The sequence below is a fragment of the Homo sapiens genome, chromosome 1 (genome assembly GCF_000001405.40).
Source record: "Homo sapiens chromosome 1, GRCh38.p14 Primary Assembly".
In the NCBI taxonomy this organism is placed as follows: Eukaryota; Metazoa; Chordata; class Mammalia; order Primates; family Hominidae; genus Homo; species Homo sapiens.
The window spans coordinates 230,546,943-231,119,444 of record NC_000001.11 but is presented as its reverse complement, the minus strand read 5'-3'; the positions used below and the strand labels follow the sequence as shown (position 1 = coordinate 231,119,444).

At 43.6% G+C, this 572,502-nt stretch overlaps 7 protein-coding genes, 12 long non-coding RNA genes, 1 other non-coding gene and 6 pseudogenes across 63 annotated transcripts, besides 32 other annotated features; 16 read left to right on the top strand and 10 right to left on the bottom strand.

Moving 5' to 3' along the window:
• On the top strand, positions 1,073-1,805 carry LOC100288703 (peptidylprolyl isomerase A like 4C pseudogene; annotated as a pseudogene).
• Positions 53,380-53,850: a transcriptional cis regulatory region, noted in NCBI's record as "candidate enhancer chr1.12446 targeted for multiplex CRISPR interference". NCBI's record gives its function as "positively regulates FAM89A gene expression in K562 cells {active_cell/tissue: K562}" and the evidence as "EXISTENCE:mutant phenotype evidence [ECO:0000015][PMID:30612741]".
• Positions 55,548-55,842: a silencer, noted in NCBI's record as "tiled region #4964; HepG2 Repressive non-DNase unmatched - State 22:ReprW". NCBI's record gives its function as "represses a minimal TATA promoter and a strong SV40 promoter by Sharpr-MPRA in HepG2 cells {active_cell/tissue: HepG2}" and the evidence as "EXISTENCE:reporter gene assay evidence [ECO:0000049][PMID:27701403]".
• Positions 65,569-65,667: a transcriptional cis regulatory region, noted in NCBI's record as "candidate enhancer chr1.12445 targeted for multiplex CRISPR interference". NCBI's record gives its function as "positively regulates FAM89A gene expression in K562 cells {active_cell/tissue: K562}" and the evidence as "EXISTENCE:mutant phenotype evidence [ECO:0000015][PMID:30612741]".
• Positions 69,801-70,080: a transcriptional cis regulatory region, noted in NCBI's record as "candidate enhancer chr1.12444 targeted for multiplex CRISPR interference". NCBI's record gives its function as "positively regulates FAM89A gene expression in K562 cells {active_cell/tissue: K562}" and the evidence as "EXISTENCE:mutant phenotype evidence [ECO:0000015][PMID:30612741]".
• Positions 72,302-72,590: a transcriptional cis regulatory region, noted in NCBI's record as "candidate enhancer chr1.12443 targeted for multiplex CRISPR interference". NCBI's record gives its function as "positively regulates FAM89A gene expression with high confidence in K562 cells {active_cell/tissue: K562}" and the evidence as "EXISTENCE:mutant phenotype evidence [ECO:0000015][PMID:30612741]".
• Positions 79,030-79,139: a silencer, noted in NCBI's record as "silent region_1948". NCBI's record gives its function as "represses an Ori minimal core promoter by ATAC-STARR-seq in GM12878 lymphoblastoid cells {active_cell/tissue: GM12878}" and the evidence as "EXISTENCE:reporter gene assay evidence [ECO:0000049][PMID:35858748]".
• FAM89A (family with sequence similarity 89 member A) lies at positions 79,191-100,487 on the top strand. Its single transcript, NM_198552.3, has 2 exons — positions 79,191-79,524; positions 99,319-100,487. The coding sequence occupies exons 1-2, from the start codon at positions 79,234-79,236 to the stop codon at positions 99,580-99,582; spliced, it is 555 nt and encodes a 184-aa protein (NP_940954.1). The 5' UTR covers positions 79,191-79,233; the 3' UTR covers positions 99,583-100,487.
• Positions 79,400-79,449: a silencer, noted in NCBI's record as "silent region_1947". NCBI's record gives its function as "represses an Ori minimal core promoter by ATAC-STARR-seq in GM12878 lymphoblastoid cells {active_cell/tissue: GM12878}" and the evidence as "EXISTENCE:reporter gene assay evidence [ECO:0000049][PMID:35858748]".
• Positions 79,832-80,513: an enhancer, noted in NCBI's record as "H3K27ac-H3K4me1 hESC enhancer chr1:231174678-231175359 (GRCh37/hg19 assembly coordinates)". NCBI's record gives its function as "activates a minimal SCP1, AML or CMV promoter by ChIP-STARR-seq in naive H9 embryonic stem cells {active_cell/tissue: H9 hESC(naive)}" and the evidence as "EXISTENCE:reporter gene assay evidence [ECO:0000049][PMID:30033119]".
• Positions 80,090-80,169: a silencer, noted in NCBI's record as "silent region_1946". NCBI's record gives its function as "represses an Ori minimal core promoter by ATAC-STARR-seq in GM12878 lymphoblastoid cells {active_cell/tissue: GM12878}" and the evidence as "EXISTENCE:reporter gene assay evidence [ECO:0000049][PMID:35858748]".
• LOC644006 (ring finger protein 4 pseudogene) lies at positions 95,240-98,072 on the bottom strand (annotated as a pseudogene).
• Positions 99,521-99,617, top strand: MIR1182 (microRNA 1182). Its single transcript, NR_031593.1, has one exon. It is a non-coding gene; the product is annotated as a microRNA 1182 (primary transcript).
• Positions 118,712-140,351, bottom strand: ARV1 (ARV1 fatty acid homeostasis modulator). Of its 6 annotated transcripts, none has more exons than XR_002957381.2 (8): positions 140,166-140,351; positions 131,006-131,125; positions 129,182-129,335; positions 128,747-128,869; positions 123,461-123,685; positions 122,178-122,324; positions 119,644-119,822; positions 118,712-119,307 (listed from the first exon to the last, which is right to left on the bottom strand). XR_002957381.2 is itself a non-coding variant. In XM_024449202.2 (7 exons), the coding sequence occupies exons 1-6, from the start codon at positions 140,337-140,339 to the stop codon at positions 122,182-122,184; spliced, it is 939 nt and encodes a 312-aa protein (XP_024304970.1). In that variant the 5' UTR covers positions 140,340-140,351; the 3' UTR covers positions 118,712-119,307; positions 122,178-122,181. The 6 variants fall into 6 exon arrangements, 3 of the variants coding, with proteins under 3 accessions (XP_024304970.1, NP_001333921.1, NP_073623.1); XR_007063028.1 differs by having other exon boundaries at positions 128,747-128,845; NR_144538.2 differs by lacking the exon at positions 128,747-128,869.
• Positions 140,120-140,419: an enhancer, noted in NCBI's record as "active region_2721". NCBI's record gives its function as "activates an Ori minimal core promoter by ATAC-STARR-seq in GM12878 lymphoblastoid cells {active_cell/tissue: GM12878}" and the evidence as "EXISTENCE:reporter gene assay evidence [ECO:0000049][PMID:35858748]".
• On the top strand, positions 140,584-213,202 carry TTC13 (tetratricopeptide repeat domain 13). 16 transcript variants are annotated; one of them, NM_001376510.1, is made up of 23 exons: positions 140,584-140,885; positions 158,142-158,236; positions 161,146-161,221; positions 165,042-165,112; positions 173,991-174,056; positions 175,547-175,639; positions 178,889-179,005; positions 179,949-180,059; positions 185,584-185,666; positions 187,568-187,709; positions 187,973-188,147; positions 190,352-190,508; positions 193,798-193,928; positions 194,472-194,604; positions 195,512-195,604; positions 197,941-198,024; positions 198,851-198,935; positions 203,146-203,252; positions 206,687-206,822; positions 207,896-207,975; positions 210,425-210,503; positions 210,654-210,733; positions 212,426-213,202. In NM_001376510.1, exons 1-23 carry the CDS (start codon positions 140,615-140,617, stop codon positions 212,538-212,540), a joined length of 2,580 nt encoding a protein of 859 aa, NP_001363439.1. In that variant the 5' UTR covers positions 140,584-140,614; the 3' UTR covers positions 212,541-213,202. The 16 variants fall into 16 exon arrangements, with proteins under 16 accessions (NP_001363439.1, NP_078801.3, NP_001363442.1 ...); NM_024525.5 differs by having other exon boundaries at positions 203,143-203,252; NM_001376513.1 differs by lacking the exon at positions 175,547-175,639.
• Positions 140,700-140,959: a silencer, noted in NCBI's record as "silent region_1945". NCBI's record gives its function as "represses an Ori minimal core promoter by ATAC-STARR-seq in GM12878 lymphoblastoid cells {active_cell/tissue: GM12878}" and the evidence as "EXISTENCE:reporter gene assay evidence [ECO:0000049][PMID:35858748]".
• Positions 140,980-141,269: a silencer, noted in NCBI's record as "silent region_1944". NCBI's record gives its function as "represses an Ori minimal core promoter by ATAC-STARR-seq in GM12878 lymphoblastoid cells {active_cell/tissue: GM12878}" and the evidence as "EXISTENCE:reporter gene assay evidence [ECO:0000049][PMID:35858748]".
• Positions 146,345-146,584: an enhancer, noted in NCBI's record as "active region_2720". NCBI's record gives its function as "activates an Ori minimal core promoter by ATAC-STARR-seq in GM12878 lymphoblastoid cells {active_cell/tissue: GM12878}" and the evidence as "EXISTENCE:reporter gene assay evidence [ECO:0000049][PMID:35858748]".
• Positions 182,236-182,436: a silencer, noted in NCBI's record as "peak762 fragment used in MPRA reporter construct". NCBI's record gives its function as "represses an SCP1 promoter by STARR-seq MPRAs in K562 erythroleukemia cells {active_cell/tissue: K562}" and the evidence as "EXISTENCE:reporter gene assay evidence [ECO:0000049][PMID:32103011]".
• Positions 216,771-217,272: an enhancer, noted in NCBI's record as "H3K4me1 hESC enhancer chr1:231037919-231038420 (GRCh37/hg19 assembly coordinates)". NCBI's record gives its function as "activates a minimal SCP1, AML or CMV promoter by ChIP-STARR-seq in naive H9 embryonic stem cells {active_cell/tissue: H9 hESC(naive)}" and the evidence as "EXISTENCE:reporter gene assay evidence [ECO:0000049][PMID:30033119]".
• Positions 221,224-230,045, bottom strand: LOC105373167 (uncharacterized). Of its 2 annotated transcripts, XR_949264.3 has the most exons (4): positions 229,813-230,045; positions 225,901-225,975; positions 223,940-224,003; positions 221,224-221,634 (listed from the first exon to the last, which is right to left on the bottom strand). It is a non-coding gene; the product is annotated as an uncharacterized LOC105373167 (long non-coding RNA). The 2 variants fall into 2 exon arrangements; XR_001738519.2 differs by lacking the exons at positions 221,224-221,634; positions 223,940-224,003 and adding an exon at positions 223,793-223,872.
• Positions 223,904-224,013, top strand: LOC124904844 (uncharacterized; annotated as a pseudogene).
• On the bottom strand, positions 225,018-225,304 carry RN7SL837P (RNA, 7SL, cytoplasmic 837, pseudogene; annotated as a pseudogene).
• Positions 228,965-240,790, top strand: LOC124904547 (uncharacterized). The gene is made up of 3 exons (XR_007066938.1): positions 228,965-229,717; positions 229,817-229,948; positions 240,368-240,790. It is a non-coding gene; the product is annotated as an uncharacterized LOC124904547 (long non-coding RNA).
• Positions 230,692-230,866: a silencer, noted in NCBI's record as "fragment chr1:231024325-231024499 (GRCh37/hg19 assembly coordinates)". NCBI's record gives its function as "represses an EF-1alpha promoter that drives an FKBP-Casp9 reporter gene in an ReSE screen in HepG2 liver carcinoma cells {active_cell/tissue: HepG2}" and the evidence as "EXISTENCE:reporter gene assay evidence [ECO:0000049][PMID:32094911]".
• Positions 240,430-244,599, bottom strand: LOC101927604 (uncharacterized). Its single transcript, NR_110681.1, has 3 exons — positions 244,290-244,599; positions 243,880-244,139; positions 240,430-240,653 (listed from the first exon to the last, which is right to left on the bottom strand). It is a non-coding gene; the product is annotated as an uncharacterized LOC101927604 (long non-coding RNA).
• Positions 241,705-242,204: an enhancer, noted in NCBI's record as "H3K4me1 hESC enhancer chr1:231012987-231013486 (GRCh37/hg19 assembly coordinates)". NCBI's record gives its function as "activates a minimal SCP1, AML or CMV promoter by ChIP-STARR-seq in naive H9 embryonic stem cells {active_cell/tissue: H9 hESC(naive)}" and the evidence as "EXISTENCE:reporter gene assay evidence [ECO:0000049][PMID:30033119]".
• Positions 242,205-242,706: an enhancer, noted in NCBI's record as "H3K4me1 hESC enhancer chr1:231012485-231012986 (GRCh37/hg19 assembly coordinates)". NCBI's record gives its function as "activates a minimal SCP1, AML or CMV promoter by ChIP-STARR-seq in naive H9 embryonic stem cells {active_cell/tissue: H9 hESC(naive)}" and the evidence as "EXISTENCE:reporter gene assay evidence [ECO:0000049][PMID:30033119]".
• A 5,254-nt stretch (positions 244,600-249,853) lies between the features above and the next one.
• C1orf198 (chromosome 1 open reading frame 198) lies at positions 249,854-282,326 on the top strand. 8 transcript variants are annotated; one of them, NM_001136494.2, is made up of 6 exons: positions 249,854-249,963; positions 250,530-250,633; positions 251,043-251,265; positions 263,727-263,777; positions 275,549-276,091; positions 279,537-282,326. In NM_001136494.2, the coding sequence occupies exons 3-6, from the start codon at positions 251,047-251,049 to the stop codon at positions 279,591-279,593; spliced, it is 870 nt and encodes a 289-aa protein (NP_001129966.1). In that variant the 5' UTR covers positions 249,854-249,963; positions 250,530-250,633; positions 251,043-251,046; the 3' UTR covers positions 279,594-282,326. The 8 variants fall into 8 exon arrangements, with proteins under 8 accessions (NP_001129966.1, XP_047288452.1, XP_047288451.1 ...); XM_047432496.1 differs by lacking the exon at positions 251,043-251,265; XM_047432495.1 differs by lacking the exon at positions 251,043-251,265 and having other exon boundaries at positions 250,527-250,633.
• Positions 250,361-250,952: an enhancer, noted in NCBI's record as "NANOG-H3K27ac-H3K4me1 hESC enhancer chr1:231004239-231004830 (GRCh37/hg19 assembly coordinates)". NCBI's record gives its function as "activates a minimal SCP1, AML or CMV promoter by ChIP-STARR-seq in naive H9 embryonic stem cells {active_cell/tissue: H9 hESC(naive)}" and the evidence as "EXISTENCE:reporter gene assay evidence [ECO:0000049][PMID:30033119]".
• Positions 250,361-250,995: a biological region, named in NCBI's record as "NANOG-H3K27ac-H3K4me1 hESC enhancer GRCh37_chr1:231004239-231004830".
• Positions 250,776-250,995: a silencer, noted in NCBI's record as "silent region_1943". NCBI's record gives its function as "represses an Ori minimal core promoter by ATAC-STARR-seq in GM12878 lymphoblastoid cells {active_cell/tissue: GM12878}" and the evidence as "EXISTENCE:reporter gene assay evidence [ECO:0000049][PMID:35858748]".
• Positions 263,004-264,203: an enhancer, noted in NCBI's record as "MED14-independent group 3 enhancer chr1:230990988-230992187 (GRCh37/hg19 assembly coordinates)". NCBI's record gives its function as "activates an origin of replication core promoter dependent on BRD2, BRD4, P300/CBP and CDK7 cofactors, and independent of MED14, by STARR-seq in HCT116 cells {active_cell/tissue: HCT116}" and the evidence as "EXISTENCE:reporter gene assay evidence [ECO:0000049][PMID:35650434]".
• Positions 267,210-270,668: an enhancer, noted in NCBI's record as "VISTA enhancer hs1766". NCBI's record gives its function as "enhancer in: dorsal root ganglion[7/12] | heart[12/12] | other[5/12]" and the evidence as "EXISTENCE:transgenic organism evidence [ECO:0001131][PMID:17130149]".
• A 3,187-nt stretch (positions 282,327-285,513) lies between the features above and the next one.
• Positions 285,514-294,945, bottom strand: LOC124904548 (uncharacterized). The gene is made up of 2 exons (XR_007066939.1): positions 294,429-294,945; positions 285,514-286,409 (listed from the first exon to the last, which is right to left on the bottom strand). It is a non-coding gene; the product is annotated as an uncharacterized LOC124904548 (long non-coding RNA).
• Positions 299,087-299,195, bottom strand: RNA5SP79 (RNA, 5S ribosomal pseudogene 79; annotated as a pseudogene).
• Positions 312,329-318,062, top strand: LOC124904546 (uncharacterized). Its single transcript, XR_007066937.1, has 2 exons — positions 312,329-312,376; positions 317,710-318,062. It is a non-coding gene; the product is annotated as an uncharacterized LOC124904546 (long non-coding RNA).
• CAPN9 (calpain 9) lies at positions 317,456-372,057 on the bottom strand. 12 transcript variants are annotated; one of them, NM_006615.3, is made up of 20 exons: positions 371,736-372,057; positions 364,039-364,108; positions 359,815-359,933; positions 356,659-356,792; positions 351,736-351,904; positions 350,182-350,265; positions 347,346-347,431; positions 344,814-344,891; positions 340,312-340,472; positions 339,109-339,266; positions 338,737-338,945; positions 333,428-333,464; positions 331,843-331,923; positions 329,256-329,313; positions 327,517-327,581; positions 326,951-327,019; positions 326,517-326,595; positions 324,166-324,282; positions 321,225-321,283; positions 317,456-317,875 (listed from the first exon to the last, which is right to left on the bottom strand). In NM_006615.3, the coding sequence occupies exons 1-20, from the start codon at positions 371,946-371,948 to the stop codon at positions 317,849-317,851; spliced, it is 2,073 nt and encodes a 690-aa protein (NP_006606.1). In that variant the 5' UTR covers positions 371,949-372,057; the 3' UTR covers positions 317,456-317,848. The 12 variants fall into 12 exon arrangements, 11 of the variants coding, with proteins under 11 accessions (NP_006606.1, XP_011542319.1, NP_057536.1 ...); XM_011544017.2 differs by lacking the exon at positions 321,225-321,283; NM_016452.3 differs by lacking the exon at positions 344,814-344,891.
• CAPN9-AS1 (CAPN9 antisense RNA 1) lies at positions 324,234-343,364 on the top strand. The gene is made up of 2 exons (XR_001738518.2): positions 324,234-324,332; positions 342,697-343,364. It is a non-coding gene; the product is annotated as a CAPN9 antisense RNA 1 (long non-coding RNA).
• Positions 334,841-335,430: an enhancer, noted in NCBI's record as "NANOG hESC enhancer chr1:230919761-230920350 (GRCh37/hg19 assembly coordinates)". NCBI's record gives its function as "activates a minimal SCP1, AML or CMV promoter by ChIP-STARR-seq in primed H9 embryonic stem cells {active_cell/tissue: H9 hESC(primed)}" and the evidence as "EXISTENCE:reporter gene assay evidence [ECO:0000049][PMID:30033119]".
• Positions 341,032-341,177: a silencer, noted in NCBI's record as "fragment chr1:230914014-230914159 (GRCh37/hg19 assembly coordinates)". NCBI's record gives its function as "represses an EF-1alpha promoter that drives an FKBP-Casp9 reporter gene in an ReSE screen in phorbol 12-myristate 13-acetate-treated (for megakaryocytic differentiation) K562 erythroleukemia cells {active_cell/tissue: K562(+PMA)}" and the evidence as "EXISTENCE:reporter gene assay evidence [ECO:0000049][PMID:32094911]".
• Positions 365,117-368,752: an enhancer, noted in NCBI's record as "VISTA enhancer hs2133". NCBI's record gives its function as "enhancer in: heart[7/9] | other[6/9]" and the evidence as "EXISTENCE:transgenic organism evidence [ECO:0001131][PMID:17130149]".
• On the top strand, positions 373,862-416,922 carry AGT (angiotensinogen). 2 transcript variants are annotated; one of them, NM_001382817.3, is made up of 5 exons: positions 373,862-373,930; positions 408,592-409,450; positions 413,245-413,512; positions 415,108-415,252; positions 416,116-416,922. In NM_001382817.3, the coding sequence occupies exons 2-5, from the start codon at positions 408,622-408,624 to the stop codon at positions 416,302-416,304; spliced, it is 1,431 nt and encodes a 476-aa protein (NP_001369746.2). In that variant the 5' UTR covers positions 373,862-373,930; positions 408,592-408,621; the 3' UTR covers positions 416,305-416,922. The 2 variants fall into 2 exon arrangements, with proteins under 2 accessions (NP_001369746.2, NP_001371408.1); NM_001384479.1 differs by lacking the exon at positions 373,862-373,930 and adding an exon at positions 405,323-405,359.
• Positions 393,808-394,102: a silencer, noted in NCBI's record as "tiled region #2465; K562 Repressive non-DNase unmatched - State 22:ReprW". NCBI's record gives its function as "represses a minimal TATA promoter and a strong SV40 promoter by Sharpr-MPRA in K562 cells {active_cell/tissue: K562}" and the evidence as "EXISTENCE:reporter gene assay evidence [ECO:0000049][PMID:27701403]".
• Positions 409,997-410,818: an enhancer, noted in NCBI's record as "H3K4me1 hESC enhancer chr1:230844373-230845194 (GRCh37/hg19 assembly coordinates)". NCBI's record gives its function as "activates a minimal SCP1, AML or CMV promoter by ChIP-STARR-seq in naive H9 embryonic stem cells {active_cell/tissue: H9 hESC(naive)}" and the evidence as "EXISTENCE:reporter gene assay evidence [ECO:0000049][PMID:30033119]".
• On the bottom strand, positions 425,463-476,964 carry COG2 (component of oligomeric golgi complex 2). Of its 3 annotated transcripts, none has more exons than NM_007357.3 (18): positions 476,767-476,964; positions 459,820-459,981; positions 458,622-458,687; positions 456,224-456,304; positions 454,858-454,961; positions 450,661-450,769; positions 449,910-450,089; positions 447,805-447,929; positions 444,321-444,447; positions 440,393-440,532; positions 435,810-435,871; positions 434,209-434,360; positions 432,313-432,510; positions 431,302-431,374; positions 430,883-431,025; positions 429,292-429,431; positions 427,881-428,061; positions 425,463-426,153 (listed from the first exon to the last, which is right to left on the bottom strand). In NM_007357.3, the coding sequence occupies exons 1-18, from the start codon at positions 476,836-476,838 to the stop codon at positions 426,052-426,054; spliced, it is 2,217 nt and encodes a 738-aa protein (NP_031383.1). In that variant the 5' UTR covers positions 476,839-476,964; the 3' UTR covers positions 425,463-426,051. The 3 variants fall into 3 exon arrangements, with proteins under 3 accessions (NP_031383.1, NP_001138508.1, XP_047305401.1); NM_001145036.2 differs by having other exon boundaries at positions 430,883-431,022; XM_047449445.1 differs by lacking the exons at positions 459,820-459,981; positions 476,767-476,964 and having other exon boundaries at positions 454,858-454,963; positions 456,225-456,304.
• LOC107985358 (uncharacterized) lies at positions 443,072-444,500 on the top strand. The gene is made up of 2 exons (XR_001738517.1): positions 443,072-443,159; positions 444,235-444,500. It is a non-coding gene; the product is annotated as an uncharacterized LOC107985358 (long non-coding RNA).
• Positions 475,298-475,417: a silencer, noted in NCBI's record as "silent region_1942". NCBI's record gives its function as "represses an Ori minimal core promoter by ATAC-STARR-seq in GM12878 lymphoblastoid cells {active_cell/tissue: GM12878}" and the evidence as "EXISTENCE:reporter gene assay evidence [ECO:0000049][PMID:35858748]".
• Positions 476,721-476,940: an enhancer, noted in NCBI's record as "active region_2719". NCBI's record gives its function as "activates an Ori minimal core promoter by ATAC-STARR-seq in GM12878 lymphoblastoid cells {active_cell/tissue: GM12878}" and the evidence as "EXISTENCE:reporter gene assay evidence [ECO:0000049][PMID:35858748]".
• Positions 477,031-477,170: a silencer, noted in NCBI's record as "silent region_1941". NCBI's record gives its function as "represses an Ori minimal core promoter by ATAC-STARR-seq in GM12878 lymphoblastoid cells {active_cell/tissue: GM12878}" and the evidence as "EXISTENCE:reporter gene assay evidence [ECO:0000049][PMID:35858748]".
• LOC124904545 (uncharacterized) lies at positions 478,748-480,986 on the top strand. The gene is made up of 2 exons (XR_007066935.1): positions 478,748-479,151; positions 479,328-480,986. It is a non-coding gene; the product is annotated as an uncharacterized LOC124904545 (long non-coding RNA).
• RPS24P4 (ribosomal protein S24 pseudogene 4) lies at positions 506,997-507,495 on the top strand (annotated as a pseudogene).
• Positions 508,508-508,802: a silencer, noted in NCBI's record as "tiled region #2982; K562 Repressive non-DNase unmatched - State 22:ReprW". NCBI's record gives its function as "represses a minimal TATA promoter and a strong SV40 promoter by Sharpr-MPRA in K562 cells {active_cell/tissue: K562}" and the evidence as "EXISTENCE:reporter gene assay evidence [ECO:0000049][PMID:27701403]".
• Positions 510,389-523,766, bottom strand: LOC124904544 (uncharacterized). Of its 2 annotated transcripts, XR_007066932.1 has the most exons (3): positions 523,692-523,766; positions 517,651-517,886; positions 510,389-513,264 (listed from the first exon to the last, which is right to left on the bottom strand). It is a non-coding gene; the product is annotated as an uncharacterized LOC124904544 (long non-coding RNA). The 2 variants fall into 2 exon arrangements; XR_007066933.1 differs by lacking the exon at positions 523,692-523,766 and having other exon boundaries at positions 517,651-518,014.
• Positions 514,612-567,962, top strand: LOC107985357 (uncharacterized). Its single transcript, XR_007066934.1, has 4 exons — positions 514,612-514,781; positions 563,084-563,255; positions 565,060-565,948; positions 567,180-567,962. It is a non-coding gene; the product is annotated as an uncharacterized LOC107985357 (long non-coding RNA).
• LINC01737 (long intergenic non-protein coding RNA 1737) lies at positions 523,862-526,785 on the top strand. The gene is made up of 2 exons (NR_146479.1): positions 523,862-524,083; positions 526,605-526,785. It is a non-coding gene; the product is annotated as a long intergenic non-protein coding RNA 1737 (long non-coding RNA).
• A 306-nt stretch (positions 567,963-568,268) lies between the features above and the next one.
• Positions 568,269-569,643, top strand: LOC105373165 (uncharacterized). Its single transcript, XR_949260.1, has 2 exons — positions 568,269-568,309; positions 569,258-569,643. It is a non-coding gene; the product is annotated as an uncharacterized LOC105373165 (long non-coding RNA).
• Positions 569,644-572,502: the final 2,859 nt, after the last annotated feature.

The window sequence follows — 572,502 nt, the reverse complement described above, 5'->3', positions numbered from 1 at the left end:
GATTATAGTAGCTGCTTTAAAATTGTTATCAGCTAAACCTAACATCTGAGTTCACTTTCAATAAAGATTCCATAAGCGTCCTTCTATCCTGAATATGAACCACCCTTTCTTGTTTCTTTGCACGTCTGGCAATTTTTTGGTTCAAAACCTGATATTGTAGGTGACATGTTGTAATGACTCTGTAATGTGTTATATTCTTCTGAAGATTATTGAACTTTTTTCTATTAAGCCATTAACTTGCTTGCCTAAATTCTAATTGTAAACACTGTCTCCCTTGTAGAGTGCATCAGCTGACATCTCTGACCAGCTTTCTTTTCTCTTCCAGCTGCTGCATTTATAGCCTTGTCTCTGAAGGTGTTTTCCATCTGTGCGGTTAAACAGTCAGTCAAAAGTTTGAGAGGAGTTTACACTGAAATATTGGGACTTATTCTCTCTGAGATTTCCTTGCTTACAGCTGATCTCCAGCCCCAGTTCTGTTTTCTGGCACCGCAGGCCATTGTGGCTTCAGCTTTACGCCTCCGTTGGGAATGCACAGTTAAAAGAGCAACACATTTGCATATCTCACCTGAGGCAGGCGTTCAAGAACACGTTCCTCTCTCACCTCTGCCTGCTAGTTCTTTGAGTCTCTTGGGCTCTGTCTTACATATGCATAGTTCAGCAGTCAGTCAAAGGTTTGGGCAGAATTTATACTCATATTTTGGGATTCACTTCTTTTGGAACTCTCCTGATTTCAGGATTTCACTCCTAAATCTCCTCCTGTTTTGCCAACCCTACCCTCTGTTTTCTGACACTTTAACTAGAAAGGCTGTGATTTTCTGCAGCAGGATTTGGGGTTGGGGATGGAAAACATTTGCAGGGAAAATATAGCATAAACTTGCAATTCTTACTCCTATAATCATTCTCAAGAGTAAATTATCCTGCAGTTTCTATCCATTTGGGTCATTCTCCAATGCCTTCAGATGGCTTAAAATTTTTTTTTGCAGTTTTTATTTAAAAAGTTTTTGTTGGAGGTTTGCTGAAAAACTTCATGCCACTTGTATTAGACCATTCTTGTGCTGCTATAAAGAAATACTTGGCTTTGCAGATGCTGCTGTGGCCAGGAGCCCCATAATACCAGCCATGGTCAACCCCACCATTTTCTTCGACATCACCATGATAGCGAGCCCTTGGGCTGCGTCTGTTTTGATCTGTTTGCAGAGTAGTTTCCAAAGACAGCAGAAAACTTTTGTGCTCTGAGCACATGAGAGAAAAGATATGGTTTTAAGGATTCCTGCTTTCACAGAATTATTCCAGGGCTTATGTGGCAGGGTGGTGACTTCACATGCCATAATGACACTGGTGGCGAGCCCATCTGTGGAGAGAAATTTCATGACGAGAACTTCATCCTGAAGCCTACAGGTCCTGGCATCTTTTTCACGGCAAATGCTGGACCCAACACAAACGGTTCCCAGTTTTTCATCTGCACTGCCAAGACTGAGTGGCTGGATGGCAAGCATGTGGTCTCTGGCAAGGTGAAAGAAGAAACTGAATATTGTGGAGGCCATGGAGCGCTTTGGGTCCAGGAAAGGCAAGACCAGCAAGGAGGTCACTATTGCTGACTGTGGACAACGCTAATAAGTTTGACTTGTGTTTTATCTTAACCACCAGACCATTCCTTCTGTAGCTCAGGAGAGCACCCCCCACCCCATTTGCTCACAGTATTCTATCATCTTTGTGTTCTCACTGCAGTTCCCTTTGGGTTCTATGGGTTTCCTTCCATGCCTAGCTGGATTGCAAAGTTCAGTTTATGATTATGAAATAAGAACTAAATGACAATAATAATAATAAAAAGAAATACCTGAGACCGGGTAATGTATAAAGAAAAGAGGTTTAATTGGCTCACAGGTCTGTAGGTTACACAAGCATGGCTCCAGCACCTGCCTTGGTGAGGGCCTCAGGAAGCTTCCAATCATGGTGGAAGGAAAAGAGAGAGCAGGCAGTCACATGGCAAGAGCAGGAGCAAGAGAGGGGAGAGGAGGCATCATGCTGTTCTAAACAAGCAGATCTCAGAGCAAGAACTCATTCATTATCACAAGGACAGCACCAAGCCTGAGAGACTCACCCCATGGCCCCAGCACCTTCCACCAGGACCTACCTTCAACTCTGGGATTACATTTCAACATGGGATTTGGAGGAAACACACATCCAAACCACATCATCACTGCTATCAGCAGAAGTCCCAGAGAGGTTTTTGTTTTGTTCTGTTTGCTACTTGCTTTCATTTAACTTTCCCCCCTTTCTTTTCTTATAGTGAAAAAGAAAAAAAAATATAAGTCCCAGGGAGGGGTTTTCCATTTTGAATACCCATCTTTGAATAAAGTGAGTCCTTCCTGGACTCATCACTTGCAGGAGGAAACTCTCTCATCTGGTACAGTCAGAATAATTCTTCTCATCCTGCAAGATTGTGTATGTGAATGATTTCTTTAATGATTACTTTTCCTTCAACAACTGAGATCGTTACTGAGGGTGATTCACAATGCAGTCTTTCTCCTCCATCCTGCCACATTGACAAAATGCTCCCTAAAGATGCAGGTTGTCTGTATAATGGCTTATTCAGCTTCTACTTCCTCTACTTTGCTTTGGAATCAAACTGAGTCCACAGGATTTTTTTTTTTTCCCTTACCATCAGTCTACATCCACTGTTTCACTTTGGCCTTTGCAGGTTTCCTCTTAAAAATCTGCATCTTCTGCATCTGCTTGCACTTCAACTTGACCTTCATTGTTAGACCGCCCTTCCTACTATCGTGTGATTTGGGGTTTCTACTGTTTCCTAGTTTTGTCAAGGATGGTGTTAGCATGTCTGTTTCTCGTTTTCTTCGTTATTTTTGTTTGGCTTCTGAGAGGAGCAGGAGGAAATACTGAACTGGCTATACTATATAAAGCCAGAAATAATCGCTAGGGTTTTTCTTTTAATCAAAAAAATATTATTTTTTTGAGTCAAGTTCTCACTGTCACCCAGATTGGAGTTCAGTGGCACAATCATGGCTCACTTCAACTTTGAACTCCTGGGCTCAAGCAATCCTAACACCTTGGACTTTCAAAGTCCTGGAGAGAAACACCTGAGCCATCATGCCCAACTGAATATAATTTTTTATTTTGAGATAATTGCAGATTCACATAAGTTGTAAAAAATGATACAGAGGGATTCCATGAAACTTTACTTAGTTTCCTCAATGATAACATTTTGCAAAACTACAACACAATATCACAACTGAGATGTTGGAATTGATACAGTCAAGATATAGAAGGTTTCCATTACCACCGGGATCTTCCTGTTGTCCTTTTATAGCCACACCCACTTGCCTTCCACCATCACCCACTCCTTAGTGCCTGGTAGCCACTCACTGGCTGTTCTCCATTTCTATAATTTCTATACTTTCAAGAATACAGCACTTTGGGAGGCCGAGGTGGGTGGATCACTTGAGGCCAGGAGTTCAAGACCAGCCTGGCCAACATAGGGAAACCCTATCTCTACTAAAAAAAAAAAAAAAGAAAGAAAAAAAAATTAGCTGGGTATGGTGGTGTGCACCTGTAATCCCATCTACTTGGGAGGCTGAGGCACCAGAATTGCTTGAACCCGGGAGGTGGAGGTTGCAGTGAGCCGAGATCATGCCACTACACTTCAGCCTGGGTAACAAAGCACTACTCTGTCAAAAAAAAAAAAATTATATAAATCACACACTTTTTTCACTCGGCATAATTCCCTGGAGCTTCATCCAGGTTGTTGCCTGAATGAAAGTTTATATCATTTTACTGTTAAGTAGTGTTCCACGGTATGGCTGTACCATGGTTTGTTTAACCATATTCCCACTGAAGAACATTTGGATTATTTCCAATATTAGGATATAATGAAGAAAATTTCTATAAACATTCATGTACAGGTTTCTATGTGAACACAGCTTTTCATTTCTGTAAGGTAAAGGCCAAGGAATACATGGTAGTGGCAGGTTTAATATTTTTTAAAACTGTCAAAATGTTTTTCAAAGTGACCTTATCACTTTACAATTCCATCAGCAATTTAAATTGTGGTAAGGGAAACCTTCTAGATCTTGATCCAGTTTTTCTTAATTCTCCTCAGCATTCAATAATAATTTGAAAAATTTTAAAACACACCGATTAGAATGACTAAGATAAAAAATAACAACAACTATATTTATATATAAGAGTGGTAAAAATGGACATCCTTGCTTTGTTCCTGATCTTTTTGGGAGAACCTTCAGTCTCTTACCATGAGGTATACTGTTAAGTATAGGGATTTTTGTAGATGTTCTTTATCAAGTTAAGTTACCCTTGTATAGAAACCTTACCTACCTTTACCTCTCTTTATTTGCCACATTTAAAAATAAAAACAACTATTTTTTATTTTAGTCATTCTAATAGGTGTGTTTTAAAATTTGCATTTCTCTAATGGCTAATGATGTTGAACATCTTTTCTTTTTTCTTTTTCTTTTTTTCATTCTTCTTTTTTTTTTTTTTTTTTTTTGAGATGGAGACTTGCCCTGTCACCCAGTCTGGAGTGCAGTGGCGCAATCTCTCATCTCACTGCAACCTCTGCCTCCTGGGTTCAAGCAATTCTCCTGCCTCAGCCTCCCGGGTTCAAGCAATTCTCCTGCCTCAGCCTCCCGAGTAGCTGGGATTACAGGCACCTGCCACCACGCCTGGCTAATTTTTGTATTATTAGTAGAGACGGGGTTTCACCATGTTGGCCAGGCTGGTCTTGAACTCCTGACCTGAAGTGATCTGCTTGCTTCAGCCTCCCAAAGTGCTGGGATTACAAGCGTGAGCCACCACACCCGGCCAAACATCTTTTCAAGTGCTTATTTGCCATCTGTATTTTGTCTTCGGTGAAATATTTCTTCATGACTTTTGCACACTGGATTGTTTGAATTTTATTGTTGAGTTTGGAGAGTTTTTGTTTTGTTTTGTTTTGTTTTTTTGGCAAGGTCTTGCTCTGTTGCCCAGGCTGGAGGGCAGTGTGGTGCCATCATTGCTCTCTGCAGCTTCAAACTCCTGAGCTCAAGCCATCCTCCCGCCTTGGTCCCCAGAGTGTTCTTTACATGTGCTACATACTAGTTCTTTTCAGATATGTGGTCTGCAAATATTTTCCCATAGTTAGTAGGCTGTCTTTTCATCCTCCTAAATGTCTTTCTTAGAACAAAAGTCTTTCATTTAGATAAAGTCCATTTTATCAGTTTTAAATTTTATGTATCATGCTTTGTTGTCAAGTCTAAGAACTCTGCCTAGCTCTAAGATTTTCTCCTATTTCTTTTAATCTTAAGATTTTACAGATTTCCATTTGACATTTAAGTCTGTAATCTATTTTGAGTTAATTTTGTATAAGGTATGAAATTTAGATTGAGGTGGTCTTTGTTTTTTGTTTTTTAATCTACGGATGTTCAATTATTCAAGCACCATTTGTTGAAAAAGTGATCTTTCCCCCATTGAATTGCTTTGTCAAAAATTATTTGGGTAAATTTGTGTGGATCTATTTCTGGGTTCTCTGCCTGTTCTGTTGATCTATGTGTCTCTGCCTCTGCCAATACCATGCAGTCATGATTACGGTGGCTGTACTGTAAGTCATGAAAATGGGTAGACTGATTCCTCAGATCTTTTCAAGATCGTTTTAGTTATTCTAGTCCCTTTGCCTCTCCATATAAAGTGTAGAATAATCTTGCCTATATCTACAAAAATATTGCTGGGATTTTGATAGGAGTTGTATTAAATCAGCATATCATTTTGGGAGAATTGACACCTTTACAAAGTTGCATCTTCCAATTATGAACGTGATATGCCTCATCATTTATTTAGATTCTCTTCTATTTTTTTCACTGGTGTTTGGTAGTTTTCAGCACACAGGCGCTATAAATATTTTGTTAGATTCACAGCTAAATATTTCATTTTATTTTGAGTGATTGTAAATAGTATTATATTTTTTAATTTTGATGCCCATGTGTTAATTGCTAGCATATAGAAAAACATTTGACTTTTGTATTTTTACTTGTATCTTGTGACTTTGCCGAAATCACGTATTAGTGATAGGAGATTTTTTGTAGATTCCTTCATATTTTTCATACAGGCAATCCTGTCATCTGCAAGTAAGGACAATTTTATTTCTTCCTTTCCAGTCCATATATTTTTATTTCTTTTTCTAGCCTTATTCCACTGGCTGGAACTTTCAGTGTTACATTGAATAGGAGTGGTGAGAGTGGACATCATTGCTTCGTCCCTAGTCTTTTTGGGAAAACCTTCAGTCTTTTGCCATTAAGTATAGTTATAGGATATTTTGGTAGATGTTCTTTATCAAGTTGAGTAAGTTGCCTGTGAAGTATAGAAACTTTACCTGAATTTACATCCCTGTGTATGCCGTATTTATAACTGTTTTAATTATTTGCTATACATACATTTAGAACCACATCAAAGAGTGTTATAATTTTTGCTTCAACTGTCAAACATAATATAGAAAATCAAAAGAAGAAGGAAAGTATATCATATTTACTGGTATTTTTGCTTACTATATCCTGTCTTCCTTCTTGATGTCCCCAGATTCCTTTTTTTTTTAAATTTTCCCTTCTGTTTAGATAATTTCTTTTAGTCATTTTTTTAAGGTAGGTCTCCTGGTGACAAATTTTCTTAGTTTTCCATTGACTAAGAATGTCTTGATTTTTCCTTCATTCTTGAAAAATATTTTCACTGTTTACAGGATTCTAGCTTGACAGTTTTTTTCTTTCAGTACTTAAAAGATGTTGTGCCACTTCCTTCACTCCGTGGTTTCTGATGAGAAATCCTCTGTCACTGGAGTTATTTTTCCCTTCAAGTAAGGCATTTTTCTCATGCTGCTTTCAAGACTTTTCTTTGTCTTTAGTTTTCAGCAGTTTGGCCACAATGAGCTTAGGTGTGTATTATGTTGGGTTTATCCTGTTTGGAATTAGGTTACCCTCTTGATTCTATAGATTGCTATCTTTTCCCAACTTGCAGAGTTTTCAGCCATTATTTCTTCTAGTACTTTTTCAGCCTCAACATTTTTCCCCTCTTCTTCTGGGATTCCAATGTCATGAATGTTAGATCTTTTGTTAGGATCCTGCAGGTCCTTGAGGCTCTGTTCCCTTTTTCCAGTGGTTTAGATTTCATAATTTCTATGTTTCTGTCTTCCTGTTCACTGATCCTCTCCTCTGTTCCCTCTGTTCTGCTAGTGTGACCATCCACTGTGTTTTTTTACATTATATAGTGGTTATTGCATTTTTCACTTCTAAAATTTCCATTTAGTCCTTCTTTGTATCTTCTATTCCTTTGCTAAAACATTCTATTCTTTGAAGAGTCTATTTTTCATTTGTTTCAAGCCTGTTTGTAATTGCTCACTGAAGCATGTTTATGATGGTTGCTTTAGAAAATCTTTGTTTGGTTCAGTGCAGTGGCTCCAGCCTGTAACCCCAGCACTTTGGGAGGCTGAGGCAAGATGATCACTTGAGGTCAGGAATCTGAGAGCAGCCTGATCAATATAGTGAGACCCTGTCTCTGTTTATAAAAATAAATAAATAAATAACATAAAATGTTTAAAATATTTTTTCCAGATAATTCTAACATCTCTGTCACCTTGGTGCTGGCATCCATTGATGACCTTTTGTGATTTGACTTGAGGTCTTCCTATTTTGGATATGCTGTGTGATTTCCTATTAAAACCTGGACATTTTTGTATTATATTATAAGATTCTGAATAAGATTTATGTAGTAAATATTGCATTGGCTACATATTGCATTGGCTAATACAATTTAGTGGGCTAATTCAGCTGGCTCCCTTTGACACCGCTCTGGCAGGAATAAGGGGGAGTGCCTGGTGGGAGGAGAAGACCAGGCTTCCCTGGTGGCCTCTGGTGATAATTGAGGGAGGAGGCTCCTCATTTCTCCTGGGCAGGGATGGGTATTCCAGACCTCACTAGGCCTCCACTGATATGTCCCTGGCTGAGTTAGGAGTGTCTCATTGCACCTCTCCATGTGGCCTTCAATGACACCAGGGTTGGGAGGCTCTTTACCACCCTAGAGGAATGAAAGTTCCTTCTCCCTACTCAGCCTTCTCAGACACAAACCCAGTGAGAGAACTAGGGATGCCTCGTTACAGCCTGATGAGGCTGGAAGTCTAGGCTTCCTGCTTGGCTTCTGCAGGCATGGGTAGGGGTGAGGCCACAGTTTTCTCTATAATGTTCGTCTGGAGCAGAGCTGTTATTATCTAAAATGTCTCTGCCTTGCTAGGCTGACCCTTTCCTTGTCTTTTGGCTAGATAAGTGGGCTTTTGTTGGGGGCTTGGTTTTTGGTCTAAACCTGTTGGTGTTTTCAGGTTGCTGACTTATTGAGCTCCGTGTCTGGAATACATAAGGCTAAAGAAACTCACCACTGTGTGATTCCTTGGTATATCAGTTGCCTAGAGCTATCATAACAAGTACAACAGACTGGTTGACTTAAACAACAGAAATGTATTATTTCACAGTTCTGAAGGCTGGAAGTCTGGGATCAACGTGTCAGCAAGATTGGCTTCTTTTCAGGCCCCTCTCCTTGGATTGCAGATGGCTCTCTTCTCATGGTGTCTTCACATGATCTTCCCTCTGTATTTGTCTGTGTCCTAATCTTCTCTTCTTAAAAGGACACCAGTCATATTGGATTAGGGCCTATATGGCAGATGTACCTGACAGCAATAACTTGGAGTGGCCAACCTGGAGATTCATTCCTTATCTATGAGGAGCATTGGAACCCTTGACCCATCCCATGGAATGCAGGCTTCATCATGGGTTGAATGAAGGTTGCCAGATGGAGGTTGCCAGGGGAGGGTGCTAAGTGAAAATGCTATGTAAACCACATGCTTTTGACAGGTGGTTGCAGTTTTCCTGTGCAGCCCATCACCACTGGGCCACCCTGTATGTAAGTCCCCTCAATAAACCCTATGTCTCATGCACTGGCTCCAGGTCTCTTCTTCAGCCTCTCAAACATGGCACCAACTCTACTGAAGTCAGTAGGGGTCCGGCATGACAGGGCCCACTCTAAATGACCTCATTTTCCTTACCTCTTTAAAGACTTTATCCTCAAATGCAATCACTGGGGATGAAAATGTTAGCATATGAATTTTGGAGGGACACAATTCGGCCTATGACACTTGGGGCCCAAGGTCCCTGGCCCGTCTGCCTTCTTCTTTCTACCTTTCAGAGCCTTCTTATGTTTACTGTATATATAAAGTCCATGGTTTTGAGCTGCACTCAGTGGGAAGAATAGGGGAAAGTATCTTCCCAGAAGCAGAAGTCCCCCCATTGAGTTGTCAGACTGTAAAAATATATTTCATGGCCTGGGCAAGGTCTTGACTCAGGCCAAGGAGCAGAAAAGGGCACTGGAGTTCCTGAAAGGTGGCTCAGCATAAAAGAAAAGGGTGACCAAAAAATAAAAAATAAAAAATCAGAACCAGGATCCAAACTCTAGGGGGCGTCTTTGTAATAAAACAAGCAAGGTCCTAGGTGGCTTGGAAAATGAAACAGAGGGTCCTCAACTAGTCAGAGGATCAGGAAGTCAGCTCTAAGCACAGAACTAGAACTTAGTACTAGGGCCCATCCAAGCCACCCACCCCTGGGCTGTGGGGTCACCTTGGGAAATGGCTCTTGAGTGAATCTGAAGAATCTTACTACCTTGGGAAGCAGATCAATTTGCTGGGAATAGGGAACTCCAGTACAGAGAGTGGCACAGAGAAGAAACCACTTCTCAAATATGGGATGGTTGTTGCCTTGGCAAACTGACAGGGGTCCGCACCAAGACCCGCAGGGTCCACACGGCAACGCTGTGACAGTGGCAGATGCCCTCCTGAGTTCCCCAGACTGACCACAGACTTCAGGCCCCACCTAGTAGAAGTGGCCCTGCTGCTCATGAAGCTGAGATTAGCAGACACTGGAGGCTCAACCCCAGTGGCAGCTCTGATGGCCACTGGGCAGGTCTAAGCCGCCCCCTCTTGCATCAGGAGCAGCTGACCCCTATCGGCATGCCAAGGACTCCTCACATAGTATTCCAGGGGAGTTTATTCCCTTGGGGGGGTGGGGGGGAAGCATTGCCTGCTAGTGTGTAACTGGCTACTGAAACATCAAGATTTGTGATATGGATGTAAAAGTGCCCTGACCTGTAGTTAGCAGGTACACTAAGAGCTGCACATTAGCCATTGTTACAGCCCTTGTCTGCATCGCTGGGCCACTGCCAAGAGGGGAATGTAGATTTTAAAAATGAAAATATCATTTCTTATGCAGGAAGTACTCTAACACTGCCTGTTTCCTCACAGTCCTTCAACGCGTCTGGTTGCTACCTTGTCATAATATTTGAATTAGGGTGGTGCGACACGCCACAGATGACACAAATGGGAACCCTATCTGGAGTGGAAGATCTCTGCTGCAGTTGGCAAAACATACCCTGATTCCCACCTTAATTTTCCTGGAACAACAGAGAGTTCGGCCTCTGAATGCTCTGCAGACACCCCCATCACTCCCTGGAACATGTCTGTCTCCTCTTCATGCTGTTCATGACCATTAGTCCTGTAATCTCCCACTCCTCTTCTGGCACTGAATGGAGAGGAAGGGAATTTCTCATTTTCTAATTGCCTCAGAAAGGCCCTCCCCAGGAAGTTGCAGGGAGGGGGACCACACTTCATGAACCCAAGGCCTCTAACGGAATGGAAGGAAGTAACATTGCCACCCTCTGTCTTAGGGGGAATCCCTAGGAACAGGAAGGTGGTGCCATTTTGGTGGAAGTAGACAGGAGCTGTGTGGAGTCATAGAGTAACATAACCAATTGTAGTAAAACTCAGGTCACTTTCAGCTTTTATTTTCTCTCCTAAGGGCTGTCTCCTTCAGTCAATTGTCCAGAGCTTAAAGCTAGGACCCCATGGAGAAAACTCTCTACCTCACGGTAATTATGTTCAGCCATCCTCTATGTACAAGCAGTAATGTCTTTAGTGTTTAAAGTGATCTTTCTTTCTTGTTGTTGCAGAGATGAGGTCTCCTTATGTTGCCCAGACTGGTCTTGAACTCCTGGCCTCAAGCGAGCCTCCCACCTCAGCCTTCCAAAGTGCTGGGATTACAGGTGTAAGCCACTGCACCTGGCTTTACAGTGAATGCAAATCTGATCCTGTCGCTCTCCAGCTTAATCACCTCCTGCGGTGCTCTGGGACAGAGCCCAGCCTCCTTAGCATGTAGGCAAGGTCCCCTTGCTCGGGCCTCATTAACTGCTCCGGTCTTGCTTCCTTCTGTGTCTCTCCCATGATCATCTCCCTGTGATGGCCACACTGGAGCCTCACTGAGATGTTTGCACAAAACTTCATGTCTCCCACATCTCCATGCCAACGTTCCACTGTTCTCTCTGCCTCAACGTCCCTTCCAGACAACGAGGTTAGATGCCTGGCTTCGTGCTCTTGTGACTTATGCACCTTTATCAGCACTCTTATCACACTGTACTAAAATCCTGCCTTATTAGCTGTCTTCCCTTCTTGGCTATGAACTAAACAAGCACAGAGATTGCCTATTACTCACTTTTACTTTCCTGAGGCAAAGCAGAAAGCCGGAAACCTAGGCTTAGTTGGCCCTCGATACATGTTAATTAAATGAAGGACTGATTCCATGAGTGAGTGAGTGCCCCGTCCTGAAGGATAGTTCCATGTGGTGTCACTTGCTTTTTTCCTAAGTGTTCAGATAAAGATTCAATTAAACTCAGCAAATATTTAAAGGGCACTTATTACGTGCCCCTCCTGTGCTAGGCACTGGAGATACAAAGACAAAGAAGCACAGTCCTGGGAACCCTCAAGTAGTTCCCAGCCGGGAAAGGGACACTGATGGACGCAGCTGTCCCTCAGCCGACAAGTCCAGACCGAAACACCTCACAGGAGACCCGGTTGGGTTTTCCACCAGGAGGGCTCAGGTCAGGTCAGGTGCTTCTGCTAAATGTGTTGTGAAACCAACAGCCAGCCTTTTTCAGCCTGCCTCTAGACCAGGAGGCAGGAATGTGCTCGGTAATGCAGCTGTGGTACTCCCGCCCATAGACCCCCAGTAGGAGCCAAGCAACCCTGGGATGAAGGCAGAGTGTGGGCTGGCTGGAGGGCCTGGGAAGGCCGCTGGGGAGGATGGGCCTTGTGAAGCTGTGCTTCCTCCGAGCTCTAACTTAGATCACATGGAGATTTGGAAGGACTGTTGGTGTGTCTTTCAGGGTGTTGCTAGAATCAGGGAACGCTAAAGCCTCCAGAGCCACCAAAACTGTCACCACTGGGAACAAAGGCTTTTGTCCCTAGGTAAGTATAATCATGCACTGGTGACAGGGGAAGGAGAGTGGGGAACTGGGGTTGGAGGGCCCTTCCCAGCATCTGGAAAATCACATTGAGTGAAAGGGTATTGACTAGAGACGGTGTTTTCCATTTCTGTTATTCTTTTAGGAGCTATTATAGAGTCAGGTTTAATAAGGAAGATGGGAAAACTCTCAGCTCACTCAATTGCTTTTAATTTATTAGTCTTATGTCTGTCTCCATTATTCCACACCCCTCACACCCCTATCATCAATCATAAAGTTCAGGAAAGAAGGTAAACAACCTTAGGAGAGCCAGACATGAGCCAAGCTCCAGCTGGGACATTTAGTGTCTGATGGGAGAGTGATCAAAAGTGAGACCCAATCGGTGGTCTCTAAACATATGACAGAAGCCTCTGACTGCTGCCCCTTTACAAGAGGCTTTAAAAAGCAAGTGTGCAAAGGAGGACAGAGAGGGAGAGGAAGGAGGAGGGAGAGCGGGCACTTGGGCGGCAAGGGTAGTGCTCTGGAAGTCTGGTATGATTCTGTCACGTTGCATCATCATCACAAAGGGGCCACATCTGAAGCAAAAAATGGCAAAGACTCAAAGAAAATAAATCATGCAGACTCTGGAATGACCTCATTAAAAAGCTGCTCTATCTGCTGCCATGTTCTATTTATAGCTGAAATATGGCGTTCCTGACAGGAAATCTAAATGACAGCAAGCCTAGGGTTTTAAGGCAGTGGGTAGGGGTTTGCTTAATGAATCATCTGATATTTTTATTCGGATGATTTTTCTGTTCTAATGAAACTATTAGTACAGTTCTCTTTTCTGCATGAGATGACATTCATGGGATGTGTTTTTTACTCAGGAATTGAGGATAGAGAAGTAAAAGGATCCTTTTATATAAAATCTTTTGCTAAATACATATGAACTTCATAATACACCATTACCCTCAACATATCTTAATGCTGGTTCACAATATTCTTTTCCAGGCCATATTGTAGCTGTTATTTCCAGTGATCATTGTAAATAACTTTATTATGTTTCACTGAAATCAATTTCATAGAAATCAAACCAATAAGGAAAACATCTTTTAAGAAGGAAGACATAGAGCCTTATTCCAAATGTTAAGAGAAAAAAGCAGATCATATACTGTGTAGATAAGCAGAGCCACACTTCTAAAACCCTGAAGCCCAGGGCCTGGATGCAGCTGCCAGCAAGTTCCCTCTCTGTGTTATGGGCAGAGGCAGGATTCATCTTTGAAGGAAGATTGCTTTTAAGTTTTTTGGGGGGAAAATCTTTTTTTTTTTTTTTTTGAGATGGACTCTTGCTCTGTCGCCCAGACTGGAGTGCAGTGGCACGATCTCGGCTCACTGCAAGCTCCGCCTCCCGGGTTCACGCCATTCTCCTGCCTCAGTCTCCGGAGTAGCTGGGACTATAGGCGCCCGCCACCACGCCCGGCTAATTTTTTGTATTTTTAGTAGAGACGGGATTTCACCATGTTAGCCAGGATGGTCTCGATCTCCTGACCTCGTGATCCGCCCGTCTCGGCCTCCCAAAGTGCTGGGATTACAGGCTTGAGCCACTGCGCCTGGCCAGGGGGAAAATCTTTAGCAAGTTTTCAGTTCTGGAAGACTGCTCTTCAGCCTGAGGACAGTTCAGATGCTTTTAAAAGAAAAAAAGTACAGACCCCACTCCCCACCCCCGCCACTGCCCCGATGCTGTTAAAGTGTTTTTATTAAAAACACTTCAAAAATATGTATTTAAGGCAAGATTTGAAATCCTGATCCTTGTGGCTCTTATACAACCTTAAAACCAAAACAAATTGTGATGTTTAATTTTATGTGTCAACTTAGCTAGGCCATGGTACCCAGATATTTGGGCAAACATTGTTTTAAATGTTGCTATGAAGGTTTCCTTTTAGATGAAATTAATGCATTTGAGTCAGTGGACTTTGAGTAAGGCAGATACCCTCCACAATACAGGTGGGCCTCGTCCAATCCGTTGAAGGCCTTAATAGAAAAAGACTGCTCTCTCCCCAGCAAGAAGGAATTCTGTCAGGAGAGGGCATTTGGATTTGAACTGTAAAACAGCTCTCCCCTGGGTCTCCAGCTTGTTGGCCTGCCCTGGAGATTTTGGACTTGCAACCTCCATAATCATGTGAGCCAATTTCTTTCTTTCTTTTTTTTTTAATATATAACAATTTTTAAAAAAAACAGACTTAAGGGTCTCGCTATGTTGCCCAGGCTGGTCTTGAACTCCTGGGGTCAAGCGATCCTCCCTCCAGCCTCAGCCTCCCAAAGTGCTGGGTTTATAGGTGTGAGCCACTGTGCCCAGCTAGTGTGAGCCAATTTCTTAAAATAAATCTCTTTCTTTCTCTACACACACACACACACACACACACGTGCGCGTGCGCATGCCCTATTGGTTCTGTTTCTCTAGAGATCCCTGACTAATACACAAATCTAAAAGTTAAATACCCCCAAACTACAAAACTAATAAAATTGATATGAACAACTGGAATGTAATGTGACAGGTACTGTTAGTTGTGTGCAGTTACTGATGTCAGGTTTCATAGTGGAAAGATGTCCTCTTAGAACTGTTTTGGTATTTCATCTGTTTCTGCATTTGATTTTTAAAAACCTAAAGCCAAGAAAGGTTGTTTATATAAGGGCATTGTATAAAACAATATAAAAAACTTTAAACTTTTATTTTATAACTCCTGGAAAATTAGAACTGATAATTAAAATTTTACCAAGAAGCAATCTTCAAATAATAATTCTATAAAGCTGTTTTAGTCATTGGAGGATAACATTAGCATTGCAGCATTATTTAAATATACATTCACTATTATCTAATTCGATTATTACTGGAAGTGGGAAGAAAGGCATTCTTCCCTGCTAATAGACTGTTTTATTTGGTGCATACAGATACAGAACACTCCATGCAACCACTTTCAAATATGAAAATGGTACTGCCTTCCAGAGAATAGGATCTTTAGAATTCTGCATATTTATATTATCATATGCTATGGCTGATTCAATTCTTCTGCCACTTTATTCAAGATGTTATAAACTATTCATTTATAGAGTGTGCCATGATATCATTTAGGCTTTAGTTCACAAACTTCACAAATGCAAATGCAGGCAATAAAAATTCTTGCCAGTACTCTGGTCCACCAGAAAATCAGAACATGCTTTAAAAAATCATTGAAATGAAAACAATATATTTAAAATAATCATACCTTTATATGTACAGAGCTCCTAAATATTAGTAAAGAAAGAAGAATAATCTTATCAGTGGAGGAAGAACATAAATTGGTAAGTTACCAAAAAATGAATTAAAAAACAGCATACAGGCTGGGAGCAGTGGCTCATGCCTGTAATCTCAGCACTTTGGGAGGCTGAAGTGGGCAGATCACTTGAGTCCAGGAGTTTAAGGCAACATGGTAAGACCCTGTCTCTACAAAACCACAAAAATTAGCCAGGTGTGGTGGTGCATGCCTGTAGTCCCAGCTACTCAGAAGGCTGAGATTGGAGGATCGTTTGAGCCTGGGAGGCAGAGGTTGCAGTGAGCCGTGATCATCCCATTGCACTCCAGTTAGGGTGACAGAGACAGCCCTGTCTCAAAAACAACCACCACCACCACAACAACGATGGCATAGAAACCTATGAAAAGACTTCTGGTTAAGCATGGTAAGTTGAACATACATATTTGTCTTTCTTCCCCCTCATACTGCCTACTAAAATTGCAGAAAGAAAGAAACAAGTATAATTCCACAATATGAGAGAAAAGATCTCAAATGAGTGATGTGGACGTCATTTTGGAAGCTGGAGAGCAGATAGACCAATGGCACTTGACTCAGTAGTCAGAGCAGAACCTGAGACCACAAGAGCGGGCAGTGGGAATGGGCAAGGAAGCCAAGAAGAAGCAAACCAATTCTAACTACAGCTCCAAAAAGGCACCGGGATTGGAGGTTCCAGGTACCTCTAAAAACAGGGGTAGGAGGTGGGGACAAAAATAGGAGGATCCATTGAAATTATTACAAGGGGTAGTTATATTTCAGGATCCCCTCTTCTCCACAGCTAAGCAATTGCCTCTACCCTGCCCCAGCAGAAAACTGGAGGTTGAGTCTCCTTCTGAATGTGGGGCACCAGGTGCAACTGAACATGAGTGTGTATGTAAATGTCCAAGTACTGAATGGTGACACCCTATCTCCAGTTTTCCACCTATCTTGTGCATGGAATGTTAATAGGCAGGAGGTTGGAGGATTTTTCTCTAGGGAAATGAATGAGCCCAAGAGAAAAGAACCAGCATGAATGGCCTTTGGGAGTTTTCCAACAAAGAATTTCCGACCTGATCACCCTACAGGGAAACGAAAAAGTCAAAAGTTCTCATCCATTCACATGAAGCTTCCAAACAAAGATTTTAGAATCTCACTTTTAAATAGGAATAATCAATTGAGAATTATTAGACACCTCAGGAATGCCTATGACGTGAAAGACAGTGGCACTAGACTGCCCAACAGTAGCCCCAGAAGATCAAAGACAATGGAGTGGTGCCTTCAGGATGCTGGGAAATTATCTCAAAACTGGAATTCCATACTCTATAGTTTACATGTAGATAGAATAAAGACATCTTCAAGTATTATAAGGTCTCAAAAATTTAAGTTTTATACACTCTTTCATAAAAAGCTGCTAGATGATGTTCTTCACCAAAATAAGTCAATTAATAAAGAAAGGGAAAGAGAGGCATTCATAAAATAGGGAATCCAGCAAGAGTGAAGAGAAAAAATCCATAGGATTTCCTGACGGGGAAAATCCCAGGGCAACAGTGGTGCAGCAGTCCTACAGAGAAGCAGACCAAATTGGTGCAAGAAGACAGAGGGCTCCAAAAAAGATGTTTTATTTGAGGGTGGATGGGGTAGGGGATGTGGGTGAATGTGAGCCACCATACTGTTTGAACCCATTGGAGTGGATTTTTAATTTATTTTTATTTATTTAGTTTTTTGAGACAGGTTCTCACTCTGCTGCCCAGACTGCAGTGCAATGGCGCGATCCTGGCTCACTGCAACCTCCGCCTCCTGGGCTCAAGCCATCCTCCCATCTCAGCCTCCAGAGTAGCTGGGACTACAGGTGCACATCACCATGCCCAGCTAAGTTGTTTTTTTGGTTTTTTTTTTTTTTTGTAGAGATGGAGTTTTGCCATGTTGGCCCAGGCTGGTCTCAAACTCCTGGGCTCAAGCGATCCACATGCCTTGGCCCCTCAAAGTGCTGGGATTACAGGTGTGAGCCACTATGCCCAGCCTAAGATTTTTAAAAAAATTCTCTTAGATATATTGAAGATGAAAGGTGCATAAAATACTAAACAAGTGAAATATGGGGCAATTAATAACTCTAGGGAAAATGAACACAAGGAAATGTATTATAGCATGCAATATAGCTTCCTTTGTAAATAACATCTACATGGACATAATTTTTAAGAACATACTATATTGATTTAACCAAAAAATAGTCATCTAATTATTAATATATTGGGAAGATGAAGGAAGTATATGGTAAAGGGTAGGGCTAGAAGAACAATATAGGGGATCTAACGCCACATCTTCCACGGTGGAAAGTCAACTGATAGGTAAGAAGAAGTAGGAACTGAAAAACTAGAATTTGTGTTACAAGTATTTTATTTAGAAAAGAAGATAGGGTTGGGCACAGTGGTTCACACCTGTAATCTCAACACTTTGGGAAGCCAAGGTGAGAGGACTGCTTGAGCCCAGGAGTTTGAGGCTGCAGTGAGCTGTGATCACACCACTGCACTCCAGCCTGGGTAGCAGAGTGAGACCCTGTCTCTTAAAAAAAAAAAAAAAAAAAAAAGAGAAAGAAAAAGAAAGAAAGAAATTGAAGGTAGACAAAAGGAGAATAGGATAAAGAAGTTAACAGTATATACTGGCAACTGTTATTTTTGATGATAATCTTGGTGATAATGTTAGGATTGTTAAGCCATATACATGTGTTATTGACTCTTGTCCCTCAGGTTTTGCACCCTTATGTAGTCTCCCGCCACACTAAATAGGGTTGTATAACCAATAGGATATCATGGAAGCAACAGAATGTGGCTTTAAGGGCAGGATCACAAAAGATACCGTGTCATCTGTCTTGCTCTTTTTTTTTTTTTTTTTTTGAGACAGAGTCTTGCTCTGTCGCCCAGGCTAGAGTGCAGTGGTGCCATCTCGGCTCACTGCAACCTCCGCCTCCTGGGTTCAAGCAATTCTCCTGCCTCAGCCTCCCCAGTAGCTGAGATTACAGGTGCCTGCCACCACTCCTGGCTAATTTTTTGTGTTTTTAGTAGAGACGAGGTTTCGCCATGTTGGCCAGGCTGGTCTCGAACTCTTGATCTTGGGTGACCTGCCCACCTTGGCTTCCAAGTGCTGAGATTACAGGCATGAGCCACTGTGCCCAGCCTGTTTTGCTCTTTCTCTCGGATCTCCTACGCTGCAAGAAGCCAGCTGCTATGCTTTAAGGACACTCAAGTAGCATGATGGCAACGTCTATATGGGAGGGACTGAGGCTTGCTGCCAAGACAGCCTTGCTAACTATGTGAGTGTAAACTAAAAATAAATCCTAAGCCCCTCAGCCAACTGAAAAATCCCCCTCTTGGCCAAAAGCACCCCGGAAAAACCTTAAAAACTGAGTTTCCAGCCGTGATGAGACAGGAGGTCAGATATGCCTTGTTATAACCTCTCCCTTTTGCAGTTTAGACACAATGACTAACCAGCATTAATGTTAAATAGAGATCATAAGACTGACAGAATGGACCCTTGGTGGTGTAAGATACCCAATTAGAAATTGGATCTAAGGTCATGCCAGGTAAGGGTTAAATCACGTGCCCCTATTCTTAAAGAATAAACTCTGTTCTAACTGCCACAAGGTTTTTCTTTTCCTTTAGCACCTAAACAAGCACTGGCCTCAAGATAAGCAATATTAGAACAATTTAAAGCTCTTCCACCGCCAGATGCTAACTGACCCCCCTGTTCCACAAACCAAAACTACAGCTTTGACTGGACAAAAGACTAATGTCAGTAACTTTATCCTTGTAAGAAGACCACTGACCATGGACCAGTTCTGGCTGGTTTACAGAGGCAGTGCACTTGAGGGCCTTCTGAAAGCCCTTTTGATGTATGGGGCCTAATTGTAATGCATTCAAATGTGAAGTCCCAAGGTGAATGGGGTTGGACATAAAATCCATGTTTGATCAATGTGCATGTGTTAGGACCACCTTCATGAATATTCATAGCTCTTCCTAAAACCTGTTGAGTAAATATTTCTCACCTGACCAACCCATTCAGCTTAAATTCCTGACCTACCACTCCCTGTTTTATATGGGTTATATATAAAACAGCTAGAAGGGAACTTTAATAATGAAATTATCTGGGTGGTGGGATTATAAGCGTAAGGTGCCTGAGCTGGCCACACCATGGTCAAGCCATCCTGACATCCCCCTGCTCTTGTGATAATGTACTTTGTGAAATTCCTCGTCCTTGTGAACGTACTTTGTAACATTCCTCCCCCGCCCTTGTGACAATACACCCTCCCTGCCCTTGTGAATGTACTTTGTAATATTCTCCCAGCCCTTGAGAATGTACTTTGTAACATCCATCCCCTGCCAGCAAAAAACAAAATTGCTCTTGACTCCTTGAGAATGTACTTTGTAACATCCATCCCTGCTCCTGACTCCACCGCCTATCCCAAACCCATAAGAACCAATGATAATCTCACCACCCTTCGCTGACCCCTTTCTCAGACTCAGTGCACTTGCACCCAAGTGAATAAACAGCCTTGTTGCTCACACTAAGCCTGCTCAGGTGGTCTCTTATATGTACCTGCGTAACAATAAGGATTATAAGTAAACATAGGAAGTGCCTGCTTTTGGAGCTTTGGCCAGAGGCTATGCTTCCCACCCTCTCAAAATGGCCACCTTGCAGGCTATAACCCTATATAAGAAATAAAGTCTCCTTTCCAAATTTATAAATTGTGTGATTTCCAAGTTAACATGAGCCATTTTGGAAGCAGATCCTTCAGCCCCAGTCCAACCTTCAGAAGACTGCAGCCCCTACCAACATTCCAGCTGCAACCACACCTGAGACCCGGATCTGGAAACACCCGTCCACTCTTGAATTCCTTAGCCACAGAAGCAATAAGATAACCAACATTTTAAAAAATCTTTTTAGAAAACATTTCAAATGTTTCTTCAGTGTTAGTTTAATGTGTTACACAGAAATCAGTAGTGACTCTAAGCAACAGTAGGCTAGAGAAGCTGATTATGAAGGTGGAAGAAGTGACAGGAAAAGGAACATTCTGGAACAGCCACAGTCCAGTGTGAGTGTGGCTGGCCAGCAGGACGGGTGGCCCCCAGATGGGCTTGGGAGACCTAGGAATCCCTCTTGCGCAGTTCTGGAAATGCTACATGTGTAGGGATTGGAGGGTGGAGATGAGAAGGCTAGACTGCCATTGACAGGCAACGTGAGGTACGAGTTATCTTGTAGTGTGACAGTACTGCACAGTGACACTGCTGGCTTCCCAGGTGAGCTGTGAAGAGGGCATTTGGGGCATACGTAAAATGGCTAGAAGGAAACTTTAATAACAAAGGTATCTGGGTGGTGGGATTATAAGTAAACATTTACCTGCTTTCTTGTATGCTTCTAAACTTTCCATTTTCTGAAATAAGTTTGTGTTGGTTTTATAATCAAAATAAATTTACAAAATTAAATTTAAATCTAGAAGCAGTTCAAGTTAAGGTGAAAAATCATCCTGCAAATATTTTCTTTTAATGCCAATCACCTAAATACATTGAAGCCACAATCGGGAATGTGTGCCTGATGTCTCTTAGTGAAGTGAATAGCTGCAGAACTGATGGATGGAGCCCTGGTAAGTGTAGGCTGGTCAGGGGAACAACTCAAAATGGGACTTATTGGCTGGGCGCAGTGGCTCACACCTGTAATCCCAGTACTTTGGGAGGCTGAGGCGGGCGGATCACCTGAGGTCAGGATTTCAAGACCAGCCTGACCAACATGGAGAAACCCCATCTCTACTAAAAATACAAAAAAATTAGCCAAGCATGGTGGTGCACGCCTGTAATCCCAGATACTTGGGAGGCTGAGGCAGGAGAATTGCTTGAACCCGGGAGGCAGAGGTTGCAGTGAGCTGAAGTGGCACCACTGCACTCCAGCCTGGGCAACAGAGTGAGACTCCATCTCAAAAAAGAAAAAAAGAAGAAAAGGGGGGCAGAGGGTGCTTATTGAGAGCACACAAGATGGCTTATAGATTTGAGGGATTAATTATTAAATAAACCTCAGGAGGGACACAGAACAAGACCACTCTGAGGTCTTAGGCACTGGAAATGGGGCCTTAGGCATCCGTGGGAATCCCTTTCACTCAGCCTCCCCCAATCTCCTTACTCAGCTCTGCATGGATTCATTTTCGTCTTTCATTTTCTATGACAGGACCCAGAATCTCCTTTTTCCAAATCCAGGATTTGAGAATAAAGAGAGACTCTCCCCATTAGCTCTACCAGGAAAAAAAAAAAAAAAAGAAGAATCTTAACTGACTTGTTTCTGAACCAATCACTGAGCCCATGCCCAGGGGCATGGACTACCATGACAGCCACACGCCCATCCCTGTGGTCAAGGACTGAGTCTGTCACCAGGTGCAGGCAAAGACAGGACACAGCACAGTGACTTCAGGGAAGTGTGAAGTGCTATCCAAATGTGACTTACTATTAATATTAATTTTTAACTCTTTTAATACTCAGTTTCCTTACCTTTAAGATGGGGGATATATTTCCTACCTATCTTACAAGACTACTGGGGAGTTTAAGTGAGATAATAGATGTGGAGGTATTTATGAATTATGTAGTGTGTACAATTATTTTGTTTATTAATGATTAAAACGTATTTCTCCACTTTTTGAGGGGAAAGTAAGCAAAAAGAAAGGGTCATCAGATCATCAGAACGCAAGTTTTCCGAGGGAAACGGCAGCCTCTTCATAGGATGGCTACTTTCAAGACCTTGCAATTGCTAGAATACTTTCATTTCCTTCCTGACTTTATAAGAACATTGCAACCCAAATCTCTGGTGCAGCCAGGCCCTCGTGCAGCCCCTCTGCAGTGCACTGGACACCTGTGTGGATGTGCCAACCACATGCAGCTCTCTGAGGTCACAAGCAGGTGCTGTCCTGTCGCCTTGCAGTCCAGGGAGGTGAGAGTCACTGCCCAGGCAGAGGGAGCCAGAGATGTGCTCTAGTTCATCTTCCTCATTTTACAGACAAAGACCCTGGTATCCCTGTCCCCTCAGCCACCTCTGCATTAGTCTATATTTTCAGTGGGCAGTCCCTGCAGGCCAATGGCTTCCATCATGGAATCTTGCTCAGTCTGTATGTGGGGTAGCCTGGACGATGCTGAGGATCTCATGACTCCAAGGGCAAATGTCAGCCACATCAGGTGGCATTGGTGGGTTTCTCCCCATCTTTCACATGGACAGCTTTGAAGTGTTTCTACACTCTCCTTTGAGGGCCTCTGGTGGAACTGAGCTTCAGGTGCGCCGGGGGAACCCAGCACACCCTTTCCTGACTGTTCTCCCTCCTGGCCTCATTTCCCCATGCCTCACTTGTGCTTCCTGCTTAAATAAGCCACTCGTTCCTAAGTTCTTGTCTCAGAGTTTGCCTTTAGGGAACCCAAAGTAAAACACCCAGGGAGTGACACTTAGCTAGGGATGGAGCTGGTACTAGAACCCAGGCCCCTGTACTTCACTTTAAGTCGTAAGTCAGAGCAAATGTGAGTGTGCAACGAGCTGCTCACAATCTTACCTCGGCAACCAACCAACCGACCAACAGACCAAACAAACAAACAACTAGCCAACCAACTAAACAAACAAGCAACCAACCAAATTACCAACTAAACAACCAACCAAACAACTGACCAAACATAAACCAAAAAAATACAATCTGAACCTACCAAAATCTCTCTGTGAAAAACTGTAGAGACAAGTCGTGCCTTCCAGCTTGATGAATATCAAATGCCAGTAAGCTGAACAGGCATGCTTATGACAACTAAGAGAGGAGCTCAAGTCGCAGGGTGCCTTACTGTGTGCTTTCAGGGGTCCCCGTGGGTGGGCAGTACCTTCAACAGTCTCCATGGTTCAGAGTCAGGGATCCAGGTTTAAAAGGCCAGAAACAGAATTTTATCCTTCCCCTTAGAGTTGATGACCATCTTGGGGCAGGCTCACTGGCCAAATTCACTCGGCACCCATTGATGGGGCAAAGCATTCCTTAGATGGGAAGCCCTTGTAGGTGGAGAGTGTGGGCGGCCATTTACCCAGGACGCCCCGCAGAGTAAACAATATGGGACACAGCTCTTAGGTCAGAAAGCTGTGTTTTGAGCACAGAATTGAAGCAGGCAAAATAAATGGTTACCAAGGGACAGTTCTGTCCACCCAAAGCAGATTGAAAAATGCCCTTCTTGCACCTGGAGCATTTCTGGCTAAAGAACAAGGGTGTTCTGGAATGAGGACACCCTTTCTGCCTGAGGCACAGACAGTACACATTTGGACACTCTGCCTCCCTGCTCTTTAGCCTTCGAATGCAATTCACACCCATCCTGGTGTTAGTACATCTCGTATTCATATATGGGGTTACCAAAATTGGTTCAGGATGTGTTTTATTTGTATTTATTTAGTTAGTTATTTTTTTGAGACAGAGTTTCACTCTTGTTGCCCAGGCTGAATGAAGTGCAATGGCACAATCTCGGCTCACTGCAACTTCTGCCTCCTGCGTTCAAGTGATTCTCCTGCCTCAGCCTCCCGAGTTGCTGGGATTACAGGCGGCCACACCATGCCTGGCTAATTTTTTATATTTTTGGTAGAGACAAGGTTTCACCACGTTGGTCAGGCTGGTCTCAAACTCCTGACCTCAGGTAATCCACCTGCCTCAGCCTCCCAAAGGGCTGGGATTACAAGAATGAGCCATCGTGTCCAGTCTGGGCACGTGTTTTAAATTACACTCCAGTTCTACGGATATGAGCTCTTCACCCCTTTAGGTTTGGTGTCCTCCAGGCCTTTTAGGTAACATATGGAAACTCTCTCTTTGGGCTCAGCCTGCTCCTACCATCATTGATGTGTTAGTTTTGCACTCATTTGTCTCTCAAATGGTGCCCCTTCCTCCAAATCCCAAGGGTGGGACTGTGAGGTCACCATGAATACCTCTTGAAATGTTGCACTGAGTAAGAATTGTGTAGTAGAGAGGAATGACCACAACTGGGAAGAGTGTAATGAGAAAGACTACCATGTGCAAAAAATATAACATCATGAAATGGATTTCTTAACTCATAGTTTAGCAGTGCCATGAACTGGAAAAAAGCTTTGTATCTTCGTGTCTTCCTTAGTTCAAAAGAAATGCCAAAGCTTGCTGTGAAATGAAATGATGAGACCATTCACAACCACCGGAACTAATCGACTTGCTTTCCAGTGGATGTGTGTCTAATGGCTGATTTGGTTATTAGCTGGATTATACAACTGCAACTTCTATAGAATCTTGTCACTCTGACTGCTGTTTAGACTGTGGAATCCAGAATCACCAGGTCTTATTTTCCAGAATAGCTGGAACAACTGCAAGGCTGGATTTTTTTTTTTTTTTGGTCTAATGTCCTATGGGACAAAGCTACATTTTTGTACTTACCTGGAAAAGGAAGTCACAGCAGTGAGCTCCTGGAATTGGAAATGCCCTGGGGGCATCATGGAAACTCACTACAACTGCCTATTTTGAAGTATTAGGTGCAAAGCGATTTCTTTTTTTAAATTTAGGGGTGGGATCTCCCTCTGCTGCCCAGGCTGGAGTGCAATGGCGTGATCATGGCACACTATAGCCTCGAACTCCTGAGCTCAAGTAATCATCCCACCTTAGCTTCCTGAGTAGCTGGGATTATAGGCACATGCCACTGCACCCAGCTCAAGGTAAAATTATGGGTAATCTTAGTGTGTCTTAGACATGGAAAGGCCTGGATCTCTCTTCTGTTAAGGATCTGTGGATGAGGAATTTGTTTTGCTCCTTTGGGGATGCTTCAGTTAAATTCAATAGGAGCAAATCGTGTATTCGTAGAGTCACTCAGAGCGTGCAGAGCACATGCATGAACACACACACATGAAAACATACACACACACAGCCAGAGTGATTTTCCGAGCTGCCTTTTCAAAGGAAACTGCATTTTAAAAGGTCGCATCCAGACTCAGCATCAATCAAAATGCCACACAGCAGCTGCACCAATTCAGCCCAGCACAATACCTGCCAGCCGAGTCCTGTCTTCTGTACAGAGCGTCTAATGGGAATTTCTGCCTGAATGGGAGCCCAGGGCAGAGGGCAGCAGAACGGTCAGCCTCGCCATGGAAAGAGCAGCCTGGGAGTACAGGCAGCAGCTCCATCTGCAGGGAGCTGCAGAGCCTGTGAAATAAGAAAAGCAGAAGGGAAGGGTGGGGATTGGTAATGCTAGCAGGCCCTGGTTGAGTTGTGTGGATTTTTTTCTTCTTCTTCAAGAATGAATTGCATCCTTTGTGTCCGTCTTCAAGGTGTCCTTAGGAGGCTGGTGCTGATGTCTGCAGCTCCATTGTAAAATACCCGCCAATACTACTATCCTGAATGGCCCTTTTCCTAGACCTGTGAGTCAGATTACCCACTCGGGAGGTTTTAAGGCCAGAGAAATAAAGGAAATCATGTGATTCTTTCAGTGATTTTATATATGCAGCACTTCCCTTTGCGGACAAGGGAGTGGCGAGTGAGAACATGACCCCGTAGGTTCTCTGGAGCAGAGCGGTGTCCTTAATTAGACAGTTCCCAGAAATTCCTCTATGACAGAGTGTGTGTGTGTTTAATTTTCATTTTTTGAGACAGAGTCTCACTCTGTTGCCCAGGCTGGAGTGCAGTGGTGCAATCTCGGCTCACTGCAAACTCTGCCTCCTGGGCTCAAACGATTCTCATGTCTTAGCCTCCTGAGTAGCTGGGATTACAGGCGTACACCATCATACCCAGCTAATTTTTGTATTTTTAGTAGAGTCGGGGTTTCGCCATGTTGGCCAGGCTGGTCTTCAACTCCTGACCTCAGGTGATCTGCCTGCCTCGGCCTCCCAAAGTGTTGGGATTACAGGTGTGAGCCACCGCGCCCAGCCCAGAGTGTGTTTAACTGCCTTTATTTTAAAGTTGACCAGATAACTGGGCGCTTAATTTTCAACCCTTTAGAAACACCCAGCTGTTAATCAACACATTGTCACTTAAATTAGGCTCTTTTTCTTTTTAAAGAAACATATTCAAGAGAGAAAATGATTTCCCCTAGACCCTTAATTTTCTTCGTTTCAGCAGCTACATTTGGAATTGTCAAACCATTGCTATGGGTGTTTGGGTCTAAACCACACGTGGATTTCACAGACAGTCTAACTGAAGAGCTACTGAGCAACTTTGGCTGCATCTTCTTGGGTAAGTTTCAGAACTGCCAGTTGAGCATGGCTAGTCCCATTTTACAGATGGGGAAAACAAGGCAATGAATTAATGGGGAAAAACAACTTACCAATTTACAAAGCTCATAAACGCAGAAGCCAGGATTTGACTCTGGCCTATCCTCCCCCACCGCCCCCCCCACCCCCATACCCCTTCCTTTTTGCCGGCTGCCTCCACTAAATTTGCAAGGTCCCTTGGCCACATGTAGCTTACTCTGTCTTAAATAAAATCCCTTCATGATCCCCAATAAAGCCTTGGGAAATGTGTGAATTTCCCCACACATGCTGGAAGTGTATGAATTTCCCTACACATGCTGGCCCAGCTCTCTAGCAACCCTACAACAGAGTGGTGTTTGTTGTTGAGAAAGAGGGATCTGCTTGGATGTTGGATACTGTGACCACGCAGAGCTGGCTGCGGGAGTTCCCATAAATCCACCCTCTTTAGCATTCTGAGGCCAGCAGGGGACGCTGACGAGCACCTTCTCCGTGTGCTTTGAGGAGGGCGGATTTCACACACAACATAAAGACCAGTCGGTGCAACCGTAGGAAAAACAAGGATTTCCTCCAACCCGGTTAACCACATCCCAACACCCAGCCAGAGCCCAGATTGGGCTCTCTGGATACCAGTGAGCAGCTGAGAGACCACATTCAGGGACCAGAGCGTAGGTGACGTGGTGTTCATGAGGACAGTTGTTCAGAGCGTGCATTGCAGTCAGACTCTCGCTTCATCTCCTCCTGGCTATGTAAAATTTATGCACATTATCCTGATATTTCTCAGCCCGACCTTCCTCCTCTGTACTAGGAGGACAGCGTGGAATAATAGAGTGCTCAGCACAGGGCCTGGAAATCAATGAGAACTAGGGAATATGCACTAGTGGAACTAGTGAACATCATTCTCAAAAACAGATATTTACAAATCCTAGACGGTGAAAGAAATGGGTAATAACCACGACCTCACAGTGTCTGTGGGCAACACTGAGCAACAGGTAGCTTAGAAAGCAGTTCTGGCCAGGCACGGTGGCTCATGCCTATCATCCCAGCACTTTAGGAGGCTAAGGCAGGAGGATTGCTTGAGGCCAGGAGTTTGAGACCAACCTGGGCAAACACAACGAGACCCCATCTCTACAACACAGCTTTTAAAAGTTAGCCAGGCTTGGTGGTGTGCACTTGTGGTCCCAGCTACCTGGGAGGCTGAGATGGGAGAATCTCTTAAACCCATGACTTTGAGATTCCAATGAGCTGTGATTGCACCACTGCACTCCAGCCTGGGTGACAAAGCAAGACCCCATCTCAAAAAGAAAAACAAAAAACAAAAAACCCCAGTTCTTACCACCTTCACCATTTCCTAAGCCCCATGTCACTGTCACAGTGACTAATGATCAACCTCAGGGAGCTATGTTCACCTGCAAATACACTAAGACCCCATTCTTACCTTTCTAAAGCCGTGGAAGTCACTGTGCAAGATGTAAATATACAGGTAAATTACAGTCTCCCTCTGATTGTAGACAGAGTCCCTTGGAAAAACCTTTCAAGTTAAGATGATAATGTAATAAATGTTTCAAATTAAGATGGGAATGACCTCCATATCATAATAGAGGGTTCTGGGAACTGACTGGATCTGAACCCTAGTCTAAGTACTTACCTATGTGACCTTGGGCAAGTTACTCTGTTCCTCAGTTTGTAATTTATTAAATGGATAATAAAAGTATGTATCTCATAGCTATAAAGGCTAGATGAGTTGATGTGCATAAACACCAAACACAGTGCCCAGTACCTAATAATGTCTGATATTATTTATTTAAGACACAGTTGCTGGGGCTATACCATTAATATATCCCAGGCATTAAAAGAAATTAGTATCTTAAAAACTGATTGTAATGTGATGTCATAAGTGATGCTTCTCACCTGGTATTGAAATTAGACAATAAAGATGATTATAAACAAAGTGTTACAAGTTCACATAGAAGGAAACAAATCTGTCTGAGCATCTGAGAGACATCCCATTGAAGTTGAAACTTCAGCTCTGTCTTAAAGATAAGTAGGAATTCCTTCACAAAGAAGGCGGTTATCTTAGGTGAATATTATTAGAGCAGAAATTGATTTGAATAGGCTCAAATAAAACTGCAAACTAAAATGGGAAGTATGAAGGAAATGCAGACAAACCCTCTCGGGATTGTAGGAGGGGCCCAGGAAGCTGGGAAACTGTATCTGCCTCTTGGTTCTTCTGTCTCCATCTCTTTGTTTGTTTGTTGTTGTTTTCTTTTTTTTTTTTGTCTCCAACTTTTTTTTTTTTTTTTTGAGATGGAGTCTCACTCTGTCACCCAGGCTGGAGTGCAGTGGCACCATCTCAGCTCACTACAACCTCCGCCTCCCAGGTTCAAGCAATTCTCTGCTTCAGCCTCCCAAGTAGCTGGGATTACAGGTGCCCACCACCACGCCTGGCTAATTTTTGTATTTTTAGTAGAGACGGAGTTTCATCATTTTGGCCAGGCTGGTCTTGAACTCCTGACCTTGTGATCCATCCGTCTCCACCTCCCAAAGTGCTGGGATTACAGGTGTGAGCCACCGTGCCCGGCCTTTGCTTCCAACTCTTAACAGCTTCACAAAGGGTCCTCACCTCCATTTGTCTTCAATCCACTGTGGTCCTATTTCGGCCCTGCCTCCCCACGTGGCATTGAAATCGTTCTCACTAATCTCCCTGGCATTTTCCTCTATGCCAACTCCAAGGAACACTTCTCAGCTGGTGTAGTGTAGCAAGCGAGGGCGGGAGACATGTGTCCGACTTGTTTAAAAGCAATGTCAGAGAATTATTACAGATGTAAGAAATGGGCTTATGAATGTAGCAAAATATTACACGTTCATCAATATTCTAATTTTAAAACTATCTTGCATTCCTGGAAAAATAATATATTTTTAAACTCATTGCTGGATTTTATTTGCTAATATTTAAATGTTCCATCATTTTCCATGTAAGATTGAAATGAACTGTTCTTTCAATGTTTGGTAGAATTTGACTGTAAAGCATCTGAATGTATAATTGATTTTTAGCTATAGATTTTATTTCTTAACTGATTATAGAATGATTAAGATATTCAATTTCTTTTTGAGTTACTTTTGATGAGATGTATTTTTTTTGGCATGTATCCATTTCATCTAAGGTTTCAAATGTATTAGCATGAAATTATTCATATCTTATTTTATTTTTGAGATGGAGTCTTGCTCTGTCACCCAGGCTGGAGTGCAGTGGTACGATTGCAGCTTACTGCAACCTCCACCTCCCAGGTTCAAGCAATTCTCCTGCCTCAGCCTCCTGAGTAGCTGGGACTACAGGTGCCCGCTACCATGCCCAGCTAATTTTTGTATTTTTAGTAGAGACGGGGTTTTGCCATGTTGGCCAGGCTGGCCTTGAACTTCTGACCTCAGGTGATCCACCTGCCTCGGCCTCCCAAAGTGCTGGGATTACAGACGTGAGCCACTGCGCCCAGCCTTCATATCATATTTTAAATCTCTGTTGCATTTATTGTCATAGCCTTCTTTTATTATTAATCTTATTTATTTGTGCTTTCTTCCTTGTTTCCTTGATAAATCTTGCCAGAGTTTGAGCTATTTTAATAGTATTTTAAGGAACCAATATTTAGCCTTATGATCTTTCTACTGTATGATTGTTATATATTTTTAAAATTTTTGCCACCTTTACTATTTCTTTTCTTTTTGTTTTACTCTACTTTTTTTAAACTTCTTAATTTAGATGTTTAGCTCATTTAATCTGAGCTTCTGTTCTATTCTTAGGTAAGCATTTAAGACAGTAAATGTCCTTCAAAGTTTTGTTTTTGCCACTCTAAAAATTTGTATATGTGTTACATTTGCTATGGCTCAGTCCTAAGTTTTAAAAATTTCCATTGTGGCAGCTTTCTTTGCCTCTGAGCTATGTAGAAGTGTGTTTTTTGATATCCTTTATGTGCTGGAGATTTTTCTTGGTGTCTTTTTTTGTCATGGATTTAATTGTATTGTTGCCAGATGTGATCTGTATGATTCCAGTCATTTGAAATTTGTTGAAGTTTGCTCTATGATCTAGCCTATGGCTAGTTTTTAAAAATATTACATGTGGTTGAAAATAATATATATTCTCTAATTTTTAGAGGCAATGTTCTTCATAAATTCATCAACTAACCCGATATATTAATATGCCCTTCAAATCTTCTATATCCTTAAAGATTTTTTTGGCCTGCTTGTTCTATCAATTACAAAGAGAAGTATAGCATAATTTCCACTATTGATGGTAGATTTGAAATTTTCTGCTCATTCCTCTGTTAATTATTGCTTTACATTTATATATACATATATATTTTAGAGACGGAGTCTCAGTATGTTGCTCAGACTGGTATTGAACTCCCGGGCTCAAGCAATCCTTCCACCTCAGCCTTCCAAAGTGCTGAGATTACAGGTGTGAGCCACCATGCTGGGCCTTCTAAAATATATAATTAAAACTAATTTCACCTGTGTCTTCTTTTAAAATGTGGTTACTAGAATCCTTCCTTCCTTCCTTTCCTTCCTTCCTTCCTTCCCTTCCTTCCTTCCTTCCTTCCTTCCTTCCTTCCTTCCTTCCTTCCTTCCTTCCTTCCTTCCTTCCCTCCTTTTCTCTCTCTCTCTCTCTCTTTCTCTTTCCTTCCTTCTTTGTTTTTTTTTTTTGACAGAGTCTCACTCTGTCGCCCAGGCGGGAATGCAGTGGTGCGATCTCAGCTCACTGCAGGCTCGACGCCCCTGGACTCAGGTGATCCTTCCACCTCAGCCTCCCAAATAACTGGAACTATAGGTGCATGCCACCATGCCCAGCTAATTTTTTTTTTTTTTGTATTTTTGGTAAGAGGCAGGGTTTTGCCATGTTGCCCAGGCTGGTCTCAAACTCCTGGTCTCAAGCGATCCACCTGTCTCAGCCTCCCAAAGTGCTAGGATTACAGGTGTGAGCCACCATACCCAGCCAGAAATCTTAAAATTACATATGCATCTTGCATTCGTTGTGTGTGTTTATATATAAATATATATATATCTATATATATAATCTAGCATTTTGTTTCTGTTGGACAGCACTGGTTTAGAGATTACATTGAATATTTTATTACAATATTTAACTTAAAGTGTAAAGTGAACAAAAATCTTTACTTCTTCCTGAACAGTAGAAATATCAGAATGATTTAATGAAGCTCAGGGTGGTCTCAAACTCCTAGCTCAAGCGATTCTCCCACCTTGGCCTCCCAAAGTTCTGGAATTACAGGGATGAGCTGCCACGTCTGTCAGATAAGCTATGATTTTAAAAAATTTGGTGGATGTGACAGGGTATCTCCATAGATGCAAAAAAATTGATAATATTAATATCATCCATTATTTTTAAAATAATTATTAGCAAGCTAGGAGTAAAAGAGACTTCCTTAGCTGATTTTTAAAAAGCATCTGCAAAACACTTACAGCAAACACAATACTTAAAGGTGAAATATTGAACTCATCTTGTTAAGATCAGGAAAAAAGTCACAGCACAATTGATTTCACTTCTTTGCCAGTGCAGTAAAACAAGGGGGAAAATACGGATTGGAAAGGGAGAAACAAAACTGTTATTACTTGAGCATGATATCATTGCCTATGTAGAAAACCCCAAAGAATCTACAGGTACATTATCAAAATTAATAAGAGATTTGGCCGGGCACGGTGCCTCATGCCTGTAATCCCAGCACTTTGGGAGGCCGAGGCGGGTGGATCACCTGAGGTTGGGAGCTCAAGACCAGCCTGACCAACATGGAGAAACCCCGTCTCTACTAAAAATACAAAATTAGCTGGGCGTGGTGACACATGCCTGTAATCCCAGCTACATGGGAGGCTGAGGCAGGAGAATCGCTTGAACCTGGGAGGCAGAGGTTGCAGTGAGCCAACATGGCGCCATTGCACTCCAGCCTGGGCAACAAGACCGAAACTCCATCTCAAAAAAAAAAAAAAAAAAAAAAAAGAGAGATTTTAGTTCAGGTGCAGTGGCTCATTCCTATAATTCCAGCACTTTGGGAGGCTGAGGCAAGAGGATCATCTGAGGCCAGGAGTTTGAAACCAGCCTGGGCAATATAGTGAGAACTCAGCTCTACAAAACAACAAAAATTAGCTGGATATGGTGGCACACACATGTAGTTCTAGCTACTCGGGAGGCTGATGAGGAAGGAGATCCCTTGAGCCCAGGACCTCAAGGTTACAGTGAGCTACAATCCACCCTGGGAGACAGTGTGAGACCCCCATTGCAAAACAAAAACCCAGAAACTATATGGCTAAATACAAAATCAATATTTTGACTGCATTTCAATTGCATTTCTACATACCTACTTTAATCAGTTATAAAAGGTAATTTTAAAAAAGATTTGTACTAGCAACAGAAAGGTAAAATGCCTAGGAACAAATCTAATATTCAAGTCCCCTTTATGGAGACAAAGGATAAAACTTTAACGAAAATCATGAAAGATCACCTAAGCAAATGAAAAATATGCCATATTCCTAAATAGGTAGGCTCAATATCTTAAAATGTAATTTCTCTTCCAATCTGTATTTTAATGCAATTCCAATGAAAATTCCCACACAGTTGTTTTCTTTGCTGCTGTTGCTTTTTCTCCATCTTCTTTTTTTGCCATTTTTTCCTCCTCGTCCTCTTCCTCCTTCTTCTTTTTAAATAAAATCTAAAAGCCTTTTCCTGAAATTTATAAGGATGAAAAAAGGGTCAAGAATAGTCATGACACTCCTTAAAAGAACAAGGTAGAGAGACCTGCCTATGAAATATAATAAGTAAGCTATAATTTTCCAAGCTATAATAAAGACAGTGTAGTACTGGCACAAGATATACCCACTGAACAATAAACACAATGGAGGACCTAGGAATAGGCCCATGTATATGTATATTTCATTTAGGACAAATGTAGCATTTCAGATGAGTGGGGGAAATGATGAAATCAAATCCCTGCATTACATTGTATACAAATATCAATTCCAGATAAAGTCTAAAATGTGAAAGACAACACTATAAAATTTCTACAAGACAATATTTAAAACAAAAGGATGTTTTAAATGAGACACAAAGAATATAAATCATAAGGGGAAGATCAACACACTTTATATTAAAAGTAAGAACTTCTGTTCATCAAGACACATCATAAAGAGAGTGAAAACATAAGCCACAAACTGGTAGAACACATTCACAACACAAATTGACAAAGGGTTACTGATTAGAATCTATCAAGAACTTGAAAACAGAGCCAAAGCTTCATCTTCAGAATTGAGGAGGATGGATCGTTGGCTTTAAACAGAGAGATGAGAAGATTTGCTTTTTCAACCCATAGCTGCGACTTCTATGTTTAAAGATACTGAAATGGACATATCAACAAGTGTAAAGGAGGACTCTACGCCAAAGAAACTGGATAAAACTGCAAATAAGAACTGAATAAAAGAAAAATGAAATCATAATGAAAGCTATCTTCTCAGCTCTATAGACGTTCATTATGTACCTTATTGTGTCTTATGCAACAGGACATTTTCATATAGTATTATGGTACCAGTAAATTGTGGCATTCTTTCAAGATTGTTTAGAGTTGAAAGAAAAAGGAATTGAATATTTTATGCATACATACTATGAGCTTACTTATTTATTTATTTATTTTGAGATGGAGTTTCGCTCTTGTTGCCCAGGCTGGAGTGCAATGGCATGATCTCGGCTCACCACAACCTTTGTCTCCTGGGTTCAAGAGGTTCTTCTGCCTCAGCCTCCCGAGTAACTGGTGTGTGCCACCACACCCAGCTAATTTTTTGTACTTTTAGTAGAGACGGGGTTTATCCATGTTGGTCAGGCTGGTGTTGAACTCCCGACCTCAGGTGATCTGCCCACCTTGGCCTCCCAAAGTGCTGGGATTACAGATCCTATGAGCTCTTTAAAAACCAAAATTTCTTCCAGCTTTTCAAACTAGAAATGAGAAAGTCACTGAAGCTTCTATCTAACAGTGAGCTGCCACATTGCTTTGGCTGGAGAAGCCCACACAATAGCTGAGAGACTAAGAAAGTCTTGAACAGCTGACATTCCTGAATGCCCACTGGATGAAAAGTCAGTAAAATTCGAGGCAGTGCCACTTCAAATGTTGCCGGGACTCACTAAATTAAAGATTTAGCTGCACACATGAAGACCAAGTTAATAGCTTATTTTCAGAAATTTACTTTCGCCTTACAATTGAGCAAATCTATAGACATGGCTTGACTTGCTGTATCAGCACCAACTATTCTTTAAAGAGTAACTTATTTTATATGAATTCTCAGCAACAGATACAGATGGTGATAAATATTCAAAGGATTGAATAACTTTCTGAATCTTATGATTTATCTTGGAACAACTTTATTTCCATTTGCACCCTTGGCGCAGAAGCAGTGATGGATAAAACTTCTGGACATAGATCAAGGCAGTGGCACTAAACTCTACCACTGGTCGTTGTCATAGTCTTCTTTCCCACCACACGCTTGTGGTTGAAAATAAAAGCCACTCTTACTTAAGAATGTCCTGGATGAAGTACTAAAGACTATTAATTAATTAATTAATTTTTTTTGAGAGACAGAGTCTTGCTCTGCCACCCAGGCTGGAGTGCAATGGCGCGATCTTGGCTCACTGCAACCTCTGCCTCCGGGGTTCAAGCGACTCTCCTGCCTCAACTTCCCAAGTAGCTGGGACTACAGGCATGTGCCACCATGCCCGGCTAATTTTTGTGTTTTTTTAGTAGAGACAGGGTTTCACTATATGTTGGCCAGGCTGGTCTCGAACTCCTAACCTCAGGTGATCCTCCCACTTTGGCATCACAAAATGCTGGCATTACAGGCATGTGCCACCACGCCCAGCTAATTTTTGTATTTTTTTAGTAGAGACGGGGTTTCACTATATGTTGGCCAGGCTGGTCTCAAACTCCTGACCTCAGGTGATCCGCCCACCTCCGCCACCCAAAGTGTTCAGATTACAGGCGTGAGCCACTGCGCCTGGCCCAAGACTATTAGTTTTTATTGTGTCAACCCTTTAATAAAGATCTCTTTAATATTCCAAGTGGTGAAATGCAAAGTATCCATGAAGTATTGCTGCTGTATGCCGAACTTGCAGAAAGCACATGTGACGGAGCTGAACCAGCTTCAAGGATCATCAGTTTTGCTTAAAAGAACAACTGAAAGACAGACTAGAGTTGTTCATATGGACATTTTCATGAAAATGAATAAAATGAGCCTGTCGATGTTGCAATTGATAAAATTCAAGTTTTCAAGTGGAAATTAGAATTTTGGAAAACTTTTATCTGCTAAAAGTTTTCCAGTGAGATTGGTAGTAAAATTAATGAATGTGGTTTTTTGATATTGTGTGAAATGTTGTTATTTGGAAATTCTGCACAATTCAGTGAAGAAATATTTTCCAGATTGCTAGTGGGTAAAAGAGCCATTCAAAATGCAGTCTGAGGCCAGGTGTGGTGGCTCACACCTGTAATGCCAACACTTTGGGAAGCTGAGGCTGGAGGATTGCTTGAGGTTAGGAGTTCAAGATCAGCCTGTGCAACATGGCAAGAACTCATCTCTGCTAAAATTTTTAAAAATTAGCTGGGCATGGTGGTGCGCACCTGTAGTCCGAGCTACTCAGGAGGCTGAGGCAGGAGGATCACTCCAGCCCAATAGGTCAAGGCTGCAGTAAGACATGATTGCACCACTGTACTACAGCATGGGCAACAGAGTGAGACCTTGTCTTAAAAAACTAACAAACAACAAACAAACAACAACAACAACAAAAACAAAAACAAAGTGCAGGATGACCGATAGATTTTAATGTAAAAATATATAAAAGGTCCAGGCGTGGTGGCTCATGCCTGTAATCCCAGCACTTTGGGAGACTGAGGCGGGCGGATCACGAGGTCAGAAGTTCGAGACCAGTCTGGCCAACATAGTGAAACGCTGTCTCTACTACAAATATAAAAAATTAGCCAAGTGTGGTGGTGTGCACCTGTAATCCCAGCTACTTGGGAGGCTGAGGCAGGAGAATCACTTGAACTTGGGAGACAGAGGTTGCAGTGAGCTGAGATCACGCCATTGTACTCCAGCCCAGGTGACAGTGCGAGACTCTGTCTCAAACAAACAAGCAAACAAACAAGTATATAAAAGTTTCATTGATAAAATCTCAGATTCCACATTGCAACTAGCCTTTAAAAACTACCTCTTGTTGAGTTTTGATGTAGAATCAAAGAAGAAAATCCTCAGTATCTGAAAGGCTATTGAACTCCATTTTCTAACTACATGTCTGTGCAAAGTAAGATTTTCTTTATATACTTCCACCAAAACAACTTATCAAAACACATTAAATGCAGAAGCAGATATGACAGAGAAGTCAGCTGTTTTCCACTAAGCCAGACATTAAAGAGATGGGCAAGAACATAATGCAGTATAGTTCTTGTCATATTTCATTTTGTTTATTTGTTTATTTGTGGCCAGGCACAGTGGCTCATGCCTGTAATCTCGGCACTTTGTGAGGCCGAGGCGGGTGGATCATCTGAGGTCAGGAGTTTGAGACCAGCCTGGCCAATGTGGTGAAACCCCATCTCTACTAAAAATACAAAAATTAGCCAGGCATGATGGCAGGCACCTGTAGTCCTAGCTCTCAGGAGGCTGAGACAGGAGAATCACTTGATCCCGGGAGGTGGAGGTTGCAGTGAGCTGAGATCATGCCACTGCACCCCAGCCTGGGAGACAGAGTAAGACTCCGTCTCCAAAAACCAAAAATTTATTTGTATAAACATGTAATAGGTTTATTATCTTGAATGAATTAACAAATATTTTTAAAAATAATCTGTCAAAGGAATAGCATCAACATCAACAAAAAGAACATCCACACCAAAACCCCATCTGTAGGTCACCAACATCAAAGACCAAAGGTAGATAAAACCACAAAGATGGGGAGAAACAGAGTAGAAAGGCTGCAAATTCCAAAAACCAGAACGCCTCTTCTCCTCCGAGGGATTGCAGGTCCTCGCCAGCAAGGGAACCAAACTGGACAGAGAATGAGTTTGACAAGTTGACAGAAGTAGGCTTCAGAAGGTCAGTAATAACAAGCTTCTTCGAGCTAAAGAAGCATCTTGTAACCCATCGCAAGGAAGCTAAAAACCTTGAAAAAAGGTTAGACAAATGGCTAACTAGAATAAACAGTGTAGAGAAGAGCTTAAAAGACCTGATGGAGCTGAAAACCACAGTACGAGGACTTTGTGAAGCATACACAAGCTTCAATAGTCAATTCGATCAGATGGAAGAAAGGATATCAGTGTCTGAAGATCAAATTAATGAAATAAAGCGAGAAGACAAGATTAGAGAAAAAAGAGTGAAAAGAAATGAACGAAGCCTCCAAGAAATATGGGACTATGTGAAAAGACAAAATCTACGTTTGACTGGTGTACCTGAAAGTGACGGGGAGAATGGAACCAAGTTAGAAAACACTCTTCAGGATATTATCCAGGAGAACTTCCCCAACCTAGCAAGGCGGGCCAACATTCAAATTCAGGAAATACAGAGAACATCACAAAGATACTCCTCGAGAAGAGCAACCCCAAGACACATAATTGTCAGATTCACCAAGGTTGAAATCAAGGAAAAAATGTTAAGGGCAGCCAGAGAGAAACGTCGGGTTACCCACAAAGGGAAGCCCATCAGACTAACAGCCAATCTCTCTGCAGAAACCCTACAAGCCAGAAGAGAGTGGGGGCCAATATTCAACATACCTAAAGAAAAGAATTTTCAACCCAGAATTTCATATCCAGCCAAACTAAGCTTCATAAGTGAAGGAGAAATAAAATCCTTTACAGACAAGCAAGTGCTGAGAGATTTTGTCACCACCAGGCCTGCTTTACAAGAGTTCCTGAAGGAAGCACTGAACATGGATAGGAACAACTGGTACCAGTCACTGCAAAAACATGCCAAATGGTAAAGACCATCGACACTATGAAGAAACTGCGTCAATTAACTGGCAAAATAACCAGCTAGCATCATAATGGCAGGATCAAATTCACACATAACTATATTAACCTTAAATGTAAATGGGCTAAATGCCCCAATTAAAAGATACAGACTGGCAAATTGGAGTCAAGACCCATCGGTGTGCTGTATTCAGGAGACCCATCTCACATGCAAAGACACACATACGCTCAAAGTAAAGGGATGGAGGAAGATCTACCAGGCAAATGGAAAGCAAAAAAAAAAAAGCAGGGGTTGCAATCCTCGTCTCTGATAAAACAGACTTTAAACCAACAAAGATCAAAAGAGACAAAGAAGGCCATTACATAATGGTAAAGGGATCAATTCAACAGGAAGAGCTAACTATCCTAAATATATATGCACCCAATACAGGAGCACCCAGATTCATAAAGCAAGTCCTTAGAGACCTACAAAGAGACTTAGACTCCCACACAATAATAATGGGAGTCTTTAACACCCCACTGTCAATATTAGACAGATCAATGAGACAGAAAGTTAACAAGGTTATCCATGACTTGAACTCAGCTCTGCACCAAGCAGACCTAATAGACATCTACAGAACTCTCCACCCCAAATCAACAGAATATACATTCTTCTCAGCACCACATCACACTTATTCCAAAATTGACCACATAGTTGGAAGTAAAACACTCCTCAGCAAATATAAAAGAACAGAAATCACAACAAACTGTCTCTCAGACCACAGTGCAGTCAAATTAGAACTCAGGATTAAGAATCTCACTCAAAACCACACAACTACATGGAAACTGAACAACCTGCTCCTGAATGACTACTGGGTAAATAACGAAATGAAGGCAGAAATAAAGATACTCTTTGAAACCAATGAGAACAAAGACACACTGTACCAGAATCTCTGGGACACATTTAAAGCAGTGTGTAGAGGGAAATTTATAGCACTAAATGCCCACAAGAGAAAGCAGGAGAGATCTAAAATCGACACCTTAACAACACAATTAAAAGAACTAGAGTGGCAAATCTAATCACACCACTGCCCTGGTTAGAACCCTCAGTGACTTCCCAGTTAATTCTATAACCCGGTTACAGTGTGGAGACTGAAATGAAATTGGAGTAAGAGTAAATGTGAATAAATCAGGTCTCAGAGAGTCGGAGTGATCCAGGCCCTGTTGGCTAGAGGCTGGGACTAAGGTAGTGACGGTAGGTGGAGACAAAGGAAGATTTAATCGAACCAGCAGGGTTTGGGGACAGACACAGGGAGTGAGAATGCTGAAATATTTTTTTAAAAAGAAAAATAAAGATAACTCCTTGGTTCCAGGGCTGCACACCTCCACTGATAATGCTGCTATTTACTGAGTTAAGAACAATAGAGGAGGATTGGGTTTGGGACCTGAGGTGCCTTTATACACCCAGGTAGCGATATCTAGTAGCCAGTGGGGTTAATGAATCTGGAGCTCAGAAGACATGTGTGAGTGGAAGACAGAGGCTACGGAGCATTCTATGTGACAGTAACTGAAGCTGTGGGCATGGTGAGAAAGACCAGTGAGCGAGAACAGAGTAGAAGGAGGCTCAGGACCAAGACTTAAGGAACTCCAAAATTTCATGCTGAATATAGAACACTGAGGCAAGAAGGTGAAGGTGTAATCACAGAAATAGGAGAAAATCCTTAGAGTAGGATGTCTGTTTCCACTCCAGGAGAAGGACATATTTAAAGAAGGAGGAGGAGGTCGGGCCAGGTGCAGTGGCTCACGCCTATAATCCCGGCACTTTGGAGGACGGAGGAGGGTGGATCACCTGAGGTCAGGAGTTTGAGACCAGCCTGACCAACATGCAGAAGCCCCATCTCTACTAAAAACAGAAAATCAGCTGTGCGTGGTGGTGCGTGCCTGTAGTCCCAGCTACTTGGGAGGCTGAGGCAGGAGAATTGCTTGAACCCGGGAGGCAGAGGTTGCGGTGAGCCAATATCGCACCATTGCACTCCAGCCTGGGCCACAAGAGCGAAACTCCATCTCAAAAAAAAAAAAAAAAAAAAAAAAAAAGAAGGAGGAGGTCATTGCTGAAGGTCAACCAAGATAAGCACTAAATATCCCTTTTGGGGGTGGCGTAATGGAGTTCATTGGCAGCCTTAGGACACCCCATGTTATAATGTGATGGGCTAGAGGCCAGGTTGGAATGAGGGAGGACCCTGTGAGAAGTGAGATATAGGAACATCGTGTGTACGCAGAGCTTCTAAGACATGTGACTGGAAAGAGAAGAGAAAATAGAGAATAGGGCAGTAGCTGGAAGGGAAAGTGAAGTGGAAGAAAGATGTAGTTTTTAGATGGGAAAAGTTTGAGGACGTTTCAGGACAATGGAAGGGATCCAAAAGAAAGGAGAAACATAAGACACATGAGAGATAAGATTAAAGTTATATTGTAAGTTTTTCCAGAGAGTGGGGAAAGAGGGACCCAGGGACCCCAGCTACAGAATGTCCTTCTAGGATAAAAGAAGCTTGCAGGGACTCACCTATCGTGTTTCTTGGAATCTGTCAAAATGTAGATTGGGTAAAAATGGTATTAGTTCAGGACTGACACTAAATTCATAGAGTTTGACTTTATATTCAGTCCCACTTCAGGGAGTCAAACATAGAAAATGGTAAAATTAATCATAGTACACGTATAACTAAATGTAACAGCCATTGAAAAAGATGTTCTAAAGAATATAATGTTAAGTCCAGATAAAAACCAAATATACAGTATAATCCTTACTTTATATTAAAAATATAAGTTTTTATAAATACTGTATGTGTACATTGTGTGCATATATATGTGTGTGTATCACGCATGCTCACAAATTCATGGTTCTAGTACTCCACTAGCTTCTACAGCCTCCTGATGCGGCCCGTTGTCAATCAAAGTCAATGCTCTTCATTCCTCCTTATCCTCCTGCCTTGCTGGGATGCACACAAAAGAATTCGTTCACACTAAGGTGGGGAGAATTAATGCAAATGACAATGGCATTTATCGATTCCAGTTAATCCTCCTACAGCCATATACTGTTCATTTCTACATATACAAGTGATGAAATCCTAAATTGAATCCAATAGGGAAGACTCAGGGTCCCTACACCTTCGGTTTCCTTGGTGGTGTCTCCCTCAGCCAAGATCCACTCCTCTCCTGCCCATCTCATGGCTCAGCCTCCATGGGGGCCTGGATCTCAGCCACAGAGATTCCGACCTGGTGGGGGATCTTCTCAGGGTGAGGCCTAGACATCAGGGGTTTAAGGCTTCTAAGGGGGCTCTGGAGTGCAGCCAAGATTGAGAGCACTGCTTTGGTCTTCCAGGTAAGTTGCAGTCACATAAACACACAGATGTGACTTCTCCAGGAGTTTATGATACGGTGCCAATGACAATGGTGCACCGTCCCCCTGCAATTCCCACATTCCTCCCGACCTTGACTTGCCACTACTCTGAAGCCCTAAACTCCACCATTGTCCTCTGTGTTCATTTGCTAGGGCTGCCATAACAAAGTTTCACATGCTAGGTAGCTTCAACAACAGAAATTTATACTCACAGTTCCAGAGGCTGGAAGTCCAAGAACAAGGCGTCAGCAGGGGTGGTTTCTCCTGAGGCCTCTCTGCTTGGCTTGCAGATGGCTGCCTTCTCCCCGTATCCTCATGGTCTTCCCTCCATGTGTTTCTGTGTCATCTCCTCTTCTTGTAAGGACAGCAGTCATATTAGATTAGGACCCACCCTGATGACCTCCTTTTTCCTTAATTACCTCTTCAAAGACCCTATCTCCAAATACAGTGGCATGCTGAGGTACTAGAGGTTAGGACTTCAACATGTGGATTTAGGAGGGTCACAGTTCAGCCCATAGCACTACACTACACCACGTGGTGCTATGTGTTCACATCTTGTCTCCCTCACTAAGCTAGACTGTGGAGTCCTCAAGGGCAGAAGCACATTAGCTCTTCTTCATATCTCCATTATCCAGCAGGGTAGTGCAGCCTCACACTATCCGAGTGGATAATTGGGAAGCACTGTGGAAGTGCCTGCCTGCTGGAGAAGGAGGCATGGTTTGCATGGGGGGTTTCTGTTGGTCTCTGGAGACCTCGCTAATGAGAGAAGGAACTGGCTTTAGTAGCTCCTGTGGCATTGCTTTACCCTTGAGTTTGCTGAAGTTTTAGAGGGATGTTAGAAAAGCAAACATTCAGAGAGAGTCTGAGTTTTAAAAATCCTGTTTATTTACAGTGATTCGCATAAAATAGTCTTTTAAAAGGGACAGCTGTTTCCTCTTCTTCAAAATGTTTATTGGGGACATAATGAATCACAGAAATGGACTCTGATCGTATCATCCCGAAAGGATGATGTATAACATCTGATGAGAAGAAGGCTTTTTGTCATTGATTAGGGGGCAGGATAAAGTCCCAAGGCATTTCCTTCCACTCAAATTGCACTTCTACCCTTTGGAGAATTGTAAACCATTCTGAGGTCCCAGGATAGCAAGAGGCCCTGCAATGGGATACAGGTTTCTCAGGTTATATCCCAGTTTTGACTCTTGTTTGGCTTTTCATTTCAGATCATTGAATGCCAAAGCTGGAAACCCAGATTCCTCATTGCTAAGGAATCAGGGGGTCCCAGGGTGGGTGAGTGTTTGCAAACAGGGCGATCATCTGGGATCCCGATTCTCAGTCTGAGATTCTTTTTACTGTCTTCTAGTTCCCCCACCACACAGTCCTCAGTCATTGCATTAAAACCTTTCTGGAACAGCTTGGAAGTTGTGTAAGTAAAAATTCAGGCATCTAATAGACAGACATGGTAGTTAAGATATTCCTAGCCTGTTGAGGATTAGTCCTCTGGGTAAGGCCAACCTGAGTTACATGAGTGAGGGAAGTGTCCTTCGGACGACGGAAAACTGGCAACGCTGAGTTACGTTATTTAAAGAGAAAGTACAAGCATCTGTGGCCTTGCCTTCATCTGATAACATCTTTGTCCTGAAATCATTTTTAGGAGCAGCTACAGTTAATCTACCTATCACGGAACATAAGACACACCTAAATGTCTGGCTCATTTCCAGGTTCAGAAAAGCTTTAAGGAAGCTTAAGGAAGATCTCTCCTGGCTTCGCCTGGAAAAAATACAATTAAACCTCCTTAGCCTTACTCTCTCTCGAGTGGGTTTACAGGCAGATGAACTTGAACGACCCTGAGGAGCACTTTTCTGATGTCTCAGCCCTGAAGGCGTCAAATCCTAACCTGGGTTGAGAGAATCGCGTGTGGAACAGCATTGAGATTCCATGCTGTGTTCTTCAAAGGTTCTGCGGGCACTGCCTGTGTACTGACACTGTGTACAGACACTGTGCTCCGACACTGTGCTGGGTGTGCTGGTGAATGGCAGGTGCAGGTGCTGTTTTCCCAGACCTCAGAGACCAGGGCACAGGTGAGTATGGCCCCCTCCACAACCCAAACAGTCTGTGTAGGCCTGGGCTGCCTCTTGGTCATATTTACCCAGCACAGCTCAAAATAACCCAGTGCCAAAGCATTTGCTTGTGAGAGATGATAGTCCCCTATTGAAAAATCACTCAGGGCCCTGTCTTAGTCCATTCAGGCTGCTATAACAGAATAGCATTGACTGGGTGGCTTATAAACAACAAGAATTTATTTCTCACTGTTCTGGAGGCTGAGAATTCCAAGATCGAGATGCCAGCAGACTCAGTGTCTGGTGGGGGCCTGTTCCTGATGGATGGTCCCCTCTTGCTATGTCCTCACGTGGTAGAAGTTGAGAGAGAGCTCTCCAAGTTCTCTTAATAAAGGCACTGGCCAGGCGCGGTGGCTCACACCTGTAATCCCAGCACTTTGGGAGGCCGAGGTGGGCAGATCACGAGGTCAGGAGTTCGAGACCAGCCTGGCCAATATGGTGAAACCCCATCTCTACTAAAAATACAAAAAATTAGCCAGGTGTGGTGGCGGGTGCCTGTAATTCCAGCTACTCTGGAGGCTGAGACAGGAGAATCACTTGAACCTGGGAGGCGGAAGATGCAGTGAGCTGAGATCGCACCATTGCATTCCAGCCTGGACAACAAGAGTGAAACTCCATCTCAAAAAAGTAAATAAATAAAAATAAATAAAGACGCTGATCCCATTCCTGAAGGCTCCACCCTTATGATCTAGGCACCTCCCAAATGCCCCACCTCCTAATATCATCACCTTGGGGGTTAGCATTTCAGCATATGAATTTGGAGGGATGTAAACATTTGGACTATAGCTGGTCTAGACTGTGATTTTTCTGGCCCACAGTTCAGAATGAATGATCTCTGACCTATCTGCCAAAGAGCAAGGCTGCTCAACACGCTCTCCAACTTCCTACAAAGCTTTAGTCATCACTATTGTTAACTGAAAAATGCACAAATCTGTATGTTTGGAAAGGAGACTTTATTTCTTATAAAGCGTTACAGCCTGCAAGGTGGCCATCCTGCAAAGACCAGAGATAGGCACTTTGAAGGAGGAGGGCTTGGACAGGAATGTAAGCTGAATAGGGTTGGCCAAACATACCTATTCAACATGTTATAAGAGGAGCTATGAATATTCATGAAGGTGGTCCTGAGGCATGTGTATTGAACAAACATGCATGTTACATGGAACCCATGTTCACCTTAGGGTGGAGTCTTAACATTGAAATGTGTTACAATGAGGCCCTATATGTCAAAAGGTCTTTTCAGGACAGGAAGGCACTGAAGTGTGCAGCCTCTAAAAACTGGCCAGGACCAGTGTGTGGTCAGGGGTCTTCTTATCTGGAGAAAATCGTTGAAATCAGTCTCTTGTCCAATGAAAGCTGTAGTTATGGCTGGTGGAACAGGGGTTCCGTTCCACCAGTCCGCTCATCACAGCATCTATGAGCTGGATTAGCTACCAATTGTTTATTTCGAGACCAGTGCTTGTTTGGCTGCTATAGAAAAAGAAAAGCCTTGTGGCAGTTAGAACACAGTTGATTCATTAAGTGTAGGGATTCATTAAGTGTAGGGATGCAGGCCCTTGCCTGGCCTGGCCTTCTGTCCTGTTGATAATTTGTTATCTTATTATCACAGAGAGTCAGTTTTGTCATGTCTACTTTAACATGAATGCTGGTCAGTTGCTGTGTCTAAACCCTAAAAGGGAGGAGGTATAATGAGGCGTGTCTGACCTCTTGTCTCATCATGGCTGGAAACTCAGTTTTTAAGGTTTTTTTCTGGGGTCTCCTTGGCCCAGAGGGAATCCATTCAGTCAGTGGAGGACTTAGGATTTTATTTTTTGTTTACGCTACCATTGGGGTTTCTAAACAAACCTGAATGGACCATCAAGAGTGCCCGGGGGAGTCTACGAATTGGGGGCACCTAGAATGGATTCGCAGGACAATTCCTCCCATTCCCAGAAGGATCCAGAAACACCATCCTCCCATTTCCTGCCCAATGATTGGACTTCTGTACAGAAATTCAACGACTCTTGTAAAGCTTGATTTATGAGTCCAGGGAAAGGAGGTTAGAATGCAACAAAGAGAGTACTGGTAATGCTGGGTCTTCATCATTTCATTAAAGTGATTATAATTTTATTAAAATTATTATTTCATTAAAATGAGACAGATTCTGCTGGGAGCCTTACAAGCTTGGCTCCCCAGTCTCTTGCTTGTCTCTAGGACAGGATGTGACCTGGAAGCAGTCCATCCCATCGCAGGCTTACAGTGCACACACTTAATACACACTCTTGTTGCCCTCTGGCATTCTTGTGACAGCTGGCTCAGTCTCAACAGCGTTTGGGTCCTTCTTGCCCTCTGTGGGGTGTTGGTATACCTTCAGGGCAGCCAGAGGCACACTTTTGCCTTTTGTACTGATTAAAACACCTTTCCAGAAATGGTAACAGTGAGAAAATTATAGCAGTGGAAGAGATCTGACGTAACTAACTCCATCTTGCCTTTAACCTCCAAACTGCCATTGGTCATTGTTGGGCATGGGCTGAACTAACTTGGGAGAAATTTAGTTTAGAGTATAAATGATAACCCTCCTTAAAACTAAACTGCCTTTATAAAGTAAATAAAAGGTCATAAGTTTAAGAGGATGAGGGGGGCCTGAATTCTGCTAAGATGCCGGCATATACAGTTACCAGCCATTATTCCAGAGGTCACAAGATTTGCAATTTCCCCAATTACTCCTGTAATTAATATCACTATTGTAGAATCTAAGATTGACCTTTTAAGATGTCTCTTCAGACTTTTGCATTTCTGACGACCAGATGACTCCACTCGGACTAGCAGCTCCTCTGTGGCCCTCCACCCAGAAGCAGACTCAGCGCATGAGGACCGTTTTCCACACCCCTGTGATTGCATCCCCAACCGATCAGCCGCACCCATTTCCTGCCCACCAAACTATCCTTGAAAAACCCTAGCCTCTGAAGTTTCCAAGTGGCTGATTTGAGTCATAATAAAACTCTGGTCTCCCATTTAGCCAGCTCTATGTGAATTAAACTCTTTCTCTGTTGCAATTCCCCCATCTTGATAAATCAGCTCTATTATCTGGGCAATGGATAGGATGAACCCACTGGGTAGTTACAGTGACACTTTTTTTTTTTTTTTAAGATGGAGTTTCACTCTCGTCGCCCAGATTGGAGTGCAATGGGCACGGTCTCGGCTTACTGCAACCTCCACCTCCTGGGTTCAAGTGATTCTCCTGTCTCAGCCTCCTGAGTAGCTGGGATTACAGGCACCCGACACCAGGCCTGGCTAATTTTTGTATTTTTAGTAGAGATGGGGTTTCACCATGTTGGTCAGGCTGGTCTCGAACTCCTGACCTCAGGTGATTCACCCACCTTTGCCTCCCAAAGTGGTGGGATTACAGGCTTGAGCCACTGCGCTCGGCCTACAGTGACACTTTCTGCAGTAAGCAGCGACTTAACATATTTTCCTTCTCCACTGTCTGTTTCATCTCCCCTCACCATCTTCTCTGTGCTGCCAACCTGTTCCCATTTTCCTGTCCTGCATTAGCAAGGATTCACAAGTGTTGACACATGGCATGGGGTGGAATTAGGATGCCGTCTGTGTAGACAGAGTAGGAATGGCAGAAGTCACCAGTTCTTTGCATCCAGCACCAGTGGTTCCCTGAGGTAAGGCCGAGAAGAGCTGAGAGAGAACTGAGTTGCCTGTCTGATGGATCCCATGCTCCTAACCCACTGGGAAAGCAGCACATTTGGCAGCTGTCTTGGCACATCTGGAGGGGGATGGAGGAGTGAACAGGTGGCTGATTTGTGACTGCTTTTTTCTACTCATGGTAATTTCCAGGATGTTTGTAATGGGCATTTGTTGGTTTTGACACCCAGCTTCTCGCCCCTGCGAGGCATGTGCACATTTGCTGTTTCCTGGCAGCCCCTCTGGTATGTGCTGTCTCAGTAAGAATCTAGAGGCAGGTGCCCTTCTCCCGCCACGGAGGCTGACAGCCCAGCAGGCTGCCTGGTGGGCCCTCCTCTCCCCTCCACAGCATAGACTCCTGAGAGGGGTGATGTGCTGATGGAGACAGTCTGAGTTCTTCACGTCCAGCAGCAGAGAGAGACGAGCAAGCCCTCCTGCCAAGACCTTCGAGGATGCTTGATTCCACACCTGCTTCCTCAGCCTCTCCTGTGATCTCATCAGATCTGCTGTTGTATTTTAAGAGATATATTTGGTCTTTGTTCACAGTTCCTGGCACAGAACGCCAAAAACTCTTGGAATTTCCTGAGTGATAAGAATGCCTTTTGTTATTCATAAGGAGCTCCCCTTTTTAATTGATAATAATTGTACATATTTATGGGGTACAGGAGATATTTTCATACATGTATAGAATGTGTAATGATCAAAGCGGGGTAATTAGCATATCCATCCCCTCAAATGTTTATCATTTATTTGTGTTGGGAACATTCCCAATGTTCTCTTCCAGCTACCTGAAGTATTTAATAAATTATTGTTAGCTATAGTCATGCTACAGTATGCTATTGAACACTAGAAGTATTCCTTCTATCAAACTGTGATTTTGTATCCATTAACCACCAACGTCTCTTCATCCCCCTTCCACCTACCCTTCCCAGCCTCTGGTAACCATCATTCTACTCTCCACCTACATTGGATCAACTTTTTCAGGTCCCACATATGAGTGAGAACTTGCAATATTTGTCTTTCTGTGTCTAGCTCATTTCACTTAACATAATGACATCCAGTTTCTTCCATGTTGCTGCAGATGACAGAGTTTCATTCTTTTTTTTTTTTTTGAGAGAGAGTCTCGCTCTGTCACCCAGGCTGGAGTGCAGTGGCATGACCTTGGCTCACTGCAAGCTCTACCTTCTAGGTTCATGCCATTCTCCTGCCTCAGTCTCCCGAGTAGCTGGGACTACAGGTGCCCACCACCACACCTGGCTAATTTTTTGTATTTTGTTTAGTAGAGATGGGGTTTCACTGCGTTAGCCAGGATTGTCTTGATCTCCTGATCTCGTGATCTGCCCGCCTCGGCCTCCCAAAGTGCTGGGATTACAGGCATGAGCCACCGCACCTGGCTGACAGACTTTCATTCTTTTTTATTGCTAAATAATATTCCATTGTGTATATACACCGCATTTTCATTACCCATTCATCCACCGATGGACACTGCGGTTGCTTTCATATCCTGGCTGTTGTGAGTAGCTCTGCAATAAACATGGTTTGCAGATATCTTTTAGACACACTGAGTTCCTTTCTTTTGGGTATGTACCCAAGGGGGCTGCTAGATCACATGGTGAATCTATTTTTCGTTTTTCTGAGGAACCTCTCCTCACTGTTTTCCTCAGTGGCTGTGCTGGTTTACAACAAAGAGTACCTTTGATCATGCCGGAGTTTATGCGAATGCGGTGACTAGGGTGGGGCCCCTAGATACCCTCAGAGTGGGCTGGTTTACCAAAAAATCAAGTGATTAGAGGGTCAGCACTTTTGGCCCCACTCACTGGCCCCAGGAAGCGGAGGAGCTGGAGATTAAGCACCATTTTAAACTCTTGAATAAGATTTGATGAGCTGCTGTGCTGATTAACATATCAAGGTGTCGGGAGGGAGCAAGGTGCAGCTGGAGAGGCCATGGAAGCTCTGCGTGCACCCTCCACACCTTGCCTGATGCATCTCTTCCATCTGGCTGTTCCTGAGTTGTATGCTTTTTTTTTTTTTTTTTGAGACAAGGTCTTGCTTTGTCACCGAGGCTAGAGTGCAATGGGCCTGATCTCAGCTCGCTGCAACCTCCGCCTCCCAGGTTCAAGCGATTCTCCTGCCTCAGCCTCCTGAATAGCTGGGATTACAGGCACGTGCCACCATGCCTGGCTAATTTTTTTTTGTATTTTTAGTGGAGACGAGGTTTCACCTTGTTGGCCAGGCTGGTCACGAACTCCTGACCTCAGGTGATCCACCCACCTCGGTCTCCCAAAGTGCAGGGATTAAAGGTGTGAGCCACTGTGCCCGGCTGTATGCTTTTTTTAAACAAACAAACAAACAAACAAACAAACAAACAAAAAACAAAAAAACAGTAGTACTAAGAGTTTCTGAGTTACACGAGGTATTCTAACAAATCATTGAACTCAAGGAGAGTGTCATGGAAACCCCTGATTTATAGCTGGTAGGTCAGAAGCTCAGGAGGCCTGGGATTTGCAGCTGGCTTTGTCTGAGGTGGGGAGGTGTCTTGCGGCACTGAGCCCCTAAGCCGTGAGGTCTGTGCTAACTCTGGGTAGTTTGTGTGAAAATGAAATTGAATTGTAGAACACCCAACTAGTGTCCAGAAAAATCAGAAAATTGGTTGTTGGTTTTGGAAAACACCCCAGCCCTACACACTTCCAATAAATCCTCTTTGCTTATTTGCCTGAGTTGGTTTCTATAGCTTTCAGCCAAAGAACCTTAACTAATAAGCTTTTATTGAAATAAAATCCTACCCAGAAACCCAATAAATGCAGAAAGTAGAAGAAATTGTGTCTGCTCTGTTGAAGCAGACGGAGGGCGTCAGTGCAGAGCTCTGCTATGCCACATCCTCACTTCCTCTGCCTGGGTGCCCTGGAGGGGCTCCTGAGAGCATCGGGGGCTTCTGTGAACACAGTGTAAAAAGGACTGCAGGCCAGGCGCAGTGGCTCACAGTTGTAATCACAGCACTTTGGGAGGCCAAGGTGGGCGGATCATGAGGTCAGGAGATTGAGACCATCCTGGCTAACACGGTGAAACCCCGTCTCTACTAAAAATACAAAAAAAAAAAAAAAAAAAAAAAATAGCCGAGCATGGTGGCACACGCCTGTAATCCCAGCTACTTGGGAGGCTGAGGCAGGAGAATCGCATGAACCCAGGCAGTGGAGGTTGCAGTGAGCTGAGATTGCGCCACTGCACTCCAGCCTAGGTGACAGAGTGAGACTCCATCTCAAAACAAACAAACAAGCAACAACAACAACACAAAAAATGACTGCAGTAGGAAACGACACCTCCATCATGGGGATTTGGGGCTCCCAACTAATCAGTGTGCTACCTCCTGTCTAGACCCTAATCCACAGAGAGCACACAGAAGGATACAAATGAGGGCTATAACATCAGGGTTTGCAAAGCAGAGGTCTTTCTGGGGCCTTCAAATTTTGTCCTGCCCCTACCAGCCCACCCCAGTGATGAAAGACCGCAACAGTCAGCTTGCAAGCCCTGAACCTCCTCTGGTTTAGTTCAACAGTAAGTCAGATGAAAGTGTCAACTAAAAATAAAATTCTAAGCCTTGGCCCCGAGCAGTGGCTCACACCTGTAATCCTAGCACTTTGGGAGGTGGAGATGTGCGGATCACCTGAGCTCAGGAGTTTGAGACCAGCCTGGACAACATGGAAAAACCCTGTCTCTACAAAAATTACAAAAATTAGCTGGGCATGGTAGCATGCACCTATAGTTCCAGCTACTCAGGGGGCTGAGGCAGGAGAATCTCTTGAACCCAGAAGATAGAGTTTGCAGTGAGCTGCGATCATGCCACTGCACCCCAGTCTGAGTGACAGAACAAGACCCTGTCTCAAAAAAAAAAAAAAAAAAAATTCTAAGCCCCCCACCTAACTGAATGGACCTTTGCTTGGCCATGGGAAGCCCAGAGTAACCTTGAAAACTGAGTTCTCAGCTGTGATGGGATAGCAGATCAGACACACATTGCTATACCCTCTCCCTCAATAACTGCAATGAAGCTTTTTTCCCTGAGGGCTGAACAGAAACCAGCCCTTTCAAAAGACTCTACCACTGAGATCAACCAGCTGCTGGACACTGCTTCTCCTCTTTTGCCTGATAAGAGATCACCTACCATGGATTGGCTCTGGCCAGTTTTCGGAGAATGCACAGTACAGGTTTTCATGCCCTCTGCTTCACCTTTTGATGTCAGAGGACTGAAAGCTGCCCCTTCGGATCATGCTAATGTTGCCTTTTTATGCATGGGACCCATAAAGGGGCATGGAGCTCAACTGTGTAGTGTACACTGCTCTTTTTATGAATATTCACGTCTCCTCCTTTAGCTTATTAAATATGTATGTTAGGCCACCCTGCCCAGCTTAGATTCCTGTTCCCTTTGCCCTTCCCTTGAAGTGTTTGTTTCTGGCTTCTGACTGGAGGCTACGCTTCCCAGCCTGTCAGAATGGCCACCTTGCAGTCTGCAACCCTTTATGAGAAACGAAGCTCTCCTTTCCAAACATAGGAACCTAGTTATTCTTCGGTTGACATGAGACACATGCAAAGACTATGTTCTCTCTCTTGGTGTAACCTCTGTGATTAGGATGCTGCTGCCATCAAGAGTCCCAGCTTCTGTGCCAGATGGAGGAATCATATTTGACCTTAGGCCCCTCCAAATTTACCTGAGCAAGTACCTACTAGACATTCTGGTATTCTCCCTTGAAAGCCCTCCTGCTGCTGCTCTCTAGCCCTAGGGGTGTATGTTTTGAGTGGACAAACAGTTGCTTGTGTCAGCTGTATGTGTCAGGTGGACTTGCAAAGCTCTGGTATCTATAGTGATAGGGAAGGTGTAGGGGTCTCCCTGGGCCTTGTTCCCCGAGAGTGGCTGTGGCCTTTGATCCACAGTCAGGCTCTCCAGTCTTCACCAGCATTCTCAGTACTCACAGCACCTACTTAGGTTCAGATGCATTGATGTGTGTGGAGGGTGGGGTTGTCATCAGCAAACTGAGTTCTTTCCCAATTTCCCATCAGTTGCAAAGAAAGGACATCTAATTGGAAAAGGCAATTGGGTTTTATTTATCGGCCAGAGAAAGGAGAAGGGAAGCTCTCATTCCAAAGGCATCCTTTCCCTGAGCAACAGGAGGCAGGGTTTTTAAGGACTGGGTGTGGAGTGGGAGAGGTATGTTAACATGTGCAGGGTGAGACTCCAGACACATGGGCATGCTTCCTAAACATGCTTCTTCATACATTGCATGTACACCAAATAGTGGTGATCTTCTCTTAGGGGAGGGGGTTTTAGCATTATAACGCTATGTTAATCAACTAAAGACAAGAGGGGTTGCCTGTTGTAATTTGCACCGGTTTCTCCTGGATCTTATCTTCCTCTGGTGTTTGGTTAAGGGTCAAGAAGTGCTGGCAGCATCCTAGGCCATCTGGTTTCTTTAAGCAATTGTGTCTATAGATAAAGGCACTAAAGAAAAACAGTAGGGAAACGGAACTTTCCCAGTTATTTCATCAGAGCTACCCTGGTAACAGGATGGTGGGTGTGAAGAGTTACGTTTACCCCTATACGATAGTGTGGCTTTCACTTTGGGATGAGATGTCTGCAGTCTCACTGTCAGCCAGTGGTTGGAGGAGAGTTCAAACCAAGATGGGTATGATTGTAAGGAGTTGCTTTTCAAGCTGGTCCCTCCACGTCCACGCCCATCCCAGCACCTCCCGGAAAAAACAGTTCCTCTAGAAGAACTGATAACAACCAACTGCCCCTCAGACCCCAGCTGTTTTCTTTGTTCTTAGGCACAACAGTTGACCCACACCCTTTCCTCTTGGGTCCGCTCACCATAGTTGTAGGATTTTCTTCTGTTTCACCTTTGCACGCCTATTCTTCAGGGAGCTAGGGGCGGGCAATCCCTGGGGCTTTTTCTTTTCTTTTTTTTTTTTTTTTAGACAGAGTCTTGCTCTGTCACCCAGGCTGGAGTGCAGTAGCGCAATCTCAGCTCACTGCAACCTCCGCCTCCCGGGTTTGAGTGATTCTTCTGCCTCGGCCTCCCAAGTAGCTGGGACTACAGGTGCCCACCACTATGCCTGGCTAATTTTTGTATTTTTAGTAGAGACGGGGTTTCACCATGTTGGCCAGGATGGTCTCAATCTCCTGACCTTGTGATCTGCCTGCCTCAGCTTCCCAAAGTGCTGGGATTACAGGCGTGAGCCACCGCGCCTGGCCCCTGGGGGCTTTTTCTCCACAACTCGCCTTTGCTGGGTGATAGGACAGATTATCAGAGGAAGAGAAATTCCCCAATAATCCTTGAGAGTGGTTCAGGGGTGACTGAAAAAGGCTGACATGACCTGGGCCCCAAATAGGAGAACAATTTGGCCTTAGAAATCAGTTAAGGGTGTTAGCACCGATTAGAACAGAACACTGCTCCATCACATTAGCTGGTAAGAGGTCACGTAGAGAGGATGGTCAGAGGGGTGCTCGATAAATATTCTTGGCAGCCACCTCTCCACCTCATGCTACTTTACTATCTGTGGATGAATGATTTTTGTGACTTTGGGTGGGCCAAGGATTCCTCCACGTCACAGCCCAACTCTACTTTAAGGTACTGCAGCACTGGATAGAATTTATGGGCAAGATTGAGGTTAACAGACAATGTAGCAAGATGCTGAGCAGGAGAGTGGATCTTATATCTCTGTGTAGGGATGTTAAAGATAGCCTCTGCTCCCAAAGAAAAGGAGGGAAGGAAGGGAGGAAGGGAAAGAAGGAAGGAGGGAAGGAGAAGGGAGGAAGAAAGGAAAGGAGGGAGGGAGGGAAGGAGGGACAGATGGAGAGGAAAAAGAAGAAAAAAAAAGAAGGTTGGGCACGGTGCTCACACCTGTAATTGCAGCACTTTGGGAGGCCAAGGCAGGTGGCTCACCTGAGGTCAGGAGTTCGAGATCACCATGGCCAACATGGAGAAACCCTGTCTCTACTATAAATACAAAAATCAGCTGGGTGTGGTGGCACGCACCTGTAGTCCCAGCTACTCAGGAGGCTGAGGCAGGAGAATCGCTTGAATCCGAGAGGCGGAGGTTGCAGTGAGCCGAGATTGCACTACTGCACTCCAGCCTGGGTGACAGAGTGAGACTCTGTCAAAAAGAAAGAAAGAAAGAAAGAAGAAAGCAATCCAAAGTTAGAAACCATATGCAGGAGAAAATATGTTAGAATCCAGGGAACCATAATTGTGTAAGTCTTTTTCAAAATCAACTCACTAGGTTTTTCTGTAGGAAACAAATCAAAAAGAGGAGAGCAAGCAAATTAAATTTCCTTCTGCTTTCTTCCGAAAGAAACTTAATCTCACCATGAGAGAAGATAAAGAGTTCACTTTCAGAAAACACTGATTAGAGAAGCTGCATTTTTTTCACACAAGGGCCTGTGGACCAGCTCAAAGTGAGTATCTTGGACATTTACCCCACATCCTGCCTCCCCTCTCCCCATCTCATCTGCCTTGGATGTCTGACTTTCCCCGTTACCAGCAATTACTTATAAATGGCTGCTAATACTGAGGTGCCAAGTTACCCAGTTTTAACCAAAGAAAATTTGGGCAGAAGGCAAGGCCTACTGCAAACACATTTGCTTTTATTTTTGGTCATTGTACAGATGGAGTTTCAGATTACTGTTTCCTCCCTTCCCTTGAAAGCAGCTTTGTCTTTTTCCTGGACTGAAGAATTGCATTGATTGTAATCACCAAGGATTTAAGGCAACCATTTGTAAGGCGGCATCCACTTTTATGGCCCACATCATGAAAACATTGCAGGCTAGAATTCTCTACCCATATCCAGCCATTTGTTGCTTTATAGTCATATAGAGACATGAAATATTGCTTATTTGATGTATTGGTTTGCTCGGGCTGCCATAACAAAGTAGCACTGACGGGGTAGCTTTAACAACAGAAATTTATTGTCTCACCGTTCTGGAGCCTGGCAAGTCCCAGATCAATGTGTCGGCAGACATGATTCCTTTTGAGGGTTCTCTCTTTGACTTGCTGATGGCTGTCTTCTCCCTGCATCCGTCATTTCTCTGTAACTGTCCAAATTTCCTTTTTTTTTTTTTTTTTGAGATAGAGTCTCACTCTATCACCCAGGCTGGAGTGCAGTGGCACGATCTCGGCTCACTGCAACCTCCTGCCTCAACCTGCCGAGTAGCAGGGATTATAGTTGCCTGCCACCACACCAGGCTAATTTTTGTATTTTTAGTAGAGACGGTGTTTCACAATGTTGGTCAGGCTGGTCTCAAACTCCTGACCTTGTGATTCACCCGCCTCGGCCTCCTGGAGTGCTGGGATTATAGGCGTGAGCCACCGTGCCCGGCCAGGTTCAAATTTCCTCCTCTTAAAGGACATCAGTCATATTGGATTAGACCCCACCCTAGTGATCTCATTTTATCTTAATTACCTCTTTAAAGACCCTAACTCCAAATAAGGTCACGTGCTAAAGCACAAGGGATTAGAATTTTAACATATGAGGTTTTGGGGGATATTGCTCAGTCTATAACATTTGGGAAAAATTTTTACTATTCTTTTGACTTTAGCCCTTTCAAAGAACATCCAAGAGTGCTGGGAAAAACCCTTGTTTGACCGCTTCTGCATATGCCTGTTGAGGATTCTTTGGTCTGTTCAGTGGGAAAATGCTATCTTAAGTATTATATATGGAATATTCTGCCTGTGGTAAACCATGGGATGCATTTTCTCATCTGATGCTTATCTAATGATGTCATAGGGCTTCAGAAATGAATGCATGGAAGTGAGGAGTAAAAAATAAAAGATCCCCTAAGCACTTAAGACTTCTGTGCATAGAAATGCATGAATAAGACCATTTAATGGGTTTCTGAGGCTCAGAAGTTGCCGCTTGTGCGTCTCAATCAAGTGTTTGTCTTTGAGCAGCACATTCTTCCATGTCAGGGATGTTTATTTTTTTGCTTTGTCCTTAATGAGACTGTTCTATTTAGGTTTAGAAGACCTTAGACACAAAGGCTGTGAGTTAGAGTCATATAAGGTAGCATTATGATTATTCATTATGGTATATGAATTTCATGTTTTACCTATTTTATGAAGTAAGAAATTCCTAACCTTATTGAAGAAGAGACATCTGATTCAGCCTTGCACATGCTAGTAGAGGATCAATTCCTTAGTCCATGGTCTAGGAAATCAGTAACCCAAAATAGTTCTGCCTCCACGGCTGAGCCAGTGTTCCCTGGCATATCATTATTAGCCTTCTCTTCTCACTCCACCTGGTTTCACCTCCCCGAGCCAAGCTCATGTCTCCCACATGTAATTCTCTAGCTGCTATCTCTCTTCTGAGCTTAGACCCTAGAGATTCCAGAATATAATACTTTTCTACTTAATTTTCTCACAGGTAACTTGAACTCAACATGACCCAAATGGAAACCATTGTCTCACTCCAAAATTTCCTCCTTCTCTGCCTACGTAGTCCCTATTTGATCACATCACCCCACCATGCATCTAGCTGCCCAGTCCAGAAATCTTGCAGTTATTTATTCTCCCTTTCCTCTCCTCCCTCCCATTCAATTTTCCAGTTCCTGTGATTCTACTTCCCTAGGACCTCTTGAATACATGCCAGCCTCTCTTTCCTCATTGCGGCTCTCCTAGACTCTGGCCTCAGCAGTTCTGCACTGGGGTACTGAAAAACTTAACGAGTGCAGGGCAGTATCAGAGTTAGTAGTCCATTTTCTGTTGCCTATAACAGAATTCCTGAAACTGGGTAATTTATAAAGAAAAGAAATATATTTCTTACAGTTTTGGAGGCTGAGCAGTCCCAGGTCAAAGGGTTGCATCTGAGGAGGGTCTTTTTGCTGGTGGGGACTCTCTGCATTGTCTGGAGGTGGTGCAGGGCATCCCATGGTGAGTGGGCTAAGCACACTAGCTCAGGTCTTTCTCTCTCTCTCTCTTTTTTTTTTTTTTGAGACAGGGTCTCACCCTGTCACCCAGGCTGGAATGCAGTGGCACAAACACGGCTCACTGCAGCCTCCACCTCCCAGGCTCAAGCAATTCTCCTGCCTTAGCTTCCTGAGTGTCTGGGACTACAGGCATGCGCCACAAGGCCCAGCTAACTTTTTGTATTTTTATAGAGATGGGGTTTTGTCATGTTGCCAGGCTGGTCTTGAACTCCTGGGCTCAAGTGATCCACCTGATCTTAGCCTCTATAAGTGCTGGAATTACAGGCGTGAGCCACCACACCTAGTCTTATGGGCTACATCTTAAGGCTGAAACAGGAAATATCCTATAACAAATGTACTTTATCTCTAGAAGTTGATCTCTTGGCAGCAGCAAAATCTACCCAGACAGCAGAACTGTGCAGTGCTCCTCAGCGCTTACTGGTTAAATCGCCATAAGAGGGTTAATATATGCAGGAAGAGTAGATACGCAATTGGCGTAGTCCATGATTTTGAGATGCTTTGGAAATGAGAAGGCCTCTTGTCCTCAGCAGAAACCACACTTAGGAATGGTGAGGATGATAGGAGAGAATGGAGTGAGGGAAGGGGACCTGGAGCCGGAGCAGAGACCACCCCTGTTGTCCAAGTATCGGGGGATCCATCCCATAGCCCTCTTTACACATAAATCTCAGGCCCAATGTAAAGCTGCTTGTCACGTGTTTCTTCCCTTGTGTTTGTTTAAGAAGAAAATTTCTTTTAAAACAGGGATGGCAAAGGGGGTGAGTGAGGATGAGACCAAGGCAAACCTTTTTACCTCCTTTATGAATTTGCCTTACACTCACTCACTCATTCTGGCTAAAAGGACAGCTTTGGCTCTAACAACCTAAATGGCAATCCACAGTCTGAGAAGGGGCTAGGCTGTGGCGACTTCCCCAGGCTGCTTTCAAAGTCCAGGAAGACTGAAAGACAACTGAAAGAATGATTTTCAGAGGGTGGACTCAGCTATCTGGGAGGCTGAGGCAGGAGGATCACTTTAGCCCAGGAGTTCGAGGTTGCAGTGAGCTGTGATTGCACTACTGCACTCCAGCTTAGGCAACAGAGTAAGACCCTGTCTTAAAAAAAAAAAAAAAAAAAAAAAAAAAGGTGGACTCACTGATGAATCCCCTTTTTAAAAAAATAGCAGATTTAGGAAATGGAAAAATTCTCTATTCTGAGATTTCCAAAATGATAATTTAAATTTCAGGACCCCTCCCCTGTCATTTACTTAGTTTCATCCTCAAATTATCCCAGTGTAATTATTATTATTATTTTTCTGGCATCTCTAGTTGAACAAGTGTGATTCTTGATGTGGGCTGTCTGCACTCTCATAGGTTAGAAAGCAACTTTATTAATGTGTGGGATATAAACTAGGGTGTCCTTCTTTCCCTCTTAAAATCTATTACCCAAAAGTGAAATGAAAGCCAGTCTTTTTCTTTGATCCAAGGAAATATGACTCATTCTGAATGCATTTCTATTTACTTTCCTGGAAGGTTTTCCTTAACTCTTTCAGTCTAAAAAGTTTCTTTGCTAGTTATAGCTGAGATGTTTCCTTGGCCTCTTTTATACCTTGCTGGAAAAGGTCAGCGAAGCCTGTGTGAGGGCATATGCTCCTTGGGAACTGCAGCTCCCAGGGCCTAGAAGCATCTGCAATCAGAGTATCTGATTCCACATCTGGCTTCCTGGCCATTAAGCCATGTGTCCTTAGGCAAGCCATTTAATTTCATCTGTAAAATGTGCATAATCATATACACTCTGTGTGCTTAATCAGTTGCCATGATGACCAAATGAGATATGTATGAGAAAGTGCTCTTTTAAAATGACACAGTGCATGGAATGGTTGTCTGTGTGAGTGATGGGATTATACACCATCTTTCTTTTCATATTTATGTTATCCACAATTGACACTTAAAAAAATTTTAATTTTTATTAAAATATATATTTTAAAAAGAAATCATGCAGTGCTGAACAAATAGAAGTTACTAAAACCCTTCTTTTGGTATTAAGCTCTAATTTTATAAATTTTCCTTTGTTAACTTTATGTCTCAAACTGATGATGTCAGAGTGTTTTTGAGGGATCTGAGTGTGTAGAAGATAGTTAAGCTGTATATTTATACATTAAGAAATAGGCCAGGCACGGTGGCTCACACTTGTAATCCCAGCACTTTGGGAGGCTGAAGTGGGCAGATCACTTGAGGTCAGGAGTTCGATACCAGCCTGGCCAACATAGTGAAACCCCATCTCTACTAAAAATACAAAAAAATTAGCTGGGCATGGTGGCGCATGCCTGTAATCCCAGCTACTTGGGAGGCTGAGGCAGGACAATCACTTGAACCTGGGAGACAGAGGTTGCAGTGAGCCAAGATGGTGCCATTAGACTCCAGCCTGGGTGACAAAGCGAGACACTGTCTCTCACACACACACAGAGAAATATAGAAATAGGACTTTTCATGAGTTGGTCAATTTAAATACAACAAATGCCTTTGCCCAGGGCTAGTAGAGTCCTACTACTAAGAAACTTCCGGTTTCTCTACTGAATGCACTGAGCGTGCTGCTTCATCTCTCCCCTCTGCCCTGTCAGAATTCAGCTTCCCCCAGCGCTGGGCCAGCTCTGGCAATCATTAAGCTGACAGCTCATCAGTAGAAGCTGTAGGTGTTCAGCAAAGACTCAAGGGTATCCCGAGGCAGATTTCCCTCTGCACAGCTTTCTCCTCTCTGATGCCCTGCCCCACACGCTCTCCAAATTTCAATCTCAATCTCTTCAGAAGTGAGCCCCCCAGTGCTCTGCCTGGGTTCCAGAAAGTGTCTCCGTGTGGAAGCCAGGGCAAGTGTAGGACTCACCTTACTTGTTAAGGTTCCCTCAGGGACCACAGTCCCTTGTTGCCTGCTACCAATGTCTGAAGACAGCTGTTTCCTAGGTTTTGTCTGGTTTTCTAGTTGTTAGCAGCAGGAGAGCAACTCTGGTACCAGTGACTTTATTATGATCAGAGGCAGAAGACCCCAAACGAATTTTTTTTGAAGGATTTGGCAAAAATTTATCTCTTTTTTCCGTTTCCAATCTTTTAAAGTAGACACAGATTTGCTTAATATTAAAGCTGATTTTAAGAGCACACAAAAGTTGTGCACAGAGGGTAGGATTAAATTCACTAATGCAGAGTGATGAAGAGTAAAAGACACTAAGCAGGTGCCTTCAGCAGATAACTGATCATCCATGGCAATTACCTAATAATCGGAGGCTGAAGTCCTTATGCTGCAAAAGCAAGAATACTTTAGTGCATGAAGTGTAAAGCTGAGTTTGTAGCTATATCTTGGTTTCTGCCAAATAAAATTTTAAGATCAGAGGCTTCATCTCCTAAATGGGGCCATTCACATTCTGGATCAGGAGTTTGGTGAGTGTGAGACTAACCTTTAATGCTCTTTGTATCTCTTATCACACCTGAGAGAGTTGCAGAGCAAAATAGAGGGATAATTGACTCAACAAGGAATTGATGTGTGCCTACTATGGCTAGATTTTCATCTGGGCCTGGGGATGGCGCAGAGAACAAGACATCAAGGGTCCTGCTTCGTGGAACTTAATCCAGAACTGCCACATAGATGGCAAAAAGGGTAGCAGCCTGGAGGGGACAGTTTAAAGGATATAAAAAGCCCTGCTTGTCATCAAAGCATCCTCTCACCACTCCACTGCCAAAAGATCACCTTCTGCCTTAAAATCCCCACCTTTGGGCTTGACTTTACAGATTTTTTCCCAATACCTGCTATGTGCTGTTTACTGTGCTGGAGGCTGAGGATGATTTGATGATGAGTAAAGCACGCCCCCTGCCACCAAGCAGCTGAAAACTGGTGGGGGAAATGAGGCATGTATACAAACAATGATTCAACTCCCCATAACCACCTATGTCCCCAAGAGCCCTGGTTTGAAAGACTGACTGACACTAGAAGCAGAGTCTCTGCAATCCTCCTCTGGCAGGCTCAGACACTGACCTGGCCGTTGGGTTCCACAGGCCAGATATTGAGCAGGGAGCTTCTTCCCCGAGGCATGGAGGCCCTGCAAAAGTGGGGACATGAGTGGGGTGCTGATATAGTTTGGCTCTGTGTCCCCACCCAAATCTCATGTCAAATTATAGTTCCCATCCCCACGTGTCAGGGGAGGGACCTGGTAGGAGGTGATTGGATCATGGGGGGTGGATTTCCACCATGCTGTTCTCATGATAGTGAGTTCTCACAAGATCTGATGGTTTAAAAGTGTGGCACTTCCCCCCTCACTGTGTCTCTCTCCTGCCTCCATGAAAGACATGCCTTGTTTCCCCTTTGATTGTAAGTTTCCTGAGGCCTCCCCAACCATGTGGTACTGTGAGTCAGTTAAACCTCTTTTCTTCATAAATTCCCGTCTCATGTAGTTCTTCATAGCAATGTGAAAACGGACTAATACAGGTGCAAAGTAAGGACAGCCAAGGAAGCCAGAAATGGTGTGGAAGCTGGTGTATTAGCCAGCTAGAGAGATCGGCGTATGGGATGCACAGAACAAGAGTAAATTCACTGGGGACTCAGGCAATTGTCTAGAACTTCTGCTCCTCTTCAGGCCTGTTTTTATAACGTGGTTGGCTACCTGGTGGGTGAATGGCTGCACTGTGGGAACCAAAACCTGCCTAGATACTGAAGGGATAAAGGAAGTTGGCTGAGGTTGTGGAAGATGAGGAAGGAGCTGGCATCCAAAGGAGCTGGAAATGAGGCCTCTTGCAAGAAGGGTGGGCATATGATAGAGGCAAATGGCCTGAGGACCATGATGAATGACAGGGGACTTTAGCCAAAGGGCAGGCTCCAAGATTGAGGGAACTGCTGAGAGGTGGTCCTCGACGTCACAATCTTGCCTGGAGCTCATCTTGGGAAGGGTGAGAAGTAGAGGGGTAGTGACTACTTTCTTGAATCCTCGGTTTACCTGGTTTTCTTGGTTTCATAGGTTTACCTGCCACTGGACTTCTGATTGGCAATTCCTCCATGGCCTCCAAATTAACATGTATCACACTGACTTCTTCACTGTCTTTGAAGACTATTTCTCCTGTTATGTTCCTTCTCTTTGGGAGAATTAGCACATTCACCTTGCTGCCTGACACAGAATCTGGGCTTACCTTTGACTTCTTCTCTCTCTTCCACTGTAATCAGTCACTGTTGGTTCCCCATCCATAATATCTGTCCATCTGACCTCTCCTCTTCATCCCACTCAATAAAAAACTCCACGATAAAGGGACTTTATCTGCCTTGTGCTCTGAAATACCTCCCATATCTAGCATAGTGCCCTGCCATGTCATAGGTGTTCAAGCAATAGTTGCTGCATGAATGAATGAATTAATTAATTAATTAATCCTCACTGCTACTACTTTGGCGTAGGCCCTCATCTTTTCAGATGAACCGCTAGGATAGTCTTACTGAATTCAATGACAGTAAGTCACAAACCCTTCAACCCATTGACCACAACTCCACCAAAAGGAACTGCTGTGGCCTAAATCTTTGTCTTCCCAAAATTCAGGTTGAAATTTAATCCCCAGTGTGACAGTATTAAGACTAGGGACCTTAGGATGTGATTAGGTCATGAGGGATTTGCCCTCATGCATGGGATTAGTGTCCCTGTAAAAGAAGCTTGAGGGAGACCTTTTGCCCTTCTACCATGTGAGGACAGTGAGAAGACACATCTGTGACGAACAGGCCTTCATCAGACACCAGATCTTCTGGTATCTTGATGTTAGACTTCCTAGCCCCAGAAATGTGAAAAATACATTCCTGTTGTTTATAAAGTATACAGTCTAAGGCATCTTGCCATTGTAGCCTCAACAGACTAAGACAGAGTGTTTCTAAAGTACACTCAGTTCTCATTATTCACAGTAGTTCTGTTCTATAAAGTTGCTGTGAACACTGAATTAATGAATATTAAGCCATTGCTCCTAAATGAAAATATAGGATAATGTTCCTATGAGCCTCTGTTCCAGCATTTTTGTCAGTCCATTAAGGCACAACCTTGTTTCATGAGTGTTTCTGTTTAAAGATGCCTTATTTAATGTACACTGCTAATTCATTAACATTGAACTGATGGCTAACAGCACTATAACTCATACCTGAATGAAGCTTCTCTAACACACACATTTTCTCTATGAGGTGCATCCCAGCCTTCTTGCACTTTGGGACATTAGATAGCATTTCAGCACTATGCTTGGGGCCATTTTAAACAGAGAAATCACCTACGAAAAGCACAAAATGGGGAAAACATGGTATTAAGTAGACTGCAAAAAGGACACTTGTTTACAAAACAAGAACTGAAACAAGAGGCAGAGTGTTGGCTTATTCCACCTCAGCTGGGAATGTGTGCATCAGGTGACTCAAAATTTTTACCACTCTTATATCCACAAGCGACCCCAAAACTGTCACAAGTATTGATCTTGAGGTTACAAATAAATATTAGCAAGAAGGTGAATTTGTTGGCCAGGCATGGTAGCTTACACCTGTAATCCCAGCACTTTGGCAGGCTGAGGCAGGCAGATTACCTGAGGTCAAGAGTTCGAGACCAGCCTGGCCAACATGGTAGAACCCTATCTGTACTAAAAATACAAAATTAGCTGGGTGTAGTGGAGCATACCTGTAATCCCAGCTACTTGGAAGGCTGAGGTAGGAGAATCGCTTGAACTTGGAAGGTGGAGGTTGCAGTGAGCCGAGATTGCACCATTGCACCCCAGCCTGAGCAACAGAGCAAGAATCCATCTCAAGAAAAAAAAAAAAAAAAGAAGGTGAATTTACAGTATAGAATCTGCAAATACAGAACCTGTGAATACTGAGGATGGGCTGTACAAATCCCCCTGCCTGAGCATTTAGTGCCTTGCCATTGCACCCAGGAAGCTGGGCATCATCTGCCCCACTTCGATCATAGGACCAATTGTGCATATTTAACTTGTGAGGTTACATGCTGGTCTCCTGTGTATCTTAAGGGGAGGAACTGCTGGTTAGTTTGTGTCTCTACCACACAACACGGTGGCTGGCACATAGTAGATGTTTAATAAATAATAAATAAGAATTAATAATAAGTGAATGAACCACTTAGGTGAAAAAAATAAATTAAGAATGGTAGATCTCAAGGTCTCTAGAGTAGAAGGGAGGCCATCACTTTAAAAGTTATTTTCAATTTATGACAGATGCATCTGGAGGGAGTATGTAAAACTATTTCACTAGTTAATTAAACTTTGGTACCAACCTTTCCACTGAAAGAATAAAAATGGTAGGAACCTATTTGCTGGCCTGTGCTGCTGTTTGCTGCATGGGATTTATTGTAGAATTCAGTTGGGCTCATCTGTAGAGTTGAATAAAGCCCAGTTTGCTGTCACGCTGCTGTAGGAAACACTGATGACTTTGTGTAAATTAATTCTGTCTGGTGCTCCTGATTCTATTTACAGTCCAGTTCCCCTTTGCTCTTCGTGCAGTTTCCTGGCCAGCGTGCACTGAGAGCTTTTGGTCTTCTTCCACTTTCTGTTCAGTGAATTTTAACCCCATTATTCAATGTTCATTTAAATAGTGAGCAGTGCCAAGTGTGGAAACTCGCCAAGTTTTAGTTTCAGCTAATCTGTTATCTGAACAGGGTTTGCAAACAGTGTCCTAACCAAAGGATTCTTGGAAATGCTGGCTGCGGTTAAGAAGGAGCTTTTGAATGAATTGTTTCCATTTGAATTTTGTCAACTGAATGACTTTTATTTTGTGTGACAGTCTCAGTGACCGCTAGAGTCATTCTCTCAATTCACATTCATTCAGGATAAAAAAGGGAACGTGAATAGATGTTCTCTGAGGATAATTCTCAAATCTCTATACACAACCAGTCATCAAGCTCTACACACACCCTCTCTTCTCCATCCTGACAGCCAGGCCCTTGATCTGGGGGGCAGCTTTAACTCCAGCACAGACTAAAACATTAGCTTCCTTCCTTTTTTTCTTTTCTTTTTTTTGAGTCGGACTTTCACTCTGTTGCCCAGGCTGGAGTGCAGTGGCACAATCATGGCTCACTGCAGCCTCAAACTCCTGGACTTAATAAAACATTAGCTTCTTAATTTTTCTTTCCTTCTTCCAGTGTGTCAGCTCCTTCTCCTCCCCCATTGCATCCCTTCTGTACCTCTGCCGTGTTAACCCTGTAAAACACAGACTGTGGCCGGGCGCGGTGGCTTACGCCTGTAATCCCAGCACTTTGGGAGGCCAAGGTGGGTGGATAGCCTGAGGTCAGGAGTTCCAGACCAGCCTGGCCAACATAGTGAAACCCCGTCTCTACTAAAAATACAAAAAATTAGCTGGGCGTGGTGGCGGGCGCCTGTAATCCCAGCTACTAGAGAGGCTGGGGCGGGAGAATTGCTTGAACCTGGGAGGCAGAAGTTGCAGGGAGCTGAGATCGCACCATTGCATTCCAGCCTGGGACAGAGCGAGACTCTGTCTCAAAAACAAAAACAAAAACAAAAACACAGATTTCATCATTCCTGCACTAAAGGTACCTGTGTTACCTGTGCTTTACGCTTCCTCCTTCTCTAAAAGCTCATCTGGTTTATGCGGAGTTCCTCAGCTCATTAGATTTTCATCATGGGGAGCTCACATGCCCACTCCTCATCTCCATGATGTCACTCATGTTGGCCTCTTTCTTGTCCTGTCTCTAACTCCTTAAAGGCCCAGAGAAGTCTAACACTCTTTCCAAGGCTTTTCTATGTATGGTCCTCATTTATGAACTCCTGGAGTCAATAGCACTCTGTTTTGGTACTTATACTATTCACTAATGCATTGTATTTTTCTTAACCCTTTCATATATATAAAAAATATATATTACATATATTATATAAAATATGTATTACATATATATAAAATATATATTACATATATTATATAAAATATATATTACATATATTATATAAAATATATATTACATATATTATATAAAATATATATTACATATATTATATAAAATATATATTACATATATTATATAAAATATATATTACATATATTATATAAAATATATATTACATATATTATATAAAATATATATTACATATATATAAAATATATATTACATATATTATATAAAATATATATTACATATATATAAAATATATATTACATATATTATATAAAATGTATATTACATATATTATATAATATATATTACATATATTATATGTGTAATATATATATATTAAACTTTGGTACCAGCCTTTCCACTGAAAGAATAAAAAAGGTAGGAACCTATTTGCTGGCCTGTGCTGCTGTTTGCTGCATGGGATTTATTGTAGAATTCAGTTGGGCTCATCTGTAGAGTTGAATAAAGCCCAGTTCACTGTCACGCTGCTGTAGGAAACATATAAATATATATGTATATATATATTATATATACATATATATATACACGTATACATATTTAAATTATAAGCCCCTGAAATCCGGGACTTATTTTAGACTGCCACTGTTCAATAGAAACATAACGTGAGCCAAAAATGCAAGTCTCATATGTAATTATAAATTTTTTAGTAGTCACTTTAAAGTAAACTTAAACAGTAGCTGTTTACGTTTTTAAACAGTAAACAGGAACAGGCCAGGTGCAGTGGCTCATGCCTGTAATCCCAGCACATTGGGAGGCTGAGGTGGGAGGATCACTTGAACTCAGAAGGTCAACGCTGCAGTGAGCTATGATCACATCACTGCCCTCCAGCCTGGGGGACGAAGCGAGACCCTGACTCAAAAAGAAAAATAAACATAAAATCCACAGGAATAAACAAGTGAAATTAGAAATATATTTTATTTAATGAAATATATCCAAAATATTAGTTGAACATGCAATCAATACGAACAAATATTAAGGAGAAATCTCACAGTTGTTTCATATTCAGCCTTTGGAATCCAGACTGCGTGTTATGCTGACTGCACATCTCCATGCGGACTAGCCACATTTCAAGGCTCAGGAACCCTTTGTGGATAGTGGCTGTCCTGTTGGACAGATCAGTTTTAGGCATTCTTAGCCCCTAGTATCCCATAGTTAAGTGACAGCAAAATGTACACAAAATATGTGAGTCAACAGATTGTCATCAGGCATATGTTTCTGTCTTTGCGTTCATCCTGTTTATTGTTTGATTGTTTTCACTGATGGCTGGGATAGTGTTGCGCTCAAGAAACCCCGCTCAGCCTCCTGAGTACTGGGATTACAGGCGCGCACCACCATGCCTGGCTAATTTTTGGATTTTTAATAGAGACAGGGTTTCACCACGTTGGTCAGGCTGGTCTCAAACTCCTGACCTCATGATCTGCCCACCTCGGCCTCCCCAAGTGCTGGGATTACAGGCATGAGCCACTGCGCCTGGCCAATACCTAATATTTTTAAGGGCCTAGTATGTTCTGTGCACTGGGGTAAGCATTTTATAGGCAGTCTCTAATTTACTGTTCACAACACTCCTTCGAGGTCTGTATAATCAATAACAGACCACATGTACGACAGTGGTCTCATAAGATGATAATGAAGTTGAAAAATTCCTATCACCTAGTGATGTCATAGCCATCCTTATGTTGTAGCGCAGTATACTACTCACATGTTTGTGGTAATTCTGATGTAAACAAACCTGCTGCACCGCCAGTCTTATAAAAGTATAGCACATATAATTATGTACACTGCATAATATTTGATCATGATAATCAACTATATTACTGGTTTATGTATTTACTGTGCTATACTTTTTATCATTGTTTTAGAATACACTCATTCTACTTATAGTTTTAAAAAGTTAACTGTAAACCAGCCTCAGGCAGGTCCTTCAGGAGGTTTCCGGAAGAAGGCATTGTGGTCATAGGAGATGACAGCTCCATGTGTGTTATCGCCCCTGAAGACCTTCCAGTGGGACAATCTGTGGAGGTGGAAGGCAGGGATATTTATGATCCTGACCCTGTATAGGCCCAGGCTAGTGTGTGTGTTCTTGTCTTAGTTTCTAACAAAAAAAATTAAAAAGTAAAAAAAGAAAAAGTAATAGGAAAAAGCTTATAGAATAAGAACGTAAAGAAGGAAATAGTTTTGCACACGTGTACAATGCGTTTGTGTTTTAAGGTAAGTGCTATGACAAAAGAGTCAAAAAGTCAAAAACAATTTTACAGTTTATAAAGTGAAAAGTTACATTAAGCTAGGGTTAATTCATTATTGAAGAAAAAAGTTTTGGCCAGGTGCGTGGCTCACGCCTGTAATCCCAGTACTTTGGGAGGCCGAGGTGGCCGGATCACTTGAGGTCAAGAGTTTGAGACCAGCTTGGCCAACATGGTGAAATCCCGTCTCTACTAAAAATACAAAAATTAGCCGGGTGGTGGCGGGTACCTGTAATCTCAGCTGGCTGAAACAGGGGAATTGCTTGAACCCAGGAGGCAGAGGTTGCAGTGAACCGAGACCGCGCAACTATACTCCAGCCTGGGTGATGGAGCAAGACTCTGTCTCCAAAAAAAAAAAAAAAAAAAAAACCAGAAAGAAAGTAGGTTTTTCATAAAGTTAGTTAGTGTAGCCTAAGTGTGCAGTGTCTATAAAGTCTCCAGCAGTGTATAGTAATGTCCTCAGCCCTCACATTCACTCATCACTCACCCACTGACTTGCCCAGAGTAACTTCCAGTTCTGCAAGCTCCGTTCATAGTGCTTGGCACGTGAACCATTTTTTATCTTTTACACCATGTTCTTACTCTACCTTTTCCATGGTTAGATACATTTAGATACACAAACACTTGCCATTGTGTTACAACTGCCTACAGTATTCAGTACAGGAACTTGCTGTACAGGTTTGCAGCCTAGGAGCCATAGTCTGTACCATGTAGCCTAGGTGCGTAGTAGGCTACACCACTTAGGATTGTGTAAGTACACTCCATGACATTTGTACAATGATGCAATCACCTGACAATGCATTTCTCAGAACGCATCCCTGTCCTTAAGTGACGCATGACTGTAGTACTAAAGGGTATATGGTAAAGGGTTAGAAACGCCCATCCTCTACACTCTAGAAGTTAACAGCCACTGTCCACATTTTCTGACATGCCCTCTTGGAAATGTCCTATACCTAAACAAGGACATATTTGCTTATCCTTTTTCTATCTTAACACTTATGGGGTTATTCTCTTGTGCATCTTACTTGGAAAGGGGTTAAATAAAACTGAAGTTGGATTTAAGTTCAACAGCATGCAGAAATGTGATGTGTCACTCCAAATGTTCATTCAATTTTGTGCTTCAAAAGTAGGCTGTCAAGTGGAGGAAGCCGGCCACCGCTATTTAGAACGTGTCAACACATCTGGAATTTTTCACTTACATATGGGCACGACCTTTTAAGACAAATATTGACAAATTGTATGTGTGTGGAGGAGGGTGATAAAGGAGGCAAAATATTCAAAACTCTTTCTTGACAGAAGACCAGCTGTTTGAGGACTTAAGGATATTTGAGCTGTAGAAGGGACATCTTGGAGGAATTCTCTAGGAAAAAATAGCCATTGGAATGAGCTCAGGGAGAAATGCTCACCCAGGGTTCCGTCGAGTTATGTGAGATAGATATATATATATATATAATTTTTTTTTTTTTTTGAGATAGAGTTTTGCTTTGTCGCCCAGGATGGAGTGCAGTGGCACAATCTTGGCTCACTGCAACCTCTGCCTCCTGGGTTCAAGCAATTCTTGTGCGTCAACTTCCTAAATAGCTGAGATTACAGGCACCTGCCACCACAACGGCTGATTTTTTGTATTCTGGTAGAGACGGCATTTCACCATGTTGCCCAGGCTGGTCTCAAACTCCTGAGCTCTGGCAATCTGCCGTCTCAGCCTTCCAGAGTGCTAGATTACAGGCGTGAGCCACTGCACCTGGCCTATGTGGCATATTTTGACTAAGTAAGGACTTTTGTGGAGATGAAGAGAGGTAACACATGTAAAAGTGCTTTTTTTTTTTTTTTGAGATGGAGTCTCTCTCTGTTGCCCAGGCTGGACTGCAGTGGCGCGATCTCGGCTCATTGCAAGCTCCACCTCCTGGGTTCACGCCATTCTCCTGCCTCAGCCTCCTGAGTAGCTGGGACTACAGGTGCCCACACCATGCCTGGCTAATTTTTTGTATTTTTAGTAGAGATGGGGTTTCACTGTGTTAGCCAGGATGGTCTCAATCTCCTGACCTCATGATCCACCTGCCTCGGCCTCCCAAAGTGCTGGGATTACAGGTGTGAGCCACTGTGCCCGGGTGTAAAAGTGTTATTAAAATTGGAAGCCACCACAGAGAAAAATGATTCCTAAAAATAAAGAAGGCTTGACATTTTAATGGCAGGCTTCACTGAGTGTGACCCCCCGCCCCACACAATCATTTCCGATGTTTAGGCAGAGTACCCCATTGACAAAAATAATTACTCTCTTTCTAAAAGGGTTTCATTTACTGTCTCAGAGTCACTTATTTACATCTTTAAGCCTGGGTTATTGCCTGGCACAAAGTAGATTAAAGAGGAAGGAAGGAGGCCGTTGTGATGTCTCATGTCTGTAATCCTAGCACTTTGGGAGGCCAAGGCAGGAGGATCCCTTGAGCCCAGAAGTTCAAAACTATAGTGAGCTATGATTACACTCCTGCACTCCAGCTTGGGTGACAGAGCAAGACTCTGTCTCTAAAAAGTAAAATAAAGAATAAAGTGGAAGGAAGGAAGGAAGGAAGGAAAAAGAAAGAAAGGAAAAGAAAAGGAAAGAAAGAAAAGAAAGAAAGGAAGAAAGAGAGAGAGAAAGAAAGAGGAGAGGGAGAAAGGGAGAAAGAAGGAAAGAGGGTGGAAAGAAAGGAGGGAAGGAAGGGGCTGGAGGTAGGAAAGGAGGGAGAATAGAAAGGAAAGGAGAGAGGAGGAAGGAAGAAAGGAGGGAAGGAAGGGGCTGGAGGTAGGAAAGGAGGGAGAATAGAAAGGAAAGGAGAGAGGAGGAAGGAAGAAAGGAGGGAAGGAAGGGGCTGGAGGTAGGAAAGGAGGGAGAATAGAAAGGAAAGGAGAGAGGAGGAAGGAAGAAAGGAGGGAAGGAAGGGGCTGGAGGTAGGAAAGGAGGGAGAATAGAAAGGAAAGGAGAGAGGAGGAAGGAAGAAAGGAGGGAAGGAGGAGGAAGGGGAAAGAGGAGGGAAAGGAGGAAGGGAAAGGAGAGAGAAAAGAAGGAAGGAGTGGAAGAAAAGGAGGAGGAAATGAAGGGAGGAAGGAGGGAAGGAGCAAGGGAAGGAAGGAAAAACGGAAGTGAGGGAGGAAGGGGTTATGGAGGGAAGGAGGGAGAGTGAAATAAATGGGTGCTATCAGTCCAGGTATTTTTTTCCTTCTCATTACACCTTTTTAATCCCACCAGCTTGCCTGTCTATTCCATAGTCTCCTTTTGCCTCGATTTTTCACATATGCTACTTTAATTCTCTACCCCACTTTCCCATCTCCTCATCCACTATATTTGGCTACTGTTGAAAACCCTTAAGTTGCTTGTTCTTATCTCCCAAGGGCAAGCTATTGCCTCTCTAAGCCTCCACAGCTAAGTGCTTCACCTTGCACTTGAGAAAATCAAACTCCTGGGAGATCCTTCCCAAATGTTTTCTAGGTTTCTGCACTTCCTTTGACTGCATTTCTTTTTTTCCTTCCTCCTTTCTTCCTTTCTTTTTTCCTTCCTTCTGTCTTCCTTTTTTTTTTTTTTTGAGACAGAGTCTTGTACTGCCCAGGCTGGAGTGCAGTGGTGTGATCATGGTTCACTGCAGCCTTGACTGCCTGGGCTCAAATGATCCTCCTGCCTCAACCTCCCAAGTAGCTGGGACTATAGGTGTGTAGCCCATGTATCCCATGTTCAGCTAATTTTTTATTTTTTTGTAGAGGCAGAATCTCACTATGTTGCCCAGGCTGGTCTCCAACTCCTGGGCTTAAGCAATCCTCCCGCCTTGGCCTTTCAGAGTAAGGGAGGAGATCACCCCTCATATTGTCTTATGCCCAATTTCTGCCTCCAAAGAAAGAAGAAATAAAAACTAAAAGGCAGAAATGAAATCCACAGGCAGATAGCCCGGTGTGTGCTCTGGGCCTGGTAGTTAAAAATCAACCCCTGACCTAACTGCTTGTGTTATCTATAGATTCCAGACATTGTGTGGAAGAGCATTGTGAAAACCCTGTCGTGTTCTGTTCCGTTCTAATTACCAGTGCGTGCAGCCCCCTGCTTGCTCAATCGATCTCAACCCTCTCACGCAGACCCCCTTAGAGTTGTAAGCCCTTAAAAGGGACAGGAATTGCTCACTCGTGGAGCTTGGCTTTTGAGAAACAAGTCTGCTGAAGCTCCTGGCTGAATAAAGCTCCTTCCTTCTTTAACCCGGTGTCTGATGAGTTTTGTCTGCAGCTTGTCCTGCTACAAGAGTGGTGGGATTATACGTGTGAACCACCATGTAATATTGCCTGGCTCACTCTTTCTGTCTTTCTTTCTTCCTTCCCTTCCTCCCTCCCTCCCTCTTCTCTCTTTCTTTCCCTCTTTCTTTCTTTCTTTCTTTCCCTCTTTCTTTCTTTCTTTCTTTCTTTCTTTCTTTCTTTCTTTCTTTCTTTCTTTCTTTCTTTCTTTCTTTCTTTTTCTTTCTTGTTTTCTTTCTTTCTCTCTCTCCCTCTTTCTTTCTTTTTCCTTCTTTCCTTCCTTCCCTCCCTCCCTCATTCCTGAATGACAGTGTTTCTACATACTGCTTGAGGAACGGACTCCCCTGTCCTGTCTTCCGTTTCCAGTGTTTTGGCTATCCCCTAGAAATGCAGACTTTGTTTCAGCCTTTGCACAAACAGTTACATGGATTCTGCCTTTGGTATCTTCCCAGTAAGAAGTCAATGGCCTGTGGCAAGGCTCTATTGTTTATTAGCTGAGCAAACTTGGGCAATACAACTACCTTTTATCAGCCCTTTATTCCTCATTGTCAGGTAGAACTCTGAGTCATACTCATCCCCCAGTGGTTGTTTGGATCAAATGAGAAAGCTCTTTATAAAGTATCAAGAGCTGATGATTTCTATTTCCTGTCTCTGAATTACCACCTAAATCAGGCCAGGTTGCCTCTCAATTCAAAGTTGCATTCACCTATTAACTATTCTCCCTCCCTCTAGTGTTCACTCATATACAGCCTATTAGACATGAAAGTGCCAGAATGATCTTTCTAATGCTCTGATTATTTTAAAATATAACCTCTCATTGCCTGTAAAATAGAGTCCAAACTTCATAGCATGGAATTCAAAACTCTCCCCAATCTGAGGTCAAAGCCACTGTTCCAGCCTAGCTTCCAACCAACCAGGAGTCTACCCACTCTCCCTGGTCTGTCTTCACTTTCTGAAAGTCTGCTTACCCTTCAAGCCTACTTTAAGTGAACAGTTTTCTGTTATACATGTTCTGAACTCCATAATGAATCCTGCCCTGCTGGGACTGCCACAGTGTTTGAACTGTACTTCTATCATGATGCCTCCTACATGATCTCCCCTGATGAAGTGTAAGTCACCTGAAGTCATGGATTGACCCTCATGCATGTTCATCATAGAGCTTTGCAGTGTGGTTTACACACAGTAGTGTTAAAAGACCAACTGAGGCACATTGAAATATTAAAGAGTTTATTTGAGCAAAAAGTGATTCATAAATCAGGCAGCTCCAGACCGCAAGTGGTTCTAGGCTCTGACAAAGGGGCAGGAGGGAAAAAGCTTTTATAGGGTGAATGAGGAAGCAAGGCAAAGAAAATATTTGATCAGTTAAAGTGGAGCAATGGCCTTATTTGGATCATTCCAGTGGAAAGCCCCTAGTTAGAGGTTAGTTGGAGGTTTCTGATTGGTTAAGCTTGTTTTGTTTTACTGTTTACACTGAATTAGGTTTTAACTTGCTTAAGTAGGAACCCAGAGCACTGGAGCTGCCTCAGCCTAATGACCTCCCAATTAATTATTTTAACAGTAATTACTCAACAAATTACATTGAACAGTATGTCCATTTATATATATATTTGCTATCACTAGGTGCCCAGCATTGTGCTATAGCAAAGAAAGTATCATCCTTGTCTCTGGCCAAATAAAAAATATTGTTGAAGTGACAAGGCAACAATTTAAAAACTATATAAAGGACTCTATGATTAAATGCCAAGTTTCCCATTTATATGTACACATAGTTGCATACAAAAATCTTTAAGAGGCATTATATAACCTTTAAAATTTACAATTTGTTTTAGAAATGATTGAAATATAAGAAATTATGTCTTGAAATAAACACATTTGCTAAAATGTAGCCCAAATTCATTGCACAGTTGCTTTCAAAGTAATCTAGTTTTAGGTTCTGCAACAAATGAAAAATGGCAAGATAAACTTCTCTATAGTTAGCGGCATTTAAAGTCATCAGCTTGAAAAGGCAAGCTCAGTTGGACTTCTGGTGTCTTTTTCAGGTTCTTTCTAGTCTATTAACAACCTAAGTTATTAAACTTGAGAATGATAAAAAAAAACAAAAATAAATAAAACGCACAAAAAGACTCTTTAGAGTTCCCAAAAGCAAACAACAAGTGGGCAGAGATTAGAGGTGGGGAGGAACCTAGTGGCTGGGTTAATGGAAGGTCAGGATGGAGGCACATGAGAATAATCTCTAAGTAAATGCCTGGATACTGGTGACTCTGAGGCTTGTGCTCCAAGGCCCAGGTCCCTAACCTTGATTGACAAAGTCTAAGAAAAGATGTGGGTTAATGAATAGAGCACTGGATTAGAAGTTTGTGTTTTCTGATTTCCAAGAGCCTGTGAACAACAAAACAAAACAGAAAAGACTAATTCAGCTGCATGGGTGATGATGAAGACTCACTCTGATTTGAACTCAGAATACAGATGTTTTGCTATGGTCTGAATGTATGTGCCCCCTGCCAGCCCCAAATTCATATGTTGAAACCTAACCCCCATGTGGTGGTATTGAAGTGAGATCTTTGGGAGGTGTCTAGGTCATGAAGGTGAAGCCCTTGTAAATGGAATCAGTGCCCTTGTAAAAGAGGCTTGAGGGCGCTCCCTGGCCCCTTCTGCAATGTGAGGACACCCAGAAGGTGAAATCTATGAGGAATGAGCTCTCAGCACACACGTCAGCTGGTGCCTTGATCTTGGACTTCCAGCCTCCAAAACTGTGAGCAATACATTTCTGTTCTTTACACATTATCCAGTCTCAGGTATTTTGTTATAGCAGCCTAAATGGACTAAGGTAATGTTTCAGTGGCTTAATGCAAAAAAACACACTGTCAGAAGTTATTTACTACTTCTCTCTCATTATAAGCATGAACTTTAAAAGGTACTTTATATTGGCATTTGAATAAACAGACACTAACATTCCCCAAGGATGTCAAAATATTTGTTATATAATAGTTTCAGGCTTGTACAAATAATGTCTTCACCAGCACCACAGAAATTCTGTAGAAACTTCTCCTTACCCTGGGATATTATTTGTTGATACTGATTTCAATACTCTTACCTCACTGAGTATAGGCCAGAACGCAGAGCCTGCCTTTAAAATGTTAAGGTTGGCCTGGCGTGGTGGCTCATGCCTGTAATCCCAGCACTTTGGGAGGCTGAGGTGGGTAGATCGTGAGGTCAGGAGTTCAAGACCAGCCTGGCCAAGATGGTGATGGGTATGGTGGCGGGTGCCTGTAATCCCAGCTACTTGGGAGGCTGAGGCGGAGAATTGCTTGAACCCGAGAGGTGGAGGTTGCAGTGAGCCAAGATCGCGCCACTGCACTCCAGCTTGGGCGACAGAGTGAGACTCCATCTCAAAAAAGAAAAAAAAAATTGGTAAGGTTGGCATTGTCTAAGTTGTGCCTCTTTTCTCGAGTCCTGACACCACGGACCTCATGCTGCTGTCTAGCTGACCCTAACCTCCTTTTCCTTCTGTAATCCGTAATTCTCTGAAGTATGTGCTTTAAAATGCTTTCAGTGCCCCGATACTTCAAAGTGATTTCTTTTCTTATTTCACCATCACATAGCTGAATCTCCTATCACCTACCTTGAGTGATTTCTGCTAGGTACTACAGGTGAGACTGCATTGTAACCAGTGAAATTAAAGAAATTCATGCAGGCTGGGCGCGATGGCTCACACCTGTAATCCCAGCACTTTGGGAGGCCGAGGTGGGTGGATCACCTGAGGTCAGGAGTTCGAGACCAGCCTGGCCAACATCGTGAAACCCCATTTCTACTAAAAATACAAAAATTAGTCGGGCGTCGTGGCACATGCCTGTAATTCCAGCTACTTGGGAGGCAGAGACAGGAGAATTGCTTGACCCAGGAGGCAGAGGTTGCAGTGAGCTGAGATCACGCCACTGCACTCTAGCTTGAGTGATAGACTGTCTCATAAAAAAAAAAAAATTCATGCTAAGGTGTGAACCGAATGTCAAAATGCTTCCCACCCCTTCCTCTCCCTTACTCCCACACAGGCAGACTGGTCACTCTCCTGAAGACACCCACCGTTTACATAAGTGAATGAATAAATACCTGACATCCAGAAATGTGACTAGGTAATTAGTAGAAGGTGAGGCACAGTGAAGAGGCGGAAAATTCTGGGCAGTGGGTGGGGTGGGAAGCCTGGGTGCTGTCAATCACACCGCCTGCACTAAAGCTTCTTCATATCAGTCTCACCCACTTGCAACCGTCCAGGGAGAATATTGTGCCAATTTCAAAGACACTGCTTCTGGGGTGGGCTCTAGGAGGTGGTAAAGGGTATAAAACAACCCAAAGTGCAGGGCTCTTTTATGTTGGGTGTCTGAAGTGCTCAGAACACTTTATAATTTTGATCCCCTTGAATGTAGCTAGAAAATTAAATCCCTTTATAATTAAAGCCAATAATGAATGGGCATTAAAGTTATCCAATCTATACACTGCATTAGTTTTTAATCTGCGGTTGGGCTGTAGCGTTTACTTCTTGATCTTTTCTATCTCTAATCTGGTTATAACTGCCTGTCATTTTTACTTTTCCTGGGAGGGGCAGAGTCTCTCTCTCTCTTCTCTTTTCCTCTGAGGTGTGCGTCGTGTTTATTTTTGCCTGAGCTGATGGATAATTTCCGAGATTTAATCCCTTTCTCTGGTTTCCTGACATTTCCACTTAGAGTTACTCTTGTGTTTATGGCCAGAATGAAAGGCATGTTTACTAGTGTTTTGAAGTTTCAAAAGTGGGTCTGGCGTTCTTGCTGACTGCTGCGGGTACTGCTGGACAAGGCCGTGCTGAGAAGGCCAGCGCGCCCGGCGGCAAGGAGCGACCTGCCCGGGTCTGGGGCCCCCAGCCGCCCCCCGCGGCGAGTGGGAGGCAGCAGGAGGCGGGCTGGATTCCGCCCTCGGGGAGGGCCGGGGGTCCTGGGACCAGAGCCAGGCCTCCTGCCCTCGACGTCCTGCCGGTTGTGAGCCAGAGCCTCGGTACCCCCACCCCCTGCAACGGCCTGCTTCGTGGGATCTGAAGCTGGGCCGCCCCCTGGGCAGGGCAGGGATCGGTGAGGCAAGGAGCTGAGGAGCGCTGGCAGGTAAGGGGGAAGTCTGGAGCCGGGTTGGAGGTGAGCGGGCGTTGAGGGGTGGGACAGAGGGAGTGGAGACGGGGCTGGGGGCGAGCCAGTGAACTGGGGGTGGCACAGAGGAGGTGGGAGCAGAGATGGGGGTGATCCGGAAGCCTGGGGTGGGGGGTGAGTGGGTTCGGAGCTGAGGGTGAGCCAGTGAGCTGAGGGTGGCACAGAGGGCGTGGGGGCGGAACTGGGGGTGAGCCGGGAAGCTGGGGGTTGGCACAGAGGAGGTGGGGACAGAGATGCGGGTGAGCCGGGAAGCTGGGGTTCGGGGTGGCGCGGGTGAGAGGGTTCGGAGCTAGGGGTGAGCCGGGAAGCTGGGAGGTGGTTCAGAGGAGGTGGGGACAGAGATGGGGGTGAACCGGGAAGCTGCGGGTCGCGGGGGGCTTAGTAGGTTCGGAGCTAGGGAGTGGCACAGAAGGGTTCGTGACGGGGCTGGAGGTGAGTCGGGGGGTTAGAGGGTAGTCACGCGGAGTTGGAGATGAATTAGGGCGCTGGAGGGGCGCGAGGGAGGAGGAGACCCGGGTGGAGGCGAGCCCGGCTGCTGGACGCGGACGCCACCCGGACCCGGGGCCCGCGCAGGGGCCTCGAGGAGAGGGGGCGGGGCCGGGGGGGCGTGGCGCGGGAGGGGAAGTGGGCGGGGCACCGCCGGGAAGGGGGCGGGCCGGGGGAAAGCCTTGGTTCGCTGCAGCGGGGCAGGCGCGTGGCCGGGCCGCGGCGCGATGAGTGGGGCCCGGGCGGCGCCCGGGGCCGCGGGCAACGGCGCGGTCCGGGGGCTGCGGGTGGACGGGCTGCCCCCGCTGCCAAAGAGCTTGAGCGGGCTGCTGCACTCGGCGTCGGGCGGCGGCGCGTCTGGGGGCTGGCGGCACCTGGAGCGGCTGTACGCGCAGAAGTCGCGCATCCAGGACGAGCTGAGCCGCGGGGGCCCGGGCGGCGGCGGGGCCCGGGCGGCAGCGCTGCCCGCCAAGCCTCCCAACCTGGACGCCGCTCTGGCGCTGCTCCGCAAAGAGATGGTGAGTGGGGCTCCGCGAGCTGGGGCTCTTCCCGGCCGGGCTCGCCGTCCCGGGAAAGTTCGCGGGGACCGCGCTCTGTCCGGAAGTCCCCGCGCCCACCCGCCCTTTCGGGCTCCTCCGCCCCAGGCGCCGGCGCCGTCCTCCCAACGACCCCCATTTTTCTCGCGTGCTCCGTGCCCACGATTGGAACCCCCGCGGGAGAGCCCCGCGCGCAGAGGGCGGCTTTCTTATGCCCGGCGCCCTCAGTCCGGCCCCGCTGGCTCGGAAACCTGGGCGCCCGGAAGCGCTGTGCGGGGTTCGTGCCTGGCCTGGGGGCGGGGGCGGCCTTGTCACCTCTCCCCGAGTGAAACAGACCTTCCCGGTGGGGGAAAGGCTTTCACAGCGGCCCAACGGATTAACGCGATTGCGTTTTCCTACCACGAAGAGGACAACTTTTGTCCGCCGCCAGTGTAGACAGCAGATTGGAACAGCCCGGCCCCCTTTCCGGCGCCCCAGGCCGCGCGTCCGTGATCCGATTACCGCGGGATGGCCCCGGCGCACAGATGGCTGCGAAAGCAGACGCGCACCCCGGGCGAGGGAGGCGGCCGGGTCCCTCAGCCCCGCGAAGCTGATTGCCCAAACCCTCTTGAGAAAGGTGGGAGGTGGCTGTCCTCCCGGTCTGGGTGCTGTCCATGTGAGTTCTTCGCCTTGTGTCTAAGCTCCATACCATGGGCTCAGTGTTTCTCTGTGCTTGGGAAGTACATTAGCTGTTTGTGGACCAGAACACACATGATTTAGGGTGACGCTAAAAGTAGGACAAGGGCAGGGATTTAGGCAACAGCGAGTCTTTCCCCAGCTTTCTCGGCCAGGCGTAGGCCAGGCAAGAAGAAATCAAAAACTTTTCCTCTTTTCTACCATCTTACTGGCCCCCATCACCTCCTCCCAATCCCCTCGTTTTAAAAGCCTCCCTTTCCATTCACCTCGTCCAGGTTGTCTCCTTTCCCTATAGGTAAATTGTTAAGAAATCTAACATTAGGAAAGCTGCCTTTTCCCAAAACTAAATTTGCCAAAAAATAAATTGTTATAGGAATCTTTTAAATATGTATCTAGTGCATTTAAGATATTGTTTAGAAAAATTCAGGGTATGCATACTTTTTTTTCAGGAGCATTATCTGTTCTGAAAACTAAGACTTAATTGAATTCAGAAAGCAGCCTTAACACTTTTAATCAAAGAGATATTGTCTTCCTACTCTGTAGCTGGCATTGAAGTGATTTCCAATTCTCACTGAAAAGATTTTCTAAGCTTCTTACAGAACCACTTAAATTCCAAGCCAACCGTTTTTAATTTATTAAAAAACATTCATTGACATAAGCATCACACAGCTGGTGAACTGCATTTTAATTAGATAAATCTACACGTAGTGTGTTTACAGTCTGAACTTGGACATAGCAGAACCACGGGGGTGAAGTAGGAAGATCATCTTTGATTATTTAAATTCCATACTTGAGCAAGAGATAGAAAAACCTCGGGGCCGCTCCTGTTGTGAAGCTGTGGTTTATAAACATGCTCTGGAGTCTTGCTATGGTGGCTTGGGAGTCAACGTGCCATTCCCAGAAGTATTTTTCCAGGTCCCTCCTGGTGTGACTGAAGCACAACCACATCCGTATAATTACGCCTTGGACCAGAGCTCTCTGTAAGCCTATTTGAAGCACAAGAAAAATAAACAGCCATCTTTGGTCTGCCTGGTATTTAGCTGAGATAAAGATAAGATATGGCTGCAGGTTTTGACAAGTTCCTTTCAAGAAATGTCACAAGGCCTTTAAAGTTGCCCAGAGAATCTTTCGGCTTTTTAATTGATTTACTGACTTGGGGCCATGGGGTCTGAGTGGACAACTCAAGCTGAGACTCCCTCTGGGGAGGCCTTGCAAAACAAGAACTGGGAGTTCATTCCTGAGATATCTGCAAAATAGTTTGTGTTGATCTGTTTAAATTGAAGGCCTGACGTCAAATCTGTGGCAGGGGACATAACTAGATGTCATGGTAGAATGTGATAAATGCCTTAAAGAAATTTTTTTTTTTAAAGCAAGCATAGAAAGAGGGGCAACTTCTAATAGGGACAGGGAGCAGGGTGGTGTGGAAGACCTCAGAAGGCGACAGAATTTCGACAAGGGAAAGAGGCACCAGGAAGGTAGCTGCGGAGCTGGAACTGGGAGTGCGCCAGTTTGAAATGTGAGCAAGAAGGGCCTGGGCAGGTGGACCGAGTGGACTCTGAGAAGCCTGAGTAGCAAGGATGGGCATTCAGCAGGAGAATGGTATTATCCCAGTTGGACTTTGAAGAAATGAATTCTACAGCAGGGTGCAGAAGGGAGAGCTGGACTTTGGAGGCTCAACAGGAAGATGAGAGGTGTTCATGGGAGAGGTGATGGAGTCCCCAGCAGGGTAGGGGGCTTGCTAATGTGAAACAAGACTCATGTGGGAGACACTTTTCTGAAGCCGAAGCTGGAGGAATTACTGAGTCAAGGAAGATGATGAAAAGGGGATCAAAGATAACTTAAGCTTTTTCATGGAAAATGTAGCCAAGCAAAAAATTAAAAATTACAGTGCCAGCACCTAGAAATAATCACTTTTAGTATTTTGGGATATCTTCTGTTAGGTGCAATGTAAGTGCTTTCTATATAGTATCTTATTTAATGGTATAAATTCTCCATGAGATAGATACTCAAAGTCTGTTTTATATTAAAGAATTGGATGCTGAGAGTTGAACTCCCATAAGGTCACAGACCCTACCAGGTCTCTTTGGCTCCAAAGCCCTATTTAACCATTGCAGTCTGCTGTCTGTGCACATGCATGCACTCTCACACACACACACATACATATATACAACACATTGATCACATATATTTTGGTTTGCTTTTTGGGCTGCACATTGCAATTATTTTCCCAGTCAAGATATATTATAATGACTTCAGTGAGTGTGTAGTATACCACTGTATGGCAGTTAGCAAGGTTTTGAAGCTTAATAATCAATCACTGGTAAAGTGGGGTTCATTATGGCACTTGGGGAGTCAGGAGGAGTAGCTGCTTTAGGGAGGAAGGTAATTTGTCATCGCATCAGCTGAAGAGCATGTTAAACATTTCAGAATGTGGAGCTGGAAGCTGGAAGAGAGGTTTTGGTCTGGAGATAGCCAGTAGAAGAGATGGTTGGAGCTGAGGGAGTAATACCATCTCAATGGGAGGAGAGGCCATTCGGATGCCGAGGGTGGAGGCTGGGAGAGCTGGAGCCCAGGGCTGAGAAGGGTCTGTCTCATGACTGCTGATGCCCTCCTCTGCTTGGAGAGTTGTGGTTTCAGCTCCACGTTTCAACACTTCCTGTTCTAGTAACCCCTGTGAAATTCTGCACTACTCGTAAGTCCTCGTCCCCTCCCCAGAAGGGCCCACTTGGAAAGCTTCAAGGGTCACACAGATAGTTATTGCTCTACAGACCAAAAAAGTCCTTTTGAAAAAGTTGATGATGATGATTTTTACATCAGAGAATATCTTTAGATCACGTTTAAGAGATGATTACTGGGTGTATGTTAGATAGCAAGTACTGTGGATGGTTTAAGGGTGAATAGGAAATATCTAGATGTTAAGGGGCTTATCACACCTGGTAGATGTGGGCATCTTTACAGAAAAAGAATTGCTTTAGTTTAGACTAGTTTTCATTTTTCATGACCAAAGACTCTATATTAGTAATAGAAACTTAGTTTGAACTAGCTTTTTCAAAAGGACAATCTTATAGACTGGATGTATACAGAGACAGGCTAGAACTAGGGCTTATGGGGAATCCAGGAAGTCCACTGAGGTATTCTCTTCCCCTCCTCCTCTGTTTTGTTTTTTCCCTCCATTTTGGAACCTGGCCTCTAACAGTGGCCACCCTCAATTTTGGCCTTGCTGCTTAGTTGCAGTTTGCAAATACTGTGGAAGGATGCCAATTGGCCTAGCTTAGGTGGCCTGGCCAGCCTGGGCCAGCCAACAGTGACAAGGACAAGATTGTATTTTAATAAGATGGTGTGAGCATGTGGATGGAGTCGGACACTGGGGATTCTCTAAAGAAAGGACAGTTTGCAAAAATGGAGCAAGGGGTAAAGTAGTAGACATCTACTGCAGACCCCGTTCTATATAAAAATACTTTGCCCTCAAGGGTCCCACAATTTGAAAGATTTTTTATCTGCTAAGCTGATGGCTAGCTTGGCTAACTAGATCTTGGTTGGCCTTTAAAATATTTGCATGTGGTTGAAGGATGTCCCTGACTGGGTGTCAGCTGGGACCCCTGGCACACACCAGTCCTTGCATAGATTTTTACATAGACTGCCCTTCCCAGCACCCGTGCGAGGTTAGATCATCAACCTTACAGGTAACCAGAAGTCACACTAGAGTGTAGAGACACAAAGACCTTCAGCCCTGGGGGCAGGAGATCTTTGAGGAGCAGCATCCCTGGGGATTCTTGGGTTCAGCTGCTCCCACAGTCAGCAGCAAGGTCTAGTAGCTTTGATTTGGAATCTCTTCGCCTCATTTTTTTCTTTAAACTATCAGTTATTTTGGTCTCCCACCTGTGCAGAGTGGGAAGTCATCCACACAGAACTTTTGAATTCCCAAATTGCAATGTTGTGTAAAGAATTGAACCTAAGGAAAAAAAAAGTTGAATTTGTGAAACTAGTAACAATTAGCCTTCCTACATTTTAGTTGAAACAACTAAATGCCTAATGAGCTTGTCCAGTGAACTGGATTCCAGCTCATTAGCTGGAATAGCTGACACCCCAGTGGAGTACAGTCCTTATCCTTTATGTGAAACCAGTGTCTTACAGAGGAAGTTTTAGTCTTTAAGAGGCTGTGATTGAGTCAGGCTATGAAGTGCCATTTAGAATAAGGGGATTCGCTCCTAGTGCAGCATTCTTGATTGGCGTTGGTCAGAGGAGACTGGGGATGTCTAGCGGCCTTTAATACTGTCTGTTTTCACTAGTCTTTCCACTAGCATAGTCTAGCACAGCGATCCCCAAAGGATGGACCGCCAGCTCCAGAATCTCCTAGGCTGCTTGCCCAAATGCAGATTTTAGGGCCACATTCTGTGCTTCTGGAATCAGTAGCTGGGAGAAGGAATCTGCCTTTTTTTTTTTTTTTTTTTTTTTGAGACAGAGTTTCTATCTTGTTGCCCAGGCTGCAGTGCAGTGGCGCGATCTCGGCTCACTACAACCTCCACCTCCCGGGTTCAAGTGATTCTCCTGCCTCAGCCTCCTGAGTAGCTGGGATTACAGGCATGCGCCACCATGCCCGGCTCTTTTTGTATTTTTAGTAGAGATGGGGTTTCTCCATCTTGGTCAGGCTGGTCTCGAACTTCTGACCTCAGATGATCCGCCCGCTTCAGCCTCCCAGAGTGCTGGGATTACAGGCGTGAGCCACTGTGCTCAGCAGGAATCTGCATTTTTAACAAGCCGTTTAAGACTGGAGAAGCACATGAATCAAGGATCAAAAGCTCGAATTTGGTGTTAATAAACTATGTGATACAGTTCTGACAAGCCACTTCACTCTTTTGGGCTAAAATCTCTTATTGGGAAAATGAGAATTAAATGCCATAAAGGGTCCTTTTGGCCATGGCAGTATTCTTTACCCCTCATGCCTCTATGGTTCTTTCTGATGCCTACAGAAGAAGTTGGCTCTGTCATAACTTTTGGGCACACGTGCGGGGCCTGTCACCAAGCATATTGCTTGGGGTCCCCAAGGACACTTCACAGCTATACCTAGTTGCTGTGAATTCCTTGAATGCAAAGAATGGGAAGCAGAAAAGGAAGAAAGGTACAAGTTTGCTATTCTTGAGCTCAGTTCATCAAAAATTAGGCTGTCTACACCAGTTATTAAGATTTTCAGGCCACTGCTACCCTGTACTTGTCCCATCCCCATCCCAATGTCCACCCTATAAAAGCAAAAACTGAAAAAAGAATATATATTAGTTTGTGTGTATGAAAGCATGCCCATGTCTTTGGTGTGGGGTGGGGGACAGTAAGGGCAGTGTGTGGGTCATTGCCTGGCTTCATTCACTTGATGCTATCTCCAAGTGAGGTTAGAGTTCTTCTCCCGAGATTTGAAGATATAAAGGATTAAAAGTAAAAATACCACTTTAAACTTTGCTCTATTACTGTACCTACCTGCAAAGTACTATAAATTGATATTTTTCCTAACTCATAAATATCTTACAACCCTTCTCCTTTTTTTCCCTTTTGTTTAAAGGTAAGCATCTGTTCAATGTAAATGTAAAGGTGCCCCAATAATTGGCAGTGTGGGCACCTCTTCATTTGCAGATAGCCTCAAGTGAGCAATAGCCCTGGCATTTCTGTACCTTGCAGACAGCGGTGCCTCCCCTGCTCTGGGTCCTGGTCTCACCGACATGGCTGTAGCCCCCTGAGGCCAGGTGGGCAAGGATGTTTAGGGAGGGTTCAAGAAGGGAACCATGCCTGGCTTGCAGTTCACTCCCACCAAGCTGCAGATGGAAGTTTCGCAGTTTCGCTCTGGGAATGCCTGCAGGAACTCCATGGAGACTTTAGACCCCACTTTGAAAAACCAAGCTTTTCATAATGCTGTGGAGGAAACCAGACAGACCACAGACTCCATGCTCAGGAAGCGATCCCCCGAGGCTGGCTGCTCAGATATTTGCCCCCGTTGCCAGTGTCATTCTCCATATGGAGCCCTGGCCTCCTGGCCGCCTTGGCCTTTGCCCACGTGTTCCTAATGTTTGGAAGTGATGATTAGACAGGAGTCATAAAGGCTGCTCACTACTTCCTGTGGCTCGTTCCCCACAGACACTTAACACAGATGGTCACCCTCTCCCAGGAACTCTGGAGACAGAAAAACCTTTAGCCTACTTTAGAAGTCTACAGAAATTCATTAAGACATGTGGCCTTTCCCGTTTTTGTGGGCACTCTCTGTTCACTTCCTTGATTGGCCCCGACAGCCATGAGCTGGCCTAGTTTTGCAGGTGTGCGCTTTCTGAGTCTCAAGGATTCGGGAGGGAGGCACCATCTTTGACCAGTGGAGGGATCTGGGGAGAAGGGAGGGCCTCTGTCCTCTGCCCAGAGCTCCCTAGTCAGCGGGTAATTGTTGGGGAACCCCAGGCCTGTCCCAGCCAGGAGAGCCTAGGCTGAGGAAGAAGGTGACTGAGATGCAGGTGAAAGCGAGTGTATTCTTAGGTGGGTGATTTGGTTAACCTAAATGGATTAATAAAGTTTCTCAGCTTTAATTTCTAATAAGGTAAATATTGACAGGTATAGCTCACATAAACAAAAGCTCTTTGGGACTCTCAATTGCAATTAAAATTGGATATAAAATATCCAAATTAAATGCTGCTAAAAGAGAAGTGGCAAGGTGTTTAACATTCCTTATAACCACGGATGTATACATTAAGACAATAAGGTATCATGTTGTACCTCCAAGACTGACAAAGGTAGAAAAGCATGATCCTGTCACAGTGAGGGTTTGGAGAAGTAAACCTTCTCATGCATTGCTGGGGGTGGGGGGTGGGGGCTGGCGGGGGCGGGGTGGGGTGGGGCGGTGTAAAGTGCTGCAGGGTTTTTTGAGCGCAGTTTGGTAATACCTCTGAAATTGAATATGTGCCTGTCTTTTGACCTTGTAATTGCATTTTTTAAAAACTCTGAAATGGCTTTCTATTAAATAGCAAAGCAGAATTGCAATATAATTTTAAAATATGTTTAAGTTAGGTCACAAAAGGGATGTAAAATGTTTGCAGTATGACTGTTAAATCTTCATACAGCTAAAGCCAATTATTGACTCTTTCTTATACCAATACAGACATAAAATTATTTTGTGATGAAAAGTAGTCCAAATTGAATCACTTTATTGGTAAACGTCTTTCTTCCCATTACATTTTCCCATTGCTTTGGACTTGAGGCCCGGGGTTGGGGAGGATTGGAAAGGCGCCTTGGGCATTCTTCTCTCCTTGTCCTCCTTGTCCCCCACAATTTCATATTCACAAGTGTACCTTACAGAAGCATCCACACAAGTGGATAATGGCACTTATACATGGATGTGTATTGCAGGATTTTTTATAATAGTGATAGAATACTGTACAATTGTTGAAAAGAATATGGTAACTATATATGTATATAGAAAGATGTTCACAGTGTAAAGTTACAAAACAGTACTTACCTAACTTTGTGTATGTGGTAACAGTAGAGAAAAAACAATATGAGTGTGCATAGTGCTTTGAGGAATATATGCTAAACTACTACAAGTGGATATCTGAAGAACCACAGTTTCAAAGTGTGGTCTGGGGACCTCTAGGGGCCCCTGAGATTCTTTCAGAGGGTCCATAATTATATGATGGTGATATTGACAAATGTGACTTTTTGGTTATTATATAAGAAAATGTACCAACATTTGGAAGATCCTGCATAATTTATTGAATCAATTTTCCACTTTTTTCATATGACTGTGCTTGATATTAAAAGATCCATTCAAAGTGCAAGACTGATGGGTTTTAATGTAATAGAGTGTGAACATTTCATTGGTATAGTTCCAAATTCCACACTAAACAGCAGTCAACTAAAGGGCGGTAGCAAAGAGGAATATCCACAATTGTCTGAAAAGGCTATTGAAATACTCCTTCATTTCCCAGTTATACAGCTGTATGAGGCCAGATTTTCTTCATTTACTTCAACCAAAACAGCACGTCACAAAGGACCAAATGCAGAACCAGATAAGCCAGATATTTAAAAAGATTTATGAAAATGTTATTTGTGTTAGCATGTAATAGGTTTATTATTATTATTATTATTATTATTGAGACAGAGTCTCACTCTGTTGCCCAGGCTGGAGTGCAATGGCAAGATCTTGGCTCACTGTGGTCTCTGCCTCCCAGGGTCAGGTGATCCTCCCACCTCAGCCACCCAAGTAGCTGGGGCCACAGGCAAATGCCACCACACCCAGCTGATTTTTATATTTTTTGTGGAGATAGAGTTTTGCCATGTTGTCCAGGCTGGTCTCGAACTCTCAGGCTCAAGTGCTCCACCTGTCTTGTCCTCCCACAGTGCTGGAATTACAGGTGTAAGTCACCTCACCTGGTTGGTGACTTTTAAATTTTCTCAGTTTTAATTTCTAGTAATGTAAATATTGATAGGTATAACCCACATAAACCAAAGCTCTTTGGGACCTTCAATAATTTTTTAGAGTGTTTGGAGACCAAAACATTTGAAGTCTGCTATTTTATAACAGGGAATTAAGGAGAACTGGTTTGTATGATTACGAACCATTTGAATTTATAATACAATTAGAGTGTTTATTTTTATAATCAGAAAAAAAATAAAAGAATGTACAAAGACATTTCTTAAAGAAAATGGTCAATTGCTTTTCTTCATCTATATCCAGGACAGAACAAGAGGAAATGGGCTTAGTTTGTATGAATGTTAGTTTAGGTTAGAGATAAACAAGAATGTCCTTCTGAGAATTGTTAAATTGCAGAACAGTCTCTGTGTCAGTGTGGATGCCCTCACTTGTAAGTTAGCAGAAAATCCAATTCAAACAGCTTTACCTGGTAGAGGAGTTTCCTGGAAAGTATAGAGGTGGGATGTGCTTTGGGTTTAATGGGGGTTAATCTGGGGGCACAGTCATGCAACCCGGTTTATCTTCTGTCTCTGAATCCTGATGGCGCTTTAGAGTCTAGTCCTCAGCTTGGCAGGTCTAAAATATTAACAGGAGATGAAGCTGACCAGATGACACGAATATGTTTCCGCCCATGGGAGGAGAAGGCTACATAGGAGACCAGGTCATCAGAAGCCGTTTAGTGAGCACAGAGCTGGAACCCACCAGGGAGCTGAGAGTCCTTCAAGGGTGTTTCTGTCAAGCTTGGGTAGCTGGGCTCATAGCCCGTCTCCAACTGCATCAACACTGATGAAGTCTCTCTTCGGCTTTTTCTAAACACTATGCAGGGCAGCATCCTTCAGTCAACATATCTTTTATCAGAAATCAGGTTATAATCGATTGGATCTCTGCTTTCTTCAATTACAGTCCAGGCCTGTGGATATAAACTAGACACTGTGATTAGATTTGGGGCATTTACCAAGTCTTTAAAATAAATTTGTGAGCCATCTGTATATACTTACTCATTCATTGTGTTTTTAAAAGATAACTGTGAAAGTTTTCTCATTGTTAATACATTTTCACAATAGAAAACTTAGAAAATTCAGAAAAGCCAGGAATAAAAATGGCCTGTGATCCAAGCAGGTTGCTATACCACTGCTGAGACTGGGGCCTCTCTCTTCATCTTCCCTGTACAGGCAGTGCAGGGTGATTGTCAAAGCACCCATTTCAGAGTCCTGCAGATCTGGTCACCTCCCCACTCTGCCACTGACTAGATGGCCTTAGGCAAGGGCCTTTGTCATTCTTTTTTTTTTTCTTTTTTTTGAGACAGGGTCTTGCTCTGTTGCCCAGATTGGAGTGCAGTGGTGCGATCACAGCGCACTGCAGCCTCAACCTCCTGGGCTCAAGTGAACCTCCCACCTCAGCCTCCCAAGTAGCTGGGACCACAGGCACGTACCACCACACCCAGCCAATTTTTAAAATATTTTTGTAGAAATGAGGGTCTCGTCATCTTGCCCAGGCTGGCCTGGAACTCCTGGGCTCAAGCAGATCCTCCTGCCTCAGCCTCCCAAAGTGCTGGGATTACAGGCGTGAGCCTGTAATCTGCAAATGGCAGTTTTTTAATTTCTAAAAAAATCTTAACATTTTTCATGATGTTTTGGTTTAAATCAACACAAATTTCCTTTTAAAGGTTCCTCTCATCTTTTAAGCCTTGTTTCCTAGTGGTCATATTTCTATTGTCCTTGCTTTAAGTTAGGAAGAACTCTCTCCCCCATGCAGCCTCCAGAGATACTCAGAGACTTTCAGTGACTTAACACCCAGCTGGGAGCCACCGCCCTGTCTGGAGTGTATTTGTATGTGGAGCCTACTGTTTTGAAAATCCCAAGTGAAAGGAAGCAGTTTCAAGGGTGGTTTGGGCTTGTTTGGCCCCATTGTTGGGAATGCTGTGGCTCTCGGGGCCACCTGTGTGTGTTGCGGGAGGGGTGGAGGGGAGCTCTGGGCATGGGAGAAGAGGAGTGAATGATCAGGAAGGAAGCAGGAAGCCTGAGCAGAGAGCGGAAGGACCTGCGCTCGCAGTTTACGGCCATGGAAGCTGCTGATTGTTCTTGAATTTAAAGTGGAGAATAAGGGACCACAAATTGCAGGGTTTGAGCATTCCATGTTTTTCTTAAATGAGCCTGTCTGCATTTTCAAAACGTGTGCTTTCAAAAGAGAGCTGTATTTTCTGAATCCAGCTGTGAATGTGGAGACCAGCCGTCCTCCAAGGGCATGCGAGAACACACCGTTGAGATCCAGGCTGCTTCTGCTCGGAGAGTGGCTTGCTCGGCGGCTCCCCAGCCACTCTTTTTCTGGAAGGGTGAGAAGTTCTTGTTCATGGTGACTTAACCATGTCTTGCAATCAAGTCCTTTTGGATGGTTGCTCTCTCCCCTTCCTGCATCCAAGACCCACATACCTTCAGTGTAGAGAGACTGACCACCAGATCTGCCCTCTAAAGAGCGCTCCTGGAGGAAACTTGGTTGGGTGTCTTTGGCCCTTGATGTGATGGGAGGCACGCGGGGACTCAGTGGTCTGATGCTTCCCACAGGGACACCTTGTGTACAGGGCACTCGGCGGCTGCCCGTTCAGTCTGCACCTCTGTGACTGCCCGAGGGATGCAGCCAGAGGGTCTGTGGGTGCCAGCACCACCCCACTGCCAGGCCACTTCTGCGGCTACGTGTTCTCTGGGAGGGTGAGATCTCTGCAGCCAGGCGTTTTCACTGATTCACCAAATATCTGCCTGTCTGCTCTGAGTTTCTGGGCTGGGTGCTGAGAGATCCAAAAGGGAAATGGTGTTTGCCTTCATGGAGCTTGTCCTGTGTCAGGAGAGAGAAGACCTGTGTGCACACCGATAATATAGAGAGTAGTAAATGTCCTAAGACAGGTGGAGACGCCGAGGGCAAAGGATGAACACTGGCTGAACCAATCACAGTCTGAAGAGTGGAGGGAATCAGGTACAGGGCGGGTGGTCGAGGAGCATTCACAGATGCAGTGGGGATGAGGGTGTCATGGGGGACAGTCGGGGCTGTGCAGGTTGGGAGTCAAGGGCGTAAGCCTGAAGAACAGTCAGACCAGATGGTGGAGTGCTGCCTACGGATCTTCCACCTCCCTCTAGAAAATGTTAAGTGTCGCTGTTTAAACAGCCACAGCTGAGGAAGAGGGGCCCGGGCTAGGAAGTCTGGTTTACTGTGCAGTGACTTACCTTATGTCCTCCGAGCTGATTTAGAGGATTTCTGGTAAATCAGGAAGTTTAGTCTGGTGCCTGAAGACAGTGGCATTGAGAGGCTGGGAGGTGTGTAGGCGTGTGTGTGCGTGTGCATATGTATGTGTGTGCGTCTAATCCTTGTTAAATCCGTCTGAACTTTTGCCATGTGTCGGGTTGTGTAATAGGTGTGTGCGGGGCTGCGCTGTATTCCTAGGCGGTCAGGATTCCTTTCTAGGCCAGTGTTCCACCTGACGACAAGGCAGCTTTGTGAGTCATCTGGGTGCTACAGTGCAGAAGTGTCCAGGGAGAGATCCTCTTTGCTTTCGACTCCCTGCCGGGTGCATCACCTCGGTGGGCCTGGGAATACCTTGGAAATGGCACTGTCAGGAGAAAAGCCTGGAGCCACGTGTCTGGCTGGAATGGGGTCATGGGGAGTCAGAGCCTTTGAAACCTAGAAGCGTTCAGGCTCCTGTGTTTACCTGGGCCGACCTCAAACCATCCCAGGAAGGAGAAAAGCAGACCTGCTCTGATACCAGGGTGCCCACTGCTACTTAGGTGTTTTTCCATTATTCATTCCTGGGGTAAGAAATCGAGTCTTGGGTTTACCCACCCTACTGGTGTCAGAGGGACTCAGCAGGAGAGTAGATCTAGGATTCCAGATGATCTTCTTCCATGGTTTTTGAGCACATACTATGTGACCCCGAGAGAGTGTGGCTTTCTCGATTAAAGTTATTATTTCTTTTATGAAATCCTAGCAAAGATAGGGACGTCAGAGCTGGCCGAGTCAGACTCCTGGGGGCATGTTGATGGCATCCAGATGCAATTCTGCAGAGGAATCCTGGAAAACAGGAGTAAGTCTAGAGGAAAGGCCACGGGTGTTAGTGGACGAGAGGTCATAATGAAAATAGGGGAAGGGCCTGAGATATTTAGCTTGGAGAGAAGAACACAGGTTTGGTTTTTGTTTTAGGGCATGGGGTGGTGGAAAGTAAATGACCTTCAGATTAAAGGGTAGTAGTTAGGAGAGAGTTAAATTAGATCTGTTTGGATGCTCAGCTGTCACACCCAGCATCAAGGGCTCTGTGGGGCCTCCAGGCTGGGAGGCTTTGACTTTGTATAAAATAATCGTATTGGTTTGGAGAGGAGTGCAGTGGTTTGGAAGGTCCTCCTTTTGGGGTTTGAGGTAAGATATCCCAAGTCTTTTCCTATTTGAGAGTTTCCCTTCCTCATGAGGCAGTGTCACTGGCACGTTGTCACCCTGCCTGACTATGCTGGCTGTCTTCTGAGCGAAGGTGACCATCTGGTTCCTTCTCATGTACCACCTCAGTGCTGGATTGGGAGAGGAGCGGGAGGAACACAGTGGGATGGGGCGCTTCTGTTTTCAGAGCCTGGCTGTACCTGCTGCTCCTTCCTGAGGTGAGTCTGCCCACTAGCAGAGTGGAAAAGAAACCATGGAAATACTAACAATGAGAATAGAGGCTATTGATTTTTTTTTTTTTTTTTTAGGAGCTGAGCAATTTATCCACAGTTTCTCAGCTGGTGAGTGGCGGAGCCAAGATCTGAACCCAGGCAGGGAGGTAGGCAGGTTCCAGAGCCTGCACTTTTAATTCTGTGCTCTTCTGCTTGGCTGGCCTGAAATTCCAGGCTTACAGGATAATAAATATAAGTGGCCCAGGAAAATCAGAAAGATATTTGTGTCAAGATCACTGGTTCTTTGCTGGAACTGAGCATCAGCATCATCTGGGTACTTTTTGTATTATTTATTTATTTTTTCAATAGAAAATTCCTAAACTGACTGACTTTTCTTTCCCTCCTTCTCTCCCTTCCTTCCTTTCTTCCTTCTTTCTTTCCCTGTCTCTCCTTTTTTTAATAGAAAATTCCCAAACTATGGATAATTTTTAAAACACAAATGCCAGATATGCTGTTTCCCTCCCTCTTGACAGACACACATCCTTTCGAACTCTAATCAAGAAAAAGAGCAAGCAGTGGTGTCTGCCTTAGGGTGTGGTGGCCTGGGCATCTCTTAAGTTGCCCATTGCTTGCCTATTCAAGGTATGCTTTTGAGATGCCATTGAATAAAGTTTGCTCCTGAGTACAGTACTGGAAACTGTCTGTCTTTCGCTTGCAGTTCATTTAGGACAGAGAAGCAACAGTTTATATAGGGTCACAAAGTGTTTGAGCTAACCATAGATGAGCGAGCCCAAATCCCCCATTTTATAGGCTGGCAGAGGGTCGGGACCTCAACCAAGCCACAGAGGACGGCAAAGCTGGGCCTGGAGACCACGCTCCCGACCTGCAGCTGAGGTCTCTTCCTAAGAAAGTTTAGAAATTCTGGTGTCAAGGGTAGTTGTGGTGGCCGGGCACGGTGGCTCACGCCTGTAATCCCAGCACTCTGGGAGGCCGAGGCGGGTGGATCACAAGGTCAGAAGATCAAGACCATCCTGGCTAACACGGTGAAACCCCGTCTCTACTAAAAATACAAAAAATTAGCCGGACGTAGTGGCGAGCGCCTGTAGTCCCAGCTACTCGGGAGGCTGAGGCAGGAGAATGGGGTGAACCCAGGAGGCAGAGCTTGCAGTGAGCCGAGATTACACCACTACACTCCAGCCTGGGCAACAGAGCAAGACTCTGTCTCAAAAAAAAAAAAAAAAAAAAAAAAAAGAGTAGTTGTGGTAGCAACAGAACCCACCTCTCTATCTGGAAGTCTTCTTGAGTGTCTTAGCAAAAGATGCTCTGTAGGCTGGGCACAGTGGCTCACACCTGTAATACCAGCACTTTGGGAGGCCAAGGCAAATCACTTGAGCCCAGGAGTTTGAGACCAGCCTGGGCAAGATGGCAAGGCCCCATCTCTACAAAGAATTTCTTTAAAAAATTAGCCAGGCATGGTGGTATGCACCTGTAGTCCCAGCAGCATGGGAGGTTGAGGCAGGAGGATCCCTTGAGCCCAGGAGCTTGAGGTGGCAGTGAGCTATGATCATACCACCACACTCCTGCCTGGGTGACAAAGCAAGACTCCATCTCTAAATGTGTGTGTGTGTGTGTGTGTGTGTGTGTGCATGCAATGTAATAAAACATAGTTCTGATTTTTATGGTCTATTCAGGCCATAGTAGAGAGACAGCCAGTGTTCACTTGGCAATTTAGAAAAGTTGGAGGGTATGAAGAGTAAACCTGGAATTTAACACCCAATCTATTTACAAGATGATCACTTTTTACCAGGCCTCAGCTTCCTTTTGTGAAAGCCATACTATCTTATGTGGAAAATCTTATTGCTAGGTAAACGAGTCATTTCGGTAATTATAAAATCTGTAAATCCTCTGACACTTTCTGTGTGCTTTTCTACATGCGCGTACCCATGCATCTTTTTTTTTTTTTGGTTCAAATTAATGGTTTTATTTCCATCTTTAACACTAGCAGAGGAGTCCAAAGCAGACTGATATCCATGGATGTAGTTTAAATGTAACAAAGAAAGAGTTGAACTATGTACATTGAAAAAAGGAAAGACATTTTTTCATACCAACCTTTCCCTAGTTTGCAGTTTCTGAATAGTAGAAACAAAACACATTTTTAAATCTTTTTATCAATTTAATTTAGGACGAAGTACACAACTTTTATAATTAACCACTGAAGTTGTCTTCAAGGATAAAACTTAAAGAAATTTTAAAATGGGTGTTACCATATTTTATTAGTGGACTGACTCCAAGGTTGCCTTGCTCCAAGTCTGGGCATTGTGACATTCCCGTGATGCCCAGAAGAAAGTTAATGGCAATGATGTCCAGTCAGGGGGCAGACACGCTACACATCACAATGATGGGAGCTGAGGATTCTGCCCTCTTCAACTCCAAGTAGAAAATTATTATTTTCATTCAAACTAACTGGAAGTGAGCCAAACAGTTAAAAAGTCAGAATGAAGAATAAAACAATTTTCTTTTCACATAGAGGAGGGACACTCCTTCAGCCCCGTCTAAAGTGAATTCTGTGCTGAGTCCCTTCTCCTTCAGAAGGGTAAACTGAAGGTCAGTTATTGCTAACAAAGCCAGAAGTGGCCCCTTTCCCACCCTGAAGATGTTTCACACGAAAAGGCTGTTTGTTTTGCTTGAAGCCCTCTGAGGAAGGAGGGCAGCGGAAGAGGAGGCATGCCGGCACTGTAAGGCCTCTCTCGTTAGCCACCGCCAGGCCCTGTGCTGTCAGGGGCAGCTTGGGCCACTTTGCTGCCCCTGAGCGAACCTGAGGCTCCCACCTACCTGTGGAGTGAAGGAGAGGTTGTCCTCTGGGCCCCTGTTTCACCAGTCATAACCTATGGAGCAGTCAAAGGCCCAAAGCATCCAAGCCCAGTGGGCTTCTGAAATAAACGGCACGGGGTTGGGAAGGATGAGAAAGCCAAGTCAGGTGGGCCAGGTTCTCCGAACATGGGGCAACAGTGACCTGGGCAAAAGGCTGGAACTGAGCGGCTGATAAGGCCACAATTACTGCCACCACCTCTCAGTATCTACACGGGGGGCAGATGTTAGGCAGTGGGAACTGAGGACTGGAGGGCGTGTGGCAAACACCGGATGGATTTTATCAGAAAAGAGAGGACACCCAAACATGTGCCTGTCCTATTTATCTTGCATGTCCTGTGCCAGGTGAAGGACGCTGGAGCATGGGTAAGGTTCCTGAGAACAACTGGTGGGCAGAAATGGGCTGGGATGGGCACTGCTCCACAGGCAACATTAAGCCTCTGAGGGGGACACTAATAGTGCTACATCTGGTGGGCTGCTGAAAAGTAGGTAACGAATGGCCTTTATTGCACTTTTTCATTCTTAGGAAACGGGATTGCCCTGCAGAGCTTCTCTTGATTTGCAGAAATCACTGCAGATCAATGATAAGGTGCAGGCAGAATCACGGGTGACCTCTGACTCTCAAGGGAAGAAGTCCAGTGATTGGTCTTTTCAGGGCCTCAAGGGGCCACTCTTGCACCTGGGATCCTCGAGCTGGGTGAACCGGGTCTGGCTTGGTCAATGTGTGGCAGGCAGATTGGTCGACCGGCAGACACTTGGGACAAAAGGTGGTGTGCCCGGGAAAGCTGGGGCAAACTTTCCAAACGGAAAATTTCTTGGCAAATGTGCAGGTTCTGCAACCAGACTGGAACCACGATTCCCAGTGTGCCTGACTCCCTTTCTCTCACTCTAGAACTGGACCACCCCAGAGGAACAGAGATGGCCTGGGAGGGCCCTGGGTCCAGCGCCATAGCATCAAACTGGAGATAACAAAAGGAAGGGGTTGGAAACAAAAGAGCAGTTTACATATCAGACGTGGGTTTCAAAACAGTCTTTTTGAGCTCAGGAAAATGGAGGCAGATACCACTGGAGAACCTGATTGTCCATCCGTCTCTCCTGGGCGTCTCTGAATACTTCATATATGAATGGAGTGGTACTGTTTGTGGTTGATCTTTTTCCTACAAGTTGGGCAAGTATTAGCGTTCTTCAGGGAATCACGGAGGCACTGGCTACAGAAGACATGGCCACATTCTGTGGAAACGATGAGACGTCTATTCTGCACGATCTCTGAATATCTGTCCATGCAGATAGGACAACCGACAGTACCCGAGGGCCTGAGGCCTATAGCGCCCTCATCCCTGGTGTTTCTGGAAGTGTGGGTAGTCACATACACGTCTCTGTCCCTGGACAACAACTCATCGTCACTGCTCACCATGCAGCTGTCAGCATGGTCCTGGGGCAGCCTCCTAGCATTCCTCCTTGGTCTTCTTCTTTTGTCAACAATCACAACAGAGTCATTGTGAGTCAGATCAACCACCACAGGCTCTAAAGATTCACAAGTGAGGTCAACAATTTCATCTCCAGCAGTTTCCACGAGTTCTATGGGTTCTGCTTCCAAGGAAATCTCAGGGGTGGAGGTTGCTTCCCGTGTTCGCTTCTGGGCTTGTCTAGAATTTATTGCTCCACCTCGACGCTTTCTTGTACTCATTGTGCTCTTTGGTGCCTTTCGTTTCCTAACAGAAAAGGAAGTGATCTATACCAAGGTTTGCAGGGAAGTCGAATGTTCTCAACCTTTCGTGCCCTCTGGTTAATCATCTGGCTTGCAAAAGAATTTGGATCGGGACAGATTTCCAGTATTTTAAAGTCCTGGAGCTAGTTAGGTCTGCAGGCGCTGCCACCGGCGCACTCCAGAGAAGAAGCTCCTTCTCCAGCCGCCCAGGAGAGCTGTACCCATGCATCTTTAGTGCTTTAGCCCGGGAGGCATTAGAATCCTGTTTATTGAGTGGATTGATATTGAATTGCCCTAATAGCTCCATAAGAGAAATTATTGTTCCATTTTGCCATCAACCAAGGCACGGAGATGAAGGTGATAAATACCTTGCTCAGGGGCCAAGAAGCCGAAGGCAGGTCCCCTGGTGTCTTCTTGAGTTTCTTCCCGTTGCCATTCAGAGCAGGGTCTGTGGAACAGCAGCATAGCACGGAATCACCATAGGGGCTTGGTGGAAGCACAGCCATCCAGTGGCCCCAGACCCACTGAATCAGAGTCTGCTTGTTGAACAAGATCCCCGGGTGGTTCTCATGCACTTTAAAGGTTAAGAGGCACCGATGCTGGTCTATGCTGCATTTCCAAGAGGCTTAACTGTTCTCTCTTTGGTATTGGTGTAAACGATGCATTTCCTGTTCTGACTGTGACCGTGCTCTTTTCTCTGGGATGGGTGGTGGGGGAGGGAGGAACTGGAAGATAAACAAGTATATGACTTTTATAAATGTTCTGTGTTCTTTTGCTGCTTGTTTTTGTGGGGCTAGTTTTCAGGAGGAACTGTAGAGCCCTTCATCTTCCAGGGCTTCCTCATATTCAGTCAGTTACTCTGGGGAGGGATCCCAGAACCATCTGGGATAAGACTGACCCTGCCTGGAGGAGAGGGAGGCAGTGTAACCTCTGACCACTGAACTGCACAGAGGTGGGTGCTCCAGGGGGATGTCACGTTGGCCAGCTGCTGTCACTGGCAAAGGGCATTCTGTTGCCCCTGGGAGTTGAGAATGACTGCATCAGTCAGATCCTAACGCAGTAGCAGGGAAGGCCAATGTGGGTCTTCTCCGAGTCTGATTGGGAGAGGAAGTGACACACTCGTTTCTTGGCGTCCAAAGTGAAAGCAGGTGGGGCCACTAGAATATGCAGTGCTGTTGCTTCATCAGGCACACTCAGGAGCGCCAGGGTAAATTCTGCAGGCTGCCCTGGTTGCCCCACAGATGCGATCCTCACTGGACTCAATGAGTAACGTCTGAGGTATGGGCATAACACAATTAAGGTGTTCTCAAAACTGGAAATCCAAAGCATCCGAGTGATGCTCTGAATCATGCGCCGTGTGGAAGGAATGTGCTGGCAGGCGCAGATCGCCGGCTGAGTGTTCCACTGAAATTAAACTCAAGTGCTGACTTCTCGTTTTTTACCTCCCCACCCCTTCCCTCAAGGTTGGTCTCCGCCAGCTGGACATGTCCTTGCTCTGCCAACTGTACAGCCTCTACGAGTCGATTCAGGAGTACAAGGGGGCATGCCAGGCAGCCTCCAGCCCAGACTGCACTTACGCTCTGGAGAACGGCTTCTTCGATGAAGAGGAGGAATATTTCCAGGAGCAGAACTCCCTGCACGACAGGAGGGACCGAGGCCCTCCTCGGGACTTGTCACTGCCTGTCTCCTCCCTCTCCAGCAGCGACTGGATTCTGGAGTCCATCTAGAGGGTCTTGGGAGGGATGTGACTGTTGGGAAGCCCTTCCTACTGGACACGCTGTCATCATTTGCTGCTTCTCTTGCAAGAAAGCACCTCCGTTGTGGACGGTCCTCGGGCACAGGGGATGAGCGCTACCAGTTTCATTTGTAGGCAGGGAGTTCTCCGCGGATGCATGGTGGCAGTCTGCTTTGATGGCAGCAGTTTCTGCTTAGGTGACCTAGAGGTCCTCAGCAGTATCCTCCACACCTATTTATTGAGGTGCACCTGCTGGGGATTCATAATGAGAATATAACAAGAGGATCTCGGTGAAAGGCCTTAGTGGGTGTTTTGTGTGAGGTGGCTTGTAGCTAGCTACTTCCTTACAGATGGTAGAGTATTCCAATCCTCTTTGTGTTAGGGTTCTTGCTTCCAGTTTGGGATGTATTAAAACCACCATTTCACTGCTTCCCTTCCTCAATATGCTCTGCAGCTTTTCTTGCTGTTTAAACCTCTCGCCTCAGCTTTATTTATTTGTAAGCTGCATTACTAACTGCCCAGTGATTCGGTGAAAGCTTTTTACTGAAAAAGTTAACATTTCTAGTCATCCCAATCAACTGGCTTTTTTCAACCAAAATTTTATATCATTCTTTGTCTATCAGATACGAGAGGAAGGAAGATAATACGAAGACATGTTGAATAGTGAAAAAAAAAAAAAGAACACAAAAACTGGGGCAAGCCAATGTGATGTATCACTCACTGTAAGATGGCAAATGTTTTCATTTTTAAGATTCCGAATGTAAACTAGTGTGCTAGAAAGCAAACCACCCGCCACTCAAACCAGTAATTACCTTAAGCCTTAATATATTTATTAAAATACTTTATGAGAACATTACACTTTGTAGGTTAAAAATGAGGATAAAATGCTAAACTATCTGTGTCATGTGTTATTTTATTCTGAATTTGGAATCATCAACTTTCATGACTTGAATGCATTGAGTCCAGTCAAATAATGAAAGAAAATTAGTTTGTTTTTCTGCCACTAAATGCATTTGAAACAAGATTGACTCTGTTGAGCTTAAGGAATCGTTTTAGCAAGAGTAGATCACCATTTACAGCTGGTTCTCAGTGCTCTTTTTTTTCTTTGAGACGGAGTCTAGCTCTGCTGCCTAGGCTGGAGTGCAGTGGCACGATCTTGGCTCCCTGCAACCTCTGCCTCTCTGGGTTTAAGCAATTCTCCCACCTCAGCCTTCCGAGTAGCTGGGATTACAGGCGCCTGCCACCACGCCCAGCTGATTTTTGTATTTTTAATGGAGATGGGGTTTCACTGTGTTGTCCTAGCTGGTCTTGAACTCCTGACCTCGTGATCCACCCGCCTCGGCCTCCCAAAGTGCTGGGATTACAAGTGTGAGCCACCATGCCTGGCTGCTCTTCTGTCTTTGAATGCTGCAGACTCCTTCATCTTTCTTTTGGTGTGATAATTGCTCACTAGAGCGTCCTTCAGGTTAGGGAGAGGAAGGCACCTCAATGTCATGCATCGCCAAGTGTTAACCTGTCAAGTACACCCTGGGTCAGGAACTGGGGTGAGATACAGAGAAGGAGGAATACGCCTGCTTATTTCCTCTGTTGAAAGGAGTTAAAATGAGAGGTGGCAATTAATTGCCTTCAGCACATAACTGGTCAGTGGGGACAAGAAAATTAAAAGCAGTTAAGACCAACAGAGTTAAGTCTGGATCACTTGCAGGAAGTTCCTTTGAGGCTGTTCCATGCTTACAGTGAGTTGAACCTTTAGATCAGCTGTTCTTGAACCTGGCCACTTTAAGAATCACCTGGGGAATGTTTAGAAAAATACTGATGCCTAGGGCTGGGCGCGGTGGCCCACGCCTGTAATTCCAGCACTTTGGGAGGTCAAGGCAGGCACATCACAAGGTCAGGGGATTGAGACCATCCTGGCCAACATTGTGAAACCCCGTCTCTACTAAAAATACAAAAATTAGCCAGACATGGTGGTGCGTGCCTGTAGTTCCAGCTACTCGGGAGGCTGAGGCAGGAGAATCACTTGAACCCAGGAGGCAGAAGTTGCAGTGAGCCGAGATCGTGCCACCGCACTCTAGCCTGGTGACAGAGTGAGACTCCATCTCAAAAAAAAGAAAAAAAAGAAAAATACTGATGCCTGGGCTCCAGCACCCTGCATGCCTAGTCTGGATTTAAGTAGGAGTGAGGCGTGGGCGCCTCTATGGATCGAGGAAGCCTCCCAGGTGATTCTAATGTGTAGAAATGTTGAGATACAGTCCTTCAGCTACATAGTGTTCAAAGCGTGGTGCGTAGATCAGACATGGACAATCTCAAAGCACCCCAGCCTTGCTGAATCAGCCCCTGCCTCTTAAGATGCCTCTGATGATTCCTTTCACAAAGCTTGGGAAGCAGCTTTCTGTCGGCCCAGTGCCTAGCACTTGGAGACCACCTCTCCATAGAGGGCTACCAGGATCTCCTTCAGCACTGCGGAAGAGTGGGCCCCAGGGCATGATTAGGAGACCCCAGTCCTTTCAGAATGGGTCAACAATAGCAAGGGAGTGAAGCTCGAAGGACAAGTTCAGGCTTGGGGGAACTCATGGTTCAGAATGGCTCCCTTCCCTGGGTTGCTGCCTCTAGGCTGTTCTGGAACTGCAGTGATTCATTGTGCTTTTGAGTTTTGGGGCTTTCATCTCACTATTGCTGGATAGTCTGTCAGAGTTAGAAGTGGAATGAGTCGAGGCAGGCCAGGGGCCTCTCCCTTGCTGCTGGGAAGGGCCAGCACATTCCTCGTTCCTATGATGAAGATGCACGTGTATACAATAACCACCACATTTCTTGGTACTCCACTTAAAACATGTAAATAACCCGAAACTGTTACTCCAAGTATAATGTGAATACAGCTTGGCAAGGAATTTAATATTTGCAAAACTATAAAATGTTTTGTAATATAATTTCTTTATAAAAGGTGTCCTTTATTGCCACCTGGTATAAATCATATTATTGCCACCTCAGAGTGGGACTTTCTCTGCTATTCTTGAGGTTATACTCAGTGCCCAACAGAGAGATGGTAAGGCAATCCCGCATTAACTGATGAAAGCTGAAAGAACCATGATTTATTCTGTAAGGCAAAGCACATAGTAGTCAAAGCAGAGTCGATAGCTTTCCACAGCATATGTGCAGTGAACCCAGAATTGTTAATAATTCAAGCCTTGCAATCCACAGATAAGGTGCAGTTCCTCTGTGTCCCTAGTAGAATTCGTATTCAACTAATCGACTTGTCGCTTTCATTTGTCCCAACCTAGGCTGATATAACTTTTTCAACTAATATTTAATTTAGCACTTCTCCGGGTCACATTGGTCCAGGCACCAAGAATAACATGAAGAGCCTTGGGCAGATGTGGCAGTTACACAAACAGCCCAACCCATATGGTTAAGTATTACCATAATAACATCTGAGTCAGCTTTGAAGGATGCATAAGTTCTTTACAAGGAAGAGTGAGAAGCCTGACAGAGTGGCATAATCAAACTCCCACCCAGACTTTTATGTCTAGTGTTGTATTTCATAAAACATTTTCATTGCCTTTTTTTTTTTTTTTTTTTTTTTTAGACAGAGTCTCTGTTACCAGGCTGGAGTGCAGTGGCGCGATCTTGGCTCACTGCAGCCTCTGCCTCCTGGGTTCAAGTGGACATTTTCATTTCTATCATGAAAACACAGGTTAAATGATTTGCTGAAGGTCATGGCTAAATACAGGCAGAGCTGGAGTTCCTTCTCAGATGCAGTTTGTGCTCCGTCTGCATTTAAGGCACAGGCAAGTGCTGCAATATAATCTAGAGAGATTGTCGAGTATAACCCTTTAATCTTATGTGACAGTGCTTTACTATTTAATGATTTATTGTGTAATTTAAAAAAAATCAAATCTTGGTCTGACTTCCATGTGGACAGGCCTAGTTTCTTTCAGATCCTGTTGTTAGGAATATATGCCAAGTGTGTAGATGATGGGAAGGCTCTACAGCATCTTAAGTCACTTCGCCGTAGGTGAGTTGGCCATTTCATGTCATCTTTCTGCCCAAAGAAAACTTCAAAAATCTAAACCTCCAAGCATGTACGGTCTTCTTGTCTTCATGATTGAGTATATTTTCAGCTCAGAGAGATTTATTCTATTGGGAGGTAATAGAGGTTATGATAACCTCTGGAAGATAACATCTGGAAGTTGCACCTGATGAACAGCTGACCCCTGCTGGATGACGGTTTCATGAGAGTGAAAAAGCTACAGGAGTGTGGGCCTTCCCGCCACCTAGTATGGGCCTTGGAAACAGCTTCACCAAACAGCCTGGCTGATCCCTCTGTTCTAGCCAATTGTGATAGGAATGCATTACTTTTCCACCGTACCTCAGCCCTCCCAACTTCTCTGGCCACTGGTAAAGTAAAGACAAGTTCCTAAAGCCCAGCTTCCTACCTAGTTCTCCTGACTGATCCCCTGGAGAACTTAAACAAACAAGCTCGGCATCTATAGAATGTTGAGCAAAGGTCGGGTGCGGTGGCTCGCACCTGTAATCCCAGCACTTTGGGAGGCCGAGGCGGGGGGATCACAAGGTCAGGAGTTCGAGACCAGCCTGGCCAATATGGTGAAACCCCGTCTCTACTAAAAATACAAAAATTAGCTGGGTGTGGTGGCAGACACTTGCAGTCCCAGCTACTCGGGAGGCTGAGGCAGGAGAATCGCTTGAACCCAGGAGGTGGAAGTTGCAGTGAGCCGAGATAGCGCCACTGCACTCCAGCCTGGGCGACAGAGCGAGACTCCGTCTCAAAACAACAACAACAACAACAACAACAAAAAATGTTGAGCAAGGCCAGCAAAGCAATCTTAGCAAAAATAAAAGCATGAAGCAATACTAAGGAAGATGTTATAGCCTAGGATGCAGATGCCCAAGTCAAGGAGAGGACAGTGGTAAATGCTAACTGGAAAATTTTGTGTCCTCAATTTCAGGGAGAAGCTCAATGGCCCCATCTTAATGTTTCCCATTCTATCTCCAAGATAGAGAAGCTCTAATAAGCTTAGTGAGGAATGGAGCCCCAGAAACCATTATATCAGGAAAGTAGATTTTGGTGGGAGGGGCGCTTGCATTATAAATAGGCATGGTAAAAGGAACAGTCACCATACAGCCAGAGAGCTCTCCCCAGTTCCTCCAGGGCACAGCCTAAGAGATGGGAAATTAGGACTCAACAACTTTGATCAGTTTTGTTCTAGTTAAGGAAAAAGAGCACCTTATCTTTCATTTTATTTCTTTTCTTGCCCTTAGGATGATGAGATGTCAGAGTGGGGCTCAGGGAGAAAGGGTGAAAGAGGAGACCATTTAAGATGGTATCTAAGCCTGGGCAACGTGGTAAAACCCCTTCTCTACAAAATACACAAAAATTAGCCAGGGATGGTGGTGCATGCCTGTAGTCCCAAGTACTCAGGGGGCTGCGGTGGGAGGTTCTCTTGAGCCCCGGAAGGTGGAGGTGGCAGTGAGCCGACATTGTGCCACTGCACTCCAACGTGGGCGACAGAGCAAGATGCTGACTCAAAAAACAAATACATAAATTTTTTTTTTAAGACGGAATCTTGCTCTGCCACCCAGGCTGGAGTGCAGCAGCGCGATCTTGGCTCACTGCAACCTCCGCCTCCCGGGTTCATGCGATCCTCCTGCATCAGCCTCCTGAGTAGCTGGGATTACAGGCACGTGTCACCAGGACCGGCTAAGTTTTTTTGTATTTTTAGTAGAGATGGGGTTTCACCCTGTTGTCCAGTTTGGTCTTGAACTCCTGACCTGAAGTGATCCACCCGCCTTGGCCCCCAAAGTGCTGGAATTACAGGCGTGAGCCACTGCGCCCAGCCTAAATAATTTTTTTTTTTTTTAAAGATGGTATATGGAACATTGTGTTAAAGTGGAAAGAAAGCTCGTTAGAAATTCCTAAGTCCAGCACAATGGTAGGAAGGCCCCAGGGATCTGAGGTTGCAGGGCAAGCTAGCAATCCTACCTGTTTGTTTGGTGTGTCCCTGTGCATACGTGCTTCAGGAATCTAGATGGAGAGGTCTGGAGAATGAGGGTGGGTGCTCACTAACCAGGCTCAACTCACAGTTAACTGTGATTACAAGCATGTCATGACCAGCAACCTCTCAACTGGGTACTGGTCCTTTTTGGGACTGATCCCCAAAGTTCTTGCTCTGTTTGCCTTTTCTGGCAGAAACATGAGGAAAGGCAGGTTCAGCTCAATACCCCTCCAGTCATACACCATCATCAAGTGACTTCTCTTGACAAGCTTCTATCAGACACACCCTGAATGACTGTCTCATTGGTCAGAAACCTGTACAGGCTCAGCCACCCTTACCAACTCATTTTCATGTGCAGAAAGCTCAAATTGGAAGGAGCTCCAACATAAGACCTGGAAGTTGAACTTGTCTCCACTTGGTGCTGGAGAAAGAGTCCAAAAATGCCCCATAGGGTAGGAGACATGTTCTAGACCAGAGCTATGTTTTATCATACATTTATTAAATTGATTGATATTATTTACGTACCCTTTGTTCCTAAAATTATTCCAGGATGCTTTATAAAATTCATATAACACCAAATGCAATTTTAAGAACTGTGGGTTTAGAATTAGGACAAAGGGAATACAAGGGCAGGACAGATAAGATGAAACCACGTATAAAATCAGCACAAGCAGCGCTGGCTGTGAGAAGGACAAGTAGTCATATTTGTTTGCAGAATGTAAATGAGTCAGGTACTGACCTTGAATGCAAATTAAGGACCATAGATAGATGGTAAATGCTCAGCTCTAGAGCAGGTGTTTGCTTGGTTTCTCTGTCAAAGGTGTCCAAGTAAGGTGACTTCTGGAAAACAGGGAAGCATTAGAGTGGCTTTCTTTAAATGTTGCAAGGGAATCTTTAGCATTGTATCAAATCCACCTCTTGACCAGTGTGGGAATCTCCATCACAGACATCCGGCCATAGCTCTGAGGGCAGGTGGCTCACTGCATTTTGAGGTGCCTTTCAAAAAGCTTCCTGCAATGCCCTGAAATCTGCCTTTCTGTAACTTTGATGAAGCTGCAGATAAAGGGTTCTGCTCCCTTGCAGAGTCTTGCTCAAATTTGGGAGGGTGTGTGGATGGGTAGGTTGGCAGGGATACTACTAGCCAGATGATTTTGTGAGAGGCTGAAAAATGCCCCCCCCAAAGATCTCTGGGATTTGTAAGTGTGACCTTACTTGAAAAAAGGGTCTTTGCAGAGGTTATTAAGGATCTTGACTTAGGAAGATTATTCTGAATTATCCAGGTGGGTCCTAAATGCCATCACAAATGTCCTTATAAGAAAGAAGCAGAGGGAGGCTGGGTGTGGTGGCTCACACACCCAAAGTAATCTGAGCACTTTGAGAGGCCGAGTGGGGAGGATGCTTGAGCCCAGGAGTTCAAGACCAGCCCGGGCAACATGGTGAAACCCCATCTCTGTTAAAAAAAAAAGGATTAGCTGGACATGGTGGGTGCATGCTTGTAGTCCCAGCTACTCAGGAGGCTGAGGTGGGAGGGTCACTTGAACCCGGGAGGTCGAAGCTGCCGCAGTAAGCCATGATCACACCACTGCACTCCAATCTGGGTGAGAGAGCAAGACCCTGTCTCAAGAGAAGGAGAGAGAGAAAGAGAAAGAGAAAGAGAAAGAGAAAGAGAGATTTGACTCACACCGAGATGATGTGAAGATGGAAGAGAGATTAGAATGATGCGGCCACAAGCCAAGCAATGGCAGCAGCCACAGAAAGCTGGAAGAGGTAAGGAATGAATTCTCCCCTAGAGCCTCCAGTGGGGAGTATGGCCCCACCAACAACTTGATTTGGGCCCAGTGAAACTGATTTTTTACTTCTTGACTCCATAATTGGTGAGAATGAATGTGCTGTTTTAAGCCACCCAGCATGAGGTCATTTGCTTCTGCAGCTGCAGGAATCTCATGCAGATTTCTGCGCACCTCTATGTTCTCTCCCCTCAGTCCTTCATCTGCCATGATGGCCATCCTCACTCAGTTTGCACCATAGTCACTCAATCTACATCATCATCTTTCAATCTGCACCATCCTCACTCAGTCTACACAATCATCACTCAGTCTATGCACTCATCACTCAGTCTACACAATCTTCACTCAGTCTATACACCATCATCACTCAGTCTGTATCATCGTCACTCAGTCTATGCAATCATCACTCAGTCTACACAATCATCACTCAGTCTATGCACTCATCACTCAGTCTACACAATCTTCACTCAGTCTGCATCATCATCACTCAGTCTACACATCATCACTCAGTCTACACCATCATCACTCAATCTACATCATCATCTTTCAATCTGCGCTATCATCACTCAGCCTACACAATCTTCACTCAGTCTACACCATCATCACTCAGTCTACACAATCATCACTCAGTCTGCACTGTCATCACTCAGTCTACACAATCATCATCAGTCTGCATCATCATCACTCAGTCTACACCATCATCACTCAGTCTGTACCATCATCACTCAGTCTGCACCATCGTCACTCAATCTACATCATCATTTTTCAATCTGCACAAGCATCACTCAGTCTATGCAATCATCACTCAGTCTACACCATCATCACTCACTCATTGTACACCATCATCACTCAGTCTACACAATCATCACTCAGTCTGCAATATCATCACTCAATCTGTGCTATCATCACTGAATGTATGCCATCATCACTCATTCTACACAATCATCACTCAATGTGCACCATCGTCACTCAGCCTATGCCATCATCACTCAATCTGCACAATTATCACTCAGTCTACACCATCATCACTCACTGTACGCCAACATTACTCAATCTACAGACCCAGCACATTATTCAAACTCCTCCAATACTCTCAGAAAACTTCCTGATGGGTTCTTCTAGCTGACAAGCATCTTCTAGGGATACTGTGGGGATTAAACAAGCTGATACTTTTAAAGCCCTTAAAATGGTGCCTGGCACAAAGTAGATAGTATATATAAATATTTGTTAAATTGGATAAAGAAATAGAATCCTGTTTTGCCTACCAAGGTTCTTGCGTTTATAATGCTCTTCCTCTTTTGGATATTCAGGAGTGAGGGAATATTTTACATTTAGTCTTGGCTTAAAAAGACTAAATGTAAAAATTCCCCTTCAGAACGTTCCCAATTTTATAACTAAAGGTTGTGGTTGGAAGTGTTAGAGCCATGAAGTCTCACAGGTGTTCCACTAAGGAAAGAATACAGGAAAATGCTTGTTTCCTACCACAGCTTCTTCCCTTGGAGAAAAAAGGCTAAGATTTAAATCTGGTTCTGGTCATTTGAGTTCCTGTGTATTTAAAATTCTTTTGTTCTCTATTCCCTGTATTTGAAGAACAGTATATTATCCTCTTTCTCAATAAAGGAAGACAGACCGCACCCCCGCAGGGATCCACCATTAGAATACAAATAGAGACCCTCCATTAGACTAGGAGTGGAGACCAAGGCAGACCCAATTTTGTCACTACTTGTGTGACCTTGAGAAAATCCCTTAACTGTTCTTTATTTTATTTTATTTTATTTTATTTTATTTTATTTTATTTTATTTTATTTTATTTTTAAGATAAAGTCTTACTCTGTTACCCAGGCTGGAGTGCAGTGGCATGATCATGGCTTATTGTAGCCTCAAACTCCCAGGCTCAAGCAACCCTCCCACTTCAGCCTCCCAAGTAGCTGGTACCGCAGGCGTAGGCCACCACTCCTGGCTAATTTTTTTGTTTTTTGAGATGGAGTCTTGCTGTGTCACCCAGGCTGGAGTGCAGTGGCACGATCTCAGCTCACAGCAACCTCCGTCTCTTGGGCTCAAGCAATTCTCCTGCTTCAGCCTCCTGAGTAGCTGGGATTACAGGAGCCCACCACCACGCCTGTCTAATTTTTGTATTTTTGGTAGAGACGGGTTTTCGCCATGATGGCCAGGCTGGTCTTGAACTCTTGACCTCAGGTGATCCCCCTGCCTCAGCCTCCCAAAGTGCTGGGATTACAGGTGTGAGCCACTGCGCCCCACCTCCGAGCTAATTTTTTAAATTTGTTTGTAGAGATAGGGTCTTGAACTCCTGTGCTAAAGTGATCCTCCTGCCTCAGCCTCCCAGAGTGCAGGAATTACAGGCGTGAGCCACTGTACCCGGCCCTTAACCATTCTAAGACTGTGATTTTAAAAATGTCTTTAACTTTTCTGGTTAATGCTTTTGGTCTTCTTGTAAACATCTAAAAATACCCTTTCTTTGGCTCACCATGATGTTTTCTTCCCAATTCGGTTCAAATGGCTTCAAACACTCTGGTAGAGAATCTTTTAACAAAAGACCACTTGTCTATTTTCTATGTGACTTATTAGTCTATATTGTGCTCTCATAAATTGAGTACTTTTTCTACTGTGGCTCTTTGCTGTGTTGAAAACTCAGCAGTGAGCAGTGGGCTCTGTCAAAGCATAACCATAGTGTGAAGAAAACTGATACATAATTGTGATTCCAAGACAGGTTTTCTAGGATGGCTGGAGTGCATGTGCTTTTCAGTAAAGATAGGGCACCTAAAAGTGATTTAATTTTTATTACTTCAAGTGGATTTTCATATAAATACATTTTTGTTGTTGTTAGACTGCATCTCAATATAGGGGGGTGGTCAGGAGGGGTGGTTTGGGAAATATAGACATCATTCTAAGGCACCAAGCATCCCCACCACCTTCTAACTTCCCAGTGTAACCAAGTGGGCAATTCTGCCTAATCTCTGGAATCATCTTTAAAACAAGCTTTAAAATGAAGTCAGGGCAAAGTTAACAACTGTAAAATTTAGATGGTAGACATGTGTTTTCATTGTACCATTCTTTCAACTTTTCCGTATCTTTGAAATTTTACATTAAAAGTGTTGGAAAGATTTAGGGCCATGAGTTCACAGTGTAAAGATGAGATGAACTCTCCAGGCTTGGGTGTGGGGAAGACTGTGGGGAGGGAATAATGAGTTACTTTCTCTTGCAGTCTACCTAGTTGGCCATTTGAAGGCAGCCTCTCTGCCTTCTTCCTGGAGTCTTACTCTTTCTTTCCCCACTTCAAGGAATGATGTAAGAAATAATATGCTGAATGGAGTCTAACATTAGCAATGAATCAGATGGGCTTCCTTTGCAACTAGTGGGTCTAGGCCAGTCCTCTACCACATTCCACAGCCCTTAGCTAAACACTGCTCACAGACATCTTGCTGTTATTAGGGAAAGGGCTTCTAATACTTTTTTAAAATTTTATAATTTAACTTCAATAGTTTTTGGGAAAACACGTGGTTTCGGTTACATGGATAAGTTCTTTAGTGGTGATTCCCGAGATTTTGGCACGCTTGTCACCCGAGCAGTATACGCTGTACCCAGTGTGTAGTCTTTTACCCTTCACTTCCCTCCCACCCTTCCCCCCAGTCCCCAAAGTCCATTATATCATTCTTATGCCTTTGTGTCCTCATAGCTTAGCTCCCACTTATAAGTGACAACATATGATATTTGCTTTTCCATTCCTGAGTTATTTCACTTAGAATAATGGTTTCCAACTCCATCCAGGTTGCTGCAAATGCCATTATTTCATTTCTTTATATGGCTGAGTAGTATTTCATTGTATATCACATTTTCTTGTAGAATATATATATATAATTACGTATATATACAATCACATTTTCTTTATCCACTCATTAGTTGATGGGAATTTAGGCTGGTTCCATATTTTTGCAATTGTGAATTGTGCCGCTATAAGCATGCATATGCAAGTGTCTTTTTCATATAATGACTTCTTTTCCTCTGGGTAGATACCCAGTATTGGGATTGCTGGATCAAATGGTTGTTCTACTTTTAGTTCTTTAAGGAATTTCCATATTGTTTTCCATAGTGGTTGTACTAGTTTACATTCCCACCAGCAGTGTAAAAGTGTTCTCTTTTCACCACATTCATGCCAACATCTATTATTTTTTGATTTTTTAATTATGGTCATTCTTGCAGGAGTAAGGTGGTATCTCATTGTGGTTTTAATTTGCATTTCCCTGATAGTGATGTTGAGCATTTTTTTCATATGTTTGTTGGCCATTAGTATATCTTCTTTTGAGAATTGTCTATTCATGCCTTTTGCCCATTTTTGATGTTTTTTTTTTTTTCTGATTTGTTTGAGTTCCTTGTAGATTCTGGATATTAGTCCTTCGTTGGGTGCAGGAACTTTTTAGTTTAATTAGGTCCCATCTATTTATTTTTGTTTTTGTTGCATTTGCTTTTAGGTTCTTGGTCATTAACTCTGACTAAGCCAATGTCTAGAAGAGTTTTTCCAATGTTATAGTCTAGAATTTTTATGGTTTCAGGTCTTAAAGTCTTTGATCCATCGTGAGTTAATTTTTTTTATAAGGTGAGAGATGAGGATCCAGTTTCATTCTTCTACATGTGTCTTGCCAATTATCCCAGCACCATTTGTTGAATAGGGTGTCTTTCTCTACGTTATGTTTTTGTTTGCTTTGTCAAAGATCAATTGACTGTAAGTATTTGGCTTTATTTCTGGGTTTTCTATTCTGTTCCATTGGTCTACATGCCTGCTTTTATACCAGTACCATACTGTTTTGGTAACTATAGCCTTGAACTATAGTTTGAAGCCAGGTAATATGATACCTCCAGATTTATTTTTTGCTTAGGCTTACTTTGGCTATGCAGGCTGTTTTTTGGTGCCATATGAGTTTTAGGATTGTTTTTTCTAGTTCTGTGAAGAATGATGATGGTATTTTAATGGCAATTGCATTGAATTTGTAGATCACTTTTGGCAGTATGGTCATTTTCACAATATTGATTCCTCTCATCCATGAGCATGGAATGTGTTTCCATTTGTTTGTGCTGTTGATGATTTCTTTTAGGAGTGTTTTGTAGTTTTTCTTGTAGAGATCTTTCACCTCCTTGGTTAGGTGTATTCCTAAGTATTTTATTTTTTGCAGCTGTTGTAAAAGGGATTGAGTTCTTTATTTGATTCTCAGCTTAGTTGTTGTTCATATATAGCAGTGCTACTGACTTGTGTACATTGATTTTGTAGCCTGAAACTTCACTGAATTCATTTATTGAATTTAGGAGCTTTTTGGATGAGTCTTTAGGGTTTTCTGGGTATATGATCATATCGTTGATAGGCAGACAGTTTAACTTCCTCTTTACTGATTTGGATGCTCTTTATTTTTTTCTCTTGTCCGATTGCTCTGGCTAGGACTTCCAGTACTATGTTGTAAAAAAGTGGTGAAAATGGGCATCCTTGTCTTGTTTCAGTTCTCAGGGGGAATGCTTTCAACTTTTCTCTGTTCAGTATAATGTTGGCTGTGGGTTTGTTATGGATGGCTTTTATTACCCCGAGGTATGTCCCTTCTATGTCAGCTTTGCTGAGGGTTTTAATCATAAATGGATGCTGGATTTTGTCAAATGCTTTTTCTGGGTCTATTGAGATGATCATATGATTTTTGTTTTTAATTCTGATTATGTGATGTATTACATTTATTTATTGACTTGCATACGTTAAACCATCCCTGCATCCCTGAAACCCACTTGACCATGGTGGATTATCTTTCTGATATGCTGTTGGATTTGGTTAGCTAGTATTTTGTTGAGGATTTTTGCATCTATGTTCATTAAGGACATTGATCTGTAGTTTTCTTTTTTTTTTGTTTGTCCTTTCCTGGTTTTGGTATTAGGGTGATACTGGTTTCATAGAATGATTTAGGGAGGATTCCTTCTTTCTCTATCTTTTGGAATCATTTCAGTAAGATTAGTACCAGTTCTTCTTTGAATGTCTGATAGAATTCAGCTGTGAATCCATCTGGCTCTGGACTTTTTTTGTTGGGATTTATTTCTGTTTCAATGTCGCTACTTTTAATTGATCTGTTCAGAGATTCTATTTCTTCCTGATTTAATCTAGAAGGGTTGTATATTTCTAGAAATTTATCCATCTCCTCAAGGTTTTCTAGTTTGTGCATGTAAAGGTGTTCATAGTAACCATGGACGTTCTTTTGTATTTCTGTATGATAAGTTGTAATATCTCCTGTTTTGTTTCTAATTGACCTTATTTGGATCTTCTCTCTTCTTGGTTAATCTCACTAATAATCTATTAATTTTGTTTATCTTTTCAAAGACCAGCTTTTTTGTTTCATTTATCTTTTGTATATTTTTGTTTAAATTTCATTTAGTTCTGCTCTGATATTTGTTATTTCTTTTCTTCTGCTAAGTTTGGGTTTGGTTTGTTCTTGTTTCTCTAGTTCCTTGAGGTGTGACCTTAGATTGTCTATTTGTGCTCTTTCAGACTTTTCGATGTAGACATTTAATGCTATGAACTTTCCTCTTAGCATTGCTTTTGCTATATCCCAGAGGTTTTAATAGTTTATGTCACTATTATTGTTCAGATCAAATAACTTTTTAAATTTCCATCTTGATTTTGTTGTTGACCTCAAGATCATTAAGAGCAGGTTATTTAATTTCCATGTATTTGTGTAGTTTCGAGGGTTCCTTTTGGAGTTAATTTCCAGTTTTATTCCACTGTGATCTGAGAGGATATTAGATATAATTTTGATTTTCTTAAATGTATTGAGACTTGTTTTGTCACCTATCATGGTCTATCTTGGACAGTGTTCCATGTGCTGAGGAAAAGAATGTATATTCTGCAGTTGCTGGGTAGAATGTTCTGTAAATATCTGCTATGTCCATTTGTTCTAGGGGATAGTTTAAGTCCATTGTTTCTTTGTTGACTTTCTGTCTTGATGACCTGTTTAGTGCTGTCTGTCAGTGGAGTATTGAATTCCCCTACTATTATTGTGTTGCCATCTCATTTCTTAAGTCTAGTAGTAATTGTTTTATGAATTTGGGAGCTCCAATGTTAAGTGCATATATATTTAGGATTGTGATATTTTCCTGTTGGACTGATCCTTTTATTATTATACAATGCCCACTTTCTCTCTTTTTTTGTTGTTTTAAAGTCTCTTTTGTCTGATGTAAGAATAGCTACTCATGCTTGCTTTTGGTTTCCAGTTGGATGGAATGTATTTTTCCACCCCTTTGCCTTAAGTTTATGAGTCTTTATGTGTTAGGTGGGTCTCTTGAAGACAGCAGATACTTGGTTGGTGGATTTTTATCCATTCTGCCATTCTGTATCTTTTAAGTGTAGCATTTAGGCCATTTACATTCAATATTAGTATTAAGATGTGAGGCACTTTTCTATTCATTATGCTAGTTGTTGCCTAAATACCTTTTTCCCCCATTGCGTGTGTGTTTGTGTGTGTGTGTGTGTGTGTGTGTGTGTTTTGTAGGCCCTGTGAGATTTATGTTTTAAGAAGGTTCTATTTTGGTGTATTTCAAGGTTTTGTTTCAAGATTTAGAACTCCTTTTAGCATTTGTTGTAGTGCTGGTTTGGCACTGGTGAATTCTCTCAGCATTTGTTTGTCTGAAAAAGATTTTTTCTCGTCTTCATTTATGAAGCTTAGTTTTTCTGGATACAAAATTCTTGGCTGACAATCATTTTGTTTCAGGGGGCTAAAATATAGGACCCTAATCCCTTCTGGCTTTTAAGGTTTCTGCTGAGAAATCACTGTTAATCTGATAGGTTTTCCTTTATAGGTTACCTGATCCTTTTGTCTCACTGCTCTTAAGATTCTTCTTTCATCTTGACTTTAGATAACCTGATGACTGTGTGCCTAGGTGATGATCTTTTTTGTGATGCATTTTCCAGGTGTTCTTTGAGTTTCTTTTATTTGGATATCTAGATCTCTAGCAACACCAGGGAAGTTTTTCTCAATTATTTCCTCAAATAAGTTTTCCAGACTTTTAGATTTCTCTTCTTTCTCAAGAACACCAATTATTCTTAGGTTTGGCCATTTATCATAATCTCGCATTTCTTGGAGGCTTGTTCATTTTTTAAAAAATATTTTTTCTTTGTCTCTGTCAGATTGAGTTAATTTGAAAGCCCTGTCTTTGAGCTCTTTATTTCTTTCTTCTACTTGTTCTATTGTTGAAACTTTCCGGTGCATTTTGTATTTCTCTAAGTGTCTTTCATTTCCAGAAATTGTGATTGTTTTTTCCTTATGACATTTATTTCTCTGGAGAATTTTTCATCCATATCTTGTATTGTTTTTTAGATTTCTTTAAGTTGGTTTTCAAGTTTCTCTGGTATATCCTTGAGTAGCTTAATAATCAACCTTCTGAATTCTTTTTCTGGCAATTCAGAGATTTCGTCTTGGTTTGGATCCATTGCTAGGGAGCTAGTGTGATCTTTTGGGAGTGTTATAGAACCCTGTTTTGTCATATTACCAGAATTACTTTTCTGGTTTCTTCTCATTTGGGTAGACTATTTTGGTGGAAAGATCTAGAACTCAAGGCCTGCTGTTCAGATTCTTTTGTGCCATGGGGTCATCCCTTGATGTGGGACACTCCCACTTTCCCGTGGGACGGAGCTTCCTGAGAGCTGGACTGCAGTGATTGTTATTGTTCTTCTGGGCCTATCCACTCAGCGGGTCCACCAGGCTCTAGGCTGATGCTGGAGAATGTCTGCAAGAGTCTCATGATGTGATTCATCTTCAGGTCTCCAAACCATGGATACCAGCACCTGCTCTGGTGGAGGAGGCAGGGAGTGAAATAGACTGTGAGAGTCCTTGGTTGTAGATATGCTTAGTGTGCTGGCTTTCTTGAATGCTGGTTATGCCAGCAGTGAAGTTGTCACGTGGACAGACTCAGGACCTCTGGTTAGCCAGGATGTTGCAGACAGTGGAATTAGCTGTTTTCTCCTTCCTGGGAACAGGGTTATTCTGTAATGAGTTGCTATAATGGCCTGAGTTGGTTGGCCTCTAGCCAGGAGGTGGTGGTTTCAAGAGAACACCAGCTGTGGTAGTAGAAGGGGGCTATAAGCTTGTCTTAAGTTGGCCAGGATAAGTATTCAGGCTTCTTGGATGATGGGTGAGGCCATAAAGCTCCCAAGAATTTATGTCTTTTGTAATCAGTTATCAGGGTGGGTAGAGAAATACCGTGGTGGCATTGGGCAGGGATAGGTGGGTCTAGGCTCAGACTCTCCTTGGGTAGGGCTTGCCACTGCCATTGTGCAGGATGAGGGGGTGGTTCTCAGGCCAATGGGGTTACGTTCCAGAAGGGATTATGGCTGCCTCTGCTGTGTCATCTAGTTCACCAGGGAAGTGGGAGATAGCTGGTAGTGAGAGGCCTCCCCAGCTCCCATGTAGTTGGTGAGGCTGGTCTCACTCCTGTGTGCCCCACTCAGCCCTTGCCCCAGGCTGTAAACTTCCCCACTAAGAAAGTAAGCACAAGTTTGAGGTCTTACCCCTCCACGTCTGCCCACATCGTTGGTGGCAGCTCCTGCACTCATATCTGCAGCAGTTCCCATTCACCCACTGGATTCTGCTCAATAAAATTCGTGCCTAGTAAAAATTATTACAAATTTCAGTTGGAAGCTTCTTTCACTCTGTTTAAGCCCTCCCTAATTCTGCTGTCTGCCTTCCCTGAGGGCTCCTGTGAGATGTAGTCGGGGATAGCTTTCCTGGGCTTGAGCTGGAGACTGGGAATGCCTATAAGGCTCTTCCCACTGTTGCTTCTACTTTTGTATTTTCTGTGGCTCCCTAAATGTTTCAGCTCTAGGTAGGGTTAAATCCTTCTTCTGTGATCTGGATTTTCAGATTCTCCAGTGGGGATGTGTGTTCAGAGGTAAGTTTTCCCCCTTTCACACATTGAGAACTCACAATTTTTTGCCTGTCTTGCAGAATTTGCAGTGGTGTGCTGCTTCTTTCAAAGGATTTGTAAATTCTTTTGGCTTGCCTGGCATGTTCCTGTGGTGGTCCTTGGAGCAAAAGTCCATGGTGAGTCTCCACACTATTCTGTCTGTCCAAGTGGGAGCTGCATGTTAGCCCTGTCTCCTATCCACCATCTTCCTCCAGATCTACTTGTTTTTTTTTAGTGACTAATAAACACCTTTGTGGTGATTAAAAAAAATGAGATTTATTAATTTATAAATGGATGATGCGTTTATCTTCACTTATCTGAGTTAACAGATCAGACAAAGATTTGCAAAATGATCATTGATGTATTACATTTTTGGTTATTACTTTTTCTGACAATTTTTTTTTTTTTTTTTTGAGATGAGTCTTTTTCTGTCACCCAGGCTGGAGTGCAGTGGCACGATCTTGGCTTACCATAGCCTCTGCCTCCCAGGCTCAAGTGATCTTCCCAACTCAGCCTCCTGAGTAGCTTGGACTACAGCTGTGTGCCACCAAGCCTGGCTTTTTTTTTTTTTTTTTGTAGAGACAGGATTTTGCCATGTTTTCCAGGCTGGTCTCAAACTCCTGGGCTCAAGTGATCTGCCCACTTCAGCCTCCCCAAGTGCTGGGTTTATAGGTATGAGCCACCGTGGATGGCCTCTGACACTTGTTTTTAACTGACCTTTTCCTTTTGGTTGTGCTTTTGAATCCTGTTCTCTCTCTCTCCCCTTAACACTTACAGGCTCCATCGGGTGGTCAATGGTCCTCCCCGTCCTGTGGCTGTTTTGAGATGTTACTCCAATTAACTTTTTCTAATCTTTGGATTCTTCTGTTTAACTAGCTGTGCTGGTTTCACAGTCCTTGGGGACAAATTACAAAAGGCTCTTCATAACCCATATTTACATGACTTCCTAGTGTCACTGTAAAGCCCCCACTGCCGAGCCTCGCCCAGGTGTCTATGTACTTTCAGGCCCTGCACACCCCCCGACACACTCTCCACCCTCTAATTCAGCATGTCTTCTTGTTCTCTCCAGCAGGGATACTGGAAAGTTCCTTTTCTTTCCCCTTCCTCTCCAAAGCCCTCCCAGCTTCAAATGCTGCAATAGGTGTTGCTACTCTGTACTGCCCGAGCACCCTATCCCCACCTCTTCATTGCACTGCACTGTGATTCTCTACTCATACTTCCAAATCCAGCACTGCCCAGTAAGCTTCAAGGGGATCATGTCCTATTCACCCCTGTAACCACAGGGTCTGCCACAGAGATAGCAGGTGCTCTGTAAGTATCTGTGGCATGAATAATAGTGAAAGAACAAATGAATGAAACAGGGAGAGTGGAAAGGGGAGAGGTGTTGTTTTTAATTACAGCTTTATTCAGATGTAATTTACCCTTGCAAAGTATATAACTCAGTGGTTTTCATTATCACTTATTTTTGGATCATCCAATTTTAAAGATTACCTTAATTATTGAATTGAAAATTTACAAAAACTTGGTTTATTCTGAAAGACTTTATTAAAAGCGTTTCTATTGTAAGAACACAAAATATTTTAAGCCAGTAACAACATTTAAATTAAAAAGATATAAACATGTCAAAGGAATGAAACCTAGATGTTTTATTATGTGTGAATTATGAGCGCTTACCTGGCCTTGTGTATAACGTATAAACCTTCACCTGTTGCATGTCATTCAGTCTCTGCAGCAACATTCCTTGTGTCCATGTGGGTGTTTCTATGTGTGACTGTGAATATCTGTATGTAAATGGCTTGTCTCTTGGGTGCATTTGTGGGGGTGGGTATCCACCGCTATTATCATTGCTTTCTTTTTCAGAAAGTGTTTCCAATCTTTGCTTCATTTTACTCAACAGAAATGAGGAGGTTGGTTTATATTTCATGTCTTTTCTCTTTCAGATACAGCTGGTCATGCCACAGATAGTGAAGAAGAATAAAACTGTGAAAAATAAAGGATGTATTTAGAATGCCACATTCTGCTGAAAATCAAACTGACAGACACTAGGGCAGGCCCTGAGTTAAGGTGGATACAAAGGAACCCAAGGCATGCCTCTCCCAGCACCAGACTTCTGAACAGGCTGGGAGAGTGAGGCATAAACACATGAAATTTTAATACCAGACAGACATAGATAAGTATAAAACATGAGATAATAAAAAACAGGGTAATGGCTTTCAAGTGATTCAAGATATGTGACCTTATTTTCCTAACTATAAATTATAATTGATTGTCAGACAAGCAGATGCACTTATGAAAAGTAGAAACAAAAGATCTGACCCTGGGGCAATGTCAGAAGTTCTTGGGCACGTGACTGCTGTAGGTGTTAAGCTGAGCACTCGGAGGTCAACGGAAAAAGTAAGCACTGCAAACTGGAGTTTTTGGAAAGTCTTCACTTATTCCATGGAGAGGCAAAGCTGACCGTATCTGGTTAGGTGGAGACAAGGGCACTGCAGGACCTAAGGAGAGCATAAGGCAAGTTTGGAGAAGAGAGGACCTGTGGTGGATGTGGAACTTAAGTAGGAACATGCCTGGGGAGAAGAATTAGGATGATGACATTACAGAGGGCCACACTAATGCTCAGAGAAAACTAAAGACATTCTTCAGAAAGACACAAGAAACTCCTATGTCAGCAATCAGAAATTATGGAAAAATTGAGAAGGCCCCCAGGAATGGTGCTCCATGAAGACTTACATGGCAGCAGTATGGGTTGCAGGCTGGTTTGGAGGTGTTAGAACCTTTAGGCAGGAGAGGGTGAGGTGTGGGTGAAAAGAGCTGAGGAGCATTTCAAGAGAAACGTTATCAGAAAAGGACTCTGCTTCAACAGGAGAGTGCAGGTGACACCGAATTCCACATCAGACCTGTGGACACTTGAGGTAATGGCAGGACCGTCCTGGTAGGAGGCAGGGGACCTGGCAGAGAGGGGAAGCTGGAGGTATGAGGCCTGGAAGGAAAGTACACAGTTACGTGCACAGTGAAGGGAAGGAAGAGGGCTGAGGACAGAATCCTGGCACAGGCAAAGAAGTCAGTGAAGAAAGATCTAATGGGAAGGGACTGGGTGGCCTGTTTCAGCAGGAGCCAAAAGCCAGAGGTTTCTGGAGCAGAGCTAAGGGAGGAGGAGGACTCAGAAAACAAGGAGGAATTGGCTTCCTTGTGTATTTTTTTGTTTTTGAGACAGGATCTTGTTCTGTCACCCAGGCTGGAGTGCAGTGGCACAATCACAGCTCACTGCAGCCTTAACTTCATGGGCTCAAGCAATCATCCTACCTCAGCTTCCTGAGTAGTTGGGAGTACAGGTGTACGCCACCATGCCCAGCTATTGTTTTTTTTTTTTTTCCTGTAAAGATGGGGTCTCACTATGTTGCCCAGGCTGGTCTTGATCTCCTGGGCTCAAGCCATCTTCCTGACTCGGCCTCCCAAAGTGCTGGGATTACAGAAATGAGCCACTGTGCCCTGCTCTCCTTGTGAATTTTAGGAGCATAGGTTCAAGAGACTCTGGGTGAAAGTATGTTTTACAAAGAGGAAAGGCAGTGAAGAAACAGGGGAAGCAGGCTTACATCAACTGTTCTGGAATGAAGAGCTGTGCATAGGCAGAGGGGAGAGAGCTGCTATACAGGAGAGAGGATCAATGAAGCAGCGATATGTCTGAAGACCCAAAAAGGTGGATTAGCTGGGCATGAAGAGAGATTGAGGCAACAGGAGTGGAGGATGGCATGTTAGGAGAGGCAGAGAAGCTTTACAGCCGCTACTTGCAAGGAGGATGTAACAGCGAGGAGGGAGAGACCAAAGCGCAGCCTCAACTCTCCCTGACGGGGGTCTGTGTCCCTCTGCTCCAGTGTTTTCCTCACTCTCTGGCCCAGCCTTCCAGGATCCTGCCTAAGGTCCTGCTTCCTAACACAGAGGCTGCCATCCACAGTCTGGCTGTGACTGGAGGGAGGGGAACACCCACAGGTCAGAAACAGCCCCAGAGAGGAAGCTGAGCACAACATGAGATAGGAAGGAGAGAAGGAGGAAAGAATGAGGAAGACCGAAGACGAACTGACGTGAAGAGGGAAGCTTAAGGAACTTGTGAAGGTCTCAATTCTCAGCAAAGTCAGAGCAGACAAAGGGGACGACCAGAACAGAACAATCGAGGTATGGCCCTCTGATGGGAGGGTCACTGGAGGTGACTATGAAGGCACAGGAGCAGCATGACATCTTCTGAGGTTCTGTGCACTGGCAGAGGTGGCTGCTCAGGAAACACTGCGAGGCTCTCTAGGAGACAGGTGGCAAGACTCACCCAAACAGCCTTAGCAAAGCACGTATGATGGAAGGCAAAAGGCTGATGGATGTCAAGGTACTAACAGAGAAGAGCACAACACAGCCTATAGGTTCCAGGTGTGGTTAAAAAAGAGGCAAGGCAGGTCAGAAGTAGCGAAAATGAGAGGTCAAGAGACTAAGAGGTGAGAAAGGCAGCAAAAACCTGGCATGGGGGAAGGGAGGGTGGAGAATGGTTGGGAAGGGTAGGAGACAGTTTTAGAGTCTGCAATCCTAGTAGAATGGGTGGGAGTGGAGGTGTTAGAAAAATTGTGAGGATAGGACCCTAGAAGCAACAAAAACATGGATGTTGATGTCCCAGAGGGTGACAAAAGGAACTAAAGTGAAGACCCCTGGGGGCCATGTAGTAAAGTCCTTGAGGAAGATGAGGGTGACCTAGAGGCAGTTAGACGCTAGAGAATGGGTTATGTAAGGGCACCGACTTCTTTTACAATGACATCTGTCTTATTTGAGAAGGCTACATGTCTGAATGCATGAACACTACATGCTTTCAGTACCTCTTCAGAAGTCCTGAGATTTAAAGATGGCATAATCACTTCCAACATCCCATTCCATACTCTGGAAGAAGTAGACCATGATGCTTTCCAGCAGTAAGCCACTCAACACGGCCAAGAAGGAGAGCTTACGGTTGATGTTTAGGGTCACTGGAAAGGAGAAGGCAGCCAATAAGTTCAGAATTAATGAAACGATATTGACATGTAAATTTTCGGGTAGTATGAATTGTTTTGTAAAGCTGTTTTTGGAAAAATCAATGTTTGTTCTTATTAATCTATGCTGTTACCTTCTCCCACTTTTCCATCTACACATTTTTAGAGAACCAAAGCCTCTACTTACAACAAAACACTGAGCCCCTTCTCCTCATATCAAGCGGCAGATTCCCGTGAATATCAAAGGAGAAAACAAAAAATTCTAACGCTATAAGAGAATAACGACAACAACAACAAAATGATACTTTCAGTGTCACAGTTTGCAAGATGACAAGCATTCTGATAAAAAGTATCAGGTAATAAGTTCATTTAAAATAGGACTTCGGCCAGGCACAGCGGCTCATGCTTGTTCCCAGCACTTTGGGATGCCAAGGTGGACAGACTGCTCGAGCCCAGGAGTTCAAGACCAGGCTGGCAACATGTCGAAACCCTGTCTCTACAAAAATTTAGCAGGGTGTGGTGGCATATACCTGTGGCCAGCTTTTCAGGAGGCTGAGTTGGGAGGATCACTTGACCTCAGGAAGTAGAGGCTGTAGTGAGTTCTGATCACATCACTGCACTCTAGCCTGGGTGACCAAGTGACACCCTATCTCAAAAAAATAAATAAAATAAAAATAAATAAAATAGCACTATGTAAAATATATGGGAAAAATGAAGACACACAGGGCTGCTCTTCCTGATATAGTAGAAATTGTCCTGGATTGAGAGGCAGATACTCAGCATTCTCTCCTGACTTGATAACTGCCCAGCCATGTAACGTCGGACAAGCCACTTAACCCTCAGAGCCCCAGGAGCTCATTCATAAAATCAAATAATGGCAGTTCTACTAACCTCACAGGACAGAGATGATGCATATGAGAGCATTTTGAAAACTATAAAGTACTATATGGTTAAATGTAACAAACACTGAGTACCTGCTATGTATAAGGTGCTATAGAAGTGTTAGGTATTATTACTATGCGATGAAGAATTCCAGTGTTCAACAGGTTATATAAAAACTGCACCCCAGAAACAAGGCTTTAAGCTTTTTATGGGTTGAAAACTGAGAAGGCAGAATAAACACATAAACATACCTCTAATTGCCTGAAAATTTGATGTAAGAACAAATACTTTAATGAGTTTGAGGCACACAGATGTGTAGTCATGTTCCCAAATGACAGCTGGAATCAGCAAGAGTTTTCCGTAGCTAGATAATAATAATGCTTTCAGCAGCAAAATGAAGTTGGGCTTTTTTTTTGCCGTCATGGGCCGTTCTACCCACAGGAAGGTAAAAATGCCAATAAAATAGGCAGTTTGTTCTAAAGAAGAAATGGAAAATAAAAGTATGAATGTCCCCATCCAAAATATATCCCCTTAAAAACAAATAAACCACCATTCTAAAATACAGCTTATCAGCTGACTTCATAAGAAATACTTTCTCAAGATCACAATCTCTTTTTCTTCTTCTTTTTGTTTGTGTGTTGTTTTTTTTTTTTAAATAAACCCCTGGCTTTTGTATTAGATCCTGCTGGTATAATTTCAGAAACATTATCCACTGAAGAAAAAGTAACTCCATTAGAATTGTAATCATCAACTTTCTGAAGTTCCTTGAAGGAAGTAAGATTCTGCTTAAACATCTTCAGTGTAAGAGATCTCCAAAGAATAAAACAGGAGAATGCAGGCTTTTCAGTCTGAAAGATGGGACCTATCGTAAGAATGGGATAACACAGGAAGACATTTTTCTCTGTGCATTCTTCCACTATTTAAGTGCCTATTATCCACATGATTTTTTAATATTGTTAACTGAGACTTCCTTTACTCATTTTAACAACATTTTAAAATGCAATTCCTTACACTTCCAGAAAGTATTCATAGGACAGAGTCCAGATTAACAGCAGCAATAGTTCCACTGTGTCCTATGGTCAGAACACAGCACAATCTGTTCAGCTTCTATTAACTAGGAATTTAACATCTCTTTTAACTGTGCTGTAATTTTTATTAGGATTGTTAGTCATCCGATTACCCAACTGTATCCATTCTGAGTGGCCAGTCCCTTATTTTATTTTTTCCCATATAAGCTATGTTATTAGCAGTTTAGGTTTCTGCAGAATCAGGTTTCTCTGGACACATGTATTATATTACAGCAGAAACAACTATCCTCTTTTTTAAACTTAATAAAGCCAAACTAAAGAGGTTCCAAATGTAGGTAATTAGGATCAATAAAAATAATTTAGGGGCTGGGCATGGTGGCTCATGCCTGTAATCCCAGCACTTTGGGAGGCCGAGGCAGGCGGATCACAAGGTCAGGAGATTGAGATCATCCTGGCTAACACGGTGAAACCCCGTCTCTACTAAAAATACAAAAAACAATTAGCCGGGAGTGGTGGCAGGCGCCTGTAGTCCCAGCTACTCGGGAGGCTGACGCAGGAGAATGGCGTGAACCCGGGAGGCGGAGCTTGCAGTGAGCCGAGATTGTGCCACTGCACTCCAGTCTGGGCGACAGAGCGAGACTCCGTCTCAAAAAAAAAAAAAAAAAAATTAGGATGGTTAACCTCCATGAAATATGATGTATTCTTCAAGGGAGACATGCTATCTCCCTTCAAAATAACTAAAAGACTTGTCAGCTACAAGAATGTACTCAGGTAGATTGTAAAGCTTGGATTTTGGATAAAAATAACAATAAATAATTCCTTGAATGAATAAATAGTGAAAGAATAGCGAATAACAAGAACCATCTAACAATGGTGGGTTGACTCCTGTCACTGGAGACACTCAAAGCTACAGCATCTCTCAGGAGTCTAGACAGAAAGATTTCTTGCGCCACACAGGCTAGACTAGATAACCTCCACATCTTTTAAATTTAGGATTTACGAGATTTATGGAACTACACCAGCCCTCAGGCTCTCATCAATCAGGTCAGTTCAGAAGGAGCTGCTACCTACGTATAGAATACTCCAGTGTGGAAAACACTGAAGGGGGTCGGGAGACTTTCCTCAGTTTCAGCACTAGTGACCCACTGTGAGACTTCGGGAAAATCTATGCATCTATGTTTCTGCAGCTATAGATGGGGGAACCCCTAACCTACCTACCTCAGAGGATGATTGTGAAAATTAAATAATTCCTGTAAAAGCAGTTTTTAAATTATAAAATGCTTTATTTATGTAAGATATTCTTTTAGTTTTTTGAGACAGAGTCTGTCTTGGTCATCCAGGCAAAAGTGCAGTGGCATGAACATGACTCACTGCAGCTTTGACCTCCTGGGCTCAAGCGATCCTCCTGTCTCTGCCCCTCAAGTAGCTAGGACTACAGGCACATGCCACCATGCCCAGCTAATTTTTGTATTTTTTGTAGAGACAGAATATTGCCATGTTGCCCAGGCTGGTTTCCAACTTCCGAGCTCAAGTAATCCACCTGTCTTGGCCTCCCAAAGTGCTGGGATTACAGGTGTGAGGTACCACGCCCGGCCAAGATATTCTTTTGGACTATACAGTCTAATTAGGGATTAGACTAAGACACATAAAAAAGTTAAGTAATAGTAGAAAGAAACTTCTGATTAAGCATCAAAATATCTACTACAGAGTAGTTGCTATAAGAATTCCAACCCATTTAAAAACAAGCCTGGTTTTTAATAGTATATACAAAATATGGACATATAACAGTTTATCTTTAGAAATTTTAAGAAGGGCCAGGAACAGTGGCTGATGCCTGCAGTCTCAGCACTTTGGGAGGCCCATATGGGAGGACTGTTTGAGCCCAGGAGTTCAAGACCAACCTGGACAACAGAGTAAGATACTGCCTTTACATAAATTTTTTTTTTTAAATTAGCCAGGCACAGTAGCATGTACCTGTAGTTCCAGCTACTCAGGAGACGGAGGCAGGGGGATCCCTTGAGCCCAGGAGCTCCAGGCTGCAGTGAGCTATGACTGTGCCACTGCACCCTAGCCTCGGTGACAGAGCAAGACCTTCACTCTTAAAAAAATAAAAATTAAAAAAAATTTTTAAGAGGCTTTGCTTTAAGGTTTAAAATCATATTAGGTTCTAGTTCTTGGGCTAGATGATGTGCTCAAGGATGTTTTCAGTAGTATTATGTTTCATAAGATAAAAAGGTTAACATATTCTTTTGTATATTTCAAATATTTTAAATTGTTGCAAAGTCCAAATTGTATACAAAATTATCGATAGACTGGACATCATGGCGGTTAAGCTGTCATAAGCCTTAGTAATTACATAATAATGGAGGCGGAGATTTTTCTATGTATTTTCCATGGATATATCTCTAGTACCTAAAGTACCTAAAGTAGTAACTGGCACCTAATAAGTATTTAAAAATATTTCTTAAGGGAATGAATAATAATGAATAGTGAATGAATAATCACCGAGTGTAACTGATGGTGACTTGCTCAAGTTAAGAGTGCGTGGATGAATGTATGCAATCATTCATTCAATCAGCTGAGCAAATATTTATTAAGCACCTGGGCCAGGCACCTAAGTGCTTGAGCTACAACCGTGACTAACACAAAGAGCCCTGACCTCATTCAGTTGACATGTTAGTGGGGAAAGGCACTAACAAAAGATAATAACTTCTGTGATATGTTAAATAGTAAGTACCATAAGAAAAACAAAGTAGAGCCGGAACAGGAGATCAGGAGTGTCAGAGGTACACTTCATTTAGAAAGTGTCATTTTAGCCAACTCTTGAGGGGTATGCAGGAGTCAGACATCTGGGCATCAGGGGGACAGGCATTCCGGGCACAGGAAGAGCCACTTCAAAGGCCTTAAGGTGGAAGCTCATCCAGTGTTTCTGAAGCAAGTTAACTAGATGGGGAGGGTCAGAGTAGACATGGGAGATGACAGCTGTGGATAAAATGAGAGACGCAGTGGGAGGGGCAGATTCCAGTACAAGGCCCACTGTAAAGACTTCAGCTTGCACTCTGAGTGAAACGGGGAGCTACTGTGTTCTAGCACAACAGTGACATGATCTGATTTGGTTGAAAAGGACTACTCTGTGTTGCGTGCAAATACACAGTTGGAGAACTGGGCTAGCAAACAAGGAGGCTACTGTAGTCATGCAGGTGAAGGATGAGAGTGGCCTGCAACAGTGTGGCAGCCGTGGAGGGAATGGAGGGTAGCAGTAGTATAATAGTAGAAGTGTGGCTGGGCGCAGTGGCTCATGCCTGTAATCCCAGCACTTTGGGAGGCAGAGGCGGACGGATCACGAGGTCAGAAGTTCGAGACCAGCCTGACCAACATGGTGAAGCCGTCTCTACTAAAAATACAAAAATTAGCTAAGCATGGTGGCACGTGCCTGTAATCCCAGCTACTCGGGAGGCTAAGGCAGGAGAACTGCTTGAACCCAGGAGGCAGAGGTTGCAGTGAGTCAAGACCGCGCCACTGCACTCCAGCCTGGGCGACAGAGTGAGACTCCGTCTCAAAAAAAAAAAAAAAAAAGTAGAAGTACTTTGAAGGTGGAGCCAATGGGATTTCCTGATGACCTGACTATGGGGTATCAAAGAAAGAGGCATCAGGGATGACTGCAAGGTTTTCTGGTGAATGCAACTAAAAGAATGGAGTTACAACTGAGAAGGAGAAGGCTGTGGTAGAGGCAGAGAGATGAGGAGCTCAATTATGGGTATGGTGATTTATTAGATATCCAAGTGGTGATGTTGAGAAGGCAGAGGGATGCAGAGTCTGGAGGTCTGGAGAAAGGTCTAGATGGACATTTGAGAGTTCTCAGCAGACAGGTTACATGACCAAGAGAGCGAGAGCAGACAGAGAAAAAAAGAGGACAAAAGAAGACACACAGCCCAGAAATGTGATATTGGAGTGGACTGGAGACTTAGTATTACTAAAGTAAGATTTCATTATAATCAAAGAGTTGAGAAGCAGAGAAGCATGGAACTAGCAATAAAATAGTCACAGAAATTAGCTCAACACAATTCTGACACTAGGAAAACAATAACTTATGAAGTGAAATTCTGAAAAGCACTTCCTGAACTTAAGGAATTTTGAGGAGTAGCCAAATTCCCTGCATGCACTCAGATAAGTAACAAGTAACAAAAAATACCAAACCCTATTAAATACACTGCATTAGTATAATGCAATTAGTACAATACATTGGGTAATGTCTGGCAATTATCTCTATTAATAAAGATAGGACTTAGCTAACTTTCAGATTGGATAATCAAAACTTAAACATTAAGAATTTTATTGGCCAGGCACAGTGGCTCACACCTGTAATCCCAGCACTTTGGGAGGCTGAGGTGGGAGGACTGCTTGAGTTCAGGAGTTCAAGACCAGCCTGGGCAACACGGAAAGACCCCCCATCTCAACAAAAAAATACAAAAATTAGCTGGAGGTGGTGCATGGTGTGGTGGTGCATACCTGTGGTTCCAGCTACCTGGGGGGGCCGAGGCAGGAGGATTGCTTGAGCCCAGGAGTTCAGGGCTGCAGTGAGCTGTGACTGTGCCACTGCACTCCAGCCTAGGCAACAGAGTGAGACCCTGTCTTAAAAAATATATAATAATAAAAATAAAAGAATTTTATCAACAATATTGTGCTTCGAAATATTTTATGAAACTTTCTAATCCGATAAGCATAACTACTTCCATACCATATACGTGGTAACAAATTTTTAAAAAGCAGGTGATTCAAACACACTCACCTCGTAGGTTAGTAGTGGTAGAGCTGAAAATTTCATCTTAAGTCCCATATTAACTAGCTCTTCTTACCAACAATTAAGACTACATGTCTTAGTTTTAACCAGATTAGTTAAGTAAGAATAGTTAACTAAGAATGGAAAGCATGGCATCTCCTTACCTAAAGCAGCAATCGCAAACATTCTATAGAAATCCCATTCCTTAGCATATCTGATCAAGTCATCAGGGGCAGTATTCTGGTTGGAATCTTGAAGCTGCCACCACCTCAGGTATGCTTCACAAAGCAAACAAAATATGCAGAGTTTTCCATGGATCTGATAGTCAAAGACATTGCCATTCAATTAGGTAAGGAAACCCAGTTGCACTAGTATCAACAGGTACAGAGTATTTGTGGCATCCCACCTAGTCACTTTTCAAATTCAGGACTGCCCAATTAAGTGGCTAATTGTAGTCATTTTGTAATCAGTGAGTTTTAATCAGCAATGTCCATCAGAAGCACATGGGGAGATTTTTTTCAAAATTTAAATGTCTGAGCCCAGGTCCTGATTGAGAATCTTCATAGTACAACATAGACATCATACTTTGAAACAGTTCTGGGGGGATTCTAATGTGCACCCCTAGTTAAGAATCACTGCTTTAAATAATAGTTCACCTTTCATTATACATTTTTGATTTCTGTCCTTTATACAGAATCAAGCAAAAAACTTATGTGATTCATGTATATGTGGGAACAGCAATAAGAGAATAGACTTAATCTGAAGATTCCATGATATTGAATAAGAAACTATTAGTCTGAACATCAGTTTTTTAAAAATATCTCCAGCTGGATGAGTATGACTCAATATGTTAAAAGAGAACAATTAAAACCTAATTCTTAAAAGTCTGAAATTTTGGCTAAAATAAAAAATACTAGGCAACAAAAATTGGCTTTTTTCTATGTATTCCTCCTTCAGGTTGAACTTTCTCCATCAATATAAAGTGAGGAAGAGCTGGGCACAGTAGCTCATGCCTGTAATCCCAATACTTTGGGAGGCTGAGGTGGGAGGATCACTTGAGGTCAGGAATTCCAGACTAGCCTGGTCAACATGGCGAACCTCATCTCTACTAGAAATACAAAAATTAGCTGGGCTTGGTGATGCGTGCCTGTAATCCCAGCTACTTGGGAGGCTGAGGCAGTAGAACACTTGAACCCAGGAGGTAGAGGCTGCAGTGAGCCGAGATCACGCCACTGCACTTCAGCCTGGGTGACAGAGCAAGACTCCGTCTCAAAAATAAATAAATAAATAAAATAACAGGACCGCCAGTTAAATTTGAGTTTCACACACACCATGAATCCATTTTTATTGTATAAGTATGTTCCATGCAATATTTGGGACATTCTTATACTAAAAAATTAATTCATGGTATATATGAAATTCAAATTTAATTGACTGTCCTGTATGTTATCTGTCAACTCTACCCAAACTATTAAAGAGCTCACAATTCAATAAACTAAAAGTTTATTTTGAAAAATTCAACTTTATAAATCAGGACTTTGATTAAACTGAATGTTATTTACCTTATACATTCCTTTAATAGCAAAGTATAAAATGCAATAAATTATGTTTTAAAAAAACATTTTTCTTTTAATGTTTGCTTAACTCATTTAGGTATAATTCTCTCCCTACCTGGATATGTCTAATTGTATTCTGTTAAAAACCAGTGATGATTGTTTCAATTTACTAGCAGGTAATTCAGATCATGGCTTGTCAGTTTCCTGCCAGTGACCATATTCTTAAACACTCACTAAGCATTGTGCACCTTTCAAAATCAACATCTATTATTTCTAGAAACTTCCAGATATGTTGCAATAAAAGACCCACTCTCACATTAGAATTTCTTTTCCTCTTTTATAATATTCTTTACTTCTGTTTAAAATTCTTATTATTCTTTTAAAATGTAACAGCATCAAATAAAATTAAAAAATGAAATTATCACAACTTACATTTATTTGAGTATTGAAAAGAATATGTCTGTAGGCCTGAGCTTTGCACAATATAGCATTAATCAAGATGATAACAGGATCATACTCGATATATTTGTCTACAGGTTTCTGGCAGGATTTCTGAAATAATACAAGATAATATTAGAACAAGCAAATGTATACTTTCTGAAATCCTCAAGGATTTCAAAACAGCAGAGTCTATTTTGGACACAGATAGCAATATGGCCATATTAGCAATTATTTATATAAACTTCCATTCAGATACAAAATGTTCATCTATATAAGAAAGGGTTTCAGAAAGGACTAAATATAATCTTCTAGGCTAGGAATATTAATATTTTAACGTCATATTCAAGAAGCTAAAAATATATCTAATTTAAAGACTGAGTTTAGGCAGGAAAGTATTCCAGAAGATTTTACTTTCAATCTACAGAGACTCTATGTCCAATTCCACTTTCAATTTGTAGCAATTATTACAAAATAAATATATTTATAATGCACTTTCATTGATAAATTGTTGCCTCTTGGCTAGATGCCCCTGACTTTATGGTTCTTGGCACATGATTTGGAGAAAAGTACTCAGCAGTTACCTTGTCCCCAGAACTACTGAGAGCTGCAAGTAGGTAAAGAATGGGGCATGATCCGAATGATCCTGAGGTGGCCGGTAACAGGGGAAGCCTGGGTTTTTCTCCAGTAACATCAAGGATATGGAAAGAAAATGGTCTTTCTCTGCTAGAGTAGAGACAGACTCTACTGTCTGTACAGTCTGGAGAGTGCTGGGCTGTGCAAGGAACTAGGCTGTGCAGCCTAGCTCTAGGTTCCAGAATCAAGGCTCCCTTGGCTCTTAGCAGTTCACATTAAATGGCTTTATTCCCCCCTGAAGGGTCACCAATTTTGAGTTCAGATTCTCTAGACACATGTGATTACAATGTTACCAAATTCCAACATCACTAGAACATAAAAAACGCAGGTATACACAAACAAGCTCATTAGAAATGTGACCTCTAAAGCAGTACTATTCACAAAAATGCATCAATGCTACCATTCACTTTATAAAACTACAGCAGTCCTCCCGTAGCCACAGTTTTGCTTTCTGCAGTTTGTAACCCGAGGTCAACAGCATTCTGAAAATATGAAATGGAAAAATCCAGAAATAAGCATAAGTTTTAAATTGCATGCTGTCCTGCTCCACTGTCCGGGATGTGAATCATCCCTTTGTCTAGCGTGTCCACGTTGCAGATGCTCCCCGCCTGTTAGTCATCTAGTCGCTGTCCAGGTTAACAGGATTGAGGATTGCAGTACTGCAGTGCTTGTGGTTCAAGTCACCCTTCTTTGACTTAATAATAGCCCCAAAGCATGAGAGTAGTGATGCTGGCAATTTTACAGCCAAAGAGAAGCTGTAAAATCCTTTAAGTGAAAAGGTGAAAGTTCTCAACTAATAAGGAAAAAACCAATCTTATGCTGAGGTTAAGATCTACAGTAAGAATGAATCTTCTACCTGTGCAACTGTAAAGAAAAGAAATTGTGCTAGTTTTGCTGTGGCATTTCAAACTGCAAAAATTAAGGCCACAGTATGTGAGAAGTGCTAAGATGGAAAAGGCAGGGCCAGGTGCCATGGTTCACATCTGTGATACCAGCACTTTGGGAGTCCGAGGTGAGAGGATCGCTTGAAGCCAGAAGTTCGAGCCCATCCTGGGCAACAAAGCAAGACCCTGTCTCGGTCTCTCTCTCTCAAAAAAAAAAAAAAAAAAAAAAAAAAAAAAAAAAAAAATAGGAAAAGTATTACATTTGTGGGTGGAAGGCACGAACAGAAACGTGTTCCGATGGATGGTAATTGGGTTCCATACTATCTGTGGTTTCAGGCACTCACTGTGGGTCCTGGAACATATACCCCAAAGAGAACGGGGACTACTGGAATGGCTACAATTCAAACGCATAACATTTGGAAACTCTGAGAAGATAAAATAGAAGAGTTGCGAGTGTAAAAACCTTCTAGGCTGGCCTTTTAATTACATTAAAGTGCTGGAAGAAAAATGAAGGGCACTGAAGAATACCGACCCTGCAATTCAAATGTAATAAAACATTGGATGTGTTCCCAATTTAAATAGCTTCTCCACTTCATTTGTGTCATTACAAGAATAGGTATGTTTTCCAGTTACCGAGTGATCCAATGAAGGGAGACGTGCTGTTACCTCAAACTTAAATGTGCTTAATCAGGGCCAGGCATGGTGGCTCATGCCTGTAATCCCAGCACTTTTGGGAGTCCGAGGCAGGTGGATCACGAGGTCAGGAAATCGAGACCATCCTGGCTAACATGGTGAAACCCCATCTCTACTAAAAAAAAAATACAAAAAGATTAGGAGGGCGTGGTGGCAGGTGCCTGTAGTCCCAGCAACTACAGGATGAGGCAGGAGAATGGGGCGTGAACCCAGGAGGCGGAGCTTACAGTGAGCTGAGTTCACGCCACTGCACTCCAGCCTGGGCAACACAGCAAGATTCCGTCTCAAAAAAAAAAAAATTCTGCTTAATCAAACTGACGCATAAGGAGTTAATATTTTTGCAGTTCTTTACCTGAGCAGGGAGTAAGCCAGAATCTAAACAGAAGCCCCAGAATCAGAAATTCCATGTCCATGACAAACAGCTGTTTGATAGGTCTCCCTTGGCTACTCACATGGAACACATCTCCTTCCTTTCTACATGCAAGACTGGGACACCAGAGAGGCTGCTTCATGTTAAAATGGAAACCCTAAAAAGTCAGGGGTCCTCTCTCTGTCCTTTAAATATTCTCTAAAACCCGTTTTTGGACAGCATCACAAGTCTAAGGCTGGGGATCTGGACAATACTTGGAAGGAGGTAGGCAGAAACCAGCACCAGGAGACACAGCAGCTGTTATTCCTTTTGCATTCATTTGTTTGACAAATGTCTTTGGAGTGGCTATTACATGTATAACAATCGTTCTCTTTTCTTGGCCATTTTATGGACCAGGAACTTCCAAGGTGCTAGATATTCACCTTCAGCCACAGTTTCTATCCTCAAGGATCTAACAGTTTAGAAGCAGAAGACAAACATGCCTCTATGATATGGTCTCATGACCACAGTCATCAGACTATGTAACATCCAACGGCTACAATGGGATAAGCACAGGGTGATATGAAATCAAACAGAGGAGGCAGCTTCTGGTAGTATGTGATATGCTGTGTGCTTTGCCCATTTCCCTTCTTAGCATTCGGCATGTTTTATAAATGCTGAGAAGTCATTAAAGTTTGCTGGTTCCCTCTCAGTCAGTTTGAAACGCCTAACCTTGTTTTTACTCTAACTCGTTACTTTGAATTTTGTCCTGCTTGTCTCTTTAATCACCTAGCTTTGCTTCTCATGTAAGTAAGACTCTCTCTAGCTGGGAAGGCCGGACAAACTCCAATTGACCTCTTAATTTACAAGACACTAAGGGCTCATTACCCAACCCCCTTCCGTAAGGAGTTGGCCTGGGTAAACAGATAATCAGCATTTCAAAAAAGCCCAATTAACTGATAAGGTACTAACACCAACAATGTATGAAGTTCCCAGGATTTTTCTCAAAGAGATAACAACATAAAACCTTGAGTTCGTGTCCGGCATAGACCCTATATCTAATTATAATGAAGGATTTAGAACCTTGCACCTGGTACCGTTGCTCTTCTTGTAACCATTTGTCTTTTAAGTTGTTTATCTCTCTGTAACCATTTTGCTTCTTTTGATTCTTGCATGTTTTTACTTCTGTAGAATTATTGCATTTGAGTCCCCCTCCCCTTCCTAAACCTAGATATAAAAGTTAATCAAGCCCCTTCCGAGAGAATTTTGAGCATTAGTTGTCTCTTTGGCCGCCGGCTTAATAAAGGACTCTTAATTCGTCTCAAAGTGTGGCGTTCTCTCTAACACCCCTGGGCACAACAAGTTTACACCTCACTTTCCTTGTTCTCCCTCTATTATTTGCTTTTCCCTTAAGTGCTGCTTGCAACTTCCTTTCCCTCTGCCTTCACCTTGAATGTGAAGAGGAAAACTACACACACACACACACACACACACACACACACACACACGCACACACACACACACACACGAAACAAACAAATGTAGACATCCCAAAGCAGACCACTGGGAGTTGTATTTATTCAATTTAGTATATATGTTTCTTTTCTTTTCTTTCCTTTTTGAGACAAGGTCTCACTCTGTCGCCTAGGCCTGGAGTGCAGTGGCAGGATCTTGTCCCACTACAGCCTCTGCTTCCCTGGCTCAAGTGATCCTCCCACCTCAACCTCCTGAGTAGTTGGGGCTACAGGCGCGTGCCACCATGCCCAGCTGATTTTTGTAGTTTAGTATAGATGGGTGGGGGACAGGGGGTGGTCTCACCATGTTGCCCAGGCTGGTCTTGAACTACTGACCTCAAGTGATCTGCGATTTAGCCTCCCACAGTGCTGGGATTATAGGTGTGAATCATCACGCCTGCCCAGATTTAGCAACTATGTTTCCTATGTTTCTTATTTTGGCAAAATTGTTTCATTTACTACTTTATAGGCAAGTATCCTGAAAAGAGAAAAATCTTCCTCTAAAGAATCCCTACAACGCAAGGACCAAGCATACTCTGGGAATTCAGGCTGCTTCCATCACCTGTCTAAACATGGATATGACTTCCTCTGTCCTGCTGTGTTCTCCAATGCCTAATGAATCAGATCTCTTTTAGAATATAAATCGGCCAAACCAATTTTTTTCATAAATATTCCTGCTGTTTCCTTCCTGTCATCTCTAGGAGCATTCCCTTCCCTTCTTTAAGTCTTTAAGCTCCTCAAGGGTAGGGCTGTGTCTTATTCATCTTTGCATCTAGGATCCCAAGGGTGGGAGCCGAATGCTGTAGTGCTGAAGGAAATGGAAACTTAGGAGACTCTTATAGGAGTTTTGTTTTGTTAACATAATAATGAATTTGTTAAATATCTGTGCACTTAAAATAAGCCAAGCCCTATAGCAAATAAAAAGTACTTTTTTTTTTTTTTTTTGAGACGGAGTCTCACTCTGTCATCCAGGCTGGAGTGCAGTGGCGCAATCTCAGCTTCACTGCAACCTCTGCCTCCCGGGTTCAAGAGATTCTCCTGCCTCAGCCTCCCGAGTAGCTGGGATTACAAGAGTGCGCCACCACGCCTGGCTAATTTTTGTATTTTTAGAGAGATGGGGTTTCACCGTGTTGGTCAGGCTGGTCTTGAACTCCTGACCTCGTGCTCCGCCTGCCTTGGCCTCCCAAAGTACTGGGATTACAGGCATGAGCCACCGTGCTAGGCCGAAAGTACTGTATCTTTAAGCGTACTTATAATAAATTGTGAAGAGCTGAAGCAGCAGGATTGGTTAAAAGCAAGGGACACATGATATATTAGAGGAAAGTCAGAGAAACACAGAAAGGCAAGCTGGGAGGAATGGCAGTGAAGAAACAAGCAGAGCAAAAGGAAAGGAGATTGGGATGAAAAATACACGTGGGCGATCAGGCTGAGGATCTTGCTGACTCCAAGTTCGGCAGGGAAGAGACCAAAGTATATATGAGTAACCACTTAGAAACTCTGGAGATTATGTCACAACACATGGTCTAATGTTTAAAAACTTCTTACTTTTTGTATCTCAGAGGTTGGAGGGCCTTTAAAATAATTCATTGCTTCATGGTTTAATTTTTTAGTCTGGCATCAACAAAATGATTTTCCCTGAGTCGTGCTATTATGGCCTAAAGTTTAGTATGCATTAGCATGATAGCGACAAGGCCATTAGACACTCTGTCTCATTATGGAATGACTGTGGACAATAACGAATCCATAAAGTACTGTGCCACCATTCAATATTCCAAATATAACTCCAAAGTCCATCTCTTGGGAGAAAGAGTATCATGTTAGGGAACAAAGGGGAGGGGGTAAGTGAATGTTGACCTAAACAGCTATCCAATAATTATTTTGCCTTTCCATAAACAAAATAAACACCTGCTGTTTAGCAAAGGGATTTTGTTAGCTTAATGCCAACAAAAAGAGATTTTTTGTATTATTGAAGACTACTAACTAAAATGCATATACAAATACCAGCTTTTCTTCAGACCATATTCAGTTATGTGGTTATCATCTTCCAAACTGACCATTTAATTGGACCAGTCCAAAAGTTATTAAGTTTAGACCACATATAAGATCTTGTTCTCTTCCTCCTACCTGGATGGCCAAGCATATGCTAATCTAAAAACCTGGAAGTGATACATTTATTCAACAGACATTTACTGAGTGGCTACTAAATGTCAGTCGCTGTTCTGGGTGATACAGCTACATTAATGAATAAAACAGAGAGAATGTCTGTCCTTGTGTAGCTTACTTTCCAGTAGGAGAAGACACACAACATTAAGTCAATTATATACAAGATTACAAGAAGATAGGTGCTATAGAGAAAGATAAAGCTGGGAAGCATATCATACTTTTCAATAGGGTAGTCAGAGTAGACTCTCTGAGATGTTTGAAGGAGGTAAGGGAATTAGTCACGCAGATACCTGATAGAAGAGTGCTCCAGGCATTGTGCAAAGGCCTTGAGGAAGGAACCTGCCTGGTCTGAGAAACACCAGGATGCCAGCGGGACTGCCGGTAAAATAAAGAAGGGAAAGAGTAGCAGGAGACTCCATAGGGCCTTATAAGCCAGTTCAGGGATTCAGGCCTTAACTCTGAGATGGAAAATCATCAGAAAGTTTTGGTCAAAGAGATGATATGATCTAAATTACATTTTTAAAGGATCAGTCCCTGGCTACTGTGTGGAGAGAAGACTGAAGAGGTACAAGGATGATGTAGGGAGACCAGATAGGAGTTACAACAATAGTTCAGGTAGACATCATGGTGGCTTGGATGAGGATTGTAGCAGCAGGAGTAGTGAGAAGTAGTGGATTCTGAACATAATTTGAAGACAGAACAGGATTTGCTGAATACCTGAATATGGGATGTGAGAGGAAGAGTAGAAATAGGGATGACACCAAGGTTTCTTGGTCTTAGGAGTTAAAATGGTAAAGTTGCCATTAACTGTGATGGGTATATTTGAGCTGTCTATTGAAATCCAAGTGGAGAAGTCAAGTAGGTAGTTGGACATTTAAGTCTGGAGTTCAGGGAAGAGGTTCAGGGTAGAAATATAAATTTGGAAATTGTCAAAATTTTGACGGTATTTAAAGCCATGAGACAGAATGAGCTCTTCAAGGGAAAGCATGCAGACAGAAAGAGGCACGATGACTATGCGTTGGAATACACCATGATTAAGAGGTAAGGGAGGTGAAGCAAAAGCAGAAAGGAGATTGAGGGGTAACAGCCAGTGAAGTAAGAAGACAATAAGAAGAGCACTGAATCCTGGGAAGCGCACACAGCATTTCAAGGAGGAGGAAGTAATGAGGTAAAATGCTGCTGATCATTAACTGAGAATCGACTACTGGATTTAGCAAAGTGGAAGTGGTGATCTTAACAAGAACAGTTTCTAATGAAATGCGGGTGGGAATGTGACTAAAGCAGGTTCAAGAGAAACTAGGAAAGGAAATAGACAGTACAAACATATCTTAGAAGGTCTGCTTTCTAATTAAGAAGAAAAAGAGCAGAAGCTAAAGGGGGAAGTGGCAGCAAGTGTATTTTGTTGGTGGTGTTGGTTTTTTTTTTTTTTTTGATGGAAGAAGTAACAGTATGCATGCTGGTGGGAATGATCCAGCAGAAGGCAGAAGAAGACAGTACAGTAAAGAAATAACAAATGCTAGTATTGGGTTTATGTTGTTGCAAACCTGGTGGAAGTTCTCTTCTGTTTTCGCAGTGGCTCATGCCTGTAACCCCAGCACTTTGGGAGGCCGAGGTGGGTGGATCATTTGAGGTCAGTTCAAGACCAGCCTGGTCAACATGGTGAAACCTGGTCTCTACTAAAAATACAAAAATTAGCCCGGCGTGGTGGTGCAGGCCTGTAATCCCAGCTACTTGGGAGGCTGAGGCAGGAGAATTGCTTGAACTTGGGAGGCAGAGGTTTTAGTGAGCTGAGAGTGCCCCACTGCACTCCAGCCTGGGTGACAGAGGGAAACTCTATCTCAAAAAGAAAGAAAGAAAGAAAAAAAAAACCGAAATAAGATTGCCAGAAATCATGAAAGGCCTATATGAGGTTAATCGTCACAAATTTGTTTTTCCCCAGCAACGTACTGCTGCATGGGTACAGGGACAAGACCAGGCAATATGTTGGATTTAACAAGGGTTGACATTTTGACAAAAGAGGGAAAGTACTTGAGAGAGGAACAGGAAATTGAGGTTGTATGCATCAGAACGTTATGTGGTTGGCAGATTATACAGGTATACACTCAGTTTGTCAATTCTCTTGTATATTACTACAGACCATAATTTACTAAAGAGATTAGAAAATCACAAGATCTGAAATGGGACAAAAATGTACTGTCTATTCTGTGACAGGTTCTTTGCTAATTAATACCCCCAAAGAACCTCCAACTTTGTAGACTCTTTAAACATAAGATTATTCTCTCTGCCGTAAAATAAAGAAGGGAAAGAGTAGCAGGAGACTCCATAGGGCCTTATAAGCCAGTTCAGGGATTCGGGCCTTAACTCTGAGATGGAAAATCATCAGAAAGTTCAAGGTATTCTACGAACACCTTGAAATGAGAATTTTTACTTCCTCACTTTTGGGTTTTGTACCACCAACGTCTAGCATAGTGCTTTGTACACCGTAGACATCCAATAACGACAATTGATGAAACCTTTAAAAAGCATCGTAGGTGAATTCAACATGGGTTGTGGAGGGTAAGGATGGTACCATCTCTCTGTCAAAGGGAGAAGAGCTAGAAGGAAGTAGCTTTGGCATGAACCAAAATGTCAACCTAATTGATCTTTAAATTTCTCTGCAAAATGCCCACATCTACCTCTGTCTGTCGGTCCGGTCCGTTCGCCGGCTTAGGTCATATCACCCAAATATGCCCCAGTATGAGAAAAGCGCTGTCGGGTAGCTGAGTTCTCTATCAGTACAGATATTCATGCAAAGATCCCGGGCGGGAATGTCAACTACCGAACTAAAGACTGTATCAGAGGACCCTGCTCCTCGCGGTCCCCAAATCCCGCCGCGCCATTTTCTTCTCAAGGGCACCCCACACCTGACAACTCACACAGATGGTTATCTTCAGCACACCGTGGTTATAGTCTCGGTACAACTCTTTGGCCTCCTGGTTGCATTCGATGCACCTGTACTGGCAGGAGGCCGAGGCAGCAGTAGGAGTCGCTGCCACCCCATCCACGTTCCCCTTCCCCTGCTGCAGGCCGCTCCGCCCGCCGTTGCCCATTTCCACTCAACTGCAGTCCAGAACTTCCGATTCTGTGGAGGGTAAGACGTCAGACGCCAGACCGGAAGACTTGCGCCGCGCGGGCTTATTGGGATTCGTAGTCCCGGCACCGGCAAGGCGGCCCCGGGCTGGCCGAGCTGGGACTACCATTCCCAGCACACAATGCTTCTCCCCTTGTCCCGCCCCCTTGCCACGGTCCACCTGCCCGCCGTAGGTTAGAGGCGGGGAGGCCTGAGAGCCGGGCAAGGGCTGTCGCGCATGCGCCTTGAGGGAAGATGGCACCTGCCGGCTGCTGCTGCTGCTGCTGCTTCTGGGGCGGCGCTGTGGCCGCCGCGGGCGCCGCCCGGCGTGTCCTGCTGCTGCTGCTGCTGGGGGTCCTGTCCGCCGGGCTGCGGCCAGGCGCCCTGGCCACCGAGCACTACTCGCCGCTCTCCCTGCTCAAGCAGGAGCTGCAGCACCGGCAGCAGCAGGAGGCCCCGGCGGGCGGCGGCGGCTGCAGCCCGCAGTCCGGGGACTGGGGGGACCAGTACTCTGCCGAGTGCGGCGGTGAGTGGGCGGCGGCGGGCGTCCGAGTCGGCCGGGGCGGCGGGGCAGCGGGGCTGGGGTCCCGGGCCGGGGTACGGGTCGCCCGGGCCTCACGCCTCCGGCTGCGGCGCGCGATCCGCGGGAGCCGGCTCGGCCAGGGGTCCTGGCGGGCAGCTTCCCGCCGCTGCCACCCACGCCGCCGCGCGCCCTCCTGCAGCCGCCTTTGGGCAGGGCGGCGAGTCGAGAAATGAGCTGACAGCATGCTCCTGGGGCCAGGGCGGCCTCTCTCCTGAGTCTGAAGCAACTGTTGGAAGGGTGGCGGAGGAGATGGCAGGTGGCCCGGGGCAGCCCTGTTCCCGCCGCCGGCCTCCCGAGGATGCCGAAGGGGCGAGGGAGGGGCGGGCGGACGAGCAACCAGCCCGGCGGCTTGCGGAGCCCGCCCCCGGAGGGAGACGCCTGGCACATCTTAGGCCTGGAAATCAGGCTTCCTGACCTCCCGGGTTAATGTCTCGTATACAACAGTTCCTAAAAATTGGATCCCTGGAATGGAAAAAAAGAGCAAGCCCATCTTATCTGCTCGTTGACATCTTGCTTCCAGTTGTTTAAGATCAACCTGCGATCTGTCAGGTGTCTCCCAGAGGGAAAAAAGGCCCCTGCAGGCCTTGAGCCTGTGTGTCAGTGCCGTGTGTGTATTGGAGCTACGCCAGCTCATTCATTAAGAATGGGCGCTATTGGCTTCAGTTTAATAAATCATAGCAGATGCCTCTGGGACAAAATACGTGTGTACATTTTTTTGTTTTGAAGTTCTGTCGTGGGTCTTTTTACCCATCAATCTCCTCCCTTTCTCTTTCCCCCTTCTCTATGTGAGTTCCCTTATGGCTTGCTTTGGGAAGGACCGGGGTCTACCGAACCCACTGGGAGATGGTTGCTTTTAAGACTTGGCAGTGGTTTTCTTCGGCATTGTGTACCTGGGAAAACAATACCTTTTTTTTTTAGTTGAGATGAGACGTCAAGATTAGCACAATCTGATTTCCTTTTAGTACAGTCTGACTTCCTTGAGGAAGTGTCACTCACTGAGAGGTTTGTGACTTTTTTATTTTGCGGTAGGCCTTAGCTGGTAACGGCGTAAGTAACACGGCCAGCCTTGCACGGTGGAGAAAGAATGGCATTTACTTACCTCTGTCACTTTCTGTATCTCTGAGCAAGTGAATTACCTGTCTTTGTAAAATGCCTCCTCTGTAAGTGGAAAACACTGTTCACCTAATTGTGGGGTTTTATTTTCCTCACGAGGGTGCTGTGAGGGAAATGAGAAGTAGCCGACATATATTGAGTGCTTGCTGTATGCCAGGTGCTGTTATAAGTGCTTTAGGTCTATGAGCCTAGTATATTAGTCTATCAGAAAAACAATAACCACCTCATTAGATGGTGGCTCATTTTCTCAGATGAACAAACTGAAACATAGTGAAATTGTCATCTTCTTGAGATCCCACAGCTGCCAAAGGAGGAACCCATGAAGTCGGGCTCCAGACAAAGCCTTTGTCCTAACCATTAAGTGGTTGTAGGTAGGCAAACCACATCTGAAGTATTTACTTGCATATGGTGCATGTTGGGTAAATTTCCCTTTCTCCTTTGCTCATGTGGTGCTCACTGGCTAAAGGAGCCCCAGCGTTTAGACAGTAGAAGGTATGTATCGATTAATACTATGATATCTATTGGTATCATTGATGTTGGTGGCTTATTTGATTCTTTGGCATCAGGCTAACCACCAGTATTTAAGAACCCTGTTCAAGCCAGCTCTGACTTGTATTACGATATTTCCCTGGAGGATGAACACTGTATCATGAAGCTGTAAACATAATTTATTTAGATGTTTCTACCTTCTTTTTCTCTCTCCCATGTAGTACTTATTTTTTCTAGCTTGGAATTTAAAATTTACTGTTGCAAATGAACGACCTGAGTCTTTCAGATCACCTCCCCTGGCTGTGTGAGTAGCTACCAACAGGTGCTAAAGTGGGGCAGCTGCCGCTGTGGTCACCCAAGAAGTCATTTCCAGAATCAACTACTTGGAGCTCCAGCTGTTTCCCTCAGCTTTCCTGGCTGCAGTATGCGACAAAAGCCAACTCTGTTGTTGTAGGGGCTACTGAAATACTTCTCATTTCTCCCTCTTCGCCCTGGACAACTATGTAGAAGCTGGACCCTATGAAACCTGTTTCATTTCTTCTCTGTCCTAGGATGTGGGGATGAATTCGGGATTTACAACTAACCGTGCCATAGCCTGAGGGGCAGCTGATGCTCTGTATCCGGAGACCCATTTGAGCAACATTAGGGTCTAGACAAATGTCAGGATCCAGAACTAGTCAGTTCTTCAGAATCATACAGACTTGGCTTTACTAAGCATTGATCATGCCATCGTCTCTTGCTTGCCTGTCCAGCCACAAACCTGTTCATATCAATCCAGCACATATACTGAGGACAAACACAGCAGCACAACCACTTTTCAGAATCTTTCCCACAGCTTTCAGGTTCAAATGGCTGAGCTGATGCCTGCTTGGGTCTAAATTTAAATCTGCATACCTTCTTACAAGCAGTATATGTATTCCCTTGAGACAGAACCGCCAGTGATTGTACATACAAGGACAGTGGCTGGTGGGAGCCCACCAATCCAAAGACAACACACTAGCAATGGCTGGCCCAGCTATGCACACCACCGTCACATGGCATCCATGTCCCAGGGAACAGCCTAATGCTCAGTGGGCTGAGCCCCACCCAGATCTACTGCAGAAGTGACAGGCATGGATGTCCCTCTGGTGCCATATGTCTCAGCTTGAGCTTTGCATGTTTCCTGATCCGCCCTTAATATTTTCTACTCCACATTTTTACATTTTACCTTTTTGATATTTTATTTATTTTTACCTTTTTACTTGAAAAGCATATAACCACAAACTTGTCTTCTCTCTTTGTTTACTTGTAGAGAAAAAATATTATTTTAAAAAAATGAACACTGTATTGTACATATTTTAAAAATAAAAGTAAATTTCCTGTTGCCAAAGCCCTATCTTTAATTTGTAACTGTCGGAGGAAATGATGAACAGAAGTATTTTTCCAATTCTTTCCTCACTTTTTTAGTTATATTGTCATAAACACTCTGCAATCTTTTTTAATCCTTTTGATACTGAAGTAGGTGCTGTTGTTTTTTCTATTTTTTTAGAGACAGGGTCTTGCTCTGTTGCCCAGGAGGTAGTTCATTGGTGCTGTCATAGCTCACTGCAGCCTTAAATTCCTGGTTTGAAGCCATCGTCCTGCCTCAGCTTCCCAAGTAGCTAGGACCACAGACGTGTGCCACCATGCCCAGCTATTTTTTTTTTTTTTCTGTAGAGACAAGGTCTGGCTATGTTGCCCAGGCTGGTCAAACTCCTGGACTCAAGCAGTACTTCCACCTCAGCCTCCCAAAGTGTTGGGATTACAGACGTGAGACACCGTGCCTGGCCAATGCTGTTTTTAATCCCCATTTTACAAACTGAGACAGAGAAGTTAAGGTTATACAGTAAAGAGTAGAGCCAGGATTTGAACCTGACCTGACCATTTGTGTGTTATCTTCAGTAATTGTTGCATATTAGTATAATTTCTTACTAATATTAATGATGAAGTCCTATAACTTCAAGCTTTGTTGAAAGTTATATTCTTAAATCACTATTAGAATTTTGTCTTTGACTACAAATTCAAGGATGCTTCACTGAACCTAGTGTTTTGAACTGCAGGACTAGAATGGGTCTGTTCTTTCATTGAAAAACTATTTGTATACCTGCTAGATGCTACTTAGTATTTTGGACCCTGGTGATGCAGCACAGCTGACTGAGTTCCTAGTGTGGATCCTGTGTCTTGGTGAGGGAAGAAATAAGTACAGTTACATACCATTTAACAACAGGGTATGTTTTGAGAAATGTGTCGTTAGGCGATTTCATCATGGTGCAAACATCAAAGAGTGTACTTAGACCGAGATGGAATAGCCCATTACACACCTTGGTTGTATGGTATAGCCTATTGCTTCTAGGCTACAGACCTGTAGCATGTTACTGTACTCAATACTGTAGGCAGTTGTAACATAGTGACAAGTGTTTGTGTATCTAAATACAGAAAATGTACAGTGAAAATGTGGTATTACCGTCTGATGGGACCATTCTCACACATACGTGGTCCATCATTGGCCGAATCATTATGTGGCGCATGACTCTATATAGTAGGGCCCAGTAATACATGCCTTGAAAATAAAGCAGTGTGAGAGGATAAAGAGCAGTGTGTAGGTGCTACTTTAAGAGGTGCCCCGGGATGGCTTCTGGTAAGGAGACATTTGAGCTGAGACTTAGATAGAGTGAGATTTGGAGAGATCTTAGAAATATCTTAATTCAACACTCTGTAGATCTGCTACATTAAGGTCTTGTGAAATTTGTAACTTGTTCATTGATTTAAAAATTCAGGTTCTCTGCTCTTCTTTTTTTTTTTTTTTGAGATGGAGTATCGCCCTGTCACCCAGGCTGGAGTGCAATGGCGTGATCTCGGCTCACTGCAACCTCTGCCTCCCAGGTTCAAGTGATTCTCCTGCCTCAGCCTCCCAAGTAGCTGGAATTACAGGCGCCTGCCACCAAGCCTGACTAATTTTTTGTATTTTTAGTAGAGATGGGGTTTCACCATGTTGGCCAGGCTGGTCTCGAACTCCTGACCTCGTGATCTGCCCACCTCAGCGTCCCAAAGTGCTGGAATTACAGGCGTGAGCCACCACGCCCGGCCCCTCTGCTCTTCTTACCAAAGCTAAACTGCATCTCTTTCAAATCATGTATTAAATTATATCTTTATACTCTTTACAGACAGTATAAGGTATATTTTATGGTTCAAGCATATGCATTTCTAGAAGTTGTTTTAAAAATACTTTTGTTTTCTCCTCTCGCCTTGAAAATGTAGTAGTAACAAGAACAGTGAGTTTGTGTGAATCTTTTTTTCCAATGCCTTCAGCCTTTTTTCACTGCTCTTGAGTGATGCAGCCCTGTACTTGATGTCTTAATTTTCATTAGTTTGTTGAAATCAATGAAAGCAGAATTGCATTTATTCTATTTTCCCACAGTTCTTTATGGGAAAAGGCATTTAGAATCTGTTTGTCCAATTTGAGAATTGTGAACTGCCAGAAAAATAAGGAAGTAGCTATGAACCTAGCTCTGTGTTTTTGACAAAATTGGTAACACTGAGATTGTCCATGTATATGGTAGCTTTCTTAATTAAGGAATTGGCCATTTAAATACATGAAGTCAGTCTTTTTGCTCACAGCACATAGATCACTGCTATGCCTAGAGGTGGTAGAGAATCAATAGAAGGAAACTTATGAGAGCTATTTCCTTTTTTGCTCTATGAGGAAGTTAAGAACCACATTTTGTGCTCAGTCATAGCAATTGTGGTAACCATTACTGTGAGTGTATCTGGTCAATCCTTTCATCTCCTGGCCCTGATTTTCTGTGTTTGTCATCATACATAGTTTCATGGCAGACCTCTTCATATCTTGTTTTTCAAGGCATTCCTGAGTAAATTTGCCAGTGCAAAGTCGCTGTGCTCAGAGACTGAGGCACAGAGTGATGAAGAGATTGTGATCTTGCCACATCCTGGCCCCTGTGGCATTGCCAGAGGGTGTTTCCCTTTTGCTCACTGAACAGCATCTTTCAGCAAATCCTCTGGTTTAGAAGTAGCATTTTATAGCATAAGCCCTATGACGATGGCAGCCTATGATTCGCTTTTTCACGTATATCTGTTGTCATTAAGAATTACATCTACCTTTTAAAAGATCTACATACTGCTAAACCTGTTCAACTTCAGGTGATAAGGGTTAATTATTATTTTTTAATCTCTGGGTGGAGGCAAAAATGGTGTGACTTGGGTTTTAGAACCTACCTGGAGCATGACTGTAGGAAAGTCAAGGCTCTTCAATGTGCACCACTCAATGTACAGACAGTTTAGCTTCACTGCACTCAATATATACTTGACTGACTTTTAAACCTTCTCCCTTTCACAATGAGTTGTTTTAAAGAGGTCATTTTGTTTGGGCTCATCTTATCTTGCAGATAGAATAAATAATTTATCAAAGCGGCAGAATTTTAATACTTTGGGTGAATGCTTTCCAGCATATTCCTTTTCTTATGTTTTGGTTTTACTTTTTTATCAAAATACAACATATATACAGGAGAGTGCATATGTCCTAAGTGTAGATAGCTCAATACGTTTTCATAAGCTGAACAACTGATGTAATCAGAAAGAACCGAAATCAATAGCTGTCTGTTTTTAAGATTGCCGATAGTCTCATTCCATGCTAACCCTAGTTTCATTTGGGAAATGTTTTGTCTGATTTAGAGTCCAGCACCATGCAGTGGACTTACACTGCACATGTGCTGGCATTCTTTCCATAGACTCTCACTTAGGAATCAGTTGGTGCATCTCAGGACCACCTCTGCACAAGAAGACCAGTTGTCTTCTCTTGCAACTCTTCCCTGCTGGTGTTTGCAATGTTCTCAGTGACTCTGTGTTCCCTTGTCACTAATCTTTTCATGTCAGTGCCTAGCTCTGTTTCAGCATTCCCTGTGGAGTTGATGTTGTCTGCCAGTATGTGTGGGCTTATGAGAAAGCTTTTAGCTCTTAAAAGTATGTGTCACTTTGAGCATCTGATGCATCTTCAATCTAGTTTATAACCTTATGCTAAGTAACTGGCCTTTGTGGGGAAGGCCTGTTTTGTTGGTTAAGGCATCCTTCTTCTGTTCTGTTCCATGTAATTTGCTACTGTGCCTGTTTTTCCATCCCGTGCAGTGAATTCCTTTTCTTTTGATTCTTTACATATGTTTATATTTGTATGTGGGTTAAGATACCTTTGATCCTATTACATTCAAGCTTTGTTAAAAAACAAAAAACTTCTGTCTCTTTAAGATGGCTTTTGTGGATCCTTAGTTCCTATGGATTAATTATATGTTTACTTTATAATTTAATAATCAGCAGGCAGTGTCTATTTTCAATTTGCTTTACGATAATACATCTCAGGTACCGATGAATATTTCATTTCATTAAATGAAGCATATAAATTCTTCAGAGCATTTTTCCTGTTATTACACTCTCAAAGGAATTTACCACTTGGGACCATATTTCGGGGCCATTGAGCAATGCAGTATATGATGTCAACTGTGGTTGTCTTTTTTTTTTTTTTTTTTTTTGAGATGGAGTCTTGCTCTGTTGCCCAGGCTGGAGTGCAGTGGTGCAATCTCGGCTCACTGCAAGCTCTGCCTCCTGGGTCCATGCCATTCTCCTGCCTCAGCCTCCCGAGTAGCTGGGACTACAGGCGCCCGCCACCACGCCCGGCTAATTTTTTTGTATTTTTAATAGAGACAGGGTTCCACCATGTTAGCCAGGATGGTCTCGATCTCCTGACCTCGTGATCCGCCTGCCTCGGCCTCCCAAAGTGCTGGCATTATAGGCATGAGCCACCGCGCCTGGCCACCTGTGGTTGTCTTATAAGTGCAGAAATTGATAAAAGCAAAAGGCACTACAAGTTGATACCACACAGCCACCTGGCCTTCAGGTAGTTCTTTCAGCCACAAGAATTCTGTCTTCTCTTCGCAGGTTTACCCTATACCTGGGGTTAGGATTGTCAATAAATATCTGGCACTCTACTTTTAAGTTGTAGCTCATCCAAGGGAAAAGCCCAGTCATCCTTATTTTCAAGTAGCTCAGTGTGCTGTCTGTTATAACTAGGTGGTCGAGTGATAAGTGCTACCCAGCAGCTGTTGATTTCCTTATAAATTGGCCATGGGTTTGCCACTTATAAGCTTTCAGTCAGTTTTCTCACACACATGGATGTGTGAGAAATACATGCTACTGCCAATGCCACCTTCTCTCCTTCCTTGGAGGTGACGACTGTCATCTTATTTGACTAAGAAGCAGTGAGAAAACAACTTCCTTGCTCCCCACCACCCCAGCTACTGGCCTGCCCGCAGATGGACTGGTAGATTTTGCCTTCTGTCCTGTTGTGGTGGATGAGTGGCCGGTGCCTCTGCCTAGTTCAGCTCTCTGTTCACTGGCTCTCATTTCCTCTTGTCTTCCGTCAGCATACAGATGGTCTTAATAAAACTACCATCCTGAAAATACAAGCAACTAAGATGACCACACACCCCTCCAGCCACTGCCCCATCCCTCTGCCTCCTTTTACAGCAGAATTCCTCAAAGGAGATGTTCATATGGACTGCCTCCACCACTCCACTCTCTCTTGGACCTTCTATGGTTAGCTTTTGTCCTCGTCAATGTGCTGAAACTGCTCTTCTTAAGGTCAGTTGTGTGTGAGGTTTAGGAGGAGAGGAAAGAAGTTTCAAGACACTGCTATACCTAAACTGTTCATTACTAGGACCCAGCATTGGCAGAAGGAGTTGTGACAAATGTACCATGTTCTTCATTGCTGTGGCAAGACCCGGCTGTGCTATGTCTTTGTTTTGTGACCTTAAACATGTTCATTAACATTGAGTTTATTTCCCCATGTGTACAGTGGGCACAGTGTGCCTTGTATCTACCTTGGAGGATGGAGAATCAAAAGAAATGAGGTTTATGAAGGTATTTGGAAGCTGGGAAGTACTGTGAAGGCCAAGATAAGCTTAAAGAAAGCAGATAGAAAAATTTAACAAAAAAACACTGCGATTTTAGCCTATAAGCCTATACTAACATTTAACAATCCTTTTCTGTGCACAGGGCTTTATACCCTTTATTCTTCACAGTAGCCCTGTGAAGGTATCTGGGGGTGGTTATTTCTATTTTGCAGATGAAGGAGCTGAGGCTAAGACGTACTAAAGGACTTGCTCTAAGTCAAACAGTCAGGGAAGCATCTAATCTGGGTTAGTCTGACTCCATAGCCCTGCCCTGAGCCACTGTTACATTGCCTTCAAACTAATTAATTAAGTTTGAAGTCAGAGAAATACTAGAATTAAATATAAGACCTAGTTCTTTGAAAATACTGCTTAAGATTAGACAGTTATCTAGCAAGCCTAATCAAGAAAAATGAGCAGAAACAAGTATTTGGCTTGAGGAATAAGCAAGTATAATAAATATGAAAATCATTATAATAACTGTATCCAGCTTTATGGCCCAGATGTAGAACCTTTCAAAGAAATGGATAGTTCTTTTAACAAAAGATAAATTGCTAAGTTGATTCTCCCACTATCTCTTAAATACTCATCTTCACCAGGTCAACTCTTCTCTTATTAAACGTAAGCTTCTTAAGCTTTCTTTTTCTTTTCTTTTCTTTTCTTTTTTTGAGATGGAGTGTCGCTTTGTCACCCAGGCTGGAGTGCAGTGGCGCAATCTCGGCTCACTGCAAGCTTCGCCTCCCAGGTTCACGCCATTCTCCTGCCTCAGCCTCTCGGATAGCTGGGACTACAGGCGCCTGCCACTGCACCCGGCTAGGTTTTTGTATTTTTAGTAGAGACGGGGTTTCACCGTGGTCTCGATCTCCTGACCTCGTGATCCGCCCACCTCAGCCTCCCAAAGTGCTGGGATTACAGGCGTGAGCCACCGCACCCAGCCCCCTAAGCTTTCTTAGAGACTGTACTTACAGTCTCAGCTTATCATCCACCATAAGTTAATGATTATCAAATCATCACATCCATATCTGTAGTATTTACCTTTCTCTGGACTTTCTTAACTACATGCTAGAGAGCTTCCAGCGTAATCACTTGACTCAAGCCCAAAGTTAGCTCTTGACTTCCCTCTAAAACCTCTCTTCCTCTTAAACTCCTTGTTTCCGTTGATGGCACCACTTCTTCCCTCATTGCACAAACTGGAAACCTGTGTCTTTTCCCTCTTTCTGTGCCTAATTCTTCCTCAAGGCCCTCTCCTTTTTACTTGCTGTATCCTTTAGACCGTGACCCTCTATTTCAACCCGATGGCTGCTGCCTCCATTCAGACTTTGCTCATTTTAACTGGCCATGGCCTCCCACCTGCCCCCTGCTCTACTTGCCCCTTCTCTCCTTAGACACCTGTTAGTGATGTCGCCTCCTGCTTAAACTCATCCTGCCTTCTTAGTTTAATGCTAAGAAGAAAGGGAATAAATGAACTAGATGCTGAACTTGAGCTGCGAGAAGAGGTAATAAGGGAAATTAGAAGGCCTAATACAGCAAAGCTGGTATAAATGAATTAGAAATAAAGCAGCAGTGGAATTGAGAAATAGACCCGGGTTGTTTTTTTAAAAAAAGAATGATTAAGAAGTTCTGGAGGTCAGTGTGCATATACCTAATACTACTGAACCATACAAACTAAAAATGGCTAAGGCGATTGCTTTTATGTGATGTGTGTTTTTTTTTTAACCACAATAAAACAAAAAGGCCCCCCCCCCACCACCATAGGAAAACAAATTCTTAAGTGATAAAAAAAAGAAGAATAAAATAGATAAGCCTGATGAGGTGACTACAGAAAGAGGGAGCAGGTGCAAGTGTCAGTTGTGAATGAGAGGCATGCGCAGAGCTCCAGAGGCCATGAGAACTTAAGAGGCAACTGTGCAGAAATCTCTGCTAAGACATTAAACTCTGAAGCAGTGAAGAAATGTCCAGAGATGATGTAGAAGAACAAGATAGAATTCTGTGATGCGTTTTCACACAGTTTCTATAGTAATCAGCACTAACTTTACTTGTACGACGTAAGCAAGGAAGAAAACTAATGCTTTTCCTATCCAAGGAAATTTATACTATTTATGTACAGCTGGTTGGGCTGTAATTATTTATTATATTAAGTAGTTATCCTTTAATATAATCATTTATGATAGTAAAGTAATTAAAGCCATAGTGAGTTAAATATTTTAAGATCGAAGAACAAATTTAACCTCCTGTTCCACACAACTATAGTTATAACTCTAGCAACTATTTTTCTATTGCAACCTTAGAAGATACATACATAGTTATAAAAATTTTAAGTAAAATATTAGCAAGCAATTAAAAGAATGATCTACCTCAATCAGAGTTTGTTTTAGAAGTACACAGATGGTTCAACTTGAAAAAATTAAATTAGTTTGTTAATAGGCCAAAGGAGAAAAATCATAGAAACATCTTAAATAAATTTCAAAAGTGCTTGATAAAGGTCAGCAAGCTCTCCTGATTTAAAGTTTCTGGTAAAAAAAAAAATAGAATAGGAAAATACTTCTTTTATATGGTGAAGTACATCAGTCTCAACCCATAGCTGACACAGAGCAGCTTTCCACTGGATGTTGATAAATGTTAGGTGAAAAAGTTTTATCATCAAAAGTTGATGAAATCTCAGTTATTAAATGAAGTATTAATGTCAGGAATAAGCAGGGGTGCCTGTTAATCAGTGGCGTTATTGAGTACTTTTTGGAAGTTTCATCTAGTATAATAAGGTGCTAAATTAATATAAATATTTTAAAAGACCTTGATAAAATTACGTGCAGATAATACAGTTACCAGCTGACTAAATGGAGACATTAATAGGGCTGTAAAGAGTTCAGTAATGTGGGCAGATAAAATATTCAGCACTAGGCAGTTGGACAAAGGATTTACCATGTGCTGGTATTTCTGCCTGACTGCTCTCCCGGTGCCATAGCCTCCCATGGTGAAATCCATAATTTCCCTCAGGTCCCCATTCACTTATTCATGGCTAAGAGCACAGACTCCAGAACCAGACTGCCTAGGTTCAGATCCTCCCTCCACTGCTTTGCTAGAGGGTAGCGTCAGGATGATTACTGCAGGTTCCTCGGGCTCATTTTCCTCATCTTTGAAATGGGGATTCTAAGGTTGCCTGTACACGGTAACTATGTGTTAGCTGGTGTTATTCACGTCCTCGGGAAACTGACCAGGCCATATCTTCTGACTGTGCTGTCATGTGTAGCTCTCACACTGTTGTTGGTTTATGTTTCTTTGTGTACTTTGATTGCTATCAGTTTTCCCACAGGGAACTATAATGTCTTTGTAGAAGAAGGGTCATTTCTGGTTTTGCTCAGTAGAGGCTAACACAGTGATGGGAACATAGTAGATGCTCAACAAATATGTATTGAATCAATGGTTATCAACCCAATTTAAAAAATCACATGTAAATCCTATATAAAATTTATGAAGTTTCACATAGTTTAATAAAATATTTAAATAAAGAGATCAAATTTTATAAAGAAGTATTTCTTCTCCTATTAATCTACAATTTTAATGCCATCCTAACACAAATCATAGAGAGATTTTTTTGTTTTGGAACTTAAAAAACTGACTGAAGTTTATCTGAAGAAAGAATGTTTATACAAATAGCCAAGAAAGTTTTGGAATAAAATTGATAATGGCTTTGTTTTATATTAAAATGTATGTATTGTGAATCAAAATATCACCCTCTACCCCATATGTACAATTATTCTGTATCAATTTAAAATAATAAAAACCAAAAAACATTTATTTATTGTGAAGCTACAATAATTGAAACAATGTGATACTGAAATCAAAACAAACAGATCATTATAAGGGATTAGAAAGTGTGGAAACAAAAGTTTCTTATAGAAAACTAAAAATTTATTTTAAAAATATTAAATGAAAAGTGATATATAATCCTACCAAGTTTAAGTAATTAGGAGAAAATTTAAGTCAGGTGCAGTGATTCATGCCTGTAATCCCAGTACTTTGGGAGGTTGAGGCGAGAGGATTGCTTGAGCCCAGGTGTTCGAGACCATTCTGGGCAACACAGTGGGACCCTGTCTCCACAAAAAATAAAAATGAAAAATTAGCCAGGTGTGGTGGTGCATGCCTGTGTTCCCAGCTACTAGGGATGCTGAGGTCAATGCTGCAGTTAGCCGAGATCGTGCCACTGCACTCTAGTCTGGGTGTCAGAGTGAGCTATTGTAAACACTGCTGCAGCAAATATTGGATTGCAGATATCTCTTCCATATACTGATTTCCTGTCTTTTGGGTATGTACCCAGCAGTGGGATTGCTGGATCATATGGTAGCTCAATTTTTAGTTTTTTGAGGAACCTCCAAACTGTTCTCTATCGTGGTTCTGCTAATTTACATTCCCACTGCAGTGTACAAGTGTTCCCCTTTCTCCATATCCTCACCAGCATTTGTTATTATCTGTCTTTTGCATATACACCATTTTAACTGGGGTGAGATGATATCTCATTGTAGTTTTGATTTGCACTTTTTGATGATCAATGATGTTGACCACCTTTTCATATGCCTGTTGGCCTTTTGTATGTCTTAAGAAATGTCTATTCAAATCTTTCCCCATTTTTTGGTTGGATTATTAGATTTTTTCCAATACAGTTGTTTGTGCTCCTTATATATTCTGGTTACTAATCGCTTGTCAGAGGGGTAGTTTGCAAATATTTTATCTGATTCTGTGGGTTGTCTCTTCACTTTGTTGCTTGTATCTTTTGCTGTGGGGAAGCTTTTCAACTTGACATGATCCCATTTGTCCTTGTTTGCTTTGGTTGCCTGTGTTTGTGGGTGTTACTCAAGAGATCTTTGCCCAGATGAATATCATGGAGAGCTTCCCCAACGTTTTCTTGTAGTAGTTTCATAGTTTGAGTTCTTGGATTTAAGTCTTTAATCCATTTAGATTTCATTTTGTATATGGTGAGGGATAGGAGTCTAGTTTCATTCTTTTGCATATGGATATTCAGTTTTCCCAGCACCATTTATTGAAAAGACTGCCTTCCCCAGTGTGTATTCTTGGCACCTTTGTCAAAAATGAGTTCACTGTAGGCGTGTAGATTTGTTTCTGGGTTCTCTATTTTGTTCCATTAGTCTGTGTGTCTGTTTTTATGCCAGTACCATGCTGTTTTGGTTACTATAGCTGGATTTAAATAATCTTAAAGATTTCCTTTAAAAGCAAGTATAGAAACAGATCCTAATGTCTATAATGTATTATAAAGGTGGCATTCAAATTGATAATTTAACAAGTGGTGCTGGGACAACTGGCTAACCATTTGGAAAATAGATAATTAGGAATTTTTTTCAATATCTTTTGCAAGGATAGGTTTAGATGACTTAAAAATGAGCAAAGGATATAAGTGATTTACAAAAGTGGAGATACAAATGGCCAATAAACCAAAAGTTTAACTTTATTAGTGGTATGTTCAGATTGGGAAAGATTAAAAAGAATGTCAGTACTCTGGAGGGAAATGGACCTTCTCAAACTTCTAGTAGGAATGAAATTGTTATTATATGCTAGGAAGGAAATTGGGGCAATATATATGAAAAATATTAAACTTGTGCACACCCTTTGACTTGGCAATTTTATTTGTTGGAATCTATTGTAAGTGGGTACATTTTCAAAAATATAGGTCAAGAATACTTACTGAAATACTGTTCGTATTAAGAAAAAAGTAGGGACATCCTAAGTATCCAGTGATAAAAGTATGGTTAAGTGCAGCCTTTTAAAATTATGTAGGTGTATATTTATTGAAACTGAAATGGATTCCACAAAGGAGAGGGATTGTTAGAATAAGGCCAGGTATACACATTGCTTAGCACAGTGCCTGGCATATAGTAAGTTCTCAAATCTTAGCTTAGAAAAGGCAGGAGAAACAGGTTATAAATGTGTATGTTTCCAAAATATCTTTCATTGAGTCATTATTCTCCAACCATCTGCCAGGAACCATTACTATCTTCATTTTTGTGGGACTAAAGCCTTTCGTTGGGGTTCAGATCAGACTTTCTGCAGTCTGACTCCTCACCTTCCAAACTCATACTTTTTCTTTTCCAACACAAACTCCCTGCTCTAGCCAGGGAGTAGGAGTCTCCTCGCTGCCCTTTGCATTTCCTTGCCTTTGTACCTTTGCGTGTACCACTCATCGTCCTATCCGGAATACCCCTTCCCTTTCTCTGCCCCAGTCTAAATCCATCCATTCTTTTTTCTTTTATTTATTTATTTATTTATTTATTTATTTATTTATTTTGAGACAGGGTCTTACTCTGTCATCCAGACTGGAGTGCAGTGGTATGATCATGGTTCACTGCAGCTTCCACCTCCTGGACTCAGGTGATCTTCCCACCTTAGCCTCTGGGTAGCTGGGACTACAGGCATGTACTACCACACCCAGCTAATTTTTTCTTTTGTAGAGATGGTGTTTTGCCACGATGCCCAGGTTGGTCTCAAACTCCTGGGCTCAAGGGATTGGCCTGCCTCAGCCTCCCAAAGTCCTGGGATTGCAGGTGTGAGTCACCGCACCCAGCCTCCATCCATTCTTTTAAACCCTGCTTATGCCTTGTGAAATTTAACATTGCAGCTTCAGTAATGGTTCACCACCCCAGGGCTTCTTCACCATATCATGTCTTGTTTCTTATTGTTAAGATATACAACACGTGAGAATTTAGCTAAATTATATGTTCTTTGAGGACACAGACTGATTTTGATATTATAATTTATTCTCTCCCTCAGATGGTTCCTTGAACATAATTTAATGCTCTTTAATGACTGCTGAATTAGAACATATCTTTTTTTGCAATAATCTATCAAGGTGAAATGTTTTAATATAAAATTAACCATTTTAGAGCAAACAGTTCAGTGGCATTCACCATGTGCAACCACCCCAAGTTGTTTTCAACACTCCAAAATAAAACCCCTTACTCATTAAGCAGTTTCTCCCTAGTCCCTCCTTCCCCTATCCCCGGCAATCACCAATCTGCATTTTGTCTCTATGGATTCACCTATTCTGGACATTTCATATAGATGGAGTCATATGATAAGTGACCCTTTGTGTCTGGCTTCTTCCATTTAGCATAATGTTTTGGAAGTTCTTCCACGTTGCAGTGTGTATCAGTAGTTCATTTTTTTATGGTCGAATAGTATTCTACTCTGTATACACCAAAATTTGTTTATTCATTCATCTGTTGATGGACACTTGGACCATTTCTCCCTTTTGGCTACTGTGATTAGCGCTACTATGAACATGTATATACAATACTTGTTTGAGTCCCTTTTCAATTTTGGGGGTATATACCTAGGAGAAGAATTGCTGCATCATATGGAAATTCTGATTCGCTTTTTAAGGAACTATTTTCCATAACTGGTGTACCATTTTACACTCCCACCAGCAATGCACAAGGGTTCCAATTTTTCTACATTCTTGCTACTGCTTGTTGTTTTCTGCTTTTTGGTTATAGCCATCCTAGTGTGTGTGTGTGAAGAGGTACCTTATTGTGGTTTGATTTACATTTCCCTAAGTAGTAATTAGTAATGATGTTGAGCAACTTTTCATGTGCTCAATGCCTATACAGGTCCTTTGCCTGTTTTTAAAATTGTGTTGTTTTAGTTGGGTTGTAAGAGCTATTTATATATTTTGCATACTGGACTCATAGTGTGTATCATTTTTTTTTTTTTGAGTCAGAGTTTTGCTCTTGTTGCCCAGGCTGGAGTGCAATGGCACAGTCTCGGCTCACGGCAACCTCTGCCTCCCGGGTTCAAGCGATTCTCCTGCCTCAGCCTCCCAAGTAGCTGGGATTACAGGCACCTGCCACCACGCCTGGCTAATTTTTGTATTTTAGTAGACACAGGGTTTTGCCATGTTGGCCAGGCTGGTCTCGAACTCGTGACCTTAGGTGATCCGCCCACCTTGACCTCCCAAAGTGCTGGGATTACAGGTGTGAGCCACCACGCCTGGCCTAGGGTGTATCTTTTAACATTTAAGTCTCACTGGTTTGGCTTATTCTCCTTTTGTGATTTTTTTTAATCTATGGTAAATGCTGCCCCATAGATTGTTCGACTGAAGGATCTCAACAACAATATTAGTTCCACATGTGTCCTGAGACAAGCATTGTACTAGTACTCTTTCTACCCTGTTGCCTTTAGATAAGTTACAACCTATTTAAACCTCATTTAACCATCCAGGAAGCTCACTGGCTTTGCTCATTTGAGAATGGTGGTGAGGAACATCACTAATGGTTGTGCAAGATACTTGCAAACCGTAAAACATTACCCTATTATAAAGGTAGGATACAGGTTGCTACTTCTATTTTTTGTTTTCTAGAGACAGGGTCTCACTGTTTGAGACCCAGCCTGGTTGGTTTGCTGTTGCCCAGGCTGGTCTTGAACTCCTTGCCTCAAGCGAGCCTCCTGAGTTGCTGGGATTACAGGTGTGAGGCACTGTGCCCAGCTGGTTGCCACTTTTAGTGTTATTCACACCTGTTCTTATTTTGGTTCTGTGGAGTCTAAAAATTCTAATTCATAGTTAAGCACCTAAGAGCATAAATTAAGGTGTAGAGAATAACAAAGAATGCTTGCCTTTCAGAGTCATCCTTTTTGAACTTCCATGACTCAGACTGCGAACCCAAGGGATCATCACCCTGTGACTCCTTGCTTTCCCTCAACACTGAGAAGATTCTGGTATGCATCTTCTCTCTGTGTTCTGTTTTTGTAACCTGAAGCCCAGTGATACTAGTTCCAAAAAGTGGAAGTCGCCTCTGTCAACTAGAAGTTGGGCCTCGTTGAGTCTACATGCATAGGATAAAGATAGGTCGTCTGGTATTTTGCCACATTGAATTATGACTTATGAATTGGATGGTTGATTATTCTGGACATAGAACTTTTAATTTGCAAGTGTCAAGAAATAAAGGGACATTATAGTTAAACCTTATTTCTAGCAGCCTTGTGTATTTGTAGGTATAGTAGACTCTTATTTTTCCAACCTTTGCATATGTGGGTATCTTTTGTATCTATGTTTTCTATCAGTACCAACTAAACTATACCGTGGACCTCTCCATTTCAGGGGTGAATACTTGACAGTAGCTAATGTTTGCGTCTGCCTATCCATGTTAGTGCATCTCCTCCTCCAGCCTGGCTGCCTCAAGAGGGATGGGTCTTCTTTTTGTTCACACTTAACTCTATGAAGCTGATTGTTCTTTCCGTGTCCAAGTTTAATGTATTTTTTCTCCAGGCCTTTTCCTTCAACATCTGCATAGATACTCTTTGCATCTTCGGTTTAAAATTTCCTTTTAAGATACTCTTTTTTTTTTTTTTCAAACAAAGCCTTGCCTTTTCATGTGAGAACTACTGAAGATGGATTGAAACTGCAAACTAGAGAATGATCGTCTGCTTTTACCTAACTCGCTGCATAGTAATCAACTTGATATATGGAAAACTCTCGAATTAGACTTGCCCAAAATCAGAAGGGGCTGTCTTGTAAAGCAGTGAGTTGGTCATCTCTGAAAGTGTTTAAGTAGAAGTTGGATAATCCCATCTTGTATAGGCAGTTAGATTCTTAGAGTTATGAAAGTCTTCTTACTGAGAGTAGTTAAAATATGTTCTACTAGTTGCATTTCCAGTTTAAGCTAGTGCTAGCTAGTGACCTATGGGAGAAAGCTCGTTAGTCTTGGCCTTTCCTCTTCCCAAGGTTGAAATATGGGACTTAGACTATTCATTTATTGATCCATTCTCCAGATATTTATTTGGCACCTATTACATGCCAGGCATTGCACTAGGTGATTATTAGGAATACAGCAATAAGCCAGATAGTGTTGGTCTCTGCATTATGTACCAGGCATTGTACTAGGTGAGTGTTAGGAATACAGCAGCAAGCCAGATAGCGTTGGTCTCTGCACCATGACTTTTATACTCATCAACCAAATCATTATGCAAATAAACATAAAAGTGTGATTGTACACATCATATGAAGGAATAGCAAAGGGTCAACATAAACTCCCTTTATTTAGGGGTATCAGGCAATACAGCTTTCAGGAACTGAAGTGTAAGCAGGGATGAGAAAGTTGGATTGAAATTAGTCTACTAGTGATGTTGAGCTGTGTGTTCAAACTTACTTGAGCATAGCTTCTCAACTCTGTCCAGAGGAGATACTATAGATGCAGTATTAGAAATAGGAAAGGGTCTTTTTCATCAAGAATTTGATTTGTTGTTTGGCTGGGTGCAGTGGCTCACGCCTGTAATCCCAGCACTTTGGGAGGCCAAGGCGGGTGGATCACCTGAGGTCAGGAGTTCAAGACCAGCCTCACCAACATGGAGAAACCCCGTCTCTACTAAAAAATACAAAATTAGCAGGGGTGGTGGCGCATGCCTGTAATCCCAGCTACTTGGGAGGCTGAGGCAGGAGAATCGCTTGAACCCAGGCGGCGGAGGTTGTGGTGAGCCGAGATCGTGCCATTGCACTCAAGCCTGGGCAAAAAGAGAGAAACTTTGTCTCAAAAAAAAAAAAAGAATTTGATTTGTTTGTACTGTACTTCTCCTGCCCACTTTCTAGTGAATACAAACAACTTAAAATCAGATATATTCTTCAGTGTACTCTTGAGGTTGCTTAGTAAATGATTTCTTCTTTTTGTAGAATTTCATTTCTGTCCTCGTCCCTATATCTTTTTGCAGAAAGGCTTGGCAAATGGTAGACTCTCCTCAAATATGAAATAAAGCAATATTTACAGACTCTTTTTCTTGCCTCTAAGCAATTTACTTGCTTTTTTTCCCAGCTTCACTGAGGTGTAATTGACAAATAAAAATTATATATTTACAATGTACAATGTGATTTTATATACATATATGTTGTGAAATGGTTGCCACAATCAAGCCATCTAAGCAATTATTTATTTATTTTTGAGACAGAGTCTCACTGTTTTGCCCAGGCTGGGGGTACAGTGGCACAATCAGGGCTCCCTGCAGCCTCGACCTCCCGGGCTCAAGCCATCCTCCTGCCTCAGCCCCAACCAAGTAGCTGGGGCTATCAGTGTACATCACCATGTCCAGCTAATTTTTTTGAACTTTAGTAGAGATGAAGTCTCACTGTGTTGCCTAGGCTGATCTCGAAATTCCGGAGCTCAAGTGATCTTCCTACCTTGGTCTCCCAAAGTGCTGGAATTAAAGGCGTGAGCCACCATGCCCCGTCTATCTAAGCAATTTATTAAGGAGAAAAATCTTTTGCATCTGTGAACTTGTCTGTAAACATTTGACAAAGAGGAAGGGCTCATGTTCTGGTCACACCCAGCTGTATATCATCAGTAACACCCTTACGCATTGTTAAATCTGCCACATCTTGAAGCTTTACCAGGTTCCAGGTGTGGAAGCTCCCAGCTGCATAGCAAAACTAGAAGGAGCTGATAAGAGTTTCCCTCTCGTCATCAAGGTTCTACTGAAAGCCATAAAGTGTAAAACATTCCCACAATAGTGGCATTTTCTTGCTTCCACTTAAATCAAATGTAGCCTTAATTTTAATTTTTTAAAATACAGATTTTAATACAAGTTTTCTTTCATTTGTGATAGCTAAAATGTATGGGTTTTTTTTTTTTTTTTCCCAGAGCCAGGCCAAGTCTATTGCAGAACAGAAGAGATTCCCGTTTGCCACTGATAATGACAGCACAAATGAAGAGTTAGGTAAGACTTGAATCTGGTAATATTCCTGTAATATTTGCCTCAAAGTTTTGGTTAGATGCATAGCAGGAAGACAGGATGGTAAGGAGTAGAGAGACTGGCTTTGCCAATTTGAGCTGTTTGATCTTGCATGGAGCATTCAGCCCTTGTGACATTCCATTTATTATATGTCAAGAGAAAAAAAAAAGGTTTGGATGGAATAATCTTTTCCAGCTCTCCATTTCTATGGAAATTAATAATTATGGTAATGAGCTCTTATGAGCTGTTTCGATTCAGTAAAAGGTTATTTGTGTGCTGTCATCAGATGTGAGCAATGAAGAAGTGAAAGCAGACTACCTACTTTTCTGTATAGTGAAATAGCTATGTTTAAGTTATTTTAACTTAAACTTTAAGTTATTTTACTCATGAGGCTAGTGAGTTATTTTTGGGCCTAAGAATGTGGGTGTAGAAAAATTGAATTCATTCGTACCTGCACGAGTCACATAGTTTGGTGTGTTCATTGCATGTTTTAAAACAGGCTGGTTTTGTCAGTGTCAGATATGCACTGGGTGTGTTTCCCTCGCTGTCTAGTGAGTTTACATTTGAAGAAGTGGAGACAAAATTGAATACAGGGCTGAGCAGTGCAACTGGGCAAACTATTGAAGCACATGTTTTCGCATGGGGCCCAGTCACCAAAGCACCTGCAGGAATTCTTCTCTATCTAATTTATGCATAATTATTTTATCCTTACCATGGTCATACACGTTTGATATTAAGACTAAGTGCTCCTTATATTGGCTTCTTTCCTGTTAGTGCAGGGTCTTGCTCTGTGGCCCAGGCTGGAGTGCAGTGGCACAATCATAGCTCACTACAGCCTTAAACTAGGCTCGAATGATCTTCTTCCCTAGGACTCCTGAGTAGGTAGGATTACAGGTGCACACCACCGTGCCTGGCTAATTTTTTAAAATTGTTTTGTAGAGACCAGTACTCACCATGTTGCCCAGGCTGGTATCAAACTCTTGGGCTCTAGGAATCCTCCTGCCTTGGCCTCCCAGGGTGCTATTTTGAAAATGCTAATTACTTTATGGTGATATTCTTTGAGGAGGCTTTGAGGACTGCCCTTTAAGGCATCAGATCTGGTCTTTTCTGAAGTCCTTGGATTCTACTTAGAGTAGTATTTATTTATTGAATAATGAGTTCAGAGCCTGATATGCCAGGTCTGTTTTGTTCTCCAAGAATAATCCTAGTAGACCCTGGGGTAGTGTAGGCCCTGAGCTGGCCTATGATCTTTTGTATCCAGTATTTTTTCTTGAAAAAAATGACATCTGTGAACATATACATTGCTCGGAGATGTGGGGTTGCTGGTGAGTAGAGATTTCTGAGAGAAGTCCAGTTATACCAGCTTTTCCTTTAAGTCTTTAGACTCCTACAACAAAATTTAGATCCTAATATTTGTATTTGCACAAGATTTGGGTTATGATTATTCTTTTATGAATGGATACTTCTGCGTTTTTTTCACAAAATGTTGAGCTTTAGGTGGAGGGATTTGAAAACTGCATTTGATTTTAAGTGGAATTCAATCACTTAGATGTGGACAGCCATCTAAATATGTTCCTAAAGTACAAAATTTATCTCTAAAAATCATATTTGTTTTTATGGCTCATTGATTGATTTGTTCATTCAACAGATATTTACTGATTATGGGATAATAAATAGGAAATAAAAATTTAGATTTGAAAGGAAACTTTAAGAAAATTTTCTACAGGCTTATTAAGCAAGACCAGACAGTTATGAGAAGTGACTGAGGTCCCCACGATCACACGGCTGGTGAGTGGCAGAGCCAGAATCCGAGCTCACATCTTGGCTTTCTGATCAAATCGTCATCTTCCTGCATTCAAAAAAGTACAAGTTTATGTTTTTATCCATGTTCATCTGACCATTAAGGAATTTCAGCCCCTTGGCCATCCCTCCAGTGCACAGTGGTTTGGGAACTGACTTGAATTTTCTCAGCGTACCGGGCTGCCTGGGAGGTTAGGCTCTGGAGCCAGGCAGCTTGCTGCCTTCCTCTCACTCACTGCTTATGGTCCTTGGACAGCTAGTTTAACCACTTTCTACTTTATTTCCTTGTCTGCAAAATGGGGTTAATAATTGTACCTACCTCATTGCAGTGGAGGAGCAAATGAGTTAATACTGGTAAAGGATATTACTGTGCCTGGCACATATTAAGAATGCAATGCCTGTAGCCACTGTGATTCTTGCTGCTGTTTTTACTACTAATATTACTGCCTCCACCACCCCCACCAAAACTAAAGGTATCCTCTCGTTACCTGGAGGTTAGCTAACTGAACGGTATCTATTGTCAGCATTCTGAGCATGAATTTGGGCTTAATTTATCTTTCCAAAGAAAGTAGGGCAAAAGGGCTCTCTTTTTATTTTGAAGAATGCCCCCAGAAGTGCTTATATTATTATGGTGTTCAATTTGAACTTTATTTTATTGATTTATGAATGTATTTTAAACTCTTCCTGCATTTCGTTTCTGTTTCTGCTTTAATTTTTTACTCCTTTTTTTTTTTTTTTGAGATGGAGTCTCTCTCTGTCGCCCAGGCTGGAGTGCAGTGGCGCCATCTCGGCTCACTGCAAGCTCCGCCTCCTGGGTTCATGCCATTCTCCTGCCTCAGCCTCCTGAGTAGCTGGGACTACAGGCACCCGCCACCACGCCCAGCTAATTTTTTTTTTTTTTGTATATTTAGTAGAGACGGGGTTTCACCGTGTTAGCCAGGATGGTCTCGATCTCCTGACCTTGTGATCTGCCTGCCTCAGCCTCCCAAAGTGCTGGGATTACAGGTGTAAGCCACCACGCCTGGCCTATTTTTACTGCTTTTAACTGTCAGAAAGTATAAGCTCTTAATGACAGTAAAAGTTTTCATTGCCTATCTTCTTGAACACCTGTTAGGTCCTAAAGGATATTGCAGTAAAGCTTTACAGAAGAGCTTTTTTGCAAATAAATGTTATCAAAATAGTGATGTTGAGTGAGGAATAAAATGTTTTTCAGGGATTTTGGCGGGGCTAAGGGTCAAGCAGTCAGGGCAAATTTTATAGATGGCAATGTAATCTAGCATATTCAAACACTGGTTTTTGGATGGGTGGGAGAATTTAGTCAGAATATTGCTGTGTTTTCAGAGATTGTCCTGGCTCTAATTTCAAAATACCACTTTCCTAAACAACGTGATACAAAGTGGTTCATCTTTAGTGTATATTTTGAGTAGCGTTTTGACTATATTTTGAATGGAAGAAGTAGGAAAAAGACTGTCATTGCGTTATAGTGGTTTGTATTATCCACAGTTAAGCATTATGTTAATACATTTGAGTCCCTGTTTTTGTTCTTATTAGGTAATTGGCAGTAAATTCAGCACTCCCAGGAATTGAGATTTGTGATGCTATTTGGGTATTTCTCATAACATTCACAGTAAAAAATCACATTGCCATGTTATGTGGACATTATTTAGGCTTATTACTAGCTTTTGTGATAGCTAGGAGACATCACAAAGATTATTTGGGATTTGAAAATGAATGATGGCCTTAGAAAAAGATCAGTATCTCTTGTAGGCAGATATTTTATAGATGACTTTAACAATTTAAATCTAGATGGAACTGGAAGGCTGATTAGCAAGTGTGGAGTGGTGAAAGTAGAAGAATTCAGTGACACCTTATTAACTTCTAGGTTTTCTTTAACTGCTTCCAGTGCTTGGAGCTGCCTTTGGAGATTTACCAAAGCATTTAGTTATTGATTCTAGTTAGAACTACTTTATTCTTTCCTTTAATATTTTTGTATTTTGTTTCATAGCTATTGCTTATGTCTTGATTGGCAGTGGTCTGTATGATGAAGCAATACGGCATTTTTCAACAATGCTTCAGGTAAATTTTCTTCTTATTTATGTAATTTTGAGTTTATGGTCATGACAAAAATATGGACTAATGAACAGCTGAAGTGCTGTAATACGACATGTTTTTAAATTATACAAGAAAGTGAAAGAAATTGGTATGGACTGAGCACTTTCTTGCTGCCAGGCCTTGTGACATGCTTTCATTTAATCTTTTAAATGAAAGATTTTAAAGAAAACTTCATTTTAAATGAGAAAAGGGAATCTAATCAGGTCAAGCAATTTACTCATAGTCTCCCGACCATCAAATTGCAGAGATGGGATTCAAATGCAAGCTTTAAAAAAACATTAGCTTCAGTTCACTTTCCTCTCTACCACAATATCTCCCATGAGATACAGACACTGGAAATTCTTGAAATTCCAGCTTAATTTCACACAGGAGTTGATCTTCATGATTAACTTAATTTCTACTCATAGGTATGTTTCTCACCTTAAAGTATAATTATGAGACTCCTCAGTGAAGTATTGGGTCTTTACTGATTGGTGGCTGCACTAAAGTCTAGTTAAGATAAAGCATTTAAGCACTGCATGTATAAGAGTTGCAAAGAAGGCTGGTAGCTGCCCAGCATCATTGGCCTTGTATCTTGTATCATTATTCAACTGTATGCACTGTTGGTGCCTAACCATTTATTGATTGTTGATGTGTCTTTCCAGTGAAGAAGACATGGATTTTAGAGCTAGAGATGCCTTAATTCTAATCCACTTTGCTTCTTGCTACCAAGTTATTTAAACTCCTGAGTTATGGAGATAATAATAACTACCTCCAAAAAAATTCTTTTTTGGTTTAAATGAAATGTCCTATTAAAGTACTTAGTACCCAGTGCCTGGCACATAGTAAGTGCTTAGTAAATTTTGGCTAGTCAAAGTACCATTCTGGTATATTCATCTGTGTTAACCGTAGCAAGTGCCAACAAATGCCTTCCAGTCTAGCAGGCAGACTTAATTTAAATGATTCATTTTGGAATTTTAGCTCTGCTTTTGTTTTCTCTTTAAAAATAAGGTTAATTATACTGATAATATCTTCATTCTCAAACAATTGATGAGATATTTTTAGTTATTACTTTGAGGTCTTTGGATCCAAGGAGTGGTATATTTGGGTGGTCATGTGGAACACTATTCTTCAGTAGAATTTAAAGTACAAAGGGTAGATTATAAATAGTTTAAAAAACCACCTTTCTGTTAAGTATTGGCAATGTTATAAAAGGTAAGCAAACACTTTTACACAGTTAACACCTGACCCTGGTTTGAAAGGGAGGTTTTGATACGTTTATAGGAGCAAATATCAGTTAATTTAAGGCAACCAGGCTGGAGTGTAGAATCCAGCAGAAAATAGGAATTTGCAGATGTATTATTTTATTCAACTTTTTGAAAATGTTATTACCATTGTGGTTGAAGACAATATAATACTCTTAAAGAAAATATTTTAAATAATAAAAAATTTCCGAATTCTGCCACTTTAACATTGTTTAAATTTTTTATTTATGCCTTTTCAAAGTATGCATTTGTTTTATAATCTGAATATATGTACTGTTTTGTATTACTTTTTCACTTAATTCTATGCTGTAAATGTTTATCAGTATTTTTCTACAATCTTATTTTTAATGGCTCTATAATATGCCTTTGTTTTGTCCATTTATAGTTGTAAGACATTTCTCTTGCAATTGTGTTCAGAAAGTATATTAGCATTTTTCTTTTTGTGCAAAGAAGATAATGTATTGAAATGTGATATCGTATTTTCATCAATCTCTGATACAATGGGTTGCTTTCAGCTGGGAAATCTGTCTTTGAGAATGTGTGGATTATAAGATTGGACTGCTTTGCTCGCAGTTCAGACTATTGATGGGGCAGGGATGAAGGCAGTGGAAAGTTCAGATGCAGAAGAATGAACTGGGTGGTCATTTGTAACATATTTTTATTAGCAGCAAGAATGCCCTTGGCTTTCCTGCTGGTGCTTTCCTCAGTGATTTCTCTCTCCTTACCCTTTATCTCAGTGCTTCCCAGCTCTTTCCACATCATGGCAGATGTGGAAATAATATCTGCATGGCACATGGGTAAACAAGAATAATTTGGAGGCATCCAGATAAAGCTTTGTGAAAATCTGTCACATTTTCTTTGTATCATATGACTGATAAGGAATAGAAAATTCGAAGATTCTATACTCCAGCTAGAGAGCAAGAACCTGTCTCTGAAAAAAAGAAAGAAAATACGAAGATTCGATGTTAAATGCTAAAATTGTTTTCAAAAGTTCTAATAAGAAACTTGATCCTACTTTTCTGGACAAAACTTTTCTATATTAGAGTTTATGTTTGAAATTGATGCACGCAGTCTCTGTTTGAGTTTTCTGTTGATTTCATCAAATTCTCGATAGCCAGTGTCATCGAGACACTGTAAAAGTAGGTGATAGCAAATGTCCAAAGAATAGTTATTGCTTCTTCTCCAATTGACTGAAAATCCTTTTTTCATCACAAATCATAATTTGCATAAATTATTCTCTTTAAATTATGTATCACACACATGATTATTCTCTAAATCTAATTACTCTTTTCTTTTTTGTTTGTTTTTTTCTTTTGTTGGCAAGTGTAGTGATAAAATTTCTTGCAGTATGAAATACATTTTTATCTCAATAATACTTTTTCATATCCAGTATTTCAGCATAGTGATGAAGCTTTTCTTCAAGCCTACACAGATGTTGCTCTACTACTTTTCATTCTTCACGTTGCACCTGAGCTAAATATCACTTGAGAACCATTTTTCTCTGTATATGCTAATAAGTTTTTACCTGTTCCTTGCAGGACCTTCTAGATATGCAAAAATGCAGTATTTTTAAGCCAGTAAATGTCCTTTGACAAATCTACAAAGTGGTAGCTATTCATGTACAGAATTTTTGGTTTTCTTGAGTTCATTAACTCTTGGCAATCTTTTTTTTTTTTTTAGACAGCTCATGAGCTCCAGTATGAAGCAGCAGAGCATGGAATATTATTCTGTTTATAGAAGCAGGCAACAAATGGGGACTCAGGGGCTTGGATTTTATTAGAATCACTGTTTTGATAAGCTCATTTAATATGATTTTCAAATCTACATATAAAGGGTATTTTAACTCCAGAATGACTTTTTGATATAAAGCTCTTATACCTTTCCTGTTGTCTTGGTTTCACCATCAGGTTACAAACCTGGGAAATATTTCCATAATCCTCGGTGTTTCAAAGTGTTTATTGGAATGTTTATTCCCTGTGGTTTGATTTTCCTTTACAGAAGTATCAAGGTTTCTAACTGAGCACAATGACAGGGTTTAATAGATGTTGGTCTGCATTGGAAACTCTTGATTTTTAAAGCTTATAAGTTAGTGTTGCTTCTATGCCAATGCCCTGAAGTCATTTCCATGTGTGTCAGTGCATCAGTAATAGTGTTCTTGAGTTGAAAAGTAGAACTTTTTCCTGATTTCTGTGCTGCTTTGGTCCTCATGCAGGGATGGGTTTAACATAAATGCTTCAACAATTTTATGAGATAATTTGGCCTTTGCTATTTATTATGTGACCTTGAGCTCATCTGATTTTGATCTGATTCCAGTGGAACTGAACTTGTAAAAGAATATTACTTCCTATTTTACATTAGCATACAAAATTGGAAACATTCCTCTGCATAGAATTTTAAATAACATCCTTTATGTAAATATGTGTGTTCGTCACTTAGGTGAAATCTAATCCTCATTACATTGCTTATCTACTGACTGTTTCGACTTGTTTGTTTTTAGATCCAGTGACTTCCCAGTTTTAATAAAAAAGCCAGCCTTGTAGTGGTAAATACAGTAAATACTGTAAAATTTAAAGTCACTATATAAGTAATGAAATGAGGATAATATATTAGACTCTTTTTTTTTTGCGAATTGAGACATCTAAGTAGACACAACACCATTTAGGCAACTGTTATACCATGATTTTGCAGTTGCATAAAGTAAAATTGGAAGATTGAAGTATTCATTTTCATTTCAGTCTTTTTAAGAGTATAGAAACTTTTTAAAGAAACTTTTTAAAAAGTTTCTGAAAACTTTATAAAGTATAAATATTATAAAAATATTTTGAAAAATTGCTCTTCAGAGCCTAATTTGTTTTTAGGAATAAACGTTGGTTTTTATTTGGAAAAACCCAATAATTTACTATGGCATTCCATAAAGAAAAGTTTTTGGCTTTTAGCTAATGATAGATAAAATAATAAATAAAGTTGTATCAACTTTTAAAAGTAATAAAATCTGTTATTTAAATTTAGGAAGGCTTAATACTAGACTGTAGATATAACAGCCACAATAATTATATGTCCTTCTTGACTGTTAGGAAAAAATTCTAAAAAGAAAGAATAAATTGGGCCGGGCGTGGTGGCTCAGGCCTGTAATCCCAGCACTTTGGGAGGCCAAGGCGGGCGGATCACGAGGTCAGGAGATTGAGACTATCCTGGCTAACATGGTGAAACCCCGTCTCTACTAAAAATACAAAAACAAAATTAGCTGGGCATGGTGGCTGGCGCCTGTAGTCCCAGCTACTCAGGAGGCTGAGGCGGGAGAATGGCGTGAACCCTGGAGGTGGAACTTGCAGTGAGCCAAGATCGCGCCACTGCAGTCCAGCCTGGGCGACAGCGAGACTTCGTCTCAAAAATAAAAAATAAAAAAAAAAGGAAAGAATAAATTGAATAGAGAAAACCTAAATACTTTACAGATAAGCACAGTAATCAATTCAGTGCTGTAGTAATGATGAGACCATGGGGTGACTTGAGGGGAGGCCCGTGCGAGGGCCTCTGTGTGGGGCACACATCCAATCCTGCAGTCAAGATGATGATGGCTACCTTTAGGAAGTTGTCAGTGTTCGGATATTTCAGCTGTTGCAAATTTTTGAATGGCTGTTTTTTTTTTTTAATTTAAAATTTTTATTACTATAAAAATGTTCCAGCTGCAAGAGCTGGAGGGCCACCATACGTCATTCACTGTGGCACATCTGTCATAGAGCTTTGCCTTCCTGTTACCCTGGATCGGGCTCTTGTTTTCCATTGACCTGCACCCCACTATTATTAGCCATGTTGTCCTGCTTGCTTCCCTTTGGGAAGAATAGGCTTAGCAGAGCTGACTTTGATCTGATAGGCAAATCTTTGTCTTCTGTGTTGGTTTTTGCTTGCTATTCCTAGTATGTGGCAAGAATAGCATGACTTTGCATGGTATTCCTAGCACATGGAACCTGAGATAGCTAACAGTAGGCCCTGAGTAAATAATTGTGGAATGAATGGCTGACATCCATACAGTGAACAGTGGGAATAAAGGAGAAGGAGCATATTTATTTTCCAGGGGCGTCTGGAAGGAATCCAAAGGTGGTGTTTGAACTGAGACTTAAGGGATCAAAGGAATTTCTTGGGGACCGAGGCAATGGGTGAGTGTTTCAGACAGAGGGGATAGCATTTGCAAATGCACTGCATTTGGGAAAGCATCTTGTATGTAGGGAATTATTAAATGATTCTGATTTCTAGGGTATGAAGTGAAGCTGGGTGTGGTGGCTCACGCCTGTAACCCCAGCACTTTGGGAGGTTGAAGCAGGAGGATTGCTTGAACCCAGGAGCTTGAGACCAGCCTGGGCAATAAAGTGAGACCCCCATCTCAACAAAAAAATTTTAAAATTAGCCTGGTGTGATCGTGCACTCCTATAGCCTCAGGTACTTGAAAGGCTGAGGTGGGAGTTTGAGCCCAGGAGTTTGAGGCTGTAGTGAGCTAGGCTTGCACCACTGTACTCTAGCATGGGTGACAGAGTGAGACCCTGTCTTTATGAAAAGAAAAAAAAAAAAGAGGAAGGAGATGAGGCTGAACAGTAAGCAGGAAAATGATTAATATTTTCTGCAGAGCCATTTAGATGTTACCTTTTTTTTTTTTTTTTGTATTGTGAGTTGCTACCCTTTAGTGGGTCCTGAAATTAATTGGCAAGTCAAGATTAGCACTTTTTTTTTTAAGTGAAATATGCTGGACTAGAAAATATCAGATTCCATTGTGTATAGGAAGTCCTAGGTATAACCTACTGAAACTGTTTTCTGATACATGTGTGTATATATTGTGCACATGTGTATGTGTGTACTGGATTGTAATGTAAAATGTATTTCAGTGATTTGGAGTTTAAAAAGTTTGAATGTCACTGTATTAGGTGTTGGGGAGTCACTGAATAATTTCAGTTAGGGAAATGATATGATGAGACTTTAGTGTTAGAAAGATAACTCTTGGTGTATATCTGGAGAATAGATAGGAAGAAATGGGAACAGGTAAGGTGATCACAGTATCCTAGGTGAGAGAGGAAGGCTTAGAATAGGGCAGTGGCTGATGGAGTGGGTGGGAGGATGCTGATCTGTTCAGGAGGTGAGATGGCCAGGATTTGGTGAGGGGTGTGTGACCTGGAGAGCAGGAGGATGCCAGAGCACCAGCCCCGGCCACGGGTGTGCGGGGATGCCAGTTGTATTTGTAGAATAACTGCTTATTTACATCTTTTTCTGATTCACCTCTTGGTCATCTGGAGTAAACTTTTTTCTGTTAGGAGAAAAGCAGCTTGGATAATATATTTTGAACCATAACAAATCTGAGCATAGGTTTGGTTCTTCCTGGAGATGTATGTTATCCTAAAGCAAGCTTGTCCAACCCATGGGCCACATGCAGCCCAGGATGGCTTTGAATGTGGCTCAACACAGCTTTGTAAAGTTTCTTAAAACATTATGATATTTTTTTTTTTTTAGCTCATTAGTTATCATTAGTGTTACGGTATTTTATGTGTGGCCTAAGACAATTCTTTTCCCAATGTGGCCCAGGGAAGCCAAAAGATTGGACACCCCTGCTCTAGAGGATGAGCTCACTGGGCTTACCGCCTCCCACCCCAGCCTGGCCAGGGTTCGGTTCGACTGTTGACTGTTCTGTCTTCTGGCTTTTTTGCTACAGAAAAGCATGACGCCAGTCTTACTTTTAATTCCTCATTAGGTTCCCTTTTTTCCTGCTCCCCTTTTCCCCCTGACACCTGTATCCTTTCTCCATCCAAACCACTTACTCTGCCTTCCTTTAAGCCAGGAAGAATACTTAAATGTTTAAAGTGCTTATCTCTGGGGGGGCAGGCTTATAGGGCTCCTTTACTTTCTGCTTGGTGCTTTTCTTCATTTTCTAAAATTTTTACAGGGAAACATGTATTACTTAAAACATACTTTTTTCTGATTATAAATGAGCATGTCTGTTTTAAAAAATTAACAGGAATATAACAATATATTAAGTACAGTGGGAATATATCTAGTAATCTCACTCCCCAGAGGAAATTCCTGGTAGCATTTTGGAGTTTATTTCTGTGCACCTAATGGCTCACACAATCACGTATAAGTATGATTTATGAAATATGACTACCATCTTTCTGTAGGTCTATAACATGTACTGTTCCCCGCCCCTCTTAGAAAATAGCATGAGCAACCTCTATACCAGTTACATATAATTCATAAATCCAGAACTTTGTAGGGGCCAGGGAGGTAACATGAGTAAAGAAAGTTGGTGCAGTGTGGCTGTGATGGGTAGGCCCTGTGGTGAACTGATGGACTTGTACCTCTCATCTATAGAGACAGCCAGTGCTTAGCTCTAGTCTCTTATTTATTGCTGTGTGAGAATGCCAAAATGTGGGCCCATGTTTGTTGGATCTTTTGATGTTCTAAGAGAAGCTAGAAACCTAAAATTGTTTAGTTGAATTTTTGCAATTTTTCATACACCGTGTAGTCCAATCTGCTGTCTGGGTTGTGGCCAGCGATATGCCAGTTTACCACTGGATATAGATGCATCTCATTCTATTTGAGTAGCCTTTAGGAAAATTTAAATGCGTGTTATCTTCTCCTTTATTTTTTCCCATTTACTCATCATTGAAGTGAATGTGTTCATTTTCTATAATACTGGCAGATACCCTAGCTCAGATTTGAAACTGAACAGTAGATTAATCTATCAAGTTTTTGCAGAGTTTCTTTCTGGAGAATCCAGTGCCATTCTATTAAATCCCTTAGCAGTGCAAGACTTCCACCCAGGACCTTATAGCCAGAGGCAGCTGTTTATTCTTCTTTCTTAACTGTATAGCGAACCATTCAGAGAAGTAAAAATTGTAGAGGCTAAATGTAGATGAGAGGCATTTCATTCACTCACCAACTAACCTGTGTGTAAGGACTCAATGGCCGGGGTCAACAGATGTTTTGTCCTTGGTCCTGATAGATGTTTCCTCCACCCCATCTGGATTGCAGAATAACAGGAGAAAGCATGGGAGCAGGCTGCAAAAAGAGTCTGGTTTTTTATTTCAACCCATTAGTATGAAGGGTTGAATTAATCTCCAACAGATTTCAGTGCAGCCTCATTTCTAGTTCGTCATTGTGTTGGCACTGAGTGGTTCTTTCCTTTTCAGGTAATTTCATGGATATATGAAAGAAAACACATTAGTTACAGGCATTACCTAATCCTTTGCTCACATCTCTTTACCCCTCTGAGCCTCCTTCTTCTCTGTAAGACATGATTGCTGATGCTGCCAGAGTTGTTGAGAGGATTGCATTTTAAATAAGATGACCCTGTGAAAGAAACCAGCATGTTTCTGCGTAATGTTGGTTCCCTTCTCTCTCTATTATTTTTTTCAACATGAAACTTTTATCACATTTCATACAAATGAGCTTTAAGAACATAGACTTTTCAGGTTGGAGACTGCGTATTGACTTACGAGTGGTCGTAGCATAAAGAAGTAGAGCTGTCACTTGCGGCATTAACGTGCTTTAAGCAGAAACTGATTTTTTGTTTTGTTTTGTTTATGGTTTTTGACGTGTTTTTGTTTTGGTCTGACTAGGAGGAGCCTGATCTGGTTAGTGCAATTTATGGCCGAGGGATAGCCTATGGAAAGAAGGGACTACATGTGAGTATGTAATAGTTACGATTGCCATAGCGCCTACATGACCTGACACAGACCAGGGTTTTGCTAGAACTGCTACTGTTCATTGACCCTTGATGGGATGTGGAGTGGTATCTATCATTCCAGTTCACAGATGAGAAAATGGCAGCTAGTAAGTGGTGGACTGGGGATTTCCACCCAGATCTTCTGAAGTCAACTTTGATGAACTGGATAGACTAAGAAAAGCATGAGACCCTGCTTGCTTTCCTAAGAGATATTCAATGGTCCAAGTGGAGACTGGGCATCAATAGTGCAGTAGGACTTAGAGTTTGAGTTCCTTTCACAATTATTAAAGGTTGGTGAAAGAACAAAAGGTTTTTTTAGGCATGTAAAATTTATCTTTATTTGTTATATTTTATACTTTTTGCATATGGCGTAATATCTTTGTAGCTGTAATCAAATTATTCCCCTTATTTCTCTGAGGAAGGCTGGAGAAGGACTATAATAATCATATTTTACACAAACAAAGGTACTATGGTATAAAAATGAAGACTCCTGAAATTATATAGTAAATCACGAAATGGTGTAAGTTCAGCTTTCCAAATTTTTAGTCTAGGACATTATATGCAAACTTTTTCTATTGTCTTATTGTATACTAAAAATATTTGTGTGAAATTGTGCTTTGAGAGAAATGCCACTTTTGCAACTTTTACATTAAAATATTAAAAATGTTTAACATTTTTATTTTATTACAATTTATAAAATATTACAATTAATATTATACTAACCTTGTGCTGGCCTATTGGAGAAACTTTGTGTATTTGTATACTTTGAGACATAGAGGACTGAGAATGAATTTAGAATTGGGAATGATGGAAGTGCTTAGGAAGGAAATGATATTTTACTCAGAGCATCAATGAATGACCAGGTTGAAGTTGCAGTAGTAAAGTTCAGAGCTGCCTCTTCCTAATTCTCATCTTTTAAAATTATATATCTTGAGATTAAATTTGCATGTATATTTAATAAAAAGTTGCACATGCATTTTTAATGTAAAAATAATGTGCAAATGTTAAAGAGAATGTACCTAAACTTCTTAAGGTATAGATTTATAGGCTTATGTTTTTGATAGACACTGTCTTGACCCATTTCTGTTCCCCTGTTGCCACAGGTCAGCCTCATTTCATGTGCTGGTATCCACATACTCATCCATTGAGATTCGTTGATTCCATGTTTAAGTAGATTAAGTTTAGATAATATCCTGCCATCTGTGGAATTTGTGATAGGTAGCCGGGTCTAACATGTTATTGTTGAGTAAGTAGGTAGACTTGAGTGAGTTAAATAATTATAATATCATGACTGATTTGACATGGCACATCTCTTACATAGAAGTGAAGTTCATATTTATTTTTAAACAATTGGTTACATCATTACTAAATTATTAGTTTTCTCAGAAAATTTTTTCAGCCTGGTTTTGAGTAACAGTATGTCTCATACTAAGCTAATGCCTTTTCAAGGACATTAAGAATGCTGAGCTTGCTCTGTTCGAACTGAGCCGAGTAATTACCTTGGAACCAGATCGTCCAGAGGTATTTGAGCAGCGAGCAGAAGTGAGTGTGGCTTTCTTTTTCCCTCTGTCATTATTGGATTAGTTGAATCTCAATTTTTTTCCTATTACTTTATTATTTGTAAATTTTAATGCTCCCTTAAAACTCTTATGTTTTTCTATGTCGGTACTTAATGCCTTTAAGCATGGTTGAAATTAATAGAAAACTATGGATTGAGTGATATTCCTGAACTAACATAGAAGAGTAATATTTAGTATGAAAATATGTGGTTGAAAATATTTAGTATGAAAATATGACGTGTACTACTTCTATAGATATTCATTGAAAAATATAACACATAATATTTGTGTTATATTTTGAAAAATATAACACAGAAAAATACAACACACAAAAGAAACACAGTTTCATCCATGTCCCTACAAAGGACATGAACTCATCATTTTTTATGGCTGCATAGTATTCCATGGTAATATGTGCCACATTTTCTTAATCCAGTCTATTGTTGTTGGACATTTGGGTTGGTTCCAAGTCTTTATGTAACAAACCTGCACATTGTGCACATGTACCCTAAAACTTAAAGTATAATAATAATAAAATTTAAAAAAAAACACAAAAAATATAACACAAAAGAAAAACACATAATATTCATTGAAAAATATAACACATAATATTCATTGAAAAATATAACACATAATATTTACTGTATATGTGACATACTTTAGCAAGACTTGATATGACTGTTAGGTCAAACTGGAATTCACAGCCCTTGGAAGCGTTCATTCTGCTGATGTGTATGTGTGTAAGCACTTAAATGTAATTCTTATGATATAGACCTAGGTGCATGGATACATAGATCAAGTGAGGATGATGACAGCCACATCTTAAAGGAACTTGACATAGAGACAGATAATATGTGGTGAAGATGCCATGTAATACTGGCTCAAGTAGACAGAGGAGGCGCTTCTTTGGGAAGAGAAGAAGGGGAATGTTGGGAGTGTTTGCTGAGGCTGTCGGAGGAAGCGAGGCTAGAGCTGATCCAGTCCCATGGTGTGGTGGGGACAAGATGGAGGAGAGTGTTCAGCGCAGGGAAGAGAGTCTGTACAAAGGCATTCTGTTTTATGTTTTTAAGTGAAATGTGTTTGTTTTACTTTCTTAAAATAATAAGCTATCTAGGCTTCATATGTGTTAATGTATTTAGTCTGAATAAAACAACTTTTAATCATCTGATATGATCTCATAGTTGAACTAAAGAAAAAATTACTTTTTATTTTCTCTTTTGGAAGAGAAAGCTAGTAAAGGAAGTGCTAAAGGTATAGGAATTTAAAAACTGTATTTATGGTATTTTTGTTCTTAAGATTATTGTGTCTTACAGTTCAGTCTCTTAAAGTGAATTTTTGTTTTGTTGGGGATTTGGCTTTTTGAATAAAATCTTTCTCAATGAATGATTTAATTTCTTACCTCTTCTCTATTTTGAATTGTAACCCTAAGGGTTAAGTGACTATAGTTTATCACTGCATGAGACTTGCTGGTATTTAGTTGGTGTTTAGTGGCTAATTTGGTGACAGATTTGGTAATCATCTGCTTCTGGTAGGGGGGACTGATGTTTTTTCCCCTATATTACTCTGGTTTATGTTAAAATCTGGTAAATCATGAGTTAAGTATATTTAGGTAAGAATTATTTAACAGGTCTTTACAATTTGCATATCTAATAAAAAACTACTGTTTATCAAAAATGGCATTGGTAATTAGAAAAATAATTTTTAATTGTCTTAAAAATGTATAATAATATTCTGTTTTTCTGGCATTGTTTGGGCAATAATGTTACTACATACTGAATTTTCCGGCTAAATTATAACATACCATTTATATATGTCAGAGGTCATTTTATGAGTAATCTTTCACTTTCATGCTTTCTGAAATATTCTATATTTGATGAACATAAATTAACTTTTTAAAGTTACTCATTATTATCATATTGATTGTTGTGCTGGGGTATGATAATTCAGTTATGTACCTAGGGGTTGATAAACTAGGGAGGGATGATTTTCCTTCCCAAATACAACCCCAGCCCACTGTGCTTTTTGAATTCTCAGACATATATTCAATTTCTTTCCTCTTTCTGAGCTATCATGCTTACTACTGGTGATAGGCCTGCCTGAATCCTCTTTCTTGCTGGTTTTAAACTTCTGTAGAGTAGGAAATTATAAAATTCGGTAGAAATAACCTGTCTAATAAGGATGGAATAGGCTGGACATGGTGGCTTATGCCTGTAATCCCAAAATTTTGGGAGGCCAACACAGGAGGATTGCTCAAGGCCAAGAGTTCAAGACCAGCCTGGTCAATGTAGTGAGACCCCTACCTCTGCAAAAAATTTTAAAAAATAAATTAGCAGGGCATGATGGCACAACCCTGTAGCCTAAACTACTCAAGAGGCTGAGGTAGGAGGATTGCATGAGCCCAGGAGTCCGAGGTTACAGTGAGCTATGATTGTGCCACTACATTCCAGCTTGGGTGACAGAGTGAGACCCTGTCTCTAAAACAACAACAAAATAAACCCTAATTTAAGGACGTTCATTCAGGATAAAGTGCTTGGGCTTAATTGCATGAACACTGATACCCATTTTGGATTTTCTTATGTCTTTTTGGTTTACTTTTGCATTCTGAACTGTCTTCTATATTTTCATGTTGCCTGAATACAACTGATTGCTGGCTCAAAAGAGCTTTTCCAAACAGGCTTGCAGATATTTTTCCTCCTACTCTGCAGATCATGACTCATGAGTTAAAAGTTGTTACACAAAAGGGCTTAAAGAGCATCTGGAATCTTAGAAGTTGTCATTCAGCTCTTCTTACCATAGAGGACAGAGCTAAAGACCATGGAAGACTCTAATCTGTGTCCGATAATTTGTCTATTTTAATGGTTCAAAGTTATCTTTCAGGTTAATTTTGACATCTTTGTGTATAGATGCCAAATTTTGATTTAAAAGATAAAATCAAGAAAAAAAATCACATTGCAGGAAAAGCAACATCTGATACAACCCAGAATGTGAAATAGTGACAAGGCAGTTGCTGCAGTCATAGTTCATCAGCCTCCTGCTTGACTGGACAAAGATTAGTGGCACCTCAGCTGGTTGACTTTGAACCCCACCGCATAATATAGGGGGTCAAGGATTGCAGCCTGCTGAGAGTAATTTTTGAGTGGAGTATGGTGAGGTGGAATTGAAGAGTCAAAAACATTGGGATTTTAGGGTTGGTCATTGGTATTCTTCCTGATTACATGTTTGGGATTTCTAGATTCTGTCCCCTCTGGGACGAATTAATGAAGCAGTGAATGACCTCACTAAAGCTATCCAACTGCAGCCCTCAGCACGGCTGTACAGACATCGGGGAACCCTGTACTTCATATCAGAGGTGACTGGTTTTTGTCTTGAAGTATTTTTATGATGATGAAGATTTCATTTTTCCCTTGACCTCAGAAAGTGACTCTTTGATAGATTTGGGCTTTGACTGTTTAGTAATATGTCTGTGTCATAAGAGTTATAAAAGCATTTTCTGTAGCTGAAATTAAACCCAGTGGAGAACATTAAGTACTAAAAACATTTTCTTGTTTGAGCTGTCAGCAATAACTAATTCTGGACTGGCATTTAAAAAAAGAGAGAGAAAGATAAATTTAGTTTGTGGATTGTATGTCAATCTTTCTCGCAAATGTCCTCATAGGGAAGCAGGTGTGCATGTTGTCAATGTGATTATTAAACTTAGCGGTACAATTTGAATTTCTTTGGGTTTCACAGCCCAAGAAACACACCCTGAACTAGCATGGCTTTCCAGACTGTAGCTTCTCTATGTAAGTGACCCAAGCCTGACAAGGTTGTCTTTTATCATCAGAGTGGCATTTATGATTGCCACAATTATTTCTGTGGCTTATAGTACTTTAAATAACAATTTTCTGTGCCAAAGAAAATATATTAAAAGAGTCTCAGCATAACACATTTTAATGTTAATCTGTGGCATAATTATTCTGGGAATATCCAGTATGATAAAATGCTAGTACCAGAAATTTCTCTAACAGATTATTACCATAATACTATTTGAGATAAATTTTTTTGTAGTTGAGACAGAGTGCTTAAATTAAACCTTTGTTTTTCTCACAATCGCTTTTCTTAAAAAACTCCCAACTGTTTGAATGAGTAGTATAAGCACTTAACCAATATATAGTGTCATGAAATGTTTCCTTTAAAGCCAAAAAGGGCAGAGGATGAATTGAGATTTTTTTTCTCTACCAGCCAAAAATTAGGAAATGTTCACATATCTAATGAATACTATTTTATTTTTCCCCCCACTCTCCTTTTTGTAGGACTATGCAACAGCCCATGAAGACTTTCAGCAGTCCTTAGAACTGAACAAAAACCAGCCTATAGCTATGCTATACAAAGGTTTAACTTTCTTTCACAGAGGACTTCTGAAGGTGAAAGTGTTGTGCATATGTGTACCATATGATGACTCTGCTTCTCTTTTGTGGGTGGGAGGAATTTCGTTTGATTGATGGCTGGTATTTATTATTTATTGAGCTCCTACTCTTTGATGGGTTCTTGGAGGGAGATACAGAAAGGGAAAGGATCAAAGGTTAATAAGTGGAAGAAATGATACTTTACCTTTATAGAGGATACAGTTTGCAAAGCTTTTTCCACATATAATTTATCATATGGTAAACATACTCAAGAATGTAATATAAACAAAGTGCTTTGAAAATGTAGATAAGAAAGATTCATTGGAACTGCAGAGTTAGAGAAAGTTCCAAAGAACAGGTGGACTTTGTCCTGGAGCTGGAAGACTGAGTAGGATTAGGGGGTGGAGGTGGGAGAAGAAAAGCCCTTCAGGCAGAGAGGAGAGCGTGGGTGATGACTTGGGGAGATGGAAATATGGGCAGTTCACAGAGTGGGAAGTAGTTGGGTATGGTTTAAGGGAGATGAAGCTGGAAGGTCGGTGGAGGGCAGGTCCTTATCCTGGAGTACTGTGCTAAGCATTTTGACTTAAATTTGCAGACCAGAGGATCTATAAATTCTAGGTTGCCAAAATGCATAGATTCCAGCACTGAGACCAAATCTGTAATTTAGGAAGTAGATTCTGACAGTGTGGTGGCTGAGGAGATGAGGGACAGAAGGACTGACTAGGTGACATTGGTTGGGTCTAGGTCAGTGGGCATGAAACTTGACCCAGCTCCTTGAGAGACCACAGGAACAGGTTGGGAGACCCTTCTTTGATTGACTGTATTAGTATTGCTTGAGAACTGCCTGACTGCTGGGCAGAGGAGGTAGAGGGAAACAGGAAAGCTATCTGAACTGACTGAAAGTATGGGCAGAAACGTGGCCTCCAGCCTGGCCCTTCCTCCTGCCTGGGCACTCGATTCCATGTTCCGAGTCTGTGCGGGGAACCCACTGTGAGAAGGCTTGTGACAGGAGCCGGGGGCCTGGAACCTGACGGGGAGCTGCCTCTCTCACCTGGGCCTCCTTAGTGCCGCTCAAGGCCTGGCACACAGTAGGTGCTCTCACACAGGACATATCCAAGCTACCTGATGGAAGACAGACGGGCCTGAGAACGAAACAGAGGCAGCCTGCACAGCCAAAAAGCAATTCATTCTGACAGGAGCCCCAGAAGGTGGTACTTAACAAGAACTTTGAAGGCTGTGAAGAAATTTAGTAATGTGTGGCAGGGATATGTATTCTGCAGAAAGAACAGACATTTTATTATTGAAAGAGGTTTGAGGATCTGACATACATATATTTGGGTTGTGGGGAGAGTGTTTACCTGTGAAAAGGCTGCACATTGCAAATCCTCAGTGTTAAGGGCAGTGCCTGTCACAAAGTAGGTGCTCAATACGTATTAGTGCAATAATGAATTTCAAGGACAGAGCATTGAAGTTGATGTTGAATGGTCTTGGTTTGAGCTCTCGCTCCAAGCTCCATGGGCAATCAGTTTCTCCTTCCATGTCTATAAAGTGGAAACAATTCTACTTTCTGCCTCTTGGAGTGATCGTGAGGATTCAATAAAATACTCTATGTGAAAAGTACTTTGTAAGCTTTAAACAGGAATCAAATATTAATTATTATAGATTATTTTATCTGTGAAAATTTAAAGTTTTACAGATTCTAAAAGAAAACTCCCATCCCACTAAAAACCAAACCAAAAGGAATTTTGCAGATTCTATTTCATAAACCTCACATTCCTTTTGGAAGTATGTGGAGGATACTCCTAATAAAGACCTCTCTCTCCCCTCAGGATTCAGACTGGCAGCCGCAGGCTTTGAGAACAATTTCTTAAAACATGCTTTGAGCAGCTGCCAGATAGACTTGTCCAGTTTATTTTGTATCTGCCCTCTGTTCCTCTCATCTTCTCTGACAGTCACCTTAAATTTTAAAAACTCAGAACTTCGGTACTCTACTCAAATTATATCCCTTGGATATCTCATGGAGGAGAAAAAGATTACAAATACAAAAAATACCAACCTATTTGTATTAAGAGGTTGAAAATATTTTTAAAAGTAAACAAATGCAAACGGTTTCACTTTTAACATTGTTACTGTAAAGCCAGGTTTAGGAACATGGATGGGGCTCTTTGGGGTATTTGAAAATGAGAATTTTTCAGAAAAGAGAAACTAACTACAAATTGCACAAGAACTGAAATTCAGTTTGATTTGCTTTAGATCTGCATGATAAGAACCTAGAAACAGTGCTTTCATTTTGAGCATTAAAAGCCCCTCAGCAAACTAGTCCTACCAAGTTATTTGGTACTCTGTCCTTTTCACCATGCTCATAAGCACAGCATCAGCAAGTATAATAGATGGGAACTCTTGCTTTGCATTTTTATAGATCCACTGTCTGAGGAGGTTAGAGTAGTTACTTACTGACTCCTTCATCCCAACGGCATCTCCATGAGGTATAGAAGGAGTGGAGGGTGTCCCTGTTACACAGATTGGAAAACTGAGTCGGTAGTGAAACGGCTGAATTAATAAATGAACTTTGTCTAGGTTTTTCTGTTTCTCTTGTTAACCGCAGAGACAAGTATTAAATGGACCAGTGAGTTTGAGCTATCTTTATATCCTAAAGGTGGTCTCTCTTGGCCAACAGCAATTTAGAAATTAATTGAGTGGGTGATTGCTTATTTACTATATGATGTAATACGTTAGAAGTATATTAGGCAATATTACATTACAAATTTTACAACTATCTAATCCAGGGGTTATATCAGGCATTTTGGATCTTCCCAGGGAAACAACAAAAACTTTTCTATTGAATTCCATTGTTTTATCTATGTTGTAAGGATATTTCACAAACCATGCGTCCCAAGCACCATCAGTCTTCACTTTGAGAGTTTTCTGAGAGTGTTCTCTTAGTTACAAGGAACAGCCCTAGGGTGGTGGTTGCCTGTCAACTAGTAAGAAAGATGGGGACTGAAAATGGTGGGATGGCATTTGCCAAGCAAATTAATTCAGAGCCAGTTCATATGCTTAGAGATTGATTCATTCAAACGTAGTTTCTTTGTTCCCAACGCCTTAAAATCTTGATTCTACTATGTCCCCTCTTTGGCAGAATGAGGTAGAGAGCTGTGCAGTGATTAGACAGGAACCCCGAAACCAAAGACTCTTAAAAGCTGAAGAGAAATCAGACTTTGAAGAACTGTGGCGTCCAAGCATGCTGTAAGTGGAGTGGGCAGCCCCCTGGGCGTCTCCACCTAGCTGTCCACAAGCACTCCAGACTTAACACGCCCCGATGGGCTCGTTATTCCCTCCTGCCCCACCCCATCCCCACCTGCAGCTGCCCTTTCTCCTGTACTTCCTTACTTGGTTAATGTTCTTGCCACCCACCCAAGCTCTTCAGCTTAAAAGCTTCCTACCCTTTCTTCTCCCTCATCTCCCATACCCAGGCAGCCACCAAACTCTGTTGTAGTTTGCCTTTCAAAATGTCTCCTGAGGTTGACCCTTCTTTTCTCTCCTCAGAGACACTTTATTAGTTTGAGCTTTCATTATCTCTTGCTCCAACTACTGCAGCAACTCCCTAATTGGCTCCCTGTCTCCATTCCCTTCTGTCTCTAGTCTGTCTTTGTTGCTGCTAGTAGTAATCATCTCTAAAAAGTACATTTCCTGAGGTCATGCACCTGTGTGAAGCCCCCCAGTCCTCACTGCCTACACTGCTTGGCCCAGGAGGCCCTTCCTTTCCTGGCCCAGCTTCCCACGTTAGCCTGGTCTCCCATCTTTTCCCTCTCCACTGCACCCACCCATGCACCCTGCACTCCTGTACCATTTCTGAGTGATCTGTGCCACTGTACAGTACTATTTCCCCTCTCCAAAATGCCCTCTTTCTTTACCAAATTTCTTTTCATTCTCCAAGGCCCAACTCAATTGTCACTTCCTCCCTGAAGCCTGTTCTCTTACCCCAGGCTCAGTTAGTGATTTCTTTCTCTTCATTCTCAGAGACTTACTTATATCTCTATTCCAGCTCTTAATTTGTATTCCGATAACCTGGTGACACAACTGGCTTTCTAACTAGACTCCATTCTTAGAGGACAGAGATAATGACTGGCTCATCCTTGCCTTCCCTGCACCTCACACTGTCTCTGGCACATAGTAGGCGCTCAATATATGTTTACTGAATTAAGAATATAGTGGTAAAGTCTTAAAAGATCAAGGTTACACCATGGCAAGAAGCCTAACTAAAAGTGATCTTTAACATTTCTTAAATGTTAAAGTTTATCCATTCTCATCTCTCTACCCAACCGTAGATATTCAGCAGGAGTCCTTAATTAGTAGATTGTCATCCCATCGTTGCCTTTGAAGAGTTTGCACACCAGCCTGTCTTGTCCTGCTGTCTCCCTTCCAGAGAAAATCAAGGTGCAGGGAATGAATGCCTTTTTGAAAAGAATTAGAATTTTACTGCTTTTGCAAAACAATTTTGTGTGCCTTACCAAATCATTAAATATTTATTGAGTGCCTACCATGTACAAGGTATGTGACATCTTCAGTAGTTTTCTTCTATGAATTATCTAATCAGGTGTAAAATTATCTAAAGTCATGTCTTTTGCATTAAAGCGATTAGAGATCATGATGCTTTATAGCAGGTAACTTTAGTAAGATATGTCTTTTCCTTAGGAAAAGTGTTAGTAAGCTATATAGTCGTAATTTTTTTTATTGCAGTGTATAAGTCACAGTGAAAAGTACATTTAATGTTGGTTTAAGCCTAGGTTGTTTCTACTTAAATAGAATGGTACACTTGATTAATAGTTTTCATAGATGGAGAGGGAGTTAGGCAGTAGCCAAGTACACCATGCATTTCCAAGGATAGCTTCCCAAAGGATAGTGCCTGCTTAGCAGTTCTCACTTTCTTAGCCACAGACTTGGTGTTAGGCCGATGGAAGCTAACCCCAAACACCTCCAACTTAAGGTTTTTGTTTTGTTTTGTTTTACTTTTTCTTTTTCCTCGTAGATCATGGGAATCCTTCAGATGGTGAATCTAGGAGCCTTTTTGCTTGTTTTAGGAACAGTTTCACATTGGGCTTTCTTTTTTGTCTCTTGGTTCAATTTTAAATGTTGCCAGTTATGATCATTTTAAATTATTTCACACAGCTGTTAGGCTTGCTTTTGGTCCTAGGGCCTTTCTTAATTAAGGATATGATATTAATAATATGAAGGTGAAATGATTAGTATTCAAAGTTTTAATGAAGTAGCTAGTAATGAAGTAGATAAAATGGAAAGCTGATGTCCCATTGTAAAGGGGAGAAATTTAAGGCTCATATTTTTCATAGTAATGCATTTGTTTACTGAAATTAAATCCTTCTGACTTATAGTTTATTGCATTTTCTGCCTCTCTTTTTTAAAAGTCCTCCTAAAAGAAAATCTGTCAGAGACTAGGATATATATTTAAATCCTTTTATGATTTAAGTGAATCTCAATTTTAACAATTATGCAAATGAAATAATTTTCTCTACACTTTTTATAGGAAGCTATTGAATCCTTCAAAGAAGCTTTGAAGCAGAAAGTTGACTTTATTGATGCATATAAAAGTCTAGGGCAGGCATATAGGTGAGTAAAATAATAACAGTTGGGGTAGGAGGGAGGCTGAAGAGTGGGGAGACAAGATAGCTTCACATAATATTTAAAAGAAATAGTATTTCTTAACCAAAGGAGATGGGTATTTTGAATTGTGCAAGTATGTATAGACTTGTTGATATTTTCTCTGAAATGCAGAAAAATAAATTGTACCAGAGGATGTCATGATGCACAGTATTCTCTCTTAACTTCAGCGTGTGTATTGGTCTAGAAAACGTTCATCCTTCAAGGGTTGTTTTGAATAGTGGCATTGTAAGCTATTGGGGTGTAGACGCTGCTGCTACTTTCTTAGACAGTAACTAAGGTAAATTTCCTATGATCTCTTTGAAGAGTCCTAGAATGAAGGGATGGAAAAGTTGTGATTATAATGTACATCTGCTGAGAATGAGAAGTTGTAACTAGAACTTGGCTTCCTGACGCCATGCATTGCCCTGATGATTAGAGCCATTGTGACTTTTGGCTTAAAAAAAAAAAAAGTAAGCCGGGAGCGGTGGCTCATCCCTGTAATCCCAGCACTTTGGGAGGCTAAGGCAGGCAGATCACTTGAGGTCAGGGGTTAGAGACCAGCCTGGCCAACATGGTGAAACCCTGTGTCTACTAAAAATACAAAAGTTAGCTAGGCATGGTGGTGGGTTCCTGTAATCCCAACTACTTGGGAGGCTGAGGCTGGAGAATCGCTTGAACCCGGGAGTCAGAGGTTGCGGTGAGCCAAGATTGCACCACTGCACTCCAGCTTGGGCGACAGAGCGAGACTCTATCTCAAAACAGGAAAAAAAAAGTATATTGTGTTATGAAAAGGAGGTAGGATGGCATGAGTGAAGGAGCTCATGACTTAGTTCTGCCTTGGTCGTTCTGCAGGTATGAGTGCTTAACTTCCCTGAGCTTCTGGCTTCTCACTTGTAAAGGTGCTACAAAAGCTAGAAAAGAAAGACAGCGACGGAAAGTCCCTTTATTAGGTACCTTATTCAGGAAGGATTACATTCAAGAGCTTATTTATCTGATAGTTTGAGGAGCTCTTATACTAACTTGGAAGAAGTGTGTTTGGATTTGTTTGGGGTTTAAGGGATGATATTTGTGCTTCCTGTCTCACAGAATTATTGAATATAAATTGAAAACAGATTTGAAAGCACCTTGTAAAGTGCTGTATGAATGTAAGCAGGAATTATATTTTTAAAAAATGTTCACTATTTATAGAGAATTGGGTCCCGCTTTTCAGGAGGTCAAGTGGGAGCATCGCCTGAGCCCAGGAGGCTGATTTCAGCCTGAGCAATGCAGTGAGACCCGGTTTCTAAACCTATTTGAAAAGCAAATAAAAAGCAGATTGATCCATAACAACCATTTCCATCCTGGAATGGTTACAATTCTAAAATACACTTCTTTTTTCAGAATTCTAAATTATATAATGATTTACTAGATTTTAAGCAAAGCAACTTTGGTGACCAAAAAAAAAAAAAATGCATTTTTAAGGCTATGAATTTGATTGAGAATGATGAACTGTTTATGATTATAATTGGTATATTTTTTTCCAAATGGGAAAAGTGTGTTTCTATCCATATATTAACATTTACACAGTTTTTAGGGTTTGGGACTCATTGTGAATAATCAAGGAGAGGGGTTTGAATAAGCGTCTGCCTTTGGAAATCAGCAGATGAATTTTCCCCACAGAATTTCAAGAGCTCTGTGGTTATCCTATGAGCTGGTGAGATTTAGAAGTAAGTGAAATGTAATGTGTCAGAGGCTATAAAAAAGCAACAAAGGGAACACTCCCATCAAGGTATCTTGTTTACATATTGGTCCATAATTCTGAGGATAGCTTATTCTGTATGTTTCCCGTAATATCTATACTGTATTCATAACTATTATTAAATACCTAGAGAACTGGGCAATTTTGAAGCAGCCACTGAGAGCTTTCAAAAGGCACTGTTGCTCAACCAAAATCATGTGCAAACCCTCCAGCTCCGGGGAATGATGCTCTACCACCACGGCAGCTTACAGGAAGCCCTTAAGAACTTTAAGGTGAGCATCCATAAATAAGAACACTGTAATTGGAATTACTGGATTATTCTTCATTGAAGTTTAGTGAAATGAATAGAGAAGGGGGACTGAGAATAGTGTTTCTACTCCAACAAAAAGAAAGAGAAGAAATCATTGCTCTTGTCCTGTAGACTAGTTTACAGGTCTGGTTTAACCTGGAGGGAAAACTAATTCCAGAGTAAAGAATAAAGCATTTCAAAGTTTTCCTAAACTGTGTTGATACTAATGCAGCATTTTGTCCTCAGCGGTGTCTGCAGCTAGAGCCATATAATGAAGTGTGCCAGTATATGAAAGGGCTCAGCCATGTTGCCATGGGACAGTTTTATGAAGGGATAAAAGCACAAACAAAAGTTATGCTGAATGATCCTCTCCCAGGCCAGAAGGCTAGCCCTGAGTATCTTAAAGTAAAGTATCTCCGAGGTAAGTCAGAAAATCACAGAATTGTTGGATTTTCATGCTCAAAGCTGTAGAAATCATATTGCTTGACTCTTTTATGTTTCGTATGAAACAGTGGAGTCTGAAAGAGGCCAGGTGACTCATCCACAGCCACACCTTGTCAGTGCTAGTGTCGAGACTAGATGTTTCTATCTTCAAAAGATCAGTCAAATGCATTTTCTACCACTTTTAACATTTTTACTTTCTAAAGTTAAAACATTTTTTACTTAAGTTGAAAAGCCATATTTTGAACTAAATGTGACAAGCATCTGGAATATTTGTGTCTCATCACATCTCATCCAAGAATACAGGAAGGGCAGGAAACTGACATTCTGTGAGGTTCTTACTGTTTTTTTGTTTTGTTTTGAGATGGAGTCTTGCTCTGTCACCAGGCTGGAGTACAGTGGTGCAATCTCAGCTCACTGCAACCTCCGCCTCCTGGGTTCATCCCATTCTCCTGCCTCAGCCTCCCGAGTAGCTGGGACTACAAGGGCGCGCCATCATGCCCAGCTGATTTTTGTATTCTTAGTAGAGACAGGGTTTCACCATGTTGGCCAGGATGGTCTCGATCTCTTGACCTCGTGATCCACCTGCCTCGGCCTCCCAAAGTGCTGGGATTACAGGCGTGAGCCACCACGCCCAGCTGGTTCTTACTGTTAAATGTGAACTTGGTATCTTTGACTTGTCATTCCTTCATATCAAAATTCTCATATATTTTGGAGAAATATGAGGTGAGGAAGAAAGCAAATCTTGCAGTTACCCTTTTATTAGTTGTAGTTTTACTCACCTTTTATCTCCTGTCTCTGAAGACAGTTTTTTTAATTAAAGCCTACATTCTTTTTTGTTATTGTGAGCCCTTTATACCATGACTGTCCAAAATAAAAAAAAGGGGAAAGCTGTGTGTGTAATTTTAAATTTGTGGTAGCCACATTAAAAAAGTGAAAATCAAAGAAGTGGAATTAATTTTAATAATGTATAATTTTAAATTCAGTATACCCAAAATATCCATTCAATATATAACATAATTAATATGAAGCTGCTATTCATTAGATACTTTACATTATTTGTTGTACTAAGTCTTTGAAATCTGATGTATAGTTTATGCTATAGTACATCTCAATTTGGATGTTAAATTTTCATTGGAAATACTTGATCTGAATTTAGAATTTATAATATTTATAGTTAAGAAAGTAGGTTCATATGTGTAAGTTGTTCCACATGCACTGAAGTTTTCTGATGATTGAATCAAGTATCAGTTTGTAAGTTTAAATTAATTCAAATTAAATAAAGTTTAAAATTCAGTTTCAATCACCCTAGCCTCATTAAGTATCCAATAGCCAGGTGGCTAGGGGCTACCTATTAGAGAACATCTTTCTTCTACCTGAATTACAATTCCCTTTTTTCTGGTTCAGTGGAGCTTGCGCTTGTGAATTATAGGCAGAAGGGGCAGGTATTCTGTACTTTGGGTTTTTTCCTACACTGCTTTCATAGAGATAAGCAGCAGTCCATTAGTCGGTTGGTGAAATTATATACCCAATCAATCTATATACCAGTTGACAGAGTACCAGGCTCTATCTGAGACTGAACTTGGATTCTTAAGCTCTGGAATTGAAAACAATGAGATTTTTAGTGGTTTTCCTGGAAAGGTGATTAAAATTTAGCCAAACTAGGCCAGGCGCGGTGGCTCATGCCTGTAATCCCAGCACTTTGGGAGGCTGAGGCAGGCGGATCACAAGGTCAGGAGATCGAGACCATCCTGGCTAACACGGTGAAACCCTGTCTCTACTAAAAATACAAAAAATAAGCTGGGCATGGTGGCGGGTGCCTGTAGTCCCAGCTACTCGGGAGGCCGAGGCAGGAGAATGGCTTGAACCCAGGAGGCAGAGCTTGCAGTGAGCCAAGATTGCACCACCGCACTCCAGCCTGGGCTGGAGCAAGACTCCGTCTCAAAAAAAAAAAATGTAGCCAAAGTAGACCCAGACTGACTGACTTATATTTGACCTTGTTATCTCAAGTCAGTGGCAGGTTACCTCTATCATATACTAATAGTGACTTACTAAAATTTAGAAACTCTTTAGAATTCTTATAATTGAAGAACAGCTTGTTACAAAGTATTTGTATGGCAGCTAGCCATAAGAAAGTTTCTTTAGCAGTATTTGGATGTGTCAGATCTCATTTCCTTTCTGCAGAGTATTCTCGATATCTTCATGCACACCTTGATACCCCCCTTACGGAATATAACATTGATGTGGATCTGCCTGGAAGCTTTAAGGACCACTGGGCTAAAAATTTGCCTTTCCTCATAGAAGACTACGAAGAGCAGCCAGGGTTGCAACCCCACATAAAGTAAGTGCTTTAAATGAAGATGATTTTTTTTTCCTTTCTCAAAACTGAGCTATAAGCTGGGCATGGTGGCACGCTACTCCCTGCTACTTGGGAGGGTGAGGTAGAATTGCCTGGGGCCAGGAGTTCAATCAAGCATACTATCCTTGTGCCTGTGAATATCCATCCATCGCACTACAGCAACACAGCAAAGACCCCATCTCTAAAAACAAAACAAAACAAAAAACACCTATAGCAAACATCATTTTAACTTATGAAATGGTAGATACATTAACATTACCATTGGGAGTCAAAGCAAAAAGCCCAGAATCAGTGCTTCTCTGTAATACTGAACTACAAGTCCTAGACAGTGCACAGAGAGAAGAAAAAGAAATCAGTGATATGGATTAGAAAGGAAAATAGAAAGCTGTCATTGTTTGCAGATCACATAGTTTTCTACAAAGGAAACCTAGAAGATCTACAAATTATAGGAAATGATGAGAGTTTAGCAAGCTCATTGTTTATAATCAATATACAATAATCAGTTACATTTCTATATATAAGCAACAAAAATATCATTTATAGTAGTAACAAATACTTAGAAGTAAATCTTACAAGATCTGTATAAAATCTGTATGGAGATCACAAAACTTAATTGAAAGTTACTAAGATAAAACAAATAAATGGTGAGAAATACTATGTTCATGGATTGGAAGTTCAGTAACATTAGTAGGCCATTTATCTGCAAATTAATTATATATTTAATAAAATGCCATTCAAAATCCCAAGTTTTTTTGAGGCACTTGTTAAGCAAATGTATTGAAGAACAAAGGACCAAGAGTAATCAAGATACTCCCAAAGAAGAGGATGCTCAGGCTTGAAGGGGAAGCTTCTCATCTTACCAGGTAGCAAAACTTAATATAATAATGAACAGAATGGTATTGCTGCAGGGATAGACAAGTGGACTAAGGAAGAGAATAGATAACTTAGATAAATGGGAAAGGTGTGTTAGAGATCAGAGTGGGACTGGTTAAGATGTGGGAGTGGGCCAATTAAGTTATTTTATGGATAAAATAAAATTGATATTTGTGATGGCATAGTAATCTAATTCCAAATGGATGAAAATCTGAAGTATGAATGGCAAAATATTTTAAACTTTAGGAGGAAATATAAATGAAGATGTTTATGACTTTGGGGTAGACAAGGATTTCATAAGAAGCACAAAGCATAGATCTGAAACAAAAAGGTTGATAAATTGGACTACCTTGAACCTAAGAACTTCCGTTCAACAAATGACACCATAAGGAAAGAAAAATAAGCCCAAATTGGATAAAGATACTTGGAAATTTAATAACTGACCAAGAATTACTGTCCAAATTTATGAAGTATCACTACAAATTAAAAAATAAGAGACAACCAATAGAAAAGTGTGCAAAAGACATGAACAAGTAATTTTACCACAGGGAAAACATGAATGACAAACATGAAGAGATACTTTAGTTCATAAATTAAGGCCTCATGAGATTTTTTTCAGCCACTAGATGAGCAAATGTTACGAAGTCTGATAATAGTAATATTGGTCATAAGGGAGATTATGGAGAACTTTTATACTCCTGGTTAGAGTATAAGTTGCTACAACCACTTTGGAAAGCAGTTTTTCATTATCTAGTAAAGCTGAATATTCTCATACTTGATATAAGATTCTGTTCCTGTGTCTATTCAGAGAACTTTGTACTTGTGCACATGTCTACCAGGAGAGATTTATACAGGTCTGCCAGCAGAATTTGTTCACAGCTAACACTGGAAATCAACCCAAATGCCATCAACAGAAGAATGGATAAATGTGATACAGTCACACAATGGGATATTATACAGCAGTATAAACAAATGACCGAGGCAACAATGTGGATTAATTGTAAAATGTAATGTTGAATAAAAGCAGCAAGTCAGTAAGCTGTGCTCTCACATATTTTTTTCTCCCAAAGCTCATAAGCCAAACTGTAGAGTATATTGTATATATACATGTATGTAACAAACCTAGTTTTTAAAAAGGTACGTGAGTCAGGAGCACACATTTCAAGAGATGGGAGGATGGGATAGGAAAGCAGCATACAAGTAGATACAACTGCATGAATTGCTCTAGTTCTTAAACTGGGTAATTTGACTTCGTGTTTTCTATGTGTCTCAACTATTAAATGAGCAAAAATAATAAAAAGAAAATTGATTGCTCATGGAGATTATGCATGTTCTCGAACTACTCCTTTTTTGAGAAATATTTCGATGCACAAAAGAGTTAACATAGTAGCAGGTCTATGACTGCTGTCCTTAGAAAGGACTGCTTGCAAGAGTGACCCTTGGTTGGTATCTGGGAACTTGGATTTCGAGGGGATTCCTACCACTCCCAAAACTAATAGGAGAGGTTCCCTGTGCCTAAACTGTGTGTTCAAACAGTGTGATTTCTATTCAACACTTGCTTTCCTTCTGGGTATCTGGAATTTGGGAACTTGCCAGGCATAAGTTGTCTGTAACCCTGGCCACTGAGTCTTTAATGAGCTTTCCTGGTTGGCAGCATTTTACACGTGTTCGCAACTAATCGCTGGGAGAATTTAATGTGTCATATATGACTTCCTTGGGAGAGGACCCTTGGAAGCTTGTGACTGGTTTCCTCCAGACTTCTCCCAATGTGCCTCTTCCCTCTGCCGGTTTTGTTTTGTAAAGGACACAAAATAAAAAATGATACTCACTATTGTGAGTATCATTATGTGCTAAGTCCACTGAGCCCTTTCAGCCAATTTCTGAGCCTGAGTAAGGATGGTCTTGGAGATCCCCAGAACAACCTGTAATTTAGAGTTTCAGTCTTTGTTATAAAAGCATCAAGCAGGTTGGCAGCTAAACAGTAGTATTTCAATGTATCATTCCAAGTATACTTGTTCTAATACAACTTGGGCAGGGTTGAGGAGTGGACAAAGGGCAGAGGTTTGGTTGCTTGTTGAAAAAGGCAGTCCATTCAGGAATGTATTCTGGAGAAGTTTACAAAGCAAATAATGGAAAGAGGTGTCTTCTGAATTGCATACTAGTTATCATAGTTTTCACTGTTACTAACCAGCATGTGATGGCAATTATGCACATGCCATCATAGAGATTCCCTTTTAAGCTGAGGTATGGTTGGGTGCAAAGGACTGAAGTAAGGATTATGTGGTCGTAGACTGCTTCATTAGTTTTCCCGTGGAGGAAGTGACTGCTTCTCAGGTGGAATTGGATTACCAAATGTCTGTTGTAAAAGTCCTTATCATGTACATGATGTTTCTTCCAGAGATGTGTTACATCAGAATTTTGAGAGTTATAAGCCTGAAGTACAGGAGCTGATTTGTGTGGCTGATCGTTTGGGATCCCTGATGCAATATGAAACACCTGGTTTCCTGCCAAACAAGAGAATACACAGAGGTATTCTGGAAACTACCTGAAAATGAAAATATTCCTGGCATAAGAGGAAGGGTGGTTAAGCCATGTTGTGCATTTTAATAAATTAGTATTTATTGTGCTTATTCAAATTCTCCATGTGATCAGAATAGAAATGTGTAGAATCATTCAAACTGAATTCTGAAAGAAGACTGCTTCCATCCTTGGCTTTTTTGCTATTGCTGTAGTATAAACTAGAATATAGGTCTTAAGTCCTTACTCAAAATCAGACAGCTGATCCAGGGAGCTATTTCCTTACTATAGGAGTGAGGAAGAATGCAAACCTCCACTTGTTTCAGTAGGAGGCAGAGTTGGGAGCAGACAACTTGAGTTGTCTTCAGTTAACTCTGATGGGTTTTAATTTTAGTAGGACCATCATGACTGAAACGTGCCTTGGGTCTTGTTATATCACCAATACTTCTGACCCTTTATGTGTTAACTCTTGAGTTATCACTGAGACTCTGTAAAGTAGGTGGAACTCAGTCCCTCTAAAGTGTACTAACTCTTCTCGATATTCCTTTCTCGTAGCTATGGGTTTGGCCGCATTGGAGGTCATGCAAGCCGTGCAGCGTACATGGACCAACTCGAAAGTTCGAATGAATGGGAAGACACGGTTGATGCAGTGGAGAGACATGTTTGACATTGCAGTTAAATGGAGAAGGTAACTAACATCTCAGTGAAAATAAACTATAAGTCTTATCATTGTCAAATAACGTCAGTCTGTTTTAGCTAACAGGCTATGAACCCTGTTTTGCTTGCTAACACCAGGCCTTCCAAGTTAGGTTTTCCTCTCTAAAGTTTGTTAGAAATTGCTGGCATCTTTATTATTTGACATACACTTAACTAATATTTTCAAAATAGGAATTGATTGGCTGGGCGCAGTGGCTCACGCCTGTAATCCCAGCACTTTGGGAGGCCGAGGCGGGCGGATCACCAAGTCAGGAGATCGAGACCATTCTGGCTAACACGGTGAAACCCCGTCTCTGCTAAAAATACAAAAAATTAGCTGGGCGTGGTGGTGCGCGCCTGTAGTCGCAGCTACTCCGGAGGCTGAGGCAGGAGAATGGCGTGAACCCAGGAGGCGGAGCTTGCAGTGAGCCGAGATCGCGCCACTGCACTCCAGCCTGGGCGACACAGCGAGACTCCATCTCAAAAAACAAAAAAAACGAATTGATTGTTGTCACATTTTCAATCACCTATTTACATGAAGCATTTTAGAAACAGTCTCTTTGAAAGAACAGATCCATTACCTGTGGTACCTCTGAATGAACTTCGCTGGACCAGTCCCTTTACAGATAATGGTGTGCCTGGCAACTAGCTAGTTTAGAGTAACCTTTGATATTCATTTGCGTGACAAAAACTGTCCTCTGCTCCTAAACCTTTACCTTTACCTGGCTTTTCGCCTGGTCCAGCTGGAACATCTGTTTGGAATTTGTAGGTATGGACATCACGTTTTTAGATATGATGGACTAGCTGTTGCTTTATCCCCACCTTTGCAAACACTTCTACATGTTTTATTTGGAATGCTTCTGAACACTTCTGGTTTTATAAAGGTCTCTGTTTTATAGGATTGCTGACCCAGACCAGCCCGTGCTGTGGTTAGATCAAATGCCAGCACGAAGTCTTAGCAGAGGTTTTAACAACCACATTAATTTAATCAGGTACGAACCTTTTGTGCATCTTTCTTCTTTTCCTAGGAGTTTATTCTCAAGACACAGGCCATGGAGACCAGGAGTGACCCATTGCTCCTTTCCTGGTGACTTTTTGACCAGGGAACATACTGATTGACTCTGCACCTGTGGAGTCCTGCCTGCATTCCTTTCCTCTAGCCCAGCTGCAGAAAGAAACATAGCGCATGCCATACTCCTTCCCCAGGCCCTTCTGTCTGGTGTAGAGCACAACCGAAGGGTAGATTGCAGATGTTTTCCTAGGGCGTCAGTCTTTAAGGAGTCTTAAAATATAGAAAATTATTAGATGGAGAACATTACAGTAACCATAATATTCTTTTGATAGTACATGGCTCAAATAAATTATTTGACAAGTCTCTCGTGGTGGAGTCTCTCACGGTGGGCGGCTCCCCATTCCACCCCAACACACAAAGGGCTTAGATAAATAACACTATCTGGTAACTAAGCTGCCATCTGGGGAGGGCAAGTCAGGTTGGCTGGAAAACTTCTGTTTTGTCCAGAGGCTCTGCTAGTTGGGGACATGGGTGAAATGCTCACTTCTTCACTCTTTCTTTATGTGCCTAGCTGCCTTCTAAATAAATGGTGAACAAATATTAAAGGATATCAGTTTCTTGGGGACCTATATTATCAGCCCATCTTTTAGTGAATTTAATTTTAGATAAAATGTATAGATATGGTAGTTGTGTCACCTCTAAAATGCTTCTAGTTCCAGGAAGCTGAATTAAGAAAATATTTTTCTATACACCTTTAAGTTTGGGTTTTAATGGAAATATAATTTGTATGTATATTTATTTTTTTAATTTCTAGAAAACAAATTTCTTTTCACCTTGTGACTTGTATATTCCTATTTCTCATGGAATAATTTGTGGCATAGATAGGTAGACTCAAGCAACTAACTTTAATCGAAGGCTACCGTAGATCAGCCAGTGTGCTGTGCTGTGCTGTGTGTTGGGGATACAGAAGGGAGATACAGCCCCACCTGCTGAAAGCTCACAGCAGACAGACCAGCAGACAACTACTATGCAGTGTGTTAAGAGTGAGCTGATCACATGCACAGGATGCCATGGGAACCTGGAGAAGGGGTGCCTGATAAAGCCTTCTGGTGCTACAGGGCTATTTGGAAAAATGGAAAACAGAGAGAGGTGGGGTGATTAACTTGGACCCATGGATGAGTTAGGTATGGTCAGGAAACTGTGACTAACTCATTACGCCTGGTGGTGAGTTTGCAATTAAGGGAGTATCAGGAATTAAGGCTAGAAAGATAGGCAGAAGTCAGAACATAAATCATTTTATAGTCCAAGCTAAGGAATTTTTTCCCCTGAAGACAATGGTGAGCCATTCAGGGATTATAAGCAGAGAAGTAACAGGAACAGATTTGCACATTGGGAGAAGATGGCAAAATAGATTGGAGAGGAGGCAGGAACCTCGGAGGTAAGGGAGGAGGTTGGAAAATTGTGTAGTTGTTCAGGTGGACAAGTGCAAAGGCCTCAAAAGCTGTGTGGTAGTGAGTTGGAGAGGAAGAGCTAGACTCTTAGAAGATAGAATCAGGAGCACTGGCAGTGGGCTGCAGTGGGAAGGGCATGGAGCTAGAGGAAGGCCACCTTCCCTCAGGTACGTGGTTGTCCCATTAGGCCAGAGAGCACCAGAACGAAAAGTAGGTGGACATGTTTAGTGGGGAGGCTGGGAGAAGTGTGGGTTGCAGGAGGGAATTCTTACTTGACAGTAACCTTTGAGGTTTGAGATGCCTGGTGGGAACCCAGGGAGCGATGTCCTGGGAGCAGTCGGCTGTGTCATGTGACTCAGCATGTTGGCTGAACATGGAGTTCTGGGAGTGAGTTTAAAAGGAAAAGATCAGAAGGGATAGAAATGTGAGGAAAAGAGTATTCCGAGTGGGTAGAGGAAAGGAGACTGCTAGTGAGCTAGAGAGCAAGACAGGGTATTGGATAATGCTGTTGGGAGAACTGAGGGAGGGGAGACGGCACACTGCCCACAAGTGATGGGATCCGTCAGAGGACGCTGATATGAAAGTCTGGACCTCACTTTAGTGCTGGGGGATTTGTCTTCCCATTGTGGCTGATCTGGCACTGAGTTTGATGCCAGAATAGGCCCTGTGAGCTGGCAGGCAGTCTTGCTAAGACGGTGCTTTGCTTCACCACTCATTGACTATGAACAAGCGAATTTCCCAGACTTTTTTTTTCTACATTATTCTCATAGTTTCTTATTTTTTTAAATTAACTTTGAAATTAGATGTTGGCTTGAGCATATTCTTCTATAAAAATATTCTTAATTTTATTATTTTTGCCTTATAGGGGTCAGGTGATCAACATGAGATACCTAGAATATTTTGAGAAAATACTTCATTTTATTAAAGACAGAATTCTTGTTTATCATGGGTAAGCCTTTAATTTTCTCCTTCTTAGTAATGAGTTGATTTCATGTGTTTTATATTTGTTATATTTTTGAAACTTGAGAACTAAGCCTGTTGACGGGCTAAACAAGGTCTATCAAATTTTTACACAGTGTTTAGAATCGTAAAGGCTTTCATAATCACTTTCTTTTTAATACAAAATCCACAGACCTCAACTGAAGTGTTTTTAACTTTATGTGCACTATTGTGACTTTTCTAGTCTCTTTCTTCTATAAAGCAGGATGTTTCTTTGGATTTATCTTTTAGGGATTTCAGCTTTAATACTTACTCTCCTTCACTTGAAAGGCAGGATGGGATAGACAAAACAATGAGCAGAACACTAGGAGAAAAAAAATCTGAATGCTTAAATATCACCAAGTAAATATAAAATCGGTGGAAAAACCTAGCAGAATACTTTCATTTGAGCAGCTTTAGAAAGGAAAAAAACAACACAAAACATCCACATATAATTTTAGAGCTGGAATAGGAAAATCAGAGTTTAAGAACCAAACTCATAACCATACATGTTCACACAAACACTGGCTTTTGATCCATTCTGCTTTTTCCTGTTTTGCCTTCTAGATGTTTCCTTAATTCTCATCTGCTGCTGTTTCCTTAATTTTCATCTGCAGTCCAAAACTCATTAGAATTGAACTATCCCGTTATTTGGAAGGTTTATTTGTGGCCTACCATTTTGAATGTTTAGCTACTCAAAATTGAGGTCAATTTATTTAAATTAAAGATAATTGCATGATTAATTATTACAATTCTGCATTAATCTCAGTTGCCATCTCTCTCTGTCTCTCTTTAAGAGCTAATAATCCTAAAGGATTGCTGGAAGTTCGGGAAGCCCTGGAAAAGGTACACAAAGTAGAAGACCTTCTTCCGATTATGAAGGTAACTTTAGCATCAGAATGGCAGTCCATGTTTTTAGAGGAAAAGAAAACCAACAGCACTTTTTTAAAAAGAACTCAGAATTATTAAATGCTATTTGAAATCACTCGTATGAACACATTCTGAATAATAACCAAAATAAAAGAACCTACAGGCATCAGACTCAAACAGAAAAAACAACTTGTGAGGAAGCAGTTAATATAGAAAAAAGAAAACTTAAAAATACATATAATTGAATTCTGCTTCTGGCCACAGCTGAGTAACTGGTACTCAGCTGCCCTTCTACATGATTGCAGTTATAAAACTGGACAAAAGTTAGTTATTTTCAGGCACTGGCTAATTACAATAATGTGAATCCCACTGTCACCCCAGCTTTCTACTGTGGTATTTATTAGACCACTGCACGGTAATGTGGAGCCCAAGCAGAGTACAGTGGTCTTGCTAAGCTAAGGAGGTAGAGAGTGGAGTTTGGTTCTGCCAAAGTGGCTGGAATTTGCAGAGCAGAGTATAGGAGAGAAGGAGGCCATGTAGGCTGGGGAGTGCTCAGGGGTTAATGTGAGCACTCCTTTTCATCCTTGACTAAGACCTTGGTCATGAACATGCAATAAAAGACCATGAGAGGCTCAGCAGAGAGTGGCTACTGTGGGAACGAAAGCTGAGCAGAGGTATCAGAGGTGTATGTGCTGAGAGACATTGGAGTTTCGGCCTTGCCAATGTGGATGGATCCTGTGAACACCTTGGGCGTTTAGTTAAGACCCCAGAAAGGACACAGTTTAAAAGTAAGACCATACTTTACAGTAAGGCCCACAACCTAGGACTAAGAACAATTTCTAAATAGACTGCCCTAACAAAGAATAAAACTAAGTCTAAAGGATTAAGTGGATCTGCTAGTGATTTGACTACCTGTCAAAACTCATTACCCTTTAAAGAAAGGCAAAATAACCTATACTCTTTAATTACTAGAGAAGTAAATGCCATCGTTTGAATGTGTTCCCCTCAAAATGAATGTGTTGGAAATGGAATCCTCAGTGCACATATGTTGGGAGGTGGAGCCTAACAGGAAGTGTTTAATGGCAGAGCCCTCATGAATGGATTCATGCCGTTATAAAAAGGGCTTTGGGGAGTGGCCTCTCTTGCCCTTCCAGCTTCCGTCATGTGAGGCAGCAGTCAGAAGGCTCACATCAGACGCTGGCACCTTGATCTCAGACTTCCCAGCCTCCAAAATAAATTTCTGTTCTTTTTTTTTTTTTGAGACAGGGTCTTGCTCTCTTGCCTACACTGGGTGATGAGTGAGACCCCATCTCCTAAAAACAAACAAACAAACAAACAAAAAGCTAGATACAAAAGTATGATAGTATGATCCAGGTATACCAGGCAAATGCTAATGAGAAGAAAAGTATGTGTGGCAATATCAATAATGGAAACATTTGAATTCAATGGGAAGGACACTAAAAGGGACAGAAATTATTTGATTAAAGTATAATCCATTAAGAATTATAACTGTGTGAACCTTTCCTCCATCTAGGAGTAAAACTGCCCCAAAACATGCCAACAGCAGTTAGAATTGCTTTTCCAATTAGTGGTTTAAACACTAATGTGCAACTTCAGTAAATGTTTTCCTTGCAGCTATAGTAGATGAGATTGATTCATGTAAAATTTAGGAAATTTGTATGAATAAGCAAAGTGTATCTATTTCTAAGGAATAGCAAGGAAGTAGCATGTCATGAACAGAGCTGAGCATCTGACCCAGGCCCCACATCTGCCTGGGTGGGTGTGGATGAGCCTATTTTACAGTTATTCCAGGTTTTTGGTCTGCTGAAGACCAAATATTGTGGCCAGACCTACCTCGTGGAGTTTATTGTGAGGGTCTGATGCACTAACACAGTGCCCCTCAACCTTCTCAAACCCACTGCGTTGACTCAGTAAACATGTTCAGATGCCCCCTTTACTGACTCCTTTATTGCACTAAGATGAACTTCACAGAGAATATGTCTCACCTCCTAAAAAATGTCCACGCAAAGTCATCTCAGTATCTCAGTCCACACAGTGTCCACACAGTGTATCTCAGTATGCAGAAATTGGGGCAGGCCTTCTCTAGAAGCCGGAAAGCAGTAGCCAGTGCTTCACACCTGCATGTAAAATCATGGTGAATGTGACAGTTATAAGTGTAGCCCCATATCTGTGTGTTATTTGGTGAGCTACATTGTCATTGGCGATGTGGTTTTCTGAAATGGTAAACCAAGCTTAGTAAAGCTCCAAGCTATATATAGTAGACTCCTTACTCAATGTGTATGCTATTTGCATTCCTGGCAAATTCAGTATGTATGAAAACTATATAATAAATAGTTAGCGTTTAAGTGCAAAACAGAGTCTGGTTCCAGGCCCACATATTGATTAAATGATAAACATGTTCTTCATCTACATGAAAATCCAGTGGGACATTAGAAAATCATACATTATGTGTGACAATCCCCTGTACTGTGGGACATATAGTAATCTTGGCTCCCAACTGTCCAATCCCTGTAATAATCAGTCTCCCATAAATTTCCCCAGCGCCCCCCAGGGGGCAGAATGGCTTCACCACAGGCCCTGAGATGTACCATATAGAAAGGAAACTGGTGTGTGAGGGCTCTTCAGCTGCCTTCCTGTGGGTATTCTAGTTAGGCATTTAGATGTCCTGTGGTATTAGGCAGAATACAACGTCAGTTTAGGGAGATTTTAATATTTTATATGTCTTTGTCTAAGAAGAAAAACAGAGTGGGCTACAAGACTGTAGTCACTTAGCATGCAGCCTGAGACGCGGCATCGCCAGCCTCAGTGTGCCTCTCGGTGTGAAATCACCAACTGTTGTCTGAAAGATGTAAGATGTTTGTTCTCTGCGGTGGGATGACATTCCATTTCAGCATTATACATCTAGCCTTTACCCAGGATTACGGATATATTGGTACTTTGCAAGGCACACACAGCAGAATATACAACAAGATATTTGAGTGTTTAAAGTGCTTAGTGGAATGTACCAGGTCAACTTCCACTGAAAGGCACAATGGTACTGTTGATGAAAAACCAAGTTAACGTGTATGTCAGCGCCCCCTAGAGGCGGTTTATTAGCAAGTAACGCGGACTGGAATTCACCAAGACCTTGGGCCCACATTCCCACTCTGCGGCTTCCCTGCTGGCTGGGACTCAGCCAGACTTTGCCTCACCTAGTTCGTTTCTCATCTGTAAGATTGAGACCATACCTAGTGCTATCAGTATGTTGTGAGGATTAGATGAGAATTGGCACATAGTGTGTTAACGCATTTCTTCTCCTGAAAGTCGTTTTTTTTGGCGTGAAAGATGCTTGCCTGCTCAGTGCCTGCTGTGGGCCTTATGACCTGTGCCACTCATCCTCTGGCTTCTGGGCTGCTGGTGACACCTGGTGCATCTTTCTGTTTCTAGACAAGCTCTCCCCTCATGAAGCAGCAGCCTCTTGTACTTTACTGTTGCTTCTCTTAACTTCCAGTCCATCAATTAAAAAAAAAAATTGGCAATATTAAGTTAACTAAATTTGGGGGTCATTTTCTGAAACCTATTTATTGCCATTGCAGGTTTGTCCCAAATGTTTTAAACAGAAAGCTAACGTCTGAAACTGTGTTCATACATTTATCACTCCGAAAGCCATTCTTAACTCCGAGTAATTCTTTTAACTTAACCGACTTATCTGTGGCTCACAGAGTTGGGTGGGTGTGGGTGTGGGTGTGAATGAAGTTCTCCAGTTAGTGGATATAATCCTGGGTACTCTTCAGAAAAATCAGTCTCTGCTTTGAGCACTAGTATGAGCATAAGTTGCATTTTTGAGTTACGGGATGTTAGGTACAACTATTCTGCCATGATTCAAGGTTGCTGCCTACTAAGATGGACATGAGAAAACATTCAAAGGGAGCTCTTAGAAGTGAGCAGTGCCCCTTGTTGACGAAGAGAACCTGTGAGCTTTTGGTGCTGAGGTTCTCTGCTGGCCTCTGGTAGGAGCTGTGGGGAGCGTAACCTGGGCTCTGTTGGGGCCTGAAGACAGGCAGAGATGTCCTTGGCCACCAGGCCACCATCTCTTGTATCAGATGACCTCCTTGGCCCTTTTTAAAAACATGTAAGGTAGAGCCAGCACTACAGAGTTGCAGTTGGGGTTTACAGTGAATGAAACACTAGTAACGTGAATTTTCTTTTTCCCTGAAAGCAGTTTAATACTAAAACGAAGGATGGGTTCACCGTGAACACAAAAGTTCCCAGCCTTAAAGACCAAGGGAAGGAATATGATGGATTCACAATCACGATTACAGGAGACAAGTATGTGCGCTTCTTAATGTGGGTGTAAACTAGAGACGAGGCAGGAAGGGTGCCTGTGCTTATTGTCACTATAGAGTTTTGTGGTGTTGAACTTTTGCTCCATCCTGAAATGAAAAGTATCAAGGTCCAGTGAGCAGTTATAACCAGTTATTTAAAAAAATGTGACATCTAAAGTATTACACCAGCAGATACATTTTCTGACTGTCTAAATCTAAGGACTTTCTAGATACTATGTATGATGTAGTTTGTGGGAGACATTCTTCTGGGTTCTTGAAGTTCCTTGGGGGGGCGAGGGAGGCTTTTACTAATAAAATGAAAAAAGATGAGCAGTTGGCGGATTGAAGTCCATTGTAGATTTAAATATATATGTATAAAAGCCAATCTATATATATATAGAGAGAGAGAGAGAGAGAGAAAACAGCTTTAATAATTAATGAGTAGTATAATCTTATTGTAGAAAATTTAGAATATACAGATAAGCAAAATTAACAAAATAAAAATCAAGTTATTTTCTTTAAAAACTGAGGTTAGACTGTTCTACTATTTACCCTTACCATTACATTATCACAATCATTTCCCCAGTCATATTCTTAAAAGTATTTTTAGTAACTGCATAATATTCCATTGTATAGATGTAGAATTTCTCTGACTGATCTTTTTGTTATTGACCACTTAGGGTATTTCTCATTGTTTTGCTTTATAAATAGCACTGCAGTAAACATTTTTATTAACTCTAGTTTTATTTACATCTGAAATCCAAGCTTTGTCTGTCAGCCTCCATATTCCTTGAATTGTGGGTGGAATTGCCTTGAGCTGTGCACACACACACACACACATACACACACACCCCATATTCAGGTGCATAGCCTTGGGAAGTGCCATGCCCTCCCCCTGGTTTCCACCTGCTCAGCAGTGAGACTATGACTCACATTCTCCAGCCCCTCTGCCTCTTGGGCTCTGGCTTTCTCACATACTTTTCCTCTAAACTACAAGGAGCCACCTCTTCAAGTTCCATGTCAAAACTTAAACAGGCCTTCATGAGTAAACACCAGTTCAGCAACTTCCAGATTTCAGGGCTTTTCTATATCTTTGAAGTCTTGATCTCTACCTCAAGCTTCTTATCAAAGTACGTTCCCAATAAAGATCATTCTCCCCTGATTGCAGGTTGTGCTATTTAACATAAAAAGTGTTCTCCTACCTTTTCACACATCCACGATGTGTATCCTCAGATCAGATTCCTAAGCAGAAATGAAATTACTATATAAGTACAGTTGATCTTTGAATAACTCAGGGGTTAGGTGGATTGACCTTCCCACCCCAGCAGGCAAAAATTTGCATATAACCTTTGACTACCCCAAAACTTAATAGCCTACTGTTGACCAGAAGCCTTACCAAAAACATAAACAGCTGATTAACATATATTTTATATGTTATATATATTATATTTTGTATTCTTACAGTAAAGTAGGCTAGGGAAAAGAAAATGTTATTAAGAAAGTCGGCCGGGCGCAGTGGCTCACGCCTGTAATCCTAGCACTTTGGGAGCCCAAGGCGGGCGGATCACTAGGTCAGGAGTTCGAGACCAGCCTGACCAATATGGTGAAATCCCATCTCTACTAAAAATACAAAAATTAGCCAGGCCTGGTGGCGCGCACCTGTAATTCCAGCTACTCTGGAGGCTGAGGCAGGAGAATCGCTTGAACCCATGACGGGGAGGTTGCAGTGAGCCGAGATCATGCCACTGCACTCCAGCCTGGTGACAGAGTGAACTCCATCTCAAAAAGAGAAAAAAAAAGAAAATAATAAGGAAAATATACTTAACTATGTATTAAGTGGAAGTGGATCCTCATAAAGGTCTTTATCCTTACTATCTTCACGTTGAGTAGGCTGAGGAGGAGGATACGGAGGGGTTGGTCTTGCTGTCTCAGGGGTGGCAGAGGTGGAAGAAAATCCTCGTATAAGTGGATCCATGCAGTTCGAACCCATGTTGTTCAAGGGTCAACTGTACATGAAATTTCTCCCCTTGAAACGTGACATCTTTCCTCAATTTCCTGCTTCACCTCACTTGTTGCCTCCCTTGCTCTGGGCCTCCTGACCCCTCGAGTCGACTCTGCCTGGCATCCCATCTTCTGTCTCCTGCTTCACCAGCACTTCACCAATGTTGCTAGAGCTCCACCTCACTGGACGTTCCCCTAGCTCCACAAATCTCTCCCCTCTCCATACCCAGCCATTGCCTGTGGCTACCCAAACCAGCTTCCCTGCCAGGCATTCACAGCCTCTCACAAAGTGGCCTCAGACATTTCCTGCTTGACCTGGACCATCTCCCTGTTGGAACCTGGCCTGCTAGTCCGACTGGAATGCTTGTTCCCCAGTTCACCCCTGCTTTCCAATGTCTGGGTCTCTCACTCCCATCCCGACCCATGTTCAGGCCACTTCTCCCATGAGACCTTTCCTGCTTTTCTCTATGTTGTCCAAATTAGATTCCTTTTTTGAACCTCTGATGAGCTACATTATGACCTGAGTCATGGTTTCATAATAATTTGTGGCCCTTGGCCAGAAGTGGTGGCTCATACCAGCATATTGGGAGGCCAAGATGGGAAGATTGAGGCCAGGAGTTTGAGACCAGGCTGGGCAACATGGTGAGACCCTGCCTCTGCAACAGATTTTTAAAAATAACTACAGGTGCATACCAGTAGTCCCAGCTACTCAAGAGGCTGAGGCGGGAAGATCACTTGAGCCCAAAAGTTTGAGGCTGCAGTGAGCTATGATCATGCCAATGCTCTCCAGCCTGGGTGGTAGAGCAAGATCCCATTTCTTATAATAATAATTTGTGGCCCCGTTTCTTCCTTCCTTCCTCAATCAAGGCAGCAGCTGAGCTTTTCTTTGTAGGCTCCGAGGACTAAATGCAACACTTTGCTAGTGGCGTTATACAAAAAATGCCTGTTGTATCAAACTTATATCCTCCACAGAACCTCAGTGGAGCTTCAGCTCCACTTTTTTTTTGTTTTGATAAAAAACAGAACCATGGTGTAGTCCCTGAACTTTCTTCCTACACACAGTTCTTGCTTCTGACCTTTAATCCTAATGGGGTGGCTTAGAAAATATTTACTGGTTATTTAAATGCATTCTTTACTATGTGTCATTGTTTTCCCATATATTAGCTTAAGTTTGTGTAATAAGTACATGTAGTTAGACTTAACTGTGAGCAAATGAGTTACTGGTCACTTAAAGGTGAGGCAACTATCACATTTTATGAAGAAAGAATGCATTCTCATGAAACCTACCTTGCTTGTCTATAGTTAGAAAGGTAAGGTACATTCTTGTATATGTTTAGTGCTACGTCAGTATGCTATTTGCTTTTTAAAAAAAACTTTCTGTGTTTGGCTGTTTGAACTTATAATACATGCCTTTCACACTTATTTTTGTATTTTCAGAGTTGGCAATATATTATTTTCTGTGGAAACTCAAACCACGGAAGAAAGGACACAATTATATCATGCTGAAATAGATGCACTTTATAAAGATTTGACAGCAAAAGGAAAAGTATTGATTCTTTCATCAGAATTTGGGGTAGGTTTCTCTTTGTTTCCATTTTTCTGCTCTTCCTATGATTCTTTTGTAAATTTTTTGAACCTCTGCCCTTTCACTGAGATTGTACATCTTATGCTTGAAATTGGGTTGAATTGACCTAAAAATATTTCTTATTTCTTATAGGCAAAAATTCTTGTATTTAGTAACTACAGTAATGGGGAGGATAATAAATTAATAATTTAGTACTGCACTATGACATTATCATAAGTTTGGGCTTTGACAAGATATAAAAAAGCTGGTCCATAATGAAAATGACCTGGGCTTCACCTTTTTCTTCCATTTTCTTCCCTTCGTTGCGGTTGTTGCTTATAACCGTATATTTACAAGGAGCTTTTGAATGTAAACTGGATGATGCATTCTGATGAGTTAATGGCAAGGAAAGTATAATGAAGTTGTGTATACTTTGCACTTGGCGGCCCTTTCCTGGTCTGTGGCCTTCTTCTTTGGTTGTCTGCTTGGACTCGAGGTGGAGTCGTTACAGGCAGCAGGGTATGGTGGACATTCTCTCCCCACCACGCCCCTTCTCTGTGTTCTGCAGTGGACGGGTGCCCCTTACCCTTGAAAAGTCACCTTATTTCTCCAACATTTAATCACTGCATCCATATAATTAAACATCTAAGTTTATACACATAATTGAGCATCATCCAAATCTCAATGCGGAGTAGGGGAAGGGGCTTACCCAGATCTTTTGGGGTAAGGTACATGTTGTTTGAGAGAACATATTTGGTGTTAATAAATGCCTTTTAAAATTTTAGTCACAATATATATTTTGACATTTCAAATAACGTTAAAGGAGACTGAGATTTTTATGTTTATCCAAGAGTTGCAGTTTAAGAAACAGCTGGGAAAACATTGCTCTAAATTGAACTAAATTGGAAAAAAATGATACAAAAGGGTATAGAATATTCAAGAATTTGAAAAGTAGATTCTTATGGGGGAGGAAGAAAACAATCCTCTTCTTGATGTAGATTATTCTTGTGTGTTCTGTCACCTAATGAAAAATTAGTTTGTAATCTTTATAGTATTTATGAGTCTGTATCTTTTTTTTCTAGGAGGCTGATGCTGTCTGCAACTTAATCTTATCCTTAGTTTATTACTTTTATAATTTAATGCCACTCTCTCGAGGATCCAGGTAAGTAATATCCTGTCATTAAAATTATTTTAAATTGAGAAATGTGTTCTTTTTTGCTTATCCTTCCTGTTATGGATATAGGTACAGAGTACACAAAGAAATGGTAAGGAGCTCCCTATTTTTTTCCAAAATCTGCACAAAAAAATATTTCCTTAGTCTATCACATCAGCAAAAGAATTATAGAAGACAGTTCTAATATAGTGTGCTTACGTTTAATAGGATAGGGATTCATCCATTCAACACAAGTTCATGGAAAGTTTACTGTGTATCATGTGCCGTGCTCAGTGTGTTTTAATTTTTTGTATCTGCCAGCCTCTTACTGAACCTCTTCCTCCTCCTCTTCCTTTTCCATTTTGGGCTGTCAGGTGACCCATAATCCTCATGTTTTATACTTTTGGGCCAACAGTCACTCTGTACTATTTTTATTATTTTGGATAAATTCTTGCTACTTGTATATCAGGAGTTTTTTAGGTATCATTAAAACAAGAGCTATGACTGTAGAGTTTTCATTTCATTCTCCTTTTCCCAGCACTGTGTGCAGTAAATTATGTAAATGGCCTTTTGCCATTACTGGCACATAGTTGAACTTAAGATGTTTTGGCTAAAAATAATACACTTGAATGTCTTTATCTTTGATTAATGGCTTAGAAAGTAAAACTCCCCTAAGTGTGGTAGTAAATTTGGTTATAGAATTTAAGACTCATTGAAACAAAATAGAAACATAAATGTTGTCTTATCAGCATAATATTGCTAGTTGTGTCCACTGAATAAGGGATGTGAGGCCTGTGCACATCACCGCTTGTGGGCCCCACTGTACTCAACAGCCAGCATCCGTCCTTTGTCCTCACAGCAGCTCTGCTGGCTCACGTGTGACATTGAAGGACGTGCAGCTCTGATTGTCCTCAACTCTGCCTCATCCCTACATCTCTTCAATCCTAAATAGTCTGTTGATTCTGCCTCCCACACTTCTGTTTCTCTCTTCCCTGTACCCGCCACAGCTAGCTTTGCTCCTGCTCCTCTCTGTGCCCTGCGGCTCTCCAGCACCTTCTGAAAACCATGGGTTTAAGCCGAGCTTGGCAGCATACACAGTGCGCAGTGCTAGCCCTGCCCTGCCCTGGTTTGCCTTGGCTGCAGCACCGCTCTCTTCCGTGGCTCTTTTGCTTCCCCTTGGCTTTCCACGTGGGCTCTCTGCCACATCTCCCTGCCTTCTCTGCCCCTTTCATCTTCAGCCCTGGGACCCTGGAGGTTGCAGAGCACATGTCTTTAGCCTCTGAAGTCTTCCCTGCTGGAGAACCCCATGAATCACCTTGACTCACTTTTCTTGGTGTCCACCCATGGCACTTGTTAGCTTTCTCAGGTGCTCGTGCCATCCTTTCCACCTGCTAGGATGCATTATCTCATGGGTGAGAGCTGTCTTTATTTTGAGCCGATTTGTTTTGGGAAAAGCACAACACTGTGGTTACAATAGTGGGTCCCATGGCCTTTTGCCAGCCCCTTCCACCCAAAACCAGTCAGCTCCCTCTCTTCCCTCACCAAGAGCAGAAGCACAACGTCTTACAAATGCCTCCTACCCCAGACCTGCACACTCGCAGCTCTACACTCGTTCTGGAGTGACAGGGCAGCAGACCTTGCCCCACGAGCCTCCGAGCCAGCAGGCAAAGGTACCCCACAATCCCCTGGCCTCTAACAGCCACCTTGGAGCCCTGGCAGTTCACACACATGCCCAAATCTCCAAACCATCTGTCCGTTAGTACATTGTGAGAATGTATTCTGCATTTCTTCTTTGAAGGCCAGCATTTCTAATGCTTAAAAAGTAAGACTAACATATGTATTTGTATTTATGAACTTTATTGTATACATGCATTGCTGGAGTGCGGTGGAGCGATCTCGGCTCACTGCAACCTCTGCCTCCCGGGTTCAAGCAATTTTTCTGCCTCAGTCTCCCAAGTAGCTGGGACTACAGGCACATGCCACCACTCCTGGATAATTTTTTGTATTTTTGTTACAGATGGGGTTTTGCCATGTTGGTCAGGCTGGTCTCGAACTCCTGACCTCAAGTGATCCACCCACCTCGGCCTCCCAAAGTGCTGGGATTACAGGTGTGAGCCACCATGCCTGGCCTAATTTTTGTGTTTTTAGTAGAGACAGGGTTTCGCCATGTTGCTGTCAAACTCCTGACCTCAAGCGATCCGCCCACCTTGGCCTCCCAAAGTGCTGGGATTACAGGTGTGAGCCACCTCACCTGGCCAGTAAATATATTCTAATAGTAAATTAGTAACTATTCTTAAACAAATAGGCATATTTTCATGTTAAATGAAACATTCGGTGTTTTATTTGAAAGAATTTTTGAATAAATTTTATCTTTCATGATGGGAAGTCCATGGTGAAATTTAACATGGTAACTGTAGACCGTCCAGGATGGATTGACCTTTGTTCTTTATTTAAATAGTGTAATTGCTTACTCGGTCATCGTGGGAGCACTGATGGCAAGTGGAAAAGAAGTAGCAGGAAAAATTCCCAAAGGGAAGGTATGTTGGAGCGGGAAGGGAGAAATGCTTGGTTATGTATTAAGTCCCAATTTATGGATTTTTATTTTAAGGTACACGAGTTACATAGATCTCCAGCCGAGCCTGTGTCCTCCATGTTTAGTAACATTCCTAAATGTCTTTCTTTTTCAGTTAGTCGACTTTGAAGCTATGACAGCCCCTGGTTCAGAGGCCTTTAGCAAAGTCGCCAAAAGCTGGATGAACTTGAAAAGGTAACTACTTGAGGGGGGTCCACACAAGGGTATCATAACTGGAGGAGGAAAAGGAGTTTCCTGTTACTTTGGAGCGCTATGAAAACTGGAACTGTTATACTCATTTTTATAAGTTAATATGTAATACAATGAATTTAATTCACTTTTTCAAGGTTAAAATGTTTTGCTGTTGTATAAGATAACCTTTTAAGGGTGAATGTATGGATAAAAATGGACTATGAAGGCCAGGCACAGTAGCTCATACCTGTAATCCCAGCACTTTGGGAGGCTGAGGTGGAAGGATCATTTGAGGCCAGGAGTTCGAGACCAGCCTGGGCAACATAGTGAAACTGCTCCCCTCTACAAAAAAATTTAAAATTAGCTGGGCATGGTGGTGTGTGCCTGTAGTCCCAAGTACTTGGGAGGCTGAAGCGAGAGGATCTCTTGAGCCTAGGAGTTTGAGGCTGCAGTGAGCTATGGTTGCACCACTGCACTCCAGCTTGGGTGACAGAGTGAGACCCTGACTCTTAAAGAACCATGAATAAAAAATTTAAAAAGTAGTTGGTGAAAGAAAATTACCAAAGTCTTATTTATATGATCAGGTATTCACTTCTCTTGGCCTGTTTACTCTTAGGCTCAGTATTCAGGAGTGTTTGAACTTGTAGACAGAGCCCATTTTACATTACTCTGAGTGGTAGCACTTAGCCTACTTGGTTGCATTTTATTGCAGCCAGGAATTATCCCTGACGGACACTGTGTGTGAGGAGTCTAGCAGACCATGATCGTTCCTGGCTCTTGTTTCCAGAAGCACTGGAGAGGACTGTGTGAATTTGAAGTGTGTGAAATTAAACTCATAGATGCCTCAGTAGTTAATGAAGAATAAGTAAGCCTCACTGTTCAACTTTAGTTATTTTTGCCCCTTCTCCTGGTTTTTTACATCCCAACCACCCCCAGTTTTGCCTTTCACGTCTATTTGACATAGCAACCACTCTATTGCTGGGTAATTTATGTTCTGTTTAAAACAGAAATATTTGTGCCTGTAGTCTACCATTGCTCAATTTGTAATTTAGCTTTGCAATGAAAGCTTCTAACAGTTACACCTTGTCCTGGTACATTGTTGTTTCAGGCTTATTAGTTTGCACATGTTTTAGTAATACAACCACCAGGCCGAAGGTCTTGCTTCTATTCTTACATAATTGTACAGTGTGAATCTTTTGACAATTCTTTAAGGAAAGAATAACAATGCTACCTTACATCCTGCAGTTAACGCTTTACAGCGTACCTTGAAATACCTTATCTCATTCAGAGCTCATGGTAACTTTGCGAGTTAAGAACACTGTCCCTGTGACAGATCAGGGAAGTGCAGCCTAGAGAAGTAAAGAAAGCTAATAAGGAGTGAAGCTGGACCTGAAACCTGTGTCTTTTGATTCCAAGCCCAGCATGCACCACAGCTGGACATGTAAATCAGAGTTTAATTTTCTTTTTCAAAGCTCTGGCTTAACTTCCAAGCGACTTGTAACGTGTTGGCTGATGCCGCAGGCCGTTGTTGTGAGAGGAGCCATTCTGTTCACAGCTCCTCCCTGCCTTTCTAACACTGTTTGATATTACAACATGAATATAATAAATATAATGATAGGAATAAATATAAGCTCTGCCCTTTTTTTGCAAATTTTGTTAATTTTCATGCCGCTACTTTGTGTTTTTCTTTTTCAGTATTTCACCTTCTTATAAGACTCTTCCATCAGTATCAGAAACGTTTCCAACGTTAAGATCGATGATTGAGGTGCTAAACACAGACTCTTCTCCACGTTGTCTTAAGAAACTCTAGTTCTGCTGCTGTATTTATACAAGTAAAGGGCCGGACCTCTTGCTTCTTAAGTTATTTTTTAAAACATGGAATTATAAAGAAATTAGGTCCTCTATTACTTTTGATACCAATTTTTATAGGAATTGAATACTTGAAATCATTTTCTTTACTTTTCTGAACCATAATGAAAATCATGAAAGAGGCTTTCGGGGGGAAAAAGCTACTTGACTTGGAGGGAAAGCGTATGTATTAGCCGGCAGCCTGTTGGTTCCCACTTATAAAGTCATATAACTCCTTCCTTACAGTAAAAAAAATTTTCCTCAACAACTAAAATATAATACTGAAGATGAACAAAAACAAAACCAAATAGGAGTGTTTGTATTCCTTTAGAGATCTGGATATTTTTCAAAGACTTGCTTTTTACGCACATTGTGATAGAGCATCTTTTGTTGACTCACGTAACCTCCATGTGTGGGTCCTTTGTTTTATTAGAACCATGGAAGAAGGTTCCTGGGCCATCAGTATGTGTTGCAGAGCTCACAGCCAGGAACACTTATTTTGAACAATGCAGACAGTACTTGCCAGAGTCCCAAATGCTGAATTATTGAACCATGTTTTTTTTTCCTTTGTTGAAAAAAATAAACCAGGGTGATTTCTATAAATCACCAGTTTTTGGCATTGGATTATGTATGTGTTTATTTTGTGAACCAGTTTCACTTTCAGGTATAAGAACATTCAGAAAGTCTCTCTTGTTTTTTTTCCCAGACAGGGTAAATGACAGTGAGTAAAATGAGTTAATTAAAACTGTTGCTGTTTCCAAATGGCACCATCCATTAGCAAGCTTGCTCTTCTCTCCCTTCTACAGGATGCACACCCATCTCTTTGCTTGGCCACTTCTCCCTGTCCATTGTAATTTCTCTTGGACCACTTCCGGAGTCTCCTGACTCATATTCCTGCTGCTGCTCGGTTTAAACCCCACAGCCTCCTTTTGTCCTAAAATGAAACGCAGTCTCCTGCTGTAGCCTAGCTGACGTGGCTGTGTTTCTCTGATTGAATCTCTTACTCCCCACACTGTCCTTTGTTTGCACCATCAACTCCCCTAGCCTTTTCCTTTCTTGAGAACCTTACAGTTAGCTTGACACTGTCCGATAGAAATTCTGTGATGACATTCCAGAATGTTCTGTGTGCTGCCAGTATGGTAGTCAGTAACCTCATGTGGCTACTGAGCACTTGAAACAGGACTAGTATGCCTGAGGAGCTGAGTTTCACATTTAGTTTTAATTAACTTAAATTCAAATAGCTGCATGTAGCTAGTGGTTATTATATTGGCCCATGCAGCCTACAGAGTTCCTAGTGAGACTTTAAAGGTTTTTCCACAGAAATAATCCAGAATGGTGGTCTCCCAGTGTAAGTTAATATCATTTTGAATTTGTGGTTATAGACTTGCCTGAGTAGCTAAGCTCTTACTATGATCTGTTTTTATTCGCAAGAGTTCCCATACCAGATATATGGAGTTTTCCCCGCATAGCAACCAATTATGCAGCTTTCCATATATCAGCTGGAGTGGGGAGGGATCCTGCAATTCACATCTGACACTAACTTCCTGGAGTTAACACAGACCCCAGAGGTTAAGGGCTCAGTCTCACAAGACTGCCCCCTTTTCAGATGCCAGTTGCAAGTCAGGGCCTCCTGTACTTCTGACTGATTGGCTATAACTCGGGGGTTCCCATCACACCCTCCCTCCTCATGTTTGATAATTTGCAAGAATGGCTCACACAATTCAGGGACACCCTTTACTTACTATTACTGATTTGTTATATCGGATACACATGAACAGCCAAATGGAAGAGGTGCACAGGGCAAGGTATGGGGGGGCAGCATGGAGCTTCCGTGCGCTCTCCAGGCCCACCACCGTCCCCCCACCTGGAAGTGTTCACCAACCAAAAACCCCCAAACCTTTTCACTTAGGGTTTTTATGGGGGTTCCATTGCATAGGCATGGTTGATTAAATCATTGCCAATTAGGTCAATTCTCAGCCCCTCTTTTCTCTCTGGAGGCTGGGGGTTAGGACTGAAAGTTCCTCTAATCACATGGTTAGTTTCTCTGGCCCCCAACCCCCATCCTCCAAGAGTCATCTCATCAGCATAAATTCAGATATGGTTGGAAGGTGCTTATTAATAACAAAAAACACTTCTCATCCCGATCACTCAGAAAATACCAAGAGTTTTACGAGCTCTGTGCCAGGAACTGGAGGGCAGAGATCAGATATAGCTTTCTTATTACCTCGGTATCACAGTTCTATCGATAAAATTGCTCCTGTGGATCAAGATGTTCAGACTTTTAAAAAACTAACTTTAAAGGCCGGGCGCGGTGGCTCACGCCTGTAATCCCAGCACTTTGGGAGGCCGAGGCGGGCGGATCACGAGGTAAGGAGATCGAGACCATCCCGGCTAAAACGGTGAAACCCCGTCTGTACTAAAAATACAAAAAAATTAGCCGGGCGTAGTGGCGGGTGCCTGTAGTCCCAGCTACTTGGGAGGCTGAGGCAGGAGAATGGCGTGAACCCGGGAGGCGGAGCTTGCAGTGAGCCGAGATCCCGCCACTGCACTCCAGCCTGGGCGACAGAGCGAGACTCCGCCTCAAAAAAAAAAAAAAAAAAAACTAACTTTAAAAAATCTAGAGCAAAATTTGCTAGTACATTAAGAACTTTAGTGTGGAATTTCTTTGGTATAGAAACTGTATGAGGGACAGGAAACTGACCTCCAACTCTGTGATCATTACTCTCTGATAATTTGGAAATATGGAATAAAATTGATATGCCTCAGAAAGAGAGACCAGCAAAATCACCTAAAGAAACCCACTGTGTCCCAGACCAGCAAAATCTGAGTGTTCATGAATACATCTTAAGATGTCTGTAATGGAGCCCATCATTCCTTCACCCAAAGTCTGTTTCTCCCCACGCTTCTCTGTGTCAGAAATGGTTCCCTTTTCACTCAGCAGCTTCAGCCAGACACCCAGGCAGCCTCCAGAGTCTACACTGCCCTCCTGCAGTTTTCAAATGATCACCATCCAGTCCGATCCTGTTTACCTCTAAGAAGATCCCAGATCCATTCATGTCTTACCATCTCCATTGTTACCCCCAAGCCCAAGCTACTTAAAGCTAAACTAATCAATATTAAACTAAATCGAACGCTTGTTTCTGTCTCCCTAGCTGCCTTTCAAGTGCTCAGTAGCCACATGTGGCTAGCAGCTATCACATTGGACAGAGCAGACATGGGACAGCCCCATCATCACAGAACATCCCACTGAGCAGCACTGCTATCCTGAAAGCAAACACACTGCTATCCCCCCAACCCAACACACTGCGCATCCCGGTGGTCTTAAGCAAGGGTCCAGGAGGTTTTAGGGTCAAAACCACAGTGTTTGGTGGCAGCATGGGGGCACAAATTAGAGAAAGAAAGAAAAAACACTTCTAGACTGGCTTGAAACGTTTCCTTCTGTTTTCTGATCCAAGGTGTCTGTGGTTAGGCCCGGGATCTCCATCTTCACCTAAACCTCACGTGCTTCACACAGAAGTGGTCTGGGAACCACACCTGAGAAACATCAAACTAGAATATCATGAAAACAAGTATGTTCTTGAATATTAGAGCTGTGATTAGATTTACAGTAGCCCTTTTTGCTTCAAACTATGTTCCCATAAATATAGAATCCCTTTAGTTTTATATGTTGTAAACATAAATTTTACCAGTTAAACTAGTCTACAGAAAGTTGGATATACAAAATGAGATCACACTACACTGTGCTTAATTTTTAAAATTTACTTTTTTCAATTAACACATAATGAATTATATGTCAATAAATATATTTGTAACATTTTAAGTTGGATATACACATATATATGTAATTAAGTCTTGAACACAGGCAGCTTAGTTGAACACAACTTGGTTCACAAGCTCCAATAAAGAGTTTAACTTGTGCCCATTCAAGGTGACACAGACGTGCAGTTTTGAATTGCCTTGTTTAAGTTCCCAGCCTCCTTGCCTTCGCCCTTCGGGGGACAGTCTGATTTCCTGAGCCAGGCGTCTTGGCCACCCTCGGGCCTTTGCCCAGATCCTCCGCACTGAGGTTTAGCTCATGCTCCCTGTGCTAGGGCAGCAAGCCTCAGTGGGTACAGCGTCTACTGTTGATTGACCTCTGCCCGCTCGGGTCCGCTGGCCAACAGCGCATGCGCTGCCTCTTCGGCCTCCTCCGGCTGGTCCGCAGACTTCTCTACCTCCAGAGCCCTGGGCTACCGGTACTGAGCGTGCAGAACTCCTGCCATTGTGGAGGCTCCCTGCGGGCCCCCTGCTCTATTCTATGCCACACTGGGCTTGGGCTTGGGCTTCCCTATAAGGCTTGCTGCCACCTCTCGAGGGATGAGGGGTTGCAACCGGATGCTTCTGTCTCCAGGGTTTGGGGCCCTTCGGGAGCTAATGTGTTTTAAGCACTTACTACGGCTGGCATTTTTCTTTCCTTTTTTTTTTTTTTTTTTTTTTTTTAATCCCGAGACAGAGTCTCTCTTTATTGCCCAGACTGGAGTGCGATGGCGCAATCTCGGCTCACTGCAACCTCCGCCTCCCGGGTTCAAGCGATTCTCCTGCCTCAGCCTCCCTAGTTTCTGGGACTTCAGGCGCACGCCACCACGCCCAGCTAATTTTTGTATTTTTAGTAGAGAGGGGGGGGTTTCACCATGTTGGCCAGGATGGTCTCGATCTCCTGACCTCGTGATCCGCCCACCTCGGCCTCCCAAAGTGCTGGGATTACAGGCGTGAGCCACGGCGCCTGGCCAATTTTTTCTAAGTGTTGTACATTGTTTCACTCATTTAATCCTTTGAAGAGGCCTGTGAGATAAGTGCTAGTATTATCCCCACTTAGGTGACAAACGGGCTCAGGTGGGAGAAGTGACTTGCCTGTCATAGCTCTTGAATGTTGCCTAGTGTGTTTGCCATGCGTAGTAAGTCCTCAGTGGAGAGTGGTGGTGGGGCCAGCGGGGATTTGACTGCCGCATTCTTAGCCTTAAACAAATAAGCCCTTCTGTCAAGGAGCTTGATTGCTTTTGGCTGTCTACCAGGTAGAAATGCCACCATATTACTCAAGGGGCTTCCAGCAGTCATCCATCGGGGGCCAGGCGGATTGGCTTGTTGTGTAACACAACTCTAGAGATCATGTCAAAATGATCAGATTTGTCAAGGCTTATGTATAAGCCCAACAAAAACTGGAAATTGTCACTTACTAGGATCAGAATTTAAAATAATACATCTCTGTCCAAAAATAGATTCTGAATCAATGAATCTTTCCATTAGTAGGCTTCTAATGCAAAGTACTAGAACAATTTTTACATGCAAATTAACTCCTTGAATTACCAGTTTGGTATAGAAGTAACTTCTAAAGTGAATGTAGCACTTTCTGTTTCAGGTAAGTACATAAATGTTAACCATCCAGTTTCACAGCTGGATAAAAAAAAAAATACAACATGTAAGAAAAACATGAGTGGGAGAACCAACTAACTCTGATACATGTATACTTGTTTTATACACATGCCTTTTAATGCTCATAGCACTTGAGAGCTAAGGAGTTCTCAGATCATCTAGTCAAGCTCCTGTAATTTGCTGTTGAGGAAGCTGGGACAAAAAGAGGTGAGTAGCTGCCCAGAGGTCACTCAGGTAGTGCCACGGAGCTGGCGGTCAACCTAGGTAAACACCATCATTGAGCGGAATGCACAAAAAAACTTCAGACAGCTCCCCTGCCGGGCCTTCGCTTGTTCAGCCTAAATAGCTCCTTCTGTGGCTCCTCCCACCGCCTCTTCATACTCCTTAAAATGAAATAAATGTTCATAACTAAACATAATAGTCCACATGTGGTCTGTCCCATAAAATATTTTAATTGAAGTACAACATACATACAAAAAATGCACATGTGTGTGCACATTGGTGAATCTTCACAAACCTAACATAACCAGCTTTGAGATCAAGAAACAGAACATTACCAGCACCCCAGAATGTATGTGAACACATGTTTATACATATAAATAAATATACATCACAGATTTCATATAAACACAGCAGACTACAGTAGCTCTCGAAGGCAGCTTCATCACACTATTGACCCAAGTCAACTAAAAATCTCTAACTTCCGTCTTCCCTAGCAGCTGTGTCTGTTTAATAAAGCTTTACCATTTAATCTTTTTGCCTCCACCAAGTGTCATTTAATTAATATTGGTCCATTCTTATAGCTGTTTTCTTTTGTATTATAAAATCTGATTTTCATCCATTATATTATCACCCCATTTATTTTGTGTCAGCCTATAAGTGATTTCTGTTAAGATTAATCCAATAAGAAAAATCACCTTATCTCAGGCTTACTCCAGCCTTTACACCTCCAATTTTTTTCCAGAAACACTCCTATCATTATAACAATTAATATTATATTTCTGTTTGTGATTTTAAAAATTATCATCTATGAACACTTGTATTTTAAGAGCCTTAGAAGTAAAATCTTGACTTTGTAATCCTTTTATTACAAGAACATTTTCATTAAAATAATCTTCATTCTTCTGTTCCTATGCAACTTGACCCTTCTTCTTTCCCTTTCTGTATCTGTTAGGTTTCTTCTTGCTCTCCCTTCAGGGCAGCGTTAACCAATACTCTGATTTTGGTAATGTGTGTGGGTAGGAGCACAGCTCTGGCCCTCTGAGTGAGATGCTAGCTTGACCACTGAGCAGCCTGGTTTTGTGCTCCACATCCTTGGGAGACCAATAATACTGAAATTACATGCTGGCACATTCCTTCCAAAAATTACTTGAGCAATCGAAATGCCTTAGATAAGAGGGGAAAAAACTATTTTGTCAAATTCTTCCCTTCGGATAGTATAAATGCACTGGATTCTTACATAGTGACGTGCCTTTTTCCAGTAGTCTAGATTGTTTTTTTCTTTGCTTTGTTTCAATTCAGGAGGTTCGCATGAATTAGCATGGCCTATGTGACAGTTGCACGTGGTAACTTAAGATATGCAGGTCTAGCCACAACAGGTAAAGCATGATGCCAGTTCTTTACACTGGTAACCAGATGGACATCGAATGCTAGAATTGCAAATAATTTTTATATTTAAAATTGCAATTATATTTTTAAAATAAAATTTAGCTTTAAAGGTTTGAGTTTTAATTTAATATTTGTAAATTATAATCCACACACTGCCTTTAATTTTAATAGATCATATTGAACACTTTAAAAGTAAAAATTTTTTTAAAAATCAAGTTTAAAAATGTTTACATTTATTTAAATTTTTAAAAAATATATTCAGATTTGGTATATTTTTACTACAATTACATCTTTTTAAAAATTCTTTTTAATCCATAACTCATGATAGAGCACAAATTCAGTAAAAATCTTGAATATAACCACATTAGTGATTTTGCTGAAATGAAGGCAAGAATGATACATTTTAAGGAATTAATGTGATTTTTGAATCATGCATATCTTTATTACTCTGGCTGATGTCAGAGCCTATTGAGAACACCAAATGTGTAATAATGATTAAATGCACTGGTCTTAGGCATTTTGCAAACTTTTGAATATGTTAAACCTGTAGCTTTACACATGTTCCATATCCATTTTTTTTTTCTCATGAAGATACATTTATTAAGGTAGGAAGACAGGATATGTTTTATTTGACAATGGATTTATAACTTCCAAGTCTTTAGATACGTGATAGGTGGGTCCGTTTATATTCTGGCCCTGGACCCTCAAAATGTTTCAGCTGTGCTGGAAGCGGGCTCTATCTCTCCTTTCTGCTCCTCTCTCCATCTGCAAACCTGTTCTCCCAACGTGGTGGGTGCAGGGCTACTACCAGTGTTCAGCTTTGCATCGGCGACCCAAAGACAGCCCATCCTTCGCAGCTGTAGTCCCAGAATCCCAGGGAAAGGACTCGTGATTGGGCCAGGTTAGGTCAGGTGACCACTTGGACCAATCCAGAGTGCCATAGGGTAGACGCATACGATACCCTTGGTTAAATCATAAAAGGGATGGTGATTTCTAGACTAACCATCCCTTCACTGTATATTATACTTTGACAGAATGTAATTCCTTTATTTGAACAGACCTCTCTTTTAGTGGTTTCAAGTCATGCATTCACTTAATGTTTCTTTTCTTATTGTACATAATTTCCAGAGCTAAAACTTTCCAAACCTAGGTTACAAGGAAGACAGTCCTATACCCCAATTTGCCTGATTTATGCCTGCTGTCCCATTGTAATTATTAATAGTGCCACTTTCCATTCAAAAGTATCCTGGTTTGGATAATCATTCTTATGATGCCCCTGACTGTAAGTGAAAGTTGGTGAGTGTGAAAGTTCACTTATATCCCTGTTTGGTCTACATGGCGCCTTCCTCCCAGTCCCAGCCATCATTTGGACCCAGCAACTACTAGAGGCCAAGCTGTGTCCTAGATGTTGGAGATATAGTTGAGTAAGACAGTAACCCTTTCCAGAAGGAACTCACAGTCCTAACAGGGGAAATTGTACAAATTAGGTCATGATACAGCCTAAGAAATCTGGGTAGGAACAGAAGAGCAGGGAGTGGCTCTGCCTGGGGAGACTGGGAAAGACCGCAGAGAGGATGCAACATTGGACCGGGTGACGTGAACTTCCCAATTGCTGACTTTGGCATATTAGAATATACCTCTTATTTTTATTAGCTACATAATCCAAGGCTAAGATGTTTGTTATTCATAAAGCCCACAGATGATTACTGACTTGGGAGAATCCCATCAGAGATGCCTTTATGACAATGAAATCAGGCCACTTCATCCCCAGGGTGAGTCTTGGAGTAGGCGTCTCAGGTGTGCATGCAGGTATCAGAAGAAAAGAGGGGGAAGTGCTTGTGCTATATGTGAACACCAGAACATCCTCAAGTCCCTGGCAGAGGGAACTGCAGGATTCCAGAGTCAGGACTCCCTGATGCTCTAGAAGGAGCTGGAGTAATGACCAGCTGTAGAGTATTCAGTCAGGACACGTGGGCTCCAAAACCAACACTGCTGCCTACCCCCAAGCAAAGGATTTAATCTCTCTGGCCTTACTTTACCTGGAAAAGGAAAGCGTGAAACTAAGTCATCTACAGTGTTTTATCCAGCTTTACAGTTTTGATATGTTGTATAGTGGGCCAATTACAAATTCTTAAGTTTTCTCTAACTGATTAGCCAATTTGAGAAGATTCAGAAAAACCACAGTTCATTTAAAATAGTTTTTCCTTTTTCATGCTTTTGATATAACCACAGAGGCTTTTATACTGATAAAGACTTGTCAAAGGATCTCTGCATTTTGAATCCAGTGTGGGAGATGTAGGGATAATTAGAGAAACCAGCCAAGGAACGCTGGCCAGTACAGGTGCAGTGGCTCATCCCTGTAATCCCAGCAATTTGGGAGGCCGAGGTGGGAAGATTGTTTGGGCCCAGGAGTTCAAGAGCAGCCTGGGCAGTACAGCAAGACCCTGTTGCTACAAAAAATTAAAAAATTAGCCAGGCATGGTGGTGCACGCCTGTAGTCCTGGCTACTTGGGAGGCTGAGGTGGGAGGATCACTTGAGCTCAGGAGTTCGAGGTTGCCATGAGTTGTGGTCATGCCACTGCACTCCAACCTGTGCGACAGAGCAAGATCATGTCTCAAAGCCAACAAACAAACACATAAAAACTGGCCAGTGGAATAATACAGTTTCTGGCTCTTGCTTTCCCCATACCAGACTGTCTTGGTCACGAGAGCTGAAATAATTTCATAATGTAAACTTTGCTGTTTTTTCCTGCCTCTTTAGAGTAAAAAAGCAAAACTCAGAAGCACTCTCAGGAAAGCTTTTCAAATTCTTTTTTGTTCTCTGGCTCCCAGTGACAAATACTTACTCTGTCTTTAATGTCAAAAGTTGGAGGCAAAGCTTTGCACTATTTGATCCTTCCAGAAGCACAGCTGGGAGAGCAGCTGTCCCTGCAGAGCTGCTTCCTCTTGCTTGTTGGTAGAGCTACAATCAGCTTTGTCTAGGGTTTCTTTCTGCTGGATCTCTCACTCCTCTCTCTCTCCACTTTCTCCTGCCCCAACCCAACATAAACAGCTCTTATGTGTTTATTGGCCACTTGTATTTCTTTTCTTTTTTATTATTTATTTATTTATTATTATTATTATTTTGAGATGGAGTTTTGCTCTGTCACCAGGCTGGAGTGCAGTGGCACAATCTCGGCTCACTGCAACCTCTGCCTCTGGAGTAGCTGGGACTACAGGTGCGCGCCACCATGTCCAGCTAATTTTTTGTATTTTTAGTAGAGATGGGGTTTCACCATGTTGGCCAGGATGGTCTCGATCTCTTGCCCTGGTGATCCACCTGCCTTGGCCTCCCAAAGTGCTGGGATTATAGGCATGAGCACCGCGCCTGGCCTTTTTCTATTTTTTGGAAACAGGGTCTGCAGCCCAGGCTGGAGTGCCATGGCATGATCATAGCTCACTGCAACCTTGAACTCCTGGGCTCAAACGATCCTCCTGCCTCAGCCTCCTGAATAGCTGGGACTACAGGTATATGCCACCACATCTAGTTATTTTTTAAAAACTTTTTGTAGAGATGGGGTCTTGCTCTTTTGCCCAGGTTGATGTCCAACTATGGCCACAAGCAATCGTCCTGCCTCAGCATCCTGAGTAGCTGGAATTACAGGTGTGCACTACCACACGCAGTGATATGGTTTGGATGTGTGTCTCCTCCAAATCTCACGTTGAAATGTGATCTCCAGTAAGTTGGAGATGGGGTCCAGTGGGAGGTGTTTGGGTCACGGAGGTGGGTCCCTCATGCGTGGCTTGGTGCCCTTCCTGTAGTAATGAGTGACTTCTCGCTCTCTTTGTTCACATGAGAGCTGGTTGGTTGTTTAAAGGAGCCTCACATCTCTCTCCTCCTCCCTTCTCTCTTGCTCCCTCTCTCATCATGCGACGTGCTTGCTCCCTCTTTGCTTTCTGCCATGACTGGAAGCTTCCTGAGGCCTCATTGGAAGCAGATGCCAGCACTGTGTGTCTTGTACAGCCTGCAGAACCATGAGCCAGAGAAGCTCTTTTCTTTATAAATTACTCAGCCTCAGGTATTCCTTTATAGAAATGCAAAATGTATTAATATACACCCAGCTAATTTAAAAAAAATTTTTTTAGAGATGAAGTCTCACTATGATGCCCGTGCTGGTCTTAGAACTGCTGGGCTCAAGCAATCCTCCAACCTCAGCTTCCGGAGTTGCTGGGATTACAGGTGCAAGCCACCAGCTTGTATTTCTTTGTTGAACTGTCTTCATGATCTTCAGCTGTTGCTTTCAATGTAGTAAGAAAGATTTGAAACACATTATTTTGTGGTTCATAAATGTGAAACACACTTACAGTTTTTCATGCTCATGTGTGAGATATCCATCCTTTAAACCTTGTTACAATGTTGGCACATTACCTGTCCGATATGAGAAGGAAAAAGAGAAATATTTGAAACACACAAATAATATAAATAATGATACACAAAAACTACGTGAAGGAAGCAAGCTTCACCAATGCAGTTGGAGTCCTCCGTGCACTCTCCCCCGATTCCCTGCCATCCCCGAAAGATAACTGTGGTCCTAAGTTTTGAGATCATATGGCCCATGCATCTCTTTATAATTTCACTATAGATGTACGTTTCTCTACCATTTCCTTGTGCTTATGGATGTATCTGTAGCAATTTGCATCATTAGAAAACATCCTCTAGAGCTACGCTTAGGATGAAATAGCTTAACCGCTATAGCTCACTACTTATGCTAAAGACCACAGACTCTTCAGCTCCCCCATGTAATGGAAATTAACACGGGGCCAAGCAGATTTCCCAGACATGGCTTTATTTTGGGGCTTGTACTCAAGTAGAAAGGAGACAGTGGAGGTACAAGGATTCTCCAGGTAGCTCACTGGGAAGAGCCAGTAGGGCTTTTTTAAATCAGTCAAAGCACGGGACTTGGCTTCGGGGGAAGGGTGTGCAGGCTGGGCTGGGCGAGGCACCTAAGGGGAAGGGTGTGCAGGTCAGTGCAAGGGGAAGGGCGTGCAGGTCAGTGCACCCTACCTGGTTGTGATGGCAGGGGCTACCTGGTGGTCTGGCCAGCAGCAACAAGGCTGTACATCAGTTTTTCAGCATTCCTTTCTAGGGTGGGACATTCTGAAACCTTGGTTCAATATTTGGATCTCCTAAGGCCAGTTTCTGGAATTCTTTAAGTAAAAGGCCTATTTAAACATTATGATAGCACAGAAGAACACTACAGACTGGCTACTTTCCTTGTATGACTGAAGCCTCAGTGTTGGCAGGCATAGTGTCAGTGAGGTGGTGGTGTGAGTTTTGTGATCAATGGGACAAGAGAAGAAGAAAAAAGAGAAAGTATGTGAAGGAGGAGCCACATCCCACTTTTATTCTATCCCACTTATTCTAGTTTTATTTTATTTTTTTAATTTTCACTATGTTGTTCAGGCTGGGGGACAGTGTTTATGGAGGTTGTTCACAGGCACAATCCCACTATTGATCAGCACAGGAGTTTTGACCTGCTCTGCTTCCGACCTGGGCCAGTGCACCCCTCCTTAGCCTGGGTGACCCCTGCTCCCAGGAATTCACCACATTGATACTGAACTTAGTACAGACACCGGATCCGCATAGCACATTCCAGCCCAGCATGCCTGGGCTCAAGCGATCTTCCCGCATCAGCCTCCTGAGTAGCTGGGCCTACAGGCACACCCAGCCTTCTACTTTTTTCAATCATAAGTGTAGATTGTTCATTTTTTGTTTAGGAAAAAATATATTGGTGACTGGCAAAAAGACGATTCTCAGACCATCACATAGGAGACAAGGGTCATGATGTCTATGTAACAGAGATGAGAAACAGCTTCTGCTATGAAAACCTTTCTCTACACTCTTTTTTCAGTGTTACAAGAGTCTTTCCAATACAAGAAAAAGAAAAAGGAACGAGATGGTACACAGAGCACCGACTATATAAGCCTGTCTGTTTCCAGCTCATTCATTCATCCCATCCATCCAACTAAAAAATGTTTATGGAGAACCCACCATAAGTGCCTGGTGCTGAGCTAAATGCTAGGGAACAAGAATAAGAAAGACACAGTCTCTGCCCACTCATAGCCAGATTAGGAAATAGACAAGTAAATAATAATAATGACAACAATAATGATAGCTCCTGGTTGTTGAACACTTACTACTAGCCAGGCAGTGTGCTAAGCACTTATTTATGTTATCTCATTTAATCTTCATGTGATATGCATGGAATGGGAAATAAAACAATACCTGTGGGCAAATGGATGAAGAGAAAACATAAGAAAATTACCTGAGATCAAATGGTGAAGCTGGGATTTGAACCTAGGCAGTCCGACTCCAGAGCCTGGGTCTTTACCAGCTTCACCTATTGCAGAAGAAATGAATAATTGTGATCAAGTGAGATAAGAGCTAGGACACAGGGGCAAGAGGGACCACGGGACACTGACATCCTGCAATCCTTCTTTGAAAGTGCAATCTTAGCTCCCTGTAGCCTCGAACTCCTGGGCTCAAGCAATCCTCCTGCCTCAGCCTCCCGAGTAGGCAGGACTACAGGCATGCACCACCATGCCTGGCTAAATTTAAAATCTTTTTTTTAATACAGATGGGGCTTGTCATGTTGTCCAGGATGGTTTTGAACTCCTAGTCTCAAGCTATCCTCCCACCTCTGCCTCCCAGAGTGCTTGGATTATAGGTATAAGCCACCATGCCTGGCTTAGTATACTTTTGTTAGTTTTGTGTTAGAGCATTATAAATAAGCTAGTTATAAAACCTGGGTGAAAAGGCATCCACCAACTTGGTAACTCAGGGCCACAGAGAGATCACTGATGTCAAATAGGGTGGTTCTTTGCCAGGTGTCACTTGGCAGATCCCTGATGGGCTGAAGAGCAACAGAGGAATTTCTCTTTTCAAAGTGACGTGAGGGGCCGGGTGTGGTGGCTCACACCTCTAATCCCACGCACTTTGGGAGGCCAAGGCGAGTGGATCACTTGAGGTCAGGAGTTGGAGACCTGCCTGGGCAACACGGCAACACCCCGTCTTCCACTAAAGATACAAAAACTAGCCAGGCATGGTGGCACGCGCCTGTAATCCTAGCTACTTGGGAGGCTGAGGGACAAGAATCGCTGGAACCCAGGAGGCAGAGGTTGCAGTGAGCCGAGATCGTGCTACTGCATTCCAGCCTGGGTGACAGAGGGAGACTTCATCTCAAACAAAACAAAACAAAACAAAAAGTGACGTGAGGAAAGCAGCCAGATTTGTATGGTCCAGCCAGACCTTAGGACTATTGCCTCGGTGTAGTGTCAAAGTGCCCAGCTTCTCAACAAACAGCTGGTTAAAAATCATGAGAAGCAAAAGACGGCAAATTAACAAAAGAGCAAATCATGGAAGGTTTGAGTGTGAGGACACGTGAACAATGGGGAAATAACATCTGTTGTCCATACTGTGGGGTGTGGCTACGAACCCCTCAGAAGAAGAGTGAGGAGAAACTTTCTGCAGAAACCCCCTTCCACTTTCTTCATGCTTCAGTCCTTTTCTGGACAGACCTCTTACCAGGAAGTAAGGATTTAACATTCAGTTGCTAACATGTTTAGATGATGGCAGCAGACCCCTAAGTCTACCGCCTCCTTGCAAATGGGCTTGGATTACCGCAATTTACAGGAACTGTTCTCTGTTTCAAATTAGTCAGAAAAATTACCCTAGCCTCAGCCTCTCAAAAGGAAAATTGCACTTGTACTCAGGTCCTGTGCCTATGCGCATCAACTGTGATGGACAGCACACATCCAGCCCTGTAAATCCAAGTTAAGTCTCTGTTGATACCTTGCAAATGGACATACTTGCTTCTTTCCCTTTGGGAGCAATCAACATTAAACAGTGGACTCTCTTCCAAGCAAGAACTATATCCAGAAGGCGCCTCTGTACCAAAATTCAAGACGTTTAAAATGTAGAGGTGATTTTTCTGGAAGAAAGCTTTACAATAGGTATAAAACTCCTTAAAAATGTTTACTCCTTTATTATTAGGTAGAACTCTTTGGGTGGCAAGAAACCTATTTAAGCTAACTTAGGCAAAAGGAGTGAATTTCCTGCAAGGGCACAGCCTGGCCTCAGGCAAGGACAGGAAGTGGATGTCTGTAGAGAAGCCAGGAACTTTGAGTCTATCCCTCAAAATCTCGTTTCAAAAGAATAGGATTCTCTCTCTTTTTCTCTTTCAATCCCTGCTGCGCAGAGATTGTCTGGCCTGTCTCTGAGTCACAGTTTCAGGTTCCTAAGCAAAGTCCCTTAATTGGCCCTGGCCTGTTCCAAGGGAATCAGGGTTGCATGGTACAAAACCAGCCCTGCTCACACACTGAGGAGAGGGAAGTGGAGTTCCAAGAAAGGTGGGTTTTCCTAAGGGTCTTCCTTCTGGTGTCTGTAAAAGCCCCCAAAAATAGGTTTGATTAAATAAATTATGTATCCTTTTATTTGGAATACTACATGACTTTAATTAGAATATTGAACAAAGTTAGAAAAATATTCATAATATTATTGATTGAAAGGGGAAAGTTACAGTGTAATATTTATTTTTATTATATAAGGATAACTTTCTCATATAAAAAGAATTGTATTATTATTTTTTGTATATATACAGGTATGTGGAGAAAAGACCAGAAGTGTATCTAATAGGATGTTTGCAAAATTATATTTTGTTTGTGTCTTCTCTATTTTGCACTTTTTTTTTTTTTTTTTGAGCTGGAGTCTCCCTCTGTCGCCAGGCTGGAGTGCAGTGGCACAATCTCAGCTCATTGCAACCTCCGCCTCCTGGGTTCAAGTGATTCTCCTGGCTCAGCTGCCCGAGTAGCTGGGACTACAGGTACGCGCCACCACACCGAGCTAATTTTTGTATTTTTAGTAGAGATGGGGTTTCACCATGTTGGGCAGGCTGGTCTTGATCTCCTGACCTAGTGATCCACCCACCTTGGCCTCCCAAAGTGCTGGGATTACAGGCGTGAGCCACCATGCCCAGCCTGTTTTCCACATTTTTAATGACATTTATTATTTTGATAATCAGAACAAAGTTAATTTTTAAATTAACTGACAAAATTATCTGAGATGTAAAGGAAGAAAACTCATAATTTATGTTCTGCATTTGATATTTTATAATTTTTGTTTTCTAATCTTAAGAGACAGGATCTTGCTCTGTCACCCAGGCTGGCGCGCAGTGGCATGATAACCGCTCACTTCAGCCTCCAACTCCTGGCCTCAAGTGATCCTCTTGCCTCAGCCTCCCAAAGTGCTGGGATTACAGGTGTGAGCCACCACACCTGGCAAATACTTTATAATTTCTGAAGCCAACATATAAACAAATACAATAAAGGTTACCTAAATAAGTGCTTCTTTTTAGAAATAGCTTGGAGAAAATCATTCAATACCTCTTATTTATAGTTTTGTAATGTTCTTTTTAAATGCTTCTTACAATATCTTGAAAGTTAAGATCTTTCAAGGAAAGATTTTGAAAAGTGTCCTGGCCTGAAGTCTTCATGTTTTAGAAATCAAGTTTTTAAAACATCTTAAAAAGCTGTGTCTTTAGTACTGGGTGCAAAATTTAAACATTGCCTGCAATTCCGGAATAACAATAATCCTAACGATAGATATGATTGAAAAAGTTGGCCAGGTTCAAAAGAGAAACTTCTTCGGGGGAAAATGGCCATCCCATCGTTCTACATCAACCGCCGGTTTTTCTTTAGGGTGAAGTGAGAGGCTTGAGGGCAGGGAAGCATCCAAAGGGAATTTCTCAGTTGGTAATTTCCTAGCAGAGAGGTTGAGTTAGGTGCTTCTTCCTCGATATGGTTCGGATCTGTGACCCAGTCCAAATCTCATGTTGAGTTGTAACCCCCAGGGTTGGAGGTGGGTGGGGTCTGGTGAGCGGTGATTGGATCGTGGGGACCGTTTCCCATGGTCTAGCACCACCCTGCCTTGTTACTGACATCCGGTTGTTTGAAGATGCACGGCCCCCACACCCCCTTTCCTCTGCTTGCTACGGGTCTGGCCATGTGAAGTGCCTGCTCCCGCTTCACCTTCCATTACTTTCCTGAGGCCTTCCCAGCCATGCTTCCTGGGCAGCCTGCAGAACTGTGAGCCAATTCAACCTCTTTTCTTTATAAATTACCCAGACTCAGGCGTTTCTTTATAGCCTTTCGAGAATGGACTAATAAATACATCCCCTTACTTAGCCAGCACTTGAAGTTTCAAAAACGAGGATCAAGCCGTTCCTGGGAGCATCCTATGAGACATTTGGACACAGGTTTACTTGGAGTCTCGGAGATATGACGGAATCTGGAAAAGTCAAAGGAAAAAAAGCCAAGGTGAATCAGATAATTATGTTATTAAATCTCAGGAGAGATGACTAGTGTGTCAACACCAGGGCAGAGCTTCTAGAAGCTTCTAGAAGCCTTTCCCACCAGCTACCATCAGTTTCACTCAAACTGTTACCCACTCCCACGTCTACTGGTAGTGGAACCTGCTCTGGCGCTGCCTTCCACTCATTTCTACCTTAACCTCTGATCTGACCCCTCCCCACCCTCTGTCCATGGACCTAGCCTTCCCCTGGCTTCTGCTCTTTTCTGTCTGCTTTCTTGTTGACGTTTTTTTTTTTTTTTTTTGCTTCCCTGCTCTGGATTGCTTGATCTCAGGCTCGATTCGGAAAGAAGTGATACGTAATAAGACAAAGTGATAATGATTTTAAAAGAGCTATATCAAAGTTGCTGTGGGAAAGCCAAAAGGACCCAATTATTTCCACCTGAGGTGGATAGCTGTGCGGCAGTTATGTATGCGGCGGCTATGCCGAGGAGGTGTGGAGAGTATGGGACCGCAGAGGCGGAGTAGAAATGTGCCAGGTAGCCAAGGACCTTCCCAGCAGAGGCAAAGTTGGGAGGAAATGTTCAGAGAGATGAACGTGCCTAGTGTGCTTGGGATGGCTTGCAGATGCAGCTGGAAAGGAAGTGAGGGGCAGAGGGGCGGGTCTTGCCATCATCCTCAGGAATTTGGACTTCATTCTCTGTATGTAGACTGTAAAGCATGGGAATGATTTGACTAGAATTAGAAAGATCATTTGCCATCAACACCAAGGATGGCTTAAAAGAGGGCAGGTTTTGCTCCTGCCCCTGACGTGGTTCCTCTCTGCAGCCTTAGCCCTCTCATGCCTCAGTCCCATCCTTAACTGCGACCACATTCCGTGGTTGTCCTGGGTCTCTCTCTCTCTTTTTTTTTTTTGAGACAGAGTCTCGCTCTTGTTGCCCAGGCTGGAGTGCAGTGGCGTGATCTCGGCTGACTGCAAACTCCACCTCCCGGGTTCAAGTAATTCTCCTGCCTCAGCCTCCCAAGTAGCTGGGATTACAGGCTCCCGCCATCATGCCCCGCTAATTTTTTGTATTTTTAGCAGAGACGGGGTTTTACCATGTTGGCCTGGATGGTCTCAAACTCCTGACCTCAGGTGATCCACCCTCCTCGGCCTCCCAAAGTGCTGGGATTACAGGCGTGAGCCACCGCACCCGGCCAGGTCTCTCTTGTTTTAGTTCTTTCACTGACTGTATCTGTTCTCGTGGTTTCAACCATCATCTCTGCACCATTTCTAGTGCTAGCTTCCCTGCCAACTCTAGTCTTGCATTTCCAGTTGGCTACAAATCCTCTGTACCTGCATGGATCATCAGCCCCTCAAACTCAAATTGTGTGCAGCCAGACTCTTCAAATCCTTCCCCCAGAAATCAGTTCTTCCTCCTGACTCATTTCTGCTCCTTGTTTCACCATTCTCCAAGTTATCCAAGCTTAAAACTGGACAGCGGTGACCTCTTCCTTTTCTTTGACTCTTATCTTTAACCCATGCCCAAGCTCTGTCGAGTATTTCTTTGTGATATCTGACACCTGTATGTTCCCAGACCTACAACCACCATCCTACTTGAGACCTGTTCTTTCTTGTATAGAAGCAACAGCCTCTTACCTGGTCTCCTGTCTCTGGTAGCTCTCCTGGGTCATCCTATTTTGGTACAGTTTCTAAAAAACTGTTCTGATTATATAGTGCCATGTATAAGGTAATATTGAGCATAATGAAAATTACCCTTAAAAATCTCTTAAGGAAGGCTGGGCATGGTGGCTCATGCCTATAATCCCAGCATTTTGGGAGGCCAAGGTGGGCTGATCACTTGAGGTCAGGAGTTCAGGACCAGCCTGGCCAACATGGTGAAACCCCGTCTCTACTAAAAATACAACAACGACAACAAAAAGAAATCAGCTGGATGTGGTGGCACATGCTTGTAATCCCAGCTACTTGGGAGGCTGATGCAGGAGAGTCGCTTGAACCCAGGAGGTGGAGGCTGCAGTGAGCTGAGATCGTGCTATTGCACTCCAGCCTGGGAGACAGAGTGAGACTCTGTCTCAAAAAAAAAGAAAAAAAAAAGAAAGAAAAATCTCTTAAGAAGATGCTATATTAAAATCTAACAAACTATGTCTCCAGAAACCCCACAACAACAGAACGCATTTCGTAGCTGAGCACGGTGTCATGCACCTGTAGTCTGCGCTGCTCAGGAGGCTGAGGTGGGAGGACAGCTTGAGGTCAGGAGTTCCAGGCTGTAGTTCGCTATGTTTCGACCTATGAATAGCCACTGTGCTCCAGCATGGACAACATAGCAAGACCTCATCTCTAAGAAAAAACAAAAAGACACATTTCTTGTCTCTAGCAGGGGAATAGATTGTGCTTTGTTCTGTTAAATACCAGATAATGTAATTGACCTGCATTTGGAAGGCCTTTTTGGATAAAAGGTGTATTTTTAACACTCCCTCCATGCAAGGCAAACAAGAGCTGAAACCCACTAAGAGACTAACAGCAGATTTGTATGTCCTTACCCATGTTCACTTCAGGCGTGAGCTTATGTAAAGTTCTTCTGTCCCTCTCCTTTAAAAAACAATTATCAGGCTGGGCGCGGTGGCTCACACCTGTAATCCCAGCACTTTGGGAGGCTGAGGTGGGTGGATCACCTGAGGTCAGGAGTTCGAGACCAGCCTGGCCAACATGGTGAAACCACATCTCTACTAAAAATACAAAAACTAGCCAGGTGTGGTGTCAGGCACCTGTAATCCCAGCTACTCAGGAGGCTGAGGCAGGAGAATTGCCTGAACCAGGGAGGCAGAGGTTGCAGTGAGCCGAGATTGGCCATTGCACTCCAGCCTGGGTGACAGAGCAAGACTCTGTCTCAAGCAAAAACAAAAACAAAAAATAATCATTATTATTACGTTTGCTTTTGCTGAATGTATGTAATCCAATGGGTGGAATTAAGTGCAGATATGACAGCACTAAACAGTGATTCAGCTGTTTGGGCCGGCGTATCCACACGTCCATACTGAGGCCCTCCCCAGTGCCAGTCAGGGCTGAGTGGGAAGAGAAGGAACCTGGGGCCTGTCCCCCTGAATGCTCAATTCAGTTGAAAGTCCAAGGATTCAGAAGCTTCTCAGTTCAATCCAGGACACCTAGGTCTCTGTGAAGGTGTATTTTTCAAGTCAAGTTAGTAACTTCTAGATATTTTGACACATGGTATAGGACCCTCTGTTTATATTCTTGCTTTGATCCCACACTGAATACATAGCATGTTTTCCTGAATTGGAGGGAGAAGCAGCAGTGGGGGCTTTCCCACACACCTGCACAGTGCAAACAATTTCAAATTGTTGGGAAGGCCTGCGGCCATTCTCACTGTCTCTCTCCAAGTCTCCTGGGCTCCTGCTGTCTCCTTCTCCCAGGCAGTCTCATACTGTCCTACAAGTAAATCCCAAATGCTTCTTGCTTTCTGAAGTAGAGAATTCCGGTGTCTGCCTGGCACCTGTTTTCTAGCATCTGCTACTTAAAGTGTGGATCACAGGCCGCAATAGCAGCAGAATCAGGAAGCCTGGTGGAAATGCAGCCTCTCAACTGCCTGTGAAGCAGCATTTCCTATTCCTTGGAGCCCTAAGGAACATAGCGGGGAAATGCTGGCAGAGAAGCAGTGGATGCTATAGGAAAATGTGAGACAGGGCAGGCAAATAGAGGAGCAAAGCCCGGGCCTTCAACCTTGAAGAAGGATAAGAACATGGAAAAGAAATGCTGAGAAAAGCAAAAACAAATCCAGGACAACAATGAAAGCCTGAAAGAAGAGAGTTTTCCTCAGGGGACCAGAACCACCACAGCCTCCTGTCTCATTCAGCAGAGGCACTGAGGAGGGTGAGAACCAGAGGAAGACCCTACCTAGGCTTGGCAATCAGGAGGCAGAGTGAAATATGGAGGTGTGTTGAGGGGAGGGCCTTGGCTTGAAGGGACAGAGGGTGGGAGGAGAGGACCAGAGTCTGGAGGTGGTGAGAAAAATGGAATGGAGGGGAATCTGTCCACTTTGGAGAGACAGAGGAAAAAGGTAGGAAATGCCCCATGTGCATTTGGATGACAAATGGACAATACTGGTTTCTTTCCAGCCAAGCTGCCCCAGAGAGGCAGAAGGAGAAAACATAGCCAAGCAGCTCCGGGCAGAGGGAGAGAACATAGCCTGGAGGTGGAGGGGTAGCTTTGATCTCTTCCAAGGCACAAGGACCTGACCCTCCTAAAATAGCCCAGTGCTACCTCACACCCCTCTGCATCAGGCTGCAGTGTCCCCTGCTGGCTTCTGTCCTGTTGGACCACATCTCTGATCCTTCAGAGGTGCCCCCAGATAAGCCACAGGAAGTCCCCAGAGTGCCTTCTGTCCTTCTCAGCCTTCCTGGGCTAAGTAAGGACATGCTCACATTTGGAGGAAGATAGGACAAACCCCAGGGCAAGAGGTAGGTGCCATCTGAGGGTCTCTCTGGTGCCATCTCCCTTGCCCAAGGTGCTGAGACCATAAGAATCCTGGGGCAGTAACAACTCTCAGGGCAAGCCTGGTCACTTCCAACCCAGCATTCTTGGAACCCAGCCCCTTTTACTGTTGTTGTCTGATAGGTTTTTCTTGCCTGATGCATAGATAGAGCCAATTTACCAGGACGGCAGTATTGTAACAGAGAAATAGTTGACTAAATGGAGCTGGCTAAGCAGAAGACCGGGGGTTTATTACTCAAATCAGTCTCCCCCCAAAATTCAGAGACTGAGTTTTTTAAAGAATGATTTGGTGGGCAGGGGGTGAGGGAATGGGTGCTGCTAATTGATTAGGGATGAAATCACAAGGGTATGGTCTTCATTGCCTCTCTAGATGGGGGCCACAGGGCCCAGTGGGGTCAGTCAGTTGTCAGAAATGCAAGTTAGAAAAACAACTTAAAAAAAATCTTAGGTTCTACAATAATGATGTTATCTATAGGAGTAACTGGGGACGTTACAAATCTTTTGACTTCCAGAACAGTGGCTGGTTCCATTTAACTATGCCTACATCCCTCTCATGATCCTAACCTTGTGGACTTTCATTAGTTTTATAAAGGCAGTTTAGTTTTGGGAAGGGTTATTATCATCCTTGCTTTAAGGTTAAACTATAAATTAAATTCCTTTCAAAGTTAGCTTGGTCTATACCCAGGAATAAACAAGAAAAGCTTGAAGGTTAGAAGCAAGATAGAGTTAGCTATGTTAGATTTCTCTTACTGTCATCATTTTGCAAAGGCGGATTCATTGCCTCCAGGCACTCAGCTCTGCTCTCCACTCCCTCCCTGTTGCTTGGGCTGGCGGGCTTTCACCCTCCTACTCTCAGCCTCCCTTCCAACTATTTCCCTGGACTGCTCGCTCCTTCTCCCCACACAGCTGGCTTCAAATCTAAATAAAAAAACTTAACCTAAATAAAAAAAATCCTGCAGTGGTTTTTTTTGGAATTACTATCCCATTTGACATATGTAGAAACTGAGGCACAGGAGGTAGTCTGTTGGCGTCACACTCCAGAACACTGGTGCTGGGGTTGGAATGCAGGTGGCTGGGCTCCAGAGCCCCCTCCGTGCCTCTTTGAGGAGACACTTTCCTCCTCAGCCTGAGAACTCCTCCACCACGCACAGGCATAAACCTTCACGGCTGGGGAATCATTTGCCCAGGGAAGGGAGGGTACAGAGGTGCCCAGCAGAACACAGAGGTCAGCTGTCCTTTTCACCACATTTCTAAACTTGGCCACAGCAGCTAAGTGGCCACCCAGGATACTTTGGATTTATATGTGCTTGGCTGTGTCTGTAGGAGAAAAAGAGGTGGTTTCGCTTTTTTTTTTTTTTTTTTTTGAGACGGAGTCTCGCTCTGTCGCCCAGGCTGGAGTGCAGTGGCACAATCTTGGCTCACTGCAAGCTCCGGCTCCTAGGTTCACGCCATTCTCCTGCCTCAGCCTCCCGAGTAGTTGGGACTACAGGCACTCGCCACCACGCCCGGCTAATTTTTTGTATTTTTAGTAGAGATGGGGTTTCACCATGTTAGCCAGGATGGTCTCGATCTCCTGACCTCGTGATCCACCTGCCTCTGCCTCCCAAATTCCTGGGGTTACAGGCGTGAGCCACCGCGCCTGGCCCATTTTTGGTTTTTAAGTTTCACAAGCTTAGTTGTGACCATCATGAGGCAAACACAGGAGAGTCAGAAGATGTTGTGGTGAGATAAAGCCAGTTCTTCACCCCAAAAGGAGTGGAGCCAGGGAAGCAGATGAGGGAGCAATAGAGGCAGCTTCTGACTCAATGTGGACCCTCAAGGTCTCCGCCATTCCACCCTCCCCGCCCACACTTCTTCTCCTGTGAGTACCCTGTCCCGGCAGTCGGAGCGATCCCTGGCCCCATGCTTTGTCTCTTCTCAGGGCTGAGAGACTCTGCCACCTCTTTCACACCATTCTTCCCCTACCATTGTGCTAGGTGAACCTTCTTATCCTTCACCCTTTGTTCTTTTCCTCCTACAAGAAAGTTACGCATTTCCTCTGCGGAGCCCACTGTGCCTTCTGCTTATTTCCAATATAGCCTTTATCTGCCTTGTTATTATGCCACCCAGGGCAGAGAGAACGTCTTTCCATCCTAGGGCGTGGTCCCTGGCTAGGGCTCCACCCCCAGACCCATGGCTACAGACCTAGGTGAAGACAGGGATTTTTGTTCTCCTGCCCAAATGTTGCATTTCCCAAGACCACCCTGGCCTGCCACGTCCCTATCCTGTGCGTATAAAAACCCTGAGACCCTAGCAGGTAAACACACAGGCGGCTGGATGTTAAGAGCACGTTGACAGGTACCGGCAGGCCGGCAGGCCACTGACCAGCAGAACAACTCAGAGTTTAGCTGGGGTGGTCAGAGAAGAGTTGGCCGCTCAGTAGCCTGACTCCAGGGGAAAACCTTCCCACTCCATCCCCTTCTGGCTTCCCCCATCTGCCAAGAGTTATTCTCACTCAAAAAACCTGAACTCATTCCCCAAGTGCAGGTGTGATCTGATTCTTCCGGTACACCAAGGCAAGAACCCCGGGACACAGAAAGCCCTCTGTCCTGGCGATAAGGCAGGGGTCCAATTGAGCTGACTAACACAAGCCGCCTACGGATGGCTAAACTAAAAGAGCATCCTGTAACACACGCCCACTGGGGCTTCAGCTGTAAACATTCACCCCTGGATACTGCCATGGGGTCAGAGCCCCTCAGCCTGCCCATCTGAATGCTCCCCTAGAGGTGTGAGCAGCGGGGCACTGAAGAAGCGAGCCATACCCCATTGCATGCCCTGTGAGGGACAAGGGAACCTTTCCCGTTTCAGAGGGACTTGCTAATGCTTCTTCTTTTTTATTTTCTTTTTTCTTTTTCTTTTTTTGAATCTCACTCTGTCACCCAGGCTGGAGTGCAGTGGTGCGATCTTGGCTCACTGCCACCTCCGCCTCCCGGGTTCAAGCCATTCCCTGCCTCAGCTTTTCGAGTAGCTGGGATTACAGGCACGCACCACCATGCCCGGCTAATTTTTGTATTTTTAGTAGAGACAGGGTTTCAACATGTTGGCCAGGCTGGTCTCAAACTCCTGACCTCAAGTGATCCACCCACCTCGGCCTCCCAAAGTGCTGGGATTACAGGTGTGAGCTACCACACTGGCCCCTACTAACGCTTCTTAACTCTGCTGTGTATATACTGCTTAGAATGGACATATTCTTTGGAGCAGGAGTTTGGAGAATGTCTCACAGCTTCGTAAGCGTTGAAGACAGACACCATTCCTCCCTGAGGCTGTGCCATCCACCAGCGTCTTCTCCTTGATGAACAGGGAAGAAGAGACACAACACTAGAAGGAAAAGGGAGTTCTGGCACAGTCCTGGTGTTTGTCTATCCTTCCGAGACTGGCTCTGGGAGTGTGTGGATGCATTTTGGCTCCATGGTGAATGGCTGTTGGAGGGAAAGGGTAGTGTGTTGAGATTCCTGCTCTGCCACCTGTGAGTGGTGAGGCCTTGGGCACGCACCTGACCTTGTTGAGATTCTGCTTTCTTACTTGTAAAATACTTTCTTCATAGGGATGCTATGAGAACAAATGACAGGCACCGTAAGGATTCAATGGATGCTTGCTTTCTTCATGGCACTTAGCACGGTCTAGTGATTTTGTCTGTGTGCTTTTCATTCTCTGCCTCATCTATTAGATGATACGCTTGATATGAGCTGGGTCTTATGCTCATTGTTGTTTCTGGGAGCCTAGCACAGTGTCTGGCACAGAATGAATGAACCAACGAACGAATGAATGAATGAACAAATGAATCAGTGTGCATTGAGTAACATACTGTGATAGTACACTAGTTTGAGATTCCAGCCTCTGAGTTTTATTCTCATCGCTAACACTGATACATTCCCTGAGCTTGAGTAAATCGCTTTTTCTCTGTCTCTAGACTAGTTTCCCCAACCATTAAGTGAAGTAAATTTCACCTCTTTCTTCTTAATAGGAGTATTATTAGGACCTATGTGCTAACGTGTCCAAAGTACTTAGTGCTTCTCAGATGAAAGTTTCTATTAAGTAGGTACGATTAACCTCAGGGAGTTCCTTGATTTTCCCCCAAATACAGGATACATGGCAAGTGTGGTTTTTGCTTTTTCTGAGGAAATCGGGAGATTTTGCAACCATGGATCCCACCTAGCGATTGTTTATTGATATAGGAACATAACTAATGTTTCTGAAATGTAGCTTCCTTGATTTGGTCTCTATTTTATGATGTTTTCAAAAGAGCTTAATCAGAGCCCTCCATATTTCTGTTTGTTGGCAACAGGAGTGCCATGTCGCTAGGAAGTTCACATGGGCATTGTGGAAGGTGACAGCCGCTGTAGGTGCCAGACCCAAAGGGAGAAGGGGATGGGGACAACATGTGGCAAGGAGATTCTCTGGGTTCTGCCTGTCCATGGGTGGGCACACTGCCACCTGCGTCATCAGGTGACCTCCTTGCAGCAGCTGCTCAGGGGTTGCCGGAGCTGTGTGACTGTTGTCCTTTTGTGGCAGTCAGCACCCACAGTCTGCTTCCTGCTGTGGCCATGGCAGCAACAGTGACCATAGCATAGAGCAGAGGGGATGCGGTAAAGGTCGGTGAGATGGCATTTAACCCAGACCTTCAGAAATTGGTAGAACTTGGACAGGTGGGCCTGAGGAAGAGCAGCTTTCTAACCAAATGGCCTGATGCAAACCAAAGCACAAAGGTCGCAATGAAGATGGACTGTACCCGGGGCTTTGGTGATGTGCTGTCACTGGTGATGGCTGGTGAAGGCCAGAAAGAGCTGCTGTCTAAATTAATAACAAAAATAAAGACACCCAACCAGAGAGTCTGTGAAAGAGGAGGAGGTCAGCAGAGGGGCGCAGGGTGATTGCAGAGGAGGAGGCCTGCAGAGGGACGCACGTTGATTGAGGAGGGGGAGGCTGGTAGAGGGGGGCAGCGTGATTGGATAGGAGGAGGTCTGCAGAGGGACGCAGGGTGATTGAGGAGGGGGAGGCTGGCAGAGGGGGGCAGGGTGACTGGAGAGATGGAGGCCAGCAGAGGGAGAGCAGGGTGACTGGAGAGGGGGAAGCCGGCAGAGGGAGGGCAGGGTGATTGTGGAGGGGGAGGCCGGCAGAGGGGGGCAGACTGATTGAGGAGGGGGAGGCCGGCAGAGGGGGGCAGACTGATTGAGGAGGGGGAGGCTGGCAGAGGCAGGGCAGGGTGATTGAGGAGGGGAAGGATGGCAGAGGCGGGGCAGGGTGATTGTGGAGGGGGAGGACGGCAGAGAGAGGGGCAGGGTGATTGAGGAGGGGGAGGCTGGCAAAGGAGGGGCAGGGTGACTGAGGAGGGGGAGGCCAGCAGAGGAGGGGCAGGGTGATTGGAGAGGGGGAGGCCGGCAAGGGGGGTGGAGAGGCAGGGTGATTGAGGAGGGGGAGGCCAGCAGAGGGGTGCAGATTGGAGAGGGAGTAACCTGGAGTTGGGAAGGCCAGGCACACCAGATAGACAATTAGACCTGGAATATGCTAGTGGCAGTGGAAGAGGAAAGAAAAGGACGGCATACTTTGAAGACCATTGCAAGCATGACATAACTTTTTCCTCGAGTAGACCTGCAGTATGAAGCCATGAGCTGAATTATTAATACAACATGACATTTGGGGGCCAACTTGTAGGGGAGATGCCCTCCTCCATCCACCTCTCATTCATTTAAAAAGGATTAACTGAAGGCTCCCCTGAGGCTCTGGCCAGTGGTTTTCATGGACCCGAAGGTGGGGAGCCATCTGAGAGGGAAGGCTGTCCTCCCTTACTTCTCGTCTTGCAGAAACTTCACAGGCAACTGTTTTCACTTTTCTATATTTGTTCCCATTCTTCATAACATCTTGGTATTTTGATATATTTCAGGTTAATGGAATTCAAGAACATAAATTCAAGCAGGGACGATATAGTGAAAACACTACTATCTCCATAAGTCAGTCTTTTTAATTGCCTAAAGTTTTAACCAAGTCCCGGAGCTTTGGCTAATGATGAAAGAGGTAACAGAACAAACTCAAGTCTCTTGTCGAGCAGATGGAGCTGGTGGATTCCAGGACACTCCCCAAGGGAGCCAGGGATGACCATCTACGGATCTCAAAGTGGCAACATTTGCAAACCAGGACCCAGGAGCCAATTTAACAAATGTCAGGGCAGCCTGCAGAGAGGAATGGAAGGAAGAAACATGCATTCCACATCTGGGAGTGTTTAGAAGTTGGAAACCGATCATTTAGAAGAAGACAGAGAGGAATTCCCTTTATTTCTCAATCAATAAATCATTGCCACATAGTTTAATAGCCTCCTCTCCGTTGGCCTCTTATTTTTAAATCTCCCTCATCCTCCCTCTCTCTAACTGCATTTATATATGGTTATTAAACCAAAGATTTATATGAGTTTGAAGCCATTTCCACATGTATAGTGTGGAAATGTTGGCATTATTCTTCCCAGGACACCAAAGTTTATGTGAGGTCAAACTATAAAGGAGACAAACTGTCTTTTTTGTGCCTGCCCTCCCTCTGTCTCCAGGGAAGAGCTCTTTTGGGTGGAGGTGATCATGAGGACTTCCTGGAGGAGGGGGCATTTGAGCAAGTTCTTAAGGATGGGATTACTGTAGTTAGAGATAACCAGGTAGGAATTCCAGGTGAAGGGAAAAAAGAGTAAATAACTGATTTTAGAGTTGTTTACAGGTATACCTTGTTTTATTGCATTTCACTTTATTATGCTTCGCAGGTATTGTGTTTTTTACAAATTGAAGATTCACGGCAACCCTGCATCGAATGAGTCTATCGGTGCCATTTTCCCCAAGAGCATGTGCTCACTTTGTGTCTGTCAGCACTTTTTGTCAATAAGGTCTTTTTAAAATAACATGTGTACTTTTTTAAAAGACATAATATCATTGCACACTTAATAGGCTATAGTATAGTGCAAACACAGCTTTGATAAGCACTGGGGAACCACAAAATTTGTGTGACTTGCTTTATTGTGATATCTGCTTTATTGCAGTGGCCTGGAACTGAACTTGAATTATCTCTGAGGTATGCCTGTATATTTTTATAGAGACTAATAATCTTAAAGGCCTGTCTAAATGTAAACATTCAGGTAGGTAGAAGATGTTTATTGTTTTTGAGAAGTTGTTTAGCATTTTTCACAGAGCAGTTAAGCCTGTTGTCTTTGCTAAGTATGGTATAGACGGCAAGAAGGGTCCAGCTTTGAGCCTCATGTGAGTCACGTGGTTTTGCCTAGAGAAGACGATTGTGTTCCAGGCTGTAGATGCAGAGTGCCCCAGACCCAGCGTCACCTGACTTGGTGATGAACCAGTGTCTCAGGGAAAACTCTCTCTACAATTGGAAAAATAATCCAAAATATTCAAAGCACATTTTATACCGAGAGTAGTTTGGAACATCATCTTCTCATCTTCCCTTACTTGCCCCGGCCCTCCTTTGTCTTGCCCATGAACACTGCTCTCCAATTACGCAGTGACTCCCCTAAAGAAACCAAGGCTCACTCTCATGCATTCCCGTGCTGTACTGGTGTCGGGGGTGGGGGGAGCAGAGAACAGTCCCATTGCAGGGCAGCATCTGGAATAACCAGTCACAGATGCAGGCCTGAGTCATCGTCTTCTGGGAGCCTCGCCTGCATCCCTGCTGAGGGCCCACGCAGGGCAGGCCAGCTTGATCTACTGCCCATTGCCCTGCCAGGGCTCAGGGCGTCAGAAGACTTCCCTCCCCAAGCTGCCATGTGTTTGCCACAGAGCATGGTACTTCACCAGCAGTTTGGCAATGGGCTCACGCAATGTTGGAGCTGGTCTCTCAGCTGTAAGAAGCAGGCTAGGACGCTGCCCTATGGCTTCTCCATGGCCTTGCAGGGCATCTCCGTGGAAGAGAACAGGCTCACAGATGACTTTTTTGGGACAGCAAATTCACTCGACACCCATTTGTACCAAGGACCTACTTGGCATTCAGCTGTGTGGTAGGCACTTTGGGATGGGTGACAAAAAAGAAGGGAAGAACCTGCCCTTATCTTCAGCTAAGATAAAAGACCTGAAATAGCCATAGATAACACTGAGGGACCGTACATGCACGTAGACATGATGAATACAACAGTTGTAAGTGTTGAGTGGACACAGTCAGGGAGCTGGGGTGGCTGGCATGTGCTGAGGGAGGGGCCTTCGCATATGTCACCTCTGTCATTTGACGCTACCCTAAAATGTGGATAGTTACCCCATCTTAAAGAGGAAGAAACTGAGGCACAGACAGGTATTGAGCAGAAGACTTTTGTCAGCCATACGTCACCCTTAGCCCGCCTCTGTGGTGCGCAGGTGGGTGGTGACCGTGCTCCACTTCCAGCACACCTCACTTCACTGTTTCAGGGCTTTTCTCGAAAGCCTTTGAGTCTTGTCAGCCCCCAATGGTGCCCCCAGGGCAACCTTCAACCATGGGGAATAGGAGTTGAGTCAACAGATAGAGATCCCAGCCTCCCATTCTTTGGGGGGCCAATTCTGAGGGGCTTTGAACACGGTTCACAGAGAGTGCCCTGTGTGACTGATCTCCAGTAGCCCACAGGAGCAGTGGGCTCAATGACACATAGTTGTTTGATTTTTCCTACTTCCCACCCCTCATTCCGGCTTCCCTGGATCACTTCCCAAATTAACTACACATATCCAAGTCCATATCATAGTCTCTGCTTTTAGGGTAGCCCAAAGTAAGATAACAGGCTAAGGAGCTTGTTTAATGTCATCTATGAGGCTGCAAAGTGTCTGAGCCAGGACATAAACAAACCTAGGGCTTCTGCCTCCCACCAAGGTTCTCTGTGCCTTGTGTGACCTTGTCTCCCTGGAGGGGAAATTTCCCAAGAGTGCTGAGTTTTTTGTTTTTTTTTTTTTTGAGACAGAGTCTTGCTCTGTCACCCAGGCTGGAGTGCAGTGATGCTATCTTGGCTCACTGCAAGCTCCGCCTCCCGTGTTCATGCCACTCTCCTGCCTCAGCCTCCCGAGTAGCTGGGACTACAGGCACCTGCCACCACGCCTGTCTAATTTTTTGTATTTTTAGTAGGACAGGGTTTCACTGTGTTAGCCAGGATGGTCTCAATCTCCTGGCCTCGTGATCTGCCTGCTTTGGCCTCCCAAAGTGGTGGGATTACAGGTGTGAGCCACCGTGCCTGGCTGAGTGCTGGGTTTTGAGCCAGACCTTGAAGAAAGTAATGGATGTCACTGGCATGGGAGAAAGAGACAGTGTTCTGGGCAGCATGAAAGACTGGATCAGAGGCACAGAGGAGAGACCCAGAAAGCTTTGAAAAGGACAGCAAGAGGCAGGCTCCCTGGACGTTGGCTGCACAGAGGTGAAGGGAGGAGGTGACAGATGAGACAGCGACCGCTCCGCTCTTACCAAAGTCACCCGCAGCTCCTGAGTCATGAAATGACACGACACTAACAATATCCGGGATATGATGAGGTGGTGCAGGGCAGAAAATGGATTTGAGGAGGCTGGGACTCAAAGGCAGTGATACTGGCTCTTGTCCTTATGAACAGTTGTCCACCAGGTCATTCTGATTTCCTCTGAGGCAGCGAAGGGTACCCTGACACAAGTTTTGTTTTAAGGCATCCTTGTTTGTGCTCCTGGATTGCTGGAGGCTCCGGTCTGGTAACCTGTCCGTGAGTCATGACAGGGAGCAACACTGTATTCAAGGGTGGTACATGTTACCCTAGAACACTGGTACAGTTACCCCCGTCTTAAAGAGGAAGAAATGGAGGCAAAGATAGGTATTTAGCAGAAGATTTTTGTGAGCCACACCTTACCTTTTAGCTCACCTCTGTGGTGGGTAGGTGGGTGATGACGGTGCCCCACTTCAAGCACACCCCACTTCACTGTCTTGGGGCTTTTCACCAAAACGTTTGAATCTTGTCAGCCCCCAGGCCTCCCAGGGATGCCCCAGGGAAACTTTCAACCATGGGGAATGGGAGTTGAGTGAATGGATAAAGATCCCAGCCTCCTATCCCACCAATTTCAAAGTGTGGTCCCAGGACCAATAGACCAGCATCATTTAGAAACTTGTTAAAAAAAAAAACGTTCTTGGCCAGGCACGGTGGCTTATGCCTGGAATTCCAGTGCTTTGGGAGGTCGAGGTGGGAGGATCGCTTGAATTTGAGACCCATGTGGGCAACATAGCAAGACCCTGACTCTATTAAAAAGAAAAAGGAAAAAAAAAAAGGATTCTTGGTCCCTACTGGGCACCTACGGAATCAGAAACTGTCAGGGTGGCACCCTGAACTCTGATTTAACAAGGCCACTCTGCCATGCTTGAGCTTCGGAAGCACAGCTCAAGGAGCTGAACGTCTCTGCTGGTGTGTTCTATTTTAGCTGCTGTCTTCATCCTGTTGTTCTGAGTCCTAAAGTACTCCTTCAAGCCAAGCTGGGAAAGAAAACAGAAGTTAGTTCTTTGATAGCAAGTTCTCATTAAAACATAGACAAAACATCTAACTAATAGAAAAATGTCTAACTAATGGACAACATCTGACTAATGTGATTTCACAGTGCCTGTTGCAGAGGAGATGCTCAATATAATGTCAATTTCACTTTTCTAAGCAGGGAGATCAGATAAAATGTGAGAATATGGTAAGCACAAATGCCAAAGAAACAAATATAGAATTAATTATTTTAAACAATAACATGAATTTCTACAGGAAGTCACCAGTAAGACATGAGTAGAACAGACAGCATTTCCCTGTTGATGTGCCCTGTGAACAGCCAGGAGTGCAGACAGATGGGGAAGACCGTCATTCTGTCTTTGAGGGTGAACAGGTTGGGCTCAAACAGGGTGTGGCAGTTTTCTTGTAGAGGTTTATTTCTCTTCCTCGAGACCAGCCGGCCTTGCTGTCTCTCTCTCTCAATAAATTTTTTTTTGTTTTTTTAGAGACAGGGTCTTGCTTTGTCACCCAGGGTAGAGTGCAATGACATGATCGTAGCTCACTGTAGCCTCAAACTCACAGGCTCAGGCAATCTTCCTGCCTCAGTCTCCTAATTAGCTAGGACTATAGGTGTGTGCCACCATACCTGGCTAATTATTTTATTTTATTTTTGTAGAGATGGAGTCTCACTATGTTGTCCTAGCAGGTCTCAAACTCCTGGCCTCAAGCAATATTCCTGCCTTGGCCTCTCAAAGCACTGGGATTAATGGATTTTTTAAATGGGGCTGGCCTAGGGAGAAGAGTTCCAGGGCTATGACTGTTAGCCAAGATGTCAGACGTGTAATGGGAATGTTGGCCATCACTTTGGGTATTCTATTGTTACACTGACAAGTTAGTGCTATATTTGACTTGACTTCCAAGTAAGTGACTTGGAAACTTTAATAAATTGTGCCCTTAAGGTCAGTTTTTAATATCATTATTATTACATCCAATAGTTAACCTTAGACACATCAATCCAATGTTACAGATTTAACAAAAGACAAAGGAACCCTGTTCTGTGATCTCAATTCCGTCCCAAACTATGAGGTGCGCGGGTGGTCAGGGACAAGCTTAGGTGAGTCTCTTCTGCTGATGCCTCAGTTTTCTTTTCTGTAGAGAGGGAATTAATGATGCCAATTATGGAATACTTATTCATTCCTTCATAATTCATAATTCCTTCACTATGAATAAGGCATTATTGTTTACAACAGTAAACAAGGCAGATAAGGTTCTCCTTATTGTACAGTTTGCATTCTAGTGGTCACTCAAGAACATTTCTGAGGAAAATAACTGAAATGACACTTACCAGGAAGAACTCCACAGCTCAGGACACCAGAGACAGTTTGACTCGGTTAAAGCACTTGTTGCTATGTCTCCCTAATTTTTTTCTTTTTTTGGGTGGGAGGCGGGGGCGGTGGGGACAGCTCTGTCACTCAGGCTGGAGTGCAGTGGCATGATTTTGGCTCACGGCAGCCTTGACCTGCCCGGGTTCAAGTGATCCTCCCACCTCAGCCTCCCAAGTAGCTGGGACTACAGGTGCACACCATCACACCTGGCTAATTTTTGTATTTTTTGTAGAGATGGGGTTTCGTCATGCTTCCCAGACTGGTCTCAAACTCCTGGGTTCAAGTGATCCACCTGCTTTGGCCTCCCAAAGTGCTGGGATTACAAGCATGAGCCACCATATCTGGCCTCCCTAATTGCTAAGAAAAGCATTCCAGGAACGAATACCATGTTGTCTTAGTCCATATTCTGGTTAAAACCGTATACTTGAAACTAGGTAATTTATAAAGAAAAAAAAAAAGGTGGGAGGGGGTACGTGATGAGAAATTCCTTAATGGGTGCAATGTACATTTTTCAGGGGATGGTCATCACTAGGTGATATATCCATGTGACAAAACTGCACTTGTACCCCCTGAATTTATACAAAAAGAAAAAGAAAAGGAATTCATTTCTTACAATTACGGAGGCTGACAAGTCCAAATTTGAGTGGCTGCATCTGGTGAGGTCTTTCTTGCTGGTGAGGACTCTCTGCAGAGTCCCCAGGTGGTATAGGGCATCCCATGGTGAAGGGGCTGCGCATGATTGTTCATATTTCTCTGCTCTTCTTATAAAACCACCAGTTGGCTGGGCGCAGTGCCTCACGCCTGTAATCTCAAGACTTTGGGAGCCCAAGGCGGGTGGATCGCGAGGTCAGGAGATCGAGACCATCCTGGCTAACATGGTGAAACTCTGTCTCTACTAAAAATACAAAAAATTAGCCGGGCGTGGTGGCAGATACCTGTAGTCCCAGCTACTGGAGAGGCTGAAGCAGGAGAATCGCTTGAACACAGGAGGCGGAGGTTGCAGTGAGCAGAGATCGCGCCACTGCACTCCAGCCTGGGCGACAGAGTGAGACTCTGCTTCAAAAAAAAAAAAAAAAAAAAAAAAAAAAAAAAAAAACCCCCCCCCCCCCCCCAAAACAAAAAAGCCAAAAACAAAAAACCCACCAGTCCCACTTCCATGATAACCCATTAATCCATTAACCCAGTATTGGTCCATGAATGGATTAATCCATTCATGAGAGCAGAGCCTTCATAACCCAATCAGTTGTTAAGGGCCCCACCTCTCAATACTGCCACACTGACGATTTAATTTCAACATGAGTTTTGGAGGAGACAAATATGAAACCATAGCACATATGAAAACCTGAGGTTGCTTACACAGACCCGGTAGAGTGTGCTCAAGGCCCTGCAGAGCCGATCTTGTGTGGGACCCCGATCATTCATCACACACGGAAATAATGCTGTTAACACACCCTTTTCATCTCCCCCCATATTGCTTAACATAAAGTAGCAAATGCCTCAGTAAAGTGCTGATGATTAAAGGAATACCCTTTGGACCACTGCAAGGTTTGAAAGCATTTCCGTGGGTCAGGCACCACGTGTTAGCCTCTTCATTTTGTGAACAGAGAGAGTCTACTGGCTAAACCACATTCACAAAGAAAGATAATTTAGGCTGCCTCCATCCAAATTCTTACCTAAGAAGATGTTACAGACTAAACACTTGTGTCCCCTCAAAATTCTTATGTTGAAACCCTACCTAATACCAATGTGATGGTATTAGGAGGTGAGGCCTGAAGAAAGTACTTAGGACTGACTAGATGAGGTCATGAGAATGGAGTCTTTAGGAAAGGGATTTGTGCCCTACGGGAGTCATGAGAGAGCTTGCTGTATCCCTCTTTCCACCATGTGAGGATATAACAAGAAGCTGGCAGTCTGCAACCCCAAAGAGGGCTCTTACCAGAATCTGATCACACTGGCATCCTAATGTCAGACTTCCAGCCTCCAGAACTGTAAGAAATACATGTTTTTTGCTGAAGTCACCCAGTCTATGGTACCACGTCCCAAAGGGACTGCGACAGGTGCTTAGCATGACAGCCATCCCGCACTATTTTACTTGAAGTCTTGGTCCATTCGGGCCACTATAACAAAATACTATGAACTGAGTGGCTTATCATCAATAGAAATTTATTTCTCACAGACCTGGAAGCTGGGAAGTCTGAGATCAGGGCACCCACAGACTTGGTGTCTGGTTCTGCTTCCTGGCTCATAGGTTGTGCCTTTTGATGGCACCTTCTTGCTGTAAGGTCACACGGTGGATGGGGCAAGTGAGCTCCCTTGAGTCTCTTACAGGGGCACCAGTCCCACTCATGAGGGCTTTGCCCTCCTGACCTAACCATCTCCCCAAAGGCCCCACATCATCTTACCAGTTAGCATTTCAACATATGAATTTTGGGGGGATATAAACATTCAGACCATGTAACCTAATTACATATTTGGAGTTTGGCTTTTTTTCTTTTTTTCTTTCTTTCTTTTTTTTTTTTTTTAGACAGAGTCTCCCTCTGTCGCCCAGGCTAGAGTGTTGTGGCGCGATCTTGGCTCACTGCAACCTCCGAGTCCCTGGTTCAAGTGATTCTCCTGCCTCAGCCTCCCGAGTAGCTGGGATTACAGGCACGTGCCACCACGCCCAGCTAATTTTTGTATTTTTAGTAGAGACGGGGTTTCACCATGTTAGGCAGGGTGGTCTCGATCTCCTGACCTCATGATCCACCCGCCTCGGCCTCCCAAACTGTTGGGATTATAGGCGTGAGCCACCGTGCCCGGCCGGAGTTTGGCTATTTTTATTCCCTCCAGGAGTAGATAAAGATATATGTAAAAAAAAAAGTTTCTAATTTCAGCCAAGTCATCTGTTAGAGCCATACTTTAATTCCCCTGAGTTTCTTCTTATAATCTGGAAGAATTTTTCTTTCAGTTAGCCCCTTATCATCCAGATCATGGACTTTACATACTTTGGCCAATGTCCCTGAATTATCTCACGCTTTTATTATCTTGAAAACTTCTTTGACAATCAATTATTGCCAGACCCAAAACACCTCATGGGGTTGTGGTTTTTTTTTTTTTGAAAGCAACAATTATTTCCACAACTGCTTTGAAAACAGCATGAGACCAAGTTTCTAAGGGTACGGACAGCTTCTTATGTGAATATCAAAGCAAGCCTGGGGATGTTAATTAATTTCAAGAATATATCTTTAAACATTACCTATATTATTAAACAAGGATTAGAGGAGAGAAATCAGTGGGATTCAGGTCAATGTATTGAGCTTCTCTAGCATCAACTCAAACAGAAGATCATACTCCAAAAAACTGTCCTTAAACTTCCGGTCTCATAAATAATCCGCCACTTACTGTGGAGACTATATTTGGTGGTGCTTGCCTTTCCCTGCTTCAATATATTATGTTGTGAACATTGTTGATAATAATGTCTTTAACTGTAGAGCCTGCCACATTCATGACATTCCAAAAATATTCTGAGGATTTCTGGGCCGGAAGATGAGGCCATCTCACATTTAAAATAGGACTTTGCAAGTTATTTCTACTTTTGTGTTCAGAACTATCCAGGCAAAGACCCTGGATAACAGCTGAAATGCTGGTTTTTGTTTTTGTTTTTTTATTTTACGAGTGGACACAATTCTCACCTGAGTCCTGTTAGTCTTGTTAAAATCAGTCAGATGGAGAGAGGGGCTTGGGGGAAGTGGGGGCTCGCTATAATTTTAATTTTGTGGTCTGTCTGGGACACACCTCAAAATTACAAACCCTGGCCCCCTACCTGTTGGGATGTCGCCTCTGAGTCTGAAAACTTTCTGCTCCTCTTTGGTTTGTTTGCAAACGTCGAACTGCCAAGAGTTCTGAGCTCCTTGGGTTGGGGAAAGGCACCTGGGCCACCGGGTACTTCATGCACCCACCTGGCCCCGAGGGGCGGCGGGAGCTGACTTTCCTTGAGCACCAGATGCCCCGAACCGGTCCAGCCTTCCAGGTCGCCCTCCAGCCTCCGGGCTGCCCTGCGCCCCCGGCTATCTGCAGCTCACCGCGCCAGGCCCCGGGCCCAGCGTCCTGGACGGGCCCAGAGAAAGCAGAGAAGGTGTGGCTCGTCCCAGAAAGGGACAGAAGGAAAGGAGTAAAAACAGAAGCCAGGCAGCCAGCGGCTTGGCCTGAAATGCTGGGGCTTTCTTAGGCTCACTGGAGGTTGAAAAAAGTTTCCTTTGTCAAGCAGTGGCCACGTGGCGCTATGGCGGTCACTACCGGGAATTAACCACGGCCACCCTCTCAGAGCGCCGGGCGCGGACTCAGGGACACGCCGGCTACCACCTGAGCCGGGTAAGGGGAGCCCGAAACCTGCGGGCACCGCGGTAATCCACTATGGAGGCGTAAAGGGGGACTCGTGGGGTCCGCGAGGGGGTGGCGGGGGGGGGCCCGGAGGGAGGAGCTCCCGGGGAGGGGGCCACGGAGGGCCGGGGTCCCGGGGCTTGGGGAGCTGGGTTGGCTTGGAGACCCGGGTACGCGGCGGTGCAGGGCGGGGTTCCCGGAGGGGGCGGGGCTCCGGGTGGCGCGGGGCGGGGCGAGGGCGGGCACAGCGAGGGGCGGGGCGCGGGCCGGGAGCGGCGGGCAGGCCGGGCATGGCGTCCATGGCGGCGGCGATCGCGGCTTCGCGCTCGGCGGTCATGAGCGGGAACCGGCCTCTGGACGACCGGGAGCGAAAGCGCTTCACTTACTTCTCGTCGCTGAGCCCCATGGCCAGGAAGATCATGCAGGACAAGGAGAAGATCCGCGAGAAGTACGGGCCCGAGTGGGCGCGGCTGCCGCCCGCGCAGCAGGACGAGATCATCGACCGGTGCCTGGTGGGGCCGCGCGCCCCGGCGCCCCGAGACCCCGGGGACTCGGAGGAGCTCACGCGCTTCCCCGGCTTGCGCGGGCCCACGGGCCAGAAGGTGGTGCGCTTCGGGGACGAGGTAGGTGCGGGCCTGGCCGCGGACCCTCTTCCCCTCCCGGCGCCCCGAGGCGCCCCGGCCCGGTGGGCACCTGCCGGCGTGAGGCCGCCCCAGCTGGTAGGGGCTGGAAAAGAAAAGGCAGGAATGGCAGTGGGTGGGAGGGGAGCCCCAGAGCCGAAGTTCGGGGGGTGGGGGCTCCGCTGGGGGAGTTGGTTAAGAGATCGCCGAGAGGTGGGTCGTTAAAGAACCTCCATCTAGACCTGATCCGCCGGCTCGCACGGACTCCAGAGACTTCTCCCGGAGCTGTCGTAAGCGAGGCTGACCAAAGTGGAAACAACAAGCAATTTTAAACCAGACAAGCCTGGGTTTTAATCCAGCTCTGCTACTTACTACCTGTATGGCGGTGGGTCAATTAACTTCTTAGAGCCTCAGTTTCCACTGTGTAAAACGGGGGTAATAACGCCACCCCGTGCCTGCCCGTGAAGGGACTGAGCAAATGATATATACTAACATGAATACTTGTGATGAGATGTATGGGGAAAGTAAAATTGCCAAGCCAGGTAACAAGGAAGAAAAGGTGTCTTCCAAGATAAGGAGGGAAACCCATCCATCACCCTAAGATGTTTTCCAAGTGAGCACAATGCCCAGCGTATGTTTTAAGGGTGAGCATGGTGGCCCTGTTTTCCACCAAAAAACTAAGGGACGATAAGTTTAAATGAGCTCCAGTAAGTCTTGGCCACATAACAGGGCATGTTTAGGTCTCAGATCTAGACACTGTCCAGACTGCTAGAGGGACAGTCATTTGTGAAGGTAGAAACGCTGAATCTGTTCCAGAAAAAGCTCAGGGATGACCCACACTTAGTCACAAACGCCTGAATCTTCTGTAGGGTTCAGAAACTTGGTCTTCTTTTTCTTAGAAATGTGTTTAACCGAAGCCTGTTTGGTGCCATTAGAATTTGCACTGTGACTCTTTGGCGTTTCAAACTCAACTTTTGCCGTGAGGAGCAAAGTCAAGCTGAGCAAAGAGTGTAGGAATGAAATCGCTCGCTGTTAAGGCTGTTTCTTGGGCTAGAGGAAGGAGAAGCTGGGAGAGATTTTTTCCGAGGAAGTTGTGGATTGTGGATGGAATTCAAGTTAAGGAGGTTTAGATCAGATTTTCAGGCTTGGGTGTGCTGAGACATTTATTAATACGAAGTGTTCATGGTCATAAACCCACTTTAATGTGAGGGAAAAGTGAAATGACTGAAGGATGCTGCCAGTGTTTCTTTATTCTGATGGAATCAAAAGGAAATTCTCTACTGGACTTCAAATTCTGATGGCTTTGCCAGGAAAAACAAGGGTGTGGTAAACTGGGGAGGGGAAAATATAGGTTTTAAAATGTATTCCTAGAGCTGAAACATTTTCAGTGGGAAAATAGGCGTATTTATAAAGACTTGTGTGCAGTGTTTGCGCCCAGATTTGGGGGATGAAAAAGCAGGCAGCACTCCTTTGGAAGAGTCACGAATAAATATGACAGGAAGTAAACTTCTAAGTACTTACAAATGTTGGAGAGTGACTGTCATTTTCCCTTAGCTTGGTGTCCAGCTAAGAATATCTACACGCCTACTCATGATGAAAAAGCCCATGTCATAGAAGAGCCCAGTATTACTGACAAGGAAGAATGTGGCCAAGTTAATTTTTTATTCTCATTCCTCATCTGGTGCCAGACTGAGCCGTTTCTGAATTTGTAAACTCAATGTGATTTAAAAGCAAGTGGAACTGTGCCGTGCTGTGGTGCCTGTATGTCCTTCCAGGAGTAACTCAGGAGAATTGAATCTCAGCTTTGCAAAACCAGCTGAGAGCATGTTCTGAAATGCCTCTGACCAGCCTCAGCTCAGACAGCAGAGGGGCAGATAGACCCTGAATTTTAACAGAGGTACATAGGAACATGGCCCAGGGTACATTTTTGCCTGCAGTGTCTGCGTAGGTTAATAGCAGTAGGGAATTTAAATTCCCCTGGACTGCGCCAGAGGTAGGCACCAAAGTGGAGTCAGTTGTCTCATTGTTGTCCCCAGGAGATCATTCATGGAGGAGGGCCAGCTCCTGGGCACAGGGATGATGGATAAGGACAGGATAGGCTGCTGAACAGAGGTACCCCCAAATAGGTGACCCCAAGTTTGTCCTAAAGGACTGTAAACTAGATAGAGTGGGGCCCAATGTCTCTTCCCACTTGATCAGTCTTCTGATGTGGTCCTGGGGCCTCCACAGCCCTTTCCGCTGCCCTGAAGGACACTGCCTATTTCTTTGAATGGTATCCTCTCCCCCATTGCCAGTAATGTTTTTCTATCTCACATAGCAACGTTTTAAGTCAGAGCATGCAAATACAGCCTCCAAATGTGGTGATCATCTTCTAGACATTTCTTGTGTATTGCAGGAACAAATAGAAATTGATTATATGATGCTGATCACAGATCTTGGTGGTTTTGAATGTGGTCAGGGGCTCAGTTCACTCACTGAAGTTCCGTGTGCATCTGACAGGTGTGGCATCTGTGTGTGTGTTTTCATCCTCATCCCTTGGCCTGAGGCCCAGATGGCCCCTTGCCTTGATGACTTAACCTGGTTCTCCTCAGGGAAGGAGGCTGCTGCCTTTGAGTATTGAAGCCGTGAAGGGACCTATCAGTCTTTAGGTTCTTGCTTCCTTGGAAATCAACAGAGCAAATATTTCTCAAGGCCCATTATATTAGAGACAAGGCATTTTAGCTTAGGGTACTTCATCCTCCCATAATCTTTACCAACTCCTTTAAAAATCCCCACGTGTGAACATATGATCTCAGTAAAAAAGCATGGAAGTATAGCTTCAACCTAGGCCCCGGCCCCTTCCCACAGCCACCCAACCCCATTTTGTGGAGAATCTGGAGCTGCTGCTGGAAGAACGCTTCTCAACCAGCAAAAGGAGAGGAGCCGGTGGAGCCCCATGTCCTGGATTCTTGTCCTGGCCATGCCAGCAGCAAGGTGCCACCCCTCTTAAGGGGTAGTTTGCCTCTCTGTGAAGTCTGGTGGCAGAACCAATGGCTCACAGAGTTTCTTTCCAACTCGCTGGTCTGGCTTGGAGCAGGCCCAGACACTGGGGCCGTGCACTTTGGGTCCAGTATTTTGGTAAGAACATTAAGGCAGGTTTGCAAATGGATGCTTTTGACAGTCTTTCACCCACGCTGCTTGATTGCCACGTTCTTCCTCCAGCAGTAGGGTTTCGGGAATGGCTTAGTTTGGGAGGGGAAAAGTTTTTATTTTAGAGGGATCACCCTGTTTGCTTCTGCTGTTTCCTGTTATCTGCAAGGAGAAAACCCCACACACCTCTGAATTGTTAGGAATGTGTTCCTCCCTGCTCCTGCCCCCAATCTTCTTGTCACTGATCTAGCAAGATCTGAGTACATGGTGAGAGTTACAGGGTTCTGCGTTCTGTGATACATTCTTGGCTCCAGATGGGCCCTAAGCAGATGACTGGGGGAGCTTTGGCAGCTGGTGCGTCTTGTTCGCGTGGACCTACTTGCCTCTTCCATCTCTCCATACGGTGGAGCTGGGCAAGAAGGGTGTTTCAATATCCCTAATCGGGGTTTCACATGTTGTGGAACGTGGATTTTTAAAGAACCCGGAGCCAGACAGCTCTGTCCCCTCTTCAACAGCTTGGCATGATCCACTGCCGTGTCCCTCCAGTGCCTTCATCTCTGCTCCTCCTACAGGAACCTGAGGACTTGCTGTTGCTCTCTTATTCCTCTTGGCCTTAGCTTCCTTTTCTGAAGCTGTTTTTGCCTCCCTATGTCTGCTGCATTGCCTGTGGCTTCTTAGTCCTTAGGCTAGAGGCGGCTATGGGTACCTATGTTTAGCAAACTGCTGAGCTGCTACACCCGCTCTGTGTCATTAGGGCTACCTGCAAAAGACCTTTCTGCAAACCTAGGGGCCTGTGTGCTGGCCAGCCTAGAGGTTTGCTTTCTAAAATAAACCAATTTATTACAAAAGTTTTTACCTGTACATTATTGTTAAAAGTTTCAAACCAGGCAGAAGGAGCATTATAAAACAGCTGGTAGAATCAATCGCTTCAGAACTTTCTTGAGCCTTACATCTTTGTTAGATTTGAGTTTGGCTGCTGTGTGGCCTCTCAATGCAGGACCAATGACACATGAAGTTTCCTCATCCCCTTTCCCTTTAGTAGACTGGCCTTTTCTTTTTGAAATCTGACATTAAAAAAATAAAATAAAAATAAAAAAAAGGAAAAAGAAAATTAGGGAGTTGCTTTCTCAGCATTTTGGACTCATTTTTTAAGGAAGGTGGATGTTTGAATTATGATTCCCACCTTGTGCCTGCTGTATCCATGGATGTTTTAGAAAGGATAGCAGGGTTTTCTGAGTCCCTCTACCTGGGGCCCTGGGCAGGAGTTGAGATGGCCCTGCTTCAATTCCAGTTCCACGGGCTGAGAGGAGAGGGCGGTCGGGCCTGTTCTGTGAGCTTCCCTTTTATGTTGTGGGTTCTCTGCCCTGAGTAGCACGTGGCCTGCTGCCCTGGGAGCTCAGGCAGCAGCTTAGGCCTCTCCTCCCCAGGCACCTCTGCCTGCTGGCTCCTGTGGGAGGGTGGCCCAGTGGCAGCCAGGGAACAGGTTTAGCAAAGAAATGAAGTGACTTGGTCACAGACCTGCGGGGAGGGAGGGCAGGAAGCATGGCGACAGGTGTGGAGTCATCTTTTAATTGATAAGAGTCACTTTTACACTCTAAGCAAGGGATTCCCATAGTACTGGAGAAAATATCTATTTCTTCTTCTTCTTCTTCTGAATAAATGAAGGAAGATGAGACCTATTTGTTTAGACTTCCTGTCATATTTTGCTCATTTCTTTAGCATTTCCTCCACCTACTCTGTATCCTGTTTCCATTACCATGCTCATGCTGAGTTTTTGTTTTGCTGTAATCTATGGAGGCTTGAGTTTCTGGATTCGTATTCATGGTGGAAAACATGCCCCATGGTTAAATCAGGACTGTTTTTCTGTCTTTGCAACTGCAGTGTTGTATTTCCAGTTATGGAAACCCCCTTATCTCAGCAGAGTTAAAAATATTACAAGTCAAAGGGAAAAGCATGGATTCCATAAATATGTAAACAATGCTTGCTGAAAATAAGCAGTTGGTAAAAAAAGAACATATTTTAATCATTCTTCCTTACTCTCCTCTTTTTGAATAGACTTAATTTTTTAGAGCAATTTTAGATTCACAGCAAAATTGAGCAGAAGGTACAAAGTTCTCATTGCCTCTCTGGCTCCCACGCTACAGTGGTGCATTTGTGACAGCTGATGAACGTACATGGACACGTCGTTACCACCCAAAGTCCATAGTTTAGGGTTCACTCTTGGGTTGTCCACTGTATGGATCTTGACAAATGAATAATGACATGTACCCATCACTATAATATCACACAGAGGAGTTTCACTGCCCTAAAAATTCTCTGTGTTCCACTTACTTATCCTTCCATCCCCCCAACCCCTGGCAACCAACGATATTTTAACTGTCTCCATGGTTTTGCCTTTTCCAGAATGTAATATGGTTGGATTCATACAGTATGCAGCCTTTTGAGATGGGCTTCTTTCACTTAGTGATACTCATTTAAGGTACTTCCATGTCTTTGTATGGCTTGGTAGCTCATTTCTTTTTCTTGCTAAATAATGTTCCATTGTCTGGATGTATCACAGTTTACTTATCCAATAACTGAAACACATCTTGGTTGCTTCTAAGTTTTGGCAATTATGAGTAAAACATCTGTGTGTAGGTTTTTTGTGTGGACGTAAGTCTTCAGTTCATCTGGGTAAATGCCAAGGAATGTGATTACCTCACTCCTGTAATATATTTATTTGTGGAGGAATAAATATAGAAATAACTATAGCAGAAGCACAGTTGTGCATGGAGCTGTGGTTGGGAGGCCCTCAGTTGGTCAACATGTCCAGGGTGCTGTCATTATCAGTGACAACAACCAGTGTTGTCACTCGGTAATTAAACCTTACAGTTGATCCACAGGACAGGCTCTGGCATCTCTGAGGGAGTGATGGGCACGACACAGCTCACCAGGAACAACGTGTTCCACCCTGGATGAACCAAGATGGCCAGGCCACCTGGCATCACTACAGGGTGACACACTCTGCAACCTATGGGACTTTCTGTCCTGCTCACATGCTCTGCTCTCTAAGCCTTATTTCTCTAGCTTATAGAATTTCTCAGTTTACATTTCTTACCTTCAAGCCAAGATGCCACAGGTGTCAACCAGAAACTCTCCTTATTTATGGATTTCAGGAAGACGATGACCATTTCTGGCATCAATACGCGTGTTGCCGTGTTCCAAGATCCTGATGCTGTTTTAGAATCACCCCAGAAAGCCCCTCACTCCCCGCCTAGCTGTTTTTCCTGGAACAGCTTGTGGAGGCCCTAAGGGAGCCCCCATGCTGGACAGCTCCCTCTGCAGGCGCTATCCATCCACACACCAGAAACACTTGCAGAATGTGATGAATATCAGGATGTTTGTTATGGTTGTAGCCTGTGGTATGCTGGAGCCGGCTCTGGGGGAGTGAGGCGAACTAGCCCTGACTTCTAGCATTTGCTGGTTGCCATGACCAGATACTCCACCATGGCCCGTTGCACGCTGTTGGCGTGACTCACGGGATGCATATCTGGGCACCGCGCTATATGGTATTTCCACCTTACACATACAATGGATGCAAACAACCTTAAGACCATGGATAATAGTAACTGTATTGAAATGATGAGTTTCTAGTGTTTATTACTTTTTTTGGGGGGGGCACACTTTAAAAAAATTCAGTTTTTACAGTAGTTTTAGGTTCCAGCAAAATTGAGCGGAAAGTACAGAGAGTTCCCACACAGACCTTTCCCAAAATGTACACACAGACGTGCATATGCACACAGCCTTTCCCACCACCAACATCCTAAACCAGAGTGGTGCACTGATTACAATCAGTGAACCTGCATTGTTTTTATCATTGTCAACCGAAGTCTCTGGTTTACACTAGGGGTCGCTCTTGGAGGTATACGCCATGATGGTATCATACAGAGGGGATCCATTGCCTTAACAGAAATCCTCTGTGTGCCACCTGCTCATGCCTCCCGCCCCCCAGGCTCTGGCAGCCACTGATCTTTTTACTGTCTCTGTAGTTTTGCCTTTTCCAGAATATCATATAGCTGGAATCATACAATATGTAGCCTTTTTAGATTGGCTTCTTCCACTTAATAATATTCATTTGAGGTTCCTCCATGTCTTTCCATGACTTTTTATTGTGGTAAAATACATACAACATAAAATTTACCGTTTTAACCACTTTTCTGTGTATAGTCCGAGGCATTTAGTACAGTCTCAATGTTGTGCAATCATCACCACCATCCATTTCCAGAACTCGTGTATTATTTAAAGTGAAACTATATCCTTTAAACAATGAAACTCTGTATATATTAAACAATAACTCCCCATTTCCTGGCCTCAGTCTCTGATAACCTCTATTCTACTTTCTGTCTCTATGATTTTGCCTACTCTAGGTACCTTATATAAGTGGAATCACATGATTTTTATCCTTGTGTCTGGCTTAGTTCACTAAGCATAATGTCTTCAAGGTTCATCCATGTTGAAGCATGTATCAGAATTTCCTTCCTTTTTAAGACTGAATAATATTCCATTGGATGGATAGACCACATTTTGTTTATGCATTCATCATCTGTCAGTGGATACCTGGTTGCTTTCATCTTTTGGCTATTGTGAATGGCACAGCTATAAACATCGGGGTATAAGGATCTCTGAGCCCCTGCTTCCAGTTCTTTCGGGTGTATACCTAGGAATGAAATTGCTAGAACAAATGGTAATTGTATGTGTAATTTTTTGAGGAACTGCCGAACCGTTTTATATAATGGCTGCATCATTTACATTCCCACCAAGAGTGCACAAGGGTTCCAGTGCCTCCACATCCTACCAATACTTGCCAGTATCTGCTTTTTGATAGTAGCCATCCTTGTGGGTGTGAAGTATATTACCTTTATTTTTAATACAATGGACTTAATTGCAAGTTTGTATAATTCACCTTTTTAATCACAGCAGTTAAACAAGATATTTAACAACAGGTTCAAGAAATTCCTCAAAATTTTACAATCAGCTCTCGTTAGTTGGTGCAGGCCTGCTCCAACACACCTCTGGTTGCAGCCTTGCAGCCTCCAAAAATAAAAGTGTCTAGGAACCACAGAGTTCTTAAGCCCTCCAGTATCCATTTTTTTTATCAACAAGTAAAGAAGTAAACGCTGGCGATATGATGCAAACATGTATTCCAGCACTATGAGCAAAAAATATATGTTATTATTTTTAATTCTGTTTCATTTAGGATTTAGGAGGTGCACACTGAATTGAATGAACATTTCCCAGAGAAGAGCAAATACTCAAGGTCTCTGGGATGTTAGGGAAAAAGATTGTTTGTGTGTGTGTTTATCCCGGAGTCCTTGGAGCTGCGTGGGGACTGGCAGAGCCTCTTACATGTAGCGCTGGCCTCTGATAATTGCCAAGTGCTCTGTGTTTCTGGTGGCTTTCTATAGCTTCCCCCCTGCTTTTTGGCTTTCTGCTCTGGGATTTGGTGACCTGGGGCATCTTTCTGTTCTGCACTCCAAAGAAGTCATTGTTTCTGGAGAGATTCAGTGCTGCCCATTTGGTATGGATGCCTCTTACGGAATTTGACTCTGAGGATAAGTCCTGGCCAACAATGAAGCCCACTCTCTTGTCGTGTGGCCTAAGTAACAGATGTGTTTTGACACTTAGATGATTTCAGATCCTAGGCGCCAGAGAGGGGGGTGGGAAAGCCTTCCAAGCAGTCCTAGAAAAAGCATATGTGATTGGTCCAAAAGCATGTGCCTGGCCTCATTTTGGTTGCAGGCTGGTCACCATGGGAGTAGAAGAAAGGACAGCATTGTATGCGTGTGAGTGGGTGCCGCCACTTTGCAATTCTGATTCCATTTGCATCCAACAGCCCAGGGAGCCTGTTCTTGCCGCCAGTGCTTTTTTGTGGCTAGAGCGTGCAGTCCACGGCTGACATCAGAGCTTCCATCACATTTTTGTTTGGCATGTTTATTTTTGTTAAGCACTTTATTGTTTTTTATGAGCTCAGAATTACAGAAACCCAAGGAATCTGCCCCTTGACTTCATTTCTTGCTGGAGCAAACAGAAGACTATTGACTCGACACTAAGTAGGGGAGAAATCACAGTGTGACCCTTTCTCCTCCTGTGACCCCCTTGGAATTTCAGCTAATATGGGTTGCAGTCACTGGAGAGTTGACTGTCCCCAAGCTCTGGGCTAAGTCTTCGTTCCTCAGAGTGTTGTATTGAGCCACCTTCCAAAGCCAAAAGCCTTATTATTTTAATCTTTGCAGATTTCAAAGGGACTTAAGGTATATAATTAATATTTAGAATCATATCGAGTAACAGGGGAGTCCAGCTCCATCATGCCCCACCCTGGCCAGTCAGTGGTCCTGCCCTCTGCCTGCCCCGCAGGTGTTCATGCACTTCCTCTTTCCATTTGGGTGGCCAGTGGCCTGTCTGATTCTGGATGGAAGGAGCACCTTTGCCAGTTGATTTCCATTTACCTTTTTCGAAAGATCCAAAGCTGGATCTCTACTCTACCCTGTGGATGGCCGGTTCTTCCTCCTGGAACTAAGAGCTGTGAAGAGCCGGTGAAGTCTTAGGGGGTGTGTGAGTGTGGGGTGTGGAGGCTGGGGAGGAAAATCAACCTGTGAAAATATCCAGGCTTGTGCAGAGATCATTTATTCACGAAGAGTTAATGAATGATTAACTAGAATAAATGATACTTACATTCCATCAGCCTCTTTTATTTTTCCCATGTGAAAACAAAGCCCTTCTTGGTTTGATTGCTTCTAAACGGAACTCAGAGGGTTCTGAGGATTTTAGGGACTTTGGTTATTTAGCTCAACTGTACCCCTAGCATGCACACAGAGACGTGGACAAGGAGCCCCCTAGAGCTGAAGGCTGGCCCTCTGCCTCTGCTAGGAGACATCTAATCACAAAGCCTTGGTAACTCACATTCCTCCAGGCATCCATTTCCATTTTTGGAGGAATGAAGTTTGTGCATTGGGAAGTGACTTGAGTTTAACTGAAATTCCAAACAAAAAGGCAGTGGTTCCTCTCATTTTTAAAGGTTTTGCTTGACAGCCATGAGGCACTGCATACCAATCAGTTCAGAAGTCAGGATCATAAGCAAATACCATTACAGGACAGTGACTGTAACACTCTGAGGATGGGGGTCATCTTACTGTGCACATGGTCATTAGTTGCACACACTATGTGGTTCTCAGAACTGACTGTTTGATACACTTTAATGCAGCTTAACCCAGTTTGTAGGGCTTTTCCCTCACTTTTGTAATTCTTAATATTTATACCTAGTATCTTTGTTAGTGGTGTTTTTTTTCCTGATATAAATATATTTAGTCCTTTTATATGCTGTCCTGGGAAAATAAAGACCTGGATTCTGGCCTTTTGACAGTCTCCTCTCTGGGTTTTCCTTGCTCTTTATCCCCAGCATATGTGAAGTATTTGTGCCACAAATGTACCAGCCTCTACTGCACAGAGCCAAGGCACACAGCACAGCCATCAGGACACAGAACCAGATCTCTACCCTGTTGATGGCTGGCTCTTCCTCCTGGGGCCAAGAGCTGTGAAGAGCCTGTGCCCCCACATTGGGAAGTCTTGGGGGAGTGTGAGTGTTGGGAGCGGGTGATTGTGGGGGAAAATCAACCTGTGAAAGGATCCGGGCTTGTGCAGAGTTTGTTTATTCACATATTCTCAAAGAGTGAGTAAGCGTCCGCTACGGGCAGTCGCTGAGTCTTCCGGGCACTTGGGATAGAGAAGCGGACAAAGGCCCTGCTGTGTTGCCCCTGTCATCTAGGGTTGGCCGTGCTTGGGCTGTGCTGGGGAGTCATCACACACTTCCTTCCCTGTCCCCGCTTCTTGGGAATAGGCCTTCAGCTGCCCAGACCCTGGCATGCCTTCGTTATTTGAGTTCAAAGACTGACCTCCCACTGGCTGTTCATGTTAGGAGGCGTCTGCACAGAGAACGCACACTCGGGGTCTGGAAGGCTGAATGTGTACACTTATGTGTTGGTGAGGCACTCCCCCTGCGTGGGCCCTGGCATTTGCCCCCAGTGTCTGAGGCTAAGCTAGGGTGGCGGAGGCTCTGTCAAAAGCTGAAAGAAGAGGGTCTGTGGGCAGAACTGGTTTGCCCTGTAGAGGAGAGGGAAGCCAGACCCTTGACTTAGGGGCGCAGAGTCGGTGTACCTATGGGTGGGAAGAAGACAGTTATCCAGGGATACTTACGGAAGGACATAAATCACCTGGAGTTTTGGGGAGATATGGATATGATCTCCGTTTAAAATATTTTATCCCATTTTAGCCTGTATCACCCAATGTGTCCTGATTTTTTGTTCTGAAAATATGCTCCCAGTAGAAGCAGTCAGACATGGTGCACACCTGTAGTCCCAGCTGCTCTGGACACCCAAGGCAGGAGCATCCCTTGAGCCCAGGAGTTTGCGTCCAGCCTGGCCAACATACTGGGACCCCATCTCTTAAAACAAACCAACAAACAAACAAAAGTTACCCAATCGAAGCTGGACACAGATGAGACATTTGCTAGCACAGGAATAACTGCGGGTAGAGGGTGGGATATAAGGAAAGGTGGCTTCCCCAAGTCATTTGTGCAGGCCAGTGAACAAAACATACTGGATCCAAGGTCAAATTCGTAGTGATTGTTCTATAGGGCTCTTTCTGTCCTGTTCTGTTTGGTGGGGGTGGGGAGTGATTTCAGAGTTCTTGTTATAATTAGTCACATGGATTACATTGGCGTTTTTCTTCATTGATTCTGCTGATCCATGCCCTCGAGCTCTCTGGTAGGCCTGTTGGGGAGGAGGGGAGCTCCTGTATTGGCATTGACTGGCAGATTATGGCTTGGCGTTCTTTTCCCAGATTACCTCATTTAATCCTTACAACAGCCCTGCAAGGGAAGTATCATTTTGCTTTTACAAATGAGAAAACTGAGGCTCAAAAAGGCTGAGTCATCTTCCCATGGCCACACAGCTAATCATTGTTCAGGGCTGAGTCTGTGCCTGATTCTGCTGAGACCATCAAGCCCTCATCCACTCCTACTCATCTCATCTGTCTGAGTCCATTGGGGGGCCTCACCGGCATTCCCTGTTGTCTGTTTGGCTGGGGAGGGGAGTGTCTGGCAGCCTCAGCGGGAAAGATGAGGGAGCAATCTGATCAAGACGGTCAGCGCATTATATTGAGAGTGTCAAAGCATCAGGCTTGTTTAGAGCCAGGAGTTGGGATTATTCCTAAGTTTTGGTTCCCCCACGGTCCTGGGTGGATATTTGCATGGGGTATGTCTGGGTTTGAATTTCAGACTTATTCTCGATTTTTTATTTCAGGATCTAACTTGGCAAGATGAGCACTCTGCCCCTTTCTCCTGGGAAACAAAGGTAAGTTGGATTAAATTTAGATCTATTTGTTCTTTTAAAAAGAACTGAGTAGTTGTATATTTTTCTTTCAGCATTTGATGGACTCAGAAGACAGCCCCCTGACTGCCAGGCTGCAGGGGATGTGTCCATTGTTGGTAGAAAAGGAGGGGATGGGAGGAGCATGGTGAGGAATTAGGAAACTATTGTGTGTGGTTTGGTGATAGTGAGTTCAAAGTAGTAGTGCTTTCTGCCAGGGTCCAATGACGCCCCATGATGCCCATTGTCTAGGACTCCCGGCCAGCTTGGTTAAGGGGGCCAGCCCTCTTGGGGGCCCTGTCTCTGCTCATACCTCTGGTTCCCAGCACTTAGCACCTTGATGGGAGATGCCCCATAAGACAAAGCTTTGAGCAAATGGGAGGTGACGAGCTGATTGATAGACATAGACATCCATTTAGCTAATTCATCCCAACGTGGATCACTAATTCTGTCTCCCAGTCATTCTTCTTCTCATCATTATCATCATCATCACCAGAGTTGCTTAAGAGCATCAAGCTTCACTGATTTTAATTCATTTTCCCCATCTCCTAAGTTGCCCCAGTAGAAGTACATTCATAAGCAAAATGACTAAAAGACAGGTGTCTTTAACCCAAGGGACAGAAATAAAAGACCAAGATTTTCTGAATTCTGGAACATTTGGTGATGTGTGTTGGAGGGTTCTTTACGTCATGAGAGTGTGTTACAGACAGAGACGGTGGTGAGCCTGGAATAGGGCTCGGACTGCTGGGCAGATCAGGGTTTTTAAATACTGATACCTCAAGGCACTTGTTTTTTGGTTTTTCACTTGTCCACATCATTGCTGATCAGAGCCCTCATCCCAGCAGGAGACCTATGAGGAGGGTGGGCCAGAGTGGTTCATGAAGGACCCTGAGAGGCCCTCATGTTGGCGACTGTGTCTTAAAATGAAATATTGCCCAAGGGTTCAGATGGACACAAGGACAGCTGACACTGTTCTTGGCACACAGACAGTATTTAGTAAGCTATTGCCGATTGCCCTGGGTGAAGTGAGCTGGCCTCAGGGCGTGGGAGCGTGGGACAATTGAGATGAGTGTTAGAGTTAAGAGGTGGTTTTGGGGAAGGCATGGCATTAATGTAGTCTCCCTAGGGATCGGGTACGGGTTGCAGGGGTGACCAGCACTGTCTTGGGAGAGAGCACAAGATGTTAAGGAGCCGCCTGCAATTGGAATAGCTTCTAAATCCAACACTGGATCCTGTGTCTACTGACATTGCAAAGGAAGTCATAAGTGGGTAAAAAGTGCATCATTACATTGATTCTTAGCCAGGGCCCTCAATATTCCTCTTCTATGGGCTCCCAAAATGGGTAATTGTGAGAAGTACTAATCCTATAGATGATATCTAGTGGTAATAGCCAGATAGATTCTCTGTGTGTTGGAAATGAGCAGCCTTGGGTATGGTGACCCAGAAAGCAGTGCAGATTTTCCTGGACTGGGTCTATATTTGAAGATATCATAGTGATAAAGGCAAAGGAAAGTAAAAAATAGTTAAAGTGTCCTAAGACCTAAGCTCATCATGTTCCCCACGAGAACATCTGTTCTCTTAAGAATTTAGCTTGTTAAATGTTCCTGAATCAGCTATTTGTGGGACAGGACATTTCATCTTTTATTAACTTGGCATAAATGACATTCTGGGACAAGGTGGTGCAGCTCCTGGAGTGGCCACTGATACAAGCACAGCTGCTGGGGCCAGAGTGGGAAACAGGTGCCTGGCGAAGATCTCGAGAAAAAAGAGAGCAAGTACAGTCCACTTGAATCACACTTGTGCTGAGAGGCTCATTGTCCACAGATGCCAGCATATCTGGTCCCTTAGGAACCAGTGTAAGTTGAGGAAGCTTGCTAAAATCTGGTTAATATGTGTCACCCATCAGAAATTGCATCCTTTTAGTAAAGTGTAGTCTTCATAGCTCAGAGTTGGCAGTTTCATTTCATACTCCTGTTAGATTAGAGTTCCAGTTTGTTTCACAAACTGTTGGGCTCACTCTGTGTCCTCACCTTCCTGTTTGATCTCTCGAGGTCAGACTTACTATAGTTTACTATTAGAAACGTCTAGGGGCAAAATAGAGCGTATCTCAGAGAGCAAGGGAGCTGTCCCTTCCTCCTTCTTCACTAGGCAGTGCCGAGTTTTAAAAAGCCCATCACTCATTCCTCCTTTGTCTTAACCCTGGAGTGCCCTGCCATCCTGCTTGAAGAGATTTGCCAAACTCTTCTTAGGACTTAAAGGCTTATAAGATCTTCATTGGAGAGCCACAAACAGGAGGTGGCTTTAGTGAAGGTAGGACCCCCTAATCTCCAATTGCAGGACTGGAGGGAGACTTGGACCCCATTTCTTGTTACCTCTCAACTGATGCCTTCCTCACTCTATCAGTTCTCTATAGATGCATAACAAACTTAATGGCTTGAAGCAGCATTTTATGTGCTCATGATTGTGTGGGTCAATGATCGGAGCAGGGCTCAGCTGGACTGTTCTTCCGTTGGCCTTGCCTGGGATCACTTATGTGTCATCTGATCGCCTGATGGGAGCTGGGTGCTCTGAGAACCTTGCTCACGTGTCTGGTTGGTGCTGGCTGTTAGCTGGGCCACATGTCTCCAGCAAGCCAGCCTGGACTTCTTCACACAGAGGTGGAGAGATCCGTGTGCGGGAACGGAAGCCTACGAGGACTCTTTTGAAGCTTAGGCTGGGCAATTGCATAGTATCACTTCTGCTCTGTTCTGCTGGTCAAATCAAGGCACAAGCTGGGCCAGATTCAATGTTTGAGGAAAGAGATTGCACCTCTTGATAGAAGAGCTGCAGAGAGTTTGCACCCATTTTAAATCTAAGATTGTATGATGTCATTCATTCCTTGGTTAACCTTGGCCATTTCTTTCCATTTTTAATTAATCACTCATTGATTTTTTTAAGTTTTATTTTTAATTGTGGCAAAATACACACAACATAAAATTTTCCATCTTAATCATGTTTATGTGTATAGTCTGGTGGCATTCAGTACATTCACATTTTTGTGTAAACATCACCATCATCCATCTCGAGAACTCTTTTTAAAAATTATTACTTTTTAATTGACAAATGAAAAATTGTGTATATTTATGATGTACAACAAGATGTTTTGATACGTGTGTACATTGTGGAATGATTAAGTCAAGCTAATCCACACCTCCAGAACTCATCTTGCAAGACTGAAACTCTGTTCCCATTAAAGAATGACTGCCCCCCACTCTCACTAGCCCATGGCAGCCACCATCTATTTTCTGTCTCTGAAATCATTCATTGATTTTTTTTTTCCAGTAGATATTTATTGTATACCCCGTTTATGTCAGACATTATGCTGCAGGCCCAGAGTTGAGCATATGCCACTTCTGTGCTCGAACAACAGCTCAGTGAGTGGACAGCTGTGTTTGGTGGCAAATCTCACTCAGCACAAAAGCTATAGCCACCGAGTCACTCCAGTCATTTTCTCCATACGTTTAACCCAAATTTGTACACATGTTGGGTAGATGTAACCTCATGCCCTTCTTCAGCTATTCAGTTCAACAGACATTTAGTGGATGCCAGCAGAGTGCCCAGCTCTGACTTCTCCATCCCCTGACGAATCTACCTACACAAGGGTAAGCCTGACCCAAGGTCATGGCCATGGGCAGAGTTAAGAATCGCAGGGATTTTTGGTTTCTCACCCAACTGCTGCACCTCTGTATGGGTTCCTTTCTCTTGGCCAGCCCATGACCATTCCACCTCCACAGAATGAGCTGCGGTTGTGCTTGGGACCTGTGGTCGCTGCCCCCATGCAACGCAGCTTTGATCAGGAGAGCTCGCTGCAGCCTCACAGTAGCAGCTGTGCACCCACCTGGTTTTCCAGCCTGTCCACCCTGCCTCGGTTGCCTCCTCTGAGGCTGATCGTGGCTGTGGTGCCTCTGTTACCCAGACTTCTTCCATCACAGAAGGGAGGCCTGCCTGTCCCAGAAGGGTGGGGGTGGTCGTGATTGTCATCTTTTCCACTCATCTATCAGCTTGGCAGGCGTGCCAGGGGAGAGGGGGCCAGTGGGGACCTAATGTTGCATTCCTGTCTCATGCTACTGCTGTTTCGAGAGGAAAAAACTCAGCACTTAGAAGGCTCCAGACAGGAGGAGGCAGGGAGTGGAGAGAGGATTCTTTACATTCCCCAGGCGGTCTGGGCTGGAGAATTCAGAGGAGAAAATGCCTTTGGGGCAGGTCAGGCCCTGCTTCAAAGTTGGCTGGGCTCTTGGGACCCCATCCCCAGCCTTGGTTGGCTGGGCTCTTGGTTGGCTGGGCGTTGTGACCCTGTCCCCAGCCTTGCCCCTCCCCCAAGCTGTCTGGCTGCTTCTCCTTTCTGGCTACCCCCTTCCTTCACCTGATGTCCAGCTGCCTATTAGGGCAGTAAGTAGGTTGGGCTGGGGATCGGTTCCTTGATTTCATGGGTATCAAAAGATCTTGGGGGGCTAATATAGATCATTCCCAGAGTAGGGAAGCCTTCCAGACGCCTCCTTGGGAAGATACATAAGCATTTATGAGCACAGGCCCTTCCTCTGTGCTGTGCCCATGATAGGGATGTGTGTGTACTCTGAATTCTTTCACCCTTGGGAGGCTGGTGTCCCTGTTCACGCTGTGGGTCAGGACACCGGGATGCAGGGGGTCAGGTGCCTGGCAGGTCGAGTGGGCGGAGAGCAATTGGAGCTCAGGTCTATCTGTGACTTTCGGGGCTTTGCTGCCCATGGTGGGACAGAAGGGCTGTTCCAGCAGGATGTTCCTGGACATAGAGGATTCATTGGCTCTGCTCAATGGTTCCTCCTCACTACCAGTCACGGGGCTTCTGAGAGGCAGGACACCATGGGGCTGCATCCACCCACCCGCAACTTGGTCTCTGTGCTTCTCACCGAGACCCCCATCTCTGCCCAGCAGTCCCCTCCCTCCCTCCTGCCCTTCCTCTGGGCTGTGCCTCACCCCTTCCTGAGACAACAGCAGACCCCTGTGTGCCCCTGCTCTTGGCCTTTCCCTGCTCTCCATGTGTGTGGGACGATGCGTCACTCGCTCAGCCCTGCCCTCAGCCCTGCACTGCCATCCCACAGGCTCTGTTCTCACCCACCTCAGGGACCATGTTCTCTTGGACCTCAGTGTTTTGCTCCGTCCCCTGACCCCTATCCACCTGAGAAGGCCCCACTTGCCCTCCAGACTCAGCACAAATCCTCTTTTAACAGTTGTCCCAATCAGGAATCTCACCACGTGCCGGGTCTGTGCTGAGCACCCTCCCTGCATTGCAGAGTGTAATCCTCACAGCAACCCACCTTACAGATGAGGAAACTATGGCATAAAGTGAAGATGTGAACCAGGCAGTCCTAAGCCCAGTGCTGGGCTCTTAAGCCCTATGCAGCTTCCAGAGTTACCCTCTTCCCTGTTACCGTTAGGAAGCACTGTGATAGAGGAAAAATGGGGATCATGCTGATGAATTCCTTGTTGGTGCGTCTTTGTCCCTGTGAGATGATGAGCCCAGAATGGCAGACACAATTATTTGTCCCTTAACCTTGACAACCCTGGGGACTGGTGCACCTCTGCACCCATTTCCTGTTGGGCCTCAGCTGAGTTCTCCCTGGCTGGTGTTTTTTGCCTTAGAGGCTGACGGGGTGGATGTTTGTTTGCTTACGTTCACGCCCCGTCTCTTTGGGCCCCTGGGTTTGTCCCTGTCAGCTGCCACTTCTACTAAATTTGTGATTCTAAAGGTTTTTAGTATCCTCCTGCTCATCTTCCTCCTCTTCCCTCTTTGGAGGGGAGGTGGGAAGAATAGATGTTAAGTGGTTGGTGAATGTATTAGGATTTGCTCCAGTAAATGATGATCTTTTCTGACAAGGCTTCTGTAGCCTTTGTCTCAACAATTTAGATCTGTCCGAGGCTGCCAAGCCAAACAGTTAGTTTTGGCAGCCTGCACTCGTCTTTTACTGAAATATTACACATTCCTCTTCAGTGAGTGGGACGTTAAAAATAGACACTGGGCTCGGTTGTGGTCCTTCTGTTTTTAGAACAGACATGGCCAACTGAGACCCAGTTCCCCGCATGGGGTGACTGACGCCCAGCCCTGGCCTGGCTGGAGGGAGTCCTCCCAGCAGAGCCTCCGTGGGCACTTGGGACATTGAGGCTGGGCTGTCAGTGTTGCCGTCAGGAGGGACGGCTTCCTTGTGGACTCTCCTATCTCCCCTGTCTCAAAGACTATAGAAGACCACTAAGTTGCATCCCCAAACCCCGGCTTTCTGTCTGTGGCCAGCGCCCATGAGTTGGCGTCCCATGGCCCATGGGTTCCTCCCCTTCATGAGCCTCATCCTCCCGCCAGCCCTGGCTCCCTGTTGCTCAGTGCCGTGGGAGAGGGCTGGCATGACCTCCTTTCTCAAGAGCCCAGCTCTTTTTCCACACCTGTAGAAAATGGACTTTTGTTCTAGGAAAGTCTAGGCTGTGCCCTGGACTGGAAGAGATGGGGAGTGGCCAACAGTGTGGAGTCACCGAAGCAAAAAGCAGTAAAACTTACTTTGAAATGGCAAAAGGGGCTCTGCCTTCCTATGGTCTGCATGTCGGTGTGTCTTTGAAAATGAGCTTGGAGCCACTTTTCGCTCTGTCCTGGTGCTGTGTGCACACATACCAGTACAGGTCCCCCCTGGGTAGAATGAGGTCCCTGGGCAGGATGGGCTGCAGTTCCTGAGAGATGGGCTTGATCTCCCCTGGGCCCCCACCTGGCCCTGCTAGAGTCTGTTTTTATTATAGTTCCTGGAGTTTTTAGAGCTGAGCAGAGTCGGATCTAGACAGGAAAAAAGATTCTTCCCCTACCCCAAAAGGTTTGTGTTTAGAAATTCTAGATGACAAACCCTTTTCCTTTGGGGAAAGCAGTGGGGAAGAGGCCTAGCACCCAGCAGGGTGATGGACAAGGGCAGGTTTTTTTTCGATATACAATATTTTGAAATATTGATAGGGTACATGTGATATTTTGTGAAATCAGAGACTGTATGTTCAAGTTAGGGTATTTGGGGTGTCCATCACTTCGAGTATTTTTAATTTCTATGTGTTGGGAACATTTTACATCCTCTCTTATAGCTATTGCAAAATACACAACACACTTAACTGGAGTCACCCCGCTCTGCTGTTGAACACTAGAGCAAACACTTACTCCTTCTATCTCATTAGCCAACCTCTCTTCATCCCCTTCCTACCCACACACCCTTCCCAGCCTGCAGTATCTATTTCTTCTACTCCCTGCCTTCATGAGATCATCAGGGCTGTTTTGTTAAAGGAGATTGTAGTTATACGTTATTTGCAAAATTATGAACAGCATACACATACATAGGGAAAAAGACTTAGAACTTTTTTCTTTGTTAAGTTCTTGTCTTCCCCATAGTCACCTCCAGACCCCCTAAACTAGGTAGCTGCTTCTGCCAGCAAAGCCCTCTTCTCTAGCCAGATGACACCCTCCTCTGAAGAGCTGTTGCCAGGTCTCCAGGTCTCCTGTTACCCAAGCAGGGCTGGGAGTGACCTCTGTCATTCTGTTTGAGGAGGTCACACCCAGCTAAGTGCTGCCCGGTTCCCTTCCGCAGCGCCCCTGAAGCAGCCCAGGAACCACTGTGACTGGCGTTTCCCCCCAGCATCCCTGGCTCTGCCCACTGCTGCCCTCCACGTACACAGGAAGTTCTGTCTCACCTTCTAGAGGCTTCTTAGCAGGGACACCCATGGTAGAAATTGCTGATCCTAAAAAAGCCTGGGGTTTGATGAAGTGCTCAGTTTTAAGTGCCTTCCTTACACTACAATTTCCAGATCAAAGTCAACTTTGTCCCCTGAGTTGGGCCCCACTTCTGAGCCATTTTTAGTGATTTGCCTATTTCAAGAAACTATCATCTCTATCCCACAGTCTTTCTGTATTCTGTTGTGGAATTTGGAAATATGCAGAGTATTCAGAATGCACCACTCAGAAACAGTCCTTTAAAATCAAATTAGATCACACACATACATAAAGAAATCCCACTGTGTCCATTGCTCCCGGCAGCTTCCATGGATGTCATACCTGGTGGCCACCTGTTGTTTTGCAATGCAGGGATGCCCAGCCATGGATTCAGGCTTAGAATCTCTCAATCCAGGTTGAAATCCCAGCTGCACAATCTCCTAATGGGCTAGTGACCCTAGGACAATTTAATTCATCACTCCGATTCTCCATTTTCTCATTTGTAGAATGAAAATAATAATAATTTAGAAACAACAGTCCTGATACATCAGGCACACTGAGTAATCTACATTGTCTTTAACCAGAGAACCAATGCTTTGATGGCTGTTTCTTTTTTTTCTTTTTTTTTTTTTTGAGACAGAGTCTCATTCTGTTGCCCAGGCTGGAGTGCAGTGGCGCGATCTCGGCTCACTGCAACCTCTGCCTCCTGAGTTCAAGCGATTCTCCTGCCTCAGCCTCCTGAGTGGCTGGGATTACAGGCATGCGTCGCCATGCCCGGCTGATTTTTTTTTTTTTTTTTTTTTTTTTTTGAGACGGAGTCTCGCTCTGTCGCCCAGGCTGGAGTGCAGTGGCGGGATTTCGGCTCACTGCAAGCTTCGCCTCCCGGGTTCACGCCATTCTCCTGCCTCAGCCTCCCAAGTAGCTGGGACTACAGGCGCCCGCCACCGCGCCCGGCTAATTTTTTGTATTTTTAGTAGAGACGGGGTTTCACCGTTTTAGCCGGGATGGTCTCGATCTCCTGACCTCGTGATCCGCCCGCCTCGGCCTCCCAAAGTGCTGGGATTACAGGCGTGAGCCACCGCGCCCGGCCGCCTGGCTGATTTTTATATTTTTAGTAGAGACGGGGTTTCACCACGTTGGTCAGACTGGTCTCAAACTTCTGACCTCGTGATCTGCCCGCTTCAGCCTTCCAAAGTGCTGGGATTACAGGCGTGAGCCACCGCGTCCAGCCCATGGGTTTTATTTCCTGTAACACTGAGCTTCAGGGCAGCCTAGGCGTGCGTTTTAAACTTGAATTCTTCATGGCCTCGTGATCTCATCTCCCAAGGCTGGAGGGAAGACATCTAGCCGTCGGAAGCTGGACTTTTAGAAATCTCAGACTCAGAGAGCATGTGCCGCTCTCTATGTATAGGACCTGCACTTCACACAGGAAAAGTAGTATTTCCATCCTTGCCCTGACAAATATGCACCTGCCCATTGGCGAGAATCCTGGGAGAGTGCTGCTGTCTGCAGAAACTTAAAGGACTGAACAGACCATTGATTATGTGAAAGACTGTGCATGAAAGGCATGAAGAACCATGTTTTGTATCTTAAGTTAGCACAGGGAGTTTTAAATTATTATACTCAGTGACTAAAAATGCTACTCTGATGTACATCTGGTGGCATTAGAAATTGGGGCAGCTGCTAGAAAGCAGATTTGATAGTATGCATCCAAAACCATAAAAAGGAAAGGTTTAAATTGTTTGTATTTTGATATTTCACTTCTAGAAATCTGTCTAAAGAAATTAACCCAAAATGGGGAAAAGATTGTATGCATGAAGATGTTTATGGCAACCTTAATTATAACAACAAGGCTTAGAAATAGCAAATTGTCTGTTAATAAGAAAACGGTTAAGTAGGTGGTGTGACAGCTACTGAAATATTTTTACAACCATTAAAAATAATGATTATCATGACCATACAGCAACATGGATGATGCTTATGATTAAGTGAAAAAGCAATACCCCAAATCACATGCCCAACAGAACTACAGCCTCATAAAACACATATATGAAAATGGTTACATAGAAATAACAAAAAGCAGTAGTGATTATGGGAGGAGGGAAGGGTTGTGACTGATTCTTTTTCTTTTTTCTATTTCCCAAACTTTCTGTCATGTAGTTTTATTACTTTTATTTATTTATTTTTAATGTATATTTTCTTTGTTCTTTTCTTTTCTTTTATTTTTTGAAATGGAGTTTCATTCTTGTTGCCCAGGCTGGAGTGCAATGACGTGATCTTGGCTCACCGCAACCTCCACTTCCCGGGTTCAAGCGATTCTCCTGCCTCAGCCTTCCTGAGTAGATGGGATTACAGGCTCCTGCCACCACGCCTGGCTAATTTTGTATTTTTATTAGAGAGGGGGTTTCTCCATGTTGGTCAGGCTGCTCTGAAACTCCTGACCTCAGATGATCCGCCTGCCTCGCCTCCCAAAATGCTGGGATTACAGGCGTGAGCCATCGTGCCTGGCCTATTTTTAGTATATTTTTTGAGACAGGGTCTTGCTCTGTTGCCCAGGCTGGAATGCAGTGATGCAATCGTGGCTCACTGCAGCCTTGACCTCCCAGGCTCAAGCAATCCTCCCACCTCAGCATATTGAGTAGCTGGGGACCACAGGCGTGTGTCATCATGCCTGGCCTTTTTTTTTTTTTTTTTTAATTTTTTTAATTTTTAGTAGAGAAGGGGTCTCACTTGTTGCCCAGGCTGGTCTCAAACTGGGCTCAAGCGATTTTCTATCCTTAGCCTCCCAAAGTGCTAGGATTATAGGCGTGAGCCACCACATCTGGCGTATTAATTTATTTTAGAAAGAGGCAGGGAAATATGAGGGAGTAGAAATGGTGAGGGAAGAGAGAAGTCTTCAGAATTGATTTTAGAAATGATTGAGATTACAAATTGCTTGTTCTGCAGAGCTTGGAAGACAACATTCTACTCCAAAGAGGAGGTTTAGGTTGCCATGTAATGATTTTGTTGGTCAAAACAGCTCAGCAGTGTCATTTTTAGAGATCACTGTGGTTAGCAGCATCCAGATCAAGGAAAGCATTTTGTGGGTGCTCAGATGTGGGGCATAGGCTGTGATGGGTGCCAGGCCCTGCCCTGCCCTCTGGGTGTTTGTGATCTGAGGCTGGGTTCTGACCCTGGCTGCGATGTGGCCTTTTGTTGCAGTGTGCACCTTTCCTCGTTATCCTCCCAATGAGGGTCGTCACCTGCCAGGAAGGTGCTAGAACCACACTGGAGGAGACAGGAGGGTGCCCTGTTTACCAGGCAGAGAGCCCTTACTCATCGGTAATACTCAGATATCTTGAGCTGCATGTAGCATAGTGCATGAGGGAGTGTATCAGTGTGTTCTTGTGTTGTTTTAAAGAAATACCTGAGACTGGGTAATTTATAAAGAGAGGAGGTTTAATTGGCTCACGGTTCTGCGGGCTGCACAGGAAACATGGCATCGGCATCTGCTTGGCTTCTGGGGAGGCCTCAGGGGGCTGTGGCTCATGGTGGAAGGCGGAGGAGAGCAGGTATCTCACATGGCAGAGCAGGAGCAAGAGGGAGAGAGTCAGGGGGAGGTGCCACACCCTTTTAAACGACCAGATCTCATGAGGACTCACTATCATGAAGACAGCACCAAGCCATGAAGTCACCATCATGAAGACAACATCCGCCCCTGTGATCCAGACACCTCCCACGAGGCCTCACCTCCAGCACTGGGGATTACAGTTCGACATGAGATTTGGGAGGGGACCACCACCCACACTCTGTCACCCGGCCTTGGCATTTAAGCTTCTGATGCATTTCAGGTGTGCGATGGGAGTCCTGACCATACCCACCACTCAGGACAGACAGTTCCAGCACATGGGCAACAACTCGTGTGTGGCTGGTGTGCGTCCTTATGCTGAGGAGGGGTGCGTGAGCTGGCACACTTGTGACGGTCGATTCTCAGGATCTCTTTCTTTTTTCTGTCCTTTCTCATGTCCCACCCTAGAGTCAGATGGAGTTCAGTATCTCCGCCCTATCCATCCAGGAGCCGAGCAACGGCACCGCCGCCAGCGAGCCCAGACCACTGTCCAAAGCTTCCCAGGGCTCCCAGGCCCTCAAGTCCTCCCAAGGCAGCAGGTCCTCCAGCCTGGACGCCCTGGGCCCCACCAGGAAGGAGGAGGAAGCGTCATTCTGGAAGATCAATGCTGAGCGGTCCCGAGGGGAGGGGCCTGAGGCCGAGTTCCAGTCGCTGACCCCTAGCCAGATCAAGTCCATGGAGAAGGGGGAAAAGGTCTTGCCTCCCTGCTACCGGCAGGAACCTGCCCCGAAGGACAGGGAGGCCAAGGTGGAAAGGCCCAGCACCCTCCGTCAGGAGCAGCGTCCTCTTCCCAACGTGAGCACCGAACGTGAGAGACCCCAGCCTGTCCAGGCCTTCAGCAGTGCACTGCACGAGGCTGCCCCCTCCCAGCTCGAGGGGAAGCTGCCATCTCCTGATGTCAGGCAGGACGATGGGGAAGACACCCTGTTCTCGGAACCCAAGTTTGCACAGGTGAGTGGCCTTTACCAGCGCGTCCTCAGATGGGATGGTGCCTTATTCCACGGGAACCGAGAGGGTCCCCCACAAAGCAGGCAGGCCACAGGTGCCCATGCTCTTTTTCTTCTCCTTCCCCTGCCTCTTCCTCAGAGGATGCCTAGGCTCAGGGTGCTGAGCCACCAACAAATATGCAACAAGACAAGTTTTGCGAGTCCATCTGGGTGCCCTAATTTGTTTACCAGTCAGGGTTCCGTGGCCCACTGCGCTTTCCCCAGTGCGCGGGCTGCTATCAGAAGAGGCCCCTGGAAGGCGCTGCGCCCAGGGCTGTCACAGCTCAAAGCTGTGTTGGGCCTTCTTTTTGGGAGCTGTCCATAGAGGCAATGGTCTGTTCTTTAGGACTGGTCTGGATTTGGGCCAGGGGAGCTGCCTGTTGGCAAAGCAGGCAGGCACACTTGAGAGGCCTCACTGGGTCTTGCCCCTCTGTGGGCCTCGCTGGGCTCCTGGCTGCCTTGCTGAGGAGTGAGCCCAGGATGCAGTTGCCTCCATGGTAGCCTCACCCATCCTCCTCTGGCCCTTGAGACTCCTTGGTTCTTGTGGGTCACTCTTTTTTTTTTTAATTTTTATTTTTTAAATTTTTTATTTCCATAGGTTTTGGGTGGTATTTGGTGACATAAGTTCTTTAGTGGTGATGTGTGAGATTTTGGTGCACCCATCACCCGAGCAGTGGACACTGAACCCAATTTGTAGTTTTTTATCCCTCACCCACCTCCCACTCTTTCCCCGAGTCCCCAAAGTCCATTGTGTCATTCTTATGCCTTTGCATCCTCATAGCTTAGCTCCCACTTATGAGTGAGAACATATGATGTTTGATTTTCCATTCCTGAGTTACTTCACTTAGAATAATAGTCTCCAATTACATCCAGGTCGCTGCAGATGCCATTAATTCATTCCTTTTTTGGCTGAGTAGTATTCCATCGTATATATATACCACAGTTTCTTTATCCACTCATTGATTGGTGGGCATTTGGGCTGGTTCCATATACTGAATTTTAAAAGTTTTTATTATGGTAAAATATACAAACATTTACCATTTTAACCATTTTACAGTATAAATTTGGTGGCATTTCAGTACATTCTCAATGCTGTGTAACCATCACTACCATCCATCTCCAGAACTCCTTTCATCCTGCAGAACTAAAGCTCTGGACCCGTTCAACACTAACTTCTCATTCATCCCTCCCCGCAAGCTCCTGGCAACCACCATTCCACTTTCTGTGTCTGTGAATTTGACTCCTCTAGGTACCTCATATAAGTAGCACCATATAGTATTTACCCTTTTGTGACTGACTTACTTTACTTAATGTGACGTCTTCAAGGCTCATTCATGTTGTAGCAAGTGTAGAATTGCCTTCTAAGGCTAATATTCCATCGTGTGGTTAGACCACATTTTGTGTATCCACTCATCCATCGACAGACACTTGGGTTGCTTCCACCTTCTGGCTATTGTTGTCTGTTAGGAATAGTGCTGCTGTGAACGTGTATGTACAAATAAGTCTTCCAGCCCCTGCTTTCCCTTCTCCTGGGTGCATACCCAGATGTAGAATTGCTGGATCACATGGTGGTTCTATTTCTACTTTTTTGAAGAACCTGCATACTGTTCGCCACAGCAGCTGCGTCATTTTACATTCCCATCAATGTGGGTTCGCGTTTCTCCACTCCCTTGCAACACTTGTTATTTTCTGTGTCTTTGCTGGTGCCATGCGAAGGGGTATGAGGTGGTGTCTCACCGTGGTTTAGACTTGCCTGTCCATGATCGTGAATGATGTTGAGCCTCATTTCATGTGCTTATTGGCCATCTGTGTATCTTCTTTGGAGAAATGTCCAATGGTCCCTTGCCCATTTTTAAATTTTTGGTTATTTTGTTGTTGAGTTGAGATCATCACTGATAACATTGAATGTCCCCCAGAGCAGGTTTCCAGTACTTCCACACCTCCCTCGGCAGATGGCTGCACGTGCTGTCCTCCCGAGGAGGGAGGATCCAGCGGTGCTAGTACCTTCTGCCCACCTCGGCTCCACATCAGTGCTCTAGCCTGTCCTCTTCGTGTTTCTGCACCTTCTTAAGCTAGTGCTTTCAGCCCTCTTGTTTCCTGCCTTCTCCGGTACCTGCCCATCTCTCCGTTCTGTTTTCTGTCTCACATCCTCCTGCCCATCAGCTCCTCCTTACAGACAGGCTCAGTTCCCTGCCTCCCTAACCAGCACTCTTTCTCTGAGACTCGGCACTGAGGGCTTCCTCTGAAAGAAGTATTTCCATAAAATAGGTGATAGTCCCCACTCTAAAGAGAAGCAGGAACGTGTTTCTGTGTGGGCAGTGGAGAGTAGGAGACAGCACATGAAATTCCTTTGAGAGAACAGATTTCTGAGTAAAGCACAGTGAAATGCCACTGCATTTAAGAAACTGGAAGGAAACCAGAACAAGGAAAACTGGATTGCACTCCTTCCATTCTGCATGTTTTGCCTCACTCTGCACCAGTCTCACATGTAGCCAAACTGGGCCTGAGACAGGTGTCAAGGGCAAGCCCATTAGCCCATTGCCTGCTCTTGCCGCCATGTATGCATTTTCTGCTGGCCGGCTGCTTGGAGGGTGGAGAGTCAAGGTTTCTTTGCTCAAGAAGACCTTGGCGCACCAGGTAAATGCCTGCCGGTGTTAGGCTGGAGGAAAGGGACATCAGAAACAGGCTGCTGAGTGGAAGCCAGTCAGAAGTTTTATGAAAACAGCAGCAGCTTGAGACAGCCCATGCTCACAAGAGGGGACCTGTCAGTTAAGCCCTTTCCCCTGAAAGAAGAATGACATTAAACCAGGCCTTGTGGTGCACGCCTGGTGCATGCCTGTAGTCCCAGCTACGTGGGAGGCCGAGGCAAGAGGATCGCTTGAGCCCCGGAGGCTGAGCTTAGAGTTTGGGAAAATCACTTCATAACCTTTCACAAGATCTGAAAGAAATAAGCTTCACATTCTTTCCACACTATGTTTACTTTCTCAACTTTACAAGTTCTTTTTTGTTGTGTTTGTGTGTGATGTTTGTTTTATATTTGAAGGAATATCTTTATCATTTGTTCTCTTATTTAGGATGAATAAATTTAAACATGGCTGTCATTCAGAAACAGAAAAGATTTATAGAAAAATACAGAGACATTGTTCTTTTCTCTGTAAGGTCTGTAAGCTGCTCACAGACATGCCTGGGGTTGAAGAGGGGTTAGTGTTGGATGCTGGCAGAGTATAGATTGCATTGAACTGTATTTAATCTTCTGATTTCAAGCACTGAGATAAATTGAGGTCAGGGAACCTCTGAGACAGAAGTAGGCTCTTTTATCTGGGTCGTTTTAAATGAGATGCTGTTTTTAGATTATACGTAACTGAAAAAAAGAGGCTCGTCTTACTTCCATGTTTTTGTCCCTTCTACAGGTCAGCTCAAGTAATGTCGTCTTGAAGACGGGATTTGATTTTCTGGACAATTGGTAAAATGTATTAGAAAAATACAATGAAGAACCCTAAAATGTTTTCCAAAGTGGTGTGGTGGAGGAGGATAAAAAGGGCCACCTTTTCCTATGTATTTTACTGGTTTCTTGACACTCTTTTCTTAATCATTTGGAAACTGGTCAATATTGCCAGATTTTTTTCTTTTTTGGTAGAACCAGATATATATGCTATTTTCAGTGATTTGATAACAGAAGTTTTCCATTTGGAATTTTTAAGGTCTGTTAATAATTCAGGAGATCTTGTAAATAAAACTTCTGTTCCCAGCTCCACCCAACTTTCCCCCTCCTCAAAGGATGTGTTTCAACCATGTCACAAAAATCATATAAGTGATTTCCATCTCCTTCTCCATTATTCCCCCTCCCCCCTCCGCTTTTTACCGTATGGGTTCCTTTTGGTGGGTGATTGAGGGTGATGTTATCAGCCATGACATCAGCATGCTGGCTGTGACCCCGGAAAGACTGGCCCCCAGCGACGTTCTCAGCCAGCGCTCGCAGCTGTCCGGGGCTTCTCTGGCAGAAGCCATGTCTCTCACATCATGTGCCAGCCTCCACCCTCACGCCATTTCCAGGGAACAGACTGCGGGTATGTAGCAGTGTAGTCTTTAACCTGCTCTGATACATATTCAGAGTATGGATTGTTGTTTAAAAAGAGTTGCATGTTTAAAGAGTTTTGTACTAGCTTTTCATTATTTTGTATCTAGATTATCAACAATGGGGCTACCACTTTCCTTGGTTTTATATCCATTTCCTCTTGGAAGTTCTTGTTGCTTATGTGACCTGTTGGTTGTTCCCCGGACTGGGCACCTACAGGAGTCAGGGCAGACGGCAGATGTGGCTGGAGGTCAGGGCTCTTCTGCTTAGTTGTGTTAGAGTCTTCCAGCATGGGACTGATGGGAGCAGTGGGCATTCTTTATCCCAAGGGCTAGCCAGGTTGCGTCATGACGGACCTTCCCCAGCCCTGACCACCACCAGAAGTGGAAGAGTGGAGTTTGCGGTCAACTCAGCAGTGCCCATGGAGACCTGCGTGGTGTCAGAGCAGCAGTATCTCTTGGAGCTGGTGCAGACACCAAGGCTGCCCAGTGGTACAACGTGGTCCACCTCCCCTAGGGAAGCTGCTGCACTCAGAGGCTGTCCTGCCCAGTGGCCCCTGAGCCGTGTGAGCCTGCAGGAGGCGTCTGAGCAGAGCCTCAAGCCCGGTATGGCGCCATCTCCATGTTGCCATCACTGCGTTCTCACCTGAAGCCTTAATCTTTGCGACACCTGCCAGTGAGCGCTCGGTTTCAATACCAAAGTGTGTCTTCTTCTTTTTTTTTTTTTTTTAAATGCCTGTTTCATAGGACCTTCTGAAATGATTTCCAGAATATTTTATCTGGCTCCAAAATAAAGCACATAGCAACTCACCTCAACCCCTCATCATCTCCAGGAAAGTTTCTGCCAAAGCTGTGGCATAGCCAACTTTTGATTTGGTTCTTGCCAATTGTTTTATGTCCCTAAACCTCATTTGGATCCTTGGGGTATAGTTTTATCTTTCTGCTTCAGTGATTTACTGTAACTTTTCAAATATTGGTTCTTTCTGTACCATTTAAGTATAGTTGATATATGTGAGGCAAAAAAAGGTTTCAGCATGGTGGTGAGGGAAAAAGGAGCTTAGAAATCCCAGTTGGCACAGCCTGGGCAAGCGCCAGCTCCCCTCAGGGCTAACGGCACTGTTCACACAGGGATCCTCAGAATCAGCGGCCACCTGCCTCCACCTTCTGCCTGGAGGGCATGGGGCTGTTGTAGAACCTATGGTAGCAAATGTATATGTATGAGTTTGTATTCTGTAGTGTTGGTGTAGCACAGAAGAAAGACCTGTGTCCTAGAGAGTAGGCCAAGGTGATCTGCCTCTTCTATTGGGAGAAATTCTAATTTCTTTCCCACTTTCTCAACAAGCCCAATATTCCCTCCAAGTTCTTCTTGGTGCTGAGGGCTGTAGGAATTATTGAAAGCTTCTGCCTCACTTAGTATCGTCTGGGGCCCAGCACCCAGCAATAACTCTAATAATGTTTCTTAATGGTATAGCCTCCTGAGATTAAATGTAAAATCAAAAATTAGGAAATCTTGGAGGGAGTCCTCAAGTTGTATTGCTTTGCTGTGCTTTTGGAAGAAGGGACGACCTGGAGGACACAGGCTCCTGTGTGGGTCTTCATCCTGCCTGACCGGCAGATCTTCCTCTACACCTTGGGCAAAGTCTATGCGAAGATGGTTTCTTAGCTCTCCATTTGCCATGATTTTCCTCCCATTCATCATGAGGGAGTTTCTCAAACCAGGAGTTTATATTTATTTTTTAGAAAATACACACTTTTCAGGAGAAACCTGAGCATGATTTTGGATTCTCCACCTCCCCCCAGTCTCTGCACCTGGGATTCAGCTCAAGGATTCAGTGTCTTCATTTTTACAAAAGTTCCCCCAAGAAATCAGCAACCAGCCTCTGTTTCATCTGGGAGCCCCTCCCTTGGCCCCCTGGGTTTGGGGGTGCTGCCCTACTGGGAACAGCGGGGGTCTGTCACCCGTCTGAGCCGCACCCCCCTGTGTGGATTTCAGGAAGAGCCTCCCTTTCTTTGCGTCTCCCTTTCTTTAATTAACATTTTCAAAAGTAATAAATTCTTACTGACGACTTGTAACTTAGTCATATTTTATACTTGTAGCCTTTAATAAAGCCATTTAAAAAATGCTATTTGTGTCTGTGATGGGCCTCTGCTGGTGTCAGGAAGCCTATGGAGATGATTGCAGTTGAACACAAAAGAGAAAAAGGGGTTTGTGCTAGTGAAAGCTAGCTTAAGCCACTTCCGGAAGCCTGCTTTGCAGTCTTGGTGCGGTCCTCTCTGCAGGTTTGTGGGAGGTGATGGCTGCTAGCAGGAGGGGTGGGCTCTGTCTTGGGGGATACTTGCACAGCCCTCGGGTGAAATGGAAGCATTGGCAAGCCTTTCCAGACAAGCTTATTGTATTGAGTGACTGGCTCTGAAAAGCTGCCTTCCTGAAAGCTTTCGTGTTGCATCTAGTCAAAGCTGATTTTTTATGGGAGGATGGGGAATAGAAATACAAAATAAAACATGGCCGGTCAGTCCTATTCCATTCATTAAAGTGTAGGTGGTAAATTACCAACTATAGATTAAGGAGATGTTAATTTTTCATATCAAATAAGCTTTTAAGACTGAAAATGGTGAAAAACGCTCACTTAGGTTGGCAGACTTCTAACTTATGCACAGTCCCGAAACCTTGCTGCTTTCGGGACTGGAGGTTTCTGGGAGAGTGAGTAATTGCACCTGCCGACTTAGTGGCCTACAGTATTTGTGATGAAGTTTGTGGGTCATCAGTGTTGGATGATTCTATCTACACATTATGAGAGGAAACAAAATAGCTCCCAAGCTTCTAGGTTTGGCAGTAACTCAGTATGTGTTATTAACACATCTTTTAAAAAGGTGTTTCTATGCAAGAGGGAGGAGCTACCAACATAGAAGCAAAACCTACCTGGGTGTATTCAGCACTTTCCAGCCATGGAGGGAATATGCTGAATCCGGGGGAACAAGAATGCTAGCTGTTGCAGGGTGGGACCATTCATGGCCTTTTCTGGGAGGTTTTTTTTTTTTTTTTTTTTTTTTTGCTCCGAGGCAGTCTTCTGATGAACTTACCAGCTTTCTGGGAACATGGGTACCAAGAGGGGGAAATCAGTGACTCTGAATCACACCTTAACTTGGGTAGAAAACAAGTGGGCAACCCCGGATATAAGATAAACTTTAAAAATTAAGAGCAGGGCATTGGTTTGCTAGGGAGGCATAACAAAATGCCTCAGGCTGAGTGGCTTCAACAGAAGCTTATTTTCTCACAGTTCTGGAGGCTGGAAGTTCCAGATCAAAATGTCAGCAGGGTTGGTTTCTGAGGCCCCTCTTCCTGCTGTGTCCTTACCAAGGTCATTCCTCAGTCTGTGCTGTCTGTGTCCAAACCTCTTCTTACCAGGACATCAGTCGTATTGGGTTAGGACCCACCCTAGCCACCCCATTGTAACTTAATTACTATTCTAATGGCCCAGCCTCCAAGTAGTCACATTCTGAGATACTGGGGGTCAGGACTTCAACATAAAGGAATCTGGGGTGGAGGTGGGACAATTCAGCTCCTAACAAGCAGTAATTTGAACTAGAAACAAAAAAATACCCCTCATAATGGCAGGCACAAATACAGTGTCCAGGAATCAACGTAAATGCAAAGACTTCTTTAAGGAAAACCCTAAAAGTTAAATAGAAAAATTAGAAGAAGATCTGAATAATCCTGGATGGGAAAACAATATAAAAAAAGTTACTTCTTCCCAAATAATTTCATAAAGTTAGTGCAACTTTTTTTTTTTGTTCGAGGTGGAGTCTCGCTCTGTCGCTCAGGCTGGAGTGCAGTGGCGCAATCTCAGCTCACTGCAAGCTCCGCCTCCCGGGTTCACGCCATTCTCCTTCCTCAGCCTCCCGAGAGTTAGTGCAACTTTAATAAAAATTCCAGTTGGATAGTTTGAGAAATCTGATAAATTACTCTAAGTTATAAACAGAGAAATAGTTCACTAAAGAAGTGAGGTAGGGGTGGCTTGCTGTGTTATGAAAACATGTTACAGGGCCATGGAATTACAGTTTGTGGGTATTGGTACAAGGACAGACAACTAGAGGAATGAAACAGGATGGAGAGCTCAGGGACAAAGCCATGTATCTTTGGGAACCTAATTTACAATCAAAATGGCACCACAAACTGGCAGGGAAAAGGAAGGATTCTCACTATACGGGTGGATGAATTTGCACAGAGAAATGTAAATGTGAATTCCTACCCAACACTATGTAGAAGGTGAGTTCTATGGATTAAAGACCAGATTGTAATAGGTAAAAGTGTAAAGCTAATAGAGGAAAATAGCTTGTGACTTAGGGCAAGAAAAGTCCTTAATAAAACTTCAAAAGCACAAACCATAAAGCAAAATAACCTGATTCCATAAAAGTTTAGATTTCTGTCAGTGAAGATGGATAGAGTTAATTAGCTGAGAGAATGGAGAAGATATTTGCTATGTCAACTCCGATAAAGCACAAGCATCAAGAATATAGAGGGCACTCCAGTAAATTAACAAAAGGAGGTCAGTGATCTCAATAGAAAATTAACAGAGAAAATCCTAAAAACCATCAGTCTATGAAAAGGTGCTAAAAATAACCGGTAGAGAAAAAAAAAATAGAGAACTGGATCATGCCAAGTGTTGGCAAAAATGGGATAAAGCAGTGGTTCTCAGCTGCAGAGACTCCCCCCACCCCAGGGGATATTTGGCAGTGTCAGGGGACATTTTTTACTGTTACAACTGGGGAGGGAGGTGCTACTGGCATTTGGTGGATAGAGGCCAGGCATGCTGCTAAACGTCCTACAGTGCACAAGGTACTTCCCCTCAGTCAAGAATTATCCAGCTCCAAAGGGTAACAGGGTCAAGGCTGAGAAATCCTGAGGTGGAGGAACTGTGCAGCCAACGTGTCAAGAGTAATCTGGTACTATTTTGCCAAATTATTTATACGTATATCCTGTGACCCCATAATTTCCCTCCAGCATATATATATATATATCCCTTAGAAGTTCTCACACAGCTACTTAAGGGACCTGTTCATTGTACAGGGCTGTTCACTACAGTGCTGTTTGTTTGTGGGAGTTGGAAGCAAGCTGGATGTCTATCATTGGAAGGAGGGCTAGGTGCAGCCACACCATGGAGTATTATGTAGCAATGAACAGCAATGAATTAGATGTATACACAGAAATATGGATGGATCTGGACAAGCATATTATTGGAAAAAGGAAAACACAAAATGGAATATTGTCTTAGTCCCTTTTCTGTTGTTTATAACAGAAGAGCTGAAATGGGGTAATTTATAAAAGAAAGGTATTTATTTCATACAGATATGGAGGCTGTGAGGTACAAGGTTGAGGGGCTGCATCTGGTGAGGGCCTTCTTGCTGGTGGGGACTCTGAGAGTCTCAAGGTGGTGCAGGCTATCACATTGTGAGGGGACTGAGTGTGCTACTGTGCTAGCTCAGGTCTCTTCCTCTTCTTATAAAGCCATGAGTCCCACTCCCATGGTAACTCATTAAATTAATCCATTAATCTGTTAATCCATGAGATTAATCCACCATAAGGACAGTGCCCTCATGATCCAATCACCCTTTAAAGGCCTCGCCTCTCAATATAGCCACACTGGGGATTAAATTTCAGCATGAGTTTTGGCGGGGGGGAACATTAAAATCATAGTATATATAACAACACCACTTGCGTAATTTTAAATATATGCAAATAAGGTATATTTAACAGAATAGAATGGTAGCCTATGGAAGGAATAGGGGTGGAAATAAAGGTGACAGGAAAGAAATATAACAGAGGAGTCTTCAGTGGACCAATGGTAATCACGTGCCAGTAGGCGCCCACTTGCAAAGAAATTTGATATTGTGCGTCACCTAAGTCTGTTACTGAGCTCTCATATCAGACAGGAGTCTCATTTATTTAGCTGGCTTCTTAGATCAGAGGTGGTCCTTGGCCGACATCGATTCAACGTTTTGTGACTTGGTTGTTTGGCTGCAGTTGGTGTCACTCTCGATAGTTGTGTGACTCTATAGTTCATCAGCTGACATGTATAAACCTTCTGGATCAATGCAAGTGGGTGAACGCGCAGGTTGGGAGGAGAGTGAGAGTAGGAATTAGGGACACCTGGTGCCCTATTCCTTGGAGACAGAAGTCACACAGGCTGTGTGAGGTTGGGGAGGGCGCTCTGCAAAGGAAGAAATGATTTCATCAATTGGCCAATGGCTTCAGCAACCTGAAGTTTACTCCAACGAAGTTTGTCATGCAATAAAATCATAGACAATAATGTGTGAGGATTTCTAAAATTATTTTAAGTTTCCTAACTACATCACAGAAAGTGTTGGGGAAAATATAGTCAAGTGCTTTAACACAATACCAGCATTTTAAAGCATATTTACTTCCAATCTTTTATTATGAAAATAGTCAAGTCCAAGTGGAAGGCATGTATCTTACAGGGACAGCCCAGATTGGAAATGAGATCCAAATGCAAATCCGGAAACCACATGGGCCCTGGCAGTTCTCTGTGTCATGCTCTCTGTTCCCCTCCCTCCACCCCCTCATTTTGTTCTCCTTCCCTGATTCATGCCAACATTCAGCCCCAGAGCTATAATATTGTAATGTATTTTTTCTTCATAGTTCTTACTGTGTTGCAGCCTGGTGCTGGGCACTGGGGATTCAGCACTGTATAATACAGACATAGCTGCTACCCTCATGGGGCTTATATTCTAGTGCAGGAGACAGACTAAATATACGACTACACAAACAATTTTATAGTTGAAAGTTCTTAAAAGAGGATTTCTGCTTCTGGCAATGATAGGGCAACTGGGACAAGGCTTACCTTCTTGTTATAAACAGCTAGAAGAGTGTACAAAGTATGTGAAACAACTGTTTATAGACTTTGGACAACAGGCAATGTAGAACTGTGACCCTTGGGAGAGAGGACATGAATGAGTTAAGCTTTATGATTATCATGGCTTTCTGGCTTGAGGCATTTTCTAGATTGTGTTGTAGGAGGTGGGGATTCTAAGCACAGCACGCAAGTTTCTCCGAGCTGAGGAGAACGAGTTTGGAGACAAAAAGGCTGGAATTTGCATGAGGGAACTGTGCAGAGAAAGAGCTCCAGAAATATGCATTGGAGTCTCCTTGAGAGTGTTGGCAGTAATTTCTGGACTATAGCACAGAGGTGGGGGAGAAGTACAGATAGAGCCTGGCAGTTTTGCTTTGCTAAGGAGGATGAGTTTGAAGTTGGGGAGGCCAAAGGGACTAGAACTGACAGGGCAGAGTTCCAGAAAGGAAGGTTTCCAGAAATCTGCATAGAGATTGCCTTAAATCTTTGGCCAAAGACCAGTCTGTACATGTGTGAAACTTTAGTGTCTGGACAAGATCAACTTCCAAAGAAACAGCAGTTATCAGGGAGCTACAAAAATGAATAATTCCCAGAGTTTACATGAGGCCAAGAATCACTCAACTTTCCTCCAGCCACAGTGCAAACCAGGTTGCATATGTGGGGCTCTCACCAGAGACGCTAGAAGGGCCATGCATTAGAAGTGGGGTTAACTTTGCCTTAGAATAAAGAGTAGTCTAGGTCTGCCCTCAAACAATTTTAAAACAAGGCATGAAAGGATCAAACCGACTCATAAATGACGTAGCTGCTACCAGAATAGGCCCAACGCTATAAAAATGTCACAAAGGGCCGGGCACGGTGGCTCACGCCTGTAATCCCAGCACTTTGGGAGGCCAAGGCGGGTGGATTGTTTCAGGTCAGGAGTTTGAGACCAGCCTTACCAACACGGTGAAATCCTGTCTCTACTAAAATACAGACAAATATTAGCTGGGCATGGTGGTGGGCGCATGTAATCCCAGCTAATAGGGAGGCTGAGGCAGGATAATTGCTTGAACCCAGGAGGTGGAGGTTGCAGTGAGCCGAGATCGTGCCACTGCACTCCAGCCTGGGCAACAGAGTAAGACTCTGTCCCCCCGCCAAAAAAAAAATCACAAAATCTAGCACTAAACAACATTAAATTCACAATGTTCAACAACCAATCAAAAATTACTTACTAAGCAAGAAAATGTGACTCATACACAGGAGAAAAATCAGCCGATAGACCAACCCAGAAGTGACAGAGATGATGGAATTAGCACACAGGAGATTAAAACAACTGTGATAAACATTATGCAAATGCTCAAGGATGTGAAGTAAAATGTGAAGATGATGAAGAGGGTAATGGAAGCTAAAAGGACAAAACAATATATAAAATAAAAATTTCCTGTATCAGATTAAAATTAGATGACACACTGCAGAAATTATTGAACTAAAAGACATAGCAGTAGAATCTGTCCAAAGTGAAGGAAAGAAACAAAAAGATTGGGAAAAAAAGGAATAAAGCCTCATTGTCATGTGGGGAAATGTTATAAGATCTAATGTATGAGTAACGAGAGTCCCAGAAAGAAAAGAGAGAGAGGAAGGGATCAAAAAATTTGAAGAAATAATGGCCAAACATTTTCAAAATGTGATAAAATTATAAACTTACAGATGAAGTTCAATGAACCTGAGGTAGGGTAAAACACACACACACACACACACACACACACACACACACACACACACACACACACACACACACACACACCCCACACCAGAGAATTCCACAAATGACTGAAAATCAATAATAAAGAAAATCTATAGAATAGCTAAAGAAAAAAAAGACATGAAATACAGAGAAGGAAAAAAAAAATACAAAAATGACTACAGATGTTTCATCCCCAAATATACAAGCTTGAAGTAAGTGAAACATTTCACTCTGTCACCCAGGCTGATGTGCAGTGGTGTGATCATGGCTCACTGTAGCTTTGACCTCCCTGGACTTAGGTGATCCTCCCACCTCAACATCCTAAGTAGCTGGGACTACAGGTACAAACCACCATGCCTGGCGAATTTTCTTTTCTTTCTTTTTTTTTTTTTTTGAGATGGGGTTTCACCATGTTGCCCAGGCTGGTCTCAAACGCCTTGGCTCAAGCAATCTCCCACCTCAGCCTCCCAAAGTGCTGGGGTTACAGGCATGAGCTACGGTGCCTGGCCTGGAACATTTTTAAAGTGCTGAAAAGGAAAATAGAAATGCCCACCTAGAATTTAATGTCCAACAAAAAATATCATTCAAAACTGAAAGCAAGCTAGGCACGGTGGTGCATACCTGTAGCCCCAGCTACTTGGGAGGCTAAGATGGGAGGTCACTTGAGGTCAGGAGCTAGAGGCTGTAGTGTGCTATGATCGCTCCTGTGAATAGCTACTGGACTCCAGCCAGGCAACATAGAGAGACTCCCTCTCTAAAACAAAAACAACAACAAAAATTGAAGGTAAAATAGAAACTTTAGATACACAAAAGCTGAGAAAACTTGTCACCAGCTGACCTGAATTACAAAAAAAAAAAAAAAATTAAAGGAAGTTCTTTAGGCAAAATGAAAATAATACTACACAGAAGGTTGGGTATCCACAAAGGAAGGTAGACTGAAAAAACGATAAATATGTGGGTAAATATAAAAGCCTTTTTTTCGGATTTTAAGATGTTTAGTAAGATAATCAACTGTTTAAAGCAAAAATAATAACAATGTTTCATGGTGTCCATACCATGTGTTGGAAAGAGATCAAACTAGAGCTCTCTAGCTGAAGGGGTCAGACTTTGACAAAATCCAAATCCGATGCATAGCATCTGTAGAAGTAAAATGTATGAGAATATTACAAAGATGTGGGGGCAAAGTGGAAGTATATTGTTTGAAAGATTTTATCCATGAAGTGGTATTATTATTATTTAAAGTCAGACTGTTACAAGTTAAACATATGAATTATTAACTGTACAGCAACTATTAAAATCATAGCAAAGACATCTAGGTAATAAGTCCGTTGTGAAAATAAAATGTAAGCTAAAATTTAATCAACAAGAGAACAGGAAGAAAGGAAAAATAGAAACAAAGAAGAAATGGGACAAGTGTAAAGCAAACAGCAAGCTAATAGCTTTATGCGTAACTACTGCATATCAATAATTACATCAGATGCAAATAGCCTAAACACTCCAATTAAAAAGCAGAAATTGTCAGGATGAAAAGCTGAGCACGGTGGCTCAAGCCTATAATCCCAACACTTTGGGAGGCCAAGGTGGGTGGATCACGAGGTCAGGAGTTCGAGACCAGCCTGGCCAACATGGTGAAACCCTGTCTCTACTAAAAATACAAAAATTAGCCAGGTGTGGTGGTGCACGCATGTAATCCCAGCTACTGGGGAGGCTGAGGCAGGAGAATTGCTTTTACCCAGGAGGCGGAGGTTGCAGTGAGCCGAGATTGTGCCGCTGCACTACAGCCTGGGTGTCAGAGCAAGACTCTGTCAAAAAAATAAAAATAAATAAATAAATAAATAATTTTTTGAAAGCCCTACTATTTGATGTCTATAAGAAAAACACTTAAAATTTCTAGTGGGAGCTTCGGGGGACAGCTTGGAGAGGCCTGTTGGCTGGTCTGAGCCCTTCCACTGGAGAGCTCTGGGTTCATTTGTTTCCTACATTGAGGGTTTGCATCCAATTAAGGTTCTGGTGAAAAGACATAAATAAAGGTGGAAGACCCCTGGGCAGTGAAAGTGTTCGAGTTGCTTCCATTGTTCTTGTTCTTTGTCCCTGAGCAGTTCTCCAGCTCCTTCGAGTAGGCCTTGTGGATCCTCCTAGCTGCCCTAGCTTAGGAGTAGCTTGGCAGGAGGTACGCCCTGCCATTTGTTTCTTTTTACACTTTAAATGTGGTTGCACATAAGTGACAAAAATCACATTATGTGACTTGCATTTATTTTTGCTGGACAGCACTGCACAGAGCTTCACCCCCTTTCGGAAGGCCTTCTGTACATTCTTTCATTTGACTTGTATCACGGCTCTATGTTAGGGTTAAGGTATGTATTGTATGAAAATGAGTCACGTAGGCAGAAGACTAAGGTCTTGTCCCCACTTATTTCTGTGACTTTGAATAGGTCTGTTTTCTTCTCTGTAACACAGATATAATCATCCCTTCCCTGCCAGCCTCACTGAGTTCTCAGGAGACCAAGTTAGGAGACTGTCAGGGAGTAGAGTTGGTGTTCTTATTCTCATGAGGAGGAAGGGAGAGCCTATGCCCCGAGAAGTGAACTGGCCTGTCCAGGCTGGGCACAAGGCACATCCCCCCTGGGCCAGCGTCATTTCTCTCCAGCAGGGATTCCACCGCTAACCTTACGGGGCCATGTTCTCTTCCACCCACTGCTCCATCAAGTCATCAGATTAATTTGACAGGAGAGGCCCCTGCAAAGGGCAGGTTTGCCTTTTGGCCCACCCCAACCTTTGGGGATTGTGAGCCAGGAAAATAAACAAGATTGACCTCAAAGAAGCGTACAAAATGGGCCTTGGGTCAAGCAGCTTATTTATGCAGCAACTTTTCTTCCAAATAGCCGATGGGTTTTGAATCTTTACCAGGCTATTCCTTCCAATGACTCCTTTACCCCTTGAAAAAAAATGATGACCATATTTCTCTCTGTTTTCCAGTTGAAGAAATAGAAGAACATAGAGGCTGAATGTTCTATTCAGAGGCATCCAGCCAAACAGCTGCAGAGCCAAGAGCAGCATCCCAGGGCCAGAGGGGCAAGGCCAGTGAGGTGAAAAGGCAGGGCTGTACACAGGAGGAGAGACGGAACAGCTGGCCGAGAGCAGCCCGTGGGGAGGGGGTGGACAGGCTGGCTGCTGCCCAGATCCAGGGGCCTCTTCAGAGACATGGTGCACAGATGAGTGGCCGTGACTTTCACATGAATGAGTTCAATGAATGAGTTCTTATTCAATGAATGAGTTGTCTCCTAACCACAGATAGGTTGGGCACATTCTCTGCTTTGGGGGTCAGAAGTCCTTTTCCTGGGTGAGATGACTTCCCTGTGGTAGGTTCAGGCCTTATGCTGTACTCAGCTTCTCCCATGTCTAATGGCAGTGCTGGCCGCTGACTGTGCCAGTTTCAGGGCCTGGAGGACCACGTGGCCTTGCCAGAGCGTGATGTGGGTTTGATTGTTGTTGGATAGCAGGTTGAAGCCATCCAGAAAACAGCCACATTCTGTGTAGTGTGGTTTCTAAAAGAGCATCACTGACTGCTCACAGTTGGGGTAGGAGTGGGGCCGTGGATGGGGAAGACGCAGGGAGTGGCAGGAGGGGTGACCCAGCCTCAGTGACCAAAGAGTGCCTGGGCCCTACACATCTTGAATCTTAGATCTGAGCTCCAGGGGCCTTGGCACGGTGTATGCCTCCTCCACACTCAGCTCTCATTCCTTCTGGAGCACAAGATTAAGAACACAGGGGTCTCAGATCTTCAGTTGCTTGTGGGACCCTCCTGGATAGCACCTCTAGTCTTGGCTTGGGGAGCTTCAGGTGAGGGTGTGCAGGAGGGTTGGGGATTAAGAATGGACTTTGAGTTGCACAGACTGAGATTCCTTCCCAGCCATGTGATGTGATGGATTCTATTATCTCTCTCAACCTCACAGGGTTGCTGAGAGGATTGAATAAAACAGCTGTTAACATAATGCCTGGCACGCAATAAGCATGCCATCAATGACAGCCATTATTTTATCAGCAGTTGCACAATGAATCGGGGGAAGCTGGAGGTGAGGGGGCAGAAGGTGGCTCCCTGTCCCGGTGCCCCAAAAGGCTTCTACACAGCTAGCCAGACTCCTGTCCTCCTTCCTTGCCACCACCTCTGAGGCCATGCCCGTCCACTGAAGAGGGTGCCGTGCCTTTGATGACTTTGCTCCCATTTCCAGGCCCCTCTTGCTGTGCTCTTTCTCCTGCTTCCTCCTGCATGCCACCTGACTCTGCCAGCTCCCTGCAGTGGGATTGGCTACCTCTGTTTTTCTGACTCCCCGAGGGCTGACTCCATAGAGGGGGTGTCGAGTGCCTGGACCTAAGTCATACTCAACTTCCCTCCAACACGCAGCTCCCACCCTCCAGCTCTCGTTCTACTCAGCTCTTCCTCCAGGTGCATTCTGTGCCTGGCAGCACCAGAGCAGGGGTAGTGGATGAGGACAGTGGTTGAGAAGCCCTCCTGGCCTTGGGCAGCTGGAGAAGCAGGTGCCCAATGTTGCTTCTGGCAGACCAGCCCTGCGTACACTGGTTTCTGTCTTCCAGCCCTTGCATATCCAGCTCTGCTCTCCCCAGGGCCTTTGCCCTCCCTCCTCCAACAGGGGCTCTTGCACTGGTAGTGCACTGAGGCAGACGGTGCAGTTTTAGGGCCCCATGGGAGGCAGGCAGAACAGCTGATTTCTCCCAGAATCACTCACTCTCCTTGCATCAGCCTGCATCCCAGACTCAGTCAGCACTGACGCAGGGTTTCTGTGATCAATAAATAGCCTGCACTTTGGACAGTTTCTCTCCACTTCTCCTCATTGCCAGAATCCCAAATCCCTTGGGATTCTAGCCACAGCCACTTTTGTAATGCCATTTAGGAAAATGTGCTATTACATGAAAGACCTGCTTTCTAGAACTGGACCACTCACGAAAATCCTCCCCTACCCATTGGTTATGTCCCGTCAGGGGCACAATTACAAATTGCTTCAATTACCCCTAGGAAAGAGTTTCCGTTTCTAAGTGCCTTCTTATTAGTAAGTCACATAAGACATGTTACTTAACTTTTCTCTTTCCCAAGTTCCTCATCTGTAATATGAGTAAAACAATAGTTTTATGTCATACGGTTGGTATGAGGACAAAAGGAATAACACTGCCAAGCACAGTCAACAGAGACTGGCACAGAGCAGAAACCTAACCTGTGTTGTTTGTCATTATCAGGGAACTCATTATCAAAGCAGCCCGAAAGCAAACTCTGGTGCCCTTTCCTTCCCCTGAAACTCGGTGACAGCTGCATCCTATAGCTTGGAGAGTTGCTTACAGTTTTGTTGTATCAGTGTCTGTCTCATGTAGCAAATGCGAATCAGAAGCAGGGATAGAGGTTTAGTGCCCTCCAGGCACTAGGGTTACAACATGTCCTTTCTCCCCATAGCCTCCTGGTTCTTTGCTCAGCAAACTGCCATCTACCCTGAAACACATCTCCTGACTGGTGACTCATGTAGCTATTTTTAGATTTTCTAGATTAAACTGTAATAAAAATCGACATATATAACCGTCTCTGCTCTCTATGATCTTAATAATTGAGTCATTTTACAAAGCACATTCACCTTCTTGCTGCCAGATGAAAGCATCCTTCACTCGCATGTCCATTAGACTACGAGCTCCTTGAGAGTCAAGGCTCTGGCAGGCTTGCAGAATGTCTGGTCTCTGGAGCAGCGTCTGGCACCTGGTAGGCATCACTTCTGCTGGCTTCACCGCTTCCAGGTGGCTCTGGCAATGTATGTCCTCCCTCTGCACATCCTTGAAAACCCCTTATGATGTGGGGGGCTATCTGGGGCTGTCTCCATGGCAGGGCAGCAAGAGAGACCATGGTGGGAGCCCCTGGCCCGTCCACCGCCTGGAGTGCAAACTGGACACCCAGAAGCTAGCTGGGCCTGAGCTGGACATTTAGTGCCAGAAGGTGAGTCATTGCCCTTAAGAAGAAGGCCTTAGGGAATGGTGGAGATATTGTCCAAAGAAGGGAAGAGGAATTTCATAGGTAGTATAGTTGGAGAAAAAAGAACATTATTCCCCCAGTGAATACAGTTGACCTAATAAGCCGGTTTCATTAGTTTAGTTCAGGCTATAATTTGGGCCTGAAAAATACCCCTTCTGTTTACTATGTGACTTTTTTGGGACCCTGTGGCCTGGTGGAGATGAGACCTTGAGGATGAGACCTGCTGCTCTGTCTCCAAGCTCAGTGCCTTCGTGGAGGCAGCAGTTCCTAGACAAGTCTGTTGGCATCCAATACCTGGCTGACCCTGAGCCACCCTCCCAGGGGCATGGGACTTCAAGCCATGAATGCAAGTCTTAAAAGTGTGAGGGGGGGGCAGGGGGCCTCACTGGGGTTATTGATTCAGGGTTGGATGAAGTCCAGGTTAGAATCAACACAGGGAAGTTTCCATTCTCCAAGGCTCTCCAAAGGCTCTGAAATCTGTCAGGCAGATGGAGGCCGTGGGAGAGAGATAAAAAGGCTCTGGGTTTGGAGTTCTGAAGTCCAGTCCTGCTCTGAACACTATTAGCCATGTGTCACCTGCTCCAGGGAGACAGAGGAGACAGGAACTAACCTGCAGTCCACAGGCAGTCAGGGAGTCTGCCCACGCTCTGAAATGACACACATGTGCTTCTGTGTCTGTGCATGTTCTGGAGGAACAGTCTCATAACTTTTTTTCACCAGATTCTCAAAGGGGTCCCTGATTCAGAAAAATAAGAACCACTCCACAGAGGGACTGCTGAGATTCTGAGCGTCGCAAGCCTTCTGGAGTTCTAAATGGTGCTCCTGGCAGTCCCCTCTGTGGGTCTCTATGCTGCAGAGGCAAAGCCATGTGTCCTCATCCCGCCCTGCACCTGGCAGTGTGACTGAGAGGGGAAGCCAGGATGGGGTTCCTGTTGGATCCCACATGTGTTTCCTCCCTGGCTTGTGGAAGAAAATGTGTTCTCCAAAGTGCTGTGCTCTTCCTGAGTAATTGGAGGCAGATGCTCTGTTAGAATCGTTTCCTTTGGCTCGCTGTCCAGAGGCTCTGGGTGTCTCCGAGGATGGATGCTAGCTGGCTCAACATCTCCAGCATCCCGTTACTGGGGCATCTGGTCCGACTTTGGCACCACATCAGGGGTGGTGGCTGCCTGAGCCTCAGGGCCCATTTGCTGGAGGAAAAAGACACCACCTGTGACCTTTCACAGCCCATGACACTATCTGTCTTCTGGATACACAGAGACAGTTTTGTCAGCTTTCTCTCCGATACCTTATTGTCTTTAGGTCAGGTCAGAAATTCATAAATGGGCAGTTTGGGTCCTGGGGAATTCAGTCAAATGAACTGGGCGAGGTAGGCAACAAATCTCTGGTGATGGAACCCTTTGACTTCTTGCCCTCTTGCCCCAGGCACCTCCAACCTTTTCGGGGGAAAACCCTGACCAGGCTACCAAGTCAGCCACCAGGATATGGAGATAGAAAAAGAAATGCTTAAATCTCCAGAGGCAGGGGAGCTGAAGCATGTGGTCCCCCGGCTTTTCCTGAGATAAAGGTCCCTGTGGGCAGACCTCACTATAGGCTATTTCTGGAAATCCAGGCCAAATCCGTCCTCGGTCCACCGGGCTGGACTGCACCACTGCCACGGCTTCTGCTGCTCCGAAGGGTTCACGCTCTTGGACAGCTCATTTTTTGGTATATACTTTGCTTCTTCCGGGCCTCTTCTCCCCTCTTTTAAAAAAGGCCTGCTTATTTATTTAGAGATGGAGACTTACTCTTTTTGCCCAGGCTGTAGTGCGGTAGGGCGATCTCGGCTCACTGCAACTTCTGGGTCCTGGGTTCAAGTGATTCTCCTGCCTCAGCCTCCTGAGTAGCTGGGATTGCAGGCCCGCACCACTACGCCTGGCTAATTTTGTATTTTTAGTAGAGATGGGGTTTCACCATGTTGGCCAGGCTGGTCTCTAACTGAACTCCTGACCTCAAGTGATTCACCTGCCTCGGTGTCCCAAAGTATTGGGATTACAGGGGTGAGCCACAGTGCCCGGCCACCACGCCTGGCCCCAATTTAAATATTCATTTGGCAGGAGAGGTGGGAAGTTTTATTTTCCCACCCAAAGGCGTCAGAGTTAATACCCTGTCAGCTGCAAGTGGCCTCCCCAGCTGCCGGAACCCAGCTCTTCCTGTGGACAGAGGCAATATTTTCCCTGGACGAGATGAACGAGCAGGGTTTTCCCAGAACATCCAGGCCCCTAAGCCCTGTGCCATGAACGACCTCCACATCACTGACACTGGCTTTTCCATCCGGCTGGCTTGGCCCTGGCCGAGTCACGGAAGGAGGAGTCAAGTTTCAGAGGAAAATAAATGGAATGAGTGCTTTTCCACCACATGGACGTAATTATGTCTTGGATGGATTTTCCCATTTCCATCATTGCAAAAGATCTTGCAACGATCTTGAAAAGACAAATTGCCAGTGTCTTGATGCCTGCCGTCACCTGGTCCCAGGAGTGGGATGCTGGGGAGTCATTATCCCTGGTATTTGTAGACAGCTGTACAGTTTGCCATGACAAGCCTCCTGTGACTTGGACAGTATAGGTAGTGGGCAGGGGCCTTATAAGCGTCCCGTGGTGCAGAAGTCCCCTCTGCCCACATCCTCCTTGTTCAAGACTTCATCCCCTCCCCCACACCCACTTGGCTCTTCTGAGACCCTTGGTCCACCTTCTTTCAATTGCCAGGCCCTCCATCCTCTCCTGGATTTCCTGGTTTCTTTTCTTCCCCATCTATGTCTTTCCTCCCATCTGAAATCCCTTGGCTGCCGGGGTCTCCTGCTAAAGCTTAGTGTGAATATTTCACACCCTGACTCTCCTACTGTCCGCCTGCTCCTGCCTCCTGGCTGCTGAGCAGAGCTGGAGAGAGGTGTGGCCCTGATCTGTTTCTTAGGAAAGCCTAGCCTCACTTTCCATGGCAGGTGGTCACTCGTGTCCTTCCTAAGCCCCCATACCACCCTCAGCATCCCCTCTCTAGGACTTTCCTCTCACCTTTCCTCTAGAAATGGATGCTCCAGACCGGCCTGGGCCCTCCTCTCCTGCTCTGGTGCTCTCTGTCATGCCTGCACTGGGTGACTTGGGCAAGCTGCCTTGCTTCTCATGGTACACTTTCTTCATCTGCAACGTGGGTGTGATGATGCTTCCGACTCTTGGGCTCTTGGGAGGGTCACACAGGAAGCAGGAGAAAGGCCTGGCTCCAAGAACAACAGCTGCTTTATTGGGGCCACCTTTGGACACAGTGCTATCTGTTCAAATCTGGTCCTCCATGCAGCCTCTTCAGCTTCTCTCTCCCATCCATGAGGATGGCTTCTCCCCATTAACCCCAAAAAGCCACCTGCCTGCCAGCCTCATGCCTGAGCTCCCCTACTTTACCTCCTGCCCTGCCTTACATGCTATGTACTCTTTTCCTTATTTATGCAAATGTATGGGGGCTCTGCTGCCCCAGGTTCTTCCCTGTGTAGCCTTGAATCCCTTCTCTTTTGTTTTTTTACTCTTTTTTTTGTCATCCCCAACACCCCAAAGTAAACTGAAACAATGCTCCCTTCTCTTCAAATAGTGTATCAGTTATCTATTGCCACACAACCCTGCCTCAAAACAACATCAGAATTCCATGGCTTAGAACAATAGGCATCTATTTAGCTCCTAGGTCCATGGGCCAAGGATTGGGGGTCTCAGCAGAACTGTTCTGGACTCAGACTCGGTCATGTGTCTGCAATCAGCTGGCACAGGGCTATCAGGGTGAATGAACTGTGTGTCCCTCTTGTACTCTGGTCAAGTTAGACTGCTGTGTTCTCATGGAAGTGGTTGAGAACGAGAACGAGCTTTTTCAATCCTCCAGTTGTGTCCCATTGGCCGACACAAAGCAAATCCCAAGGCTGGTCCCAGAGTCAGAGGGGAGGCACTCCAAAGTGATAGGACAGGGACTATGGCACAGGCCAGGAGAAGGGTAGGGCCACATGCAATCAATCTGCCACAGATGGCACCAGGAGCACTCACTCCTCTATGACAGAGGTCTGTTCCTGCAGCTGCCTCATTCCACCTCCACCATGCTGCAGCTCCTAGTAGCAGGAACTGCATCAAACTCATGGCTGTGTCTCCAGCATTTAATTTATCACCGTGCCTGGCTCATAGGAGACCCTCAGTGGTAGTGGATTTAATTGAATGTTTCCTCTCATCTTAAACTCAGTCTCAAGGAGCTCATTATGCATTTTTTTAAAGCCTGCAGCATCCGGTATTCCCATGTGGTCTCCCACCCTAGTACTAACCAGGCCAGACCCTGCGTAGCTGACAAGATCAGGTGCATTCAAGGTGGTATGGCCGTAGACTGTGCTCCACTTTTAAACAGCTGTCTTTGTGCCTCTGTAATCAAATGCCTTGCCTCATTCCAGGGCCCATTTAGCCCCCAATAGACCAAGCTCATGGTCCCTGTGGTCAAGATGCTTGATGGAGCCATTTATAACAGCTGTTCTCCCCTGCAACCTTACCCGTCCATATCTGTACTTTTGAAAGCCACTGTTAACCTTTGGGCACATTCAAGCCATTCATCAGCATCTGAAGCCTCTCTGACTTTTCAGTAACAAGCAGGTATCTCTTCTTCAGAACATTCTCTTCCCAGCAGTATAGGACCATGGATAGAACTTGGCCTTCAGTCTCAGAGAGACCCAGGTTGCACCACCTTTCAGTGGTGTGGCTCTAGGCCAGGGTATCTGCTTCACTCCACTGCAGAGTTGGCTTCTCTCTGGGTCTTAGCTATCGGCCCTCTCCATCTCCTCTCTGTAGCCTTGAATCAAACTCCTTTTCTGAAGACCTAGAAGGTAACTGCACTTCTGGAAGCCTTTGGAGCCCAAGAAGAGGGAGGGTTTGGGTTGAGGGGATGTGTTTTTGTTTTAGAAGTAGTGGTGGGAAAAGCATGGACTTCAGATTCAAACAGGCCAGAGTTCAAATCTCTCTCTAGCCCATGCCAACAAAACTCTGGGCTGCGTGATACATCTCATAACGTCTCTGACATCTCCTTTATTTTACTATTATTATTATCATTTTTTTGGAGTTGCATGTTACTTTTTTATTACTATTTTTAAAAATTCTTCATTTTTCTATGTCCTAATGCCAGGCTTCTGTAAGGCTCTATACCTTTAGGTGTTCTCTTTTCACACTTGCTTTCTTATGAAAGCTTGGCTTTTAAATGACTTACCTGAATTGGCACCTTTTAAATTCAAATCACCACCTCCAAAATCTCACGAAGAATCCACTCCCACACTCTAATTTTCTGTCAGGATGTTTTTATGTTGATATTCCACAACGATCTCAAATCTCAAACTGAAATATACTCCTGGTCACAATGACCGATTTTGTTTTTGGTTTTGAGACAAGGTCTCACAATGTTGCCCAGGCTGGTCTTCAGCTCCTGGACTCACATGATCCTCCCAGCCTCCGGAGTAGCTGGGGTTACAGGCTTGTGCCACCACACCTGCCTCCAGTTTACTCACTTGTGTTAGTGGGACCGTTTTCTCTCTCTGTCCCATGGTCACATCAGCCATCTTTGCTTCATCCTTCCTTTTCATGGCTCCTACCATTCTTTCTCTTCTATCGGGCTTTAGGCTGGCCCACCACTGTTCCTCCAGAAGGTTGTATGGACATGAGTAAGTATTCCTCTCTCTGCGCCTGTTCTACCTTCTTTCAAAGACAACATTAGAATTCCTGAATTTATAAAGTGAGGAAATGAAGCACTGATTGGTTTTCATTTGTCTGGGCCACATGTTCCCGGGCACAATTAAGGGCAGTGTCTAGATACTTCAGACACGAGAAGAGGGTGAGAGAGGCAGTTTGAGAAACAAAATTCTCTGTGCTTCTCTTTCATCCTCTCTGAGAACCAAAAGTAGTATCAACCCCACACCCCTGGTGAATGCATGTGAGAAGCCTTGGCCTCTGACCTCTTCACATCCTCAGATGCAAAGGCATGAACAAGGATGGTGGGATTTCTTCCATGCCTGGCTGAGTTCTTTCCAAGAAGATGATCTCATTTGTCTTGGTGAAAGGCTTATTTTTAAAATGCACATTCCATTTTCCATTATTTAATAGGCACATAATGTCTTGCAGCTTCCTTCGAAGTGATTTCATGCATGGTGATTCCATGTGTTTCTCCAGTTCCTATATGCTCCTCAATGAATCTCTATATATTTCTTTCCACACTATGGTAATAAAAACACATTGGGCAGTGTGTGGCTGTGGTTTCATTTCAGAAAAACTTTAGTCTAGAACATCAATGCCCTGTGACTTAGGAGCAGGGGCTGAGAGGGAGACTGTATGGCAGATGATCCTGTACTGCCTCTTCCAAAAATAGTTAGACAGGGGAGACTCTGGGGTGTAAGCGTGTGTAGGGTGGGAGGGGCAGGAATAGAAAATAATGTTAAATAAACAAAAATCATGACATTTATTAAAGATGGCGAAGGAGGCCAGGCGCGGTGGTTCATGCCTGTAATCCCAGCACTTTGGGAGGCCGAGGCGGGCAGATCGCAAGGTGAAGAGATGGAGACCATCCTGCCCAACATGGTGAAACCCCGTCTTTCCTAAAAATACAAAAATTAGCTGGACATGGTGGCACGAACCTGTAATCCCAGCTACTTGGGAGGCTGAGGCAGGGGAATCACTTGAACCTGGGAGGAGGAGGTTGCAGTGAGCCGAGATTACGCCACTGCACTCCAGCTGGCGACAGAGCGAGACTCCATCTCAAAAAAAAAAAAAAAAAAAAAAAAAGAAAAAGAAAAAGAAAAAAAAGATGGTAAGGGAGACTTTATTCAGGATCATCGACATAGGTGTAAGGATCACAGCAGTGGTGTTCTGCAGCTGGGGAGAGAGACTGGGCTCAACTCTGAATACAACAAGGAAAAGTGAGAATTTATAGCCAAGGAGTAGAGTGGAGGGAGAGGTCACTGGATGGAAAATTAGTAAGAGGAAGCATTAGGGCTGAGGGGGATTCTGGCTAAACCAACCCAACAGGATTCTTGCTGAAGGCAGGCCAGGGTGATCAGACATCACCTGGCAAATGGTGGAAGACGAGGAACCTGATCAGATATCGATGGCGATCAGATATTGAGTGTGGACAATCTAGTTAAACTGACTTAGCAGGGTTCTTGCTAAAACTGGACAATGCAGACATGAACATGGAAGTCCGAAAGTTGTGTCCATTTAAAAATTTATGTTTGCAAGAGCTTCCAGAACCATGTTGTAAAAATCATAGACAAACATGAAACCGGGAAGCTTTCAAAACCCAGGATTCAGAGAACACTGACAACTCTTTGCAGGAGGTTGCAAATTCAACCTCAGAGATGTCTGGAAAAATATTCTACTCAAGCTTGGTCTTGATTTCCAAAGATCTACAAATCTAGTGAAGTTCTTGCTGAAGTGAAAATAGCCACCAGCCAACTGAAGCTAGAGGTTGAAGCAAAGGAAGTTTGAAGGCTGATGGCTCCTCAGTCTCAGAAACCACCCTGTGATGAGCACACCCACCAGTGATGAACACGCCCACCTTCATGAACAAAGGGAGGCGTGAGCTCTCTGGACAGTCCTGATCAAGGGGCCATGATAAGAAGTCAAAGGCATGAGAAAACAGTGATAGTGATTTTTAAGGAAATGGATTTCAATTTAAAAGTAATCAGAACAAAGTTACAGTTTTAGTTGTACAGAAAAATTGAACAGCAAGCAGAGACGGGTCTCATATATCCCATTTTCCCCCTCTCTTCCTCCACAGTTTCTCCTATCACTAACACACACACACTCATGCAAGCGCGCGCACACACACACACACACACACACACACATATTAACACTGATGTGGTATATTTATTGCAATTGATGAACCAATATTGACACATTACTATCAACTGAAATCCATCATTTACATTTGAGTTCACTCTTTGTGTTGTACAGTTCCAAAAGAACCTTCTGATTTTTGTGGAAAAATGCAGAAGTTAATTTAGAGAAAAAAAACTTTATAGTTAGAAAAAATGGCTAAGGTGATTGACTACTCATTAATCTGAATTACATATTCTTTAGAAAGATTTATTCTGTGCAGCGTGTAAGTATAAAATTTGCATTACCTCTGGTCTTTCCTATAAGAGTTGTATCAAGAATTTCATCATTACAATTAATTGCATGCATATATACTTTTCTATGGGAAATAACTTTTTACTAAAAACACATTACATGTTACCTCTAGACAACCTATAGTCATGGCACAAATTGCATCTTTGCTTTCTCAGATTCCAAAAGTCTTTGTGTAACCACTGTCCTCAGCAATTGTCACCATTACTTGGCCCAGTGCCATTGTGCAAGGGAAGGAAGGTTTTGTCTTGGCTCAGTGGTAGAAGGACTAACACACTCTCTTCCCACATGGAGACATACTAGAGAGGATATTCTGGCCTCCCTGCAGCCTCAAGTTCTCTCTTCCCTGGGTGAATAGCTACTCCACAGATCTGTATCTACATGGAGAGGTCATGCATGTGTTCTATGCACTTTCAGCACCACCTAGGTACAGAGTTTGTCAGTCTTAGGTGCTAACCTCTCAGCTCCACACTCACCCACATATACTCTGCACTGTAGCACTGAGGCTGGTTCTATGCAAAACCCATTTCTGTTTTATAGCTGCTCTTTGTGAGGCCATGACAGTAAGAGGCTTAAAAGGAGACTGAGAGGCTTGAGGAGGAAGAGGAGACTTGCTCCTTCTTGTCTGCCTTCTGTCCACTTACTGTTGCTATGAGCATCACCCTGAATTCTCCACCCCAGCAGCAGTAGAAACTTCCTATAGCTGCAGCAAAAGCCAGTTTGCAGTTTTTCTAACCCTTGTAGAGCCAGCCTAAAGGCACTCTCTTCAGAGCTGCCACATTGCCCTCAGGACTAACCCATTCTCCACAATCCAGATTTAAGCAGCACTTCGGAGGAGTTTGCCCAGTAATGTATACATCTGATTCTTTGTTCAGCATCTGGCTATTGCTATTTGTGCATTGACTCCACTGGTCAGAACCAAAGACAGCAGGAGAGGTAAGTGCAGCCAAATTCATCTAGCCTCACAGTGACCTTCCTATAATCCATACTGCCAAGTGAGGTATCTGCAAACTACAGATACTTTGCCAACTGGCTTACTGTTAGGTACCGTGAATAGGAGAGAGGGCCTGGGAGAAAATCAGAACACAGAAAGAAGAGAGAATCTTCTATTTCTGGTTTGACAGTGGGGTAGTTTCTGGCAGTTGTAACACCAGCAAGAACAGGGTAACACCTGAGCAAAAGTAAGATTGATCTAGACTCTTGGATCCTGGACAAAGGTAGTATCTTTTTGACAATTTCCAATCTCTGTGGCACCTTCAACCATGCAGCAGTACAAACTCAGGAGCACCACTCTCTTTTGTGTATGGAACAGACATGAATATTACAGGGGGGAGGGAGCCTGAGGGTGAACTGTGTAAGGCCTACTAATGGCCCCCTAAATTATTCATGCCCTAATCCCACTGTGAGTGCATTATGTTATCTGGAAAAAAGGGATTTTGATATGTAATTAAGGTTATAGACCTTAAAATAGGCAGATTTTCTGAATTTCTGAATTTTCCGGGTGAGTCCAGTTGTGGGGAAAATGAAAACTACTAAAATGCTGCTGTGGTCCCACCTAACAAAACTTAAAAGCAAGGCTCAAAAGGATCAAACTAATTTCAAATAACTGTGTCCCTGAACAAAGCTTGATGATATTTATAGGAATACAAAATATCCAGCAACCATTGTCTGGCATTCAATCACAAATCACCAGTCATGCAAACAAGCAGGAAAACACAACCCATAATGAAGGGGAAAATCAGTCAGTTGAAACTGACCCAGAACTGACACAGACAATATATTTAGTAGACAAAGACATGAAAATGGTTATTACAACTGTATTCCATGTGTTCAAGAAGCTAGAAAAAAGATTGAACGTGTTAAGTTAAGAAATGGAAGAGATAGGCTTGTGTGGTGGCTCATGCCTATAATCCCTCCCTTTGGGAGGCCGAGGCAGGTGGATCACCTGAGGTCAGGAGATTGAGACCAGCCTGGCCAACATGTTGAAACCTTGTCTCTACTAAAAATACAAAAATTAGCTAAGCGTGGTGCATGCCTGTAATCTCAGCTACTTGGGAGGCTGAGGCAGGAGAATTGCTTGAACCTGGGAGGCAGAGGTTGCAGTGAGCTGACTGCACTCCAGCCTGGGCAATAGAGAGAGACTCCATCTCAAAAAAAAAAAAAAAAAAAAAAAAAAAAAAAAAAAAGAAAAAGAAAAAGAAAAAGAAAAAGAAGAAGAAAAAAGTAATGGAAGAGATTGAAAGACCCAAATTGAACTTCTAGAGATGAAAACCACAAGGGCTTAGATAAAAGATACAGAAAATGTGATTAATGGAGGAGTAGACATTAGAGATAAAATTTAGTAAATCTGAAGACAAACTAGCCTATCAAACACAGAAGGAAAAAAGACTGAAAAATAAATGAAGAGAGCATGTTAGCTATGGAATAACTTCAAGTGGCCTAATATACATGTAATTAAATTGCCCAAAGCAGAAAGCAGAAGCAGGGGAACAAAAATATTTGAATGAATAATGACAGAGCATTTTCCAAATTTAATGAAAACATGAAAACTATAAACTCACAAATCCAAGAAACTCAGTGGACACCAAGCACAAGAAACACAAAGTACAAAGGCACATTATAATCACATTGCTAACTACCAGGAATAAAGTAAAACTCTTAAAAGAAGCCAGAAAAAAAGACCCATTATATACAAAGGAACAAAAATAAGGATGGCAATGGATTTCTCATAAAAAATATTGTAAGTTAAAAGAGAGTGGAGCAATGTCTTTAAAATATTGCGAGAAAAAAGAACAGTCAATCTAGAAACGTATACTCTATATCAAAGATACTATAACAAAGAAAAATAATCTCAAAAAAATTGGAAAATACACTGAGGTAAATGAAAACAAAAACACAACATAATAAAACTGATGAGATGCAGTGAAAGCAGCACTATAAGGGAAATTTAGAGCTATAAATGCATACATTAAAAAATAAGAACGATTTCAAATCAATAACTGAACTATACACCTCAGGGAACCAAAAAAGGGAAAAACAAAATCCAAAGATAGCAGAAGGAATAAAATAATAAATATTAGGACATTAATAAACAAAACAGAGATATAAAAACAATACAGAAAAACAACAAAGCCAAAAGGCAGTTTTTTGAAAACATCAATGAAATTGACAAGCCTTTAGCTAGACTGACCAAGGGAAAAAAGAGAGAAGATTCAATTTACTAAAATCAGAAATGAAAGGGGGGATTATAGTCAATTTTATGTCACCTATACAAAATAAATGAGTGCCTAGAAACACACAATCTACCAAAACTAACTCTTGAGGAAGTAGAAAATCTGAACAGACCTCTACTCAACGAGGAGAGTGACTCAATAACGAAACAAATAAAAAATCCAGTACCAGATGTCATCTCTTGTGAGTTCTACCAAACATTTGAGTAAGACTTAGCATCAATCACTCTCAAACTCCTCAAAAAATTGAAGAGAGAACACTTCCTAACTCATGAGGCAAGCATTAACTTTGTAACAAAGCCAGATAAAGATACTAAAAGAAAACTATGCTCCCATATCTCTGATGAATATTGATGTAAAAATCTTCAGCACAATACTAGAAAACTGAATTTAGCAGCATAACAAAAGGATTATATATCATGATCAAGTGAGGTCTACTCCTGGAATGCAAGGATAGTTCAACATACGAAAACCAATCAATGTAACACACCATATAAATAGAACGAAGATACAACCTACATTATAATAGCAATTGATGCAGAAAAACCATTTGAAAAAATTCAATACTATTTCATAGTAAAAACACCCACCAAACTAAACATAGAAGAAGCTACCTCAACATGATAAAGGCCATATATAAAAAAACTCAAGGCTAACTTCATATTCCATGTCAAAGGCTGAAACTTTTCTCCTAATATCAGAAATAAGATAAGAACACCTGTTATCACCACTTCTATTTAACACAGTGCTGGGAAGTCCTAGTCAGAGGACTTAGGCAAGAAAAATAAATAAAAGGCATCCAAATGGGCAGGAAGAAGTAAAACTATCTCTGTTTGCAGATGGCATGATCTTATATGCAGGAAACCAGAATGATTCCACAAAAATCTGTCAAAAAATGAATTCAGCAAACTTGCAGGGTATAAAATCAACACATGAATATCAATTGCATTTCTACACACTAGTAATGAACAATTCAAAAAGAAAATTTAAAAAATTTAATTTACAAGCACATAAAAAACCCTTAGAAATAAATTTAACCAAAAAGGCAAAGACTTGTACACCAAAAACTATAAAACATTGCTGAATGAAATTAAAGAAGGCATAACTGGAAAGACATCCTATGTTAATGATTGAAAGACATTAAGATATCAATATTTCCCAAAGTGATCTACAGATTCAATGCAATCCTATTAAAATCTAGGTGCTGTTTTTTTGCAGAGCTAGAAAAGCTTACCCTAAAGTTTATATGAAATCTCCAAGAATTCCATATAAAACAATAAAGTCAAAACAACCCTGAAAATGAAGAACAAAGTTGGAGGACTCATACTTCCTGATTTCAAAACTTACTATAAAGTTACAGTAATCAAAACAGTGTAGAACTGGCATGAAGACTGAACTATAGACCAGCGGAATGGAATAAAGAGCCCAGAAAAAAAAAAAAACCTCACGTATATCGTCATTTGATTTTGATGACTACCAAAACCATTCACTGGGGGAAAAGACAGTCTTTTCAACAAATAGTACTGGGATAATTGGATTATTCACATGCAAAAGAATGAAATTGGATCCTTACTGAACACCGTATACAAAAATGAACTCAAAATGGATCAAAGGCCTAAATTTAATGACTAAAACTATAAAACTCCTAGACAAAAACATAGGAGAAAATCTTCATGACACTGGTTTTAGCAATGGTTTTTTGGTTATAACTCCAAAACCATAGGCAATAAAAGAAAAAAATAGATGAACTTCATCAAAATTAAAAAATTTGTGCAACAAAAGAAACTATTAAGAGAATAAAAAGACAATCCATGGAATGAGAATAGAGTTGTAAATCATATATCTGCTAAAGGATCACTATTCAGAATATAGGAACTACAATTCAACAATAAAAAACAAGCCAATTCCAAAATGGGCAAAAGACTTGAGTAGACATTTCTCTAAAGAAAACATACAAATGCACAATAAGTGCATGAAAAGTGCTTAACATTATTTGTCATTAGGGAAATATAAATCTAAACCACAACAAGATGCCACTTCACACCCATTAGGATAGCTGTTATTGTTAAAAAATAACAAGTGTTGGTGAGGGTATGAAGAAATTGGAGCCCTGTGCATTGCCAGTAGGAATGTAAAATGGCACAGCTAAAGTGGAAAAAAGTTTGGTGATTCCTCGAAAAGTTAAAAAATTATAATATGATCCAACAGTTCCTCTGCTGGGTATGTACCCGAAAGAAAACAGGACCTTCAACAGCTATTTGTACACCAATGTTTATAGCAACATTATTCACAATAGCCAAAGGGTGGAAATAACCTAAATTCCATAAACAGATGAATGGATAAACAAAACGTGGGATATCTGTACAGTGGAATATTATTTCGCCTGAAAAAGGAAGAAAATATTGATACATGCCACAACACGATGAAACTTGAAAACATTATTCTAAGTGAAATAAGCTAGATACAAAAGGATGAATATTGTATGAGTCCACTTATTTCAGATACCTGGAATAGACAAATTCATAGAGATAGAAAGTGGAATAGAGGTTGCCAGAGGCTGGATGGAGGAGGGACTGGGAAGTTATTGTTTAATGATTACATAGTTTCTGTTGGCTTGTTGAAAACATACTGAAAATGGATGATGGTGATGGTTGTGCAACATGGAGAATGTACTTAATACCACCAAACTGTACATCTATAAATGGTTTAAATGGTATATTTTGTTGTACATATTTTATCACGATAAGATTTACAAAATGATTGTTGAAACTGATGATGATATTTGGGAAGATTTTAAAGTGTTTTCCTTATATTTTTATGACTTAAACTCGTTATAATAAATATATCACAAAACACCCCACTGTTTATAAAGCAGTTTAGAAATAGCAGGGCTGATAATTGGTGGATAGAGTTCAATGAGGACTTCATGGGTTATTATTGTGCACATTCCCATGATATGCCATCCAAAGTAATATATAGCTCTGTGATTTCAGCTAAGGAAAGTTCTGTTTCTGCAAATACAGTGACCAATTCCTAGCAAAAAAAAAAAAAATCAGCTTTGTAAATAACTGATTTGTTTTATATTTCTAGCAAATGAAATAATAGATCATGGTAAACATCATATAGGGTTTATGTGGGAATCTCAACCCCACATTCTCTAACATTTCCAGAGACTTTACACCAACTGAGTGCAGCTTGGGTTGGTGATGTTTTTAAAGTTGTAATAATTGTGTACAGCAGGCACGTTCTATGAATTGCACTGATTCTTTTGCTTAGCAAAAGGGTGTGCACCTGTTTTCTCTCACAGGTTTTAACCACAATGTTCATGGCCCCTATGAGGGCCACCCTGTGTGCTTGCAATTTCTATCTGGAAGGCATAATGCCACCTACAGAGCCAAACACCCTGGATGCTTTTGGAGCAGTGACCGAGCCAGTTTTATCTGCCAGCAAATGGCTGTTGAGTAAGCAACCCTTCACAGAGCCACAAAACACAAGCCTATTCTGACCATTCAAAGGGACTAAAGGGGACAGGAATATATTCTGAATCCAAGATTTGCTTTCATCCACACTTTTGTTCCACAAACATTAATCAACACCTCCTGTGGGTCAGAAGCTGTGCTGGGCACCTAGGATACATGACAATGAATGTGGCTTGACCTCGCCCCTGCTGTTGAGCTGCTCCTCGTCCCTGGGGGAGACCTGCAGTGGGCGAGCATTGAGAGGCCAAACAAGGCTAAGGGCCTCGGTTCCAAATGGGAGACCTGTCAGTCCCAGTCCAGGGCTGCATCCTGAAGGGCTTGTCTAACCACGCTAGAGGTAACCAGGGCTTTGCTGGCTTTCTTGGCATTTTTCTGGGAGCAATGGGGAGGCAGGAACTATTGTAAGCAACAGAGTTACTCAGCAGGCTTCCTGCGCTGGCAGAGTGGGTATCCAGTATCCGCAGAGTGCAGAAGCAGAGGCCCCTGGGGAAGACCTGGTGGAGCTGAGAGTGAGAGCAGACCCATCTCTCCTCTACCATGCGTTGTCAAGAAGCCCAAGGAGGCCAGGGTGAAGACACAGACATGGGAGGAAGTGACATAGAGATGGAGACATAAAGTCTCCATGCTTCCTCCCATGCCTGTGACTGCAAGGAGACGTCCGGGTGGGTGACTCTCTTTTTAGAATGTAGAAGGTAGACTGGGAAGGACAAGAGAGAACGCTAAACCCATATGGACAAGCCAGGTTCTGGTATGTGTGTATAATGGAGGAGTTGAGTGTGTTGAGATGTTGAAAGGCAGGAGGAGTACAGCTTTATACTCCTTTATACATGCTTTATACTCCTTTATACATGCTTTATACTGCAAGCTGATTCACAAGGAGACTAGAACAGCAAATGTGAACCAGGAGCAGTGTATAGAGTGAGATGAGAAGAACACCAATAATTAGGTGTAAACCCAGGGAGAAAGCATGATGAGACTATGAAAGAGCAGCCAGGGAGGCAGGGGAATGCCAGGGCAGGGTCAGGCCTAGAGCAGGAATCAGTCTTATGGGGGAAGGCATGGTCCATGGCATCTCACATTGCAGACACTCCACACAGGATGCCCTCTGATGCTGTCCCCTGAATTGGGCCATTTTCAGGGGGCTGTTGAAACTGTGCCCCAAATAGTTAAAGAAACCAATGACTAACAGAAACTTGAGTTCGCAGCATTGCAGGTAAAAAAATAACTTGCTGAAACACTGAAACTCCCTCTGCCTATGAGATTTTTTAAAAACTGGCTGAAATCAGTTGTAACCAACACGGCCAATTGGAGTCTGTGCAGGACGAGCTTGCTGATGACACAGCCTGAATTTCCACCACATGTTTCATATTAATTCTCCTGAAATTTGCATAGGGGACCCATGAGGAGGCATGGAGAGATAAAAACGCATGCCCAAGGACTTTCTAGACCTCCTCTTTCCTCCACCAATCACCTACTGATCTCAGAATACAGCCTCTGAATCTTTTCTAATAAAAATACTGCTTTGGAGCCAGCACAAGAAGACAGATTTGAGCTCGATGTTCTAGTCTCCTTGTGAAGCAGCTTGCAGTATAAAGCTTTTCTTTTCTCAGAAACACAGTGTCATAGCATTGGCTTCTAGCACATTGGGCAGTGAGCCCCTTTTGTTTGAAAACACACTGTTCACTGTTCCAACTAAGGAAGCTGTTCTGGTGCATTGAAAAGTGACTGCAAGGAGATCGTCTGGGTGGGAGACTCTCTTTTTAGAATGTAGAGGGTAGACTGGGAAGGACAAGAGAGAATGCTAAACCCATACAGACAAGCTGGGTTCAGGTAAGTGTGTATAATGGAGGAGCTGAGTGTGTTAAGATGTTGAAAGGCAGGAGGAGTACAGCTTTCCAAGAAGCCTGGTCCTGATGTGGCCTACAGAGAGTCTTCTGCGTGACCACATTCTTCTCAGAACTCTGAGCTCTGTCAGGGAGTAAGATGAATTCTCAGGCTTGCTGGGCCCACCTCTGCTACCTTCTCTCCATCCATCCAATTAGACCAGGACTGAGCCACACTGACCTGGCCTTCTAGTTCCCAGAGTGAGAGAAGGAATCACATAATTTCAAGGTGCAAGGCAGCCCAGAGAGGTAAAGTGATATGGTTAAGTCCACACAGCTAGCTGGAGGTAAGTTCTAGACTAGAATACAGGACTCAAACTCTAAGTTCAATGCTGCTTCTATTACATGAGCCTGCAGTTGCTCCATATGGTTCAGCTGTTCCCTTTCCTTGGAGAGTCCTACTGATAATGAACCAATAAACCTCCTTGGGAATATCACTGAGCTACGTTCTTCCATCAGAGGCACTGTTCAGGCACCAAGGAGAGTCTAACCCTCTGCTTCTCCTTCTCCCACTTCAGAAAGGCACTGTGGGGCTGGGAAAATGCCCCAGGCTGGCATCAGTAGCAAGCACAGCCTACTCTTGATTCACAGCTGTGGTGACGAGGCAGCCTTCGCACTGGTACTTGGCAGGCGGTCTTGGCTCTCAGTAGAATGGTGCTTTGTTTCTACTAATGATCCAGTACACTGAATTGGGCTGGCACCAATGACCCTGGTACCTCTGCCAACCAGGTCACATGCTCTGGGCTTTCTGAAGCCCTGGCCCCTCAGCGCACTGCGTAGCTCTGCACAGGACAGGGTGGAGAGGAGCCTGGAGGTAGGCCCTGTATTTCAGATAAACATGACTGTGGCCTGAGGCTCTCTCCAGGCACTGTCCAAAGGATTTGGTCTCAGGACCAAAATATTATAGGTTGATATGGTATGATATGTTTCATGTTGTAGGTTGATATGGTTTGGCTCTGTGTCCCCACCCAAATCTCACTTTGAATTTAATCCTTATACTCCTCATATGTCAAGGGCAGGACCAAGTGGAGGTTAATTGAATCTTGGGGGCAGTCTCCCCCATGCTGTTGTCATGAAAATGAGTGAGTCTCATGAGATCTGATGGTTTTATAAGTGTCTTGTATTTCCCCTGCTGGCACTTCTCCTTCCTGCCGCTTTGTGAAGAGGGTATCTTGCTTCCCCTTCACCTTCCGCCATGATTATATGTTTCCTGAGGCCTCCCCAGCCATACTGAACTGTAAGTCAACTAAATCTCTTTCCTTTATCAATTACCCAGTCTCAGGCATGTCTTTATTAGACTGTGACAGTGGACTAATGCATAGGTCTATTCAGATTTTCAGTATTCTCTGAAGGTAGTTTTGGTAATTTATCTTTTTCTAGGATTTTTTCCATTCCATCTAAGTTGTCTGATTTGTTGACATAAAGTTGTTTAAAATATTCACTTATCATTCTTTTAATTTCTGATGGGTCAGCAATGACGGCTGCTCTTAGATTCTTGATTGTTAATTTGTGTTTTCTGTCTTTTTTCTTGGTCAGTTTAGCTAAAAGTTTATCAATTTTGCAATCTTTTTTAAGAATCACCTTTTTGTTTCTTTGATGTTCTCTATTATTTTTCTCTTTGCTAGTCAATTGATTTCTGCTTTAGTCTTTATTTCTTTCCTTTTAAGGTTTAATTTGCCTCTCTCTCTAATTTCTTAAGATGGAAGCTTAAATTATTGTTTTGAGAACACTCTACTTTTCTAGGTCCTGCTTTAGCTTAATCCGGTTAATGTGGATGTGTATAGACATGTGTAAATACATAGTTTATTTTTGTTTCATTCAGTTCAAAATCTTTCTAATTTCCATTGTAATTTTTCTCTTCAACTCATAGTTATTTAGAAATGTGTTAATTTCTAAAATTTGAGGATTTCCCAAACTTATTTTTGTTTCTAATTTAATTCCTTTGTGGCTGGAGAACATACTCTGAGTGATTTAAATTCTTTTAAATATATTAAAAATTAGTTTTATGGTCTAGTATATGGTCTAACCTGGAGAAAGTTCCATGTGCTTTTGAAAAAATGTGTATTCATTACTTGAGGGTAAAGTATTCTATAAATGTCAGTTAGTCAAGTTGGTTGATAGTGTTGTTCATGTCTTCTATTTCCTTGTTAATTTTCTGAATAGTTGTCCTATCAGTTATTAAAAATGGGTTATTGAACTCTCTAACTATAATTGTTAAGTCTGAATAATCTGTTTCTTCTTTCAATTATATCAATTTTTGCTTCATAATTTTGAGACTCTACTATTAGGTACCATCACACTTGTAATTATTATATATTCCTAATGTATTGACCCTTTATGATACTGTAATATCATTTCTTCTCTCTAATAATATTTCTTGTCTTAAATTTTATTTTCTCAGATATTGATGTAGGCACTCAAGCTCTCTTATTGCCAGTATTTGCATGGTACTCTCTTTTTCATCCTTTTACTTCCAACTTTTGTCTTTTTGTATGAAGTATCTCTTGTAGATAGTGTACAATTGAATCTTGCTTTTTTATCCATTTTGACAATCACTGCCTTTTGATTGTAGTTTTTATTCATATTTAATATTATTATCAGCATGGCTGGATTAAGGTATGCCATTTTGTTTCTATGTCTTATTTTTAAAATCTGTTCTTCCCTTACGGCTTTTGTGCTAAACATTTTTTTTAAGTATTCTGCTTTGATTCCTCTGCTATCTTACTGTATTTTTGAGTTATTTTCTTAGTGGTTGCTCTGTAGATTACAATCTGCATCTTAATTTATAACCATCTAATATCTAATATCATTACCTGAGGTAATACTGACTTAATTCTAAGAAAATATAGAAATATTGCTACAATACTTTGTTTCTTCCTCTCTCCTTTATAATATATCTCTCTATTGTTATAAATCCAACAACATAGTACAATAATTAATGCTTTATATAATCTAATGTCTTCAAACAAAATTAGAATGGAAGATAACACGTTTATATAGTCTTTTACATTTACCCACAGATATCCTTTTGAGTGCTCTTCATTTCTTTCTACAGATCCACAGTCTCATCTAGTTTTATTTCCTTTCACCCTGAAATACATCCTTTAATATTTTTCCAGTGGCAGGTCAGCTAATAATGAATTCTCTCAGTCTTTGTTTAACTGGGAATATCTTTATTGTGCTTTCATTTTTGCAGTTCTAGTGGAAAAACAGAATTCTTGATTGAAAGATTTTTCCTTTGGCACTTGGAATGTCATTCTACTGCCTTCTGTCGTCTGTCATTTCTGATGAGAAGTCAGTTGCTAATTGCATTGTTCCCTGTTCATGATGAGTCATTTTTCTCAAGCTGCTTTTCAGATTTTCTCTTTTTTTCCCAACAGTTTGACTTTGATGTGTCTAGGTGTGTATCTCTTTGTATTTCATGTGATTTTGGTGTGAAGCAGTAGCGTTAGATAGCTTGTGTATACTATTGTTTAATTAATTTATTTTTATTTTTATTTTTGAGAAAGTCTCGTTCTGTCACCCAGGCTGGAGTGCAGTGGCACGATCTCGGCTCACTGCAACCTCCGCCTCCTGGGTTCAAGCAATTATCCTGCTTCAGCCTCCCTAGTAGCTGTGATTACAGGCATGCACCACCACACCCAGTTATTTTGTTTTCTCTCTCTCTTTTTTTTTTTGTATTTTTTATTTTTTTGAGATGGAGTCTTGCTCTGTCCCTCAGGCTGGAGAGCAGTGGCACGATCTTGGCTCACTGCAACCTCCACCTCCTGGGTTCAAGCGATTCTTCTGCCTCAGCCTCCTGAGTAGCTGGGACTACAGGCACGCACCACTACACCCAGCTGATTTTTGTATTTTTAGCAGAGATGGGGTTTCACCACATTGACCAGGCTGGTCACGAACTCCTGACCTCGTGATCTGCTCGCCTTGACCTCTGAAAGTGCTGGGATTACAGGCGTGAGCCACCATGCCCAGCCACTGTTTAATTTAAAGGTAGTAGGGCACGAATATTTTGGTGCCAAGACCTAAAGCATATATTATGCAGGTGGTGATAGACATAATGTGAATGGCCATAAATCGCAATTTTCCTAGGACAGCTCCAGTTTACATCTATTGTCCTGGTGTAATAACTAATATTATTCCTTTCACACTCAAAAGCTGTTGGTTTGAATTATAAGCTACAAAATCACTTTAATTATAGTTAATCAAACTCATGCATGTGAAACATCTTCCTTTGTTTCTGGGTGTCAGTATCAGACCATGTAATTCAGAAACAAATAGAAGCTAAATTCATACACTTTTTTTTGTTCTCAACTCATGATCATATAATAGTCTGTAGAGCTCTATTGAACTCTCCTTCAAGACTGGTTCTATAATTCTTGGATTCTTGCAATGAAGAACAGAGGTAAACCGAAAGCATGTGATAGTATGTAACTCTTTTAGACATTTAAGAAAACACTGGTTCACAACAGTGGGCCTTAGTTGCACTGAGGGCCTGTTATGTGTCAAGTACTGTGCCTGGCACCTTCTACTTACAATTTCATTTATTCATCATAAGATCTCAGTGAGGCAGAAATTACCATCCTTGTGAGTGGAGGAAACTAAGTCTCAGAGAGTTTAATAACTTTCCCAGGGACATATGGATGGAAAGAAAACAGGACGCCCAGTTCATAAACTTCATTTCCTGGGTACCTTTCAAGCAGAGGAAAAATCAGTGAGAGACAGTTATGTGCTCCTGGACATAAAGGCCTAAAGGCACCCTGTGGGAGTGACACTAGACAAAGAAGCTCATATGGTGAGTCCCCTTCCAAGTTTTACCTGTGAGCAGGGCTAGTGTTCACGACATCTAACAAACAATATGGCAGCAGTGTGCATCGATGAGAGTGGGCACAGGCCGAGCACAGGAGATGGCATGTCTGGGGTTGTACTGGCGTGCCCCAGCACAGAGCCTTGGTCCTAAGCCTGCTCCTGAGAGAGGGCTCTTGTCCTGCATCCACTGCTGCGTGAACCCAGGGAAGGGCTGGAAGGTAAAGGAGAAGATCATGGTACCTTGGCCACGATCAGGGACAGGGTTCTGATGAAGCTCCACTTCTTTTTTTTTTGAGACTGAGTCTCGCTCTTGTCGCCAGGCTGCAACCTCTGCCTCCTGGGTTCAAGTGATTCTCCTGCCTCGGCATCCTGAGTAGCTGGGATTACAGGCACCCGCCACCACGCCCAGCTAATTTTTGTATTTTTAGTAGAGATTGGGTTTTGCCATGTTGGCCAGGCTGGTCTTGAACTCCTGACCTCAGGTGATCCTCCCACCTTGGCCTCACAAAGTGCTGGGATTACAGGTGTAAGCCACCATGCTCAGCCTCCACTTCTAACTTGATCTTCATCCCAGCCATTCTCCCTCTTTCCCTCTCGGTATCTCCCGCTCCCATCCTCCACCTCATCTGCCACAAGTGTACCAGTAAGAATGTGGGGCTTGGCATGTATTGAGCCAGTATCTTCTCATGTTACCTCCCATTATTCTAGTTCAGTGGATACTCCTGTTCAGCACTAGTGAGCTATAATGAGGATTCTCGGGTCTGTTTTCCCCCATCATGTTGGGGATGAGTAAGATCAAACCTCACCAGAATCTGGACTCCTTGAGAAGAAATAATATCATTCAGCTTTTCTGACCCAAAGTCTTCAGACACAAAGAATGTCTGGACTGGATAGTGACTGTTTTAGTTACCACCTCTCGTAGGAGGAGGTAGAGATTGTCACCTTGATCCACTCTTATCGGAGATCCACTCTTGTCCAATTATCGGAACTACCTGATGTCTTCCCTGATAAGGAAGCACACTTATGATGCAGAAATGCTAAATTATGACCTCACTCCTTTTCCTCCTCATCTTATTCCACATACACATTTATAAAAACATGTTTTATAAAGGATGTCTGATCACAATGACTGGAGCTACATGGAAGTCAGGATTCTGTGCGTTAGAACTCTGAGTAATTCTTAATGGAAGGAAATAAGGAAAGTAGAGTGTGGGAAAGCTAGTGATGCCTGAACCTGGATGTAAGGCACAGGTGGCGCCATCAGCCCCCTTAAGGCAGTGACTTTACAAAGGAGTAGCACAAAATCAGAGAGTGTAGCTGAGTTCATTTCATTCTTCCCAGATCAAGATGAAGGGAGAAGGCCGGACGATGAGAGGGGAGTGAACCCTGGGCGTAATGGTTCCACACCAAGAGAAGTTCTGAAGGTCAAGGTCCAGAAGCCAAGATTCAGCTGGGCAGGCTGCATCTCTACAAGGCAGCCTCAGATGTTCATTGTCAAATGGATGAACTGGGAAGAGAGAGAGAGAGATGAGGGGTCGTTGTCCTTCCATGTCCCTTCCAGCCTCAGCCTCAGGAGTGGCCCCAGTTTGCTGATATCACAGGAGATCTGCTATTTGATCATTTTGCCTGCCAACTTGGATGTCTGTCTCAGCAGGAAACCATTTAAAGAAAATAAATGAATTCTCAGCACTTGACATTTTCTGGAGGACCTGAGTCCTTTCCAAGTGAGCTCATATCAAGCACAGTTGGTAAGACAGAGACGGGAAAATGTGCTTTCTCCCTGTTAAGAGGACAGCCTCGCTGAAGCATCTTGGGCAGGGCAGTATTAAGTGACTTTTCCTTGTTGATGAGGGGTCCTCTCACCTTTGGGAGAGAGGTGGCCCTCCACCCTGGAGGGGCTGCAGGAAGTGGAAGCAGGTTCCATAGCTGGGGGGTGTTACAAGTGAGCTGAAGGAGAAGTAGCATGGAATTCCTCCTCATTTTCTCTCCCGAGTCCACCCTGCCTCCTCCTTCCCAACAGCTTGTTTATTACAGCATGGTGACTTGGGGCAACGTGATTATATGAGATGGTTTTTTTCTCCCTTCTCTGTCCTCCTTCCTGGGCACAGTGTATATAGTATGAGAGCTACTGTAATGAAAGGTGCACAGGCCTTTTTAGGAAAGTGATTGCAGGTGAGGCCAACTCAGCCAGGAAAATCTCCTGTTGCTTCCTAGGATGGGTCAGGGGAAAAGGAGAGGGACTTTAAAACATGGATACTTCAGACCTGGCTGCACACTGGACTCACCAAGGGGATTAAAGAAAAACAATGCTTGGGCCTCACCTCCAGAGATTCAGATTTAATTGATCTAGGGAGTGGCTGGGGTATCAGGATTTTTAAATCTCCCCAGGTGATGCTAACATGCAGCCAGATGTAAAGATGGTAGGTTTAGAGGGAGAGAATGCAATGGTTTTCACTGTTGTACTGCAGGGTGATGATATGGGGCAGGGCAGGAGCCTATTCCAGCCCCTACACCTGTGGACACTTGCGTTAGAGGTGTCCACACTTCTACCTTGAAGCTGCAGCACTGGAATACTTCCTCCACACTGCTGGTGCTCTGGAGCCTTTGACTAGCCAGGGGGCCGCTGAGTAACAAACCTTCCCACTGTCTCCTTCCACCATGGACCAGGGGCAGCCATCACACTTCCTCATGTTTTTTAGTGACATTACTTATCATTTACCTTAAAGTAAATGATAAATAAAGGTGGACCTAGGGGTCTCTCTTGTTTTTCCTTTCTTTCTTTCTTTCTTTCTTTCTTTCTTTCTTTCTTTCTTTCTTTCTTTCTTTCTTTCTTTCTTTCTTTCTTCTTTCTTTCTTATTTTTCTTTCTTTTCTTTCTTTTCCTTCTTTCCTTCTTTCTTTTGATGGAGTCTCACTCTGTCGCCCAGGCTGGAGTGCAGTGGCACAATCTTGGCTCACTGTAAGCTCCACCTCCCGGGTTCATGCCATTCTCCTGCCTCAGCCTCCCGAGTAGCTGGGACTACAGGCGCCCGCCACCATGCCAGGCTAATTTTTTGTATTTTTAGTAGAGATGGGGTTTCACCGTGTTAGCCAGGATGGTCTCGATCTCCTGACCTCGTGATTCACCCGCCTCAGCCTCCCAGAGTGCTGGGATTACAAATTCCTTTCTTTTTTAAGAGACAGGGTCTTGCTATCACTCTCTTCCAGGCTGGAGTGCAGTGGCGAGATCATAGCTCACTGCATGCTCAAACCCCTGGCCTCAAGCAATCCTCCCGCCTAGGCCTCCCAAATAGCTGGGACTGCAGGTGCACACCACCATGCCCAGCTTCCTCTTATTTTCATAAAAGAATAATTTGTGTGTGCACATCTTTCTTTGGAATCTTGGATTGATCAAAGGAGGTATAGTTATTACATGTGTCCTACATGCTGAAGTTGAAAGACAAAACTAGAGAAGAAAAATGCCTAGTTTCTGTGGGAGTGATTATAACAAAATAGCTAATATTTTTGAGATACTATTTATGAAGTAATCAATTAAGCCATTACAATAATTCTGTGAGCTAAGTACCAATAGTATCCCCATTTGGCTCACCGTAATAATACGTAATTGGCTCAATGAAATAATAATGCGTCCAGGGATCTGAGATACACACTTGAGAAAATTAGTGGTGAGTCAACATAATTGCCAAATTATATGATATTATTATAAAGCAAAGCTTTGGGTGTAATATTAAGGCCTATGTCTCTTTCTGTAAATGGTTAAACTGAGGCACCGAGCAGCCTGCTTAATCGAAATCAGAGCACAAAAGAGGGGAGGAGGTACAATCCTCTAAAACACATACTGTCATCAACCTCTTCATCTTGAAATATTCAATTAAATGTTATCCAAACCCAAAGTTACTAATGAATTTGGAAATGAGCTGGCTGTGACTGTGAGTATGGAAATTGGTGGAGAGGAGAAACTCCAGAGACTGGGGAGGAGCCACAGGCTGCCTGGCTTCAGAGTTGTTAGGTAGAAGAGAAAGCAGACCTGGAAAGAAAGATACAGGGAGGGAAAGAAGGAAAAGGGAGATAAAAATTACAGAACCATTGAAGGAAACTGCTCCACAGTTTCCCCTCTGCCTTTGGGCAGGAGAATGTCTCAAGAGCGTTCCCAAGCTTCATGTGCACAGGAATCAGTGGGGTCCTGTGAAAGACGACTTCCATTCAGCAGGTCTGGGGCAGGGCCTGGCACTCTGCATTTCCAACGCTCTCTCCTAAGTGATGCCTATGCTGCTGCTGGCCCATGGACCTCCCTGTGAGCAGATGGGTCCACTGGGATCCTCTGGGGAGAGGGTGATTGAAACCCCCTGGAATCCTTCTCCCATACCTCTGACACTCAGACCCATGGTCTCCCACCCCCGTCATTGCTACAATGGCCCCGGTAACTGGCCAGTTTTGTACTTATTGGAGTCTGGGGGAGTGTCATGGGAACCACGGGACAACATGAGCAAGGGAGAGTGAGCAAACTGGCAGCTGGAAGGCAGGCAGGCTAAGTTACCCAAATGACAGAAGGAAGAGAAGGACAAGAAGGCAGAGTCTGCTCACTCACTCAAGTCAAGGTGATTAATCTCTCTATGCCTCAGTTTCCACCCTGCAAAATGGGGATACTATTGGTACTTAGCTCACAGAATTATTGTAATGGCTTAATTGATTACTTGATAAATAGTATCTCAAAAATATTAGCTATTTTGTTATAATCACTCCCACAGCTAGATGTCAGCCCTTGCATGAAATCAAGCATTCGGCAAACATCTATGCAGCGTGGACTCTGCTGGGCCCCAGCTGGGTCCCTGAGCAGAGGGTCTGGATTGGCCATACCTCATTTATATTGAGATGAATGAACTCCTTGTTCTTTGTACTGAGAGCCTGGAACACCCCTGATAGGAGAGAAGGGGGAAAGGCATCCTTTTAAAGACAATTCCTTTACCAAGTTTGTTTCCCAGCGACCAAAGGGCCTTCCAGTGGAGCCTGTGGGGAAGCTGCTCCATCTGGTGGTAAACAAGGACTTTCATCAAGGGCGGCGATGGGACTCTCATCAAGGGCGGGCTGAAGGTGAACTTCTCTGAACGGATGGAGGCATCCAGTCCTGTAGCAAGCCAGTGGTCACCTAAGCCAGTCAGCCGGCCAGCAGCTCCTGGAGCCAAAGCAACGCCCCTATCTTAACCTTCTGGGGGGTACAGGGCCCTTGAAATCCATAGGCCCCAGAAAAAAAGCACACGCACGTAAAGTTTTGCATGAATCTGAAAGTTGTTAGTCTCGCCCTTGTAGGAAGGTGCCGTGGGTGCTGTCAGAGGACAGAGTGGCACAGGAGAGCGTGCCAGCACTGAGCTGGGGGCTGGGTCTACCGCATGGTGTAGTGACCTGAGTGCACCTGAGCAAGTCACTGCCCTCTTGGGGCCTCAGCCTCCTCACCTTCAGAAGACGAGGTCGAGCCAATCAGCCCTGGCTTCACTTGAGAATCTCTCGGGTAGCTTTAATAATACAACCCAAAGCGGGGTGGGGGACCATCACTGGACACAAGAAATGGAAGAGACCCAACAACCAAACATGGTGACTGGGTCTTGTGTGGATCCTGAGTCAACCAAGCAACTGTAAAAAGGTGGCCTGGAAGACTTGGGCATGAACCGGGCACTAGAGAATGTTGAGGGTTTGCTGAGAATTTCGTTAGGTGTGCAAATGGTATGAAGATGATGCTAAAAACAAGTCTATCAGCTGGAGATACTCAGATGAATGGACAGAGTTTCTGAGATCTGCTATTAAATTATTTAGGGGGAAAATGTATGTGTTGCGGGAGCACAAGGGAAAAGTTAGCAAGATGGTAATTGTTGAGGTTGGGTGTAAAGGTCTGGAAACACCTGGCGAATTTGCGTAACTCCCAATGCTGTGTGCCACCCCTGAGATTCTAACAGAATTGGTCAACTGTGCAGCCTGGTCATCAGCATTTCTTTAGGCACCCCTGGAGATTGTAATGTACAGCGAAGTTTGAGAAGTGCTGATGTGGAGTGCATGGGAACCTATTATGATTCTTTATATCTAACTGGAGGGTTGACATTCTTACAATAAAAAGTTAAAATAATACTGCAGCAAAGCTCCATCCTTGGTAATTCTAAAAGTTCTCCAGGCAAATCTAATGTGAGGATGCCAGAGTGGATGGTGTTAAGCCTAAAGGGTCTTCACCCTAATATTCCTCTACTATAAGAAAAGCTGAGGCACTCCCACCCCCCGTTCTGGGAAGGATTACACCTGGGTGGTTTAGAAAGGGAAAGAGCAATGGAGAGAAGAGAAACTAGCAAATCTCATTATTTCTAGGGTCAGCTCTGACCACCCTGTAAGTCTAATAACGGATTCTGTTTCAGGAGGGGTCTTTCTAGAATGCACCTCTCACTAGCTACCAGTAACCCCTTAGGGAAAGCCGGCTTCCTGGCTTGATATACTAGACCCTTTGGGGCCTGCTGGTCTGTCTCTGATTTTCTCTCATCATTCCTTAATCAACACATACTCATTGATTGTCCAGAAATTACGGCTCTCCTGGAGCTTAGAGTCTAGAGGGGCTGTGCTTCAGGCAAGTAATTAGTGTTCTATTACCAAAGAAGCAGAGGGAGCTATCATGCTGATAACCAAGGGTCACAGCCCTCACCTTTTTATTTTAATTTAATTTAATTTTATTATTTATTTATTTATTTATTTATTTATTTATTTATTTATTTATATTTTTGAGATGGAGTCTCCCACTGTTGCCCAGGCTGGAGTGCAGTGGCAAACCTCAGCTCACTGCAACCTCCACCTCCCAGGTTCAAGGGGTTCTCCTGCCTCAGCCTCCCGAGTAGCTGGGATTACAGGTGCATACCACCACATTTGACTAATTTTTTGTATTTTTAGTAGAGACAAAGTTTCGCTATGAGCTGGTCTCGAGCTCCTGACCTCACGATCCAACTGCCTCAACCTCCCAAAGTGCTGGGATTACAGGCGTGAGCCACTGTGCCCAGCCCCCTGCCTTTTTTTTTTTTTTAATCAAGTATTCATACCTCGAAGTGGCCTATGGAACATAGATTAGAAAATACCAAGCAGGACAAAATGGAAATGCGGGGCCCCCTGCTCCTAAGTTGTGAAGACTTTCAAGATGGAAACGCCAGAACATTAAACCAAGCACGAGGCACCCTTGAGGGCACGGGTCCTTTGGCACCTGCACACAGGGCATGTCCTCATAGCCACTCCAGTACTGAGTTACAGGCCCTGGACATGCTTCACTCAGCCTCACCTTCAAAACCACCTTTGAGGGGCAGGATGGCTATGACAATAAACTGCAAACACTGAAGCGCACGGGCACATAATCCCTCTCTATTTGTGGTGTAACAAATCTTATTTGAGATAACTGGGTCAATGTCTAGGGCTTACAGGGCGGGGAAGGGGGGAGGAAGGGGGACTGAGACTCTCCTGTTTCTATATGCTATGATGGGATTTGACCTGCAATTGAACCTTTCCTCAAACACAAGGCACAAACCTGCCCCAGCCCATCATCCTCCCACAGAGGCACTGTGAATGTATAAAGAAAGGCGATGCTAAGAAACGTGCTGCAGGGGAGGCTGGCACATTCTGCTCCTTAGCTAACCGCACAGGCCCATGGGTCCACACACATCAGACCATGGCTCTCTGTGGTCTATCTTTGCCATTACTTTAACCAGGCTGTTTCTCATGCGCTCATGGAGGGTGACTGAAGATGCCACCCCGAGGTGCACCCTCAGCCTCGCTGGACACTTACGGCTCGCATTCTCCAGCCGGACCAGGCAGTTGAGGAAGTCATCGAAGTCCAGCTGGAGCTCCTCATCCGCATACCTGAGCACAATCAGCTGCAGGAGGTGGCTGCTCAGCTGAAAGCCTGTGGGGACAAAGGAGGAGACCCAGGACTCGCTGTATCCGAGCCCCGAGGTGAGTCTGCACCTTTGAGGGAGCTCCCAGGCAGCTGAGGAGAGGGCTCAGAAGAGGAAGCCACTGTTTCACTCCTCAAAGCTGGGGTCCCCAGACCCAGTGGGACTGCTGCCCTTGGTGTGAATGCAGCGTGAGAGTGTGAATCTGTGGTGCAGGGGCGAGTGTGCGGGGGACTCTCAGGCGTGCTTTCTGTGTTTAATGGCTTCTGAGTTTAGCGAGTTTGTGATCTTAATTTTGATGCTAACATCACCCATAGAGTCTCGCTGACTTTACAGGAAGCTTTGTTTGGGGGAACTTAACACTGGGTGGTGTCTGAGCCCCAAGTTCATTCCTACACCAGCCTCCCCTCGCGTTCTATGTCTCAGGTCACTTCCAGCTGTGGCCCTAGAAAGTTTCTTGGAGGGGATGCTGCTGCCCACGGAGAATGATACTCTGCCAGGGCCCATTCCTACACATCCACGATGGGGGAAGAATGACAGGCTATAGCCAGGAGGCTTGGATCTGAGCCCTGGCACTGCTCCAGCCGTGGCATATGGGTTCAGTTCTCTGGGCTTTGGTTTCCTCATTGTCAAATGAGGAGTTTAGACAAAGTGAACTTCCTTCTGGATTTGATATTTAGATTTTTTTTTTTGAGATGGAGTTTCACTCTTGTTGCCCAGGCTGGAGTGCAGTGGTGCAATCTCGGCTCAGTGCAACTTCTGCCTTCTGATTTCAAGTGATTCTTCTGCTGCAGCCTCCTGAGTAGCTGGGACTACAGGCACCTGCCACCACAACTGGTTAATTTTGTATTTTTAGTAGAGGCGGGGTTTCATCATGTTGGCCAGGCTGATCTCAAACTCCTGACCTCATGATCCACCCACCTAGGCCTCCCAAAGTGCTAGCATTACAGGTGTGAGCCACCACACCTGGCCAGTGCTTTGATTTCTAATTAGTGCCCTTAGAAGTGATTTCTTTCCCCCTTTCATTTTTGTCTACATGTTCACTTTCTAGGAGGTGTTCACAGGATTGTTCAGAAATCCACCCAGGGTCTTTCTGCTTCTTCCTAATTCCAGCAGAGGAGCAGGCAGGTCAGACACAGAGCACAGAGTCCCTGGAGCCTGCACGGCAGTGCTGGCTGCCAGCCTTGGCCAGAATCCTGATGTTTGGGGCTAGAGGAGGGGGATGAGGGGCGATTCTCCCCACACCACGTCAGGGTAGGAAAGACACAGCCATGCCCCTCCTCTCTGAGTGCTCCCTTTGTCCCCTGCTCAGTTCCTCCTCCTACCATGGAAACAGAGTCATCATCCCCTAAGAAAATCAGGCGCCCCTTCTCAGCCTGGCACTTTGCTCATTTATAAATCATCTGATTTTCTTCTCCCTCACATAGGACCCGAGATGGTCCTGGCTGTGTATACTTCATCCTTTTATCAGGCCTGAGCCTGGACATGTTTCCAGATTTTGCTTTCCCTGGGAGAGAACCACTTTAAAAGGTTCAGGAGGCCCCTATCTGTGAGGTGTGCTTGGTGAGAAGCGCAGGCAGCCCGGCAGGCGGGAGGTCTGCAGAGCGCTCGTGGAAACTACGGTTGTGTGTGCAGGACATGGGACCACAGAGATGCCGACAGCCATCCAGCACCGGACAAGAGTGGGAAATGCCACCTGGAGCCCAGCCTTTGGGTAAGGGAGCAGGGTATAAACTATGATGCAGTCATCCATTTTGGATTCAGAGTCTGATGCTGATAAAACCCGGGACAGGGCCACAGGTGGCAGAGGGACGTGCGGACCCCAAACCATGGGTGCTGCATGCTCTGTCTCATCCACGATAACAACCATCTGAGAGCAGAAATGAGAAGTTTGGAATCACTGCAGCTTGCCACCAAAGAGCCATGTGTTAAGTACTGGGCCAGAAAACATGGTCAGAGGCTATGAGGCCTCCAGAGGGCAGGCCAAGTTCATTTTTAGCAGATACATTTAAAAAGTTTCTACCAATGTTCACAGTGGTTTAAAATGAGGGCCCTGGTGTCAGGAAGTGAGTCCTGGGTCTGAACCCTGGTGCCACCACTCCAAGGGCCGTGACCTTAAGAATCACCAACTGGGCTCAGAGGCCCACCTCCTGGGCAGCAGAGAGAAGACCTGCCATCTGCTCAGGTTGCCCACAGGCAGTACCTGGCATGCAGTCAGCCACCTGTACTCCAGTCTTTTCTTTACCTGCAGCTTTCAGTGCAGTCCGTAGTTCATAGGTAGACATGGTGCCGGACTTGTCAGCATCAAACCGAAGGAAAAGGTTCTAAAGGGTGGAGAGCAGAAGCCTTGAGAAGGAGCGTGCCTGAAAGGCATCGCTGATGGCAGTAAATGGGTGACAGCCAGCCCGGGGGAGCTACCCTCTAGGGGCCGCAGAGGCCACAGTTGGACTGGGCCTTCCAAAAGAAGTCGGTCTCCCTTTTGTCTTCCTTTTCGTCTTGGGTGGAAGCACGGTGGTACTCCCGTAAGCATCGGAATAGCATGATGCTGTTTTCCCTTCTCCCCTGTCCGAATACAATTCCTCTAGCCTATAGCCTGCAGCCTGCTGCACCATTTTAAATCCCCTCTGCTCTAGGTTCACTGGGTCCCCCAGAGGCCAAGCCCTGCTCCAGGTTACATACAATCCACTGCTTCAGCTTGTCCCAGAACACTTTGAATTCATCAAACTCCAGCTTCCCATTGCCGCTGGTCTGTGCCATGTGGGTTAAGGGAGACATGAGCAGTGTTTCAACCTGAGGCTCCTCGTGGGACCTCAGCTCTGGGACTGCAGAGGGGGAGGGCCGATGGGCTGGCCTGGGTGCACAGGTTTGGGGCCCTGGGGAAGTGGTTTTAATGATTAAACCACAAATCTCTGAAGAGGGGAAACGGCAGAAGTGGAATGGGGGTGGTCCCGGAAAGTTCACAAAAACAGAACTCTGTTCCCTTGGATGGGATCCCAAAGTGGCAAGAAGACCCCCAAGTCCCTTCAAAAGCTCCCCACCCCCACCACTAGGCAGTCTTGTGCATCTTGATTCTGATCCAATTTCAGCATGGGGGTCCCCCAGCTTTGGGTTATTTTCTGTGAAGAAGACTATTCTGCTGGCTAAGGATGTCATGTTCTTGGAGAGTCTGCACTATTGAAGATTACTCTACTGTGCTTAAAGCCCAGGATCCATGTCTATTTCTGCTCAAATATTTGGAAGGATACGTCCATCAGGGAAATGATGTTTTTACAGGAGATCAGGCTTAGCTTCTTGAATTTGATGTCCTTTTCTGAAATTGCACATGAAAGCTGAATTCAGTTGACCCGATAAGATAAACCTATGTACCCATCTGCTGAAAGCCCAATAATGTGGCTAAATCCAGGGCTGTTGGGGGCTGTGATGTGGCTACTCTCTTATGATGCTGGTAGGAGTAGAAGTTAACATGACCTTTCAGAAGGAAAATTGGCTAAATGTGAAAAAAGCAATAAAAGTGGGAATACGCCTTCATCCATTTATTCTAGTTCTAAGAACCCCGAGCAAAGAATAACATATGAAGATTTTTGTCATCATATTATTTATAGTGGCAAAAATTTGGAAGTGAAATAATGACCAATAGAGAGGCATGGTCAATACCTTAGGCTATGTCTATATAATGAAGTATTATACGACCCTTAGGAATCATGTTTTTGCAGCATATTTAATGGCAGGATTTAAATTTGTTGGAGAAATTTGTACTCCCATACTGCTGCTGGTGAAAATGTGAAATAGTCACTTTAGAAAACAGTTGGATAGTTTTTAAAAACATTAAACATAGAGTTAAGCAATCCTCTTAACTAAACATATAATTAAGAGGATGGTTATGCCACCATGTAACCATAGACTGTTGCATTGTGATGGAACCATCCTCATAACTATATACCCAGGAGAAGTAAAAACACATGCCCACCCAAAAAACTTGTATAGGAGTGTTTACAGTTGCATTATTCATAATGACCAAAAACCGGTAACAACCCACGTGGCCACCAATAGATGAATGAATAAACAGAACAGGGCCCATCCATACGATGGAATGTTGTCTGGCTGTAAGAAGGAATGAGACATTGATACATGCTACAGCATGGATGGACCTGGAAAACATCACACCATGTGAGAAAAGCCAGTCAGAAAGGACCACATATTGTATGATTCCTTTTTTTCCCCCTGAAACGGAGTATTGCTCTGTTGCCCAGCCTGGAGTGCAACGGTGTGATCTTGGTTCACTGCAAACTCCACCTCCCAGGTTTAAGCAATTCTCCTGCCACAGCTTCCCGAGCAGCTGGGATTACAGGTGCCCACAACCACACCTGGCTGATTGTGTGTGTGTGTGTTTATTTTTAGTAGAGATGGGGTTTCACCATGTTGACCAGGCTGGTCTTGAACTCCTGACCTAGGTGATCCGCCTGTCTCGGCCTCCCAAAGTGCTGGGATTACAGGCGTGAGCCACCGCACCCGGCCTATGATTCCTTTTATATAAAATATTCAGAATATGTAAATAGAATCTATAGAGAAAGTAGATGAGTGGTTGCCTGGGGCTGGGGGAAATGGGTACAGGGTTAACACTGTTAATGGGTAAAGGGTTTCTTGTTGGAGTGATGAAACATTCTAACATTATATGTCTACGCATATGACACACATGTACATACATGCAGATACACATATGTTAAGAGTGGTTATTTATGGTGGTGAGATCATTTGTGACTATCTTTGTCATTAGGCTTTTCTGCATTTTTAAGAATTTTCTACTATAAACCTGCATCGTTTTTGGAATCAGGAAAACAAACAATGAAAGCTATTTTTAAAGTCTACCTACAAATCAGCCCTGGGAAGCAGATCTGCGGCTCGGAGGAGCAGGGAGGGGACCCAGGCAGTGTGGTCGCTTGTCCCTCCATAGGTGCCCCAGGACCCCGATGGGGTTGGCACTTACTCTTTTGCAGCACAGCATTTAAAACATACTCAAGTTCCTCTGCTGTCACCTCCATGTCCTGTTGAAGTGGAGACAATTGTTTGTTATAGCCCTTGGCACCTTCTTTTATAGTTTATTTTTGTTTTAAATCAGTTCTGAGCTTCATTTGGCTCCAGTGACAGACCAGCCTTCAGGACCCTGCTGTGGGCAGATGTACCTATCTCCTGTGTAGCTGCAGCTATGTGTCTCATATGTCACATGTTTTAGGGACATGCCAGCCCAACTAGGAGAGAGCCTAACTTGAGAGACATCCCAACCCAGGAAAGCGCATGAAAAGCTGGGCAGGGCAAGGCAGTGGTTTCCCAGCTTCCCTGAGGGTCAGAACCAACTCCTGGAATTGTCCTAAGCTCCTCAGATGATTCCTATGTTGGAGGCAGTTTGGGAAAACCAGACTGAGTCTTCCTCTGTACAGTAGAACCACCTGCAGAGCTTTAAAATAGTCCCGCATCTGGGGCTTACCCCAGGGAATCTTGAAATCAGAGGACCTGAGAATATGGTCCTATTTTTAAGACCTAGGAGTTGATTTAGAATTAAGAATAAGGGTGAATTTCAGAATCATGGATCTAAGGCACTCCAGGAAATCTCAGCAGCCCCCACCCCAGAAGCTGGTTAGAAATGGAGAGTCTCAGACCTTGCCCTGAGACTCAGGCTTTTTTTTTTTTTTTTTTTTTTTTTTTGATACAGGGTCTTGCTCTGTCATCCAGATTGGAGTATTAGTGGTGTGACCACAGCTGACTGCAGCCTCAATTTCCCATGCTCAAGCAATCCTCCTACCTCAGCCTCCCAAGTAGCTGGGACTATAGGCATGCACCACCATGCTGGGCTGATTATTTTTGCAGAGATGGGCTCTCCCTATGTTGCCCAGGATGCTCTTGACCTATTGATGAGGAATCTGTGTTTTTTTTCCCAGGATGCCCAGGTGACTTTATGCACATGTGTGTTTGAGTAGCACTGACATAGACCTCATTTTAGTCAGGGTTTTGCGCTAGCCGTGTGTTATGCTGTGGAGTGCTTCTAACACATGTCCGTCCTGAAGCCTCTGGGCCTGGGGAATGGGGGTTTGGGATGTTTGGTGTTGGTAAGAAAGCACTGCCCCAGCCAGGCCCCCACTGAAAGAGGAGGAAAGAGAAATGGAGCCATGTGCCCAAGTCATCCAACTACTTGGAAGAAAAGCAGGACATGAGTCAAGGAGGGCTGAACTCTAGAGGTACTTTTTGGTTGTTAATAAAGGTCGACTGAAACTCCTGCAACATTCACCGCTTCCCTTCCAAACTCTGGATCTCCATCTGACAACTTCTGCGCACCCGCATGAACCTCTTTAACTCCTCTGAGCCTGTCTTGCTGGGTCTGACCCAGCATGCTCCAGATAGCACCTGGAGCAGGGAGGTCACCACTGCCTTCCCCCCTCACCATGCTCTGTCCCGCCCAGGGCTGCGCTCAGCCACCTTCCTGCTGTGCTTTAAGCAGTCACATGAGCCCCCATTTTCTCCATCCGATCCTGTGGTCCCCTAATCTCCCTGCCTTGCCTGTTTATTGCAGTGCCTAATATACTACCATCAGACAGCCCCTAGGTTTAGATATCACCCCTCCAGGTGACCCCTTTCATAATTCAGGAACCCCAGTTTGGGGAAACACATGAAGCTAATAGAGTCATTAGCACCTTGACATGAATTAGTTCATCAGCTCATTGTATTTATGGCTCCAAGAGAGCACCTCTGGGGCAGTTTCTAGAAAGACTTCCCTCCCCTGACCCCAGCAGGTGGAGGAAGAGCCTGGATCTGTGTGAGGCTCCATCCAGTGTCCCTAAAAAGGAAGCTGAGCAGTGGAAAGAGCTAGGATAGGGTGGGGGACAGGAAGTTGCAATTGAATAGGGACCTCCTTGAACATGATCCCCTTTACTACAGCAAACAGAGTATTCTAATGGCAGTGATTTTCAGGCAGAGTTCAAAGGAGTCACCTCTTCAAGGCTTGCTCTAGCCTCCCAAAGAAAGCACCTGGGGCCAGGCGTGGTAGCTCATGACTGTAATCCCAGCACTTTGGGAGGCTGAGGCCAGAGGATTGCTTGAGCCTAGGAGTTTGAGACCAGCCTGGGCAACATAGCAAGACTCTTTATTATTTATTTTTTTAATTAGCTAAGCATGATGGCATGTGCCTATAGTCCCGGCTACTCAGGAAGCTGAGGTGATAGGATCTCTTGAGCCCATGAGTTTGAGGCTGCAGTGAGCTAGGCTTATACCACTGCACTCCAGCCAGGGTAAAAGAGTGAGACTCTGTCTAAAGCAAAACAGAACTAAAAAACAAAGCGTCTGGGCCTATTCCAAGCTTCTTTGGGCTCACTGGCCCCATCCACAGCCGCAGACTGTGTAAGTAAATGTTGTAAACAGGGTGGTCTTTGGGCCTTGAATGATCAGTGCTGGTCTTACTTTGCAACAAGCTCCATCATGCCTCAGGATGACGTTGCTGACCAACCCCACGACTGCAACCCTTTGCTAGGAAGCAGGTCCAGGCCCTCAGCCTGGTGGGGAGATGGAAGTGGGGCATGTCCTACCTCACCAGCGACTTGTTCAAACAGAGCCCGAAACCGCTGCTCCTCCTCTGTCTCCTGGTCAGGTGGAGTTGGCTTTGGAGGCTAAAAAACAGCCAAAGAAACTTGCACAAAATGATCCACAAAAAAGAAACATGACAAAAATAGCAGGAAAGAAGCCAGGAGCCTGTGTGCCCAGCCCCATGTCACCCTCCTGAGGCAGTGTGCACAAGCTGCGTCCTGTAGCGTGAGGAACATTTTCTCATGAAGGCTCTTTTAGAAGGTGAGACTAGAAGGACTTTATTAGCTGGACCTGTGGAGCCCTTCTGCCTTACAGACGAGGAGGCCAAAGGACCTTGACCCGTGCCTAAGTTAGGTCCTGGCCATTGGATTTTCATGCTTCCTGCCCTTCCTCTGGCTTACTTCTTACCACCCTGGACTGGAATGACTTACTTCATCATCTGTTTTGATAGCTGGTAAAATCGTTGAAGGCAAGAGTCTGTTTCTACCACTAAGCTCTGGGCTTGGTATATAGAAAGAGCTCAGTAAATGTTTTGGGTGATTTTTGGTTTCTTTGGTTTTTTAGCACCATTAATAAGCTGTGCCCCAGCATGGAACAGCAAATTCCCTCCTAAAAGCAGATCTCTGCTGTCCCTGGACGTGTCAGACTATTTCCAGCTATAGTATCTCAGGGCCTCTTGCGAGTCCTCCAGCCCTTGGACGAGGGTAAAGCCACCCCCATGTCACCCCTTCCACACCACATAACATAGGGGAGATGTAATGTGTTCCCCTGAGTCCACAGTAAAAAACATCTCCCTGCCTCTCTGGTTTTCTTTTCATTGATTAGATTTCTTAAAATACAATTAAAAGTCTACCCACTTCAGAAGCGGCAGCCTTCTCTCAGGTGGAGTTGGTAGTGTGAAAGTTATTGAGTCAAAATGAAGTCACTAATGTTAAGAAAACCCTGACAAATAGAGCTCGGGAAGGCCAGAAGGTTCTCATGCTTATTTGCCTGATAACAAAAATATCACAAAAGGCTGCAAAACCCACAACCTTTCACAGAGGCCCTCGCAACCATACACAAAAATACTTCTACCTCTGCCTAGCAACTGCCTGTCCAACATCAGACTGGCTTCACTTTTGTTATTGATCTTTGTAGCCAAGGATAATTATTTCAAAACAATTATGTAATCCTTCTCATTTTTTCTTTAAAAACCTTTGTCCTCCTTTACCTCCCCAAATAGGTGCATAGTTTACTATGGCATGCACCTTCCCATTGCAGTGCTTTATCCCTAAATAAATAGCTTTTCTTTTAGAGAGTGTCTCTGTGTTTGTTATTTCAGTTGACAGTAGCACAGAGGAAGATGACATCGAACAGAACTTTATACCAAGCACCCACCTCACTCCCATGCCAGGTCCTTGTGGACTAGAAGAGCACAGACTAGAACACACACATCTTGGTCTCCAGGAGGTTAGAATCATAGATGCTTACTTGATTGCATGTAACCATCCCTGAACTGCAGAGTTTTACATGATGCTGTGATTAGAAGGAAGGTTTCCAGAACCATCACCTGAATCCCATACTCCATAGCAACATCAGAAGACTCACCTCAGGAAGGTCAATGTCTACATTTCCATCCATATCCCTGTAGGGGCAGAAAAACACACTGCCTCAATTGTGGATTAACTTCCCATTGGGATCTGCAGAGCTGAAGAGCCCAGAGCCTGGGAAGGTTCTGTCCCTTTGAATCCCTTATTGTTCAGTGCTGTTTACATTTCACAGAGTTTGCAGACCCCATGCATTGACACCCCCACCCTTAGTCACTCAGACCTTGCTCAGAATGTAAATAAGAGGGACAGCCATTGTGTTAGACCATTCTTGCATGGCTATAGAGAAATAACAGAGACTAGGTAATTTATAAAGAAAAGAGATTTGATTGGCTCATGGTTCTACAGGCTTTACAGGAGCACAGTGCTGGCATCCGTTCTGCTTCTAAGGAGGCCTCAGGAAACTTACAATTATTGCAGAAGGTGAAGGGGGAGCAGGCAAGTCACATGGAAAAAGCAGGAGCAGGGTGGTATGGGGGAGTTGCCAAATACCCTTAAACAACCAGATCTCGTGCAAACTCACTATCGTGAAGACAGCACCAAGCCATGAGAGATCCGCCCCCATGACCCAAACACCTCCCATCAAGCCCCACCCCTAACACTGGGGATTACAATTCAACATCAGATTTGGTGGGGACACATATTCAAACTCTATCATTCTGCTATGGGCCCTCAAATCTCATGTCCTTCTCACACTGCAAAATATAATTATGCCTTCCCAATAACCCCCAAAGTCTTAAGTCATTCCAGCATTAACTCAAAATTCCAAAGTCCAAAGTCTCATCTGAGATAAGGCAAGTCCCATCACCTATGAGCCTGTCAAATCAAAATCAAGTTCCAAGATATACAAATTCCATTTTATACTTCCAAAATACAATGGGAGTATAGGCATTGGGTAAACATTCCCATTCCAAAAGGCCAAAAGAAAGGGGCTACAGGCCCCATGCAAGTTTGAAACCCAGCAGGGCAGTCATTAAATCTTAAAGCTCCAAAGTGATCTCCTTTGACTCCATGTCCTACATCCAGGGAACACTGGTACAAAGGGTGGGATCCCAAGGCCTTGGGAAGCTCTGTCCCTGTGACTTTGGCTGCTGTCATGGGTTGTTGAGTACCTGTGGCTTTTCCAGGCTCAAGGTGCAAGCTGCCAGTGGATCCACCATTCTTGGGTCTGGAGGATGATGGCCGCCTTCCCACAGTTCCACTAGGCAGTACCCCAGTGGGGACTCTGTGCGAGACCTTGAACCTCACATTTCCCCATCTGCATAGCCCTAGTAGAAGTTCTCTGTGAGGGCTCTGTCCCTGCAGCAAGCTTTTGCCTAGGCATGCAGGCTTTTCCATACATCCTCTGAAATCTAGGTGGAGGCTGCCAAGCCTCATTCAGTCTTGCACTCTGTGTGCCTGCAGGCTTAACACCATATGGAAGCTGTCAAGGCTTATGGCTTGCACTCTTGCACCCTCTGAAGCAGTAGCCCAAACTGTATCTGGTGCCTTTGAGCAGAGACTGGAGCTGGAGCAGCTGGGATGCAGGTAACAGTGTCCTGAGGCTGCATAGAGCAGTGGGGCCCTAGGCCTGGCCCATGAAGCCATTTTTTTCCTCTTAGGCCTCTCGGCCTGTGATGGGAGGAGGTGCTGCTGCAAAGGTCTCTAAAATGCCTTTGAGGCCTTTTCCCCATTGTCTTGGTTATAGCACTTGGCTCTTTTTAGTTATGTAAATATCTCTAGCAAGTGGTTGCTCCATAGCCTGCTTGAATTCCTCTCTCGAAAAAGCTTTTTCTTTCTCTGCTATATAGCCAGGCTGCAAATTTTCCAAATTTTTATGCCCTGCTTCCCTTTTAAATGTATATATTCCAGCTTTAAGTCATATCTTTGCTCCCATATCTGAGTATAGGTTGTTAGAAGCAGCCAGGTCACATCCTGAATGCTTTGCTGCTTAGAAATTTCTTCTTCCAGATACCCTAAATCATCACTATGACGTTCAAACTTCCACAGATCCCTAGGGCATGGACACAATTCAGCCAAGTTCTTTGCTAGGGCATAACACACATAACCTTTGCTTCAGTTCCCAATGAGTTCCTCCTTTCCATCTGAGACCTCGGCAGCCTGAACTTCACTGTTCATATCACTGTCAACAGTTAGGCCATAACTATTTAACCAGCCTCTAAGAAGTTATAAACTTTTCCTCATCTTCCTGTCTTCTTCTGAGGCCTTCAAACTCTTCCAACCTCTGCCTGTTATCTACTTCCAAAGTCACTTCCACATTTTCAGTTATCTTTATAACAATGCCCCACTCTTCTGTACCAATTTTCTGTATTAGGCTGTTCTTGTACTGCTATAAAGAAATACCTAAGACTAATTTACAAAGAAAAGAGGTTCAATTGGCTTTACAAAGAAGCATGGTGTATTCCCTAGAAGTTAACTTAACTCCTTGACTTCTAGGGAGACCTAGGAAACTACAATCATGGCAGAAGGGGGAAGAGTCATGTCACATGGCAAAAGCAGGAGCAGGGGTGGGGCAGGTGCCACATACTATTAACCACATCTCACAAGAATTCACTCAGTATCACGAGGATAGCACCAAGCCATGAGGGATCCACACCCATGACCCAAACATCTCCCACCAGGCTCCACCTCCAACATTGGGGATTACAATTCAACTTCAGATTTGATGGGGACACATATTCAAACTAAATCAGCCATCACCAAGAACTTGTGAATTCTGGATTTATGAAACTAAAAGAAGTTAAGCCAGCAGTCACTCCTTATTTCTTTAATGTACTTTAACAAGGGCAACTGATAAAGTGTTTTGTAGAATAGCAGCACCTCCAAAGACGCATAAACAGTGCAGTTGCATTACACATTCACTCTCCATGAACTTTGCATCTTCAAAGGAGATACATATCTGTTGGAGACCATTCAGCCTATTGAGTGGTAGGCACTGGGGAGGGGGTGCATTTTAAAAGATTACAAAGTTGAATCAGAACCAAAAAAACCACCATTTTTTTTAGACGGAGTCTCACTCTGTGGCACAGGCTGGAGTGCAATGGCATGATCTCGGCTCACTGCAACCTCTGCCTCCTGGGTTTTAAGTGATTCTCCTGCCTCAGCCTCCCAATTAGCTGGGATTACAGGCACGTGCCACCATGCCCAGCTAATTTTGTATTTTTAGTAGAGATAGGGTTTCTCTGTGTTGGCCAGGCTGGTCTCAAACTCCTGACTTCAGGTGATCCTCCTGCCTCGGCCTCCCAAAGTGCTGGGATTACAGGCATGAGCCACCGTGCCTGGCCTAAAGACCACCTTTTGAAGCTGCATCCCTAACTCCTGCCTCTCATCACAGATGTAAATTCCTGATTCCACTGGTGGGGTTGGGGAGGGATGGGTGTCTCTGTGCTTATGTTAGGGAAAAAGAGGAAAAATGATGCAATCATGTTTTTTTGCTATTCACATATTTAGGGGGACTTGTAATATTTGGATAGTAGTAATATTAAGAGGAGGAGCAGGCTTCAGCTTTTGATGATGCTAAAAACATTTGGAAGAATACAGTCTCATAGACTAAAACTTGAAGGGCTCTCAAAGAAAAACTGATACAAAGTCAAAGGGAATACAAATAAACATTAACATCAATTGGGGGTAGTCCTCCCTTTCCTCCTCATCCCCTGGGCATCCATAACATAACCCTTTCAGAACTTCTGTTTGTTTAATCAGGAGTCTGTCTGAGAGCTAAACCAATGCAAACACAGCTCAGTGTGAATTTTTGTTACCAAGCTACAGAGCTGATTCTTATACTCAATATCATAGCAGATTAAAGAATCTTGTTCAGAGCAAGATTGAGTATGGAGTTTTTTGCCATGTACAAGTCACCTTATGCATGTCAGTGACTCTGAGCTCACCCCACTAATAAGATAGAGAACAAGAGGCATGGCATTGGCATAACTTGGGTCTCTCTTGTTCTTGCCACCCATAAGAGATGTCAATCTGCATGGATCTCATACAGGGTACTTTTGTGTGAACAGATACTAGGATATTCATCCCCATCTTGTACTAGTATCTGGGAGAAGGCTGGAGAAAAATTCTCTGGTAGAGTGTTTAAAAATTAAAGACTTTTCTGCATCTATTTAGCCAAGAGAAAGAACCATGCCTTTTGTAATCAGCTTGGGAAACCCCACTAGACTTCATAATTGAGAGTCTTTTCAATGCATGCCACCAATCTAATTCTCTCTCACTAAACGAAAGATGAAACTAGAGTGAGTCATGTATTCACAGCTGTCTCTCTTGTTAACTCTGTGCAGATTGATCTTTTGTTGGAGACTTATCTAGCTTAAATACAGAATTAGCAGATTTTAGCGTTCTCCTTAATCTTTAGAATATTGTCATCGGGAAAAGAAATGGATTCCTCTGTCTTGAACCATTTTTCCCCCTGTGCCACAGAGCAACCAATGGTGAATGGGCAGTAATGGGAAACATTTTCCATAGAAGTAACTGATATAAAGTAATTTCGCTAAGACACTGTGAGGAAAATGTGGTGGAATATTGGGTATGTAAAATGAGAGGCAGATTTGCCAACATTTATTTAAATTGGAGCTGAAAGAACATGTCATTCTTGAAATTTGCAATAGCCACCCCCTTCATCATGCCCAGAAATGTCTAGCATCCCTGCATGTGGCTCTTATCCAAGAAGCTTCTTGGTAATAGGGTCTGAAAAATGAAGGTCTCCACCCAAGAATGTCTTGTGAGCATGACTCTGGGACCAGTAGAAAACAGCAACTTTTCAATGGTTTGCTTGAGGGAGCGAGGGAGCAGAGCTAGAAGGGATATGTGCCTTGCCTTGCAGATAAGCTAAGAAAGTGTCCTGCAGCCTGGCGTGGTGGCTCACTCCTGTAATCCCAGCACTTTGGGAGGCTGAGGCGGGTGGATCACCTAAGGTCAGGAGTTCGAGACCAGCCTGGCTAACATGGTGAAACCCCGTCTCTACTAAAAATACAAAAAAAATTAGCCAGGTGTGGTGGTGGGTGCCTGTAATCCTTGCTACTCGGGAGGATGAGCCAGGAGAATTGCTTGAACCTGGGAGGTGGAGGTTGCAGTGAGCTGAGATGGCACCATTGCACTCCAGCCTGGGCAACAAGAGTGAAACTTCATTTCAAAAAAAAAAATTAATAATAAATAAAAGAAAAGAAAGAAACCATCCTGCCTTGTTTCTCAGGTACACATGGGAAAGGGAAGAATGGAGTCTTGGCTCCAGCAGTTCCCAGGTGACTTCTGTGTGAATAAACCACTAAAAGAAGTGGGATTCTGGAAGCTGTTCCTCTGACTCACCGGGTAATGGCTTTTTTCTCTGAAAAGATTCTCAGACAGAAATCAGCTTCCTGGTGGGGCTCAAAAGTGCTGGGAATCAGGATGTACTCCCCAGGGGGCAGCTTGAACCGGTCGGAGACTTCTCTCAGGTTGATGAACGTCTTGCTTCTGGCCCGAGAAGCGTGGTATCTGAAGAAGTCTTTGTTCAGGTGTTCGTCTTTGTCAGGGCACTGCAATGGGCAAGAAAGGGAGGGGTTTCCTAGGGAAGTTCCTCTTGGCTTTTCGGACACAATTCATGGACTCTTGGTTGAGTCTCGGGTGTGAGACCGAGGAGGAGCCGCGAATTTAGAACTCAGATGGAGAACTCTGAAATGCAGTGTGGTTCCCACCTACCTCATAAATGGCATAGCCGATTGTCAGCACATTGGCACCAAATCTCTTGAGTTTCCTTCTATCTTTCTGCATCAGGGCTACAAGGAAACTACACTCCTCCTGCCCCTCATCTTTCTCAGTCAGAGACAATTTTATTTGTGGATTGGTCCAAAAGGTATCTGTCATTTGGGAGAGGTAGATTATTTTCCCCTTTTAAAAAACAACCCACAAAGACCACACACACACACACACACACACACACACACACACACACACGCACATACACCTATCTGCCCTCATTATATGTCCTACCAAACATGAGAAAGTAATACCTTCTCTCCCTGTTCAATAAGTCCTCCTACCCTACTTTTGATAATCCCCAACGGGAATGCAAAATATCCTCTCTTTCATTTCCACCTTCTCTTCAACCATTTCCTATGCAGTTTCTTAAGGACATTCTTCTGGGTCTAGTCTGCTAAAGCTTGTTCTATCAGTTTTTTTTCCACTTAGTATTTCAAAGGAGAGTGCAGTGGACTTCTGGTTGTCCCCCTGGCATCTACTTGATGGTGGGCCGTTTGAGTAGGATTGACCTCGAGCACTGCTCCAGCATGAATTCTGATTGGTCTGTGCCAGTCCTTTTTGCCACCGAGGATTGGACAAAGCCAATCAATGCATAGCATTCACTGGACAATATTAGTTCAAGGAATTTCCAATTAGAGGGAAGTTGAGGGCTTTTTTTTGATACCCCCAGGAGCTCTTGCTGTTCGTGTGAATGAGGGCTCAGGAAGCCCTGGATACTGCTGCCAGCCCTCCTGTGATTATAAAGAAAGCCAGACAGAGAAAGAAGTCAACACATAAAAGAGGGCAGAACAGTGAATTACAAGCAAATGGAACCAGGGCCCTGATAGAACTGTGCCTGAAGCCCACCCTACTTTTCCTCTGAGCTCTTCAATTATGTGAGATAACAAATCCTTTCTATTGCTAAACTGGCATGAGTCATGCTTTCCATTACTTGTAATGGAAAATAACCTAAGTGGTAAAACAAAGGAGGTTTCCCCAAACAATTCTTATCCAACTAAATCTTTGCAGCCTTTTTTCCCCAGTCACTTTTGAAACCTTACTATGTTTCAGGCTTTCTCTGAGGACCCGGCCCTTATCCTTTGGTGTCCTGAGTTGGAAGGGACACTTGGGAGTGGCAGAGAGAGTGACAGGCAGCCTACCTACCCAGGAAATTGCGGCAGCCCCCAGCCGTGGAGCCGCGAACCCAGCTTCCCTGATGGACCGTCACCTCCCATTTGTGGATCGCGTCTTCCTCCAGGGCATCGGGAGTGAGGTTGCAGATCTCCACTTTATCAAAGTGGGCCTTGAAGTCCTTAAATGCCATCCTGCAGCAAAGCGGAGAGACACGATGCACAGGAGGGCAAGAGTGAGGGCATCATCCATTCACTCATTCATTAAATCATTCACTTATTCATTAAATCATCTTGTTCCTGTCCGCAAGGAGTGGGGGGACTGCAAAGTGTGGGGAGATGGAAAATTTTTTAAAAGTAAAATAAAGGTTAAAAAGGTAAAAACCAGGCTAAAAATATAGATTGATTGTAGATGTTAAGTGCTACAGAGAAAAACCAAATTGGGCTGAAGGATGGGAGCGTAGGGGTGGGATGCTATTTTAAACAGGGAGGTAAGAGAAGCCCTTACTGATGGGGCACATTCTGAGTGGAGACCTGAACTACCAGGTCCTGGGCAGGGCAGCTCTCTGGGGGTCTAGGCAGATGGACAGCAAGGCCCCGAGGCAGAGAGGTGCTTGAGGTGCTCACAGAACACCAGGAAGGCACGAGGTGTCTGTAAGGAATAAGATCAAGAGATCATAGTACATCAAATAGGTATAGGGATTTTGGCTTTGACTCTGAGAAGATGGAGAGCTTTTAGAAGGCAGTAAACAGAGGAGTCACATGCTCCATGGCTGCTGTGTTGAGAACAGATTTTGGGGACACAAGTGGAAGCAGAGAGGCAGCTAGGAAGTTAGTGCCGGTGTCCAAGTGAGAGACAAGGGTGGCTTGGTCCAGGCTGATGGTATGGGAGGTGATGAACAGTGGCCAGATTTGAGACACATTCCAAAGGTAAATTTTATAGGATTTGCTAATGGACTGGATGTGGGGAAGGAGCGAATGAAAGGAATCAGGATGTTTGATTTGAGTGACTGGAAGGATGGAGATGGGGAAGGCTGTGGTGGGGCAGTTTGAGAGAGAAGCTCAGGAGGTCAGGTTTGGGCACGTGAATGTGAGATGTCTATTATACATTCAAGGAGAGATGTTAAAGTAGACCATTGAATATGTGACTCTGGAATCCTGGGGAAAGGAGCTGAAGATAGAAACCTGAGAATTAGTGTAAAGATAGTTTTTAAAGTCAAGAGACCAGACGAGACGCCTAAAGAGTGGGAATAGACAGCCAGGAGGGGGACCATGGATGGGGTCCTGGGACACCTCAGTGCTAACAGGTTAGGGAGATGAGAGGGGGCCAGGACAGGATGTTGAGAAGGAGCTCAGGTAGGAGGAGGACCACCAGGGCGTGTGGTCCCCCGCAATCCAGCACGTCAAGGGCTCCTGATGGATCAAGATAATCTGATCGAGCAAAGTGAGAGTCGGTGGCGTCCCTGGCAAGATCAGGGTTAGTGGGGTGGTGGGGCACACTCATAGCTGAGTGGAGTCGAGAGAGTAAGGGAGAAGAGGAACTGGCGGGCTTGCTGTAGAGGACAGGAGAGAGCTGGGTTGGTCACTTGAGTGGGTCAAGAGAGGCTTTTTTTTTCTTTGCAGGTAGGAGAAATGATAGTGTTGGAGTGCTAAGGGGAATGATTCAGAAGAAGGGGGGAATTCATACGTAAGGGGAGAGAAGAGAGTTGCAGGAGGTACATCCTAGAGCTGGTGAAGAATGGAAAGAGGCTACACAGGGCTTCAGAGTCAGGATTCCAGGAGGAAGGGCTCCACGCACAGAGTGCATGATTTAACACCACCCATCACCTTGGGCAGGCTCAGCCCTGGTGTTGGGGCTGCTCCTTCAAGAGGGGCAGGGCAATGGATCACTCACATGGACGCTCTTCTTTGTGGAGCTTCCTGCTGTGAATTTCCGAGTTTCCTCTGCCCGGCTTCTCCCACCGTCTGCACCAGACCTTCTTTCCACTAGCCTGACCTCAGGTAGCCTCTCAAACTCTGGTTTCTACCTCCTGCTCATATGCAGCAATTACTGTGATGGTACTAATTCCAGAACTCAGCTTTCTTCCTGCAGTTTTTGCTCCTCTCTTGTAACCCCCTAACTCAAAGTCCCCTGTACTTCAAAATTCAAAGTTTATCTGTAATTTCTAATTTGACAGCTTGGGAATCTCTCAAGCACCCTGCATGTGTTCCACAAATCTGGGGAACCTAAACCCTCATGGTTCCCGAGGCAGAGATGGCTGGCAGTCATCAGCACAGGACCAAGACTGCACCCCACTCCTTCCATTTGGGAGTAGAATGTGAGCCGTGACGCATTTACTTCTGAGTCAAGATTTTTAGAAAGTGAGAGTGTCTTTTTCAATGTTTTATTTTATTCTTCTCTTCTGCTGGCTATGTGCAGATGATGACGTGACCTTAGAAGATGGCAGAGCCACACAATAGAAGGCGTTTGGGTTCCTGAATCACTGTATGAACAGAGCCACCCACAGAATATGAACATCCTCCCTGGACTGTCATAATGAGTGAGGAAAAAACTTTACTGTGTTTGAGCCTTTATATATTTGGGGTCTATTCACTACTGCAGCTAGTGTTACCTTGAGTCATTGGTGCCTTGAATTACAGAACTGCCACAACGAAATTCTAAAATATGTTAGCAGTTGAGCAAGAGGGATCATGGAACTGTTCGAGCTGGAAAATGGTTATCTATGTTATGCAGTGGCAAAACATTGGGTAAATCTGTTGCATGTTGTTATGGACTGAATGTTTGTGGTCTCCCCTAAATTCATATGTTGAATCCTAACCCTCGAAGTAGTAGTGTCAGGAGGTGGGGCCTTTGGGAGGTGACTAGGTTGTGAGGGTGGAGCCCTCATGGATGGGGTTAGTGCCATTATAAAAGAGGCCCCAGAGAGCTGCCTTGCCCTCTTTCTACCATGTGAGGACAGAGTGAGAAGGATCCATCTATAAATCAGAAACAGGGCCCTCCACAGATATAGGTACTGCCTGTGTCATCTTCTTGGACTTCCTGGTATCTAGAACTGTGAGAAATAAATTCCTGTTCTTTGTAAGCCACTCAGTCTATGGTATTTTTTTATAGCCACCCAAATAGACTAAGACAACTATAAAAATACAGAAGGCAGAACAAATCACTACTGAGGCTGTGTTCTATGGGAAAAGAATGAAAAAGGCTGGAATAGTCATGGTTTTGGGTTGTAGTATTTTTTTTTTTTTTTTTTGAGATGGAGTATCACTCTGTTGTCCAGGCTAGAGTGCAGTGATGCAATCTCGGCTCACTGCAAGCTCCACCTCCTGGGTTCACGCCATTCTCCTGCCTCAGCCTCCCAAGTAGCTGGGACTATAGGCACTCACCACCACCCCTGGCTAATTTTTTGTATTTTTAGCAGGGGTGGGGTTTCACTGTGTTAGCCAGGATGGTTTCAATCTCCTGACCTCGTGATCCACCCGCCTTGGCCTCCCAAAGTGCTGGGATTACAGGCGTGAGCCACCGTGCCCTGCTGTTGTATTTTAAAAGCTGTTACAAGAAAGAGATGAGCTCAGGCAAGACTTGATTGGTTGGAGCACATGAAAGGGAATAGAGCCAGAAACCAGAAATTTGTGGTCTCACAGGGTTAGAAGGGCCAACTTCTAGAACCCAAACAGGAAGAAATAAGACTGAAAAAGATTCTAGAGATGAAGGCCCAATACAAATGTTCAATTAAACAAAGAGATTCAGGCCAAGGGAAAGTCCAGAGTAGAAATGTTTACTTCCTACGTAGGTCGATATCTTTAGATGCTCTCAGGGCAGCTGCCTTCAAAGGTACCTCTCATCAAGATGGGTGTGGAGGGAATGGATCCTGTGAGCAGTAGGGCTGCCTGTCTTCAAATTCACTGTGTAAACCTGGATGACAAAGAGTGCCAAGGAGGTGTGTCAGGCTAGAGACCAGAGGCTCTTCCTCTATTGGATTGCAGGAACCCCCTGAAGACTCTTCAACAAACCGAGAGCTGGGGTGAGCCCCCACCAAGACAGGAGGGAGATTAAATTTCCCTCTAATCTGGGTGTATATGAGGAGTCTGAGACAGATGAATTTGATTTGCCAAAAATGGAGAGAGAAGGCTGGGCGTGGTGGCTCATACCTGTAATTCCAGCACTTTGGGAGGCCAAGGTGGGTGGTTTCTCTGAGGTCAGGGGTTCGAGACTAGCCTGGCCAACACGGTGAAACCCCATCTCTACTAAAGATACAAAATGAGTCGGGCGTGGTGGCGCATGCCTGTACTCTCAGCTGCTTGGGAGGCTGAGGCAGGAGTATCACTTGAACCTGGGAGGCAGAGGTTGCAGTGAGACGAGATCGCACCACTGCACTCCAGCCTGGGCAATAAGAACAAAACTCCGTCTCAAAAAAAAAAAAAAAAAAAGAAAGAAAGAAAGAAAAAGGAAAGCGAGAGAGAAGCACAGTGCTCCTTACGCCCCAGGGCCATGGGACTTGCTCGTATCTGCAGTTAACACAGGAACAAGCACGGTACCAGAATTCCCCATCATCCAGAGCAGTGTGACACAGACGCTTCTGCTCAGCTGGACCAACAGAACGCCACTCCGGAGAACTAGGAGTAAACAAAATTGGTGTTCAGGCAGAGGTCATGATGAAGAGCAACAATGGCCTTGATGTGGAACCCACAGTGTGCGGTTATGGAGGAAATAAGACCTGCTTAGTAACTACTCACTGGGTCCCAAAAATGCACCCAGGGATGTAGCGGCAGGTGAGCCACTGGCCCCCAAATAAGAGGGCTGGTCAGAAAGTACATCTCCAAGTGTTGCTGATGGATAAAATACCCCTGAGGATGATCTGAACCACCGACATGGAAGATTATCTTGGGATAGTCACAAGGCATTGCATGCCCGTGGGGTAGCAGAAGAGCCCGGCTGGAAGCCACAAGTCTGCTGACTTTCGTGCTTGGCCTCCAACTTGCCATGTGACCTGGAGCAGTACTTGGCCCTTCCTTAATGGACAAGCTGACACTTGGAAAGGTGATAATGCCTTACACCTGCCCATGCTTGATGTTGTCTGTACCCGGCACCTTTTGTATGTGACCTCGCTGGCAAGCCAGGTGGGGTTCTGTGAGCTAGGTGTGCCCGTCCTGCAGATAAGAGGGCTCAGGTAGGCCCATGGAAACACTCTCAGGGAAGAGTAGGGGTAGGAATGGCTGCCTGTCACTCTCCAAACTCAGGATTTGTGACTCCAAGTTCATTGCATTTTCTGTGACTCCCACAGCCGCCTCCAAATAGTTCAAAGTAGGTCACCACTGTTGCGGTGCTACAGCCAACGTGGCAGCTCCCTCTCATCCTGTGATCTCAACTCAACCTCAGGGGAGTGCTCAGGTGATCCAAGGGGAGGATCAGCCGGGACCTGTCTCCAGGTGCTCGGGCCAGGGTCAGAAGAGTGGAACTGGCAGCCATTATTTTCTTTTGGAGCCATTATCCTAAGTGGCTCACACCCAGATAATTGGCCTGACAGGCTGGCCATGCGGTGCCTTCAACCCTACTCACATGTCACCAGCAGCACAGCGAAGTCAGGGAGTCGGGATGGCGCCTGCCCCTCCCATCACCCATGGAGGCTGCATGAGTGGAAGACAAATTTTATTCCAGCCTTGGCTCTCAGTCACTTTCTTGATTTCTACCTCTGTGAGTCCCAGAAAATGGGAGACAATGGCCCATTTTCCCTTTATAGGCTACGATCTCAAAGTTGAGGGGCACTGCACATCTTACAACGTGACGCAGTCTCACTAATTTTGGTTTCAGTAGTTCTCTGTGCTTTCCATTTCTGCCAGGAGAGGGAGGCCAATCTCTTTCCTCCTCAACCCATCTCAGCTCATCTCTGCCAATGCTTCTTGGTTCTCAGAAGGCGGCAGCCAAGGCCAGAGCAGAGGATGGTGGGACGAGAGCCTCCATGGGGACAATGACAGCCTGGAAAGCACAGGCCTGTGTGCCCTGCCCTCACGCTGGGGTCTGGCTAATACAGCAGCGGCTGCACCATGTCTGGCGACCTGGTAGCTGTGTCTGGACTGAAGACAAACACTGGCTCAGTTTTAACCAAGTTCTAGACTAGCTTCAGATTTCCCCAGAAGCTCAGGGGCCATGGATGTGGCAGGAAAGGGCTTCAGGAGCCCAACAAGCAGCGGACGAGCAACAGCTTCAGGCAGGCCCTGCCACGCACCCACACAAACATCCCTGGTTCTTAGTCACCTGGTCCACTTCCCAAGGGACCAGAGCTGGAGGAGCTGTGGGGACACACACAGAAAAGGCAGACCTTTCTTGATAACTGGGGGCCAAAACTCTGGTTAACAGCTCTGTAATAGATAAAATTCCAATTCCATGTCCTCTATTTTTTTTCCTTTAAAAAAAAAAAAAAAAAAGAGATGGGGTCAACATGCTCTGTTGCCCAGGCTGGAATGCAGTGGTGCAATCATAGCTCCCTGCAGCCTCAATCTCTCATACTCAAGTGATCCTCCCACCTCGGCTTGCTGACGTGTTGGAATTATAGGCATGAGCCACCATGCTCAGCCTCACTTCTATTTCTCTGCTGGGCTATTGGGCCTCTGCCATGGTCAGTGACCATCAGAGAGAATCCTATAGTTACATGCTAGGTAATATTTCAGGGATTCCGACACTCCAAATACACACACACACACAAACACACACGCACTTATGCATATGCACACTGCTTACTGGAGTTACTCACAACTACAGATAAAGCTTTTCACCATATCACTGGGTTATAAACATCACCATGGGAGGTAACACATTTATGTATTGACATAAATACAATTCGTGAAAGTTAGAGTGCTGTTGTAAAAGTCTTTCTTGAGAATCAACCTTGATGCAAGGTGGGCCTGAGGGCTGAAAGGGGAGGAAGAAGGGGCACCTCAGAATCGGGACAGGATCCTGAGTCAGAGCCCGGGAGGATAGTAGACAGGCCACTCCTTCACATGTCTGCACAAGCCAGCTCTGGCCCCACACGCCCCGGGAACCAGCCAGAGAGGCAGGATAGGGTGACTGACCTGTCGCTCCACGACCCGTTCCACTCAACCTGGCCCCAAGGGTTCCGGATTCGGATGAGCTCGATTCTCTGGCCTCGGAAGCTTACCTAGAAGGGAAAAGCATGAGGGAAGTGTGAAATGATAAATATGGTGGAGGTTTGGCCACATTCATCTATGAGCTCCAGGTGGACCAGCTCCATCCAGAACTGGTTCTGTTGAAAGTCTCTTGCCTAAAATGCTGCTGAAGGTATGTAGAAGTTCGCCAGTTCTTAACCAGCCCTTGGAACCTTCTAATTCCTATTGAATAATTGCTACTATTGCCAATGATATTATATTAAGCACCAAAATGCTTATGCCACATCTGGGAAGTAAAGTAGAATTGCAATTAACAAGAAATTAGTCCATATGAATCTAAAAATGGGTTTCTCTCTAGACTTGGATCTCCCTAGAGGCAGGAGCCAAGTCTTAGGCATCTTCAGCATCTAGCAGAGTGAATGGTAAAGAGTAGTCCTCAAAGGTGCTCATGGAACTATTACTGAACTTTCTTCATCCTAGCATCCCATGCACAGATGAATGATAAGAAAATAAGCACATGTTGGGGATTTAAACACAACAATAAACAAAAACAGCTTTTACGTCTTCTAGACCCAATATTCTCCTTATTTCAGGTGTCTGTGAGGATTCCTGCTGTTCACCTCAATCACCCTTGAGCCTGTGTGCCCTCAGGCTCTGCCTGGGAGCAGGGACAAGGGCCAATGCATTTGAGAAGGGTTTTAGAGGAGAGAGGGTGAAAGTAAAAGACTTCTAGTTATCAACTAACCAGAAACTGTAGCAGTCAGAATGTTTTATCCTCATGCATTTGGCATAAATTATATTTTGGATGTGTAAAAATTCAAGTAACATCAACTCTTCGGAGTCCAAGATGTGGCTTGTGGCTCACCATTAAAGGGGCTCATTTAATTTGAAAGGTTCAGGGCAGGTGAGTTCCTTGTAGGGGGGAGAGGAAGCAAAATCAAGCAAACCAAGATGATGAGAGGTTTCTGTTGTTACGTGGAATACGTAGAAGATCTAACCTAGAAACATCACATGCCTGCTTGAGTGAGCAATCTGCAAGTCATCTATGGATGGTGAAGGAGGACAAAGGAGCCAACACAAATAGCTAACATTCTAAAGAATCCCAAAGAGTCCAACGGCGTCTCACACCTTGGCTCCAGTGAGGAGGAAGGGCAGGGTCTCCCTTCAGTGTTCTTTACTCCCCACGCATTCAGAGGATGTCACTCAAAAGGTGGGTGGCTACAGAAGACCAGGTGCATCTGCACCTTCTAAGTACTGGGCTTGAGACTGGTCCAGGGAGGCATGGAGTGGGCAAGGCAGGCTGCTGGGCTTTGCTGAGCTTGAGTCTGGCAGAGTGATACCTTTGGCTTCTTGTCCTCCTCTTTCATTCAATTCTTTCTTTCTCTTCCCCTTGTGCCCCTCAAGGATCTCTCCTCCTAACCAACAGCTCCCTTGAAGTCAGGGTGGTGCTGTGTGGAGTCTGGGTGTCCCCCAGGATCAGTTCCACCCTGGGCTACAGCTACAAGAATGGGACTCGTGGTGATTAATTTTATGTGTCAACTTGACTGGGCCATGGGGTGCCCAGATATTTGCTTTAAGGTTATTCTGGTTGTGTCTGCAAGGGTGCTTCTGGGTGACATGAAATTTAAGTTGATTGAGTAAAACAGATTGCCCTCCCCAGTGTAGGTGGGCCTCATCTCATCTGTGAAGACCTGACCAGAACAAAAAGGCAGAGGAAGGGGGAATTCACTCTCTCTTCCTGGGTGCCTGAGCTGGGACATCCGTCTCTCCTGCCCTCAGACTGGGACTTTTACCATTGGTGTTCCTGGTGGCTAGGCCTTCCTTTCAGACTCAGACCAGAACTACACCACTGGCTTTCTTGGGCCTCCAGTTTGCAGAGAGCAGATCGTGGGACTTCTTACTCTTCACAATTGCATGAGCCAATGCCTTACAATAAATCGTATTACAGGTGATCCTGGAACAATGTCAGGGGTTGGGGTGCCAACCCTCCTGCATTGTCAAAAAATCTTGTATTCCCTAAAGCTGAACTCCGAATAGCCTACCATTGACCAGAAGTCTTATCGATAACGTAAAGAACCAATTAACATGTTTTATAATTATTTATATTATATACTGTATTCTTACAATAAATAAGCCAGAGAAAAGAAATGTTATCAAGAAAATCATAGGGAAGAGGAAATACATTTACTATTTATTAAGTGGAACTGGGTCATTGTAAAGGTCTTCATCCTTATTATCTTCATGTTGAGTAGGCTGAGAAGGAGGAGGAGGAGTTGGTCTTGCTGTCTCAGGGGTGGTAGAGATGGAAGAAAATCCCCATATAAGTTCAAGCCTGTGTTGCTCAAGGGTCAACTGTGTGATGTAGATAGATAGATAGATAGATAGATAGATAGATAGATAGATAGATAGATAGATAGATAGATAGATAGGTGTGTGTGTGTTTAATTGTATGTATATATATTTGGTTCCCTAGTGATTCTATTTCTCTGAAGAATCCTGACTAACACAGGACTGAAGGAGAATTGGGAAAGAAAGGAAATTAAAAATAAACAAAGACCAGGCGCTTACAGCTGCTAAACGAGTTTTGTGCTGCGGTGGAATCACATGGTTTCTCTCTTTCCTGGCTTGCCGTTTTGAATTCCAGCCTGCCTCTTTAGGTGACATAATCTCTGAAATGCCTGAAAGGCAGACATTTAAACTGCAATGCACTGAATAAATGCCTAAGGGATTAGCATTGTCACATGTCTCCCCATAGCCTGCAGTTGGAGTTCAAGTCGCCTACCTGGTCAATTCCCGTTACACTGTAGGCATGACCCTTAATAAGACCAAACGGCGTCCGGGCCTCAGATTCTGCAGCACTTCTGGTCTAAAACATGGAAAGAGCAGAGTCACACCCACCGTCTAAGTCAAGCCTCCCCTGCTGGATCAGACCCAGCTACATGCCTGGCCCGGTCACAACCTCCAGCCCCTTCTGCTGCCCCAGGTGCAGGCCATGTGCGTGGGCTATGCACGGGGCTCCCCTAGGATGTTTAGCAGTGACATGAAGCAAGTTCCAGTCTCTTCCCAGGATGGGGAGGCGCTCGCTTCCAGTGTGGACTCCAAAGAACAGTTCACTATTTTGTCCCCAAACAGAACAACTTGTCACCTTCATGTAGTATAGTGTGAGAGAGAAGACACAATCACATACATCCCAGAGACGAAAAGAAGAATATAACAACAGGACACACAGCTCTGCGTCACAAACCTGAAAGTGCAGAGGAACTGGCTAATTCATTAGCAAAAAACAGACCCCAAGGCTAATCTAAGAGGAAACAGAAAACTAGAATTGATTAAAAAAAATACATAGTGTCATAGCAGTCCATAAAAAACAACAAAAAGTTTTAAAAAGATGAGATAAAATTATAAGTGTGTGTGTTTGTATGCATAGAGAAAATTTTAAAAAATATCATTAGACTTCTATCTGCTATTTTTTTCATAGTACATGAAATGAAAAAAAAAAAACAAATTTCAGAAAACTAGATAGGAAGATCCCGTTTCAGTAAAATCAAACCAACTGACCTTGATGTTTGTGTGTGGAAGTGTGTGCCTGTTTGTACGAGCAGATAGAGAGCTGGGAAGGATACAGGCCAGGTGATCCCAGTCCCAGGGTGGAGCTGGAGAACAGAGGCAGCTGAGAAACGGGTGGGAGGGAGGTAAAAATGCGCCTGTATGGGCCTCAAGATTGTTCCATCTGATACAGCAAGTACATCTTACCTTTGTTATTTGACGACTATTAAATAAAAACTTGTGTTTTATTTGTTATTTATTTATTAGAGACAGGGTCTTGATCTGTCACCCAGCCTGGAGAGCAGTGACACGATCATAGTTCACTGCGGCCTCAAACTCCTGGGCTCAAGGGATCCTCCTGCCTCAGACTCCAGACACACACCACCATGCTTGGTTAAAACTTGTGTTTTATTTATTTATTTTTATTTTATTTTATTTTATTTTTTATTTATTTATTTATTTATTTATTTATTTATTTATTTATTTATTATACTTTAAGTTTTAGGGTACATGTGCACAACGTGCAGGTTTGTTACATATGTATACCTGTGCCATGTTGGTGTGCTGCACCCATTAACTAGTCATTTAGCACTAGGTATATCTCCTAATGCTATCCCTCCCACCTCCCCCCAAAACTTGTGTTTTAATTAGCAGGAATAAACACTGCCCCCAAGAGTTATGCCCCTCCTTGGGTGTGGCTGGGGTACCTGGTACAGCCCCAGCATAGTGCCTGGAATGCACTATGCAGCCCCAGCATAGTGCCTGGAATGGGAGCCCATGAGCAACTTACATCAATGAAGCAGCCCAGCAGGGAGCCTCTCTTCAAAGCCTTCTCTAGAATCTCATAGAAGTTCTCGGGGGCCTCTTTAGTTTGGAAGGTCTCTGCCACACCCCCAGTGAAGTCTTCCATGGCCTCGATGGCGCTGCCTCCCTTCAGAGCTTCATAGCTCCCATTTAGCCTGCAAGGGTGGCAAGAGAGAGAGGAGAGAGTCAGGGACCTAGGGAGGCCACTGGGGCACCCTGCTTTCAGAGCTTTTCTAACTAAGCCTGAAGCATCTCCCAGGGCTTGCCCTGGCTGGGTGGTGTGGAAGGAAGACGGGAAGCAAGTTATCAGGGTTTGTTTGGAGCTTCGAGGAAGCCAAAGATCCTGACCTTCCTGCAAGGGAGGCAGTGTGGTGTGGTGGTATAGAGCAGCAGCTCTGGTGCCTGAGTGGCCGCAGGTTCAAATCCTGGTTCTACGACTTACCATCTGAATGACCAAGTCGCTAGTGCCTTCATTTTCTTATATGCAAAATGGGGGAGAGAGTTGTGCTCTCCCTTCTAGGACTGCTGTGAGGTTCAAATCGTGTGTCTCACTCTCTAACCTCCCATGGAACGGGGCCTGGCTATGTGGATAGAGAGAGGCCCTTTCCCTTCTTCTCTGGTCTCACATACTCCTAACCATTTTTGTCATAGTCATCTCTTTTATTCATATGCATTTTACATATATGTGCTCTGCTTGATTTTTAAATAAGCTTTTCAATTTAGAATTTTAGAATCTGGTGGGAGGTGACTGAATTATGGAGGCGGGTCTTTCCTGCACTGTTCTTGTGATAGTGAATGAGTCTCATCAGATCTGATGGTTTTAAAAATGGGAATTTCCCTGCCCAAGCCCTCTTTGCCTGCCACCATCCATGTAAGATGTGACTTGCTCCTCCTTGTCTTCTGCCATTATTGTGAATCCTTCCCAGCCACGTGGAACTGTGAGTCCAATTGAATGTCTTTCTTTTGTAAATTGCCCAGTCTAGGGTATGTTTTTATCAGCAGTGTGAAAACAGACTTAATACAATAGCTTATTTGGGCTTCTTTAGTTTTTACCTAATGTCCTTTTTCTGTTCCAGAATCCCACCCAGGACCCCACACTGCACTGAGTCCTCACATATCCTTAGGCTTTTTGTGGCTGTGACAGTTTATAAGACTGTCCTTGTTTTTGATGACCTTGACGGTTTTGAGGAGTCCTGGGCAGGCATACTGCAGGATTAGAATTTGTCTAATGTTTTTTCTCCTGGTAAGACTAGGGCTATTAAAGAAATGATAAATGCTTGAGGTGATAAGTATCTCAATTACCCTGATTTGATCATCGCACATTGTGCGCTTGTAATCAGAATATCAAATGTGCCCCATCAATATGTATACTATTATGCACTATTATGCATCCATAAAAATAAAAAATGAAACATTTTTTAAAAATTAAAAAAATAGCTGGGTGTGGTGGTTGGTGCCTGTAATCCCAGCATTTCGGGAGGCTGAGGCAGGAGAATCACTTGAGCCCAGGAGTTGCAGGCTGCAGTGAGCTATTACGGTGCCACTGCACTCTAGTCTGGGTGAGAGAGCAAGACCCTGTCTCCAAAAAAAAGTAAATAATAATAAAAAAAAGAGTGGGGCTATTGGTTAGTGGAAGGAAGACCGGAGAGGTAAAGCTCCCCTCTCATCTCATGATATCAAGAGTACCTGCCGTCCACATGCCTTACCACAGCTGATGCTGGCCTTGATCACCTGGCTAAGGTAGTGTTAGTCAGGTGTCTCCACTGGAAAGTTGCTCCTTCTCTCCCCTTTCCATGCTGAACTCTTTGGAAGGAATCATTATGTGAAGGCCGCATGAAAAAATCAGGGAGTTATACTCCACCTCCTCAAGGATGGAATATAAACATAATTTATTTGGAATTATTCTACACAGGATATATGTTCCTTCTTCCACATTTATTTATACAATCATTTATTCAAATTAGTATGAACCCATTGATATTTATTTTCTACTTGGGTTTATTTTGTGTTTTTTTGTTTTGTTTTGTTTTTGTTTTTGAGATGGAGTCTTGCTCTGTTGCCCAGGCTGGAGTGCAGTGGCATGATCTCGGCTTACTGCAACCTCTACCTCCTGGGTTCAAGTGGTTCTGCTGCCTTAGCCTCCCGAGTAGTTGGGATTACAAGCATGCACCACCATGCCTGGCTAATTTGTGTATTTTTAGTAGAGACTGAGTTTCATCATGTTGGCCAGGCTGGTCTCGAACTCCTGACCTCAGGTGATCCACCTACTTCGGCCTCCCAAAGTGCTGGGATTACAGGTGTGAGTCACTGCACCCAGCTTCTACTTGGGTTCATAATCCAGTACTGCTTTGTCTATTTCGTTGGTTGAATTCTTCTAGCTTTGGCTGTTTGGAGCTCCTTCAGTATGCTCTTGTGCCCTTTTGGCATAACCTCATTTGTGTGTGTGTGTGTGTGTGTGTGTGTGTGTGTGTGTGTGTGTGTGTCTTGCATGTGTTCTCATTTTCTGGCACTATAAGATGATCTAGGTTCATTTTATGTATGTATGTATATATGTATGTGTATATATATGTATGTATGTGTGTATGCCCCAGTCCTAGAATCAGCCTTATCTCCAAGAAGCCCCAGTTCCTTTGATTGAAGAATGATCTTAGAAACCAAGACTTGAGACATAGGTGTGCTTGTTGCTACAGGATTGTCATTGCTTCTAGTTCCTCTCACTGACAAAGCAAGGAAATACATATGTGTATGATAACCCAAGTATAGATCAATATATATGTGTATGATAACCCATGTACAGATCCATGTATCTCTACATAACCATCTCTGTTAAGCTAAATCTAAGTTCATTCTGGAATCTCCAACTCTAATCTGCATGGATCATTCTGGCCTCCTCCCCTTGCCTATCTGTAACCTCTCAATCCAACAGTGAGAAACTCGGCTCCCGCCATCCACCATCCGTTCACTCGATTGTTCAGCTCAATATACATGTATAATTAGATCAATTTTTCATTTGTACTCCTACAAGAAACAATTTTAGCAACTAGAGCATAGCACTCACGTACAGTTTCTTTTGCCTTTAATCTTACAGACTCCACTGATTTCCAAAGTTACTTAGGTCAGCACCTTTCTCTCCAACCCCTTCAATGAGGTTATTTCATACGTTTGAAATTGGCTCTCATAGTTACGGACGCCAAGAAATCTCACAATCTGCCATTTGCAAACTGGAGAACCAGGAAAGCTGGTGGTATCATTCAGTTTGAGTCCAAAGGCCTGAGAATTGGGGGGTTGATGATGTAAGTCCAAGTTTGAGTCCAAAGGTTTGAGAACGAGGAGCTCCAATGTCCAAGAGCAGGGGAATATGGATGTCCCAGTTCAAGTAGGGAAAGGGAATTCACCCTTCCTTTGTCATTTTCTTTTATTTGGATCTTTAGCAAACTGAATAATGCTCGTCCACATTGGTGGCAGCAATCCTCTTTACTCAGTCTACTGATTCAAAAGCTATTTTCTCCAGAAACACTCTCACAGACACACCCAGAAATAATGCTTCACCAGCTATCTGGGCATCCCTTGGCCCAATCAAGTTGACACATAAAACTAACCATAACACCATCTATACAGTTTTTTTTTGGTGAGCTGTTCTGCCAACCATTTTTGGCCTTTTTAAGTGACCCCAATAAATCTTTTTTATGTTTAGAAACTAGATGGCACACAGTTTCTGTTGCCTTGCTTGCATCCTGATGTGGGGGGCACTCACCAAGGGGCAGAGGTGGGCTTGGGTCCCACCCACTGGACTTGGAAACAGTGCCCTTTGTCCCCTTAAGCCTGTCTGGTGGCACTGATGGTGTTTGCACAGACCTGGGTGGGACAGAGGGCAAGCGTGGGCATCTTTGGTTCTTATTTGATGGCTTTAATTCTGTCCTGCTGATTTCAGGATTAATTTAACCACAGTATGCCTCCCCTCTATTTTGCCACTTTTATGTCCCACTTGGAGGTAGAAGCAAGACCATCCTTGCTTCTGTCTCTGGGGATAGTATTCTCATGGCTTGAAGATCCAGGCTGAACCTGAAAGTGGCTCCCAGGAGCTCTGCCATCATCTGTGGATCAAATTCAGGCTGTTGTGGCCTTTCACTAACGAGCTAGTGGGCTGGAAATTGAGAGCCTGAGGAAACTGAGGCCATTTGGCTGGTGATTAAAAATGAATTTCTTGGTTCCACTTATATGAGGTTCCTAGACTAGATAAATCATAAAAACAGAAAGTAGAGTGGTGTTGCCAGGGGCTGGGGGAAGGGAGGAATAGGAAGTTATTTGTTAATAGGGACAGAATTTCAGTTTTGCAAGATGAAAAAGTGCTGGAGATAGATCGTGGTGATAGCTGCACAACAACATGGATGTACTTAATGCTACTCAACTGCACACTTAAAAATGGTAAAATTTATGTCATATACATTTTATCATATACGATTATTTATCGATATGTCATATACGACTTTTTAAAAATAAAAAAGAAGCATCCCGTAGGACGGACAATTGATGTCTCTATATCAACGTGCGTAATAGCCCAGATGTTTGAGCCATGCCAGTGTCCGAGGGAAGTGTGAAGCACTAAGTGCTGTCGGCACAGCCAGAATTCCCCTCCGCTTGCCTTCCCAGCTCTTCCAAAGGCCAGATTCATGGCCCAGGGAGAAAAAGGGTCATGAATGTAGCCACTGCTCCCAAAGATGGGCACATCTAGGCTACGACAGGAAAACCACCTCCAACCCCGCTTGAGCCCTGAGAGGGTTGGGTCCTGCCGAGCCTCACCTGCAAACCCAGAGCCCTGATTTTTTCCCAGCCCTTAGATGCTCACTACAAAGACTAGTGTAGAGACTCCTGTCGGGAGGCTGCCTGAGCTGGGGAAGCTGTCACTCACTTGGCGTAGGCTTTTTCCAGCAAGGCGCTCCAGAACTCGTTGTGGTCGGCAGAGTGGAGGAAAACCAAGCGGTCCCTGAAGGTGGGCAGGCGGTCATCGATCACCACGTCCAGCCACTCACTGTGCTGCCAGAACTGTTGCCCAGGAAAAAGACAGAAATGATGCGAGTCAGCTACATGGGAGCTCCAGGCCCTGTTTGTAAATGTTGATCCTGTTGCTTTTTTCCCCTCTGACCAAGCTACCCATAGACAGCTTTGAAAATCACACACGGGTTCCAAGGTAGGGCACCTGGGCTTTGTCCACCAAGTTACAAGCTGAGTATTCCACCCAGCACTAACCATTGACATCAGCTGAAAGACTCAGGGTCAACCCATCAAAGCCGCAGGCGATGCAGGGGGCAGGACAGGACTCACAAGTAGACACTCTACGGTGCTCTGAATTAGTTTTTCTTCTTCACAAGAAAGTTGTTTTTGTGGGGGAGGGAGAATGGTAACGTGGGGTTTGGGTTTGCTGTTTTGTAGCCCAGTTCTCTGTTATTCTCTCCCATCCAGTTTCAGGGTCTAGCTCCAATTTTCCTTAACCTTGCTCCCTCCTCGCCCATAAGTGGAGCCCCTAAGACTGATTTGTTGGCCATTCACATAGGAGGCAGGTGGACTCAGTAATCCCTGCGTGCCAGTGAGGAGACATGAGTGGAGTGTGGGTGTGTGTGAATGCATGTGCGCACACATGTGTATACATGTGCATACAGGCAGGCATGACAGGTATGTGCACTGTTTGTGGTTTATTTATACATTGCATGTGTGAAAGCATGTGTTTGCTCACATGTGTGCATGTGTGTGCATGTATGTGTGCATGCATGTGTTTGCAAGTGCTTCTACACACGTGTGTGTTTGAGCACATGTATGCATGTGTATGAGCTTGTGTGTGGTCTGCTGGGAACAGGAAGGGAGGTTGGAACGAGTCAAGGACCATGGTAGTTTCTCTGTGTATCCTGCAGTGACCCACCTCCTACCCGTTCCTTCTGGTTCAGTTGGCCTGAGAGCGATCCTAAGGTAACCTCTAAGAGTAAAAAGAAAAGGGTTGAAAGAGGAGGGTAGGCACAGTGGTTTTGGGAGCCATTTATTTACAGCTTTGCTGTGTCATCCTGAGCATCTTGCTGCATCAGTGATTCAATCCCAATCAGAAGAGTTGGCCACGATGTGGCTGAGGGTGTCTGTGTGTGTGTGTGTGTTTTAAGGAAGATTCTTGTCACCTGCTCCAGCTGGACCTCCCCTCCAGGGCTTCCCGCTTTTGGGGCTATCCACAGCTTCAGGTGGGACTGAGGCACAGTTGGGTTAGGTGTTTAAAGTTCGGGCCTGGGCCTTGGGGTTCCTGAGCAGGGGAGCAGTGGGGAGGAGCCTCAGGGCTGGCTTTCCTTGCAGAGGGGCTGGCTCAGGGGGCCTGTGAGTCAGGAGAGATTATCTGCCAGCCCAGAGAGCTCTGCTAACTTCCTAGCACGCACACCTGCACTGTGGCTGAGGAGTGGAAGAGGAGTGTGAAGGAGGTGGATTTATTTCCAAAGCTCTGCTTCCTAGAAGGCCAAGGAGGGGAGCGGGCGGAGTATTGTTATTGCGGGACTGACAGGCATCAACAGGGTCACTCCCCACCCCCACATGATCCCTGGCAGCACAAAAGGATGCTGGATCCAGAACTCCTGAGTTCTAGGTCTGGCTTGGCTACTTATTGTTTTGTGACCCTGGATCAACCACTTCCACTCCCTGGGACTCAGTGTCCTCGGGAGTTAATGAGAGGACTGGGTCAGGGGATTGCCAAGGCTCCTCCCAGCTGTGACATTCAAGGGACAAGAACACTGTTCCTTTTGGGAGCCCAAGAGGTGGTGGTTCTGGTTCTGGTTTAGAGGCAGTAGTTCTGCTGGTTCTGGTTCTGGTTTAGAGGCAGTAGTTCTGCTGGATTTTCTGAGCTTAACCACCCCCAACACTGCCACCCTGGTGTGTTTAAGAGGACTGGGGAAAGACCGGCTCCTGGGGGCGCCATCAAACCAAGACTGTGGTCTCAGCAGAAGTCACAGGATGGGAAGGGAGACAGCCAGGTGGTGGCAGGTCTGTGAGAGAGCAGGGGTAGAGTTTCCCTGGGACCCAAAGTGGCTCTGTCCCCAGCCGGCGCAGGAGGCCTGACCCCTGGGAATTGCATGCTCCCTGAGCTACATGTGACCTGCTCACTCTCTTTGCCTTTGAAACACTTCTGTGCTATTGGTGACAGGGCTTGAGAGTACCTCTGCTTATCAGATTGCAGGCTTCAGGGACAGAAGAAACGGGCTGGCCCTGAGTGGTGGCCTGTGAGTCAGGAGAAGGTGACACTGTCTGGGGTGGAAGGTCAAGGAATGCCTACTCGGTGCCTGGCTCTGTGCCGGCTCCTGTGTGTGATGCCATTTAGCTCTACGGGAAGCCTGCAGGGAACTGTCAGTCTCTCCTTTTTTCAGACGAGTGTAGAAAGGTTTAATGTCACTAAGAAAATTGTCTGAGGTCACCCACCTAAGTAAGAACAAGGGGCAAGTTTCAGTATCTGGTCGAACCCTATATAAGGACAGGGGTGGAGGAGAGACTGGAGGGATAGAAAGTGAGGTGAAGCAGCAGGAAACCATCTCCTGGGGGCAAGCCTCTCCTGATGTGCACCTCGGCTGAGGGTCTGCGGGTCACACGGGACTCCAGCAGATGTTGTCTGTATTTTTCTCAGTTTTTATTTTTTAAAATCCCTCAAGATCTCCAAATTTACAATTCTTCCATAAAGAGAACCTCTCTGTTTATGAGAAATCAACCAGTTTCCTGGAGGTATAATTGGTTTAGTCAATTTGTGCTTAAAGCACAAGAAATTCCAAATAATAAAACCCTTAACAGATGGACCTCCAGATTTGCCAAAACATCACTTATAGTTTTAAATGTATGCTCCATAAGGATTCACCGTGCAATGCCGTTAATGTTCTTCTGAGGCATTTAGCTGTTATTCCATGATAAAATGTGGCTTTAGCATGGTTTAGGACCATATGTCACACAGATCTGATGACATTTTTTTCTAGGGTTACCAGGCAGTGTGGAAATGCACCTGCCCTCATGCCGGGCCCCAGAGAGGTAAACCCACTGGCCCAGGGCTCCCTCTTACCTGGAAATGGAATATCCCGGCATAACCAGGGCCAAAGCTTTGGTCCTGGGGGATGACTCTGGCCAGTGCTTTTTGATTAAGCGTAAGGGAGGCGATGGCGGCTAATAGCCAGCAGTCTCCTGCAAAATGGAAGCCATAAATCACAATTTTCATTGCTATTTCACAGCAAATAGGAAAACTCTGTGTCAGAAGGGGATGTGGGGAGTTTCAGATGTGGCCACATCTTTTCTACCTGTTTAAAAACAGACAGGACACCAACAAATAACTCTCTCCTCCCCTTCTGCCTCCCTTGCCTGCTCTTCTCTGCCCGTCTATCATAAACAGCTGTTGCCTTCTTGGCACTGTTATAGGACATGCTTACTTGGGTTTCAGACATATGGCTGCCTGATGCATCAGCTCTGTGAATTCCAGCAACTCCCTTTCCAGAGGACCAAGACTGCATACATCAGTGTCAGCACGGGCTGGGCGAGCAGACATTTCATAGCTGCCACCCAAGTGGTTCGGCAGTACTTGGGAGGGTGGTTAGAAATCTCCCTGCAGCCCCAACCCAGACTCAGCTTAATTACAGATAATGGTATCTCCGTGGTGGCTCCATTTGCTTTAAATTATCTTGCATTTTCAAGATTTATTGACTGACCTACTGAACTTCCCAGCTGTGTCTTCATGTTAACACACATCTGGAGGAAAACTAAAAAGTGAAGTCAAACATCAAACATGATTTTATCTGTGCTATCTGTGCTGTTCCAGACTCCTGGAGGCATTCCTTTGCCCACACTGAGTGTGGGCTGTGTCTGGTGTGTGCCTCACAGTGTCTCAGATGCCGCCTGTGTAAGCAGATATCTGGGAGGATCCATTTATCCGAATCACCTTTATCCAGATTCACTTGTTTTCAGTAGACAACATCAACGTCATCAGAACCTAAAAGCCCATCACACTCAGCTTGGCAGTTTCTGAGTTCACATTTCTGGAAAGCACCGTATGTCACTGGGCTTGGGACATTGTAATATGGCCCTTTCTGGCTGTTTGACACAGGCAAGAGAGACTCGCCAGGGCTGAACATCGGGAAAGCTAATTCCGAATCGCCCTGGTTCTGGCTTTCTGAGAGGTGTCACCAGCAGAGTACAAGCCACCCCCAGCCTTAGCTGGAGCACAGAAGGATTGGTTTCTAATGCATCTGCTGGTCTTTGGGAGCCTCAGGTCAGCTTTGGGAGATGCTACTAGGAAGTGACATGGCTGGAACCTGCAGGATCGTTTGTTCAGCAAACTTTACCAAGTGCCTCTAGGGTGGCAGACCTTGTGCCACGCAGAAGATGCAAAGATAAGGAGAGACTTGGTGTCTGCTTTCAGCTTCAGGGCGGCCAGGCCAACAGGAGTCTAATAGAGTGACCTCTGCTGTGGGCTGACCTTTCCCAGCTCTCCTCCAAGTTTCAACTTTGCCCAGTTGAGGAAAATGAGTGTTTTCCGGCCTGAGAACTCAACACCTCACGTGTTTTCAGCCAGAAATGCTCTGAGCTTTTGGCGGGGAGATTGAGAAGCCAAAACAAGATTGCTTTTCTCTCTCTTGGGCCTGGGCAGATGGATGGGGCTGGCCACCCAGCTGTGCCTGGAAGAAGTGCCCTCTGTGGGTCAGCGTGTTGCTCGGCTATCTGGGTGGTGCAGAGCAGAGGGCACTATGGGAGGAGCAGGCTGGAGTGAAGTGGCACCATCTCGGCTCACTGCAGGGGGAACGCTGTGCCTCTTGGGTTCTCAGGGACCCCATACTGCAGTCGCTCTTGATCCAGCAATCCAACCTCCCTCTCGCCATGCTCCATCCCCTCACACTCACCCAGCTCCACCCCTACCCCCACCCCCTGCAGATAACAGCATGCCTTGATGCTGTTCCAAGTGTGTTCTAGTTTTTTTTTTTTTTTTGATAGAGATGTGGTCTTGCTATGTTGCCCAGGCTAGTCTAAAACTCCTGGGCTCAAGAGATCTTCCCACCTCCCCCTCCCAAAGCGCTGCGATTACAGGTGTGAGCACTCTACATGACCAGATGTTCTAGTTCTTATTGTGGGTGGCAACAGATCACGGCTGTTCATTTTCTTGTTATTCTTTATAACATATATATGCCATGTACAGTACTTTGGTGTAGTAAAAGTGTTACAAAATAATCTTTAGAATCAACCATCCACTAAGGTAAAATATAAGGTTGTAACTCCAAATATATGTTTATGCCAATGTGACAAACCAAAACTTTGAAAAACAAAGGAGCCAGTAGAATGATTTCCTATTGGATAGCAATGGAGGACTACGGGGTCGAGGGGAAGGGAGGCAGAGGAAGAGGGGGAGAGGTGGGCAGCGGCAGGGAGGATCTCCTGGAGAAGGACCACCTGAATGTAAACCTTTTGAAAAGTCTACATTGTATCTAGAATATGGCATACATGGGGGATTGGTTCCAGGACCCCTGTGTATACCAAAATCTGTGCATACTCAAGTCCCACAGTAAGCCCTGTGGAATCTGCCTATACCAAGTCAGCCCTCTGTATATGCGGGTTTCAAATCCTGGAATAGTATATTTTCTCCTTTCCTTCCTTCCTTCCTTCCTTCCTTCCTTCCTTCCTTCCTTCCTTCCTTCCTTCCATCCTCCCTCCCTCCCTTCCTCCCTCTCTCCCTTCCTTCTTTCCTTCCTTTTTTTCCTTTTTGTTTGTTTGAGACAGTGTCTTACTCTGTTGTCCAGGCTGGAGTGCAGTGGCATGATCTCAGCTCACTGCAGCCTCAACTTCCCAGGCTCAAGCAATCCTCCCATCTCAGCCTACCAAGTAGCTGGAACTATGGTCATGCACCACCAAGCCTGGCTAATTTTTCAATTTTAATTTTTAGTAGAGGCGAGCCCTCACTATGTTGCCCAGACTGGTCTTGAACTCCTCGGCTCAAGCGATTCTCCTGCCTCGGCCTCCCAAAGTGCTGGGATTACAAGTGTGAGCCATCACGCTCAGCCTGGAACACGGTATTTTCTGTCTGTGTTTGGTTGAAAAAAAATCCACTTAGAAGTGGTCCTGCACTGTTCAAACTCATGTTGTTAAAGGGTCAACTGTAATTCCGTCTATCATCCATCATCTATCTATACCCATCCATCCATGTATTTACCCACCTACCTTCCTATCATTATTTACTACCATCTATCTATTATTATATATTTATTTTGTATGGTCTATCAGTCAATCAATCAACCTATCAACCTATTTATCTATCTAATTATGCATCCGTTTTCTACCTATCATCTATTACTTATTATCTATGTTTCTATCTATCTATCCATTTGCTTCTCTCTCTCTCTCTCTCTCTCAATTGTCTCTCTGTCTAGCTAATTAACTAACATCAGTCTAGGTTTGTGACTTTGGATCTTGTGTTTAGGATAGCTCAGTTGCTCAGCATGGAGGTTCCAGCATGGCCTTTCTTAACCAATAGACCACAGTGACAACCTCAGCTAGAAATAAGTCAGGGTCCACACAAGCTTGCAGTGGTTTGTTCTCTAGGCTGATTTCACTGGTATTTTTTAAAAGAAAGTCTCTCGCTCTCTCACTTTCTCTGTCTTTCATAGATAGAACAAAGGTAAACCCAGCCCAGTTGGATTAAGTCCTAAAATGCAGGACCCAATTTGAGTGACTTGAGGTGCACTCAGGTTCATTGCAGGAGGGAGACTGGATTGCTGGGGAGCGGCTCCCCAGGGTGTGTATAATGGTTAGCAGTAAGGGCTCTGCTGCTGGAGTGTCTGGGTTCAAATCCTGATTGCCTGTCTACCACCTCTGTGACCTTGGACAAGTTACTTAGCCTTCCTCAGCCTCCATTTCCTCATCTGTGACGTTAGGAGGGTGGGTTGTGAAGATGGAATGAGGCAATGTGTGCTGGGGAGAGTACCTCGCAGGTGACTGAGTTCATGTGTGCAGGTGTTAGCTACTGTGGTGGTGTAGGAGAGCCCGACCAACGCTGCTGGGTGTCACTTTCCTCTGTAAACTCCGGGGCTGTGAGCCCCACATCACAGGCATGTCTGACTCTAGAGGAACGGAGGTGCAGGGGCTTGAGGCCACTGGACTCCATTCAGAGGGAGTGAGGAAGCAGAGGCCGAAGCAGTGTTGTTCCCCCAGCCCCGTGCCTCTTGGGTCCTCAGGGACCCCATGCTGCAGTTGCTTGCCTGTCCCAGTGACTCAACCTCCCTCTCGCCATGCTCCATCCACTTACACTCACCCAGCTCTCCCTGGCAGATATCAGTCCTGGTGGCCCCTCCAAGAATGAATTCTGGGTTTTTCACGATTTCCTGGAGGAATGAGAGTGTTATTAGGCTGAGGCCTGCCATGCTGCAAGCCACTATGAAAGGGTAGGCTCAGGGTCTCTCTGCTTTCTTGGGGCAGAGGGCTTTCCCTGTGCTTGATTCTTTTCCCTGAGGAGGGCCACGTGGATGTAAAAGGCTGCCACCTCTCTATGCTCTGGATAAGGCTGGGCTCATCTTTGGTAAATCTCCTCCGCCGGGGAGAGGTCCTGCCTCCTGAGCTGCACTCAGCACCAATCTCTGGCCAGAAACACAGGCCACACCCGGCCACAAAGCTGGACATCAGCCACACACTGAGGATTCCTGTGCTCACTCAGGCACTGGGCTAGGAGTCCAGGGCTATCCCAGCTGTGAGCTCTGTGACCTCTGTGGGCTTCAAGGAGCTGAGTAATGCATGTACCACAGGCTGGGGCCTTGGACTAAACATACTCCCTACCCACCCAGCTTCTCCATTTCTTTCTTTATATAATCCTTCCCCCACAAAGTGGATTCCAAATATATATAGGTTTAGAGACAGAATCTTGCTGTGTCACCCAGGCTGGAGTGCAGTGACATGATCATAGCTCACTACAGCCTTGACCTTCTGGGCTCAAGCAATCCTTCCACCTCAGCCTCCCAAGTAACTGGGACTACAGACGTGAGTCACCACGCCCAGCCACTTTTTAATTTTTTTTTTTTTTTTTTTGTGGAGATGGGGGTCTCGCTATGTTGCCCAGGCTGGTCTCAAACTCCTGGCCTCAAGTGATCCTCCCGCCTTGGATTCCCAAGGTATTGAGGTTACAGACACATGCCACCCTGCTCAGTGTTTCTTTTTACAGAGATGCGCTTAGGTAAAATTTCATGTATCTATACCATATAAAGAGAGATATGCACACATCTCTCATATTGTTTCACCGAAGTGCATTATATATATATTATTCTATATTACACATAAGCACATACACTATGTGTATTAATGTAATCATTAATACATATTAATATATACATATACAATATGGAGGGGTATTTATAAAACATGAACAAAAAAGTGTAGAAAGCAATCTTATGATATGCATATATTCTTCCACTCTTTGAGTTGCTGGGCTCCATTCCTGACATTGGACGACAACAAAGAGAGAGGGAAAGCCCCTGCCCTGGTGGAGCTGCCCTGGACGCGGAGGGCGGTGCTCTCGGAAGCCCCGCCCCTTCCCAGCCTCCTGCCCCGCCCCTCCCCCAGCCTGCCTCAGCCCTGGCCTCACCCACGGCGCCCACTGTGCCTGCAGCTGCCACCACCTCCCAGAAGCTGTTGTTTCGTTCAGGAGAGTTTTGCAAATTGCATTTGAGGAAGAGACAAACCATAAACCAGGAGAGAAAAGAGCGAGGATGGAGAGGGAAGGGGTGGGATGGGGCAAGGCTAGCTACAGCAGTCAGCAGGGGAGGCGTCTCTGGGGGAAGCAGAGGAGCACAGACCTAAACAAAGGGAGGGAGGGAGGGAGGGAGGGAGGAAGCCGGGCCGGTCTCGGGAGAGGTAACAGCCAATCCTGTGGCAGCGAGGCCCGTTCTGGCTCACCCTGCAGGGGTGGTGAGTTAACTGGGCCGGGGCCTGCAGAGGAGTGAAGGATTTTTCCCACCTCTTCCCACTTTTCCAGGCACCAGGACTGAGGAGGGGCCTGGGCTGGAGGTGGAAGGTTCCAGCAGTGTCTGGGCGGACGCCACGTGGGGAGCTCAAGCTGCGCCGCCTTCCCCGAGAGACCTCTGCTTTGAATTGTCTTCCTCAGGCTTCTCAGCACCCTGCTTCTCCTCTCATCTTGTGTCCCAAAGAATCAAAGGCAGGACAGAGATTTCTTTGAAGTCAAGGGGATTATCAGGACCAAGAGCAGAAGCTTCAAATGCTGGTGCTCTCTCTGCATTCCCCAGGATGTGACAACCTGGAGGAGTGACAGACACCAGGGGCGCCTGCCCAGGGAGAGCTATGTGTGGCATTAGTGTCTAAAATACTCAAGAAAGCTTGGCCAGGAGAATTTCTGAAGAACACGGGGTGTTTTTAGATGCGCCAAAACCCCAGGCCCGGCAGAAGTAAGGACCTCCCAAATGCTGGCCTGTCCTCTGCCAGGTCTCACACGTCTTTGCATTCCCACCCCCAGCTCCAGGTAGCTTTGGCGCCATTTCATTAAATGACTCTGATCTCCGTGGTGGCTGGAAAGGGAGTGAAGGTGGGGGGCAGCTGCTCAGTTCTGGGGTCCTGGCTTGGCTTGCCTGTGCGGACCCCTCTCATCTGTAGGAAGCACACTGCTCTTCTTCCTCCTCCACCTTGGCTAGCGCAGGAGTTTGCAGGTGGCTCTGAGCTGAGCCCAGAAGGACAATGCAAACCAGGACCATGTCAGTGGGCCTCAATAGAGTCCCAGGAATAGCCTGCCCCGCTCAGCAGTAGGGTTCAGGGTGGGCCATTTAACTTCTCACGGCTGCATCCTCATCTGTCACCAGCTTAGACATTCTGGGCTTGCTGCAGAATGTGCCTGCCCGAAGGGAAACCCAGGAGTCCCCCAAGCCCTCCCTGTCTTGATTGCCCAGCCCCTGCCAGGGGATAGCCCTGGCAAGCAATGCCCCCACTGCCAATGCTACTCACTCCTCAAGTGGACATAAAATGTACTCCAAAAGCCACAGATCCCTGCCCAGCAGGCTGTGCTAGCTCCTGGGGCAGGGCTGTTCCCGGATGCCCGCCTCCTTCCCATCCTCCCTGCCCCTCCCCTCCCCCAGCCTTCTGCAGGCCTGGCCCCGCCAACCGTACCAACTGTGCCTGCAGCTGCCACCGCCTCCCAGCTCCTATCTTGCAATTGGTTGTTTTGTTCAGGAGAGGTCTGTTTTTGTTTTTGTTTTAAACCAGATCGCACCCAATGAGGAGAAAAATACAAAAGGAAAAAACTCAGAAACTCTCCAAGTAAACACAAATTAGCCATCGGGTATAAATTGGGGAGGTGTCTGGATGTGTGACCGACTCCTCTGTGGGTCAGTGTTTCTGGGAATTGGTGTGCACACGTGCCAGTCACAGGGGGTTCTGCGGACGCATGTGTGGAAGGGGCAGCTAGGCGGTGGGCCTGGGTTAGATGCCTGGGAGTGGTGTGTATGCTGACGGCCCACATGCCCACATGTGCAAGGTGCCTGTGACTTGCCTTGTTGTGTGTGCCCAGGTGTGGTACACGTGTGTGCTTGTGCATGCTCCACATGTATGCTGGTTGCATGTGCACTTGGGAGCATTGTCTACGTGTGAGTGTCCTGCATGTGCGTGTCGATCCTGGATGTACATTTGTTCCTGTGAAATGTTGCTTGGGAGGCCATGAGGAAGGGGTTACCTGAAGCTACAGTCCTGTGATAGGACGATCAGAGGTGTCTCAATTGCAGGGGTCTTGACAAACCTGAAGTGAACCTAGACTGCTGCCTGAAGCCCCGAGGGAGGCACGCAGACCCCTCCCCCTCCCCCTCCCCTCCCCCACCCCACAGCCCTACCACCAGGTGGTTTTCCTGGAGCACTAAGGGCCAAGCACCCTGGAATGTTTGCTTTCAGGGACTGTTCTGTTTACCTTGTACATCATCGGGGCTCAGCCGAAGACACACTTTCCTCTACTAAGCACAGTGAATAATTCACAAAGGGAAAAGCCACCCTTCTTTCTTTCTTTCTTTCTTTCTTTCTTTCTTTCTTTCTTTCTTTCTTTCTTTCTTTCTTTCTTTCTTTCTTTCTCTTTCTTTCTTTCTTTCTTTCTTTGTTTCTTTCTTCTTTCTTTCTTTCTCTTCTTCCTTTCTTTTTTTCTATCTTTCTTTCTCTTTCTCTCCTTCCTTCCTTCTTTCCTTCCTTCCTCCCTTCCTCCCTTCCCTTCCTTCCCTTTCCCTCTCTCTCTTCCTCTCCTTCTCTCTTTTTCTCTTTCTTTCTCTCTTTCTTTTTCATTCATTCTGTCTTTCACATGGCCTTCCAGTGAAGAAAAGCCACATTTCCAGCAAGGTCTGGAGATGCCAGACGCTGCTGTTCATAGCTATGTGCCGATCCCTGTCATGTGCCCAGCACTGTGGAGGCCATGGGGCCTTTGGGGCTGTCCCAGAACAACTGACAACCCCTCCTGGGGGTCAGGGGAGCAGCACAGGGAACGGCAAGCTCACCGTGCAGGAGAGGCTGTGGTCACATGCCACGCTGTGCACAGGTCTGCCACAGGGGTTGTTCACATGGGCTAGAGGGGTGTGGGCACTTTCGGGGAGGTGTCCTGGATTTACACTGAGAATTGGTGGGGGGGAATTGCCTGGCCAAAAATAAATGGGTACAGGCAGACAAGGAGGGATGGACTGCATGGTGGCTGTTCCCCATCAGGCTGGGAGACCTCACCCGATACTCCCTCCTCCTCTTTCTGTGCACCCACTTCCACTCAGGTCCACAGTCCCTTGCATGAGACCTGGGGGTGATCTCACCTTCTCTCCAGGTTGAGCCTATCACCCTCTCTGCCTCCCAGCCCCTCCCAGCCAGTTCCCTGAGTCACCCTCAGTGCACTCCTTGCCCTGGGCTCCCTTGAGGGCAAGCCTGGCTGTCCACTGCCCTCCAATGTCCCCTTGGCTTTGTGCTCTGCCCACCCTCCCCAAGTACAGCTGTGTTTGACAAGAAGGTGGTGCTGAGGAGGAGGGCCGTCCAGCCCCACGGTCCCACGGGCTGCTGAGATGTGCACCGTGTAATGCTGAGTCCCACTGCAAATGATGCCCAAGCCACAGAGGTCTGCAGGGAACCTGGCAATGCTTGTGATTTCCCTATGGCCCGCTACCCCCCGGCTCCCTGCGACTCTATGCTGCAAGAAGAGTCTCCATGCTCATCCTCAGCCCTTTTGTTCCTGATTTTACAGAAATCTGTAAGATATGATGTAAAGCTTCTAACTCCCCTAAATAAGAAACAGATAGGGGTACGAGAATGAGGACCAGACCAAAGGGACAATCTTCAGTTGCAGACAAAGGAAAAGGCAGAACAGATTCTGAAAATGAGTCTGTGGGAACGACAGCAACACAGTAGACCTGGGTTAAGATCAATAAAGGGTCTGCCGTAGGTGGAGACAGTGGGATGAAGAAGGGACAGAGGGCTGGTACAGGGGCATGGGCTGGGTGGCAGGTCGGGGTGCATCTTGGCAGGGGCTTGTGTGTATCAAGGGCCCTGGCCTGTGGATGAAGGCCTCACCCAGCGTTTGGGGCAATGCCAGAGGAGATAATACTAAGGAAGACAGCCCCTTGGAGCAGAGATCTGGGACTCTAGAGTCGCTGGGCAGGCCTTGGTGGCCCTGGTCCCAGGAGGGGAGACTTCTGAAGGGGGAGACAAAGATGCCCTCCATGCTGGTTTGTGCGTCCAGCTTTTATCTTGGAGAATTCTAACTTTGACAAAAAGTAAGTGAGTTGTAGAGTACAGATTACACTTTAAACTAGATGATGTCAATATAGACTGCAAGGATGGGGGCCCTCCTAGAGTCAGGAGACGATGGTGTTAGGTTACAATGACAGCAGTAGAAATAACAAGGACCAGCACTGATTCTTTACACACCAGGCTCTTTGCTAAGTGCTCTACTCATGGTAACGCAGCTGACCCTCATGAGGACCCCATAAGTTGCATTATTGTCCCCATTTTAAGGAAGAGAAAAAGTGCTTCCAACCTTTTCATATCAAGTGCCTGTAGAGAACATGAGCATCTGTATGAAACCCTGGATCAAACAGAAAGAGCCGCTGCTTCTGGCCAGGGGCTCTGCTCACCAGGGGCCCAGGAAATCAATTTCTCTAACTCTATTTCCCAGGGCTCCTGACATCAACTGCAGGGAAATCTCTGCCCACAGTTAAAAATGCACCCACAGCCTGCAGCCTGGGCAGCTGCCCACGCGCCCATTTGTTCATGCGCCGAGGCCGGAAATAAGCCCAGGGAGACCTAATGGTCGTGGGCGGTGCCCCTCAGAGGGTCACTCTTTTATGTCTTGTAACTTCTGCTTTTTTAGTTTGGAAATGTCCTTTTTCTTACTTAGCAGAGCATGACCTACTAATCCTGTCTGTAAAGTGCAACCCCACGTGATCTGCCAGTGCCGTGACCTCACACTGCAATTGGCCATATGCAGAGAACCAAAAACAATCACAGCGTGGCTTCGGTGAGGAAGGTGCCTGGGAGCTTTCACCCCAACTCCGATAGGGCCACTGAATGCTCACTGTGATTTCCCCATGAACATGGCACCTTGTGGGATCAATTACCTGGCAGGTGAAGATCAAAGCACCTGTGTGCCTATGCATGCAGTCACCCACCCCCCACATACACGCCTATGCATATCCACACACATGTGCACACAGTCACACACATGCACATACACAGTCAAATTCCTACACACACAAGTGCGTGCACACACATACACCCCACACTGCCTACTGCAGGAAATAGCAATAAAACCCTTACCACTTCGGAAACACCCACTTAGGTTCACTTTGGCCCTGCCCCTGAAGAGCCCAGAAGTTTTGTGAATGTGCGTTAAAAAAAATTGTTTTTAATCATCAACATTATTTTAATGTTGGGAGATAGTGAGGAGGTAGTTATGATGAGTCCTTTGCTACTCATATGTAAGATGAGACTCAGAGCTAATAATCATTGTAATGATGATAATAATAGTATCAGTAATAGTAATAATGTGACAATAGCTGTAATGTACTGGAAACCTTCTGTGTGCTAGACATTGGCCTGCATTAGCCATTATTGTTCCCATTTTACAGGTGAGGAGACTGAGGCTCAGGGAAATGAAGTGATATGACTATATGCATGAGACAAATTGTCAGGATAAGACAGGCACTCAGGATCTCACTTGTAGGACCAGCATCCCTTGTACTGCCCCTCCTTGCCCAAAAGCAACCGGACCCCACAGGAGCCACTCCCAGGCCCGTACCCACCTGGAGGGAATGGAAGCCAGCCCAGCTGGCGCCGGGTCAGAGGTAGAGCCCTGACTAATCCAGCACCGCAAATATTGACATGGCGTCCCAGGCACAAGCTAGCACCTCTTGGGACCCAGTGACCAGCTGGTGCCTCTTGGGACGACACCTCCAGACTGTCAGAGGTGGGGCACTGTTCACCCTGATCTCTGGGAATGGGGGGTGCATGGTTCTCGGGAGAAGATTCCTGCTTCCCTTGTATTCCATCTGTCACCCGGTTGCTGAGACCTTGCTGAGCCAAACATCCATCCACACTGAGCACCCTCAGCTCTGGGCCAGAAGCCACAGAACACTGTGCATAACGTGATCTCAGTGTTACCACACACAGGGTGGGGGCCTGTCCTTGTGGATAAGGTTTTGATTCGTGCCTATCACCTGCTGACAAGACCCACTCTGACTCCAGGTCCTCAGCCTCGGTGGGAGTCAGACAGCTTGGAGCCGGGGAGCGGGTACAACCAGATGCCCCGGGTCCCCACCGCAGAGCATCCCAGGCCTGTACATTATTTTCTGCCTCCAAACTGCAAAGCTTTCCACGGTAGACTGGGATGATGCACCTCAGTTGCACTGAGCGTAGCCGGCCCCTCCCCAGCACCCCTGTTTCCACTTCCTGCGGGGGCTGCTGAACCTCGGCCTCATCTATGCTCCTTCCCCTGCTCGCCCCACTCACCCCTGGTCGTTTCCACACAAAGGGGATCTGCGGCCTCTCACTGTAGAACAGGGAGGAATTGCTGGCTGGGAAGTCTGCATCCTCAAACAGGGTGCCTCTCTGCAGGCACTCCTGCCTCATTTGCTCAAAGCTCTGGCCTGAGGAGTGGGTGATCCGGGCGTCCTTGGGAACCGGGTGTGCCTGAGGCCCTGGGGCCCGGTAGAGGTAAGGCATGGCTGCTCCCTGGAAGGCTGGCTTGGGTCCGGCAGTGGATGGAAAAGAAAGTGAAGAAGCGAGCTGTGTGTGCCGGTCAAGAAGGAACAGCTCAGAGGGCCACTGGGCTGAGTGGCCCTCACCTCCACCTATTTTCTGGGCACCTCCCTGTTAGACTGAGATGGGACACGCCCTGATGGAAAACAGCAGAGAGAGCCCTCTGCCCACTCTGCACTCCTGCAGACTCAGAGGCAGCTCTGGGGCCTGGCACATTCCACTCAGAGGCGGCACCTCTGCTTAGTGCGCTCAGGGGGCCTCATGGGAGAGAGAGGATTGCTTCAGAAGGAAAAGGAGCAAGAAACCCAACTGGTCCAGGAGGTGGCTTTACGGAGAAGTGCACGGTGTGGTCTTGAGTCCCATCTCCTGCATCAGAGAATGGCAGAGTTTTGTAGTCGGAAGGGAGGTTGGTGAATGAAAGCAGGATGCATTATGTGAACACAGCTGGCACAGCTCCTGCACAGGCAATCCCATAGTGATTCAGCACTGGGGTCAGCAAACCTTTTCTGTAAAGGCCCAGACCATGAATATTTTCAGCTTTGTGGGCCACGCAAAGTCTGTGCTGCAACTACTCAACTTTGCTGTTGTAGTGACAAAGCAGCCGTAGATGTGACACAGATGAATGGGTGTGGCTGTGTTCCAATAAAACTTTATTTACAAAGGCAGGTGGGGGTTAGATTTCATCCAACCTGACCCCTGATAGAGGAGAACTCACAGAGGACATCGGCTCTTCCTCTAGGGCACATGTGCCTCTTTCATTCTCTAGACATCATATTAATAAAGTTCCTTGTTGTTATAGTCCTACAAATAGGATCTCACGTCTGAGAAAAAACAAATGTTAGAGGATGGAGGTGGTTTGATAAATGTGTTTGCCCATAGAAATGATTATACAGGCTGGGTGTGGTGGCTCACACCTGTAATCCCAGCACTTTGGGAGGCCGAGGAGGGTTGATCACCCGAGGTCAGGAGATCAAGACCAGTCTGGCCAACATCATGAAACCCTGTCTCTACTAAAAATACAAAAAATTAGCCCGGTGTGGTGGCGGATGCTTGTAATCCCAGCTACTTGGGAGGCTGAGGCAGGAGAATCCCTTGAACCTGGGAGGTGGAGGTTGCAGTGAACTGAGGTCGTGCCACTGCCCTCTAGCCTGGGTGACAGAGAGAGACTCTGTCAAAAAAAAAAAAAAAAAAAAAAGAAAAAAGAGAGAGAGAGAGAAAGAAAAGAGAGAGAGAGAAGGAAAGAAGAAAAGAAATGATAAATACTGGAGGGGATAGATAGCCTAAATACCCCAACTCGATATCACACATTCTGCACATGTAACAAAATAGCACATGTACCCCATCAATACGTACAAATATTATGTATCAATAAAAATAAGTCAATAAAAGTATTAGTCACCACGTGAAAACTCTGATGTTCTAAGCACTTTATAATGATTTCTGTGTGATTCTCTAACTAGTCAAAGTTGAGGTTTGGAGACAAGGGGTCTTGAGTTAATGGGTACAGTTAAAAGGCCATGATGTGAATTTTTATATAAGCTCACAGTTCCCAGGAGTGTGCACTCAGTCTGACACACGTTCTGTCTAGTAGATCCTGCATATGGTTTTACAGGGGAGGTCTAGACATTAGAGTTGGGGATATTTGGGTTTTACTCTGCTATGGCCTGATTGCTTGTATTCCGCACCACCCCCCCGACCCCGCCAAAATTTGTATGTTGAACCCATACCCTGCAAGGTAATGGTATTAGAAAGTGGGGCCTCTAAGGGGTGATTAGGTCAGAAGAGTGGAGCCCTCATGAATGGGATTGGTGTCATTATGAAAGATTAGGTCACAGAGGGCCCCCTCCTCCCTTCCACCATGTGAGGACACAGGAACCAGAAAGTAGACCCTCACCAGGCATGGAATCTGCCAGTGCCTTGATCTTGGACTTCCAGCTTCCAGAACTGTGAGCAACACATTTCTGTTGTTTATAAGCCACCCTGTCTGTGCTGTTTTGTTATAGAAGCCTGAATGAACTAAGACAAATTCCCAGTTTTCCCTGGGGTGATCTTGGGCGAGTTATCCATGCTGTCTGTCCCTGCTTCCAAGCTGTGAATCAGGATAATCGGTGCTGCCTGCTAGAGGCATGGCGGGTTTGTGGAAGCAAAGCCACTTGCAAAGTCTGGCACATGGAGGGGATCAGGAGCTGCTGATTCCTCCCTTTCCCCTATCCTCTCTGCACCCCCTGCCACTCCCACAGATGCTGCTGAATTTCATGGTCTCCTTCTGAGCCTGACTTGCCTCAACTTGCAAGGCATCTCTTTTGTCTCTTTGTTTGCACAATGAAGGACTTTGGAACTGGGGTCCTCTGGCTGGGACCAGAGTGCAGTTCTGGCCAGTCCAAATGATTCTTGGCTAGAGATGATGGAGCTGCCCAGGAGTGTCCCATTGCCCACTGCCCTGGCAGACGGCTCTGTTTCGAAGTGATTAAGGAGGGCAACCTAGGGAGACAGGTGTGGCAATGTGAGGGCCATCCATTTCTGGTGACACCTCGGCAGGGAAATGATTACCAGCCCAGATCTCTGGGAGCATCCCCTTCAAATGCCCCAGCAACTGAGAAAGGACCTTGAAGTAAATTTCAGCACTGACCAGAACTGTAAAGGGTTTGCTCAGCACCAGACCCACTCCCAGCTTCAGGGATTTACGTTCTCATTCTCCTCCCGATACAAACACCTCTCCAGGCTGGGGTCTTGTCCTTCCACCTGGGACTTATCTATGTATTGGAAGAACCTGCCTTTTTCTTTAGAGTCTTAGTATAGTTGCTAGGTAATTGGAGAATTGCATCATCATTGTGAGTAAAACAAACATGCCTCAGAGTAGGAAACACACCAAAAAGGTTTAACAATCCTCCAGAACCACAGCTGGAATTCCTCCTGCCCCCTAACACTCTGGGACTCTGAGAATGTCTGCGGGAGGGAGTGCATTCTCAGGATTTACAGCCTCATCATTCTTCCTGCCCAATGTCTGCCCACAGAGCCCTGGGTCCATCTTTCCTGCAGAGCTCATGGCACCGGACTTCTCCATGACTTTGTCTTAGCGTCTAATCCTGCTCCCAGCTCAGCCCAGTGCAGGGCAGGAGCACGATGCACATTTGCTGAGTAAACATTGAACCAATGCCTCAAGAAAGCAGATGGCATTCTTGGGTGTCTTCATTTAGTTTTCCAAACCTTCACTTCTCAGGATGAACAATAGTTACAGAAACTGCAGCCATGCAATCTAAGGTCTACCAGGCCTTGCACACTTCCTCACCCACACTGGGAAATGCCCTGAGTGGCTCAGAGGGAAAGGGCTCTGAGCTTGGGCAGAGAATCATGTGCACTGTTTTTAATAAGCTCTGCCAGCTTGTCGCTAGCCTAGAGATGCAATCAGCTTTGAGCCAAGCGGGGGCCATGCATCATGTTAAGTGTATTTTCTTCTCTTTAGCAGAGCAATCTGCTGAAGTGATTTCTACATGAAATGAACCTGACCTGGCATCTGGGGCCTTCCTGGCCTCTCTTTTCTGTGCTGTTCTTTCTCTGTCTCCTCCACACTCAGGCCTGTGGCGAACTCCCTTTGTTTCTCTTCTTCTTGTTCATCTTGAAGGGCAGCAGGAGGTGAACATAGTGCCTGGGTGGCTCTGGGATGCCATGGGGCAAAACCCCAAGGACAAATGCTCAGAAGCTTCACATGGGTGCAGGGAGATGACCTCTAGGACCCCACCCGGTCCAGGCCTTACAGCAGGGCCTGGGTTTTGAGGGATATGCCAAACAGCCTGGATCCTGCAGAGGGATCTCAGCCCTATGATGGGCTGAGAGTGAGCCCACCCGGCTGCGACATTTGTAGCCCCTTGGCTTGCAGTGTGGAGGATGGGGTGGGCTGGCGAGGAGGGTGGAGAGTGGAGAGGCAGGGGACCTGCACAGGTGTCCAGGTGAGAGGGGCTGAGGCTAACTCCAGATGTAACCAGAGTGAAGGCAGGAAGGGACAGATTCTTCTAGAAGTACTGTCAGGGCGTTCTGCTGGGGTGCAAGGGTGGAGGTGTAAAGGTGGCGTCCTGCCTTCAGACTTGAGCAAATGGGTGATGGTGGTGACAGAAGGAGGAGAGGCAGACTTGGAAGAAAAGTTGAACACTTTGGGTATGTTAAGAGTAAGACGACTGCGTGCAATGGCTCACACCTGTAATCCCAGCACTTTGGGAGGCTGAGACAGATGGGTCACCTGAAGTCAGGAGTTCAAGACCAGCCTGGCCAACATGGTAAAACCTTGACTCTACTAAAAATACAAAAAATGAGTCAGGCGTGGTGGGGGTGCCTGTAATCCCAGCTACTTGGGAGGCTGAGGCAGGAGAATTGCTTGAACCCGGGAGTCAGAGGCTGCAGTGAGCCGAGATCGAGCCACGGCACTCCAGCCTGGGCGAGGAGCGAGACTCCATCTCAAAAAGAAAAAGTAAAACACCCCCCTACTTGCTGAAGGGAGTGTAAATTGGTGTCTCCTTTTTGGAGAACTATTTATGAATACCTCTCAGAGCTACCAATGCACCCACTCTGATCCAGCTGTTTCCCTTCTAGAAATTTATCTTTATCCTGATGATAGAGCCGCACCCCGAAAAGTGAAAGGTATACCAGCTTGCTCATTTCATGGTGGCATTGTTTACATTAAAAAAGGTTGGAAAGCACTTAGTGCCCTCTGTTGGGGGAATGGTAAAGAAAATTATGGTCCAGCTAATCATGAAGTGGAACAGTGTACAGCCATAAAACGGAACAAGGAAACTCTGCATACACTGATGTGGGAAGGTCCCTGGGATACAGTGTTCAACTGAAAAGTCAAAGTGGCCGGGTGCAGTGGCTCACGCCTGTAATCCCAGCACTTTGGGAGGCTAAGGCAGGCGGATCATGAGGTCAGGAGTTCAAGACCAGCCTTGCCAACATAGTGAAACCCTGTCTCTATTAGAAATACAGAAAATTAGCCAGGCATAGTGGTGGGCACCTGTAATCCCAGCTACTTGGGAGGCAGAGGTAGGAGAATTGCTTGAACCCGGGAGGTGGAGGTTGCAGTGAGCCGAGATGGTGCTACTGCACTCCAGCCTGGGTGACAGTGCGAGACTCTGTCTCAAAAAGAAAAAGAAAAAAGAAAATTCAAAGTGCAGAATGGCATGTAGAGTATGCCAGCATTTGTGGAGAAAGAAGGCAAAAAATATTTATTTATATCTGCATAAAAATTTCTCGGAAACTACACAAAGATCTACTCATAATAGTGGTTCTGTTTTCTGGGGGTAGGTGGAGTAGATGGGGGTAGAGGAATGTGGGGAGACTTTTCTATATGCCTTTTATATTTTTTTAGCTTTAACCCTATAGATTTACCTGGTTGAATTTTTTAAAATTTTATTTTAGAGTCGGAGTCTTGCTCTGTCACTCAGGCTGGAGTGCAGTGACATGATCATAGCTCACTGAAGGCTTGAACTCCTGGGCTCAAGAGATCCTCCTACCTCAGCCTCCCCAGTGGCTGGGACTACAGGTGTACACCACAACACTAGCCTTAACTGTTGTCGACTTTTAAAAGCCTAGTTTGAAACTTAAAGCCCACAATGATGTTTTGGCCTAGGTGGGCTCTGCCTTCCCTCCCCCGTGTATCTCTCCTCGCAAGATGTCTGTACATTTGCAAAGGAGCTTATCTGTCCTGAGGGCCACCCCCATTTCCTAGAAGATGAGAACTAGATCTTCACCCAGACCTTGCTTCCCTATCCATCCCCTCCCAAGGTCATTGGTAAGCCTGACATCAGGTGAGGGTCTCCCTTTCTTCATCCAGGGACTTGTCCATCCCTGGAACACTCCTAGTTTCACCCCTGTCCTAGTGGGCACTCATTCATGAACCATAACAAATCTTTTCTTCAGTGGGAATGAGCCGTGCTCAGGCATCACACCATAGGGTAAGAGCCATCTCCTGAAAGGCAACAGAGCACCCAGCCCAAATCTCCCCCACACTCGCTGCTCCACAGGGTGATGCCAGTCTTTGGCCTCAGCTGTCTGACTCAAGAGATCCCAGCTTGTAGGCGCATAGGCTCGTGGACGACCTGGTGGTTCCCCTGGTTTCCCAGGGCTGCACAAGCTGCCTATAGCTTCTCTCAGCTCTGGCCTTGCTTTCTGGCTTGATTGTGGAATATAGTTTCCTCCAAGGCCTAATCTCCCTAAGTAAGCTCTAGATCACTGCCCCTATGGCCTAAGGTGACACCGTTGAAATTGTACTTCCGTCCCTGAGAAGTAGTTTCACTCCTTAAACATTCATTGTTGAAGAATGATAAATATACCTGTCTGCCTTCTGCTAACTCTCTGGGATTTCTTTCCCTGGAGTTTGACCTCAGCCCAAGACGATTTCCTTTCTCCTTCTCATCTAGGAGCTGGAGGTTGATGCTATGCACAGATCTTAGGATGACTTGAATCACAGGTGCAGCAGGATAGGAATTTACTCTCCGCAGTTTAGGGCCCAAAAAAATCCTAATTTTTGAGACAGAGTCTCCTCTGTTGCCAGGCTAGAGTGCAGTGGTGCGATCTTGGCTCACCGTAACCCACCTCCCGGGTTCAAGCTATTCTCCTGCCTCAGCCTCCCAAGTAGCTAGGACTACAGGCGTGTGCCACCACATCCAGCTAATTTTTGTATTTTTAGTAGAGATGGGGTTTCACCATGTTGGCCAGGATGGTCTTGATCTCTTGACCTCATGATCCACTCACCTCAGCCTCCCAAAGTGCTGGGATTACAGGCGTGAGCCACCGCATCTGGCCAAAAATCCTAATTAAAAAAAATATTATCTCTTCTTGCCCTCTGGAGTCCCCAGTTACCACCTCGCACCAAAACTTGTATTTAGATTTTGTTGTGTGACACTCTTATTCATTTTAAAATGGTCTCTCTTACTCTATCTCTCTTCTTCTGTCTCTGTAAACTAGCAGTTACTTCAAAGTTCAAATATCCTGTAAGGTTTGTCAGAGGTGTTTGAGCCAGAATGTCTCCAACTTGAATAGGGGTTGGGTAAAATAAGGCTGAGACCTCCTGGCTGCTTTCCCAGGAGGTTAGGCGTTCTTAGTCACAGGATGACATAGGAGGTCGGCAGGTCACAAAGATACAGGTCACAAAGAACCCACTGATAAATAAAACAAGATGCAGTAAAGAAGCTGCCAAAACCCACTAAAACCAAGATGGCGATGAAAGTGACCTCTGTTCGTCCTCACTGCTCATTATACACTAATTATAATACATTAGCATACTAAAAGACACTCCCACCTGCATCATGACAGTTTACAAATGCCATGGCAATGTCAGGAAGTCATCCTCTATAGTCTAAAAAGGAGAGGAAGCCTTGTTTCAGGGAAGCCTCTGCCCCTTTCCTGGTAAACTCATGAATAATCCACCCTTTGTTTAGCATATGACCAAGAAATAACCCTAAGTATACTCAGTTGAGCAGCCCATACTGCTGCTCTACCTACGGAGTGGCCATTCTTTCTTTACGTCTTTATAAACTTGCTTTCGATCTATAGACTCGTCCTGAATTCTTTCTTGCGTGAGGTCCAAGAACCCTCTCCTGGGGTCTGGATCAGGACCCCTTTCCAGTAACAGGTCCACTTTTCCCCAAATAAGTGATCTTCCTCCTCCTTCCTCCTTCTGATAGTGGCATCTAGGTCAGGGTGAATCTTACCAAACCTGCCACTGGAGCAGGGACCTCTGGCTCTCTGGGATCTTCTTGGTTGAGGTGTCTCTGGGAACCAGCTTCTTTCCTTACGGTATTTGCTGTGGAGGGGTCACAGCTAGCATAACTTGTGTTTCATTTTCCTATCGGGGGCAATGCACCGTAATTACCCCGGAAGCTCAGCCTGGCTCCAACATTTCCCGTTAATGATGAGCCCTCCACCTGGTTTCTCTGTGCTTGCCGAACCTCAGAAACTCATTTGCTCTTCTCAGTGGTCCCCAGCTTTGGGCTCTCAGCTCTGCAGACTCTGCCACACCATCTCATGCCCTGCTCAGGGCAACACCCTGGTGGACAAGGTGACTCTTAATTCCCAGCCACCCCCCGCCCCATAGTGGAAATTGTGATTGGACATTTATTATTATTATTTTATTTTAGAGACACTGCTGGAGTGCAGTGGCATGATCATAGCTCACTGTGGCTTCCAACTCCTGGGCTCCAGCCATCCTTCTGCCTCAGCCTCCTGAGCAGCTGGGACTATAGTCATACCCAGCTAATTAAAAAAAAAAAAAAACCTGTAGAGGAGGGAGTCTCAGTATGTTGCCCACACTGGTCTTGAACTCCTAGCTTCAAATGATTCTCCTGCCTTGGCCTCCCAAAGTGCTGGGGTTACAGATGTGAGCCACTGCACCTGGCCTTATTATGTTTAATTGGAGGGAACATTGATAAAGTCTGTTACATAGTAGCAAGAGTATCCCTAACATGCCTTACCACTGAGAAATAAGATTCTTTGCTGCTGGAGGTGTGTGAAGTTTTTCTATAGCAGAAGGAGATGTAATTTTTTTAAAAGTCCTTTGACTACAGAGATTTTTATATTGTCTGTGTACAATATTACTGGGTTTATTAAAATAATTTAATTTAAAATATCTCATTTGATTTATCACCTACATCTACAGTTGTGTATTTAGTTATGGGACATACATCTAATTGAATTCCCATCTTTTTGTGGTAAAGGTTTATTTTCAGCATCTCTTTATGCATCTCATCCTTTCCCACTCTCCATTTTCTCTTTTTAATGCACCATTTTCTGATTCTTATAAATGACGTATCCTCCCCCTTTGGCAAGGTAGCATTAGCCAGCAAGCATACCTAATATTTGTGTGGATGGAAGGCTCAGGAAGAGAACTATTTGTCTCTTTCGAGCTTATGGCTTTCACAAAGTGTCATAGCAATTTTTATGACTCAACTTTCAAAAGAGATTTATTAGCTTGGGTCTCTAGGAAAAAATAATTTATAAGGCCACTGACAATCATAGCTGTGAAGACATAAAGTAACATGATAAGCACTTATTTTTATAGCACTTTTTACATATGAGACTACCATGGTATGAAGTTCAATTATGATGACTGATTTATAAACATCATTTCTTGTTTAACGTGGGTAATTTTTAAAAGTATGAACTGGTGAGAATGTCAAATGGTGCAGCCAATTTGGAAAAGTGTGACAGGTCCTCAAACAACTAGACATAGAGTTACTGTAGGAGCCAGCAGTTTCACTCCTGGGTATCTGTCAAGAGAACTGAAAACAGATGTCCACACAAAACTTATTCATGAATGCTTACAACAGCCTTATTCATAACAGCCAGAAGGTGCAAGCAACTAATTGTCCATCAGCTGATGAATGGATAAATAATGTGTGGTATATCCACGTAGTGGAACATTATTCAGCCATAAAAAGGAATGAAGTACTAATGCTACACCTTGGATGAACCTTGAAAACATTACGCTAACTGAAAGAAGCAAGTCACAAAGGACAACAGACTATGGAAATCTATGGAGACAGGAAGTCATTAGTGGTTGCTTAGGGCTGGGGATGGGGTGAAGTGGGAGGGGTGGGGGTGATGGCTAAAGGCTTTCTTTTTGAGATGATGAAATCTTCTAAAATTGACTGTGGTGGTGGTTGCACAACTCTAAATATGCTAAAAATCATTGAATTGTACACTTTAAATAGGTGAATTGTATGTACAGTATCTGAATTACATCTCAAAGCTATCTTAAAAAGATAAATAAGCTCTGTGCCTCATTTTGCCTCCTACAGTGTTTCGTAAAGTTGTAGTACTAAAAGGGAGATTTGATAGCAATAATGATAATAATAATAAACAGGCTGGGCGCAGTGGCTCAAGCCTGTAATCTCAGCACTTTGGGAGGCTGAGGCAGGTGGATCACCTCAGGTCAGGAGTTCAAGACCAGCCTGGCCAACATGGTAAAACCCCATCTCTACTAAAAATACAAAAATTAGCCAGGTGTGGTGGTGGGCACCTGTATTCTCAGCTACTCAGGAAGCTGGGGCCAGGGAATCGCTTGAACCTGGGAGGCAGAGGTTGCAGTGAGCTGAGATCACATCATGGCACTCCAGTCTTGGTGACAAAAGTGAAACTCCATCTCAAAATAATAATAATAATAATAAACAATTTCTAAGTATTATTCTTAGTAGTCACCTACGCATGGCACTTTGTGCAGATGACTCCTGCATGTGTCAGGGTTTTTCTTGCGGGCAATGCAGTCTGATCAGTATAAACTAGGCAGAGAGGTATTTGATGAAGGGTTTGGGGAACTCAGAAAATGGACTGGGAAGCTAAGAACCAGGCATGGAAATGAGCAAGAACTAGGGGAGATTGGGGAGCAGGAGCAGAAATGGTCTTGCACCAGGGTCAGAAATGCCTGTGGTTGAAAGTCAGCTGTCTTCAGCGTTCAAACCTCTGTGCTCCAGATTCCAGCTCCAGGGTGGTTGGCTTAGTGGGTACCTGCCTCTCAGCCCAAGGAGAACAGAGCTTTCGATTCACAGAGCTTCCGATTCACAGAATTTCCAGCCTCCACTCAAGAACAACAGGGATCCAGGTGCTGAAAAGGGATAGATGCCTCCCACAGACTCCAGGGAAGCATTCAGTTGTGACCACCTCTACCCTTTTAAGGGATCGAAGCCCAGCCTAGCAGGAAACTGAGCTTTGGGGCTTTGAAATTTTGCCCCAAAGTGCTGCTAGAAGAATTGGATTAGATAGGATACCACCATGTCACTGACTACTTAGGGGGAAAAGAAAGCTGAGGTAGTGAAAACATTTAATGAAATCCTGAACACCCAGAGTAACCTATTTCTTCCTTGCTCCGTTCCCATTTATATCTGAGAACTGTGTTCATGCCCCAGATGTTGCAAGAATACTGCGGAAACAAAAGTGTTCGAAATAATTCTTTTTTTTCGAGATGGAGTCTCGCTCTGTCACCCAGGCTGGAGTGCAGTGGAGTGATCTCAACTCACTGCAAGCTCTGCCTCCTGGGTTCACGCCATTCTCCTGCCTCAGCCTCCTGAGTAGCTGGGACTACAGGTGCCCGCCACCATGCCCGGCTTTTTGTATTTTTAGTAGAGATGGGGTTTCACCGTGTTAGCCAGGATGGTCTCAATCTCCCGACCTCATGATCTGCCCACCTCAGCCTCCCAAAGTGCTGGGATTACAGGTGTGAGCCACCGCGCCCAGCTGAAATAATTCTTATGCTCAGGATCAAAATGATAAGGGGTCAATTGTATTAAACACACACACACACACACACACACAAACTTTGCCTTAAACATAAATGTGTTTCAGAAGCTTGGAAGCAGAAAATAATTTTAGGAGCTGAGTATTATTAATCAGCCTATGTGTTTTCAACTGCACCAAGAAATATAGCAAAGATATGCAAACTCTTTGGATTTAAGACATCACCTTTGTGTTTTGACACTCTTTCCCAAACCCCGCCTAAATGACAGGTGGGACTGTTTTCTTTTAAACAGTAAAGGCAGGGTCCTGAGAAGACACTTGAATGGGGCAATTGGAGGAGTGTTTAATCGATGAACTATTTACAAAGATGTGGGCAGGAAGACCATGATAGACTGAGCAGTTGGGGGGCTGGAAGCAGCAGGGTACCCCTAGAATCTACAGCTCTGAGGGGGTGAAGGAGAAGCAGTTTCAGGAAGGAGGGCGGGATGGGAGCTGATGGGGGAGGATGCAGTCACCTGAGGCCAACCTAAGGGGAAGGAGAAGCTGTGGAGTGGAAGCCAGGGAAGGAAGGGAGCCCTGTGACACCATCTGTGTAATCAGCCTCCCAGGAGGTGGAGCAGGGTGACAAGTGCACTCCGAGGGAGGGGCCACCAGGTGAGTCAGCCCAGGGCCCAGCTGCTAAGACCAGGGGCAGGCCTCCTCCAAGTGGGGTTGGGCAGGGGGGCAAAGGAGAACAAAAAAGCCACTTTACCTACTTCTGTATTGAGTTTTTAAAAAAGACTGTATTAATTTACATTGTAATTTTAAAATAAAAATGTAAAAATATTAAACATGACTCGGAAATCATTGAGTTTGAGGATCTCATGAGAAGTTGATGACCCTTCTTGAGGTAACTAACGACACTTTGGAAGGTGAAACCAGGTTGCTCGCCCACTCTAAGAAGGAGCGAGAAGGAAGAAGGAGAAACAGCACTGTGCCCCCTTCTCCCGCTGCAGTCGGGGCGAGATTTCCATGCTCTGGGAGGTAGTGGAAGGAAGCGTTCAGTGAGGCCCTTAAAGACAATGGCCCTGCCAGCCAGTTGTGATGTTGACAATGTTCTCCTGCAGGAGGGCGGGAGGCCTATAAAGTACCAAGCGCAGTCCTCCATGAGCAACGGGGAGGCGATGAGCGACCCTCTCCTCCAGGGATAGACACAGACCCTCTCCTCCAGGGATAAACACAGCCAGTTATGGCCGGGCGCGATGGCTCACATCTGTAATCCCAGCACTTTGGGAGGCCAAGGTGGGCAGATCACGAGGTCAGGAGATCGAGACCATCCTGGCCAACATGGTGAAACCCTGTCTCTACTAAACATACAAAAAAAAAAGTTAGCCAGGCGTGGTGGCAGGCGCCTGTAGTCCCAGCTACTTGGGAGGCTGAGGCAGGAGAGTGGCATGAACCCGGGAGGTGGAGCTTGCAGTGAGCCGAGATTGCACCACTGCACTCCAGCCTGGGCGACAGAGCGAGACTCCATCTCAAAAAAAAGAAAAACAAAAAAACCAGCCAGTTATATTTACCAGCTATTAATTAAATTTTTCACTGGAAGCAGTCTTGCCTTGTACATAGGGATGAAACACACACACACACACACACATACACACACCATATATATATTTATAAATGCATATATAAAAATTATGGTAAAATACATGTAACATAAAATTTACAACCTTAACCATTTCTAAGTGCTCAGTTCATTGGCATCAAGTATATTTGCATTGTTGTGGACTCATCACACCATCCATCTCCACAATTCTTTTTATCTTCCCCAACTGAAATTCTGTGCCCATTAAGCAAAATCTCCCCATTCTCCCCTCCCCCAGCCCCTGGAAACCACCATTCTATTTTCCGTCTCTATGAATCTGACTATTCTAAGAACCTCGTAAAAGTGGAATCATATAGCATTTGTCTTGTTGTGACTGGTTTATGTTACTTAGCATAATGTCTTCAAGGTCCATCCATGATGTAGCATATGTCAGAATGTCCTTTCTATTTTGCTTGAATAATATTCCATCGTATGGATATGTCATATTTTGTCTTTCTATTTATCTGTTGGTGGACACTTGAGTTGCATTCACCTTTTGTAAATATAACACATACACAATGACACACAAACTCCAGTATGTGCCAGGGACCCGCACTTGTTAAAGGGTCATCTATAAAAGAGAAAGAGAAAATACATGTGCCAACCTAAGTGAGAAGATGAGAAGCTTCAAGAAGCTTGAGTTGGGCTTCTGTGCATCACAAAGGTGGAGCCTGGACTGTCATCTGGGCCCGGCCTCTTGGGTAGTGGTCCCTGAATGACTGGCAGAACAAGAACATGAAATGGTCTCCACGCAGAAGACAGCCACGTGGAAGTGGCTGACTGGTAGACCAGCTGAGATGAAGACTACTCCAGTCTTCACAGCGGTGCTCAAATGGCCCCATCAAATCAAATGTAATGACCAGGCAGAGACTAGGGTGAAAACAGTTGTGGAAATCCATTTGTATGTCTCCTGTAATATATGATTGGATTAGCTCATCCCAACTCAATGAACTTCATTGCCAAGTTCTCCAGAGGAAAAGTCTGTCCTTCTAGTGCCTTCTGTTTTCACACAATAAGCAAGGATGACATTTTGGCGTGACTTGTTAAATTGTAGCAAATGAGACAACTGTCAGGGTGTAGACAAAGGCAAACAAATCACTTAGTGATTTGTCGAGTGAAAATCGACCTCAACTAAAGGCGCTCACTGGAGTCTCCTTGTGGCATTTCTCATGGGCACTTGCTTTCATAAGCATCGCCCTTTGATGTTATTTTGCTAGGAGAATGTGGAAAAGTGTATTTGGAAACACTGAGTTTCAGAGCTGATAGTAATGCTGTATCATTTCAATCAGAAAGGAATTTTGCAAAAAGGAACTGACTTTTTTGTTTGTTTGTTTTTGAGACGGAGTTTAGATCTTGTTGCCCACGCTGGAGTGCAATGGCGCAATCTCGGCTCACTGCAACCTCTGCCTCCCAGGTTTAAGTGATTCTCCTGCCTCAGCCTCCTGAGTAGCTGGGATTACAGGCATGCGCCACCATGCCTGGCTAATTTTTTGTATCTTTAGTAGAGATGAGGTTTCTCCATGTTGGTTGGGCTGATCTTGAACGCCCGACCTCAGATGATCCACCTGCCTTGGCCTCCCAAAGTGCTGGGATTACAGGTGTGAGCCACCGAGACCAGCAGGGACTGACTTTTAACAGATCAGTTATTTAAGCTTGTCCTCTGTGCCTGGGATGGTTTTAGGTACCTGTCTGCATTCACTGTGTTAATACAGTATAGTCCTCAAATACCGTTGGTCCTTGAACAACACAGATCTGAACTATGTGGGGCCACTTCTTGGATTTTCTTCCACCTCTGCCACCCTTGAGACAGCAAGACCAATTCCTTCTCTTCCTCCTAAGCCTACTCAACCTGAAGATGATAAGAATGAAGGCCTTGATGATGATCCACTTCCATTTAATGGAGAGTAAATATGTTTTCTCTTTGTTACGATTTTCTTAGTAACATTTTATTTTCTGTAGCTTACTTTGTGCACAGTATATAATATACACAGTATTTAATACCTACGACATAAAAATATGTGTTAATCAACATTAGATTATCAGTAAAGTTTCTGATCAACAGTGGGCTATTAGGAGTTGAGTTTGGGGAGAGTCAAAAGTTATTCTTGCATTTTCAACTGCGAAGGAAGTCAGTGCCTCTAACCCCAGTGCTGTTCAAGGATCAACTGTAGTTCACCAAGAAAGCTGGGGTTGATCCCATTCCAGCCCTACCCTGCTCTTGGTGGGCACAGAGAGTTGTGAGACCTACCTCTGGCCAGACACTGTTCTATGTGTGGAAATATTGCAATGAAGAAGATCAACCCTCCAAATGCTCACTGTGGCCAGGCTCGGTGGCTCATGCGTATCATTCCAACTCTTTGGGAGGCCATGGTGGAATGATTGCTTGAGGCCCAGAATTTGAGACCAGCCTGAGCAATATAGCAAAACTCTGTCTCTACAAACAAACAAATAAACAAACAAACAACAAAAAATAATGCTTTCTGTACATAAACCAGCACATAAGTAATATAATTTCATGGGATGATAGTCACTATAGAGAAGATAGGGGTGGTGCAGTGGAATAAGGTGAGATAGGGTTGGTGGGCAGGGCTCTTCTCTGGGGGTCATCAGACGGGTGAAATTTGAGCTGAGATATGAGTGATGAGGAGCCGCTGCACAAAGATGCTGGATAGAGGGAACAGCAAGATTTGTGCCTTAGGAAGCTTTGAGTTTCTGTGGGTTTTGTTGTTGTTGTTGTTGTTATTATTTTTTTTGAGATGGAGTCTCACTCTGTCACCCAGTTTAGAGTGCAGTGGCATGATCTTGGTTCGTTGCAACCTCCGCCTCCCAGGCTCAAGAGATTCTCCTTCCTCAGCCTCCTGAGTAACTGGGATTACAGGTGTGTGCCACCATGCCTGGCTAATTTTTTGTATTTTTAGTAGAGACGGGGTTTCACCATGTTGGCCAGACTGGTCTTGAGCTCCTAACCTCAAGTGATCCACCCACCTTGGCCTCCCAAAGTGTTGGGATTACAGACGTGAGCCATCGTGTCTGGCCAAGTTTCTGTGTTAATGGACACAGAAGAAGTCAGCACAGCTGGAAGGCAGAGGACAAGGAGGTGCATGGTCCAAGGCTGTAGAGAGAAGGGCAGCAGCCAGGTCGTGTAAGTGACTGCACACGGCAAGGATTCAGGAGTTTCCTCTCATTGCAATGGGCAGCCTTGGGGAGTTTTCCTCTGGGAGGAAATCTCATGGATTTATACTGAAGAAATAACTGGCTATGTGCTGTGTGATAACAGATGGAAGGGGGCTGGAGGGGAAGCAGAGAATCGGGTTGGGAGGCCTGTGGGACCGCTAGAAGCCACCCCTGCACTAGGTAAACAGTGTGGACCTGAAAGGGACAGGCTGAAGCACGAAGTGTGATTTACAAATATTACTCGAGCCAGAATAAAGACAGCTGCCTGGAAGCCTCAGACACAAGTGACCTTGGATATGAACTCCATTTGGCTTTCGTCACAAGGTTTTTAAAGGAACAAAAAGGGAGGAGTCAGGGAGTGGCCTGATACAAAGTTCTGTCAGGAGTTCTCATTGGTTTCCAGAAATAACATTGATTAGTGATAGGCTATACATTATTAAGCTATAGGGTGTGGTTTACAGTGTCCAGTGAGGCATTATTAGGTTAATTCATAACTACTCTTGGCAATAGCAAGCAGTTTCAGTGGATGAATACATAGCTCAAAAGGGGCATGTAGGATGCGATTGATGTCTAATTTTAATGCCTATCTGGGCCTAATAATTTGAAAAGGCTCACATCCCTCAGATAAAAGTTATTTTCTTTCTTCAACAGCTGTGGGCACTGTTGGAGAAGTATAATGGAAAACAAAATCTCCCAACCCAGAAATCCTCTCTACAAAGGTAGCAAAGAAAGAAAACACTCTCATTATTGAGAAAAACATTAAACCAGAAAGTGTTACACACCACAAGCAATCTGCTAAGAGACAGCCAAGACAGAAAGGAAGCTCACCTGCTTATGGAGCCAAGCAGACACAGCTCGTTCCACACACGTTTTCAAGACGGACAGTAACTGTTACCAACTGAGTCAGCTTTTCCCCTAAAGATGGTATCGTGAAGCCAATACATGAAACCCAAAGCGAGCCTCAAGCAGTGCGGACTTTATTCAATGGCCAAAGAATGGAGAAGCAGGAGCATGGCCGCAAGTCAACTTCTTGTCTAGTGAGAGGTGAGGGGGTTAAAATATAGGGTATCCTGGCTGGGTACCCTGCCTCACGCCTGAAATCCCAGCAGTTTGGGAAGCCGAGGTGGACGGATCACTTGAGATCAGGAGTTTGAGGCTAGCCTGGCCAACATGGCAAAAACCCATCTCTACTAAAAATATAAAAAACAAAACAAAACAAAAAAATAGCCGGGCATGGTAGCTCACACCTGTAATCCCAGCACTGTGGGAGGCTGAGGCAGGTGGATCACCTGAGGTCAGGAGTTTGAGAACAGCCTGGCCAACAAGGTGAAACCCTGTCTCTACTAAAAATACAAAAATTAGCCGGGCGGATCACAAGGTCAGGAGCCTCCTGAGTAGCTGGGACTATAGGCGTGCACCACCACGCCTGGCTAATCTTTTGTATTTTTAGTAGAGATGGGTTTTCACCGTGTTAGCCAGGATGGTTTCGATCTCCTGACCTCGTGATCCACCTGCCTCGGCCTCCCAAAGTGCTGGGATTACAGGCGTGAGCCACCGTGCCCAGGCCGCCTTCCTGTTTCTTAAAGATAAGATAGAGAAGACAGGTTAGAGAAGAGTAGAAATTCAGCTATGTCATGTAGGCATTACACTGGGTGACATAAGTAGTAAGAGAACTTGACAACACTACTTGTCACACACAGCTCATTCTAACTTTACCTGGCAACTGAGGTGACCATCTGTATTAGCTAATGGGCTTTATCTAGAGAAAAACAAGCTTCTTACATCTTTGTGACAGGAGGCAGTTTTGCAGCTTGGAGGCATGTGCCCACTGAAGGCAGGCTGTCACCCTCCCACAGACACTGGGAGCTGGGGCCACTGTCTCTCCCTTGATGTTTGCCTTTCAAGGAGATGGCTCCCGGGTCCTTGAGAAACACATGCCTGGGTAATCAAGCTGACAAAAGTCCTCTCTGATCTTCACAAAAATGTTATATACATTTGAAAGAGAGGAGAAAGTGCTTATAATTACAAGTTTTCTAAGGTAAATGCTCTGAGAATAAGAGAGGGAGGGAAACCTCTTCCCCCATTTTCAACCGGGAGAATTAAGCCTCTTGTTTTTAAGTTGCATTTGTCCTTACAGTGGCTACTAGGTGTTGGGAACACTGCCCGGGAGCTAGGAAGAGCAATTAGGGCTGGAGGCTGTTTGGCGCCAACAGGCTGTTGCTGAGTGCGGATGAAAGTCCAGAGAGAGAGTGGAAGGTGGGGGTCAAAGGGCATGGTGGTGCCCTGCATGGCAGATGGTGGAGAAACTGCACCAGGCAGGTGCCTCAGGCTTTCTGGGTCAGGGGAGAGGGTCAGGTGGCCTTTGAAGTTCTGTTTGCTGTTAGCCTGACTGAGTTAACTGCATGGGTACCTGACTGTCTTTGCTCAGTCTCCTAGTGGACAACCACATTTCCGGAAGGCTTTTCACGAGTGATATAGCAACTAATGCTCTCCCAGGGCTCACTGCCTGGCAGGCTCTGCTCCAAATGCTTTCATATGTTAACTAATTCAATCCTCACTATGAGGATTCTCTACTCCCATGAGACAGGGATTGCAGGGAGTATAAGGTTGTGTTGGATGTGTTTCCTGGCATTAGTAAAAGAGGATGTGAGGCAAGAGCAAAACTAATGCATGTGCTGAAAGAGCTATGGTGCAAAGAGTACACACAAACCTTTTCTCCCCTTCTCTGTATGCTGCTGTGGACACTGTTACAAAGCATGAAAATGAGGCCGTAGATGCAAAAGCTTAAAAGGGTGACCCATACCTCAAAAGTTCTCAGTAAGTGGCAGCATTTTATTATCGTGGCTATCATTTTGCCAGTTATATCTTAACAGGTATAAATATTGAAACCTCCTTAGCGAAAATTATAACGGTGAGCAAATTATGACAGCGGAGGAGATCTGACCTAACCATCTCCTTCTTGCCTTTTAACCTCTAAACTGTCCTGGGTCATTTTGGGGCATGGGTCAAGCTAACTTTAGGAGAAATTTAGTTTATAGTTTAAATGATGATAGACCTTCCCAAAACTAAGTCATCTTTGTAAAACTAATGAAAGGCCACCAGGTCAAAAGAATGAGAGGGGCCTGAATTCTGCTGAGATGTAGACATAGTTAAGCAATCACCAGCCGTTATTCTGGAGGTCATGAAATTTGCAACTTTCTCAATTACTCCTATAATTAACATCACTACTCTAGACCCTAAAATTGGCCTTTTCAGATTCCTTTTCAGACTTTTGTATTTCTGAAACCAGGTGACTTTACCTGGACCCACGACCCCTACCTGTGGTCCCTGACCTAGAAGCAGGCTCAGCATATGAGGACCATTTTTTCCACACCCCTATGATTGCATCTCCAACCAATCAGCAGCATCTGTTCTCTAGCCACCTGCCTACCAAACTATCTTTTAAAAACCCCTGCCTTCATATTTTTGAGGAGGCTGATCTGAGTAATAATAAAACTCTGGTGTCCTGTTCAGGTGGCTCTATGTGTATAAAACTCTTTCTCTATTGCAACTCCCCTGTCTTGATAAATCAGCTCTATCTGGGCAGTGGGGAAGATGAGCTAATTGGGTGGTTACAATATTACCTCTTCAATGTGACTGAGGTTCTTGAAGGCAGGAAATTGTCATATAATTTATGTCTCCCATGTCAGTACCTTATATAGGGTAGGTATCAATAATTACTCATAAAAGATGAGAATTATTGGTTCCCTAGAAGTCATTTTCCCATTCTAGGCATGGTGCCTTTTAGGGGACATAACTCTGACTGAACTTTATATGTCCTCCTTAGTTAGTTACTTAGGGTCTTGATTTCTTCTGGAGGCTGTATTTGTCATTTAAATTTTGCTAGATATTATGCATATTACTTAAGTTTTCACACTTAATGGCATAAATCTGTCCCTAGTATTCCCTCTCAATTTTCTAATCTCCTCTGTAACTGCAGTCTATTTATATGTCCTCAGTAAATATTTGTTGAGTCTGATAGTTTTTGGTTATGATCATGGACTAGTGCAGTGAGGGCAGTTGGATATTTTCCTCCTGGGAGGACATCTGGGATTCACAATCTGGATGTTTGGTATCATGAGACAATCTCCCTGCCCTGGCTTGGGGGGCCACCCATGGGTTAAGGCATAAGTAACAATTCCTGACAAGAGTGGGGTCATTAATGTCTGGAGCAGGAAGCTGAGGGGAGTTGTGTTTTTCTCTTGCCTCAACATTGTAGGAGGAGAGAGAATCCTTTCTAGGCATCAGGGTCATCCCTGAGCACTCCTGGTGTGATTTTAGGGTTCTCCAAGGCCCACTGTGGTTCTAATTTCCTGCCACCATCCCTGAACATCCCACCATTCATATCCTCAGTGTAGAAAACAGAGATGGTAACTTTGACTCCAGAAGGTCACCATTCACATGACCACTTAGGAGAAAAGGAGAAGGGAGAACTTCCAGTATTTTATCCAAATTCTTTATTCGTCACTCAGCTAGCCCAGACGTCTTCTTAGGAAGCATTGGAAGATATGAGAGAGTGGTGTGGGGTGGGAAGCAAATGGTTGGGGAGACATAGCATCTGGCTTTTTTGGGAAGCCCTGCTGGGTTTAGACAAATCTGCAGACAGGAGGAAGAATGAGATGAATGGCACTTAAGTGTTATTCCTCTCCAGATCATGATTCTCCCAGTTTGAATTAAGACTCTTCTCTGAGTTTTGGAGGAGAGATGCTTGGAAAGGATGATTGAAGAGATTCATTCACCCATTAGACTCCCTACTATTGATTAAGGATGTAATGAAGTGATATAAGTCATCCAATAAGCTATGCTTACTATGTTTTTTTTTAAACATAGTAAATGCAAGCCAAATAGAGCCCTCTCCCACCTTAGCCAGTAGAGTGACATCTTAGGATCTTAGGTGAAGTCTTTTTTTTTTGGTTCTTTTAGTTTTTAAATTTGGAGGATTAGGATGACAAAAATGACACCTATGGGTGAAGGGGTATGGAAGGACTGGAATGACATTCAGACTTTTTTTTCAGTAGGTTTGCTGGTTTAAAAACTGTATCTGAGGACAAAATGCTTGGATTCAAATCTTGGCTCCCTAACTAACTGAGATCTGTCTTCTCTGTTCTTTGTCATCTTCATCAATAAAATGGGGGAAAATAACACTGTCTATGTCTTAGGGAGAATAAGATGGAACATTGCATATAAAGTGTCTAACACAAGTCCTGGCACATAGTCATCAATAACTTGTTTATTATTGTGCTTGTTAAATTCCATTCACCTGGAAGATCCAGGGATCCATTCAAAGTTGGCTCTGGCTGCCGTGATGCCAAGTGAAGTCATTCCAATTTTGCAGTCTAAATAGCACACACTGCCTTGTCCCTAAGAGAAATACCAGCCCCAGACATTGTGAATTGATCATTTCCACTGAACCATTTATAAGGCAGAGTTGATCCTTATCATTAAGGTGAGCAAAGCAGTTGTTGTGGGCACTTCTCTTCATGATGATGTTCAGTCATTTAGGTCTCTGTGGAATGGCTGGCAGGAGGCCCTAATGGTGACAGAAATCCCAGTGACTACTGTCCTACTGGCTCTGGTTGGGAGCCTTTCCTAGCAGTCCTACCATGACTGGCCTCTTGGATCCACTCTGAATTCTTCTACTTCTCTTTGCAGTAGAAAGGCATTAACTGATATTTCTCTTTCCAAATTTCTTTGCAATGTTTTCTGTAGAAGAACTGAACATTAAATAAATATTATTTCTAGAACTCAGTTTTCGCAAAAGATAGCATTTCAGTCCCACAAGAGCAATATTTATATCATTGCAACTATGGGGCTTCGGTGGGAAAAGGATGACAATATTTTTCCATTTGGATAGCTGTTTCTTATCTAAACTTATTAAATGGTGAGCAGAACTCTTCATTGTAGACTTTTCCCAACCCTGAGTGCCAAAGCAAACACACAAAGTTCGGACCACTGACATGTTGCTGCAGTAGTATAAGGGCAAATAAGTCTGAATGGAGATAACAGACTTGGAAACGGTACTTTGTGTCTCTACTTTCATGGTCCTTCCCTCTACTGACATGGAAATAGCACCCTAGGCCTGCCCGGGGCCATCCCTGAACTAGGGATGCATCCCCCGTCAAAACAAACTGAGGACATTGGATAATTCACATTTTACATAACAGTATTTTACTCAGATTTATGTGGCTGCTGATGAATTTTCATCAAAAAAGTATTTTCTGGAATAAAATCCATTAAACCAATTTAATCCCTTAATCAATTTTTATGTAGTGTAGTTAAATCATTTTTATTTTTCTAAAAGTTAATGAAACATTTTCTATTTTTATTTCTGAAAAGTAATTTTCATCAGGATAGATTCTTTTCCATTTAAAGCTTATAATAAAGAGCTAATTAATCAATTGATTTTTGTCCCCATCAGATTTTCCTGAGTATAGCTTCTGCTACTGTGAGTTTTCTTTTATGGCCAGATCCAAAGTTTCCTTTTGTTTTATTTTTCCCCTGCTGTAGTCAAGTCCAATGTCTCAGGCTCAAATTCTGCACATCTAAATTTTGCCAGCAATATTCTGTTTGTTTGTTTGTTTGTGACAATGTCTTACTCTGTTACCCGGACTGAAGTATAGTGGCATGATCATGGCTCACTGCAGCTTTGACCTCCTGGGCTCAGGTGATCTTCCCACCCCAGCCTCCTGAGGAAGCTGGGACTACAGGCACGTGCCACCAAACCTAGATAATTCTTTGTATTTTTTGTATAGATGGGGTTTTGCCATGTTGCTGAAGCTGGTCTCAAACTCCTGGGCTCAAGTGTTTCACCCACCTCAGCCTCCCAAAGTGCTGGTATTACAGGTGTGAGCCACTGTGCCTAGCCAGCAATATTCTTTTTAATCAGTTTTCGATTGGTGAAAAAGTGACTATTTCTACCTATAATATTCATTATGGATTGGATAAAACATATTGTCTAATTATTTTGGTGTCATTATATTCAGAATTCCCAGTATAGTCATCCCTTCATACAGGAATGGAATAATAAAATTATACATTAAATAAGTGTTGTAAATACAGTAGATGTTTCTAAAGCTAATTTTTAAATGAAAGGACAATATATAAGTCTATAGCTAACTCCTCTGTCATGCACAATCTGAGTTAACAGAATAGATTAGGGGTTAGCAAGCTTTTTCTATAAAGGGCCATGTAATAAATATTTCAGGCTTTGCAGTTCATATGTTCTCTGTTGCAACAACTCAACTGTGCTGTTGTAGCACAAAAGCATCCTGGACTATTCATAAACTAATGAGCATGGCTGTGTTGCAATAAAACTTGTTTACACAAACAGATGGTGGTCCAGCCCAGATTTGGCCCATGGGCTGTAGTTTGCCAATCCTTGGAACAGATAAATGTTCATGCTATTATTTGTTTAGTAAGAGTATTCTTTAGTTGCCAGGTTGACCATGAACTACCATAAATAGAGAGCTCCTGGAATGTACATTGGAAAAGTTTTTCTTTTTGTCCAGTTTTTCAGGATCACAGCTGTTATACAAAGCTCTGTGTACCAACAATGCATATATCACCAGGCTCATATACAATTTTCTTAGAGGAGCTCAATACCCTGTGGACTTAAATTAAGAACCATAAAACTGCTTGAGAGTGGACAAAGAGAAGATAACCATTTTTCCTATCTTACTGAAAATAGAAGCAGAACAATCACTCGGACTCACATCATAGGACTAATTATGGATGGAGCATATTAGATGATAAAATAAAAACTAACAGGAAAGGAAAGCATGACACTAGCTTTGGTATTCAGTCATGGCTTAGAGTTACTAGCCTCATCTGGGTATAGCAGACAAGCTCTGGCCTTAGGAAAATATTATACTCTACACTTTGATGACTCCCCTAAAAACAAAACAACTAAAACAATTGTAAAAAGCAAAGCCTATTACAAAGAGGGAGCCAAAATTCAACATGAAATATACTGTGCTTAATAGAATTGAATTCTTGAATAATGTTCTTCTGGCCTCCAAGTGAGAATAAAGGTTGTGCTATTTAAGAATGTTTTTCAGCTGCACATAACTGCCTGTATTAGTCCATTTTCACACTGCTCTAAATAAATACCTGAGACTTGGTAATTTATAAGGGAAAGAGGTTTAATTGGCTCACAGTTCTGCATGGCTGGGGAGGCCTCAGGAAACTTACAATGATGGTGGAAGGGGAAGGAGGCACCATCTTTGTAAGGCTGGAGAAGAGAGAAAAGTGTGTGTGAAGGAGGAACTGTCAAGCACTTATAAAGCCATCAGATCTCATGCAAACTCACTCTCATGAGAATAGCATAGGGGAAATCGTCCCCATGATCCAGTCACCTCCCTCTCTTGACACATGGGGATTACAGGTGCCTCCCTTGACAGGTGGGGATTACAATTCGAGATGAAATTTGGGTGGGGACACAGAGCTAAACCGTATCATTCTCCACCGGCCCTTCCCAAATCTCATGCCTTTTCAGATTTCAAAACCAATCATGCCTTCCCAACAGTCCCCCAGAGGCTTAATTCATTCCAGCATTAACCCAAAAGTCCAAGTCCAAAGTCTCATCTGAGACAAGGCAAGACCCTTCTGCCTAGGAGCCTGTAAAATCAAAAGCAAGTTAGTTACTTCCAAGATACAGTGGGGGTACAGGCAGTTGGATAAATTGGCCAAAACAGAAGGGCTACAGGCCCCATGCAAGTCCAAAATTCAGTGGAGCAGTCATTCAATCTTAAAGCTCCAAAATGATTGCCTTTGACTCCATGTCTCACATCCAGGTCATGCTGATGCAAGCAGCAAGGTCCCATGGCCTTGGGCAGCTCCACCCCTGTGGTTTTGCAGGGCACAGCCCCCTTCCTGGCTGCTTTCACAGGCTGGCATTGAGTGTCTGTGGCTTTTCCAGGTGCATGGTGCAAGCCAGGTGGATCTACCATTCTGGGGTCTGGAGGATGGTGGCCGTCTTCTCACAGTTCCACTAGGCAGTGCCCCAATGGCAACTCTGTGTGAGGGCTGCAACCCCACATTTCCCTTCCACATTGCCCTAGCAGAAGTTCTTCATGGGATCTCCACCCCTGCAGTAGACTTCTGCCTGGACATCCAGGCATTTCCATACATACTCTGAAATCTAGGTTCCCAAACCTCAATTCTTGTCTCCTGTGCACCCACAGGCCCAACACCATGTGGAAGCTGCCAAGGCTTGGGGCTTGCACCCTCTGAAGCAATGGCCTGAGCTGTACCTTGGCCCCTTTTAGCCATGGCTTAAGCTGGAGGGGTTGGAACGTAGGACACCAAGTCCAGAGGCTGCACAGAGCAGGCGGGCCCTAGGCCTGCCCACAAAACCATTTTTCCCTGTTAGGCCTCCAGGCCTGTGATGGGAGGGACTGTGGTGAAGGTCTCTGACATGCCCTGGAGCCATTTTCCTCATTGTCTTGGTGATTAACATTTGGCTTCTCATTACTTATGCAAATTTGTGCAGCTGGCTTGAATTTCTCCCAAGAAAATGGTTCTTTTATTTTCTACCCCATCATCAGGATGCAAATATTCAAAACTTTTATGCTTTGCTTCCTTTTTAAACATAAGTTCCTATTTCAGATCATTTCTCTCAAGTTCAAAGTTCCCCAGATCCTAAAGGCAGGGGTAAAATGCTGCCAGTTTCTTTGCTAAAGCATAGCAAGAGTGACATTTGCTCCAGTTCCCAATAAGTTCCTTATTTCCATCTGAGACCACTTCAGACTGAACTTCATTGTCAACATCTCTATCAACATTTTGGTCAAAACCATTCAACAAGTCTCTAGGAAGTTCTAAACTTTCCCACATCTTCCTGTCTTCTGAGCCCTCCAAACTGTTCCAACCTCTGCCTGCTACCCAGTTCAAAAGTTACTTCCACATTTTTTGATATCTTTACAGCAGTGTCCCACTCTCTGCAGTACTAATTTACTTGCCTAAAAATGCTGCAAATAGTACTCACACAATAGTGCAGAGATAGGCAATCATTTGTACTAGTTTAAATAACTCTATATGCCAAGCAAAAACCCAGGTGTTTTCTATCATTCTTTGCTTGCTGGCTTTTGGTCCTTACACTTGTTGCCTCATGGTTGCAAAATGGCTGTTTTGTCTCCAGACATTACATCAACATTTGAAGGAGGAAGAAGGGTTAGTGTCTGAGCCACTGACTCTGCTGATAAAAGGACAGAGAAAGCTCTCCCAAAAGCCCTCAACAGATTTCTGTTTGTCTCATTGGTCAGAACTATCTTACTTGACCACTAATGGTTACAGAGGAGAGCAGTGATGCAGGATTTTTCTCGGTCCCTTTGCCAGTCAGGGACCTCTTGCTGGTGATGCTGGAGGCCTTGCTTGGGGCACACTACCTGTCCCTGGAGGTGCCTCACCCAATCGGCCCCCCTGGGCCAGGTCTGGCTTGTATACCAGTTCCTGAGTTCTTGTCCCACGCCCAGAATGAATGAGGCTGTGCTGAACTCTGAAGGGTGAGGGTGATGGAGAAGAATTTTTTTGACCAATGAAACAGCTTTCAGTGGGGAGGGGATGCAGGGGTGGTCTCCCTACCAGAAGGTGGGAAAGTCCCCCATGTGGCTGGGTCTGGGGCTTTTTATGGACTCAGAATGGGGAGTATGTGTTGATTGGTTTATGAGTATGCAAAAAAGGTTAAAGCAAAGACTCTACTCAAAGGTGGGCATGACAGTGTAGAAAATCAGTTAGGAAAGGACAGGTATATGTAAAATAGGTGAAGGGTGGGGATCAATCAGAGGAAAGCACACCAAACAGGAAGACAAGTTCTCAATCTGGTCCAAGGATTTAAGTTGTAGCTTGGCTTTCAGGCTTTAAACTGTCTTCAGCTTGGAGGCGGGATTTCACCGGGGACCCGCCCCATCTGCCTAGGCATTTGGCTGCCTCCTCCTGCCCTTAGTAGGAAAGTGAGTGTTTCATTTTCTCAATTTATCTGTGGATGTGGACAAAGGGGAAAGGGGTAGGGAATAGGGGGTTGTAGTCAGCCTCCAACAGATTATTACCACTGAAATTGTGCCCTAAAGGATTAAAGAAGTCAGTAACTAACAGAAATTCTTGAGTTTGCAAGGTAAGAAACAACTTGCTCAAATGCTGAAACTCCCTCTGCTTGTGAGATAAAACTAGCAGAAATCAGTTGGAACCACCATGGCCAACTGGAGTTTGCACACAGTGAGCTTGGTGAAGTCACGGCCCGAATTTCTACCACGTGTTTCATATTAACCCCTTGAAATTTTCTCATGGGACCCCTGAGGCAACATGAAGAGATAACTGTGCAAACCTGAGGATTTTCTAGGCCTCCCCTTTCCTTTCACTAATCACCTACAATCCCAATATCCACCCCCTAAACCTTTTCTAATAAAATTATGCCCTGCCTTAAAGCCATCTCAGGGAGACAGGTTTGAGCTTGACCCCTGTTGCAATAGAAAGCTTTTCTTTTGTCAAAAACCCAGAGTCATAGCACTGGCTTCTAGTGCATCAGGCAGCAATCACTTTTTGCTTGATAACACCATTTTTCATAAGTACCTGAAACTGGATTCACTAATTATGTCAGCTAATGTTGACATTGATAGAGGTAAACGACTCATTTCTTATTTATAAATCTGCAACTGTTGACAAGAAAAGCCATTGGCTTGGTTATAACTTTTGAAATGTGCTGCAATTAGCCAGGTGTGGTGGCTCATGCCTGTAATTCCGGCACTTTGGGAGGCCGAGGCAGGCGGATCACGAGGTCAGGAGATCGAGACCACCCTGGCTAACACGGTGAAACCCCGTCTCTACTAAAAATACAAAAAATTAGCTGGGCATGGTGGCGGGCACCTGTAGTCCCAGCTCCTAGGGAGGCTGAGACAGGAGAATGGCGTGAACCCAGGAGGCGGAGCTTGCAGTGAGCCGAGATCCCGCCACTGCACTCCAGCCTGGGCGACAGAGCGAGACTCCGTCTCAAAAAAAAAAAAAAAAAAACATAATGATAATAATAATAATAAAAAATAGAAAGAAATGTGCTGCAATCACAAAATTTCCCAGAACTTTATCTTATATGACCGTTTTCCTCCAGCTCATGGACAGCTATGTCTGAATCAACAGCAGTCCATAGGGCACTGCCCGAGGTATCAGGTGATGTCTAAAAGGATTCAATAGGAGGAGCAGGCATCTGGGAATATACCAAAGGAAATAAAGTCAACACCTAGTAACAATATCTGCACTCCCAAGTTCAATGCAGCATTATTCACAATAGCCAGGATATGGAAACGACTTCTGTCTGTCAACAGATGAATAGATAAAGATTTGGCATACTGTATACACACAATGGGATACTATTCAGCCTTCAAAAAAGCATAAAGGCCAGGCATGGTGGCTCATGTCTTAATCCCAGCACTCCGGGAGGCTGAGGTGGGCAGATCACTTGAGCTCAGGAGTTTGAGACCAGCCTGGGCACCATGGTGAAACCCTGTCTCTACAAAAAAGTACAAAAAAGTTGGCCAGGTGTCATGGCATGCATCTGTAGTCCCAACTACCAGGGAGGCAGAGGTGGGTGGATCACTTAAGCCAGGGAGGTCAAGACTGCAGTGAGCCATGATTGTGCCACTGCACTCCAGCCTGGGTGACAAAGTGAGACCCTGTCTCACAAAAAAAAAAAAAAAAAAAGCGGTGTGGAACTGTGCCGCTTGCTACAACATGGATGACTGGAAGACATTATGCTAAATGAAACAAGGCAGATACAGAAAGGAAAATACTGCATGACCTCATTTATATGTGGAATCTTTTTTTTTTTTAAAGTGAATATACAGAGATAGAGAATACAACAGTGGTTACCAGGAGTTGAGGAGGAGAGCAGGGAGGAGATGTAGGTCAAATGATACAAAGCAGCAGATATATACGATGAACAAGTCTAGAGATCCAGCGTACAACATGAGGACTATACTTAAAAATGTCACATTGCACTTGGGATTTTTGCTAAAAGAGTAGACTTTACGTGTCCTTGCCACCTAAATGAGTAACTGTGAGATGATGGATATGTTAATTTTCTTGACTACCATAATCATTTTACTATCTTCATATCAAAATATCATGCTGTACACCTTATATAAATACAATAAAAATTATTATTAAAAAAGAAAGAACAGGCTGAGAATGGTGGCTTATGCCTGTAATCCCAACACTTTGGGAAGTTGAGGTAGGAGGATCACTTGAGACCAGTAGTTCAAGATCAGCCTGGGCAACATAGCAAGACCCTATCTCTACAAAAAATAAAAATAAAAAAATTAGCCAGATATGGTAGCATGCACCTGTAGTCCTAGTTACTCTGGAGACTGAGGCAGGAGGATTCTTTGAGACATGATCATGCCACTGCACTCCAGTTTGGAGGACAGAGCAAGACCCCAACTCTAAAACAACACACAAAAATACAGCCATTTCTCCTGGGTGAAATGGGGGAGCTCAGACTATTTTGTTTTATTTGTCAGGAGTCTAAAGCCCATGTGAGCCAACTTAAGAAAATTCTGTTTGTATTTGAGTGTTCTTTATTGGAAAGAAATGGACTTTTCCCTAATGAGCCCATTTTACAAATCGAGAGCTCCAAATGCCCGGTTCCAGCCCCCATGATATAGATGGGCAGCAATGAGGACCAGAAATGCTGGGAAGTGTCCTTGTCATGCAAGGAAAACTTGGAACTTCAAGGATCCATCATGGGATGCAGGACAGTAGGCTCCACCCCTCTTCCTGCTTTCCAGTAAATGATGTTCAGGGCTCACATGCCTCTTCCAAGGCATGATGTGGGGTTGCAGTTCTGATCCCAGCAGAGAACAAGGCTCCTGTGAAACAATTAGTTTTGGCTCAGAGGCAAAAAATGGAAACCCCATTCCTGTATTTACCCTTCATTCTTTCCTTACCTCATACAGCTGGTTCCAGGTTTGATTGCATCATATACATAAATAAATAATCTGCTTTCCTGGTTTGGTTTAGTTTTGCTGGAGAGAGGAGTTTATGTGTTCATCCCATGACTAGCTGGGTGGTCAAGAGATTGGAAAGTAGGAGTTCTAGTTTAGACCAAGTCTCATCTCAGAAACCACAGAGTAGAACTGATCCCAAACGTCATCATCCCTGTAGGGAAAAGAAAGAGAGATCAGACTGTTACTGTGTCTATATAGAAAGGGAAGACATAAGAGACTCCATTTTGAAAAAGAGCTATACTTTAAACAATTGCTTTGCTGAGATGTTGTTAATTTGTAGCTTTGCCCCAGCCACTTTGACCCAACCTGGAGCTCACAAAAACATGTGTTGTATAAAATCAAGGTTTAAGGGATCTAGGGCTGTGTCAAAGTGGCTGGGGCAAAGCTACAAATTAACAACATCTCAGCAAAGCAATTGTTTAAAGTACAGCTCTTTTTCAAAATGGAGTCTCTTATGTCTTCCCTTTCTATATAGACACAGTAACAGTCTGATCTCTCTTTTTTTTCCCTACATATCCCAATAGCACCTGCCTGACTAATACATCATGCTCTGCTGACTCCATATGTGGCTGGTTTCCTGGATCCGATTCTGACTGATGGTATCTGTTCTCACGCTGCTAATAAAGACATACCAGAGACTGGGTAATTTATAAAGAAAAAGAGGTTTAATGGACTTATGTGTTCCACGTGGCTGGGGAGGCCTCACAATCATGGTGGAAGGTGAAGGAGGAGCAAAAGCACATCTTACATGGTGGCTGGCAAAAGAGAGAAAGCATGTTCAGGGGAACTCCCCTTTATAAAACCATCAGATCTCATGAGACTTATGCACTATCACAAGAACAGCATCAGAAAGATCCACCCTCATGATTCAATTACCTCCCACTGGGTCCCTCCCATGACACATGGGAATTATGGGAGCTACAATTGGAGATTTGGGTGGGGACACAGCCAAACCATATCAGATGGCTTATTTGGTTTCTATGTAGAACCTCTGCTTTTCATTCAACAGTCTTCATTTAGCCACAGATAAGCTCTGTCCCTAACTTCCACTGATGGAATGTACACATAAGAAACTTCCACTGATGGAATGAACACAGAAGGTGCCTACTGGGAAGAAAACTGGCCTGAATCTGAGCTGGGTCAAATGTCTGCAGTCAGTTTGAATGGCTGCTCCTTATGGGAATAATTTACATTCTCAATAAAATTCTCTAGCAATTTTCTGATTGATTTTAATGAGCTTTAAAGCCTTACGTAGAAGATCCCCCAGCTGATAGTCAGCCTTGGGCATGGATTAAGGGCTTTTAACCAATCTTGCAACAAGTTTAAGCAGATATTCTTTATTGGGTCCAATCTAACCAAAATTATTTTCTTATGTTCTCCCCAGTAACGTGTCATTATTAAGAGAAGTTTGGCTTGCTTAGAGGCCAAATTTAGAGGGTCCTGAAATTTTATTTTCTTTTACACCACTTTCCAGCATGTTACCTGATCAGTTGTTTATTATCTTTGCTGTTGAATGGAGTGATCATTCCAAGGGCCCGAGGCAGGAGGCCCAGGCACAGTGGAAACTCTCCCAAAGACCAGGATCTTTGTTTTGTTCCCTGACATATGCTGAGCACCAGGAATAGTGAGTGAATGAAACAAATTGTGAGGCTTTAAAGAGCCGAAATATTTAAACACTGGGCACAAGGTTGTTGCTTAATCAGTGCTAGATCCTTACCTCCCCCTTGTGTCCAGGTGGACTTGTTACTGCAGTTAAACCACTTGCTGATCCTCAAACAACTAGTTAGTGGCACAGCCAGGCCTAGGACCCCAGTCTCTACTGTTCCAACTAACCCATTCGCAGGCAGGAGCACTTTGAATGGTCTCTTATTTTAAAAAAATTAAATTAAAATTGTCTATTTATTTAGAGACAGAGTCTTACTCTGTAGCCCAGGCTCGAGTGCAGTGGTGCAATCATAGCTCACTGTAACCTCCATCTCCTGGCCTCAAAAAGTGTTTGAATTACAGATGCGAGGCACTGTACCTGGCCCGAATGTTCTGTTCAGACAAAGCCACCTCTAAGTCGCTGTGGGGCCCCAGACAAGTGATTTTTGAGGAGTCCCTATCTATAGGAACAAAGTAATTAAAAAAATGTATTTCAGAATTTACAGGCCCATGTGAGATATGATTTTTTTAAATGAAGATTTAGAGTAATGGGTAAAAAAGAGGTATTTGTGTGTTTGTTGATTGTTCAGTCAGTGAATGTACAGCTTCTGCCTCATATCCAGGCACCATCTCTTCCTGCTCTTTGTTGTTAAATGTTCCATTCCTGGGTAATTTCATGTCTGCCATCGTGGATATGCCGTGGCTCCTTGAACCTGCTTGTGTTGAAGCAGGATCTTCCTTCCTGTCCCTTCAGTGCCCTAATACCATGTATTTAAGGCTGGACACATCACCACTCCCAACCTGCCTCACCCACTGCGTCACTTGTGATCACTGGCTTCTGGCGACTCTCACCAAGGTCTCTGTCATGCCCTGTTATAATGACTACAAAAGCAAGTCTTACCTATAGGAAAATAAGAATTATAACCCTTTTACTGGTCATGTGAAACTTACCATTTGCAATTTGTACAGCATAAACACAGAACAGCACATCTTTCAATGCCTGCATCCTGAAGGCATTTTGTTTGTGTCTTTCAATCTGGCTGTGCTATTGTTGGTGTTTAACAGTCTCCCCAGCTACACTGGAAACTTCCAGAAGGCACTTTTCACTTGCTTGTGTGTTTTCCCCAGTGTCTATTAGAGGCCTTTGCACAGGGTAGGCTCTTTGGAGCAGCTGAAGGTCACACATCCCATGAGCGGGCAGCAGGGTCAGAAGTGGCCCCCGTGTTGCCTAAGCAAGACTCTCCCCTGCCCTCTGCCCTCTGCACCTCCGGCCTGCATGTCCCTGTGGCCTCTTGGGGGTACATCTCCCGGGGCTGGGTCAGAAGGCCTGGGTGGTTGGCCTCAGGCTGTCACACACCTAGGGAGATGCTCCCGTTTCTGGGAACCTTGGCCCCGACTCCTGCAAACTTCGGTAAATGTGTAACTCGACCCTGCACCGGCTCACTCTGTTCAGCAGTGAAACTCTGCATCGATCACTAAGACTTCCTGGAAGAGGTCCCAGCGTGAGTGTCGCTTCTGGCATCTGTCCTTCTGGCCAGCCTGTGGTCTGGCCAAGTGATGTAACCCTCCTCTCCAGCCTGTGCACAGGCAGCCTGGGAACAGCTCCATCCCCACCCCTCAGCTATAAATAGGGCATCGTGACCCGGCCGGGGGAAGAAGCTGCCGTTGTTCTGGGTACTACAGCAGAAGGTAAGCCGGGGGCCCCCTCAGCTCCTTCTCGGTCTTGTCTCTCTCAGATGTAACTGAGCTGTGGGCTAGGAGGAAAAGGCCGGGAGGAGGCACGGTGATGACTGAAAAACCTCTCCCCTCTCATAAGACCAGTCATCCGGACGCGGGCTTTCCCCCACTCGGTGCCCACCTGGGGTCTTACAGGAGGAGCTGCTCCTCCTCAGCAATAGGACAAGATGGTCAGGTCTTCCTGCTTCCGCTGAGAAAAGTTAGGGTCCTCAGGAACGGAGCAGACTGGTACAGGAACAGAGTCATCATGGCCAAGAGTCCACCGGGTCCTCTTGCCATCAGGAGGAATAGCAGGGCTTGTGCAGGAATTGGGGCTGGAGGGAAGGGCCGGGCTCGGTCAGTCTCCAGCTGGGATCCCCAGAGTGGTCACCCTACCCCTCCCTCGAGACAGACTGCCTGACTGTGTGTCATCAGGCTGGTCACCATCTCCCTGAACCTCGATTTGCTCACCTATAAAATGGAACTAATAACGATGCCTGGGCTCCCTGTCTCAGGGGCTCTGGTATAGCTGAAGAGAACTAATATAACATGAAAGTGCTTTCTAAGCTTTGGGATAAGCTAAAAGGCAGATTCCAATTTTATTCGAGGGCAGCGTAGATTGGTGCTTCAGCTCGTGGATGACAGAGTCAGGGGGCCTGGTTCTGAGTCCTAGTTCTGTCTCTTCCCAGCTGTGTGACGTTGAACAAGTCACTGGACCTCTCTGTTCCTCTGCAAAACAGCATGAACCAATTCATTAACTACTTCTCCAGGATGCAGTAGGTCCCAGGGACTATCCTAGGAATGTGGGCTGTATTAGTAAACACAACAGCGGGAACCCTGTTCCGGGGCTCACATTCACATCAGAGCAAACAGACAAAGACGCTGGACAGAATAAGTGCATAACTACATGGTACAGAGGGTTATAAGGAGGGAAAAGGGGAGCTGGATGAGAGAGTTGAGAGTGCCCGGTGTGGTGGGGAAAGCTGCAGGGTGAAATACTGCATCAGGGAAACCTCAGGGAAGGTGAGGACTATGGTGAGGTCAGAGGGGTTGATATGAGAACAGTGCCCTGCAAATGGCAGGCACCACAGGAGCATGAGCCGTCATCTTCACCTTTAGCATTCAGCCCGGGAGAAGTAGGGAGACATAGAAGGGGCAGGTGCTGGCCAAGAGGCAGGGGCAGGAGAGGAGAAGGCGGAGGGGCACTCAGGGCGAGGGTGTCAGGCCCGCCACCCCAGAGCACCATTACTCCCAGGACGCGGCTGCGTGCAGACCTGGAACCAGCCTAGGGAGCAGCCGCAGATCACAACTGAGAACAAACGACAGTCTCTGCCTCAAAAATGGCCCATGGAATTGCGTCTCTGGAGACGCTGCCTGAGCAGGAGCAGCACAGTGAGCGGGCTGCATCGACCAGCGCCATCCAAACCCCGAACAGTTGGCGCTTGTCAGGCAGGACTTCCCAGCAGTCGGTTCCCACAGGTTTCCCCTGTTGACCTGATTTGATGTGACTGTCTAGATTAGGTGTGAACTGGTGGCTTAGGCTTCTCTGCACAGAAAGGCCTGCAAGCAGCAGAGAGAGTTTTCTGTTCCATTTTTCCATGTCATGTGGCTCTTCCTGAGAACAGCGGATGGAGTCAAATGCATGGGGAGTGGGGTGAGATGGTAGCTGAGGTCAGAATTTGGCATTTGAATGACTGAAGCAGAACAAAACACACCAGGTACTTCAGCAGCTGCACCGTGTTGAGGGCAGGTGCTGGTTACGGGTCTGGGTGAGGGAAGCCAGCTGCCAATGTAAGAAGAATGACTGGGTATGCTTAGATGAAGCAGAAAAATCTAGGCATCAAGGTGGCCTTGAGTCAGTGATGACACGCTACAGCTCCAAGGAAGCCTGGCCTAGCCCTGGGGGGACAGAAAAGGCCAAGAAGTGACGATATTGCAGTACACCCCCCTCCACAAGAAATGAGTGAGATGTGGTACAAAATGTTAGAATTGAATGAATCAATAGAATAAACGTTCATCCCTTCAATCAAGAAGAGTCAGATGAAATGAATTAGCAGGGCCAGCCCAAGAACCTCTTCTGGGGGTCTCAGGGTAGCTTTCATTTGTAGCAGCTGAGGCTGAAGCCCAGCTGCAAGGCCTTTGAGAGAACGTGGTGCTGGACCCGTGTCTAGGGCAGGGGTTCTAAACCCTGCTTACATATCAGAGTCACCTGAGAATTTTCTATTTTTTTTTTTTTTTTTTTATACGTGGTCCCAGCACAGACTAAGGAATCCAACTATCATTGGGCAAGCCATGCTAGGTATGCATGCCTTTGGGGCTCTGCAGGGGATAGCGCTATGCAGGGATGGTTGAGAGCTGGTTTTGGGGTTGAGACACGTGGGAAATACTTGGACTTTGGGCTGAGCCTGTGGTGCTCAATCCCGGCTGCATGTTGGGACCACAGGGAGATGACAAAACCATCCCCAGCCCTCACCCTAGGGCCCTCGAATGAGCATCTCAGGGGTCTAGGAGGCCTCCACAAAGACCTACTGATTGGCACACACTTGTTTCTCTAGGAAGAGAACTTACAGCTGCAGGCAGGAGCATGTCTTAATCTGCTTGGGCTGCCATAAGTACCACAGACTGGGAGGGTTTAACAACAGAAATGTGTTATCTCACAGTTCTGGAAGCTAGAAGCCTGGGAGCCAGCCATCAGCAGAGTTGGTTTCCTCTGGGTCCTCTATCCTTGGCTTGTAGATGGCCGTCTTCTCTCTGTGTCCCCACATGGTCTTCCCTCTGTGTCCCCACATGGTCTTCCCTCTGTGTGTGTCCATGTCCTCATCTCCTCTTCTCATAAGGACACAGGTCATATTAGATCAGGGCTCACCCTCATGGCCTCATTTTAACTTAATCATCTCTTTAAAGATCCTGTCTCCAAATAATGGTCACATTCTGAGGTCCTGGGGTTGAGGACTTCAACACGGGCATTATGGCCGTTGGGGGAGGTAGGACATAATTCAGCTGATATTGGTGCATTTTGCACTTGGATCATGTAGATATTTTCCATGGAGCTTTGAATCCATTTCTTCTTTTTTTTGTAGACATGAATGGATTTATTCTGGGCTAAATGGTGACAGGGAATATTGAGACAATGAAAGATCTGGTTAGATGGCACTTAAAGGTCAGTTAATAACCACCTTTCACCCTTTGCAAAATGATATTTCAGGGTATGCGGAAGCGAGCACCCCAGTCTGAGATGGCTCCTGCCGGTGTGAGCCTGAGGGCCACCATCCTCTGCCTCCTGGCCTGGGCTGGCCTGGCTGCAGGTGACCGGGTGTACATACACCCCTTCCACCTCGTCATCCACAATGAGAGTACCTGTGAGCAGCTGGCAAAGGCCAATGCCGGGAAGCCCAAAGACCCCACCTTCATACCTGCTCCAATTCAGGCCAAGACATCCCCTGTGGATGAAAAGGCCCTACAGGACCAGCTGGTGCTAGTCGCTGCAAAACTTGACACCGAAGACAAGTTGAGGGCCGCAATGGTCGGGATGCTGGCCAACTTCTTGGGCTTCCGTATATATGGCATGCACAGTGAGCTATGGGGCGTGGTCCATGGGGCCACCGTCCTCTCCCCAACGGCTGTCTTTGGCACCCTGGCCTCTCTCTATCTGGGAGCCTTGGACCACACAGCTGACAGGCTACAGGCAATCCTGGGTGTTCCTTGGAAGGACAAGAACTGCACCTCCCGGCTGGATGCGCACAAGGTCCTGTCTGCCCTGCAGGCTGTACAGGGCCTGCTAGTGGCCCAGGGCAGGGCTGATAGCCAGGCCCAGCTGCTGCTGTCCACGGTGGTGGGCGTGTTCACAGCCCCAGGCCTGCACCTGAAGCAGCCGTTTGTGCAGGGCCTGGCTCTCTATACCCCTGTGGTCCTCCCACGCTCTCTGGACTTCACAGAACTGGATGTTGCTGCTGAGAAGATTGACAGGTTCATGCAGGCTGTGACAGGATGGAAGACTGGCTGCTCCCTGATGGGAGCCAGTGTGGACAGCACCCTGGCTTTCAACACCTACGTCCACTTCCAAGGTAAGGCAAACCTCTCTGCTGGCTCTGGCCCTAGGACTTAGTATCCAATGTGTAGCTGAGATCAGCCAGTCAGGCCTTGGAGATGGGCAGGGGGCAGCCCTGCGGACATACCTGGTGACCACCCTTGAGAAGTGGGGAAGTGGCTGCTCCGCTGGGTCCCTGGATGGGCCGTCCACCTCCTGGACCTGCTGCCCTACTATGTGCACGACTATACAACATCCTTTTTCTTACATCATTTAATCCCCTTATGATGTGGTGAAGAGGTATTTGTGCCTTTGTTTACCAGTGAAGAAATAGAGACTCGGAGAAACAAAGTGCCTTGCTCAAGATGGCACAGCCACCAGTGGGGGTCCTGGGATTGAAACCCACATCTCCTGGCCCCACAGCCCAGTTCTACACTCAGAAGGGTCAGGTTCATATCTCTTGAGAAGGTCAGGAACTGGGGTCCCTGGCCCATGCAGAAATAAGCAATTGGCTTGCTTAAATCCCTTTCATGTTAGGAGGGGCATTACTGAAAACCCTCTACTACAAAGATTGTTGATTTTTTTTTTTTTTTTTATTGAGACAGGGTCTTGTTCTGTCACCCAGGCTGCAGTGTAGTGGTGCCATCATTGCTCACTGTAGCCTTGAACTCCTGGCCTCAAGCGATCCTCCCACCTCTGCCTTCCAAAGTGTTGGGATTAAAGGTGTGAGCCACTGCACCCAGCCACAGATTGCTTAAAGCATTCATTTAACAAATACTTGTTGAGGATTTGCTACTTGTAAGACTTTAAGCCTGGCATCTCAGAGGAGGCCAGAGGAGGGCTGTATAGGCCCTGCCTCCAGGCTTTTAAAGGTCAATGGGCAAATGCCTAGGATTTGGAGCTGCAGGGAAACGTGCTCCACAAGGTAACTCAGGGAAGCCTCGGGGCTCTCAGAGGACAGAGGTCACTGGGGAGCGGAGAGCAGGCCTTGCCTGGCAGTGAGGGCAACAGGGCTGGTGAAGCTAGGAGCAAGCATGATGAGCCCAGCCTGCAGAGTTTGGGGCAAGGAACGAGGATGGGGCGGTTGGCTTGGCATGAGTGTTGAACCAGAAAATGGGCCTGGGGAGGGCAGAGCTGGAGACACTTTGAACGCCATGCTTGGTAGGTGTGGGAATGGGGACGCGTTCTGTTCAGAGGTCATCCCGGAAGCCTGCCGTGTGCAGACTGGAGGCAGGGAGGATTGTTTGAAGGTTACGCAAGAGTCCAGGCACACAGTCACGGGAACACGTGCTCAGGGAGCAGCTCGGCAAATCCATGGGTGGGGTGGGGCTGAGGGGTGTGTCTAAGAGACACTGAGGAGGCTCTGTCAAGATGTTAACCTCGTGAGGGACAGAGAGCCAGGCGGGAGGTGAAAGACAAGACTGTGGAGAAAGAGGTTCAGTGGCGCATAGTGATTTTTCTTACCACAACAACCTCCTTGAGGTCTTTCCCTTCGGGTTCAGGGAGAGGTGATAGATGGGGGGATTGCTCAGCCCTGGCACTGACTGGTCACAGGGGCAGAGGCCAGCCCGAGGGTTGCCCGGTTGAGGGTGGCAGCACACTGTGCAGGGCAGAGCAGGGACACATGGACTTAGCCTGCTGTCCCTAGGAGAAGTGCTGGGAGGAGCGCTCACTGAGAAGGAGGGTCCTGCAGAAGGCAAAGGCAAGAAAGCCAGTGGCATCTGAAATGGGTCTCCCTTCGAAAGAGAGCACATCCACCTGACCCAGACCGCAGAGCCAGGCCAGGAGGAAGAGGAGGAAGAATAAAAAAGCCAACCACATCGGGACTCAAAGGAAGCCCAGGATCCTCGCCGGCCTCCACCGCATGCTGCCCTGACCCTGCCCCACTTCCTAACTTTGCTGGCCTCAGTTTCCGTCAAAGGAGGCAGCCACTTCCTGCCCACATGGTCTGTCCAGTGAGGAGATCGGGGGCTGTCTCGGGACCTCTAGGTTTCCCTTTAGCAATGATGTTCTATTTACATGACCTCAGCAGGCAGCTAGATGTGTCCCACTAGAGAGGACCTGAGGATCTGGGGCCTGATGGGCTCCAGGGTACCGTCTGCCCAGTGCTTGCTGTGCTCCTGAGCATGGGGCGCTGGCCCTGGTGGTTTCCATGACACCAGGTCCTGACTTGACCTCGACAGATTTACCTAGCCTCCGGATGAGAATGGTGAGCTGTGCATGTCAGACGAGCAGAGGGAAGACGGCAGCCACTCTCATGTCAAATCCCAGCGTCTTTTGGGAGGCAGCTTCCCTTTTTTAGTTTAGTTTGTTGGAAGAAAAGAATTGTCCCTTTCCCCCCTCTAAACTAAAAGCCTTGCCAGCCCAGGTGGGCAGCACCGAGGTCCCTGCAGGGAACGTGCAAGGGGAACCCTGCAGTTTCCCGCTCACATGCCCTTCCGAGACTGAGTGCTCCGAGGACTGAGGACGAGAAATATGCCAGGTCTGCCACTGCCTTCTTACGAGACCCGGACCCAGGGGAGGCACAGCCATGCCCAGCTCCTGCCTGCCAGTTCTGTCCTCCCAGCTGCCCTACTTTCATGCTGGGACCTCCAATTCAGTACAAAGGGAGACCTCACTGTTTCTGAACCATCTCTACTCAGACTCCCAAGTGCCACGTGCCCAGGGGACTGTTCTGTGACAAACTTATACACAACTTCACCCTATTCTCCTAAGAACAACCGCAGAATAGGCCTTTCAGGATGAGTGGGAGGACAGCCGAGGGCAGGGATGTGCTAGTGTAAGGTCGAGGCAGAGGGTGGGCTGCTGTCATGGAAAGACCCCAGGTAACTGCGTCACACACAAATTTGTGTCCTTCTCCCACAACGGGCTCTCCCGAGTTCTCTGTCATCTGCACGGCCCTGTGAGCAGGAGGGGAAACAGAGGGCTCACCCCTGCCCCCAAGGCCCAGTGTGCAAATCCATTCATCACAACGAGGTTGTGTGAGTCTCCCCAGTAGCAAGGGCTGCTGAGGAATGGAGCCCTCGTTTCCGGGGCCTGCGTGGCCCACTCTGTATTCTATGACTGTGATGGGGGAGGGTGGGGGCCACAGGACAGCTGGTGGGCTCTGCCATGGCTGGGGCTAGACATGGATTAAAAAGTGAGTATGAGCAGGGGCCTCTAGGAGTGGTGGGATAGTGCGGTGGTGGCCACATGTCATTCTACGTGCGTCCAAACCTACAGAATGTAAAACACCAGGAGGGAGACTCAAAGAAAACTATCAACTTTGAGTGCTGAGGACGTGTCAGTGTAGGTTCGTCAGTTGCAACAAATGGGCCACGCTGGTGTGAGATGTTGATCACGGGGGAGGCTGTGTAGTGGGGGACAAGAGTTATATGGGAACTTTCTGTACTTTCTGCTCGATTTTGCTGTGAACCTAAAGTCACTCTAAAAAATAACATCTCTTAAATTTTTTAAAAAGTGAGTGTGTCAAACCACAGCCTTTGGGTCAGGACAGTTCTAGGTTTGAGTTGACCTGGCAGGTACCAGTGGCTTATGTCCCTTAAGGTGACAGATGCAAAACCCCCGGTTTGGTGCCTGGCATGTTGTGTGTCTTGCAGGTGGCGGTTAGGGCTGCCTCAGTGAACTCAAATGGCTGCATTTTACAGGAGAAATATTTGAGCCACACTTGCGGTCCTGTGGCCAGGAGAATGCAGAGTGGCCTGGGGGGGGCCAAGGAAGGAGGCTGAGGCAGGGCGAGGGGCAGGATCTGGGCCTTTGGTGTCTGCCAGCCCTCATTCCTGCCCCTGTCTTGGGTGACTCTTCCCTCCCTGTCTCCTGTCTGGATTTCAGGGAAGATGAAGGGCTTCTCCCTGCTGGCCGAGCCCCAGGAGTTCTGGGTGGACAACAGCACCTCAGTGTCTGTTCCCATGCTCTCTGGCATGGGCACCTTCCAGCACTGGAGTGACATCCAGGACAACTTCTCGGTGACTCAAGTGCCCTTCACTGAGAGCGCCTGCCTGCTGCTGATCCAGCCTCACTATGCCTCTGACCTGGACAAGGTGGAGGGTCTCACTTTCCAGCAAAACTCCCTCAACTGGATGAAGAAACTATCTCCCCGGTAGGAGCCTCCCGGTCTCCCCTGGAATGTGGGAGCCACACTGTCCTGCCCAGGCTGGGGGCGGGGTGGGGAGTAGACACACCTGAGCTGAGCCTTGGGTGCAGAGCAGGGCAGGGCCGCGGTGGCACGGGGCTGGGCAGGCGGCCTGTGTGTCTGTCTACCAGTCCTCTATCCAGCCAGCACCCAGCTCTCCAGTTAGTGTCTGTCTTTCAAGTGCAGGCAAGGTAAAGGAGGAGAGGAAGAATGCTTTTTCTACACTTACACTTGCCTGGTAGTTTTGGAGGGGGAGAAAACATTGCAATCCGCCCTCTGAGAGAGGACCATTTTGGTCCCACACCTGACACACAGCACACCTGTGACATCCAAGAGCTTCTTGGAACTGACTTGCCAGGAGGGTTCGGACTTCGCGTGAGCGGGGGTGGGGCCTTCTCAGGGAGCGTCCCTTGACTCCAGAACGCCCTTGCTGGCGGCTGGCGGCTGGGTGGGGATAGGTGTTGTTAGCTCCTCTTTCCTGCTGCAATTCCTTTCCACAGAGCCCTGGACTCAAACTACACATCACCCCAGATCATCGAGGCCTGGAAATCTGCTCCCAGAGGCAGGCATTGAGTGACACGATGGCTTGACATCAACTCTGGGTGTTTTTTATGTTTTAAAAATTGTGATGGTAAAATATACGTAACAAAATTTGCCATCGTAACCATTTTCGAGTGCACAGTTCAGTGGTACTAGGCCCATTCACACTGTTGTGCAGCCATCACCCCCGTCCATCTCCATTTATCTTCTCAACTTCCCAAACTGAAGCTCTGTCCTGCTGAAACACTAACTCTCCATTTCCCCTTCCCCTTGGCCCCGGCAACCACCACGATGTCCTCGAGGTTCACCCATGTTGTAGCACATGTCAGAATGTCCTTCCTTTTGAAGGCTGAATAATATTCCATTGCATGTGGTTACCACCTTTTGTGTATCCACTCATCCATCGATGGACACGTGGGTTGCTTCCACCTTTGAGCTGCTGTGAATAGTGCAGTGTACCCTGTAAACATGGGTGTACTGTCAGCTCTTATAAGTGCTTGATACATCACTGGAAATGTCCATGGGCTCTGAAGGATGCCAAAAGATGGAAGAGGCTCTATACGAAGATCAATCGAGTTGACATAGCAACGTGTCCAGCACGAGGTTGACACTGTACCCTCCTGCCTCTCTCCTTTTCATGGGTGTCATGTCATCAAGAACACTGCTGTGGCAGTAGTAAGACACAGTGCATTATTTCAGAGAATAGCATTTAAAAATTACCCAAGTAACACACCTTCAATGCAGCCAACCTAAAAACAGAATGCACCAAAGGACAACCATTCCTAGGTCCTCATCGGTAAATCTTCTATGTCCCTCACATAGTATTGCAAATGACATGAAGGATTTTTATTGTAGGTTTTGCTGAAATTTTCCCCAAGGGGGAGGATGACTTAGTTGGGTGATGGGGGGAGCAAACATCCCTGTCGTCAGGGTTGGGTGCAAGGAGCATAAGCCTGCCTGGCCTCTGGGAGAGCCCTCACTGTGTGGCCTGGAGCCTTCCTAACTGTGCATCATCTCCCCAGGACCATCCACCTGACCATGCCCCAACTGGTGCTGCAAGGATCTTATGACCTGCAGGACCTGCTCGCCCAGGCTGAGCTGCCCGCCATTCTGCACACCGAGCTGAACCTGCAAAAATTGAGCAATGACCGCATCAGGGTGGGGGAGGTATGTGTGAGCCTGTGTCTGTGCCTGACCTGGGTTCCAAGTGTGCACAGGGTGGGAGGCATGGATGTAAGGGACACAGAGGAGGCTATGGGTGGGGCCAGCAGGGCAAGAGGGAGCGGAGAGTAGGGCCAAAGGTGGGAGAGAAGTAGCCAGAGCATTCTGGGGCCTTCCAGGTGCAGAGCAGCAAATCCCTCCCCATCCCTGCTGTGCCTCCTCCTGCTAGGTGTGTGTTCCATGGTCCTGCTTGGCCTTGCCTTGCCTCAGGGTCCTCCAGGGTTCCTATAGTGGAGTTGAAACCGGGATGAAGACAGCAAGCACCCCTGGACCTGGTGCCCTGGGCCCAGCCCCTTCTTCAGGGAAATGCTGAGCAGCAGACAGAATGTCCCCCTGCCATGTGGCACCATGCACATCTGCAGCTACCAAGGATGTGCCTTGATGTTCTGGGCCCTGTGCTCAGTGCTGGGGAGAAAGTGGGAGTTCTTACGGGGGCCAGCGGGAAGAGCCCTCTGTGCTAAGTTAGCTAAGCCCTGGCACTGGTGGGCCATGGCCAAGGGAGCCAGGAATTCTGCCTGGGACATCAGGGCAGAATGTGAAGATGGGAGGATGTAAGGGGTGTGTTAGGGAGGAGCCGGCATGTGAGTTTGGCCATTGTGGCCAATTAACGGTCATCTACACACAGACACACCCTTGCCTACACTGAGGGGCAGGCATACACTGTGCATCCTCCTGGCAGGCTGGAAAATGTCCCCCTCCAGGACAGTGCACAGCACAGAGGTCCTGAGCCCACCCCGGCCCTCTAGCCCTCAGCACCCTGGGTCACCCAGTGCGCCCTCAGAATGATCCTGATGTCTGCTGCTTTGCAGGTGCTGAACAGCATTTTTTTTGAGCTTGAAGCGGATGAGAGAGAGCCCACAGAGTCTACCCAACAGCTTAACAAGCCTGAGGTCTTGGAGGTGACCCTGAACCGCCCATTCCTGTTTGCTGTGTATGATCAAAGCGCCACTGCCCTGCACTTCCTGGGCCGCGTGGCCAACCCGCTGAGCACAGCATGAGGCCAGGGCCCCAGAACACAGTGCCTGGCAAGGCCTCTGCCCCTGGCCTTTGAGGCAAAGGCCAGCAGCAGATAACAACCCCGGACAAATCAGCGATGTGTCACCCCCAGTCTCCCACCTTTTCTTCTAATGAGTCGACTTTGAGCTGGAAAGCAGCCGTTTCTCCTTGGTCTAAGTGTGCTGCATGGAGTGAGCAGTAGAAGCCTGCAGCGGCACAAATGCACCTCCCAGTTTGCTGGGTTTATTTTAGAGAATGGGGGTGGGGAGGCAAGAACCAGTGTTTAGCGCGGGACTACTGTTCCAAAAAGAATTCCAACCGACCAGCTTGTTTGTGAAACAAAAAAGTGTTCCCTTTTCAAGTTGAGAACAAAAATTGGGTTTTAAAATTAAAGTATACATTTTTGCATTGCCTTCGGTTTGTATTTAGTGTCTTGAATGTAAGAACATGACCTCCGTGTAGTGTCTGTAATACCTTAGTTTTTTCCACAGATGCTTGTGATTTTTGAACAATACGTGAAAGATGCAAGCACCTGAATTTCTGTTTGAATGCGGAACCATAGCTGGTTATTTCTCCCTTGTGTTAGTAATAAACGTCTTGCCACAATAAGCCTCCAAAAATTTTATCTTTCATTTAGCAGCCAAACAGATGTATACAATTCAGCAGATAGACTGTGCAAACGAAAGTGCTTTCCTGGACTTTGGATGGAATTTCCATGGGAGGTCTGAGCCAGTACTTAGCAGTCCTTTGAAGTTTTAGGTGATGCTTTTCTCTGGACACTTCCATTGGTAAGCAGTGGTGGCCATCTGTGTGATGGACAGGGGGCGGGAAGAGGGTGACAGGGAAGGCCCCATACCCCATGTGGCACCTGGGAAAGGAACCAGGCAGATGGGACTTCTTCCGTCCTGGTGACACAGGGCCAGACTGCTGCTGGTATTGTGCCCCGGGAGTGGAAGGTAGAGAAATAAATCTTCACAAATAAATATTTGCAATTTTCCCCCATCTGTTGAGTGCCTCTGCCTGCTCCTCCTCGATGGGATTAGGCCCACAGTTCGGAATCTTGGGGAGAGCCAAGGAAGCGGTAGGCACCCAGTAGGCCCACGGCCGTCGGCTGATAGCAATGGTGATGCTGTCCTACCTACTTGTGTAAGGCATTCGATCTTCCTCCCTTCCATACATATTGAAATAAATAAGCCGCGCAATGTGTTAGCTATTGATCAGAACTAAAGTGAAGTCAGCCACGGGGATTACAAATCTCGGCTTCTCCCCTCATGTTCCTGAGAGTCTTCCCCTGGTTTTGAACACATCTCCCTAGCTCGATGTCAAGGTGAGGGATTCTGTCGGCAACAGCAGTGCCCTTAGTTGCTTCGTCGTAACTCCCCGTCACCGGTTTTATTCAGTTACCTTCCAGTCCCACTCTCAGAGCTTCCTGGCTTGTTCTGCTCTCAAAGCGGGTAGAGCTGGCACACATGGACTCTCCGAAACGGCTGCAAGATGCCAAGTTTCTCGGAAGAACTGGAAGCACAGAGACCAGAAGTGCCTTAAGGTCTCGCTATTCAGTGTGGCGCTTAGACCGGCAGTGGCGGCAGCTGCCCTGGGAGCTTGTTAGAATGTGGCTTCTCACGCCCCTCCTGGACCTACAGAGTCAGAATCTGCAGTTTTACAGGAGGTCCAGGCTTGGAAGTTGCTCGTAGAGACCTGAGACAGCGCAGCCACGTGCTGGAAACAAAGCATTTAAGTTTGTGACTTTATTTTAAAAGGCAGCAGGCAGTCGACAAACCAATTTCTTCTACTTAGAGGCGGCTTCGGCTTCTGGAAGTCGCTAGGAGTATAAAGTTGCCAACCAGCGCTGTTCTCCCGCTGTTTTCTGTGCACTTATAAATGGGAAGTTAGGTCAGGATAGATCTCTCAGCTATTACAAGGATACAAAATACGAACATTCTACAAGTTACTTAACACACACACACACACACACACACACACACACACACACAAAATTAATTCCACAGGTCAGTTTCTCTGAAACATTTTTTCACTAAATTCTAAGTCTTCCTGGAGTTGCAAGTGCCTATCTCCTAGACAAGGCAATTACTCACCAACTAAAATCACTGTCAATCTGAGATTTCGGCTGGGCATGAGACCATGGTCAGGGGATGCTTTGAACAGCCTCTGAGGAAATTAGTGAGTTTGAAAAATGGAAAGATTTTTATTACTCACTTGGCAGTAAAACCTGATGGGGACAGACGTCAGGCTGTTTAAGATCCTCAGAAGAAAAAGTTGATAGTGTGAATATTCCTAAATTTGCCACACGAAGATGTACATGTGATTATAAGGTGCTGTTGCAGAAGCCCCTGGGGGTGTTATGGGATATACACTATATGGGCCACTTTACCTTCCTAAAATCTGAAAAACTTCAACTACTGAAACATGGACTGAAGGTTTTGAATAGTGGATGGTGAATTTGAATACCATCCCGTGTGATTTTTTTTTCTAGCAGACTTTAGTTTTTTAGAGCAGTTTTAAGCCCACACCAAAACTGAGAGGAAGATACAGCAATTTCTCATATACCCCCTACTACCTTCCAGTCTCCCCCATTATTGACATCCCCCACCCAGAGTGGTCCATTTCTTACAACCCACGAACCTACATTGACACATCATTATTACTCAACGTCCATAGTTTACATTAGGGTTGGCTCTTGGTGTTGTACATTCTATGGGTTTAGACAATTTTCAGGAGTTTCACTGACCTGAAAATCCTCTGTGTCCCTCCTATTCACCCCTCCTTCCCTCCTAACCACTGGTAACCACCGATCCTATTCCCATCTTCTCCATAGTTTTGCCTTTCCCACCCAGGATGTCATATAGTGGAATCATTCAGTATGTGGCCTTTCCAGATTAGCCTCTTTCACTTAGTAATGTGCATTTAAGTTTCCTCCATGTCTTTTCATGATCGCTCATTTCTTTTTTATTGCTAAATACTATGCCACTGTCTGGATGTGTCACAGTTTATTTATTCACCTACTGAAGGACATCTTGCTTGTTTCCAAGTTGTGGCAATTGCGAATTAAGCTGCTACAGACACCCATGTGTGGGTTTTTGTGTGGACATGTTTACCCCACACAATTTTTAAAGTTGCTCAATGATCAGAGATGTTCTGAGTGACTCTGATAGACCCACAAACATGTCAGTGACTCTATCCCTTCAAGAGAGTAAGGGTCTCAGGGCCCACACCCCTGAACTTGAGTAACCTCATTCTTCTGTTAAGTTAGCTGGAGCCAGGAGAGGAGTTTATGACTAAGTCCTCAAAAGCCAACACAACAGAAACAAAAATTGAAAACTGGCACTAAGTAAACTAAAGAGCTTCTGCACAGCAAAAGAAACTACCAACAGAGGAAACAGATGAACTAAAGAATGGGAGAAAATATTAGTAACTATGCATCCAACAAAGGTCTAGGATCTAGAATCCATAAGGAACTTAAACAAATCAACAAGTAAAAACAACCCCATTAAAAAGTGGGCAAAGGACATGAACAGACACCTCTCAAAAGAAGACACACAAGCGGCCAACAAATTTGAAAAAATGTTCAACATCACTAATGATCAGAGAGATGAAAATCAAAACCACAGTGAGATACCATCTCACACCAGTCAGAATGCCTGCTATTAAAAAATCAAAGGAACAAAAGATGCTGGTGAGGCTGAGGAGAAAAGGAAACACACACACTGTTGCTGGGATTGTAAATTAGTTCAGCCCCTGTATAAAGCAGTTTGGAGATTTCTCAAAGAACAAAAAAACAGCATTACCATTGACCCAGCAATCCCATTACTGCATATACACCCAGAGGAAAATAAACCATTCTACCAAAAAGACACATGCACTCATATGTTTACCACAGCACTATTCACAATAGCAAAGACATGGAATCAACCTAGGTGTCTATCAGTGGTGGACTGGATACAGAAAATGTAGATATACACCATGGAATACTATGCAGCTATAACAAAGAATGAAATCATGTCATTTGCAGCAACATACATACAGCCAGAGGCCATTACCCTAAACAAATTAATGCAGGAACAGAAAACCAAACACCACATGTTCTCACTTATAAGGGGGAGCTAAACACTAGGTACACATTGGGCCATAAATATAGGAACAACAGACACTGGAGACTCTAAAAAGGGGAGGAAAAGAGAAGGTCAAGGGTTGGAAAATTATCTACTCGCTACTATGTTCACTATTTGGGTGACGAGTTCCACTGAAGCCCAAATCTCAGCATCACACAATATATTCATGTAACAAACCTGCATATGTACACCCTGCAGCTAAAATGAAAAACAGAAAGTTACGTGGAGTGAGTGTCATCCTTCGAGGCTTGATTCTATGTTTTGTGAGGTGGCTTCAGAGCAGCCCTTTACATCGGGTTAATTTGGCTCCACCGCAGGGGCCATACCCCCACCCTCCACGTCTTTCCACTCTGGACACACTTTTCCCAGGCCCGTTTTGCTCTGGGGCTTTTTTCTACCTGCTCCTTTCTGGGGATTCTTTCCTTGGCCTTGACAACCTCTTTACACAGGCGGGCTGGTCAATACCCAGCTCCAAAAGCAAAGCGACGCTCCACAGACCTGTCTCCTCTCCGTTACTCTGCACCCCCAGTTCCAGCCTCTTCAGTGTCCCCAAACTCCACACCGCCTCCTCTCAGGGAATGGGCTGGGCTCTGGATGCTCCTGTGCATCCAGAGACCCTCCATGCTAGACGCTGGGCCATCGCAGGACCCCCACCTGCCCCTTCTCTCTAGGACCCTGCACTGCCGGCATCCGACACTGAGCAGCGCTGTTTCACACAGTATCGATTTTCAGTTGTTCAGGATGGGAGGGTCAATCAGGTCCCAACATGCCATCAAGCTGGATTACACAAGAGATTTAAACAGTCAGAATGCCACTCTGAATTTCGCTCTGTTGTCCAGGCTAGAGCGCAATGGTGCGATCTCTGCTCACCGCAATCTCCACCTACCGCATTCAAGCAATCCTCCTGCCTCAGCCTCCCAAGTAGCTGGGAATACAAGTGCCCGCCACCATGCCCAGCTAATTTTTGTATTTTTAGTAGAGACAGGGTTTCGCCATATTGGCCAGGCTGGTCTCAAAACTCCTGACCTGAGGTGATCCGCTCACCTTGGCCTCCCAAAGTGCTGGGATTACAGGTGTGAGCCACACCGCACCCGGCCAATAATACATTTTAGTTCAAGATTAGTGAGAGCTAAGGAGAAATGAGAATGCTGATTGTTCTGAAATTCAGTCTCCACATGAAAACCAGCTGAGGGTTGAGTGGAAAATGGAGAAACTTTCGCAATCAAATGAAGGTAACACTTCCTTCACTCAACAATTTACAGATGTTCACAGCCATCCAACACGAAGCTTAGTGGCTGATCAAAAGTAGCAGGATATTTTCAGGGTAAAAACTGAGACTCACGGGCAGCACCAAGAATGTCTGCACATCTCAAAAGACAGACAGCGTTTCCTTTAGGGCGCTGAGGCTGAGGTCTTACACAGAGAGGAGGATTGCCAACTGGCAAAGCCCTGCTTTTCACCAACTGCTCGAACGGACTGGACTGCCTGGCTGCTGATAGGGAGGGAGAGATCCACCAGATCTATTCAGATGCCATGAACAGAGAAAATAACACTGCCTTCAAACGGGGACCCCTAACAGATCTTGCTTAAGAATCTAACAGTTCAGCATCTGCAGTTGATCACTGCTTTTGAGTTCTGAGACATGAACACACCATGGAGGTGTCCACGTTGTCAATGACTCAGCCATGCTGGCTCCAATTACTGCACCACCAGTGCTGTTGCTGCTGTTAGAGTGACATCTAGACCCCAGTACCAGAGAGCTTCATGGTTGTTTCAAAAGGGCCCCGCAAAGGAAAATCAGCCCTTACCTCCTGCACTACAGAGTTCCTGAGTGACCCTGCTTTTATTCCATCACTAGGATCATTAAGCCATGGCAGCACAGCTTGGTGACTGTGCGGTTCTCATATGGGCAACTCCATATAGCAGTTCTAGGGAGCTGCGAGGAATTACCAAAAAAGACCCCAGATGAGAGATTGGGGAGTTCATCTACAGAAGTTCCAAATCCTTTTTTTCTTTCTCTCCTTCCTGGACACACAGCTAAAACTACAGTTCCAGGCCCCACGTGCCTGAGCGCCACACACTGGAGTGAGGGGGAAGGATTTTGTGCTCACCCAAACTGGGGCCAGAGCCACACCCTGGGCGCCCCCATCACACTCTTCTCCCTTTCTGGTAGGTTGCAGTGGAGGGGGAGTGGGCTGAATGGTGGCCTTCAAAAAGATATGTCCACATCCCATCCCCTGGAGCCTGTGAATGTGAACACATTTGGAAAAGGGTCCTTGCAGATGCAATTAAGCAAGGAATCTCAAGATGCGATCATCCTGGATTAACCAGGTGAGTCCTGAATCTGATGACAGTATCTCTATCAGTCAGAAAGGGAGAAGGCCACGTGAAGACGGAGGCAGAGACTGGGGTGATGCTGCCGTAGCCAAGGAACACCTCCAGCCACAGGACGCTGGAGGAGGCGAGGAATCTCCCCTAGAGCCTTCAGGGGGAGCACGGCCCGGCTGACGCCATGAGTTTAGACTTTTCAAAACTGTGAGAGAATGCACTTCTGTTGTTTCCAGCTACCACACTTGTGGTAATTTGTTACGGCAGCCCTAGAAATGAATGCAGGAGGTTCCTCCAGGGTGAACTTGGAAGCCATAGGATGGAGATGGCTGACTTCCAGTCAGCCTGAGTCCCCGAATGACCTACTCATGGCCTCCCCAGCAGCATTATAGTAGAACAAAAAAAACTTCTCCTGTGGCTGACACCCACTTTTGAGTCTGTATATTAGAAAAATTGAAACTAATGACAGGTTTACAGTATGTAAGTATTATTTCATCTTTAAGCTTTATTCAATAGTAATTTCTCCAAAGCAAAGCAAATAAAACACATACCAAAGAAAGGAGAGATGTTCTGGGGGAACCATGGACAAAGGCTCTGAAGCCTTTCACTTTACTTAAAGATTCTTGTCTCTTTCCTTTTTCTTTTTTTCTTTGAGACGGAGTCTCACACTGTTGCCCAGGGTAGGGTGCAGTGGCATGATCTTGGCTCACTGCAACCTCTGCCTCCCAGGTTCAAGTGATTCTCCCGCCTCAGCCTCCTGAGTAGCTGGGACTACAGGCACGTGCTGCCATGACCAGCTAATTTTTTATTTTTAGTAGAGACGGGGTTCCACCACGTTGGCCAGGCTGGTCTCGAACTCCTGACCTCAGGTGATCCGCCCACCTCGGCCTCCCAAAGTGCTGGGATTACAGGCGTGTTTCTTAGAAATAGGTGTTATGGCATCAGGGCTGTCACTGAGAAAGGCAGTGTGCTGAGTCCAGGGCCAGCCTGGGGCTTGACAGGGTCAAAGAAATCAACAACTTGCGTTCCAATTCTTGACTGTCAACTTTGTTGTAGTGCTGATTTTAGGGATGAAGAATTATGTAACAATTAGTAAACCAGGCTCTGGAATTATCTTGCTTGGGTTTCAACCCTACTTATTAGTTATCTTGATGACCTAAGCTGTCCGTTTCCTCATCTGTAAAATGAGAATAATAATGCTGGAGTTGGATGGGCTGTTAAGTCATAACCCTCTCCTCCTATGTTCTAAAATAAATGAGAAGGGCAGAGCACTCAGGGAGATGGGGACAAACATTTGGGGTCTATTGATGAAGGCTGGAGTGGAGGAAGTAGTTTACCTCCATGTGGCTACTGAGGTAGCTTTGCACTGGATCGGCTTAGCGAGGCTGGACCTGTGTTCCCCACGACTCCCTTCCTGGGATGGTTTGAGGTTGGCCTTGGTCACAGGAAACAGCTGCAGGAGGTGGGGTGGGGTGGCTGCATGCTGATATGCAGCAGGCTGCTGCAGCCCAGGCTCCACTGCAGCTCTTGCATATTGACTCAGAGCTGCAGGCTCTCCTGCTGGCTTGGGGCGGGAGGCAGGCATGCAACTCCTCCAGCTCCTGCTGGGTCTCTTCCTTCAGCTTCCCTGAATGCTGGGCCAAGTGCATGTGCAGCTTCCTCTGCACATCACCCCATCACTGAAATGGGGAGACCAGGAGGCAGCAAGAGCCAGATGCGGGCTCCATTTATCCCCACGGGTTCCAGTTCATTCTCTCTCCCCCACTGCACGCCCGTCTTTCCTTCCGCTGGCCCCCTGCTGATGGTACCCCACCCTACCACAGCCCTGCCAGGTGAGCCGGCTCCCACACCAGGGAGGTCAAGCCCTGAGAAGAAATCCCTTCTCTGTCTCTCTCCCATGGTTCTGTCACTGACCAAATTTCCCAACAGTGAACTCCAGAACTGGACACTTCCCCCTCCAGGGGCAGGGCCTCCAGTCCTAAGCCCAAAGCAGATGCTCTCTACACAGGGCGCCACTGTCCAGTGTCTGTTACCTGCAAACAGAAAGTGCAAGCCCCTCTTTGTGGCAGGCTGGGGGCTGCGTGGAAGCCCCTGGGGCTCCACACACACCTGGCTCTTGGTGCTTTCACCACTGGGGTTTCCTCTGACTTCTCTAGCCCTCCTCATCCCGGTCTGTGCTAAAAAACTCAAGCCTGCTAACTACAGGACCTGCTCTCATTCCCTACCATTTACTTCCTCTCCCCAGGGCTAACCTTTGAACAAAGAAGGGACTGAGATGCACGGGAATGCAAGACTAAGGACTCAACATAGCTGCTTCCAGCTCCTCATCAGGCTGGGAGGGCCCAAGCCACAGCTAGGCGGGGGCTGCACGGCACTCCATGCTGCCTATGTGAGTTCAACCAACCAACCAGTCTTGGAGTGCCTCTCCCCAGTGCTTCCATCTCTTCTTCTCAGGGCAGTCTTCTTTCCTTCTACCCACATCAGCTTGCCAGGAAGGGCCTGCCGACTCCTAAGGAAGGTGTTACCCCTCCAAGGAAAGGAACTTCCACACATCGAAAGAAAGGGTCAGTGCTGGCCAGGACCCTTCCCATCAGTGCTAAGAGGAGCATCCGCCTGGAAGGGAATGTGTGTCATTACAGGGCATGAGTGACGAGGAGTGCTTCCCTGGTGGGGAATTCCCAAAGAAAACGAGCACACACTCATGGGAGACACTTCTTTTATTTAGGAAGGAGGTCTTTCCTACTGGCGCCGGCTCCTGCCAGAGGTCGGGGTGACAGCAGGATCAGAAGCACTGCTCTCACACACAGTGGGAGTGGAGGATGGCTTCCCGCAGCCTCTTTAGAAAGCCCAGGAGTTCTCTTTATTTCAGAGAAGGGCATTTCTATACAAGACATCATTCCATTACAGTCGTCACTTCCAACTACAGGCTCAGGGAGACGACTCTTGATATTCATAGGTATATATTTACTTTAATCATATTTTAGAAATCAGCTCTTCCACACTAAGATTTACAATAAAAATAAAATAATTTGTTCTGTAAACTATAGTAGAAAGTTTCAAATGTCTTAAAAACTATCTTCCATACAATGGAAAAAGGCTTTTGTGTTCTTTTGGGCAAAGAAGACCCAAATACGCTGAGAGAAGACGCATGGGCGTGTTGCTGGAGTGATGCTGGAAGCACTTCTTTGCTACAGACGGTTGCTAAGAGAACAGAGTCACTTTCTCCCCTTCAGCCTGGAAGTCCAACTCTTCTCTTGCTTAAGAATCTAACCTCGGGATCTTCCAAGATGCTTAAGGCTGCTCTGCTGTTGCCTGGTCCTTGGCAGCAGCAACAAGCTCTGCGAGAGCTGAGAAGCTTTTTATGTCACTTGCTTGTAGTCCCAACTTTTGTATCTGCAAAGGCCATGAGAATGAATTATGTTACTGCAATTCAAGCTGAATATGGGGGGGGAAAAAAAAGAAAGAAAATCTTCATCCTCTACTAAACCAGAAGACAGTTCCCTGAAGACTTGTAGGATATTTTTTCCTCTAGAGCAAAGGATTTACTTGTTGTAAAATGTGAGGATTTTGGGGTCAAACACTTAGCATTCTAAGAAGCCAGTATGTTAATTTATCTCAGTTCATCAAATCAGACAGAATAAAAGCCTCTTTTGTGGGCCTAAAAACATTCTAGAAAAGAAAATCCACACTAGAGGAAATAAAAAAGTGAACTTTTAAGTAGAGAATTTTCAAAAAAGTACTGGTCTGTGCTCTTAGTTTCTTAACATATTGCCAAAAACCTTTTAGAATCAGATGAGTTGAAAACACTTTGTTTGGCAAAGCAACTACCGTGGATTATTTTGGTCACCGAGACATGGCACACTACGTTCCCACTTTTGTTTAAAAACGACAATAACAACACACACACACGTATACATCCATACACGCACACACACACACGCACCACACACACGCACAGAGAAAGATCCGGGAAGATACACACCAAGTCTCTGTCAGCATTTTGTGGTTTGTTCTGGGGACCGAGACTGCGGGAGCACCTTTTCCTTCCCCTCTCTTTCCTTTTAGTTCCCTATCCCACTCTCCTTCCTTCCTTCCCTTTCTTTTGCTCATTGGCTCTTCACGTTTCTATAACATACTTTCTTGCTTGTAAAAAGTCTTTGGGTTTTTTTGCCAAATAAAGAAACATGGCAGTTGACTTTTACCGGGATATATCTCTAAATTCATCTCAAAGCAGAAAAAAGTTGAATTTTCAGTGATGATCATGATGTGTAAAAGAAATTCCTTAGTGAGCTAGAAAATCAAGTGTCTTGTTTTGACTGCTTTTTTTTTTTTCTTTTTCTATTAACATTGTATCAGTTCTCCAAAACACCACCAAGTGTCCTCTTGTGGAAACTTTATGATTTCACTTTTTTTCCCTGTGGAAAGGCCTCCCTTGAGGACCTACTACTATGTGCGACGCTTTAACAGTTTAGAAGGCCAGTTTCTGAACATCTAGAGGTTTTATGATACTGTCCTCACAGTATCATAAAATTTCATTTTATGGTGAAATTTCATTTTCACCTCAGTGAAAAATGAAAAGACATTCATTGCACCTTATCCATATCACCTCTTAAGTGATAATATCCACATTACCATTCAACTACGTGCCATGATTCTAAAATTTGTGTTTTATAGGAAAGCTACAAAGGCCAAGCAGGGAAGCAGAGAAGTTATGCTCAAAGGATTTCTCATGCACCATAGAGGGGTAATGCTTTCAGTTATTTTAAGCTAAACCAGCAAGCATTTCAAAAGCCTGGGGTTCGCACCAATTAAGTATCAGGCACTGGACCAAAAAGTCTCACTGTAGTGAGCTCCGTGAGCATGGGCACTGGGGAAACAAGCAGATGGCAACAGCACCAGAGAGCACGCCACCAGACTTCAAAACGGGAATTCTCATATTGCCGTCTCATACTGCCTAGGGGCAAAGTAATTTGGGAGCCCCGACTCCTAGTCTTAACACAGGAAGCAATTCCCTAGCCACTGCGACAGCATCTCTGGGATCACGCGAGCCACCAAGTAACTGCCCGGCTCTCAGAATTTGGTTTCAGGCTCGCTGGAGCTGCCGGCGGCTGATGGGTTACCTGCTCTCCCAAGTACTCAACATCTAGGGCCAACTGCAGCCTGATTTTGTCGTCGTCGCTCATGCCACCACTGGGACCGACGGGGTTGGCGGGAGTGGTTTTTCTGGCTTGTTTCAGCCTTTTCAGGCTCTCTTCCATCTTCTTCACAGAGTTTAATACATCTGACACGGTTTCATAGTACCTTGAATAGAAGACACGTTTATTGGTGAAAAGAGGCATTTGTGTGTAACACCAAATAGAGTAACTGGCTTTGTGGACCAAAAAAAGAGATTTTTAAGATAAAAATTCACTTCCAACGAAAATTCAACCACGGTAAGTATTTAAGTTTCTTAAGATCATTTTATATATATATGTGTATATATATACATGTATATACGTATATATATATACACACACACACATATGGTCTTAAGTGTCTAACATAGCATTCCCTCAGAATTTAAGAAATATGTGTGTGTGTGGATTTTGCTTAAATTTTTAATCCTGAACATGGAGAAAACTATAGACCAATTTTGTCTTTCATGTATCGAGGGTGGACATCTGTAGTTCATGCCCCAGATCAAGTAACAAGTTCATTTCCAATCAGTTCTAGGAACAGTTCATCTTTTAGAGTGTAAAAGTATTTCAGAATTTTAAATAAAGCTCATTGCCTTCAAAATACTTGCAATATAATTTTCAAATTATAAATGAGTTATATTTCAAAGCTTTGTCTACAAGCTGGTTACTTGGCATCTGAAATACATTTGCCCACAAAAACTGTATTATACATCATTGTTATGTTCTAAATTAACCCATAAATGGCCACTTAAATCTTAAGTAAATAAAATATTACTGCAAAATTAATATTTAATAATTAAACAAAATTGGTAACAAAATTGAGTAACACACTTTTTGATTTGGGAAAAGCAAATTTCATTAGAAAAAGACAATCAAGTGTTTTAGAGGTTTTAGGAATCGAGTCCTTGTCAGCTGTAATTACTTTTAAATGTATGTTTTCTCTTCCTTGATTACAAGGGTTTCACCAACCTAAGTCCTTTGAGTATCTGTTATGATTAGAGCCACTTTGGACTGACAGGGTCTGAGTAACGAAAGGGCCTCCCAGAAGAATGTGGCTGGACCTGGGAGAACGGCACCTGCAGGGAACGCAGGCAGGGCCTGGAGATGCGGGGGCACTGTGCACATGGCCCGGCCCCGAGGCTGAAGCCCAGGCAGAGGAAGCCAGCCCACAGGCCGTCCACAAGGGTGTGGGGAGGGAGGAAGCAAACAGTGGGACACACACTCTGACTAATCCAGTGAAGAAGTGCTAGGCAGTCTCACTGCCTTATCCATACGCAGTGCTTGATTGCCTTGGGGGTTTCTGCCGCAGACTCTTCTAAGCAAGGCCCACAAGGTCTGCTTTTAATTTACTTACTTATGAGTGCTTTCACTGAGAGTGCCTTCTAGCCACTGCTGAATTATTGCTTGTTTGAGCTTATCCTTGTGTCCGCTCTGAAGCTGGAATAAGGGCTTCAGAGCACTGTCCACATAGGAGGAAGCTGTGGTTGGGACCTCCTGGAATGATGATGGTAGGAGATAAAGATGCACAGGAAAAAAACAGAAAAGAAACAGTAAGTTACCCAGAACTCAAGTCCAAAAGGATACTATTAACGTTCTAGTTTTGAGACACGGACAACTTCCATCCCTCCCAAAAGTAACACTGGGGTCCACAGAAAGCTGCCTGGAGAACATGAGGGAATAAGAAGAGCCAGCACAAGAAGGTGATGTCTGGAGCCAGACTGGGTTGAGGTGCTGGCTGGCACAGCCACCCACCGCTCAGGGCACCGAAACTAGGGCACTGCTTCCCGTGGCCTCACGTCCACACCAATCACCTGGTGATCTCGTAAAACTCAGGTTCTAATTCTGTTGGGGGCAGTGGGTGGAAGGGTTGAGTTCTGGGATTGTGCTTTTCTAGCAAGCTCCCACCCACAAGGTGATGTGAATGCTGCTGATCACTAGACCACTGTTTGAGAAGCAAGGATACAGGGTCAGGAATGTAACCTTTCTTAGCTCTGGTTTCTTCATCTGCAAATGACAATACTAGCACCCATTTTGTAGGAGGATAATAAGACTATGCAAAGTGTCTAGCAGAGTGAATGACCCATAACAAACTCTCAGTAAATGTATTACTGTAACAGCCTATTGAATAGAAAGGGAGAGTTGGTAGATTACTAAAGAAAAATAACATATTGGTTTCTCTCTCCCACTTCCAAGTGGCAGCTTCAAATCAGACAATAATTATTGAGCAAATATAAAATGGCATAATATTTGCATATAACCTATGCACATCCTTCAGTATAGTTTAAATCATCTTTAGATTACTAAAATTTATATTTTTTTTAATAAAAACTTTTTTTGTGTGTGGAGACTGGATGTCACGACATTGCCCAGGCTGGTCTCAAACTCCTAGGTTTAAGCAATCCTCCTGCCTCGGCTTCCCAAAATGCTGGGATTTTGGTGTGAGCCACCACATTTGGCATGTATTATTTTTTATTGTTGTAGTTTTTTTTCCCCCTAAATATTTTCGATCCACAGTTGGTTGACTCTGTGGATGCAGAACCTGGGGATAAGGGGCCAACTATGCTTCCAGTAACAATAAAGAGGGAACAAGATATAAAGTGTGGAATACCTGATATGGAGACAAAAACGTATAGGACTTTAAAATGTTATTAAAATGCTTTCTTCTGAAAAACCTACTTTTCCTCAAGACCAAAAGGAAACTGAGTATATCCTTAAATACTTTTAGGATAGGATGGGAAAGGTCTAACTATTTCAGTTTGTGGCCCAGAGCCCCTGACCACCCCTGCCCAACCTCCCTCTCTTCATCAATACCATTCTCAGAATGGGATGAGCTCAGTCTGTCTCAGGCTACCCTGGGAATCCGCCGCTTCCTTCCTTCCTTCCTCTTTGGCTTTCCTAACACACACTTCCCCACCTCAAAATTCTCTCCCATAAATGGCGCTGACCTTATTGGTTCTTCGGTAAAGCCTGGGAACCTCCAGGGCGCTTTTTAGGAAACCGAAGCAAGAGTCACTTAAATCCTGGATGATCTTGCTACTCAAGGAGGGCACACAGGCTGAAAAAGAGCTCTGGGAGTCCTCCAGGGCTGCTGTTGAGATTAAAGACTGGATTTAATCATCATGCTCAGGCCCAGACATGAACTTCATTTGAAATACTGTCACAGCATTTACATTGTGTACTATAATAAATCAGATCAAATGAATTAAATAAAACATCTTATTTAGGTAAGTTATAATACAGAATAGAGAAACAACCAAGGATTTACAACTACAGAAGAAAATGTTAAATATACCCTACAGTCTCTGAGATTTTATTTTAAATCATTTCTTATTCAAAGATTTGCTTAGTCAAGATTCATTTTTACCTGAGATAGAAGAAAAATTCTTAAAGCCAATCATTTCAAGTTTTGGCTTGATTATTTCCAAGAGTTCTGGAAGCTGAAATAAATATGCACTTTATATATTCAGTTACTTTTTATAAATCAAAGGAAGAGGCAATTCTATTTGCATCTACAAACTCTAGAATTTGCTAATGAATGGTGAACTTAAAATCAGGAATTTCAGTAATTTTCATCAAAGGAAAGAAACAGTTTTAATGCTTTTACTATAAAAAGATTTCAACAACATGAGAAATCACATGGTTTAATGGCTATTAACAGGCACAGAGAATAAGCAAAAACATTTTCTACTCTATGGCGCTCCATAATACGAAAATAGCTCACAGTAAAGACCATATTCTTACTGAAAACATACAAATTTTAAAATTCAAAACAGTATTTATTCAAGCACCACAAAATATCTAAACTTGAGGAAAGCAGAATTGTGTATCAGAGGACTTAACCACTAAATTCACCCCACAGAGTTGATGTTACAAGCAAAAACATACGGATCTATACAGAGAAAAAAGAGGAAGAAGTTTTAATATTTTAGCACTTTCAAAGTATAGCTGAAGATTAAACATCAACAGAAAATATCGGGGTAAATTAATGTAAAGTAACTAAAATCCAGCCCACTAAAGATCATGCCTGACCAGAATAAGGTGAGCTAATGGGAAAAAAAAAGTGGGGGAGCATGGCTGCTCAAGCTTGTCCCATCACTACTGAAAAGGAAGCAGGGTGGAGGTGAATACAATACAGAATGCACTCCACACAGGAGGAGAAGTGCACACCCTTAGAAACCCTATATGGACATGACCTGTCAGGGGAAGCTGGAGAGACACCTAGAAAGGGAGGTGAGTGAGAGGTTCTCTCTTGGGGTACCCACGGGTCCCCCAATTTAAGCCCCGTAAGGCCCAGTGGTGTTTGCCTTTTACACATACTACCTTCTGTGAAAACATTAAACCAAGCACCTGGAATTATTCTGGGACACAGGCTTACCTGCTCCTGAAGCTTGTCCAGGTCTGCAACCACATACACGAGCTGAGTGCGGGAAATGGAAACCACAGGCTTTGTTTCCGAAGGACCACTTCCTTGGTCTTCAGTGTTTCCTTGGGTGATGGAAGGTTCTTTGCTACCAGTTACCAAAGGTTTCTTGATCTCCTTGGGACTTTCATTAGAAATGGGCCTGAGTGAAAGCTGAAAAAGGATTTCACTGATTAACTACTTTCACACTAGCAAGATACATGAGCATTTATATATTACATATGTGCGCGTCAATAACTCACCATTAAATGCTAGCTGTCTACATAGCATTTAGTAAAAACTTACTAATAAAAGTATACAATATTGTATCTACAGGAAGGAGTGAAGCACTAAGAGAGAAACAAGGACAAACTACGGCCCCAGGTACATTTACCTTCTGGAACTTGTCTAATTTCTGGTGATAAAAATAACGTGAAAAATAAAGTGCCCAAACCACAATAAAATTAATTTTGGGGACATCACAGGTTTTAAAAAAATCAATTATATTAGGCAAATAACATAGCGTAATACATTTGTAATTATAATTAACAAGGGTAAAATATCAAAATCCAAACCTTCAAATACAAAAAACAAAGTGTTCTTTGTGTCACATTGTTTATAAGGGAAAAAAATCAAAGAGAAGTAAGCTAGCATCAAGAAAAGAATGGGATAGAATGGGATAATGAACATTCAGGGCAAAGTGATCTACTAGAGATAAACGGAGAATTCCTGGCTAGCAAGAACGCATGCTTAGCCTAATTGAATAATCGTCCTAACCCCACTCTGTCAGGGGAATCATACAGTGGTCTTCAGAAACAGCTGACAGCCCAGGGTGGTCCACTAAGACCCTTCTGAGCGGAGGAAAGGCAAAAGGGAAACACAAACTAGATTTCACTAGACTCCCATTACCTGACAGGAGCTTTAGTCCAAATAAATCCTCACAACAGCCACATATAGAAGCTGTTTTCCCATTCTCCAGATGAAGACTCAGCTTAATTTCTCCAGGTCCACAGAATTAAAAAGTTAAAGAGCCAACGTTTGACATTAGCTCCAAAGCTGACACTCTTTCCATTAAAATACACTGCAAGAGGATGACTGGGATCCTTTCCTACTCCAAATTACAAAGATTTTACTCAAAGTGTGCTGTTTTCTCCCTGTTGTCTTTTTTATTTTTTAGAACACATCTCCTTTGCATACTCCTCACACTGCGATGACTGGTTTACCTGAGTGTCTGTTACTCACGCTGTCCCCAGAGAAAGGGCAGCACTGCAATCCGAGGTCCCAGCAAGGACCCGCCGGGCTGGTGCTCAGCACAGGACTGGACCAACGCCCTTGTGGATCAAGAATTTCTGGGTTTTTGTAGGGTATTAATAAGTCATCAGAGCATGTGGATATTTAATATATTTGATTATTTGAAAAGGGAAAAGGATATTCAAAAAAAGAATTTTAATACCTTTTTATGTTGATGACAATATCATTTTGTAAACTTCCAAATATTAAGTATTAAAATGCATATATTTTTATTTCTAATCATTTTCATAATCACCTTGAAATTAAAATGAACATCTTTTTCTTTTTTTAAATTTGGAGGCAGTTCAAAGATTCTGGTTTTGAGAAGGAAAAAAATGGACTTGCCAGAGTGGTGCTTTTCAACAAAATAAGTTTGTGATAATAGACACCCCTAAATGCAATGCTCGCAGGAGTAAAAATGAAACACAGACACAGAGCTGGAGACAATCTTGGGAAGTCAGACTACTGTGGTCCTCTGAATTAACCTCTCATGGTATTTACAAAAATCTTAGGGAGTTAGCCTAACATATCTTTAATTTTTATCAGTATTGATTATGGATGAGCTCCACAGCCAGCCCTTACCTCATTGACAAACACAGAGTATCGTGCCAAAATCTGCAGAGTGAGTCTCCACAGGCGATGCACCAGTAATGGCAAGAACATCTCATCTGACCAACACCTCCTAAGGCTGCTCCAAGTTCTATGAGAAGCCAAAAGGCAATACGGACTTTCAGCTAGAGAAAAAACAACAACAACACACATTTAAGGAATTTCAGGCAATTTTAGGCTATAGTCTAATGTGAGACTTCCGATGTACGATTCAAAGGTAAAGAAAATGGCCTTCTGAAGAAAACCATGTGGTCAGCAAAGCTGTTGGAGGCACAGGGATGACGAGTGGCCACAATCCAAGTTCCCTACCACATCCTTCATGCCACGCACAATTTTACATGACACTATCTCCCAGGTGTTTGGATAAACATCAAATACATATAGCATTCAGAAATAACGTTTAATAGGTACTTCATACCAAATCGACAAACATGGGCTGGAGTGGCAATCACTTGCAGAGGTTTAAACTTCAGTTTCAAATTTGTCCTATTTCACAAGAGTCTTCCTCTATCTCAACATACTTCTTATTTTTATAGAAGAAGTTAACTACATATGACCATTTTTGGCAAAGACAGATGAAAACTAACTCTGAGGCTAAAATTGATTCAAAATGACAGTAGACTTAGCTGTATAAAAGAGAGTGGAAATTTAAGTTGAGGAACCTAGATATCAGCACACAGTATTTCAGTGGTCACTAGGAATAAATATATGATACAAAAATTAATGAGGCTGAAAGGGTATGTCAACATGTACTGGTAAGTCCACATACCTACAACTGTTACCTGCCCAACATCCTAGGATGGGCGGCCAGGGCACAGGAGGCCCAGGATGCATGCTCCAGCTGTGAGTCATTCTCAGTGAGACGCAGGAGCACCTGACCCTCTACCATGCAGACCAGTCCTCAGCCTGGGAGGAAGGCAGATCACAGCCAATTTGCTAAAAAAAACCAGCTGTTCACATAAGCACACCAAGGGGCCATATCCCCTGGACAAGTTATATTCAGGAATGAAAATGAGGTCTGTTTCCTATATTCTTATTCATTTTTCATCTCTATAAAGCAAGAACTCTATACACCAAAACTATTTGGTTTATTTTTACCTTATTAAAAAAAGAAGTCAGGCTGGGTGTGGTGGCTCATGCCTGTAATCCCAGCACTCTGGAAGGCCAAGGGGGGGTGAATCACTTGAGGTCAGAGTTCGAGACCAGCCTGGCCAACATGGTGAAACCCTGTCTCTGCTAAAAATAAAAAAATTAACTAGGCGTGGTGGTGTACACCTGTAATCCCAGCTACTTTCGAGGCTAAGCCAGGAGAATAGCTTGAACCTGGGAGGCGGGGGCTGCAGTGAGCCAAGATCATGCCATTGCACTCCAGCCTGGGCAACACAGCGAGACTCCATCTCAAAAAAAAAGCAAAAAAAAGAAGTCAAACTAAGTGATTTTTAAGGTCCAACTTACTGTATGATTAAAAAAAAAAAACAGTAAAAGTACGCTCAGAATACTGCAATCCAGATGACTTGGTGAACTGAATGAACTCATTTAGGATACCATGCCACTTATCACTTTAAGGGAGTTACCTGGGGCATCTTCCAGGACATCTGTAAGTGCTGCTTCTAAGGATCCCGCTATTTCTCTAAATCTGAGATAAAAACAAGAAGAAGAATTAATGTTTATGACTCTGACAGATGCCTTTCCCTATCCATTCTCTGTTTTTCCTAAGTAACAGGAACTTCCTCTGTCACTCACTGGTAAGTCCAGCCTCGGAATGCCTATTCTCCCAGGCTTTTTTTTTTTTTTTTTTTTAACTGAACAAGAAATCGTGACTAAGCCACTGTTATATAAGGGTTCTCTGTTATTTGCAGCTGGTCTGAATCATAACTTACCCCATGTTTCTCAAATTAAACAAACTGCCAGTTAAGTCTCCATCAAGAAGTTGTTGCTGGTGAGCAGCACCTGATTATGATCCTCTATTCACTTCAAGGCCATAAAACTTTGGTTCCTCCAACCCATCTATCTTAACACCATCACAGGAAGGTAAACGTCCCCAAGCTAAGAAAGCTGCATTCTGTACCTGTGTTGGCAGCTTGAGAAAAATCACAGGAAGTGGCCAGTTAAAACTAGAACTCACTGCTTGGTGCTCTTCTAATCTGTGACCCTCTCCCACGTCCATGGTACTTGCCCTTCGGGTTCTACGGCTGTCTGTACCAGCGCTTCCTAGATGTGCGTTCTTTTTTCCCTGATGACAGCTGGCTCACCTGGCACCTCAGCTCATCCTGTCACAGACTTCTGTTCTAATAATGGATATGGACATGTTTTTATGACTTTGTGAAAGGCAAATGTGTTATATAGTTTTTTTAAGCTAGCTGCTTTTGCAGGCATTGTTTTCTAACTATATAACTCTTGCAATTTCATATATCTCTTTACTAGCATGCTCTTTTGTCACCTGCTAATTGCCTTACTAGTAATGAATTCTGATGCATGCTCAATATCAATTTATCCAACTGATATTAAATTATTTTTTATAGTACATAATGTGCTTTTACAAAGCGGTTCACAGACTGAGCTAAAGGCAACTGTCTGAAGAGTAAAAAGAACAGCTTGAGACAAAAAGCAGCAGCCCTACCCAACACAGCTGAGCACTGAAGACACTAAGGCTATCCTGTACCATTGTAGCTGGCTGGTTTCCAGTAGCTGTCCCGTCTGCCCCATGGAAGGAAAGGAACTCTAATTGCCCAGTGAAGCTTACAAAAGGCTAGTCTTTTCAAGCTGCAGTTGAGAGGTACAGAAGGAACAAGTGACAGATGGAAAAGTGGGATAAGAGAGCACTGGAAACTAGCCCAGGAACAGCAGTAAGAGGAGGCAGTGACACTGAGCACGGGAACAAGGGAGATGGGATTGCTCTGCACCTGGGAGAGCAAACCAGCACCTAGAGCTCAATCTCAGACCCCCAAGTCCTGCCTTTTTTCAAAATCTAAACAAAATATAGGAAGTTAGCCCTGATACAGAAAAGGCCTGATAGCTGGCACAGCACTGTTTATATCAGGGAAAAACTGGAAGCAACCTAAATGGCCAAAAGAAGGAATATGCTTATGGAACCTGAGATATATTCAATGGACTAGTATGCAGTATTAATGTGGAAGCTTGATGCTATTTTCCAATAAGGAAAAATAGGTATAATTTAGTACTATCCAAAGACATGGGACACAAAGTTTTATGTATATTTATGATAATTCTGAAAAGCATAGAAATGAAAAAGGACCAAAGAAATGCAGCAGAGCCTTGATCCCTGCACTTCACAGAGACGTTCTGCCTGTCTGTGAGCAGGGACAGTGATACATGATTACAACTGCCTGAGTCACTTGGCCTAGGTGTGCTCCCCAGCCAGGGGACCAGCCCCTCACACAGCTCTGCTGTGCAGTCACTTCCAGGAATGAAGCAACAGATCATATTTCTTCTTGGAAAATGGCCAAAAGTGAGAGGGAACCTCTGCTGAAATCTGAAAAGCCATGCTGTGGTTTTCATGTGCACATCGAATGTCATTCTACTCTCAACAGGATCCATGTAAGAAGGGCAACCCCAAATACAAACATTTCTAAATTCTTAAATATAGGCCTGGGGAAGGTCTCTAGACATATTCCTCCACGAACATCACAGGTCTACAATAATACTTAAATAAAAATAACAATGGCGATAATAATAGTGATGCCTATTGTTTTTTTTCTCTGAAGTATTGGAAACATCATTAAGTGCACCCGTCTCTTGTGGATACACATGTCTGAGAGGAGTGCAGGAACAGGAAAGGGCTACTTGCACCTTAATACTACTATGTAGATTCCACATCATAAGACTGTGTTCAGCATATACTATGTAATACAGTATATACATGTGAATGTACTATAAAGATTTCAATTTTAAAAAGAACAGCAAACTGAAATTTAGGCTTTAGCATTTAAAGAGCTAACACCTGCAGTTTCCAGGCAGCCACTGACTCATTATAATTTGGGGCTGTTTTGATCACATCTGCATTTAATTTCTTCCTATGAGATACTAAGTCCTCATCTACTTTCCAATATGCCTGTAGGTGCAAATGAAATGTAGACACAGTGGGGTCTCAGGAAGAGTGAGAGGATACAAAATGTGTTCACAAGAATTGTGGTGGTGGCTGGGGTGGGGAGGTGGCCTTTTTCCTGAAGGTGATTGGGATGTGGGTATATAGTCAGATCCAGGAGCAGAAAACTATTACTGAGAGTAATATTTCTTCTTAGGAAATGTCCAACCATCACACCCCACTGTCTTTAGGTTTACTTCAAATGACCTTGAAATGAATCTGATGACAATGCAACTCTGACCCTAATCATGTTTGCGGAACTTTTTGTCATCCTTCAGAGCAAACAACTCAACACCTGATAAAAATCAATAGAAAAGTTCTACAAAGTCTTAATGGAATTTACTTTTTAGATGGAAAAACAAATGTACTAAAGACAAGTTCTACACTTCCGTAACTCAAACGTGTTTTTTTAAAATTTCATGAATTTTAAATAAAAGAGGTTTTTTAAAAAAGGCTAATCAGCTCCTTTGAAGGCTTAAGGCTGAAATCTGGTGAAGGTAAAAAAGACTTTCAGGGAACTGGCTGAGTTTCAATGTAGTTTAAGGTCCAATTACCAGCTTTGAGAGAAACTGAAATGGAAGGGAGATGCAGCTGAAGCCAAGCTGGGCCGTCACCAAGGGGCCCAGCCTGGCAGAGCCAAGAGCATGGGCTGAAATAGCCCATGGGAGCTCCAGGAGGTGCAGGGGTGGGATGGAAGAGTGAGGTGATGCTGCATGGGTCCCAGGGTCTGAGGAAAAGGACCAGGAAAGTTTGGAGGCAGGAAGCAGAGGAGTATGTTTGTGAGGTGACAGCATTAGATAACTAAAGCAATCTAACTCCAAACCTGGACGACAAAAAGAGATGGGGAAATGTAAACATTATTTCTACATAGCAGTATCATTTTATAAAATGATGCTTTGCTATTTTAAATCCTGCTCACAAATCAAAAAGGTTTCTTGCCCTGGCTTGATGTTGATTATCATATACCAACTATTTCCAGTGCATCCCATTAATATCTTAGATGAACAAATCCGTAATTTCCTGCTGAGAGACCAACTACATGATGATGCAACCTTGGAAAATTTAGCATAAAACACAGTATTGTAAGTGAAAGGGCACCTTACTACTTCATTCTGAGAACTGTGATTTCATTATAAAAAGATCATTACATACATTCTCAATCATCTCAAGCAATTATCATCAGGGTACCTAATTCTTGATTTCCCTCTCTGTAATTATTCCTCAGAACGCTAGGGGAAAGGACTGCATCATAATTAATGAAAGCATCCAGCAATTTAAATAAAAAAGCCTATGATTCTTCAAAGAGCATTTCAAGTAAAATCCATTCTACGGAAGAACATACCATGACCTCATTCAAGAGAATCTGCAAAAATGACTCTTATCATGTTTTTCCAATGCAGTGTATGATAAGGGTTCATCCTAAATTTCCCCCAAGTATTTTATAGAATGGCTTATTGACAAAGGTGATATCATCATGAAACCTGGAAGAAAAATGTCACCATTTTCCTGAATAGAGGGTACAAATGTCACAAAGACGATCAGGGAGGCTGAAATAATGACCAGGCTTCTCATAAACTAATAGATGGAACCAGCTGCAAAGAACACTTAAAGCTCTGCTTCTCCCCATTCCCTCTAGGGGAAAAGTATCTCAGACGAGCAAAAACAGATGTGAGACAGGTTCATTATTTGAGGCAGACGATGAAATAGGGAAAATGGAAAAAAAGAGCTGCTGTATAACTCCTACTTTCTCTTTTCACAATGAATGAGGACATGGTGGGTGGGAATGAGGCTGGGCTTGGAGTCAGCTCCTTCCAACTCTTGTGTTCTGAGCTCTCCAATTACCAAAAAAGAAAACTTATCTTTTTGTCATGCAAGCCAGACTTTGGCAACCATAATACTTCTTATATCTCTTTCTCCACTTTCAATTTTGTCTCCCAAAGCTTATTATGATGATCAGAGAAAAGGAGCCGCTAACTGAGGCAACATCCTTAACTGGCATTCCAATTCTGTTTTAGAAGGGTGCGGGGCGGGGGCGGTGAATAGATGACCAACCTTATTTGAAAATAAACAGGCAAGTTCCACTTCTTATTGAAGCTGTGATAGGCAGGATGGGCTCTTAATCTCTTTACACTAGCCTGTGATCCACACTGCCGTTCCAATCTTCTGACAAAATCCATACTTATGGTATATTTCTAAAATAAAACAAAAGGAAAATTTTCATTATTAGAACACTAACTAGAACAGGGAGCATGTACTGAAAACTGTAATCAAGATAAAGAAGCTCAACACGTAAGAATCACAGTTTCTAGAGTTAACAAGGAACTTACAAGATCTTTCTTCCAATGTCCCCATTTAAAGATACATAAATGCCCAAAGTGGTTCTGTGATATGTCTTCCGTGTCTTCCATGGCAAAGCCCATCTGAGACCCAGGCACTCTAAGTCTGGTGCTCTTTAAATGGCAGTGCTCATGTTCTAGGGCCCCCTACCCCAGCCCACTGGAATTAGAATTGACAGCAGATTAAATGACATAGTTCGTCATTGCCTCACAAAGGAGAAAGAAGGAGAAAATTCTGAAGAAGAAAGAGAGAGAAGAGAAAGAATCAAACCATGTGAGTATTCACTTCATTTTTATAAATAAGATAGCATGAAAACTGACAGGGAGATGTACCAAAACCATTAAGAGTGGCAGCTAACTCGTAGCATTTATCATCGACACACTGTGATTAGAATTGTCTTATTTAATTTAACCCACAAAACGACCCCACAGGGCAACTACCATCATCATCATCATCATCATCCCCATTTTACAAATGATGCTTCTTCTTCTGTTGAGGCTCACAGAGAACCTGCTCAAAAGACAAGCCAGGCGGTAGAGGAAGCAGAATGCTAGTCAGTCAGTTGACCAAAACTGCGGCTGCATGTTGCTTTTGTGGGTACTTTATTCCCGAAGCCCCCAGGCTCTAAGAACACTGTTGAATTTTTTATGTTCTTCTCAATTAAAAGGGGCTCAATCCAGGGTCATCAAACCATTAATCTAAATATGCTAAAGTCTGTGCTTAGAAAGGATCTTACAGTAGTAAAAACTACAGGCTTTAAATTTATTTCAAATGGTTTTGGGCAAACTTATGTTATCCCAGAGGGTGGTCTAGGTGTGTGGAGTTGAGACAAAAATAGGGATTATTCTTCCCTTTTGGGACAAAACTATACCTCTGCATATAATGGATGCTAAAACAAATATAAAGATATTGCCCTCTTACAAGAAACACATTACATTAAGGCTTAAAGCTGAAAGTATTTCTGGAAATAAATGGATACTATCTGCTGGAAACTATACTCACAAATGTTAAGTATTAGCCTAAAATTCTAAAGTCAAGTTCTATCAGAAAGGTTCATTTCTGAGCTGAAACATTTCCTGAGTCAAACATGGTCAATACGAGTCTCTAAAGCACACAGCAAATTGTAAAGCGTCTTCACATTTGCTAGTGCTTAAAGCTTACAATTGCTTCTGCTTAAAGCCATTATTTCACTCTCCTTATGCTATCTTATTTAAAAAGCCCTACTTTTTAAAATTACAAATGTTGCTATAAAATTTATTGAAAATGGCACAATCCTGTTATTCAATGCACTGTAACATGGGACAATCAGCCAACAGATAAGGTAAGTTGCATTTCTGGAATGGTAAACCTCCCAATGTGTTGTCTTATCTGTGGGAAACCTGCTGGGCCCCAGGCTGTCTGTTTATGCTTATCTTGTGCCTCTCTACACTTAAAAAATTAATAAACAAATTCGCCAGGGAGGCTAGACAAACAACAAATATGACTTCTAGAAATAAAAAAATATGATAATTAACCAGAAACTCAATGTGCAGGTGGAAAAGAGTTTAGACACAACTAAAGAAGGAATTAGTGACCTAGAAGACAGACTGTGAAATTATCGAGAATGCAGCAAATACAGAGGATAGGGTGAGCCTGTCTAAACAAGAGATCTAGATGGAGATGATAGAGGAATGAAAGAAAAGCACAATTGAAGAAATAATATATAAAAATGTTCCAGAATGGATGAAAGATACCAATTCTCAGATTCAGAAAACCTATCAAATCCTAAGGATAATAATAAAAAAAGAAGTTCTACTGGACATATCATAGCAGAACTTACTTAGCACACCAAAGTCACACAGAAGATCTTAAAAGCAGCCAGAGAAAAAAGGCATTAACTACAAAGAAATAACAATTAAATTAACGGCTAACTTAATAATGCAACTCAAAAGACAACACTCAAAGTGCTGAGAATTCTGTTAATACATCCAGCAAACTGACCTTACAAACAGAAGCAATACAGTTATTTTCAGACAAACACAAACTGAGAAATTATTAAAAAAATAAATTATCATCAACAGTTAGAAGACTAAAAAGTCTTCTAACATGAATTTCAGAAGAATGATTCAAGAAGGATGAGCTGACATTCAAAAATGAACAGTAAGCAATGACAAACATGTAGGGTAATTCCCAGAGGACGATGATGATTTAAAACAATAAAAATGACCAGTTTTTAAGATTTTAAAAAAAACGTAATAGAAGTACGAGCGAGGAAACAAAAATATATACTATGAGAAGGGATGGTTGGTGTTAATGTGTTCTAAGTTCCGCGTATTGTCCAGGAGAAGGCTCGAGAACATAAATCAACTTTAGATTCCATTAAGTAACCAGTAAGGTTACTCAATATGTACAGAAATAAAGGGCACAACTTCCAAATTAGTAGAGGGGACAAAATGGAATAAAGATGGAAAACAGATCCCCAGAAGTCTAAAATACGAAGAAGGTGAAAAAAGAAGGGAGGAAGAAAAGATGGGAGGAAGGAAATAAGGGAAGAAAACTGGAACAAAGAGAAAGTATAAAATAAGAGTCAAATGCATTGACAGTTAGAATCACTGTAAATTTAATAAAGTACCTAATTAAAAGACAAAGATTATCTCACTGCATAAGAAACCAAAAACTGAAATCCAGGGAAGAAGAAGGAAGAAAAGTGCCAAGAGGCTGAGCCTTTAAAATGATAGAATGGAAAGCAAACTTACACATTGATTTTTGAAATCCTAACCATGAAATCTTTTAAATAATGATTTCTTTTTTAAGAGGGCGGGGGAAGCAGGGGTGGAATAGGGCTGGACATGGGGGCTGAAATCCTAGCACTTTGGAAGGTTGAGGGGGAAGGAGTGCATGAGGCTAGGAGTTCAACACTAGCCTAGGCAACATAGTGAGACCCATCTCCACAGAAAAAGAAAAAGAAAAGAAAAATTGACCAGGCATGGTGGTGTGCGCCTGAAATCCCAGCTACTCAGGAAGCAGCCTGAGGCATAGGATCGCTTGAGTCCAGGAGTCGAAGACTGCAGTGAGCTATAATTGTGCCACTGCACTCCACCCTGGGCAACACAGTAAGACCCTGTTTCAAAAATAGTAATAGTAATAATAAAATAAAATATAAATTAAAAAAACAAATAAATATTGGGGCTTTCTAACTTTTTAAATCATAAAGGACATTTATGTAGTATATTTTAAAATCCAACCAATTCCTTTGTACTTGCTGCTGGAAAACATTCAGTGAATACTTTCTGTTTTCATTCAAAATTATATGGCAGAGATGTACAAACTTAATTTTTCACAGAAAACTGCAAAAACACTGGCTTTTAATGGTCCTCAGGATGTTTTTAAGAAAGTTAGAAAATAATGTACATTTCTACTCACACTTGTATCTAGCCTTAATTATACTTTATATTATAAAATGAAAATGTTCTTATTCCTAAAAGTATCATACATCATATCTTGGATAAAACGATGTGTGTGTTTTAAGGTTAAATGTTCACTTAGCAACTCAAATTTTTATTTTTAATAAACCACAGAACCAAGACTAAGTAGAAGAGAACATGATATTTCTCCAGTCTCCGGTTAACATCTTCAAGAATCAAGACGACGGGCGGGGAGATACCTCATGAAATGCATCGGGATTCCCAGGATTAAAAAGCGAGGGTAACTTTTCTTCTAATCCTTGTACTATTTGTGGCCAAACAGAATTCACCAAAAAGTCATATCCAGGAACAGTATTGCCTTTTTCACTGTAAAATAAGGGCACATATCAGTAAAATATACCATAATCTACTTACAAAGAGCAAATTTCCACTGTGTTGCTTCTGCCAAAAGATCCGCAGTCTAAAACTTATTTCAACTTTTTAAAAAAACCGTATTTGTAATTTAGTTTGTTTCCAGACTCAAGTTTCTATTTCACTCCTTAATTTCAGTCTCACCTCAAACCTGGCAAATCTCCTAGATCCTGACTCCTCCAGCTGGTGTCAAGGCTAAGGGAAGCCACATAAAATCACCTTGGTACACTTTTCCCTCTAAAATACTTCCCAACCCCTTTATACTCCTATCTTGGAAACAAAAAGTACAGTAGTCTAATACCACAGGAAAAATAACCTTCACATTACTGAACACCACTAAACCACACAGCATTGTAAGTTATGCTAATTTATAAATTACTAACAGCTTTGTATTTACTAAGCTATCTCTAAGATTACTTTCAGTTCTAAAATTCTATGACTATCAAATGTGAAATCTTATCACAAATCTTGACACAAAAACCTGTTAACAGATTAATGTTTTATTTTGTGTGTGTGCCTGTCTTGTTTTGTCTTTTTTTAGCACCAGACTTTTAAATTCCAAATTCCCAAATGTAGATGACAGGCAGCACTGACAGAAAGCATGCGCTTTGGAGCTGGTGTGCCTGATTCAGATATTGGAGGGCGGGCAAATCATTTAACTTCTCTGTGCTTGGTTTCTTCATCTTTAAAATGGTGATGATCATAGTACCAACTTCACAAAGTCATTATAAGAATTAATATTTGTAAAGTACTTAGGATAGTGCCTAACATATAGTAAAAGCCCTATGTTAGTAACGGTTAAATAACGGAGATTCCTTAAGTCGCTCACAAACTCAAAGATCCATAAACATCCATTCTAGGCAAACACCATTTCACTAATCTGCCCACTTTGTTTCATATTGGGTATTCTGCTCTATTTCAAGGTAATTTTTTAAAATGGCAAACAATTTAATAAATGTTCTATTTTAGCAAAACTGGGAGTTTTGTAGCTAAGTTGCCATGTCAAAACGGGACTTAACATTCTGGTAAGTATTAAAATAAATTTTTTTAAAGTTTTCATAATTTTCCTGCTTAACAAAAATTATCAAGACAGATAAGTTATCAAGGAAGCTTTGCTTCACTGTCCAGGAAGAGCTAGCAAATAATGTTATTATAGTTTCACCTAAGTATTGTTAGGAAATTACTGGTGGGGGTGGAGGAGGGCCAGGAAGGGGAAAGAAGATGACTGCCTCCCATATATCCAATTCCACACATCATATTATACACTTCCAAATAATAGGAAGAGCAGGCTCTGTTAAGGTATCTAGAGAAAGAAAGCACAAAATTGAGGACTCCAAACTACAGATATACATAATGTAATCACTATTAAATGACAACATTTCCTCATTCCCAAAGTTAATGTCTAATCAAATCCCCAAAGAGAGAATGTAAAACCTGCAAGATTAACAGTTGATGGATTAGAAAAGCTCATCTGTATTCTCTGGAGGAGAAATCACGAATGTTGTTGGTGTTGCCAGTTATAAAGCTCATGAAGGGTGGCACATGATAAAAGAAAGGAGTGACAAGGGGAGCACCAAGCTGGAAATCTGAAGCCAGGAGCCGAGCAAGGGAAGGAAAGGGATATGCAGAACCTGCAACACAGTGACAGGCTAGCGGCAGATGATGATCTCGCAAGGTACAGTTCAGATTCCTCAAATCTCTAAGCCTTCTACATGAATTCCCCCACACTAAAAACTGTGGAAAAGATCCACTAAAGCTTTGAAGCTTGACATCTCTGGACCCAGACTGGCCCTGTCAAATCTAATGGCTGATTGTTTCATATCTATGGCTTCATTTTACATCATGATTTCTACTATGTTCTTATCCCCAAATCCAACTAAATCCTTATGATTACTAAACAAAAGTAGCAAAACTAGACTTCATCTTAGGTGGTACAGAGGAAACAGAGAGGGTACTGCAAAGGCCAAGCAGCATATTAATTACCCCATATTTCTGCAAAGAACAAAAACTCAAGGCCAAATACATTGCTTGCTCCATGAAAACAGAGACCTTATTTGCCTTTCGATCATTAAACATAGTTAATTCTTTCATTTTGCAAGCACTAACTGGGCAGCTGCTAGCTCTAAGACACTGTGTCAAGAGGCAGGGGAAGGTGTGAGCAGCGGAGAGGTGATCATAATGCAACATGGAAATCAGTACTCAGCAGACCCAAGAGCAACACATCCTGCAATCCAGAGGACATGATGAATGCTGAACATTAGGAGAAAAAATGGCCTTTTTTTTTTTTTAAGATGGGGTTTTGTCATGTTGCCCAGGCTGGTCTTGAACTCCTGGCCTCAAGCGATTCACCTGCCTTGGCCTCCCAAAGTGCTGGGATCACAGGTGTGAGCCACTACGCCCGGTCAAGGATGGTCTCTTGAAGGAGGTGGTATCTGAGCTGGAGCTTCATGTGGAGAGGCAGTTTGACAGGAAAACAAAGGGCACAGGAAGGGGAGGGCAGGCAGAGGAAAAACGCAGAAGCACGTGAGTACAAGGGAGCTGGGGAAAGGCAGCTAGCACTGTGTGGCTGGAGCATCCAGGGCTATGGAGGGAAAGTTTCTACAGTGGAGAGCTACCAGGCAAGAACAAAAAGGGCCTCATGCCCTGCTTCGAGAAGCCTGGATCTTCCTCCATGCGCACTGAGAAGCCACTAAAGATTCATGAAGAAATCTATGAATCTCAGATTTCTGGGTAAATGTGACAGTCAGAAGCCTAGACTAGAGAGGGAGAGACTGGAAGCAGGGAGACAGGGTGGGAAGATTCTATTATTGTGGACAGCAGATGACAAGGCCTGGACTGGGACAATGGCAATGGTGAAAAGTAATGGGATATTTATGAAAGAGAATCAGGAAGTCATGGAAACTGAACAAAAGGAGGAAAAATTGAAGATGAGTTCACAATTAGTATAAAACCTGTTGAAATAAACTGAATTAATATTTATAGACAGATTATGACATATTAGAATCATGGAAGGAAAGCAATTCTGACTTCAAACTAAATTTAGGAAAAAGTGCAGAGAAGAAGAAAGGCTAGGCTTTGGATTCGGAAATGTGGTCTTCAGTCTCAGCTTCATCTCAGTTTCCACAACTTTGAAATGAGGCTAATGGAATCTGCCTCACAGTATCACCAGTAGAAACAATGAAATAACAAGATTCATAATGGATTCATACAAGACAGTTCATACAAGACAGTCATCGTCCATCGTGCACCTGCAATTAGCAGGTGCGGTCACTGAAAGGGAGGTGGGGGTCCACACAGGGTTGTTTAAATTACCTGGAGATGGCACCTCCTGTGACTTCTCGAAGAAGGCGGCAATGGTGAGGAACAAACTCCAGGAGTTTATTATACATGACCTGAAGGCCATTGGGATGAGATTCAACAAACTGCTCTATAATCACCTATTAAAAGAAAAATCATTTTTTAAAAAAGCATTTAAAAGGGAAGTACAAACGATCTATTTCAGAGAAAACAATAAAGAAAACTTTACAAATCTGCTTCCTCACACTCACCCTCCTCCCTGTGACACATTTTCTAAACAGTGAAGTAAATAACAGGTCACATTCAAAACTACTTCCTTGGATTAGGCTGTACAGATACAACTGTGGGGGAGACATGGGCTGACAAACCATGCACTCTCATCTGCTTCCCTGGGAGTCTGAAAATAAAATAACAACTTTTAAAAAAAGATTTAAAGCAGAGCACATGATTCGCCACCACAACTCCTCACTGTCTTCATCCTGGCCTTTTTTTCTACCATCATTCAGATTAGGGAAGGGTTTGAGGCAGAGAAAGACAGAAGAAAATATATTAGTTCATTATTTTATTTTTTGTGATAAAATTGGGAGACAAGAATGATATGACAAGATAAGCTGAGTTTAAATAAAACACAATGTGGCTACTGAATTTAATATGCCACTGAAAGTTCAAATAGTTCTTTAATTTAGCACACTAGATTCAGTTCCGTGAAAAAGGAATAGATTAGTGACTAAAATATTTTCATCGGTTGGGCGCAGTGGATCACGCCTGTAATCCCAGCACTTTGGGAGACCAAGGCAGGCAGATCACTTGCGCTCAGGAGTTCAAGATTAGTTTGGACAACATGGCAAAACCTCATCTCTACAAAAAAAACATTAGCCAGGCATGGTGGTGTGTACCTGTAGTTCCAGCTAATTGGGAGGCTGAGGTAGGAGGACTGCTTGAGCCCAGGAGGTTGAGGCTACAGTGAGCCATGATCATGCCTCTGCACCCCAGCCTGCGTGACAGAGTGAGACCCTGTCCCCCAAAGCACAAAAAAATTTTTTCACTTATTGACAAAGAAATAATGTATGTAATTTTTTCACCCCCATAGAGACAGCTATGGAATATAACATGATATAAACAGAGAGAACTGAAATATCATTTATTTTTAGTAATCTTAACAAGGCCAAAATAATTATTAAAATGAGTCCCTACATTTCATTTTTATCATTGGGAGTCTCAACTTTCCACTTTAAAAAATAAAAGACTTTCACCCTGAAATCATGTGAGTATAATCTTTGTATTTACTAACAGTCAGAACATTCATACTGACAGGACACTGGAGGAAAGTCCCCAAACACCGAGGACGGGCTCAGTGACTTCTCTCAGTTTGAAGCAGACAAAGCTGCTGTTTTTGTATGTCAGAAACTGTTGAATATCAGCAACTTTATATGGCACAATCTATACTCTGGCTGCTCAGAAGTGGGATATACTTGTTTCCTACATTTTAACTATATCCTACTAGGTGAAGGATACTGCATAGCCAAGTTCTAGATTTAAGGTATTACTTGGCTAATTTGCTATAAAAGCCCTTGATCTTTGAATATTCCTCCTCTCACCTTCCTCGTCCAGCAAACTCCTCTGTATTTTTCAAGACTTGGGCCAAATGTCATTTATTCCCTGAAGACTTGAGGGTACCACTGTCTACCCCACTCACACACCTTTCCACACTCACAGCACTCCCTGCACCTTCCTCGTACACTGCAGTGTTGTCACTGCTTAATTGCCTTAGTCCACCCACAAGACCAGTGATTTGAAAACATTCTTTTAACAATTACTGAGGAACCATCGCCTCCCATAAAATTGACCTAAAAGCACGTGGATGCCCTTGAATCTCGCCCTTGAAGCCTGAGCCGCAGCATTCCTAGGACACCTGAGACGGCACGCCCAATTCCTGGCATCGTAACATTACTTCCCAACTATAACCCATGGAGACCAATCCTTCCTTATAGCTGGTACTGTAGGAACTGAGAATCTTTCCAGAAAGATCTCTGTTCTCTCTTCTTATCTTCCTCACACCCAGTAAAGAGTCAAAGACAGAACAGAAGCTCATGAATGTTTGTTGAAGGAGGTACACAGACCTCGTCTATGTATGGTTTCACTAGTACTTGGCCAACTAAGGCCTCCGCGTCCCGTGTCTTGTCAATCGTGGCGTAAGTCCGCAAGCAGTGCCGTATTATATCGACGTCAGACGTCTGAAGGCCTTCTAATAGGAGACCTTCCAGTGACTGCTGTAACATGGCTGTAATGCCAGCTATACGCTGCAAGAAAAGGTGGGTAAATAAAAAAAAAGCTCTAGTTGTAACAGTTTCTGAAACTGCAAGTAGATATATAACAAGCCTCTTACACCAACAGATAATGACATATATAAAATCAAAATAATAACTTTTCCTGGAGAATAACAATGAACCCCTCACTCCAATCACTTTATAAGTAAATCTCTGCTTCATCAAAGAAGAATTTAGACAGAATTACAGAATGAGAAAAAAGTTACCTTCCTCTTAAGCTACGAAGTCAATCTTGAGGAAACATCATGGATTTAAAATCCAATTAAGGGCTTTGGATAAATTAATTGTCTACATCATATAAGATGTCCAATTCCATGAAATTCAGAATTAATTTTACTCTTATCATCTGGAGAATGTGACTGAGTCTTTACACAAAATCTATAATGTGTGACACTTAGGAAGCTGGCGCCCAAAAAATTAAAAATTGAAAAAAAATGCAAGGTTAGCTTCAAAACCCTGTAGATCAACAATATTACTAGTTTAAACCAGAATTATTTAGCAAGTCCCTAAACACCAAACTGTGGAAATCCAAAACAACACTTACCGGTCTTACTTTGTCCAAAAGAGGCATGCCTTTGCTTTGAACAGCATGAAACTGTAACTGATTAAATTCTGTGGCAATTCTCTCCAAAATTTGTCCAGTCAAAAGGGGGCTAGTAGAGAAAACAGTTATAGAAGTGTAACCCCTAAGGTCTCTATTTCCACGAGAATACATCACACGCCTGGCAGTGAGAGACTTTCATACCCACTGTATTTTGACTTTTGTCAGAGTGTTTTATGTGGCCACCTTGTTACAAGGTGAAAGCTAAAGCGTCTTTTGTGCCATCAGTCAATGTTCCCCAGACGCCATATGCACAGCATGTTCTAAGTGCACCGGGGAATCTGTTGAGTACAAGCTGCTGATGCTGCCTGGCCTTGACCCACAGGGACCAGACAGCAGCAGGGCTGGCTAGGCCTGTGGACATGCAATTATGTGTTTCTGCCACCGACTCCAAGCTCTCCCATTCATGACCTTCTTTTTCAGCTTTAACCTCCCTTCTATTTCCCTCTTCCCCCTCTCCCCTTTCCCCTTCTCCCTCCTTATCTTTTCTTTTTCTTTCCATCTCATTTCTTATAGCTGGATCCTTTCTACTTCTCTGCCTGCCTCACTCTCCTTGCTAAAATACCTCTAGATATTTCTAAAATACCAAATATATTTGTCTCCTCAATGAATGAAACTGACTCTCCAGCAGCAATAAATATCTCAAAATATCTTATTTTAAATTTAAATAGTAATAACTTACTTTAAAATTACATTTACCAAACAGCAAGAGCAGTCAACCTACATGCTGTGGGTCCTAGTGAGAGGGCATTCTTTACGTACCTGGCACAAAATATAATAAATGCACTTTTTCCCCCCAAACATATTATAAAATGTCAATATCACTCAAAAGGAAGTAAAATAGCAGAGGAGAAGTATAAAGGCATAATCACTTGCTGTGTATACTGAGGCATCCTGTGTACACTGATGGCTCATCACCAGTTAGGGAGGAAAAATGTCCCTATCATGAGGACATATAAAATGCTGCACTGAGACCATCAGTGGTCCACCCAGTTCTGTATTTGTAGCATCCAAACTAGTTTAGAGGAACAGGAACTGCCCAGTGTGACCAACCAAAAAGGGAAACTCTGTCTTGAATATCCCTAACTGTTTCCTGAATAATCTCGTGTGAATTAATTATTTATAAATTATCTAAATGTTTCTTGGCTTAACAAGCATGGTATATCTACTATTCAGTAATATTGCCCTGGTTTTACCTTCACTACAGCTCAAATTTGCAGATCTGAATTTAAGAAAAGCTCCTCAAAGACGATTCGGAGCAAGGAAGAGTGCAGTGTCTATTATACTGAATATAACATACTGAATATAATATAATACAATAATATAAGAGTATCTCTAGAAACAGACATCACTGAGGTCATCAGAAAAGCTCCTCAAAGATGATTCGGAGCAAGGAAGACTGCAGTGTCTATTATACTGAATATAACATACTGAATATAATATAATACAATAATATAAGAGTATGTCTAGAAACAGACATCACTGAGGTCATCAGAAGCCCGTTCCCCACTAGTGGGAGACGTTTGGTTATCTTTTCTTAGGTACCTACTAGTTCCAGACACTGTGGTGTAAAGATGTCAGGGGCCTTATAGACTGAGAAGGCATGCAAGCCAATCAACAGTTCCAGTCTCACCGTTAAGTTGTCTAGGGGATGACCCGGAGGCCCGATGAATGCATGGAGATGGAGCATCTAAATCTGAAAGGTCAGGGAAGACTTGCTAAAAGAGGTGGTCTTGTAATTGAGCTTTATGGAAGGGAACTCTTGTAGTGTCTTGTTTGTACTTTCTCTCACAGAACTGAGTGAGACAGTTTTAAAGAAAGCAGAAGGGATCAACAGTATCCCACACAAAAGAGAAGAATAAATTTTACAAAACAAATCCATATCGTTTTATAACCTGCTTTTTTTCCACTTAGCACAGTATTTTTAAACTTTCTATACTTTAAGCATGTTTTGAGCTAGATTTGGATGGAATAAAGAGAAATCGGGCAGGTGAAAGGGAGGTGGAAGTTAAAGGAAGGGCTTTTAGTACAACAAATGGCCATACATAGTAAAATTAAGGAAGCGTAAGTCAGCAATGTTCAGGGCAGTCAGGGAACCAAAAGTAGTTCTGAATAGCTTTAGTGAAGAATACAGAAGTGGCAAGGAGCAGCTTGGGAGTTTAAGATTTACCTTAAAAACACTAGGAAACCATTGTTTCCCAATCACATAGTAAGATGTGATTAGACAAATCTAAAAGATCCATTTGGCAGCTAGGGTTAGTTGTCCTAGAGAAAATGAGAGGTCAGTCAGGAGGCCACTGCCTGAAACGAGGCAATGGGAGAACTGAGAGGGGGAGGCAGACATCTCTCAATCTCAGAGACACTAGAGCAGCAGAGTCTCCAGGGCTTGCCTAGTGAACGCCAGAAGGAGATGAAGTTTAAAAAAGGAGAAAATGACTCCCCCAAGATGTCTAGCCTCGTTAGTGAAGGAAATAAAGGCACCGTTTCCTAAGACAAGGAATAAAAGGGAGGAGTAAAATGTTTTTGCTGGTGGAGAGAGGCAGGGAAAGAAGATGAGAGCTCAGTTTTCAACATGATGAATGTGAAGTGCCTGGAGAACGTCCACTAAACTCCCCGCAGTCAGCAGACTGATGAGTCTGAGGACTACAGAAGTTCGTCTGCAGATAAAGAGATCAGCATCCAGGAGGCCATTAAAACCATGGGGTTGGATGAGGTTACCCAGAAAGTGCTGATCAAGAGCACAGTCCCAAGAACAGTGCCCTGGAGAAAGCTGGCATGAAAAAGGGCAGTGGAGTCCATCAAAGGAACAGAGTAGGAATGGGGAAGGAGGAAAAGAAAATGAGGAGGCAGGTATCACAGATGCCAAGTGAGGACATAGTTGGGAGGGGCTGTCAATGCTGTTGAGTGGAAGACAGAAGCAGAGCAGTTAGTGGAACAGGGCTCTGCTGGGCTCTCAGAACTGACACTGATGGGGACTCTGATGAGCGCAGATGAAGGGGAACAGAACGGACAGAAGCAGAAGTACTACAGGCTGAAGAAAAAAGATGGCAGCGATTGACCACTTATTTATACATCTCGATCAGGAAAGAAAGTAGAGACCTAGGACATGAGAATAATTTCCTTTTCGGATGCCTCATCTCCTCATCTATAAAATGAGAGAAACACAGCATACTGTCTCTACAGTCTCTCCAAATCTAAAATTCTGATTCCTAAAATTAAGAAATCCAACTTGTCTTGATAATACGATCAGGACTTTGAACTGCAGGTATATTCCATTTGGTCCTGGTTGGTTTTCCTGTAGCTTATCCCATATTAGTCAAGGAAAAGTATGATGGCTATCAATGTGACTTTCAGAGATGCTTGTGTTAGGCTCAAACTAGACATGTATGAGGGTCTAGTCTATGGCTACCAATCCTGCAAGTGGAGTTCCTATTAGCCTTATATGAGAGATGACAACACCAAGACACAGAGTGAAGTAACCTGACTCAGGCTACCCAGCTGGTACATGCAACATAAGCCCATGCTCTTTCCACTGCACCATGGAGTTTCCCATTAATGTTCATAATGATCCATTCAATTCATTTTCTGAGTCACTCAACTACCTGACTGATTTTAAATTCAGTGTGGGAAGGTAATAAGACACTACAGTATAACAAAGGAAACAGTCATCTTTTGCTTATTTTGCAAGCTTTTTCTTTGCTGTTTATAAATTTCAGTGAAATATGTCCTGTACTATTTCTTAATAACACTCGTGCATTTTGAACCTCAAGATACATCAACTGGAATACTCTGGGCCTGTCTAAATAAGATGACTGCTATTCCACACCTTGAAGGTCAGTAGGGATTTCACTAGTCCATGGGTAAGGCAATTTCAAAAATAAAAACCTTCCACAGAAAGTACACGTTCTCTGACTCCCTGAAAGGTGCTGTGTTGGAACAGTGGCCTACGACCATCAAGGCTATATAATAATATGTATAAGCTTTACCATTTCATGCACTCTGCTTTGCTTGAGCTACATTTAAAAACACTAAGCCATAGACTGGGATTTTCTTCTTTATCAGAAATGAGTTCTAACTAAAAAAGTTTTTACTCTGGATGTGAAGTATTAATTTACGAGTTATTTAATAAAAAATACTTACCTGCTTGCTTCTAGTGCAGAGGTTTCTTTAGAACTTTGAGAGTTTAAGATTTTTTCAATTTTCTCAACTGACCGAATAACTTGTATAAGCCTCAATACACACATCTATAAATAAAAATTAAGGAAAAAAGTTATTGTCATGTTTAATCTTAATTTTCTTATTTCATCATCCTAAGTACAGGAAAATACAAAGTCAAAAGTCAACGTAAAATTACCTATAGCATTCTATATTTTTAGTATTTCTACATAACACAAAATTCCCAAGAATGCAAATCTTTTGGCTTTCTAGAACAAACATATTTCAATATTCTATCACAATTTCAGAATTTTTAAAAAAACTTTTTTTTTTTGGTTTCTTATATTATATCCTTATTCCTTCTTTCTTTTCCCCATCTTTTTTAGGACAGGGTCTCACTCTATCACCCAGGCTGGAGTGCAGTGCTGTGATCTTGGCTCACTGCAGCCTCAACTTCCCAGGCTCAAGTGATCCTCCCACCTCAGCCTCCCAAGTAGCTGGGACTATAGGCACACACCACCACATCTGGAGAATTTTTTTGTATTATTTGTAAAGACAGGGTTTTGCTATGTTGCCCAGGCTGTTCTCAAAGTCCTGAGCTCAAGCGATCTGCCTGCCTCAGCCTCTTAAACTACTGAGATTACAGGTGTGAGCCACCACACCTGGCCTCTTTCCCCTATCTTATATAAACCTTTATTTTGGTACTACATTTATGTTCGTAAGGTCCTTTTTTTATGTTCTTAGTTTCTGATCATATTTGTCCTCTTCATTTACATGTGCATGATATACCAATAAACGTTAAGTGCCAATTCATTAAAGACATTTATTACACAAGGCAGATATTATCAAGGAACATTATAAAAACTCATTGTTAAAATAACAAAAATTAAGTCATTCATTAAATAAATAGTTACAAAGCATCTACCATGAACCAAGACATTCTTCTACACATTGGGGATATAAGTGGATAAAACAGGCAAAAATCCCCTTCTCATGAAGTGGACAATCTTTTCTAGCAGTGCACTACATTCTTGAATCTTTGGACAAAAGCTGAGAAGGGATCTAAAGGAGAATTAAACAGAAGATCTCTAAAACAGGCTTCTCTCCCTTGAGATTTTAATAAGTGTGCTTGGGTACTAAAGTTATCAAAAGAAAAATAAATACATAAATACATCTAATAAATACATTTATTTATTTATTTAATATAAACACTTTAATATAAAAGAGACACATCACACTCCTCTCTGCAAAGGTATCAAGAAGAGTAAATCAGACCATATGCCTGAAAGTGCTTGTTACTACAAGGTGCTACAGTGAATCAACGATTTAATATTGTAATATTTGAGTATACCTTTTTTTTCCTAATGTCCTCTTGTTTAGACATTCGTTCATCAACTGCCCGAATTCCTTCACTGACAGACGATCTAAGGCTCTTTAAAAGACAAAAAAAAAAAGTACTGCAGAGATTGTTTTGTAACATTATGAAATTTACACATTTAATTCAATTCCACAGGACTTAACACCTACAGGCCAGTATTACACAGATATTGACAAATTACAAAATATTAGACACAATTGCTGTTTGTGTCTCAAGATTTAGGGGAAAATGACATATAAAGCCAAGGTCATGCAAGATTGGCTGCCAAAAGAAAATTAATATATATACAATGAGCATCACAGGTGGTCAGGGTAAAGAAAGGATAACCTGAGTCAAAGTATAAGGGTGTCTGGTGGGGGAGATGAGACTTGAGGTAGATTCTAAAAATTTGTGGATGCTGACAAGCGTAGAGAAAAGATTATCAGAAGACAAGGCAGGAAGATAGAACAGTAATGACATATTTCAGGACCAGTGAGGAATACATCCGGGGGTACTGCAGGCATCAATTTGGACAAAAGTAGAAATAAAACAGGAAGGGTTAATTCAAGAGGGCTATGACCAGATAAGACTTTAGACCAGATTCTACACATTTTAAGTACTAATATATCATGAAAAAGTTGTTTTGGGAAAATTCAGAATCAAGAAGTCAAGAACAGGATGCAAGGAAAAGGAGAGGTCATAAGTGGAGAAACATGTCCAGAAGCTAATGAATTAATCAGAAATTAGGGCCAAAATGAAAGTAATGGAAAAACTAGAATAAACTGGAGAAATCACAAAAATTCTATAGAAAAATGAATTCATTCATCCCACAAATGTTACAAAATACCTATTAAATGCCAGCTATTGTGCAAGCCAATGAGGATGCAATGGTGAACAAGATAGAAATAGTCTCATTTCTCAACGACTGCAGAATCTCACAGAGTAGCTTCATGAGTTGGAAGCCAAAAAGGAAGAACAGGTCTACGGCTAAACCAATCAGGAAAAAGGTGGCTATAGAGACAGCTGTGGAAGGAGGGAGAGCATATGGTGCTGGCAGGTGGCAAGGAAAAGACTAGAGCCTGCAGGTGAGACAGCAGTTAACAATGACAGAGCAGAATTCGGGAGAGTGAATCCACCTCCATGGGAGAGAATTTGGAGAGGAGAGAAGAGGAGAGGAGAGGAGGGAGAGGAGAGGGCTGAGGACTGAGGGCTGAGGCTCGGAAAACACCCTATCTCCAAGGGTGGGGGTAGGAAGAGGTACACTGAAAAGAAGGCAGGAGAGCCACCCAAGAGCCATGTAAAAGCCACCCAGAGTGTGGAATCCAACAGTGGATCACAAAAACTATTTTCCTTCCATGCCAAGAAGAAGTACTTTAAAAGCTTTTTTAAAAAATCAAACAAGACATAAACATTTGAAAATATTTGCTAGTTCAAGGCACAACTTGAGACCTCTCTTTTAAGAATTATTTCTTGCCTGCCATTCTTATGGACTTCTAAACACTGACATTTCTATTATTTTGCATTTTTTTTTTCAGCACTACACATGCACTGAATGTTTACTTATGTCACCTACTGTGAGCATACTATGTGCCAGGGACTGTCTTAGGGGCTAAGTGCATAAGGCTACTCAAGCTGCGCATGATCTAATGGTGACATACACAGGTAATAATGGTGCAATCAACGAAGTTTATGACAGTTCATCAATCCTAAGACAGCATGGAAGTCGGGGTGCCTGACACAGACTGTGGGGTGGACCAGCAGGGACAGGACAGGGTAGCACACTTTTCTGTTGAAAATGATGCCAAAACTCCCTTCTCTACTGTTCATCCGGATGGAGTCCCTGTCTCCAATGGCTTAGACATGGGGAGTCCCAACTCACAGCAGACATTATCTTACAGAAACATTAAAATAAATACAATTAGTTATTACATTAATTGTATATTATCCTTTGGTTACATTAGGGTTTACAGAGCTTCTGTGGACTAGTCTAGAAACCTAACAATATATAAAATATTATTTGGGAAAATATTTGTAAAACTACAAATTTTTAAAATAGAAGCTATTCTTAAATTAGTGACTACCTACATATGAGTGAGCTGACAGTAACAAGTTGAGTTTTCAAATAGCCTTCTTCTCCTCCCCCAACATTTTAAAGCTGTCTACTCTAAGAATCTGTCATATTCAAATCAAACATAACATTTTTTTGGTTATAGTATCACACGCAAAAAATAGAGAAGGATTTACAACTTTTCTGAGGATGAGTATTATAATTACTAAACATTCAAAAAACAAAAATCAACAACCTAACAGATTAAAGGAATTTTTTTTTGGAAGGGCAAACAAGCATATCATGCTTTAGGGTAAACTGTTTGATGTTATTCGGGAAACTTACCAGAACCTCTTCTCGTAATTGTCCCAAAGGCACAGAAAGCTGGTTGAGGGCTTTGTCCATGCCAACCTAAAGGCAGAAATCATGTTGGCACACACACCTCACAATCAAGAGTAACAGCTAAGTATCCATTTAATGATCAATGTAGTGCTAGACTTAGGTTATTCTTTCTGTACAACAAAATGAACAACCATATATTGTTAAGTAACTAAATAACAAATGTTATTTTATAATAAATATTGCTGATAGAATGTGAAAAAACCTTTGATGTACATGAAAACTATAAAAATAAGAGAAGTCATAATAAATAAAAGCCTCCTTAGGCACAATTTGCCTCTGAATAAAATATTTTAATGAATTTGAGAAATTTTAACTGGAGATAAAGAGCTATCTGTCTGTAATTTACAATATTCAACCAGTTGATGTGAAAGTCTCAAGGAGTATATCTATCCTAACCATTATAACCCTTGAGAAAAATCAAAATGAAATAGAATGGAAATATAATTTTCTAGGTTTCTAATCCTACTACAACATTTATCTTAGATGTACATTTCCCAAATGCAAATATGGCTCATTAATTTTAATGCTTCTTAAAATTTCCATGGAGATGGCTACTTTCTGTACTTCTTTGGAGAGAGTTTTAAAAGTAAAATAAAATAGGAACAGGATGACCAAAAGGCAAACTTTGGGAGTATTAAAATATAAGCACTTCTAACCTACTTTTATGAACAGCTGATATGCTCGTGACAAACTATTCTCACATTTTATAAAACCAAGCCTCCTAAAGATCAATACTGGCCAATGTTCTCTCAATCTAGCTGTGGCTAGCGTATGTATCTGAAAGTAAATTAAACACTTCCTTAAGAACAGTTGATATTTGCTCTTGCAAATTGGTCTAAACCAGAGAGATTTCATGGTAATCAGCTGCTAATGAAAACAACCAGTCTGCTACTGCTAGCCTTTGTTTTTCACTAATAATATCAAATTAAAAAAATATTTAATTTAGAATAGTCTTAAGTAAAAAAGCAAAATTGTATATCAAGAAAGTTTGGTTATTTTATTGATGACATTAGGGATCTCTTCAAATTTCTGTGAGGACATCAACTAAAAGGTTTCTAAAAACACACAACACTTCTAAGAATAAGTATGAGTGAGAAAGAAATTGTATGTATGTAAATGGGACCGTGGATTTAAAGTTTACCAAGTTTGTTGAAAGATTGACAAAATCTGCATAATCCTTGTTGATGAGTTCGACCATGGCTGTTTTAAGAAGTTTATAGTAGAGCTCCAGGTCATCTCTCAGTTCTTCCAGCTGGACCCGCTTCCTACAGTCAGACACAAAATGATCGACATCGAAATCTTCCTGAAAAATAAAACCAGAGAAGAAAAAATTATAGCAATGATATCACAGTGACATATACAAATGAAATGGAAGAAAGAGTAAGAAAGCCCATTCCCGTCATTTACAAGGCCATGCTGCTGCAGGAAGAAAGTATCTTGGCTTATACATGACAGTATGAAGGTGTTTGTCCGCTTTATAAAGGTGCCAAGAAGGGTGGCCCCTGACTGAGAACATCCTCTTCTGTTGCCTAAAATTCTAAAAGTGAACTTCTTTTTCAAAACAACACAATTCAATCAGGTTCTTCTCAAAACAGAAACGTTTCCCCTTAATTTTAAAGTAACAAATGTTCAATGTAAAACTTTCAAACAACAAAGAATTATATTAAAAATATCCATCAGAGTAAAAAAAAAATCACTGAAATTCTCATGCTGTAGAGATAAGCACTATTAATCTATTAATTTTTTTCTCTACCTAACATTGTGATTCACATCCTTCCAGATGTTTTTCTATGTGTCACATGCACACACAGAATCTTAATATTCATGCTGTTATGTAAACTGCTTTTCCCCATATAACAATACAACTTGGATGTCTTTTCATAATCCATGTAAATTTGCACTCATGTTTTATATGGATGTTGAGTATTCTATTGAACAAGATGTTCAGGAGCTTGCGGAGTGCACTGCAGCTCAGCAAGGCCGCTGTGGCCAGACTACCAGATTTCTCCTCTCTGGGCAGGGCATCTCTGAAAAAAAAGGCAGCAGCCCCAGTCAGGGTCTTATAGATAAAACCCCCATCCCCGTGGGACAGAGCACCTGGGGGAAGGGATGGCTGCGGGTGCAGCTTCAGCAGACTTAAACGTCACTGCTTGATGGCTCTAGAGAGAGCAGCGGACCTCCTAGCACAGTGTATGAGCTCTGGTAAGGGTCAGACTGCCTCCTCAAGTGGGTCCCTGACCCCCGTGTATCCTGACTGGGAGACACCTCCCAGTATGGGCTGAGAGACACTTCACACAGGAGAGCTCTGGCTGGCATCTGGCAGGTGCCCCTCTGGGACGAAGCTTCCAGAGGAAAGAACAGGCAGCAATCTTTGCTGTTCTGCAGCCTCCACTGATGAAATCCAGGCAAACAGGGTCTGGAGTGGACCTCCAACAAATTCCAGCAGACCTGCAGCAGAGGGGCCTGACTGTCAGAAAGAAAACTAACAAACAGAAAGGAATAGCATGTCCACTCAAAGACTCCATCCAAAGGTCACCAACATCAAAGACCAAAGGTAGATTAATCCACAAAGATGGGGAGAAACCAGCACAAAAATGCTGAAAATTCCAAAAACCAGAAGGCCTCTTCACCTCCAAAGGATCACAACTCCTCACCAGCAAGGGAACAAAACTGGACGGAGAATGAGTTTGACAAATTGACAGAAGCAGGCTTTGGAAGGTGGGTAATAACAAACTCCTCCAAGCTAAACGAGCATGTTCTAACCCAATGTAAGGAAGCTAAGAACCTTGAAAAAAGGTTAGATGAATTGCTAACTAGAATAACCAGTTTGGAGAAGAATATAAATGACCTGACGGAGCTGAAAAACACAGCATGAGAACTTCGTGGAGCACACACAAGTATCAATAGCCGAATCAATCAAGCGGAAGAAAGGATATCAGAGACTGAAGACCAACTTAATGAAATGAAGTGAGAAGACAAGATTAGAGAAAAAAGAATAAAAAGGAAAGAACAAAGCTTCAAGAAATATGGGACTAGATGAAAAGACCAAATCTGCGTTCGACTGGTGTACCCGAAAGTGACGGGGAAAATGGAACCAAGTTCGAAAACACTATTCAGAATGTTATCCGGGAGAACTTCCCCAACCTAGCAAGACAGGTCAACATTCAAATTCAGGAAACATAGAAAACACCACAAAGATGCTCCTCGAGAAGAGCAACCCCAAGACACATAATCATCAGATTCACCAAGGCTAAAATGAAGGAAAAAATGTTAAAGGCAGACAGAGAGAAAGGTCAGGTTACCCACAAAGGGAAGCCCATCAGAATAACAGTGGATCTCTCAGCAGAAACCCTACAAGCCAGAAGAGACTGGGGGCCAATATTAAATATTCTTTAAGAAAACAATTTTCAACCCAGAATTTCATATCCAGCCAAACTAAGCTTCATAAGCAAAGGAGAAATAAAGTCCTTTACAGACAGGCAAATGCTGAGAGATTTTGTCACCACCAAGTCTGCCTTACAAGAGCTCCTGAAGGAAGCACTAAACGTAGAAAGGAAAAACTAGTCAGCCACTTCAAAAACATTGCAAATTGTAAAGACCATTGACACTATGAAGAAACTGCATCAACTAACAGGCAAAATGACCACCTAGCATCATAAGGATAGGGTCAAATTCCACATAACAATATTAACCTTAAGTGTAAACAGACTAAATGCCCCAGTTAAAAGACCCAGACTGGCAAATTGGATAGAGTCAAGACCCATCAGTGTGCTGTATTTAGGAGACCCATCTCACGTGCAAAGACACACATAGGCTCAAAATAAAGGGATGGAGGAATATTTACCAAGCAAATGGAAAGCAAAAAGAAGCAGGAGTTGCAATCCTAATCTCTGATAACACAGACTTTAAACCAACAAAGATCAAAACAAAGAAGGGCATTACATAATGGTAAAGGGATCAATGCAACAAGAGCTAATTATCCTAAATATATATGCACCCAATACAGGAGCACCCAGATCCATAAAGCAAGTTCTTAGAGACCTACAAAGAGACTTAGACTCCCACACAATAATAGTGGGAGATTTGAACACCCCACTGTCAATATTAGACAGATCAACAAGACAGAAAATTAACAAGGATATTCAGGACTTGAACTCAGTTCTGGACCAAGAGGACCTAATAGACATCTACAGAACTCTCCACCCCAAATCAACAGAATATACATTCTTCTCAGCACTGCATCGCACTTATTCTAAAATTGGCCACATAATTGGAAGTAAAACATTCCTCAGCAAATGCAAAAGAATGAAAATCATAATAAACAGACTCGCAAACCACAGTGCAATCAAATTAGAACTCAGGATTAAGAAACCGAACAACCTGCTCCTGAATGACTACTGGGTAAATAATGAAATGAAGGCAGAAATAAAGATGTTCTTTGAAACCAATGAGAACGAAGACACAACGTACCAGAATCTCCGGGACACATGTAAAGGAGTGTGTAGAGGGAACTTTATAGCACTAAATGCCCACAAGTGAAAGGAGGAAAGATCTAAAACTGACACCCTAACATCAAAATTAAAAGAACTGGAGAAGCAACAGCAGACAAATTCAAAAGCTAGCAGAAGACGAGAAATAACTAAGATCAGAGCAGAACTGAAGGAGATAGAGACACGAAAAACCCTTCAAAAAAATCAATGAACCAATGAAACCAGGAGCTGGTTTTTTGAAAAGATCAACAAAATAGATAGACCTCTAGCCAGACTAATAAAGAAGAAAAGCAAGAAGAATCAAATAGATGCAATAAAAAATGATAAAGGGATATCACCCCCCATTCCACAGAAATACAGACTACCATCAGAGAACACTATAAACACCTCTAGGCGAATAAACTAGAAAATCTAGAAGAAATGGATAAATTCCTGGACACATACACCCTCCCAAGGCCAAACCTGGAAGAAGTTGAATCCCTGAATAGACCAATAACAAGTTCTGAAATTGAGGCAGCAATTAATAGCCTACCAACCAAAAAAAGTCCAGGACCAGACGGATTCACAGCTGAATTCTACCAGAGGTACAAAGAGGAGCTGGTACCATTCCTTCTGAAACTATTCCAAACAATAGAAAAAGAAGGAATCTTCCCTAATTCATTTTATGAGGCCAGCATCATCCTGATATCAAAACCTGGCAAAGACACAACAAAAAAAGAAAATTTCAGGCCAATATTTCTGATGAACATCAATGCAAAAATCCTCAATAAAATACTGGCAAACCAAATCCAGCAGCACATGAAAAAGCTTATCCACCACAATCAAGTTGGCTTCATCCCTGCAACGCAAGGCTGGTTCAACACACGCAAATCAATAAACGTAATCCATCACATAAACAGAACTAATGATAAAAACCACAAGATTAACTCAATAGATGCAGAAAAGGCCTTTGTCAAAATTCAACACCCCTTCATGCTAAAAACTCTCAATAAACTAGGTACTGATGGAACGTATCTCAAAATAATGAGAGCTATTTATGACAAACCCACAGCCAATATCATACTGAATGGCCAAAAACTGGAAGCATTCCCTTTGAAAACTGGCATAAGACAGGGATGCCCTCTTCTCACCACTTCTATTCAACATAATATTGGATGTTCTGGCCAAGGCAATCAGGCAAGAGAAAGAAATAAAGGGTATTCAAATAGGAAGAGAGGAAGTCAAATTGTCTCTGTTTGCAGATGACATGATTGTATATTTAGAAAACCCTATCATCTCAGCCCAAAATCTCCTTAAGCTGATAAGCAACTTCAGCAAAGTCTCAGGATACAAAATCAATGTGCAAAAATCACAAGCATTCCTATACACCAATAACAGACAAACAGAGAGCCAAATCATGAGTGAACTCCCATTCACAATTGCTACTAAGATAATAAAATAACTAGGAATACAACTTACAAGGGATGTGAAGGACCTCTTCAAGGAGAACTACAAACCGCTGCTCAAGGAAATAAGAGAGGACACAAACAAATGGAAAAACATTCCATGCTCATGGATACGAAGAATCAATATCATGAAAATTGCCATACTGCCCAAAGTAATTTACAGATTCAATGCTATCGCCATCAAGCTACCATTGACTTTTTTCACAGAATTGGAAAAAGTCTTCTCAAAGAAGAGCTCGCATAGCCAAGACAATCCTAAGCAAAAGGAACAAAGCTGGAGGCATCACACTACCTGACTTCAAACTATACTACAAGGCTACAGTAACCAAAACAGTATGGTACTGGTATGAAAACAGATATATATAGACCATTGGAACAGAACAGAGGACTCAGAAATAACACCACACATCTACAACCATCTGATCTTTGACAAACCTGACACAAACAATGGGGAAAAGATTCCCTATTTAATAAATGATGTTGGGAAAGCTGGCTAGCCATATGCAGAAAACTGAAACTGGACCCCTTCCTTACACCTTGTACAAAAATCAACTCAAGATGGATTAAAGACTTAAACGTAAGACCTAAAACCATAAAAATCCTATAAGAAAACCTAGACAATACCATTCAGGACATAGGCAGGGCAGACTTCATGTCTAAAACACCAAAAGCAATGGCAACAAAAGCCAAAATTGACAAACGGAATCTAATTAAACTAAAGAGCTTCTGCACAGCAAAAGAAACTATCATCAGAGTGAACAGGCAACCTACAGAATGGGAGAAAATTTTTGCAATCTGTCCACCTGACAAAGGGCTAATATCCAGAGTCTACAAAGAACTTAAACATACAAGAAAATTTAATCTCCAATACAAGAGTTGAGAGGATACCTTTAAGAAGTGGTCATGAGGGCTTTGTCCTCATGAATGTATTCATGCTTTTACCATGCTAGTGGATTCATTTTTGAGAGAGGGTTATAAAAGTGAGTTCATCCCTCTCTTGCTCTTGTATGCTCCTGCCATCCAACTTCTGCCACATGATGCCCTACACCCCATTTTGACACAGCAAGAAAGCCTCCACCAGATGCGGCCTCTTGATCTTGAACTTCCCAACCTCCAAAACTGTGAGCCACATAAACTTCTACAGTTTATAAATTATCCAGTCCCAAGTATTCTGTTTTAGCAGCACAACATTAGATACCCACTAATATGGAGTGTTTTAGTAGAATCTAAACACTCTGGCTAGTAGAATTGATTCTTTAGTAGAATCAATTCTGGCTAGTAGAATTTGATTCTTTAGTAGAATCAAACTCTGGCTGGGCACAGTGGCTCACGTCTGTAATGCCAGCGCTTTGAGAGGCTGAGGTGGGGGGTTCACTTGAGGTTGGGAGTTCAAGACCAGCCTGGCCAACACGGCGAAACCCCATCTCTACTAAAAATACAAAAATTAGCCCGGCGTGGTGGCATGTGCCTGTACTCCCAGTTACTCGGGAGGCTGAGCCATGAGAATTGCTTGAGGCCTGGAGGCAGAGGTTGCAGTGAGCCAAGATGGTGCCACTGCACTCCTCCCTGGGCAACAGAGCAAGACTCTGTCTCCCCAAAAAAAAAAAAAACAAAAAATGAAAAATAAAGTCAAATTCATTGAAACAAAAAGTAGAGGACTAGGTGCTGGAGAATGGGGATTGGCGTTGGGAGTAATGTCAAATGATATAAACTTTCAGTTATAAGACAAATAAATTCTGGAGTTCTAATGTATAGCATGATGACTATAGTTAATAATATACTGTATTCTTGAAATGTGCTAAGAGAGTAGATCTTAAGCGTTCTCACTATAAAAAGAGGGGGTTAACTATGTGAGGTGATGAATACATTACCTTGATTATGGTAATTATTTCACAATGTATACACATTACCAAATAATCACACTGTATATAATTTTTATTTGTCATACAATTTTTATTTGACAATCATACCTAAATAAAGCTGGGGTGGGCAAGCAGTATGAAATCAAACCTAATTTTAAAATGAGCGAAAGATCTGAAAAAATGCTCAACATGAGTTATTATTAGGGAACTGCAAATTAAAACAAGACACCAATGAAGAGAATGACTAAAATCCAAAACACTGACAATACCAAATGCTTCTGAAGTTATGGAGCAGTAGGAACTCTCATTCATTCCTGGTAAGAATGCAAAATGGAAGTCACTTTGGAAGACAGCTTGGCAGTTTCTTACAAAACTAAACAGAGTCTTGCCAATTGTGCTCCGTATTTAGCCAAATGGGTTGAAAATGTATGTCCATACAAAAACCTGCACGTGAATGTTTATAGCAGCCTTATTCTAACTGCCAAAACTTGGAAGCAAATATGATTTCTTTCAATAGGTAAATAGATGAACAAACTGTGGTATATCCATACATGGAACATTACTCAGCAATAAAAAGAGATGAGCTATATCAAGCCACAAAGACATGGAGGAATCTTAAACGTACATTTCTAAGTGAAAGAAGTCAATCTGAAAAGGCTATATATACTGTATGATTCCTACTGCATACATGATATTCAGGAAATGGCAAAACTATGGAGACTAAAGAGATCCGTAGTTGCCTGGGGTTAGGGATGGGAGGGTGGTGGTGCTGAAGGTGCCGGGAGAGGAGGGGAAGAATGGACAGGCAGAGCACAAGGGATTTGTAAAGCAGTGAAACTGTTCTGTATGATACTGTAATAGTGGATACATGACACTATGTACTTATTAAAACCCATTGAATGTAGAACACAAAGAATGAACTCTAATAAAAACTATGGCACTTCAGTTAAAAATAATGCCTCAATATTGGTTCATCAATTGTAACAAAGGTACCATACTAATTCAAGATGTTACTAGGAGAAACTGTGAAGGGGGAGGCAGGAGGGGATAGATGGGACCTCTGTGCTTTCTGCTCAATTCTTCTATAAAACTAAAACTGCTCCAAAGAAGTCTATTAATTAAAAAATACTAAGGTAGATAAACTTTTTTTTCCTGAATGGAATAGCACCCACTTTTTGAAAATAAGCTGTTTTAGTTAAAAAGCAATATTTTTAAAAGTAGACTTTTTTCTTGTTAAAATATATATGCCTGTGTCTGAAAAGCTGGAAGAAGTCAAGAATTATGGCCTGAAAGCCCAGAAATTAAAAGAAAAATCATTTCTCTTTATACTCAGAGATATTTCTGACTTAAACCCAGGTAAAGTACAAATGCCCCAAACAGCTGGAAGTTGACTAACAAATCAAATACAGGATAATAAGACAGCAAAACAAACCAGCTGTGGAAAACTTAAGAACCATTAACTAGAATAGCAGTGACAATCAATTTTAAAACCAAATAAAGTTTAAGAGTTTAGCTGCTTTAATAACTAGTTGCACCCAAGGATGGCAAACAATGACTAACACAAGAGAACTGGGGAAGTAATCATTTAAAGCTCGCCTGAGACCCAAATATCAATATCCTTAACACTGAGAAAATTTCACAGAACTTTTAACAGAAGAGCAAAATTCTCCAAGCTGCCCCATGCTGAACGTCAAAAAGTAAAATGTTCCCCAAATATAGAAAACTATCAAATCATCGGCTACTGCAGCAGGGACAGAACCCAAATCCCCCAGACATCATCATTCTGTATTCATAATGATGGGAGGTACTACCAAGAGGCAACACCAAGCTGAAGACATGATCTCTGCACTCAAAACATGTTCAGTCTCATTGAGATAAACACCAATACAAAATATTATGTGCTAAACTGTGGACTAAATAAACTATAGGTGGAAAGTCATAAAAGATTAGTATAAGCTCCTGTATGTCTGTGTGTTTCAAACCATTCTTTAAGACAAAGGGCCAACAGATAAGAATAAATGCCCCTGCATATTCGATAAACATTAAATATTCACTACGTGCAGAAAAATGAAACTGGACCCCTATTTCTCACCATATATAAAAATTAAGTCAAGATGGATTAAAAACTTAAATGTGTAAGACCTGAAACTATAAAAATCCTAGAAGAAAACCTAGGAAAAATTCTTCTGGACATTGGCCTAGGCAAAGGATTTATGACTAAGACCTCAAAGCAGATGCAACAAAAACAAAAATAGACAAATGAGACTTCGTTAAACCAAAAAGCTCTGCAGAGCAAAAGAAATAGCAGTGTAAACAGGCAATCTACAGAATGGGAGAAAACATTTGGAAATCATACATGCAACAAAAGACTAATATCCGGAGTCTACAAGGAACTTAAATCAACAAGAAAAAAACAAGTAACCCCATTAAAAAGTGGGCAAAAGACATGAACAGACATTTCTCAAAAGAAGACATACAAGCATCCAACAAACATATGAAAAAATGTCCAACATAACTAATCATCAGAGAAATGCAAATTAAAATTACAATGAGATACCATCTAACACCAATCAGAACAGCTTTTATTAAAAAGTCAAAAAACAACACTGGATGTGAGAAAAAGGAATGCTTATACACTGTTGGTGAGAATGTAAATTAGTACAGGTTCTATGGAAAACAGTATGGCGACTTCTCAAAGAACTAAAAATAGAACTACCATTTGACCTAGTAATCCTAATAGGGAACATCCACCCAAAGGAAATCATTATATAAAAAAAGACACCTGCACTCCTATGTTTATTGAAGCCCTATTCACAATAGCAAAGTCATGGAATCAACGTGTCTATCAACGGAGGATTGGATAAAGAAAATGTGGTGCATTTATACCACAGAATACTATGCAGCCTTAAAAAGATGAAATCATGTCTTTTGCAGCAACATGGATGGAGCTGGAGGTCATTATCCTAAATGAACTAACTCCGAAACAGAAAGTCAAATACCACATCATCTCCCTTCTAAGTGGGACATAAATGATGGGTATATGTGGACATAAAGATGGAATTAATAGACACTGGGGACTTGAAAGGGGAAGTGCTGGAGGAAGATGAGGGCTGAAAAATTATCTATTGGGTACAACATTCACTGTCTGGGTGATGAACACACTAGAAGCACAAACCTCACCATTACACACTATAACCACATAATAAACCTGTACATGTACCTCCTGAATCTAAAATAAAATAAAATAAATAAGTAACAAAAGAAAAACCACAATGAGATACCCAATAAATAAATAAATAATCACTGCTGTAATTACAGGGGGCACAGCAATGAAAAGCAAAGACAACATTCCTGTTCTCAAGGAGCATATATTCTAATGGGGAAATGAGAAAATAAACATGTAAACAAACATTATGAATAGTGGTAAGTGCTACAAAGAAAATAAAATGGAACCCTATGAAAGCGAGTGATGAAAAGGGGATAGAAGACCCTTACAAAGTGGTATCTGAGCTGAGATCTGAATGTCATGAAGGCAACAGCCATGGGAAAGACTGTGGGAAGGGAACCCTTCCTCACAACAGCAAGCTATGGGCAAAAACGTCCCTGGAGCTCTTCCCTCCAGCCCCTGCCCTCAAACCTAGTGCTGTCCCCAGTGCAGGGTGGCTCCATTGACACATGACCCAGTTAGTCTGGAACTCGTGTCTTCCAAGGCTCATTCTAAACCTTTATTTGGTTACCAAATTACTGAAGCCTGAGAAATTAAAAATGTATGCTAAAGTGTTTTCCAGCATCTATGGACAGATGATATTAGAAGTTTTATGAAACAGTAGCACTTAAGTTCTAAATAACTTATTATGTTTAAATGGATTAATCAATTTTATGTCTAAATCCTCTGTTCAATACCGTATCTGTGTTTGATGTATTTACGAGAAGGCAAAGAAAACCTATAACCTGTCACTTCCATTTAACAAATATTTGTGCTCTGTCCCAGCTGATTTCTTCTCTTTCTCTCTCCTTTTTACCCCAGTTTAACACTAATGACAATCTATGTGGTCTTCTAGCTTACTTTCTCAACTTAATTTCTTGAGCTCTTAAGCAGAATGATCTCATTCTGAAGTGCTTACTGCTGTGGGTGTATTAGGGACACCTGAGAAAGCCCAAGCCCCATTTTGTGATTAATTTGGTTAGTTAAATCCTCAAAGAAATTTGATGTTAAATGCTGTATGACTGAACAACAAAGATCTATTTACATGATGCTTATCTAACTTTGAACAAAGAAATATCCCAAGTAATAAAAACTCAAGGGACCATGAGTTCAACATTTTATTCAAGTAATACATTTTATAATATTGCAAGAAGTGACTTGGAAAATTTTTGCATACCAAAGAACTTCTTTTTACCAAAGGCCAACTGAATAAACTGTGTATGTCCAATGGTACTGATCTCATACCATCAAGAAAAGTATTTCACATTAGGAAATCGCTCCACATGTGGGTAATTAGAAAATTCTGTGACAATCAGTCTCAAATATATTCTTTATTTGTGTTGCAAACTGAAGCTAAAGAGAATTCAAGCTTTTCATGAAGACCAAAAATGAAACCATGAACCTGTAAGGTCAGCATTTTAGTTGCTGTGAAATGATGGCACATGCTGTGCCCGGCACTCAGCAACACTGGGCTGTTGCCTTCACACTTACATCCGCTTTCCTGTATCTCATCTACAGGCCAAGAGTCCAGATCACTAGATGGGTTACAATTTGTTTTAAATTAAGTGATGGCCCTCAATCTTGTCCCTACTGATAAAATGCATGTGCTTTAGCATAGGGACTATGTGACATTTTTGGGCTGTTCTCAGTATTCAAAATCACACATTCCAAAGTTTCTACCATCTAGAAAGGAAAGCATGACACGATTATTTTTCCAGTACTGAAGCCTGGGAGTCATGAGATAATGGCCCTGGGTTGCCCCAGTTAGCTGTGTGACTCTGGGGGAAGTCACAACATCTCTGGACCTCAGTTTCTTTATCTGCAAACTGGAAGAATCTACTACAGTTGTCCCTCTGTATCCGAGCATTCCACACCCTCTAATTCAATCAGTCATTAATTGAAAAGAGTCTTTAAAAAAATAATTAAAAAAATAAAAAGTAATGCAAATAAAAATACAGTATAACAACAATTTCACTGTATTAGGTAGTATAAGTAATCTAGAGGTGATTTAAAGTATTCCAGAGGATGTAAGTAGGTTATATGCAAATACTACACCATTTACAAGAGGGTCTTGAGCATTTGCAGATTTTGCTATCTGTGAAGGGGTGGGAGGTGTCCTGGAATCAATCCTCTGCGGATACTGAGGGGCAACTGTAAGTTTCTTTATTCACAGAAACATAAAACGACAAGAGCCAGAAACACTGCAAAGAGTATTGAGATAAGCATCACCCCATGACATAAATGAGGAAACTGAAGCCCGCAGAGGCCAGCGATTTGCACAAAATCACACGAGTGCTCAGCAGAGCTGAAACTGGGGCCCACATCTCCAGGTCACTGCTATTCAATCAGCCAGGCATTATTCTCTTGGACACACCTCCTGTTTCAATATTCCCTATTTACACACTTAGAATACAGATGAGCCTCAGAACTACAGTAAGGGGTCCCCTTATCTGAGGGAGATATATTCCAAGACCCCCAGTCAATGCCTGAAACCACAGATAGTACCCAACTCTATATACGCTATGTTTTTTCAATCAGATAACCAAGATAGCTACTAATCAATAGAAACTGTCCATCAGTGCAATAAGCTGCTCTGGAATACTTCCAAGTGTTCTGGAAAATGCTTTCTCATGTTTTCATGGTGTATACAGGTGGCAGTCTGATTACATACAAGCACCTGTTACATACAAGCACCGAGATGCGTTTTGAAAAGGGCACCCTGCCTGTGATGTAGAACACGGACTAGAAAAAGGCAAGAATGGATGCCAGGGGACTACAGTAAGAAGCCACTAGATTATAATGGCCAGAGATAATGATGAGTCAGAAAGTGGGAAAAGAGGAGATGGAGAGAAGTAGACAAATTTCAGAGATATTTGGGAAGTGAAATCCTAAGGCTTAGTAACAGGTTGGATTTCAAGAATGTGAAGGAGAGAGGTGTTATCAAGGATGACTCCTTGATAACATCTGACTCACAACCAGATGGATGGATTACCTCAGGTCTAGTATTACCTGAGATAGGTAATACCAGAAGAGAGCCAAGTTTGAGAGAAGGTTGGTTTTTTTCATCTTCCCCCAACAAATTCAGTTTTAAATATGCCGAGTTTGAGGTGCCACAGAGATAGCCAAGAAGAGATGTCAAGGCGCTGTGCACATGGGGTTGCAGATAAGAAGGTATTTGGGCCAGAAGTATGAACCTTTCACCTGTCTACACGTGGTCATTGAAGCTGCATGAAGTGGGTCACCTGCGGAAAGTGCACAGCATGTGAAAAGGAACAGACACGTGGCTGAGTCCATAACCCACCAATTAATGGCTAGGAGGAGAATGATTATGCAAAAGAGACAAGGAGACCAGAGAGGCCAAAAGATAACCAGAAAGCACCAGGTTTCAGAAAGCAAATGAAGGGAGCATTTGATCTACTGAGGTCAGGGAAGGAAGCAGAGAAGGTCTGGTGGATCGACTTCCATCTAGTTAACTTTGGTGAGAAGTCTTTAGTGGAATGATGGGGCCAGAAACCAGAGTGAAGTGAATTTAAGAGTGAAGGGAGAGAAAGTAAAGACAACATTTGGCTGTGAGCATTTGGCTGTGAGATGGAAGAGAGCGATGGGCTTTAACTGGAGGTTGGAGGGTCCAGTAGAAGAAACTAAAATAGGAGTGTGTCTGAAAGCCAATGGGAAGAAGTGTGGAGAGGGTGGGAATAACAGGGTCCTGAGAAGGGAGAGGGCACCGGATCCAGGCATGGGAGGCAGACCTCAGGAGGAAGGAAAGACCCCTACACCAGCGTCCCCAACTACCTGTGGGGAACCGGGTGGCCCAGCAGGAGGAGCGCAGCCTGTATTCACAGCCACTCTGTATTGGAGCTCCGCCTCCTGTCAGATCAGTGGCAGCACTAGATTCTCATAGGAGCATGGACCCTACTGTGAACTGCACATGCGAGGGATCTAGGTTAGGCACTCCTTATGAAAACCTAATGCTGAATGATCTGTCAGTGTCTCCCATCACCCCCCAGACAGGACTGTCTAGTTGCAAGAAAACAAGGTCAGAGCTCCCACTGATTCTACATTACGGTGAATTTTATAACTATTTCATTATGTATTACAATGTAATAATTATAGAAATAAAGTGTACAATAAATGTAATGCGCTTGAATCACCCCAAAACCATCCCCTGCACTCCTGGTCCATGGAAAAATTGTCTTCCAAAAGTGTCAAAAAGGTTGGGGACCATTGCCCTACACAACAGGTTAATGATGGGAGTGAGAACAGGTACAAATGCAAGAACGAGGTTGCTGTCAGCAAGATGAAGGAGCTACCGCTTGATGGCCTCTATTTTTTCTGTAAAACACATGAAGTCATACGTGAGACAGAAGGATATGATTGCCACAGCATACCTAGGTTAAGTGGGTTTAAGTTATCCCTGTTAGCCTACCACCTCTCTCCTACTACCAGTATCTTACATCCTAATTCATCTACTGATTGTCAACCCTCTCTAAGAGTGTTTGTACATTTTCTTTTTTTTTTTTTTTTTTTTTTTGACAGGGTCTCTTTCTGTTGCCCAGGCTGAAGTGCAGTGCTGCAATCCTGGCTCACTGCAGCCTTGACCTCCACAGGCTCAGGTAATCCTCCCACCTCAGCCTCCCAAGTAGCTGGGACTACAGGTATGTGCCACCACACCTGGCTAATTTTTCAATATTTTGTAGAAATGCATTCTCACTATGTTGCTCAGTGTGTATATTTTATTAAGCTGACGAAGTCAACAGTATCATGCCATTACCACCTTTGACCCCTCAAGTGATTCGTTCATCTGCCACTCCTGCTTTTTGATCATTTACGTAATATTTTCCACAAACTATCCCCTCCTGTATTTCTCAGATCTCATAAAAACCACTGAAATAACTTTTTAAGTAGCCTCCCGCCACCAGTCAGTTCCAACTGCAACATACATGATCATGTCATTTCCTGCTTTTAACCTGACTGTAACTCCACAATGAATACTAAATCAAGTGCAAATCCGTCAGTACAGTATACAAGGCCCATTGAAACCTGCACACAGCAGGTGATCATGGAATGCCCACTGACTGAACAATTGCTACCACTGCACTAGCATGCCCTCATGATCTATGGCAACCTAAACACAGTTTCCCATCAACACCAGAAGAGACGTAATACCAGAAGAGAGGTAATAACAGAAGAGAGTGGATTTCAAGCAACTTTAAATCTGGATTTTCAAGCAATCTCAAATCTCCCAATGCAAATGTCATATCCCAACTTTCTCACACGTACAAAACCTATCCAATTACAAAATGTGCTGAATGAGACACAAACATAGAAATATAGCCTGGACAAGTGTTCCAACCATCCTTTCTGCCATGGAAGTGCAACTTATATGTAGTTTTATATGTTTAAGGCAACACAAATTGCAAATAACCTTTATCTTCAAGCTCCACCTAAAAAATCAACAAAATTTTACACAGAACAGCTGTTCTATGTATTTTCTTCTATGTATGTTGTCACTTTTATAAGCACTACAAAATGTACCGCATATTCACAGAGCCACGAAATATGCAATTGCTGGCATTCCAGCCACCACCCCAGTTTGCACTCTAAGTTCTATTTTAGAACTTGTATTTCTGTGATTTCACTTCCTGAAGCTGCATTTACCAAAGGCATTCTGTCAACTCAGAGTGGGAAAGGTGGTGGGGCTAGTGAGTCAGAGAAGATGCTGGTGTTGAGCCTTAAGAAGTCAAGAGATGGACAAACTGAGATTATTCTGTACTCTGAGATTCTTGACGTCAACAAGGCCCCTGATCTCCGTGTATGGCCTTTCCTCTTCCAGGGCACCTCTCCCCAGCATGTACCCTTAGCTGTTTCTTTCTACCCTCATTTCAGGGTAGCTCTTAGCCAGTAGGCAAAACGAAGGGTTTCTGGATCAATGAGTTGATTCTGTACATTCTTTGAGACATCCTAATGAAGTTACACCTTTTAGTACAGTGGTCTAATAGGAATATCACTTACAAGAATAAGGTACATTATTCCTGGGTATAGATAAGTCCTACATACGAAAAATGATATGGTCACACTGGAGAAGATACAGATCTACTTTAAAAAAAAACAGCTTTGGAGATGTAATCTGAATGCAAATATTATCAAAAAGAGATAGGCTAATTAATCTAGAAAACATTATGTCACCAAGAAAGGCAGAGTAAGATTTCAACTCACTTGCTCAAAATTGTAGATGTCTACTAACCAGCTAAAACTTTTCGCTTTTTAACACTGAAAGCAGCTACTAAAAGGTGTCAAAAATCCTAGTCCTCAGGAAATTAAATAGAAACATTTTTTGAATGGCTTAAGTGCAGACCCAGAGGGATACACCAAGTAGGAGCAAAGCTCCTCCCAGCTCTCACTCAAAGCCTGGCCATTTTCAAGGCTGTGCCTGATGAACTTTATCATCAGTGAAGTGTTTTCAGTTTATATTTCTTTTCTCTAAGTTTATGACCTACAACTACCAACTTCTTCAAATGCATCACGTAAAAAGTAGAGCAACTTCTTTAAAGAGTAATGGTTTGCTTTGTCGTACTGCAATAGTCGGTAAGAATGTTCTAAGCTTCTAAATATCCCATTCTGGAAGCTTTAGCTGAATGTTAAGCAAAACTTCAGATTAAGTTCTTTTTCTTTCCGACCCGAGTCCCTAGGAAAGTACGTGGGCTTGGAGATTTATTCAACACACACTTAATGAGCTCCAAGGCCCCGGTCCACAAGCTTCTTTCCGACAAGGGGACTGGCAATCTGACTGCACTGCATGGTAACAGGAACGGGTAACAGTGGCTTTGACATGCAGCTCAAAACCACTTGCCCAGAACTTTCAGGCCTTTCCATGTAACACGCACGATTTTACAGAAGTGCTTTCTCCAGGCTGCACCCGCCAAACCTGACGCCAAAAGACTCATTGCGAAGTGCAGCGAGGTCTCGGCGGAGGACCTGACACTGAGCGTGCGCAGGCAGGAGCAGCCGACCGAAGAGACCGCCACAGAGGGCACAGGGCAGAGGCACCCTCATGGCCCGGCTCCGGGGAGCGGACGCCGCGCGCACCTTCATGAACTCGTCCTTGTCGAAGCAGAGCGTGTCCGGCCCCTTGGGCAGGTTCATCCTACTTTTCTCCATCCCGCCGGCCACCGCCTCTCAGTGCCAAGATCCAAGCGAGAAAACGCAGGAGGCTGCGCAGACCGACTCGGCGGCCGCGGCCACCGCCAGTTTCCACGGCACAGGGGGGTCCGCTTCCGCCAACATGGCAGCGCCCGCGCCGCGGCCAATGAACGACGGCACCGCAAGCCGGCCTGCGCCTGGCTCTGGCCAAGAGGGGCGCGGGGGCCGCCGCTGCTGCACGGGTAGGCCGTGCTGCCCTCATGTGGCGGAGGGCGGTACTGCAGCCTCGCGCGGGCTCCTGCAAGGCTGCCCACCTCCCTAGGAGGCGTGGCTGAGCTGCAGGGGTGGGTCAAAAGGGGTGAGCGGGTCTCCCTCCCACCCCCACCGTTTCTACTGGGAAAAATTGTCCTACAACGCTTTTCCAGTGCCTTCTACCCTGAGACTGCTCTGCTTCGTTATGCATGGCCAGAAGTTGGCCCTTTGGTTCTCAGGCCCGTTTTCCAGGTTGGACGTATCACCGTGGTCGCATTCTTCACCTCCCTGTGCGCGGTCACTGCCGCTGGTGGGCGCTAACGCCTCTATGGAGACCCCCGCCCTTAGCCTCTGTCCCCACAGAGAAGTGTAGCGTCTCCTCCACTGGGCTCCGTTACTGGGAACTCATAGGGAAGAAGGTGGTCAGCTAGGCGGCTTTGGGTCCTCTGAGTAGCTCCCTGCTCAACCTCGGTCTCCGTTCCAGGTGGGCAGCCTCTGAGCGCAACTTTGGGTCTTCAAGGTGCTTAAAGGAGTGCCTCGCTATCTGATTAAACACAGCAGACAAATACATGTGCATGCACATTTATTTTTAATTTCAACCAGGAATGGACAAATTTTTGTGTTGTGGCCAGTACTGGTGCAACCAAACCAATTTCTTAGACTGTCTTCCTCCTCCTCCCCCCACCCACCCCAATTTTATTCTGAGACGTTCTTCCTTTATCTCCTCCCTTGCTTTTTTCTCCTCTTGTCCCTTCCGCTAGCTGTAAATACCGTGGTCAAATGATGATGATTCATTTTTCTTCTTTTCTCCTTGACATTCGGATGATTCAAACCACAAACCTCACTTCACACTCTTCATTCTGCAAACCTTTCCTTCCCGCTTCTGTTGAGGAATCTAGGCCTCTCTTCCCAATTTTTCTCCTTGGAGATAAGATTAACGCCATGATGGCCTGTAAAAAGGAATGGGACAGCAGAGGGTAAGACCTCACCATGAGACTTTGTATTTCAAGTATCTCAACTAGAAAACTGGTCACTTAAAAAAAAATGTAGGCGTAGAATCCAAAACGCTCTACTCCCTAGCACTGGACCTAGCAGGCCCTGTTGAAGAGCCTATTTCCTGCCAGTATCTACAGAACAGATGAACAGGATAAGAGCCGGAAGCTAGCTGGAGGATCAAAATATTCTGCCAGAGGAGCGATTGGGAAAAGTACATCCTAAGTCCCTGTTATGTTTGTTTTGCTGGAGGAAATGAAAACCTCATTTTCTGTTTAATTTTTTGTTTTCTCTTGTTATGAAAATTTTCAAGTACACAGAAGTGTGGAGAGCACAAGAACCCCACCCTATGTACTTAGCACCTCGCTTCAACCATCATCAACCTGTCTCCTCTGCCCTTCCCCACCCACCGCATCGAGACCTTCTTTTTTTGTTGTTTTATATATATATATATATACATATATATATATATTTTTTTGAGACGGAGTTTCACTGTTGTTACACATGCTGGAGTGCAATGGCATGATCTCTGCTTACCGCAACCTCCACCTCCCAGGTTCAAGCGATTCTCCTGCCTCAGCCTCCCGAGTAGCTGGGATTACAGGCATGTGCCACCATGCCTGGCTAATTTTGTACTTTTAGTAGAGATGGTGTTTCTCCCTGTTGGTCAGGCTGGTCTCGAACCCCTGACCTCAGATGATCCACCCGCCTCAGCCTCCCAAAGTGCTAGGTTTACAGGCATGAACCACTGAGTCCAGCCCTTTTATTGGAATATGTTTTAAAGCAAATTCTAAACACCATATCATTTCCTATCCCCTAATACCTCAGTTTACGCATCAAAAGAAGAAAAAAAAACCCTGACATTTTGTAACACCTAACAAAACCAGCAATTCCAATAACCAATCTATAGTGGCTCTGAAAGGTGGGCCTTTATCCCAAGGTCACACTGTTAATAAGTGGCAAGTTGCAAACCCAGGCAGCCTGGCTTCAAAGCCCAGTACCAAGGCACGGGAGAGGATGCTGGACAGATGAAACAAAGATGTCTGCAACCCTGCCTTCTCTTTCGAGGCTCTGCAGGAAGTCTAGGTAAGCTGGAACTTGAACTCTTTCTTTCTTCACTGTAATTCCCTTCTGACATTGTTCCTGGGACTTTAGAAATAAAATGAACCTGAATTTGTACAGACTGGGCTTATCTTGAGGATGCTAAAGGGATTAAGTGGCAACAGCGATGGAGGGTCCCTGCTGCCTGCTGTCCTCCCTAGATTCAGAAGGGAACCATCAGGACCCCATGGAGTGGGCTGCGGCTTGGAGACACAGATAGTGGTGCAGACCACCACAGCCAGGCGCAACAAGAAAGACTTCAATGCTAGCATCATAATCTACAGAGGACAAACGCAAGAGAGAAAGCCTACACCTGCCCAGAGGACATGGCCCTGGGTTTCCACTCAGAGCTGATGTTCAACTGGCACACAGTATTTCAGCTGTGCTACTTGGTAAATATTGCAACATCTCAAAGGTTGGTGAATGGCCTCTGTACAGAATCTGCTGCTGCCCTGACCCCTACCTTGGCCTCATGATCCAGCCATTAGAGGGTTACTGCCTGGCTTAGCGGGGCTCCTCTAGCCAGCTTCTGATTGGCTAGTGTCTGTGCTGTTAAATATTTGTCTGCTGTTAAATATTTGAATGTCATCTCTGGTAGTGATACTTATTTCATAGTATTTGCAGGAAGAGAAAATTTAAAAGTGCATATAAAGCACCTGCCTAATCAATGCAAGACATAATATGGAGTCTTTTTACCTGAGTTTTTCCCCCTTTGTTGATCTGTAACTTTCTTCAAAATGAGACTTTAGTTGGCACATTTTTCCATCTTTTTCAGTCTCTCCCCTAATTTCATCCTTTCTTGGCTTTTCTTTATAAAGCATGCACCTGCTACTTCATTTCTAAGTAAATATTAATCCCCCTTTGACTTTGCATCTCTGGAAAATTTTTAGTTCCCTGTTTTCAGTGGCATTGTGAGAGGTCCCATTTTTTTCTTCCCACTCTCCCCTATTTATAGGCTCCACATTTTTGGCAGGTTTGCTATAGAACACTCAAAAATTGCAAGGGGAAATATTATGCTCAGGAAATCATAGGAGCATTTTCTCTAGTAATCATCACCAAGTTCTTATGCTGATCCTCTCCTGAACTGTTGGACTAAAGCAGCTGAATTTTCCAAAAGCAACCAGAGTCGCCCTTGTTCACTACTGAAGGATAGGAGGGTTTCCATTTTTAAACAGATCATGTGCTTGACCTGAAGGCTGAGGATACAGTCAGACGGTCCTGCATTCCTAGAGGAGGGCAGACATGGCGGTAGGGGTGGAGCAGCAGGGGACAGGGGAGACAGTCACCACCTTCAGGACCTGCACTCTGACTTGGAAAGCTCAATGAACCAACTGGGCTATTTCAACATCTTCTATATTTTGTTTATAACTCTGCCTCATTCCAGGGTGGATTTGAGGTGGTTTGGTTTGATTCGTGAACATTTCCCATGCCAATTAGAAGACATTATGTTAGGGGGGGTCCCCAATTCAGCCTCATCTCCCTCATCAACTAGGAAATGTTATAGTAATACCCAAATATACTTTCATCTATGTTTTGTAATAGACCCCACTCATAGAAATGGTAGGGATAATATCTTTTCCTTTTTAGCATTACAGGAGAAATTGTGACTTTGAAATGAACCAAGAAGGTTACAGTTGTCTTCAAAGGAAAAAGAGTCAGTCTAGCATGCCATTCCAGATGTGACTCTATGGTGTATCCTGTGCCTTTCTTGACTTTAAGCTATTTTACAACTCTGTAAGTTGTGCATAACTGATAGCAATGCAAATAATAGTAACATTTGTCTATAAACATGCAAATAAATTTTATCCTGTGAAAGTAAAGTTGACCCATCTTGCCTCAATTTCCTTTGGAAAAAGCCAGTTTTGCATATCTTAGGGAAGTTCATTCGCACATCCTTGGCTGTATATTTGTCTGCTCTTTAGATTGTCTCTTGAAGTGGTGATAACATTTTACTAGTTCTCTTGTTAAGTACTGAGTTCAAATCTTTACAAGTGTTCTTTTTATATTCGTATGAAAGTTATGATTTTAAAAAAATTATCCCTTAGCATTTCAAATCATAAACCGTGATAGGATCCTCATAAATGAAAGTGCAGAGAAATAAAATCAGAGTGAATTTTAGAATTGTCTTCTGTGTGGCCAGCACTATGACAGGGGCTAAGAATGAATGAAGCTCAAGACCCAGCCTTTGACCCTGAAGAGCTCAGAATCTGCTTAGAGAGACACGACCTTCAAGCATGATAAATGTATGCGACTCTTTCACAATTAGTGCTCCTCGGGGTTCTGCTAACCTTTCTCTTCCATGCTACCCTCTCCCACAGTCATCTCAGCTGTGCCCTTAGGGTTTCAGCTCTGGTCCACATACTCACAATTCTCCCGTCACATCTTCACCATGTGCTTCTTTCCCCCCTCCACTAGACCCATGTATAATACTACTTCACTTTGATGTCCCACTGATGCCTCAAACTCAGCATGTTCGAAATTGATTCATTATCTTTCCTGAAAGGCTTTCTTATCCTCCTTCATTTTGTTTCTTGATAAATGGCTCCACCAAATGCCAGCTGCATAAGCCAAACACCTAGAAATCAATCACAGAACTGAGCCAACCAGTTGCACTTTAAAATACTCAACCACAAACCTCAAATGGGTGCAGAGGCAGAAAAGGGGTGATCCCCTTCCTCCCCATCATAAAGGGTCAAGGCTGACACTCCTATAACAAAAGACAGGTTAACAGAGAAAAGCATCAGAAATTTACTAAGTGCACACATGTGCACTGGAATCATACAAAACATGAAAACTCCAAAACAGCCAGCTGGTTGATGCTTAAGTATGCTCTTTATTGGGAAGTGGGGAGATGGGGGTGTAGGACTGAAATAATTTACAGGGGAAATGAATGGACCCAGGAGACAGAAAGTAACCTGAAAATGATTCTCTTTGGAATTTAGATGAGCCCTAGAGGCAGACAGTGTCTTGTGGAAAAGTCCATCCAGGTGTGGTTGTACTCCTCAGTCTTCCTTCCTGTGATACAGAATGAGATTTCAGGGAATGGGTGGAGGGCAATTGTGTTCCTCTTTGGGGGTCTGGTTTCCAGGTATATTAGGGAACCTCAGAGAAGAACTTCATCCTGTGCTTTAGGAGAGACAAAGAACTGGAGCCAGAGAAGAGGAGGGGGTGGTAGAGACCTTGAGGCTGCTTCTCCAGTTCAACGTGTCAAAGTGCCATATGTCAGGGCACCAGTTTCTGAGCCCCAGCAGGATACTCAGCAGTGACTGCGAACTCCCTTGTATCTCCAGCAGGCTTGCTTTCTCTCTAATGAAAATGACTAGTTCATGCCTTCAAGACTTGCCGCAACTTTCTCCCCTACTTCTTCCCCACAACGCCCCCTCTGTCTTAGCTCATGCCCTTCTGTCACCTTTTGTTGGGGAAACAGAAGCAAATTGCACAACAATTCTCACATGTTCTTACCATCAGATCACATCTATACTATATCTGTGTCCAGGTATTTTCATTTTTTATCATTTATTCCACACGCATTTATTAAACACCTACTCTATGGTAGGCAATACACTGAGCACTGGTAATTCAGTAATGAACAATACAGAAAAGTCCCTCTCATCATGGAATTTCCATTGTAATGGAACAGATGCACGATAAACTAATAAAAACTAAAAGTTCACTAAAGATAAAGCCGAGTTAGTGAGAAGAGCGGTGAGAGACTGTCATAGGGGAGCAAGTATCCCCACTGTCACACAGTCAGTTCCCTCCTCGGGTGCTTGGGACTCATTCTCTCCAGCCCTTTCCAGGACTCCACTCTGGGAGGTAACTCAATGCCTCCTTTCTTTTCTTTTTGCTTTTTCTTTTCTTTTTTTTTTTTTTTCTTTCTTTTTTTTTTTTTTTTTTTTTTGAGACAGAGTCTCACTCTGTAGCCCAGGCTGGAGTGCAGTGGCAGGATCTCTGCTCACTGCAGCCTCCACCTCCCGGGTACCCATTCAAGCAATTCTCCTCCCTCAGCCTCCCGAGTAGCTGAGATTACAGGCATGCGCCACCATGCCCAACTAATTTTTGTATTTTTAGTAGAGATGGGTTTCACCATATTGACCAGGCTGGTTTTCAACTCCTGGCCTCAAGTGATCCACCCTTGTCAGCCTCCCAAAGTGCTGGGATTACAGGCGTGAGCCACTGCGCCTGGCCTCAATGCCTACTTTCTCATGGACCACTCCTGTCAGCAACCTCTGAGTTTCCTGCCCTGCCGTCATTCACAGTATAGCTTGTAAAATACTTCTTTATACCCTGGTTGCCCAACTTGGTTACCATTCCCCTGGGGATACCTGAAAACTCTCTATACAATCTTGTGCACAGATCATTATAAGAGAGTCCCTTTCCAGGTCTTCTCCTTCCATATACACTCTGTAGTAGAACTGATATGCCCAAGAATGCATCAGATATCATTAGTGATAAATCTAACTTCCTTTTATTTATGATTCATGGATCAGGGCAGCCACCATCCTACAAAATAGAACAAGAAGGCCAGATGCGGTGGCTCACGCCTATAATCCCAGCACTTTGGGAGGCCAAGGTGGGCGGATCACCTGAGGTCAGGAGTTCATGACCAGCCTGGCCAACATGGTGAAACCCCGTCTCTACTAAAAATACAAAAATTAGCCAGGTGTGGTGGCGGGCACCTGTAATCCCAGCTACTCGGGAGGCTGAGGCAGGAGAACCACTTGAACCTGGGAGGCGGAGGTTGCAGTGAGCAGAGATTGTGCCACTGCGCTCCAGCCTGGGCGACAGAGTGAGACTCAGTCTCAAAAAAAAAAAAAAAAAAAAAAATAGAACAAGAGGTCCCACTGGGAAATTGCAGAACGGGGGTGGTTTGTAAGGTGAGAACAAGGAAACGGAACAATAGTAAAAAAGAAGCTGATTGGTTAACATCAGGTTACTTCAGGAGGTGACTTGTAGGGGTTAAAGCAGGGGAAACGTCCGTATGATGCTGACACAAGTGGACTGGAATCTCCTGTTTTCAGGAAAAAACTGGTCTGTTTGGAGATCTATCTCCTTCCTTAAAGTTTCAGTTTGATTAAATGGCAGTCAGTACGAGTGACTCCATTTTAGTTTAGTCTGGTCCATTGAGGCCTAGCGCAGGACCTCAGCCCCAAAAAACTGGTCTCCCTTAATTTTTTAACAGAAACATCAACACTTAGGACTTCCTTTCTTTCTTGTTAAGAGCAAAGGGTATCATTAGAAACAGAGTCTTTGGGTTACTGTTAGCATGCTCTGAAATCAGAAAAGCAGAATCCCTTTGGGTTAGTGACATTGATTCTTTTAAATTAAACTAAATTGGTTTGAGGGACTACCAAAAGTGTCCAGATACAATGGGGGTAGAAACACAAATCAGCATTTTAACAGGGGTTTTTCAGATTCAGTATGGTTAAGTAAAGAGAATAACTGAAAGCTAGCATTTAAAAAACAGTAAATTGTATCAGGCAAGTTTTATTCCAATCAAGTCAATCTTTTCCTATGTTATATTTTTAAAATACTAAATATTTTCAGCCTATAAATAATTTTAAAAAATATAGACTTATGATGAACTATTTCAGGTGTCAACTTAAAAATGTTCAAGATGGTATATAAATTCTATCAGGAGGTGTGTGAGCAAAGACGTCTACTCCTAGCAACCTGTGCTCGGGGTCTCCCGGTTCTCACTTCCTGTTCTTTTCTTAGTTTATCATAGTCACGTAGGTGTTCTCCCTGCTATTCTGGACCTATATCCTAAATCTCCCTTAAGGATTACCCTTTCCTATCTGACCTCCACATTTCAGATTCCCCAGAGCTTGATTCTGAGTCTCCTTCTATAGCAACGTGCTTTCTAGACCAGGATTTGTCAACCTTGGCACAACTGACATTTTGGGCTATATTATTCTTTGTTGTGTATTGTAGGATATTTGGCAGTATCCCTGGCCTCTACACACTAGTTGCCAGTAGCACTCCCTGCCTGAATTGTGACAATAAAAAATGCCTCCAGACATTGCCCAGTGTGCCCTGGAAGCAAGATCGCCACCTCCTATGTACCCTCATCTCTCAGTTTCAGAACCACTGTTCTCAATGATTCTAGACAGTATCATTGGTTTAAGTACTTTCTGTAAATGGAACGCTCTGAAGTTCTAATCCTGACCTGTTTATTGAGCTCAGACTCATATCCAACTGCCTATGGAATTTCTCTGTGGGGATATGTTAAGAGACACCAGGTTTTTAACATAACTTTAACTGGTTCCCTCCTCTACCTGTTCCTCTCCTGGTTTTCTCCCATTTTAGTAAAAGGCATTGCCTCCTACCCAGTGGCTAGGGCTTCCACCTTTGGGATGACTTCTCCCTTCCCCTATTCCCGTCTGTCAGCAAGTCCTATTGATGTTACCTCCAAAACAGAATGCAGACTTGATTGCTGTTCCCATATGAATCCAAATCCTGACGTGTGTGTGTGTGTGTCTGTGTGTGTGTGTTTTAACCTCAGTTACTGCCATCAGGCTTTCAGTCCCGCTACTCTAGGGAGACAGCTGTTTTTCAAGGTCATTTCAAGGTCACTCATAATCACCACTTTGCCAAATCCCATAAGTCATTCTCAGACCTCAGATTACTCAACCTGTCAGTCCCAATTGACACAGTAGTCCCTCTGTTTTTCTCAAAATGTTTCATTTTATTCACTTAGCTTCTGACTCTGCCTTTGTTTTCTGCCAGTCTTTGTTGGCTTGTCCTGACCTCAACTTTTCAGCACCAATGTGCTCCTGAACTCAGACCTGTTTTTGCTTAACTCAGAATCTCCCTCAAGGCAAAAATGAAGGCATGACTGGGCTATGTTCTCATCTGCAGGTTCAGCTGGGGAAGAATCTATTTCCAAACTCATTTAGATTTTTGGCAGAATTCATTTTCTTGCACCCATATGTCTGAGGGCCCCAGCCTCTTTTTGGCTATCTGTTGGAGTCTGCCCTCTGCTCCTAGAGGTCTCCTGCAGTTCCCTGCCATGAGACCTCTCCACAGTGGTTGTCAAGAAGCCCTTTGCTTCTTCAAAGTCAGCAGGAAAGCCTCTGATTCCAGTCAGCAAAAAAACAGACTTATGTAACATGGTGTACTTGTAGGAGGGACAACCCCTTACCTCACCATATTCTACTAGTTAGAAGCAAGTCTACGTCCTGTCTACTTTCAAAGGACATAACATAGGTCAGATATCAGATGGCCATCTTAAAATGCTGCCTAACACACCTTCCCTATCTCTACTCCCTGCACAGACAAGCTCTCCCAGCCTCAAGGCTTTAAGTAACACCTCTGTTCTAATGACTGTCACATTTCTGTCTCTAGCCTGGACCTCATTCCTGAACTCCTGACTTGTATATCCAACTGCCTACTTGTCACCTCCATGTGGATTTAACAGGCATCTCAAATTCAACACATCCAAAACCAGACTCCTGATTTCCTCTAACTTGCTCCTCCTGTAGTCTTTCCCATCTTGGTAAGCAGCAGCTTTATTGTTCCAGTGCCTCAGGCCAAAAATCTTAAAATCTTCCTAATCCTTATCTTGTTCACAGGATCCACGCATAATGCATCAACAAATTCTGTGTGTTTTGCCTTCAAAACACATACAGAATCTCACCACTTCTCCCCACCTGCCCATCTACTGCTCTAGTGCATGCCACTGTCATCGGTCATCTAGATCAGTGGTTCTCACCTGGGGAAGGTTTTGTCCACTCTTCTCCCCATGGGTTTTGGCAATGTCTGGAGACATCTTTGGTGGCACTACTGAGGGAAGGGTCACTACTGGCATCTAGTGGTTAAAGGCCAGGAGTGCTGCCAAACATCATACAACACACAGGGCAGCCTCTACAACAAAGAATTATCTGGCCTTAAATGTCAATGGTGCAGAGGCTGTGAAACCTGATCTAGATGAACGCAAGTAGCCTCTGAACTGTCTCCTTGCCTCTACCCTTGCTCATCCTCCTGCGAGTCTATACTCCACAAAGCAGCCTGAGGGATTCTTTTCAAATCTAAGCCAAGGCAGGCCTCTTCTCTGTTTGAAACCATACAATGGCTTCTCATTGGTCACAGAGGTAAGGGTCAATCCTAACAAAGGCCTTTGAGGACTTACGTGATCAGGACCCCACTACCTCTCTTCCCTGTCTCCTACCATTTCCCCTCTTGCTCCATTCCTATTGATCCCCATGCCTTTCTTCAAACACAATAGGCACGCTCCCATGTTCAGTTTGCTGTTTACTTTGTTTGGAATGCTTTTCTGCAGATATTACTGCTGCTCACACTTTTATTTTCTCCAGGTCTTTGCTCAAATAAGATAAACTTCCCTGACACAGCCTAATAAAATAGCAACCTGCTCCTGTAAACCTCCACCTGCCATGCCCCATACCCTGCTTTACCTTTTTTCCTAAAACTTATCAACTCCTAAGATAGATAGACTGATAGACAGAGAGATGAACAGATATATAGATGAATAGATAGATAGATGATAGATGGGTAGACGGATGGATACACAGATGATAGAGATAGATAGGTAGATGAATAGGTGCATAGATGGGTAGATGGTAGAGATAGATAAATAGATGATAGAGATAGGTAAGTAGGCAGATAGAAGACACATTAGATAGATATAAATGGATAGATGAAAGAGATGGATAGATATAGGTAGATGGTTGGATAGACAGATGATAGAGATGATAGGTAGATAGATAGATAGATAGATAGATAGATAGATAGATAGATACATAGATAGATAGATAATTTGTCTGCTTATAGTCTGACTGCCCCACTAAAATGGAAGCTCCATGGAGCCAAAAACTGTATCCTTCTTATTAACTATTCCATCTCTGGGGTCTAGTATGGTACCTGGCACATAGTAGGTGTTCCATAAATATTGAAGAATGACTAGTTTCCTTGTTTGTACTTTTGCCTTCATTCTAGCCATTCTCCACACAGCAGTCAAAGGATATTCTTAAAATGCGAGAGGAATGCTATCACTCCCCTTCACCCACCCTTCCAAACCCTTGAATTGCTTTTTATTGCTACTGGGTTTTTTTTTTGAGATGAAGTCTCGCTCTGTCACGCAGGCTGAAGTGCAGTGGCGCAATTTCGGCTCACTGTAACCTCCACCTCCCGGGTTCAGGTGATTCCCCTGCCTCAGCCCCCCGAGTAGCTGGGATTACAAGTGCACACCACCACACCCGGCTAATTTTTGTATTTTTAGTAGAGACAGGATTTCACCATGTTGGCCAGGCTGGTTTCGAACTCCTGACCTCAAGTGATCCTCCTGCTTTGGCCTCCCAAAATGCTCGGATTAGAGGTGTGAGCCACTGTGCCCTGCTTACTGCTCTTAAACTCCATTTGATTATTTACAAACCAAGCCAGATTAAGATTTTTGTCTTTAATCACTGAAAAGATTATGGTATCATCACCACTAGAGACAATTTTCTAAAGATGATAATGTTAAATCCTAAAATAAGTGTATTAGAAGCCTAACGATTTCAGATTTTACCAAAATCTCATTAATCATCCCGCCTCTGTATCTATCTAATCTTTTCCAACTGCCCAGTTTTCCCTTCTGTTTTGGGCCTTCACCATATTCTGCCAGAATTACTACAAAAGCTTTCCAATTTGTCTCTTCCCACCTCCAGCCAGATGTCTCCTTCCCTTCTCTCTCCACACCAATTCATTCTCCATATTAGCTCCAAAATGATCATTCTAAAATATATATCCCATTACATCCTTCTCCTACTTAAAATTCCTCAGGATCTCTAAATTTCCTTAGTGAAGGATTTTTTTAAGACCCATTAGTTGCAAATGGCAGCAATTCAAAGCAAACTGGATTGAACAAAAGGGAAAAAAATACAAAGCAAAACTTTAAAAAAGGGATTCTCATGTTCACATAGAAAAGGATTCTGTGGTAGTTCATAGTATTCAAAGAAAAGCAGAAACACTAGAATTTCAGGATCAAGAAATCGGGAGTTAAAATCAGTGGAATATTTTTTTTCTCACTGTCAGTGTCTCATGTCTACTTGTCTCCATTGGAGTGCTTTCTTCTTTAGTCAGCGTCTTTCCAAGTGTCAGGGAAGACCACCACTGCCAGCTCTGGAATCACATCCACCAAAGCCAGTCACTTCTGTAGAAAAACAGCATCTTTCCCACCATTTCTATATCAATCCCAGGGAACATTCTGATTCGTCAAATTTGGTCAGGTGGACCAATCAGATGTCCCCAACCAGACAGCATAAAGTGTGGGAGAAATATCCCACAGATATTAGCAGGCTGTCTGCAGGAGAAGGAAGATGAGAAAGCATAGTGGTCAGGCACAACTCAGTAGCTGATGTTTTCTGCAGATTATTAAACATGGCACATAAAGACCTTCCAGATCTGGTGCCTGCCAACCTCTTCAACTCCACCTTAACCCACATCTTCCTCACTTTCTGTGCTCCAGCCACAGTCAGCTACTTGAATTCTTGGGTGGCTTCTGCCTTCTTTTATCTCCAGCACATACTGTTCTCTGTACCTAAAACACCATTTGCTGCCTCATTATACAAAGATGATACTTCCACATTCTTCAGACCTTATCTCATACATTACCTCCTTCAGGAAGTCTTTGTTTTAACATGTGGATTTTATTATTATTCAAGTATAATGAGGCCAGCAGATCAGGAGATAATTATCCTTGAAAAGATCATTTATTACAGTTCCCAAGAGGAGGGGGCATACCATATCACAAAGGGCCACATGGGGAAGCACCAGGGTTGGTCAGGAGATCCAGGGAGAGAGCTTTTGTGGTGGTTTTGTGGGAAGGAATGGGTGAGACAGGGAAGCAGCTCTAGGATGGTCTAGTCTGAATAATTTCAACAGGCTCTGGGGCACAGAGGTCATCTGTAATTGTCTTGCACCTGGCCATGAGGTGATTAGGATAGGAGAATAGTGGCCCTACATATGGGAGCCCAATAAGAAAGGGGGTTGTGGGGTGTGGGCTCTGGATTGGTTGGTTTTCATATGAAAGGCACACTCTGTGGCAAGTCATTTAATATCTCTAGGAATTAAACAGTCCTGGAGGGGCAGTCCCTCCAGGGTCAGCAAGGCCGCAGATATAAAAGCAACAGAATACAGAAAATAAGTGGCAGGGTTAATACAATCTTTCCTAGCATTTTTTCAGCATCTTCTCCTAAATCAGGTTTAGGCATCTCTTTTTTATGATTCCAGAATACCCCTTGCACACTGCTGTGGTTACAATGGCAGCAGTACCGGCAAGGATATCTTAACCAACAGCCCAGCAATCTTTGACCTTCAAACTACATCTGGGGAAGTGGGTAAGAATTTGAAATCATTTTGCTGGGAGTGGGGGCTCACTCACCCACGTAACCTCAACACTTTGGGAGGCTGAGGCAGGAGGATTGCTTCAGCTCATGAGTTTGAGACCAGCTTGGGCAACATACAGAGACTTGTCTCTACAAAAAATTTTAAAAACTTAGGCAGGCATGGTGGCATGTGCCCGTAGTCCCAGCTACTCGGGAGGCTGAGATGGGAGGATTGCTTGAGCCCAGGAGGTTGAGATTACAGTGAGCCATAATCACAACCCTGCACCCTGCACTCCAGCCTGTGCGACAGACCCTGTCTCTAGTAAAAACAACACAATTAAACAAAATATTTAAGCCATTTAATTTCGATTTAATGGATATGTGACCTCATTTTTATTCCATAGTTTTTGAGACTGCACATGTAGTTTTCATTTAAATGCCTATAAAATATTTATTCATTTTCTTTCTGCTAAAATGATGCAAACAATACTCTTAGGTGTATTATACACTGAATTTTGACACTTTAAAGAATACCACTACATTAACTTATGCAGCCATGATTAATTTATCTTTGTGCAGACTATTGAATAAAATTGTTCTCGTCATTATTGTGCATATAGTTGATCTTCCAAATATGTAATTGGAACTTGAAAAATTGAAACTCTCAACTGCTCTTTTAAGAAATTCATGCCTGTGTATATTCAAGCATATAAAACTGAAATGCGTGAATACACAACTATACCTCTCACTGCTGACTATATAGTGCCTTATTGTCTTTATAAGTCACCTGCATGTGAATTAGGAAAAGAAACTCCTTCTTCTGGGCAGATGCAGCTCTGTGTTGGGTGCATGACTTGGGGGCAGAGCGTGGCATGGCTTTTGGCTCCCCTTGCTGCCTGGTCAAAAATGCCTTGGTCTGTACTAACCTACAAGACCTTAGACAAAGGTGTTAAATGCACACTAGCTTTGCTCAAATGGGCAAGTCTCAACTTGTCTTCCTCCCTGAGATCCTCATGCTCTCCATAGGACAGGATAGCCAGCCATGTAACAGCACATGATGGTGTAAAATTATACATCGTGGTGTAAATTTGTGTACTCCTTATAAAATGTTTATGTTTGCATTTAGGAGTGTAAGCATGTATTAGACATTCTTAGTGATTCAACTTTGAAGCAAAGATTTTCTGTCACCTTTTCTTCAATTTAGATTAAAGAATGAATACCTTGAGATTTCAAGGCAAAATATTATGAGTCAGTTTTTATTTGTAATTATTTACCTTTGTAATCAAAATTTTCTCAAGGAACAAAATATAAATGAATACAACATAAAACATAGATATAATTTGGATGCTGACTCTCTAATTGTCAAATACAACTCCTCATTCCAAGTTTTTTTGTATCACCTTGTGATTCCTATTCATTGATTAAAAATTAAGTAAATATTATAAATTTTCAGTTACAAATTTATACTAATGAAATATACTTTAATCAATTTTACATGTGATGGATCTTGGATTTTTTTCCCATTTTTAAAAATAGAATTTATTTTTTAGAGCAGTTTTAGGTTCACAGTGAAATTGAGTGGAAGAAACAGAGACTTCCTACATACCCTTCCCCACTCCCCCACCATGCACAACCTCCCCAACGGTCAACATCTCCAACCTGAGGGTACATTTGTTACAATTCATGAATCTCCATTGGCACTTGAGGGAAAGCAGGTATAAATGAAAGACTTTGGCTGGGCGCAGTGGTTCACACCTGTAATCCCAGCACTTTGGGAGACCGAGGCAGGCGGATGACCTGAGGTCAGGAGTTCGCAACCAGCCTGGACAACATGGTGGAACCCTGTCTCTACTAAAATACAAAAAAGTAGCCAGGCTTGGTGGTGTGTGCCTGTAGTTCCAGCTACTTGGGAGGCTGAGGCAGCAGAATTGCTTGAACCTGAGAGGCAGAGGTTGCAGTGAGCCGAGATACCGCCACTGCACTCCAAGCTGGGTGACAGAGTAAGACTCCGTCTTGGGAAAAAGAAAAAAAAAAAAAAGACTTTCGGGATAGTTTCAAGTATTCTAGAAGGAATTCACTCACTCAAAGACTCTGGTTTCCAGAGTTCTTGCTGTGCCTCCCAGGTTTTAAAAGGTCAGGCTGCGCATGGTGGCTCACGTCTCAGCACTTTGGGAGGCCGAGGTGGGTGGATTGCTCGAGCCCAGGAGTTCAAGACCAGCCTGGGAAACATGGTGAAACCCCATCTCTACGAAAAAAAAAAAATAATAATAATAATAATAATAGAAAAATTAGCAGGGCTATTTTTTTTTTTTTGAGTGGCTGTAGTTCCAGCTACTCAAGGTTTGGGGTGAGAGAATCACTTGAGCCCAGGAGGTAGAGGTAGCAGTGAGCTGAGATTGCAGGACTGCACTCCAGCCTGGGTAACAGAGCGAGACATTGTCTCAAAAATAAATAAATAAATAAATAAATAAATAAATAAATAAATAAAAATAAAAAGGTCAACAACAGCAGCACATGAAATGGCTCACGCTTCATCTGTGACACAGGATGCAGAGTCAAAGATGTAAACATTGCCCAAATGGCAGAGAGCCAAAAGAGGGAGTTAGTAAGTTTCCCATATTTGAAGTCTGCCATTTGTGGGGTACTGGCAAGTTTTGGTTTCTGAAGATGGAAACATCAATTTACATTTTAATTTCTTAAAAAGAAACTAAAAAGTTAAGCAAGAGTCCACCCATTATTTGGTAGTGAGACTATAACACATTTCCGTTTAACTTGAGCTCCCCCTCCTCCTTTTTCCACCAATGGGCCCAGGTCCACTCTGTGATCAGGTTAGGTTTGCTGGGAGTGAGTGAAACCATCTGCAGAACCAGAAGTGGGACCCCCAAAGGGAAGAGAGCAGAAACCCCTCTTGTTCTCTTTAAGATTGACTGTGGGTAATGAAGATTATCTTTTATAAAAATGAAGTCAATACATTTTCAATTTGGCATGAAATTACATTCCATGTGGGCTTCCATTCCTACTGTCAAATCATCAGTCTCAGGAAAGACAGCAGGTACCACCGAAATCAAAATAGTCATCGATCGTCTTTGAGTCTCACAGTTGGGTTTTTTTAAATCTACAGCTAGACGAAGTTTCTTTCGTTTAACCTTTTAAGAGCCAGGCCTGATAGACTCTAGAATAAAGTTTCTTTCACATACAGAGAATCCTCTTGCCACCTCTCAAGTTGAGCCAAGAAGCTTCGTGTCTTTGAGTACAGGAGGCTTTGGGAGGTGGGGGTGAAGAGCTGGCTGGCTGAACTTGCGGCAGAGCTCCTGGCTCCCCACTGGCTGCCTGTGGTGTGCAGAGGACATAGGAGGCCCCCACTCCTCGTGGAGAGTGAAAGTGAGAGTAAGAGGAATGGGAATGTGATAAGGCCACAGCACACTGGGACTTTACAACGGGATCCAGACTTCAGCAGCGGAGCACACTAGATGTGTCCATGACAACCCACAAGCCAACAAAGACCTACAGTGCCAGAGGATGCAGCACAGACCCAGGGCGCTTCTGCCTCTCTGCCCTGGGGTCTTCACCCAGCCCACGCCACTGTGGGGCAGAGATGGGGAGGACAAATGGGAAAAGGGTGCCTTTACCTGGAAGAACTGGGTCACACAAATGACAGGGCTTAACTTGGCCTTGAGAGGGAGCCGCATTTCAGTTGTCTGCAAGACTCTCTTTAAACTAGAGGAGAATGAGATCTTTAAACTCTCCCACCCCTTGCTTTCCCTACAAGGTGGGGGTCTATGAGGAAGAACAGACAAGAAAAATGGAGAAGCCACACTTCCTTTTCCCATATGATGGCAGTATATTGTCTCCCCCCCTAAAAGTAGGGAAAAATATCAGAATGTGAAGGAGTGACTGTGATAATTAAGGCCCCAACCACAGAAGAGCGTTGAGGCTCTGAGACAGAATCCACCATGGGGACCCAGGGAGACTCGCACAAGGCGAGGTTGGTTCTGAGCTGGAGGCAGCTGACATAGAAGAGCTCTGTCAGCCATTCTATAATAACGCAGGCTCATGTCCCAGGGAAGGGCTGTGTGTGCATGAATTGAAAGGTTCTTGTCAGAAAGAGCAGAAACTTCCGCCCCAAAGCCAGACTCAGGAGTGGGCTGCCCAGGTGGTCGACAAAGGAGGCACTAAAACAACCCTGGAAATGTCATGAGATGAGATCAGCCTGTGCAGCTGGAAGGGCTACTCTCACGAGCAGCTTTGGGGCTTGCCAGGGACTTGCTTAAGTGACAACTGAAGGCCACTAAATTCCCTTCAAAAGAAGAGAGGGTACACCAGTGTTCGAAGCAGCACTATTCACAGTCGCCAGGTGGAAGCAACCCAAATATCCATTGATGTGACCTGGCTACGTTACCTGGGGTATATACCCTGGGGTTCCTCGTCTCGCGCCAGGAAAATGTGGGACACAGACACATGGGAGGAGTTTAGGAGCAGAGGTTTAATAGAAGAGAAAGAGAAAACAGCTCTCTCTATAGAGAGAAAGGGGTCTCCCAGCGGAAAAGACGGCTGGTGGCAAATGAACGGGATTTTATAGTCCAGCTTGAGGAGGTGGTGTCTTATTTACCTAGGGCTCACAGACTGGTTCAATCAGGTGTGACGTCACATCGTGCGTCATATCACACGTCATAGCGCGAGGAAGGCTGGTCACCCCACCCTAATCTTATTACACAAATGAATTCTCCGTGGCTGGTGCCATCTTGTGTGCTCTTACTATACACGTGGCTGGCAGAGAATGGATGATGGAGCCGCCATCTTGAGCATGTCTAGTCCCTAGTTCCTGCCAGCATTCACCCGTGCAAGCCCCCAACTTGCTTGCCTGTGTCTGCAGCTCGACTTTAAAGGCTGCTCTTTGTTAGAAAATGATTTGGGCTGTTTTTCATTAAAAAGAAAAGCCTTACCGAGGACTTCCATACCCTTACTACCTGCCTAAGTGATTTCCTCTTAACTCCTGTATCAGATGGATGAATGGATAAAACAAAATGTAGTCCATCCATGCAATGGCATATTGATTATCCAGCCTTAAAATGGAAGGAAATTCCGACACATGCTACAACATAGATTAACCTTGAGGAAGTTATATTAAGTGAAATAAGCCAGTCACAAAAAGACAAAGACTGTGTGATTCCACTTATATGAGGTACCCAGAGGAGTCAAATGCATAGAGACAGAAAGTAGAATGATGGTTGTCAGGGGTCAGGGGAGCCTTATTGCAGGTGAGGACTCTCTGTGGTATCCTCAGGTGGCACAGGGCATTGTATGATAGCTTTAATTCATTAATCTGTGAATGGATTAATCCGGGGCAGAGGCCTCATGATCCGATCATTCCTTAAAGGCCTCACCTCAATACTCCACATTGAAGATAACTTTCAACATGAGTTTTGGAAAGGACATTCAAACCATAGCAAGTGGCCAATTTTATATTACGTATATTTTCCACAATTTTCTAAAAAATGGAAAAAAAGAAGAAGGTGGGTTCCATTAAGCCCTGGGTGTGTTTTCCTGTATGAGGTGTGCTGCTGGGATTTTTCAGCACCTCTACTATGCTGACCAAATTGTAGCCCAGTTAGCCTGCCTGAGGTGCCTAGGGGCATTGTCCAGCCTTGGGCAAGGGTACCTGTGGGGAGAGGCATGACTGCACTGCCAACTGGGCCCTTGTTGGGTGGCACTATGGGCCTGCCCATCTCAAGGCCAGTTAGATCTCCCAGGCACTCTCGGCTGGAGGTCTAGAGACTCCCCCAGAAGGCCATGTGGCCACAGCAAGAGAAGCCACCCTTGCCTGCATTCTCACTACCTCCCAGCTAGAAGGGGCAGGTTGATGGCAGGAGCAGATGTCAGGAACCAGCACAGGCCGCGCAGGGGCATCTCAGGACTATCTAGATGGGATAATGGAGCAAGAAAAGACCGAGTCTCCTGAAAATTGGATAGGGAATCAGAGTCCTCTTGATTTGAACAGTTTTATCCAGTTTTGCACCGCAATATGGTAATGTGAAATATATTGTTTGCAAAGGGTAATTAGGGGCATCTAGAAATCTTAAATCCAAGAGAAAGAATTGAGAGCTAGAGGGGCTAATCAACTATTGAAGATAAGAGAGTAGGTGGCAGGCATAGGCTGGCTCAGAAGAATTTTTCTGAAAGATCTCCTTATTAACAGCAGCCAGTCTTCACTGGCTCAAGCATGTATGTGACATTTCTTGTCTCAGAGTGGGTTAAAAGTACCGCTCAGCCCCTGACAGAAGTTGCAGAATTCCATTTCTACGTCACACAGGGAACTGGACAAAATGGATTCTAGGGTTAAGGTTCTCTAAATCCAAGTTAATAATGGTACTTCTTTATTATTTCTATTTTATTTTGATACCTGTGGCATTCCTTGAAGGCGCTATATTACTGTTGGGAGAAAAACTTTTCCTCTATTAACTTAGGTCCAGATACCAGGGGTCTGCAAATTAACTGACAATCGATATATTAACAAAAGAAAAGATGAAGTTGATTCCCTTGTCTGTGGGAGTACTCAGTACTGATGAACTCACTGAACAGCTGGGAGTACGGGCTTACATACCAGCTTAACCAGGGAAGGGAAACGGTGAGGGTTAGGGTGGGGGAAAGATAGAAGATTTGTTCTAGGAGAACAAATGGAAGGTAGACAGTTTTTGATAAGGTTTGTTTATGCACTTTCTCTAATGGTTAGTCTCCTTCCTGGCTGGAAGCTTCCCAGGACAGGGGATTTATTCAGAAGTCTCTGCCTTTAGTCAGATAAGGGAACCTCCAGAAAGGCTTCTTTCTGCCTCTGCTATATTTCAAATGTCTTCAGTTTAAAGTAATCTTTATGCCATCTTGGTGGATCCAAGTGGGTCCCTTCATTACTATCACTTCTTTTATGTTCAAACACTGTTGTAAGAATCACGTCTTGATAACCGCACAAAAATTTGAATAGGTAGAGCTGGAGTAATAATCATAATGATAGCTAACATTTGCAGCAAGCTTACTGTATGTCAGGCATCATGCTTAGCATTCTGCATGGATTATCTAATATAATCCTCGAAATGACAGTAGGAAGTGGGTGCTGTCATTTATGCAGGAGGAAACTCAGGCTTGGGGAAGTTAACATGTGGCCATGTGATCGAGTGGAAATGAAACACAGGCTCCTCTGACTGTAGAACGCAACTTCTTATAGTAATTGTTTATTGCTGCATAATCAATACCCCCAAATTCAGTAGCCTAAAACAATACTCATTATTATTTCTCACCATGTCTGGGATTTTTCATGAGGCTCAGTTGGATGTTGGCTCAGCTGGCAGCCATCTGAAGGCTTGTTTGGAGTGACGGGATCCACTTCCAGGGTAGTTTATTCCCGTGACTGTCACACTGGTGCCAGCTGTTGTGGAGGCCTCAGTTGCACTCTGTGGGGGTCTTGCTGCAGAGTGATCTAACCATGCAGCAGCTGGCTTCCCCAGAAGCCAAGGCAGCAGCTGCAATGCATTTTATTACTTATTCTTAGAAGCCACACACCACCACTTCTGCAGTATCCTATTGGTCACACAGGTTGGTTCTATTCACTGTGAAAAGGGACCACATAGGGGCATGGATTCCAGGAGTGAGGATCTCTGGGGGCCAGCTCAGGGCCAGCTACCACATTTCTACTACACTTTTCCTTCTTTACTGTCAACCTAGGCAAAAGCGCTGTGAAATGAAATTTATGGGAGGCCACAGTTTTTGACTGAACTCATGCACTAATCCCCAGCAGACCAGACCAGACCAAACCAGAATGGAGTCACTCATGCTGAGTGCCATGTAATGAAGCTGAACTTATATATGGGACATTTTCCTAAACAACAAGATTCACAGCAATCAATCCAAAGGGTCCTGGTCAGCCTGAGGCAGCATGATAATGAATTCCCATCTGCCTTAACCCTACAAGGAAAATAATTTTAAAATGAACAATCTGTTTTTTGTTCCTTGTTTTTGCTTTCTTCCGTCATTTGCTCTCCATAAAGCCAACTTCCTCTGCTCAGCTCATTAGAGCACCTTTCTATTTCATAAATGGGATGCTGCCCAATTCATGAATTGCTAATAAAAGCCAGTTAGATAATTAAACTCAATTTGTTGAAATTTTATTGCTTGACAGTGCTTAGACAGGCACCTGGCACTTGGAAGTCTTTCAATAAATCCTAACTTGTTTACATGAAAGAAAAATAAAAAATTCAGGACCCCAAACTATGCCAAAGGGAAAAGTTTAGCTTTGGAACTGAGTCACGCAAAAACTGCCTTCATTTTGTTCCTAAGTAGGTAGCTGCAAATATAGAAGGCCACATATCTCCCCAGGTGGCCTCCCTCACAATTTGCTCATGAGGAAATTCTTTGGGGGCCCTAAGATCTTTATTCTGAAACAGAGTTCTTGTGAATTTCACCCTGACAATGTAAATTAAGAGCTTATCTCCACAGGTGCAGGACAGGCAGGACTAGGAATCCCTCCTCCACTCACCTGAGACAAATGCATGTCTCATGACTGCTTCCCCTGCTCTCTGTTTACTTTATTTTATATAAAAATGCAAACTCACTGAACATGAGACAAGTGCATAGTTGACTGTGTTCCTCTACCCACTCCTTTAACATATAAAATGTGGATTTGGTGAGTGCTAATCAAAGCCTCAAAAAGAATGAGAAAAAAAAAAGAGATTTTTTTTTCTTCCTTTAGGCTGGAAGCTGCTAAAGTACATTTAAAGGTTGAGATTAAGGAGCCAGTGGAGAGGATGATGATGAGGATACAGGAAAGATGGGGATCTGTAGAACCTCAAAAGAAACCACTTGCCACCTTTTGTCTACCCTTCCCCCCTTTTATTCTTTTTCTTTCCTCTGCTGCCCACTCTTTCCCCTTTAAATATTGAAGTCTTCAAACCCTGTTTGGAAAAAGCATGAATCACAGATGTTCCTGTGATTTGTGTCCTTTTTCCCAGGCACATCCTCAACCTTGGCAAAATAAACCTCTAAATTGATTGACACTTGCCTCATTTTCTTTGGTTTACATTTCTGTCTTTCCTCCCAGCTGTTTTCCAGCCCCGAGTCATTAGTGCATAAGAGTTGCACATCAGTACGTAAAGAGTTGAAGCCATTTTGGTATTAGTGGAGCAAATGAGCAGATGACATCCCACAGTGAGATTTGTGGTGTTAGACAAGTAGGAAGATAAATATTGAGTGTCGTCCATTGGTTTTGGAACTAGAAGTTCACTGGGCAGAGGGAAAATGCTTGCTTCTGGTAAATAGAGTAGCTCAGAGGAGTTTGAAGGTAGCTGCGTTGAGTAGATAATCATTATAGTAAATTTGAATGTGAAAGAACAGAGCTAGTTGGTAAGAGTGAAAGAAGGGATCTGACTTGATAAAGAGATTTTTTTTTTCTTCCTTTAGGCTGGAAGCTGCTAAAGTATATTTAAAGGCTGAAGTTAAGGAGCCAGTGGAGATGATGATGGTGAGGATACAGGAAAGAGGGGGATCTGTGGATGGGATAAGATCACTGGGGAGATAGTAAGAGATACTTTTACTTGTCTAGTGCTGGGTAACAAAGTACCACAAACCTAAATGATTAAGATGGAGTTGGTTTTGTTTTTCTTATAAATCTGCAAGTTTGTGCTTAACTTGGTGGAGATGGTTTGTCTCTGCTCCACTCACCATTAGCTGAGGCAGCTTGGGGGCTGAAGGCTGGAATCATCTGAATGCTCGTGTGTCTGGTGGTTCATGCTGGCTGTCAGCCAGGACATCAATGAGGGCTGAGCTGAAACACCTCCACAAGCGTCATGGTTGGATTCCAAGAGCAAGGGCCCCAAGAAGATAGGTGGAAGACTTACCACTTGTTATGAGTCAGCCTTGGAAGTCAGGTAGCTTCCCTTCCACTGTAGTCACAGGCCTGCTTAGATTCAACAGGAAGGACCATGGTCCCACAGTGTCAACTTCCCACTCTAAGGAGAAAATGCAGGATGGGTTATATTGGTGTAGTTATCTTTGGAAAATACAATCTGCCCAGATACTCTCTGCACAACTTGTTACTTGCAAGTTCAGAATGTTCACAAGCTAGCTGTCTATCTCTTTTCTGTGCTCTAATATATGAGAAGGAGCTGACGAGTACAGCACAAGCACCCATTTGTGAGGTGTAGTGCAATATGGAACACAAAAGGGGAACTGGCTGGGTGAAGCAAGGCACACCACTATATCTACCATATTATCTGGGCTCAAGTCTGCATTCTGGAAGACAGCTGGAGAGCTCTGACTAATAGGGTCTGCAGTGCAGAGTGGCTAAATGAAGTCATTGGAGCCCCTTATGAGGAATTTGCAGATAACTGGTGTCATCGATATTAGCAGTCAGAAGTAGGAGCAGAAGCTGAAAGACACAAAAGGCACTCAACTGAAACCATAAGGCAGACGTGCTTATAAGTAAGCAGAAGCCATAAACTAGAGGGAATTCTGAAGACAGGAGGGAAGGTAATTCACAGTGCAGGAGTGGAGGAAGAAGGGACAATGGAACTGAATAACAGCAATGACTGAGCATGAGAGCCAGGCAGGTGCCTGCTGCGAGAGTGACCCCAAAAGAACCCATGGCTAGAGACAACTCTTCAGGTACCTGAGTGCCAGCCAGGGTGGCAGCCAACATGGAGACCTTCTTCTCAGCTTCCCTAGGTCTTCCTACACTAGGCTCTGATCTCCTGAGATTGGTAGACTTTCTTTGACCCAAGAGAGCCTACCTGGCACAGAATCTCAAAATTAACTTTAGGGGAACTTATTAGGGTGTCTAAGGTATGTCTACCTAAAAAAAATCAATACCTGCCCATAAACTGGACTTAGCAATATTTGGCAAAAGATTATAAACTGTTTTGACAAGTTGCAGGTGGCTCGCTCTATGTGTTTGTTCAGAGCCTAATATTTGTAGAAAGACATTACAGTAAAGGATTTGTCTGGGGAATCCTATACAATCATTTCACTCTGTATTATACTCCTTGCAGATGAAAGGAGGGTATATTTTCTGAGCTGGTTAGCTGAAGGGCTCAAATCATAGCACAGGTCTGTCACTTCCATGCACTGTCTCTCCCGGGTCATATTTATACTCAGTTGAAGTCTTCTGCAGCTTTCAGCGGCTGATCACAAATTGAGTGTCTCTCTGCCCTCCCAACGGACCAATGTCTAATGTCAGAGTACAGGACACAGGGATTATTTCCATGAGTTCCTACACTAAAAGTGGTGTTGGCAACTTTTAGAAACCCACCCCTTCATCCTGGGCAAGACTTCCTATCATATGGCTAGAAAGCAACATCTATGACATTTATTCTGTGACCTATGTATTACTTTGTACATTGCCAAACATTCAGCAGGCTAGTGAGTGAGCTGTTTATTTGCAAGCTTGGGCCAATGCTTCTTATCTTTAAAAGCTGAGTACTGCCATTGCCACCATCAATTGGTACAATCTTTTTTTTTTTTTTTTTTTTTTGAGACTGAGTCTCCCTCTGTCACCTAGGCTGGAGTGCAGTGGCGTGATCTTGGCTCACTGCAACCTCCACCTCCTGAGTTCGAGCAATTCTCCTGCCTCAGCCTCCCGAATAGCTGGGACTACATACAAATGCCACCACGCCTGGCTAATTTTTTGTATTTTTAGTAGAGACAGGGTTTCACCATGTTGGCCAGGCTGGTCTCGAACTCCTGACCTCAGGTGATCTGTTCACCTCGGCCTCCCAAAATGCTGGGATTACAGGCGTGAGCCACCGTGCCTGCCCAACTGGCATGAACTTTTAACAGCTTTCTAAAACAGTCGCATGTTCTCCTCTTATTTAGCTTCTAAAAAGCATTGTGTATCACTCAGCATTCTAACTAGCAGGAAAGAATTTTATTAAAGAGTATCAGGGACCTTAAAGAACACAGGAAGGTCAAAGTCAGGTTTTATAGCTGTGCCCCCAACAGAGCCAGACATGCTACACCACAAAGCATTCCAGAGAAACACTGCAGTGATACCCCAACTGTGGGCCTGGAGAGAACCATGGTCATGCTTGCTGTAAGGCTCCAACACTCAGTCTCCATCCTTCTTAGAAACAGGTCTGCGTGGTACCTGTTTCTTCTTTCCCCATTGAAGCTTCATGTGAATGTGTCTGATTGACCTAGGACACATGCCCATGCTTAACTGTACCAATCTTTGGTAGCAATGACAGTTATTAGCTTTTAGAGGTAAGAAGCATCAGCCCAAGCTTGCAAATAAATGGACCATTCACTTGCTGGCTGAATGTTTGGCAGCCTACAAAATGATACCTGGGTCATGGAATAAATATAAATGTCATAGATGTTTCTTTCCAGTCACATGATAGGAAGTCTTGCCTATGATGAGGAGGTGGGTTTCCAAAAGTTGCCAAGGTAGGATGAGAAAGAACATTTCTGGTTCCTACTTTGGGGAGGCAAGGTGAAATAGGGGAGATTCCTCAACATAGGAAGAGTGGCCAGGAGATGCTGAGCTGTCAAAAATTATAACAAATGTAACTGTCACAAGATGACCAGAGGCAGCATTTTAATGTCTTCATATGGCTATTATTGAACTTCTAAAAATTACAGAAAATTGTTAATTGTAGACTCACAGGAGATCTAATAACAGAGCACCTTTTAGACATCACTAATCAGTGATGTTGGTTGACTTATCTTGTGAAAGAGTTCTCTGAAATAGCTGTCCAGCTCAATTGCAATACAGTTTCTCAGTTGGTTTTTTCATAACCCATTTGAAGCAGAGCTCAAAGCTCTCTACTCAGTGGGTGGCTGCATAATTGTTTTAGTTCATTCGTTAAACATAATTGTTTTCCCTCACTTCTGTCCTCCTCCTTTGATATATATATTCTGCAACTAGATCCCTAATGAATATGATTAATGCTTCCCATGGTGTGCAAGGGATGGAGGCTGTGATGTTGTTAAGTTGAAGACATGTCTCCATTTCATGTTTCAGGGACTTAGACACTCAGGGACCAAGTTAACAGAAGACTTCTCCAATTGCTTTATTTGAACAAATTTTGCCTGTCATCATGCTCAAGGGGAGCTAGACAATAGGGAGGAAGGCAGAGGGCACAGAACAGGCAGGGTATATCACGTATATTGTGTTAATCTACCAGCTCCCTGAGTCATCCACCAACCCTGAAACTAACTATAAATGTTTAAACACAGATGCTATGGTTTAAATGTGTCCCCCAAAAAGCATATGTTGGAAACTTAATTCCTAGTGCAACAGTGTTGGGGTCTAATGAGAGGTGACTACACCATCAGGGCTCTGCCCTTATGGATTAATGTCATTATTATGGGAGTGGGTTCATTATCACACATTTTAGTTTGTTTTGTGTTGCTCTAAAAGTCTACCCCAGATGGTAATTTATAAAGAAATTTATTTCTCACAGTTCTGGAGGCTGGGAAGTCCAGTAACAGGGTGCCATTATCTGGTGAGGGCCTTCCTGCACATGATGAAAGTCACCACATGGGTGAGAGAAAGGAGGAAAGGGGCCAAACTCAGCCTTTTATCAGGAACCTACTCCCACAATAACTAACCCACTCCTTCAATAATAGCATTAATCTATTCATGAGCACAGAGCCCTCATGAGCTAATAACCTCTTAAAGACCCCTCTTCTCAACACTGTTACACTGGAAATTAAGTTTCCCACATGTGAACTTTGGGAGACACATTCAAACTACAGCATTGTGGGAATGGGCTTATTATAAAAGGATGAATTTGACCCTGAAAAGGATGAGTGTGTGCCTCTTTCTCTCTCTCCCTCTCTTTGCCCTTCTGCCTTCTACCATGGTATGATGCAGCAAGAAGGCCCTCGCCAGATACCAATGCCTCAATCTTGGACTTCCCAGTTTCCAGGACTGTGAGAAATACATTTCTGTTCATTATAAATTACCAATTCTGTGGCATTCTGTTACAGCAGCACAAAATAGAGTAAGACAACAGACATCCCAAGACATATGGAAGACAGACTCTTGGAAACGACAAGTCAGAACATATTCTTGTGAAGAGTAGTTACCTGTAGTGATCCCTTGTGAATTTTAGACATCATTCTTCTAGAGATCTCAGAGTGTTTTATAGACACTATCTCATCCAACCTTGTAATGTCATCTGTAAGATAGTTATTCCAAGGCTGGAAGAACTAAAGAACATTAGATCCATGCACTCTTAGATGTCAGAGTAGGTGCCAGTGAATCATCCCCTTTTCTGGGCTCTAACCTATACTGAGAATAGATACCAACCAAATTCAGTTAAATGTGTCAGGTATTTAGGGCTAGGTGGGTCAGTACAGCTTAGACCCAAGACCGAAAGGGAACGCCTTACTTCCTGCCCCTCTGAATTGAAAAGTGGTGCCCAATGAACAGTCTACCTGGCCTAACCCATTTTGCCTATCCCAAATATATAACGATTTTTGCTCTATGCTTTTTAAAGAGGTTTTATAATTTTAGCTTTTGTGTGTAAGCCTATATTCCATTTCTAGATAATTTTTGGATGTGATATGAGGTAGAAGTGATGATTCATTTTTTCTTATATATATATCTGGTGATAGAGGTGCTTCTGAGCCAGTGACAGAGTAGAGCTGGGCTGGGCCTTACCAACGCATTTCCAGCAACAATCCTGAACTGCTTGTTTTATGAGGAAGCGGATGGTAAATGATCCAAGGAACTGAAAGAAAATCCCCAAATTTAGCAATACTGTCTGCTGGATTTCTAGTTAGTTTTATTTGAAGTTCATATATGTTACCCTCCCTTAACATTTTTTTCTTATAATATGCATTCTGTTGAACCTCCCTTAACTTAGATAGATAGATAGATAGATGAAATCAATTCACTTGTTTCAATGAATCCTGAAAAATATTATAAGACAATAAGTTAAACCACTTACAAGAGCTTTGTTAGGTACTGATCTTTTGTTCCTAACCCTGTTTCCAGAAAAAATTCCTATTTTTGTGGGCAAAAATAGACCAGACACCTTTCTCCCCACCACATGGTGCAATGGAATGCACAGAAGTCATGTTCAAATAAATCTTATAACTTAGATGTTACAGAGAACAAAACAGTCATGAAGTAGATGAACTGTTGGAAACTGAGGTGCTCTAAATCAGCCTTTGCATCTTTGACTTATACATTTTTGTATAGTTGTACATTTCTGATTATTATAATTTTGTCTATCAGATTAGTTATAAAATTTCACCCAAGGAGCAGAGATTTGTTGTTATTGTTTTATGAAGAGTCCCAAAATTCTGCTTTAAAAATAAAACAGGACTCCAAATGCATACAGCAACATTTAGTATTCACACTGGATATATACACAGCACGTACATGTGAAGTAGGTACACATGAAACCTCAACAATTACTGCAAGGTACAAAATTAAACACCGAATGGATGGAATCATTAACAGTGTTATGGGACTACAGAGCATACTGAGACTATGGTGCTCTAGGGTGGCCAGGGAAAGCTTCTGGAGGAATTAGGCCTGATGTAGTCATTTAAGTTATGAAGAAGACACCTCAGAAGGACTGGTGTGTGCAAGGGTGTAGAAAAGAAGCTGAGCATCATATGGTGGGACAGCAACTAGACTTTCCATGGGACCATGAGCAACATGGGCGAGACTGGTAGCCAGGAGTCAGGAAGCCTCCTATCCCTATGGGATAGTTCCCTGAATAAGATACAATTATAAGACACGTGATTACTTTATATACCACTAACTAGAGGTTTTGCCAATTAAACTATGACATACCATTGATTATAAGATGCACTCCGATTTCAAAGATGTTAGAATGTGTATGGGGAGGCATAAAAACATGGCTGGGTGTGGAAGCCAGCCGCCAAAATGACCACAAACATCCGTCTGTCCTTGTGTGAACACCCTTCCATAGTACCCTCCCAGATCTGTGTGACCAATAGGATATGGCAGAAATGATGATGTACCAATTCCAAGATTAAGGTCAAAAGACACTGCAGCTCCTGTTTTGTTCTCTCTCTCTCTCATCATTGGCTTTTGAGGATACCCAGGCAACCTGTAGAGAGAGGCTCATGTGGTGAGGAACTGAGGCCCTGCAGAGAATGGAGACTTGCCAATAATCACACAAATGAATTTGAAAGTGAATCGCCCAGCCTTCAGATGACTTCAGCCCCAGCTGAGAGTTTGATAGCAACCTCATGAAAGACCCTAAGAGAGAACCATCCAACTAAGCTGCCTATAAATTTCTGACCCTCAGAAACTGTGTGAAATAATAATTACTTAAATATTTCTTGTTTTGAGCTGTTAGTTTGGGGGTAATTTGTTACATAGCCATAGATAGAATTAATGAATACCACATAAAATGTGTATGTATGTACACACACACACACACACACACACACACACACACACACACACACACACTAGGTCAGTGTCAATCTGGGGCTCAGAAAGAGATAGACTCATCTGATTTAAAGCATCCTCCTGAGTTTTCTTCCCCGGTTGCCTGCAGATCACCTGCCATCATGAATGACACAGTAACTATCTGGACCAGGGAACTCATGACCAACCAACTACTTCAAAGGAAACAAATGGTCATAGATATCCTTAACACTGGGAAGGCAACAGTACCAAAGACAGAAATTCTGGAAAAATTAGTCAAAATATACAAGACCACACTGGATGTCATCTTTGTATTTGGATTCAGAACTTATTTTGGTGGTGGCAAGATAGCTGACTTTGGTGTGATTTATGATTTTTTTGGATTATGTAAAAAACCATGAACCCAAACATAGACTTGCAAGACATGGCCTGCCTCCATGAGAAGAAAAAGACCTCAAGAAAGCAGTGAGACGAATGCAAGAATAGAATGAAAAAGCTCAGGGGGTTGGCAAAGGCCAATGTTGGTGCTGGCAAAAAGCCAAAGGAGTAAAGATGCTGCAATTATGTTATCTGCAGACATTGTGTGGATTAATAAACTAAAAACTTTCAAGTGAAAGAAAGGCATCCTACTGCTGCCACTTAGACCTTGAAATGCCCCAGAATCAGGTGGAGAGATTAGAACTAGGTAACCACAGTGGGACTCAGGTGGTGGATAACACGATTGCAAATGAGGATGGTTTACAGAAGCAAGATTGGAATGTACTGAGCCAAATCAAAGAGCCTTAATAGCAGAGACAGCTGTCTGCCTTTGTCCTGAAACATTTCCTCTTCTTAAGGAGCCAAATTCAGAACAAAGCCCCACTGTATTTTATAGAAAGAATTAAGTGGAAAAACATGTACAAAGTGGGAAGCTCAAGGGTAGGTGAGGATTCAGGCATTTCTAGAACAGCAGGACTTTGGGAAGATATAAATTAGTGCTCACTCCCAGAGGACCATGCCAGCCAAGCTAAGGTATTTTGACTTTATTGTACAAGCAGAACGCAGCCACGAATGATTTGAGACAGGAGAGTTAGGTGGTAATAACAACGTTTGGAAGATTAAACTGGCCATGGCATGTAATACAAATTTGAGTGAGAGAAGCTATGAAAGCCATGGCCAGTTTCCAATATGAGGATATTATTAATAGTTTAGACCTAGATAATCCATCCTTTCTCATCCCTCTGGCCACTTGCCTAGCTCAGGGTCAAAGGTGAGCCTAACATCTCCATTCCCAAACCCCACTGCATTTAGAAAACCCTCTTCCCATAGCCATTTAGTCTCTCACAAAGGTTCTTCTATAGAAATATCCTAGGGGATGGAATCTATCTGAGCTAATACTGCGCCGCCATGCTGATGCTGCAGTCTCACCAACGTATGTTTCCCTGGGGTTCTTCGTCCTATGTCCAAGAAAATTAAGGAATGCAGACACAAGGGTCGGGGTGGAGTCAAAGTTTAATAAGCAAAAAAGAAAGCTTTCTGCAGCAGAGAGGGGAGTCCAAGTGGATTGCCGGGTTACAGCTGAATTTAAAAGCGTTTTATAAGAAACTGCTCTCTTCCCTGTAACTGTTGGAATAACTTTTCTTACCAGTAAAGCTGTCTGTGCAATTCTTCTTCTCTTATGCAGCTGTGGGTATGTCTCTAGGCAAGCACAAAGCCCCACTTCTCTTGTTTGTATAACTGTGGGTTTGTTTTAGGTAAGCCCCCTCCCTCCCTGTGCAAGTTCCCACCATGTATATGCCTGTAAAGGGGAGGAAACTTTTTCCTGGGAGCTCACTAATTGTACAAAGAACAAAGAGCTTTTGAGCTGGACCCTGTTTGCTTATCTGTTTGCAGGTGCAGCCTGAGTTTTTTTCCAGGTTATTTTATTTTTTCCTGTTGCTGTGACTTTTCAGGCAGGCCACTTCTGCAGTCTGAATTTTTCCCATATGATTTTTCCTTCCCTTCTCCCTCACTGAGAACAGGGCCAAAGGGGTGCTGGACTGGACTGTGGGAGAGGCCAAGGTGTATGCAGAGAGCTTGCAGAGGAAGGACAGACAGGGCAGCTTTCCCCAGCATGTGCAAGGAGCTTCAGAACAGCTGATGTTTAGATGGGAGCCTCGGACCTGCAAGAACAAAATAAACAAAAGCTCCCTATTGTTTATTCATTCTAATAATCTGAGAGAGACCCTAATGGTCATCAAATTCAATTCATAATTTTGAAAATAAGGCCTTGAGCCCACCTAGTGGTCTCCTGCATCCAAGGCCAGGCTGGTGGCACCTGCTGTTTACCTCTTGTTCTCCTCAAAGGAAGGAAGCTCCATGTCTACCTGTCTCTGAGGGGAGCCATCCATACACGGGGGAGTGACTTAGCATATGCTTCCTTGGAAAGAAGATGCTCACTCAGGTGTTTTTGCTTATTTTTTGGTAAGTTAGGAGAACTTCGTTCTGGTGCCTACCACTTTCACTAGACAAAAATCATGTTTACATCTGAAAGAGAAAAGGATTCCTGCTTAGTTTCCTTTTTGTGTCTGTACTTAGGGAAAAGTTAGCAGATAAACTCTACCTATTTTTTAAAAATAAGGCCAATTTAAGAGTGTCAAAAGGTTCATGTTATTTATTCAGGATTATTTGTTTTTACTCCTATACTTGTTCGACACTAGTATAGACTTACTCATCTTCACTTGGAAATTTTATAATTCTAACCCAAGGGAAATAACCCTTCTTTGATTGCTGTAATCCATTTCCTTCTTCACATGTCTTTTTATCTCTTTTTAAAGAAAGTCATACGCTTGACTTGTAACACTTCATGCTACCTGAGAAGAAAGGAAAAGTCACTTTGTGCTTGACTCACGTAAGATTCACGTAAGATGATTGAAATACCTGTTCACAAGAATAATAGCAGAGCATTATTTACGAACCTGTGCATCATATTAAACATCATTTTCTTCTCTTTATGTTTCACAAAAACAAGCTCTGCGGGGATCTCTTTTGGCAATATGGCAATCTAGTTAGCCAAATCATCCTTTCTGCTGAAAATAACTAAAAAGTTTGAAAATCAGAGCCTTCTTAAAAGCACTGATGAGCTGGCAAGAAACCAAGAAATACACAGGGCAAAATCTGAGGGGAAGTGGGAACCGAAAGAAGCAAACAGAGTCAGCTTTTAGCTGGGGGACATTTGCCAAGCTTGCTGATTCTGAGCTTCAGCTTTCATTGCCTCTGGGAGCACCAGAGGCAGGAGGCAAAGCATGGGACAGCAAAGTGGGACATCCTGGGAGACCCTCTTCCCTCAAAGATGGTACCCTGAAGAACCCCACCCTTAGTGTAGGCTTGGCCTGGAAACATATTGTAAACCAAAAGAAAATTCTTAGCCTCCCAACTGACTGAATGACCCCTCCACCCTTGGACAAGAGAATCCCAATAAAACCTGAAAAACTAGTTCAGGCTTTCATGCGCATCCGTGTGAAGAGACCACCAAACAGGCTTTGTGTGAGCAATAAAGCTGTTTATTTCACATGGGTGCAGGTGGTCTGAGTCTGAAAAGAGAGTCAGCGAAGGGAGATAGGGGTGGGGCCGCTTTATAGGGTTTGGGAAGATAATGGAAAATTACAGTCAAAGGGGGTTGTTCTCTGGTGGGCAGGGGCGGGGGTCACAAGGTGCTCAGTGGGGGAGCTTCTGAGCCAGGAGAAGGAAATTCACAGGGTTAATCACTCAGTTAAGGTGGGGCAGGAACAAATCACAATGGTGGAATATCATCAGTTAAGGCGTGGCAGGGCCTTTTCACTTCTTTTGTGATTCTTCAGTTACTTCAGGCCATCTGGGCGTATACATGCAAGTCACAGGGGATGCGATGGCTTGGCTTGGGCTCAGAGACCTGACATTCCTGCCTTCTGATATTAATAAGAAAAATAAAACAAAATAGTGTTGAAGTGTTGGGGTGGCAAAAATTTTTGGGGGGTGGTATGGAGAGAGAATGGGCGATGTTTCTCAGGGCTGCTTCAAGCGGGATTAGGGGCAGCGTGGGAACCTAGAGTGGGAGAGATTAAGCTGAAGGGAGGTCTTGTGGTAAGGGGTGATATTGTGGGGATGTTAGAAGAGACATTTCTTGTATAGAATGATTGGTGATGGCCTGGATACGGTTTTGGATGAATTGAGAAACTAAATGGAAGATACAAGGTCCGAATAAAAGAAGGAGAAAAATGGGTATTAAAGGACTAAGAATTGGGAGGCCCTAGGACATCCAATTAGAGAGTGCCTAAGGGGTTCAGCATAATTACTTGCTTGGTTGGCAAGTTTTTGGGCTCTATCCTTGAGTTTTTTTATGTTGTCATACACCAGGCCAGATTGATTTAGGTAAAAACAACACTCTTCATTTAAGAATATGCAGAGTCCTCCTTTTTCAGCAGTGAGTAAGTCAAGGCCTCGGCGGTTTTGGAGGACAACTGCAGCTAAAGAGTCAACTTGGAGTACTGATAAAGTTTGTGACATGTCTGTGATGCTAGCAGAGAAGTCATTAGAGAGGCTACGGAAGGTCGAGACAGAAGTTGAAATGCCTGCTATTCCAGTACTGAGAGCAATAGTGGAGGCAGAAAGTCCTAAACCGACCATCAAGGGAATTAGTGGAATAACTCTTCTTTGTCATGTCGGTGTCATGAGGGGAACAGGGAGCTCTTCGGTCCTATTTGCAAATTGAATTTTGGGGGAAAGGAAGACTAGTGTGCATGTGCCTGTCCAATTAGCAGGTAGACACATGTAGGTAGAGGAACCACAGAGGAAGAAGAGACCTTGTGCAAGGCAAAACTGGAGATGTAAAGTAAAAAGATGAGAAGGAGTGCTGAAAGGGGTGTCTTGTACCTAGAGTCCTAGGGATCCAGCTAGGGCGGCAGCTGTCAGAGGTTGTAATGGGGACTGATGGGGTAACTGCGTAGAGGGGGAGGTTCAATTTTCATGGTGTATGAGAAAACATTGAGTATCTATGAGCAACCTTTCACTGTTATTTTCGGGGCTGGATATAAGTAAACAAGAATAGGGCCTGGGAGGAGAGTCTGATGAGCAAGGGGAAGGTAGCCAAGGATGGAGTTCAATACAGGGTAAGTGTCTTCCTAAGCAATAATTACTGCTAACATTTTTAAGTTTATCAGTATTGATAGAGGGCTTGTCTGTAATATGGAGCTGGAAGGCTCCAATTGTTTCAGTGATGTGTGTAATTGGGCTTCGGAGATGAAGAGTAAAGGAACATCGAGAGGGTGAAAGATTACCTAGGGGAATTCCAGTGGGTCTTTGCTGAGAGATACATAAAGGAGCGGCCACAGGAATAGTAGTTTGTGTTGTGAGAGGTCCGAATATGGGGGGAGTAGAGTTAATATAAGGAGAAAGGTTTTTTAAATAAGTGCGAAGGAGGGCGGCAGCTTGCTGATGTGAAATGTCTGGGGAAGTCTTGCTGGACCTGTCTAGAGAGTAAATGAGTTCTTCAGGAGGGTAAAGATGAGGGCTGCTAAAGGAAGTTCAGAGGTGTAGGGAGACGGGAGATATTGCCCAGTCTGTCTGTAAGGCGGGGACAGCTGTGTAGGCACTGGAAGAAAGGGAAATGCAAAGCCAGCAGTTGTTCACTAAGGAGGGACTAGAAGTGGCTAGGAGAGAATGGGTAAGGTTGATAGTGTGGTGGAGATAGCTGGGGAGAGGTAGAGGGTGGCATAAGAATGGGAACGAGAATAAGAGTGAGTATAAAAGTAAAGAATAGAACTTCATCAGGGTGGAAGTATTGGAGGGTGCCTTGCCAGCAAAGATCATCTACCCACTCTAAGAGGGAGTTAAGAGTGGCAGTTTGGGGTTAGCACCAAGAGATATCAGCTGTGATGGCTTGAAGAAACAGTGTAAACCGGCGGTGTAAAGAAGAGTAGGGCATTTATAAGTAGTTGAGAATGGAGAATAGGAGTATGACCAGACAGAAGATAGTAGGGATGACTAGTTTTTTTGGGCTCGGCCTAAGTGGTTGGGGTGACTTCGTAAAGCCCTGTTGCAAAAAGTAGGGTAAGGACGAACAGACCTAATAGAATGAAGGGATGTATTAGGCTCATAAGGGTTATTACTGCTCTTCAGAAATATGAGTGAGTTTAAGGGAAGTAGGGGAGAGTACTTGCGGCTTCCAGGAGGAAGAGGAGGGATTAGGCTGGCTGTCCGATGGACACAGCTTTATTCTGGAATGGTGAACCTAGTGGGGAGGATCCTGCAGGCAGACGGCAGTCGGGGTACTATAGAAGACGAGGTAGCATCCGGTCCATCGAGGTTGTAGAGTTTGAGGGGTCAGATTCTTAACAAGAACTGATCATCCAGCTAGGATGTCTCCATATGGCTGGGGATCTGGAGTAGGCAAGAGAAGATTAGCAGCCTGGTGAATTTCCTGTCTAGCCTGCTGGAGGACTGGAAGATAGTCACCTAGAGGGCTGGTGTCTGGGATGAGGTTGGGGCCAAGCAAGAAAGTGTGTCCATATAAAAGTTCAAATGGACCGTACCCTGTAGCATCTCAAGGACAGGCTCTAATTCTGAGAAGAGCAAGAGGTAAAAGTACTGTCCAATCCTTTTTAAGTTGGAGGCTGAGCTTGGTGAGGTTTACCTTTAAAAGACCATTAGTCCATTCTACCTTTCCTGAAGATTGAGGATGGTAAGGGATATGAAGGTTCCACTGAATACCAAGAGCCTGAGAAACTGCTTGGGTGATTTGACTAGTAAAGGCTGGTCTGTCATCAGACTGTATAGAGGTGGGAAGCCTAAACTGAGGAATTATGTCTGACAGAGGGGAAGAAATGACTGTGGTGGCCTTCTCAGACCCTGTAGGAAAGGCCTCTACTTATCTAGTGAAAGTGTCTACTTAGACTAAGAGGTATTTTAGTTATCTGACTTGGGGCATGTTGAGTGAAGCTAATTTGCCAGTCCTGGGTGGGGGCAAAACCTTGAGCTTGATGTGTAGGGAAGGGAGGGGGCCTGAATAATCCTTGAGGAGTAGTAGAATAGCAGATAGAATAGCAGATGGAACACTTGAGAAGTTATTTCCTTGAGGATAGATTTCTACAATGGAAAGGAAATGAAAGGTTCAAAGAGGCGGGCTAGTGGCTTGTACTATAGCATAGCCTGCCTTTGCTGATGTGTGGTGATTAGGCCTGGTGGAACTGCCATCAATAAATCAAGCGTGATCAGGGTGAGAAACAGGGAAGAAGGAAATGTGGGGAAATAGGATGAACATCAGGTGGATCAGAGAGATGCAATCATGAGGGTCAGGTGTGGTATCAGGAATACTGTGGGAGGCTGGATTGAAGTCCAGGCCAGGAACAATGGTAATTGTGGGACTTAACAAAGAGTGAGTACAGCTGAAGGAGCTGGGGAACAGAAAGTATATGCGTCAGGTATGAGGAAGAAAATAGATTTTGGAAGTTATGAGAAATGTAGAGAGTGAGTTGAGCATTGTTTGTGATTTTTAGGGCCTCTAAAATTATTAAAGCAGCAGCAGCTGCTGCACACAGACATGAGGGCTAGGCTAAAACAGTAAGGTCAAGTTGTTTCGACAGAAAGGCTACAGGGTGCGGTCCTGGCTCTTGTGTAAGAATTCTGACGGCACTAACCATGCCTAGGAAGGAAAGGAGTTGTTGTTTTGTAAGGGATTGAGGTTTGGGAGATTAATTGGACATGATCAGCAGGGAGAGCATGTGTGTTTTTATGAGAATTATGCAGAGATAGGTAACAGATGGAGAAGAAATTTGAGCTTTGGAGGGGGATACCTGATATCCTTTGGAGAATAAATGCTGAAGAAGCAGAAGTGTGTCTTGTTGAGAAGATTCAAAGGAGGGGCTACAAAGAAGAAGGTCATCAATATATTGAATAAGGTGAGAAGCAGAGGGGTGGAAAGAAAGTAGATCATGAGAAAGAGCTTGGCTGAAGTAAATGAGGGCTGTCCCTGAAACCTTGCGGCAGCACAGCCCAGGTAAGCTGCTGGGACTGTTGGGTGTCAGGGTCAGTCCAGGTGACAGCAAAGAGAGGCTGGGATGAGGGGTGCAGGGGAATAGTGAAAAAAGCATCTTTAAGATGAAGCACAGAATAGTGAGTTGTGGAGGAAGGTATTGAGGACAAAAGAGTGTACAGGTTGGGCACCACAGGGTGGATAGGCAAAACAATTTGGTTGGTAAGGCGCAGATCCTGAACTAATCTGTAAGACTTGTCGGGTTTTTGGACAGGTAAAATGGGGGAATTGTAAGGAGAGTTTATAGGTTTTAGAAGCCTATGCTGTAGCAGGTCAGTGATAACAGGCTTTAATCCTTTTAAAGCGTGCGGTGGGATGGGATATTGGCGTTGAGTGGGGTAAGGGTGATTAGGTTTAGTGGGATGGTAATGGGCATGTGATCGGTTGCCAGGGAAGGAGTAGAGATGTCCTATACTTGTGGTTAAGGTGGGGGGATATGAGAGGAAGACGCAAAGGAGGCTTTGGGTTGGGGAGAAGGGTGGCAATGAGATGCAGCTGTAGTCCAGGAATAGTCAGGGAAGCAGATAATTTAGTAAGTGTCTCGGCCTAATAAGGGAACTGGGCAGGTGGGGATAACTAAAAAGGAGTGCTTAAAAGAGCATTGTCTAAGTTGGCACCAGAGTTGGGGAGTTTTCAGAGGTTTAGAAGCCTGGCTGTCAATACCCACAACAGTTATGGAGGCAAGGGAAACAGGCCCTTGAAAAGAAGGCAACGTGGAGTGGGTAGTCCCCGTTTCGATTAAACAGGGGATGGATTTACCCTCCACTGTGAGAGTTACCCAAAGCTTGGCGTCCGTGATGGTCCAGGGGGTTTCCAAGGCGATGAGGCAGCGTCACTCTTCAGTCGCTAAGCCGAGAAGGAGTCAGTCAGAGAGCCTTGGGCCAGAGTTCTCAGGGCTCTGGGAGTGGCTGCCAGGTGAGTTGAACAGTCTGATCTCCAGTGGGGTCCCGCACAGATGGGACATGGCTTAGGGGGAATCCTGGGCTGCAGACATTCCTTGGCCTGGGGGTCAGATTTCTGGCACTTGTAGCAAGCTCCTGGGGGAGGAGGTTCTGGAGGAACACCTGGCTGCTGTGGTTCAGGCATTTGGAAGTTCTTGTGTGCTGGAGATGTGGCTGGGGTTTGTCTCACAGTGGAGGCAAGGAATTGCAACTTTTTTCTATTATTGTACACCTTGAAGGTGAGGTTAATTAAGTCCTGTTGTGGGGTTTGAGGGCCAGATTCTAATTTTTGGAGTTTTATTTAATGTCGGGAGCAGATTGGGTAATAAAATGTATATTGAGAATAAGATGGCCTTTTGACCTTTTAGGGTCTAGGGCTGTAAAGCCTCTCAGGGTTACCACCAAACAAGCCATGAACTGGGCTGGATTTTTATATTTGATGAAAAAGAGCCTAAACGCTATCTGATTTGGGATAAAGAAAAAGGAGCATTAACTTTGACTATGCCTTTAGCTCCAGCCACCTTTTTAAGAGTAAATTGCTGGGCAGGTGGGGGAGGGCTAGTCATGGAAGGAAACTGTAAGCCGGACCAGGTGTGAGGAGGGGAGGTGATAAAAAGATTATAGGGTGAAGGAGCAGAGGCTGAGGAAGAATTGGGACCTAGCTCGGCCTGGTGAGGAGGGGAGAGGTCAGATGGGTCTGTAGAAAAGGAAGATTAGAAAGACTCAGTGATGCTTGGGGTTGGGACTGAGGGAGGGAAAGAAGGAAGATTTGGGACGAGTTGCACTGGGCACAGAGACTAGGAAGGGACTGATGTGTAAAAGAATGCCTGGATGTCAGGCACCTCAGACCATTTGCCCATTTTACGACAAGAATTATTTAGATCTTGTAGGATGGAAAAATTGAAAGTGCCATTTTCCAGCTATTTGAAACTACTGTCGAGTTTGTATTGGGGTCAAGCAGCATTGCAGAAGAAAATAAGGCATTTAGGTTTTAAGTCAGGTGAGAGTTGAAGAGGTTTTAAGTTCTTAAGAACACAGGCTAAGGGAGAAGAAGGAGGAATGGAGGGTGGAAGGTTGCCTATAGTGAAGGAGGCAAGTCTAAAGAAAAGAGAGAGTAGAGACAGAGAGGGAAGGGGTTTGGGGGTTCTTACCCTCCAGAAAAGCTGGAAAGGGGTCAGGGCACAGAGATACGAGGTCAGGCTGTGGAAATAAGGGATCAGGGCGCAGAGATATAAGAGGTTGGGGTGTGGAAATAAGGGATCAGGGCACAGAGATATAAGAGGTTGGGGCGTGGAAATAAGGGATCGGGGCACAGAGATATAAGGGGTTGGGGTATTTGCCCCTCCCCCAGAAAAGTGGGACTTGCTGCTAAGGGTGAAGGAGAAGGGGTTGGGGATTTCTTGCCCCCCAGAAAGGTGGAGAAGAGGTAGAGACATGGAGAGAAGGGGTTGGGGTACTTGCCCCTTCCCCACAAAAGTGGGACTTGCTGCTAAGGGTGAAGGACCAAGGCAGGCATCCCTGCGTGGTCTGACACCTCTGAAACCTGGGTGAATAATCAGAGAGGCATCCCTGCAATGATTAAACACCAAGGGAAGGCTGCTTTCCCTAGTCCGTGACCGGCGCCGGAGTTTTGGGTCCACGGATAAAATGTGTCTCCTTTATCTCTACCAGAAAGTGAAAGGAATTGAAATCAAGAGAAGGGAGAGATTGAAGTGTGGCAACAAGATTGAAAGGAGAAAGAGGTCGAGGGATAGTGAGGGAGGTTGGAGAAGAGAGTAAAAAGAGGCTGCTTACCAGATTTGAAATTGGTGAGATGTTTCTTGGGCTGGTTGGTCTGAGGACCTGAGGTTGTACGTGGATCTTTCTCACGGAGCAAAGAGCAGCAGGACAGGGGATTGATCTCCCAAGGGAGGTCTCCTGATCCGAGTCACGGCACCAAATCTCATGCATGTCCATGTGAAGAGAGCACCAAACAGGCTTTGTGTGAGCAATAAAGCTGTTTATTTCACCTGGGTGCAGGTGGTCTGAGTCTGAAAAGAGAGTCAGCAAAGGGAGATGGGGTGGGGCCGTTTTATAGGATTTGGGAAGGTAATGGAAAATTACAGTCAAAGGGGGTTGTTCTCTGGTGGGCAGGGGCGGGGGTCACAAGGTGCTCAGTGGGGGAGCTTCTGAGCCAGGAGAAGGAAATTCACAGGGTTAATCACTCAGTTAAGGTGGGGCAGGAACAAATCACAATGGTGGAATGTCATCAGTTAAGGCAGGGCAGGGCCTTTTCACTTCTTTTGTGATTCTTCAGTTACTTCAGGCCATCTGGGCATATATGTGCAAGTCACAGGGGATGCGATGGCTTGGCTTGGGCTCAGAGACCTGACACAGGCTATGATGGGAAGGGAGGTCAGATGCGTTATACCCTTCCCTTTGGAGTTTAGGCACAACTGACCAGAATTAGCATTAAAATAGAGATCATAAGATGGACAAAACAGACTTTTTGTGGCAATAAGATACCAAATTCTGAAATGACTCTTGTATGGCATCACATGACAACATGCCCTAAAGGAAATGAAAATATTTTGCCCCAAAGTCTATTTCTTTGATGTATTTTGAAGTGGTCCTGCAAAGCCTTCTTTTGTGGGGGAAATCTGCATTTTGTAGAGAAGCACCTTCCCTTTCTAGGTCTTTTCCTGATCAAAAAGAGATTTAACTGAGAATCTGACACCTTTTAAGATCCAAAAGGAGACATTTACAATCTATTCTCTCTGAAGCCTGCTACCTGGAAGCTTCATCTACATAACAAGAACCTTGGCCTATACCACACTCCTTATCTTAACTCAAGCATTTCTTTCTGCTGACTTCAACTCTTTAGGCAGAGCTTAGCTCTTTCAACCAATTGCCAATTAGAGAATCTTTGAATCCACCTATGACCTGTAAGTTCCCACTTTGAGATGTCCCACCTTTCTGGGCCAAACCAATGTATACCTTACATGTATTAATTTATGTCTTAGCCTATAATTTCTGTCTCTCTAAAATGTATAAAACCAAGCTGTAACCCAGCCACCTTGAGCATGTGTTCTCAGGACTTTTTGAGGCTGTGCTACAGGCCATGGTGACTCGTATTTGACTCAGAATAAACCTCTTTAAATATTGTACAGAGTTTGGCTTTCATTCCATCAACAATACCCACCTCTCCCATTACCACACTTTAGCATTGCAAGGAAAATTGCCCAGCTCCCTGGTGCAGGACAGAGCTGGGAAAACCCACCTCTGCAAAGTTGTAACCACGCACACTTGTGGTTCAGGGCAAACTCCAAAAGTGGGGCTCAGCCCAGGAAGCCACATGGGTCCTTGACTCCACGTAGGAAGGAATTCAAGAGCAAGCTGACAAAGTGAAGTGAAAGCAAGTTTATAAAGAAAGCAAAGGAATGAAAGCGTGGCTACATTATAGGCAGAGCAACCCTTATAGCCTGCTGATTGGCTATTTGTGTGGTTATTTCTTGATGACTTAATGAAGCTGTGGTGGATTATTCATGAGTTTTCCAGGGAAAGGGTGAGGATTTCCCAGAACTGAGGGTTCTTTTTCCTTTTAGAACATATAAGGTAATTTCTGGGTATTGCCTTGGCATTTGTAAACTGTCATGGCATTGGTGGGAGTGTCTTTTAGCATGCTAATATATTACAATTAATGTATCATGAGCAGTGCGGTCACTTTTGTTGCTGTCTTGGTTTTGATGTGTTTTGGCCAGCTTCTTTTTTGCACATTGTCTTATCAGCAGGGTCCTGTAAAACAAGTCCTGCTTAATTCCTGTCTCACTTGCAGCACAGATTCAAACTATCTAGTTAAAACAACAACAATAATAACAACACACTTAGGGTGAAAATTTAGCTTCAAGGGACGCTGGACTAGTGGTTTCCCAGGCATCTGACAAAAGTAAGTATAAATCCTTTAGGAAAGAATCTGCCTTAATTCCAGACATCAAAGAATTTCCTCAAATAAATTTCCAAGGAAAACAAGTAGCTCACAGAAGAATATAATAAACATTTAAGGAAACAAGGTACTATGAGGTGAATAAGCAGAAACAACAAACAATAGAAACTGACCTGCAAAGACCTTAGATACTGGAATTATCAGACACAGAATTAAAATTCTTTTAATGTTTAAAAAATAGACAAACTTTAATGTCTAAAGAGATTTGAAAGAGAATGAAATAGAATGTCTAAAAATAAATGTAATAATTGAAATAAAAATCTGCATCAATGAATTTGACACCACCCATATTAGACATGACTAAAGAGAGAATTGGTGAATAGGAGTATAGCTCTTGATTTACACAAAATACCGCATAGAAAGGGAAAGCCATGGAACATTTGAAAGCAAAGTTATGGAGCAAGAAATGTAGAATAATAAAGTTTAATATGGGTGTAACAAACCTTTCAGAAGCAAAGAAAAGAAATAATAAGACAGATATCATATTTGATAAGATAATGGCTGAACATTTTCACAAACTTTCAAAAGATAAAAATCCATATACAGTAAGTCTGAAAAGTACTTAACATAGTGGAACTGCAGAATACCAATTGCAAAGAGATCTTAGAAGGAATCAGAGAGAAAAGAGAGAGTACCTTCAAAGGAGCAGCAATACATTCAACAGGTCTCAACAGCAGCAATAGAAGTGGGATGACAGCAAAATTGTGTTTTCAAGTGTACTAAGAGAAAGTGCACATACACACACACATACACACACATCCCTCCAGCTAAAATATGTTTTAAGAACATGATATTGTGATTCATAATTAAAAAATGTATATTTTAGTCTTTTTCCCTATTTCCTGGCACAGAGCTCCTAAAGCCTTGTAATTTCCTCAGCTATAGAGGTGCTAGTAACATCTTTTGTTCTAATACTTGGTCTTTGACCCCAATTTCTGACACAGAACTCTTAATCCCTTTGAGTTTCTTGGGTGATAAAAGCATCTTTTGTTCTAGTGAGGTGACTGTCAGTGGGCTTCTGGTTGGGGGCTGGTCACCAGAAGACCAAGTTGTGATTAGAATCTTGGAATTGTCAGTCCCACCCTCGACCTCATCCTTTGGGATGGGAAGAGGACCTGGAGCTTGAGTTTGTAACCAGTCATTCCTGTGTGATGAAGTCTTCATAAAAATCCCTGAACTATAGGGATTGCAGAGCTTCCCAGTTGAGGACTACATGCATGTGTCAGCAGGGTGGCACACCCCAACTCTTTCAGACCCTGCCATGTGTACTTCATCATCTGGCTGTTCATCTGTAACCCATATAATAAACTAGTAAACATAGGTGTTTCCTAAGTTCTGTGAGCCAATTTAGCAAATAATTGACTGCAAGGAGGGGATCATGGGAACCTCCAATTTATAGCCAGTTGGTGAGGAACACGGATGGACAGATGACAACCACCTGGGCTTTTGATTGGCATCTGAAGTGGGGGTAGTCTTGTAGGACTTTTAACCTGTGGGGTCTGACACTAATTCCAGGTAGACAGTGTCAGAATTCAAATGAATTATAGGACACTCAGTTGGTATCCAGAGAATTGGAGAATTGGTTGGTATGGAAAAAAACCCCACAAAAACCCACATACCTGGTCACAGAAGTGTTGGGTATGAGTTTAGAGGAAAAGAGTTTGTTTTTCCTATATTCAAAAGGTGAAGGCTAAATAAAGACATTTTTAGACTACAAAATTTGATGCCACTTTAGAGAATTAAGGGAAATTCTAAAGGATGTTCTTTAAGGAGGAGGAAGATGATATTAGACAGGAGTTCAGAGATGCAAGGAATAAAGAAGAAATAAAGTGAAATTGTATGGGTAAATATATTTTAATGGCCCCATAAAACTATTGTTTTATAACAGCAATGTTTTTTAGGCTTTATAGAGACTACACAATTCATCCCACAATTGTGCAAGGTGCAATCTATGTAACAAATCCATATTCACACACACAAATGCAAACACATGTGTGCACACATATCCTAGTGATTCTGCCTCCCTGATTGACTCTAACTGGTATGGTGGCTAAGCTAGCCTTTTTATTTCTGCCCCTACATTGGGCTCAAGAATATTGGGGAATGCAACTGCGGGTGAGTGAGGATATGTATGGGAGTTTAACATATCAAGAGGCATGGGCAGCCTGTGTGGGGCTGGGGCACAGTTTCCATCTTGAATATGGTAGATGAAAACCTGTTAGAAAATTGCAAAGTGTGTAAGAGGCAATGTTGACTTAGGTGGGTGTATAGTGAATCAAACTGCTCATAAACAAACCCTCTCTCCCAATCCACTGGAAGCATGGATTGGAAGACTATCTCGTGGTCCCCATGACCAATAATAATAACTAACACTAAGGCAGAGGCAGAGTACTAAGCCCTTTACATCCATTATCATGACCAATCTCCTAAATGACCCTGTGAGGGTTTTCCTAATACTATCTCCATTTCACTGATTAGGACACTAAGGTTTTGTTGAGTTAGATCATTAACTCACACAAAGCAGGGGTTAATATATGCCCAGGCTGTCTGATGTCCAGGTCCATGCTGCCTGCGCAGAATGGGTGTAAGACAGTCATGGGGCTGAGCAGGTTGAGAATGGAAGCAGTAGGACTTGACTGACTCCAGTGAGCCTTTCCATAGGAGCAGGAGATGATAACCCCCCCACTTTTTTTTAAGAGACAGGAACTCAATATGTTGCCCAGGCTGATCTCGAACTCCTGGCCTCAAGCGATCCTCCCATTTCAGCCTCCTAAAGTAGCTAGGATTACAGTTGTGAGCCACTGTACCTGGCCAAGAGGTGATAAACCTTTTTACCTGTTTCTTCATGGCTTTATCTGCTGGTGCAAAGCAGGGAATAATGCCACATACCTAGTCATTGATATCTAATATTGATATAATATAATGCCTAATATTGTACCAGCACCATTTCCTCAGGCTTTGGTTCTCTCTGCCTATTTTGGGACAGGCCTATCCAGAAACAGTTGGTGAAGTTCTTAGGTTCTTTCACTTGAGCAGACCTGTGATAGGCACATCAACACCAAGTCCAGACACGGACCCAAGTTGGGTCTAATCTCTTGCAAAGACACTGACCTAATTGGCAGTGGATGGTCAGGTGCTGTTCCAAGAATGGCTTTTTCGTTGCTATCCTTAGGGGAGGCATGTGAGAACCAGGCAGAGATGTGGGCCTCTTTCTAAGATCTTACAACCAATACATATTTCTTGGTTGAATACAAGTTCAAATATGTTCTGACACCTTCAAATACTTATTTTGTTATTTCTGATTAAATTAGCCCTAAACCATTGATTCTCCGACATTATTGCCTAAAAGCCTCTTGCCTGGCACTCAAGGAATCTGGCAGAATTTTTCCTTTACAAATCGAGTCACTGGAACCAAAACCTTTGCCTGTCCTACTATCTAGTAGTCATCAACACAGAAGGTCAGCTGAGTGCAGTTGAACTATTTTACTACAAGGTAATGATGCCTTGAGTCATGTACCTTGTACAAGTAGAGAGGCTAAAGGAAAATCTTTTTATTATTATTGAACCTAGTTCGAAAGGTTTGACCTCATTAATCGTTACCCAGATCAATTGTTTTTCTGTATTTTATATCCTAGGCTTATGTTTTTAGACCCAAACTTGGGGTTCTTTGGCCTTTTTTTTTCTTTATTCTCCTATACTTCCTCTCAATTCAAATTATGGCTATGTCTTCCTTAGCTATCTGAAGAATTATTATCTTTCGTGTCTCTGTTTTCCAGACTTATGTATGAGTATTCATTTACTAATTCATTCAGTCATTCATTAACTTATTCACTCAATAGCTATTACTGAATACCTTCTATTGGCCGGACACTGGGACAGGATTAATGTAGATATAGTCTTTGCCCTCAAGAACCTCGTATGCCACTGCAGGGGACAGATCTGTAAGTCATGATAAGACAATGACAAAAGTTCTAAATGGAATGTATGTGTCGGTACTAAAAAGACAAAGAGAAAACTGTACCCAACACTTCTAAGACATGTCAGCATGTGCCTTGCTGAAACAGGTGACATTTAAGTCAAATCTCGAAAAAGGAGCAAGCTGAGGTTCATTTCATGACATGACACTGCCTCTCAAGTGAGAAGAGAATAAAAAATGTCCATCTGATTCTGAAACTGTAAAGATACTAATGACCTTAGTAAGCAATGTGGAGTGGAGCCAAGTGGAAGAGCTGAATAGCTGTGAAGGTGATGATCGTGGGAAACCATTCACAACTACTGATTGGGAATGAAAGGAGAGAGATGGGTCATAGCTACTTATGCATGAGACAGGGTTGTGGATTTCTTTATTAAGTTGGGAGGTGGGAACATTTTAGCAAAGAAGACAGTAGAAAGGAATAAAACAATATAGTAACTTCATCTCTGGGAGAATCCTCTCTCAGTTTCTACAAAATTACTTATCTACTCTTCATCCCTTCTTCTTCTTTTTTTTTTTTTTTTTTTTTTGAGACCAAATTTCGCTCTTGTCGCCCAGGCCGGAGTGCAATGGTTTGATCTCAGCTCACTGCAACCTCCACTTCCCGGGTTCAAATGATTCCCCTGCCTCAGCCTCCTGAGTAGCTGGGATCACAGGTGCCTGCCACCACACCTGGCTAATTTTGAACCTCTGACCTCAGGTGATCCACCTGCCTCAGCCTCCCAAAGTGCTGGGATTACAGGCGTGAGCCACCGTGCCCAGCCCCATTCCTTCTTTTTGATCTTGTGGTTTCTCTTACTTGGTTCTATTATTTCATTTCATTACCCTTCCTTGTCACCAGTTTGAAGATTATTATATGCTCTATGCTTTGCCACTGTCTTCTCAATATAAATCTTAAGACCTAAAAACCCAAGAATACATTACACTAAGTCAAGCTACATCCAAATCAAAATACCCTAAGATTTACATATATTTGAGAAGTAAGCTCTTTATTTATGTAAGTATTCTAGCACCCTTAAGGAAGCAAAGTGCCAATGTCCCTGAAGAATCTTTGGCAGCCTGCCAACCAACACTGGGTCAGCCTCCATCTTGAGGAAAACATGGACCAGAGGCTGCGAGAAGACCCCAAATGTGAAACAGTGTCCTAGGCTCCATCCTTGAGGGTCATATAATGTGCATCTTGCAAAGCTTGATGTTTCCTGCCAAAACAGGTTTATGGAAGACCTTTGAACCTTAAAGAATTGAAAGATAAGAGTCCACTTAGTTGCATAAAAAAATGTCAACTGAACACAGAGAATTATTATGCCTTTTGGCCATCTTGATTCCTGGGGGTCAGGGTGCCTTTAGAAATTACTTCCACTTTCTGTCAAGGGCATGGTACAACAAAAATGTAAGGATGGAATGGAGAAATTTTGATTTTTTCCTGTGATTCATAGATCAGTTACAGATCCACGTTTCAAAATGTCAGACCTGCTTTTACAAAGGCAATTTTGTTTGTAACTACATGAATAATACATAAACACAGTTACTGGAAAATATTCTAAAAATCAAGTCTATTGAATAAAATGTTACGAGTCCCCTTTGACACAGCAACCCTACTGTCTCCTCACTTTGGCATATACTTTTCTAGACCCTTTTCTAGGCATTTTTGTACATGGGTATGTGTAAATTAAATTTATTTACACATCTAATTTTAAATTTTAAAAAATATTTTGCATAAGATTATTAATCTGCAATTTGAGTTTTTTATTTAATAATATAGCTTGAAGAGCATAACAATCTCATATGTTTTTTGTATTCACTGAATAATATAATCTGAACATGTAATTGATTTATTTAGCCCACCATTAGTGGATATTTAGGTGGTTTCCAACTTTTTATTTTTATTTTCTTTGCTATCTAAAAACAGTGCTGGAATGAACATTCTTGGGCATGTACCCTTTTGAACATGTGCAAATATGTGTGTGGAATAGATTCCGTTTTTCCTGCTTTCCATCATACTCTTCTTTAAGGTGGTGCTTCCTCCCTCCTCCTACCCAGATTCCCTTGGATTCTGGCTGTGTCTGTGGCCATCCTTTGACTTCTATATGCTTTTTTCCTGATGGCCACACCTGTGGCTCTCTTGAGACTACAGTCCTGAGTCACTTTGCTCACACCAGCAGACAGCCAGAATTGCCTGGGAATTTAGGTTCCTTTGGGGTGGGCCTTAGCAGATGACAGGTGGGACGTGTTATGAAAACCCAGCTCTTTCCCTTGAGTTGGGACATACTTGGAGGTGTAATGTACATTTCAAAGCTCCTCTGCATCATCAAGCTAAAGCTAGGATTTTGCCTAAAAGTACACTCTCCCTTGACTTCTCTTCCCTTTCTGGCTGCCCCACTCATTCATTAGCACTTCCATAACTCATCACTTGCATATGAATCCTTGACTCAAGGTCTGCTTCTCATGAATCCAAGTCAGGAACCACCCTGTATTGAACAAACTTAGTACAGAGTTTCCTCCAGAGAAAGCACTGTCCTTAAAGATTGCCCCTGTCTCCCTCTTGGGAGTTGTATTTGTTCTACCCACTAGGATGGTTGATTTTATCCATCAACTTGACTGGGCCACAGGATGCCCAGATAGCCGTTTAAACATTATTTCTGGAAGAGGTTAGCATTTGAGTTGGTGAACTGAGAAAGGCAGATAGCATCATCTAATCCATTGAGGGTCTCAATAGAACAAAAAGGTAGAGGCAAGTTGAATTAATTCTGCCTGACTGCTTGAGCTGGAACATCCATTTTCTCCTGCCCTCAGCTCTCCTGGTTCTCAGGCTTTTAGAATTGGAATGGAATCTACACCACCAGGTCTCTGGCTTTCAGGCCTTCAAACCACACAACTGGCTTTCCTGGGTCTCCAGCTTGCAGACAGCAGATCATGGGACTTCTCAGTCTCCATAATTGCATGAGCCAATATGTTATAAAAAACTCTTTTTATATATCTTCTACTGGTGGTCCTTCTCTGGAGAACCCTGACTGATACACCTATAGTTTAGGATGGATTTGGATGGTTCTAAGGCTCTTTATCCCACTAAAAGCCTATTGTTGTAGAGCCCTTGGGGAGAGGGATAGGATGGTAGAAGAAAAGAGCAGACAGCAAGTCTCTGGCACCGTATCCAGGCAAGAGCCCCGCTGCTTATGTCCCTAAGCTGCCGGTCTTCTAACCTTCTACCTTTGGCTTCAATTACAGGCAGATGTAGGGTGTCTGGACAACAAATGAGTTCTGGAGATAAAAAAGGGAGAGCCACTGGTCAATAAGGCCAATGATAACAAAGCCCATTTCCTTTCCTTTCCCTGGTTTGCAGGTGGAAGGCAGTCTCTGCTCAATGTTAACTTGATCTTGAATGCAGGCCTGCCTGTCTAACCATCTGCAGTGTGACTTGGTTGCTGCTGTGAGGGAAGCTGCTCACTTTTTCTTGCTTTGCCTCGCTTCCCTGTGCGGTGCCTTTCCACATTCCCTAATAAGAAGGCAAAGGAGGTGTTTGCCTGCTGCTTTCTGCCAGCTCAGTGCTGCTGCAGTAGAGCAGGATCTTGGACCCAGATCTTCCGTCCTCCGTTGTAACCCTCTTGGTAGTACTTATCCTCACCCCTTCGTTGAAAGTAGAGCTGAAGAAACCCATTCTACACACACTTGCACATGTTCAACAGGGTATTTGCATAGGAATGTTCACTTTGGCATTGCTATGATCCTGAAGATGTGGCTGTGCTTCTAGTTTTATGGCCAGGACCGATTATGCAATAATGTTTAGCCACCCATGATGAGTGGAGATCAGGGGCAGCTTATGATGGGCAGATGGGATGAGGAAAGAAAGGAATGTATAAAATTGGCTCCAGGATAAAATCAGGGTCACACTGGGGAAGCTTGGAGAGATAACATAGCTGGCTTCCATCCCATTTCTAAGACAACTTCCTGCAAATTTCTGGAATGAATGCTGGAGAGCACAATAAAACTGAAGCTCCACTGGGATAGACTAAAAGATGGGGAGAGGATCATGGTGGGGAATTCTTCTGCACTGTCCTAAATTCTCATTTAACCTATAGATATGACCTTCCAAACTACTTATTTTAATTTATTTAATATTCACTTTTAGTAGCTAAGCTGTTTGTTTCTATAGTTACCTTCCCATTCTTTGCCCTCTACATTCTAGGATAGAACATGTCATCCACGTGAAATTTTAAACTTTAAAACCCTGGAAGCCCCGATCATGTTGGTAACCCTGAGCAAGTCACTTAGGCTCTGTCCACCCCACCTGTTACCTCCACCTATCTTCCTCCAAACTGTAACATGGAGTAACTATTATATCTTCAAAGCACAGATCTTTTGAAGGTTATGATGTTGCATCTGAAACTTATGAAGTCTACCAAACATGTCTAAAAGTCGTTAATTTCTTAGAGAGATTTGCAAGTTAAAACTAAAAAAGAATACCCATTAATACAAGACTGACTTTTAAAATTTTTATTTTATTTTTAGAAATGGGGTCTTGCTCTGTGGCCCAGTACAGAGTGCAGTGGTGCGATCATAGCTCACTGCAGCCTTAAACTCCTGGGCTCCAGTGATCCTCCCATCTCAAGGCTGACTTTTTAATCATAGAAATGTTAAGAATGCACCTAAATATCTTAGTATTTTTTCCCTAATCCACATATCTTCAGCTCACAAAAAAAGTCCTTATGGCCGGGCGTGGTGGCTGACGCCCAGCACTTTAGGAGGCTGAGGCGGGCGGATCACCTGAGGTTGGGAGTTCGAGACCAGCCTGACCAACATGGAGAAACCCTGTCTCTACTAAAAATACAAAATTAGCCGGGCATGGTGGCGCATGCCTGTAATCCCAGCTATTTGGGACACTGCGGCAGAAGAATCGCTTGAACCCAGGAGGCAGAGGTTGCAGTGAGCCAAGATTGCGCCATTGCACTCCAGCCTGGGTGACAAGAGTGAAACTCTGTCTAAAAAAAGAAGAAAAAAAAGAGTCCTCACATAAAATCATTTGAAATACCATATTCTGGCATTGCTTCCAAAGGTTTGAATGTCAAATAGATCAAAAGTGGGTTAAAATGTATTTAAAGAATGAGGTGTGTGATCTTGGGAAAGAGCTTAGGACAGGTTGGCATATATTAAGAATATGAAGACATGGAATATATTAATATATGAAGATATTCTCACATCTTTTCATCTATAGACTCAATGACATCAGCAATATTAGCCTGCTTGCATGGGTCAGATTGGAAGCACCTGTAAGTCTGTATTAAGTGTGGCTTTTAAAGCTCTTGCATATCCATGGATGAAAGGCATGCTATAAATAACATTATTACATAGGTAAATTGTATACTTTTTGCATTATTTAAATGATTCAAGTGAGTAGCTTTGTAATGGAAAGCACCGTTATGCAGAATTGTGCCTGGGGAAGGTAATTGCAGCAACATTGCTGTGGTCTGAAGGAGAATGAATGAGCACTCATCCGTGAACCTCCTTTTCCATCCTGGCACCCTCAGTGCCTTGATGTGGACAATTAAACTGTTGCTTTCCCTTCTTGCACCAGTTCTAACATTCAGGAATTGTAACAACATCCTCCCTTTATTTAAACAGATATTTGAAAACTAAATTGTCTGAATTTATGTGTTTATTAATAATTATAATCCATGAGAGTACTGAGGGAGTTCTTTTATTTAAAAAAACAAATGCTAGTAGCTGGGCACAGTGGCTAACACCTGTAGTCCCAGCTGCTTGGGAGGTTGATATGGGGGGATCCTTTTAGCCCAGGGGTTCGAGTCCAAACTGGGCAAAATAGTAAGACTCCTTCTTTCTGAAAACAAAACAAAACAAACTCCATGGTGTGATATAAATATTTGATACACCTTTTGATAACAGTTGTATTGTTATTTCCCTAAAGTCTAGTGAATCTGATTAACAGCGATTTAAAGCAAATGTGAGCAAGAAAGGGGAAACCTAGATGAACCCAATTATTACTGAAGACAGCAGTTCTGGCAAAGAAAAGGGTATCTGGTGATTCATATGAGCATGCGGTTAGGAAGGGAGCTAGGCATAAGACATGACCTTGGACATTTATACTCCATCGTGTAGAATATGCAGAGTAAATCAAGTGAATCCGACTTATAAGCTGGAGTGGGAAATCTAATTATCACAGAGATTTGGAAGATATTGCTTAAAATGGAATCCAGGGATGGAGAAGATTGTTCCACACAAAAGAACCAGACAGTTAAGTAGCAAGATTGGGTTCTATAATACGTCTGGATATCCACGAACCTGCCAGCAGAAATCTTGGTGGAGCATAGGGGTAAGGATTGAAGAAAAAAATGACAAAAACAATACCCTAGTGGACATGTGCTATAGGCCACCCGATCTGTTAGAGGAAATAGGTAATACAGTTCCAGTGCAAATATTTTGTAGCTCACCTATCTTTAGCTGAAATTACAATATCCAGAAAGCTCTAAAAGGTTTTTTCATGAATCATTTGGCAGCAACATTTGACCTGATATGAAACTGTTTAGAGTCTTTTTGGTTGGTGGTGGTGCTTGTTTCTGTAACTTTTAATTAAACAAAGTGCACACACATGGGAGAAGACATTAGGAAATACAGATCAGAGTAGAAAATGAAAATCACCTATGGTTCCACTATGCAGTTATAAAAACGATTCATGCTTTGGTGTGTCTCCTGCCAGACTTTCATAGCTTTCTACCTACCTACTTACCTGCCCACCTACTTACTTACCTACACACCTACCTACTTACCTGCACACCTACCTATCCACACACCTACCTACTTACCTACACACCTACCTACTTACCTGCCCACCTACCTACTTACCTGCACATCTACCTACTTACCTGCCCACCTACCTACTTACCTGCACACCTACTTACTTACCTACACAACTACCTACTTACCTGCACACTTACCTACTTATCCATACACCTATCTACTTACCTACACACCCACCTACTTATCCACACACCTACCTACTTACCTACACACCTGCCTACTTATCCACACACCTACCTACTTACCTGCACACCTACCTACTTAGCCACACACCTACTGAATTATCTACACACCTACCTACTTATCTACACACCTACCTACTTACCTGCACACCTACCTAGTTATCCACACACCTTACCTACTTACCTACACACCTGCCTACTTACCTGCATGTCTGCATACTTACCTACACACCTACCTACTTAGTGCCTACTTACCTACACACCTGCCTACTTACCTGCACACCTACCTACTTACCTGCCCACCTACTTACTTACCTACACACCTGCCTACTTACCTGCACACCTACCTACCTACTTACCTGCATACCTACCTGCTTACTTACATGGCTACCATCCACCTATCTATAATACCTAGACATGTAAATCTATCTATACAATATGTAGCTATTTTTACAAAGGCCAGGGTATACCATTGTATACAGCACATTGTTTAATGAACTGCTTTCTTTTTCATTAAGTAAGAGATCACAAACAGCTTTTTGTGAAATTTACTACCCATTTTTTTCATCATATAAAATGACCACATTTATGGGAATATACCTTATTTATATAACCAAACCCAATTTTATAACATTTCATATTTTTGTATTTTTCACTATCAAAAGCAATGCTATGATGAACATATCAATAACTAGATCTATGCAAATAATTATAATTATTTCCTTAGTATGAACTTCCAACTGTAAGATTGCAAGTCAAAAGATATTTTGCTAATTGTTTTATAAATTTGCCAAATAACACTCCAAAAAGTTTGTACTAATATGTAATCACCCCTCCGACATCTTATCACACTATCAATATGCTAAAATGCTCATTTTCCCGCAATCTCTCAACACTGAGTAACAACGTTAAAAATCTTTACCAACCAGTTAGGTGGAAAATGGTATTTAAAGATTTCAATTTCACTATCTTTGATTACCAGAGAAATTGAGCACTTCTTCATGAATTAATCTGACAATTGTATTTTTTAAATAAACCTTTTTATTGAGGCAAAACACGAGTAAAGAAAACAGTACAAATCGTAAGTATAACTCAGTGAGTTATCACAAGGGGAATACATGCATGTAACAGCCACAGGTCAAAAAGTAGAACATTACCAGCACCTAGGAGTCTCCTTTGCATCCCCTTCTGGCCACCCTCCTCACTTTCCTCCCCAAAGGGAAGAATTGTACCTTCATACAATTTCTCTATTAGCTAGCTATTGCCAGAAAAATGCCACATGACAAACCCTCCCGAAATTCAGTGGCTTAAAACAGCAATCACTTGTAATCATGGATGAGCAGTCACTTATTGTCACGGATGTGTGAGTTAGCAAGAGAGTCAGTGATCCAGGCTGGGCTCAGCCCATTGGCTCTGCTACCCTGGGTTCACCTGTGTGCCTGGGGGTCAGCTGATGTAGATGGGGCTTAGCTAGGCCACTATCCTGACATCTAACATAAGAGTTAAGCTTCGCTTCTGTTAGGATTTTATATAAATGAACTCATACAGTATTTTTTTACATCTAGCTAATTTCACTCAATGTTATTTTTAAAGTTTTGTCCAATGTGTGTTCAGGAGTATGTTTTGTACCAACTCACAAGAGCTGATGGTTACATTTTCAGAAATTTTGAAATTTATTTGTTAAACATAATTATTAGAAAAATTAAATTATAAAAACATAATTAAATCACAATTAAAAACACAGGTAATAAATACTCAAACTGATTACTTCCTGTTTCTCTAACTACACTGTAGTATGCCCTCTGCTTTGGGGTTGTTTCTACCTGTTGTAATTGCGTGGAATACTATATGATGATGTGCTATTGTGTGTTTCTTCCTGACCTTGTTTACAATTGTGTCACCATGATAGCTTAAAATTGGCCACAGTAGGAATCTTTACATCATAGAAATCAGAAAATGCTATAAATAAAAAGGTATGGATTTATTGTTTTTTTGATTGTCTAGACTTAAGAAAGTGGTGAAAAAATGTTAATATTGCAGATTAAACTTAAATGTGTTGTGTCTGTGGCCATTACACTGAAGTACACAAAAAAATTGAGGAATTATTTTTCCAGTATTCAAATATACTATCCAGTTCAAGATGATAGTTTGACAAATGAGAGAAGTTTTTCTCTCTTTTTGCTGAAGTCATTGAAAAGTTTTTTTGTTTTGTTTTGTTTTGTTTTTTCTTTCTTTTTTTTTTTTGTGTGAGATGGAGTCTCGCTCTTTTGCCCAGGCTGGAGTGCAGGGGCACAACCTCCACGCCTCACAGGTTCAAGCAATTCTCCTACCTCAGCCTCCCGAGTAGCTGGGATTACAGGCGCCTGCCACCATGCCTGGCTAATTTTTGTATTTTTAGTAGAGACGGGGTTTCGCCCTGTTGGCCAGGCTGGTCTTGAACTCCAGACCTCAGATGATCTGCCTGCCTCGGCCTCCCAATGTGCTAGGATTACAGGCATGAACCACCGTGCCCGGCCAACAAATGAAAGAAGTTTTGACATAAATCTTTATTGTCTTTTGTCTTAGTCTTTAACGTAAATAAAGCTATCAACTAACATTCATGACAGAACTACAGGTTCAAGAGTTTGGCAAAAATCAACAAAATCGATTGAGAATCAATTGGCAATATGGAATTTACAATAAGTATTATATATTTTATTTTTTGTAAATTGTATCTTATACATCCTTTATATTAGTAACATTTATAATAAGCATATATATATACACACACATGTGTGCACACAAACATACATGTATGTATACAACCCCCCATCCAAAGACAGTCATTAAAAATTTACGTACACCACTGGATTCATCCACACTGTATACTGTTATGTCCAACAGTAGTTATTCATTTGCATTACTATGTGGTATTCTATTGAATGATTATACTACAATGTATCTATTCCACTGTGAATGAAGTTTGAATGATTTACAGTTTTGTATTTAACAAATAATGCTCTTGAAACACTCTTCGGATGTATTTCAGTACACATATGTACTTATTTCAGCTAGATATTGTATTAGTTACCTATTGCTGCTGTAACAAATTACCACAAATTTAGTGACTGAGAACAATACAAATTTAATATAATTCTGGAGGTCAGAAGTCCAAAAATGGGTCTCATTGAGGTAAAATCAAGGTGTTGACAGGGCTGCATTCCCTCTGGAGAGTCTGGGGAGGATTTTTTCCCATGCCTTTTCCAGCTTCTAGAGGCTGTCCACATTCCTTGACTCGTGGCCCATTCCAGAAAACAATGGCATCACTCCAAACCCTGCTTCCACTGTCACATGGCCTTCTCTCACACTGACTCTCCTGCCTTCTTCTTTCCCTTATAAGGACCTTCGTGATCACATTTAGTGTCCAGGAGGATCATCCAGGATAATCTCTCCATCTCATGATCCTCGACCTAATCACGTCTGCAAAGTCCATTTTGCCATGTAAGGTGACATATTCACAAGTGCTGGGGTTAGGATGTTAAAATCATTGAGAACCATTTGTCTGCCTACCACAGATATATACTTTAAAATGGACTTGCTGGGTCATGAGCATTCATATGTTCAGCTTTAGAAAATATTGCCCAATATTTTTTCCAAGTTGTACCAACTTAGCCTCCCACAAGCAACATATGAGTATTTTGTTTACTCCACATTTTCACTTGGTAGGGTCAGTCTTCTTAATTTGAGCCATTTTGGTGGGTTTGCTGTAGGAACTCATTGTGATTTTAATTTGCATTTTTTCTGATTACTATGCACATTTTGATAGGCCTATTAACTATTTGAATGTCCTCTATTGTGAAGTTCCTATTGAGGCCTTTTATTCATTTTTATTTTAGGCTGTTTGAGCTTCTCTTTTTTGGCATATCAGAACTTTAAAATATATATATTCTGGACACAATCTTTTTATCAGTTTTATCACAAATATTTTCTCCACACTGTATATTACATTTTCCATTCTCTTTATCATCATTTTTTGATGAACAGAAGTTCTAATTTTAATGTGATATGGTTTGTCAATCTTTTTCTTTGTGGTTCATGTTTATGATGTTCTAAGAAATCTTTGCCAAATCAGTGTCTTCAAATTGCTTTCCATGTGATCCTCTAGTAGGCTTGTTGTTTTCCTTTCCACATTACATCTGTGGTCTATATGAAACTGATTTTTTTTATGTGGCGTAATTTACTTTTTTAACCATGTGGATTGCAACCAGCCTAACACCACATTGAAAGAAATCATCCCTTCCCCTAATACTTGTATTATTGCATGTCTTTACATTTAACTGAGTAAAAAAAAAAAGTGGAGTGATAATTTGAGGCATTGAATAATGTTATCTTCTCCCAGAAAGAATTAGCTTTTGTTTCTGCAGACAGTTTGGGGCAGACGGCAGCAATCATGGATTGAGCTGATTGGATGCTAGAAGGAAGGTTTATTTCCAGTTTTTCCTTCCTTCAATGGTATACCCTTTTGGGAGTCCCAACTGCAAGCCTTGGGATTTACTGGGGCCTCTCCTCCTTGGTGGGTTTTAATATTTTCTCCCTGCCCCATAGGAGTGCTGATAGTTCTACTCAGCTTCTCAGACTTTCAGCTGCATTTTCTTTCAGCTTCTCAGCCTCTTAGGTACAGCTTTAGAATCAGCAAATGACTCCAGGGGAAAAGTGGTGCCAAATGTCAGCTCACTCAAAAGACACCGTGGGCCAGGCGTGGTGGCTCATGCCTGTAATCCCAGCACTTTGGCAGGCCAAAGTGGGCAGATCACTTGAGGTCTGGAGTTCGAGACCAACCTGGCCAACATGGCAAAACCCCGTCTCTACTAAAAATACAAAAATTAGCTGGGCATGGTGGTGAACACCTGTAATACCAGCTACTCAGGAGGCTGAGGCATGAGAATCACTTGAACCCAGGAAGGGGAGGTTGCAGTGAGCCAAGATTGTGCTGCTGCACTCCAGCCTGGGTGACAGAGGGAGAGTCTGTCTCAAAAAAAAAAAAAAAAAAAAGACACTGTGGCCCACCAGTCAATGCAAAGGCTTATGGTGGTCAGGTGATCAATGGAGTCTAACTCACAGCAGGCCCACTCGGTGGCTATTTCTCTAGTTCCTGAGTACCTGGCAACAAGGGACATGCTGGTAGGAAATGTTGAGTCAAAGCCCTTGTAATGTCTTTTTCCTACCAAAATAGTAAAATAGAAACAATACTGCACTCCTGGGGGAATTGCAGAGGTTAATGCCACCAACAAAGACTTGAAAGAAATAGGAGGGCACTGTCTATCACACCCCCATTTAACTTACCTGTTTGGGCTGTGCAGAGCCAGATGGATCCTGGAGGATGACTGAACCATCTTAAACTAAATCAAATCGTGAGACTCCACTTGAAGCTGCTGTCCCCAGGCAGTGTCTTTACTGGAGCAAATCAACACAGCTTCTGGCACTGGGTATGACGCCACCGACCTGGCCCTTTCTCCATACCAGTGTTCAAGGGCTAACAGAGCAGTTTGCTTTTACCTGTCTGGTCCAATGGTATATCTTCACAGTGTTGCCTCAGAGTGACATCAACTTCCCAGTTCTCTGCTCTCATGTAGTCCACAGAGATCTTGATCATCTTGATGTTCCACAAAACATCCCACTGGGTCCATCACATTGATGACATTATGCTGATTGGCTGAAGTGATTGATCCTGATTACCTGGGTCGATTGGGCTGCTGCTATGCAATGGAGGCAAGGAGGACCGTGTCTGGAACCCAAGGGAAGTCACCGAGTCATCTCTTAGTACTCCCCTGTCCAGCAGTAGAGATTAATGGACAAGGTAGCAACAAAAGAAATTCATTTTCTTTTTAATTAATGGACAATGTAGTAACATTTCCATTAATCAATGGACAATGCAGCAAGAAAAGAAATTTTTTGTCCATTAATTAATGGACAATGTAGCAACAAAAGAAATTAAGAGATTAATGGACTATGTAGCAACAAAAGAAAAAGCAGCACAGCTGGAGACTCAGACCCTTCGGGAATGAAAGTTTGAGTCATTCTACCAGGTAGAAAATCCTGAGCTGCTGAGATTTGGGCCAGGAGGAAAAGAAAGTTATAGACTGGACTGTGGAAGAAAGAAGCCACAGATACTAACCATGAGCTCATGACCAACTACAGAAGTGAGGACTGTAGAAGCTTTGCGTATTTTCTCTTTGCTTTTTGTATGCATGTGTTTACTATGCATACAATGCATAGTATGTATGCATGACATATACTAACCATTTTTAAATATCTCCTTCCTATTTTAAATTTTTATCCAAGTTGTTGGAGGTCAACTTTACAATTTAGTCTTTAGGTAATAGAATATTCCATGGGACCATGACTAAATTTGAAGAGTAATAGAGGCAGTGATGGATACAGTAATTGGGGTTTTGCATCTTTTGGGATTTTGCTTCTTTATATCTTGGGGGAAGGTGAGAGTTCCTCCCTTGTAAGAAGGAGAGCCATAACTTGTTAGGTAGAAATACTGAGTTGTTTGGTTTTTGTATGACAGTCAAATGTGTGTAGAAGAGTGTGTATGAAACCTGGGTATTCAAAGGGGTAGTCTGTGCCAGGGGTGCATTTATGGCCTGTCAGCTCTAAATTCACCCTTCAGTACCTGCTGTGCAAAAATGAACTGAGCTTTCAAGCTTTCCTCTTTTATAGCGAACACGATGTTAAGCTTCGTCAGTAGAGGGCAGTGGAAGGGCACTTAGGGAACGTCCTTTCTAGCTGCAGTGGCTGTGCTTTGCTTTTCCTGCACCCGCCGCTCTGACCACCCGCAGTGCGCTCTGTGTGGAAACATCGCTGGTGCTCTGCCCCAGCCACACGTCCAGAGCATGAGCCTCCTAAGGCTTTGCGGTCCTAATTGGGGCCGAGGAACCACGTTGCTGTGTCCCCATCCTCCACCCCCTGCCCAGCCCCGGGACAGACACTGTGCTTCAGGGCTTTGACTGCAGTGTGGCCTCCGCTCCCTCTGCATGCCCCCCACCAGCCTTGGCTGGCTCACACTCAAGAGGCCGGATTCCTGCTTACCAAGTGAAGGCAGAGAAGCTCAGGCCCCAGTAGCCCAGAAACTCCCTTGCCATCGAGGAGTCTGCAACCGCACCTTCTCAGCAAGGATGCAACCTGGGGAAGAAGCGCCCCTCCAGGCAGCCCCTCCTTAGGGCCTTTCTCCCAACCCTCGGGTACCCGTTTTTGTTTTCTTTACATCTTTATAGTTATTCTCCTATAATAGTTTAATAATTGCTTATATTAAACTTCCCCTTTTTCTGTCTCCTGATTGGACCCACACTGATAAGCAAGATGATAATGAAAGGAAGCCCCAGAATGTCAGCTGGGCCGCTGGCCTGTCTGTCAATTCGTTCCAATTACAACAGGAAGCCAGACGGCTCCAAGGAGGGATGTCTCTGGAACAAAATGACAACCGATAGCTTCTCTCATCTCATGGAAAAGTTAACTGAAAAGCTGTAGAGGGCATGGGAAGAATTATCTACACATACATAGAATCATAAGAAAATTAAAATTTACTTCATCATGTAGAAAATTATATTGAGAAGCTACGGAGAAAATGGGAAGAACTGGCTAGAGGCACATAAATGCCTAAGAAAATGAAAGTGATTTCAGCACTTAAATTTAAGCGATGGTTAAATCCATAATTAGCAATTAATTATAAAAGAAAGGAACTATAATATATTAGATGTGTAATTAACAATATGAAGACAATTAAAGTGATTTAACCAAAATTACAATAAACCTGTGATTGAGAGGTGGGGGAATAGCAAACAACAGGTGGGGATAGGGTGGTATAAGAAGCCAAATAACCATGCAATTGCAAATGATATTGGAAGAAAAGGAGGCATTAGCAAAGAATAAGTCTGCCTGTCCAGAAAGCATATCATCGTTAATGGGTACAAAAATAGAGTTAGATAGAGTTAATAAGATCTAGTATCCTGCCAGGTGGGATGCCTCATGCCTGTAATCCCAGCACTTTGGGAGGCTGAGGCAGGTGGATCATTTGAGGTCAGGAGTTTGAGACCAATCTGGCCAACATGGTGAAACCCTGTCTCTACTAAAAATACAAAAATTAGCTAGGCAGTAGTGGCGCATCCCTGTAGTCCCAGCTACTTGGGAGGCTGAGGCAGGAGAATTGCTTGAGCCTGGGAGGCAGAGGTTGTGGTGAGCTGAGATCAGGCCACTGCACCCCAGTCTCGGTGAGAGAGCAAGACCCCATCTCAAAAAAAAAAAAAAAAAAAAAAAAAAGATTCATAGCACAACAAGGTACTACAGTCAACAATAATTTATTGTACATTTTAAAAGAACTAAAAGAGTATAATTGGAACGTTTGTAACACAAAGAAAGGATAAATTCTTGAGGTGATGGAACCCCATTTACCTTGATGTGGTTATTACACATTGTATCCTTGTATCAAAATATCTCAGGTACCATATATATAATATTAAAAATTAAAGCAAATTCAAAGAAAGAAAGCATATCACCACGCTATACCAATGGTGGATACAAGGCAAAGGCCACGCAGAAACAGAACAGAACAGCCCGGATACGTAAGAAAAACAGCAGGAAGCAAAAGGCCACTGTGAGCTAAGGCTTGTAAAAAAAAAAAGCTGACTTTCAAAGTTTGTTTTGTTTAACAACTTAGGCATTAGACGACCAATTATTCAGCTGAGAGCCACTATTCAGGAGGGCGTTTGATGTGGAGACGTCATGGACAGTTGGAAAACATGCAAACTAGCAAAGGCAACCCAGAAGAACACCACTCGCCGTTCCACTACGCGAAGTTTAACTCTGTGTTTCTGAAGCTTCCACGTGCATGCGGATGACCTGGTGTCCTGTTAAAATGCAGATTCAGAGTCAGTAAATCTGGGATGGAGCCTGAGATGCTGAATTTCTAACAGCTCCCAGGTGGTGCTGATTGCTGCTGTTGGTCTGCTATTCTTTGAGTCCAAGAGTCTGAGTGACTGTAGATCTGCCATGCAACCAATCATTACAAAAAAAAAAAAAAAGATACAATAAGTTGACTGAGACAGGACAGAATATGGGAAACACAGGTGTGTACATAACATTGTAAACCAAAACGTATCTGAGGCAGGTCTCAATTAACTTAGAAGTTTATTTTGCCAAAGTTAAAAACACGCCCAGAAATAAGGATTACAAATTTGTGGGAGCAATCTCTGTTCCATGCCATTTTCCAAAGATGGTTTTGAGGGCGTCAATATTTACAGGGGAAAAGCAGGTGGAAGAGGAAAGAGGGAGAATATGGTCACAGTACAGAACCCACAAGTTGCAAGAGAAAAGGAGCAGGTAAGGGAATAGTCAATTATGAGTTAGTCTTGTGCTCAGTGAGGTGGCACTTTGTATAAGATAAGGTGAATATATAGTAGCTATTTGTGGGGATATTTAACCTTTCATCTGTAGCTATCTGCTTAGGAACAAAAGGATAGACAGCTTCTTGCATGATTCAGCTTTTGGCTTATTTTTTTTTCCTTCTGTCAAAGTGAATTGGGGTTCCAAGATTTTATTTTTCTTTCCCAACATGGGGCTACTTGTCTCTAAGTGCTATAGGGACAATTGGCTCATATGTGCACAAATGCTAAAGAACTCTATCTTCGAAGTGGAGGAGACATGGGAGAGAGCTAAGAAACTTTGTAGAGTCTTAGAAAATTCTCACCATCAAGGAGATGCATGAGAAACCACATAGATGAGAACCACACCCCACGCCCCCCACTGCACTAGCAGTGTTATCAGTGGTGACAACCATCCCCGGTCTAAGAACCAGTGACTTAGAAAATTCTCGTTTCCATGTGGATGGCATTGATAGGTAGATCTGGAAAGTGTACCAGTAATTTGGCAATTTTTCATGACCTGCTTAAGAACAGTGTAAGGAAATATGGATTAGATGCTATTTACAATTAAGTAGAGTAGTCACTGGTTTAATAACCATACCCAAAGGATATTGATTAATTGACTGATGTCCACTTAAAGGAAGGTTTCCAGGACCCTGTGTACAGCTTTTTCATGTTCAAGTAAGGTCCATGATTGGAATGAACCTTGGGATATGAAAGATGTACATCAAGTCTCTTCTGCAAGTGGCAGAAAGACCAATTCAAACAGCCTTAAGCAAAAAGAGAATGTATCTGCTTATTAAAGTCCAGAGCTTGGGTGGGTTTCAGGCAGGTTGGCTACTCAAACTGGGCCCTGCTCTCTACAAGTAAACAGAGAGCCACAGAGTGATGGCGTGGATGTTGTAAAGAAGGATGTACAGAAACAGGGTGCAAAAGGAGGAGGGGTCAGACCCATTTGGTAAGAAACAGCCAGGAAAAACCTCATAGAAATGTCTTGACTGAGTCTTGGGACACAGGAAGACAGTCCTTAAGAAGTCAGGTGAGCCAGGCATGGTGGTTCACGCCTGTAATCTCAGCACTTTGGGTACTGAGGCGGGAAGATCGCTTGAGCCCAGGAGCTCAAGACAAGCCTGGGCCACATGGCAAGACCCTGTCTCCTCAGAAAATAAACAATAACCAGGCATGGTGGTGCACCTGTAGTCCCAGCTACTTGGGAAGCTGAAGCCGGAGCATCACTTGTGTCCATGACGTTGAGGCTGCAGTGATCCATTTTTGCACCAATGCACTCTGGGCAACAGAACAAGACCTTGTCTGGAGAAGAGGAAGAAGAAGGAGAAGAAGAAGGAGAAGGGGAAGGGGAAGGGGAAGAAGGAGGGGAAGGGGAAGGGGGAGGAGAAGGGGGAGGAGGAGGAAGAGGAGAAGAAGGACGAGGAGGAGGAAGAAGATGAGGAGGAGGAAGAAGAGGAGAAGAAGGAGGAGGAGGGGGAGGAAGAGAAGGAGGAGGAAGAAGAGGAGGAGGAGGAGAAGAAGGAGGAGGAGGAGGAGAAGAAGGAGGAGGAAGGGGAGGAAGAGGAGGAGGAGGAGAAGAAGAAGGAGGAAGGGGAGGAAGAGGAGGAGGAGGAGAAGAAGAAGGAGGAGGAGGGGTAGGGGGAGGGCCCGCCAGGGAAGGGGAATGGGCCATCAGGAGGCACCAGTGCGTAGTAATTAGGTACTTACATATGACGTGCTGGAGTCAGAATGCCTAGGTTCAAATCTTGCCTCTACCTTGGGCTTGTTATACTTCACCTTTCTAGCCCTTTGTTGCCTTATCCACAAAATAGGTATATTAGTAAGGTTTTTAAATAATAGCTAACATTTCCTGAGGGTTTATGAGATACCAGGTGTCATGCTTAATGCCTCAGACATGTGTTACATTTACCTAGGAGATAGATATTGTTATTACCCCTATTTTCAGATGAAGAGACTATAGTTCAGGAAGTAACTTTCTCCATCATAGATACAAAGGAGAGACTAAGAATTTAAACTCAGGCAGAGGCAGAACCTGTGCTTTTAGCCATATATTCCTCCAGCTTTCTAGAAAATGTTTGGAAAACAGTTATCTTCATCTATCATCACAAGATTTTCAAACAGGTATTTTCCTCCACGTCTGTCACTCACAATTCAACTTTACTTTCTCTGCAACATCTCTTCAACTCTCTTGAGAAGCTCAGATGAAAACAGCGAAAAGCTGCAAATCCAGCAGAAAATCCTTTTCAAAGGATTTGTCTACTTTATTTTAATCAATTAATTATAGAGACAGGATCTCGCTCTGTTGCCCAGGCCGAAATGCAGTGGTGAGACCATAGCTCACTGTGGCCTCAAACTCCTGGCCTCAAGGGATCCTCCTGCCTCGGTCTCCCAAGTAGCTGGGATTACAGGGGCAAGCCACCACTCCTGGTGGCTCTGTCCACTCTAAAAGTCACATTGGATTACTTTGAAGTGGTCAGACTTCTCATAATGCTGTAGTTTGAGGCATTTTCTTTTTGGCAAGAAGTTAAAGATCACAGGATCTTGCTGCAGGGTCCCAGGTGTTGATTTACCTTTGGGGTAATCCTCTGGCCTAGCATTGTGTGTTGTGGAGCTGTCTTCCTTTTCTTTTTCTTTTCTTCCTACTATGAGCCTGTCTGTATATGTTCCACTCTGAGAATTACCATGTAGGGGAGTTTGAAAGTGTTTTTGTTGTTGTTGTTGTTGTTGTTTTGCTGGGCCTGAGAATTAAACCGACATAAGACAGATCAATAGGAAAGAAGCATACACATTCACTTAATACAAGTTTTATGTGGCGTTGGAGCCTTCATAAGGAAATAAAGACCCAAAGATACAACTAGAGTCAAACACTTACATGCTGAGTTGGACAAAGAGTAGTAAACTGTGAAAATGTGATAAGGCTTGGGCTGGGCAGTTAATTGGGTAGAGAAGTGACTAGGAAGATAAGGGCTAGTCTAACAAGGTTTGTTTGCACAAATTTCCCTTGGCATCAACTTCCAGTCCCTGATGATAAGCATAACACTTCTTTTGGTATACGATGATATCTTTTCACATGAGAATTTCCTCTCCTCTTTAGAAACAGAATGAAGCTCAGAGTGATCTTCTTGCACCTGCTGTTTTTTAAGTGCCTTTAACTCAAAATAGTCAATATGCCACAGCTGCATATTTGGGGCTTGTAAATTCTTAACTCCCTTCAGCTATTAGTAGCTCTATTGTGGTTGATTGTTTCTCTGTGTGAAGATCTGAAATATACAAAACATTCAAACTTTAAATGTTTATCTGCTGGGAGGAAACTGCCTCAAATATAAATAACCCTATGTAAGTGTAAGTCTTTTCATTCCAAATACCAAAAAGGAAGGGAAGACCCAGGCTTAAAGTTGACTCGGTTTCTGTTCTGGTGAAGAAGAGGTTGGGATTATTTTTGTAGGATTTGAACTCCCACCATGAGGCATATCCCAACAAAACCTGCTAGGATGAAAGGCAGGTTGCAAATCACTGAAAGCCATTTGGATCAGTGGTTCTCCGCCTTGCCTCTCTTAGAATTCACCTGGGGAGATGGTAAAAATTCCCAATACCAGGCAGATCACATCTGGATCTCCGGAGTTGGGGCCCAAGCATCAGTATTTTAGTGTGCAGCCAGTAGTGAGACCGCTGACACTCAGTGGTGCTCCACAAGCTTGAATGTGCCTGTGATGCATCTGGAAGTCTAGGGAAAAGGCCGGTTTTGATTCAGTAGCTCTGGGATGAGGCTTTTCCAGCGAGCTTCCAGGTGACATGGATGCTGCTGGTCACTGGACCACACTTCACATAGCCAGGCCCAAAGGGTGTAGCTCTGCCTACAGAAATTGACACCAAAGGTCCTCAGCAGCACAGGACAAACTTGCACCCCAAGAGGGCTGCTGCCAATCTGTTATCAGTTCTATAAGTGGCTGCTCATCCGAAGCACCTTGGCAGCTTAGAAGAAGAAGTTGGTTACCACCCTGGCGATTCTGATTGATTGGTCTGGAAGCTCTTAATCTACGTTAAAAAATATCTCCCTGGGTGATTATGGGACACAGCTATGGTTGAGAACCACTGTTAAAATGGCCAATATTAAATGAATTCATTCTTTCAGAAAATTATCGAGTGATGGGTTGAGCTGTAGATTTTTGCAAACCAAAGTATTTTAGGGTCTTGGCTTAGGACACTGGGACTGTCTATTTGAAATCTTCATTTATCCCTTGGCACACATGAAAGTTTAAAAGATGGAATTGGTTAAAATCTCAGTAAATTAAGAAACCAACTTTAACTTCCATCCAAAAAGGTGAGGTGGTGGTAGAAAGAATCCATGCTGAACCCACCAAACCAGCTGCACATCCCTGTCACACGCATACCCTACATAAACAACACACAACACACACATGCCCTGTGCATACATAACACACCCACAACACACATAGATACTCCACACACACGTACATACACACCATACACACCCCACACAAAATACACAACAGACACAACACACACACACCACACACATACACAACAGACATCACACACCACACACATACACAAACCACGCACATACAAAACACAATGCACACATTCCACACAAACACACCACACACAACACACATGCACACCAAATACATACCACACACAGCACAATGCAATACATATCTCACACACACACACATGCACACCCCACACCACCCCCATGCACACCCCACCTTAACACAGTCTTAATTTCCTTCCCACCTATGGATATTTTTCAATGTAGATAAAGAGCTCCTTGACCAATGAATCAAAGTGACAGATAGAAATAAAGATAGATAACACATCCAGAGAGACTCACAGTCTCTAAAGGCAGGAGAATGATGGGCTGCCCTCAGAGCCACACAGGTGGCAGAGGCTTATCCACACCCTGAACCTGCTGGCAGCCCCATTTCTAGTCTCATCTCTCACAGAGGCAGAATCTGCATCTTAAGTGCAGGAACTCAATCATATTTATCTTTAACCATTTGATAAAATTTTGAAGTTGCAAATTCATACCATCATTTCACAGTAAAATTGTAGTTAAATAAGAAACCCATATTCATGTCAGAATTTTGCTATTTTGGAATTTGTGGGTTTTTTTTTTTAAGTGACAGGATTCCAAAAACAGCTACGCATGTACTAAACAGAGCAGGTATTCACAGATGTTTGTTATGAGGATGGTTGCAGCTCTGTTCCTGGAGGAACATGGGGAAATATCGGAAACTTCCCTGGGCCCAAGCAGAGGAACAGAGGACCCTGAGTGAACAACAGAGAAGAAATGTGTTTCCTTCCTGTATCTTCTGTGTAGCGAAGGGCATCACCACTCATCAGTTGACAAAGCCAGACAGAAGTGAAAGTACTTGTTGAATGAGTTCTTGATTCTTCTTTTACACACCTACTGAATCACTGAGGTAAGTTGATTCTACCACTGACTACCACTCCAATCCACCAGTCTTTTGTATCTCGAGCCCTACTGCTTTAAATCAGGCTTGCAGTCTCTCTCTCTCTCCTTTTTTTTTTTTTTTGAGACAGAGTTCTGCTCTTGTTGCCCAGACTGGAGTACAATGGCGCCATCTTGGCTCACTGCAACCTCCCCCTCCCAGGTTCAAACGATTCTCTGGCCTCAGCCTCCCAAGTAGCTGGGATGACAGGTGACTGCCACCATGCCTGGCTAATTTTTGTATTTTTAGTAGAGACGAGTTTTTACCATGTTGGCCAGGCTGGTCTCGAACTCTTGATGTCAGGTGATCCGCCTGCCTCTGCTTCCCAAAGTGCTGTGATTACAGGCATGAGCCACCATGCCTGGTCTCGTGGTCTCTTTAAGACAAGCACAGTGCCCTTCTATCTAGTCTCCTTGCCTGCAGGCGCGCGGCCTCAAACCAGATGCCATGTTGCCGCCACCGCCAGTGCGTTGATTCATTCATTTCAGAAGCTTTCTTGAGCATTGTCTGTGCATCAAATGCTGTGCTTGGTGCAGGATGTAAACTGAAAATAAAATCCTAAGCCTCCTAACCAACAGAACAGACCTGTCTTGGCCAAGAGGACCCCAGGGAAACCTTAAAACTGGAGTTTCCAGCCGTGACAGAATGGGAGGTCAGACACACCTCATTACACTCCCCCCACCCCTTCACAGTTTAGACACAACAGCTGACAAGGATTAATGTCAAAATAGAGATTACAAGACTGACAGGGCAGACTCTTTGTGGCAATAAGATACCAAATTATAAACAGGACCTAAGCCAGGCCAGGCAGGCAAGGGTTAAATCGCGTGCCCCACAGGTCACTCTGACTAGAGCAGTGTGGCTTGTTCTTGCAGCCCAGCTCTTGCATAACATCACAGGAAGATGAACTGACTTCCTTAACTTAAACATTCCTTGTGTTGACTCCAAATTTTTAGACAGAGCTTTACTCCTTTAATCAATTACTAATTAAAGAATTTCTGAACCCACCTATGACCTGCACTCCCCCGCTTCAGGATATCTCACCTTTCCAGGCTGACCCAATGTATACCTTCCATGTATTGATTTATGTCTTTGTTTACAACTCTTGCCTCCCTAAAATGTGTAAAACTAAACTGTAATCCAACTGCCTTGGGTGTACTTTCTCAGGACTGTGGTCCTGAATTTCAAACGCCTCGGTGCAGTCAGAGAGCAGAAGGATGTGAGGGATGCAAGTGAGCAAGGATTGGAGGGGCTTAAAATGAAGTTGAATCCACAGGGCCAGATCATGCAGGAACTTAGGAGCCATATAAGAAGTTTAGATTTAATTGTAAAGGCAACGGGAAGCCATGGGGGCAAGTTGGGCTGGAAAGAAACATTTGGCCTTCATGAAATTGAAAGCAAGAGAAAACTAGGGCAATCGTAGGGCTGGTATAACAATGGCCTTGTGTTTATATCTCAGTGACTTAAGACTGCTCTGTAAATCAGTTACATCTGAAGCATTTCCTGGTTCTTGGTCCCTGTGTATTTTATCCTTTACATTATTGATTCTCAACCCTGGCTGGTTAGTTACCTGGGGGAGCTCTGGAAAATTTACTGCTGCTGTGGTTCCATCTTTTGCTAATTAAGTCTGAATCTCAACCATAAATAAAGTTGACACATAAGTTACAGCTGGAATCTAACATTGTAACTTATATAAGACAACAGTTCAACATCCATGAAATAGAAAATTGCATTCTCTTTAGCATCAATGAAAGAAAAAATTTTAAAACTAGGAGAAGATAATCATGAAGACAAAGTAGATGCTGTTGATAAACTCCAAAAGATGCTCAACCTCTCCAGTAATTAGGGAAATGCTGAACAAAATAATAATAAAATGTTATTTTTCACCCACAAGATGGGTAAATAAAAAGAAAATGATTGATAATGACCAGGATTGGTAAGGATGTGTGAAAATTGATGTGCTCAGATATTCTGGAAGTAGAAATTAGTTCAACATTTTTAAGGAGTTGGCAATATTTACTTAAATATGAAGAGCATATGCCCAACAACCCAATAATGCAGTAATTCAACTTCTAAGTTTCTCTCCTACAGAAATATATGCTTATGTGCACAAAAACACATGTACAAGGGTAGCATCTTTTTTCACGGAAAAAAACATCTCCATTAAGAGAGAGATAGCTAAATAAATTATGGAATACAATACTGCCTAGTTGTTTGAAAAAGTTGTAGATCTCAGGATCTACATCTGCAAAGAAATATGTCTGTTATATTCTTTTTTTAAAAGATAGAATTGGTGTAATTTTAATTGAGAAGAAAAGCTTTGTCTGATATATTCTTTAGTTTAAAAAGCAAGCTGGAGAATATTATGTATGGTAGGATCAACTTTGTAATCCTGTTTTATTTGTGTGTGTGTTTTATACTATTTTGTGCGTTGTTCTCTGTTTACCCCCTACCTCAAGGTCTTTAGTAATTTCTTGCTTCATGAGTTTTACAGGGCAGAAAACAGAAGCTGTTAGAAGTCAATAGGTCTTCCTGTATTGTGTAAAATTCCAGATCACTGAAGAGATTACACTAGGGCGTGCCTTTGAGAGTCAGAGAAGAGAGAGAATGCCTTATGGTAACAAGTAGCAAGGGAAAGCAAGAGATTTCCCTATGACTAAAATGGAGCAGGAGGCAGGGGCTTAGACAAGATAAGAGGGAAAATTCATATTGCTCAAGGAAGTAGCAAACTTCGATGAGGGTGAAACCCGATGTGCCCCAAGAGAACAAGGTACCTATGCTTGTCAAGGCTGCCAATGCCCTGCCTCAAACTTGGCACAGCTTCAGCAAAGCCACCTGACCTGAAGGGACCTTGTGGGCTCACACAGCAGATGAAGACCTCCTTGGCTGGTATATATCCAGGGATCTTTGTGCCATTCTGGGATGGGGGAAGCCCCAGTGATGGGAATGGGGGCTTGGATTCAGATTTAATTAGATTTTTTGTACAAGTAACAGGGGCTAAGACCATGCAATGGGGGAAAGGATAGTCTTTTCAACAGTGGTGCTAGGAAAACTGAATATCTGCATGCAAGAGAAAGAAGTTGGATCCTTACCTTATACCATATATAAAAATAAACTTGATGGATCAAAGATTGAAACGTAAGACAAAAAACTATAAAACTCTTAGAAGAGAACATATGGGAAAACCTTCATGACACTGGATTTGGCAATGTTTTCTTAAGTATGGCCCCAATAGCAGAGGTAACAAAAGAAAATGTAGATAAATTGGACTTCATCAAAACTTAAGACTTTTGTGGCAGACAATTTCACAAGATAATAGCAACAGTGAAAAGGCAACCCATGGATTGGGAAAACATATTTGTAAATCATATATCTAATAAGGGATTGATATCTAGGATGTATAAAGAACTCCTACAACTCAACAACAAAAAAACTAACCCAATTAAGAAATGGGCAAAGGACTTGAATAGACATAACATCTCCACAGAAGATATGAAAACAGCCAAAAGGCACATGAAAAGATGCCTGGCTTCACTAATCACTGGAGAAATGCAAATGAAACCCACAATGAGACACAACATCACAATCATTAGAATGGTTATTATAAAGGTATGAATATTGGTGAGGATATGGAGAGAAATTGGAACTCTTGTGCATTTTTTATGGGAATGTAAAATTGTGCAGCCACTGTGAAAAACAGGATGGCAGTTGCTCAAAAAATTAAACAGAATTGCCATATGATCCAGCAGTTCCACTGAGGCTACACCCAAAAGAACTGAAAGCAGGGACTTGGACAGATATTTGTACACTCATGTTCACAGAGCAGCATCATTCACAAAAGCCTAAAGGTAGAAGCAACCCGTGTGTCCAAAATAAACCATACAATGGAATGTTACTCTGTCTTTAAAAGGAAGGAAATTCTGAAGCATGCTACAACATGGATGAACCTTGAGGACGTAAGTTGAGTGAAATCAACGAGTCACAAAAGGACAAATATTGTATGATTCTACTTATATGAGATTTAGGAGTAGTCAAATTCATAGAGACAGAAAGTGTATTGGTGGTTTCTTTCCAGGAACTGGCAATGGACAGTTATTATTTAACAATTGTTTAACAAAGTTTCGCTTCAGGAAGATGAAGAAGTTATGGAGATGTATGGTGGTGATGATTGCAAGACACTGTGAATGTACAGTCTCCAATTTACAATGGTCTGACTTATGATTTTTCAACTTTGTGATGGTGCAAAAGTGATATTCAGTAGAAATCGTACTTCAAATTTTGAATTTTGATCTTATCCTGGGCTAGTGTGTGCAGCGGTGTACTCTCTCATGATGCTGGACAGCAACAGCAAGCCACAGCTCCAGTCAGGGGCACAATCACGAGGGTAAACAACCGACACTCTGCGGCGCACTGGGTTGCCAGCATTTTTGGGATATGATTTTGCCCAACTATAGGCTAATGTAAGTGTTCTGAACACGTTTAAGGTAGGCGAGGCTAAGCTATGACGTTCAGTATGTTAGGGGTGTGTGTGTGTGTGTTATCTACATATATAGATAGATACACATCTAACATATATATGTATACACACACACACACACATATATATATATATGAGAGAGACAAGGTTTCTCTGTTGCCCAGGCTGGAGTGCAGTGGTGCAATACTAGTTCACTGCAGCCTCAAACTTCTGGGCTCAAGTGATCCTCCTGCCTTAGCCTTCCAAGTAGCTAGGATTACAGGAGCATGCCACCATGCCTGGCTAATTTTTAATTTTTTTGTAGCGATATGGGTCTTGCTATGTTGCCCAGGCTGGTCTGGAACTCCTGGGCTCAAGAGATCCTCCCTCCTTGGCCTCCCAAAGTGCTGGGATTACAGATGTGAGTCAACATGCCTGGCCTAGGTGTGTCAACTGCATTTTTACCTTACAATATTTTCAACTTACCACGGGTTTATCAGGACATAGCTCCATAGTGAGTCAAGGAGCATCTACACTTAACACCACTGAACTGTGTGCTTAAGGTGAAAACGGTACGTTTTAAGTTATGTATTTTTATCACTGCCAAAAAAAAGACACAGGAAAAAAGGGAATATAACATTTCGTGTGACATCTGACTAGGGGGAATAAAGTCTACAGATTTCCTAGAATAAAACGGTAGACAGCAGATTGCTCACAGTTTCTCACTGGGAGAAGAAGAGAAATTGCTTTCAGAGAAGGGCAGAAACCTTTAGTTTCACTCTCATGCCTCTGTTTTGTTTGAATTTTTGACACTGAACATCGATTACTTTTGTGATTTTATTAGAACACAAGACCTCTCCAGTTGTGCATGAGCCCACTTCACCCCATCTCACCACAGCCATGCTACCAGGTCCTGCAGACCCTCGGGCCTCCACACTCAGGCTCCTTGGCCCCTAGACTTGCACCCCAGCTACTGATTCATCTCAGTCCTTCACTGGCGACTCACTCCACTGGAGCGCCCACACAGGCTGACGCAGCACAGCCGCGTGTCTCTGTGGGTCTCTGGCCCTTCTCCCAGCTTCTTCCTGTGCTTGCTCCTGCCACAGGCAGCAGGAGCTGCAGCAGCTGCCACCACCACACCTCTTCAGCCTCTGGTGGCCAGGTCCGGCTCTGCATTACAGAAAGTTGCCTGACTGTAAAAAATTGATACATAATAGATGCACATCTTTTCAGGGTACATATGATAATTCGATACATTCATATAATGTGTAAAGATTAAATTGGGGTAATTGAGATATTCATTGCCTCAAATGTTTCTTTTCTTTATGCTAGGAACGCTTGAATTATTCTCTTCTAGGTATTTTGAAATGTACAATAGATTAATGTTAACTATAGTCACCCTGCTGTCAAACACTAGATCTTATTCCTGCTATTTAGCTGCATTTTTATATCTATTAATCAACTTCTCTTCATCACCCTCTCTCCCCTTCCAGGCCTCTGGTAACCACCAAAGTACTTTCTATCTTTAGGAGATCCACGTTTTTAGCTCCCACATGCAAGTGAGAACATGCAGTATTTGTCTTTCTGTGCTTGGCTTATTTCATTTAATGTGATGGCCTCCAGTTCCATCTATGTTGCTACAAATGCCAGGATTTCATTACTTTATGGCTGAGGAGTATTCCATCGAGTATATGTACCACATATTCTTTATCCAGTTTGTCCCTTGACAGGCACTTAGGTTGATTTCATATTATGGCTATTGTGAACAGTGCTGCAGTAAACATAAGAATGCAGCTATCTCTTTGCTATACTGATTTCCTTTCTTTTGACTGTGTATCCAGTAGAGGAATTGCTGGATCATATTGTGGCAGGCCAGGTCTTGCTAACACAGGCCTCCATAACAACTGTTTCAGTACTGACTGAGTGGTTAAGTTAAATATTAAAAGCTAAAAAAAAGCCAGTGCCCTTATACAAAGGCTGGAATGTTGCAAAAGCCCACCAAGAGTTTTGCCCAGGCCTTTCCTGAACCTTAAAGCATGATTAAACAAGTTTTATTAGGGGTCTGAAGAAACTCCCCAGCCCTCCACAAACAAGTTTATTGGGGGTCTGAAGAAACTCCCCAAACCTCCATGATTTAGCAGGAGACAAGGGAAGAGTAATCACCCCAGCACCTGGACCCATTTAGATTAAGGAAGTTTACTGAGGCTCCAGAGGAAGGTCTTCAAGACTCAGACCTTAGTTACAGATTAAAAGAAGTTAATCACTTATGTCTTGAGATGAATGCACACTTACACGTAGACATACAGCTTAGAAGGTATATTAGCTCTGGAAACCTTTGTAATTTTGAGTTGGTCTGGCGACAATTTCCAGGCCTTCTCCCTGTAACCAGTTACAGAAATAAAAACTCTCTTCCTCCCCAGTTCATCTACATCTCGTTACTGGGCCATGAGAAATAGCAGCCTGATCCTCTGTTTGGTCTGGGAACAAAATGGTAGTTCTATTTTTAGTTTGTGCAGAACTTCCTTACCATTCTCCATAGTGGCTGTACTAATTTACATTCCCACCAACAGTGTGTGAGGGTTCCCCTTTCTCTGCATCCTCACCAGCATGTTATTGCCTGTCTCTTGGATAAAGGCCATTTTAACTGGAGTAAGAGGATATCTCATTGAGGTTTTAATTTACATTTCTCTGATGATCAGTGCTGGTAGGCATTTTTCATATACCTGTTGGCCATTTGTAGGTCTTCTTTTGGGAAATGTCCATTCAGATCTTTAGCCCATTTTAAAATCATATATAGATATAGATATCTAGATATATATATAGATATAGATATCTAGATATATATATAGATATAGATATCTAGATATATATATAGATATAGATATCTAGATATCTATAGATATATATATATATAGCTATTAAGTTGTTCTAGCTCCTTATATATTCTGGTTTTTAATTCCTGTCATATGAATAGTTTGCAAATATTTTCTCCCATTCTGTGGGTTGTCACTTCACTTTGTTGATTGTTTCTTTTGCTGTGCAGAAGCTTTTTAGCTTGATGTAATCCCATTTGTCTATTTTTGTTTTACTTGTCTGTGCCTTTGAGGTTTTACACAAAAAAACCTTTACCCATACCAATGCCTGGAACGTTTCTCCAATGTTTTCTTTTAGTAATTTCCTACTTTATGGTCTTAGATTAAAGTCTTTATGACATTTTGATTTGATTTTTGTGTATGGTAAGAGATAGGGGGTCTAGTTTCATTCTTCTGCATAGGGTTGTCTGCCTGACATCTTTTGACAACCTCTTTCCCTGGGTCTGGTCAAGTTGGTTAATAGCACATTTCTCCTGCTTGGGAGAAAATATCATTAGCTTAGGCATTTCTGGACAGCAATCGTGGAAAACATACATCGTTCAGAGCTTTGATACATGGAGCCCTCTAATCAGAAGTTGTGGCCCTTTGAGGTATTGGAGCAACTTACAGAAGCAATGGCCAGCCTGGCTCTAAGTATGAGAGATTATAGGGTGTCACTTGTTGGGATGGGTGTCATCAGACAGAGGGTTTGGATGACACAAGAGGCAGTCTAAAGTAGGTTGTGTGTGAAAGAGAAAATCTTCTTCTCCCATTTTCCATGTCTTATTTTCCTCTGCAAGTATCAGCTCACTTCAAACACTGTAACAACCTGCATTGCTTGACAGAGCACAGTGAGAGTGGAGCAGGGTGGGAGGAGTTGATCTGAGACTGAGACCTTTCATTTCACATAAAACTGTTGGTTTTGGGAGATTTCCTCCCAGCTTCTCCCAGTGAGTTCCTGCTTTCTGGGGATATGCTGCTTGACATCTTGGCATTTGAGTCCCTCTCACAGGAAATCTTCAAAGTCACACAGATCCCACATTACCAACCAAGGGAATGCCCAGCATCCTATACAGAGGGAGTGCCTGTGGCTGGTCTCCATTCCAGTGGGAGGAATTGGAGTTGACATGGTGGTAACTCACATTAAGTCTGGAACAGCTGTAATGCCAGGCTTCTGCTGCCCAAGAGGAAAGATATGCTAGGGTACACCACCTCTGTTTCTGATGGAGCCACCCTCCATGACACGGGACACATTTCTCTTTCTTCTCTGCCTCTTAGAAGTCATATAACCTCCAGATGGTTTTTTTTGTCTCTCCTAATCTCGGTTTCTTCCTGAGACATGCTGTGGGGGCACTTCTAGAGTGAGGATTAACGGAGAGCCAGGTGCCTGCTGGTGCATGGCAGGTACTCAACAGCCTAGCAGAGATTCAGCCCCCTACTCTCGCCATCTGGAAAGCCACTTTTCAAATTGTTGATGATGCTTTTCCACTATAAGACCTGTAGGCATACATAAAACTGACATGTAAACTCCCAAAGAAGAAGAGAATTTTTCTTCACACTCTCATGAGACAAGATTAAATAAATAGAAACATATTCGGTCTCCAGCTGCAGCAGAATCTGGCCAAGGTGTCCTCCCCCTTGTCACAAGGAGACTCCCTAACTGTGGCTCTGGTGCCCCGTTTTCCATGTACCCCATTTCCCATATGCCATATGGTGCCTTTATAAAGTTTCACATTCTTCAATTATAGTGTTTAAAAGGGAAAACATCAATTTGCTTCCCTTGAATTCCTGATTAACTAGAATGATCTCTCCATTTGCTTTTTAAAATTTTGTTTTATGTGGTAAATATACATATGTATTAGTCTGCTCTCACACTGCTCTGAAGAAATACCGGAGACTGGGTAATTTATAAAGGAAAGAGGTTTAATTGACTCACAGTTCTGCACAGCTGGGGTGGCCTCAGGAAACTTACAATCATAGCAGAAGACACCTACTCATAGGGCAGCAGGGGAGAGAAATGCAGAGTGAAGGGGGAAAAAGCCCCTTGTACAACCACAGACCCCAAGAGAACTCACTAACTATCCTAAGAACAGCATGGGGGAACGGCCCCCATGATCTAATCACCTCCCACAACACGTGGGGATTATGGGAACTACAATTCAAGATGAGATTTGGGTGGGGGCACAGCCAAACCATATCAACATAACATAAAAATTTCCATTTTAACCATTTTTAAGTATATATGTAGTTCAGCGGCATTAAGTTCTGTGGCATTCGCATTGTTGTGTGACCCTCACCACCATTCATCTCCTGATCTTTTTCATCTTCCCAAACTGGAATTGTACCCATTAAACACTCACTCTCCATTTCTCCCTCACTCAGCCCTTAGCAACAACCATTCTATTTTTCATCTCTATGCATTTGACTTCTCTAGGTCCCTCAAATAAGTGGAATTATGTTTGTCCTTTTGTGTCTGGTATATTTCACTTAGCGTAATGTCTTCAAGCCTCATCTGTGTTTTAGCACGTCAGAATTTTCTCCATCCATTTTTGCAAAGAGAAGCTTGTTCTCCGTCGCGGTTGTTCATGCTGCTTTGTGCCGTTAGTTCTTTGTTCCCTTTCACTGTCAGGAAGAGGAAGACAGAAGGAGCATGACTGATCCACCCAGGCCTTCACATCTGTGTCCCTCTGAGCTGCCTTTTTCCCAATTATGAGGGTTACCTTGGCAACTAATCGCTTCTCTAATTCTTTTTAAGGTTGTGAACAGATGACCAAATTACAAGGGCAAAAGATGGCAAAGATTGAGCATACATGTATGGAAGGGGACATTGTAATGATTTTACAAAATACAAAATGATTCTGATGTGTTTTGTACATTTCATACTTAATTTAAGAAATATCTTTGAGCACCCAACCAGGCACTGTGCTAGGTGTGGGATACAATGGTGAGCAAAAACAGATGTAGCGTACATTGAACCTGCAGGCTCCAGGGGGACAGACATTGATCCAAATAATCACAAACGCAGCTCAACTGCTTGGAAAAAAGACCACGTTTTTATAAAGCATAGTCCAAAGGCCCCAGCCTAGACTATGACATAGGAAAGGTGTCCCCAAAGAAATAACACATGAACTGAGACCTGAAAGATGAGTGAGATTTGAGCGAGGAGTTTGGGAAGAGACAGAGGCAGCTGGATGTAGCTGAGGAAGTGTTCAGCATGGTGTGAGAGCAGATAAGACATTCGTCTGCTTCCTAGAATGATCCAGCAACTCCCTGTGTTTCCTCTGGGAACAGAGGACAATGTACCTTGCCTTTTGGCAGGTAGAGGCCAAGGTAGGGATAACACTGAGCTGGAAAATACCTTTTTTGGGGTTTGGTCTGTTCCTTCCCTGGGACAATATGTTTCAGAGGCAGGATGCTAGACTGGTCTTAACCATGTCAGTGACCTGGAGTTGAGGCAGTAGGCAAGGTGAGAGCTGGATCAGGGGTGGGGGATCAGGATATATATGACTGGCCAGGTGACCCCTGGGAACATGGAAGAGAGGGTCCAGCTTTAGGGAAAGATGGGAGCCAAGAAGTAAAATCACAGTCTGGGCTTTAACCATCAGCTGGTGCTTAGGGCAATGCATTCATAGCTGAGGGCTTTCTGGAGGAGACAGTCTGGGTTGGGGCTAGAACAGCATTGTGGCCAGAAGGCCCCAGGACCATCATCAAGTTATATAGAAAGACCACCCTCAGACAGAAAGTTTCCCAATGATTCACTGGAAGGACTCCCAAAACTCAGGTTATACTCATGGTTACAGTTTATTACAGTGGAAGAATACATATTAAAATCAGCAAAGGGAAAAGGCACAGGGGTGAAGTCCCGGAGAGACCAGGCATAAGCTTCCAGGTGTCCTCTCCCACTGGAGCTGCACAACAGCACTTACTTCTCCCAGCAATGATGTGGCACAACCTATAGGAAGCATCGCCAATCAGGGAGGCTCCCTCAAGCCTTGGTGTTCAGGGATTTTATTGACAACTGGCCATATAGGCATGGAATGCTCATGTGGCTGATCTCAGTTATTCAGTCTCCAGTCTCTCCAGAGGTCACACTGATACAGCATAGCCCAAGGCCCCCACCAAAAATTGGATTGTTAACCTATACTGTCCAGCATGGGCCAAGGCCTCAGGTGTTCAAAGATACTGGCATCAGGCAGGATATTCCAGGGCTTGGAATTTGTCTCCCAGGCTGCAGTCAAGAGCCAGTTTCTTTGGAATCTGCAGGGTTGGGACAACCTAAATCTGCTGCACTAACCCTTTACTGCACAAATATGAATGCTGACTTATGGCCAGTGCAAGATATTTGAGAGGAACAACTATCACAAAAAGAGAAAATGTGCCTTTGATAATTATCATCCTTTGCAAAATTCTGGTTTGCTTTTCCCTTGAAACTTGGTTCCCCACTGCTTCTGAAAGGCCATGCCCAGCTTCCATGTTACTGTTGCCAGATCCCCTCTACCTGGATGACCTACATCCATGCCTGTCACCTCACCTGGATTGGGCTGCATTGGGGAAGAGAAGGAGAAATCAAATCAGCCATGATCAGATATGTTATTCCCCACTTTGTAGTCACTATGAGACTGGGCTGGCTCTGCAACGATGCATACAGAAATCTGTGGGTTGCTCTGAAGGTTCATTCCAGCACTTGCTGTACACAGCTCGCAGATGGTGTTTGCAAGATGTTTTATCCCCCACCTTTGCAGTTGCTGTGAAACTAGGCTACTCACTGTCTCCCCTCCGCTCGCAGCATACCCTCCAACAACACCCCCCTCCACCACCAAATAATGCTTATTTTAGCATTGAGAAAGTTTTCTTTATTAATTACAGGCCTCAGCATTTTACCAACCTGCTTCCACTTGCAACTTCTTAAAGGCAACTGAGCAAAGAGGACAATTATTTTCCCTGTGAATGTTTTAAATAAATTTTAACAGACCAAATGGGTTTGAAACAGAATAAAAAGAAATTTTCACTAGTTCTTCTTCCCCACTCCCCAATTCACCAAACATTCCTGTCATGCATGTTATTGTTGTCTCACCTGGCAGTGAGATAATTTTCAGTTACAAATAAAAAAGTGCCTATGAGTTTGCCATTTATTGTGTCTTCTCTTTTAGGCACAGTCTTCTAGGGATACAATGTCAATCACACAAACTACTTCAGTTGTAGGAGTCTCTGTGTTAAGACTTTTTGGTACCTAAAATTGTTTCACATTTTCAGCCTGTCAGTAGGGCTGCGGGTTAGCACTATGCAGAGGTGACGTTCTGCACACTGGTATGGTGAGCTGGTCACTGTCCCTCTGTTTAGTTACTGCCCATGCCTACCAGTCATTAAAGACTTGGACTGTCACATCGCACTCTTTCTAGAAAGCATGAGCCTAGGAGGCCCTGAGTTACACCCTGTTCAGTACACCAATTGTAAATTCTAAAATAACAAGATCTTCCTCATTCAACATTAGCAGAACAAAAGGCTTCACTCTAGGTGCCCTGCGCAGACTCCGGAAGAGTTCACAATTCCAGAGCACTTCATGAAATCACTCTTAGTATTTATGGTGACCTACTTCTTGTAGAGTTTTGTTTTAGAGACTTTGTTCACCACTTGCAAATATGTGTATATCCACAGCCCCAGCACGTGTTATGGTCCAGATTTGGTTGCTTGTTGTGTGATGAGGATGCAAGTCTCCTCAAAGGCATGTTCCTATTCAGGGCTTTAAGTTGTAAAGGACGAAAGGCTATGGGGATCTCTGCAACTGTGAAGTGAAGAATTCCCTACGCCAGCACTTCTCCAACTCATGCTCTGCAGAAGGGGGTAGGTACACTGAAAAGAGAATTCAGGCTCAAAAGCCTTTGGGATATACTGGGTTGAGCAGGCTTCCTTATTTCAGGGCTTTACAGAGTCTTTAATATACTCATATAGATTGCAAATATGCCAGGGAGCCATAGCATGCAAAGTTTCTAATATATTTGGCCCAAGAATATAGCATGTGTGTGTGTGTCTCACAATGTCCAGCTCCTAGTCCTGCATATTATTACTATTATTTGCATAAGTGTATACAATATATGATATATAATATTGTTATTTGCATAATTTATGTGCTATAAAATGTACAACTGGATGGATTTTACTCCTAGGTGTAACATCTCTGTACCACCAGCCAGATCAAGACACAGAACACTTCTGTCTTCTCAGAAAGCTTCTTCATGTCCCTCCCAGTCAATGCTTCTATGCCCTTCCCTGACTTCTATCACCATAGACAAGTTTTCTCTATTCTTGAGCTTCATAGAAAGGGAATCATAATACACTAGGTAATCCTGTGTCTAGCCTCTATTGCTTAACTTGCTTCAAGATTGAGCCATATTGTTGCATGAAGCAGTCATTTTTTTTCCTGTTTTTGTTTGTTTGTTTTGAGAGACAAGGTCTTTCTATGCTGCCCTGGCTGGCCTTGAATTTCAGGGCTCAAGTGATCCTCCCACCTCAACCTCCCAAGTAGCTGGGATTACAGGTGCTTGCCACCACACCCAGCTGAAGCAGTAGTTCTGAAACAATAGTTTTATCCCTCTTTGTCACAGTCCCCAAAGCAGGAAGGATACAGAGGACCTATTAGAAGTGACTTCATGGGCATGTTCGTTGCTCTGACGCAATCACAGGAATCAACCTGTATATAAGCACCCACCTGTGGTAACAAGAGACTTACTTTACAGTGAATTCATTCCAGTATTCCTCTGTCAACTGTGAAGCAAAACTGGAGGCCTTTCTTTGTAAAATTTTAAACACTTTTAAGTTTTTATTTTTGTATTTTCTTTATTGGGAAGTCAATGTTGTGTTACATCTTGGGACACCTGTACAAACCTTAATTAGAAAATGAATAATCCTTCATTTTCTCCCTCATATGCTGGGGGAATGAAAATGAGTGTAAGACAGTAAGGCAGAGAGGTGAGCTCAAGGTTATTCACTTGCTCCAACAAATATTCAATAAACATTGATTGAATGCCTAACACCATACTCAATTCTAGTGACTAAAAAATAGAAAAATAAATGGTCATTACCCTCCAAGTGCTCAGAGGCAAATAGTTAAAACTGGCACCGAGTTCAGTGTCTTAATGCACTGTGTGTCCCTACCAAAGGATTCTATTTCTCATTAGTGGTCCTGACTACACAGTAGTACCATTATCTGATGTGTGGCTGTCCCCAACTAGACCTAAGTGAGAGGGGACTGTGTTTTATTTATTTTTGGCCACCAGCTTCTTCAAAATGCCTGGTTTATTCAACGAAGCCATTCCACAATGAATGAATGAATGAATGAATGGTGGAAGAAATGGCAGTGTCCTCATCCTATCTCCACTGGTTATTAGCCATGTAACCTCGGACACATTCTGTGACTGGCCCTCACTTGTTTTCTAATCTGTGAAGTGGAGATAGCCACACTTCTTTTGCAGAGTAGTTGGTAGGATTGAAAAGGCTACTTTGGTGAAGACTATCCTGGGCTGACAGTAGATGTTCAGAACTATCAGAACATGAGGAAGAAAGTCATGAACTAATGGTGTCTTCTGACCCATTGTAGACTGAAGGAGGGTGGACATCTAGGGGTTTCCAGCCTGATGACCTTTGTCCTCCATAAAGGAGGTCAGCCACTGAAGTGGAGGTGGACAGGTGAGCAGTAGAGGCTGGGACAGCATGGGGGTTATTTGGGGAAGTTTCACCATTGTGCATGAGAGTCATACACGAAAGGTTTGTTAAGCTGTAACTTACAGAGTGGTTCCATTTTCCCCAGCTGAATTCACAGGAACCGTGGGGAGTGCTGCCTGGAGTTGAGTGATGGAGGTGACAGGCAAGGTGGAGGGACAACAGGCGTGGAGAGCCCATTTACCCAAGAGGAGTGGCTGAAGCATTTACCCACCCTGAAACAGGGTGTGTAGGGAGGGAAACAAAGTTCGTTAAGGCCAAAGGACAGGCTTTCTAGAAAGAAGGCTTGTGAAAGAGTTGCAAGGACATGAAGATTAGAGTGTGAGAAGGTCCTCCGAAATTTACATGTTGAAATCCTAACCTCCAGACCTCAGCAAATGACTGTATTTGGAGACAGGGTCTTTAAAGAGGTAGTTAAGTTAAAATGAGATAGTATGGGTGGATCCTAACCCAACACAACTGGTGTCCTTACAAGAAGAAGAGGTGAAGACACAGACGCACTCAGAGGGAAGACCATGTGAGGATATGGGAAGACGGCCATCTGCAAGCCAAGGCTAGAGACCTCAAGAGAAACCAAGCCTGCTGACACCTTGATCTTGGACTTCCAGTCCCCAGAACCTAGAGAAAATACATTTCTGTTCTTTAAGCCACCCAGTGTGTGGTACCGTGTTATGGTAGTCCTTGCAAACTAACACAGGGGGAGATGATGACATTTAGGACATTAGAGTAGAGGCAATTCAAGATCTGGTAGGAATTTGGGAGTTGCAGGGGGACAGTGCACAGCTGTCACTTGCACCATATTTTAAACTCTTGGAGAAGTCACATTTTTTTTTTACAGCTTTGTTGAGGTACAATTGACATACAATGAACTGCATGTACGGTTGGCCCTTGGTATCTCGGCTTCGCATCCCTGGAGTCAACCAACCAGGGATCAAAAATATTTTAAAATAAATAAATAAAAAAACACAAATTTAAAAACAATACAGTATAACAATTATTTACATAGTGTTAGCATTGCATTCAGTGTTATAAGTAATCTAGAGATGATTTAAAGTATACCAAAGGATGTGCATAGGTTATGTGCAAATACTATGCCATTTTATTTCGGAGGTTCAAGCATCTGCAGATTTTAGTATCCACAGGAGGTCCTAGCACCAACCCTCATGCTATTGAAGAATAACTGTATTTTAAATGTACATTTTGATAAGTTTTGACATAAAAACACACACAGACACACACACACACACACACACACACATATATACCCATGGAGCCATCACAATCAAGATAAATGAACATATCTATATTCCTAAAAGTTTCCTGCGCCTCTTTGTAATCTCTCTCTTATGACCCACCCTGACCTCCCTCCCATCCCCAGACAACTGCTGATCTGCTTTGTGTCACTATAGTTGTTTTCATTTTATAGAATTTGGTATAAATGGAATAATATAGGAATAATATGATATGTACTCTTTTTTGTTGGTCTGGCTTCATAATAAATTGCATCTCAATCATCCCTTTATACCCAGGGCTAAGCATGGTCACCCAATCAATGAACCAACAAATATTTTAGAGTGCCTGCTAGGTACTTGGTTTTGGCAAAACTATTCTAGATACATAATAGTTGTTTAATAAATGCTTGATGAATAATTCAGTGAATCCAAGTAGCATAGACTCTATTTTTCACTGAGATATAATTCATATACCATAAAATAAATCATTTTAAAGTGACCAGTTTAGTGGTTTTTAGTATATTTACGAAGTTGTACAACCATCATTGCTATCTAATTTCAGAACATTTTCTTCACCCCCAAGAGAAATCCCATACCCAATCCAACTCACTCCGCGTTTGTTCCTCTCCCCAGCCCCTGGCAACCATAAGTCTACTGTCTCTATATAGAAGGGTACTTACTCTGGGCATTTCATATAAATGGAATCATATTGTGAAGGTTGTCAGAATCAAAATGGAGTCACTTTTGTCAAAAGCCTCGGAATTAGAGCCAGGGGGATGTCCAGGAAGAGCAGGTTCTCACACACATACGTGATGATAAAAACTATCACGAAAGACTCTGCGAAAACCACAGCCTTGCACAAAGGCCACCACAGCTTTACACATAAAAAGCATTTCTTCAAGGACATCTTCCCAGCAACCGCCTGTCCAACCTTGAACTGGCACCACCCTTGTTATTGATCCTTGTAGCCTAAAATAATTATTTCAAAGTAAATTATATGATCCTCTGCATTTTTCCTTTAAAAACCTGTGTCTTCTTTTATCTCCCCAAATATATCTGCTATATTCCCATTGCAATGCTTATTCTCAAACAAATATCTTTTATTTTTCAGAGTGTCTCTCTCTGTCTGTTATTTAGGTTTTGACATAATTTGGTGTCAGAAGTAGAATTGAAGCTGGTTAGTTGGACAGATGGACAACCCCTGAAATTGAGTGAATTGCCTGTGCTGAGCCCTTTTGAGCTCTCCACCTCCGTGGCTGACCTTTTCTACCCTGCTGAATCTCCTCTCAGATTCCTGGACTCCTTTTTGGTGAGTTCTTTTGGCTTTATTTGGGATCTATTTTGGTTATAAGGCTACCTTAAATTTAAAAATCTTACATTTCTCTTGGGACTATAGAAGTCTTTTCTGGCAAGCCCTTTCTGGTATAAAGACGAGTGTCTTTCTAGTTTGAGTATTTTGGTTTCTATAAAATTTGCATTCTGTCTGTGAGTCATGTCTTTTCTTGTAAATTTACTTTTTTTTTTTCTGCTGACCTGGTTTAACATTTTCTTTGATCTGTGTGCCTGGCTTAAAAGTTTTGTGAGCACTGTTATTTTGATTTCATTTTGATTTGGTTATGCATGTCTGTAAGTAATTTGGCTTTTTTACATTTTTTTCTCTCTGTTCACTTCTGAAAATCTTCTGGTAGCAAAGCATTCAGAATAGTGAGTGCAGAATAGCCAATGAAAAGCTGATGCAACTATTCCAAAGACTGCATGAAATTTACAAAGGTGTGATGGTTCTGATGTGATACTGTCAGTCACGATTCTGGTTATCCTGAATGCAATAAAAATAACTAATTTCCTCATCAATTGTGAGCTCACATTAGATTTTTAGCCATGACTAACTTAAGCTTTTGTCATCCACAGTTGCTGTTTTTACTTTTCTCTAAAAGCATTTATAATCAGTTGTAATCCAAAATTGCTTTTCATGGAAAAGACTCTAACTAACAAGTAGTCGTTAGTTTTTTATTTTTATTTTTTTGAGATGGAGTCTCCCTCTGTCACCAGGCTGGAGTGTGCAGTGGCATGATCTCAGCTTACTGCAACCTCCGCCTCCCGGGTTTAAGCGATTCTTCTGCCTCAGCCTCCTGAGTAGCTGGGATTACAGGCGAGTGCCACCACGCCCAGCTAATTTTTGTATTTTTAGTAGAGATGGGGTTTCATCGTGTTGGCCAGCATGGTCTCGATTCTTCACCTTGTGATCTGCCTGCCTCAGCCTCCCAAAGTGCTGGGATTACAGGCATGAGCCACTGCGCCTGGCCTGCAAGTACTCTTAAATACAGGTTCCTGATAAGTTTTATATCAATGGACTAAATAAATATTTTTGAACTCTAATAAAACTGATACATTCATAAAACTACTCATCAAGATCAAAGAGAGCAAAAACTAATTACATAAAATTGAATAAGTAATAAAGAAAATGTTCCTATGACTTTTATGTGGAACATCATTGGTTCTCTGCTTAAATGTTTTGCTTTCCAAATTTAAGGAAACTTTTTCTCTCAAGCTGTCTATAGTTTACAGTAATTTGATCAAGTATACTTTTATAAACAAAAGTGTAAGCATTCACTTTTTCTCCCTACTCGATCTCTCCAAAATTTGGAAACTATTCATGAATATTTTTATTTTTTATGACAACATAATTGTTTGCATAAATTCAATAAGGATGTGCTGTGTTTATAACAGGACACAACTGAAAACATTAGTTATAGTACCAAGGTTTTGACTGGGATGTCATAGTTAAATTGTTTATAAGTACTACAGGTGGAATCTGAAGTCTGCCTTGGATTAAGCTTCCTAGCTTAAAGAGGTTTTAAAATCTGAGATTCCTGTGCAGTCAATTACTATCCTTGTTGCACTTACGTAAATGATCAGACAAAAATCGATGAAACTAAATTTATTTTACAAACAAATTTGTCTCACTCTGGTTATCTCTGGTAAAAATGGGGAAAAAAACTATAAAGCAAAAAATTATGTTTCCAAAAACATATGTATTACACCTGTTAGTCATGTGCATTATTTTCAAGTTTTTATTCCCTACTATACACTGGCTAGATCCTGAATTCTTCTAGGTTCCTCCAATCAACTTTTTTTCCATGGAATTGCTAAAAATGGGAGCCTCTCTGTTTCTGCAGCCCTATAAACTGAAATTAAATTTTAAGGGACAAGTTGCCTTTCTGATGGTTGGGCTACATGGCAAGTTCTCCAGACCACCTGATGCCATAACCAAAGACATTCCAGCAGCAATCCAGGACATAATGTTGCTGGCTTCATGCTATGGACAGCTTTTCCCAAGGTGACAAAACAAGAGCCCTCATCGTAGTGAGACTCTAGCTCCTCTTAGTTTTTTCTCATTTATGCCTATCTCTTTCACTTGGCAGGATAATCATGTAATTAAAGTTTCACAGATACTACTGGGGGTACCTTGACAGAATCTGACCTAAAAATATTTAGTCCACCTAATGAGTAACTTTAACTATCCTCAATACATCTATTGCTCATTCTGCTTTAATTCAACTCAGTCAGGAGATACTAGATGATAGAAATACTCTGTAGTATCTATTGGTTAAATAAGAAAATGTCTGTGCTATTGCTAATATTACATGCTGTACCTGGATAAATTTCTCTGGGAACATTGAGACTCAAATACGCAAAATAATAAAACAGGCCACATCATTACAACAGGTCTCATCTAACTCACCATAGTCATTTGATTTACTCAATTGGTTGCCTTTAAGCCTAGACTCGTGGCTCATAATTGTTATATAAACTGAGATTATCATATTACTATTATTTTTACTTTGTATTTTCTTTTCTTTTCCTTTTTTTTTTTAACTTTGTACCCGTTGCTTGTCAAATTTCTACAATACAAATCCTAACAAAAGAATGCTAGCCCAGCACTTTGAGATGATAATCAATGTTTATGGAACAGACAAAATTCAACTTAACAATGGACTGCAGGTAGGCTTGAAAGCCACTCTTTCAGAAATTCCCTGTGGCTCAAATGTGGCTGAAAGAGTTTTGACACCGACTCCTAGTTGTCAATCACTCCCTCCAGTGTGGGACCAGACCAACCCATGTCAGGTCCATTCTGGCACCAAAATATAACCAAAACCTAACTACAGGATTATTGATCAGCAATGCTTTCAGGGAAAGATCTCAATCAAAAGGGGGAATTGTAAAAGTTCTGAAAATTAAAATAAGTCACTGTGTGAAAATCCTGACAAATAGAGCCAGCGAAAGCCATAAAGGAAAAGATCTCACACATGTCTATCTGGTAACAAGAACTATCACAAAAGACTCTGCAAAAATCACAACCTTGCAAATGGGCCACCACAATCTTACACAAAAAAAGTGCTGCTGCAATGGCATCTGTCCAGCTACTGCCTGTCCAACCTCGGACATGTGCTGCCCTTGTTTGGATCCTTGTAGCCAAGGATAATTGTTTCAAAATAACTTATGTAATCCTCTTCATTTTTTTTTTCTTTTAAAGCCCTTGTCTTCCTTTACCTTCCCAAATATGCCTACTGTATTCTTATTGCATGCTTACTCTGAAATAAATATCATTTAATTTTAGAGAGTCTCTCTCTCTCTCTCTCTGTTGTTTAAATTCTAACAACACAATATGCAGTTGTCTTTGTCTGTCTTCTTTCATTGAACTAAGGTTTCCAGGGTTCATCAATGTGTAGCATGTGCCAGTAGTTCATTCCTTTTTATGGCTGAATATTATTCCATTATGTAGCTATGGCCCATTTTGTTTAGCTAGTCATCAGCTGATGATGGACTTCTGGCTCTTTTCTACTTTTTGGCAATTATGAATAACCCTGCCATGACCGTTCAAGTAAAAGTTTTCTGTGAACACGTTTCAATCCTTGCATATACACCTAGAAGTGAAATTGCTGGGTTATATGGCAATTCCATCTTTAACTTTTTTTAGGAATAGTCAAACTGTTTTCCAAATGACTGTACTATTGTACTCCCACCAGCAATGCATAACAGTTCCAATTTGCCCACTTCCTCGCCAACAATTGTTACTGTCTGTGTTTTTTATTCGAGCCATTTTAGTGGGTGTGAGTGGTTTCTCATTGTGGTTTTGATTTGCATTTCCCTGAGGAATATGTTGAGTATGTTTTTATTTGCTTCTTGGTAATGCAAGCTCTTATTAATCTATTCATTCATTCATGTATTTCAGTCCCAGCTTTATCAGTTATGTGTGGTCTTGGACAAGTTATTTTACTTCTCTGAACTCAGTTTTCTCATTCATAAAGTGGAAATAATAATCTCTATCTTATGGGATTGTTGAAAGGACTAGAATGAATATATGCAAAGCTCTTGGTAGAAATTGAGAACTCAATGAAGACAGAAGAGATGTAAGTCAATATGATGAGTAAGTCAAATGATGCTGGAGTTGGGTCTTGGAAGGAAAACAACATTCAAATAGGTAGAGGTAGAAAGAAAAGAGATTCCAACCAGAATGAGTGTGAACAAAGAGGAAGCCACAGTACAGTGGGATGTGTGCAATTACTGAAAACTTTGCATAGATTTGGCTAGAGTAGTAGAGTTCTCCTTCAATAGGAGCAGTGGCAGAAAAAGGACTGGAGGGAAGGATGGACTCAGACACAGAGGGCAACAAGATAAGGGCAAAGGGTGTGTGTCTCCTTGGAGGCCACCATGTGCTGCCCTGCTATTGTCTGGGGACTGGGTGAAAGTCAATATTGCCCTGCTCAGGACCAAGAGACATTGCTACCATTGGCACTGCTTGGATGTTCCTGATGCTCCCAGAACCTCTGTCACTTAGGAAATTACAAGGGTTTAGATACTTTGTACCAGAAATGAGGTAAAAGCCAAATATATATTTATTTCTCCTTATATATATATAGAGAGAGAGAGATGGGGTCTTGCTTGTTGCTCAGGGTGGTCTTGAACTACTCCTGGCCTCAAGCAATCCTCCTCTTGGCCTCCCAAAGTGCAGAGATTCATATAGATAGATAGATAGATAGATAGATAGATATAATACATAAGAAATATATCTATTTTTTCTTGTTTTGTATTATAATCTCCTATTATTTTTATCTGACCCATCAAATTCTGCTGGAAGGATCTGGTATCATACCTTAGTATGGACTTATCCAGTGAGTCCCTCTGTTATTTCTCTGGAGGTATCTTCACCCTCAGCAATCCTCCTGAAAGATGCTCATCCTGATTGCAGCACTATTCACAATAGCAAAGACGTGGAACCAACCCAAATTCCCATCAATGATAGACTGGATAAAGAAAATGTGGGACATATACACCATGGAATACTATGCAGCCATAAAAAGGGTGAGTTCATGTCCTTTGCAGGGACATGGATGAAGCTGGAAACCATCATTCTCAGCAAACTAACACAGAAACAGAAAATCAAACACCACATTTTCTCACTCATAAGTGGAAGTTGAACAATGAGAACATATGGGCACAGGGAGGGGAACATCACACACTTGGGCCTGTCGCGGGGTTGGGGGCAAGGGGAAGGACAGCATTAGGAGAAATACCTAATGTAGATGATGGGTTGATGGGTGCAGCAAACCACCATGGCACATTTATACCTATGTAACAAACATGCATGTTCTGCACATGTATCCCAGAACTTAAAGTATAATAATAAAAAAAAAAAACTAGAGAAAAAAAAAGAAACCCCAGACCCACTGATTAGAATGCACCATTTTCCCGGATCCTGTTGGCAAGGGGTACAAGGAAGACATCAACAATAAACAGGATGACACATGAAATATGATTCATTCAAACACAAAGACACTGTGGTTTCTCTTCTCCCAGCTTGTTTAACAACATCCTGATTCACAAGCACCCTTTGCTGGTGCTGCTCAGTGTGGAGGAAGGCATAAGTTTGGGGGACAGATACAGCAGACTCTGCCTGTGACCACTGTCACCAGGGTTGCTCTCCAAGTTTTGTTTTAGAATCTACACCAAAGATGCACTATTCACACATTACACCAGCAACAAGCAGTTTAAAGCCTGAGCTTGTTCCTGTGCCCACTTAGGTTTTCTGATTTTAAGTGGGGCCTGGAATGATACATGTGGCTGCTCTGTTGAAGGATGAGGAACAGAGGCTTTTACAAGAGTTGACCTCTGCAGAAAATCAAATGCCTCTTTTCCTCACAGGTGGCCAAACGTCCAGGATGAGAGTTCTGTGGAAACAGAAGACAAAAATACAAATATGTCCAGGAAAATGCTGCCAGCGGCACAATATCTACTGCATTTCTCTTTCAGGGCTAAGGAATTGGGTTACTTTGTGCCCCGCCTCTGCCCGCAGGGAAGACCATTCCTGGATTTACCCTTCGAGGGAGCAGTAGAAGCGGATCTGGCATGAAGTGGGGGACACAACTCCCCTTATGCTCCCAGCACATCTCCTGGGCTGAGGCCATCTCAGATTGGAAGACCAGCTTTCCAAAGCAAGTCTCCTCCACATCATGAAGGAGAAAAAGGTGAAACATTTGATGTCCTGATGGTAATAGGATCACAGGCTCTAAAACATGAGGGAGGTGGGGCTGGACAAAGTCTTTAGGAGACTGCTGAATTGTTGACTTTATTCCAAGTCAGGATCCCGAGTAATCACTGAGCCTCAGTATAATTATATGCACATGAGAAGCTATTTATTTCTTGCATTCTGCTTATCTTTGCCAAGAAAACACTCCTCCCCCATGCCTTAAAATGCCCAGAGACATGGTTCTGGATGAGCCACTTGGAGGGCTAAGGGCACCTGCTGGCTGAGGCCCATGAGAACACACCAGCCCTGTGGGGAAAGTGTGGAGCTCATGTACCCACTGCCCTTTCCCTGCTCAGAGCAGGGCATCCCGACAGCAGCTATGAATGCACCTGCTCTGAGCATCTCCCCGCCAGGCTCTGTGCACTCCATCAGGGTCCTCTTCTGAGCCTGGCACTGCTCACCTGGGCAGAGAGTCCACTCAAGCCCCAGAGTCCTTGGCTTCATTGGAAGTTCCTCCTGGGAGCATCAACACAGCCCTTTCCCCCGTATCCACTGGCTTTTGGGGAGCTGGGCCTGGGAAGCCCTTTTCTCTCCCTACGCTGTATTCATCCTGCCAGCCAAGCTGGAGCCTCTGCATTTTTTAGTCCAATTATTGGCAGCTGTACAGGTTTCCCAGAACACCTGGCCCTCCTCACCCTCATTCTGTGGCATTATTTAATCAAACTGGCTAGGAGTATTTATAGCTCCCCTGAAAGGCAGCAGCCGCTCCATTCCCGGGAAAGTGGAACATTGAGACATTAAAGAGTATTTTCAAAAGAAAAAAAGTCCTCTCACAGACTCATGATGTTGCCATCCCAATGTGTCTTCCAAAAATAGGCCTCCCGGACAGCTCCTCGGTGCCACCAGCTCTCTCCTCTGTGTACTTGCCACCTGCCAGGCTCAGAGTGAGAAAGCTACCTGCTACTGTTCCCAAATGGTCAGTTCTAATTCTCCAGCCCTCCTCCCAACCCAGAAAATCCCAATATTCTTCCCTGGGTAGATGTCCCTTTGATTAAAAGAGATGGAGCCAAGGGAAATAACTAAATCACAACTAAACATTCCCTCTAGTGCAAGGAGTCAATGATTCTGGATACTCTGCCACTCTGTTCTCCATGGGAGCACCAAAGCCCATCTTAAATACAACCTCTTTCATGCTTTAAGACTTATGGAAGGAAGCCCAGGCCCAATGATTTGCTCAAAGTCCCAAATGCTCTTTGGACTCAAGGCATTCTGGTGGAGCATCAGACAAATGTGTGGCTCTTGGCCAAGAGCCAGGGAGCACAGAAAACTCTGAAGCTGGGGCAGGTGCATGCTGGCTAGGCAGAAACAGTTACAGACCTTTGGAGATGAAGAGCAACTGAGAAGGTATGGTTGGAGAGCCTGGGGCAATAGAGCTAAGCATGGGGTTCCAAAGCAGACGATGCAAGCTCTCACCCCAGCTTCACCACTGTGTGTGATCTCAGATAAGTGACATGTTCTCTAACCCAAGTGTCTTTATCCTATGCAGATCACATTTTTGTATTACATAAGACAATCCAGACACCGTGCCTGACACACAGGAAGCATGTATCATGGGTTAGCACAATGTTAAAGAAGAAGAAACTGAGATACAGACCCTTTGAGAGGCTTGTCCAAGGCTACATGGACCCAGGATCAGAACTGAGTCTCCTGGTTTCCAGTCTGAGATCTATTTATTATTATTATTATTATTATTACTTGTGTGTGTGTGGTACCAGGAACCTCTTATAAGAGAGTTAAACAAGACAAGTGGTCAAGAGTTTCAGGCATCAGTGAACACTCAGGAACTGAAGTATGAAGAAAAAATTATAGAAAGAGGAGTATATACTCAGGGAAACTTGAATCTATGCTCCCAGATTGTAAAAAATAAAAATAAAAATAAACCACATAAAGGAGGAAGAACCAAGAAGAACCTTCACAATTCTGGGAACATTTTGCTTCAGCCGGGGAGCCCTCACATTTTCCTATTGTGTTGAAAGCCAGTCCTCAAGTTGGCTAATCTGAGGCCTGCAGGACAGAAAAAGGGGACACCCCAAACTGCAGGGGAAGGAAGGTGCCACTGCTTCCAGGCTGTTCCAGGCATAGGGAGGTAAAGAGGCTGGCAAACATGGGGCATCAGGCAAGAGCTAACAAGCTAGAGAGCGCAGGCAAGACTAAACAGAAAACAAAGAATAATGCAGACAAAGGGACAAACGCTGTATGATTCCACTTGTATGAGATATCTAGAGGAATCGAACAGTAACAGGCAGTAGAAACGTGGTAGCCAGGGGCTCATGGGGAAGAGGAGTTAGTGTTTAATGGAGACAGAGTTTCAGTTTGGGAAGATGAGAGTTGTGGCAATGGATGGTGGTGATGTTTGCATAACAATGTGAATGTACTGAATGCCACTGGACTGAACATGTAAAAATGGTTAAGATGTAGATTTCATGTTATGGGTAATTAACCACAATAAATAATAGATGATAGATAGATAGAATTTTACAAGACAGAACTGCAGACCAAGGAGTATGGTACAGACCTCAGGGGTCTGTGCAGCCTGGGAGGGGATAAATCATTTTACACTGAAGAAACCAATAACAGTTTCATAAAGACAATAGGACTTTAGTTAGAATTTTGTATTAGATAGGACCTCTTGGTTGTAACTATAAAAGACTCCACTCAAATTAACTTAAACACCAAAGGGTTGTTTTTTGTAAGGACTGAGTAGTAGCCTATAGACCCAAAGCTGAACAACTAAAGTCAGAAGAAGGAGAAAGAAGGGCATCTAGGCTATCCGAAACAGTGACTTACAGTCTTGTTCTCTTTAATTTTTGCCTCTCTCTGGGTGTTGCCTTCATTCTCATTTATTGTAGACTGGCTTTCCCTACGAGTGGAAGATTTAAAAATTTATCCCTGCTGGGTGCAGTGGCTCAAGCCCGTAACCCCAGCACGTTGGGAGGCTAAGGCAGGCGGATCTCTTGAAACCAGTAGT

What these genes read in the sequence shown, in the direction of transcription:
- ARV1 (XM_024449202.2), bottom strand. Translation starts at nt 140,339, where the DNA reads ATGGGCAACGGCGGGCGGAGCGGCCTGCAGCAGGGGAAGGGGAACGTG. An exon ending in TGCTGAAGATAACCATCTGT is followed by an intron (nt 131,126 to 140,165) that starts GTGAGTTGTCAG and finishes GTATTATTTCAG; the next exon opens with AAATCCTGCCAGAAACCTGT. An exon ending in CCAGGTAGCTGGAACCACAG is followed by an intron (nt 123,686 to 128,746) that starts GTATGCACCACC and finishes TTTCTTCTTTAG; the next exon opens with AACAAACTGCCTATTTTATT.
- AGT (NM_001382817.3), top strand. Translation starts at nt 408,622, where the DNA reads ATGGCTCCTGCCGGTGTGAGCCTGAGGGCCACCATCCTCTGCCTCCTG. An exon ending in CACCTACGTCCACTTCCAAG is followed by an intron (nt 409,451 to 413,244) that starts GTAAGGCAAACC and finishes TCTGGATTTCAG; the next exon opens with GGAAGATGAAGGGCTTCTCC. An exon ending in ACCGCATCAGGGTGGGGGAG is followed by an intron (nt 415,253 to 416,115) that starts GTATGTGTGAGC and finishes GCTGCTTTGCAG; the next exon opens with GTGCTGAACAGCATTTTTTT.
- C1orf198 (NM_032800.3), top strand. Translation starts at nt 250,933, where the DNA reads ATGGCGTCCATGGCGGCGGCGATCGCGGCTTCGCGCTCGGCGGTCATG. An exon ending in TGGTGCGCTTCGGGGACGAG is followed by an intron (nt 251,266 to 263,726) that starts GTAGGTGCGGGC and finishes TTTTTATTTCAG; the next exon opens with GATCTAACTTGGCAAGATGA. An exon ending in CGGAACCCAAGTTTGCACAG is followed by an intron (nt 276,092 to 279,536) that starts GTGAGTGGCCTT and finishes TCCCTTCTACAG; the next exon opens with GTCAGCTCAAGTAATGTCGT.
- FAM89A (NM_198552.3), top strand. Translation starts at nt 79,234, where the DNA reads ATGAGTGGGGCCCGGGCGGCGCCCGGGGCCGCGGGCAACGGCGCGGTC. An exon ending in CGCTGCTCCGCAAAGAGATG is followed by an intron (nt 79,525 to 99,318) that starts GTGAGTGGGGCT and finishes CCTTCCCTCAAG; the next exon opens with GTTGGTCTCCGCCAGCTGGA.
- COG2 (NM_007357.3), bottom strand. Translation starts at nt 476,838, where the DNA reads ATGGAGAAAAGTAGGATGAACCTGCCCAAGGGGCCGGACACGCTCTGC. An exon ending in TCTGCACTAGAAGCAAGCAG is followed by an intron (nt 450,770 to 454,857) that starts GTAAGTATTTTT and finishes TTTCTCTACTAG; the next exon opens with CCCCCTTTTGACTGGACAAA. An exon ending in TGTCCTGGAAGATGCCCCAG is followed by an intron (nt 434,361 to 435,809) that starts GTAACTCCCTTA and finishes TTTTTTCTCTAG; the next exon opens with CTGAAAGTCCGTATTGCCTT.
- CAPN9 (XM_011544017.2), bottom strand. Translation starts at nt 371,948, where the DNA reads ATGCCTTACCTCTACCGGGCCCCAGGGCCTCAGGCACACCCGGTTCCC. An exon ending in TCGGCTATGCCATTTATGAG is followed by an intron (nt 338,946 to 339,108) that starts GTAGGTGGGAAC and finishes TGCCCATTGCAG; the next exon opens with TGCCCTGACAAAGACGAACA. An exon ending in ACAAGCTGAAGCAGTGGATT is followed by an intron (nt 326,596 to 326,950) that starts GTATGTAACCTG and finishes TCCACCCTTTAG; the next exon opens with AACCTTTTCCTTCGGTTTGA.
- TTC13 (NM_024525.5), top strand. Translation starts at nt 140,615, where the DNA reads ATGGCACCTGCCGGCTGCTGCTGCTGCTGCTGCTTCTGGGGCGGCGCT. An exon ending in TCAACACTGAGAAGATTCTG is followed by an intron (nt 158,237 to 161,145) that starts GTATGCATCTTC and finishes TTTTTTTCCCAG; the next exon opens with AGCCAGGCCAAGTCTATTGC. An exon ending in ATGGAAAGAAGGGACTACAT is followed by an intron (nt 174,057 to 175,546) that starts GTGAGTATGTAA and finishes TGCCTTTTCAAG; the next exon opens with GACATTAAGAATGCTGAGCT.